At 38.5% G+C, this 560983-nt stretch overlaps 12 protein-coding genes across 53 annotated transcripts; all 12 read left to right on the top strand.

Moving 5' to 3' along the window:
- The first annotated feature begins 52688 nt into the window (after nt 1–52688).
- LOC138781936 (protocadherin alpha-4-like) lies at nt 52689–55040 on the top strand. Its single transcript, XM_069956797.1, has one exon. The coding sequence runs from the start codon at nt 52689–52691 to the stop codon at nt 55038–55040; it is 2352 nt and encodes a 783-aa protein (XP_069812898.1).
- A 28285-nt stretch (nt 55041–83325) lies between these two features.
- On the top strand, nt 83326–144554 carry LOC138791867 (protocadherin alpha-C2-like). Its single transcript, XM_069969241.1, has 4 exons — nt 83326–86006; nt 104237–104295; nt 116781–116869; nt 143386–144554. Exons 1-4 carry the CDS (start codon nt 83505–83507, stop codon nt 143694–143696), a joined length of 2961 nt encoding a protein of 986 aa, XP_069825342.1. The 5' UTR covers nt 83326–83504; the 3' UTR covers nt 143697–144554.
- Nucleotides 144555–206061: 61507 nt separating this feature from the next.
- Nucleotides 206062–214782, top strand: LOC138781920 (uncharacterized). The gene is made up of 4 exons (XM_069956796.1): nt 206062–208473; nt 209127–209133; nt 211760–214077; nt 214714–214782. The coding sequence occupies exons 1-4, from the start codon at nt 206062–206064 to the stop codon at nt 214780–214782; spliced, it is 4806 nt and encodes a 1601-aa protein (XP_069812897.1).
- Nucleotides 214783–216040: 1258 nt separating this feature from the next.
- Nucleotides 216041–220757, top strand: LOC138781904 (protocadherin gamma-B1-like). Its single transcript, XM_069956794.1, has 2 exons — nt 216041–218440; nt 220701–220757. Exons 1-2 carry the CDS (start codon nt 216041–216043, stop codon nt 220755–220757), a joined length of 2457 nt encoding a protein of 818 aa, XP_069812895.1.
- Nucleotides 220758–221735: 978 nt separating this feature from the next.
- On the top strand, nt 221736–224171 carry LOC138781888 (protocadherin gamma-B1-like). The gene has a single exon (XM_069956793.1). The coding sequence runs from the start codon at nt 221736–221738 to the stop codon at nt 224169–224171; it is 2436 nt and encodes an 811-aa protein (XP_069812894.1).
- A 4734-nt stretch (nt 224172–228905) lies between these two features.
- Nucleotides 228906–231332, top strand: LOC138781872 (protocadherin gamma-B1-like). Its single transcript, XM_069956792.1, has one exon. The coding sequence runs from the start codon at nt 228906–228908 to the stop codon at nt 231330–231332; it is 2427 nt and encodes an 808-aa protein (XP_069812893.1).
- A 705-nt stretch (nt 231333–232037) lies between these two features.
- LOC138781855 (protocadherin gamma-B1-like) lies at nt 232038–243435 on the top strand. Its single transcript, XM_069956791.1, has 2 exons — nt 232038–232068; nt 241085–243435. The coding sequence occupies exons 1-2, from the start codon at nt 232038–232040 to the stop codon at nt 243433–243435; spliced, it is 2382 nt and encodes a 793-aa protein (XP_069812892.1).
- Nucleotides 243436–244557: 1122 nt separating this feature from the next.
- Nucleotides 244558–254154, top strand: LOC138781839 (protocadherin gamma-B1-like). Its single transcript, XM_069956790.1, has 4 exons — nt 244558–244579; nt 245709–248041; nt 250483–250540; nt 254063–254154. Exons 1-4 carry the CDS (start codon nt 244558–244560, stop codon nt 254152–254154), a joined length of 2505 nt encoding a protein of 834 aa, XP_069812891.1.
- Nucleotides 254155–256490: 2336 nt separating this feature from the next.
- Nucleotides 256491–262412, top strand: LOC138781823 (protocadherin gamma-B1-like). The gene is made up of 3 exons (XM_069956789.1): nt 256491–258905; nt 259289–259340; nt 262027–262412. Exons 1-3 carry the CDS (start codon nt 256491–256493, stop codon nt 262410–262412), a joined length of 2853 nt encoding a protein of 950 aa, XP_069812890.1.
- A 30977-nt stretch (nt 262413–293389) lies between these two features.
- On the top strand, nt 293390–548405 carry LOC138791883 (protocadherin gamma-A4-like). Of its 42 annotated transcripts, XM_069969272.1 has the most exons (5): nt 456296–458412; nt 464304–464699; nt 535744–535802; nt 540164–540255; nt 547034–548405. In XM_069969272.1, the coding sequence occupies exons 1-5, from the start codon at nt 456394–456396 to the stop codon at nt 547255–547257; spliced, it is 2790 nt and encodes a 929-aa protein (XP_069825373.1). In that variant the 5' UTR covers nt 456296–456393; the 3' UTR covers nt 547258–548405. The 42 variants fall into 42 exon arrangements, with proteins under 42 accessions (XP_069825391.1, XP_069825360.1, XP_069825428.1 ...); XM_069969290.1 differs by lacking the exons at nt 456296–458412; nt 464304–464699 and adding an exon at nt 293390–295699; XM_069969259.1 differs by lacking the exons at nt 456296–458412; nt 464304–464699 and adding an exon at nt 310266–312819.
- On the top strand, nt 304227–309515 carry LOC138771091 (protocadherin gamma-B1-like). The gene is made up of 3 exons (XM_069950542.1): nt 304227–306775; nt 307712–307894; nt 309429–309515. The coding sequence occupies exons 1-3, from the start codon at nt 304343–304345 to the stop codon at nt 309513–309515; spliced, it is 2703 nt and encodes a 900-aa protein (XP_069806643.1). The 5' UTR covers nt 304227–304342.
- LOC138792230 (protocadherin gamma-C5-like) lies at nt 524595–527136 on the top strand. The gene has a single exon (XM_069969399.1). It carries the CDS (start codon nt 524704–524706, stop codon nt 527134–527136), a length of 2433 nt encoding a protein of 810 aa, XP_069825500.1. The 5' UTR covers nt 524595–524703.
- Nucleotides 548406–560983: the final 12578 nt, after the last annotated feature.

The raw sequence follows: 560983 nt of genomic DNA, 5'->3' as shown, positions 1-560983 counted from the left end.
GCCATGAGTGATTTACTGATACAGTCTGTTTATAGCAGGCTGCATCAGCTGAGCACAGATAGCATAGCTCAATGCAATTTATATGCATTGCATTGATCTATATAACCATTAAAATGATTTGTTAGAATAGGCCCTGGGGGAGACAATGCAATGGTATAAACTCACAAAACAAATTGGTACAGTTGAAATCGTTTCGACCTGAAGAGGATGTCAGAAAAATGTATTACTCTACAAAATTTAAAATTAAATTTCTTTTCATTTTTTTTCCTGATATTATAACATAATGTACCATAGGTAAAATAAGGGTATCATAAAAAAGTACAACAGAAGTACTTATTTATATAAAAAAAAAATTACAAACTTTACTAAGTTTTGCTCTATGAGGTAAATAAGAAAATGTGTAAGAAACATGGCGACCCTTTCAACCTTGTGAGGCTATTGCCGCAATGTTATTGACTTCAGTGCAATGCATGGAATTCAATATAATGATGGATGTCTAATGGATACACTGTGTATAAAATTATGGATGTTGTCTGCGTGGACGTCAAAATTATTATCATGAACAATTTCTTTGCATGTCTTTTGTAAACGGCTGACGTAATTGTTTAGTTGTTCACACACAGTTTCTTTTTTCACCGTCCTTTCATATTTTTTTACTATTACATTTAGTGGAGTTTTCAATTAAAGACATATACAAAGACCAATTAGTCCACCTAAGCTAGAATAATGTACCAACATTCGTCATTGCACTGACAGGCGGCCAAATAACGAAGAGAAGGATGCCATTTTAAACTCAAAATGATAGATGTCATTTTTTCTTTTAAAAATAGAGAGGAAGACACATTGTGTGAACATAGCCTAAGGGATGCTGAACTAGATATTATTTACTATTGAAGCTAGAACAAATTCTTCAGGACATTTAATTTTGTTAATTCTTTAAAGCATAATATTACTTTTGGCAGATCATCTTATATTATACAGTTAAGGAATTCTGACTACATAGAAAAGGTATTATACTATATTAGTAATAATAAAAAGCTTTATTGTACGTTATTTAAAAATATACCAAAATATACCTGATTTAAAATATTATAAAGTAAATTTAGATTGTGACTTTCAAATAAAACGGAAATTATTGCTTAAAGATTAAAAAGACACAGATTCTTACCTCTCATGCAGTCTAGAAAGTGAGCACTAGATGGCACTCCATACCAACTAATAGCAACATTGAAGCAGGAAATGCATTTCTGCATCCATACATGAAATTCTTGCTGAGGGGATTCCGGCCATGATAGATTTTTTTTTCACAATTTCTTCGTTCTTCCATCAGCATTAGTGCCTTTACTACTGAACAACCCAGCACCTGGATTTAAGAAATGTTCAACCAAAAACAGGATTATCAAGCAGGGAACAGACTGGTCCATTTCTTTTTGTTACAAATATCCTGGGATGTGGTCCTGAGTCAGCTGCATTATATCATCCCGGAGGAATCCAAGCATGGCACCTTTGTCGGGAGAATTGCTCAGGATCTTGGACTGGATATAGGTGAGATTAATTCCAGAATGTTACATATTGTCTCTAGAGATGAGAAGGAATATTTCCAGGTGAATCTGCAGAATGGAATCTTGTTTGTAAAGGAGACAATAGATAGAGAAGTGCTGTGTCTAGATACACCCTTCTGTATTATCCCTCTGCAGGTTATTGTAGATAAGCCTGTGCAGATGTATCGTGTAGATGTAGAGATAGAAGATATCAATGATAATAGTCCAGTATTTCCATCCATTGTCAATAATCTTGTGATATCTGAAGTCAGACCTGCAGGATCACGTTTCAGGCTAGAAGGAGCTGCTGATCCAGATCTAGGAACAAATTCTATAACAAACTATGAGCTCAGTGCAAGTGATTATTTTGCATTGGATTTCCAGAAATATATGAATCAAATCAGATCGTTGGAGCTTGTGCTGAAAAAGAATCTAGACAGAGAGAAGCAGTCTGTTCACAATCTGACCCTTACAGCTTATGATGGAGGCAAACCAAGGCTGAGTGGCACCACACAAGTAATTGTTAAGGTGGAGGATTTTAATGACAATGCTCCTGTGTTTGATCAACCATTTTACCAATGCAGTGTTACTGAAAATGCTGTAGAAGGAACATTAGTGTTCAAGCTGAATGCCACAGATCTGGATGAAGGAAGAAATGGGGAAATAATGTATGCATTTACTAGTAAGATATCTAGGGAGGCAAGTAGCCTTTTTAGATTGAACCAATACACAGGTGAAATAAGAGTAAATGGAGAAATTGATTTTGAAAGAAACAAAATGTATGAAATTCAGGTTGAAGCTATTGATCATGGAGATTTACAGCTTGTTGGACATTGTAAAGTGCTAGTAAATGTTGTAGATGTTAATGACAACCCTCCTGAGATGACGGTGACATCATTATCAGTTCCTGTTCCTGAAAACTCACCTCAGGGGACAACAGTCGCCATCATCAGTGTCCATGATAAAGATTCCGGGTCAAATGGGAAAGTCCATTGTTACATTTCTGAGCCTTCACCATTTAAAGTGAATCCAGCTTTCATGAGTGATTACTCTCTGACTGTGAATGGACCTTTGGATCGAGAGATAAAAGATGAATATGAAGTTACAATCACTGCGAGAGATGAAGGTTCTCCACCTCTTTCTATCTCCAAAACTATTAAGATTGATGTAAGTGACGCCAATGACAACGCTCCAAGATTCATCCAGTCAGTAGACACAATATTCATTCGGGAGAACAACCCCCCAGGGTCTCATATATACACAGCATCAGCCTCTGACCCAGATATTGGGCAGAATTCCTTCATTACATATTCAATTCAGGAACGGACAATTGATAAGGTGCCAATTTCTTCGTACATTTCCATTAATCCAGAGAATGGGAAGGTCTTTGCTTTGGTATCATTTGACCATGAACAGATTGCATATTTCCAGTGTCATATAAAGGCCACTGATGCTGGACTACAAGCCCTCAGCTCTAACCTGACTCTAAACATATTTATTGAGGATATTAATGACAATGCCCCTACATTCACCTCACTTCATTCCGCTATAACAATTAAAGCTTCAAAGTCAGCAGAACCCGGACACCTGATAACTAAAGTAAAGGCCGTAGATTCGGATTCTGGATACAATGCGTTGACGTTTTATAAGTTAAAGGACCTTGGAGGATCTGGGAGATCACCATTTATCATTGCACATCAAACTGGAGAAATTACACTAAAGCGCTCATTTACAGACTCGGATAATGATGAGTACAGATTACATGTGGTAGCTCAGGATCATGGAGAACCAGCCATGACGGCAGAGACACAAATTGTCATATCTGTGGTGGAGTCTGGAGAAGAATTAAAGTTTGATAATCAAGATACAAAGAGAAGCGGTGATGAGTTTTCTGATGCAAATGTTTACTTGGTTGTGGCCATCTGCATCATATCCAGTATATTTCTTATTACTCTAATAGTGTTTACTGTTTTACGATGGCAAAAATATAGAGATGAGGTCAATGAACTGAAGGAAAGTTACAAAGTCTGCTCCAACACTGGAGGGAGCTGGATGTATTCCCAACACACTCAGTATAGAATAAGCTCCAATTCATTCCGACCTAAAAGTGACTTAATCGTCTTCACACCAAATAATTCTCAGTCACCAGGGAATGAAGAACAAGTCAATCCACAAGGGGTGATACTAAACTCTGCTTATCAGGTAAGACTCAAAAAATAAAAAAAGAATTTATTCCTTTTGTACCAAAAGTTAAGTATGTTTAAAAAAATAAATAGTTAAATAGACAAAAGAAATAGAAATAGACAAAAACGTAAATTAATAAGCACACAGATTCAAGTAACCTAAAATATTATTTAAAGGATTTAAATTCTTTTATAGACATGGAATGACATTTGAAGTAAAGACAATGTAGATTATGTGCACAGAGCCTGCAAGATCTAAATTTTCGTTCTCTACTTTAGCTGTGGCTTTGTAGCATTGTAACGGTACTTTTAGAGGGAAACTATCACCGATATCTCCCTGTAGCCACTTACCTTTTGTTTCTGGGGCCGGCCTTCTCTTCTTTGTCAGTCCCAACATTTTTGAGTACTTTATTCAGAAGTAAATGAGCCTGATAGGAGCATTGGAGGCATGCCCCAGTCCCCCAGTTCACCTTTTAGCCCACCTGCCGCCTCCATCCGCCAGCTGTTTCCTTTTGATATTTCTTTTCTTTTACATTTTATATGTTCTTAACCCCTTAACGACAAAGGGCGAATATTTACGCCCTGTTGCCGGTAAGGACCTTCAGAACGGGGCCGCGTGGCGGCCCCGCTCTGAACCGCCGCGATCCGGGTGCCGCGGGTGCAGCATTATTTTTTTCAATTTCACCATACGTTTATTTTTTTTCTGGTTTTCCAGTGTACTTTATGAAAAAATTCAGCCTGTCATTGCAAAGTACAATTAGTGGCGCAAAAATAAGGGCTCATGTGGGTTTCTAGGTGGAAAAATGCAAGTGCTATGGCCTTTTAAACACAAGGAGGAGAAAACTAAACCAAAATCAATATAAATTAATCTCTGAAAATTAACAATGGTATCTGGGGATGTGTGGGATGTGTTAGGAAGGAAGAGAACAGTTCATTTTAGCAGTTGCATAAACATGGGCAAGTGTAAGGATCAGCGTGACTTCGACAATAGCTATAATGGGATGGCTATGTGAAAAGTTTAGAACATTTATGCTGACTAAGAAAGATAAAAACAAACATGCGTTGTACCATGCTGCATAGGGGGTTGAGTAGTTCTAAGCTAAGCAGTGTACAAGCAGTGTCTGGAAAGGATTTTGAATGGGGGGCACTGCTGGATGCTAAGGGGGAATGTCCACCGTATTTATCACAATTTATGATGGTATGAAGGTTTAAATTATACCTAAAATATACCCCATCTTAGTAAAGGCATATAAGAATTTCCATTACTCCTGGATTTCTGTAAATAGATGTCTACATAAATAATAAACCTGTGCACTGGTTGGGAATTAGTTAAGACCAGAATGTAAGACATAGGGGGAAATTCATCAAAGTGGTGTAAAGTAGAATTGTCTTACTTTCCCCTAGCAACCGATCAGATTACATCTTTCATTCCTCAATTTTTTTTAAAATAAAAATTAGAATCTGATTGGTTTCTAGGGGCAAATAAGACAATTCTACTTAACACCAGCTTGATAAATCTCCCCCACTGTCTTAATAAATTCCACATAGTGTAATACTAATTTCCTAGGATTGTATTGAAGTTGCATTTCAGAATCCATGTTTTTGCATTGACACACAGTGCTGTTGGTCAACCAAACATAGGGCCATTCATAAAAACTAAAGGAGCTTTGGGTGTTAAAAAATAGCCACATTATAGCTATCTGACATTGGTCTAAACTAGATACATCTGAACTAGACCATAGGATGTGTAGTATCTCATATAAAATATAATCTGTGCTAAATTAATTCATTGAATCATTAAGTTGATTTTGAAAGTAAAAATGTTGAAGAATTTTAAGACTTGAAGGATGTTTTTGAAGGATGTGTGAAAAAATGACCTGGGCCAGATATTTCCTTCCTTGTGTTTTTATAAAATGTGGATGAGTTGTGAAAATTTTTTATTGTCATTAGAGATGATCGAACATCGGAAATTCTTAGGTTCTATAGAACTCGAACCATGTCGAACCTTCCACATTTGATTCCTGATGCCTTGCCAGTCCATGGGGAAGGAGGAGACAGCCCAGGTACCGCCTGGAATTCCAGGATTAAGCCTATTACCTAGGCTGAATCCCAGAATTTCAGGTGGTACCCGGGCTGTCTCCTCCTTTCCCACGGACCGAGAAGGCATCAGGAATGAAATGTGGAAGGTTTGACAAGGTTCAGTTCCATAGAACCTAAGATATTCTGATGTTCGATCATCTCTAATTGTCATTCAAGAAATTCTCACAGATAAGTTGGATTAGAAGGAAGCTGATGCCCCTAATTATCTAAAAAGTCAAGGTCACATGCTATGATCCAGTAAATTTAAAGGGAATCTCTCACCAACACAATGCTATCAAATCTATCGCCATCATGTTATAGAGCAGAAGGAGCTGAGCAGATGGATATACAGTGGTGCCTTGGATTACGAGCATAATTCGTTCCGGGACCGTGCTTGTAATCCAAATCCACTCTTAAACCAAAGCAAATTTTCCCATAAGAAATCATAGAAATGCAGACAATTGGTTCCACACCCCAAATATAGTGATTTTATAATCTGAACAACATGTAAAACTAATGAAACAAACATTCAGAAACAGCAGAATATGTGATATTATAAGTTACTGTACAGTATAGGGATCAGCATGTGGAGTATAATGTATACTAAGTGCATAAACATGAAAAACAGCCGCAATTTCTAGATACAGGATGGAACTGCAGATCCCCATAATGCAGTAGCATAGTACAACAGGCTAGAATAGAGAAGCAGGGCTGCTGTCAGAGGTCTGTGTGGTCACATGACAGCAATGGGAAAGGGGCTGTGTTCAGCATGGACCAATCAGGACTGACGGAGACTGCAGGGAGCATGAAGGAATGAGCAGGACATATGTGGGCACAGTATAGCAGCGCTCTTTGTCCAAGGAGAGAGAGGTACAGCAATGAGGAGATTACCTCCACAGTCCTGTCCCCCTGTATAAGCCCCAGCCTGAAGTGGATTTGCTATGATTTGGAAGGTGAAGGAGACTTCCTGGGTCAGAGTACAGGGCTGTAGATCCTGCTATGCAGACCATTCCCCTCCTCCACTCGCGCTCCCGCCCAGTACAGGGAGCTCTTAAACCAAAGCAATGCTCTTAAACCAAGTTACAATTTTTTGAAAACCTGTGAGCTCTTAAACCAAAATGCTCTTAAACCAAGTTACTCTTAAACCAAGGCACCACTGTATATCTTTGTGGGAAAATATTCAGTATAAATTGTAATTTATTGATAGAAATCTCTGATCATTCCAGTTCAGTGGACAGTGTTACTCAATAGACTGGACTATTTTGCAAAGAAGCATCAGAGATTTCAATTCAGAAATGACAGGTTATACCAAATCTTTTCCCATAAAGATATATATCAATATACTCCTCCACTCGCCTCTTTCTGCTCTATAACATGATGCCCATGGCTTTGGTAGCATTTTTATGGTGACTGGTTCCCTTAAATACCTGTACTTTGACATTTACTGTAAATTTTTTGTTCCATATTATATTTTTAAATTAATATCCTTTTGATCTATGAGGGTGGAATCTGTGCCTAATTGTTTCTCATAGAACCTTATGCACCTGAGATCTGGAACCATTATTTTTTTCTGTATGATTTAGAAATTGATATACAGTATTCTTTGTAAAACCAGATAACATCAGCCTCACTAGCCTCACTTATAATAACCGTTTAGAATCTATAGTCCCAAATAGGAGAACTTCCTTAAAATGGCAAATGAAGTTCAAAATAAACAAATTTGATATATTATGTTAAAACATAAACCATGAAGATCGGTTATCTTTTGGATGGATTACCAATGAGTGGGTCTACAATGGAAAATTGAACATTATTTTATAACTTTATAAAGCTATAGAGTTAGATGGAGTTATAATATAATATATCCATTGACATACATTCACATATACTGTATGTGTAAAACAACCCTGCGGGCTGTGGCTACTGGAGAGGATGATGGCAGAGGAATGCTCAGTGTCCCTCCAGTGTCCTGAGTGTCCCTCAGTGTCCCCCTGCCATCATCCTCTTCAGCAGCTACAGCCCGCACAGCTCTGGGAGTCGGGTCGTGACATCACCATTTTATCCAGGAAGTGAAGCCTTGATGCAGTAGTAAGTGCAGGGAAAGAAGCACTTTATGTGCATTTCCTGTAATAAGTGTATATTGGTGATTTGTATAACTTTTGGGGGGCAATATAATACTTTAATAAAAATTTTCTCCGGACTTTAACACCTATCCTCAGGAGAGGTCTTCAATATTAGATCGAGGGCAACACACAGGAAATGCATGCACCATTAAGAGCATACTGTGTGTTATTAATGAGGATGCAGCAGCAACTGGTTGAGTGGCTTCTTCAAACAACTCATGAGCATTGGTGCAGGAGTTGATCTAATATTGATGTACTATTCTCAGAACAAGCCATACATTTTTTAAACTCAAACAACCCTTTTGAGTTATTATTATTCATAATTATTAAATATCATCATTATTATTTGGTAGCGTAATTGCAATAAAAGAAAGTTGTCCATATTATGTGGACATGTGGTTCCTTGCAGAACAGAAAGAAATATGCATTGCTATTAATATTATTATAGTACCTTTTACTACTTAATACATTTAGGCTCAGAAATAAGGGAATGTCTCAATTAAAATAAAGTTATAGATATAAGTGTATGATTTGGACACATTGGGGTCGATTTAACACATTTCATAACAATAATTTAGTCATAATTTAGCTTTTGAATACTGACTAGTTCTTGTTCTGCTTTCCTGGAATATCCTAAAAGGGTTTTAAGAGATTCAAAAAGGCATTCAGTCATGCTTATAATAAATGGCAATAGTAAAAATGTTTAATAAATGTTAACTTTTTACTTATTTGCAAGATCCGTACCAATATCCATGGTATCCACAGTTTAACGATTTAAATCTTAATTTGTTTACCATTTTTACATTTTAAGTGTAACTGTATTTATAATCAATATAATACATTTATTTTTTAATGTTTACAGCTAGTAGTCTATTAATATTGATGATGATAACATGGTGGTGGTGATGATGATGATTTCAGTTTTATTTTTTGCTATTTACTTGACAATATTAGAAAACATTTTTATTTTAACTCATTACTTTTATTTAACCTATTAGGATCTATTTTCTTTTAAATTTATTAAGTATTTATCTAATTTACATGCATGATACTGCGAATACATGTGAAATGTTTACAAACGAGTAGGAAAGTCAGTTATGTGTATTTCCATCCTTTATCTATCATTTAAGTAAAAAGAAATTCATTTGCTAACCAAGTATACTAGAATCAATTACATTATTATCATTACTAATAATAAATCAAATTCTGTTGTCATTTACTGTATCTCAAGATTAATTATAATTTTTAGTACTAATTTTACTTGTGTGTCTTCCCCGCCACATGTTGGTGAAAATGTTTTTATGTATTTAGATCTTTAAGATGGCCCTAAGAGCCCATTTTCCTAAACTCGTTACTAAGTTGCTCATATTTCAAATTTCATACTGTAACTTGTGAAATATAAAACAACTTACCATGCACCAAAATACTGGTTTTCCTGAATACATACCCACAGCACATTCTGTACAACCAACAAAAGTATATTGGGTCCGATCAAAGCGATTCATGAAATTAAACTGTAATCAACACAAGAAAAAATAATATGAGTTCCTAATAAGTTGAAACTTATAGCTACTCACATTGTTAAGATCACAAAATCAGCAGCTGCTTTAAAAAAAAAAATAATACACATTGTCAATATATTTTCTTGTTTTTCTGTCTTTTCACTGTATTTTTTTTTAAAGAAAGTAAAGAGTGATTTTTAAATATTTAAATTTCAAAATGTAAAAATAAAATATTAAATCAGAACGTGTACACATCTATCACACATATAAAGCACATAGTTGATACAATAATAAATTACGGGTAAATTCTTAAATAATACAAAGATTATTTACAAATTAATATAAAAAATATCCCATGTTAATTATCTATTTACTCTAAAAGCTGCAAAATATAATTCAAGCACTAGATGTCACCCCTCTCCTTGTTATAGAAAAAGGGAGAAGCTTGACTATATTCCACTATAGCTGAATGCTGTGAGATCAGCCATGACAGATTTCCTTTTTCAATCCCTGCATCTTCAGTCGGTGTAAGTGGCTTACTTTCTTGGGAGATTGTCACCTTTTACCTTCTTTATGTTAAGCAATGATCACTCAAAGAAAATATTACCTTGCAAGAAGGAGACTAATCCATTGGTTATTGCTACACATATCACTGGATGTGGTCGTGAGTCAGCTGCATTATATCATCCCGGAGGAATCCAAGCATGGCACCTTTATTGGGAGAATTGCTCAGGATCTTGGACTGGATATAGGTGAGATTAATTCCAGAATGTTACATATTGTCTCTAGAGATGAGAAGGAATATTTCCAGGTGAATCTGCAGAATGGAATCTTGTTTGTGAAGGAGACAATAGACAGAGAGTCACAGTGTCCAGGGATGCAGATCTGTATTATCCCTCTGCAGGTTATTGTAGATAAGCCTGTGCAGATGTATCGTGTAGATGTAGAGATAGAAGATATTAATGACAATAGTCCAGTATTTTCTTCAAGAGCAAGCAGTCTGGTTATATCAGAAGCAATAAATGCAGGATCTCGTTTCCATGTAGAGGGAGCTGTGGATCCAGATCTTGGGACAAATTCAATTGTAAACTATGAAATCAGTGCAAGTGATTATTTTGCATTGGATTTCCAGAAATACATGAATCAGATCAGATCATTGGAACTAGTGCTCAAGAAATCCTTAGACAGAGAGAAGCAGTCTGTTCACAATCTGACCCTTACAGCTTATGATGGAGGCAAACCAAGACTAAGTGGTACAACCTATATCATCATCAATGTAGAAGATTTCAATGATAATCCTCCCGTGTTTGATCAACCATTTTATCAGTGCAGTGTTACTGAAAATGAAGCAAAAGGAACATTAGTGATAAAACTGAATGCAACAGATTTAGACAGGGGGAAGAATGGTGAAATATTATATGCATTTAGCAAAACTGTTATGGAAGACATCCATAATGTTTTCAGTCTAGACAAACATACAGGAGAAATAAGAGTCAATGGTGACGTGGACTTTGAACTATCAAAAATGTATGAAATTCAGGTTGATGCTGTTGATAATGGAGATCCACAACTTGTTGGTCGTTGTAAAGTTTTGGTGACTGTTGTAGATGTAAATGACAACCATCCTGTAATGATAGTGACATCCTTATCCATTCCTGTACCTGAAAACTCACCTCAAGGAACAACGGTCGCCATCATCAGTGTCCATGACCAGGATTCAGGAAGTAATGGGAAAGTTAATTGTCACATTACTGGGTCTGTACCCTTCAAAGTTAACCCAGCCTTTATGGGGGATTTTTCAGTGATTGTGGCTGGGCCTTTGGATCGAGAGGTAAAAGATGAATATGAAGTTACAATTACTGCCAGAGATGACGGTTCTCCATCTCTTTCTACCTCAAAAACTCTGAAGATTGATATAAGTGACGTCAATGACAATGCTCCAAGATTCATCCAGTCAGTAGACACAATATTCATTCGGGAGAACAACCCACCAGGGTCTCATATATATACAACATCAGCCTCTGACCCAGATATTGGGCAGAATTCTTTCATTACTTATTCCATTCAGGAACGGACAATTGATGGGGTGCCGATTTCTTCTTACATTTCCATTAATCCAGAGAACGGGAAGGTCTTTGCTTTGGTATCATTTGACCATGAACAGATTGCATATTTCCAGTTTCATATAAAGGCCACTGATGCTGGACTACAATCCCTCAGCTCTAACCTGACTCTAAACATATTTATTGAGGATATTAATGACAATGCTCCTACATTCACCTCACTTCATTCCGCTATAACAATTAAAGCTTCAAAGTCAGCAGAACCCGGACACCTGATAACTAAAGTAAAGGCTGTAGATCCGGATTCTGGATACAATGCATTGACATTTTATAAGTTAAAGGATCTTGGAGGGTCTGGGAGATCACCATTCATCATTGCACATCAAACTGGAGAAATTACACTAAAGCGGTCATTTACAGACTCGGATAATGATGAGTACAGATTACATGTAGTAGCTCAGGATCATGGAGAACCAGCCATGACGGCAGAGACACAAATTGTCATATCTGTGGTGGAGTCTGGAGAAGAATTAAAGTTTGATAATCAGGAGACAAAGAGGAGCGGGGATGAGTTTTCCGATGCAAATGTTTACTTGGTTGTGGCCATCTGCATCATATCCAGTATATTTCTTATTACTCTTATATTGTTTACTGTTTTACGATGGCAAAAATATAGAGATGAGGTCAATGAACTGAAGGAAAGTTACAAAGTCTGCTCCAACACTGGAGGGAGCTGGATGTATTCCCAACACACTCAGTATAGAATAAGCTCCAATTCATTCCGACCTAAAAGTGACTTAATCGTCTTCACACCAAATAATTCTCAGTCACCGGGGAATGAAGAGCAAATGAATCCACAGGGGGTCATATTAAACTCATCTTATCAGGTAAGACTATAAAAAAATCTGATAGTTTTATTATTATTATTATTATTATTATTATTATTATTATTACTTTACCAAAAGTTAATTATATTTAGCAATTTTTTATTTTCTGCAGTTTGGTTTTTCCCTCCTTGACTTCAAAGATCAATAGATCTTTACCTTTCCATGTACAGAGCTGTATGTTGGCTTAGTTTTTGCTAAACTAATAGTACTTTTAAATGAAACTCCTCATTTAACTATAAGTATACAGCGCAAAACTAATAATTGTTGGGTGGAATTAAAAATAAATTAATAAAATGCAATAATACAATATTTGGGGCTTTTCATTTTTGTGCAGCAAAATTTATGGTAAAAGCGTCACGTTATCTTGATTGAAACAGGTTGGTTCAAATGCAATGATATGTTTACATAGCTTTTGAATTGTTTTGATGCTTTAACACTTTATTCACACACTGTCAAAATTTCAGCCATTTACCAACAAATATTATTATATAATTTTAACCTCTTTCCCTCAACAAGATTTTTGGCAAATACAAAGAGTCATAACTGACATCCTTCATTTTATCATAAAACATACTGCAATAAAAAAATATATATTTCTATGCAAAAATTGTTAAAAAAGGATTAGTATAACCTTCTGGCATCCTTAGCAACCAACTGTCACACAGTCCTTTGCTGCAGGGGTGCTGATTGAAACCCTGACAGGTCGGGTACTTGTCAGGAGTCTTTGTTCATGCCATCATTATTGATAACGGCATGCAAATGGTTACATTACCAGGCATGGACTGAAATCCGCTCCCAGAAATTGCAGATGGGTGTCAGCTGTAACATATAGCTGACTCCTACTGCATATAGCGCGGGTTCAGCTCCTGATCCCACACTATATGTAATGACCGGAGTGCTGTTGTAAAAAGGCAGTTTTTAAGAGGTTAAAAAAACTGCCGTAATTTGTATAATAAAGGCCTTTGTTTTAACCCCTTAAGGATCGGGCCTGAAATGGCCTTAAGGACAGGGCCAATTGTCACTTTTATGTTTTCATTTTTTCCTCCTTGCCTTCTAAGACCATAACTCTTTAATTTTTCCACCTACAGGGCCATGTGAGGGCTTGTTTTTTTTCAGGAGCAGGTGTTATTTGTAATGACATCTTTCAATCTGCCATAAAATGAATGACGGAACCCCCAAAATATAATTTATGTGGTGAACTTATGTGAATTTATGTGGTCAAAAAATGTGATTCTGCAAATTTTTGGGGGGCTTCCATGTTTACGTAATGCACTTTACGGTAAAACTGCCATTTTTTTCTTATTCTAAAGGTCACTCAGAACACAGTTGCAAGTATGCAAGTTTACTAGGTTTTCTAATGTTTTACAATTTTTATTAGCAGTAAAACTTTTTTTTGCAATTAGGTATATTTAAAATGGCCCTATTGTGACTCTTATAGTGCATTTATTTTTTCACCTACGGGGTCAAATGGGGCATCATTTTTTGCGACATAATCTCTAGTTTTTAATAGTAACATGTTTTTTTAGATCAAACATATTGATCTCTTTTTATTAATTCTTTTATACATAAAATGTCATAAAAAAGCAACCTCTGCGGGGTTTTTTAGCGCTTTTTGTTCACGCCGTTCACCATGCTGGAATAATATTGCCATGCTGGAATAATATTTTAATAGATCGGATGATTACGCATGGTACGGTATATTATATGTTAATTAGCTTTATTATTTTTATGTGCTTTATATATAAAATGGGAAGGGGGTTGATTTTTACTTTTATTGGGGGAAGGGCTTTGGGGCATTTTTTTTTAAACTTCTTAATTTTTTTTTACACCTTTTAAGGCTTTAACATTATTACATTAGATTGCTAACACTGATAACTGCTATGCCATAGCATAGCAGGGATCAGTGTTATCGGCAATCTTCTCATAAAGCCTGCCTGTGGCCTGTGGCAGACTCTACCAGAAGATTGGACTGCACGGAGGTAAGCAACAGACCTTCGGCAGTTAGACAGTGTGATCGGGACCCCCGTAGACACGCTGCGGGGGTTCCAATCGCTAAGTGACTTATACTTAAATGGTCGCGATGCGATAGTGGCGTTTGAGGGGTTAATGGCAGCCGCCACGATTGCCAATGAGGGTGAGGGCCTGGCTGCAGATACCAGCAAGTCCTCACTGGCTATAGAGCGAGCTAAGCTTGTGAGCCTGCTGCATAGCCTGGGACCCCGGCAGGGCGTACATTTACGCCCCCCTGCGTTAAGGTACAGGAAGTGGGGGCATAAATGTACGCCCACGGTTGTTAAGGGGTTAAAATAACAGCCATTAATTGCCATAAAATGATGGTCGGCCAAGCAAAACAGCCATCATTTCAGTGGTGTGGGAACCTAGCCTTTAACAGCTTTTTTCTATAAATGAAGGCACATTGGCATTTCCAATATGCCAGGATTTACATAACTGGAACTAATATTTGTAAATGATGTACCTTGCTCACTAGCATTATAACTGTTTAGAATGTATCTTGCAAATAAAACATGTCAGTTTTGTGATGCGACTATTCACTGAATAGCAGCCGCACAACCCTGACAGTTCATACAATGGAGAGATCAGCTATGGCCGCACTTTCCATTGTGTGCAAAGGGGAATTGAGATGCAGGCACACACAGATGTGCTCACATCCCAATTCAATAGAAATGAAGTTAATCTGGCAGGTACTGCAGTACCTGCCATTCTAAACTTCACTGACACCAGCCATTTTGTGTCTTACCCTGTGTTAACCCGGCCTAAGGGTGCCTTCACACACACCGGATTCGCAACAGATTTTCACACTGCAAATTCGCTACGAAAACCGCTGTGTATCCAGTGTCAGTTGATCTTTATGAGAATACATACTCTCCGCCTGGAACATACATCACCTGCATCCGGCTCTGGCTTGCTTTCGGGGTTCCAGGTGTCTGCTTGTCCCGCTCAGCCAATCAGTGCTCTGCCCCGCCGCAGCCACTGATTGGCTGAGTGAGATGTCCTGCCGAGAACCCCCGAAGCAAGCTGGAGCAAGGAGTAGGTGATGTATGCTCCAAACGGTGGGGGGGTTAACTTACATATGCGCAGCGGAATGTCAATCCCGCTGCGAGTATGTATTCTCATAGGGATGAACTGACACTGGATTCGCAGCAGACTTCACTAAGCATTCGCTGGTGAAATCCGCTGCAGGTTCGGTTTGTGTAAAGGCTCCCTTATGAGCATTGGTGTAGGAAATTGATCTAGTGTTGAATATTTAAACTATTATTAAATAATAGTATTTAATAGTTATTAAACTATTATTATTTTCATTATTATTATTATTATTATTTTGTTTCTAAATATAATTAGGCTAAGAAATAAGATAACATTAAATGCTATGTGCAACACAGATCTCTAGAGAAATGATAGTATAAAGTGTACACATTGTGGTCAATCAATCCAGCACTACATTTCATAGCAATAATTCAGTCATAATTTATCTCTTTAATATTGACTAGTGCTTGTGATTCTGCCTTTTTGAAAGATCCTGAGAGGTTGTAAGAGGTACAGAGAAATATTCAGTTGACATTAAATGGCCGTAGTGACATTTTTAAATAAATACTAGATTTACTTATTTGTTTGCAAGAGTATCAATATCCATGGTGACAGCTTTAGGACTTCTAATTTTTTTATCATTTCTACATTTTACACAACGTCAAAATGAATGAAAAGGTGTCCGATTTTCATATTTAAACAAACGTCCGTTTTGCCGTGATTTAACTGACTGCAATGGCAATGCATTGAAGTCAATGGGAAGACGGACGTCCAATGCACACAATGCATTGAATAACGGACGTTTTTACCGCGGAGGTCAAAATAATGAACATGATCACTATTTTCGGACGTCTTTTGCAAACACCTGACGTTTTTTATTAGTTGTTCACACACAGTTTTTCTTTCTCCACCGTTCTTTCTCCATTTTTTTCTATTAAATTCAATGGGCTTTTCAATTCAGACACATCCAAAGGGCAATTAGTAATCCCAAAGTAGAATAATGTACCAGCAGTCGTCATTGCATTAAGGGGAAGCTAAGCAGCTAAATAATGTCCGTTATTTTAGACTTAAAATAACGGCCGTAAATTCAAACAGAGCTCAAAAGACGTAGTGTGAACATAGCCTAAGAGAGAAGTGAATTCAAGTTAATATTTGTTAATATTTAATTATTTAATTATATAATTATTTAATTTTAAATATTAAATATATTATAAATATATTTAAGTATAAAATATTTAATTATTTAGTTAAATTTAATTATTTAATTATTTGTTAATATTTAATATAATATATATTTTAATGGTTACAGCTAGAAGTGATTGATCTTGATAATGATAACATTGATAATGATGATTTCAACTTCATCTTTTGCAACTTATTAGGAAATATTTTCTTGCGCAAACCTTCAACAAACATTGAAACAAGTTATTACAATTTATTACTATTAACTTTTTGGAAAACTTGTTATCAATTGTTTTTTTTTGTTCTGAAATATTCATCTAATCTATGCAGGCATGCATAAAAGTGATTAACCCCTTAACGACATCGGGCGTAAACTTACGCCCTCGCGCCCTGGTACTTAGCGCATCAGGGCGTAAATTTACGCCCGATGTTTCCCCGATCGCTGCGTGTTCACACACAGCGGTCGGGGAAGATGGCCTGCTATAAATCATAGCAGGCCATCATAGCTTCACGGCACGGGGGGTGGTTAACACCCCCCGTGCTTACGATCGCCGCTATTGGCTAATCAATTCAGATCAGCCAATAGTGGCGATCGGAACCTTTCCGGGTCATCGGTGACCCGATGACCCGGAAAAAAATGGCGGTCGGTGCTGTCCGAGGACGGCGCCGACCGCCATTACTGTAAAAAGTAATGTTGATCGCCGTGCCACCAGCCCGATCGCCGTGAACGGCCGGCCGGCCGTTCACGGCGATCGGGCTGGTGGCACGGCGATCAGAGTCCCACAAAATAATAAATACCTGCCCTGGACCCCTCAGCTAGGTAGCGGAGGGGTCCTGAGCAGGTATTTGTACATTACTCACCTGTCCCGGGCTCCTGATCGGCGTCTTCCGGGTTCGCGGCGTCCTCCATCATTACGTTCGGTCTTCGGGTCTTTCCGGCGGTCCCCGTCGTCTTCTCTCGGCTATTTTCGGCTCCAGCCTCGTCAATTTCCGGATTTTGCGCTCTGCTGCCCCCTAGCGGCTGATATGTGTAATACACTTATCAGCAGCTACAGGGATATTCAGAATATAGAAAAAGTTTTTTTTTTTTTTTTCCAAATTATTTTTTTTCTATTTTCCGCACCCTATCGCCGCTGAGTGTTGATCAGCATCGCACGAAAGTGCGCTGCTAATCAGCAACTCCTCCTTTTTGGCGTAGGGTGTTTTTTTTCTGTATTCTACTGCCACGGTCTGCTTATAAGTGTCGCGCATAAGTGCGGCATTTATCAGCAACGCCTTTGTTGGCGTAGGTTTTTTTTTATACTTACTGTAAAAAAAACACGTAAAAAACACTACATTACATTGAATAAAGTTTGACACTACACCACTACATACCCCATATACTAGTCCCCATATAAAGATGGCCCCCAGGGTGTTTTCGGTATCGGACGCATACGCTATTGTTGCCTCCGACACCGAAACAGCCAGTGAGGATGAATGGGGGGATCCTTCTTTCCTCCATTCATCCTCATCATCCAGTGACGTGTCTGGGGGTAGCGTAGCGTACGCTGCCCCCCAGACACGTCTTTTCCGCCAGTACCGTCCCAATAAGAGATGGCGGTATGGAGTGAAATTCTACAAACTCTGTGAGCGTACCTCAGGGTACACTTACAGATTTGGGGTACGTGCACACTGCGGAATGGCGAAGGATAACCCTTTGTGCATTCCGCAGCTGGCACCCGCCGGCGGACTGATGCGGGCGCGCGTCTCCACCCGTGTCAAAGACTCCATTCTATGCACGGGCGGATTCCGTCGTCCGTCCAAAGAATGAACACGTTGGACGGAGAGCGGAATCCGCCCGTGCATAGAATGGAGTCTATGACACGGACGGAGACGCGCGCCTGCATCACTCCGCCGGCAGGTGCCAACTGTGGAATGCACGAAGGGTTATCTGTCGCGATTCCGCAGTGTGCACATACCCTTAGAGTGTATGAAGGGACACCCGAATCCAGCCCCAGATGCCCCCAGATGCCCCCCTCCCCCCCCCCCCCCCCCATCCTCGGAACAAGTGGAAAGATCGTCCGGGAACTGATCTTCCCACTGCTGGATAAAGGTCACCACCTGTACGGGGATAACTTTTATACCAGCGCCCCCTCTTCCGGTCCCTCGCTGCCCTGTAGCTTGCGGCACGATCCGAACATATCAGAAGTAGTAATAAAGCCCTAATATTTAGCAGCCATGGAGCGGACCCAGCGCTTCTGGATATGTGGGACCCCGTATCGCACCAGGGCAACATTTTCCAGGTGACGTCCCCCACACTGGAGAAAGGGAGACCCCAGAAGAAGTGCAGAGTGTGGGGTAACAGGGGGATCAGGAAGGACACCATTTTCCAGTGTGCCACCTGTCCTGATCCCCCCGGCCTCTGCATACCGGATCGCTCCAAGGCGCACCACACGTCACTGGGGTTCTACATTATCTAAATTCTGTCCCTTATTCCTATTTCAGGGGTCACGTTGGTCCAGGGATTATTCTGATCGCCATTATGGAGTCGGGGAGGAATTTTTCCCCTGTGATGAGGCTACTGTCGTCTGCCTTACGAGGGTTTTTGCCTTCCTCTGGATCAACACAGGTTGAATTTGATGGACACCTGTCATTTTCAACCTTATAAACTAATAATTGGCCTAATAGCCCCAAATAAATTAGAATTGTCCCTTTTCCCCAGCTAAATAGGTATGGCCGCCATTCCCATTAGAGGATGCCATGATGCAATTACAAAGCCTCTGTGCTGCCAGGACAGTAGAAACCCCCCACAAGTGACCCCATTCTGGAAACTACACCCCATAAGGAATCTAACAAGGGGGGCAGCGGGGATATGGCCCCCTGGTGACGGCCACATTTGGGACGTGAAAATGAAAAAAATGGTATTTTTTATTTTCTCGGCACATGTTTTACGTAAGTGCCTGTCACCAGTGGGGTCCATATGCTCACTGCACCCCTTGTTAGATTCCTTATGGGGTGTAGTTTCCAGAATGGGGTCACTTGTCGGGGGTTTCTACTGACCTGGCAGCACAGGAGCTTTGTAATTGCGACATGGCCTCCATCCTCCATTCCAGCCTCTAAATGGCGCTCTGTCCCTTTGGTGGCTTGCCCTGTGCCCATATGGCACATTATGTCCACATGTGGGGTATTTTCGTACTCAGGGGAAACTACCCTACACGTTTTGTGTTAATTTTCTTTTTTAACCCCTTGTGGAAATGGAAAAAATCAAGGCTAGACCAACATTTAGTGTAATTTTTGTAAAATTTTTACTCTAAATCATTAATCTTGTCATGATTTTTTCATTTTCACAAGGGGCTAAAAGATAAAAAAAAACACTAAATGTGTAGAGCAATTTCCCCTGAGTACGGAAATACCCCACATGTGGACATAAAGCGCCATGTGGGCGCAGGGTAAGCCTCCGAAGGGAAGGAGCGCCATTTGGTTTTTGAAGGCTGGATTTGGATGGAATGGATTTTAAGGGGCCATGTTGCATTCAAAAGGCCTCTGTGTTGCCAAGACAGCTGAACCCCCCCACAAGTGACCCCATTATGGAAACTACACCCCTCAAGGAATGTAACAAGGGGTGTAGTGAGCATATGGACCCCACTGGTGACGGGCACAAATGTGGAACAATGTGGCGTGAAAATGAAATATTACATTTTTTACACTATAATGTTGGTTTAGCCTTGAATTTATCATTTTCACAAGGGGTTAAAAGAGAAAAAAACACACAATATGTGTAGAGCAATTTCCCCCGAGTCCGTAAATACCCCACATGTGGACATAAAGCGCCATGTGGGCGCAGGGCAAGCCTCCGAAGGGAAGGAGCGCCATTTGGATTTTGGAGGTTGGATTTGGCTAGAATGGATGATGAACGCCATGTCGCATTTACAGAGCCCTCGTGCTGCCAAAACACTGGAAACCCCCCACAAGTGACCCCATTCTGGAAACTACACCCCTCAGGGAATCTAACAAGGGGTGCAGTGAGGATATGAACCCCTTGATGACGGGCACATTTGTGCCATGAAAGTGAAAAAATGAAATTTTTCCCTTTCACGTCACATTGTTCCACATTTGTGCCCGTCACCAGTGGGGTCCATATGCTCACTGAACCCCTTGTTAGATTCCTTGAGGGGTGTAGTTTCCAGAATGGAATCACTTGTGGGGGGTTTCCAGTGTCTTGGCAGCACGAGGGCTCTGTAAATGCGACATGGCCCTTGAAATCCTTTCCAGTGAAATTCAGCTTCCAAAAGCCAATTGGTGCTCCTTCCCTTTGGAGGCTCGTCCTGCGCCCCCTTGGCACTTTATCGCCACATGTGGGGTATTTCCGTACTCCGGAGAAACTGCGCTACACATTTTGTGTCTTTTTTTTCCTCTTATCCCTTTAAGAAAATGAAAAATTGAAGGCTAGAACAACGGTTTAGTGTAAAAAATAAATTTTTCTTTTTTCACGCCATATTGTTCGGAAAATCTGTGAAGCACCTGTGGGGTCCAAATGCTCACCGCACCCCTTGTTACATTCCTTGAGGGGTCTAGTTTTCTAAATGGTGTCCCTTTAGGGGTGTTTTTTAGGTTTTGGCACCCCAGAGCCTCTGCCAACCTGAAGTGGTACAGTCAGAAATGACCAAATATAACGGAGGCGTTGAAATTCACTAGGCGCTCCTTTGTATCTGAGGCTTGTGGTTGCGTCAAATAGCGCAATAGGGCCACATATGGGGTATTTCTGTAAACTGCAGAAACGGGGCAATAATTATTAGGGTGCATTTCTCTGGTAATAGGTTTATAATTATGAAAAATATTGGATTACAATAAAATCTCTGCACAGAAAATTAAAATTTTCAAATTTCTTACACACTTAGCTTTTATTTCTGTGACTCCCCTAAAGGGTTAAAACACTTTCTGGATATGCTTTTGCAGAGTGTGGGGGGTGCAGTTTCTGAAATGGGGTGCTTTGTGGGGCTTTCTAACATACAGGCCCCTCAAATACACTTTGAACCTGAACAGGTCCCTAAAAATATCTGATTTTGAAATTTTACTGAAAATTTGGAAATTTGCTGCTAATGTTTTAAGCTTCCTATTGTCTAAAAAAAATTAAAGATCGTTTAATAAATGCCGCCAACATAAAGTAGACATGTTGCTAATGCTATTTAATATATAATTTATGTGGTATAACCACTTTCTGTATACGCAAAAAAGTTTCAAAGTTGGAAAAATGCAGTTTTTCACATTTTTTCACATTATTTGGGTTTTTTTCATAAAGATTTGTTATGATTATCGACTCCAATTTACCAGAAATGTAAAGTACAATATGTCACGAGAAAACAATCTCAGAATCAGCCGGATAGGTAAAAGCATCCCGAAGTTATTAATGAATAAAGTGACACTGGTCATATTCATAAAATTTGTCTCTGTCATTAAGGCCATTTCAGGCTCTGTCCTTAAGGGGTTAAATGAAATGGTAAGAAACATTGTATGTGAAATGTTTACATCGGAGCAGGAAAGTCAGTTATGGGTGCTTCTATCATTTACATCTATTTTTTAAGTTAAAACAAATATACTGTATAATTTATAGAATTTATATTTATAAAGTAAATTTATAAAATAAATGTATATAGTAAGTAAATTTATATTTTCATCTACTCTATCTAAACAATAACTAGCAGCTATTTAGTACTGGCTTTACTTGTGTCTCTTGATACGCTTTTGGTGTACTCTTTTAAAAAGAGCAATATCTTCTTCAGTTTCTCAATGTTAACTATTTACAGAAATCTATTTTGAGGTTAGACACACACAGTGAAAAAAAGCTAATTTTGACTGTAATTTTAAATGAAAACAGATGGGAAAAAAGCCCCATATTTTACAAAAGCAGGTCATAAAAACTGAGCACACAGAGGGGTCATTGCCATCCCCCTCACCATATTACAATTTACACTAGCAATTTTTTCGGCAAACCTGTTTTGTGAAATTTGGGGAGATGGAATAGGTTGGATTTGCAGAAAGTTACTGAAAGTTTTTTTTTAAGCCAGGAGCATAAAAATCTCAACTCACCTTTCCCCGTGCCTCTTTAGCACCAGATTGCTCCTCTAGGACCCCTGCTGGGCTCGGAAATCTCAACCAGAGCCAACATCACATCCTGGTTTATTGACTGGCACTCAGCAAGTCAGTAACTGGGTTGACAAGCCTCTGCAGTCACTAGCTTCTAGCCTCTCCAGTCCATCAGCTTTGGCAAGCATTTTTATCAAGCATGACATTACAACTCGGGGGTAAATGCCTTCTCTTGGGGGTCGGTCCCAGAGCCGGTTATTTGGTGGATGGCAGGCATGGGGAGGGATAAGTAAGGACTGGTTATTATGTTTACTCCTGCCCCTGCCTTTAAAACAAAAAAGTACTTGGCCAGACTTCTCCTTTAACTTTATGTCTCCTATTATATTTCCTCCTTTTTGTAACAATGCTGGATTATATGGCAACTAAATTTCTACATGTTTTATGGGAAATTTTATGGATATTGGGATCTTTATTAACACTTGAGAAATGCGAAAGCGTCGGCAGACTTTTTTTCCAACCTTTAGGCTATGTTCACACAACGTCAAAAATATGGAAAAGCGGTCAAATTTTTAAAGAAAACGTCAGTTTTTGCTGAGATTTAACTGACTGCAATGGCAATGCATTCAAGTCAATGGGAAGACAGACGTCCAATGCACACAGTGTACTGAATAACAGACGTTTTTGTCGCAGGCGTCAAAATAATGAACATGATCACTATTTTCGGACGTCTCTTGCAAACAGCAGACTTTTTTACTTGTAGTTCACAATCAGTTTTTCTTTTGTCACCGTTCTTTCTCCGTTTTTACTATTAAATTCAATGGACTTTTCAATTAAGACACATCCAAAGGGCAATTAGTAATCCCAAACTAAAATAATGTACCAACAGCCGTCATTGCATTAATGGAAGGCTAGGCAGCTAAATGACGTCCGTTATTTTTCACTCAAAATAACGTAATTTTAAACAGAGCTGAAAAAACGTGTGAACCTAGCCTAATACCGATATATGAAATGGGGCGAATTAAAATTGATGGACGTCATGTTAAACTCCGTTTCTCTAAAAAAAAAAAAAAAAAAAAAAAAATTCTATACAGGGCAGTGAGTGTTAAAAATGTTAAAGTTAAAAGTGTTTTCATTACATTCATTAACTTGGCTATAGCTTAGAGCTCAGATCTTTTAGTCTGCAAAACCTTTAGCCTAAAAGATAACAATAAATGTGATGAATGTGTTTAAGTCCTCTTCAATTTGCATCAATAAGGTCAAAAGGCCATCTGTGAATTATCTCATAAGGCAAAGACTTTAGTGGCCAGAGATTGGACTCTCTAATAACCCTAATAAATCTTAAAATTATTTTGATTTTGCTGGACTTTTAGAGTTTATTCTTTTGTTAAAGCTTGGGCCTGAGCTTCTTATACATTTGTGGGCTAGGCTTTTCCAGAAAGTACAGTAGATTGACATACATTGACAATGTTTTCCATGAAAAAAAAAACATACAATGCTATTAATCAATACTTTATTATTTTACTATGTGATTTTGTGCCTGGTATAATAATCTTTTCTATACCACAGTAGTCAGTGGAAAATTAGGTTACCATGATGTTTGTACAAAAACTCTGTAAGCTACAGCAAGCAATTGTAATTTCAGTTGACAAATATTATCTATTAACCCCTTCATGTCACAGCCAATTTGTGTTTCTGCACTTTAGTTTCCCCCCCTTGTGTTTTGAAAGCCATAGCATTTTAATTTTTTACCTACAGACCCATATGAGGTCTTTTTTGTGGTATCAATTGTACTTTGCATTAACAAAATTGTACTTTGTAATAAAATTTCAGGTTGGTTTTTCTGTTGGTTGGTTTTTCTGTTCACCAAGTGATAAAACTGACATGTTATTTATGTTCCTCAACACAGTACATAAAACTCTGATTCTTACAACGCTTTTATTTTCTGGTCTATAGGGCTATGGGGTGTAATTTTTAGACCCATGATCTGTAGGTTTTATTGGTATCTTGCTTTCATACATGCAGCTTTTTAATGTCTTTCAGGGATGTGATAAAAAAAAAATCTGCAATTTTGCACTTTTTGCTTTGATTTTTTTTATTTGCAAAATAGGAAAAGGGGTGAATTGAACTTTTATAATGGGAAAATATGTATATATATATTTTTTTTTTCTTCAAACATTTATAGTCCTCCTAGGGGACTGCCATGAGCAATACCATGATTGCTCTTATAGATCAAGGCAGTACATATGTATTGCATTCATCCATGGAGTCTGAACTTGATTGCTTCTGACTGCTGAAGGCAGCCAGTATAAGCCAATAAGCTGACAGAGAGAATTTATGTTAAGGTAGGATAAAAAGGGGACAGACATATATTTTGCATACTTGGGCCTAGTTCTATTCTGGCATAGTTTTTATTTCTTAAAAAAAAAATAAATCTAGTGATCAGTTGCTCAATCTAGTCATCAGTAATCAATGTCATTGACTTCAATGCAGCCAAACAGTAAAATGACATTCAACATTTTAAACTCAAAAGATGGGCGCCATAAAAAAAAAACAAAAAACAGAGAGGCAAAAACATGTGAACATAGCCTTAAAGTCTAGGCCATGACACTATTTAGTTGGTAATGTAGTAATGATGATTTAAAAAAAAAACCTACAATATAATAGATTATTAGAATTCTGATATTAATGTAAATGGATGTCGATATGTCCAATTGTCTGTAGGAGTCAAAAAATAAACTGTAAAATAAATAACATAAATGGCATTCAGATTCTAAAGAATTTACTATAATAAAATAAAATTATATATTTTTATGAGGTTTTTGACAAAATGCTAAAATATTTGCAAATTGAAGAATTTTATAAACACTTGTTAACTGATGGTAATGCATTGAAAACAAAGGAAAGATGAACGTCCAATGCACACAATGTATTGAATAATGGACATTTTTATCGCAAACATCAAAATAACGAACATGATGATTATTTTCGGATGTCTTTTGCAAACAGCGGATGTTTTTTTATTAGTTGTTCACACAGTTTTTCTTTCTGTTTTTATTATTAAATTCAATGGACTTTTCAATTAAGCCATACCCAAAGGCCAATTAGTAACCCCAAACTGGAATAATGTACCAACAGCCGTCATTGCACTAAGGGAAGGCTAGACAGCTAAATGACGTCCGTTATTTTAGACTCAAAATGACGGACGTCATTTTAAACGGAGCTTAAAAAAAATTGTGTGCACATAGCCTAACAAGAATTATAATTCAATACTTACATGCTTAATTGATGAAAGATTTTTAGAATTTTTAAATAGTTGACACTGTTTATGGATTTCCATATAAAAGTTGTGTATGTCATTTAGGAATAGATTCAAACAATAAACAAATAAAGAAAACAGAATAGCACGAATCTCAGAATTAACCATTCTTGAATGTAAAGTAAAGTTAAAAAAATATGTTATCATTGAGTTTATGGTATGGTGTCATTATAGGTTTTATTTTCTCTATATGTTTATTTGAGCAGCCATCTTGCTTGAGCAGTAGCACCTAGCTGGGAACAACAGCGTCACAATTTGTTTCACAGCAGCTATTTGAACATAAAAGACATATCAAAAGCAACTGCCATGTTGTGATGCATTATGTCATGTGTAGAAATTCCTATGGAGTGTAAGGATTTTCGTGCAGAAAATCAATATATCGTTCGATAATCTTTCTGTGTAATTGCAGGGAACAATTAAAAAATTATTTGTGTGTCGATCATTAATTTAGATCTGACCCTAAAATCATTGTTAATAATTCACTAATGGTTTGCTGTAATTCCGCATTCATTCACTAATCTTTCAGTGTAATTTCAAATCATTCCTTCTGTTGCTGTGATCAGATGGAGTAAACAATCGTAGTAATGATCATTGTTCATCGTAACTAACGACTATCGTTCTGTGTAATATGGTAAACAATTTCAGATTAACAATTAAAAATCTTGTTTGTGTTCTTTTATCATTAATCGTTAATTGTTTAGAATCACTTTGTCTTATAGGACCCTAGGTAGGAAGTGGGAGAAGAGCTGCGTCTATTGGCCGGGTTCACACATCATATGAGACCGGCCATTTGGTAACCCTGCCGCATCTCAGCCAATACTGCAGTACCGGCCGTCTGATTTTCATTTCTGTTAAATTGAGATGCAGGTGCATCCCAATTTACCATTGAACACAATGGAGAGTGCGGCCAGAGCCGCACTCTCCATTGGGTGAACTGACATGTCTGTGTGGGGGCACAAAACTGACATTTTAGCGCATGCTACGTGTGCTGACTGACATGTCAGCATTTTTCTGAAATAATTTAATAAATACATACATACACAAGTACCTAGTACTAAAAGCACATTGTTAAATATAATTTTTAGTAGTGTAGTATTACAATTCAGCTACACTTGGAACTGAACCCAATACCACACCCAAATTGAGGACAAGAGTAGTGCTGTTCCTGAAAGAAAGTGGCCATGTTTTTCTAATTCTGGATAACCCCAATATCTTACACATGCTGTTAGCAATTCACATTATAAGAAAGGGGTCCAATAAGCCCAACCTATACCACTACTGGGTTAATTCAAAGAAGGGCAAGAAAAAAAACCCTCATGTGGCAGACACCAATTGGACTACACTAGAGAAAAAAAAAATCTGCAGAAATCTAGTGCCCATAACTTGTAATATTCCTTTTTTTTTTTTTTTTAAATAAAGGCCCCTCTTGAACATGTTATATAAATAAAATTGGCCCAATCCTTACTCTACCAATTTTATTTATGTATACTATCTATAGCATTGTATATATTATATTGGCTAAGATTTTCTCTAATAACCGACTTACCACAAACACTAGGATGGGTGAGCGATGGGAAATTTATTAAAATATGCACCAAGTAAGGGGGTTCAGAATAAATTTAACAGACATCATTCCCTTACAATTTTTTTTTAACAAGAATATGCATTGCAATAATTTACTCTTCTAAACAATATATTAAATGGAAAAAAAAATCTTTAATAAATAATGTATTTATTTATTGCTGTTGGGCCTAAGAAACTCAATTGTCTGCTAAAATAATTAGTTGTTACCTCAGGGTATAACTATGAGGTTAAGTACATGCAATATCTCATTCTCCTACATCAATCTGTTATTCTTGCCTGTATTTTGACCTTTTAGCAGATAATGACCCACCAACACATCTGTCCATTCTGAATACAACATACTCTGAGATTTATGGCATAAAATTACCAGCTTTTTACAACAAGATGATTTAGTGACCATTTCTCATGAGGTGTATTTTCCGTGTTTGTCTGTGAAAATCCAATGAAGCCTTCTTAATTTTTCGATAGCATGTGGTGATATTGAAGTAGTGTCATAATATATATTTTTTATATTAAATAGTAATATTGTGTTGGATTGATTTTAATTTGGATAGCACTGTATAAGGGAGATTTCTGAAAGGGTGTAAAATATATGCTGTTGTAAACTGCAACCAATTAAAGAATTTCTGGTGAAATGAAAGACATGCTGGGATTAGTTGCTGTGGGAAGTTTACATCAGTGCATACTCTACTCTATTTGATAAATCTAGGCCAAAGTGTACTGTCATATTGACTGTCAGCTCCAAATTCCAAAAAAAGAAAGTAGAAAGTTGAAAGTATTTATCTTGCACAGAAGAATCACACACTCACTAGGGATTTGGATGAACCCGAATGCTCGGCATCGGATTCCCGCTGTCTGCCCACTCCGTGCAGTGGGCAGATCCAGCGGGAGGACCGCCTGGAAAAATGGGATACAGCCATAGCCATAGGCTGTATCCCATTTTTCCAGGCGGTCCTCCCACTGGATCTGCCCGCTGCATGGAGCGGGCAGACAGTGGGAATCATTACCGAGGGTTCAGGTTCGTACGAACCCAAACCGAACTCGGTTCGGACCATCCCTAACACTGACACGTTGCAAGGTCAAAGTACTAGGTCTCTTTTATTCAAGGATAGCAAGCAGTATTTCTATCATCATAAGTAGAGATGAGCAAATCAGTCACAAATTCACGAATATTCGGTCAGGTTTGCAAATTTTCTCGAATCTCATGCAAATAAAACAGGCAAACCATTTTAGCTACAATAGTGGGACTATTTTTACCAACACCAATCCGTCCCCTGTCATGTTTTGGTCTCAGTCAGCTTTGGAGGACCATCAGCAAGAGAGATTCTGTCAAGCCTAGGACTCCCCCCAGAGTCTCAGCCGCTGTACTCTGAATAGCTTTTGGAGGAATGTCAGGACAATCAAGAATTAGAAGGTACTATTGACATGCCAGGGGTTTCTAGGCCACAAAGCAGTCAGGAGAGCAAGGGAGGGGTAGCCTATGAACAAAGTACAGGAAGAAAAGAGCTCAGAAGACAATAATTTTGCCCCAGACTACGATGACAATGTTGCAGACCCCACATGGGATCTAGGCCCCCAGATTTCATCATCAAGGGACAAAGATGTACTTGTTTTACTGAGCCAGCGTCAGGTCCTATCCACAGCTCATCGATCTAGATGCAAAAAGGGGAGGGGTACAGAGTCTGCTAGTCTCCAGACTGGCGTTCTTTAAGGCACAGGTACTTGAGGGGTACCCCAAGGCAGCGGCAGAACTCAACAAGTCTATAAGTACAGCTGTTACAAAGAACTGCCCACTGCAATGACCACAAAGTTGGTTGGGGGTTGGGTTCAAACCCAGGTACTACTCTATGCATTAGCACATGAAACGCCACCACCCCATTTCCTGAAACAACTGGGACCCCTTTTGAAACTTCTTGCCCGTAAACAACACTGACTGCAGCTACAGTTCCATCTCTGCAAGTCAGGATTATGCAGCCTCGGTTGGAAGCAGTAGGCCCTTCACATCTACCTCTGCATTTCCAGAGGGAAAATACAGCCGCTGCTGAGACAACAGTCTTTGTCTGAAGCCATCAGAATAAGATAGCACTACGTCAGCACCCACCCTAAGGAAAATATAAATGAAATCTGATAAAACCAGTCCATCCCCACACTAATTCCTTCCCAGCAACATCATGTACAATCTATATCTATAATATACCCCCCCCCAAAAAAAAAAATAAAAAAAATAAAAATAAAATAAAATTGTAACTACTACTATCCTTACTGAGCTATATACACTACTACCCTGTTTTCCCCAGGGTAGGGGAAAATGACAGCAGGCTAAAAAGAATCACAATGCCCTGGTGTTCTGTTCAGCTAGCTTCCAAACAAAAACGTTGATAGGTCTTTCATTTGGGGCAGGCCTTATATATAGCAATTCAGCAAAACTGCTACTAGGTCTTATTTTCAGGGAAACAGGGTATATACAACGCACTACTATATACTATTAACCAAGATAACTAACTGAATGTGAACTCCTTTTACATTGTGCATTAACTATCACTACCCCCAAAAAACAATCATACGAGGCACGTAACATGCTCTGCCAGATACAAGGCAATTGTGGACTGTATTGGCTAATCTGTGTGGAACATGTGGCTCTACATGTTGAATTGGCTGTACAAACAGAGATCGGCAGTCCGGCAGATTCACATACAACTGCAATTTCCAGGTAATCCATTGGCAGATGATGCGTGATGTCTGCCAATTTCTGGTACTGTTTGTTGGTCAGCCACAATTAGGCTATGTTCAGACTACATAAGGTCAAGGAACGGCCGGGCTCTGAAAAGATCATCCAGGCCGGTACTGGAGTACTGGCTGGGTGATCTTTAGGGCCGCAGAGTTCTGATGCGGGCGCATCCATGCGGGCCTGCATCAGAACTCTTCACTGCACACTATGGAGCGAGTGGCCGGAACCGCTCGCTCCATAGTGTGCACTGACAGGGTTTTCTGCGGCCGCTATTCACTGAATAGTGGCCACAGAAAACTGACATGTCAGTTGTTTGCGATGCAGCTAGGGATCCCAGCCAGAGTGTATAATATGCGTATACGCTACGGCCGGGATCCCATACACGGCAAGGTAACAGATATTTTCATAATAACATAACCTTAAAGAGTAAATGACATTAACTTCATGTAATAGAGACTGCATTGAGGAACATAATCGCAGAAAGGACCAGTGCTACAGTTTACAATGTGACCTACCATGTAACCTTAGCCTGGCGAGGGACAAAATGGTGGTGAAGGATCTTTCCGTATATACTCCTCCCAGTGTACACACGATAAAAACCTGCTCTGTAGATATTGAAAAATGAGGATCTTTACAAACTATTTGATCAGTACCAACTATTTGAGTGTACCATGTCACCATGTTAAGGTGTTAAGCAAACTATTCGATAAAACAGAGTGTACCATGTCATGTTAAGGTGTCAAAGAAACATTTTGATCACTTTTAATTATTTTTAATGATATATAATTGTAAACAATTGTTTTCCCCCCCCCCTCCTTTCATTTACACTGTTCTTTATGCAGGAACAAAATTGTTGTATTTTAATAAATTGGACAATTTGCACTCTGCAATGTATAATATGTTTATTTTATGGTTTTTTTTACATATTTTAAGGCCATGTTCACACAATGTAAGTTCTGTATTAATCATGACTGTTGTTGTACAATGGCAACAACGGCCGTGACTCATACAGAACTTACATTGTGCTACATGTTGAGGGAACCCCGGACGGAGTGCATACACTTAGGGGAAGATTTATCAAACATGGTGTAAAGTAAAACTGTCTCAGTTGCCACTAGCAACCAATCAGATTCCACTTTTCTTTCCTCACAGATTCTTTGGAAAATAAAAGGTGGAATCTGATTGGTTGCTAAGGGCAACTGAACCAGTTTCACTTTACACCATGTTTGATAAATTTCCCCCATAGTATACACTCCGGTCCTTACAGAACCTGTCAGTTCACACAATGAAGCGCGTGGCTCAGGCCGCACACTCCATGATATGCAGCGGGGAATTTAGATGCGGGAGCACACTGAAGCGCCCGCATCCAAATTCTGCAGGAATGAAGATCATCCAGCTGGTATTGCAGCACTGGCTTGGATGATCGTCAGTAACACCGGCCGTTGTGTGATCCAGCTGGGTCACAGAACTGCCGTTGTTTCACTGAATGTTAACATGGCCTAATTTTATAATGACAAAGTTAGTTATTTAAACTTTTAACTTATACAAGCAATCATTAGACTGCATATACTGATCAATTCTATGCCATTGCATGTCATTAATTAGTACTATCGGCGATCTGCATGTACAGTTACCTGAAGAAGACTTTATGAGAAGATTGCCAATCTAACAGGATGGAGGGAAGTATTATACCCCTGTCTTAAAGAGAAAGTGGTTGTGACCCCTGCAACCATGCAGCAGTGGTCCTGATCAGTCAGTGACAGGTACGTATCCTGTCAAAGACTTTCTTAAATGCCGCTATGGCTATAGATTGCATTGTTTAGGGGTAATGATAAGCAGTGGTGTCATCGCGGCTGCCGGTCATTATCCCCGGATTTTGGGACACTAATGTGTGCAGGCTATTTACACAGAAGCAGAGCAGCCCACATTAAAACGCCTTCACAGCAGGAACAGACTGCACAGGGCATTGGCAGTAGAAACGCAAAAGGTTTAATATAGTATTTAATAAATATATTGACTATAGGCTATTTTTATACAATGGGAACATGCTTACTATTAGAGACTAGCGAAGCGAATCTGACGAATTCTGATTCGCAGCAAATCGGGCATTAAATTCACTTTGTAGTGATTGGCAAATTTGCCAGATTCGCTTTGCAAATTCACTTAACATGGCAGCCGCACATGTTATCTTACAGAACTGTCTTTTGGCAGGAGCAAGGGATCATCCGTAATCCCTTGAGCCCATCCAATCATCTGCAAATCCCACTGTGATGTCAGCAACCCCCCTCACTCTCTATATAAGGTGTTCGGCTTCCCGAAGGCAGCCAGTCAGCTGTTTATAGTTGAGAGCAGGTTGCAGCAGGAAGTTAGAGCAGGGAGAGAAAAAGAGAGAGATAAAGACAGAGAGGAGAGGAGGGTGGATTGTGGGTGGTTTTCTGTGGGAGCAGTGACGCCATTGTCCAGTATACCAAGTAACTGGGTGACTATTGTACATTATACAAAGTCACTGGGTGCTGGGTGTGCATTATAGGAAGACACAGTGTTCATCTTAATAACTCACTGGGTGCTCATTTACCAATGTCCACTGCTGTCCTGGGATAACATTAATATTACACCGCTGATCCACCAACGCCAACTATTGTCCATGGTGGAAATTGAATGACAAGCTGATTGACTTTTTTTTTTTTTTAAATGGACAGTTTCTAATTTTGACATCTGTTGAAAAAAATCGCTTCCCCTTAATAATCCCACTATTGTAGCTGCTATAGTTTGCCTAAGTTAATAAAAATGTGTTTGTTTGCAAACGAATTTCTGAGTGATTCGCTCATCCCTACTTACTATTATTATTACATGCATCGTGCAAAGTTAATTGCAAGTTGTTTTTTTTCGTTTGTTTTTGGAGAAAAAGTACACGTTTGGTAGTTGGTACTAGTTGAATTATCAAGATTCAGCACTAGATGTCACTCCATGCCAACTTATGGCAATGAAGCATGAATACCTTTCTCCATTTTTGCCTCTGAATGCCTGGCTTGGAGGATTTCAGCCATGATTGGTTTTCTTTACGTTGTGGATCCCTTTTCAATGTGAATGCCTTATTGACAGAAAACTGGCTACTTCATCCTTTGCAGATTTAAGCAATGCTTGACCAAATACAGGATTATCAAGCAAGGAACAGGTTAGTTTATTTCTTATTGCTACAATTGTCCTGGGATGTGGTCCTGAGTCAGCTGCATTATATCATCCCGGAGGAATCCAAGCATGGCACCTTTGTTGGGAGAATTGCTCAGGATCTTGGACTGGATATAGGTGAGATTAATTCCAGAATGTTACATATTGTCTCTAGAGATGAGAAGGAATATTTCCAGGTGAATCTGCAGAATGGGATCTTGTTTGTGAAGGAGACAATAGACAGAGAAGTGCTGTGTCCATTCAAGCCATTTTGCATTATTCCTCTGCAGGTTATTGTAGATAAGCCTGTGCAGATGTATCGTGTAGATGTAGAGATAGAAGATATAAATGATAATAGACCAGTATTTCCCTCAGGAGTGTTTAATCTTGTGATATCAGAGCTTAGACCTGCAGGATCTAGGTTTCTTTTAGAGGGAGCTGTGGATCCAGATATTGGGACAAATTCTATAACAAACTATGAGCTCAGTGCAAGTGATTATTTTGCATTGGATTTTCAGAAATATATGAATCAGATCAGATCTGTGGAACTTGTACTGAGGAAGCCCTTAGATAGAGAGATGCAGTCTGTTCACAATCTGACTCTTACAGCTTATGATGGAGGCAAACCAAGGCTAAGTGGTACAACTAATGTTTCCATCACTGTGGAGGATGTTAATGATAATGCCCCCACTTTTTACCAACCATTTTACCAATGTAGCATCAGTGAGAATGCAGTTGTGGGGAGTTTAGTCATCCGGTTGAATGCCACTGATTTAGACCAAGGGAAGAATGGGGAAATAGTATACGAATTTGGAAAGCAGGTCACGGAAGATATTAGCAGCATTTTTACCCTAAACAAACACACAGGGGAAGTAAGAGTAAAAGGAGAAGTGGACTTTGAAACAGTTGCAATATATGAAATTCAAGTTGATGCTATTGATAATGGAGATCCCCCAATGGTTGGACATTGTAAAGTTCTGGTGGCTGTTGTTGATGTCAATGACAACCCTCCTGAGATGACGATAACCTCCCTTTCTGTTCCTGTTCCGGAGAATTCTCCACATGGTACAACCGTTGCAATAATCAGCGTCCATGACAAAGATTCAGGAATTAATGGGAAAGTAAATTGTCACATTTCAGAGATAACTCCCTTCAAAATCAACCCGGCATTTATGGCGGATTTTTCCCTTATTGTAAATGGACAACTGGACCGTGAGACAAAATCTCAATATATGGTGGTTGTCACTGCAAAGGATGAAGGGTTTCCATCTCTGTCAGTATTAGCAACCATTGTCATTGACATCAGTGATACAAATGACAATGCTCCTCAATTTCAACAATCTTACGACACAATATCTATCAAGGAGAACAATCCACCAGGTACTCTCATCTATATAGCATCAGCCTTTGACCCAGATGTTGGCCAAAATTCCTTCATTACGTACTCAATCATTGATAGTACCATGGATGGGATTCCCATATCATCTTACGTCTCTATTAATCCTGAAAATGGAAAGGTGTTTGCTTTAGTGTCATTTGATCATGAGCAAATTACCTATTTCCAGTGTCACCTAAAAGCCACCGATGCTGGACTACCCCCGCTTAGCTCCAATCTGACATTAAATATTTTTATTGAAGATATCAATGATAATGCACCTACCTTTGCTCCACTTTATACAACATCCATCATCAAAACTCCAAGGTCAGCACAACCTGGATACCTGGTAGCCAAAATGAGAGCAATTGATCCTGATTCTGGATACAACGCTTTGATCACTTATCATTTTAGGGATTTAATAGGCAAAATACCATTAGCCATTTCTCAGCAAACAGGAGAAATCAGTTTAAAACGTCAATTTATGGATTCGGACAATGACGAATATAGATTAATTGTGGTGGCTCAGGACCATGGAGAACCAGCTATGACAGCAATAGGTCAAGTTATCATCTCCTTGGTGGACTCTGAAGAGGAGATGAAGCTTGATAACTATGAGTCAAAAAGCATAATTGAAGATTTTTCAGATGCAAACATTTATCTGGTTACTGCCATCTGCGTCATTTCCAGCATATTTCTTATTACCTTAATCGTATTCACTGTTTTAAGATGGCAAAAATACAGGGATGAGATCAATGACCTGAAAGAAAGTTACAAAATCTGCTCTAACACTGGAGGGAGCTGGATGTATTCTCAACAAACCCAATATAGGCTATGCTCAAACTCTCAGCAAGCAAAGAATGATTTGATCATGTTCACTCCAAATTTCTCTCAATCACCAGCAAGTGAAAATCTTGGGCCACAGCAGGGAGTCATCCTGAATCAGGTGAGGAAATTACCCCAAATTATTTTCTTCTTTACGGTTAATATATGCCATGTTTAGTATATAGCAGTAATAATTATAATGTAACATATTTATTAAGGTTAATTTCTAACAGGGAAACACAATATCCCCTACCCTTCATTGGATCTACTGAAAGAATTATAGGGCCCTCTTCTCATGTACATGTGATCTTTTTACACCTAAGCTTATTACCACATGGGGGAATCCTCTATGTCTAGAGTAAAGAAGGTGTTACCATCATTATAGACTAGAACAGTGAGACTTTGAAGCTCTCTGCCACATGATGAGATGGCTGACTCATTAAATAAGGGAGGCCTGGATACTTTTCTTTAAAAATATAATATTAGAAGTTATAGGGACCAAATTAGTGTTGATAAATAGAGATGAGCGAATCACACGAAAATTAATTTTGCAAGGTTCGCGAATATTCGTGCGAATTTGCGAATATTTGCAAATTGCATATAAACAAATTTAACTAAAACAGTTAAAATCTAGTAGCTACAATTGTGGGACTATTACAGACTAACAAATTTTTCAACCCCTGTTGCTACGACAGTGTCAAAAGCTGGAAAATTTTATTTTCTTAAAAATATCAATCAGCCTGTCAGTCATTCAATTTCCACCATGGACAGTAGTGGACATTGGTGGATCAGTGGCGTAAACTAATTTTTGTCCGAGGACAGCAGTGGACATTGCTAAATTTTCAGCGTCAAATGATGCTTTCTCCCTGGAGAACATTGGACATTTGGAGATCAGGGGCGTCAAGTTCAATGTTGTTCATGGGCATCATTGGACACCAGTGGATCAGCTGCATAAATGAAGTCTTTCTCACAGGACAGCATTAGACATTATAAAGTGGAAGCCATATCAGGGGCAATATCTTAGCCCTAGAAGGCTCTAGAACAGACACCTTTTTTTTATATAGCCACACACTGGATTCTATGTGCATTGGCTTGTCTGCACCAAAATACTCTTACACCAATGAGTTAGCCTGCCCTACACCAGTGAGTTAGCTTTCACAGTAGACATTTTTTTTTAAAATAGCACTTTAAACACTGTTTCCTGAGATACACAGTGAATAGTAGCTTCCAAAAACACTCACAGATGTATACTATCCCCAACTCAACCTTCTAAACTGCCCTCTTCTATCCTTTCCCTATCTCTTCTCTGAGCTCACTGTTGCTGCTCCTCTCTCTTCGCTATCTAAAGGCAGAGTGCCCTCTGCTGCAACAGGCATGCACTGTATAGAGGGGAAGGGGTGGGGACTACACAGTGGCAGAATAGGGTTTTTTAGCTTATTATTGATAATCCCCCTCTCCCATAGAGTAACCACATAACTGTATGCCAACATGGACAGCCGCTATCGCGCCCATTTTTGGCATTTTTTTTAGCAAATCGGGTAATATTTGCTTCGCTATGCTCATCCCTTGTGACATTGAGCACAGATTTTTTTGTCTGATTACCATATTTCAAGCCAGGAAGAAATTTTTCTCCATACTATAGGGGAACCCTTTTTTAGATTTTTTTTTTTCTGGATTGGTTGAACTTAATAAACTTAATTGTCTTTTTTTTCAACCTTATTAACTATGTGACCATGTACATGTTTCATAAAGTATGTTATCATTTACCTAGCTTCTTATTGGTAATTTGTGAATCAACCTATAAGAAATCTAACCCAATGCAAGCGATTAGCTTCAAATATAACTTAAAAAAGGGCTGTGTTATCATCTTGTATTAGGTGCCGCTGTTGTCTGGGATAACTACAAATTTATTAAAGACATTGCTATGCAACTTACTAGACAATCCAGAAGCCATGCTTTATTGCAGTGTAAAGTGTTTTATTTGGACCCTGGAATTTACAAAATTAGACATTCTACCCAATATAAGGAAGTGCAGGGTTTTCACCTACCGTCTGTGTTCGAGTGCTGATAAACACTCTAAATATATTTAAGTGGCTGTTAAGTAAACAGCAATGTTATACAATTCAGCGCAAAAGATTCCTTGGTGATAATATACTCTGGTTTATTAGATGACTTATTGGATTTCCCATTTACTGAAATACATAAATAAATGAATAAATAAATTAAATATTTAATTTTAAATATATTTAACACTTATGTAATCAGATTTTTTTTTTTTAATTATGGTTAGCTTGATAATTTGATTCCTGTACATGAGGCCTGAAAGTGCATCTTAAACATTTTAAGTAGCTATTGCACATGATGATATGCTAACAATAAAACATATTAGTAGACTATTTAACAGAAAAAAAATTGCATCCATCATTTCAGTTTTCCCGCTTGTCAATGCGATGTTGGCTGTTGGTACATTATTCTAGTTTAGGTGGATTAATTGGCCTTTGGGTGTGTCTTTAACTGAAAAGCCATTGAATTTAATAGTAAAAATGGTAAGAGCGGGGAAAAAATAAACTGTGTGTGAACAACTAAAGTATAATATCCGCTCTTTGCAAAGGATGTCTGAAAATAATTGCCATGTTCATTATTTTGCCATCCGTGCGGATAACATCTGTCATTTTATACACTGTGTGCATTGGAAGTCCGTCATTCCATTGACTTCAAAGGATTGCATTGAAGTCAATTAAATTGCAGCAAAAACGGACGTCTTTAAATAGAAAAAGTGGACGCCTTTTCTGTTTTTTGTACGCAGTGTGAACATAGTAGTATTTTTGCTCAGTATATTGCTCAGTATATTTCAACCAAAACCAGGAGTGGATTGAAAAAAACAGAAAGGCTATGTTCACACACTGTTGAAATTGAGTGGATGGATGTCATTTAACGGCCAATATTGTCTGTTATTTCAAGACAACAGCCATTGTTTTAAAATAATAATTATTTGTCATTAACTGGGGCCATCCACTCAATTTCAATAGTGTGTGAACATATCTGTTCTGTGTTTTCAATCCACTTCTGGTTTTGGTTGAAAAATACTGACCAAAATACTGAGCAAAAAATACTGTGTGTGAACATTGCCTTAACCTAAAAATAAAAAATAACTTTAAACAAAGGAATGTAACTTGCAGCATTTTCAGGATTGCCCTGATCTTGTAGAAATCCTGCAGAAACCACAAGACTCTCCTTTGGGTAACGCATTTCTTGGTGAGAAATTTTGCCTACTTGAGAGAGGGCACATAACTGAACTTAGAGAGACAGCACAGTTGCTTCAATCAATTGGCTGCCATCTAGGTTATTCTGTCCAAGTGTTAGGAGGTGTTGGGTGCAGTTTTTGAGGTCACACACAAATAGCAACCAGGCTCTGGATGGTCCATACCACTTTTATTATGGGCACCTTCATTACCTACACCTGTCTCTGTCTGGACCACTTCCAGGTACTTAGCAAAATGATATTTGGCATCACAATTCATTACATGTCCTACCATTGACAATCAATCACCGTCACCTTTTTGGTGCTGTCATAAACAAAATCTTTGACTGCTACGAATTGGAATTGTGTTGTCTTTAGAGGTGAATCCAGGTTCAGCTTGGGATCAAATGACAGTCAGGTTAAAGTTTGGAGGCCTTGTGGTGAGAACTTCAATCCTGCCTTTGTTATGGAGTTAGACACTTCCCCAGCTGATGTGTAATGATCTAAGGAGCCATTGCATATGACAGTTTGTCACCCCCTAGTAGTGATACGGGGGACACAATCACCTCAGTGATATGTGCAGGACACCCTGCAGCCACATGTGTTACCTCATGGCAGATCACGTCAACAAGCAATTTTAAAGGATTAATAATTAACTATTAACTATTGCAAACGAGAGCTACAAAAATTGTTAACCATATTAACAATTGTAATAACGTTCGCTACTACGATACGATATTACAATTGTTTACTCCATTTGATTCAAGCAAATGAATAATCGATGTGGAATTACACTGAACGACTAGCGAATAAAGGTGGAACTACAGCAAGTGAATGAGGAATTATAGTGAAGGATTAGCGTATAATAAACAATGATTTTAGGTTCAGCTTGAAAAATGTGATCAACATGAACGATTTTTCGATTGTTACTAGGGATGAGCGGACCGTCGGACTTTTGGTCTGACAGAATCTTCGCTCAATTACTATGCCTGCGATGCCTGCGATCCCGGGTGCATATTTGCGATCCCGGGAATCTGCGGGCAGGATCTTTCAGGGAATTCAAGATACATTCCCTGGATTTCCGCAACTATGCACCCGGGATCGCAGGCATCGCACTGGAGTGAGCGGCTTTCGGACCAAAAATCCGAAAGTTCCGCTCATCTTTAATTGTTATCTGCATTCACACAAAAAGATTATCATTTAAATTTAAACAATGTAACAATTTTTGGATTTGGTTTGTCTTTATCTGAATGTGTCCAATTTGAAATTATAATATGGTGGTTCAAAATGGAATTGTGTCTTCTTGCCAATCTTACTATGCTCATTTCAAAGTATCAGAAGATTGGGTTTTAATGTTTTACTTTCCATAAATTTAGCAATTAGCAAATTTTAATTAGCATTAATGAATAATCATGGCTCCTAGCATTCAGGCTTAAACCGCTTAAAGCAAATTTCTTCTGTATGTTAAATATGTTTAAAAAAAACATGTTATTTACTTTACTATGTGTAATAACTCATGGCTATGTGGTTGCAAAAACTGTAATTGAAAACAAATTTTCCTTGTTTACTCAAATTAGATTTTTTTTTTAAACTCAGATACCAAAAGAGACACTAAATAAAAGTTTAAAAAAGTGTTGGTTTCTACATAGATATCAGACTGTAATTCACTTCTATAGCACTCTTCCATTACAATGGATCTAGTAAATGGACGTTATAGTCCAAGAATATAACATTTTATTTTAAAGCTGAACAACTATAAATCTTACCATGTTTCAACCACCTTAAACGTCAGTTCACACTAAGGAATCGGCTCTGGAATTCCAAGCGGAATCCCTGCCACAGATTCCGCTTGGAATTCCTCCTGCCTCAGCACTTCAATGTAAGGTAAAGGGCGCCTTTGCTCTTTACGGCTCTCCGCTGAAAGAATTTATGTCAATTCTTTGAGCAGAGAAAGGATACCTCAGAATACCTCAGTCCCTAAATACCTGGCAGCTCCTGGCTGCTATCAGCAGCTGAGGACATTGGCCAATAGCAGGCACGGCTATTATTATTATGACAGCAGCATTTAAACGTTACAAATACCTTTCATTGTTTCTTCAAGGAGGCCGATGGGGCGAAACTTGTGTCAGGGTCTGAGGTGGGGCCCCTTTCTTCTATCATACATGGTGTTTCCAGCAAACATTGTACTTGATTATTTTCTTCCCACTTGCAATTTCTGTATGTGCTCTGGGTAAGCCTTGGTTGAGTATATGTGTATGTGGTTGGTATGGTTGCAGCATTTGTGATTAATGCCATTTAGCACTGGTAGAAGCACTGTTTCCATGTGAAACAATTATCACATCAACACAATCAGCTAGGCTCTGGCGTCCCTGCATGCTGCACTACTCGGCACAGATGTTTTAAAGTTTTGGAAAGAAAGACATGTTTTTAACGGTGAGTGCCCTCTTCCTAATGCTTTTGTTTTTGTTAATTGTTGATGCTACTTATAGGGTAGTGGGTTTGGATTTATAATGGCTCTTCATAGCGCTATGCACTTTATATGGACTTTTTTTATGGTTATCTACATAATAGCTTGCTGGTATTACAACTTATGTAAAATCTAATAGTATGTTATATATTGGTGAAACCTTAAGGTAGTGTGTGAACATAACCTTTCTGTGTGTTGGAAAACACAACTCAACCTAAAACATAATTCCAGACAACAAACAGTACCCTTTACCAGTTAAACAGTGCCCTTGCTCTTTGTGTATTAATACTTTTTTCTGCGTGTTTGTTTTTCTCCAAACATATCCCAAGATTGCTGACTGTATCCCATAACTAAATAAGTTAAAGGGGTAGTTGCATGCAAGTTAGTCTTCCAGCTACAGACCTGGCTGAGTGAATACCTGCTCAGCTAATCAGTGACTAGGATGGTACACTGTGACATACCCAGTTTACAGCTAGAAATGAAAGCTGGCGGTTCAATGGAGGCACGAGGAGTTTACTTATTTTCTTACACTCCCTTGTCTGCCAGCAGTTTTTCATTTTCTTGGGACTTCCTTTTTAAGTTTGTTAAACCTTGTAAGTCTACATATATTTGTGCCATTGGCAATAAGTAGTTTTCACCAAGCACTGTAAATGCATGGCTCAGGCCTTTTTCCCAGCAATGTGTACATTACAGCTTACGCTGCATTTTGACAGCAGTACATTTTAGATATGACAAAGCAGTTGCATAGTAATGTCCCTTATGGGTACTAAAATTTTATTTTAAAAAGTTTATATTAAAGATATGAATTTTAAAAGTACAATGAAAGTCTCACAAAAAAACACATAAAAAAACCAAAAACATACACAAAGGTTGTATTTCTAAATTACATCCTAAATTGCACCTTAAATTGCAAATCTATGGCTTGCAGTATACTATAATGAAAATTAGAGTTAAAGGGGTTGTCCGGGGCTGTGGAGGGCATGACAGTGATGTATATTTACCTGTCCTACTCTTGTGCTACTCTTGGTTATTGGGTCATTTGCTCTGGACCACTGTGAGTGTTTGGAAATGACGTGCCACTCCTGCCAGAAATAGTCGCTCATCATAGAGCTCATAGAGTTTATGCTTACCAGCCATTTCTTATGGGAGCAGGACATCATTGAATGTTATGGAAACAACATGAGCAACCCAGAAATCAGCAGGGGGGCAGGACACGTAAGTATACATTACTGACAAGTCCCACACAGCCCCAGCAGCATGGCTAAGTATATATTTCCCGGATAGCCCCATTAAAGCAATATTTTCTCCTTACAGATGTCACATTTATTACTGAATTTAATACCTTGTGCATTCCATTACCATCTTACTATTTGAGACATGCCACTTTGTTAATATATCCAAGAACAAGGACAGATGCCTCAGTCTACCAAACACAGAATGAAATTATATGAATCACAGCAAAAAGATACTGTAATTGCCATCTTATTGGCATATATGAGGTATCTGTACATGGGTGTAGAGAAGTTGTGTACATTTTTCTTTTTATAATGTTTAAGTAACTGGACTGTGGGTAGGATATGACCAGAAAAGGGGCAGAGAAAGACACAGACAGTGACCCTAACCCGGTCCACCAGCTGACCCTGCCTACTTGCATCAACATTCCTAGGTGACTTCAGACAACCACTGAGATGGGTCCTTCTTGAGCTATGGTGAAATACAGAATAATAGACAAGCAGTTGATGCTGACATTGGGACAAATGCAATTAAGAACTATGAACTAAGTGTGAATGATTACTTTGTATTAGTTTTTCAAAAATATCAAGTTGAGGTCTGAACAGGCGTGGGCATAATAGTAAGACATAAAAATCAACAGATGCAAAAATAGTGAATAAAGAATTATGTGAATGAAAACTGTGATTATTGGCATTCTGTAAAGGCCATTTTTTATGAAGGATATATGTTAAATGTGTGCCTGCAGTCGAGGGTATGGAGCTTATTTTTTTGTTGTTGTTGTTTCTTTTATGTTATGATTTTCACTTAGATTTAGTGTCATTTTGCTATTTTAGTTACAAGGTTCCTATTGATTTAGTCCCTTGTCACATTAGTAAAATCAATGTATCACTGTGACTGCCTGGTCCAGTGAAAAGTGATATATAAAATCAGCTACTGAAATAAAAAGAAAAGCCATAGTCATATTGTGGTTGTACTTTTTTGAATGCCACTTGTAAAATCTTGAACAGACTGTAGATGTCACTGCTCACTCATCTATAGCTGGAGAATAAAGAAATACATTTCCTCCATCTTTGCTGGTTCATCTTATATGAACATTTCATGTAGAACTCTGTTCGATGTCCAGGATCCAAGAACACTGGATTTGGTAACATTATCTTCCACATTAAGGAATATAAGAAATGTTCTGGCTAAAACAGAATTATGAAGGCAAGATCAGGTTGGTGCACTTCATCTTATTGCAAACATATTGGGACCTGGTCTTGTGTCAGCTGCATTACATCATCCCAGAGGAATCCAAACACGGAACATTTGTTGGGAGAATTGCTCAAGACCTAGGACTGGAAATAGGTGAGATCAATTCCAGAATGATGCGTATAGTTTCTAGAGATGACAGAGACTTTTTCCAGGTTAATTTGCAGAATGGCATCTTATTTGTGAACAATGTTATAGACAGAGAAGTAATATGTCCAGATACAGACTTCTGCATTATTCCTCTGCAGGTTATTGTAGATAAGCCTGTGCAGATGTATCGTGTAGATGTAGAGATAGAAGATATAAATGACAATAGTCCTGCTTTTTCTTCTACTGCATATAACCTGGTGATTTCAGAATGGAAGGCTGCAGGCTCTCGATTTCCATTAGAGGGAGCAGATGATGCTGACATTGGGACAAATGCAATTAAGAACTATGAATTAAGTGTGAATGATTACTTTGTATTAGATTTTCAAAAATATATGAATGAAATTCGAACCTTGGAACTTGTGCTGAAGAAACCACTTGACAGAGAAAAACAGTCTATAATCAATCTTACTCTTATATCTTATGATGGTGGTAAGCCAAGATTGAGTGGTACCACGCAGCTTATCATCACTGTGGAAGATGCCAATGATAACTCTCCAACCTTTGATCAGCCATTTTACCAATGTAACATTCCAGAAGATGCTCCCATAGGAACATTGGTTGTTAAATTAAATGCTACTGATTTAGACCAAGGACGAAATGGAGAAATCTTGTATGCGTTTAATAAATTATCATCAACAAAATTCCAAAATATTTTTAGCTTGAATCCTCAATCAGGAGAAATTAAACTTATAGAGAATTTAGACTTTGAAAGCACTAAAAGATTTGAACTTCAGGTTGATGCCCTTGACAATGGAGATCAACCAATGGTTGGACATTGTAAAGTTCTAGTGACTGTCCTAGATGTCAATGACAACCCTCCTGAGATATCTATAACATCGTTATCAGTTCCCATTCCAGAAGATTCACCTCAAGGAACAACAATTGCTATCATCAGTGTCCATGACAGTGATTCCGGCGTAAATGGAAAAGTTAATTGTAAAATATCCCAAAATGTACCTTTCAAAATAAATCCAGCATTTATGGGGGATTTTTCTCTGACAGTAGATTTACCACTAGATAGAGAACTAAAGTCCACATATGAAGTTATAATTTCTGCAACAGATGAAGGTTCGCCACCATTGTTAGCAACAAGAGCACTCAAACTTGATATTAGTGACGTAAATGATAATGCTCCTCACTTCTTGCAATCTACTGACACCCTTATTGTCAAAGAAAACAATCCACCGGGCTCCCATATCTATACAGCATCAGCTGTTGATCCCGATGTTGGCCAAAATTCCTTTATCTCATACTCAATCACTGAAAGCACAATTGACGGCATTCCTATATCTTCCTACATTTCCATCAATCCTGAAAATGGAAAGTTATTTGCTTTGGTCTCATTTGATCATGAACAAGTGACTTATTTCCAATGTCATATAAAAGCCACTGATGCCGGCCTACCACCACGTAGCTCCAGTTTAGTACTAAGTATCTTCATTGAAGACATCAATGACAATGCTCCCATGTTTTCCCTGCTCGATTATTCAGTTCCAATCAACATTCCAAAATCATCTGAACCAGGACAGCTCATAACTAAAATTAAAGCATTGGATCTGGACTCTGGATATAATGCTTGGTTATCTTATAATTTTATGGATTTATCCCCCAAAATACCGTTTTCTATTTCCCAACAAACTGGAGAGATCAATGTGAAGCGGTTATTTATGGATTCAGATAATGAGTACAAACTAACCGTGGTGGCCAAGGACCATGGAGAACCGTCCATGAGTGCCGTTGCACACATTTTTGTTTCCTTGGTGGAATCGGGAGAAGTAGTTATTTATGACCCTCAAGACACAAGTTCAGATGAAGAGATTTTAGATACTAATATTTATTTAGTTGTTGCTATTTGTGTAATTTCAACTATATTTCTCATTACTTTAATTGTCTTTACCATTTTAAAATGGCAAAAATACAGAGAAGAGGTCAACGAGTTGAAGGAAAATTACAAGATATGTTCCAACACTGGAGGTAGCTGGATGTACTCCCAAGAAGGCCAATGTAAATTATACTTAAACTCAGCACAACCCAAAAATGACTTAATGGTTTTCACACCAAATAACCCTCAGGCTACAGGCCAGGAACATGCTGTTACTGATGGGCTTATCGTAAGTTCTTCTAAGGTGAGTATTTCAATCTATTTTTTCGATGTTTGATTCTCACTTTGGTTACTTCATTGTTCATTTTAGAATATTTGTAGGATACTTTGAACCTTCATATGAAAGGTAGTCTACAGTACCTACACTATTGTGTTTGCATTTTTGATTGTATCTTGGCAACTTTTTGTTATTTAGTTTGTTTAAAAGGAACCTGTCACCTGTTTTTATGTGGCTCAAACGTGTGGCAGCATAAAACAAATGTAGACAGTGGAATGCAGAGAAACTGTGATTTACCAAAGTTAAAAAAAAAAATAACAACACCAGGACTCAAATAGTCATGGAAGGTAGTCTTCACAGCTGTTCCCTAACCCGTTGGCCTGTGATGCATCTCTCCCTAAACACTACTAGAAATCAATGCATTATTCAAGGCTAATGGGGGGGGGGGGGCAGCTGCATCCACCCCAATGACTATTTACTTTAATTCCGAAAACCTTTTTTAAGCTATGACTTTTCTGAAATACCTGAGCATTTCAAAGTAAATCATAGTGTCACGACACCTCGTTGCCTGCATCTGTTTTACAATGCCCCTGATTGAGGCAGTATAATACTGTTGATGTATTCTCTTTAACCCTTTGAGGACCAGGCTCAAAATGACCCAGTGGACCGCGCAAATTTTGATCTTAGTGTTTCCGTTTTTCCCTCCTCCCCTTCTAAGAGCTCTAGCACTTTCAGTTTTCTATCTACAAGCCATGTAAGTGCTTGTTTTTTACAGGAATAGTTGTACTGTGTAATGGCGTCTTTCATTTTACCATAAAATGTATGATGGAATTCCAAAATTATTATTTATGAAGATATAAATAGGTAAAATCGTAAAAAAGAATGCAATATGGTAACTTTTGGGGGGTTCCTGTGTCTACGTAATGCATTATATGGTAAAAGCGACATGATACCACTATTCTATAGGTCAGTCCGAACACAACCATATGCAGGTTTACACAGATTCTCTAATGTTATATACTGTATATATTTTTTTATGAAATCCTTTTTTTTTGGCAATTAATTATTAATAAAATGGTCCTAATGTGATGCTTATAGTTTTTCACCTACAGGGCTGTATGGGGTGTCATTTTTTCCGCCATGATCTCTAGTTTTTATTAATACCATATTTGTGAAGATCGGACGTTTTGATCACTTTTTATAGATTTTTTTAAATATATAATGTAACATAAAATCGGTAATCCGCGCACTTTTTCCCCTCTTTTCGTGTACGCCGTTCGCAATGCTGCTTGTTATATTTTAATAGATCGGACAATTACACATGCTACGGTATATTATATGTTTATCTATTTATTTATTTTTATATATTTTATTTATATAATGGGATTGAGGGGTTGTTTTTAGATTTTATTGGGGGAGGGGTTTTGGGGTAGTGTAAAAGTGTTTTGAACTTTTTTTTTTTTACACATTTGAAGTCCCTTTAGGGGACTTTTACATACAGTACTTTGATTGCTCACACTGTACAATGCTATGCCATAGGCATAGCATTGATCAGTGTGATCGGCGATCTGCTCATTGAGCCTGCCTGTGCAGGCCCAGTGTAGCAGATCGCCGATCGGACCGCACGGAGGCAGGTGAGAGACCTCCGGCGGTCCGTTTCAACGATCGGTAAGTGACAGGGGACTCCCCCTGTCACTTACACTTAAACGCCGCAGCGTTTAAGGAGTTAATGTCACGCGGCAGCGCGATCGCTGCAGCGTGTCATTACCGGTGAGGTGCCGGCTGCTGATTGCAGCCGGCCCCCACCTCCTATGAAGCGCGCTCCGCTCCCGCTCCCGCTTCATAGCGGGAGAACCACCCAGGACGTACAGTTACGTCCAGGGTCGTCTGGTGACAGACTCCCATGACGTAACTCTACGTCCTGGGTCGTCTAGGGGTTAAGCTTAATTTTGTGTTGTTTTGATTGATATGCTCTAGAATATTCTATAAAATTACATCATTGATCTGTAATATTTACTTATTTTTACTGGGGTAATGGCAATATAAAAGGGTGGTAATGTACACTTTAACCTATGAGTAAGCAGTTTGCCCATTTTTGTATTGGCAGCAAGAGAACACATTGGCCTAGCATTGATATTTCCTAGTCATGGACATCTACTGGTTCTCACTCTGAGGTTAGCAAATGGGTATATCAGGATCAATTTTTTTTTTTACTGGGGCTATGTTCACACTAATTAAAAAAAGATAAAAGGTATGCACTTTGACTATTAAATTTTAATTGACATAAATGGAGTGCTTTAAAATCAATGGAATGATGGTCGTTCAGTCAGCGCTCACACTGTATGAAATAATGGACATTGTTTGCGCAGACATCAAATTAATGTTCCTGGCAATTGAACATAAATATCAATATGATATGTGCATATCCGTGCTGTCACTTACCCTTTTGCTATCGGCCGCACATCTCCTGTTTACACAGAAAGATTTGTGGCCAAAAAATACATGTTTGCTTAGCATATAATGCTGTGAATATTGTGAAGTTTTTTTTTTGATTAATGTAAATTTTAATTGCACAAAAAACAACTGACAGTCATTTGTATGAACAACTTCAGTATTTACAGTATATATTGCAGTGGCACCATTAGGATAAAAAGAACTTAGAAATATCTACATAAAATATGTTTTATGGTGTGGTGCACTAAGGGCAGTAGCCCCACCCCCAGTGGACCTGAAAATCTCATTAGCATATGAAATAAACTACTAATATCCCTTAAACTGCGCTGAGGATTAAGGTAAGATAATTACTTTCATCCTCAGTGCCCCATGCGTTATAGGGACATATCAGCAGGTTAACCCTTTTCCCTTTAAAATGATACTGTATTCACCAACCGATACCCAAACAGCTGGTACCGTCCATTTGATAAGAGTAAGTCCTTATGGGTTGTGTCTTTTAAAATATGCCCAGTGCCTTGGTTAGGGTAAAAAATTTATCAAAGAGGCGTGGCCTAGAGTATTCATGCCCTAGGCCTGCAACACCTCTTCTCTCTTTCGTTCCGCCCTCCTCATCATTAGGATTATCTTCTATTCATCGCTTGTCAAAACAGTGTGCATTAGCCGTAGCATTGGGGCGTTCTTAATCTCTGACCAATGTATTAATGTTATTGGGAATTTTTGCCAAGTAGTGGCAGCACTGGGAAACCTTGTGTAAGGTACACATGCTCAGTTTATAATGTGAACAAGGGTCAATTTTTATATTAAGCTATGTCATTACCAATAATAGTTGCACCAATGTCATCGAGTTGGAGAAAGGCTTGTTTGTGATCTGGATAGGCTATGAAAATATATTCCTAAAATCTTTTATATTTATTGTAATGATGTTTCTCTGTGCCGTATACTGTATATTGTTGTTGAGTGAGGTCAAGTTATGGTTGACGTATTGTATAGTGACTTACTTACTGTATATAAGGTTCTTTATAGCAGGTAAAACACCAGTATAAACATATATGGACCAATAAGCACTTTGCTTTTTCTAAATCTGTGTGTTTGTTCTTATGGTGGGAAATTAAAAGAGTACAGGGATTTTTATACTAATGGCAAGGTTATACACTGTCTTTATTTTTTATTTTTTTAGGCTGTTTGACATCTATGTTTTTGGATGCCCATCACTTTGAGGCCAAATAGTGGACACTATTTTGTAATGACGTCCGTGATTTAAAAATAACTCACATTATTTGGCCTCAAAATGACAAACGTCTAAAAACATGGACGTCAAAAAGAAAAAATAAATAAATAAAAAAAGACGGTGTGTGAACCTAGTTATATACAGTATATTGCAATGCATAGTTGTACAGTTTATATTGATCCCATCCCCCTCTGATATTGACTAACTAAATACAGGGCTTGATTTTGACGACTGGGTTAAAACCATTTCAAATTCCAAAATAAGTTGGTTGCTGTGCATGGGGACAAGCATAGTAGCCTGCATGGCCCATTCAAACCTAGGTCTGAAGGGTAGCATAGGTTCTTTATATTTTGTTTGCTTCAGAGTAATAGTAATGGTATGTTCACACTGAGTAAAACAGGCGGAGTTCCACCGGGGAACTTTCCACCGTGGAATCCCGCCTGTCTCAGTGTCCCATAGCACGTCTATGGGAGAGCATGCACTCTACCTGTGCCCTCCCATAGACGGGCTATAAGACACTGACATGTCACTTCTTCGAGTGGAGAGCGGTGGCAGCGGGGGAGCGTGCGCCCTCCCATAAAAGACGGGCTATTACACACTGAGACAGACGGGATTCCTCTGCAGAAAGTTCTGTCGTGGAATTCCACCTGTTTTACTCAGTGTGAACATACTGTTAAAGCACAAACAATTAATTTTAGAGTCTGGAATCACCTGGTCTTTCTTAGGCAGCAGAGACTGAGGAAAGCTAACAGTCTCCCTGCCATTGAGGATATCAGTCAAAGTAATTCTTTACAGTTTTCATCACACGAGTTAACACCTCTGCTTGTGAATACGGCTATTCAAGGGGAATTAAGGTAGATACTACTATACTAAAGAGCACTGAAATTTGATTTATTGATTTTTAGATGACTTAATACTGACTATGCTGACTACTGTATGTATTACAGGTGACCCCAACTGGCAGAGGTTGGTATTGGAAATTGGAAATCTTGGAGAAAAAGTCTTCTTTCTCCTTTTTATTAAGCATTTTTTCATGCCCCTCCCCCATGCTAAATTTCATGAGATCTGATTACATTCTGCTTATGCAGGTCTATGAAGGAGGGAGCAAAGAGAAGGAAATTTAGAAAGGAAGTATGTTCACAGAGAGCAGAGGCAAAGATAAGATATATTTCATTTCAAGGCTTAAAGACAAAGTCAGTTCCCAATAGGACCAAGGGAATGGCAAAAAGATCCACCAAAAAGTGTGTAGCTCAGGTAGCCGCAACAAACAGACACAGTGCATCTGAAGGAAAGAAGGGAAAGGGGGGACATGATTGAAACCTTTAAGTATGTTAAGGGACTAAATAAGGTTCAAGAGGGGAGTGTTTTTAGTAAAAAAAAGCTCAAGAACAAGAGGACACAGTGAGAGGTTAGTTGGGGGAAAGATCAGAAGCAATGTAAGAAAATATTATTTTACTGAAAGAGTAGTAGATACCTGGAGCAAACTTCCAGCAGAGGTGGTTGGTAAATCTACAATAATAGAATTTAAATAAGAAAGAAAATACTAAAAGGGCAGACTAGATGGACCCAGTGGTCTTTTTCTGCCGACAATCTTCTATGTTTCTATGTTCCTATGTGTTACAAAGAGCCGTATAGCAGAACAATGCAGGCTATCGAAGAATAACAAAGAAAAAATTATTACAAAGTTTTGGCACTACAATGCCTTTCTCAAGCATGACAATCCATAAACTGACACATTCTTATAAGCTAATAGTACCACAAGTCCCAGTGTGTGGTTTCCAGTACCGAACAGAGTCCGCCCTCACAATCCATATCGCCAGTGTTTTGTACAATCACATTTGGCTTACAACAATATAACAAATAAATGCATAAGAGCATATAAACGTAAACATAAAGTTGTTACCTCCCGGCCTCAGAGTACCGCTCTCATGTGGAGTCCATACTGCTTCCAGGAAATTACATAAAACGTAGTGAATGGGAGAGATTCAATGCATCTTGCATACTTTTGCGCTACAGGCGTAACTTTTAAGGCTTGATTCACAACTTAGGCTATTTACTATTGCTCTATAATGTGTTCCATGCTGCTACTCCTTCTTAGGGTGTGCTATATTTACACAGAAGAGCAGGGTACCCTTACTGTGTATAGGAGAAATCATATAGGCTAGCCCCCGTCAACCTAGGAAAAAAAGTCTACACAGCAAACATCTGGTAAAAAAATTGTATACAAAATACATATTGAAGTTACCAAAAATAACTGGTACACTTTAATAGTTTAGCAAATAAATGCTGGAAAAGTCATAAAAGATATAAAGGCTATAAATTGTTAAACAGTTTTTCCAAAACATTTTCTGGAACAATCCTTTAAGACCTCTTGCTGTCCTGGTCCTGAGATGTCCCGAGATGGTCCCATGACCAGGATGGATTTGTATTCAATAGAAATAAACAGGGATGGCCATTATTGAATGACAGCAAGTACAGATCTTAAAACTTTTAAGAATAGGTACAGAAGATACAAGACAAAGGTATTTAGCTTTTCACTGTGACACTAATAATCTTTATTTACTGAAACTGCACTCCCCCTTTAAACACAATGAGCTTATTAATACTTACGGAGGCCACAAGATGTCACTATGTATTAGTCTGTCATAGTGTGAAGCTGAAGTTTAATAAATGATGCACATATATTTTATGTCACGTTCTTTCTTCATAAATGAAGAATAGGAATAGATACCTGAAATTGCCTTATATACTGTCACAATCCTTGTCGTCAAACACTTGTTGCTTTGCCATCCCTCCTTCAGTATGAGGTTAGCACTGAGACCCTGGATCTTGCATTGGATATGGATACACCTGTTGATTTGTTTGCTTGATGTAACGAATGGGCAGATCAGTTATTCCATTATGGAAGAACTAGAAAAAGGAACCATAATTGGGAATTTAGCACAAGATTTACAAATGGACCCCAAACTTCTCTTCAATCGTAAGTTCCACATGACTTATGATACTAAGATTCAATATTTCGACATTAACTCCATAACTGGCACACTTCACATTACAAACACAATTGATCGTGAAGAGCTGTGTGGCAGCAGTGTGCAGTGTGTGATAAGACTGGGAATTGTAATGGATATGCCATTAGTACTTTATCACATAGAAATAAACATCTTAGATATTAATGACAATGCACCATGTTTCAAAGAAAATGAGATTGTTTTGGCAATCGCGGAGTCAACTGAACCTGGCAGCCACTTCCCATTAGAAGAAGCTTTTGATCCAGATGCCAGCTCAAACTCAGTTTGCTCCTATTTTGTGAGTCCAAATAACTTGTTTGATATAGATGCCCATGGAAGTGATTATGAAGTTGAATCATTAGCACTGGTACTAAAAAATGCATTAGATCGAGAGCAACAGGCGATCCATATATTAACCCTCACAGCAAATGACTGCGGCAGACCGAAAAGAACCGGAACAACTCAGATTAAGATTCTAGTGCAAGACGCTAATGATAATCCACCAGTCTTTTCAGAGTCCCTATACAGATTAAGCATACCAGAAAATTATCCCGTAGGAACAGTACTCATGACTCTCAATGCAACCGATAATGATGATGGCAGGAATAGTTACATTGAATACTCATTTAGCAGCATTGTGCCGATGAGTGTGCAGCAGGTGTTTGATATTGACAGGGAAAGTGGTGAGATCAGACTCCGAGGTAATATCGACTATGAAGAAAAAACATTTTACGAGCTGCAAGTACGAGCTAAAGATCACGGTCAGCTGCCACTCTCAGGGCACTGTAAGGTCATTGTGGAGATAACTGATGTCAATGACAATAATCCAGAAATTAAGGTCACATCCTTGTCAAGTATCATCAAAGAAGATGCAAGACCTGGCTTTGTATTAGCCCTTTTTACCATCACCGATAGGGATTCTGGAAACAATAGCAAGGTGTCTTGTAAAATACCTCACCACCTTCCATTCACATTAGAATCCAAATTCTTAAATTATTATTCCTTAGTTCTCAAGGATAGCCTTGATAGGGAATCTAAAGAAGAATATAATATTCTTATTTCAGCTAGTGACTCTGGATCTCCTCCTTTATCTTCAGATATGTCTATAACTTTTACTGTGTCAGATGTAAATGACAATGCCCCGGTGTTTAAACAGCCCTCATATAAAGTTATAGTCTCTGAGAATACCCTTCCGGAAACTTTAATTTTACAAGTTTCAGCTCTAGACGGGGATAGTAATGAAAATGCCAGACTTTCTTATTCTCTTTTGTCAAGTAGTATTGGAGTTAAGCCTTCTAGCTTCATCACAATTCATTCTGATTCTGGTGAAGTTTTTTTGGTGAAATCATTTGATTATGAAAAAATACAAATGTTCTGTGCAGGGATCGAGACCAAAGATCATGGGTTACCGTCTTTAAGCAGTACGGCTAGCCTCACTGTGTTTATTCAGGACCAGAATGATAACTCACCCCAAATACTACCATCACTGTTCACCGGAGAGGTCTGGAGATCAGCCCAAGTAGGACATGTAGTTACTAAAGTCAAAGCATTTGATCTAGATTCCGGCTATAATGCCTGGCTCAGGTATGAAATGATATCCTATACCAACAATTCTCTCTTCAGTGTAGAGCTATATACAGGGGACATCATTGTAGCAAGGATTGTTGAAGAAACAGATGAAGATTTGCAGAATATATTCATTATGATTAAAGATCACGGAGAACCTCCAAAATCTGCAATGACTGTGGTAACTATTACCCTCTTGCAATCTAAGGAAGAACTGGATGGTAACCTAGTAGATAAGGGTAATGTGGTCATTGTGCACTTTAACAGCCATTTGATCATCGCTATTTCTTTTATCTCAAGTATATTTTTGCTTGCTGCTGTCTCATATATTGGGGTTAAATATGTCAAAGCTTTCAGAAGCCTAAGTAGTGTATCTAGACCTGAGGATTATATGAGGAATGATTGGACCTTGACTGAAAGTAAGAAAAGGGATTATAATTTTACTCCTCTGTCCTTTAATGCTCAGTCAGATTATAATACAACTCGAAACCAACCACCACCATGGACTTACTGCTCAGCAGATGAAGTACTTTTTGCAAGGCAGGTGCCAGAGGATTACTGTACATTAAGGGCAGAGAGTGAGGTAAGAGATTCAGATATTTACGTGAATTACACTTGCTATGTTTCTAAGTTTATCACCTTTTCTGTCTCATCACCTTCATTCTGTGCTAAATAGTCTGGTCTAGGGTAAGGAGACACGTTCTAAAACTGATGATTGCTGTTTGAGCAGTAGCTGCAGAAGTATAATTCATATCCCAGTTTCTGTGTCATAGCAAACAGCAGCTTATACAAATACAAATTGCTAGCTCCTTTTATGCTAAGATTTGAGAACTATAAAGATGGGAGTAGTTGCCATTTTATAAAGCACTATATCTTGCCATAGTATTTATAGTCACACTAACCTTCTGGAATAAATCCAGAATTGTAGTGTAGTGTGTAGAAAAGTTTGATCTGTGGAGGACAGAAACAAGATAAAAAAAAGACAAACACAGAATACACTACCAACTGACAAGGTAGCCAGAAGTTTAAATGAAAGCCATGAAAGCACACCCAAAAATGTTACTTAGTGACTTACAGTACTTTGCCGCTTGCCGATGCAACCCTCCAGTGCTTGGTAAATCCTATCTGTCCAATAAAGTGTATAATGCTGGTAGCCTGCCCCCTTGCTGTGAAGATAGTAGATAGAGAAATGTTTTTGAAACAACACACACATCAGCCTCTTAAATGGGCACTGTCATGAAGAAAATAATAATTTAAAAAAAAAATCATATGTCAGTGAAACAAGAGTTTTTGTTGGTCAGGGCTTTAGTGTTAAGACCCTGACTGATCAAGGGAATAAGGTGAGAGAAGCCTGTGCTTAATGCATTCTCTAAGATCAGTGGCGTAGCTCCCATAGGTGCAGGGCAGGCAGTTGCTATGGGGCCGGGCCTGCATGGGGACCCGGTCCCCTTCCCCTCGCAAAGCGTGGCCTGTCTCCCGTGTCTCCATGGTGCTACAACATTGACAGTTAACCACACTGTCTGAGCCACACACCCTCCCTACCACAAACACACTGTCCGAGACCCCCTAACCAACACACACACACACACACACACACTGGAGCTTGAGCAGTGGCAATCCCCCCTCAAGCCCCACAACCTTCCCCCAACATGAGAACTGCAGGGATGTCCGAGGTAATGTCCTGGTAAGCCCTGCCCCCATCACGGGAAGCCCTGCCATGGTGCCCACCATGGGGAAAGACACCATGAACAGCAGGAAGGATAGTAACTATCACTGCCAGGTGACAATCACCCGGCTTTTCCAGCATCTTGTATAGTAGTCAGTATGATGGAGGTCACCCAGCTTTCCCAGAGTCTTGTATAGTAGTCAGTATAATGAGGGTCATCCAGCTTTCCTAGCATCTTGCATAGGAAGAGAGCGGTCCCCACACCTGCAGGGACTCACAGGGACCCGCACAGCTTCTCAGAGCTCCCGAAGGGGGACAGGACCAAATCGCCAGGACAAGTGAGTATGTTGGGGGGGGGGGCCCAAACAGGTTTTTGCTATGGGGCCCAAGATTCCTAGCCTGAAATGGCTGCATAATGTAAGTGCAATCTCATTCACATACATACACAGAGTGGGAGAGGGGCACGTTTCTTATAATTGGTTGTGCTCCAAACACTTGGACCCTGACTAATAAAAAGTTTGCCCAACATTAGCTGTCAGCGAGTGTTGATTTACTAGATTGGCGATTTTTACTGAGCATATTATCGGCGATCGGCGATCGTGCAGCAATGGTTGCATGGACACTAACAGCGATGTCCGTTCAGCCCTTGCTGCATATATAAAAAATAATAAAGCATCATAACATGTCCACAATCCCTCTGGGCTTCTCCCCAATTATCACAGCTGCTACTGGCTTGCCTGCAGTGAGAGGCCACTCAGCCAATCACTGGCTGAGACTGAACAGGACCGTGGCCAGTGATTGGCTGAGTGGCCAGTCACTTCAGAGATGGACTCAGAAGATTCAGCAGCAACTGTGGAAAGTGGAGAGAAATCAAGAGCACACCGACCTGGGAGTGAGGACAGGTAAGTTAGACTTTATTATTTTCTATTTACTGTTTCATCGGCCGCCGACTGTGCAACTTCTATTACATGGAGTGTTGTGCTATCAGCGGACTATAATTTTTAAACCTGCTAAAAATCAACGATCAGCTGATGATTGGCTGCTTGGCTGATGATTGTCTTTATTACAGGAGGGTGATATCTGCCCAATTCTGCCTGACTGAGCAGATAATTACCCTGTGTAATAAAGCCCTTACTAGAAAAAGGAATATAGGGGGTAGTGGAGAGATCAGACTCCAACATTAAGAGCTCAGACCGCACCCTAAAATAATTATAACAGACAACTGACAAGTCCTTTAAAGTAATACAAACCTCCTAATATAAATGCAAACCTAAATTTAATTTAAACCCCAGATCCCACCCAAGATAGGCTATGTTCACACAATGTTTTTTTCAGCTCCGTTTAAAATGACTTCCGTCATTTTAAGTCTAAAATAACAGACGTCATTTAGCTGTCTGTCCTCCCCTAATACAATGTCGGCTGTTGATACATTATTCTAGTTTAGGTGGACTAATTGGACTTTAGGTGTGGCTTACTTGAAAAGTCCATTGAATTTAATAGTAAAAATGGAGAAAGAACAGTGACAAAAGAAAAACTGTGTGTGAACAACTAATAAAAAACGTCCGCTATTTGCAAAAGACGCCCCAAAATAATGATCATGTCTAATTTTTTTATGTCCGCGGTAAAAACATCCGTTATTCAATACATTGTGTGCATTGGACATCCATCTTTCCATTGACTTCAATGCATTGCCATTGCAGTTAGTTAAATCGCGGCAATAACGGACGTTATTTTAAATATCAAAATCAGCCGCCTTTTCTCTATTTTTGACATTGTGTGAACATAACCAAAAACTCTTAGACCAGACCAGCTTAGACCAGATCAACTAAATAAATCAGAGTTTAGGCCAAATTATTATTGTTTTTACCTACACCCTTCCCAGTCACCTTTTAGCAGATACATGTAGAATGTGAAAAAGAACAATGCAATTGTCTATTTAAATCTATAACTCTTCCATTTTTATCTTCTGTCACTGTCTCTCAGAATAGTTAAAATACACCGTAAAACATCAGCAGCTATAAAAGTGGTATGGGGGGATGGGACTAACATGCACACATTAGCATTCTAGCTTTAGGTGCCAAAACACCTTGTTGAAGAAGTCTAGTGAAGACTTTGTTATTCATGTGCATAAGAAAAGTCAGCCACTCATGAATATAAAATCATATCATGTCCTGGGGAGGAGCAGAGAACACGTCTTTACTGTAGCACATCAAATACACAGCATATTAAAAGCCTCATCACTGTAGATGTTACTGTTGCCTGAATGCCTGATATCCAGCATGCTGATGTTTCCATCCATGACTAGGCAAGCAATTGCATCATGTCACAGTTATCACACACAGAAAGAGAGAACAGATGACACTTCATGACAGGTAATGAGGTTGATCAGTGATGGAAACCATCCGACAGTAATGAAAAACAAGACCAGATAATAATTGTATCGTTACCATGGCAATCGTGTAGATATACTAAAGGAAAATATAGCATATATATATATATATATATATATATATATATATTATATATATATTATATATATTATATATATATATATATATATATATATATATATATATATATATATATATATATGTAGATAGATAGATATATTTATATATGAATTATGTATAATAAATGTCTATAGAAATTTTCTGTTACATTGGGGGAGATTTATCAACAAGGGATTTTTCTTGATGTGATCTATTTCTGCTTTGGCAAGAATAGACTGGTCTATTTAAAGTGCAATTTACTATCAGAGATAAGCGTGGTCTATTTTCTGTGGTGCTGATTTGTTTGGCTCATAATTGTCTCTAAATAGTCTCATTGGCCCTGGTTTGCCTCCTGGGTAATGAGCATTTTCTTCTTCCTTTCTTTTTCAAATACCGGCACGCAGAGGATTACGTTGGATTCGTTAGGACTACGACGATGACCAGCGGACTTTACTGTGCAATAAAATGGTCAACGAGGGGTGTGGGGGTGTTTTTATTTGAATAAAAAAAAAATTCTAGGTGTGTTGTGTTTTCTCTTATTACTTTATAGGCTTAGTAGTGGAAGCTGTCTGATAGACAAAATCCATTACTAAGTCAGGGCTTAGTGTTAGCCGGTATAAAATGGCTAACACTAACCCCCTTTATTATTACCCCAGTACCCAATGCCACCAGGGGTACTGGGAAGAGCCGGGTGCCAGTGGTCCCGGAGCGTCAGAATTGGCGCTCCTGGACTGGGGGGGCAGCAGGCTGGTAATATTAGGCTGGGGAGGGCCTAAACCAATGGCTCTTCCCACCCTGGTGTTACCAGGCTGCTGTTGTTTGATTTTTAATCTGGCTGATTTTGGAAAGGGGGGGGGGGGTATCCTATGCAGTTTTTTTTTTTTTTAATAAATAAATTAAAAAAACCTGCATAGGATCCCCCCTTTTCCATAACCAGCCGAGTTAAAAACCAAACAGCAGCCTGGTAACACCAGGATGGGAAGGGCCATTTAGGCCCTCCCCAGCCTAAATATTACCAGCCTGCTGCCGCCCGGTCCAGGAGCGCCAATTTTGACGCTCTGGGACCACTAGCACCAGCTCTTCCCAGTACCCCTGGTGGCATTGGGTACTGGGGTAATAATGGAAGGTTAGTGTTAGCCATTTTATACCGGCTAACACTAAGCCCTGACTTATTAATGGATTCCGTCTATCAGACAGCTTCCACTACTAAGTCTATATAGTAATGAAAGAAAACACAACACACCTAGAATTTTTTTTTTATTCAAATAAAAACACCCCCACACCCCTTGTTGCCCATTTTATTGAACATTAAACTCCGCTGGTCATCGACGTAGTCCAATCGAATCCGCGGTAATCCTCTGAATGCCGGTATCTGAAAAAAAAAGAAAAAAAAACAAGCAAAAACAAACAAGTAAGGGATTAACCCCATGGGAGCCAGACTGTAACTTCCATACCCATGCTGGAGATCACCCAGCGTTCCCAGCATCCTGTAAGGTTAACCCTTACAGGATCCTGGGAAAGCTGAGTGACCTTCAGCATGGGAGTTACAGTCTGGCTCCCAGGGACTTAACCCCCTGGGGACAAGACTGTTCTGGCACTGCACCTGCACCAGCAAGGAAGGGGGTTAAGTGCCCCCTTCCTTCCTGGGGCAGATGCAGTGCGCTCTCCAATGGGGGGCGGATAATAGGGGCTGGGGGTTACCTGTTCCTGCTTCCTTGCTGTCCGCCTCCATGACAGTAAGCCCCGCCCCATCGTGGCCCGGTATGGGGCAGGGCTTACCGGGACTGCCGAGGAAGCAGCAACAGGTAACTCCCAGCCCCTACCATCACCCCCCCCCACCACCACCTTGGAGAGTGCACTGTACCAGCAAGGAGGGGGCACTTTTCCCCCTTCCTTGCTGGTGCAGATGCAGTGCCAGAACAGTCTGACTCCCAGGGGGTTAAGTACCCTGGGGGCCAGACTGTAACGCCCATGCTGGAGGTCACCCAACTTTCCCAGCATCCTGTAAGGGTTAACCTTACAGGATGCTGGGAAAGCTGGGTGACCTCCAGCATGGGCATGGCAGTTACAGTCTGGCTCCCAAGGGCTTAAGCCCCTGGGAGCCAGACTGTAACGTCTGTGCCGGGATTTTAAATTTCCCGCCCAGAAGCAGACTGCTTTCTGCTTTTGGGTGGGAAACCCTGTAGGCAGGGAATCCCAGCTTAATTAAGGGGATTCCCTGCTCCTGTACTGCAAGGAGCGGTGCGCTAAGCCCCCCTCTTTACTGTACAGCCCCAGGGGGTTAGTAGTGATGCTGCTGCATCACTACTTAACCCTTTACACTCCGTGGACTGGGTGCACTGCACCAGACCCACGGAGCAAACTCGCTCCACAGTATAGGTGGTGAAATAGACCACCTCTAGTGTGGAGTGAGTTTGCGACACATGTTTGCGACTATTTTTAGATAGCGGCACTTGAACGCAGCCATGCCATATTGCAAGCATTCGTGTATAGTCCAACTATCCCTTGTCAATGCATGAATTTAGGGAGAACTACTGACTCAATCTATCATGTGAATCAGACCACCTATCTCATTATTGAGTTCAGTTTTTTCATGAAATTAATGCATCATATTCCTGAAAAGATGGACACAGTGGTTGCAACACAACTTCATATGGAGAGTACAATCTTCTTCTACTTACCCATTTACTTGTTTCACTACAGAAATAACAAAAGCAACAAAAAAAAAAAAGAGAGAGAAATCTTTGGTTGAGAAAAAGTGAAATTTCAGTCATTGTAATGGCGGCCGTCCATATTATCTGTATCTACTATATATAGCCTATAAAATTGCAGGCCTCAATGTGCAGATGTGAGTGGGATGAGCATATCACAAATAATTGCAACATGGTATGAGATCAGTAATATTAATTGCTTCCTTAATGGACACTCCAAGGCATGAACTGGATTTGTGCTGCATTTTACTGGTGTCGAGCTTCTCAAGGGCATGCCCTGTTTATATCATCCATTGTCACATTGAAAGCAGGCTGCGATGATGAATCTTTGCTCCCTCTTTCTTTATCCTGACATATTTTATGACATTGGTTTTATGAATAAATGTAGAGAATAATCCAAAGTGAACAGACTGACCTTTTCATTCCTTCACCTGTCATGTATAGTAATACTTGTACTTCTTTATGTCTAATTATTAAGTCCAAATGTTATAAATGTCTGCTTTGTCTGACTATCCCTTCCGTTTTTTCTTCCTTTTTACTGATGAAACACAGTTTTTTAAAACCTACTGTATTTATGATAATGGATACATATATACATGCTATGGGTTGAGTTTATGATGCATTTGTAAAGTACTAGAAAAGATACAGCTAGATTACCTGCAAATTTGGTAGAAAGGGCAGATTACAGACATTGGAGAAATTTATCGATTTGTTTGCACCATCTTTTGGCATATTTTTGTTCTCCATGATGATGACTACTAGTAATACTACTACTTTTGTAATAATCTGCCACAATCTGCTCATTTTTTTCTGACTTGATTCAAGCTTGCATTTGTTCCCTGTGTGATTACTGGTTTGCCTTTCTATCCTGCCCTACCATTAAGGTATAGGGGTATCTGAGTATGTTGACATTATAAGGACACAGGACAGTGGCTGGTGTAGGTGAAGTCTTGTTCTTAGAGATTAGTGACCCAAAAAAATGCACTAAAACTATCAAATATCATTATCTACTCCAATATAACATAACAATTTCACTAGAAGAAAAAGATTCCTACCAGACTAAAAAAGTCAATTAACATAAATCCCTGGAACAACATCCTCTCTTTAGAAATATAGTACCCATAACTTTTTTTTTTTTTTTTTAAGGCACCCAGGACACCCTTGAAATTGTTTAATGAGTAAACCATCACAGCATCATGTGACAAGTTGTACAGTCACTGCTATGACATTAAAGGACCCCTATCTGTGATGATGCTGAGAGCTATCATCAAAGATGCCCCCTTGTCATGGTTACAGGTCTGGGTGTAAAATGATCAGTAAGAAGATCCCTGTACTGTCTGTTCATATTTAAACATTGCATAACTTTACATTTTTTCCTATAAACGTAATTTTCCACTTTTCTGGCCAAGGACCATGTTTCCCCAAATCCCTCTTAAAGTGACTCTGTACCCACAATCTGCCCCCCCCCCCAACTGCTTGTACAATCAGATAGCTGCTTTTAATTTAAGATTGGTTGGATCATTAAGACACCTGTGCAGTGTTCAGACAGTTGATAAATAGAAGAAATCCTGCCTGGGGCATTCTTAATGATTAGGAGGGATGGAGAGGCATTGCAATACTAGGGCACACACTCTAGGCCACGCCAATTTGACACAGGGCTGCAAGTTTAACCCTTGTGCTTAAAAGGCCATAGCACTTGCATTTTTTCACCTAGAAACCCACATGAGCCCTTATTTTTTGCGCCACTAATTGTATTTTGCAATGACAGGCTGAATTTTTTCATAAAGTACACTGCAAAACCAGAAAAAAATTTAATGTGTGGTGAAATTGAGGAAAAAAATGCATTTCTTTTATTTAGTGGGTTTTCGTTTTTACGCCATTCGCCCTGGGGTAAAACTGACTTGTTATATATGTTCCTCAAGTTGTTACAATTACAACGATATGTAACATGTATAACTTTCATTGTATCTGATGGCCTGTAAAAAATTCAAACCATTGTTAACAAATATATGTTTCTTAAAATCGCTCCATTCCCAGGCTTAGGCTATGTTCACACTGCGTATAAGTCCGGCCGCATTTCATACGCCGCCGTACATGTGCGGCTGAAACTACGGGCGTGAGAAAAGTAGACATGCGGCCGGATGCGTACGAACCGCGAACATACGCCCGTAGTACAGTTATACTTCCTTAGCTTGTTTCGAAGCGATCTGAGGCAGGTCATTTACTTGGAAATGTTCGCCCAGCCCCGTAAACCACACAGAACCTTTTGGATCGAAAAATCAAGTTCCATTTGGCTGAAATAAGTACTTTGTACGGGGCCGCATGGAAATCCACGGCAGTGAGTTGGAACATTTCCTTCCTCAAACAATGGTCTTGTTCATTTTTCACGGCGCCGTATACGATCCGGTCGTAAGCTCATACGTAGTGTGCACTGTGCGGGCGTATATCATATACTTTCAAGCGAACGCATCAACCTCAAAACTACGTGCGTATATTCGCGGTTCGCACTACAGCCGGAAACATTTTATCCTTTGGTCTATGGGGCTGTGTGAGGTGTCATTTTTGCGCCATGAAGTCTTCTTTCTATCGGTACCTTGATTGCGCATATACGACTTTTTGATCGCTTTTTATTACAATTTTTCTGGATTTGATGCGACCAAAAATGCACAGTTTTGCACTTTGGGATTTTTTTGCGCTTGCGCCATTTACCGTGCGAGATCAGGAATGTGATTAATTAATAGTATGCGGCGATAGCAAACATGTTTATTTATTTATTTTTATTTATAACATGGGAAAAGGAGGGTGATTCTGGCTTTTATTTGAGGAGGGGGCTTTTTATTGATTTTTTTTTATTTCACACTTATACTAGAAGCCCCCCTGGGGGACTTCTAGTATAAGTACACTGATCTCTCAGTGAGATCTATGCTGCATAGATATGCAACATAGATCGATGAGATAGGCACATTAATTGCTTCTGGCTGCTGCAGCCGTAGGCAATCGAGAGCCGAGCCGGGATCAGCGCCATTACAGCGCTGACCCTGGACGCACTAAGATGTGTGGATCGCTCCTCCGGGACAACGTCCCGGAGGAGCGATCCACCCAACTAGACACTAGGGATGGCTGCATTCAAGTAATAGGATGCAGCTGTCAACTTTGACAGCTGCATCCGATTACTTTATTAGCGGGTACGGCGATCGGACCGTGCCCGCTAATAGCCGCCACGAGCGGCACCCGGGACCGCGGCAGCTCAGGGCGCGGCCGCCGCGCGGCCCCGCTCTGAACACATAGAGGCGGCCCTGGACGTACAGGTACGTCCAGGTACGTCCAGGGTCGCCTAAAGGTTAAAATTGTTTTTAGTACAATAACTGCATCACCTGCCGAACGGACCCCAGGACAGATCTTGAATTAAAAGAAGCTGTCCGACGGTACAAGTAGTTTGGGGGGTAAGACTGTGGGTACAGAGTCGCTGTAAATATTATATTATCCTCCTCTGTGGTGATTAGATTACCCAGTTTAATGTCATCTTCAGGCTACAAAATGTGTAGATACTCAATGTCAACAGCCTCACCCAGGCCCATTCTATAACTGACCTCCTCATAGAAGTTGGAAAATTGTATGTAGCTTACTATACTGGATGCAGTCTAGGCTGGGTTAACTCAGCGTGAGACACCACCCAGCCGTGTCACAGAGCGGCCTGTTTCATTGAAGAATGGCCTGTGTCATTGATGAACTTCACTTCTGTTTAATTGGGTTGCAGGCGCATTTGTGTGTGCCCGCATCCCAATTCACCATATTACAAAATGGAAATGCGGCCAGAGCTGTACTTTCCATTGTGTGAACTGACAGTTTTGTGTGGCCCCTATTCAATGAATGACATGTCAGTTTTCCGTGCGGCGGCTTGCAATCCCAGCCGAAGCTTATACTATATGTATACACTCCAGCCGGGATTTCATTCATTCAATGATGGAACGTATCTTTTGATTTAATCACAGCAGTTGTTGCAATTTGCAACAAAGGCCGTAATTAATTCAAATAATACGTTATGTGAACATAGCCTTAAACTTTTACACAGATTTACTAATGCAAAGGCTAGATTATGGTGCAAATTTACTTACAGCAGGCATATACTGTATTTTATTTTCTGACTTTTCAAAGAGGACATTTCTTAAGAGGTATGCCTTTTTCATAGATTTCATGAAACTCATTCCAATGATCACTCCAAGGAAACAGCCCCTGAACCTGCTAGATACCATTGCCACCTTGTGGAAATGATCTACATACTTTGTGTAGATGTGTGTAAGTAGATGGTGATGTGTAGACATCCCCATTTACTTACACTATACTTTAATATGACACTCTGGCATGGACCCCTATGGAATGTATACCCACCGGCAGGGACTCTTATCAAAAAACTATGAAGATGCCCAATATGTGAAGGAAATAAGTTATGAGGTGAGCAACAGTACATGGAGGTGGTAATCTTTAACAATTGGAAAACCAGAATGAAACTTTTCCCTATAGCAATGCAGAAAAGCATAACAAGAACAGATGCAGCCACCACTAAGTATGATGTGAATTGTCAGTTCTTATCTACTCTCTGATTATATGTAAATGCATTATTCACAGTTTGATCCTACAGGATCAGCACAATTCTTTTTCTGCTACTGTTTCAAATCATTTGATTGACTATTGTTCCTGTTTGGTCTGTGACTGAAGATTATAACACATTGATGTCTCTCATAGTAAAGTGCATCCATCCATTGACATAATGGTTCAATTTGGGGCTATTCTGGTGAATGCCACCTTTCTGCTCTCCTGACAGTAAATCCTTGTATCCCCCATAAAATCACTATTCTGGAACATGTTTACTAAGAACTCTGTGGCACTCTACTTCTCTATTACAGTATATCGCTTGGAAATGTATATTATCGACTGGATGTTACTGTTACCCTTTTTAATGGCACATGGCCCTTCAAAATTTGACATTTGTATGGTACACACTCTACCAACCATCCTAGTAGTACATTTATTTTCATATATTTTCATCAGTCAGGAATAGCAGAGGAATTGAAAAAAGACTTTTAGGGTACGTTCACCTGCTGCGGATCCTGTACTGTGAAGGTGAATGGGTCCCATATATGCAGCGGATCCGCTGCGTGTATGGAACCCGGCCCCTTTAACCCCCTGCATCCCGCTGCTGGCCGCCTGCAGCCCTGGCTCCTTTAACCCCCCCAGCCGCCCTGAATTGTCAAACAGGCATTCACCAGGGTCCAAAGTACCCTCAGGTTGAACTGCCTATTATGTAATAAGTCATGCTCTCTACCTCTGTGGTTGACACCTTGGTCTTAGCTGTGTTGCTTCGGCATATGCATCAAAGGGGTCGATAAGGTTGATTCCTTAACTGGAAAATTCACAACATGTGCAATGACAATTGCTAGAGGCTATGAGAAGGTGGGAAGGGGGTGGCTTAGTGGGCGCGGTCATACTCTGCGTATGCTGCATTAATAACAATTTATGTATGATCGCTGGAGTAAATTGTTAGTGAAATCTATGCCAGCTCTGAGCTGATGGAACACCAGTGCACTTGGGTTATTTAGGGGCATATGCTTCTCCGCAAATTCTACATGCTTTTACACTGGAGATGGTGGTGGTGGTAGGGTTAAGAGGGCATGCGAAATGCTTGTCTTGATAAATACCCCAATTTATTAGGGTGGTTTATCAAGAGATAAATATATATAAATATAAATAATAATATAAATTATATTTATAAATATAAATAAAATATTGTGCATTACACCAATACTTGTAGCAACTAATCTCTTATTCAGGGACTAGTGTGAAAGAGGTTTTTCAATGCGGTGCATTTTTCCTGTACATTTCAGAATTCACACAGGACATTCGTATGAAATTTAATAAGTATGAACATGGCTTAAAATACAGTCCTTGACGTTATTGCAGAAGACTCCTATGTTGTTACTTCTGTTGCAGAAAATCTATATGTTGCTCCTGCAATGCAAGCAAAGATCCAACAATAATACAAACTCAGTGAAATAATAGAAATGTATAAACTATGCTTAAAGCGGCGCTATCAGCAGGTTCTGCCGAGAGAACTTGCTGATATGCCACAAAAGCCCTTTACCTAATCAGTTGATAGCTGTTATAACCGCTCTTCTGTGCCTCCGCATTCTTTAGAAATTCGCTAATTGCCCCTATGCAAATATGGAGCAAAAGAGCATTTGGGGCATCCCCTGGGTCCGGGAGCACCACTCTGCCCCATCTGTACTGCCCTCCCCCTCCAGTTTTGTTCACCCAGCACAGTCTCTTCCTGTCCCGCCCAGTCCAACCCCATCTGTACTGCCCCTTTGCTCCCTCCAGTCCAGTTCACCCAGCACAGCCAGCATCCCTTCGTCCCACTAAGCTTGCCCTCTCCCATGCCGTATGACAGTCGATCAGGACCCCAGGACAGTAGACTGCTCACTGCTACAGTTTTCAGATAGCAAGAGTGTGATCAGCACTGGGAGCCTGCATTGAGCTGGATGGTAAAGCTCAGCCCAGGCTCCCATCACCGATGGCGTTCTTGCTATTTACAAACTATAGCAGTGAGCAGTCTACTGTCCTGGGGTCCTGATCATCATTCAAGATCCAGAAAAGTGTCCCCCACACTGTCCCACTAGCTCGGCCCGCCCCCTCCCAGTCCGGGACAGTGTGGGATACACTCTTCTGGGGTTTGAATGCTGATCAGAACCCAAGGACATAAGACTGCTCACTGCTATAGTTTATATACAAAAAGGTTAACAGTAGAGAGACTTAATCACCTTCAATATCAATACTGCACAGCACTAAACTGTAGCCCTAGGTGTCACTCTACCATATACACAGAAAAACCCACCACAAGGATGAATACACAATAAAATTATGTGCCTAAATTCTGAATCATTGCAAAAAATATTTTATTTACCATGATTGTATTAATAACATGAGAAGAACAATATAAAAAACTTTTAAAAGAAATTATATATATTTAAAACAACCAAATATTAGTACAATTCCATATATTACTGACAGACAACATAGAATGAATGGATTAACACATACTGAGTGCCTCTCAGGGGATTGTCTAGTAAAGTGCCACTATACTTGTAACCATGGATTCAATAAAGTAAACCACTATTTAGGCAATATTGTAAAGAAGACAAACTGAAAGCCCTTAGTCTTATCAGCACTCACCCATTCTTACTATGAGGGTCACAGCTGTCCCTACGTACATTTCGCCTTAACCGGGCTTCCTCAGGGCACTGCCCCCCTAAATCCCCGTCTCCCTTATATACATACCGGGCCTCACTATGAGTTAACATCGCTTCCGGACTCGTCAGCGCGCCGGACCGGCCGCGTCGAGGCCGCGTCACCTCCGGGTCAGCACCTCCGGGTCAGCGTCACGGACATGCGCACTGGGAAAATTGAGGCCGCCCGGAAGTGACTGCTGCATCAACGACTGGCCGGGCGCGCTCACCCATCCACGATGCACTCCCAGATTAACTCTAACCTCACTGGGACAGCGGTGACTAGATAGATGATAGTATTAGATACACTAATCATGATGCAATGAAAAGAGACAACATTACTAATTACAAATCTTAATACAACATAATCATAAATAGACCAAAAAATGTATTAAAATATAAAAAATATCCTAATAAAAATATCAATTGTGACTCATGATTTTTAGAAGTGAGAAAATAAATATATTAAGGGTAGAAAGATAATATTAAAAAGTGACAAGTGCATACATTCAAAAGTGATTAAAGTGCCTAAAAAAGTCAAAGGCGGTATATTACCACTTTGTACAGTTAAGTGCTCAAAAAACGCATAAAAAACGCAGGTGCAAAAAACGCATGTGTGATCCAGTGTTAATACTGAATTTTTTGTTTTTATTTAATATATTTTATATTACAGTATTAACACTGTATCACACATGCGTTTTTTTGCACCTGCGTTTTTTTAAACTGTACATCGTGGTTATATCCCGCCTTTGACTTTTTTAGGCACTTTAATCACTTTTGAATGTATGCACTTGTCACTTTTTAATATTATCTTTCTACCCTTAATATATTTATTTTCTCACTTCTAAAAATCATGAGTCACAATTGATATTTTTATTAGGATATTTTTTATATTTTAATTATTTTTTTGGTCTATTTATGATTATGTTGTATTAGGATTTGTAATTTAATTTGTAATTAAATACTATCATCTATCTAGTCACCGCTGTCCCAGTGAGGTTAGAGTTAATCTGGGAGTGCATCGTGGATGGGTGAGCGCGCCCGGCCGGTCGTTGATGCAGCAGTCACTTCCAGGCGGCCTCAATTTTCCCAGTGCGCATGTCCGTGACGCTCCATGCGTCGCGGCTGTGCGTGCGTGGGGTGAGCTGCTGACCCGGAGGTGACGTGGCCTCGACTTCCGGTCCGGCGCGCCGACGAGTCTGGATGTGATGTTAACTCATAGTGAGGCCCGGTATGTATATAAGGGAGACGGGGATTTAGGGGGGCAGTTCCCTGAGGAAGCCTGGTTGAGGCAAAAAGTACGCAGGGACGGCTGTGACCCTCATAGTAAGAATGGGTAAGTGCTGATAAGACTAAGGGCTTTCAGTTTGTCTTCTTTACAATATTGCCTAAATAGTGGTTTACTTTATCCATGGTTACAAGTATAGTGGCACTTTACTAGACAATCCCCTGAGAGGCACCCAGTATGTGTTAATCCATTCATTCTATGTTGTTTGTCAGTAATATATGGAATTGTACTAATAATTGTACTAGTTGTTTTTAAATATATATAATTTCTTTTAAAAGTTTTTTGATATTGTTCTTATCATGTTATTAATACAATCATGGTAAATAAAATATTTTTGCAATGATTCAGAATTTATGCCCATAATTTTATTGTGTATTCATCACTGCTATAGTTTGCAAATAGCAAGAACGCCATCGGTGCTGGGAGCCTGGGCTGAGCTTTACCATCCAGCTCAACCCAGGATCCCAGCGCTGATCACAGCTATCTGCTATCTGCAAACTGTAGCAGTGTACAGTCCTGGGGTCCTGATCAGCTGTCATACGGCATGGGAGAGGGTGGGCAGAGCGGGACAGGAGGATGCTGGCTGTGCTGGGTGAACTGGACTGGAGAAGGCGGGGGGGCGGTACAGATGGGGACGGACTGGGCGGGATAGGAGGAGGCTGTCCTGTGTGAACTGGACTGGAGGGGGCTGGGGGAGGGGGGACAGGGGCGGACTGGTTGGGACGAAGTGGTGCTACCGGACCCAGGAAACGTCCTAAATTTGCATAGGGGCAATTAGTGAATTTCTGAAGAATGCAGAAGAGCGGTTATACCAGCTATCAAATGCTAAGGCAAAGGGCTTTTGTGGCATATCAGCAGGTTCTTTTGGCAGAACCTGCTGATAGTGCCGCTTTAAGGAGAATAAATCACTGGCACGCCAACATTACCAATGCATTAAATATGTGTTGCGTTAAATTGGATTATTCTGGCAATGCTTTGGCTAGTCTGCCAGTTCTTATTAGTGGAGTGTAACTTCCAAACAAGACAGTTGATAGTTCAATGTCTTACTTGTTGAACATTGCAATAACATTGAGCGGAGTGATCAATATCAGTAAGAATAATTAAAGATGAATATCTTGCAGTCTATTTTCTGAGTCCCAGCCAGGCTGTGATAACCTGAAAAGCCTGATGTAAAATAATAATCTCATCTGTGCAGCGGAGGCCCATGCTCAATATATTTAAGAGACTTAAAGAAAAAACTGAAGATGGTAAGGGCTTCTATCAGCACCGAACACAATCATTACATTTAATAATAGATGAAGTTCTTCTAAAAACCAATAACTCAAAAGTTCAAGTAAAAAACAAATTCATGCAAAAAATATTGGCTGCTGAATTAGGTGCATGGGCCAAACCCATCTATGTTGCTAGGATTGGCCAAAACATGTAGTGTGTATGATGGTCTTTCGACTCTCCATCAACGCCATGTCAGAAGAAAGACAGATCAGGTATGTTGAACTTTATTGGCCCAATTATTGGGTGGGATTGGGGGAGATAGCTGTTAGCCAAATGAGGAATTGCCCAAAAATTATCCTATGTGTATGATTTGATTTGATGTGATTTCCTAAACAGGTTTACTGTAGGAATCCTTGTATAACTTCTAGAGGATAATTCATGTTTGTTCAGTATACAACAGAGCTTGAACTGTAGCATGCGGCTCCACATACAGGCCCAATGCTATCAAGTACAAGCTGACTGTGATCCATCACTCAGTACCACCAGGGAAGCAGCTGAACAGCCTGTAATTCATTTTGTAGCAGAACAAAACACACCCCCGAGGTCATAGAAGCTATAGAAGCCCTTTTCATAGAAGGTCATAGAAGGCATTTAAAAAAAAAACAAAAAGACTATATATTGAATCTCCAACAATCATCTATTGTATAGATTGTTGTATCTATTGTAGATACATACAACATGAATGACCATTTTACTGCAAATAAATTCATATCAATTCATTTTTTTTTCACTGGATGTTTGTGATACTTGACTACTATGCCATCCAGCTACCATCCGTCATCCTTAAAGTTTCATTTCAAAGTTAAAGGGAAACAATCAGCCCAATTGGGCTCTCTGCCTGTCAGCCCACTCGGCTGGGATGATTGACAGGGAGAGGTGCCAAGAACAGGCCTCTCTGCCTGTCACTCATCCCTGCCAAGCATACTGACAGACAGAGAATGGTGACTAGACACGGATGGGGAGCTGCCCAGATGACTACCTGCTGCCCCTTTCCCTACCATGCCCTGGGAGATTAACCCCTTCAAGACCGAGCCCATTGATGCACGGATGTCCGGGTCAAATTGATGCAATGTTCCTCCCCGCATTCTAATAGCCATAGCACTTTTATTTTTCCACCTACAGGGCTGGTTGGGGTGTCATTTTTTGTGCCATGATCTCTAGTTTTTATTATTATCATAATGGTGTAAAAGAAAAATTTTAATCACTTTTTATTAATTTTTTTCTGATATATAATTTTAAAAAATCAGCTGTTTTTTTTCTTCTTTTTTTTTCCCTTTATGCCATTCACCGTGTAGGAACAATAATGTTATATTTTAATAGATTTGACACGCTGCAATATATAATATGTTTATTTATTTGTTTTTAATATTTTTATTTTTATAATTTATTTTTATAAGTAGGTATATTAAACTTTTATTGGGAGGAGGTTTTATAAGTTTTTTTTTAATACTTTAAAAAACTTTTTTGTTTACCTTTTTTTAACACTTTTTTTTTCACTGTAAAACATGCAATCATTAGATGTGCTATGTCATAGCATAGCATAGATTAGTGTTATCGGCAATATATGCATAGAGCCTGCCTTAGAGCAGACTCTATGCATAGACCACCGATCCGACAGGACAAAGGTAAGTGACTTACCCCCGCCCATTGGTACAAGCAATCGGGGCTGCGAAGGGTCTGGATTTTTCAGCGACGGAGCTTGTCCTCTCCCTGAGTACCTTAAACACCGCGATCGCTATAGATCGCGGTGTTTAGGGATTAATAACAGGCAGCTGCGGGATCGCAGCTACTTGTCATTATGCTGCCCCCCCCCCCCCCCCTACACTGATATTGTGTGGGAGACTGCTCTCAATGTAACGGTCCCGCACACATCAAAAGCCCCTTGCAGTCAGTAATGTAGATATACAGTACATTCCTACTGCACGGGGCATGTGCAGTAGGAATGTATATCTACGCATTACTGACGTGAAGGGGTTAAACTTCATTTTCTCGGGTATTAAGTTGCTGTTGCTGTGGCCACGATCCAGGAGCTTTATACAGTGCTGCAGGGAACCAAATCAGATCAATTGGGCTTATTGGTTCCTTTTAACAGTATACACCTGGATGATTTTAGACTGTATTACATTTGTATAAAGATAATTGTATAAAACCATTTGAGAAAAGTTACAGGTGGACATGTGTGTAATAAAACCCTATTATGAGCTATTTTGTTTCAAATCATCTCATGAAAAAGATTCATCCTCCCTAACGGTTCAAACTTCTAAAAAACGAAAGATTGAGGAGAGATTTATCACGACTTTGCTAAATCCCTCTCCCTATGTGCACAGTCTTAATAAATCTAATAGGGCATTGATCATTAAAAAAGTGAAAAATGTTGCACAAATGGAGCCATTTATACAAAAATGTATGCCTTTATGCTAAGGTGTCGGATGATAAAGGGATTCATTTTGGGTAAAAGGCTCAAAATGGCGGCTGTAAATATAATAATAATGATGACAATGATGATGATAATAAAGAATTAAATGAAGTGTAGCCCAGCAGGAATCCCTATATTTTCTGTATGGCAGCCAATTCCAAGGGATAAAAGGTGTCAGCTACAGTAGTGAGACATAGTGAGACAGTTGGTTAGAACAGGAAAATATATACATACAGTGCTCCCTCAACAAAAGACATTAAAGGACAACTCTGGTGTACTAACAAAACAAAACAAAAAAAAAAAGCAAACACACATTTCATACTCATCATCCCTATGGAGATTATCGGCATTTTAATTTTCCTCCGGCTGCGGGCCCCGTAAACTCCAGTCTGCATCTTTGTTTCTTTGTGACTTCTGGGTTCCAGTCATGTGCAGCCTTTTCATTAGCTTGATCACATCACATGGCTTCCAGCCAATCAGGGCTGAGCAAGCTGAAAGTCATGTGACGCGATCCAGCCAATGAAAAGGCTGCTGGGGCGCAAGTGCACCAGTAGCCTTTTCTCTGCACTTTATTTGTACAAGAAGATGCTGAAGATGATGAACAACATCAAACACAAAATGGCAGGAGGAGAAGGGGACCTGATCAACAGTGATTAGGTATGTACGGCTTTCTTTTACTTCCATAAAATGTAATGTGTGTTAATTATTGAAAAAAAAAGTTAAACACTGAAGTTGTCCTTTAAGTGGTTCCAGGACGACCATTGTATGTTGAAACCATTGTATTTTGAGACCTAAACTTAATGGAAAACTGGTAATTGGTTCCGAGTCCCCCAAAATGTCAGCCCAGAATGAGAAAAAAATTACTACTTCATTGGTCGATCATCTAGTTATTGACACGTTCCACAGATCCTGACTGTCCATAGCATTAAATGTTCAGTCTGGTTTCAAGTTACGATTGTCCAGAAAATAACATTTTATGTTGAATATTGTATCTTGAGGCCATTGTAGGTTGAGCGACCACTGTATTGTAGTGGTCTAGTGTCAGTCCATGTTTGGCTATGCTCCTATAGCAGCTTATTTTGGCCATTTTTTATGCCGTCTTTTTGAACTGCAAAATGACTGCCGTATTATGCAAATTACAGACATGATTTGCATACTACGGCAAGTATTTAATGCCAAAATGACGGACAATCAAAAAGGTTTCCGTAAAATGGGAAAAAAAGGATGTTGTGGCAACATAGCCTTTCAGTGTAATGGATTTGTGTGTTTTTAGTTAGAACAAGAGAATAAATGGTGGTTTTCACTGTGTGACTTTCAAATGCTGCGCTTACACGGAACGATAATTCGCCCATCGATCATTTAACGACTGAAAGACTGTTTACATGAAGCAATCTGCGAATTTTTACCGAACAATGATTTGAAAACACGTTGAAAGATCAAAATGAACGATTTCTCGCTTGTTGCTTGATAGTTTGCAGTGTTTACACGAGCCGATTATTGCTCAAACACGATCGTTATTGCGAAAATTTGAATGACAATCGTTCCGTGTAAATGCAGCAAAATACAAGCAAGTAGCCCTTGCAGACAGATGCAGTCAATTATCTGACCTGATTTTAACACAGTTTTTGATAGTATGCAGTGTTTTTTTTTCTTTATAGTTTAGTGTCAAGCAAGCATTCAGCCAGTATCCTACTCCACTCCAAGATGGGTAAAACAGGCACAGGTCTAAGAAGTAGTAGTGATATAAAATATCAGCGACACAATGCTTTTTGAGACCTGTCTGGTCTCTTTAGCAAGTGTCTAAAAGACACTTTTAGACACTTGATAAAGAGAACAGACTGGTCTCGAAGTGTATTGGTAAGGCCCGCCTGACCTCCCGGTGGAGCCCCTTATACTTAACTCTACCTTGAAGTCCAGGTCCTGGACCAAATCCCCATCAGAAGTTGTGCGTGCTCACCGTGCATGCACGGCTTGCGACAGGGATCTCTTGGCGGAGGGACAGGGTCCGGGACCGGGACTTCGAGAGGGGTAAAAGTATGAGGGGCTCCACCGGATATTTTATTTCACTACTACCTTTTGGACCAGCACCTGTTTTACTCATCTTGGAGTGGAGGAGGATACTGAGTGTCTTTAATCCCTGTGGGGATTAGTGGGGAGTGGCTGCAGTAATTCACATGCTATCAGTAAGCCTTACACCAGAACAACCTACTCAGGTCAGAATTCTACGTGCTTTCTTTCACCACTTTAGCCCTGACTTAACTAAAATATGGAGCGCTGTCTTATATTTTGTTTCTAGAAGCAATCATTCAGACAACTTTGTCTAAGAAAAAGTTTAACTCTTCCTGCTAATGCACTGTGTAGTCAGTGTTTTCAGCTAATTTATTTTTACAAGCCTTTATAAAGTGGCTTTTAACTTCAGCCTGTGTCCAAGTGCACACTAAATACATTGCATTGTGTAATGTTTTTTTTTTTTCTATCTCGACCAGATATTTTTACCTTACTACATCACCAGCTGATTAGACTTGATAACAGTTGCATCCTGACCTAAATGTCATATGGAAATGTCTGTTAATCTGTAATTCCAGACTACAAATTATACATTTTTATTTATGTGAATATGTTTTCTATTACGGGCATAAAAAAGGCAAAAATAGATTGTGTGATGAATAACTTTGCATATAATCTTGTGGAATGCATTGTCTCTTTGAAATGGACATGGTTACTTTCCTGCTGACACATCCTCTTTCCCTACAACTCTGCTTATTGGTACTGTTAATGCAGAAGGTAGATTTTAATTTTTGGGCGTAATTACATTTTCTTGGGAGTACCAGGACCAGCAATTCACTCTACTATTCTCAATTTCCTCATCTAAGTTACAGACATAAACATTTTAGAATGCTTCCGTGATCTCTGCCTCAACAATATAGCTTGTGGACTGATATTTTATAGCAGCTTGTCTTTTTGGGTGCCATGTTAATTAAAACATGATCCAAATAAAAAATAGGGAAAGGAATGGTATATTGTTGTACAGTGGTACCTTGGTTTAAGAGTAACTTGGATTTAGAGCATTTTGGTTTAAGAGCTCACAGTTTTTCAAAATTGTGACTTGGTTTAAGAGCATTGTTTTGGTTTAAGAGCTCCCTGTACTGGGTGGGAGCGCGAGTGGGGGAGGGACATGGTCTGCATAGCGGGGGATACAGCCCTGTACTCTGACCCAGGAAGTGTCCCTCACCTTCCAAATCATGGCAGATCTATTTCAGGCTGGGGCTTACATCAGGGGACAGGACTGTGAAGGTAATCTCTCCATAGCTGTAACCCCTCTCTCCACGGACAGAGAGTGCTACATTATGAGCCCACATATTTCCTGGTCATTCCTGCATGCCCCCTGCAGTCTCTTCATGCTCCGTGCATTATGGGGATCCATCCAATTATCCTCTATCTACTGTACAAACTGCGGCTGTTTTTTTAGCTTTATGCACTTACTATACATTATACTCCACATACTGATTGCTATACTGTACAGTAACTTATAATATTACATATTCAGCTATTTATAAATATTTGTTTCATTTGTTTTACATGTTATTCAGAATAATAAATCATTATTTTTGGGGTGTGGAACCAATTGTTTGCATTTCAATGATTTCTTATGGGAAGATTTGCTTTGGTTTAAGAGTGAATTTGGATTACAAGCACAGTCCCAGAACTAATTATGCTCGTAATCCAAGGCACCACTGTATATTCATATGCACATATTATCAAAGGGTAAACTTGATGATGCCTACAAAAAATAAGCAAAACAGCAAAGGCAAGGAACTTGCACATTATGTTCTGTCACTGAATAGCTGAGATGAGCTCCATCGGGGATGACTGTGCAATTGTTTTGGTTAAAATTAATTTTGACTGATGTGAGGGTCTGAATTCTGTAAAAACATTCTGGGGACATCTCGGCAGAACATACAGGCCCAATGTGAATGACAGGAAATAAAATGAAAATAATTTGTGACCTATGAATTGCTAATGTAACTTAACTTTCTTCTCAATGAATACTAGAATGAAAAAATATCACCTCAGTAGTGGAATCAAAGCGTACAACCTTACTAGCAGAGACAGTCACCATGGGAACTGAGGCAATTGTTACCTAGCAACGTTTCCTGTTTAGTGAGTGGGAATTCCTGCTTTGATTGTGGCATAGTAATTCATTGTGGTCAATTTACATTGCGAGATGCTGCTTTTACTAGTCAACACTATTATTACAAAAACATAGCGGGTGGGATTATATAGAAGGCTCTTTTAAGATAAAATAGAAGAATTATAATGTGCTTAATATATGTTTTGCCATTTTTATTAAAAAATGTTGCAGTATTATAAACCTCCTTGACACACACACACACGATAAAACCAGAGTCTAGCATACCCCCTCCACACTGTGTTTCTCCCCCTCCTTAGTGTACTTCCCTCTACAGTATTCACCCCCCCCCGGCAAGTCTCCCATACTGTGCTCCATCCCCCTCCTCAGCATGCTCCCTTCTACAATGTCCAATCCCCCTTTCATATCTCAGATATTGTGTTCCATCCCTATCCATAACATGCCCTCTTCACACTGTTTTCCATCCCCCCTCCTTAGCATGCCTTCCTCTATACTGTATACCATTTTTCCTTCCTTTAACATGCTCCCCTCCACAGAGCCCCCCCTCTAGTATCATGCTTCTACCAACACTGTTCTTCCCTTCTCCTTAGCATTACCCCTCCACACAGTCTTCTCCTCTCCCACTTATCATACTTCCCTCTATACAATATTCCTCCCTCCTCCTTAATATGCCCCTTTCACCCACAAAAATCATACTAGGCTTGGGCAGGTTGTGAAGGGTACCTTGCATACCCTGCGCTTCTTCTTCTATGTCAAATCATAGCGTGACTGTGCCACATTCAGGAGGCAAGAGACGGGGACAGAAGTCAGATGCTAGGCAGGTGGGGTGGGAGCAAGAGTACATATGGGGGTGACTGCAGTAAATTTACATGCTGATGCTTTAGCACACCTTAATGGATGGCCCATGCTGCAAGGAGCAGAACAGTGACAAAGTGTGCAGCTGTCAGAGCCTGGAGACAGCGGAGGCAAGGTGAGGCTGCACACATGCACAATATGCAGTTGTTCTGCTCCTTGTGGTGTGGGCCATCCAGCAGCAGAATTGCATTGATTGGTCTTTAAGACCCAGTGATGCAATTAACAGAAGCAAGGAAAAAGCATAAAGTGTTAGTATAGAGTTACTAGGGGGCCCGGTCATCCCTCTATGGCAACCTCTATAGCTACACCATTGTTAACAGAAACCGTAGTAAAATGATCATGCGGCACTCACCATATCTTCGTACATATTCTTTTATTATTTCATAGTAACAAAACAACCTCAAGTGCTGTACAGGTTACATGGCAGGTGCAGGTGCGCTCCACTAGAGAGACGGTCGTTTTGCAGTCATGCGCATCAGTTTTACTTGGACTAAACGATCGTAATGACCTTAGTGTCTTTTTATAATTTTTTTTTATGTTGTATGTAAATGTTTTTAACATTGATATGTCACTTTAAGAGGTTGCAACATGTGGGTTGTTTTCTGTTATTATGTTCGTACTTGAGAGTATTTAAGGAGTACATATGAGCGTAATGACGTACCACTAAGCTTGTTGATGCCCATGACTGCGAAACGGCCGTCGCTCTAGTGGAGCACACCTGCACCTGCCATGTAACCTGTACAGCACTTGAGGTTGTTTTGTTACTATGAAATAATAAAAGAATATGTACGAAGATATGGTGAGTGCTGCATGATCATTTTTTCTACGATTTCTGTTATACATGGACCTTACGTCATTGCATGCAGAGCACCACATCGTGCCTAAAAGAACCTGACGTGAGCAATCCTATTGTTTTACACTATGAATGTCTGGAGTAGTGCCAAGTGCCCTTCTATTTTTCTACACCATTGTTAGATGCCTTGGCCAAACTATCCATGTACTCAAATTTAGAGATGCAATTTCTTATGTTCTCCGATTCAATGGTGTTATTTATTTTAGGGATATGTTTCTGCACTATTAGAGGAGCACTTGTTGTCTAACGTGCACAAATGACCTTTCAAGCCTGATATTATTTATGTACATAGATAGATACAGTATACAAAGGGAAGTTGGTGGTGGGATGTGGGATGTGGGTCTAGAGCAAACATTAGCTGGCTGAGGGCAGCAGGATTCCCAGACACACTGCCTGCCACTGCGAACACTCAGCAGTACGGTGTGTATGAAAACTGGTCTAACCCTGGACAATCTCCTTATAATGAAATATTGGGGGCACTACATCTTATAATAGAAGTTCGGATGGCTCTACACCTTATGGTGGAAGGTAAAGTGGTGAACTTTATAAATGATTGGGGGCACATAAAGTGTAAAGTCAGGGCACTGCATTTTAAGAGAAAAGTAAGAACCATATGATGTATAGTTTGGGACACTACAGCTCATAGCATATAATGGGGTTGGGGGGGCTTCATATGTCTCTTACACTTTTCTGCTATGTTCACACTACGTAAGAGACCAGCAGTTCCGTGACCCGCATCAGAGCGCACCCGCATCAGAGCTTCCTATAGCCCACAGTGAAGCGAGCGGCCGGAGCCGGTCACTTCACTGTGTGAACTGACAAGTCTTTCTGCGGCCGGAAATTCACTGAATTCCGGCCGCAGAAAACTGACATGTCACTTATTTTCCGCGGCGTATGGGATCCCGGCCGGAGCGCACACAATGTGTGTACGCTCTGGACGGGATCCCATAGAACAACAGGCATTGTTCCACCGCGTTAAAAGTATGGCCGTTGTTGCCATCGGCAACAATGGCCGTACTTGTACGTAGTGTGAACATAGCCTTCAAATGCATTTATAATTGTCCGCAATTATTTTTTAAATGTATTTATTGGTATATTTTCCATCTAAAGAATCTCTGACTACTGGGGTTTACATCATATACTTCTCATTATGTGCATGCACTTGGCAGTTCTCAATAGGTATAAGGTCCTGCATGCTATACTCATCAGCCATTGATTTACAGCTTTCTTCCTATGCTGTGTATAAGCAGACAGCTGTCAATAAGAAGCTGTTGGGTGAGGGATTGGTAAAGCACTATGCTCAGTCTCATGGCCATGGCTACATTACACAGTTAGCAGTATGTTAGCAATACACTGACGTTATTAGCATCTTTATCAGTAGTTTATGCTACATCCAATATGGCAGCATCAACCTAGTGACATATACCTACGAAACCATTTTTGGCACAAGGGAAATATTGCACCCCAGTTCACAATTATGCTGTCACGTGCCTTGTATTTAGGTAAAGCATTACTGTTAAGTTGTGATCAGCCATGGTCTTGATGCCTGGTGCATTAAAGAGGTTGTCTAGGAAAAAAAAAGATTTTCCCCCCTATCCACAGCATAGGGGAAAAGTAGGAGGTTGCGGGGGTCCTCCTGAGCTCTACCAACTCTGTTATGATCAGCAACCTGCGGCTCTATTCATTTCTATAGAGCAACAGAAAGAGCTGAGTATGCCGGAAGAGCGTTGCACTCAGCTCCATAGAAATGAAGAGAGCCGCCGGTCATGTGCCAGATCCGCAAGTCTATTTATAACAGATCATCAGGGGGGGAACAGAGGTCGGACCCCTGCATTTTTTCCTTTAATCATTAGATAGAAATGGGAGAAGCATGTGGCTGTGTGCTTCACTCTATTGCATGGGAAGGCTCCACTGTAATCCTATTGAGCCCATCATTCTGTAAAATTGTATAAGGCAATGAGCTGGAGAGTGAAGTTGAAAGCTCCTGGCTGTATCTAGCAATTAATGGGGGTATCAGCAGGGACCGATGAATGCTATTTACAAGTCTATGTGATTTGCGATTTTTTTTTATTTTATTTAAATGGCAACAATGCTTTAAAGGGCTACTCCTAAAATTAAATGACAGTGGCTCAGCGCATTATGGCCATGTCCCCTCACTGTCATCCCCTTTTGTCTTATAAGGCCATGTTCATGTGTCAGTTTTGACATGTATCTTAGATGATAGAATTGATTCTCACACCTATTTACTTAGGCACACACTAAACAGGACAATGTTTGTGCCAGGGTCCAGAAGGAGAGGATGGTATTCTGTATGTCTGTATTCCTTTTTACTGCTGTTTGCAATAGCTCTCTGTAATGTTGACTGTAGTGATGCATAGAGCAGTCATGAGCCACCACACCCATGTTACCAGTGGTTATAGTTGTATAGGCTTGTATGGCTTGTGACTGCCTATGCAACCCCAGACCCTTTCCCATCTCATGTTAAATGTGTAGAGGAAGGCAAAGGGGGAGGGGGAGGGAGAGAGAGAGAGAGAGAGAGAGAGGGAGGGAGAGAGAGAGAGAGAGGGAGGGAGGGAAAGGGAGAGAGAGAGAGAGAGAGAGAGAGAGAGAGAGAGAGAGAGAGAGAGAGAGAGAGAGAGAGAGAGAATGCATTGAATTTGCTGAGGTCTGTGTAATTCCTTAGGTTAGTATGGGTAGTGTTGTGGTGATGATGATGATAATGATGATGATGATAATAATTATTATTATTAATTAATGTATTTATTTATTTATTTTTTAGTACTACATGGTAAATGAACACATGGTGCTTACTAATATAATACCCCCTTAGTGTTTTTCCCTGGCATCCCCATATAGATGACATGGTTAGGAATCCTGCATTTGCCCAGTCAGTTTCTGTCATTCTCAGTTTCCTGAAAAGCAGAATCCGTGCAGCTGCCTCCTCTCACATACAGCACAAGCAGTGCATCTGCCTCCTCTCACATACAGCAGCTTGTATGGCAGAGATCCCATTCAACCTTCATCTACCCTTTCCTCCCCTGTCTCCAGTATTAGCTTCGCCATGACACGCTGCTGCTGCTGCTGCTTCTCCTGCTCGCTCAGGATGATGGCGCTTCCCTAGAAGCTGATGCAATGATGAGTTCACACGCTGTGTGGCTGGAGGCTGCTGGGAAGCTTCATTGTAGTACCGGAAGGAGACTGTCGGAAGCACCTGAGGAGCTGCTGCTGCTGCTGCTGCTGAGCTCCGGGCTGCGGGCGGATCGCTGCTGACATGTTGGTTTCTGCATCCGCGCTTTGAAGATCTGCAGGAAGAGGAGACCGTGTCCGCGCGGAGGGGCCGGATCACACCGGATCTCTTTGTGTATTGATTCTTATGCTCGTTCAGGTTTTTTTGCATGGAAGCGATGCTGGAGATAGTGCCGCCCTCCTGTAACCAAGCCCTTCTGCTGCTGTTCAGTGCTGGATCCATGCTGGAGGCTGATGATGCTGGGTGCAGCCATAGTGCCAGGTGCATGAAGCAGGTGTGACCTATTCCCTGGATTACTGCTGCTGCCCGTGTGCTGGTCCTGGCGCTGTCCACCCTGCTGCTTCTGTTTCCCGTATATTGGCGCTGTCCACTCCATAGGTGCTGAAGCTGACACCTCGTGACTTAGACCTGGCGCTGTCCACTCCATAGGTGCTGAAGCTGACACCTCGTGACTTAGACCTGGCGCTGTCCACCCTGCAGGTGCTGAAGCTGACACCTCGTGACTGAGACCTGGCGCTGTCCACCCGGCAGGTGCTGAAGCCGACCCCACTGATATGCTGTGACTAGTGCCGGGACCTCCTGCGCTGTCCACCTCCCAGGTGCTGAACCTCTGCCAGGCTCATCCTAGCGCCCCACCCCCGGCACCAGGGCGGCTGGAGCCCCCCCCCCCCCCACACACACACACAGCAAGAAGCAAGCTGTGCTGCTTTCTCTGACAGGCCTTGTCTCAGAATCCTCCCATCGGAACAAAGCAATGGATTTACTGGGGAAGCAGCCACCTTCACAGCCAGCCGAATCCCACCCAGCACTGCCTGCTGGCCACACATGGTAACCTGATGCGGTTTACAGGGGAAAGGATGTGAGAGTCAAGCAGCTGGGGGAGGGGTGACATGATCACTGTTTAGCTGCTATAATGGCTTGTGCACAGAAGTGTAAAGGGCTGCTGTCTAGCTGGCTCCTTATGTTGGTAATAGTGAGCTTGGTTACAGGGCAGCTTAGATACTCAGTGAGGGAGGAGTTGAATCATGGGGCGTTTGTAGGTAACGTGGTTAGTGACCTAGGTCTGGACCTCAATCAACTCCCCACCCGGGGCTTTAGAATCACATCTGGGAACAGCAAGCAGTATTTTGATGTGAACCTGGGTAATGGAGTGTTATTTGTCAATAGAACTATAGATCGTGAGAGCTTGTGTGGACCCATCATCCAATGTGTGGTCAGCCTGGGGGCTGTCATAGAAAACCCAGTAGAGGTGCATAATATCGAGGTAGAGATATTAGACATAAATGATCATGCTCCTAAGTTTCCTAGAAATGATTACAATTTAGAGATCAGCGAGTCAGCCGTCCCCGGTGCAAAGTTTCCTATTGAAAGTGCCCAAGACCCTGATATAGGGACCAATTCCATCCAGACCTACAGGTTAAGTGACAATGATTACTTTGCACTTGATTTAAAGACTTTTAATAGCAACAGCAAACTTATAGAGATTGTATTGAAGAAACCTTTAGACAGGGAACAAAATGCTTTTCATCAGCTAGTTCTCACAGCTATAGATGGAGGCAACCCTGCAAAATCCGGAACAGCCCAAATTTCTATACGAGTTATGGACACAAATGACAACACTCCATTTTTTGATAAGTCAACCTACAAGGCCAGTCTGCTTGAGAATTCCCCACCTGGTACCTTGGTAGTTAAGTTAAATGCCACCGATCCAGATGAAGGGTCCAATGGGGAAGTGATCTATTCCTTTAGCAGTTACACACCCCAGAAAGTAAGAGAGTTATTTAATATTGAACCAAGAACTGGAGAAGTGAGGGTGAATGGTGTTTTGGACTTTGAAAAATCATCATCCTATGAAATTTATATCCAAGCCACCGACAGGGGTCCAGTTCCTATGACGGGGCACTGCAAAGTGTTGGTTGAGATGATTGATGCCAATGATAATGCCCCAGAGATAGTGGTGACTTCTAATTATTCTCCAATTGCTGAAAATTCACAAATAGACACTGTTGTGGCTTTGATGAGTGTTACCGATAAGGATTCAGGGAACAATAGAATGGTTAGTCTGACCATACAGCCAAACCTGCCCTTCAAACTGAACTCATTCAAAAACACCTACAAACTCTTAACTGATGGTAGACTAGACCGCGAGAAGTGCTCTTCTTATAACATTACAGTAACTGCTACGGACTCTGGAGTTCCACCTTTATCATCTCAGAAAACACTTTATGTGCAAATTTCCGATGTGAATGACAACCCCCCAGTGTTTGAGGAGTCCTCTTACTCTTATTATGTACTGGAAAATAATGCTCCAGGTGTCTCACTTTTCTCCATTAAAGCCATAGACCAAGATGTCAATGAGAATGCATTTGTATCATACTTATTGCTCCAAGGTGATGTTGAAGGCATTCCTGTTTCCTCTTATGTTTCCATTAAATCGGACAATGGCACCATATATGCTATACAGTCATTTGACTACGAAAAACTTCGAGAATTTCGCTTTGTCGTTCAAGCACAAGACGCTGGTAACCCAACACTAAGCAGCTCTACGACAGTGACTATTTTTATTTTAGATCAAAATGATCATGCCCCAAAAATATTGTATCCCGCTCCTTCCAATAGTGCAAGATCTATTGAGATGATTCCACGTGCAGCAGGTGTTGACTACCTGGTAACAAAAATCATTGCAGTTGATGCCGATTCAGGACAAAATGCCTGGCTCTCTTATACTTTGGGCAAGGCCACAGATCCAAAACTTTTTAAAGTGTCTTTACATACGGGGGAAATAAGGACTACAAGGAAAGTTGCAGATGACATTATTGCCAGCTACAATGTCACAGTCATTGTAAAAGACAATGGGGAGCCACCGCTTTCTTCATCCACCACTGTAAGCATTGCGGTGGTGGACAGGATCTCAAAAATTGTCCCTGACTCACAGCGACATGTGAAAAACAGCACAAACTTTTCCGAAGTGACAATTTATTTGATTATTGCTTTATGCGCTATTTCCTTTGTATTCCTTTTAACACTATTGATCATCTTTATTCTAAAATGCTGTAAGACTAATGGCAGTGCCGATCCCTGTTGTGCTTGTTGCTGCGGTGTTCCCAACCCAAACCCTACAGAGATGTACAAACAAGCCAACAATAACATTGAAACCAGGCTGCCAGCCGGAGCATCGGTGCAACCTCATTTCATTGAAGTTAGAGGAAACGGATCACTTACTAAGACTTACTGTTACAAGGCCTGTATGACTGCAGGATCTGGAAGTGACACATTCATGTTTTATAACACGGGGATTCCAGTAGGGACAGGTCCACAGGCAGCTGTTCTTGCAGACAGAAATCTGAAAAGAATGAGTGGACAAAGTTTTCAAAACTTAATCATCTTAAAAAGTGAAACAACTACTCCTGTTGAGGTGAGATTCGAGCTTTTTTACTTTACAGAAAGATGGTATTTTTTATTCTTTATTTTTGTTTTTCTATTATTTTTTCCCATACACATTTTGTTAATAAATATTTTTTTTTTGTAAATATAAGAATTATTGACTGTTAAGCATTCTAGTACTGTGTAATGTGTGAATTGAAATTTTCCATTGATGGAGCTGTAAATATTTTTTTAAGTATCTCATTGTGATGTCTGCTTTTTTTTTGCCTTTTTAGTTATTTTTTAGTTATTTTTTTTGTGCTTTTTTAGTTATTTTTCTAAGGCTATGTTCACACTCTGTATATTTTTGTAAAACCACGCCTGTTGTATAACGGCCGTGATTTATACGGAAATATACGTTCATTGCTGCCTAGGAATCCCAGCCGGAGCGTACACACGGATCTCTCGCGGCACCACAAACAGTTGACATGTCAATTATACATGTAAACCATGTCAGTGCAAACTATAGTGTGCTGAGGAGAGTTCTGACGCGAGCACGCCCAAATGCGCCTGCATTAGAACCCTGCAGCCGAAAAGATCATCCGGCCGGTACTGCGGTACCGGCCGGATGATCTTTTCAGAGACCAGCCGTTCCATGACCCGGCCGGGTCACGGAACGGCCGGTCTCTTACTGCATGCGAGCATAGCCTAAGGCTACATTCACGCATCCATGTGACCCGCGGACCCACAGCCCTCAAACTGTGTGCAAGGGCACAAACCCCTTCATTTAAGGTGCCACAAATGCAGGCGGTATTAGGGCTGTATCAGGCCCAACATACATCCACAGTGCGTACTTATAGGTGTATGAGGCCATAGAAATGGATGGGCCTGCATCTGTCCTAAAAAGTGGACAGATTTAATGGATGTGTGAAAGAGGTCTAAGCCAAATACCAATTTACTGAAATGTACATTAATTCTACCTCTTTTTGAAAAAAATATACAGGTTTCGTTAGAGGGATTTTCTGACTACAAAACGATGGCATAAGATGGTATAAGATGTGTACAAATATGTACCAATTTGTAAATATCATAACTTAAACTCCTGCCCAGTTCTTTCTCCTCATGGATCTGATATTTTTTTTGTTTTTTTCCTCTGACCTGTGACTATGTTGTTTCCTTACAACAGTGCACACATTTTCCCACAATCCTCCTTGCTTACATGTAAAATGATGACTCACTGCCATTACTTCTGGGGAAGACCAATAGATTGTAGTTGAACTTAGCTTGTCAGTCCATTTCAGTGGTGCCCTAAAACAGTGGTAACCAAGGGCAACAGGGCAAAACAAAGCTGGTGCATGATGGATAAGTGTGTATATATCTCTCAAACAGTACATGCTCAGAAATGCTTCTACATGTTTAATTTCACATAATGCATCAGCCTAGAATTATTTATCTCCATGGGAAAACCTCTTTAATAAGGAACATTTTAAAGTGTATCTGTCATGAAAATAAATGTTTGACATGTCAGAGAAACCTATCAAAAGCTTTTATCGGTCACAGTATGAGTGTTTAGAGGAATGTGTGGAGAGACAACCACGCTGCCGCACCAGCCACATCCAGTTCTGTGTCAGTCTGAAGTGACGTGCCCCATAGACCTCCATTATGAGGCCATCTCCTCACATGACACAGAGCCAGGAGAAGAGCATGATGAGCGTAAACTTCTCCAGCCTCATTCTCCCTATTGGTCATGGTAATAAAACTCCTACAAATCAGAATGCTTGACATTTCTCTCTGACATGTTGAAAGTTTATTTTTGTGACAGTAGGTCTTTAAAAATTAGACTGTGCAGCAGTTGAAGTGTTTAGGAACAGGGATCTTGTAACCTCTGCTACAAACTTTAAAGGGCTTTTTCCTCTTAGACATTTAGTAAATCTGCAGACACACACCTGTCTTATAGGTTAGATTGCATGTAACAGCCACAATAAAACTCTGATGCCAAAGGAACTGGAGTCTATAGACCTCCATGAATAGTATTAAAGTATTGTATTGCCCCCAAAAGTTATACAAATCACCAATATACACCTATTATGGAAAATGCTTATAAAGTGCTTTTTCCCTGCACCTTAGAGCTGCAATGGTTCATTGGATATATGTGTTACTCAATGTTTTTTTTTCTTCATTAACGGGAAACTATCAGCAGGTTAGAAGAATCTAATAAACAATTGAGACAGTTTACCAGCACAGCAAGCAGACTGATACCTAGGGTGACAACTCTCACTGGCATGTGAGAGGTGGAGATGTACAGTTTACGTGAGCAGTAGGTATTAGTGGTGTGCTCAGCATAACTGAGACTAGTCCATTTTACATCCAAAAACTAAGAAATTGTGGCACTCACTACATTACTGTGTGATGCTTTATTCGCAAATATTCATGTCAGTACTGTGTTGAAGCTAAGGGTAAGACGCCAGGTTATTAGCAGCTGCTGTTAACCCGGCGTCTCACTGGCAGCTTCAATGCTGTATCGACATGGATACTTGTAAATAAAACGTCACATTTTTCAAGCACCGTAACGTGGTGAGTGCCACAGTTTCTTAATTTTTGGATTCAGAATAATCTAACCTGCTAATATCTTCCTATAGCCCATGGGGCACTGATGATGAAGGTAAGTTTCATCCTCAGGATGAAGGTAATGATTTTTACTTAGTTCCTGCACTGTGGGTCCATTGTCTATAATTTTGCCCCACCCTGCTAACTTCCCTATGACTATGTGCAGCCGGATGGCTCATTTGTTCACACATGGCTACTATAGAGGAGCATCTCTGTGCTACTTCTACTGTGTCTGCTCTCCTTGCTATGGAGGAGTTACAGTTATGTGTATTGTGATATGTTCTCACAGTGCAGGCACTATGTATCAGTAAGTATTTTATTATGATGACCATCATTGTTGTTTGTAAAAAAAAAAAAAAAAAAAACTTGAAGGGTGTCCAACTTCTATAGGACATTCTATTCAATGTGTTTTCAAGGCTCAGGTCTCATATCTAAAATTCTATTCCATAATATAGACATACTTAAACGTGCACTAACTTGGTGTCAGCCATCATATTGGACATAGAGCAGCAGTAAGCAGTCATATAGGCACCGGAGGCAAATATAGTGGTTACTCCAAATTTCTGCAACCTCTCTTTATGTCTCTGTCAGATTCTGTCCCTCTCCATCCACACCTCCTGCTCTTTTTTTTTTGTCCAATTACAATAGAATAGTTTTCACTTGTATTATTTACTTTGTGCAAACTTTGTTGAATTTGTTGTTCCCTTTGAGGCCATGTTCACACATGGCAAAACAGCAGCAGTATCTGCTGGGTGAACATCACTTCAACTTAATTGGAATGCGGGCACATTCTACTGTGCCCGCACTCAAATTAGCCATAGCACACCATGTAAAGTATGGCTGAGAGCTGTACTTTACATTGTGAGCACAGTCTATTTTGTGCAACCACTGTTCACTGAATAGTGGCCAGACAAAATAGACATGGCAGTTTTCTGTGCGGCCACATGTAATCTTTGCTATAGTGTATACAGTATGTATACACTATGGCCAGGATTCCATGGGGGTTAATGCAATTAGCGCTGTGAATGTTTATAAAATACATTGTGTGAACTTTGCCCTAAAGGGCTTTTCCCAGATACTTTTCTTTTTCTTTTATTTGATGGCCTTTTTGTAATGACCATTAATGTCCAATTAGTGAGGGCCCAACTCCCAGTACTCCCACTAGAGAGCTGATTAAAGGGGATGCAGTGCTTGTGCACTCAAACATTTTCTACCAGACAAAGTGCCATACAGTGGATAATGTCTGTACCTGCTAATGCAGTTAATTCCAAATAATATATGTGCAAGCCTGGAAGAAAGAAATGGCTGCACATCGCACGCATGGTTGATACTAAAGCCTATCAGCTACATTAAAAAAACAATATCAGAAGTTAGTATATAATTTGATCAAACCAAATTGCCTCATGTACCATGTGCAGGTCTTCTGATACACATGAGTCCCTACGCTAAACTACACTGTGCCGGTTAGCGACCGCCAACCCCACACAGCAAACACAAGCAAGGAAGGAGGGCCATAAAATGGCCCTTCAACCTCACTGCCACAGGACCAAATCTCAAGGGCCCCCCAAACCCCGCAGGCAGAGAAGGCGGCCACCAAGCAACACAATTCCAAATAATGTCCATTTGCACAATGATGGCCGTTGTTATAAGAGTTTGAACCTAGCCTGACAGTGTTGTAATTGTCAGTGAGCACAGGTATGCAACGCAGAATACAGCCCACCATCCACTATCGTAATTTAGCATCTCCCATTAGAATTATCATATTTAATCCAGACCAACTATTTTTTTTTTAACCATTACTAAGCATTTTCCAGCACTTATTGGTACAATAAATTCTCGCCTTTTTCTTTCTCATTGACAGTTTTCCCTTTACAAAGCTAACCAGTGGGATTTTGTAGATCAGTTTCCTCTCTGTCAATAAAGCTTTGATATTATTCTGTGTGGTAAACCACTACATTTACTTACTTACTTACTTAATTATATAGTGTAGAAATGAAAGCCTAGGAAATAAAGGAAATATGTAAATTAATGAAAGAATATGTGCAGGGAGATGTGTTATCCTCGGAGTGTGGCAACCGTCTTTGAGATCTTGGCAGCAGACAAGTAATGAAGTTACATCTGGGCTTCCCATTCTGGTGGACAGCATTTAATGGCTTTGTCTTTATTCAGTCGTCTGTGCATCAAATCATTATCAGTTCCTGTATAAATCATATGAAAGGAATGAATTGTTTATTTTATAATGCTCATAGTTTTTCGGCTCAGGTCTTTTTCATCCACTTGCTTTAATGTAAGCAGCCTGCTGGTTTATCACTTTAACCTGTTTCTCTCCCCTGCCTCAGAACTGCAGAGCTTTTTCACATGCAATATTCAAGATTATTCTTTCCACTCCATGGGGCACTGATGTTCTCTGGTTTATTATTATTAATATTGAATTTTGTAAGTTAAACTTAAAGGGTAGCAGTTGTAGCCATGGAAGACCTGCTTCAAAAAGCACATTAGTATGATAACCTGTACTGTTGAAGAAACTTTTAGCTGTGTGGAGTGTTGATCCTGCTCAGTCACTCTGTATCACTGAAAAGATTATTATCATTTACATTAGTTATTGGGGGTCATGTCTTGAGATGAACGAACAGCGGGAATTTTCCACGTTCCTTCAAACTCGAAACATCGGGTTTTGATTTCCGCTGCCTTCACGTTCTTTGGGGAAGGTGGAGACAGCCCGAGTACCGCCTGGAAAACATGGATACACCCTAGGAAATAGGCTGTATCCCTGTTTGCTAGGCGGTACTCAGGCTGTCTCCACCTTCCCCACAGAACAGGAAGGCAGCAGGAGTCAAAACCTGATGGCTCGAGTTCAAACGAACCTGAAAATTCTCACTGTTTGATCATCTCTAGTCATGTCTAGTTAACAGGGTATTTCTTCATCAGGAAAGGACACAGACTACAGAGGGCCCTTGTGCAAAAAATGTGCTTGGGACCCCCATAACCTTGTTGTGCCATCACCCTTCTACCTTAAAGGCACACAAATGAATGATTTGTTTGCCCAAGTATCCGGGACATGGGTTCTGAATTCCTAAAAGGGCCTTACAGTGCAGACATTGGGGCCCACTGCAGGATTCTTTGGTGACGTAGGTGCAATATATAGGGGAAAGATGTTAGCTATGTAATAGATTAGAGGGTCTTACAACTAAGCATCAGAGCTCAGCATAAAGAAAAGCTGCTGCAGAACATCTTGAAAGCAAACCCATGATAGACATGAGATACTGACATAAATAAACACACACACCACTGAAATAGACATGCACCTTTACACACAGACAAGCCTTACTTCCATTGACAACCACATAGATACATGCATACATACACACAGAGATACACACACACACACACACACACACACACACATAGATACAGTACATACATACACAGATAAATGCACACACACTGACACACACATAGATACAGAATTTACAGCTCTCTCTTCTCCTCTTTCTATCTGCCGATTGCTCCTCACTGTACTTTCCGGACCTGTAGGTCATGTGACTCATGTCCTTCACCACTCTCCCTCTGAGAAAGACTAATGTCTGGAGGTTGAATTACCACCTGCTTTGGTTGCCTTCACCCTGCCTTATGTACGGAGTGAACTTGACTGTGAGTTCTCATTGAGAGAGCTTGCAGTTAAAGAGTCACTTGCAGCACTTGGTTCCTGGGAGAGCTCCTTGCGGCAGCGGAGCCCGAGTCTGCTGGGTCCCCTTTCTGTTCAAAGGTGCCTGTACAGCTGAACCGGCCACACATGCGGAATACCTGCCCCTGGTCTTTATTCCAGAATGAACAACACTTTTGTGCATGGGGTGTGTCTGATATTGTATTGTCTTCTTCACTTGAATGAAGTTGAGATGCAATCGTAGACAATGGTAATCTGAAGTATTGTTACCACATGTGTCTTTCTTTTAAGGGCTTTGCCTCTTTATGTCGGTGATTGATGGCATTCAACTAATTTTTAGTGGGGAGTGATATTAGCGCCTATAGATTTCCCCTAAATTTAAAATTACATGAGTGGCCACCATTCATGAAGCTATTTTTACCATACAATACATTGCTTGTAGAAATGAGAAAGCCTCATGAAATTTATTGAGAGTTGGCAGTCATTTCAAATGTGAGAGGGTGTGTTCACATAGAGGAATCCGCGCGAAGTCCCCACCTTTCCCATAGACTCCATTCTGTGGTCAGGCAGACTCCACTGTCCGCCCAAAGAATTGACATGTCATGGCAGAATCCACCTGACCATTGAACGGAGTCTATGGGACGGGCAGGGATGCAAGCGGGAGAGCGCGGGGGCGAGCAACGAAATCTGACCTCTCCATGGGGGATTCTTCAATGTGAACACATCCTTAGGACATGTTCATACAACATAAGCTTTGTATTAATCACGTCTGCAGTACCGGCCGGGATAAACTTCACTGACACAGGCTGTTCTTTGACATGGCCGAGTCACAGAACGGCCCATGTCATACACTGTGTTAACCCAGCCTAAGTCAGTGTAAGTAGCAATGTAATCTAGTGTTATACATATCACCTATCCTGTGGACATGAATCTTAGCTCACAATATTCTGGCTGCTTATTACATAAAACCAATGTACTAAAATATGCATTGGTAGTCTGATTAAATAAAAGTGTGAGATTGTCAAACACAGAGCAGTAATGGGCATGTGCATCATAACAATAAGATGGAGCTGGACACTTAATGTACATATTAACATTCTGGTTCTAGGTAATAAAATAAAGCCATTGCTACCGGGGACAAATTAATATTCCAGTGATACAATGAGTACAGACAGAGTCACTCTAAGGGCATTCACAATTTTATTTGGCATCTCTAAGCCAATGCAGACATGTTTTTTTTTTTTTACAAAGCTTTGACTTTATTACTGCCCCAGAGATGACATTGGAAGATTTTTTTTTCATTTGTGTTGTTTAAAAAAGATCCCCAGATGCTTATGGCTCAAAGGAAAGTCACTAACTATCATACCATGTTAATCACATAATATAGTTTGTCGGCTTTCCTTCTCCTCGCTATATACTGTACTGTGATGTTTGAATAATGTCACCATAATATGTCCAAGCAATAATGTAATTCAGTTTTCATCATACAGACATCAAATAATTCTCCCATAATAGAGACCAAATAATACACCCATACAAATTACAGCAATATGCCTCAGTAGTACTTTTTGCAGGGAAAAATGGCTTCTGTATAGTTACTATATCTGCTATATACATACACAATAAGGTCACAACCAAACAACATCTTTTTTGGGGAGGCATTCATTATTTTAAAATGACCATTGTTCCATAAATTACTCCCAATATTATGATGTTATTGCCATTATTTGGGCTCAAAATGACTTCCGTCAAAAAAAAAAAAAAAAAAAAAACGGCAGCTAAATGGCCTTGTGTTCATAAATAATATTACAGATGTGTCCACCCTTACCTTTCTCGGAATTTTGGTTAGGACTCCAATTTCTCTTTATTGCAGTTATAGGTGCATTTATTCTGTTCAGAATAATCATATCATATTCAGAATAATCAATGTCAAGCAGACATTGCCCTAAGAATTCAGCGCCTCTTTGTTCTGTATGCTGGCCCCCTGCATATTGTGGGAAATTCACTGACCTGACACCTGCACTGACAGAATTCAGTATCCATTCCAATTTGGCGCTGTAATTCTTGCATGTGCATGTGCAGACCTCTGCTAATGTCACTGAGATGTGTTGCAGTCCCAGGGAACAGGGAACCCTAGGCCGCACCTCCTTGACACTTTTCTGGATACAATGAATGTAATTTTTACTGGAATAAAGACTCAGACACATTGTGTACAGGTCATGATACCTCTTTATTAAAGTCTATGCTGCCAGCTTAATACCAACGTTAGAGGTGACAAATATTCTTAAACAATTCCTATACCCAACCAACAGAGGCAAACAATCCAGGACCATCGGAAACTGATGTATGTGCTCTGTATACAGTATATACATACAAGCCTGGCTACCATAACTTGAACCTCCTTGGCAGTAATCCTCAACCTCTACAACCAGCTGTTGTACAACTACCCCTAGCATGCCTATCCAAATAAAAAAAAACTGTTGTTTAATTTCCATAATCTTAATTTGATATACAAACTATGAATTTTGCAATACAAAAATGAAGCCATCCCTACAAGTCAGAAACTTCTTTTACCGTGTAAAGAGATAACATTTCACAATTGCTCATCTTTCACAGAGCATTCGGATCTCATGAAGATTATTCAGCGCCCTCATTGAATAAATTTCTCATTAGATTGATGTCCCCTAAATAAAGTTAAGGTCATCTTGTTATTTATGATCTTTTATCAGCATAAGAGGTTCCAGAAATTACAGTTTCCAGATAGATTAAATGAAAGGAGCAGTGCATGTGACTGTAGTGAAAATATGTTATAATGATCTCGAGTCCACATTATGTCCACAGGATAGGTGACACATGTTAGACTACTGGGGCAATGCACTCTTTCTCAGTACTTCTGTGGATGGTTTACAAGAGAATGTGAAAAAAAAATACATGTTAAAAAAGGGTAATGTGAATATACTGAAGAAATAATGGGCACAGTCCTAGTCTCAAATGCAGTCCATTGAAAATGGGACATAATTTATTGTTTATTAATAATCCTTATGAATTGCTGTTTGTTGTTCTTTGGACTAACATTCACTAAAGTGTAAACTGAAAAGGAAATTCAGTTCCCCACTCGCTCTGCCCGCTGCCCTGACCCCTGCAGTATTAGCAGTTGATGTAGCAGTAGTACCAGGGCTGAAACCCCTTATCCCCAGCCCTATCCCACCCCCGGAACTGCTGCAACTGCACAGCACTGTCGTTCACATCCCCTGCTGTCCCAGCGACTACCAAGCTCACCGCCGCCCCCGCGTCCTGCCGACTCGGCCCCTAATGTCACCCCCAGCAGCTCTCATCATCCGCTGCACCGAGGAGGGAAGGGGAGATAGTTAGATGCATGGGCACCCCTCTCCCTTCCTGCTCGGTGCTGTCCATTTGTTGAGCAAGTGCCCTTGCTCCCCAAAGTATTCCATAAACGTATTCCATCAATAAAGTGTATAGTGTACTATAACCACTATAACACTACATTACATACAGTTCCATAGACAATACAGTTCCATAGACTTCTACATATAGAGCGCCCCCTGCTGGACACTCCATATGAATTAAGTCAAAGTTTTTTAGAGAATCTGAACCCTGCCTTATCTACTAAATTAAGGGAAATAGCACTATATGTGCATTTCCCATAATTAATGTACATTAGGAATATGTCTAACTTTCCTTATGTAATAACATATTAAAAAAATATGTTTTTGCCGGAGTTGTCCTTTAACCCCTTAGTGACCAGCGTTACAGCTTTATATGGTGGTCTAATGGGCCTTATCCTATTATCTTTTTATGGCGGGATCAGAATATGAATATGCAGTGCTCCCGCCCTGGCATCATCTTCTTCTGTAACTACTCGGAGCGAAGAATTTTCCGCCTGTAATGGGTTTTAGTACCCTGACAAACTATAATCACCTGATCAGAAGTCCAATGATGAGGTCTGGCTTCTGATCAGTATTCATGGCAATCCCAGTGGCCTACTGATCCCTGGGTCTGCTATGGATACGCCAATACACAGAAATGTATACATACCAAGACCATAATAGCTAGATATTGGAAAACACCTACTATTCCGAAAATACAGGAGCTTATTGACTCACTGAATAACACATACCACTATGAGAAGATTATAGCCTGGGGTTCAGGGTCCACCGACCGGTTTACACAGACATGGGGCTACTGGAATACGTCTGCATCTTGCAAGGAATTATACTAAATTTATATCTTGCTTTAGAGTATTACCACATTTAATGGACCTATATTATACCTGCTGTCCACATAAGTAGGGCGACTCTCACTGACCAAATCTAGGGATAGCAACCAACACTAAGACCTACAATGCATAAAATAATTATTTTGTTCATCCTTTCTGTATGGACCATTGGAAGACAGTTTTTGTTTACTTGAATGTTTCGTTGACGTCCCTAAAGAACGGATTTTACTCGTTAAATTTATGCTATACTGTATTTCTAATATTTATGTAAAGATGTTACATACTTTACTAATAAAAGTATACTCTGATACATATTACAATATACTTTAGTTTATATTGAAAAATATTTGTTGCTTGAAAAATTAAAAAATTTTCAATAAAAACTTATTGAACCAGAAATGCTAGAGGCATGGCTGTGTGGATGGCTTATGCAAAAAAGAGGTCCAAGGAGCCTAAGTTACGAGTCTCAAAACATTAGAATAGCCAGATATCCCTCCAGGGAATGAAGACCTATTGCCAAGGGGTGCCTTCCTGTAACAGCATAATGAGAGGGAATTTTTATAGAAAATTTTTAAAGAAAATGTACAAAATTGTCTTTGTTTTACATTTAGGAATTAAATGAACTATAACATTTTTTTTTTATAAATGTATGGATGAGATAGGTGACTGGTGACCTAGGACCCCTCACTGCAGATAAAAAATGTATTTTTACTCTGGTACACCCATGGCTGCCAAGTAACACAACTGTACCTCAGAATGAATAGCCAGCTAAACCAGGCCTCACAAGGCAGCATCAAATGAATGTGGTTTTCTGTGAGGAAAAATAAAATAAAAAAGTCTGCTTGCAATGTCTGATTCATTTACTTTAGGTTTTGAATGGTTTGTAATAAATATAATTCTACTATCTATTTAGTCAAATTGGCCACATTTTTTTGTTTCCTGGAAAAAGATGGTGCTAGAAAATTGGATTTCTGTGTTTTCACTTGGGCCTCAGTACGTGCAATGTGCCAAATTAAGATGCATGTGTTCTGTTGACAGTTGCCGGTGTCTGTTTTCCAATCTGTCATTTTTATTTTTATCTTCATTCTGATGTGGAGAATTAGTTAACAGATGACAATGTCTCTGGCTCCAAATGTCATGTTTTATTACTCAAAACAGTTTTCTACTAAGCAGGGCCTCACGGTATAAAGCTAGCTGTACAGCAGACCTAATGTGCGCCTCTTGTGATATGTTTGTTATCAACCTTAGAGGTGTTTCTATCATATTGTTCAAATTAGGAGGGCATGTCATATCAGTGAGGAACCTGCGGATTACTAAACAATCCTGAAAGTAGACTGGATGAGAATCTTGATATTATTGTATAGATGTGCATGACACTGACAAATACTATTTATATGATGGTTACTGGAATATCTAGTTTGGTTAAAGGATCATTTCTTAAATACTCAAGATTTACTAATATGTTTAAAGTAGGGATGGTCCGAACCGAGTTTGGTTCGGGTTAGTACGAACCCGAACCCTCGGTAATGATTCCCGCTGTCTGCCCACTCCGTGGAGCGGGCGGATCCAGCGGGAGGACCGCCTGGAAAACTGGGATACAGCCATAGCCATAGGCTGTATCCCAGTTTTCCAGGCGTTACTCCCGCTGTATCCGCCCGCTCCACGGAGCGGGCAGACAGCGGGAATTTGCTGCGAGCATTGGGGTTCATACGAACCCGAACCAAACTCGGTTCAGACCATCCCTACTTTAAAGGCAACAGTTCTAAAGCTTTGTTCACACTGCGAAAAAATAAATAAATAACGTCCATTATAACAGAATTATAACTGAAGTCAATGAAATGCACTGAAGTAAATGGAATTATGGCTGCCCAATGCACATAGTGTATTAAATAATGGACGTTGTTTGCGCTGTCACTTTTTTGCAAACATCATATTTTTAGTTGTTAACTCTTTTTTTTTACTGTCCTTTCACCATCTTTACTATTAAATTTAATGGACCTTTAAAAATGAACCAGACCCAAAGGGCCTAAATTAGAATATTGTACCAACAGCTATCATTGTAATTAAGGGCGACCAAAACGCGAAATGACTGACATGATTCGGAACTCAAAATGACGGAAGTCATTACAAAAAATAAATAAAAAGAGAAAACTGAATATGTAGAAGCAAAATCTGACTAAATTACATACACATTAAAAACTCACCCCAGTGTATGCACTGAACAAGGATTAAGTAAAGAGTTTGTTTAATAACAATATTGCTTTTTCTTTTTGGCATTGTGGTGGGGAAAGGGAATTTACCAAATGAGGATGTACTTCTTCAGAGTTATAGTCACTAACAAAGTGTACCTCCTATTCTGGTGGACCCATTCCACCTATGTATTACAGGGATGACCAATAATCTTACAAGATCAGATGTGGCTTAATCACAATTCATTGTTGAACATTCAATGACCCCAGACAGAACAAATTGGTTAGAACATTAATCCAGGGCTACTTGTATAGGGGTTAACTTTTGGATACAAACCCCTTAAAACAATAGTGTTTCTCGTTCCTTACCAACGTCCAAGCAAGTAAGCTTTGTTATGTGCAGACAATATTTTCCATTGTTTAAAAAAAAATAGTCAAGAAGTATTTTAAATAAAAAAGAAAACATACGCGCCTTTCATTCTTTAGCCATTGCTATTCTGACAGCATCTGGTCCCAGCTGTTCCCATTTGCTTCCTGCTTCCTCTGACATGTCCTCCCTGCAAGAAATGTCTACACAGCTAGTAAACAGGAGAAAATCTGAAATACTGCCTTCCTTCCATTTATCAGTGTATCTGTCTGAGAGGCATAATATATATAAGGGGGAGGCCTAACAACCTTTATGTCCTACTGCAGACAGAACCCAGGAAGGAGGCCCCACACTGCAGCCAGTTATCTTTTAGAAAGATTCAAGAGAATGAAGAGCTAAATCTAGGGGTCCTCACCCCTTTTTAGCCTGTTTGTGCTTACCGGAGGTGGTCAGGGAACTGAGAACTAGATCCCACATGTTACACTGTTTGTGGAACTACCGTAAAAGGTAATGGGTGTTAACCAGTTTCAGCTGTAGTGAGCTTACTGACAACCTTTGGTCGCCATAAAAAGGTTAGATGGCAGGAAGAACTTCATTTCAAGATAGGTGTGGGTCCCACCTCTGGGGAAACTTAATACAGATCCGGTGGATATGCCATAGGTGTTGGAGAAAGGTATACTTCTTTAATGCTCAAATAGGTCATTCTCTATTAATTTCTAAAGACACTAATAGATAAAATAGTGTCACAGCTTCGTACTTAACCGGGGATGAGGTAAAAAGGACCTGTTTCGGCGATTAACGGTACTAGTAGCGATAGGTAAAAAATAACACTTTTTTATTGTGTCATACAAACAATGTGTTTCAGGGTTTGTGCCCCTTTATCAAGTTAAAAGAGACGAGATTCATGTGTCTTTTAACTTTTTAACTTGATTAATGGGCACAGACCTTGAAACGTGTTGTTTGTATGAGACAATAACTAGAGATGAGCGAACTGGGTTCAGGTTCGAGTACATCCGAACCCGATCATTTGGCATTTGATTAGCGGTGGCTGCTGAACTTGGATAAAGCTCTAACGTTGTCTGGAAAACATGGATACAGCCAATGACTATATCCATGTTTTCCACATAGCCTTATGGCTTTATCCAACTTCAGCAGCCACCGCTAATCAAATGCCGAAAGTTCGGGTTCGGATGGACGCGAGCATGCTCAAGGTTCGCTCATCTCTGACAATAATTATTTTTTTTTTTTTTTTACCTATTGCTACTAATACTGTTCAGCGCCGAAACAGGTCCTTTTTACCTCATCCTCAGTTAAGTCCGAGGCTGTGACACGATTTAACCTATCTGAAGTCCTAGATCTCGTGGCTTGGGATCCTAGACTGAGAACTTGGACCGGCTGCTGCTGACCCTCTGTCTATCTTCACTGATGTGCAATGTGTTGCACCCTACGTACAACACACAAAGGTGAGCATACTCAATTGTGCTCCTTTTGCTACCTCTGTTTTTATGGTATTACCCTATGGCTCCTTTCATCTCTTTTTATCTTATTTATCTAAAGACACTAATAGGAACACATTAGCATAACTGCGAACTACACTACCGTTCAAAAGTTTGGAGTCACCCAAACAATTTTGTGTTTTCCATGAAAAGTCACACTTCTTCACCACCATACGTTGTGAAATGAATAGAAAATAGAGTCAAGACATTGACAAGGTTAGAAATAAGGATTTGTATTTGAAATAACATTGTTTTTACATCAAACTTTGCTTTTGTCAAAGAATCCTCCTTTTGCAGCAATTACAGCATTGCACACCTTTGGCATTACCTCCACTATGCTTAACAGATGGCGTCAGGCATTCTTACAGCATCTTTTCATTTGTTCTGCGTCTCACAAACGTTCTTCTTTGTGATCCAAACACCTCAAACTTGGATTTATACGTTCACAACACTTTTTTCCAGTCTTCCTCTGTCCAATGTCTGTGTTCTTTTGCCCATCTTAATCTTTTTCTTTTATTGACCAGTCTCAGATATGGCTTTTTCTTTGCCACTCTGCCCTGAAGGCCAAAATCCTGCAGCCACCTCTTCACTGTAGATGTTGACACTGGTGTTTTGCGGGTACTATTTAATGAAGATGACAGTTGGGGACCTGTGAGGCGTCTGTTTCTCAAACTAGAGACTCTAATGTGCTTATCTTCTTGCTTAGTAATGAAACACGGCCTTCCACTTCTTTTTCTACTCAGGTTAGAGCCTGTTTGTGCTGTCCTCTGAAGGAAGTAGAACACACCGTTGTAGGAAATCTTCAATTTCTTAGCAATTTCTCGCATGGAATAGCTTTCATTTATAAGAACAAGAATAGACTGTCGAGTTTCAGATGAAAGTTCTCTTTTTTCTGGCCATTTTGAGCGTTTAATTGACCCCACAAATGTGATGCTCCAGAAACACAATCTGCTCAAAGGAAGGTCAGTTTTGCAGCTTCTTTAACGAGCTAGACTGTTTTCAGATGTGTGAACATGATTACACAAAGGTTTTCTAATCATCAATTAGCCTTATGGGCCAATGAGCAAACACATTGTACCATTAGAACACTGGAGTGATAGTTGCTGGAAATGGGCCTCTATACACCTATGTAGATATTGCACCAAAAACCAGACATTTGCAGCTAGAATAGTCATTTACCACATTAGCAATGTAAAGAGTGTATTTCTTTAAAGTTAGGACTAGTTTAAAGTTATCTTCATTGAAAAGTACAGTGCTTTTCCTTCAAAAATAAGGACATTTCAATGTGACCTCAAACTTTTGAACGGTGGTGTATATAAAGAGGAAATCACAAAAAAAACATAAAGACATCACTTTGTATTATCTAGAATGTGTACGCATTTATACAATTTCACCTTAAAATACCCTATACATAACCTGCCTATCACTGCCTACCACTATTACTATATTGCCTGTACATGCCTATTTTCATACCATACTAGAATGCTTGATTTGCAGACCAAAAACCCTTGCACGGTTAAAGATCTAAAACGGTAATTCTATTAGCAGCCTCTCTGAGAATATATGTGCTCTGGACTGTACATAAAAGCAATAAAAATCATCATTCGCTTTAGAAAACAGCAGACAGACAGTCTTAAGCAATGTTTCTGGATTCTGCCCTTCTTCCAAGTCGACATGTGACAGAAATGTTACAGTGCACAGACATGGCCTTAGGTGCGTCTATATATAGGAATACCAATGGAGCACAATACAGAAGGATATTTTTGCACTGGCTATAAATGCAGCTGCCTAAGTGGGTTCATTTATATTTATTTAATATAAATAATTGAATGGCCTTCATCTATGCCCTGGAGTTTTTTTTTTTTTTCCCTGAATTAACACTGTGTAGAAAAATCCATCAGAAATCTCTTTTTAGTAACGTTACACATTCGCCTTTTCACAAGTTTGACTCAAAATCACAAACAACCATATGACCTTATCTTTGAAGGACGTCGAGAGCGAGAGCTGTGCTAGGCATACTTGATAAATGAAATGTACTTAAATAAGATTTGCGTTGGTTGTGTAACATTATGGTAATAAGCATCAATGGTCTGGTTGTTTATATACTTGGCTTAGTCATTGCATTTATTTACTTAGTTACAGTATTTGATATCATGCTAAAGACCAAGGATGTATATAAAGGACCCCATAGGAAATATTAAAATAGAGACACCCTTCTGTTGCTAATTAAAGGGAATCTGTCACTAGGTTTATTTTACCTTAAATGAGGGCAGCATAAACTAGTGACAGATATAATGAACAGATCAGTGTATTACATACATCATTTTGTTCAGCCGTTCTCCTAATATGTAGGAGAATAGGATTTTTGCCGCACCCCTTCCCTGCCCTCCAGCTGCTGATTGACAGTTGACTGCCTATACGCAGCAGGGATCGATAACTGCCAATCAGCAACTAGTAGGCGAAGTTTTCTGCTTCTCATGAATAATGAGGACTTCATGGCTCATACACATAATGGAGAGGACTACTTACTGTCCATGTTATTCAAATAAACCATACTGACAGAGTTACTTTAACCATAGCACACTTCTAACTACTGGTGTCAAGAGAACAGCACGCTTATTTAAAGAGGTTTTCTAGATACAATCTTTTTTCATACTATATGTTGCTGGAGCTGCTATAAAAAAATACATACTTGCCTACCAGTCTTTGGAAAGAGATAAGACTAACCTTAGCTTCCGCCTACATAAGCTCTATATAGTAATTATTAACCTATGCTTTTTTACCTAGTATGTTGTCTACCATAATGAAATGCAGTATTTGTTCAAAGTTCATTGTCCTACTGTACAGTTAATGACATTTTTTTTGCTGGTGCGTTTTACCCAAATAATATATGCTCTCGGCGAGAGGCAAACAAGCGTTACTTTGCATCACCTGATAACCTACTTTGTTAGGTGTAATTTTGTGCTCGGTGTGTGTTTTTTTTTTCCTCTCTTTTTTATTTTGACACATGTATTGTTTAAAGGTTCCTGCAGTTATTTAACAGTACAAAACAAGAATATAAAAGAAGAATTTCAAGAAGTGAAAACCTGTTAAGTTAGCAGAACTCTAATGCACTCTTACATTTTAGAGAAATCAATTATTTAAGAACACATAAAAGGTTATTTGTTGGAAATGTTTTATTACACACATTGGCAACAGTGGTGCAGAAAAACTCCAGGTTTGTCGAATAAGAAATCTATTTTCTTATTTATGTAAAATTTTGCATTGTAGTGTTTTGCCTTTAACATACAAAAACTTTTTGGAGAAGGCTCCCAAAACACCTGTCCCTGTACGCGCTAATGATTTAAACCATCTTCCCTATTATTTTTGAAAAATTCCAATGGGAAAAAAAATCTAATCATGATTTTTTACTATGATTAGGGTCCACGTTTCATGCAAATACCTATTTTAATCGATTCACTGGATATTTGGAATTGTTGGCTATTCAATCCAACATATTAATTTTTTTATCCTTCGAAAATTTATTTTTAAGAATTTTTTTGAAAATTTAAAGCCTGCGAAATGGTAAACTAAGTATTGTCTTTAAATGTCAAAGAAATTTATATCTATTTTTTTAATTGGCAAACACAGTGCAAATGTTTGATCCTTTATGTTGACAATGATTGCATACATTAAAGAATTTCTGACTGGAACTAAACATTTGTTCTTATTTGCTTCTTCAGCCAAAACATCCTAACCCAGACTGGCGTTACTCTGCATCACTAAAAGCTGCAATGCAGGGGTGAGTACATATTTCATTTTGTATTTTGATACATAAGACACAAGACATAGACAACACAAGTATACAGAAAATGAATGATGCTCTTAAATCGCCCTTTATAAATAATGACTCCCTAAAGGTCATGTTTTCTGTATTTCTCTGGTATTCTGCAGATGATATAATAATGGTTAGTATGTTAGGCATCTCTATATGATATATTCTCATATCACTTCAGTGACCTGTAGGAAGGCCTTGATAACTGGAGTTTACAAACACTAATATATATATATATATATATATATATATATATATATATATATATAACATTACTGGCTGTAAATGTAGTTTGTATTTTTTTCTACAAAGAGCAATCTTTATTAATGATTTAATTTGATATTATAAGTTGAAGATCCATTAACATTGCAAACCCACAAGCATTGACTGGGGATAATCTCACGCAAAGTCTGCACAAGTTCATAAACCCGACCTGTAGTCAGTTTGTGTACCACTCTGTTTTCCCCAAGAAGCATTTATTCAATTGCAGAATAACCAAGAAGTATAGAAGACTTTAAAATATTTTTTTTCTCTTGAATCCTCCTCCATATTGAGGCCATGTTCACACACTGTATTTTTACAATAAAGAACAGTCGTTATTGCGAGTTGCAAATACGGCTGCTGTTTATTGACAGTGTGCGATTACATAGTAGTTTATAGAACACCGGCCGTAGTGTATACACTCTGTATACACTCCAGCCAGTGTTCCCTGTGGCCACACGGAAAAACTGGCATTTCTACTTTGTGCATCTGCTATTCAGTGAACTGCGGCCGTACCAAATAGCCTATGCACACAATGTAAAGTACGGCACCAGGATGTACTTTACTTAGTGGTCTATGGCTAACTGGAGTGCCGGCATACCCAAATGTGCTTGCATTTCAATTAAAATAAAGTGATGTTCACCTGGCCGATACTGCAGACATAGGCTGTTGTTTGACACATCAAACACCGGCCAAGTCAAACAACGATGTTCATGCCATGTTCGAACATGGCCTAAAGCTTGGGCGCATAGAGGTACAATATTGAATCATGGCCATCATTTTTATATAATCATGCAAGTACAATGCATTTAGAAATTCTTAAGACCCTTTTACTTTATATTTTGTTATGTTGAGGCCTTTGGCTAAAAGTAAATGAAAATTCAAGTTTCCCCTCATCAATCATTGTTCAGTGTAGTGTTCAGAATGTTAAAATAGAATTTGCGAAAATTTAGCAGATGTATTAAAAAAAACAAAAGAAAAGTAATAAAGAAAAAAATATTCAGACCTTTTGTTACAACATTTGAATTTTAGCTGTTTAGGCCTCCTATTTCTTTTGATCATCTTTGATCAAGATTTTTCACTCCTTGATTGCACTCACCTGTTGTAAATTAACTTGATTGGATATGATTTGAATAGACACGCCCCTGTCTATATAAGGTGTCAGAGTAAACATCAAGCCATGAGGAGGAAAGAACTGCCTGTAGAGCTCAGAGGCAAACCTTATGACATCATATCCAATAAGACTGGAGACTGTAATCTCTGCTAAAGTTGCTTCAACTAAGTACTGATGCTGATTTCTAGCATTTTGTTTTCACTTTGTCAATATGAGGTAATGGGTGCAGAATGATAAGGGAAATGCTTTTTTATTTTTTAAATTATAGCACAGGGATATAACATTAAAAAATAATAAAAAGTGAAGGGGTTTGAAGACTTTTCAAATGCATTATATGTCTACTGAGGCTGTGTGCATGGGGTAAGAATATTTGCCCATAAACTGGCCAACACATCAGATAATGTGAACTATACAAACCTATTACAGTGGACGTGACCATCTATTGTGTATGGTGTCCGCCCAGTTCTCTCCCAACATCTACCATAAGGATCGGGTGGTACTTGCATTTCATCTGCTTTATTCTTTTGCTCTCACATCTGGATGAAAATATAAAATCTCAGCTCTGGTACCTGCCAGGAGAAACAGCTTACATCCATAAGCATAGGAAGAAAATGTGCAGATTTTACAAGGAATAGTATATTTTTATACATCTAAAGTTAAAAACAGCTTGACAGCACAGAGACAAACACAGGCATCTAACATGTAATCAAACCTTCATCATATCTAGATTTAGCAAGATTTTCTTTTGCTTGATGATGATATATATATATATATATATATATATATATATGGCAGGGGTAAGTATATTACATACTGTACAATAATTCCCTACTGAAACAAATGTAAAAGGAACTTAATGTCTTAGCATCTTAAAGGCAAAGAAAACAATACACTGTACGGTTTACTCTTAGGCTATGTTCACATGCTGTTATATAACGGCCGTTGTATAACAGCAGAGGGATCAGCATTATCTTTTTAATATTTGGATTGCGGGCACACCCAAAGGTGCCTGCAATTAACCATTGACCACAGTGTAAAGAATGGCCAGGAGCCGTACTTTACACTATGTGCATGAACTATTTTCTACAGCTGCTGTTCACTGAGCTGAGGCTGCAGAAAATAGACAAATACGGCCGTTGTTCTATTAAAATCATTAACAACAGTACAACATCTGTTATTAAGTAAGCCAAAGTTTATAACTTAACTTTATGAAAACTTAGGGCCAGTTTCGGGGTGGCAAGTGTCTCTTCCAGAATTGTACCTTGTAATGCCTTGTGCTATGTAATGCATAGTTACTAGCAAGCACCAAAATACTTGAGTGCTCATTACGAGTAATGAATAGCATTGAATACAATGTGAGACTATGAGACTATTTAATCAGGTGTCCTTATCTCTGTAAAGCGGAGGGTACCTGGTTAATCTGTAAATGACAGTCTGGCCCCCAAGGGGCTATGGTTAACCCTCCCGGGGCCAGACTGTGTGTTGGGGGAGGGGGGGATTCTTACCTCTCCAGTTTATATCTGTGTTTACTATAGCCACTCAGCCAATCAGCAACTAAGGCAGGACAATCAGATCGCAATGCATTTTCTTCTGTTTGCATCCTTGTATCCATGGAGACCCAGTCTTCTGGATTAGCGGAGCATCTCACTACTGATTGGGTAGGGAGGGCTGATAGTGACAGTTACATGTTAAGGTTATGTTCACACGTTGTACAAACAACGGCTGTTGCTTAGCATGTTCCTACAGCTGACATTGCAGTATCAGCCATAGGAACATTATTTTAGCTCAACATTGACTGCCACATGTGATCCAGCATAGGGGACATTTGATGTCAGTGAGTGTTACAGAAGGCAATGCTTAGCCATGAGGATTATACTGCAATGCCTGTGTCTAAATGTGCTGCATTGTTTTATGAGGTTAGTGAATAAAATTAGATATAGGGCTAGAGGGAATAGGGCTCATTGTAGATATAGATCCGTAGAGCTAGTTGTAGTGATTTGGCCAATCTTTGCTTCCTATAACCTAAGACATTTTCCTATAAATTCTTTATCCATTTGCAGATCCACATTCCATGATATAAAACTGTTTAGGCCATTTGACATTTGTAATATTTTTTAGAATGATCGAGGGCAGTTAGAGACACAGATTGCTGCATAGATGAGCCAAAAAATCACTTATCTTTTTTTCACTCTTACTAAAAATGTAGCTAGCACTAGATGAACAGCTTTGGTATGTTACACTATTAGGCTTTGTTTAGACAATGCATATGCTATGCAATGGACGGTGTTACACTGCCATCCGTCGGGCAGCATTCAGCACTTTCCTGCAGCCCAATGCCGTATCTGCTGCAGGAACATTTTTTTTTTAACAATTGAATTGTGGGCACTGTTAGGTGTGCCCGCAAATCAATTTACCATTCACTACAATGTAAAGTACAGCCGCCGGCCGTACTTTACATTGTGTGAACAGCTATTGTTTACAATAGGAATGTTCATTATTTTAATGCCCGTTCTAACAAACCTTACAATGTCATTGTAAGGTTGTTAACGTCATGGTAGTACTGCAGTAAAGGGGACTTTATGTATAATTATGTATAATAAAAAAAAAATGGGTAAAAAGTGCCATCTTCACCTTGTTGTGCCCCACATTATTCCATCAAAGAAAGTGGATGATTCCGGATCGTGTGCCAGGGATTAGTAGGACATTTAAATATAAGTTAAAGCTATGGGCACTCTTGTTTGGCTACCTTCTTGTAGAGTAAATGTCTCTTTTGCAACAAGAGGAATATATTTCCAGTAATCTAGCATTTGCCTAATGCAAAATTCTGCTGATGTTTTCAAAAGCATTTCTCTACATCTAAGTCCCCTAGGGCTAGATAGTTTGCTGAAAGTGAATGATTCACTTCCATGAATGTAAACACTTTTCTCATATTCAATAATGTGATCCTAACTTGAATATACAGTAACCCATTTTTGACCTTCTTATCACATCTAGGAGCACCAGAGAGATTTAATTTGCCAATACCTTTAACCCCTAGATCACCCATGATGTACTGGCACATCATGACATAACTATGGGGGTACACAATTTGAGCCCTCTATGTACCACACCACAACTGACTGCTATCAGCAGCTGGGGACCGATCAGTCTGTGAAAGCTTTTCAGCTGTTTAGACGCCAATGTCAAAAGTGACAGCAGCATTTAAATTGTGTTAAAATGCTTCAATGATGGTCCAGTGGGGAGATTGGCTTCCCACCATGCAATTTTGTTAAGCCAATATGTTATATAATTTTGAGTCTAAAATAACGGACGTTATTTAGCTGTCTGGCCTAATTGGCTTTTGGGTGCAGCTTAATTGAAAAGTCCATTGAAGTTAATAGTAAAAAAGGAGAAAGAACAGTGGAAAAAGAAAAACTGTGTGTGAACTACTAATAAAAAACTTCTGCTGTTTGCAAAAAAAGTCTGTTCATTATTTTGACGCCCGCTGCAAAAACGTCCGTTATTCAATACACTGTCTTCATTGGACGTCAGTCTTCCCATTGACTTCAATGCATTACCATTGCAGTCAGTTAAATCTCGGGAAAACTGAAATTTTTTTAAATATGAAAATCGGCCACCTTTTCAATATTTTTGACGTTGTGTGAACATAGCCATAAGGTGTCGGAAAAAAACCCCTAAATTATGGCATGATAACTGAACCCTCAGACAGCCCCATAGACCAAAAAATTAAACCTTTTTATAGATCAGAATAGAGCTATTTTAAACACATTTAATAATCTTTAAAAATTGTTAATTTTTAAAAGTAATAAAATAAAACTGGCTTCTTGAGGGTTTTAACCAACTCGGTAGAACATCCACAGTCAGCAGAAGCCTTATGGTTTTAAAGAAGTCATATATCTGCAGTTAATTCTTTCAATGTGATATCTGCATTAAGGGCATCTTTCTAGTGTTAAATGATGGAGGGAAAACTGACTTTAAATGTAACTATTGATTTATTTGTGCTCTCTCACATGTCGGTAATATGTTTTAGGTTAGTATACATTATTCCTTGAACATCTTTTATAATGGAGTACTATATGCCCAAGGGTCTCCGTGCACCTCTAGCTAAGTTTGCTAAATAATTCTCTATTTATTACCGTCTCTAAATACAGAAGTTCTACAAAATGTCTGTTTGTGATCTACAGTTCAAATTAAACCATCCAGATTCTTTTCAGAAAGATGGGATATTGCTTGGATGAATCATTCTAAGTATTTATATTGCTCATGGGAGTTAAATTTAGTATCCATTTAGTATCCATTATCCATTAGTAGCCAACAGCCTCCTAAGATTTCTAGAAAAGTTACTGCTTGAGCTAGAATAGTTACTTTTAATATGAATATCACTCATATTGATCAGTACCAGGATGTGGTCTGAGTTTACCTATGCTCAGTGATATTAAGTGAGGAAATACCTTCTTAAATCGTCTACTTGCATTAGTGCTGATTCTTCAATTTCTATCTTTACTAGTTGGCTGATCTGCATTATAATCTCTAAGATGTAAGCAATACTGTCATATAAAATAGTGTTCGTAAACTGAAAGAACCTTTTATCGTCCCCATTGGCTCCATAAATGTTGTATATGTTGAGTTCACCAGCTAGAGTGTCTAGCAAGATATGTTTCTACTGTGAAAGATTTACTGAGTGGTATTGGCACACTATTTCAATCCAGAACTTCTCCCACCCACAGCATCTTGACTATAAATAATCCTTGTGATAATTTATTGACCTGAAACTCATATTTGTTCTATAAAAGTGGTGCTGATGAGGTCTTAAAATAAGTTTATGCTTTAGTGGTGGGTAAGTTCTAAAATCAAAACTAATATCAATATTCGAACAGTCCATAACAACATAAGAAACAACAGTTAGGGTCCTATTACATGGGCCGATGAACACCCATTCAAGATTATAAACGAGCACCAATGAGCTCAAAAATTGCCAAAAATTGTTTAGCAAGGGCTGAATGGACATCGTTAGCAATGTCTGTGCAGCCCTTTCCCAAACAGTTAATACTTTACCTGCCCACGCTTCTGGTCTTCACCAGCGCTCTGTATGCACGCTGGCACTGCACGATGCATCTTTAGAGCGGCCTGTCTGAGCTGACATTCTGCTCAGCCAATCACTGGCCGCAGTGGCTAGCTAAGACAGGCCACTCTGAAGCTGCAGCGTGCGATGCCGGTACGCATAAAGAGCGCAGTAGAAGACCGGGAGCGTGGACAGGTAAAGTATTAACTGTTTGGCCAGTCGTCAGCCGCCTGCCATGCATTGCTATTACATCACTATCGTCGGCCGTTGATTTTAGGTCTGCGCTAGGGATGGTCCAAACCTGTTTGCAACCTGTCCGAACTCTCTGCAATGATTCACGCTGCCTGACGGCTCCGTGGAGAGGGTGGATACAGCGGGAGGACGCCTGGAAAACTGGGATACAGCCATAGCCATAGGCTGTATCCCAGTTTTCCAGGTGGTCCTCCCGCTGTATCCACCCGCTGCACGGAGCAGGCAGACAGCGGGAATCTGATGCAGAGCGTTCGGGTTCATACGAACCCGAACCTCGGAAGATTCGGACCATCCCTAGTCTGCGCTTAAAAAAAACATTATAATCGGCCAAGTGATAATTGGCCAAAACTGGCTGATTCGGCCGACTATTGATCTGTGTAATAGGAACCTTAAACTCACACCACCTAATCCCTTTTGAGAATTTTGATAAGTTTAGGTACCCAGTCCCCACTGTTATTAAGAGTTTTTTATATGTCATACAGTTGAACAGTTGAGGTCTCAGTGCTGAGACCCCCATCAATAAGTATAAATAGCCCAAAGAAGTATATGGCTTTGTGCTTCACTCCCTGGCTCGCCTCACAATCCTACCCATTGGAGTTTATGGTTCCTTATCTGCAATGTGCATTGTTGAGAGGTGATCCAGGAAAGTAAAGGGCACAGCCGCCCCAGCTTCTACCGCTAAAAATAAAAGGGTTCTGCAAGCTTACATACCAACATTATATATAAATATGTATATAAATATATATGATTTTGATACTTAGAAATATCAGCAAACACTGTCAAAATGTGTGGAACCCCACCACTCATCATTATCACAATGATGATCGGTCAGGGTCTGAACACGATTTTTTTTTTATGACTTTGCCTCTTTAAATTAATTACTTCATCTTTAGTTGGGATCAGTTGTATGCATGGCCATGTGTAAACTTCTTAATGTACATATTATTTATGGAATCTTATTAGACCCAACGAGTAACCATACTGTATGATGTAACCAAGCCAAGTTTGTCATTATGTACTTCAATATTACAGTAGGTTCAATAAACCACATTGTATGTCATCAGTGTTCATTGCCTTTCATGGTGATACTACTTTGTGAGTATGAACAGAGTGATTTTTCTACATAATAAGCCCCATGAGTATTGTATTATAATGTGGGTTGTAGATATGTAATGCAATTATGGCATCACCAGATCCTATTATGTAAACACCAATGTGATCATACAAAGTATACAGGAATAATAAATCAGATGTCTACGGAGGATTAAGTGCACAGAGTATGTGTGATGGAGAGATGGAGAAATATGACCACTTACTCTAATTACATTTATGAACTAGAATCTGGAGAGAAAACTATAAATATTCTTGGACATTTATGGGCTAAAATCGCCCCCGCCCCCATTAAAACATATGCCCATACAGCTGGTTTAAAAAAGTCGATTCCACTCAAATAAATAAATATATGTATACATTTATACATCTTTGTTTCTACAATGTTTACTACTGTATTTGACTCAACCCAACCTAGCCAAAAAGTTCCTTTAAATTCAGTGCTCTAGCAAGTCCATCACACACCACTCACCAGACAACGCCCCCACCACCATTAATACCCCTGCTGCTAGGGTGACCCTTACATAGTAGTAAAATAGGGCCTTAGTTCAATGAAAATACCTCAATACTATAGTCTGCTTGCTTAGTATACAAATCAATGGAACACTCTTTAGTCTTCACTGTCCCTGATCTCGTTCCTCTTCTGTACCACTGTAGACACTAAATATTATCATGCAACCATCAAACCACCCTTGATGAAGCAGCACCCCTGACACCCACACACTCTGTCAAAGATGGTAGCTACTTTGGCACATACCAAAATCTAGCTTTCTTCGGCAGTGCTTTCAGGGTACTGAACATCTATGGAGGAAGTCAAACACATTAGCAAATGACATCGTGCCATACAAACCTACTTAACAAAGTCCAACGTAATGGTGAGCACACTGCACATGAATCACATTAAAGAAGAAGTCCGGCGAAAATTTTTATTAAAGTATTGTATTGCCCCCCAAAAGTCATACAAATCCCCAATATACACTTATTACGGGAAATGCTTATAAAATGTTTTTTTTCCCTGCACTTACAGTACTGCTGAATCAAGGCTTCACTTTCTGGATAACATGGTGATGTCACGACCCGACTCCCAGAGCTGTGCGGCTGTGGCTGCTGGAGAGGATGATGGCAGAGGGATGCTCAGTGTCCCTCCAGTGCCCTGTGTCCCTCAGTGTCTCCCTGCCATCATCCTCTCCAGCAGCCACAGCCCGCACAGCTCTGGGAGTCGGGTTGTGACATCACCATGTTATCCAGGAAGTGAAGCCTTGATGCAGTAGTAAGTGCAGGGAAAAAAAGCACTTTATAAGCATTTCCTGTAATAAGTGTATATTGGGGATTTGTATAACTTTTTGGGGGCAATACATTACATTCATAAAAATTTAATCTTTCCTTTTCTGTGAGTCGAGCATATGAACGATACCCCTGGATTCTGAGGCTATGAATATTTGAAAAGACACAGGAAGATTATCTCCAGCTCTAAAAAATTTTTCTTAAATCTTTATTTTCATGCTTTATAACACAGACATGTTTTGGACCACCTGGTGCTCATTCATGGTTCTATACCATAAACATAGAAACATACTGTACATATACAAATAAACTTATTTATATGACAATACTCTCATAAACAGACAAGTGATGAGACAAAATGATGCAAGTGTCAAAAATAAAATCTTTTTCACAATAACCTGTGTGCACATCCTCCAATACTAGGGACCACTTTAAAGTTTTGCATCACATTTACAATACATTCAGACAAAAACTGTATGTACGAAAATATATATATATATATATTCATATTGCATAGAATAGACTACATATAAATATATCCACTTATACATGTGGGAAAGAGCGCCCTTAGGCCAGGTTTATGACACGGTCGTTCTGCTATCCGGCAGTGTCACAGAACGGCTGATGTCAGTAAAGATCATTCCGGCCAGTACTGCAGTATGGATGAACTTCATTTGTGCTGAAATGGAATGTGGGCATATCCGTGTGAGCCCGCATCCCAATTCAGTACATAATGGAAAGTGCAGCTGAAGCCGCACCCTCCATTGCGTGAACTGTCAGGGTTGTGCAGCCACTATTCAATGAATAGCGGCTGCAAAAAACTGACGTGTCAGTTTTTCGTGCAGCCACTAGGACTCCTGGCCAGACCATATACTATGTGTATACACTCCGTCCAGGATTCCATTGACTCCAATGCAACAGAATTTTTTTATTAATCACGCCGTTGTTGCAAAACGTGTGAACTTAGCCTTAGAAGTAATATAATAAAGGGTGGTCTGCACTAGAGTCTAGAGCAGTGAACAACATCCAGGCAAATGAATGGGGTATGCTTGGTGGTGCTAGCTTTAAGGCAGTCTTCTAACATTCACAATAAGTCAAGTAAAATGAAAAGGCTGCACTCATCAGCATAATTTGTGAAATGGCTTCTTTATTTTTTATGGCAGTGCGGATATCATGTAGCAGACACCAGCTGAGTGCGGGTAACACACTTGTTTCATGCTACTGTGCTTCAACGGACCCCTCCCCCTTTGCTACGTCAGCCCTTTTAAATAGACTAAACAAAGTGACGTGACCACATATACAAAATCATTGACCTGGCCCTTCAGCTTCAGGATCCACTTAGGCTTTGACCCTCTTCTCCTGTACGAGCTATAACTCTTTTAGGGTCAGCTTTATATCACGTCTACTGTTGATTTAGACTTTAAAAGTTATAACGACAGTGACACTTCAAACCCACCCTAAATGACCTTCTCTTGCTCTCTGTCATCTTCAGTCAGCAGTGTTCTTCTATGCTTAATGCACTTTGTATCGGCAAGCACAGATGCACGCACAACTCTATTAATACACAACCATTATACAAAGCACTTGCTGCCCTTTGTCTCAACCCAATTCCTCATAGACTGTAAGCATTTGCTAGTAGGGCCCTTATTCCTCTTATTTCAGTAATTAGCGTGTAATGTCTGATTGTTTAAAGTACAAACAAAACTGTATACTGCTGGGGTATTTGTTGGTGCTATACAAATAAACATTGCAGACACAAGCACTGGATCCGTGGCCGGACTTCTCCTTTAGGGTGCGTTCACACATAACAGATCCACTCAGGGGTGGATTAACTTTACTATGGGCCCTGGGCTGATCACCAAGCTTGGGCACCCCTAACCCACTGTAACTATGACGGCACCAACTTAAGTCTTTTTCCTCCATAATGCAACCTGTAAAGGACCTGTGGTAACATCATTGTCACATGATAAGGTCCTTCAGTATATTCTCTAAAGTTACTGCATTGTCTCCTGGCTGATTTGTGCAAAATTGCAGTAAATTTTGCAGCGATTTTTATGCAAATCATGACTGAACATAAGTCTGTTTGGGGGCCATGTGGCCCCTCAGGAGCTCAGGGCCCCGGGCTACCGCCTGAAACGGACCTATTATAATCCGCTACTGGATCCGCTGCGGATTCCTGCCCTATACACTTATGGGCAGACAAACTCGCAGTGGGATGCACATTCCACTGTGAGTATGTCCGCAGCCCGCCCCGTTAACCCACCGGATGCCTGAGCGTATACCTCACCTACTCTCCGCTCCGGCTGCCCCAAGCAAGCCAGAGTGTGGCGCAGGTGAAGTATAAGCTCCGGCGGCTGGGGGTTAACGGGGGTGGGCTGCTGACATACTCACAGCGGGATGTGTATCCTACTGAAAGTTTGTCTGCCCAGCGGATCTGTTACGTGTGAACGCACCCTTAATGTATCATCAGTTACATATCCATAATAGTATATAATATTATACATTCTGTGAACATTTTTAAAATTTTGTAATAAAAAAAATCATGTAAATAACATATAAACAGATGTTAAAGGGGTTATCCAGGATTACAATTCACCTTCATTCTTTTTAAAGGAACTGAGCTGCAAACCCACACCCAAACTGAAGATAACAGAAGCGCCTGGATTACCCCTTTAAATATGTAAATGTTTTTAAAGATTGGACCTGCTTCCAGACTGGGCTCATCCGTGCATCAGAAAATCCTGTGGTTCGAATTAGAGATAAGCGAACCAGCTAAGGTTATGTTCGCAAAATGTGTTGTTTCACAAGAATGGCCGTTCTCTTTAAAAAAGAATACACTCTTTAAAATCCTATGGGGAACAGCGATCCCCTGTGCACACAATGTATTGCACAATGGACACTGTTCCCCTATGGCAGTGGAAATAATTGACTTTTAATTATTGTCAATAATTAATAATTGTCAATTATTTTCGGTCGGCAGACTGTTCACAGTCTGTTCACAACGGCCGTTGTATTACAGTTTCTGTACATGTTTGTATAAAAAAACTAGATGCAAAGTGTTAACACAGCCTAACAGGATAGAGAAGAAAACTTTAAAATGTTGCCTCTTACTACGTCTTCTATGTTCCTTCATAACAAAATTCCTAAATATGAAGCAAAATGTATGTTTTCACATCCACCACATCTGTTCGGTGTCACAGAGAACTTTTCCATTCTTCCATATGTTTTAATTAGCATTAAAATATAGGTGAAATCTGACTGAAGTAGTATACTAATGACAATATTTTGTGAACAGCATTTGTATACTGTACAGGTGAAGTTTCATTTCAAGCTTGCCGTACCTCATTCTGACACTATTGTCTTATACAGTGCTGTACATATGGAAGGAGCAGCAGTCTTACGTGGCGCTCCGGTAGGACTCGAACAACAGTGGCCAACGGTTTCCAGTGCAACACCAGGTAAGAAAACCATAAAAAATTTAATTATAAAGGAAAATCTATTTGTTTAAATGTGGAAATTAAAATCAAAGTATAGTCTAGCTAGATCTTTAAAGACACTCTGTCAGTAGGTTTTTGGTGTCCTATCTCAGGGTAGCATAAAATAGTGACAGAGAAGCTGAACAGCATGATGTATCACTTACATTGTTCTGTGCAGCTGATCCAGAGATATCCTCCTGAATAACATGGGCAATAAGTACTCCTCTCCATTATGTGCATGAGCCCAGTAGTCCTGGATATTCATAAGAAACATAAAACTCTTCTCACCAACTGCTGATTGGCAGTTATCTATCAATGCTGTATATAGGAAGTCAACTATCAATCAGAAGCTGGAGGGCGGGGGGGGGGGGATAAGGGGTGTGGCAAGAATCCTATATTCCTGCATATTAGGAGAACTTAATGCTGTAAGTAATACACTGATCTGTTCAGCATTTCTGTCACTAGTTTATGTTGCCCTCATTTAAGGCAGCATAAACCTAGTGACAGATTCCCTTTAAGCTCCGGGATGGATTTGATAGATACAGTAGATCTATCTTCATACAGTGTTTAACTAACATTCAAACCCATAAGGCATATGTGGTACACACCTGAAATATGTCACACTGTTTGTGCTATAGGGGGTCAGATCAGCTCTAAACAATGCAATTGCATTGCCTCCCCCTCTTTTCTGACTGACCACCAGGAAGCAGGGAAAGTGCAGAGGATCCCTGTTAATCAAAATCTTCCTGTCTTTCATCTCTGACTCTCTTTACAGATATGATTTCATGAAAAATTCATTGGCTTGCTGTTCAAACATGGATACTGAGATGGCAGGCAGAAAGATAGTACTGAAGGAGAAAATGTTGATGATGGAGATAATTTGAGAGGCCTGCTTCTTGGATGGGGGAAGGGGGGGGTGCAGTGGTCTATCAGGAATTCATCAGCTCCCCAATTTAAGCCTGATGGAGGGAACTACTTAGCTTATAAGCACATTGGCCCTTTGTCAATGTCACTAATAATTGGAATTAATGTTTAACCTGTCGAGCCATAGCAACAGTTTGTAGGGTAAAAAGAAAGAGGCAGAATCCCTTTAAACCATAATAGCAGACTATAAGGCCATGTGATACAGATGTAAAATATATTTTATAACAAACATTCAACATTTATTTCTAGCCACATAAAAGTTTCTGCATATTTTTTAAGAATCCTAGTAAGAGAAATACTTGGAGTCGAAGTGTAGAGCTGTCTCATTAGAGCTGTCTCATTTACTGCTGACTTTAGTTGAAATAACATGATTAAAAATACATGAAGTCAGTGTTAAACCTACAAGCAGAGCGTCTGCCTTACTGATGTCTTCATGCACTCAACATTTTTATCTTGTTTTGCTTTTTTCAATTCCCTGCTGCATCTAATTCTAATTCACTTTTCCTTCTGCCTGTTTTTTTTTCTTTCAATTTGACTCTTTTCTTTTTATCCTTCTTATGCACCCTGCTCTTGTTCTCATTTTTGGGGGGGATTCATTTTCATTGTATTGTCATGGGCATAAAGCCTGTACAGTCAAACAAATGGCACCTTTAGGCTGGGTTCACACTACGTATATTTGAGGCTGTATGTTTGAGGCTGTATAGCAACCAAAACAAGAAGTGGATTGAAAACACAGAAAGGCTATGTTCACATAATGTTGTAATTGAGTGGATGGCCGCCATATAATGACAAATATTTGCTGTTATTTTAAAACAACGGCTGTTATATTGAAATAATGGAAGTTATTTACCGTTATATGGCGGCCATCCACTCAATTTCAACATTGTGTGAACAGATCCTTTCTGGGTTTTCAATCCACTCCTGGTTTTGGTTGCTATGAGGACCTGACATGAGGACCAAATACTGCCTGAAATATACATAGTGTGAACCCAGCCCCCGTCTGCACTGTATTCTGCTTTATAAGCATTGCTTCTATAGCTAGCATAATACACTTATAATAGGACATGTATTGGGAGCATACCACCATATATTCACATGGACATGTGTCGTATCCATCAATGGATACGTTGGGTGATGAACAACACATTAATCATTTTTCAAAGTTTCCAGAGCTAGACTATAAACAGTGAAACCATTATATTTGGTGAAGTATTTATAAACCCTCAATGCATTTAAAAACATATTTAAAAAAAAATATTTTGCACCATAAAATGATATGTTAATAATGAACTTTCCAGGATTTCTATTTCAGTAGCAATAAAAGTCCACCACCACAATATTGTTGTGCAAGTGGATTCTTCCTTTTATTTATCCAATATAAAAACCATATATAAAGGAGAAGTCTGGCGAAAATTTCTATTAAAGTATTGTATTGCCCCCCAAAAGTTATACAAATCACCAATATGCACCTATTACGGGTAATACACATAAAGTGCTTTTTTCCCTGCACTTAATACTGCAACAAGGCTTCACTTCCTGGTTACCATGGTGATGTCATGTCCCGACTCCCAGAGCTGTGCGGGCTGTGGCTGCTGGAGAGGATGATGGCAGGGGGACACTGAGGGACACAGGGCACTGGAGGGACACTGAGCATCCCCCTGCCATCATCCTCTCCAGCAGCCACAGCCTGCACAGCTCTGGTAGTCGGGTCGTGACATCACCATGTTATCCAGGAAGTGAAGCCTTGATACAGTAGTAAGTGCAGGGAAAAAAACACTTTATGTGCATTTCCCGTAATAGGTGCATATTGGTGATTTGTATGACTTTTGGGGGACAATACAAAATTTCGCCAGACTTCTGCTTTAATATTTTTAATTGTTATATTGGGGAATATACAATACCGCTATGGTGCTGGACTTTATTTGCCAACGTACCGTGCCTGCCTCACGTTCTCCAGTCATTAGTATGTGTTAGACTGCTGTTTTGTTTCTGCAACATTAAAATTTATCCTAAACCCACAGTAAACGAGATAACTAGTTTAGTCTTAGGGTCAACTTCCTGGGATCCCCACTGATCCCAAGAGAAGAGGTCAAATGTCTCCCATATACATAGAACAGTAGTGTGCATGGTCAACACTCTATCTATTCACCATGTAGGTTCTGAATATTGATGAGCATTGAGGATAAACACTGATGTAGGGATAACCCGTTTAATTTTTGATTAGTTCAGGTCTAACCCCTCTGGCTTCTTTCAAAAATACGGGAGTTCCCTGTATCTGGTACTGAAAAATGGACCCTGCTTCTTTTGATGACTTGGTTTTCAATGATAGGACATTGATGACCCGTTTAGATCGTTTCTGGGTGTGAGAGAAGATGTAATTCATATTTGCTTTATTAAGATCTTATAAAAAATATTTGCATTAATGATACAAGTGGATCTAGATAAATTAGAATCAAAAAGGTTTTTTTATTCAGTTTGAAAAGAGAACCACGAGATATGGAAGAAAAAGTTCAGAGCACATCCAATAAAACTTTGTCTTTTATTTGTATTCCATTAAAAAAGACATATAGGCAGATACAAAAATAAGAAAAGTACACACTAACGCGTTTCTGGCTGTTCGCCTTTAATCATAGATGATTTGTACATAGGTACGCTGGGATAAATATAGGGGAAATAAGCACATAATCCCTCCCATGCTACACCTGAATCGCATTACTTTCCTCATAGACATTTAAAGTGAAAGGACATGAAAAAACGCACATAAAGTGCACAGTGCCAAACTACAAAAATTACAAAAGATTTTTACAAAAAATACAAAACACAATATACATAATATACATATTAATAATTCATGATTAAATCCAGTCTATGATTGAGTCCTTTGGGAGATGAAGAATCCAACATGAGAATCCAATATCCTTCACGGTTTAAAAGTTTCTGTCTCCTATCACCTCCACGATCCGGGCAAAAAACTCTCTCTATGCCCATGATAGAAAATGAAGAAACATCTCCTGCATGGACTAGAGAAAAATGTTTAGCCACATTTGATGGATTTTTGGCATTTACATGTGTAGCACCATAAATATGTTCACGTAAACGGTCTTTTAACCTACGGCTAGTGCAACCTACATAACCAATTTCACAAGAAGTACAAAAAACATAATAAATTAACCAAGTAGTGTTACAATTCACATATCTTTTGATTTTATATTCTGTATTGTCTGCCTTGTTTGTAATTATGTTGGTTTGTTTAATGTATTTACAACAGTTACATCTCACTCCTCCACATTTAAAATTGCCCTTGGTGTTTAACCATGTGGGGTTAACAGAATGTGTCTTGATATGAGAAGGTGCCAAAAGGCTACCCAATGTGGGAGGATGTCTGGTGGAGAAATTACAACCACCCTGTACTATTTGTTTTAATGTACTATCTTGGTATCTTGGCAAAGATCTCTTATATAACAAACGACAATCTTCCACTAACTTTTCAAGAAAGCCCACGTTTGTCACTACGTATTCACGACAATTTGCTGACATACGGGACATTATTGAAAGGTTTTTACCTGTATTATACCAAGATAGTACATTAAAACAAATAGTACAGGGTGGTTGTAATTTCTCCACCAGATGTCCTCCCACATTGGGTAGCCTTTTGGCACCTTCTCATATCAAGACACATTCTGTTAACCCCACATGGTTAAACACCAAGGGCAATTTCAAATGTGGAGGAGTGAGATGTAACTGTTGTAAATACATTAAACAAACCAACATAATTACAAACAAGGTAGACTATAAGAATACAAAATCAAAAGTTATGTGAATTGTAACACTACTTGGTTAATTTATTATGTTTTTTGTACTTCATGTGAAATTGGTTATGTAGGTTGCACTAGCCGTAGGTTAAAAGACCGTTTACGTGAACATATTTATGGTGATACACATGTAAACGCCAAAAATCCATCAAATGTGGCTAAACATTTTTCTCTAGTCCATGCAGGAGATGTTTCTTCACTTTCTATTAGGGGCATAGAGAGAGTTTTTTGCCCGGATCGTGGAGGTGATAGGAGACAGAAACTTTTAAACCGTGAAGGATATTGGATTCTTATGTTGGATTCTTCATCTCCCAAAGGACTCAATCATAGACTGGATTTAATCATGAATTATTAAATATGTATATTATGTATATTGTGTTTTGTATTTTTTGTAAAAATCTTTTGTAATTTTTGTAGTTCGGCACTGTGCACTTTATGTGCGTTTTTTCATGTCCTTTCACTTTAAATGTCTATGAGGAAAGTAATGCGATTCAGGTGTAGCATGGGAGGGATTATGTGCTTATTTCCCCTATATTTATCCCAGCGTACCTATGTACAAATCATCTATGAGTAAGGGCGAACAGCCAGAAACGCGTTAGAGGTGTACTTTTCTTATTTTTGTATCTGCCTATATGTCTTTTTTAACCCCTTAGCGACCCATGACGTATCTGATACGTCATGGTGCCGCTCGGCGCTGATCCCGGCTGACACGTGCAGCCGGGCAGTGCCTCTATTAGCCGGCGCGGGTCCCGTTGCCGCGCCGGCTAATTAAGCCTCTAAGTGCAGCTGTCAAACCTGACAGCTGCATTTAGAGGCACTGCGCCGCACGTCCCTGGTGTCTAGTGGGACGGATCTCCCCCCCGCGATGCGATCGCAGGGGGGAGATCCGTTCTTCTGGCCGTGCCGGGCCTCAGCGTCGGAATGACACTGATCCCGGCTCGGCAATAGATTGCTATGGCCTGCAGCAGGCCATAGTAATCTATGACCGATCTAATCGATCTTTGCTGTGTATATACACAGCATTGATCTCTATGAAAGATCAGTGCTGTCTATATACAAGTCCCCCAGGGGGGCTTCTAGTTACAGTAAAAAAAAAAGTAAAAAAGTGTTTTTATTAATAAAAAATCCCCTCCCCTAATAAAAGTCCAAATCACCCCCCTTTTCCCATTTTATAAATATAAATAAATAAATAAATAAATAAACATATTTAGTATCGCCGCGCGCGTAATCGCCCGAACTATTAATTAATCACATTCCTGATCTCGCACGGTAAACGGCGTCAGCGCAAAAAAATTCCAAAGTGCAAAATTGCGCATTTTTGGTCGCATCAAATCCAGAAAAAATGTAATAAAAAACTATCAAAAAGTCGTATATGCGCAATCAAGGTACCGATAGAAAGAACACATCATGGCGCAAAAACTGACACCTCACACAGCCCCATAGACCAAAGGATAAAAGCGCTATAAGCCTGGGAATGGAGCGATTTTAAGGAACGTATATTTGTTAACAATGGTTTGAATTTTTTACAGGCCATCCGATACAATATAAGTTATACATGTTATATATCATAGTAATCGTAACAACTTGAGGAACATGCATAACAAGTCAGTTTTACCATAGGACGGACGGCGTAAATGCAAAACTCCCCAAAATCAAAACAAATTAGTTTTTTTTTCAATTTGACAGCGCAAATGATTTTTTTCCGGTTTTGCAGCATATGTTATGGAAAAATAATGCCTGTCTTTGCAAAGTACAATTGGTTTTGCAAAAAATAAGCGCTCATATACGTCTCTAGGTGAAAAAATGCAAGCGCTATGGACTTTTAAACTTAAAATGGAATAAGCAAAAGCGCAAAAACGAAAATAGGCTTTGACCTTAAGGGGTTAATGGAATACAAATAAAAGACGAAGTTTTATTGGATGTGCTGACCTCCGAACTTTTTCTTCCATATCTCCTGGATTTTGGTCGTGCACTGGCTGGGAGAGCTGAACTACCTAATTACTTGATCCTCTGAAAAGAGAACCACATACAGTATATTATACAGAGGCATTACTAACAGTGTGAACTTTTTCTAGTGTTTATTTCTGTTAAAGTTGATAATTATGGCTTACAGCCAGGCAACACCCAAAATGTACTATCTCAGAAAATGTTAATATTATATAAGACCAACTGTAACACAGAAATAATGACCAAATGAAAAGTATGTACAGTAAATGTAGTCAATACCTTGTCGGGGCTCCTTTTACATGAATTACGGCATCAATGTGGCGTGGCACAGAGGCGATAGGCCTGTGGCACTGCAGAGGTGTTATGTAAGCCCAGGTTACTTTGATAGCTGCTTTCAGCTTGGTCTGGTGTCTCTCATATTCTTCTTGACAATACCCTGTAGATTCTCTATAGGATTATGGTCAGGTGAGTTTGCTGGCTAGTCAAGAACAGTGATACTGTGGTTATTACATCAGGTATTGGTACTTTTGGCACGTGGCACGTGTACGTGTGGACAGCTGCCAAGTCCTGCTAGAAAATTAAAATTCCATCCCAAAAAAGCTTGTTGGCAGAATGTTTTAGTGCTGTAATATTTCCTAGTAGATGGCTTCACTGACTTTGGTCTTAAAAAAACACAGTGGACTTACCCCAGCAGATGGCATGGCTCCCCAAACCATCACTGACTGTGAAAACTTCACACTAGATCTCAAGCAACTAGGATTGAAAATGAAATGCAAAAATTTACTTTTATTTGAAAACAACACCTTTGTACACTAAGCAACAGTCCAGTTCTTTTTCTCCTTGGCCCAGGTAAGACACTCCTGGTGTTATACATCGGTCACGAGAGGCTTGACACATGGAATGTGACACTTGTAGTCCATGTCCTGGATACATCTATGTGTGGTGGCTCTTGAATCACTGACTTCAGCAGCATTCCATCTCTCCCCCCCCCCTCCAAATAGTTGAATGGCCTTTTCTTAAAAATCCTATTAAGGCTGCGGTTATCCAGGTTGCTTGTGCACCTTTTTCTACAACACTTTTTCCTTTTACATAAAATTATTTTGCTTTGATACAGCACTCTGAGAACAGCCAGCTTCTTTAGCAATGACCTATTTAGGGTTACCCTCCTTGTGGAGTGTGTCAATGACTGCGTCCTGGACATCTGTCAAGTCAGCTGCTTTCCCCATGATTGTGTCACATATTGAACCAAAGGGACCTTTTTAAATGCTTAGGAAGCCTTTGCTGGTGTTGTGGGTTAATTATTCTAATTTACTGAGAAGAAATTTGGGTTATCCTTGGCTGTAATCAACATTAACAGAAATAAGCACTAAAAAAGTCTATATCATTCAAGTGTTTTACTTTTTTAATTGAATTACTGAAAAAAAATAACTTTTTGATGATAGTTTAATTTATTGAGATGCACTTGTACTTTAATACATACACTTACATTTTGAGTTATTTCTTTAACCTACTAATTGGCCAGGCCAATTTTCATTTTTGTACTTCTCATTTTTAAAAGGTCGTAGTCCTTTTTACCTATAGACCAACATAAGCCCTTATTTTTTGCGAAATCAATTGTATTTTGCAATGACACATTTAATTTTATCATAAAATATGCTGAAAAACCAGAAAACAAATATCTGCGTAGTTAAATTGAAATAAAAAAAAAAATCAGAAAAAACAAAAAAAATCATTCTGGGGGTGTCATGATTCCACCAATTAGATTCCACCTTTCATTCCTCACAGATTCTTTGAAAAATGAAAGGTGGAATCTGATTGGTTGCTAGGGGCAACTAAGACAATTCTACTTTACACCAGTTTGATGAATCTCCCCCTGAATGTGTAGAAAATTACTCCAGTAGCATTTAAGCACCATAATCTGTACATTTTATTAGTATCTTGCTTGCCTAAATGTGACTTTTTGAACACATTTTATAAAAAAAATTCTTGATTTTATGTGATCAAAAATCTGGAATTTTTGCATTTTTCTGCTTTTTTTTTCTTTCTTCTCTTATGCCACTTACCATGCAAGATCAGGAATGTGATAATTTAATAGTTCAGACGATATCAAATATGTTAGAATGCAGATTTATTTTTTTTTGCGGCATTTAAACGCTGCTGTCAGTTAAACAATATATCTTCTTGGAAAGTTTTCTTATGGCTTTATAAAAGTGTTTTAGTCATAAAATAATCCATGCACATTGATAAACAATACTACTCATATATCATTTATACTTTCATTACTATTATTGGAATTGTTTGCACAGCAAATCTTGCTTTAGCTAAATGTTTCCATTGATTGATATTCCATATAATCACATTATACTCAAACTACGATCTGCAAGTCTTGCAGATTTGGAGGTTTTAGTCTGCTTTAAGAACTTATCTAAATCTAGGTTAAGAAAGACAGTAACTCAGCATAAGATTAGCTCTTGATGTACACTAATGTATCGCAAGTGTACTCGCTTAAAATTTTAAGCAAACTATTTCAGGTTTTATCCTTTAATTATTTATAACATGTCTAAAAAGCTAAAATAATGTGAAAGATTGCATTTCGAGTAGCTGAACGCAAAGGACAGAGCAACGATAAGATGATTTGGTGTGTTCTATTCTATCACAGACAGATTTGATATGTTGGAGACTAAAGCAGAAAAGTGGCAAATTGAGTTCAAAATCAATACATGTAAAGTGCATTTTACTATTACACACTAAATGGGAAGACACTGGCTTTGGGGGAGGGGGGTCTTGGTAGGCAGTACAAGGAATTGTAACAATCAGTGCCAAATAGCTGCTGCCAAGGCGCATCAAATCATTGGATGCATAAAAAAACATAGATGCACATGATGAGCACATATAGTTAATAATTTGCAAATCACTATTTAGGCTGCACATAAACCATTGGGGGAGATTTATGAAAGGGTGTAAATATACACATGGTGTAAACTGCCCACAACAACCAATCACAGCTCCTCTTATATTTTACAAGAGCTGAAAGCTGAGCTGTGATTGGTTGCTGTGGGCAGTTTACACCAGGCGTATATTTACACCCTTTCATAAATCTCCCCCATTGTGTACAGTTTTGAGCACCATAGTAAAACAAGATAAAGCAAAGCTTGAGATGATTAAAATTTGAACATCCAATGTAAAGCTGAAGACTGGCTAAAAAAAAAATCTAAATTATAATTAGGGTTATCCATATAATAAAAAAAAATAATTCAGTTGCATACTATAATGCTTAAAGTTACTCTGTACCCACAATCTGCCCTCCCCAAATGGCTTGTACCTTCAGATAGCTGCTTTTAATCCAAACTGCCGTGGCCTAGAGTGTGTGTGCTTTAGGCTGGCACAACCTATCTGTCTCTCCTCTCCGCCCTCTTCATCATTAGGAATGCTCCAGGCAGGTATTCTCATCTACATCAGCTGTGTTAAGGCACCTGTGCAGTGTTCACTGCAGAGGGATTAGAAAAATCCTGCCAGGGGCATTCCTAATGACGAAGAGGGTGGTGCAGGGTTAGGGCACAGGTACTCTAGGCTAGTTTGGCACAGGGCTGCAAGTTTAAAAGTTCTTTTAGGACAATAACTGCATCATCTGCCGAACAGACCCCAGGACAGATATTGGATTAAAAGCAGCTATCCGAAGGTACAAGTGGTTGGGGGGGGGGGGGGGGGGGGGCAGATTTTGGGTACAGGGTCGTTTTAATATAAATATATCAAACGTCAGTACCGACACCTGTCTATTCATTCATTTACGCTCAGGGATAGCTACCAAGTAAAATATTAGACAGCATGAAACCATTGTTTTAAAGACACAATATTGACTGTGGTGTTAAAGGGATTGTTTGTCCAGGACCCTTAACTTACCTCCCTGGCTCCCATGCTTCCACTAGTACTCCGATGCTCTTGTTCCCAATGTGAAATAGAAGGAAAAGCAAACCAGCAACCTCCTATCTGGGAAATAATGCCAACAACTACCAACATACAGCAGGAAAGTGACAAGGTGCTCATCAAGGGAAATGCAGTGTACATATGCAAAAGATCCAGACAAAGAGAAAATGCATGTAGGCACTCACCGTTAAAAAATCTTCTTTATTCTTGCGAAACCGTTAAAAACTTGCAGAGTGTGCAGCAGTCGGCGTGAAAGCCATTCAATTACTGAATGATCTGACAGCCGTTTCTCACGCGTATGCGTGCATCCTCAGACACGTGTTTGAGGATGCACGCATGAGCGCGGGAAACAGCTGTCACACCTTTTAGTAATTTACTGGCTTTCACGTCCACTGCTGCACGCTCTGCAAGTTTTTAATGGTTTCGCAAGAATAAAGAAGATTTTTTAACAGTAAGTGCCTACATACATTTTCTCTTTGTCTGGATTATCTGGTTCCCAATGTGTGGCTGCTTCCAGATTCTGAGATGTGATGATAGAGGCTCTCTTAACTATTTATGGGCTGTAGCAGTGTCTCAACTCTGCCGCTAAATGGCTGAGTGGGCCTGCGAGGTCTCATCTTAGAAATTGGAAGCAGCCGCACATCGGAGACCCGAGCATTATGGGTGGACAGGGAGGTAAGTGCATGTTATCCACCCCCCACCCCCCCCAAGGCATTCTGCAGTTCCTGGCCAGACTACCCCTTTAAAATGAATGTTTTTTATGTTCTACTTTTTTTTTCTCTCTCTTCATGCAGGAGACTATCAATGAAACATACACATGCTGCATTTTTTTTCCTCCTCTGTCTAAACAAAGAGCTTCCTAATTGAGAGAAGCATAACCAGGTCAACTGCCAAATTTATTTATGTTATTCTGTAGGTCCTCCTTTGCCTCTGGGTACTGCAGAAACAGAGAAACAGCATAAAGTAATTGAACAGATTGATCCAAAACCTTAAGGAAATGATCAGAAATCATATTCATGCACACAGTAGCTCCTTATAAATAAAATGTTCATTCTCCCCTCTTCCCATTAATTAGATGCATGAAAATACTTGTTAGCGGAACATCCAATATGATTTATAGTGTGAATGAAGAGAGGTGGTGAATGACAATTTACACATTTATCACTGCGGACAGAAAATCTCCTGCTGTTTGATGTAACATTAACACAAACTTTATGGTGAATAGATACTGTTATGTTTCTTTGATTAATTATTAGTATTTTTTTGTGCTGCTAACGGTGTATCTTGTAATGAAAAATATAGCAACCCAACATTACAATAATATTTTACCTATTTCCAACATTTATAGTAATTTAAATAAATAATAATAAACAATGTCCACTACAATGGACAATTTCTTTAATAAATGATAGTATATTTGGCTATGATAGCCCACTCCCCATTTTAATAAGCCACTTTCACTTAAAAAAAAGTAAGTGCTGTTAAAAAAATTAAAAAAAAGGAAGCAAAATTGGCGCAAAACAAATTTGCATTATATTTCTGTTAGAAAAGTAGGGTAAATTTCACAAATTAAGGAAAAAAAATTCTATCTGCATGAGTGGCTTACTGATAAACACCCTGTCCAGAACAACACTGTAAACCAGCAATGTTTAATAATTCTCTAATTTACTGTATACTCTGTATACTGCACCAACTGATTTTCCCAGGAAACCTTGTCACATAAACAGTTACTGTAAGTGAGTGCTGTTAAACCATCACTGGATTATATTTGTGCTAGGCTAACAGTAAGGTAGGCATGCATATAGCATCCCCAGCTTGCTGTTTGTTAAGTGAAGCAGGGACTACCATTGTCTCAGCTTCTTTTTCTATGGCTGTAAACTACGCTGTATACTAATAGCATAGGGTGTCCTGGAAAGTACAGTATGCAAGGGAACAGGGAAAACTCTTATAGACAGGTTCCCCTGCTGCTTTCAAAGCACACTATTCTGATAGCATAACTTTGCTTGAGAGAGATAGTACTACTCCACCTATACAGCTGGCACTGGCTACATCTAAAACATGGTTCAATTAAATAAACGTATGCATATGTTCATGCCGAGGTTAATTCCTCTGTTCTGGAAATCAGTTTGTTATATATCAGCTTCATAGCATGTGGTAATAATAATGTGTATGTACAGTAGCCAATTTGAAGAGTCAGAGCTACAATGAGGTGGGAGAGAATGGCAACCTGAACCAATTATTACACAGGAGGTGGATCATAGACCATCTCAGACTCCCTGTAAGCACTGTAGCAAGACTATAGTAACAGATCATCAGCGCAAATAAAAAGAAGCTAGAAACCAGCCAAGCAGCAAGGATCAAGAAAATGACTCATGATTGTACAAAAAATAACCAAGATTGTGGTACAGTTATTACAGAAAATGCACATAAAGTGCTTTTTTCCTTGCACTTTCGACTGCATCAAGGCTTCACTTCCTGGATAAAATGGTGATGTCACGACCCGACTCCCAGAACTGTGTGGGCTGTGGCTGCTGGAGATGAGGGGGATGGTCAGTGTCCCTCCAGTGCCCTGTGTCCCTTAGTGTCCCCATGCCATCATCCTCTCCAGCAGCCACAGCCCGCACAGCTCTGGGAGTCAGGTCGTGACATCACCATTTTATCCAGGAAGTGAAGCCTTGATGCAGTAGTAAGTGCAGGAAAAAAGCACTTTATAAGCATTTTCCGTAATAAGTGTATATTGGTGATTTGTATAACTTAGGTCATGTTCACACCTACTGTTTCCGTCAGTCTTTTGTTCAGTATTTTTTAAACTAAAATCAGGAGGGTAGCTTCACACATAACGGATCCGGAGTGGATGTTACGCTGCAAAGTCGCAGTGAAATCCGCTGTGGATCCCTTGTCATTTATTTTGAATGAAAAAGCCATACAGCAGGATTGACATCCCGCTGTGAGTATGTAAATGCCATTAACCCCCCCGCTGGCTGCAGCATACTTTACCTGCTCCACGCTCTGGCTTGCTTTGGGCGCTCCTGACGTCTGCACATCCTGCTCAGCCAATCAATGACTGAGGCGCGGCAGTGCACTGATTGGCTAAGCGAAACGTCCAACTGGGAACCCCCGAAGCATGCCCGGGCGTGAAGCAGGTATAGTATGCTGCAGCCAGCAGGGGGTTAACGGGCAGCATTTACGTACTCGCAACGGGTTGTCAATCCCGCTGCGAGTATGTATTCTCATTTAAAATAAATGAAAAGGGAATTCACAGGGTAACATCCGCTGCAGATCCATTGTGTGTGAAGCTACCCTTAGGCTGGGTTCACACTGCGTATATTACAGTCAGTATTGTGGTCCTCATATTGCAACCAAAACCAGGAGTGGATTAAAAACACAGAAAGGATCTGTTCACACAATGTTGAAATTGAGTGGATGGCCACCATTTAATGGCAAATATTTGCTGTTATTTTAAAACAACGGCTGTTATATTGAAATAATGGCAGTTATTTACTGTCATATGGCGGCCATCCACTCAATTTCAACATTGTGTGAACAGATCCTTTCTGTGTTTTTAATCCACTCCTGGTTTTGGTTGCAATATGAGGAGCACAATACTGACTGAAATATACGTAGTGTGAACCCAGCCTTATACTGTAAATAAAGCACAAAAATACATCCAATGCAACTACAATAAAGTTCATATATCATTATTCATGAGGCTAATTCTAATCAAATATAAGAGGATTTTTGGCATGTCAATCACACATATAATTACATTAATTTGGCAGGTCTGGAAGCTGAAAGCCCCGCAATGTTATATGTTATACAGAGCGCTTACAATAATGAAACAGTTACATTACAGTTAATTGCATCCTATGAACTTACAGTATATTGATTTCAGATCTTATTTTATAATACTCAATTATTCTAATGAATAGTTGAAGTAATACACCTGTGTTCTATCAGGTACTATACACTGAATAATTACAGGTTTTATCTGTGTAAATGGAGTAAATGTCTAGGGAAAGAAGTTTAGAATGTACTCATCTACTTCAGACCTATCCACAAAAACACTAATGTTAGTAATAATGTTCTTCATTGACTTTGTAATTTCCTAATGTTACGGTAATATAATTATCCGTCCCTATGAATAGAGTCTAACAGGAGCGTGGATGGAAATATATATGCAAATATTGTATTCATCTTTCATTGTCTTGTGCGTCATACCAGAAGTATAATTTTTATATTTAATTTTAATATGTGAAATGAGAACAGCTGCCTGTAGTGCTGATGTTACTAGATAAGGCTGCCATTTGTCAAGCAGAGTTATTAGAGAGTATGTAATATAATTTGCTTTTCGACTTTAGTACAATTACAGGAAGTATACATAGAATTAATAAAATACCATTGCTAATATTTATTCTCTTCACTATATACATTAGGCGGGCACCACATGTGATAGCACTGGAGTGCTAGTCCTATCTAGACCTAAGACTACCATATTATGCAGAGAAAATGTGATCTAGAAAAACAAGGTCTACACCTCCACAATATATTCAATAATTTTTATTATAATTTAATCAAAAAAGACACAAAGTTAAAAACCTTTTTAAAACACACACATGATCGTATCACTGGCCCCAATGAGACACAGTGAGAAACTGATCCACCCCACATAATAGTACAGAGATAGCAAGAAATAATAAATATGACAATGATGATGTAAAGTGCAAAGAGGTGTATGTAAACTGTCTGACCCTATCATTAAGTGCCACAAAGTGCGAGTGCATATAGTGAAATGGAGCAAAGCAATCTCCTGAAAAAGAAGCAGAAATAAACAATATACAATAAAGTGAGAAATATAAATTAGAAGATAAATAAGCAATAATATAAACAATCACATATGCTATCTCACGGATGGATCAGGTAGATTAACCCAACGCATTCCGTCACGTGGACTTTATCAGGGGTACTTGTCTTGTGTCATAATGATGGTATATATAGTGCATATCAAGTCCAAGTCTGATTATTGTAATAGGGGGCATGTAAAACATGGATCTGAAACTCAATATCTTACATCAGTCGTTGGTTTCCCATTACGTCCGGACACATCTTACATAATCCCAAAGGAGTTAAGGACGCCACATTCACCTGTGTTACCGCCAGCGTCCAAACAATCCAATCTCCGGACTGGATATGCATCCCTGTGACCCCGGATAGTTCAGGTCAAATGACCAGCTACGTAACCGGAACCTCCGTATCATGTGACTATCCGGAGCCACAGGAGTCACATGCCAGAAACTAATCACTGCTGGTAAATCACATGACCGGACGCGTCACCAGAGCCTCCGTGTCATGTGATTACCTGAAAAACATATCAAACAATCAGGAATTTGCAATCCAGCTACTGCCCCATAGTCAATATGCAAGCGCCGTGAAAAATAAACATAATACAACGCATGCTCCATAGTCTAAATGCAAGCAAATAGTAGATTCAATACACTCATATTCTGACAGCCGACTCTCTATGCGCACGCGCTCGAAATCACAAACCTATTGGTGTCTGCCAAAACTACTATACATATTTACCTAAAATGAACAGGCAAACTACCTGGCCATAGTAACAATAGATGTGCGCACACTCTCTAGTATAATATTATGCATACCGACCATCGTCAAATGCGTATGTGCCTTAAATTACAGATTCAAGATGGAAAAGTACCAATATTTACAGAGAAATCAATTTTATACTTATATATCTAAGTCGCTCGGCATCCCAAATGTCATGAGGCTCAATGGTACCTTGAGCCCCATGACATGCATGGAACCGAGGGCATGCCAAACACAAAACTCCCAAATACCAGTCATGCGCATGCGCATGCGCCTTCACCATGTATCAAATAAAATGTCAGCTGCATATGGGGTAGTATCATATAGCAAAACCTACTACATCACTATTAATAACATAAATCATAATGAATAAATCAGTCATGCTTCTATAGTAAGCTTAGTATACCAATTAATATGCAGTGGTCTGCTGGGCACATAAGTGTGACTCCCAAAGGGAAACCATACATAATGAAATAGCAGTTGCTCTTGAAATTGGTTATCAGAGGTTCATGGTCCTGCTCATAACATAGAGTCCCGGACCAAGTATCAGTGGAGTCCAATGTAGCTCCAACATTGTTTGCTGAACATAGGGCAACTTGAAGAATGTATTTTTTTCCTTTTTTTTCTTCTCTCTCTCCTCCCACCGGATCGTTCAAAAAGTAAAGAGGAACAAAAGAAAAAAAAAAACACAATAAAAGACGTGTATTGTGATCAAAGTGATCAAAAAATGTCAAAAGTGCAAAAATTGTAATCTGTGTTGAATAATTAAGTAATTACTAACAATAATATATATGTGATGAATATGAAAATTAAAATACTATTACATGATGATGTGATAAAATATCATATGTGTCGACATATATACAAAAATTAATATCTACCATAATTATGTGATACCCCCCACCCATTTGCAAAACAACATCAACCCTCCCAACTATTATCCAAGCTATCCCTCCCTCCCTTCCTACCCCCCCACAAAACCCCACCACCACACATGCCAGTAAACTGTTTGTCGCAGTTTCCTTCTGAAACAGTTTCGTCCGAATCTTATTGTCCCTCATCTGTATCTTGAGATCGAGGAAATCTACCTCTGATGTCAAAATCCTATAAGTGAGGTGGATATGCCTACCCAGAAAAACAAAACATCGTCGATATAACGATACCAACGTAACACTCCCTCCTTAAATTCCTGCAACGGGTACATGTGCGCGCCCTCCCACCAACCTAAAAATAGGTTGGCGTAGGAGGGCGCACGACGTGCACCCATTGCAGTCCCGGACACCTGGCGGTAAAATATTCTATCGATGACAAAGTAGTTGTGCTGTAATACGAACTCCAACAAGTCCACAATGAATGATTTTAGCATCTCATTACCTTCCTCTTGTTGTTGTAAAATTTAATTATAATAAAGATTATTGAATATATTGTGGAGGTGCAGACCTTGTTTTTCCAGATCACATTTTCTCTGCAACGTTTTTTCTCTTGACTTCTTAAAAGGACTTTAAATATTTACAGAAATCACAGAGAAGAAAATTCTAGTCATTTGGTCATATAGTTTGTTTGCTGTATAGAAACCAACTATCACTGAAAATACAAAACTATAACTTTGCTATAACGCCTAGGCACAAGCAAAACATTCCATAACCGACACAATAACAATTGTGGAACCATCTCCCCACACACTACCCAACCTGGCAGACCCCCATCCCCACACACAATACCCCACCTGACCCCCAGTGGTCCTCCAAGTTATCAGGATGCCAGGTGCCGTCACTGGTGCGCACGTCCCGAGGCAGGGCCGGAGCGTGGCGCCACTGTGGCTGTCCGTGGCTCACATATCTAATAGATGAGTGAAGTATGCGGGGCCCACCACAGTAAAGGGGCCCTCTAGGCTGAGGCTCAGAGTTCAGGCCTGAAGGGCCCCTCTGTTGGCCTTGCCCCCTGTGCAGCTGAACCTGTTGCACATGTTATATGTCTACCACTGTATCCCATGTATACCCTACTCATCTGTGGTTGTCATTATAGCAAAAGATCTGTGAATTGTAGAGTCATGCAATTGATGTTATCGATAAATCACCACAAGCTGCTGTACCTACCAATTGCCTTTTGATTTGTCTAAACAGAGTATCTTAATGCGACTCTGCACCCACAATCTGACCCCCCCCCCCCCCAAACAGCTTGCAACTTCAGATAGCTGCTTTTAATCCAGGGGTCCGTTCGGCAGGTGATGCAGTTATTGTCCTAAAAAACAACTTTTAAACTGACAGCCCCGTGCCCAACGGGCCTAGATTGTGTATGCATTAGGCTGGCACAACCTTTCTGTCCCTCCTCCCTGCCCTCCTCATCATTAGGAATGCTCCAGACAGATTGTCTCCTATTCATCAGCTGTGTCAGCCCGGCACATGAGCTAGATTGTTAAGGTACCTATGCAATGTTCAGACAGGAGAAAATGTTCCAGTGGCATTCCTAATGATGAAGAGGATGGGGAGGAGGCACGGAGGCTTGATGCAAAATTAGGACACAGATTCTCTAAGCCCCGGCCATTGGGCATGGGGCTGCAAGTTTAAAAGTTGTTTCTTAGGACAATAACTGCATCACCTGCCAAACGGACCCAAGAACAGATCTCGGATTAGAAGCAGCTATCCGAAGGTACAAGTGGTTTGGGGGGGGGTGTCAGATTGTGGGTACAGAGTCAATTTAAAGGGGTTGTCCAGTGAGCGAAAGACTGCCTTTTGCTTGCCAGTGCTGAAACTTTTTCTCTCCCAACTGTCCCTTCCAAGACACAGAGGAGGGCACTGTGCAGCTACTGGACATAGCATGTAATTTTGCCCAAAAACAATGCATTCGACTTAGGAGCTAGCCCTCGACCCCCCCCCCCCCCCTCAAATACACCTTAGAAGGCATACTACTGAGACGTGGAATCTCAGAATGTGAGCAATGGCAAGCAGAAGGCTTTAACCATATTCTGTTTATTGAACAACCCCTTTAAGTATAGTACCTTTTAATGATTAAAGAACATTTAATTCTAAGCTAAGTTCACGCAACGTAAATTTTCTATTAATCACACCCGTTGTTGCAAATTGCAACACTGGCCATGATTAATAGAAAATGTATGTTGCATTGAAGTCAGAGGAATCCCGGATGGAGTGTATACACATAGTATACACTCCGTCTGGGATTCCTAGCGGCCGCAGAAAAGGCAGACATGTCAGTTTTGTGTAGACGCTATTTATTGAATAGCAGCCTCACAGAACTGTCAGTTCACACAATGGAAAGTGCAGCTCCGGCCAGACTTTATACTGTGTGCTATGGCGATTTGGGATGCAAGCACACACGAATGCACCTGCATCCCAATTCAACAGAAATGAAGTACCATGCAACGTTATCTAAATCTGAACACTCAGCACTCGATTCCCTCTGGATGCAGAAGTCGGATGCAGCCCTAGGACTGTCAAGAAAGCATGCCTACAGCCTATGGAGCTATAAATGTGCTAAAGCACTGGAAAAATAATCATACAGCTGTGTGAACACAGCCTTATACTTTTACCTAGAGAGGTTTATAGATAAGAATGCGTGTCATGTGTGATAACATACATTTTCACATGAACCCTAAGGATTAAATTAAGATCAGCACAAAAAGTAGTAAAAATACCTATTTCTTGACATACTATTGTAAGTTTTTTATGCAGCAGATGAAGCCATGCAGTCAACTAGATAATCATCTTATTATACAGTTGTTTTGTGGCTGTAATTTCTCTAATGGAAAATATGCCCTATGAGGATTATACTAAATATAATGCTGTCCTGAACTTGTGAACTCTGCAGGCAGCGTTCAGAGGCAAAGTGCTAGAGCGGCTCAGTTTTGCTTCCAGATCATTTTAGCTCTTTCTAGATTTAACTCTTGAAAGCTCTGCATTTCCAGACATCCTTCTGAGAAGCATCTGCGTCCTGTGTCCACCATCATCTCTGCGTGTTCTCTATCACCTTGTGCTTATATGGGATTTTCTAAATGAGGAAGAATAACAATAGCCTCAGGGTATATACGCAATAGACATGTCAGCATTACATTAGTGTGCTTGATGTTTAGCATGACTGTTTATATGTAGCTAATGTCACTTATAATATGCATAACACATCCTTAGTAAAAGAGTTTTTTCTGCATTTTTCTATGTCTACGGTATAAGCTTGTGGTAGACGTCGCTTTACAAAATCTGCTGTGTTCATTGAGAAAATCAGTGACCGGAATTGTATGCGTTGCTGAATGAATGGAGGGTGGGGAAGCTCTGCTTTGCACGCCATTCTCCCTGTACAGTGCTGCAGAGAAAACCTGCATGAAAATATATAAGCATTTCATATAAATACACAAATGTAATACATTTTTCATATTACAGCTTGTGAAGTACAGGTTTAATCCATCGTAGATTGTGTTTTCCTACCATTAGTGTATAATCTGAATAAGGAAGATAGGAGAAGCAGACAGTGCTGGTAGCATGGGGAGAATTCAGATGGAAAAGGGCATGCTAAAAATAGAGAGCGCTGCATCTGTTCTTTATGTGTAGATCTAGGGAGTGCGTGCATTAAGATCCGGAAGCTTTCCAAATAATTACAGTCAATGCTTGATTGTGCCAGAAATAACCGGAAACAATGGGGTTATTAGCCCTAGGTTCATGTCAAGTATAGAGCCGTTTTGTTATTTAATTACAATTTCAATTATTACCATACAAGAAAATTATCTTTCTTCACTCACATTAGCGGAGGATTACCTAACTAGTTCTGCATCTTCAGGGCTAAACATAAATCAAGGGACTGATGTATATAACATACTGCATTTGGCAGGTTTATGAACTGAGCTAAAACATTTGCTAGCTCATAAATATAATCTATCCCTACCATCCTACTGTACTAGTGGGTTGGAGATTTGGTGCCGATTTCCGCGCACACAGTAAGAACAATTACTGTTGCCCTAACCCATTTAAAATAAACTAGGGTGCGGTTTTGCAAACATAATTATTTTGCATCTATAGGAGAAGCCTCCGATGTATAGAATTTATGGGGAGGCAGGCATGTCCCAGTACATCCACTGTAGCAAACACAGGCAGAGTTTTACATGAGAAACTATCCTCCTAAAGGGGTTATCCATGATTAGAAAAAAGTACCACACCTGCCCGAAATAATGTGTGGTATTAGGGGGCGTTCAGACTTCGGAATCCGCATGGAGAACATCCTGCAGATTCTGCCATTTGCCCCCGTTCAGTCCCTCTTGACTCTCACTCGTGCCATAATCTTCATTCTATGTTTAGACAGATTCCACCATCTGTCCAATGAAATGGCATGTCGATTCTTTGGGCGGACAACGAAATCTGCTTAAGCCTTGAGGTAAGGGTGCTGCTGTTTATAGAAGAATGCAGCCATGTTTTTTCTAAGTCTGGATAACCCAATTTATGTTTTGTTCTCACAGGTTCTGTGTAGACCTGTGTATCTAGAGATGAGCAAAACTACTGAAAATTCAGGTATACATGAACCTAAACGATCGCCATTTAAATCCTGCTTCCTGGAGAAGGTGGATGCAGTCGGAGAACTGCCTGGAAAACATGGATACAGCCTATGATTTGCTCATCTCTAGTGTAGTCAAATTTTGCTGTCATTATCCTATGCCTTTCCCCCCTACTTTTATAATGTACATTTAGTAAATTCACAAGGAATAGCAGACAGATAGAGGGACAGTTGAGAACCCTAACAAGCTTAGTTTTCTTGATTCCCTTCTAAATTAATGTGTTTCTCACCCCTTAACATACTTCTTAAAACTTACTCTACCCAAGTCTGTCAATGACACAGTGCCCTGCTGGCTGTCCTCACATACAGCTATCCCAGTCAACTACTCTAAAACAGCAATTCATCTGTGTCAGTTCATGTAGCATCTTTAGCGGTTTCGGATAGAGATGAGCGAAATTTTGAATGTTCAGTTCAACAGGGTTCGCCGAACTTTGAGGAAACAAAACTTTAAACAAACTGCACTAAAAAAGCTAAATTATTGCAGGCATTTAGCTGTTTTGGTGCGGACCAGCAAGTTTGCTCATCAATGCTTACCTATCCATGCTTCCCCGGTTTCCCCCTGCTGATGGCAGCTGCCTCCACTGAGACAAGAGTGACAGCATGCTCAGCCAGTCACTGGCCGTGACACTGTTCTGTCACATCTTTCACATCTGGGGAGTGACAGCCAATCACTGGCCACAGCACTGTCCTTTCTCAGTCATTGATTGGTTGAGCAGGCTAGAGGCATCAGTGATCAACAGGGGACATTGGAGATCCATAAGAGGACACCAGGGGAGCACGGACAGATGAGCTTCCGCTGCACGCTCCATTGTGTGCAGCGGCAAATTGAGATGCGGGTGCGCACGGATGTGCCCGCATCCCAATTGAGTAGAAGTGAAGATCATCCGGCTGGTACCGGCAGGGATGATCTTCTCTGACACCCGCCATTCCGCGACCTGTACTAGGTGGGAACATGGCCTAAGTGTGTGGCTCTGCCTGGACCTGATCTAATGTTCGCAACACCTGCAAACTGACAGCTAGAAAACTGCTTTGTTTTTGGTTGCCTAGAAAGTTAGACAGGGTGTAGTGGTTCTGCTAGGAACAAAAATCCACTAGTGCTAAATAATCAAGGACATGGGTCTCAAAACTGCGGCTCTCCAGCTGTTGCAAAACTACAACTCCCATCATGCCTGGACAGCTAAACCTTTGGATTTGGCTGTCCAGGCATGATGGGAAATGTAGTTTTGCAACAGCTGGAGGGCCGCAGTTTGGAGACCGATGTTCAAGGACATACAAACTTACAGCAAAAAAAAAAAAAAAACATCAACAGTGTGGCATTTTAAGTTAATATCCATCTTACACAGCTAAGTGCAGTAACTAATGTGATCTCAGCTCTGTGCTTTTATGGCCATTTATCATCTAGGCTTACATTTGGTCTAATGCATTTTCTCTCATTCTTGGTCAGTAAGATTGTTAGTACAGTAGTTTCTTTGTCCATGTAACATAGAAACTTATAAATATTATAAAAATGCTCTCAAGTGATTAGTCTGGCTTGGCAATTTTATTCACAATTAATTCCATGCAATCTGCTAAACTCTCACACTCACTCTCTCCAGCTTAATTTTGCATGCTTTCCCTTTTGTTCTTCAAACTTTCCATCTGTCATTGTCAAATACAATCTGCCTCAGAGTCCTATTCGCCCTGATATTCCTTTTATCCTTTTTCTGGAATTTATCATTTACTCTCATAAACTGAAACACTTACTTCATTAAAAAGTTGCGCACCAGCCCCTCTTCCACTACCCCCTGTTAACCCTACGACCTTGTGGTATATTATCCATTATATAACCACACTTAGCAGTTGCTTGACTGCATTTCACAGATGTTTTATGCTCACTATGTTAAGCTTTTAGTTTACCTCCATATTAACCTCTAAGTGTAAATAATAAATACTGCTTGCTGCACGGAATAAAATATGTATACCTATGTTTAGAAATTGCTCCAGAAACCAAGCACTATGGGGGAGATTTATCAAGGGCTCTGCACCTATTTTTAGGTGAATAAATGGATTTTTCAGCCATTTTTGGTCAAAGTTCTATATATGAACCAGTATTCAATGGGCGAATATTTTTTAGATTTGAGTTTTTTTAAATCTGCGTGTTTTAAATATTCACCCAAAAGTTTGAACAATCCGGGATTAGGGCCCAATTTATCATTTGCGCCTTTTAAAAAATAATAAATCAGTCACAAGATATTGGAACAAAATATACACCAATCCTGATTAGAAGTGACACATATTAGACTCCATAGTAAATGTCTGCACTATTTCTAACAGTTCCATAGACAATGAACGGAACAGCAGTGCTCGTGCTGTACATGTAAGCTACTCCCTTTTTAAGATTATTAAGAGTCTTAGTGATCAGACACCTAGCCACCCAACACTGAACAATTTTATAAAGCCAAGTATGTCCTGGTTCATTTAGGTGTAAGCTAATTGTTGCAGTTGAATAATATGTGGACATATAGGAATAATCATATGTGTACTGCAGTTTTTTTATGATACAAACTGAATAAAATATCATGACATACCACCATAGCCTTCATCGGGTTGCAATTAGTGTTGGACTGGGGTATCTGGGGCCCTCCAGAGGAAATTATCCTGGGGGCCCACCAATAAAGAACCAGTGAGAAACAACATCTTAGTAGGTGTTAGTGCAGGTTTTAAAGCTGAGGCCCACTGGAGGATCCTCTGGTCCTCTAGTGGACCAGTCCGACACTGGTTGCAATTCACATTCCAACCACTGGGAGGCCACACATAGACACATTTTTATTTATCTTTTGTAAGGTAGATGTTGGTTTGTGTTGACCCATAAGAAAAATTAAGAAAGGACACATCTATATGGAGGTATGCAGAGGTATAGTGTCCACCATAGAATTTGCCATATTATGGTGCTTGAGTATTGTGAGCCCTAAAGCCATTGACCTTTCAGCTGAAGTAGCACAAATCAATAGCAACCATTCCCATTATAGTTTATTCCAATCTGTGTCCAGCTAATAGGCCCTAGAATTCATTCTTCTGTAAAATGTGTTAGTTAAAAATCAATGCACCAGGGAAAAAGGTCACTCCAAAGAGGATGAAAACTTTAATATTAAACTTTAATATCCGACATAGAATTATATAACATAGAAGATTGATGGCAAAAAAGACCATATGGTCCTTTTTTTAATCTTAGCTTAGATATATTTTTATGCCGGTATAAATCCATTTATTGTTGATTTTACGACCGCATCTGCTGGAGGTTTGTTTCAAGCATCTACTACTCATTCAGTAAAATATTATTCTGCTGAACTTGTTTGCTACAGAGAGCAATAGAAATAGATATTACCTTTTTAAATGTTATTATTCCTGATATGACCTTAATAAGTTTTGACAGGGATTTTATTAGACCTAGGAGAATCAGATGCATGGAAGCTCCCAACAATGCTTCAATTGGCAGATACGGATCTGTAATGTTCTGTGGTGAACCAGACAGAAGTTTAATTTCCTGAAAAGGCAGATAAAGCTGAGCTCATAAGCAAATCTGGTTAACTCTGTGTGTTTGGGATTAGGATTTGCAGTGTCCTCTATTCTGTGCCTGAAAATATAACAGTTTACATGCCCTAATTTTCTAAATCATTACATAATGATATTAATTACAGAGCTTTGTGGATGTAATGCTAGAAGCATATGTCTGGGTTGGGAAATAAATTGGTCTTTCTAATATGCAATCAGTTGTTTTTTTCTAATCAAATAGAATATATATGAAGTAAATTAAGTATACAGTCATGAGAGCCAAATAGTTTATATAGCTACTGTTTTATACTATGTGTTTGATTTTTAACAGTTTGTTCAAAAGGACTATATAATATGGACAATTTATTTACATATGCCATAGGACGTTATAGACATGCCTTGGATGTTTTGGATGGAAAAGTGGCTCACACTTAGTAAACCATAGCCTCTAGTCATTTTAGGTTATGCCATGCCTCTCCTCCAAAAAAGCAAAAATACTTGATCCTCACTGCCACCTATTGGAAATATCATTCCCTTAAAGTTGTTATCCAGCGTTAAAGTGTCACTGTCGTTAATAAAAACTTTCAACATATCAAAAGTTTTGATTGGTCCGGGTCTGAGGGATCATGAAAATAAGCTGGTAGAAGACCAGGTTCAGCATTCTCGTGTACCGGCTCTGTTTCATGTGATTACTCATAATGAAAGTCTATGAGCCTAACTCTTTTCACTGATATGATTGGTACAGGTCTGAACTCTCAGACCTTGACCAATTAAAACTTTTGACATGTCTCTCTGACATAGTAGAAGGAATCCAGCAGCATCAATGGTGGCAAAGTATTTCTCAAATTTATTGAGTGACCATGTACAAACACAACATTTCAACCACTGGGGTCTTTACCAAGTGTACCCCAGTGGTCGAAACATTGTGTTTGTACTTGGCCACTCAATAAATCTGAGAAATACCACCATTTAAATAATACCACCAGCATTGATGCTCTCGTATTCCTTCTACTACAATTGATTGGGTTACCTTTAATAAAGCGGGCATGTTTTTTCTAACTCTGGATAGCCCCTGGAAAAAGATTGCTACTCATAATATATATAATTTATCATAATTGTGGACTTCACTGCATCGAGCGCTTTCACTAGCAGCTGGCAGTGTTGTCGTTTGGCTGATATTTTATATTTGTATAATTTCTTTTACAGAACCAGAAGGAGGAGAAGTGTCTCCCCCAGTAGGAGCTGGTGTGAATTGCAACAGCTGGACCTTCAAATATGGACCTGGCAATCCAAAACAACCAGTACCACAAATACCACCAGATTTTCCGGAGAATTTTATTATCCCAGGATCCCCAGCCATCATTTCGATCCGCCAGGATCAACCATCAGCCCAAGGTCATAAAAGTAACTTTATAACCTTTGGTAAAAAGGAGGAAACCAAGAAGAAGAAGAAGAAGAAGAAGGGCAACAAGAATCAAGATAAGGGAAATAATCCAACTGACAACAATGATCAATGAAAGGAGATTGAAGCCAATTCTTATCCCATTTTTGTAAGAAATAATGTAGCAACAAAGTAAAATTCTTCCTATTGTTAATGCACCTTCCTATGAACAAAAAGACTGCAACATTCAAGCCTGAAAATATATACATATATGTCTATATTATTTACCAGATTATGTCTTAAAGCTTTATTATGTCAAATGTTTAACCATACGACACTCAGCTGTTGTCTCTCACATCCAAAGAACACAGTGGCAGTTTGTGCATATATTATAGTAGGTGACTGTTAAGGCCAATGTCTCTGTATATAGTTACTGTGTATTGTACAGAAAAGGCATTATATCCTGTTAGTCATGAAAGAAGATGTAAGGATGGATTGCAGGTGTTAAATCTGAATAGAAATAAAGTAAAAAAAAAAGAAAAAGAAAATAAGAAAATAGGCCAACTAAAAGCAAATGAAGCGATTTCTTGTCTAAATTATCATTAATGTTGTTTAAACTTTAGTGTATTGATAACCATAATCATTTCCATTATACTCAAAAATGTGAACATATTAAATTTAAACAAATTCCTCAGGAATCAAGATAGTACGACTACTAACATATATATTTGTGTGCCCATATAACATCTGTATATAGAAATTATCTAAAACTAGATAAGCAAGGCCAGCTCTATTAAGATTAGAAAAAAAGAAAGAATTTTAATTTAAAAAAATACAATACCCTATTATTTAGATCCTGTTTTAATAGCCTATTAAAGGATATACTAGAAAGTTAGCACCAAAAGATGTTGTACATTGTGCTCTGAAAAAGTGTAATCGCATGGGATCAAAGCTCCAGGATGCAATTTTGCTTAGTTTGTGTTCAAACTTGTTTTTTTAAAAAAAAAGGTTTAGTCAATATAGGATAGGTTTCTGTGGACGTCCTCTCTTTCTAGTTTACACACCCAATGTCTTGCCCTTACATACAGTACAACTTTACACTTTTTGTCATTTTTCGGCCGCTTGACGGACATCTTTTAGAGCGGCCATCCTTCTAAGGCCAAATAACGGCTGTTATTTCAAAATGGCGGCCATTATTTGTAGAACAACTAACAATGTTTTGACTGTGTGTGAACTGCTTCATACTGTATGGCATTTTTACCCTTCGTTGTATACTGATTTTTTTTTCTTTTCTTTGTGCTATGTCTCTCCATTGAAAAACCTAGTTGAAGACTTTTCTGTACAGAGATAAAAGTATTCTGATGCAAGGTATGAGGCCACAGTTTTGCCTTTATACCCTTAGAACAATGTCCACCTAGTACCTTATACTTAAAGTATTTTAGAAGCATATCCCATATAGCCTTAACCTAGAGAAATAAGCAATGTATGAAGCAAACATCATTAGGAATGCTGCATTGTTGGTGCACATCAGTGTTAATTTCTACAGACTTCAATACTAAAATTTTCTGAACCGTTGTACAAATTGCTATACCGTATTCCATAGCAAGAGTACTATCCATCAGGTGTTTAACAACAAGGAATAAAAAAGTTCCGAATACATGGTGCTCTACAATTATTAGATAGAACTAGACTTTGATTAAGGCATGAAATATAAGTCAAGGTAATAGAACTTAGATAGTTATAGAAAACAATGTTTACATCCTTAATGTATTTAATATGGAAAACAATGGAATATGGGTGCTGTGTTGTATCATGCATAGATTTACAAAAAGTCCTTAAAATAATTGTTACTGCTTGTTCTAATGGCCTTTGCAAGTGATCTACCTTCTACGCACCATCTATCTTGTTTTACAAACTCATGTGAACAAATGGGAGGAAATTAAGATGCAGATGTGTAAATTTAAAAAGAAACTATCAGCAGGTTTGAAAAATCTAACCTGCTAATAGTCTCCTATTGGGCGGGGGACACTGAGTAGAATGGTATGTGATTTAACTTCCTCCTCGGTGCCGGTCCTGTGCTGTTAGTCGGGGTAAACTATGCTCTGGAGCATCGTTTGGAGCACTGTCGTGTCATCCGTCCCGTCCCTTCTAATGATAATCAATGGAGGGGCCAGATGACATGGCAGTGCTCCTAGCGGTGCTGCAGAGTGGAGTTTACTTCAACTAACAGTACAAGACTGGCGCCGAGGAGGAAGGTAAGACACATAACATCCTCCTCAGTGTCCAGGGTGCTATAGGGGCTATCAGCAGGTTTGATTCATTTAGTAACTAATTGCACAATTTTTACCATTGACATTCTGTAGACTTGTTAAAGCGGTTATCCCAAGAGTAAAAGTTATCACCGATCCACGGGATGGGTGACTAGCTTGTTGGTGTGGGTCGAACCACTGAGGCTCCAAAAACACAAAAACTGGAGTCCATTGTCTCTCAGGTGAGGGAGGTTGCAGTGCACATGTTCAGCTAAGGCTCTGTTCACTATCTATGGGATTTCGAACATTGTCATGTGCTGTACTTAGCTGTAATCGGAAGTGCCGTAGAGAGTAGAGTGGTGGTCAAGCATGCATGCAGCTGCTTTGTTCACACAGAGGGCAACAGATCTCTATTCTGATGATCAGTAAGGGTCCCACAATGTGGGATCATGGATGGGAGATATTTTTGAATCTTGGATTAACCCCTTTAAGGCATTTTAAATATTATATATGTAAATATTATTTTAAAAAAAATACTTCTCTGTTTTTTTGTTTTAAAAAAAATACATTTATTCAGTTCAAGAACTTCAAGCCTTATATTAAAATGTATCACAAGATTTTTTTTCTCCCTTAAGTGAACTCTCTAATGGTATTATTTGCTGACATTACACTTGTGATATGTTAAAAGATTGAATCAATATGATGGGCCTTCCAAAATTGGCTTCATTAGCATTACTGCTCAACTTCCTTAAGCTATAGAATTACCCAACAATTACCCAGTCAGGACGCCATTAATTAAGGGATTAGACGAAAAGTTCACACAATGTTGGTTTTTGGCCGTATTTTTTGTCAGCCATCATTTTGAGGTAAAAATATGGCCGTATTAGGAGTCCATGTACCTTTCTGACATAACTAAAGTAAATCATAAATCCTAAAACTGGACAACCCATTTAAGAGCTGCAAACGTGTAAAACAGCTAGATTTTTTAGGACACATATGTTAGTGCTTTTTTTTTTTTTAGATGTTGTTTCAGTTTAGACACCATTATTTAGAGCCATTAAACCAAAAATACACAGAAATAAATATGAATGATAAAAAGGCATTTTGTAACATTCACATTAACTGTATATTAAAGCCTCTCTTTTACCTTACATAACTTAAGATATTAAATGTTTGTGAATTTGCTGTGTTGCTAGAAAATGCTTATTATTAGATGTCAGGCTAGTGCCGTACTCTAAAAAGAAAAAAGAAAAAAAAAAGGATAAACAACAAAAAATGTGAGAGAGGAGATACGCAGAAAAAATAATTTCCTTTAATGAGGAGAATTGTTTTTCATATAAAGCTTTTGTACAATATACTGTATATTTGTGAATGATATAAATAAGTCTTTTATGAAGGCCGACTTCTTTTTCAGTGACACTTTCACAATAATCATGTCTATTGTATTGTTCACTCAGCACCACTTTACTTCTGTCAGATCACCATGTGGCCAGACATTGCATGTGTTAATGATATAAAAAAGAAAAAAAAGTTTAAAAAAAAAATATTTCTGTAAATTTGCATACTAGTACACTATTATCACTGGAAACTTAACTTCATTGATGTCTTTTAAAACTGTTCATATTATGAAGGTCTCACCTATATACTTGCAGATATATTACAGATAATCTGTATATAATGATATTACAACTTTTTTGGGGGTTGCTGCATCCTACACATGGGTTTGGTTTCATTTTTACCTATCTTATAAACATACATGAACTGCCAGTCGTATCACACTGCAAATAAAACATATGCCCTATGCTCCTAGGAAAGCCCAACTTATATTTATTCTGTGCTTGTGTATGTGAATGCAAAACACTACTATCGGTTATAGTTGACCTTAACTGTTGAATGTAAATCCATATATTTATTTCTTTTTGTACACTTGTGAAAAGGTGAAGTAGTGTTGATTTTTAATTAACTGATGTTCATCTTTTTGATTTCCAATTACACAGTAAAATCTTTCTTAATTCAAAAAAAAAACATTCCATTGTCTCTTCTTTTGTCCCATATTTATATCCACAATGATAGTACATGGTTATTATCTGAAAATGATATATTAATAGTTCTGCAGCCCATTAATTAATTATGCTTCTTGTTGCCAACTATGTCCATGTCAGGAACCGTCCAGAGTAGGAGAGGGTTTCTATGGGGATTTCCTATTACTTTGAACAATTCCTCTTTTGGACAGAGGTGGCAGCAAAGAGTGCCATTTCAGTATGTCACTTCCTGTAGGACAGCAGCTGATAATTACTGAAAGGCTTGAATTATTTCAAATGTAAGTAATTAACAAATCTGTATAACTAAAACTTTAACTATACCTTTTTTCTTCTGAGTACCAATTGAAAGAGGTTAAAAATTGAAAAAGAAAGTTTTCATATAAAATCTAACTTTTATTAAATATAATATATAGTAATTATATTTATATTTATATTAAAAGTGAATTTTCTGTTCTGTGAACTTGGAATAAGGCATGAAAACAGGGGGGTCCCGGAATATTATAAAAAGTATTCTTTTTTGTCCCTATGCTGTGTAGCGATACTTCCGGGTCCCATTGAAGCCACCGACCACCTGCAGCTCTTTTAGCTGCAGCGTCACACACCCGAGTGATCGATTGCCCCAGGGGCGGATTAATTTTACCATAGGCCCCAGCTGTTCACCAAGCCTGGACCCCCCCATCCCACTGTAACTGTGGCAGCACAAGCATGGTGTTCATAGTACAGGATAGATAATGTCATGATGCCCTGATTTGTGCAAAATTGGGGTAAAAAAGCAGAAATTTGTTGCAAATCATGGCAGAACTGTAGCCAGGGACAATACACCACTGAAAGTATAAGTCTTTTTGGGTGGTCATGGGCCCCCCTACTTTCTGGCCTCTACTAGGCAGGCCATTGGCAATTTATTCTAGCAGATCAACATAAGTCAATTCAATGCAGTATTAATGGCATATTAAATTAAATTTAATTAAATGCTTAAACAAAAAAATAGAAAACAGCTGAACATTTTTAAAGAATATAATCTCCTGTTCCTATCGTTACCTATTTTACCTTACAATTTATTTGAGGTGTTGGGCCATGTTCAGATGCTGTATGAACATTGTTCCTTGTTTGACATGGCTGGTTCACCCGGCTGATACTGAACATCACTTCATTTTTATTGGAATGTGGGCACATTTGGGTGTGCCCGCACTCCAATTAGCCATAGAGCACAACGTAAAGTACGACAGGGAGACGTACTTTACATTGTGTGCACAGGCTATCTTGTACATCCACTGTTTAATGAATAGCGGCCTCACAAAATAGACTTGTCAATTATTTTGTACGGCCACATGGAACACCGGCTGTAGTGTATACAACGTGTATATACTACAGCCTGTGTTCCATACAATCTAATGTAATGCCACACTGTCAATAAACTGCGGCCATTGTTTATTGTAAAAATTTGTAGTGCGAACGTGTTCTTGCAGTGTATTGCACATACAGTAGCATAAAGCTACATATCAAATCACAGTTGAGGCCTGCTGGATTTGTCATTTTATCTTTATCTAGGCCGTATACTGCCCTATTGGTAAGGCATCGATATACTCTTCAGTGAATCCTCCACTATAGGTTTTAAAATATCCTTAGATTTTAAAATCTAAGCAAGTGTAGCTATTTTCCTTGTGTGTGTTTTAAAGAAAGTTTTGTATATGCGTTTTTATATATTATGTTTGTAATAATTAAACAGTTTTGGTCTCCATATATATTTATACTTCAGCAATAACTGACCCAGACCTATTTCATGAGCATTACATTGCTATTGATTTGCAAAGTAATAGTTTAAATGTAAGCCGAAGGGTGAATTAAGAATCCCTGCTTCATTAACTCTGCCTTCGTTAACGGTTAACTTTGCTAATTGAGAAGCTGTAGGGTAAATGAAAAATTGACTTGAAAAATGTATTGCTCAACAGTTATGCAATTATTGAATAGACATAGAACTAGAAATGTTGGTGTAATAGCGTGCATACTATTGAACTCCAGCCTAAATATTTACCAAACTTAATTTGTACTTGCCACTACAAATAACTTTTCACATGTCATTAGACATGTCAAAAGTTATTGATCACCGTGGTCTCTCATCAGCAGATATAGCCAGGGAGAGATCGCAGCAGAGCGGTCCAATACCCAAACGTCTGCAAAGTGAAACTGGCTCAGTTGCCCCTAGCAACCAATCAGATTCCACCTTTCATTTTCCAAAGAGTCTGTGAGGAATGAAAGGTGGAATCTGATTGGTTGCTAGGGGCAACTGAGCCAGTTTCACTTTACACCATGTTTGATAAATCTCCCCCTATGAGAAAATATAGGCGGAATGAGTGGCTGGCCAAGGAGTGGATTGTGTTCCTGCGCTCTCTCCTCGGCTATATGCCCTGATCAAAGTGAGTCTCAGCTGTGAATAACTTTTGACATGTCTGATGACATGGGAAAAGTTATTTGTAGTGACGGTGCCATTTTAAATATTTTAATATCAGTAAAAATAAAGTAATATTATCTATAAAGATTCTTTCCTAAATGGACAAGTAAAAATATATGTTCATCAAACCTACTGGATAACACATTTTAGTCATCAATAGTACGTAATTGTATAAGTTTTAGTATTATATGCACAGTAAAGAGAGTTTAAGAGTGCTCCGTCCAAAGCTTACTTCCCGTTCAGCTCTACCGCTGGAATTGTTGTGCTTCTTGTAAGAATACTTATCCAGTAATTTCATGTGACCTAACTGTAAACGCCACAGGGAGAGTCGGAGTCAATGGATCTGCTCTGTGGGCTGTGCTCTGTGTCTGAAGAAGAGGACGGCACATCAAGGAAGAAGAGACGTCCACTGGAAGCTGATGTCATGGCACAAAATGGTGGAGCTGGAATGCATCCAGACTGTGACAGAAGTATTCTTACAATAAGTACAACACAGAAAGTTAGCTTTGGCTGGTGTACCCCTTTAATGACTAATAGCTAAATCATTTAAAAAAAATGCAACCTACATAACAAAACGTATTATTAACCCTCTAAATAACATACTTTATTTTGAACCTTTAAAAAAAACAAAAACATTTTTTTTTTGTTTATTGTTTTTCCAGATAATTAGATTATTAATAGTTGAGTGGTGGGGTGCTTACAACTCCCCCTGCCTCCTGATCAGCTATTTGGCTCTTGTACTACACAGCACATGTGACCAGAAGCAGGTAAGTCCATATTTTATGTAGTGGCAGTGCAGTACTACTGAAGCCTCACTTCCTATTAAAGTGATTAAGAGCTAAGGCTGCAGTAATGCTCCACTGCCATACTACATGGAGTATGGAACCAACTCTGTGCAGTGCAGGTGGCAACCAATTGATCAGCATGGTCACCAGGTGGTACTATTGTGACCATCAATAGGCCATCCATAATTTTTTTTAGTGGGAAGCACCTAACGTAAATACAACTTAAGATTAACAACTCTACTCTGAAAGATCAGTGCAGTTTTCTTTGGGGGACTTCTCTGATAACTGTAATGATCTCTCATAGAGGTGAACGCAGTACAAATATACTACATGGATCTGTTATATCAGTGCTGGATCAGCATCACAGTGTCACTGAAGCTAAACCAGGGGCACGGACCATCCCTGCGCGGGCGGGGGTAGGATTGCTCCAGCCACTAGACCGCTAGGTAAGCCGTTTTATAGCCATTGAAATGCCATGGCTCCGTCACCAGGATCTCCATGCTGGCACTGTCCAGCTATTGAAAAAAAAAATGGTACATTCACTTTAAATTTCAAATGAAAACTAAATTTTATGCAACTTACCTTGCATGTCTACCCCACACCCCTGCCTCCTTAACAGTTTTTCCTCTCTAAAACATAAAAACCTATTCACCCTCTGTCTGGATAAGTTAATTAGTTGATTAATTGTCCAGGCAGGTTTCTCCTTCAAACCATTCATCAATTCACCATTAGGCAGAAATATCCCTGTTCTTTCCCTCAGTTAAATGTTTATTGCAGTCTAATTTATTTTAGCACCTGCGGCCTAGCTTGAGATCGCCCAGCAGGCAGAGAGATAGGCTGCTCAAAGTCTTTCCCCATAATGTAACGGTACATTTGTATCTTATCTCCTCATTTAGGCAGTGGTATGGACATGTGAGACCAAGTGGTGTCTCACTTTTCCTCTAGTTCTACACAGCTGAAGGTATAAAAAGGGTTAAATGATATGTTCTTGCTCTTCTACTTCTGTCCAATGACTGGTTCAGGGGCCTCACACTTCTCCTCCTATCATACTCTTACACCTCATTGCTTCTAGCACTTTCCCCACCAATAGAAGGTTAGTCCTGGTAACCCCTATTTAACAGAGTTAGTTCCTGTTGGGAGGGCTTCTAGTCTATTTCTGTTGGAGGAAGACAGAAATTTTTTTGAGAGAGTGGAAAGCTATGCAGTGCTTAACCCAGTGGTGGGGTAACTATCACCTGGGTACACCTTGCCTACGCTGCTAGAGATTGATCAGCAGTGGAAGCACAAAATACTTCATTGAAACTTGCTTGGCCTACTCATTTGACCTTGAGGTTGTGCAACCCTACCAACCCTGACAATCGCTGGACTTGTTAGACATAAGGCGGTCTATATCTTTCTTCTTATCCTAACTATGAGTATGAGATTCTTCTACACCAAACACTGTAAAACCATTCCGGCAGAGTACTGCACTATTCAGCAAGGCCCCAAGACATCTAGTGCACTAGTCTATCTAGTCTCAAACAACACTTTCTACCCACTACCTTCTATCCGTTACCTCAACACTTCAAGCACCTGAGCCTAAACCCTCTGGGCCACATGTATCATCCTGCGAACGGATGATTTTCGGCGGAAAGTGCCTATTTGCGTATTTTTTTATACGCAAATGGTCGATTTGCGAATAAAATATTCGCAAATCGGCACTTTCCGCCGAGTACGCCAGGGGGGCGGAAAGGGGGCGTGTAGTGGGTGGAACGGACGGCGCGGACTCAGAGTCCGCGCGATTTACCATCCGTCCCACCCAAATATACGCCGAAAACCTACTCCAGTCCTCAGCTGGCGTAGGTTTTCGGTGGTGCGCACCGGTGCGCACGGGATTTGTGTAGAGGCAGTCCGCCTCTACATAAATCTCCGTAGCGCCGAAGCTGTGGGGACGTTTTTTACGCCGGACTTAATAAATGCCCCCCTCTGTGTTCTCCGTCAATAGAAAGGATATTTTGGTTTATATTTTTGTGATTACCTTTTGCACTCATTCCATTCTTTGCATGAACTGAACATTCTAAGTAAGGGTGCATTCACACGTACAGGATCTGCAGCAGATTTGATTTGCTTTAAATCTGCAACAAATCTGCACCATCAAATCTGCTGCAGATCCTGTACGTGGGAATGCACCATAAAAGTTAGTCAGGTTAAGTGCTGGTTCCTCTCATCTTGCATGAATCTGCACCCATACATTTGTGCTACAATTACAAAGCCCAGTGCCAGTGTGTTGAGGGGTCGGTATCACCACTCCTGGCCACTGTGACAAGTGCCCAAGTAAAATAATAGCTAGCCCACTGATGTTACCACCTAGCATCCCTGGGTCATGACATGTGCGTGCACATGAACTATCCAAAGTTTAAAGGGTGGCAGCTGTTAGAGCTCTACAACACAGAGTTGCATCTTACCACATCAGTTATGCCCATTTAGCAAAGAAGATGGCTCCAAAGAGGAATGGTTTTGGAACGAGCACCTATTTTGAGAAAATGGTTGGACATAACCTATGAAATGGAGGGTGTTTTATTTATATATTAACTTTTAGTACTTTCCCTACCCCAGTTGTCACCTATCCCTACCCCAGTTATCTATTTCTACTCCAGTTGTTGCCTATGTTTACCCCAATTGCTACCCAACCCTACCCCAGTTATGACCTATCCATGTCCCTTTGTTACCCTCTTTATACTTCATTTTACAGATGTCTACCCCTTCCTGGCAGCAAAACCAACAAACTGGTTACGGGACACTGGGTGGCTGGGGCTGTATGTCTACCACCTCTTCCACCAGACTCTTGTGGACTTCAGTACATGTGGGGTCTAGAACTTTGTCATCACCCCATTGCATGCTCTGCATCCTCATTGCTGCCCTCCCTAGGCGCTATCCACACTGCAGAAGTTTGCAAAAGTTTAAGCTTGGTATTAATCATTTGTTGCAGTGTTACACTCAGGAAGTGCTTTAAAATTCCCAAAAAAATAAAGTTTCATACTTAAATTTAAGTTCAGTTAGCTAGTCCTGTTGTTAACCCACATTTTGGTTGCATTTGAAGCCTTCTACCCCTTTCTATTAGCATTTTACAGCCATTTTTGTGGCCCAAAGTTTGGGTCTCCACTGACTAAAGTTCCGGTAAAAGTCAGAGTCTGCAAACTTTTTAATTCCAGTTTGATCGAACTGAGCAAAAACAAATATTGATAGGTCCGTTCATCACTAATGTTTACGCCATATAGACATTATAGAAAACGGCAAAGATTACTATATCCATTAATGTAATGGAAATTTTAAAAAAGACAGCCATGATAGGCTTCAATTTAAGATACAATATGTTTCTTTACTATTGTTTACTGACCATCAAAAAGAACAAAACATAATGGGTAATTACTAGGGATGAGCGAACTTTTGAAAAGTCTGGTTAGGTTCGATCCCCCGAACTTTCCAGAAGTTCGGATTCTTACGAACAGAACCGACAACGAACCTTGCAATAACGGCTGAATAATTGCAGCTACTATAGTGGGAGTGTGATAGGGTATAGTTTTGTGTAGTTGTAGTTGCTATTACAATGAAAAAAGTGGAAAAAATCAAAGTGCAAAAATAGTGGGAAAAAAAATAGCCACCAAATCGGCAATAATGCCGATGCCTCTAATGGTTAATATATTTAATTAATAAAACACATTTTCGTTGTAATAAAGTCACTTTCGTTGTTCAATAATTTAATTAAAACAAATCCATCATTGTGCAATTAAATATACTGTTAAAATAAATATATATATATATATATATAAATAAATGTAAATATATATTTTTTTACAGTATATTTAATTGCACAAGTATGGATTTGTTTAAATTAAATTATTGAACAACAAAACAAATTTTATTACAACGAAAATGTGTTTTATTAATTAAATATTAATTACAGGAAGCTCTATTAAAGCCGTTAATTCATATTCCCGGTAATAGAGATTTCTGTCATAATTAATACTTTGCTTTAATTAAAACATCAAATGTTTCTTCTAATTATGCTATCACAATAGCATTATTAGAAGAAACATTTTGAATCATGTGTGCTCAGCTGATCAGCTGATCGGCTGAGCGCACATATAATGAGCCGTCCGCAGTACAGTGACTTCATTGTGCTGCGGACGGCGAAGAGAGAAGATGGAAGATAGAAGATCAAGACATCGGAGAGTGAGTATACAGCTCTCCCCTCCCCCTCCCCAGCACTGCACCTATCCATGCAAGGAAGGGGGGTCACTTAAGCCCTTCCTTGCTGGTATGGGTACAGTCTGACATAAGTCTGGCCCCCAAGGGGTTAAGGGGTATGCAATGCATCCTCCCTTAACCCCTTGGGGGCCAGACTGTAAGCAGCGATCTGTAAAGATGCTGCATACTGTAAGGTGCACAACAATGGGTGTTGTGCTCCTGTTTGTGTGTTTTTTGTGTGTTTCTCCCTTTTCTTTCTATAAAGTAAAGAAATAAAGACAAGACACAAGTGAATTTTTTTTTATTCAAATAAAAACACCCCCACACCCCTCATTGACCATTTTATTTAAAAAAAAATCCAAACAACCGCTGGTCATCGACGTAGTCCATTGAATCTGACGTAATCCACTGGATACCGATATCTGAAAAACAAAAAGGGAGAAACACACAAAAAAAACACACAAACAGGAGCACAACACCCATCATTGTGAGCGGTGTTGTGCACCTTACAGTATGCAGCATCTTTACAGATCGCTGCTTACAGTCTGGCCCCCTTGGGGGCCAGACTTATGTCAGACTGCACCCATACCAGCAAGAAAGGTGTTAAGTGACCCCCCTTCCTTGCTGGGATGGGTGCAGTGCTGGGGAGGGGGTGGGGAGAGCTGTATACTCACTCTCCGATGTCTTGATCTTCTCTCTTCCATCTTCTCTCTTCGCCGTCCGCAGCACAATGAAGTCACTGTGCTGCGGACGGCTCATTATATGAGCGCTCAGCCGATCAGCTGATCAGCTGAGCGCGCATATGATTCAAAATGTTTCTTCTAATAATGCTATTGTGATAGCATAATTAGAAGAAACATTTGTTGTTTTAATTAAAGTAAAGTATTAATTATGACAGAAATCTCTATTACCAGGAATATAAATTAACGGCTTTAATAGAGCTTCCTGTAATAATTAATGTTTAATTAATAAAACACATTTTCGTTGTAATAAAATTAGTTTCGTTGTTCAATAATTTAAACAAATCCATACTTGTGCAATTAAATATCCTGTAAAAAAAATATAAAAAAAAAATATATATATATATATATATATATATATATAAAAATATACATTTATTTATATATATATATTTATTTTAACAGTATATTTAATTGCACAATGATGGATTTGTTTTAAATAAATTATTGAACAACGAAAGTGATTTTATTACAACGAAAATGTGTTTTATTAATTAAATATATTAACCATTAGGGGAGTCGGCATTATTGCAGAGGATTGCTAACCCCGTAATGCCGATTCCTGTAATACTGTTTCCCTGCTTTCCCAGATGCATTCCAGAGGTGTTTGCATCACTTTCTAAAGATGTCTTGGATGTCTTTGATTTTATATGTTATTGTTATTTTAAACAGATTCGTTACGAACATTCTCAAAGTTCGGTTCGGTGACGAAGTTCGTAACGAATCTGGTTCGTTACGGTTCGGTTCGCTTATCCCTAGTAATTACCTTAATTCTTTCCCAACAGCTCCATGTTAATTAGCTGGCAAGGCAGAGAAGGCTTAGCTCAATCCATACAAATCGGTTGTCTGCTGCTATGTGCAACAGACACCCAGTGAGAATGACTGATATTAGTGATCTCATCGATGTCAGTCATTTAAACATTTAAATGCTGCAAACAATAGAGATCGCAGCATATACTGTAGATGTCCAAATGACAGGTTCCAAATGGTTTTATTTCCAATCTTGCCAAAGTGTCTTTGCTAATAGAGTCTAGCTCAGTCGAATCTGATAGCAGAGCACTGATATAACTAATCCATGCTATTAATGTATAGCATTAAAAGAAGCAATATAAGCAATCTCCTGTTCGCTATTAAAAGTTCCCGGAGAGGACTTAAAAATATATATTTTTTTAAATCCCATTCTAAAAGTTCAAATAACCCCCAGTTTATATTAATAAATGTAAAGATAAAAAAAAATTAACACATCTGGTTGGCAGAATTGTCTTAACTATTAGGGTGCCTTCACACATACCGACTCGCAGCAAAAAACCCGCTGCAAGTTTCTGCTATGAGCCGAGGTCCTGGAAGGCCCCTATCACTAGATACAAGCAGTGGTCTGAAAGACCGCTGTGTGTTTGTAATGCAGCCGCTCCATTAACCCGCACCGCTGTCTCCATACATTACCTGGCTCTGGCTGCACGGGGTCCCATGGGGACACTACATGGGGTTACTACATACAAGCAGTGGTCTGAAAGACCGCTGTGTTATGTAATGCAGCCGCTCCATTAACCCGCACCGCTGTCTCCATACATTACCTGGCTCTGGCTGCACGGGGTCCCGCTCTGCCGCCCAGCCAATCAGTGGCTGCGGCTGGGCAACCCACTGATTGGCTGGGCAGCAGAGCAAGACGCCGGGACCCCATGCAGCCAGAGCCAGGTAATGTATGGAGACAGCGGTGCGGGACCAGTGTGGGAGCCGAAGGGGTTAAGGGGGCTTCTGCATTACATACACGCAGCGGTCTTTCAGACCACTGCTTGTATGTAGTGATAGGGGCCTTCCAGGACCTCGGCTCGTAGCAGAAACTCGCAGCGAGTTTTTTGCTGCAAGTCGGTATGTGTGAAGGCACCCTTAAAGTATAATGTTATTGATCCCATGAGGTGTCAGAATTGTTTCTTTGTTTTTTTTTTGTTTTTTTGTGTCACATCAAATTGAGTATGTTATAAAAAAAAAACTCTCATCTAAACCTAAATAGTAAAGATAAGATACAGATCATGGCGGAAAAAAAATAACGTGAGCGTTTTACTACATGGTGGGACAGTGTAAAAACAGAAAACCCCAACTTTTTCAACTTACTTCAGCTTTTTTTCTGATGTTAACTACAAGAAAGGATAGGGGTAATTAATTAAACATATATATATATATATATATATATAATTATTTTTTTTTAAATTTATTTTTTTTTTAAATTGCAGAGCTTTAAAGGTAAAAGCTTCCAAAGGATACTATACATGATGGTTTAGGAGCACAGTATTTTTTATTCCCTGGAGGTTAATTTAAGGCTGCCAGTCTAGAAAGTCAAAGTCAGATAAATAAACAATAAGAAGAACACATAATCATACTGCTGTGTCGGCTTCTTATGGTTCATTATAACATAGTAGATTTATATTTCAAGACTGCACTTATGCTGCCTCATTCATTTTTAATATACATAATCATAATAACTCAGTCTCTAAATGAAAGTTGAAAACTTAAAAGTCTTTACTTACCTAGCAATACATGCAAGCACACTTAACTCACATTCAAAGACTTCTTTTACAATTCCTTCATATTGGATATGCACAGATGTGTCCACATCTAACTTGGTAAAGGGATTGCATCATCAAGAAAATTACCTATTGTTTAAATCAAATAATTTTTATGTTAAAGAAGTTTTCTGGGCAAAGTAGACTGATAAACGATCCTGTTTTGCCTGGAAAACCCTTTTTTGATGATGTTCACATACAGTTAAATGCATGCTAAATACAACTGTAATTTTGAGTGAAAATAAACTTTGCGTGAACTGGTTAAAAAAAATGACCATACTTTGCAAAAGCAGGTCATACTGTAAGTAGAGATGAGCAAATCTAAACAAAGCGAATTAGTTTATTAGATCTGCACTCTGCTCACCAAACTGACGGCCTTTCAGCGCTGCTCCTCCCTCTGCCACTTCTCCCGTTTTCCCAGGATTGGATCCAGCTTTTCCCCGGCACCCGGGGTGGAGTGGCAAGGAGTGGAACAGTGCTGAAAGGATGACGGCTTGATGAGCAGAGTGCAGGTCTAATGAAGCACTTTGCTTTGTTTAGATGAGCGGTTCGCTTATCTTTTGTCATAAATAAAGGGCAAGTTCATTATTTAGATGGTAGTTATTAATTAGGGCAGTTTTTCTATTCGTTGTTTGCACTGCTTGATAATTTTCTGTTGACTTTAATGGTGTGCATTATTATATTTAAAATACGGCTGTATTTTTCCCTCAAAATTTTTGACATATTTTTCCATTATTTTCCAATATGTGAACATTGCCTTGTATACATATATTTCTAAGCATCTTTCTTGAGGTTTTCTAACCTAATTTGATTATGTATACTTAATTCTAAAATATTGCAGTTTTCATTCTGACCACAAAGACTTCCAAAGAAATCTCTTTCCAGAAGTCTTCTCTTAATCATCACATGCATCATTACAATAAAGGGTACCACCAGTAAATAGATCTTTTCACCATAGCCAATGGTCACATCTCAGTCTCCCCCTCTCTGTGGAATGTCCTCTTCACAGGTCACAAACCATGTCCGGTAAACTATCCCATTATAATAATTAGGGTCTGGGCCAGTCTATCACGTCTATGTCCATGGGACTTGATGCAAAGCATCTCCGAATGTTGGTAAAGGCTGCTTAAAAAAATACAAAGAGAAAACAGAAACAGATTAGAAAGAGAACATGTACGCTCTGGCTATTTAAGGTGGACACACAATAAAAAGTACTGTTTATATAATTATAAGATCAGCATTGCACAGAGTCAGGGAAGGTAATAGGTTTTAAAAAGGTTGCAGACTTTGCTTTAAGTGTGGATGTCAATATGCTATTGATTTGCAGTTGCATTTAGTTCTCTTCTCTTGACAAATTAGCTAGTAATGCCTTACTTGTTTCTTTTAAATGATTTACCTTAAAGGGATGGAGTACATATCTTTTTACTTGTAATGTCTACTTAGTTTTATCTTTTTCTTTCTTTTTTTTTTTTGTCAAGCAATCTCATTCTATTTGGCTAATTAAATTCACTTATTTGTAATGGAAGATTGCACTTAGGACCATAATTCCATTTCTTGATAACAATACACTTACAAGTTCAAGTGTTATGGTAACTTTTCTCTATCATATCATCTTACATCTGGTCTTCATAAAAAAGTTCTGGCCAGTAAAGTTATAGAGGCATCTATATATATGTGACTGGCTTTATCTTTCCCTTAGTTAGTATAAGGATTCCTCATGAAACTAATTCAACACCACACCATGTCATGCTATCTAAACACTCAAAATGTAATGCATAATTGATTTTTTTTTTTTAAGGGAAAAAAAAGAAATAATAATAATAAAAAAACACTCAAAAGGCTTAGAGTTTCACTGTCATTTAAAAAAATACTTTAAATATGTCATAAAGACAAGAAATTGAGTTCCCAGATCTGTTAATAAGTCATACAGAATCAGAGATAATAACTAGGGATGAGCGAACTTTTGAAAAGTTCGGTTTGGTTCGATCCCCCGAACTTTCCTGAAGTTCGGGTTCTTACTAGGGATGAGCGAACCGAACCGGTACAAACCAGATTCGTTACGAACGTTGCAAAAAGTTCGGTTCGGTACCGAACGGCGTCGCAAAACTGTATTGTTTTCACAGAATGGAGGGGGATATAAGGAATTATTACTCCTATAATCCCTTTTATCCTGCTATTATGTGAATATCAAGGTGTGTGACGTCACTCCAGGAACAGGAAGTGCCTGAGCGTCCATGCTCTTTCTCATTGTGTGTCTAGACTGCAGAGAGAGAGGAGCTCCGTGCTAGTTAGGGAGGGAAAACACATAGATAGATAGGCAAACAAGTAGATATTTACAGGGAGGTAGAGAGAGGGAGATAGGAAGTAAAAAACTTGTGATATCCAGGCAGAGATAGGGAGATAAAAAAAAAAGACAGAGAAAAGTGAGAAGAGTCAAAACACCTGTCTCTGGGCTTTTTTTTTTTTTTTTTAATTTTTATTTTTAACATTTGCTTGCCCCTACTATATCTAATGTTTTATTTTCAAATGGCCAAAAAGCTTTTATAAATTAATTATAACAAAACAATGTGTCTCACCATGCAGTGTATGTAAACCAGGTAGTGCTTGTCAACATTGTTGTTGTGTCTTCAAATACACATAAGCTCACTAGATCAACTAATGGCCATTAATTAGCGATCAAACACAGATGCAGCTAATATTCCAATAGTATACTGATCTCAAACTATTGTGCACAAACTGTGATGTGACCCAAACAGGTGTATTTCCTATGGACTGTCCAGCAGGGTGCGCAATATATGTAGAAGTCTATGTAATGTCTTTGATATGTAACAACACAGTGTATGTAATTTGTCCTAAGGACACAGGGCATCTCACTTTACGCATCACCATTACCACACTACATACATCCCTCCAGCCATCACCCAGGTGCGTCATGTGGATGGAGGGATGGATGTTGGCTAGTTATGTATCTGGTTATGTGTAACAGTAACATTCTCGACGGCTACAGCAAAATCACAGCTGCTGTTTGTCATGGCTGAGATTTTGGATTAGAATTTCAGACTGACACATTGCTCTCTGTTGAAATGTGTGTCTCCAGATCGGAAACATTTATTAGCCTAATAATATCGACCATCCAAACACTCTCCTGCTCTGGCCACTTCCTACCTTGGCCACAGATGTCAGCAGAGAGCACTGTCAGACTTTTACACATAATAAACAAAAATCTATCCAAAAGTAAAAACATTCTTTGTGTGCTTTGGTTTTGAAATCGCAAACAAGGTAAATACATAGAGTACAATTTATTAAAAAAAAAAAAAACACTGATATATCACAAAATATCTTTATTACATGCTCGAAATAGTATAAAGCACAGGATAGTGGTTGAGGGGGGGGGGCGGAGGCTGTGTGACCACTAATCACAATCATTTATGCCAACAACAACCTTAGTATAAGAGGGAGTGCAGGCCGCCCACAATTTATTCTTTAACGTCAAGCCAGATGTTCATCTCCCTGCCCAGGCTCAACAGGGCTCTCTTGGCCTATTGGTGGTGGAGTCATGGTGCGTGCCTCAGATGAGGTTCTTTATTCTCTTCATCCGATGAGGCCTCTGCTGTTTGTTGAGCTTCTTCATCTCTGCTGACAAATGAACAGTGGACAAAATTTGTTATTACAAACATGTTAGCAACATTGTAACAATTCTCAAGAACCAATGTGCATCCAATGCAGGATTTTACTTAGGCTTTTTGTGTCCTTTTTTATCCAGTATGTCCAATGTGTTACCTTACCTTTGCGCATAATCTAGACTATTGATCAACATTCTCACACTGCTCCCCAAAAATGATGCTCAGGGAAAATAATATGTCTGCAAAGAAATAGTAATTTATTCTCACATCTTGCGCTAATTAGCCCTTGGCTCCCTAAAAATCTCACTTGAGAAATGAGTGGGACATTGTTAGGTCATATGTACTCATTGGGGCACATTTGTCACCATTTATCCTGTCCGTGCTTTGTAGCTAAATCGAACTCCAGTTAGGTCTTACATCATCGACTTATTAAAAAATTTTAGTATCCAGTTAGGGCACGCTGCATTTATAAAGAATATTGAGTGTACAGCAGGGGGAGCATTATTGTTAGTAACTTTATTATTATCCAGTTCCAGAAATATATAGGTCCTCCTGCAGGAAGCTCGATGTATATAATCTCTGTCTACGTAACACATGTCTATATGTCTGCACACATAACAGACTGAACTAATACTGATATCATCTGATCCTAGCATGGACAGATGCAATTAAGACACACACTTACTGGCGCCATCTGCTGGCATTCAAAATGAAACGCAGCATTGGGGCAAAACGCAAAGAGCCGAGTTCTTCTTGTGAGGCCCCACGCCTCATCAGCTGCCGTCGCTCCCTGATGAATCTCTCCCTCACACTGGACCACCTGGTCTCCACATGTTTGGCTGAAAGCAAAAAAACGTACAGACATTAGTAATATATGAGTGTCAGGTGACCATAATAGTAGAGTTTCTTGTTTGACATAGTGGGTAAATAACTTACCAATGATCAACTTCTGTAATCTACTATGCTTGTCCCAATCTGGGTCCACAATCCGGGCAACCTCACTCCATGCGGCACTCCGCCTTAGCCGGCTTGTGTACCCAGGTGCAGGGCCGTCCCATAGCAGTGGCCGAGCATGGACCTTAATAAAAAGATAAATAAATAATATAAACCTCTTGCAAACAATACTCGATTGGTAAGGTAATAGCTAGTCGAGGCTTTTTCCTTGTTAGAGGTAATGTTGCTGACTAAATATGATGTCACTTATGTGGGTGGGTTATGGAGCTTCCCGTGCTGCTACCTCCCTCCTTCCTCCCTCTCCCTCCATGATGTCTGCTGCCGGCCCATATCATATACACAGTACACAACTACTCCCATCATGTGGTCATAGTGTAAGCCTCAAATATATAAAAAATAACGTAATAGTGAATTCGACACCACAATCCGGAGGGGGGATGGGGGAGGGGGGAGTGAGTTAGCTGTACGGGCAGCTCGCTAACACAAACCATAAGTCACACCCTCGTTTCTCAGCAACATGTGATCAAACAAAGAAAATTCCTGGAAGAGATATTACACAAACATAGCGAATCAAACATAATTAGCGGCACATTGGCTACAATTGGAAATACATTGCATTATGTTTCACACAGACACATAGCCTAAGGGTACAAACACACACACCGTATACGCAGCCTATTTACTGCTGCGATACGCAGCAAATACGCAACAAATACGCAGCAGATTAGATCTAAATAACTGAACACAGCATCAAATCTGCACCACCAAATCTGCTGCAGATCTGCTGCGTATTTGCTGCGTATCTGCTGCGTATACGGTGTGTGTGTTTGTACCCTAACAAATATAAATGTATCGTGCGATTTAGAGCTAACCCTTATGGGCAAGCCATAGGAATTACACACATTCGTAGGGACGTGAACTACTATCAGCAATGTATGGTGACCAATGTAGTCACACAGGGCAATAGGTGGGGGCAAAAATCCATTATAAACATTTAGCTTCGTCATAAATAAAGATCATTCATGACAAACTTGTAATTGAGAAATTAGGAAGGAAAGAGCCTTTAACAACACATATATAAAATGAAGCAATGTAAAGTACCTGGACAGAATGTAAGCATTATTGAGAACAGATATCTGATATATTCGAAGACCAGACCTGTACATTTAATTTTGACACTAACTCTAAAAAATACATCAAGTGACTGTCACACACATCGCTTCTCAGACTCACAATGATAAGCCAAAAAGTGGTAAGCTGTTAGAACTCCACCTATGTCAACATTTATTAACTCATTAATGGCAAGGCGTTATCAAATATTTACTTCTAAGTTTAGCCTTCATCGATTTGCCTTCACAGTTCTAAATAAGCTAATTGAGTGAATTGCTTTCACTCTTCAGATGTGAAAATACAGAAAATGGCGAAATAACCTTGGCATATACACATAGGAACAAAAAACAATACATTTGTTTCTCAAAACAATCACGTGATGCCCTAGATGCAATTGTATCATGGCGAGTGAACCTGCTTCGTAGGAGTAAGTAGATTCAGTTTGTCAGAACTTTGTAAGCCGAGGAACAAAAATAGAAATATAATCATCACTAGCAGTAGTGGATCATAATAGGGGCGTTTTGGGCGGCAGCCCGGGGCCCTGAGCTCCTGAGGGGCCCATGACCACCCAAAAAGACTTATACTTTCAATGGTGTACTGTCTCCTGGCTACACTTCTGCCATGATTTGCAAAAAATCACTGTTTTTTTATGGCAATTTTGCACAAATCAGGACATCATGACATTATCTATCCTGTACTATGAACGCCAGGCTAGTGCTTCCATACTTACAGTGGGGTGGGGGGGACCAGGCTTGGTGAACAGCCTGGAGCCTATGGTAAAGTTCATTTGCCCCTGATCACTAGTAGTCTGTTTTTAATTATACTGGCCTGTAATTGATCAACTGCTGCCTCCTCCTCAAGTAGCCTCTCCTCAATAATACTGGACTGGAATCAATCAACTGCTGCCTCCTCCTGCTGCTCAACTTGTCTCTTCTCAACAATACTGGCCTGGGTGCAATCAAGTGCTACTGCATCCTCCTTGTAAACTTTTTTTTTCAATATTTTTTGCCACTATTTTGGCACTTTTATTCACTATATTTTATTCATTTTATTCCTTTTATTATTATTATTATTTTATTTTTATTTTTTTCCTCATTATTTTTGGAATTTTTTTTCCCACTTTTTTCATTGTAATATCAACTGCAACTAAACGAAACTATACCCTATCACACTCCCACTATTGTAGCTGCAATTATTCAGCCGTTAGAGCAAGGTTTGTTTTCGGTTCGGTTCGGACCAATCCGACATTCACGAAAGTTCGCAGGATCGAACTGAACCGAACTTTTCAAAAGTTCGCTCATCCCTAGTTCTGACGAACCGAAACGAAAAAGAACCTTGCAATAACGGCTGAATAATTGCAGCTACAATAGTGGGAGTGTGATAGGGTATAGTTTAGTGTAGTTGCAATTGCTATTACAATGAAAAAAGTGGAAAAAATCAAAGTGCAAAAATAGTGGAAAGAAAAAAAAATAGCCGGCAAATCGGCAATAATGCTGACTCCTCTAATGGTTAATATATTTAATTAATAGAACATTTTCGTTGTAATAACATCACTTTTGTTGTTCAATAATTTAATTAAAACAATTCCATCATTGTGCAATTAAATATACTGTTAAAATAAATATATATATAAATAAATGTATAGTTATATATATATATATATATATATATATATTATTTTTTTTTTCCAGTATATTTAATTGCACAAGTATGGATTCGTTTAAATTAAATTATTGAACAACAAAATTAATTTTATTACAACGAAAATGTGTTTTATTAATTAAATATTAATTATTACAGGAAGCTCTATTAAGCCGTTAATTCATATTCCCGGTAAAAAGAGCTCACTGTAATAATTAATACTTTACTTTAATTAAAACATCAAATGTTTCTTCCAATTATTATTAGAAGAAACATTTTGAATCATATGTGCGCTCAGCTGATCAGCTGAGCGCACATATAATTAGCGGGTCCGCAGCACAGTGACTTCATTGTGCTGCGGACCAGCGAAGAGGACACATGGGGGTGAGTATACAGCTCTCCCCATCCCCTCCCCTGCACTGCACCCCTCCCAGCAAGGAAGGGGGGTCACTTAACCCCCTCCTTGCTGGGATGGGTGCAGTCTGACATCAGTCTGGCCCCCAAGGGGTTAAGGGGGATGCAATACATCCTCCCTTAACCCCTTGGGGGCCAGACTGTAAGCAGCGATCTGTAAAGATGCTGCATACTGTAAGGTGCACAACACCGCTCACAATGATGGGTGTTGTGCTCCTGTTTGTGTGTTTTTTTGTGTGTTTCTCCCTTTTTGTTTTTCAGATATCGGTATCCTGTGGATTACATCGGATTCGATGGACTACGACGATGACCAGCGGTTGTTTGGATTTTTTTTTAAATAAAATGGTCAATGAGGGGTGTGGGGGTGTTTTTATTTGAATAAAAAAAAATTTTCACTTGTGTCTTGTCTTTATTTCTTTACTTTATAGACTTAGCAGTGGAAGCCGTCTAATAGACGGAATCCATTACTAAGTCGGGGCCTAGTGTTAGCCGGTTTAAAATGGCTCACACTAACCCCCCCATTAATACCCCAGTACCCAATGCCACCAAGGGTACTGGGAAGAGCTGGGTGCCAGTGGTCCCGGAGCGTCAAAATTGGCGCTCCTGGACTGGGGCGGCAGTAGGCTGGTAATATTTAGGCTGGGGAGGGCCTAAACCAATGGCTCTTCCCACCCTGGTGTTACCAGGCTGCTGTTGCTTGGTTTTTAACCCGGCTGGTTATGAAAATCGGGGGAACCCTACGCGTTTTTTTAAATTATTTATTTTAAAAAAGTTCGTAACGAATCTGGTTAAAATAACAATAACAAATAAAATCAAAGACATCTTTAAAAAGTGATGCAAACACCTCTGGAATGCATCTGGGAAAGCAGGGAAACAGTATTAGAGGAATCGGCATTACGGGGTTAGCAATCCTCTGCAATAATGCCAAAGCCTCTAATGGTTAATATATTAAATTTTTTGCAAAAAAAACAACAACTTTTTTTGCAAAGTTCGTAACGAATCTGGTTCGTTACGGTTCGGTTCGCTCATCCCTAATAATAACATCCAATTTTTTATTTTATTTTTTCAAATCAACTCATATAAGAATGTTAGATTTGTTATCCACTTATTAAAAACATAGAAACAAGATTGTTGCCAAAAAATGACCACTGGGTCTCTCTAGTCCGCTCTTTTTGTATTTCCCTTCTTATTATCTAAGGACAAATATATATTTATCCCAGGCAGGTTTAAATTCTGTTATTGTAGATTTACCAACCACATCTGCTGGAAGTATCTACTACTCTTTCAGTAAAGTAATATTTTCTCACGTTGCTTCTGATCTTTTTCCCTAAAATCTCAAGTCTTCCAGATCTTATCAGCTGTTGTATGTCCTACAGGTAGTGATGTACAGCTGTAGTCATGGTTAAAATGAGAATTTCGAGTTAAATGCGTCATTGTGATCAAGTTAACACAGGCTGTATCTGTATTCTTCCCAGTTTGACACAATGCTCTCTGCTGCCATCTTTGTTGGTCTCAGGAACTGTCCAAAGTAGGAAATGTTTTTAATGGGGATTTGCTATTGCTCTGGTCAGTTCCTGTCAGGGTCAAAGGTGGCAGCAGAGAGCACTGTGACACAACACTTCCTGCAGGACACACAGCAGCTGAAAAGTACTGGAAAGCTTGAGGTTTTTAAATAGAAGTAAATTACAAAAAAATCACCGGACTTGACCTTTAAGTAGGACGATTTCAATCGTTACTCAGCATTCAATAGCAGCTACCAGAAGCAATGAAACATAAGCATCCCTTGTAGTCAATACAAAAGAATTAAAAAGACTTTTACAGAAGAAATAATCTTTAAACATAAGCTTATATTCTAAAAGAAAAAAAGGACAAATTCAAAAATTGTGCATCAATAAGTATCCACTAGTGATGAGCGAATAGTGAAATATTTGTATATTCAATATTCGTACGAATATCTCCTGGATATTCGAATATTCGATCCCATTAAAGTCTATGGGAACAAGTTTTCGATTATTGAAAAACATCTATTCGACCACTTGGAGGTAAAAACCGGAAGCTGGGGGATTTGAACGCTTATCAATATTTAGCGAATATTCAGCGAACTATTCGATAATATTCGATAGATCGAATACCTTACTATTCGATCGAATATCTATTAGATCGAACAGTATTCGCTCATCACTAGTATCCACCTTCTGCCGCAGCCACGCTCATGCTCCTTGCTCCAGTCCCTCATCCTTCCCTGCGGCATCTGTCCTCTTGCCTGGCCTGCTCCCTCACCTGCCTAGGCAGCCTGCCCCTATGTGAAGCCACTTTGTACTGACTTACTTGTTGGAGCCTCTGCATGCTTCCCCTTAGTGTTGCAGTCCCAGTTAAACTTCCTGTGATTCCTGTCTGTGATTGCTGTCCGTGATTCCTGCCTGTGATTTCTTTCCATGGTTCCTGTCCATGACTGCTGCTCTTGCTTCCAGCCTTTGACTCCTGCCTTGATTCCAGCTGGGAGTTCTGCTGCAGTCCTATCTGCTGAGAAGAGGTGTGGAGTTGGGTATTTTTCTCCCAGATTTGCTGAAAAGCTTTTTGTTGAACACCCAGTGAATCCTTATTGGTATTGGATCCCAAAGTCGGTTTAATGCCAGGGCGCCAATCGTCGCAGGTTACAATTCAATAACAGAACAAATCTACAAATATTTAGACTGGGTTCTCCACCCACTTCACGGTATCGCCGTATCTGAAAGATACCAAGGAATTATTAAATATCTTGGAAATGTTTCCCTGGAGTCACACTTTCTCATTGGTGAGCATCGACATGGAGTGCCTGTACACCTGCATCTCACAGGATGCGGATGTGCAGGCGGTCCAATGTCGACTCCCACATGCATGTTCACATGGAGCAGTTTTTGTGGATTATATTTGTGAGTTACTTACCTTTGTGTTGTCCCATCACTCGTTCCAGTTCACTGGCAGGTGGTACTGCCAGCGGGCTGGAATGGCGATGGGTATGCCAGTCGCCCCTACGTTTTCTAATATATTTTTGGCAGAATTGGAGGAGCAAAAAATTTTTAATGCTAGTAACCCTTTTGCTGGTGACATTTCATTATTTTTAAGCTATATAGACAATATTCTTATAGTTTGGACAGGAGATGAGATACATTTTTTGGAATTTCTAGGGTATATGGCGTTTTACTCATGTTTTTTGGGGGGGTCTAAGTTGGAGTTCTTAGATGTCAGATTGAGGTAATGATAACTCAGATTGAGGTAATGAAGATCAGCATTTATAGAAAACCTTGCTCCTGAAAAGGGGTCCTGGGAGCCTGAAACTAACAAAAAAGCTCATCAAAAATTTTGTAGAAGGGACTTGCTTAACAGACAATGGACATGCACATTCATTGCTTGAATAAGACTGACATATGCCAAAACATTGTGCACTGGTGTGATATTAAACCACCTATTCTTTGGACGTGCTGTCTCTTCGTTTGTTTTTGGATTATATTACCATCCATGGGCCAGGTTTGGTGAGACACCCATCTACATATTGTTTATCTGGACGATCTGTGCTGTTGTGTACAAATACGGTGGACATTTACAGTGGTGAAGCACATCAACCCAGTTGCCTACAAACTCTGTTTGCTTCCCACCATGTGGATCACAAATTCATTCCACGTCTTCCTACTAAAGCCAATCATCCTCAAGCACTTTTCCAGTAAGTTCATCTTTCCTCATCCACAAATAGTCTCCTCTGCCATCTATGCCATCAAGGACATCCTAGCCATGAAGACGGTTAGAGGAAGAGGGTTCTTTCTGGTTGATTGGAAGGGTTTCAGTCCTGTAGAGTCCTGGGAGTCTGCCACCGTTTTTATTTTATATTTTTGGCTGGTTGCACTTTCAACTAATGAGGAAGTCCTCTTTTATCTGCCTGGGTCAATGTCCCTGCTTGATTTGCACACACTCTGGTGACTGGATCGCCAGTAGTGGTCCTCAGAGAGCTGCACCGCACTTTATTCATGCACTTTGTAGAGTTGTGCCTATGATATTGCATAACCACATTAGGTGAGTGGGATCATTCACTACTCTGCATGAGCAAGTTAATTTGTCTGACATACCACACCAGGAAGCGGCTGTCCTTTTTCTATTTTCACAAGATAAAAAATGCATACATTAGAATAGAGAATGGGAGAGAACACATCATACCAAATTCAATACTGACTTTGCCTTTGATTCATGCCATCTGGATGTCACATGCCTAAGTTAAAAAAAGCAAACTCCTTCTGTTACCTCCTCTACCGGGTTGTTTAGCTTGTTCTATACCCATGCATGTTAAACTGGCAAGATTGCCTTAATGACAGGTTTGGAAATGTTTGGATATAGCTGAGATGTTCGTTGCTTTGGTATTCATACTTTCAGAAAGATGTCTGTGTATCCAGGCCGGTGTGACTTACATATTGAATACAGCAAATTTTGTATGTAATTAAATATATTACAAACTAGAGCTAGCAGTTCTTGTATTGTTTTATCTGAAAACTTCCGGAAAAAAATGTCTTTCCAGTTTTGATATTTTAACATGTTTTACACACATAGGGAGAAATTTATCAAGGGCTTTGCACCTATTTTCGGTGAGTATTTAAGTTTTTTACCAATTTTTGCTCTAAGTTCTATATGTATAGACCTGTATTTAACAGGGTTTTTTTAAGTTTATTTTTCACTTTGTAAAACAAAATGTAACAAATAGAGGTATACCTATCCACCTATCTACCAACCCCTTCAATAATATCACGATCACATATAAAATCTTAAATTAAGGATGGGAGACACATACCATACAAAAGTGTAGGTCGTTGCCCCGTTTTCCGTCCACCAATATCAGCACACCATTAACTCAATAAAGGCATAAGAAACTCATAAGATTCTCCCTAAATTAAAGCTAAGAATGATCACCTAGTAATTCCATTAAAATCAACTTATATATAACCAAAGTTTGGGGGTTTCACAAGAAGGCTCAAGACCATTTATAATAGAACTTTACACCTTCACATTACTACCGCCTTAGTATCTATATCCATAGTAACTTTAAGGAGAATCTAGGTTTCACTTTAAGTACAACTCCTTATATAATGGAACCTCATACCTTCTCGTTAAAACCTAAACCTCTCCATATATACAACTTGAGATTCCACTATAAATTTACCAGGTTAATATATCACCACTTCTGGGGCTGCCTTCCAACCTCCAGCCTGTATATAACAAGCTCAGTGACTGTCTGACAATCCCTGGGTCCAGCGATTCTAAGAACATCAACCCAAGCTATCCATATTGCCAATACCAGATGAGATGTGCTCATGGCCGCCAGACTCGGACACGACTCAACTCCACACCTCAGTATGGAACCATTTTCCCACATCCCTTATACTAAACTCAAGTGGCATAGCCTTTCCCTCCCCCCAAGAAAGTGGAGAAGGCTACTGGGGGCCCCCAAACAAGCTCCCGACATACAAGAACTTTTTCTCCATAAATTCTTACATATTTACCTCATTATTATTAATCACTATGTTCACCCTACCCCCCCCCCCCAAAAAAAAAAAAAAACACCCCTCTCCTCAATAAGACATATACAAATTAATTAACATCCCTCATCCAAAGCCGACCAAATCACCCAACATCTCTTTAAATCCCTGCATTTTACCTTTTCTCGGTGGGTGAATATTTTTTAGATGCAACTTTTATAAAATCTGCCTGTTTCAAGTATTAACCCAAAAGTTCACATAATCTTGGATTAGCACCCAATTTATTATTTGCAACTTTTTTAAAAAGTCGCACAAAGAGGTGCAGACCTACGTCTGGTCAGTACCAGGTAAATATGCTTGCTCCATTTTTGAAATTTTGAAACTTTTTGTGCGATTTTTAACTTATATACATTAACTATAGCAGTGCTACATTTTAATAAATCAGTCACAAGCTATTGGAAAAAAATACACACCAATCTTCATTAGAATAGTTGCACACATTAGACTTTTTAACCCCTAGACGACCCTGGACCTGCAGTTCCGTTCTGGAAGTCTGTCACGGCACGAACCTGGACATAACTGTATGTCCTGAGTTTCTAGGGATCAGAGCGCACTTCATAGCAGTCGGGCCCTCACCATTAATGACAAGCTGCAGCGATCACGCGATTAACCCCTTAACCCCTTAAGGACATATGCCGTACTTTGAGACCCCGCTCTGAACTGCCGCAATCCCGACTATCTGCAGCATGGGACCGCAGATATTAGCAAGAGCAAGCCGATCCCTGCTCCCGCTAATTAACAACGTTAGATGTAGCTGTCAAACATGACAGCTGCATCTAACAGTGTTTTTTGTAGCCTTTCCTGGTGTCTAGTGACGGGATCCCCCCCCCCCCCTGCAACGGATTGCGGAAGGGGGATGCCTTGGTCTTACCGGATCGGGCCTCAGCGTCGGAATGACGCTGATCCCGGCTCGGTATTCTATTGCAATGGTCTGCAGCAATCTCATGGATCGGTGCTATGTTATACAGCTACACTGATCTCTATGAGACATCAGTGTAGTTGTATTAGAAGTCCCCCAGGGGGACTTCTAATAATGGGAAAGTAAAAAAAAGATTTCATTAATAAAAAAAACGCTCCCCTAATAAAAGTCTGAATCACCTCCCTTTTCCCATTTTATAAAAATAAATAAATAAATAAACAAACATGTTTGGTATCGCCACGTGCGTAATTGCACGAACTATCAATTTATCCTATTCCTGATCTCGCATGGTACACGGCATAAGCACAAAGACCCCCCAAAATGCACATTTTTGGTTGCATCAAATCCAGAAACATTGTAATAAAAAACATTGTAATCAAAAAGTCGCATATACCCAATCAAGGTACCGATAGAAAGAACACATCATGGCGCAAAAAATGACACCTCAATTAGCCCCATAGACCAAAGGATAAAAGTGTTATAAGTTTGGGAATAGAGCAATTTTAAGGAACATTTTTTTTTCTGTGGAAGGTTTTATTTTTTTAAAAGCCATCAAATAATATAAAAGTTATGTAATTTGCCTATCGTTTTAATTGTACCAACTTGAGGAACATGTATACCATGTCCGTTTTTCCATTGGACAAACGGCGTAAAAACAAAGAAAAAGATTTTTTTTTTATTTCACCATGCATATTCTAGGTGAAAAAATGCAAGTGCTGTGGCCTTTTAAACACAAGGAGGAAAAAACGAAAAGCAAAAACGAAAATTGGCTCCGTCCTTAAGAGGTTAAAGTGTCACTGTCGTTTCATTTTTATTTTGCAGAAATCAATAGTACAGGTGATTTTAAATTTGGGTTTATTAGCCGAAAAAAGCATTTTTATCATGAAAAAGCAGTTTGAAGATCTCCCCCTGTCTTCAGGTTTCTCTATCTAGAGGGGAGGGGTGAAGGGAGATGAGGCACCAAAACCGGACAACAAAGAGTTAATTTACAGCTACACTACCGTTCAAAAGTTTGGGGTCACATTGAAATGTCCTTATTTTTGAAGGAAAAGCACTGTACTTTTCAATGAAGATAACTTTAAACTAGTCCTAACTTTAAAGAAATACACTCTATACATTGCTGATGTGGTAAATGACTATTCTAGCTGCAAATGTCTGGTTTTTGGTGCAATATCTACATAGGTGTATAGAGGCCCATTTCCAGCAACTATCACTCCAGTGTTCTAATAGTACAATGTGTTTGCTCATTGGCTCAGAAGGCTAATTGATGATTAGAAAACCCTTGTGCAATCATGTTCACACATCTGAAAACAGTCTAGCTCATTACAGAAGCTACAAAACTGACCTTTCTTTCAGCAGATTGTGTTTCTGGGGCATCACATTTGTGGGGTCAATTAAACTCTCAAAATGAACTTTCATCTAATACTCGACAGTCTATTCTTGTTCTTAGAAATGAAGGCTATTTCATGCGAGAAATTGCTAAGAAATTGAAGATTTCCTACAACGGTGTGTACTACTCCCTTCAGAGGACAGCACAAACAGGCTCTAACCAGAGTAGAAAAAAAAGTGGGAGGCTGCGTTGCACAACTAAGCAAGAAGATAAGCACATTAGAGTCTCTAGTTTGAGAAACAGACGCCTCACAGGTCCCCAACAGGCATCTTCATTAAATAGTACCAGCAAAACACCAGTGTCAACATCTACAGTGAAGAGGCGGCTGTGGGATTTTGGCCTTCAGGGCAGAGTGGCAAAGAAAAAGCCATATCTGAGACTGGCCAATAAAAGAAAAAGATTAAGATGGGCAAAAGAACACAGACATTGGACAGAGGAAAACTGGAAAAAAGTGTTGTGGATGAATGAATCCAAGTTTGAGGCGTTTGGATCACAAAGAACATTTGTGAGACGCAGAACAAATGAAAAGATGCTGGAAGAATGCCTGATGCCATCTGTTAAGCATGTGGGAGGTAATGTGATGGTTTGGGGTTGCTTTGGTGCTGGTAAGGTGGGAGATTTGTACAGGGTAAAAGGGATTCTGAATAAGGAAGGCTATCACTCAATTTTGCAACGCCATGCCATACCCAGTGGACAGCACTTGATTGGAGCCAATTTCATCCTACAAAAGGACAATGACCCTAAAAACACCTCCAAATTGTGCAAGAACTATTTACAGCAGAAGCAGGCAGCTGGTATTCTATCGGTAATGGAGTGGCCAGCGCAGTCACCAGATCTGAACCCCATTGAGCTGTTGTGGGAGCAGCTTGACCATATGGTACGCCAGAAGTGCCCATCCAACCAATCCAACTTGTGGTAGGTGCTTCTAGAAGCGTGGGGTGCAATTTCTCCAGCTTACCTCAACAGATTAATAGCTAGAATGCCAAAGGTGTGCAATGCTGTAATTGCTGCAAGGAGGATTCTTTGATGAAAGCAAAGTTTGATGTAAAAACAATGTTATTTAACGCCTTCAAGACCAAGCCTATTTGCACCTAAAAGACCAGGCTCATTTTTCAAAATCTGACCTGTCTCACTTTATGCGCTTATAGCTCAGTGATGCTTTAACGTATGCTAGCGATTCTGAGATTGTTTTTTCGTCACATATGGCACTTTATATTAGTGGCAAAATTTGGTCACTACTTTGTGTGTTTTTTGTGAAAAACATCAAAATATCATGAAAAATTGAAAAAATTTGCATTTTATGAACTTTGAAATTCTCTGCTTCTAAAAAAAGAAAGTTGTATTACATAAATTAGTTACTAAGTCACATTACCAATATGTCCTCTTTATTCTGGCTTCATTTCATAAACATATTTTACTTTTTTAGGGTGTTACGGGGCTTAGAAATTTATCAGCAAATTACCACAATTTCGTGAAAGTTTACAAAACTGATTTTTTTAGGGACCAGTTCTTATTTTAAGTTGATTTAGGAGGTTTGTATACTGGAAACCCCCATAAGTGACCCCATTTTGGAAACTAGACACCTTAAAGAATTAATCTAGGGGTATAATGAGCATTTTAACCCTACAGGGGCTGGAGGAAAGTATTCACCATTAGGCCGTAAAAAAATGAAAAATAAAAATTTTCCAATAATATATACATTTAGATTAAAGTTTCTCATTTTCAAAAGGAACATGAGAGAAAAAGCACCCCAAAATTTGTAACACGGGTTCTCTTGAGTACTACGGTACCCCATATGTGGGCGTAAACCACTGCATGGGCACACAGCGGGGCTCAGAAGGGAAGGAGCGCCAATTAGCTTTTCCATTGCAGATTTTGCTGAAAAAGTTTCCGAGCGCCAGGTCCATTTGCAGAGCCCCTGTAGTGTCAGCAGAGAGAAAAAAAACCATAAGTCACCCCATTTTGGAAAGTACACCCCTCAAAGAATTCATCTTCAGGTAGGATGAGCAATTTGACCCCACAGGTGTTAGAGGAAAGTATTCAAAATTAGACAGTAAAAATGAAAAACTCTAATTTTTTCCAATAATATGTTCGTTTAGTTTGAAATTTTTCAATTTCACAAGGAAAAAGAGAAAAAAAGTACCCCAAAATTTGTAACACAGATTCTCCTGAGTAAAAAGGTACCTCATATGTGAGCATAAACCACTGCATGGGCACACAGCAGGGCTCAGAAGGAAAGGAGCGCCAATTAGCTTTTTCAATGCAGATTTTGCTGAAGAAGTTTCTGAGCGCCAGGTGTGTTTGCAGAGCCCCTGTAGTGCCAGCGGAGTAAAATCTCGCCATAAGTCACCCCATTTTGGAAAGTGCACCCCTCAAAGAATTCATTTTGGGGTGTGGTGAGCATTTTGACCCCACAGGTATTAGAGGAAAGTATTCAAAAGTAGACAGTAAAAATGAAAAACTCGAATTTTTCCAATAATATGTTCCTTTAGTTTGAAATTTCTCAATTTCACGAGGAAAAAGAGAAAAAAAGTACCCCAAAATTTGTAACGCAGGTTTTCCTGAGTAAAATGGTACCTCATATGTCGGTATAAACCACTGTATGGGCACACATCAGGGCTCAGAAGGGAAGGAGCGCCAATTAGCTTTTTCAATGCAGATTTTGCTGAAGAAGTTTCTGAGCGCCAGGTGGGTTTGCAGTGCCCCTGTAGTGCCAGCGGAGTAAAATCTCGCCATAAGTCACCCCATTTTGGAAAGTGCACCCCTCAAAGAATTCATCTTGGTGTGTGGTGAGCATTTTGACCCCACAGGTATTAGAGGAAAGTATTCAAAAGTAGACAGTAAAAATGAAAAACTCGAATTTTTCCAATAATGTTCTTTTAGTTTGAAATTTCTCAATTTCATGAGGAACAGGAGAGAAAATTCACCCCAAAATCTGTAACGCAGGTTCTCCTGAGTAGAACGGTACCCCATATGTGGGCATAAACCACTGTATGGGCACACAGCCGGGCTCAGAAGGGAAGGAGCACCAATTAGCATTTTCTCTGCAGATTTTTCTGAAGAAGTTTCTGAGCACCAGGTGCGTTTGCAGCGCCCCTGTAATGTCTACAGAATAGAATCCCCCCAAAAGTCACCCCATTTCGGAAAGTACACCCCTCAAAGAATTCATCTTGGGGTAGGATGAGCATTTTGGCCCCACAGGTATTAGAGGAAAGTATTCAAAATTGGCCAGTAAAAATGAAAAACTTGAATTTTTCCAAAAATATGTTGGTTTAGTTTGAAATTTCTAAATTTCACAAGGAACAGGAGAAAAAATGTACCCCAAAATCTGTAACCCAGGTTCTCCTGAGTACAACGGTACCCCATATGTGGGCATAAACCACTGTATGGGCACACAGCAGGGCTCAGAAGGGAAGGAGCGCCAATTTGCTGGAGCAAAACCGCAGCTAGTAACAATTATTAGAATAGCGCAGTTACTAAAATACAATAAAAAAAATTAGATTACAGGTAATGTGGGGTGGTTACGGACAGTCTGGGGTGGTTCCGGATAATCTAGAGGTGGTTACGGGCAGTCTGAGGTGGTTACGGGCAGTCTGAGGTGGGGACGGGCAGTCTGGGGTGGTTACGGGTAATCTGGGGTGGTTACGGGCAGTCTGAGGTGGTTACGGGTAATCTGTGGTGGTTACGGATAATCTGGGGTGGATACGGTCAACATGGGGTGGTCACAGGCAACCTGGTGTGGTTAGAGGCAACCTGGGGTGGTTAGAGGCAACCTGGGGTGGTTACGGGCAACGTGGGGTGAATACCGATAACCTGCTGTGGTTACAGACAATCTGGTATGGTTACAGGCAACCTGCTGTTGTTACGGACAATCTAGGGTGGTTGCGGACAATCTGGGGTGGTTACGGACAATCTGGGGTGGTTGCGGACAATCTGGGGTGGTTACGGACAATCTGTGGTGGTTACGGACAATCTGGGGTGGTTACGGGCAACCTGGGGTGGTTACAGACAATCTAGGGTGGTTACAGGCAACCTGCTGTGGTTATGGGCAACGTGGGGTGGTTACAGACAATCTGGGGTCGTTACGGACAATCTGGGGTGGTTATGGACAATCTGGGGTGGTTACGGACAATCTGGGGTGGTTACGGACAATCTGGGGTGGTTACAGACAATCTGGGGTGGTTACAGGCAACCTGCTGTGGTTACGGATAAACTGAAGTGCTAATAGGTAATCTGAGGTGGGTACCTGTAATCTGGCGTGGTTTCGGGCAATCTGGAGGGGGTCACTGGCAATTTGGGGTGGTTAGAGGCAAGGTGCAGTGTTCAGAGGCAAGGTGCGGTGGTCAGATGCAAGGTGCGGTGGTCATAGGCGACGTGCGGTGGTCATAGGCGACGTGCGGTGGTCAAAGGCGACGTGCGGTGGTCAGAGGCGACGTGCGGTGGTCAGAGGCAAGGTGCGGTGGTCAGAGGCAACCTGCGGTGGTTGCGTGCAATCTGGGGGGTTACATGTAATCTGGCATGATTACGGGCAACCTGGGGTGGTTACGGGCAACCTGGGGGGGTTACAGACAATCTAGAATTGTTACGGATAGAGTGAAGTGCTTATAGCTAATCTGGGGTGGTTACATGTAATTTGGCCACCCCAATCTGGCAATCTGGGGTGATTACGGACAATCTGGAGGGGGTCACTGGCAACGTGCGGTGGTTACGGGCAACGTGTGGTGGTTACGGGCAATGTGCGGTGGTTACGGGCAACGTGCGGTGGTTATGGGCAACGTGCGGTGGTTACGGGTAATCTGGGGGGTTACGTGCAATCTGACGTGATTACGGACAACCTGGGGTGGTTATGGGCAACGTGCGGTGGTTGCGGGCAACCTGCGGTGGTTACGGGTAATCTGGGGGGGGGGGTTAGGGGTAATTTGGGAGTAAACTGCAATTATTACTATAATAAAAAGTGTGTGTTTTATTTTTTTGTATGTTTGTCACTTTTTGTACTTTATACATTCATGTTCACTGTATTACTATGATTACTGTGATATTTTCTATCACAGTAATCATAGTTCAGTGTCACTTTAAATTTTCAGAGCTTGGCTGGTTGTGGAGCGCATGCGCACTTCATAACCAGCCAGGACACGGAAGAGGAAGGAGCTCCAGGAGCAGGTGAGTATATGGGGTAGGGGAGGGTGACTCGGGGACAGGGGTGACTGGGGGGGTGGGGGCCGACTTGGGGGGTGGGGGGGACATCACTTTTTATCCCCTGTCACCGATCATTCATGGTGACAGGGGATAAAAAGTGCCGGCGGCACATGGCACAAGCGATCAGCGGTATATAGTATATACCGCTGATCGCTTGTACCGGGACCCCACAGGGGGGGTCCCGATGACTGCCCCATGCTCTCCGCTACCTCCGGTGGAGGAGGGGTTAGTGACTGGGGCACTAGGGAGCTGATCTGGGGTCTGATTTTTACTTATTTCATCTCCCCCCACCGTGGATTCACGGTGGGGGGAAATTAATACAGCGGCGGCACCGGCCCATTAGTGACCGCCGTTTCGGCAGTCACTAAGGGGTTAATGGGGGTCAGCTGCAGAATCGCAGCTGATCCTCATTATCTCCGGTGCTGTACACAGATGAGAGCGGGATCACTGTCCCTGCAGCGATCCCGTTCTCATCACAAAGCCCCCTCAAGTCAGTAACGTATATGTACATTCCTACTGCACGGGGCATGTGCAATAGGAACGTATATATACAGATGGCTGACGTGAAGGGGTTAAAATACAAATCATTATTTCTAACCTTGTCAATGTCTTGACTCTATTTTCTATTCATTTCACAACGTATGGTGGTGAATAAGTGTGACTTTTCATGGAAAATACAAAATTGTTTGGGTGACCCCAAACTTTTGAACGGTAGTGTACATCACCGGGCTATCTCCTCTAAAGTCAGCACTGATCTCTCTGACCGTGGCTTTCATACAGCTTCCACTGTGTAATCCTTAGTTCTCTGCTCTCTGCTGGTCACTAATCTCCCTCCTCTCTCCATACATTACACAGTGCTCGACTGATGTAAACTAGTCGAGATTTCCTGATAATGAGCAGTGAAGGAGAGAGAGGAGGGGGGAGACCTGCCACAGTGTAGCAATGATCAGAAGGGACTTAAAATGTGTTTTTCTTTTTAAAGGGTTAAAATGTTTTTAAAAATACCCCAAACCCCCTTCCCCTAATAAAGATTAAAATCACCCCCATCCCATTTTATAACAGTTTGCATTCACAGACTGAGCAGACTGAGAGCTAGATTGAGGGTAAAGAGATGGACAATAATGTCTCATAAACAGAAGTAGAGCCAGAAGATAGGGATTGTTGCATATGATACTCTTAAGGCACCAGAAACCCATTAAAAAAGATTTACACGTGTCCATCCTTACCTTTTTTCTAACTTTGCATAACTCAGAGTTTGCATGAGGAATAACTTATAACAAAAACATAATTTCACAAGATGCTGTCAGGAATTACATGTGAATGTGCTATGTGTGCCTTTGTGTAGCCACCAAGTGGATGTGATGTGCATTGCAGACTGTTGAAGGTTTTACTCTCATTATGTATGGTATTGCCTTTTTATAAAACATAAATAAATTAAAAAAAACTATCTTAAACCCTTAATTACAATCACAGAAATAAAAGGAAGGACACCTGTATGTTATTTCAGAACAACTAGGAAAGGATGTTTTTAATCCATATAAAGATTAAAAAAAAAAACATTAACTATGTAGAGAATCAATTAAGTTAGTTCACAGGAAAATAAAGTAATTGCCCACTGGGAAAACAATAAGGTCACAGACGCAACTGCTCCACAATTTAAAAGATCTTCTGGCAGTACAACAATTTTTTTTAATATACTGAATTTGGGGTGCTGAAAAAAAAATTGATTTGCTCTTTAATACTTGAAGCATACGTTAAGCAACAGAAGTGTTATATTTGGATAAACTACTGTAGCTATAAAACCATCCAAACTTCATAAAACAGATGAGAAAATTCAGTAGAAGTCCTTTTTTAGGTGCTGCAATTTCATGAATCTGCCTCTGGGTGCTGCTGTTTACCTTCTGCTGAAATAGCTGTAGATTTGGAAATTCAGTTCATTGTATAATCCACTTATTCTGCTGAGCAGCTGAAATGTCAAATTATCATTATTTCTGGAATTTTGCAATTAAACACACCTATGCTTTATCCTGGAAGAGACTTTGTACATTCAACTATCTGGAGTTTAGAGATGGGTAACAAAGGTCTAAGAGAATCTCTAAAAAAAAGGTATTGTTTCATATACAATATGCAGGAAGTCAAGAAAACAGGCCAAGGATGTGGTAAGTAAAATACATTTTTCTTTCATGTATCCCAGTGTTCCTCTGAAGTTTATTTTATTAGTAAATAATCCTTGTTTTGTTGATTTATTAAACAAGAATTATTTTTTAGGTTAAAACTAGAATTTTCATTGCACTTAATAAAAGAATACACAGAAAGCATATTGTAAGTACATATGTTAACATGCCAAATGTAGTGGCAAGCTGATGAAGGCCATTCCTGGCCAAAACGCGTACTTGATGTAACATGATGGATGTTGCACTGAATAAATAAGCTCATATTCATCTGATGAGTGCCGGGTTCTTTCTATACATACAACATGCCAAATGTAGTAGCAAGCTGATAAGGGCCATGCCTGACCGAAACGCGTACTTGATGTAACGGGATTAGTGATAAGTGAACATGTTAGCAAATGTTCATATGTTTGTACAAACATGATGCTAATTATTCGTGTTCGCCGATGATCGATGTTCGATGATCGGAATGGTTGTAAAAATCATTTCAAACATATTCGAATTTGCGAACGTATGAAACTGCATAATTTACTCTTTGCACCTAATAATCTGTACGCATGTACGAAGACCAAAACGTACACTTTTACTATATGTTCGTTACTTGCTGTTCGGCGAACACGGACCAATCCCAACCATTTTTTTAATGTTTGCATTTGGAATCCAAACTGAACACCGGGATGTTTGCTTATCACTTAACGTGATGCACTTTGTACTGAATCAATAAGTTCCCATTCATCTGATGAGTGTCGGGATCCTTCAATACATACAACATGCCAAATGTGACTCTGCTGCACCTGTATTAAAGAGAAAATGAGCCTAAGTAAAGCTGAGCCTAGAAAAATCGTTTGACCAACTATGGTGGCGGGGTACAATTTGACCAGGTTAAAACAAACCCAAATTGAAGAATAAATCTACACCAGCTTGTAGCTTTTGTAGCTTTTATGAGAATGCTATATGAGAATAAACATAAGGAAAAAGATCCTCCGGTGGGCCCCCAGATTTAGAACAAACACTGACAGACATGTTGTTTTTCAATGGTTCTTCATTTCTGGGCCAACAGGATCATTTCCTCTGGTGGGCCCCAGAAATCCTAGTCCAACACTGGACAAGACCTTACAACTCTTGCATAACTTATCAAAAAAAGGTTAGAAAGGAAAATAGCCTGAAATGTCTTTTAATTTCTAGGGAGTGCATGCCTCAAACAGTAATAGCCCTAAAAAAAAAAAATTGTGACAAGGAATCAGAAGAAAATTGTGATGTCATTTGTAAGATTGACTACTACTTTTTAAGTTAATGTCTTGTCTTGGTGACTACTATACATTTTTAACTAAGAGTTTGATGCTACAAGAAAAATCTTTCAGCATGGTAAAATTAGGCATGAGCAAAGCTGGATTCACAGCGAACTTCACAAAAATTAGTTTTATTAACTTTGTTTTAAAAATTAGTGGAATAAAATTATATGCTTTCCTGTAGGTACTCCCCCGATGTCCTCCTCTGTGAGTTCCATGTTTTCAGTGGCCTCCAAACCACTCAGCCAATTACTGACTGAGATGGGACAGCAACGCACCTATTGATTGGGCTCTCCAGACAAGAGTTACAGCCGGCTTAATCAATCACTGGCCATGGACGCTGTCCCGTCTATATCAGTAATTGGCTGAGTGGGATGGAGGCAGATGAAGACATCAAAAACACAGAGAAGGACACTGGGGGAGTGCAGACAGGTAGGTAATTTAGTGTGAACAGCTGAACTGCACCAAAACAGATAAACATTTATTTAGCTTTTTGGTTATGTTCACATTTAGGGAAAATATCAGGGAAGGCTGTCTCATACCATGATCATTATTAGCAGTCGTCTAACAAGACAGCCGTCTTTACCCAATATGTTCCTGAAGTAGGAACATAGCCTTTTAATTTGGTTTGTTAATGTTTGGGTTGCAAGTTCACAAATTTTGGGGGCGTAAAATGCAGGACCTGGATTTTTATTATTTTTTTTGCTAATATCTAATTAAAATCATTAGGGGGCATGTACTGAGGAGTCTGTGTGTGACTATTCTAATGTGGTTCAGTGTTTGTTTTGTTCCAATATATTGCATGTGATTTAGTCGCAATAGTAAATGCATCTAAGTACAAAGTTGCAAAAAAAGCAAATTCATCTGGAAGTGACCAGACATAAACCTGCACCTGCAGGTCACAAATTATAAATTGGGCCCAAATCCCGGATTATGTGATTTTTTTGGGGTGAATACTAAAAACAGGCAGATTAAAAAATAGTTGCATCTAAAAAATACTGGTTAATATCTAAAAATGGGTTAAAAATCCAATTTTTCACCTAAAAGCACAAAGCCCTTGATAAATTTCCCCCATTGTCTCTGATTGAGTGAATAAAAATCTATCTATCGATGTATATTTTTTTTACTATTTATGTCCTGAAAATGAATTCTTCCGAATTTCAAATAAATAATATGCAAGTCTATGAATGTGTAATAAAAAATACAAACTAGTTGACCTCTGTTAACATGAGTCACAAAAAATTTCTTATACAATGTTATACAACATATAAGCATTACATTTATGTATTAAAAGAAAATAAAAATTTAGAAAAGTCAAATAAAGTCTCACAAGCTGTTACATCAGCTAATCAAAGTTTCTCAAAATGTAATAGTAAAATTAAATATATAGCAGATGATACCACAAAATACTTTTGTTTTCAGTTTTAATTTAACCCTTTGAGGACCAGGCCCAAAATGACCCAGTGGACCGCGCAAATTTTGATCTTAGTGCTTTCGTTTTTCCCTCCTCCCCTTCTAAGAGCTCTAGCACTCTCAGTTTTCTATCTACAAGCCATGTAAGTGCTTGTTTTTTACAGGAATAGTTGTACTTTGTAATGGCGTCATTCATTTTACCATAACATGTATGATGGAATTCCAAATATATTATTTATGAAGATATAAATTGGTGAAATTGTAAGAAAGAATGCAATATGGTAACGTTTGGGGGGTTCCTGTGTCTACGTAATGCACTATATGGTAACAGCGACATGACACTATTATTCTATAGGTCAGTCCGAACACAACCATATGCAGGTTACACAGATTCTCTAATGTTATATATATTTTTTTTATGAAATCCTTTTTTTTGGCAATTAAATATTAATAAAATGGGCCTATTGTGACGCTTATAACGGTTTTATTTTTTCACCTATGGGGCTGTATGGGGTGTCATGTTTTCCGCCATGATCTCTAGTTTTTATTAATACCATATTTGTGAAGATCGGACGTTTTGATCACTTTTTATTGATTTTTTTAAATATATAATGTAACATAAAATCGGTAATCTGCGCACTTTTTCCCCTCTTTTCGTGTACGTCGTTTACCGGTCGCAATGACGCTTGTTATATTTTAATAGATCGGACAATTACGCACGCTATGGTATATTATATGTTTATCTATTTATTCATTTTTATATGTTTTATTTATATAATGGGAAAGGGGGGTGATTTAGACTTTTATTGGGGGAGGGGTTTTGGGGTAGTGTGTTAGTGTTTTGAACTTTTTTTTTTTTACACTTTTGAAGTCCCTTTGGGGGACTTGTACATGCATTACTTTGATTTATACACTGATGAATGCTATGCCATAGGCACAGCATCGATCAGTGTTATCGGCGATCTGCTCATTGAGCCTGCCTGTGCAGGCTCAGTGTAGCAGATCGCCGATCGGACCGCATGGAGGCAGGTAAGAGACCTCCAGCAGTCCGTTTCAACGATCGGGATCCCCGCAGTCACACTGCGGGGGTCCCGATCGGTAAGTGACAGCGGCGTTTAAGGGGTTAATGACACGCGGCAGCGCGATCGCTGCAGCGTGTCATTACCGGTGAGGTCCCGGTTGCTCACTGCAGCCGGCCCCCACCTCCTATGAAGCGCGCTCCGCTCCGGAGCGCGCTTCATAGCGGGAATAACACCCATGACGTAAGGTTACGTCATGGGTCGTCTGGGGACAGACTTCCATGACGTAACCCTACGTCCAGGGTCGTCTAGGGGTTAAAATAAAGTATTGGGAAAAAAAATGTATCAATACAGAATAAGGCTATGTTCACACAACGTCAAAAATATTGAAAAGCATTGGTTTGATAGATTAGTCCCTAATTTCGGTCTTAAAGCAAATGTTCTATCTCATATGCCATTTTTTTTTTACACATTACGCTAATTATTCTGTTGCCACTACCCCTTCTAACCCTTCTTTTATTTAACTCTTTTGGGGAACATTTATAAAGGGCCCAGCAGGAATGTTCGCCAGGGAGAAAATGCAGGGAAGCTGGGGGGGGGGGGGATGACAAGGCGAGGAAGAAGCGTGGCCCGCTCATGCTCGTAAATCACGATCCAAATCTTTACCTGCTGGAAGCAGGACTTGGTATGCCAGGTGCAGATTCCGGCGCCTGGCCATCTGGACTCACTAAGAGGCATGCGCCTCTTAGTGAACTCGGCCAGAAAAAACGGGGTACGCCAGTCTGCATACACCCCCCCCCCTTGTTAGTACTTATGACTTAATTTAAAGAGAATAGTAGTTTTGTAGAGTTAAAGCTAGTTTAAAGCTATGTTTAAATTAAGACCAGCATGACTCCTGACTCTGGTTTAGGTGTTGTTTTGAAGCTCAGTTTATTAAAGTAAATGGTAAGCACATAAAACCCGGAAACAAGAGTTGTGCAGGTTCTGGAAGAAAGAAGATATGTTTTTCTAATCCTGGATAACCCCTTTAATCTTGTTATATATTGTATTAAATCTCACATAAAGCTATATAATTTTATTTTATATGTATTAGTATAGAGTTTTTTTTCACACTAATATTATAACTGTTCTATAGTTATAAAACATGTTCATGTTAAAATGAATGTGAGAAAATATATCCATATCCAGCATTAGGCTATGTTCACACAACGTCAAAAATATTAAAAAGGCGGCCGATTTTCATATTTTAAGTGACACTGTCACCCCCTTTGTGCATTCTGACATCTCTACACAGGTGTAAAGGGTAAATTTAGCGTTTTTCATACCTTATTTTATATCAAACGTCATGGTGCTTGTTCAAGTAAAAAGTAATCTTTTATCAACAGCAGATTGTGTTAAGTGGGCGGGGCCTCACGGCATTAGCACCACTTAGTCCCACCCCCAACACCACAGTTGACCTAGAGGGGGTGGGGCCTAGACCTTTAGGCCAGCCTGCTTCAATGACCGGCGAGGGGCAGGGCCAATGGTGCCGTTGTGGACGGGGCTAAGTGGCGCTAATGCCGCGCACTTACCACAATCTGCAGTTGATAAAAGATGACTTTTTACTTGAACAAGCACCATGACGTTTGATATAAAATAAGGTATGAAAACCGCTAAATTCACCCTTTACACCTGTGTAGAGATGTCAGAATGCACAAAGGAGGTGACAGTGTCACTTTAAAATAACGTCCGTTTTTGCCGAGATTTAACTGACTGCAATGCAATGCATTGAAGTCAATGGGAAGACAGACGTCCAATGCACACAGTGTATTGAATAACGGACATTTTTGCCGCGGGCGTCAAAATAATGAACATGATCATTATTTTCGGATGTCTTTTGGAAACGGGATGTTTTTTATTTATAGTTCACACACAGTTTTCCTTTTGTCACCGTTCTGTCTCCGTTTTTACTATTAAATTCTATGGACTTTTCAATTAAGCCACAGCCAAAGTCCAATTAGTAATTCCAAACTAGTATAATGTACAAACACCCGTCAGTGCACTAAGGGGAGGTCAGGCTGCTAAATAACGTCCGTTATTTTAGACTCAAAATGACGGACGTCATTTTAACCCCTTCCCGCTAAAGTCAGTAAATGTACTGACTTGTAGGATGAGAGTTCCAGCACCAGTCAGTAAATTTACTGACCTGCTTCCAATGCTCGCTGTTTACACAAACAGTGCCCGGGAGCTGCATTGTCGGCAATCGTCGGCATTGGTGGATCAGTAACGGTAATTGGTGTGGTAAAAAACACATAGGATTACATTGGAGTATCTGGAAAGAAAATGAAAATGTTAACTTTTCACTCCTACTTTGCAGTTATTCCTGTGAAATGTCTTAAGGGTGAAAAACCGGTATGAATGTCAATTTGAATACTTGAAAGGGTGAAGATTTCAAAATGGGGTAAATTATGGGGACTTCTAGTATACAGGCCTCTAAAATATACTCCAAAACTGAACTGGTGCCTAAAGAACTTCTGAGTTTGAAATTTTCATGAAAATTTGGAAAATTGCTACTAAACATTTATGGCCTCTAATATCCTAAAAAAGTAACAGCATGTTCACCAAATGCTGTTAATATAAAGTAGACATGTTATAGATATGAATTATTAAATAATAAATGACGTATTACTATTTACCTTATTTGCAGAGACTTTTAAATTTAGAGAAATGCGCTTTTTTAAAATTTTTAACAATATTTTGGAGTTATTCACAAAAAAATTCTAAAGATATAAACTCAAATTTACCACTAACATAAAGTGGAATATCTAACGAAAAAAATCAATCTTGGAATCACAAGGATATGTAAAAGCATTCCCAAGTTATTAATGAATAAAGTGACACATGTCATATTCATAAAATTTGCCTTGGTCCTTAAAGCCATTTCAGGCCTGGTCCTGAAAGGGTTAAATGGAGATGAAAAGACGTTGTGTGAACATAGCCTTATTGAGGCAAGAACAGACATTAAAAGTAAAAAAATAGCAAAGAAATATTTTTATCCATACCTTTATATCCTAAGATTATGATGTGTTTTAAGAGATCAAGTTATCACACATTTCTATTTTTTTAATAATTTTCTAAAAAGTAACAATGTTTTAGTTAATTTGAACAAAGAATTGAACATTTACTGATAATTACTAAATAATAATTGATAAAAAACAGAAATTGTGTAATTTAGTTTTCATATGTTGCTTTCTTATGAACACTTATACACTCAGAAGTTTAACATTTTCAAAGTTTAAATTAGTCTATAACGTATAAAGTTTAAAGTATAACTTTGTTATTGTAACATACATATATATATGTTATAATTATATATATGATATAATTGTAATTTTAATTTTAAAATACATTTCTATTATTTCAAAAACTAAATGAATATATATATATATATATATATATATATATATATTTAACTCATAGCTGGAAACATTAACTTAAACACCTATGATTTAATATACTATTTATCTGGAGCATACAGACTAACTGGGTTCACACTACGTATATTTCAGTCAGTATTGTGGTCCTCATATTGCAACCAAAACCTGGAGTGGATTTAAAACACAGAAAGGATCTGTTCACACAATGTTGAAATTGAGTGGATTGCCGCCATTTAATGGCAAATATGTGCTGTTATTTTAAAACAACAGCTGTTATATTGAAATAATGGCAGGTATTTACTGTTATATGGCGGCCATCCACTCAATTTCAACATTGTGTGAACAGATCCTTTCTGTGTTTTAAATCCACTCCAGGTTTTGGTTGCAATATGAGGACCACAATACTGACTGAAATATACGTAGTGTGAACCCAGTTATAAAAAGATACAAAAACAAAGTTCAAAATTCATAAAGCTACTCAATCTTTTTCAAATCTATTATAAGAAAATAAGTATAAATTTATCTGGCATTGAAAAACAAAATGTAAAAAACTAAATAGTTTCTGCATACTGTATGTAACTAATAAATGAATGAATCATTAAAAATAAAATAAAGAATGGCCTTAATACAACATGATACAACATGTTCATTTTTTCTTATATTTTATATTAAAACATTACATTAATTTATACATTTTTATCAAAAGCTGATTTATTTAAGAATTAAACTACAATTACAATAAAAAAAATGCTGTAAAACCGAGAAAAATATTTGTACAGTGAAATAAAAAAAAAAAAAAAAATGTTCTTTTTTTTCTTTGAGGTGGTCGTGTTTACAACATTCACCCTATGGTAAAAGTGACATGCTCCTCAAGTCAGTACAATTACAATGATAGGCAACATATAACTTTTAGTTTACTTTAATGCTTTAAAAAAAAAAAAAGTTAAGCATTAAAAAAAAAAAAAAGCAGAAGATTTATCAAAGGTTGTAAAATTTAGACTGCTGCAAACTTGCCACAGCAACCAATCGCAGTTCCTCTTTTCTTTCACCAGAGCTGGAAGCTAAGCTGTGATTGGTTGCAATGGGCAGTTTCCACCAGTCTAAATTTTACACCCTTTGATAAATCTCCCCCTAAATGTGTTTAAAATTGCTCTATCACCATCCCTATAATGCTTTTATTTTTTGGTCTATGAGGCTATTTGAGGCATAATTTTTTGTGTCATGATCTGTACTTCTATGGGTAGCTTGCTTGCGTATATGTGACTTTTTAAATACACTTGTTTTTATTTACACTTTGACTTCATTTTTTATTATAATTTTTCCGGATTTGATGTAACCAAAAAACAGCAATTTTTCACTTTGGCAAGTTTTTGCGCTTACGCTGTTTACAGTGCAAGATCAGGAATGCCATAATTTAATAGTTCGGATGATTCAGCACACAGTGATAGCAAATATATATTTTTTATTTGTAAAATGGAAAAAGGCGGTAAAAAATAAATTATGAGAAATACTGCTAATTTTATCATTTGTGACTCGTGCCGTTTAGCGCCGAAACAGGTTCTCTCCACTTCTTTTCAAGGTGTTGACTCTATCTTGCCCTCTGCTACTGCATTGCTGGAGGGCATCCCGCCATGACACACCAGGGAAGGCTTGTTTATATTCATTTAAATGCCACTGTCAGTTTTTACAGCAGCATTTAAATGGCTATTTTGGCAGTCCCAGGGGCTGGGAGCCGCGCAGTTCAGAGTGGAGTCACAGCGTGTTGGAGTTGGTTGGCCAAGCATACTACTAGACTACTACCTGATGTCTGTATTGGATCCATGCTCCTGGAATTGCTCCCGGGGTTGCCCCTGGGATTGCCATGAAGCTGATCGCAAGCCCAGACCTCACCGCGGGACTTCCGATAATGTGAATACCGATCTGCATCTGACTGGAACCCATTACATGCCGCTGTCATGACTTCGCCGTGACAGCACCATATAATGGGTTAAACTAGCAGCAGTAGTTGCAGCAGGAGATCAGCTGTCATACTTACAACTAATCGTCTGCGGTGTCGATGCTCATGCACCTGAAGCATATATTGTGGCCCCACTGTAAAAAGCCAACAGGGTAAGAATAAAGTCCATTAGTGACCGTTGGCAGTCACTAAGAGTTCAAAGAAATCTTTTACCCCAAATCTAAGTTGTTTGGTCAACTTCCGCTCCTTACACATGACTATAATGACCTGAAGAATAAATGGTATTCAGTGTTAAATGTTAAAAAATGTGAAATGTAGAAAAATGAAAATAATCAATTTCTGTATTCTAGATGTATTTACAGTGGTGCCTTGGATTACGAGCATAATTTCTTTTGGGACTGTGCTTGTAATCCAAATCCACCCTTAAAGCAAAGTAAGTACAGGCACATTATAGCAGGAATTGAGAAGAGGGGAAACAGAAGGACTGACAGAGACTGCAGAAAGCATCAAGGAATAAGCAGGGGCGTAGCTAAAGGCTGATGGGCCCTGGTGCAAAATTTTAGCTTGGGCCCCCCCCATCCAAGCTGATCGGGCGCAGTCAGAGGCCAATCTTTGACTCGCCAGATGAAAAACTTCAACTCCCATCATTAACTGACAGTAGAACATGATGGAGGCGGTAGTGCTACAACCTGGAGAAACAAAAAACTGCAAAACTATAACACTCATCATGAGCTGACAGCCGGCATGATGGGTGTTGTAGTTCTGCAACCTGGAGAGCTACAGGCTGCAAAACTACAACTCCCATCGTGAACTGTTAGCAGGTCATGATGGGAAATGTAGTTCTAGGGATAATCTCACCTGTCCAGGTTCCTGCTATTCTCTGGGGATCTGGCCTTTTCTGGTCAGGTCTGGCTCCTGTGTATAGGGGCGGGCCTAATCACTCTTCTCCTTATTACACTGAGTAGAAATCCTAAAAGGCAGGAGAGGAAGCCCAGGGCTCCTGCCAGCAGTATAGTCAGCTGTATCAGCAATTGCTGATACAACTGAATAGGGAGGGAGACAGGACCAGGACTAGGACTAGAAAGCAGCCCTGGCATACAAAGCCTCCTTTTAGCCCCCACAAAATATCATAATTCCCCCCACCCCATAAATAATAAAATTGGTGGTGCAAGTTGCACTGCGGTGAATTTTGTTGTTTTGGGTAACTTGCTCACATATACTGTACATGGGTGCTATGCATGGCTTTTTGGGCATCAGATTCCCGCTATCCGGCCGCTCTGTGCAGCGGGTGGATACAGCAGGAGGACCGACTGGAAAACTGGAATACAGCCTATGGCTATGGCTGTATCCCAGTTTTGTAGGCGGTCCTCAGGCTGTATCCACCCTCTCCACGGAGCGGCCAGACAGCGGGAATCTGATGCCGAGCGTTCGGGTTCATACGAACCTGAACCTCGGCAGGTTCGGACCATCCATAATGTATGTATGTGTGTATATATATATATATATATATATATATATATATATATATATATACACACACACACAGGCACATATTGTATATACACCCAGGCACATACATATAGACGCATACAGTCACCTGAGTACATATGGTCTGGCACATATATACCCATTCAGAGACACATATGCTGTGCACACAAGCACATACAGTCACATAGATGCACATGTATACATAGAGACACATACAGTCACATATACACACAGAGTCAGGCACATATACACACACATGCTGTGCACACAAGCACATAGAGACACATACAGTCACATGCACACAAGCACATATATACCCATATACACACATGGTGTACACAAAGGTACATACATACATACAGACCCATATACACATATGGACATGAACATACATACAGAGACACATACAATCACATATACACATATAGATAGACATATATACCCATACAGAGACACACACACACACACACACACACACACATGCTGTACACAGAAGCAGATACATACAGTCAGGTACATACATGCCCATACAGGGACACACATACACAGAAGCACTTACATGGTCCTCCTCTCCTGCCGGGCAGTCTGTGGGTGGAGCTTCCTCCTGCAGGGGGCATGTCTCCTTGTCCTCTCCCCCATTGATCAGCGTCCTGGGACCTGTAGCCACTAGCTTTGTGCAGCACAGCAGCAGACATCAGGCTCGTCCTCCTAGTGCCATGTAATGGGTTCGGGCTGTCAGCAGTGTCTGGCAGCCGTCCTCAGAAGATGCTTAGGCAGCATGGGGACGAGGAGGGGGGCCTTGGGCAGGAAGGAAGGGCTGTCCCCTGCGCTGCCTGTTACTTTTTAAATGCAGGCCCCCTATGAACTGACAATCTGGTCAGCACAGTGGTCTGCCAGATTGTCAGTCCGGGCAGGGAGGGCTAAGTGCATTCCTCCCGAACTTGCTGTGACTATCACAGCCAGTTCGTGAGAACTACACACAGAGTGACAGGAAGTGGTGAGGGGGTCCAGCGGAGCGTAGGGGCCCGGTCGCCATGGCGACCGATGTGACCCCTATAGCTACGCTACTAGGAATAAGCAGGGCAGATTTGGGCACATAATGCAGCACCCTCTGTCCAGGGAGAGAGGTTACAGCTATACAGCGATTAACTCCACAGTCCTGTCCCCTCATGCAAGCCCCAGCCTGAAGTGGATCTGCTATAATTTGGAAGGTGAGGGAAACTTCCTGGGTCAGAGTACAGTGCTGTAGACCCTGCTATGCAGACCATGCCCCTCCCTCACTCCCCCTCCTACCCAGTACAGGGAGCTCTTAAACCAAAGTAATGCACTTAAACCAAGTCACAATTTTGAAAAACTGTGAGCTCTTCTTGCAAAACGTGATTAATCCAAGTTACTTTTAAACCAAGGTACCACTGTACTATGCAATTTATATGTACTGTAAATAGTGCCACATAAAATAAATGCTAATTCTTGGTAATGAATCGTCAGCTATCTAAAAGAAATGTAACCCAAACAAATACCTTTATAAATCACTGACTAGACTTTTTTTTTAATAAAAATAATTTCTACAATAAAGCTATAAATGGATAAAAACTAAAATTGAAATGACATCACATATAAAAATTAAATGTTCATGTTAATACCACTGCTCTTGGTTTCCTTGGTAGTATGCATACTGCTAATATAATTTGAACATATAGATGCACCCAGCACAGACTATTAGTGGGTCAGTCAAAATAAGGAGGGTCAAGGTTGTATATGTGACAAATACCTGTTTAGAGATCCAGCTGGAAAGGTGACCATAACACTTGTAGTGTATTCACTAATTTAAAAAATGTATTCCCCTAGGGAGCTAACCTTACATGTGAAGTTCAAACCAACTGTTAGCGCCAAAACACTGGAAAGATAGGCAGACGAGACAAGAACAGTAAGCCCTAAGCAGAACCCGGCCAATGTCCCTGACTACTTGCCACAAAATAGCCCTAGGCGACTGCAAGCAACCACGGTGCAATCAAAGTCAACAGTCCGGGTCGGCAACAGTGGGCAACTAAGTACAAAGCAACAGGCAAGAGAAAGGTCCAGATACAGGCACAAGGTTCAGGGCAGGCAGCAAACAAGGATAGTCCAAGCAGAGAAAGCCAAGGGTCAAACACAGAAAGACATACAATACAAGCTGAACAGCAGTTTAGAACTGCAATAACCAGTAAGGACTGCAGGAGCTGAATACAATTTATGCAGGATCAGGGACTCAGTCCCTGCAGCAGATTGGACCAGCCCCTGATCCTCAACAAGGGTTAACTCTGAAGCTGCTAGGCAACAGCAAGCAAGACGGGTGGGGCTGAACAAACCTAATATACACCTGTGTTCAGACAGGGCTTTGGAAACTGCACAGAAACAGAAAGTCCTGACAGTACCTCCCCACTTATGAGGGGACTCAGGACCCTCACTCAAAGGACCTGGCTTAGAGGGATTGCGAGCATGAAACTGGCGAATGAGACAAGGGGCGTGAATATCTTTGCTTGCGACCCAAGTTCGCTCCTCTGGGCCGAACCCCTTCCAATGGATGAGGTATTGGACAGAGTTCTGCACTCAAGAATTTCTTCTTCTTTAGGAGAACACTCAGTAACATTCAGCGCAGTGCAATGAGCAGCACACTTGGGCCCCCATTTGATTAATTCCCTGGTGGACCAATCAAATACCGGATTATGTTGATCCAACCAGGGCAAACCCAAAATAATGTCAGAGGATAAATTATCCATAAGAAAAAAAATCAAGAGTTTCAGTGTGAACAGAGCCTACTTGTACATCAAGGTGAAGGGTGATGTACCAGACCTTACCCCGGGCCAAAGGGGTAAAGTCTGCACCAGTTATAGTCAATGGACATTTAAGCAACAGAGGGCATATCCCCAAATTTGAACAGAATGCAGAATTGATAAAATTGGCAGAAGCCCCAGAATCAACATGAGCATAACCTGAAATGCACCTGTCACCCAAGGACAACATGATAGGCAACATTAATTTGTAATTATCCCCAAAATATACCTGAGCGCCTGAGTGACTCCCTCGATCATCACTCAGATGATGGAGTTTTTCCACCGGTCGGTCAAGCCTAGAGGAACATTCTCTCACACGGTGACCAGGCTTGCCAAAGTACAGGCAGAGGTTTTACTGAAGGCAGGTGAGCTCGTCTGGTCTTGGAGTCCACACCACCAAGCTGCATGGGTTCGTCTTGAGACAGAGGAACAGGAGGAATACACTTAGGAGCAGAATTAGCAAAGGGGAGATATTTAGTAGACTCAGAGGTGCCCTTGTCCCTAAGTCTGTCAACCTTGATAGCCAATGTCATAGTTTCCTCTAGGGTGTCAGGGGTAGGATACCCTACAAGTAAATCCTTAAGCTGATCTGACAACCCCAATCTGAACTGACACCTAAACGCTGGATCATTCCACCCAGATGGAACACACCATTGACGAAACTCAGCACAATATTCTTCTACTGTTCTCATTCCCTATCTCAGAGTCGTCAATTGTCTCTCAGCTACTGCTGCCCTGTCAGGATCATCATATGGTAGTCCCAGTGCAGAGAAAAAATGGTCCACAGAAGTCAATTCAGCGGCCTCTGGAGGCAAAGAAAAAGCCCACTCCTGCGGGGGTCCTTGCAAGAGGGACATAATAATGCCCACCCTCTGGCTCTCATCCCCAGAGGACTGGAGGCGCAGTCGAAAAAATAGTTTACAGGCTTCCTTGAAAGTTCGAAAGGCTTTTCTGTATCCTTTGATATTTTCAGGGAACTGAACCGGAGGTTCTGGGGAAATCGCAGCAGTCACCATAACCTTTTGCCTAGGGAAAGCCTCCTGTTGCTGCACACGTTGTGTAAGGTCCAAGACACGCTGGTTTAGACCTTGCATTTGTTCCACTATGGCCTTTATAGGCTCCATAGCTGGAGCTGAATACAATTTATGCAGGATCATTGACTCTGTCAGCAAATTGGACCAGCCCCTGATCCTCAACACAGCTCACCTACACAGCAGAATTGTTAACTCTGAAGCTGCCAGGCAACAGCGAGCAAGACGGGTGGGGCTGAACAAACCTAATATACACCTGTGTTCAGACAGGGCTTTGGAAACTGCACAGAAACCTCAAACTCAGCGCCTTCTCAGATGCACAGCCCGAACCGAGGAGTGCCAAGGCACAGTCCTGACACCAATAAAAATATAATACATATAAAATGTATATAAAGGCTAAAAATACATATGATACGACTGTTGCAATTTATGTATAGTAATGTAATGGAACATTTAATGTTATAACACCAAAAACACACTTTATCACAAATTCCAATATAAACAGATGTTAACAATAATAATACAAATCATGCCCTTTTTTCTTCTATGTATTTTAGAGTATCATTAACCTCTCAGGACCAACTATAATGACACAACATAGCTATAGCCAATGTGATAGAGAAACCATACTACTTACAATGAAAAGGGTGTCACACACACACACCTAGCAGCATTTTTATTTATTTTTGTATACAGCGCTAGTGAGCATATCACACGGTGTCTATGGAAGGGTGTAAATATACACCTGGTGTAAACTGCCCACAGCAACCAATCACAGCTCAGCTTTCAGCTCTGGTAAAATATAAGAGGAGCTGTGATTGGTTGCTGTGGTCAGTTTACACCAGGTGTATATTTACACCCTTTCATAAATCTCCCCCAGTGAGTTAATATAATTTATGATGTTATAAGACAGCCAAGGTATATTTTTATGTGACAATGTGGCAAAGATGAAAAAATGGAAAAAGTTAAAAGTAAAATGAAAATTGATGGATCGCAGGACATTAGAGATGAGTGAACCTGGAGCATGCTCGAGTCGATCCGAACCCGAACTTTCGGCATTTGATTAGCAGTGGCTGCTGAACTTGGATAAAGCCCTAAGGCTATATGGAAATCATGGATATAGTCATTGGCTGTATCCATGTTTTCCAGACAACCTTAGAGCTTTATCCAAGTTCAGCAGCCCACGCTAATCAAATGCCGAACGTTCGGGCTCAGATCGACTCGAACCCGAACCTGGTTCGCTCATCTCTACAGGACATTAATATGAAAAATGTATTCTAGTTTCTTTCAGAAAATATAGTATGAGATGGAGAGTAGCTGATACAGTTTTAAAGCTATAGGATATAAGTGGAAACTTTGATTTACAAATAAAACACAAAACGCTATGAACCTTATATATATAAGGTCAATACTGCCATATATAGTATGCTTATAAAGTTTTATGTATGACTGCAGGCGATATATAACAGATCTCCTTACCTCAACCTTGCACAAAGCGTCCTGCAACAATTTTTATATAACAGGAACTCAACTAAGCCAAAACTGGCGTATACAATATGTTTAAAAAGTATTACTTATAGTGACAGCCGGTATGATACAGAGTCTTGTCTTTTTTTAAATGTTGCGCAGAGTGCAATAAGGTGTCCTGCAACACGAAATAGGTGTATACAGGAAATTTATACACTGCCTGTCTGTCTAAGTAGCTGATGTGCTGGTAGTCTATGCACTGTATGGTCGGAGCTATATGCTGTGCTGTGTAGTAGCCCTAAGAAGAGCTTTTGAGGTCTTGCCTGCCTGAAATCTGTGCAAACCCTTACTGTCCCTTACTCCAAGATGTCTCCCTCAACTTATCCTGCAACAATTAGAATGTAAGGGCAAATACATCTATTGAAGCCTATTCTTCACTATAATCAGCAGCCTGTCTGTCTGTGAGAATAAGCAGCTGATGTGCTGGTAGCCAACATATTCACTGTCTATTAAGAGCTTTATGCTGTTCTGTGTATTGTAGTAGCCCTACAAAGGGCTTTTGGGGTCTTGCCTGCTTCAATCAGCTAAAATCCTCACTGTCCCTACTCCGGGACCTCCCCCTCACTACTGTAAGTTCAAGATGGTACTCTATCTGATAACGAGCAGCAGGGGCTGAGTTGTTATAGTTGGTGGTCACATGAGTAAGCCAGCCAATGAGTGAAGATGCTGTTTTCGTGATGCCTACATGCTCCTAGGTAGGACCTGTCACACCCTCCCTGCATAGTTATTGGCTAAAAAAAAGCGCCAAACATGGTGGGAGGAGAAACTAATTTTTCGATCTAAAATGGGTATATCGAATAGTGTAATATTTGATCGAATAGCTACTCATCTCTAAGCTTAAAAAAGTCTGTAGTGAACACCAGAAATGTTGCTGCTGTGAGACAATAAAACTCTAAAAAGATCTAAACACATCAAGACTCGGCCAGTACAGAGTGTCACGGCTCAATGTGTCCATCAATCAAGAGACTTAGATGACTTAGATGACTGAAAGTTATAATGGCAGTGACACTTTAATATATCAGACTTCCCACTAAAGTGCTGTTTGAAAATCCTGCTGCATAGGCAAAATCCTCAGCTTCCCCTGTGCATTTTACTGTTTCCAAGTCTTTGTTTCCATGTGTTGGAACCAACATGGACCACATCCTGTATAAAGTAAACTGAGCTTTTGTAAATGAGGGGGCTCCCAGAGGCAATGGAGTGGAGACTCATAAATGCTGGACAATGCTAACTGGCCATCTGAGTGACAACAGTGAACTCAAACAGCAGGACAGCTTTTCTGCAGTCGTAAAGCCATAAACCAGCCCCTGCAGCTGTACTTTAAAGCCTATTTATAAGAGACACCAGTGGATGGGTATAACACTTCCAAAAGAGTCATCAAAAGGACAGAGACCTTATTTTACCCAAAGGACGCCACCTACAGGAACATGTTTACCTCTACATTATTGTCTTTAGAATATGAAGGAACTGTGCTGATTGGCTGAAGCAGTTTTGGAGGTGTTCCAGGGATGGGCAATGTGTGGGCTATGTGTGTTTGTGTGACTGGTATATAAGGTTACACACAGATAAATAGTTAGGCACTTCCTACCTCCCAACATCCCTTCCTATCACCCTCTCTCTTCCCTTATACTTCTATCCATTAGTCTCCCCTTTCGTAGATATTTATGTTTTCCTCTTTGTAATAAACCCCTTAAAGGGGCACTTCGGCGCTAAGAAATTATTCACAAAATAACACACATTACAATGTTATACAACTTTGTAATGCATGCTATGTATGTGAATCGCCTTCTTCCCCGTGTTCCCCACGTCCCTTCCCCATGTGCCGCGTCATCAGCTGCTCAGCCGCGATTGGCTGAGCACAGTTATGCTCAGCCAATCGCGGCTGAGCAGCCGATGATGCAGTAGAGGGGGGCCGGCATCAGGGACGGCTGCAGCAATTCGGCCGACCTCCCAAAGATTACGTAGTTGACAGAAGATCGGGGACGGGGGCGACACACGTCAGGTATGTATGGTACACTACACTTCCGGGTCCACGTGCGGGGGTGGGGGAACACAGGGAAGGGGGCGATTCACATACATAACATACATTACAAAGTTGTATAACTGTAATGTGTGTTATTTTGTGAATAATTTCTTAGCGCCGCACTACCCCTTTAAAGATCCAGTTGTCCTTGATCAATTAATACGGCACCCCAAAAACCTAAGCAGATTCTACACCATGTCCACACAATAATTACAATACATTACTAAAGGTATTTTTCCTCGATATATAGACTTTGAATCTAGTAGTTTTATAAATAAAAATATGATCAAGAACTTGATATAGTTAATAAAAGGAGTCTTAGTAAATTACTTATTTTACAAATGATATTATTTTCTTGCATATGATGAGATTTGATTTTTTGGTTAATTTGTAAAATCATAATGGTCTATAAATGTATAAATGAGATGATAAATGAGAAGACAGCCTATTGACAAAAGGTAAAATTATATCTAATAATAGAAATGACCTCCTATAAATACATATTATAAGACAATACTACTTTTTATACACTTCTGTATGATATTGAGCAGCATAGTTTTTTGTTTATGTGTAGAATATATATATATATATATATATATATATATATATATATTTATTTATTTATTTTTTTTGTAGTATTTTGCATCGGTGTGATAAATACTACCTATAAAAATATTAAGCAACTTCTATGCCTAGATGTTATGTTTTTAAACATTTTTTGTATTTATTTATTATAAAATAATCAGAATGGAAAAAAAAAATATTACGATTAAGTATATTATATATCTATAAAATAGTTGGTATCTATATTTGCTTGAAGCAAAATCTTTTCAGGTGACTGCAATTCATGAGTTTGGCCTCTGAGCGCCGCTGTTTGACCAAGAGAAACCTATTCACATATACTGCAGAGAAGGATATTCTGTGCTCTTATTATACATAGAACACATCATCTGTTTATATATTGTTATTCCTGGATTCTACACACTGGACATACATTGTTTAATGTTTTTGGAAGAAAATGGACCTTCAAGGATGCATCTTGTACAAACAAGAGGAAAACACTCAAATGGCAAGTAACCTTTTATATGCTTATGTTCTTTGCTATGTCATTTAGTCCCCGGCCAGATTTATGATTCCATTGCAGAAGAAATTAGGAAATAACAGATCCCTTTGGATTAGATATTACTGCCAGAGGGGAATATTTCTACACATATGGCTAGTAAAAATCTTGATGTTAAAAACAGGGTAGACACAGGCACAGGATGTGGAGCAAAAGATTCTTCATTTCTAACCTTTAACCCCTTCCCCCAATATGACGTCCAGGGACGTCATGAAAAGCAGTGCCAGAACGCATCATGACGTCCCTGGACGTCATGCATTCCCTGCCTCCCCCCTCTTTCTCTAGTTGAGATCGGGCAGTGGGAGGAGGCTGTGTCACACATCCTTCTCCCGCTGCCACTGCCCAGAGAGGAGCCGCGCTCCCCCTGAGCAGTTAACCCCATAGACGCCGCGGTCGGCGCGACCGAAGCATCTATGGGGAGATATGCTTATCTCAGCCGATCGGGTGCCTGGGAGGAGGCTGCGGCACATGCTGCTGCGCTCCCCCCAGGCTCCCCTTCTCTGTGGCCGCCCCCTCTCCGTGCTCCCCCATCCTGAGCCGCCCCCCCTGCCGATCGGGTGCCTGGGAGGAAGCTGCGGCGCACGCTGTTGCGCTCCCCCAGGCTGCCCGTCTCTGCTGCTGAGCCCGCCGAGCCCCCCGTGTGGCCAACACCTCCCCGTGCTCCCCCTTCTCCCTCTGCACTTTCTCTCCCCCTCCCGGATCCGCGCGAGTAATCGCGCGACTCCGGGAGGGTAACCATAGCAACCCAGACGCTTCCCAGTGCGTCTGGGCTGCTATGATTTCTAATGATCAAGCCCCTGCACTGAGGCAGGGACCTGATCATTTGAATGATCTGTCAGTGTAACACTGACAGATCATTCAATATATAATGCATTACAGCACTGATCATGTGCTGTAATGCATTATAGATGTGAAAAAGTGAAAGTAAAAAAAAAACACTAAACACATACATACATACATACATACATACATAAATAAAGAAATAATTAATTACAATAAAGAAATGAAATAAATACATCATAAATAAATAAATAATTAAAATAAATATATATATATATATATATATATAAATTAAATAAATATACACATTCCTCATCCCTCTTTATAAATGATCCCTTATAAATGAGATACACATATTTGGTATCGCCGCGTCCGTAATGACCCCGTCTATTAAACCGTTTTATTAATTATTCCACCCGTTTATTGCCATTAAAAAAATAATTAAAAAACTAACAAAAATGACAACTTTTTGTTAATTCCGCCCCCTAAAAAATAAAGGAAAAACCTATAAAAAAGTCACATGTACCCAAAAGGTGTAGCACTAAATATGTTAGCTTATGCCGCAAAAAAAGGCCCTCACATAACTCCATTGGTTAAAAAATTAAAATATTACCAGTCTTACAATATGCAAGACATAAACAGTTTTTATAGTATAAATGCCATAAACTATAACAAAAGCTATATAACATGGATATCACTGTAATTGTACCGACCTGACGAATAACGATAATATGTCATATGTGACGTATAGTGAACGACGTACAAAAAAATGATGAAAAACTGCTACTCAATGTAGATTTTTAATCATACCACCTCATAAAAACTTATTAAAAAATTATCAGGGTGTCACATGTCCCCCCCGAATGGTATCGATGGAAACGTCAACTTGTCTTACACAAAGATTATGGCACCCCAAGGCCTCCGTGACATGGTATAATGGGTATAAAAAAAACCTGAAATTAAAAAAGGCCCCAAAATTCACCAGGTCTCTGTCATGTCTGAGGCCTGTGGTTGAGTCTGGTGACGCACTGCAGACACATATGGGGGATTTCTAGAAACACTGGAATAAGGAGAATAAATAGAGAATGGTATTTCTCAGTTAGTATTTGCTGGGTTAGAGGAAAAAAATGGATTAAAATGGAATATCTGCCAAAAAAATGAAAATGTTAAATTTCCCCTCCAACTTGCTTACATTTCTGTGAAAAATCGAAAGGGTTAAAAAACTTATGAAATGTCACTTTGAATACTTTGAGGGGTGCAATTTTTACAGTGGAGAGATTTATTGGGGTAACTAACATACAGGCCCCACAAATCCACTTCAGAACTGGACTGATCCCTAATGAAATCAGAATTTGACATTTTCCTGAAAATTTGAAAAATCACTGCAAAATTTCGAAGCACTCTAACATCCTAACAAGAAAAAGGACGTTCACCAAATGACATCACCATAAAGTAGACATGTTGTAGATGTTGCATTAATAATTAGTTCATGTGGCATGCCTATCTTTCTTAGGAAAAGAGAGTTTTGAAGATAAAGAAACATACATTTTTCAAATTTTTTGCACAAATGTTGTGTTTTTCACAAAAAACTGCTGAGTGTATCAATCAACGTTTACCACAAACATAAAGAGGAATATGTCACGAAAAAACAGTCTCAGAATAACCGCGATAGTTAAAAGCATCGCAGAATTATAACTACATAAAGAGACACAGGCCAGATTTGCAAAATAGGCCCTGGTCATTAAGGCCAAAACAGGCTGCGGAGGCAAGGGGTTAATGGTTGGAAATATTTGCAGGTTATAAATGACTATACTCCAAATATTGCTCATGAAATAGCTACAATGCAAATAATTGAACTGATATCAAAAGCATGAAACTGTGCCTTACACACTGCAGGGGAGCCAACCATTAGTAGCAAATAACTAAAGGCATCCAACCCTTATCAGAACGTTCATTCCTTGGATGAAAAAATCACTTGCATTAGAAAAGCCATTAGATCAAGCAACATACACCTCTTAGTAAAGCCGGTGTAGACCTGCTATGGAAAATGTACACCTGCTATGGAACAGGAGTAGTTTTTTTGCCTGTTTCCAGGTGTAAACCTTGATAAATTAGGCGCGGGAGGAGGCATTACCGCCTCTCTCACCTTCCCTTCAGGTAAGTGAGGGTTATGGCTCGCATACGTCAGAGAAATGGCAAGAATCTACGCCTTCACCTTCTCCTTGGCGTACGCCAGAGTGAAACCTTAATAAACCTCCCTCATGGTGAAATAATTACGAATTATTAACTTGTCTGTGCAGACAAGCCAAGCTTGATAGAGAAAAGTCATTGGGGGACATTTATCAGAAGCTTTGCGCCTTTTTAGGTGAATAGTTGGATTTATCACCCATTTTTGGTCTAAATTGTATTTATGAACCAATATTTAACGGGCCAATATTTTTTAGATGCGACTGTTTTTTTTTAGATATGCCTGTTTTCAGTATTCAGCCAAAAAAAATCACATAATCCGGACTTTTGCGCCAACATTTTCATTTGCAACTCTTTAAAAAGTCGTACAGACTCGTGCAGGCCTAAATTTGTTTTTGAGAATATTTTATTCACAAATTTATGAAAAGTTTGTTGAATTAGTCCTATTTGGCTGAGTAAAAAAAAAACAACAACACACTTTAGACTAAATAAGAAATGTCCCAATTTTTTAAATCAGAAAACCAACCAAACGGTCAATGCTCCTGAGCTATCTATAACAAAATCTACTTCTATCTCTGGAGATTCTGCTCCTTAACCTTGACTTAAGCTCAGGATCCTGGGACTAGCGCCGCACTTTTATGTCAGAGCATGCTTGCTCCTCGCCCCCTGCTCACTGTCTTTGCTATTACATGCAAAGACATTGAGCACGGGGGGGGGGGGGGAATCAATGGGAGGGGCTGCCCGGAATTACCTTCTCAATGACAAGGTGTCTCTAGTGCTATTCTAGTGCAAGACCTTCACAGCCTGGAAATATCGGATGATAATGGCAGTTCACAATATCTCATGAAACGTACATAAAAGTGAACAATTTACTCAAGACCTCAATATTCAAGCTTTAGACTCTAGTAATGGACTAGAACTAATTCAAAATCTTTTTTACTGTACTCTCGTCTTTGCATATGTAGATTACCCAGAGTATATTAGTATTAGAGACCAGTATATTATGAAAGCAAGATAAGTCAGTTGTGGAAGACAATAGATCAGACAACATGCTATGGTTTCTATTTAAACATGTTTTGAACCACCTATAACACTACACTCGCCTATGTGGCCTCTAAGGAAAAAGACCTGTAGATGATTTTGTAGTTAATTACAAAGAGCTTCATCAATGTTATTTCTTGAAACCTCTAAATTGTTATTCTTTGAATTTTGGCCACTTACGCAATAGCATCGGGGTGCCCTAAGTAGAGATGATTGAACAGCGGAAAACCTTAGGTTCTATAGAACTCGAACCTTGGCGAACCTTCCGCATTTGATTCTCAATGCCTTCCCAATCTGTGGGGAAGGAGGAGACAGCCCGGGTGCCGCCTGGAAAACTATTACCTAGGCTGAATCCTGGAATTCCAGGCAGTACCCGGGCTGTCTCCTCCTTCCCCATCGACCGGAAAAAAAAAATCGAGAATCAAATGCAGAAGGTTTGACAAGGTTCGAGTTCTATAGAAGTTAAGATTTTCCGCTGTTCGATCATCTCTAGCCCTAAGCAAGCACAGTAGTTTCTATACTTTCTTTGCTGAGCAGGAAAACAAGTTACAATCTGACAGGAGTTTAAATATTATGCTCTACAATGAATAATAACCAACAATATTTTCATGGTCCCATATTTTCTATTTGTTTTTATTATGTATAATTTGTGTATGTGTAAGTTTATTATTGTTTACTGTTTAAGTCAAATAAATTGAGTGAGTACAAAAGATTGTGATTTTTGTCAACTGTGTATTGTCCCACATTACACAATACTAGCAATACAGGTTAAATTTTTGTCAATGTTACATTCTGACTTCTGAAAATGACAATCCAAATAAAGCTAGATTTTAATGTACTGTAAATAACATTACATACCATAACAGATAATATATTACAAGAAGATTTTATAACTGTAGAAAAATGTATATATAATATAAACATAACAATTGTTAAGATATAATTATAATAATCATGATCAGCAATGAAAAATATTTACACAGTAGTACAAATTCTGCTGTAGATTCTTCTGAGATTATAGTGAAAATACTGTAATGACAAAGTACAATGCTAAATCAAGAAAAAATTATCTATACTATACTAATTTATATTAAAACATTGATATAAAATCTTTACTAAAAGCCTAAAATATTTACTGTATTTAGTAACCGCAGTTCCTTAGTTTCACCTCCGAGCGCCGCTGTTTAACCAATAAGGAACAGAATGGAAACCATTCTTTTTATTATTCCTAAAAACACTGCACATCAGCAAGAGAAGGTACAGCCATTTTTAGATTCTGTCTTTATATATTTCAAGATATTTTTTTACTCTATTTCCATACATTTTACTACTGGATTAAAAGTATTTTCCAAAGAGCTAAGACTGACTGCAATGGATCAACAAGAACACAAAGGACTCAGATGGCAAGTAACCATTTCTATCTTATTTTCCTGGCTGTGTCATTCAGTCTCTGGTCAGATTCATTATTCCATTGTAGAAGAAATGAGGAAAGACTCTGTTATAGCAAATATTGCAGATGACCTTGGATTAGATATTAAGCAGCTTTCCTCTAGAAAACTGAGGATTGTATCCAGAGCTTCAGAGAGATATTTCTATGTCAGTCTAGAAACTGGAAATCTATATATAAAGGACAGGATAGACAGAGAGACATTGTGTGGGACAGAAGCTTCCTGTTACTTAACATTTGATGCTGTAATTGAGGCACCTTTTAATATTTTCAAGGTGAAAGTGGAAATTCAGGATATAAATGACAACTCTCCATATTTTTTTCATGACAAATTTATTTTAGAGATTATCGAATTTACATTGCCAGGAGCAAGGTTTGTGTTACAGAATGCAGAAGATCCAGATATTGGCAGTAATTCAGTGCAGACTTACAAGCTCAGTGACAACCCATTTTTCAGCCTTGGTGAAAGTATTAATCCAGATGAAAGTAAATCACCTGAACTGGTTCTAGAGAAACCTTTAGATCGAGAGATGCAAAGTATTCATGAATTATTTCTTACAGCTATAGATGGAGGAAATCCTCTAAGATCTGGAACTTCTAAGATTAAAGTCATTGTTACTGATGGCAATGATAATGCTCCAATATTTAGCGATCAATTATATAAAGTCTCTCTTAAAGAAACCATTCCAGTTAACTCCACAGTCCTTATAGTAAATGCGACTGACATAGATGAAGGAGTCAATGCACAGATCACTTATTCATTCAGTAAAAAATCAGGAAATATCCATCATACAGGATTTTTTAGTATTCACCCAATAAAGGGTGAAATAAAAACTGAAAGATTTTTGGATTTTGAGGAAACCAAAACTTATGAACTCTCTGTACAAGCAAAGGATGGAGGAGGTCTTGTTGGCCATGCCAAAATATTGGTAGAAGTGAAGGATGAAAATGACAATGCCCCAGATATATCAATTACCTCTCTATCTACCCCTATTCCAGAGGATTCTGAACCTGGAACAATGATAGCGCTAATTGAAGTCCATGATCAGGATTCAGGAGAAAATGGAGACATTGACTGTCACATTATAGAAGATGTCCCATTTAATTTATTGCTGTCATCTGATAAATACTACAGAATTGTGTCAGGAACTACATTAGATAGAGAAAAGCTTTCAATGTATAACATTACCATCATAGCTACTGATAGGGGATCTACTCCACTGTCTAGTAAAAGAATTATTACATTGGAAATATCAGATATCAATGATAACCCACCAATGTTTGACAAATCTACTTATGTAGTGTATGTGCCAGAGAACAATTTACCAGGAGCATCAATATTCAGTATACACGCCTCAGATCCTGATACTGGAGACAATGCTAAAATAATTTACTCAATTTCCAGCACCATTACAGAAAATCTATCAATGTCATCTTATCTCTCCATCAATATAGAGACTGGGGTTTTCTATGCACAACGATCATTTGACTATGAACAAAACAAGGAGTTTACAATAGAAATTACAGCTACAGACAATGGATCCCCATCTCTGAGCAGTAACGCTACACTTATTATCCATATAGTGGATCAGAATGATAATGCACCAAAGATCTTGTACCCATCTTCAGATATCGGTGGGTCGGCTGTGTTTGAGATGGTGCCTTTTGCCTCTGAGCCCGGTTCCTTAATCACTAAGGTGGTGGCGGTGGATGCAGATTCTGGACACAATTCTTGGCTTTCTTACCACTTTTTACAAGTTTCAGACCCAAATCATTTTGTCATAAGTGAGCACACAGGTGAGATCAGAACATTGCACAGTTTTCAGGAAAAAGACATGTCGAATTATAAGATTTTTGTGATGGTGAAGGACAATGGGAACCCTTCTCTCTCAGCTACAACCACCTTAAGTCTAATTATTGCAGATGACTTTCAACAGGTTGTTCCTAAACTCAAGAACCAACCAAAAGAAGAAGAAACTCAGAACAACTTACAGTTATACTTAGTGGTCGCTCTGGCACTTATTTCCTTGCTTTTTATAATAACTGTGATGGTGGTCATTATATCAAAGTGTAAGCAGCCCAAACCCTCAGCAGCCTTCTCTTCTCTCACCACAAATCTGTATCCACCAATTGATCCCAGGACATTCTCCATGTATAGTGATGCATCATTACCTTTTCCGTATTCATACAATGTCTGTGTGGCGTTAGATTCTGCTGAGGGCGACTTTACTTACATGAATCCCAATGGAAATGTTCCTGTGGAAAACCTGATGGATGCTGATAATGCAGAACAAGGATCTGAATGTATTACAGAAGCTTCTCCAATCCCCGACCAGGTGAGATTTTAGACTGTATAATTGTTATATGAGGTTTGGTAATGTAAGTATTTAAAGTATATAAGGTCTTTTTTAAAAGTGTGTCTTCAGACAGTTGTAGTCACATTTTCAGATGTATTCTTTTTGGACATATAATGATCTATGGCCATATATTTATATCTGGTAATGTAGATTTAACTAAATTAGTTTACAGAGTAGCCAAAAGTCCTCTGTTGGGCCCATGCTCTGACACAGTTATGGGATGGTGCATCAGAAGACAATCCCTTTTGGAGCTGATTTTGGAGTAATTCAAATATCCATGCACATAATATGTATCAATAGATCAGTACTTGTTTAACCTATATATGCTATATGTCACCTCCCAGACATGCAGGATGTCAAGTTGTTTTTTTTTTTTTTTTTTTTATTAGTTTGACATAGTTTTGTCTCTATGTATTAAAGGGAAACTATGTAATCTGTTTTTAGCTCCCTATAATCCACAGTGCATCATTCCCCCAAGCCACTGATTCACTTTAGCCCAGCCTGTCCCTTCTAATTAATATCAGCAGAGTGGGCTGGCTGGGGCAGACGGGGGAGGGTCCATGCCCCCAGTGAACAATTTTGACATATTTGCATATGAATTAAACTCTAAATATTGTGAAAACTGTGCCCAGGATGAAGGTAAAAAAAAACTTTCCTTCATTTACAGTGCTTTGTGACCTATAGGGATTACATATTTTTTTCCCTTTAAGGCTTCGATAAATTTGTGCGGAAGTCTTTTCAGACATTTCAGTTACTGATGTCATAGGTATGAATCAGTCGAGAGAGATTCCACAAACCATTCCCCCCCACTGATCCTGAAAAAGTGTGGAGTATTGGGTATGAGCAGTATAGGGCTCTTGTATAGGAGCAATATATGGGCTTCTTGTTCTTTTATAGCTAATTGTCAATAATGACGTGAAAATTCTAGAGTCTTGTTCTTATGACTGGTAAATCTATTTGCTCTGGTACATCTTCATCCATCACGTATATAAAGCTAAAAGTTTAATTTGCACAGTCCCACCCATGCATTAAAAAGAAACGTAGGGAAATGCTCTTTTTTAAGCAGAGATGTCCACATATATGCAAAAAAGAGAAACAAGAGTCCTAAAACCTAAGGAGGCATTTAAACTGTGTTAGGCTAGGTTCACACCGCGGTAAAAAAAGGCAGTTTTTCAATGCATTGTGTGCATTGGACGTTCGTCCTCCCATTGACTTCAATGCATTGCCATTGTGGTCAGTTAAATCGTGGCAAAAACGGTCATTATTTTTAATATAAAAATGGCCTTTTTTGACGTTGTGTGAACCTAGCCTTATTGTGTAAGTTATGCATAGGAATAACCATGACCTGGACCATATACACTACCTATACAGACTGTGTAAAGTACATGATAGAGATGGACTGGACCAGCTTACTGCAACAGTAATAGAGTCATGGTAGAGAATGACAGCAGCATTACTAATCCAATACCTGATTGCTGAGCGGCCTCCTGACCCACTAAATGTCTCTGTCATGTAAAGTAAAAGATATTGATGCTGCTCTGTGTGTCAGGAGGTTTCTCAAGCAGTGAACAATTGAAGAGGCTTAATCACATTTCAGTTACTTGACGGTGGCTTCAAAACCTTGGATATGGTCATAGTCATGTGACCAGCCACAGTCCTTTACATGTTTTAGGTCACATGACTGTAAACTCTTCAAAGGTCCTTAAGCCACTATGTGCTGCTATGAGATAATTTTGGGCAGGATTTTCTGTACTGAACAGACGGCTAGTGATATCTGTGAAGCTTGTCGCTGGTATATCCCCATGCAGCCTTCTGGAGGGGAGTTATGTGTTTATTTCAATATTGTGCAATGAATTAACTTATGGTTACTTCACACCTCTATCTGAGGGTACTTCCATACTTTAGTAATGCCAGTCACATGTATAAAGTGGTGGACTTCCTAATGCAAACCCCTGATATGAACCTATGATGAATGCCACTTAGTGACACACGTTTGTGCTATTTCATCCAGAAAATTCCAATGGATTCCATCAAAATCAATGGCAAGCATTTGGTCTATAATAGGTTAATATTTTTTTAGCCATTTACCTCATACACCATGACCTATTCTGGCAGTTATGGTAAACAACACTGTTAAACACAGCGAAGCCAGTCTTACTCTGGAGAACTAACAAGAAGGCCCACAGGCATCACCTTATCCTGACAAACCATCAAGCAAGATACTAAGGGGGAGATTTATCAAACTGGTGTAAAGTAGAATTGTCTTAGTTGCCCCTAGCAACCAATCAGATTCCACTTTTAATTTTTTAAAGAATCTGTAAGGAATGAAAAAAGTGGAATCTGATTGGTTGCTAGGAGCAAGTGAGACAATTCTACTTTACAACAATTTGATAAATCTTCCCCTAACTTTTAATTCAATAAATGGTAGATAGAAGACTAAAGCAAATGAAGTTATGCTGTTGTAAAATATTTCTTCCGTCATTTACCATAATTTTGCTGTACTTTTACCTATGTCGGGCACCTAACCACGTCTTAGCCACATCATGTGAACCTATGCTTAACCTTTAGGTTTGAAAGGGGGGATTTGGGGCACAAAGCTGAATATTGACCCCTGGGGCCTGTGTTTTTTTTTTTTTTATAAGGGAGGTGGGGGGATGCTCAATATTTATAGTATAATTTTGATAGCATTTGTCTTGTGTCTTTACCTCTATTACTGTTTATACAAGCTTTTCTGGATTTAACAGCTTTTCTGGAATTAAATGTGTTTATCATTTATTGTTATGAAATATGACAATGAAGTTTACTGAAGAAAAAAAAATATATATATATATATAAATATATATATATATATATATATATATATATATATAGCAAAAAAACAACAAACAAAAAAAACATATAAATGGTAGGGAAAATGTAGTTTTGTAAACTTTTCATAAAAATAAAATTAAGGAGATTGCAATTCTGTATTTTCACCTCTGAGCGCCGCTGTTTGACCAGTAAGGAGAGAAATGCAGCACTGGATTATCCACTGGTATTTTCCTCTGCCACAAAGATTGCTGATCTACAGAAAGAAGCACAGCCATTTTCTGGATTCAGAACATTTATTTTATTTAACAGTTATATTGGATGACAAAGCTGAACTGGATATTTTATGGGGAATAATACATGAACATAGGTAAAATGGAACATCCTATAAAGGGCTGCACAGGACTCAGATGGCAAGTAACCATTTCTATCTTATTTTCCTGGCTGTGTCATTCAGTCTCTGGTCAGATTCATTATTCCATTGTAGAAGAAATGAGGAAAGACTCTGTTATAGCAAATATTGCAGATGACCTTGGATTAGATATTAAGCAGCTCTCATCTAGAAAACTGAGGATTGTATCCAGAGCATCAAAAAAATATTTCTATGTGAACAAGGATAATGGAAATTTGTATGTTAAGGACAGAATAGACAGGGAGACATTGTGTGGAAGATCAGCCTCCTGTTATCTGAGCTTTGATGCTGTGATTGAGAATCCTTTTAATAATTTTAAATTTAAAGTTGAAATTCAAGATGTAAATGATAATTCCCCACAATTTTCTCATGATAAAACTATTTTAGATGTAATTGAACTCACAGTGATAGGAACTAAATTTGCCTTGAGAAGTGCAGAAGATCCAGATATTGGTAGTAATTCAGTGCAGACATACAGGCTCAGTGAGAATCAGTATTTTACACTTATTGAGAACATCAGAACAGATGGGAGTAAATTTCCTGAACTTGTTTTAGAGAAACCTTTAGATCGAGAGACCCAAGACATTCATGCATTAATACTAACATCAATGGATGGAGGAAATCCTGTTAGGTCTGGTACAACATTACTAAAGATATTTGTAACAGATGCCAATGACAATGCACCTATATTTACTCAAGATATGTATAAAGTCTCCTTAAAGGAAAACATTCCAGTCAATTCTACGGTGATCATATTAAATGCTACAGACAGTGATGAAGGAGTCAATGCACAGATCACATATACCTTAAACATCCCTCATCCGGGAATATTTAGAATTAAACCAAATACTGGTGAAATAAAGATAATTGGTAATATGGATTTTGAACTGACACAGAATTATGAACTGTCTGTTGAGGCGAAGGATGGTGGAGGCCTTGTCACTCATTGTAAAGTATTAATAGAAGTCATAGATGAGAATGACAATGCTCCTGATATATCTATCACTTCATTATCTACTCCTATTCCTGAGGATTCTGCACCTGGGACAATGATCGCTCTGATTGAAGTTCATGATCAAGATTCTGGAGATAATGCAGATGTAGACTGTTACATTCTAGAAGATGTTCCCTTTAGTTTATTATCTTCAGACACTTACTATAGACTTGTTTTAAAAACAGCTATAGATAGAGAGAAAACGCCTTCTTATAATATCACCATTATTGCTGCAGATAAAGGATCACTCCCTCTTTCCAGTACACAGGGTCTTAGATTAGACATTTCAGATATCAATGACAATCCACCATTGTTTTCCAAGTCTTCTTATATGGCTTATGTGCCAGAGAACAATTTACCAGGAGCTTCAATATTCAGTATACAAGCCTCAGATCCTGATACTGGAGACAATGCTAAAATAATTTACTCAATTTCCAGCACCATTACAGAAAATCTGTCAATGTCATCTTATCTCTCCATCAATATAGAGACTGGAGTTTTCTATGCACAACGATCATTTGACTATGAACAGAACAAGGAGTTTATAATAGAAATTACAGCTACAGACAATGGATTCCCGTGTCTGAGCAGTAACGCTACACTTATTATTCATATAGTGGATCAGAATGATAATGCCCCAAAGATCTTGTACCCATCACCAGATATCGGTGGGTCGGCTGTGTTTGAGATGGTGCCTTTCGCCTCTGAGCCCGGTTCCTTAATCACTAAGGTGGTGGCGGTGGATGCAGATTCTGGACACAATTCTTGGCTTTCTTACCACTTTTTACAAGTGTCAGACCCAAATCATTTTGTGATAAGTGAGCACACAGGTGAGATCAGAACATTGCGGGGCTTTCAGGAAAAGGATATATTGAATTGCAAGATGGTGGTGATGGTGAAGGACAATGGAAATCCTTTTCTATCAGCTACAACATCCTTAAGTCTGATTATTGCAGATGACTTCCAACAGGTTGTTCCTAAACTCAACAACCAACCAAAAGAAGAAGAAACTCAAAATAACTTACAGTTATACTTAGTTGTTGCTCTGGGACTTATCTCCTTGCTTTTTATAATAACTGTGATGGTGGTCATTATATCAAAGTGTAAGCAGCCCAAACCCTCAGCAGCCTTCTCTTCTCTCACCACAAATCTGTATCCTCCAATTGATCCCAGGACATTCTCCATGTATAGTGATGGATCATTACCTTTCCCTTATTCTTACAATGTCTGTGTAGCGTTAGATTCTGCTGAGGGCGACTTTACTTACATGAATCCCAATGGAAATGTTCCTGTGGAAAACCTAATGGATGCTGATAATGCAGAACAAGGATCTGAATCTATTAAAGAAGCTTCTTCACAGCCTGACCAGGTAAGACTTTGTACCTCTCTGCCCACTGTATGAATTTCTATAAAATATATATTTTTTAAATTCTACCATTGGGCCCATACTTGGTTCTGTTTATTATGTGTACTTATGTAACTATGATTTCAATGTATTGGTGGTATAAGGATTCAAATTTCAAGAACAGATTTTATGAGGAAATAATAAAATATTATGGTGACTAATCATACTATTCACTACCACTACATGTTTTTATTGATAGAGAATAGGTCAATGTAATTAATAAAATTCATCAACGCACCAGATTAAAATTTTGGAAACTATAGACACTTGGTATTATGTGTAAGCATATAGTAAATGAGGATTAAAGCTATTTCAGGTCATTATTCTAATTGAAAATGTAATGTTTCTTAAGGCTTCCCCTGTGCAGTCTTGAAATTGAATGTTCAGTTTACTCTAAGTGGGTGGAGCCTAACCTCTGTGATCTCTCCCATATACAGCAAACATGCAGTGTACTCCCATATGTCTTCCAAGCACAAACTTAGAAGCAGCAGTAGCATGGAGGAAATTACAGAGCAGTACTGGACACTTATTAATTAATGCAGTGCTTGTTTCAAGTCTATTGCTTATTGAATTATTGCTACTTTTAATGTCCATTTATAGAATAAGAGTGTGGTCTCTGATGTCACTTACTGGACAAAACATCCATACAAGTCAATGTCTGACATTTAAGGGCCCTAAAACACAAACAAGGTTTATGAAAGCCAAGCTTGAAACTCTTCCAAAAGTGAAATTAACCTATCTGTACTATAGACAGCTGAGTTCTGAGTTGTTGTTGGGTTTTTTTTGTACTACAGAGGAGGGTGATGGCTCGCTAAATATAAGTCTTTGTAATGGGTCTAAAGGAGTAATGTTTCTCCATGAGGAGAACAAAGAGAAAAGGATATGAAAAGTAACTCTCTTCTAGAAGATCTTGTTTTTTGGCGCCTCCTATTAGAATTATCACTCCTGGTTTTGGTTGGAAAAAAAACTGACAGAAATGCTATGTGTGAACATAGCCATAATGAGTATTCTAAGGCTATAATATCCTAATTTACAAGCTCATGTACTGGGTTGGGAAAAGTGATTACCTTGTCTAGGTATATAAAAAGTCTGTAAAAAAAAAACAACAACAACAACAGCTTACTGGTAAAAGTTTATTAGTGTAAAAAATCCTTAAAAACAACAAGAAGCACTCTTGTCTAGCTGGAGAAAAAGATGTTAAAGATCTCCAATAAGGACAAGCCTTCTTTACCATGATTACTGTGCATCTTTAGAATAGACAACCTTTTCACACAAGTAACAAATTACAGTTTTGAAAGGTATCATCTAATTTTTTAGACTATAATATGAGAAACATATATGTAAATGTTTAGAATTATTTTTTTACTATTCACATCTTATCACTATTTTGGATCGGAAGAAAATATTTTCAATTTTTAGGGCAGATAGTTTAATGCTTTATGGGTTTTTTAGTATCCACTGTCTCGGTTCTTGTTCTTTTAGTTAGTGTTTTAAAAGACTTTGATTTATACTTTAATAAAACTGCATTTATAATATAATATCACTTCAGTGATAATAAACAGAAATGAAAGGTGCTTATATTTTTAAAAATGCAACAGCTTTAATATAAAGAATTTTACCATTTGAAATTTATATTTCACACACCAATTAATGGAGATTGCAATACTATATTTTTACCTCTGAGCGCCGCTGTTTAACCAGTAAGGAGAAAAATGCAGAACTGGAAATTCACTGGTATTTTCCTCTGTCACATCCATTGCTGATCTGCAAAAAGAACCACAGCCATTTTCTGGATTTTCCTGGACACAGAGATAAGGAATAGGATACAATTTAACAAGAGAATTAAAGATTTCTTTTTAAACATTTGCACTGGAGGACTACATTTTACTGGATATTATATTGGAAATAATCATACAGGAGGGATAAGATGGAACCTACAAAGGGCTACAAAGGAACAAGCTGGCAAGTAAAATATGTCTTATATTTCTATCTTTGTTATTCAGTCTCTGGTCAGATTCATTATTCCATTGTAGAAGAAATGAGGAAAGACTCTGTTATAGCAAATATTGCAGATGACCTTGGATTAGATATTAAGCAGCTCTCATCTAGAAAACTGAGGATTGTATCCAGAGCTTCAGAGAGATATTTCTATGTAAACAAGGATAATGGAAATCTCTGTGTAAAGGACAGGATAGACAGAGAGACATTATGTGGGGCAGAAGCTTCATGTGTCTTAACATTTGATGTTGTGATTGAAAATCCTTTTAGTAACTTTAAGATCAAGGTTGACATTCAGGATATAAATGATAATTCTCCACAATTCTATCATGATAAAATTACTTTAGAAATACTGGAACTGACATCAACAGGGGCAAGATTTACTTTACAAAATGCAGAAGATCCAGACATTGGTAGTAATTCAGTGCAGGCATACAGGCTCAGTGAGAATCAGCATTTTATACTAAATGAGAATATCAGAACAGATGGCAGTGTATTTCCAGAGCTTGTTCTAGAGAAACCATTAGATCGGGAGACTCAAGACATTCATGAAATAATACTAACAGCATTTGATAGAGGAAATCCTATTAGGTCTGGTACAACATTACTAAAGATAATTATTACAGATGCCAATGACAATGCCCCTGTATTTACTCAAGATATGTATAAGATCGTCATAAAAGAAAACATCCCAGTTAATTCAACAGTGATCATATTAAATGCTACAGACAGTGATGAAGGGATCAATGCACAGATCACATATTCTTTTATTAAAACATCTGTGAATGTCCATCACACAGGAATATTTAGTATTATGCCAAATACTGGTGAAATCAAGATCAATGGGAACTTAGATTTTGAAAAAACAAAGAATTATGAATTGTCTGTACAAGCAAAGGATGGCGGAGGCCTTGTGGCTCATTGTAAAGTGCTGATAGAAGTTATAGATGAGAATGACAATGCTCCTGAGATAACTGTCACATCCTTAATTTACCATTTATCTGAGGATTCTGCACCTGGGACAATGATCGCTCTGATTGAAGTTCATGATCAAGATTCTGGAGATAATGCAGACATAGACTGCTACATTCTAGAAGATGTTCCCTTTGATTTATTGTCTTCAGACACATACTATAGACTTGTTCTAAAGACTACTTTAGATAGAGAAAAAACACCTTCTTATAATATCACCATTATCGCTACTGATAGTGGATCTCCTCCTCTTTCCCATATGCAGGGTCTTAGACTAGAAATAACAGATGTCAATGATAACCCACCAATCTTTGCCAAATTAACATATGTAGCTTATGTGCCAGAGAACAATTTACCAGGAGCTTCAATATTCAGTATACAAGCCTCAGATCCTGATACTGGAGACAATGCTAAAATAATTTATTCGATTTCCAGCACTGTTACAGAAACTGTATCCATGTCATCTTATCTCTCCATCAATATAGAGACTGGAGTTTTCTATGCACAACGATCATTTGACTATGAAGAGAACAAGGAGTTTATAATAGAAGTCACAGCCACAGACAATGGATTCCCGTCTCTGAGCAGTAACGCTACACTTATTATTCATATAGTGGATCAGAATGATAATGCACCAAAGATCTTGTACCCATCTCCAGATATCGGTGGGTCGGCTGTGTTTGAGATGGTGCCTTTCGCCTCTGAGCCCGGTTCCTTAATCACTAAGGTGGTGGCGGTGGATGCAGACTCTGGACACAATTCTTGGCTCTCTTACCACTTTTTACAAGTGTCAGACCCAAATCATTTTGTGATAAGTGAGCACACAGGTGAGATCAGAACATTGCGGGGCTTTCAGGAAAAGGATATGCTGAACTACAAGGTAGTGGTGATGGTGAAGGACAATGGAAACCCTTCTCTCTCAGCTACAACCACCTTAAGTCTGATTATTGCAGATGACTTCCAACAGGCTGTTCCCAAACTCAACAACCAACCAAAAGAAGAAGAAACTCAGAACAACTTACAGTTATACTTAGTGGTTGCTCTGGCACTTATTTCCTTGTTTTTTATAATAACTGTGATGGTGGTCATTATATCAAAGTGTAAGCAGCCCAAACCCTCAGCAGCCTTCTCTTCTCTCACCACAAATCTGTATCCTCCAATTGATCCCAGGACATTCTCCATGTATAGTGATGCGTCATTACCTTTTCCGTATTCATACAATGTCTGTGTGGCGTTAGATTCTGCTGAGGGCGATTTTACTTACATAAATCCCAATGGATATGTTCCTGTGGAAAACCTGATGGATGCTGATAATGCAGAACAAGCATCGGAATGTATTAAGGAAGCTTCTGACCAGGTGAGATTTTAGACCTTTAAACAGAATTGATAATGTTCTTCAAAATTTTGACATTGTAACTTTTGGAAGTTATGTTCATACCCTGATTTCTGTTTGCTCAATGATTTATTGTGTGTGGTAGTTTTGCCTAATAAGAGTCTTTGAAGATTCCTTGGTGGTCCCAGTGTGTGTTTGCATTATTAGCAGCATTTTGGGGGAAAATATTTAGCTAAATATTCTATTTGTTTGTTTTAGTCCTCGCCTATACAGATATGTATCTTATTTTTTCTTTTCTTTTTTGCATATTCTACACATAAATATACTTCTGGAAAATCTGAAGAGATAAAGGCTCAGATCTGTCTAAGACAAATGTCAGACAAATTTTATGTCTCAGACACGACGATTCGGAACTACAGTTTTTTTTAATTTTATATCAGGTGACATATAATTAAGTAAATTTTTCTCCCTGTAGGACTGGCACCAAACATACATTCTATCTGTTAGAGATGCTCATGAGGGAATTTATCAAAGGTTTATGCTTTGGTTTGAGAAAAATCTGTGGTTTTTTTCCTTTGATATCCTTTATGATAGCCACAACAGTTTTTACTCACTGGGCAGAGCTTTGTGTAGAGGAGTAGTAGTCTCCTGCACTGGGTAGATGTATTGCAACTAACCCAGAGAGCATGCAACAGCTGTAGCTTAAATTTATGCCAGTATAGAGTATTCATACCCTGATAATTCATTAGAATGAGCCAGGAAAAGTGTATACTAAGCATGTTGGACTATGTACCTCCATTGCCAAGATGAGGGTTAATAGAATCTTCGTCACAGCTTTTATAGGCAAAAACTTGTAAAACAAGTTGATTCTAACAGACTTCATATTCTTCCAATATTCCAGTTGTTAAGATAGTGGTGTAAGAACAAAGATAACTAGGTGCATAAAATAATAATAATAAAAAGATAACAAAAAGATAAGAGTTTCAGTACTAAAAAAATGCATTCCTTAGAATAGGTGTCCAACTCTTCTTTATCTTTACAGCTTACCTTTAATCTTTCCTTCCTGTCTGGTGGAGTCCCAATGTTTCATACTACGTGCTGAGTTGTTCTGTTACATTTATTTTGAAGTTTATTTTAGGTTTGTGTATTTCTGAAAAGATCAATCACATGTAATATTAACTTATGTATTATTCCTTATATGTATACACTTACTGTATGTCTTTGAGACCAGCAACTCTATCAGATTAGCAGTAACTTTTCCTAATTTTCTATTGCTTTCACTTCAAAACATGATGTGAAAGTTATGTATGCTATGAGACTACCATTTTTCACAAGAACATGGGTTTATGACACTCTTTCACTAAGTCTATGCACTGTGTCTAGATGTGGACCAAAAAGCTTTCATAAGAAATTGGAATTCTTAACCAAACTAAAGGAAAAGTAAGGGTGGACACATCTATTTTTTGACAGAATCAACTAACTTAAATTTCTTTCATAAAGCAACAAACCCTCTCATACAAATATATTATATGTCACATTTGTAATCTTAGATATTCATCAAAGTAGTAGAATAAGCTAACAAAACTGTAATTTGTTGAAAACTATTGGAGCAGTCAACATTCTTTACTTCTATTTATGAGACACAAACCATTCCTTATTATTTTCTGTATTTCAGATAGGTTTTTATTACTTTGCTTATCCAGTAGCCCTAGTCTTCTATATTTACCCATACACTGGGCAGGATGGCACGTTTCATGGACCTTGTACTCTGATGCATATTTATAGAGCTATGGTTCTTAATCCTATGGTTTCTCTGAAAACTGCTACCTACACCTCAAAAAATGTTTCATGATGTGTCCAAAAAAACTACAATGTTGTCTAATAAAACATCAGCTATTTCGTGGTGAGTTGCATTTGCCCTGATCTGGTCGAGTATTTTGTAGTATGCCACTGCCCACAACATACATCTCTGTTCTTTACTAGCTTCATGCCCACCTGATGTGCAATGCCTGCTCAGCCAGATCCCCTCTAGTCACATTTATGAAGATAAATGAGGCAGTTATTTGCCAATGGTCTTGCCTACAAAAACTAAAATAATAAATATTTGCTTGTCACATTTCTTAATTTTGTCATAGAGCTATCCCTACCACAGCATGTAGCATCACCATACCACTCCCAAGCTGCCATGCTCATTAGTACTAGCTTTGTATTTGGCTTTTGTAAGATTCACTATAGGATTTCTACTTCCATGGTATAAAATCATTTTTAAATTTTGGTCTTGAAGATGCCCACCTTTGTAGGTGCCTTTGATGGCCCTGTAGATGTTGCTTCTTGCACTTGACCTGGCATTAGTCTATGTATATAAGTAGACACATTTTACTCTTCCCACTGGATATTCCCCACAGATCCTTTCATCTCTTTCTGGTAGAGTCCTAATGTTTCATACTGTATTCTGGATTGCTCTGAGGTCTGTTATAGGGACAGGCAAGTATGAAAGAATCTATTACCTTACCAGTTTATTTTCTTATATTTGTAAAATGTATTTCTTATGTATTATTCTTTATATGTACACGCTTAGGTTCCAGTTATATTTAGCCCATTATGTTATTCTTACTTTATATTGCAGCCTTCTAGTTCTCAAACATTTTACCCAGTTAACCATTTACAATACAATAGACATTTGCTATATTATTGGTATGACCCCAAAATATTCTCTTGATAGTGTTGTGATACACCTTCAGATGAGCACATATTATTATTATTTTTATTTTTTTACATTTCCTGACAAACTATAACATCTTGCTTTGTGCTTTTATATATGTGTCCTGCATACTCTGCTTCCATTTCCTGTTTTCTATCTACATTTTATTATTAAAAGGGGAAGAAAGTGATAAATATATTTTTCTGTTATTGAGTATTCTTAACACCCATTTTATGCTAGTTAAAAAAAGAAAAACTTATCAGCATTAAATTACAATATATAAAATCAATTTAAAAAACATAAATATAAGTTAAAAAAAATAGATTTATACTATCATTTGAAGACATTGTAGTTCAGTATTTTCACCTCTGAGCGCCGCTGTTTAACCAGTAAGAAGAGAAATGCAGCACTGAAAATCCACTGGTATTTTCCTCTGCTTTAAACATTGCTGATCTGCAGACACAGAGACACAGCCATTTTCTGGATTCTAATGATAACAGAGATAGGAAACAATTTTAAAAAAAGAAAATTAGAGATACTATGAAAATTATTTTATTTAACAATTGCTTTGAATGATAAAACCTTACTGGATATTCTACTGGAAATAAATCCTTGAGGATGGACAAGATGAAAGCTTCTCTATGGAGCTGCAAAGGACTCAGATGGCAAGTAACCATTTCTATCTTATTTTCCTGGCTGTGTCATTCAGTCTCTGGTCAGATTCATTATTCCATTGTAGAAGAAATGAGGAAAGACTCTGTTATAGCAAATATTGCAGATGACCTTGGATTAGATATTAATCAGCTCTCATCTAGAAAACTGAGGATTGTATCCAGAGCTTCAGAGAGATATTTCAATGTAAATGTAGATAATGGAAATCTATATATTAAGGACAGGATAGATAGAGAGACATTGTGTGGGGCAGAAGCTTCATGTTTCCTAACCTTTGATGCTGTGGTTGAAAATCCATTAAACATTTTTAAAATCAAAGTGGACATTCAGGATATAAATGATAATTCTCCACAGTTCTATCATGATGAAATGACTTTAGAAATACTGGAATTGACATCAACAGGGGCAAGATTTGCTTTACAAAGTGCAGAGGATCTAGACATTGGTAGTAATTCAGTGCAGGAATACAGGCTCAGTGAGAATCAGTATTTTACACTCACAGAGGATGTTAGAGCAGATGGCAGTGTATTTCCAGAGCTTGTTCTAGAGAAACCATTAGATCGAGAGACTCAAGACATTCATAAAATAACACTAACAGCATTGGATGGAGGAAATCCTATCAGTTCCGGTACAACATTATTAAAGATAATTGTTACAGATGCCAATGACAATGCTCCTAGATTTACTCAAGATATGTATAAAGTCTCCTTAAAGGAAAACATCCCAGTTAATTTCACAGTGATCAGGTTAGATGCTACAGACAGTGATGAAGGGGTCAATGCACAGATCACATATTCTTTTATCAAAACACCTGGGACTTTACATAACACTGAAATGTTTAGTATTATACCAAATACTGGTGAAATCAAGATCAATGGAAACTTAGATTTTGAAGTAACGAAGAATTATGAATTGTCTGTACAAGCAAAAGACGGAGGAGGCCTTGTGGCTCATTGTAAGGTGCTGATAGAAGTCATAGATGAGAATGACAATGCTCCAGAGATATCTATTACTTCATTATCTTCTCCTATTCCTGAGGATTCTGCACCTGGGACAATGATCGCTCTGATTGAAGTTCATGATCAAGATTCTGGAGACAATGCAGATGTAGACTGTCAAATTCTTGAAAATGTTCCCTTTAATTTATTATCATTAGAAAATTACTATAAACTTGTTTTAAAAACTTTTATAGATAGAGAGAAAACATCTTCTTATAATGTAACTATTATTGCTATAGACAGAGGATCCCCACCTCTTTCAACTATAAGAAGCATTAGACTAGATATTTCAGATGTCAATGATAACCCACCAATATTTGCCAAATCTACTTATGTGGCTTATGTGCCAGAGAACAATTTACCAGGAGCTTATATATTCAGTATGCAAGCCACAGATTCTGATACTGGAGACAATGCTAAAATAATTTACTCAATTTCCAGCACCATTACAGAAACTGTATCCATGTCTTCTTATCTCTCCATCAATATAGAGACTGGAGTTTTCTATGCACAAAGATCATTTGACTATGAACAGAACAAGGAGTTTATAATAGAAATTACAGCTACAGACAATGGATCCCCGTCTCTGAGCAGTAACGCTACACTTATTATCCATATAGTAGATCAGAATGATAATGCACCAAAGATCTTGTACCCATCACCAGATATCGGTGGGTCGGCTGTGTTTGAGATGGTGCCTTTCGCCTCTGAGCCCGGTTCCTTAATCACTAAGGTGGTAGCGGTGGATGCAGATTCTGGACACAATTCTTGGCTTTCTTACCACTTTTTACAAGTGTCAGACCCAAATCATTTTGTGATAAGTGAGCACACAGGTGAGATCAGAACATTGCGGGGCTTCCAGGAAAAGGATATGGTGAATTGCAAGGTAGTGGTGATGGTGATGGACAATGGGAACCCCTCTCTCTCAGCTACAACCACCTTAAGTCTGATTATTGCAGATGACTTCCAACAGGTTGTTCCTAAACTCAACAACCAACCAAAAGAAGCAGAAACTCAGAACAACTTACAGTTATACTTAGTGGTTGCTCTGGGATTTATTTCCTTGTTTTTTATAATAACTGTGATGGTGGTCATTATATCAAAGTGTAAGCAGCCCAAACCCTCAGCAGCCTTCTCTTCTCTCACCACAAATCTGTATCCTCCAATTGATCCCAGGACATTCTCCATGTATAGTGATGCATCATTACCTTTTCCGTATTCATACAATGTCTGTGTGGCGTTAGATTCTGCTGAGGGCGACTTTACTTACATGAATCCCAATGGAAATGTTCCTGTGGAAAACCTGCTTGATGCTGATAATGCAGAACAAGGATCTGAATCTATCACAGAAGCTTCTCCAATCCCCGACCAGGTGAGATTTTAGGCCTTTAGTTTTAATGTATTATGATCTTTAAAATATCAACGTTTTAACTTTCAGAATCTCATCTTTATTTATAAAATTTAGTTTATACTTTGATACATATTTTCTAAATAATAATTTACTGTTTTATGGTACTTTTGCCCGTTAAGACTTGCTTGTGATCCTAGTATGACTGGTGATCCTAGTATGTTTGTTTTATTTGCAGCATTTCTGGGGGAGGGGGTGTATTTAACTAAATACTATGTATTCTTCTAATTTTTTGTAATTTACCCATATACAGATATGTGTGCCTTAGCTGAAAATAATTGACATTATCATTATTTTGACACCCAACGTCCCTGATTTTATACACTGTGTGCATTAGATCTCCATCATTCCATAGACTTCAATGCATTGCATTGAATTCAATTAAATCGTGGCGGTAACTTTCATCCCTTTAATTAGAAAGGCAGACACCTTTTCTCTTTTTTTTTGTTGTTGTGTAAACATAGCCTAAGGCTCCGTGCACACGGAGAAAAAGTGACGGAATTCCACGGCGCAATTGTCTGCCCGGGAATGCCGCCAGCCTCCGTGTCCTAATGACACTCTATGGGAGGCTCGCACCCTGCATGTCTCGATGCTGAAGAATGAACATGTTTATTCTTTAGCGCAAAGAGACGCTGAGAGATGCGGCGTGCTAGCCTTCCATAGAGTGTCATTATGCCACTTTTGCTCCGTGTGCATAAAGCCTTATGTTGAGAAAAAGACACATGTCCATCAAGAGAAACCAAAGAAGGGGATGGATAAAGAGGAAGCAAATGGATAGATGGATAACTTCTATATTATTATTTCAATATCTATCTATATCAGTTTTGCATTCTTTGTAACCCAAGTATAAATTTCATCTGTTACATGTATTCATGGTCAGGGATTCAATGGATTATGCCCTATTATTTTCCAAAGTTGATGTTTACCTTTATATGATAATTGCACAATTTTACAGATATTGGACAAGATTTACTTTTACCAGAGAACTAGCATAAGTTGTAGCTTATTTAACTATGCAGTGCACTGACAGCCTTGAATGTCCATTGTTGTCTCCTCTTAATCAATTAAAAATGAATATTGCCCACAGCTCAGCTAAAGATTGGATTAACAAACAGTGGCCTTTAGTATATAAGGGACATTGTGTAAACCATTTTAATGTGATATGCAAGATTTGACTTAGATGGTACTGAGCACTTGAGAAAGTTTCACCCCTTTTCCAGAAAGTGAATAGGATCTTTGTCACAATTTGCTTACCAGAATTCTAAGAAAACTAGTCTTTTCTAATATTCTAATGTTCCAGTTGTTAAGATAACAGTATGAAATTAAGTATAAGAAGGTACAAAAAATGGATAAAAAGTATAAAAAAAATTTCCAACTTGTATGTGTCAATTTCTTAATTCTTCATAAAAAATTTTATCTTTAAACGTTATTGTTTTCCGGCTAGGCACCATGTTTTTATAGTTTTATAGTACAGTTGAAAAAAGGCACATATCCATATAGTTTTACCAAGGAGTGGAAAAGATTGATAAAGAGAAGGTGCACAATCTGCACTATATAAGATTTGTTGTTTCTTAATTCCGAAATATATTGATAAGGTATGGGAGACTACAGTTTTGTTGTTTTTTTTGTTTTTTTTTACAAGAACATGTGTTTATGGCACTCTCACTAATAACTATTGTGTCTATGTGTGGAGACCCAGTTATTGTTATGGCAATGAACCTTTTAAGTGTTTTAATAGAATGACATATTGAAGTGAGAAGAGAAACTCAGATACTTAACTAAAAGCAAGGTAACGGTGGACATAAGTGTACAGTATATTTTAACAAATTTTAACAGAAAAAGTCGTATATACAAAAATGGTGTTTTGAGGATTATTGGAGCACTTTTATTGATGAAAAACACAATCCATTTCTCATCATTTTCTGATGATAAGGTTTACTGGCTACTAATATCCAAATTTAGTAGCCCTAGTCCACCATATTTACGAATGCAATGTGGATGATGGCATGTCTATGGCAGCTTGTGCTCAGATGCACTGATGTACTGCAATACTTCTTAGTCAGATCCTCTCCATTCACATTCATGAAGGTAAATGAGGCAGTCATATTCCAACGATCATGCCTATAAAACTAAAATATCTGCCTGACACGTTGCTTCAGAGGTCTCCACCACATGTACCATCATACCTCTTGTTAAAATGCTGTAATTTTTAATCCTATATAATTAAGATCATTTTTAGCACTGGGCTTCAGCTTACAATTAATCTTAACCATCACTGCCTGATGGGTAAGGAGCCCAAACTTTTCTTGTTACCTTTGTTATTCTTGTAAAAGTATTAGGTATTAGCAGGTATTAGGAGGGGAGCTATCACACATCTATACACCAGATATTATGATTTAATTACTTTCTGACCTCCTCTGGACTGGATGTGTTTTAACATAGCATCCTGTCATAATTTTACAGTCATTCAATAAAGCAATTTTGGATTGGATTTGTCCTTATTGTTGGTTCTGTAGTGATGATGGGAAACTTGTCCAAATTTTCATCCCATGTGCTGGGGTGTCTTGTTACCTTTGTTATTCTTGAAAGCATATTAGTGTTGAGCAGGTATGTTCTATCAAGCATGGGCCTCAGGTCAAAAAGCGAGTCTCCTCCCCGCATGTATGATGCCTTTAATTAGCCATTAAACATGGGGGCAGGCCTGGCACATCCTGGTATGCTGTAGCAAAATTGGCTACTGGCATAGCAGGGATTGGACGGCCAAATCAGGTGAACTTGGTCTATAGAGTCCTGGATCACCTGATGCTCCACTCAGATGTCATCTATCAGGCAGGGAGAGATGCTAGAAGAGGGACAATGTTAGGAAGCGGGCAGGCCAGTAGCCCATGAAAACCCACAAATCCTTTTCAGGACTATTAATCTCCTTGTGTGACACAAAAAAAAAATAAGAAAAATTTCATCTGACATTAACTATACAAATATACTGGTACTGGTATACAGAGACTATACGAAGATCTAAACAGCCAACTTATGTGTTCTGGTATGCTAACAGCATATATACCAGGTGTTTAATAAACTCCTGTTGGCATCATAGTAAGTAATGCAGCAACTAGGGAGTTTTGAGGTGACCATACACCTTCAAAAACTGACGGACATACTGTTGTTTGGCCCGCCACTCATTCTCAGTTATTGAAGGTGAATGGTCACTTTTAGATACATCCATACGTTCTTCCTCTGCTGATCCAATTCTACGTCCATTGTGTTTCAGGTGAACCAGACCTTGTTAAATAATCTAGTCTCCTATTGACCTAAATGGGCTTCCTTACTCACTCATTACTATTGAGGTATCCATAATCTTCCAAGTTTATTTGCTTCCTTTTGGGCACCTAAACACATTGGGGGAGATTTATTAAACATGGTGTAAAGTTAAACTGGCTCAGTTGCCCCTAGCAGCCAATCAGATCTCCCCCATTATCTGTTCTAATGTTTAATCTCTCCAACATATGTACTAGGTTAAAAATTTTATTCACCTTGGAATTACTATTTGTTATATTATTACCCTAATATATCCTTCTAGTCTATTGTGTTACGATGCTCTTCCAGATATAAAAAAAAGTTTTTATCTTGCTATTTTGCATTGTGCATATATATATATATATATATATATATATATATATACACAGTGGTACCTTGGTTTAAGAGTAACTTGGTTTAAGAGCATTTTGGTTTAAGAGCTCACAGTTTTTCAAAATTGTGACTTGGTTTAAGAGTATTGCTTTGGTTTAAGAGCTCCCTGTGCTGGGTGGGAGGGCGAGTAGTGGAGGGGCATGGTCTGCCTAGCGGGGTCTATAGCACTGTACTCTGACCCAGGAAGTCTGCCTCACCTTCCAAATCATAGCAGATCCACTTCAGGCTGGGGCTTGCATCAGGGGACAGGTCTGTGGAGGTAATCTCCTTATAGCTGTTACCCCTCTCTCCCCGGACAGAGAGTGCTGCATGTATGTGCCCACATATGTCCTGCTCATTCCTTCTTGCTCCCTGCAGTCTCTGTCAGCCCTTGTGTTTCCCATCCTCTCCATTACTGTACAGTAACTTATAATATCACATATTCTGCTGTTTCTGAATGTTTGTTTCATCTGTTTTACATGTTATTCAGAATAATAAATCATTATTTTTGGGGTGTGGAACCAATTGTCTGCATTTCTATGATTTCTTATGGGAACATTTGCTTTGGTTTAAGAGTGGATTTGGATTACAAGCACGGTCCCGGAACGAATGATGCTCGTAATCCAAGGCACCACTATATATATATATATATATATATATATATATATATGTGCTCTATACTCCAGTTAATTGTAGTTAAACATATAATAAAGATCAACATTATTTAAGCATTAAAACAAATGTGTATATATATTTAGAGTACTATTATTAAAGGACATTGTAGTTCAGTATTTTCACCTCTGAGCGCCGCTGTTTAACCAGTAAGGAGAAAAATGCAGAACTGGAAATCCACTGGTATTTTCCTCTGTCACAAACATTGCTGATCTGCAGAAAGAACCACAGCCATTTTCTCAATTCTCCTGATCACAGACAAAGGGATACAATTTAAAAAGAAAATTACAGATACATTTTCTTTAATATTTGCACTGGATGACAAAGGTTTTCTGGATACTTTGCTGAAAATATATATTAAGGATGGAAAGGATGGCACCTTCTATACTGGTCTGCAAAGGACTCAGATGGCAAGTAACCATTTCTATCTTATTTTCCTGGCTGTGTCATTCAGTCTCTGGTCAGATTCATTATTCCATTGTAGAAGAAATGAGGAAAGACTCTGTTATAGCAAATATTGCAGATGACCTTGGATTAGATATTAATCAGCTCTCATCGAGAAAACTGAGGATTGTATCCAGAGCTTCAGAGAGATATTTCTATGTAAATGTAGGTAATGGAAATCTATATATTAAGGACAGGATAGACAGGGAGACATTGTGTGGGACAGAAGCTTCTTGCTACCTAACATTTGATGCTGTGGTTGAAAATCCATTAAATATTTTTAAGACCAAAGTTGACATTCAGGATATAAATGATAATTCTCCACAGTTCTATTATGATAAAATCCCCTTAGAAATACTGGAACTGACATCACCTGGTGCTAGATTTGCATTACAAAATGCAGAAGATCCAGACATTGGTAGTAATTCAGTGCAGACATATAAGCTCAGTGAGAATCAGTATTTTACACTCACAGAGAATGTTAGAACAGATGGGAGTGTATTTCCAGAACTTGTTTTAGAAAAACCAATAGATCGAGAGACACAAGACATTCATGAATTAATACTAACAGCTTTGGATGGAGGAAATCCGATAAAGTCTGGTACAACACTGATAAAAATAATTGTTACTGATGCCAATGACAATGCTCCTGTATTTAGTCAAGATATGTATAAAGTCTCCTTAAAGGAAAACATCCCAGTTAATTCTACAGTGATCATATTAAATGCTACAGACAGTGATGAAGGGGTCAATGCACAGATCACATATTCATTTATTAAAACATCTGGGAATCTCCATAATGCTGAAAGGTTTAGTATTATCCCATCTACTGGTGGAATCAAGATCAATGGAAACTTAGATTTTGAATATACAAAGAATTATGAATTGTCTGTACAAGCAAAAGATGGCGGAGGCCTTGGAGCCCATTGTAAAGTTCTGATAGAAGTTATAGATGAGAATGACAATGCTCCAGAGATATCTATCACTTCATTATCTAGTCCTATTCCTGAGGATTCTGCACCTGGGACAATGATCGCTCTGATTGAAGTTCATGATCAAGATTCTGGAGATAATGCTGGTGTGGACTGCTACATTCTAGAAGATGTTCCCTTTAATTTATTAGCATTAGATAATTACTATAAACTTGTTTTAAAAAGTACTATAGATAGAGAGAAAACATCTTCTTACAATATAACTATTATCGCTTCAGACAGAGGATCCCCACCTCTTTCAACGAGAAGGAGCATTAGACTGGTTATTTCAGACGTCAATGACAATCCACCAATATTTGCCAAGTCTGCCTATGTGGCTTATGTGCCAGAGAACAATTTACCAGGAGCTTCAATATTCAGTATACAAGCCTCAGATCCTGATACTGGAGACAATGCTAAAATAATTTACTCAATTTCTAGCACCATTACAGAAAATCTATCCATGTCATCTTATCTCTCCATCAATATAGAGACTGGAGTTTTCTATGCACAATGGTCATTTGACTATGAAAAGAACAAAGAGTTTATAATAGAAATTACAGCTACAGACAATGGATCCCCATCTCTGAGCAGTAACGCTACACTTATTATCCATATAGTGGATCAGAATGATAATGCACCAAAGATCTTGTACCCATCTCCAGATATCGGTGGGTCGGCTGTGTTTGAGATGGTGCCTTTTGCCTCTGAGCCCGGTTCTTTAATCACTAAGGTGGTAGCGGTGGATGCAGATTCTGGACACAATTCTTGGCTTTCTTACCACTTTTTACAAGTGTCAGACCCAAATCATTTTGTCATAAGTGAGCACACAGGTGAGATCAGAACATTGCACAGTTTTCAGGAAAAAGACATGTCGAATTATAAGATTTTTGTGATGGTGAAGGACAATGGGAACCCTTGTCTTTCAGCTACAACCACTTTAAGTCTAATTATTGCAGATGACTTTCAACAGGTTGTTCCTAAACTCAACAACCAACCAAAAGAAGAAGAAACTCAGAACAACTTACAGTTATACTTAGTTGTTGCTCTGGGACTTATCTCCTTGCTTTTTATAATAACTGTGATGGTGGTCATTATATCAAAGTATAAGCAGCCCAAACCCTCAGCAGCCTTCTCTTCTCTCACCACAAATCTGTATCCTCCAATTGATCCCAGGACATTCTCCATGTATAGTGATGGATCATTACCTTTCCCTTATTCTTACAATGTCTGTGTAGCGTTAGATTCTGCTGAGGGCGACTTTACTTACATGAATCCCAATGGAAATGTTCCTGTGAAAAACCTGCTTGATGCTGATAATGCAGAACAAGGATCTGAATGTATTAAAGAAGCTTTTTCAAACCCCGACCAGGTGAGATTTTAGGCCTTTAAACCTAATTGATGATGTTTTTTTTTATGTACTGACATGGTACTTTCCAAATCTCATATTTATCTTAATAAGTATTGTCCATGTCTTGATATCTATCTTCTAAGTAATGGTTTGGTTTCTGTCAATTTAATTTGAAAAGCTTAGTATGGTCATATTGCCCAAAAAGAGTTCTAGACAACATTTCTGTGGGCCCAGTACATGTGTTTGTATTGTTTGAAGCATTTCTGTGAAAATTGTTAAACAAAATACTGCAGCCCAGATGTATCATGGCTTTTGCATGTTTCTTGGATGAATGTACTCATTTTGCGCCTTTTTTTTTACTGGCATGTATTGTGGAAGGGGTTATATGAATGACATATATGTTTTATATGTGATTTTTTTTTATTATTTACCTACTGTAACTGAATGCAAAGCAGTTTTTTTAGACTGTGCAGTTGTATTAGACTTATTTATTGTTGCTCAAAATGTAAAAATTGTGCAAAATGTTTGCACAGCCATTTGCCTCCTCCAGACCAGACATAAAACTTATACCTGTTTAAGTTTTTGTGCAAGTGAGAAAAGATAAATTGTGGCGTAGCTCCGCAGTGGTAACGGTGGAGCTCTGGCACTGGAGTGGCTTAAAAGTTGTGCCTCCTGCGGGCCCTGGTCGTCATCCCCCTCTTATGGGGGGGTTGGCAAGCCGGTGTTCGTGAAGGGAAAATGGCATGTCTTGGAATGTGTGGGCAGGGCGGTAAGCGTCAGGCTGGTTAACTATGGTGATATGAAACATGTAAGTGGTAACAGGTATGTGTAGATATGGTTTGGCTGGGCTGGCCCGGGGGGTGGGGGGGCAGTTATTGTTGTGATGGACAACTCTCCACAGAAAGATTAGAATAACAATTGCTTATTAGAGATGAGCAAACCGGGTTCGGGTTTAGTCGATCCGAACCAGAACGATCGGCATTTGATTAGCGGGGGCTGCTGAACTTGGATAAAGCTGTAAGGTTGTCTGGAAAACATGGATACAGCCAATGTCTATATCCATGTGTTCCACATTGCCTTAGGGCTTTATCCGAGTTCAGCAGCCACCGCTAATCAAATGCCTAAAGTTCCGGTTCGGAGTGACTCGAGCATGCTCGAGGTTCGCTCATCTCTATTGCTTATGATAGGGGGTGGTTGTAATAGTAAGTTAGGCAGGTAACCAAGGATTTGGGATTTTAAGTTACTGTAAAGGGCCTGGTGACTTAGTTTGTTGATGTTCTCTGTATTGGGGGTGGGAATGGGTAAAAAAAAGAGAGAGAGAGAAATTTCACACAAAAGAGCTCTGCAATAAAAAAAATATGCACAGAAAAAACTAGACTATTTACATACATTTCCCCTTATGTGTATTACTGATTTGTTGTAATATCCACATATACAGACATATGTGCCTTAACTGTTTCTTATAAAGCTTTTATGAGTCACCTAAAGTAGTTTGCATGCATTAATAAAGTTACATAGGTTGAAAAAAGACATGTGTCATTTAGGTTCAAGGAAGAAAGTAAACAGAAATGAAACACAATTGATGGATACAGTCTATATTTCTATGTATATATAGTTTTTAAAAATCTTAAAAGATTCTTTTGCATTTTAAATTATATAACATAACTTTCTTAGTGAAGAACAGGCACCAAGCATAAATTTCATCTGTATATTCATGGTGGGAGCATCAATGGTTTATGCCCTCATTTTTACAAAATTGTGCGACTTTTGTCTGGGTCATTGTGTCTACCATTTTGAAGTGTCATGTAAGATTTGACTTAAATGGTGCTGACCAGTACAGAAATTTCTACCCCCTGGTTCTAGTATCTGTGAAAAACAATAAGATCTTTGTCACTACTTCCTTGTCTCCAGCAAAATTCTTGACAAACAAATCTATTCTAACCACGTTATCAATTTTATCACTATATTCTTCCAGTATTTCAGTGGATAACCATAACTAGGTACAAGAAATGGATAAAAAATTCATAGTTGTTTAAAGTTTGACAGTATTTCCTGAGAATAGTTAGTCAACTTTTTTACAGCTCCTGTACCTCAATTATTTAATGCTTTCTCTACACAACCTGATGTTTATACATACCATTACTGTGCTCCAGGTACTATATTTTTATAGCTCTATAGTTTTTTATTACAGTTAAAAAAGACTCGTCCATTAAGTTCAACCAAGGAGGGGAAAAAAAGGATGAAGGGAAGTTGTTCAGTCTGCACTGGGCAAAAGATGTGTTGTTTAATATGTCTCTAAACTTAAAATATTCAAAGTATATAATGTGATATAACTATTCTTCTAATATTTGCCCTGCCAGGCTAAGGTGCCTGCCCTTGTACTCTGGTTATAACTTTAATCCATACTTCTAGAGGTTGCATTTTGGACTGGATTTGGCATTAGGTTTTTTTTAAGCTTTCATATTACCATTATTGTGGTACAACTGTCCATTGAAAATGGCCTGGATCTGGCCTTCCAGGTTACAATAAATCTTTCCACCACTGTCTGGTGGGTAAGGAGTAGTAATTTTTCATCCTATGTGCCCAGGTGTCTTGTTGCCTTTGTTGTTTATTTTTTATTATAAAAATTTCCATACATTTCTCCAACATATTTACTATATCATTGAAAAACACAGCAGCACAAACGTGAAAAAAAAATCATCTAACCCATATGCAGCAAAAGGAATCCACCCTTAAAATACATCTGTGTTATAATATTATTACCCTAATATATACTGTTAGGCTATGTTCACACAACGTCAAAAATATTGAAAAGGCGGCCGATTTTCATATTTAAAAAAAGTCAGTTTTTGCCGTGATTTAACTGACTGCAATGGCAATGCATTGAAGTCAATGGGAAGGCGGACATCCAATGCACACAGTGTTTTGAATAACTGACTTTTTTGCTGCGGACGTCAAAACAATGAACATGATCATTATTTTCGGACGTCTTTTGCAAACAGGAGACGTTTTTTATTAGTAGCTCACACACAGTTTTTCTTTTGTCACCGTTCTGTCTCCGTTTTTTACTATTAAATTCAATGGACTTTTCAGTTAACCCCTTAACGACATCGGGCGTAAACTTACGCCCTCACGCCCTGGTACTTAGCGCATCAGGGCGTAAATTTACGCCCGATGTTTCCCCGATCGCTGCGTGTTCACACACAGCGGTCGGGGAAGATGGCCTGCTATAAATCATAGCAGGCCATCATAGCTTCACGGCACGGGGGGTGGTTAACACCCCCCGTGCTTACGATCGCCGCTATTGGCTAATCAATTCAGATCAGCCAATTGTGGCGATCGGAACCTTTCCGGGTCATCGGTGACCCGATGACCCGGAAAAAAATGGCGGTCGGTGCTGTCCGAGGACGGCGCCGACCGCCATTACTGTAAAAAGTAATGTTGATCGCCGTGCCACCGGGCCGATCGCCGTGAACGGCCGGCCGGCCGTTCACGGCGATCGGGCCGGTGGCACGGCGATCAGAGTCCCACAAAATAATAAATACCTGCCCTGGACCCCTCAGCTAGGTAGCGGAGGGGTCCTGAGCAGGTATTTGTACATTACTCACCTGTCCCGGGCTCCTGATCGGCGGCTTCCGGGTTCGCGGCGTCCTCCGTCATTACGTTCGGTCTTCGGGTCTTTCCGGCGGTCCCCGTCGTCTTCTCTCGGCTATTTTCGGCTCCAGCCTCGTCAATTTCCGGATTTTGCGCTCTGCTGCCCCCTAGCGGCTGATATGTGTAATACACTTATCAGCAGCTACAGGGATATTCAGAATATAGAAAAAGTTTTTTTTTTTTTTTTCCAAATTATTTTTTTTCTATTTTCCGCACCCTATCGCCGCTGAGTGTTGATCAGCATCGCACGAAAGTGCGCTGCTAATCAGCAACTCCTCCTTTTTGGCGTAGGGTGTTTTTTTTCTGTATTCTACTGCCACGGTCTGCTTATAAGTGTCGCGCATAAGTGCGGCATTTATCAGCAACGCCTTTGTTGGCGTAGGTTTTTTTTTATACTTACTGTAAAAAAAACACGTAAAAAACACTACATTACATTGAATAAAGTTTGACACTACACCACTACATACCCCATATACTAGTCCCCATATAAAGATGGCCCCCAGGGTGTTTTCGGTATCGGACGCATACGCTATTGTTGCCTCCGACACCGAAACAGCCAGTGAGGATGAATGGGGGGATCCTTCTTTCCTCCATTCATCCTCATCATCCAGTAACGTGTCTGGGGGTAGCGTAGCGTACGCTGCCCCCCAGACACGTCTTTTCCGCCAGTACCGTCCCAATAAGAGATGGCGGTATGGAGTGAAATTCTACTAACTCTGTGAGAGTACCTCAGGGTACACTTACAGATTTGGGGTACGTGCACACTGCGGAATGGCGAAGGATAACCCTTTGTGCATTCCGCAGCTGGCACCCGCCGGCGGACTGATGCGGGCGCGCGTCTCCACCCGTGTCAAAGACTCCATGTTATGCATGGGCGGATTCCGTCGTCCGTCCAAAGAATGAACACGTTGGACGGAGAGCGGAATCCGCCCGTGCATAGAATGGAGTCTATGACACGGACGGAGACGCGCGCCTGCATCACTCCGCCGGCAGGTGCCAACTGTGGAATGCACGAAGGGTTATCTGTCGCGATTCCGCAGTGTGCACATACCCTTAGAGTGTATGAAGGGACACCCGAATCCAGCCCCAGATGCCCCCAGATGCCCCCCTCCCCCCCCCCCCCCCCCCCCATCCTCGGAACAAGTGGAAAGATCGTCCGGGAACTGATCTTCCCACTGCTGGATAAAGGTCACCACCTGTACGGGGATAACTTTTATACCAGCGCCCCCTCTTCCGGTCCCTCGCTGCCCTGTAGCTTGCGGCACGATCCGAACATATCAGAAGTAGTAATAGCGCCCTAATATTTAGCAGCCATGGAGCGGACCCAGCGCTTCTGGATATGAAGGACCCCGTATCGCACCAGGACAACATTTTCCAGGTGACGTCCCCCACACTGGAGAAAGGGAGACCCCAGAAGAAGTGCAGAGTGTGGGGTAACAGGGGGATCAGGAAGGACAACATTTACCAGTGTGACACCTGTCCTGATCCCCCGGCCTCTGCATACCGGATCGCTCCAAGGCGCACCACACGTCACTGGAGTTCTACATTATCTAAATTCTGTCCCTTATTCCTATTTCAGGGGTCACGTTGGTCCAGGGATTATTCTGATCGCCATTATGGAGTCGGGAAGGAATTTTTCCCCTGTGATGAGGCTACTGTCGTCTGCCTTACGAGGGTTTTTGCCTTCCTCTGGATCAACACAGGTTGAGTTTGATGGACACCTGTCATTTTCAACCTTATAAACTAATAATTGGCCTAATACCCCCAAATAAATTAGAATTGTCCCTTTTCCCCAGCTAAATAGGTATGGCCGCCATTCCCATTAGAGGATGCCATGATGCAATTACAAAGCCTCTGTGCTGCCAGGACAGTAGAAACCCCCCACAAGTGACCCCATTCTGGAAACTACACCCCATAAGGAATCTAACAAGGGGGGCAGCGGGGATATGGCCCCCTGGTGACGGCCACATTTGGGACGTGAAAATGAAAAAAATGGTATTTTTTATTTTCTCGGCACATGTTTTACGTAAGTGCCTGTCACCAGTGGGGTCCATATGCTCACTGCACCCCTTGTTAGATTCCTTATGGGGTGTAGTTTCCAGAATGGGGTCACTTGTCGGGGGTTTCTACTGACCTGGCAGCACAGGAGCTTTGTAATTGCGACATGGCCTCCATCCTCCATTCCAGCCTCTAAATGGCGCTCTGTCCCTTTGGTGGCTTGCCCTGTGCCCATATGGCACATTATGTCCACATGTGGGGTATTTTCGTACTCAGGGGAAACTACCCTACACGTTTTGTGTTAATTTTCTTTTTTAACCCCTTGTGGAAATGGAAAAAATCAAGGCTAGACCAACATTTAGTGTAATTTTTGTAAAATTTTTACTCTAAATCATTAATCTTGTCATGATTTTTTCATTTTCACAAGGGGCTAAAAGATAAAAAAAAACACTAAATGTGTAGAGCAATTTCCCCTGAGTACGGAAATACCCCACATGTGGACATAAAGCGCCATGTGGGCGCAGGGTAAGCCTCCGAAGGGAAGGAGCGCCATTTGGTTTTTGAAGGCTGGATTTGGATGGAATGGATTTTAAGGGGCCATGTTGCATTCAAAAGGCCTCTGTGTTGCCAAGACAGTTGAACCCCCCCACAAGTGACCCCATTATGGAAACTACACCCCTCAAGGAATGTAACAAGGGGTGTAGTGAGCATATGGACCCCACTGGTGACGGGCACAAATGTGGAACAATGTGGCGTGAAAATGAAATATTACATTTTTTACACTATAATGTTGGTTTAGCCTTGAATTTATCATTTTCACAAGGGGTTAAAAGAGAAAAAAACACACAATATGTGTAGAGCAATTTCCCCCGAGTCCGTAAATACCCCACATGTGGACATAAAGCGCCATGTGGGCGCAGGGCAAGCCTCCGAAGGGAAGGAGCGCCATTTGGATTTTGGAGGTTGGATTTGGCTAGAATGGATGATGAACGCCATGTCGCATTTACAGAGCCCTCGTGCTGCCAAAACACTGGAAACCCCCCACAAGTGACCCCATTCTGGAAACTACACCCCTCAGGGAATCTAACAAGGGGTGCAGTGAGGATATGAACCCCTTGATGACGGGCACATTTGTGCCATGAAAGTGAAAAAATGAAATTTTTCCCTTTCACGTCACATTGTTCCACATTTGTGCCCGTCACCAGTGGGGTCCATATGCTCACTGAACCCCTTGTTAGATTCCTTGAGGGGTGTAGTTTCCAGAATGGAATCACTTGTGGGGGGTTTCCAGTGTCTTGGCAGCACGAGGGCTCTGTAAATGCGACATGGCCCTTGAAATCCTTTCCAGTGAAATTCAGCTTCCAAAAGCCAATTGGTGCTCCTTCCCTTTGGAGGCTCGTCCTGCGCCCCCTTGGCACTTTATCGCCACATGTGGGGTATTTCCGTACTCGGGAGAAACTGCGCTACACATTTTGTGTCTTTTTTTTCCTCTTATCCCTTTAAGAAAATGAAAAATTGAAGGCTAGAACAACGGTTTAGTGTAAAAAATAAATTTTTCTTTTTTCACGCCATATTGTTCGGAAAATCTGTGAAGCACCTGTGGGGTCCAAATGCTCACCGCACCCCTTGTTACATTCCTTGAGGGGTCTAGTTTTCTAAATGGTGTCCCTTTAGGGGTGTTTTTTAGGTTTTGGCACCCCAGAGCCTCTGCCAACCTGAAGTGGTACAGTCAGAAATGACCAAATATAACGGAGGCGTTGAAATTCACTAGGCGCTCCTTTGTATCTGAGGCTTGTGGTTGCGTCAAATAGCGCAATAGGGCCACATATGGGGTATTTCTGTAAACTGCAGAAACGGGGCAATAATTATTAGGGTGCATTTCTCTGGTAATAGGTTTATAATTATGAAAAATATTGGATTACAATAAAATCTCTGCACAGAAAATTAAAATTTTCAAATTTCTTACACACTTAGCTTTTATTTCTGTGACTCCCCTAAAGGGTTAAAACACTTTCTGGATATGCTTTTGCAGAGTGTGGGGGGTGCAGTTTCTGAAATGGGGTGCTTTGTGGGGCTTTCTAACATACAGGCCCCTCAAATACACTTTGAACCTGAACAGGTCCCTAAAAATATCTGATTTTGAAATTTTACTGAAAATTTGGAAATTTGCTGCTAATGTTTTAAGCTTCCTATTGTCTAAAAAAAATTAAAGATCGTTTAATAAATGCCGCCAACATAAAGTAGACATGTTGCTAATGCTATTTAATATATAATTTATGTGGTATAACCACTTTCTGTATACGCAAAAAAGTTTCAAAGTTGGAAAAATGCAGTTTTTCACATTTTTTCACATTATTTGGGTTTTTTTCATAAAGATTTGTTATGATTATCGACTCCAATTTACCAGAAATGTAAAGTACAATATGTCACGAGAAAACAATCTCAGAATCAGCCGGATAGGTAAAAGCATCCCGAAGTTATTAATGAATAAAGTGACACTGGTCATATTCATAAAATTTGTCTCTGTCATTAAGGCCATTTCAGGCTCTGTCCTTAAGGGGTTAAGCCACACCCAAAGGGCAATTAGCAATCCCAAACTAAAATAATGTGCAAACACCAGGCGAGACAGCTAAATACCGTCCGTTATTTTAGACTCAAAATATCGGACGTCATTTTAAAAGGAGCTGAAAAAAAGACATGTGAACATAGCCTTAGTCTGTTATGTTATGATACACATCCTAATAAGAAAATGTTGTTCTTTTTAAAATTTTCAGCATTTTCATTTTAAATGTTTTCCTTAAACATTTCAGAATAAATAGAAAAAAAAATTATATTTTGAATACTATTATTTGAAGACATTGTAATTCTGTATTTTCACCTCTGAGCGCCGCTGTTTAACCACTAAGGAGAAAAATGCAGAACTGAAAATCCACTGGTATTTTCCTCTGTCACAAACATTGCTGATCTGCAGAAAGAACCACAGCCATTTTCTTGATTCTCCTGATCACAGACGAAGGGATACAATTTAAAAAGAAAATAATAGATACCATGAACATTATTTTGTTTAATATCTGCACTGGATGACAAAACCTTACTGAATACCTGACTGGGAATAATCATTAAGGATGGAAAGGATGGAACCTTCTAAACAGGGCTGCAAAGGACTCAGATGGCAAGTAACCATTTCTATCTTATTTTCTTGGCTGTGTCATTCAGTCTCTGGTCAGATTCATTATTCCATAGTTACATAGTTACATAGTTACATAGTTAATACGGTTGAAAAAAGACACATGTCCATCAAGTTCAACCAAGGAGGGGATGAATACAGGGAAGGGGGAGGGGTGATAGGTTCTATACATATGCATTTATATTATTTTGGTCTAAGAACTTGTCTAGCCCTGTTTTGAAGCCCTCTACTGTTTTTGCTGTGACCAGATCCTGTGGTAGACTGTTCCACAGATTCACAGTTCTCATGGTAAAGAAGGCTTGTCGCCTCCGGAGATTGAACCTTTTTTTCTCCAGGCGTAGGCAGTGCCCCCTTGTCCTTTGAGGGGGTTTTACCTGGAAGATCTTTTCCCCATATTTCTTGTAGGGGCCATTTATATATTTAAATAAATTAATCATATCTCCCCTTAAACGTCTCTTCTCCAGACTAAACAAATGTAATTCTTTTAATCTCTCCTCATAACTAAGATGCTCCATTCCCCTTATTAGTTTAGTTGCCCGTCTTTGTACCCTCTCCAGCTCTAGAACGTCCTTTTTATGAATCGGATTCCAAAACTGGACGGCATACTCCAGATGAGGCCGCACCAAAGCTTTATAAAGCGGTAATATTATATCCCTGTCCCGTGAGTCCATGCCTGTTTTAATGCATGACAATATCCTGCTGGCCTTAGAAGCAGCTGACTGACATTGTGTGCTGTTCTGTAGTCTATTATCTACAAGTACACCCAGATCCTTCTCCATCAGCGACTCTCCCAGAGTAACTCCCCCCAGGACATATGATGCATGTGGGTTATTAGTACCCAGGTGCATAACTTTACATTTATCCACATTAAACCTCATTTGCCAAGTGGACGCCCAAACACTCAGTGTGTCTAAGTCATCCTGTAACATCTGCACATCCTCCATAGACTGTACTGTACTAAAAGAAGAAATGAGCAAAGACTCTGTTATAGCAAATATTGCAGATGACCTTGGATTAGATATAAAGCAGCTCTCATCTAGAAAACTGAAGATGGTATCCAGAGCATCAGAGAGATATTTCTATGTGAACCTAGATAATGGAAATCTCTACATCAGGGAAAGGATAGACAGAGAGACATTGTGTGGGACAGAAGCTTCTTGTTTCTTAACCTTTGATGCTGTGGTAGAAAATCCATTAAACATTTTTAAGATCAAAGTTGATATTCAGGATATAAATGATAATTCTCCACAGTTCTATCATGATAAAATTATTATAGAAATAAATGAATTTACATTAGCTGGAGCTAGATTTGCTTTACAAAGTTCAAAAGACCCAGATATTGGTAGTAATTCGGTGCAGACATATAAGCTCAGTGACAATCAGTATTTTACACTCACTGAGAATGTTAGAACAGATGGGAGTACATCTCCAGAGCTTGTTCTAGAGAAACCATTAGATCGAGAGACACAAGACACCCATGAATTGATGCTAACAGCATTGGATGGAGGAAATCCTATTAAATCAGGTACAGCATTATTAAACATAATTGTTACTGATGCCAATGACAATGCTCCTGTATTTAGTCAAGATATGTATAAAGTCTCCTTAAAGGAAAACATCCCAGTCAATTCTACAGTGATCATATTAAATGCTACAGACAGTGATGAAGGGGTCAATTCACAGATCACATATTCATTTATCGAAAGATCTGGCAACCTCCATCACACAGGAATATTTAGTATTATACCTAATACTGGTGAAATAACAATCAATGGAAACTTAGATTTTGAAGTAACAAAGAATTATGAATTGTCTATTCAAGCAAAGGACGGGGGAGGCCTTGTGGCTCATTGTAAGGTGTTGGTAGAAGTTATAGATGAGAATGACAATGCTCCAGAGATATCTATCACTTCATTATCTTCTCCTATTCTTGAGGATTCTGCACCTGGGACAATGATCGCTCTGATTGAAGTTCATGATCAAGATTCTGGAGACAATGCAGATGTAGACTGTCAAATTCTTGAAGACGTTCCCTTTAATTTATTATCATTAGATAATTACTATAAACTTGTTTTAAGAAATCCTGTAGATAGAGAGAAAACATCTTCTTATAATGTTACCATTGTAGCTACAGACAGAGGATCACCACCTCTTTCCAGAAAACTCAAACTTAAATTGGATATTTCAGATGTCAATGATAACCCACCAATGTTTGTCAAGTCTACCTACGTAGCTTATGTGCCAGAGAACAATTTACCAGGAGCTTCTATATTCAGTATACACGCCTCAGATCCTGATACTGGAGATAATGGTAAAATAATTTACTCAATTACTAGCACCATTACAGAAAATCTATCAATGTCATCTTATCTCTCCATCAATATAGAGACTGGAGTTTTCTATGCACAACGATCATTTGACTATGAACAGAACAAGGAGTTTACAATAGAAATCACAGCTACAGACAATGGATCCCCCTCTCTGAGCAGTAACGCTACACTTATTATCCATATAGTGGATCAGAATGATAATGCACCAAAGATCTTGTACCCATCACTAGATATTGGTGGATCGGCTGTGTTTGAGATGGTGCCTTTCGCCTCTGAGCCCGGTTCTTTAATCACTAAGGTGGTAGCGGTGGATGCAGACTCTGGACACAATTCTTGGCTCTCTTACCACTTTTTACAAGTATCAGACCCAAATCATTTTGTGATAAGTGAGCACACAGGTGAGATCAGAACATTGCGGGGCTTTCAGGAAAAGGATATGGTGAATTACAAGATTGTTGTGATGGTGAAGGACAATGGAAACCCTTGTCTATCAGCTACAACCACATTAAGTATGATCATTGCAAATGACTTCCAACAGGTTGTTCCTAAACTCAACAACCAACCAAAAGAAGAAGAAACTCAGAATAACTTACAGTTATACTTAGTTGTTGCTCTGGCACTTATCTCCTTGCTTTTTATAATAACTGTGATGGTGGTCATTATATCAAAGTGTAAGCAGCCCAAACCCTCAGCAGCCTTCTCTTCTCTCACCACAAATCTGTATCCTCCAATTGATCCCAGGACATTCTCCATGTATAGTGATGGATCATTACCTTTCCCATATTCATACAATGTCTGTGTAGCGTTAGATTCTACAGAGGGCGACTTTACTTACATGAATCCCAATGGAAATGTTCCTGTGGAAAACCTGATTGATGCTGATAATGCAGAACAAGGATCTGAATGTATTACAGAAGCTTCTCCAATCCCCGACCAGGTGAGATTTTCAGCATTTAAACCTAATTGACAATGTGTGTTTTTTTTTAATGTACTGACATTCTAATTTTCCAAATTTATTGTATGTATTAAGTATATTTAATGCATGTATGTATAAGTATTGTCCATGTCTTGATATCTATTTTGTTAACAATCTTCTGGTTTCTGTCAATTTTACTTGAAAAGCTTAGCAGGATCATATTGCCCAAAAAGAGTTCTAGACAACATTTCTGTGGGCCTAGTACGTGTTGTGTTGTTTGCAGCATTTCTGTTAAAAATGTTAAACTAAATACTACGGCCCAGATTTATCAGGGCTTTTTGCACATTTCTGGGATGAATATTTTGTGACCTTTTTCTGGCATGTATTGTTGAAGCGATCATATGAATAATTATTCGGCAGCAAATATGTTTTATGTGTGATTTTTCTTTATTATTCACCTTTTGTAACTGAATGCAGTTTTTTTAAAACTGTGTGGTTGTATATTTCTATGTATATATAGTTTATGAAAATCTTAAAAAATTGTTTTGCATTTTAAATTATATAACATAACTTTCTTAGTGAAGGACAGGCACCAAGCATAAATTTCATCTGTCAGATATGTCCATGGTAGTATCATCAATGGATTATGCCCTCAATTTTACGTAAATGTGCGATTTTTGTTGTTTTACACTGAACTTTATTATATCTAAGTCATGCTGTAAAGCCTTTTGAAGTGTCATGTAAGATTTGACTTAAATGGTGCTGACTACTAGAGAAATTTACACACCCCGTTTCTAAAATCTGTGAAAAACAATAGGATCTTCGTCACAACTTGCTTGTCTCCAGAAAGATTCTTGGAAAACAAACAAATCTATTCTAACCAAGTTATCAATTTTACCATTTAGTTTTCCAGTATTCCAGTGGATAACCATAACTAGGTACAAGAAATGGATCAACATTTCATAGTTGTTTAAAGTTTGAAGGTATTTCCTGAGAATAGTTGGTCAACTTTTTTACAGCTTCTATACCTCAATTGCTTACTGCTTCCTCTACACAACCTGATGTTTAAACATTACTGTGCTCCAGTTACTATATTTTTTTATAGCTCTATAGATATTTATTACAGTAAAAAAGACACACTTCCATTCAGTTCAAACAAGGAGGGAAAATAAGATGGATGAAGGGAAGGTGTCAAGTCTGTAATGTGCAAAAGATATGTTGTTTTTTTAATATGTCTCTTAACTTAAAATATTAAGAGGTATATAATGTGATATATAATGTGATATACCTATTCCTCTAATGTTTGTTCTGCCAGGCTAAGGTGCCTGCCCTTGTACTCTGTAATCTGTACTTCAAGAGGTTGCATTTTAGACTGGACTTGGCATTAGTTTTTTTTTTTTTAAGCTTTCATATAATCATTATCGTGGTACATTTGTCCCTTGAAATTAATGATGTGGACTTGGCCTTCCTGGATACAATAAATTTTTCCACCACTGTCTGATGGATAAGGAGTAGTAACTGCTCACCCTATGCGCCAAGGTGTCTTGTTGCCTTTGTTGTTTATTTTTTCTTATGAAAATTTCTGTAAACTTCACAAAATATCTGCTTCCATTTGGGATCTTAAACACATTATTCCAGCTTGTAAGCTCTTCAACATATTTATTATATCCTTCAAAATCAAAGCTGCACAAAAAAATATCAAAACAGCAAAATGAATATACACTTAAAATACATATTTATTATAATATTTTTACCCTAAGATATCCATTTAGTCTGTTATGTTAGAATACTCTACCTAATACGAAAGTGTTATTCTTATTGAAATTTCCAGTGATCTATGATATCTTGCTTTTATATATGTGCTTCAAACTCTGCTGAAAGCCAATTAATTGTTGTTAAATAAAAAATATAAAAATCCTTAAACTTTTCAGTATAAATAGAAAAAAATATATATTTTGAATACTATTATTTGAAGTAATTGTAATTCTGTATTTTCACCTCTGAGCGCCGCTGTTTACCCAGTTAGGAGAAAAATACAGAACTTAAAATCCACTGGTATTTTCCTCTGCCACAAACATTGCTGATCTGCAGAAAGAACCACAGCCATTTTCTTGATTCTCCTGATCACAGAGCAAATGATACAATTTTAAAAGAAAATTATAGATACCTTAAACATTATTTTGTTTGATATCTGCACTGGATGACAAAGGTTTACTGGATACCTGACTGGAAATAATCATTAAGGATGGAACCTTCTATACAGGGCTGCAAGGGACTCAGATGGCAAGTAATATATATTTTATTCTTTTGTTTTTCATATTTAGTCTCTGGTCGGATTCATTATTCCATTGTAGAAGAAATGAGGAAAGACTCTGTTATAGCAAATATTGCAGATGACCTTGGATTAGATATTAAGCAGCTCTCATCTAGAAAACTGAGGATTGTATCCAGAGCTTCAGAGAAATATTTCTATGTAAACCTAAATAATGGAAATCTGTATATTAAGGACAGGATAGACAGGGAGACATTGTGTGGGACAGAAGCTTCTTGTTTCTTAACCTTTGATGCTGTGGTAGAAAATCCATTAAACATTTTTAAGATCAAGGTTGACATTCAGGATATAAATGATAATTCTCCGCAGTTCTATCATGATAAAATTACTTTAGACATAACTGAATTTACATTAGCTGGAGCTAGATTTGCATTACAAGGTGCAGAAGATCCAGATATTGGTAGTAATTCAGTGCAGACATATAAGCTCAGTGACAATGAGTATTTTACAGTCACTGAGAACATCAGAACAGATGGGAGTAAATCTCCAGAGCTTGTCCTAGAAAAAACATTAGATCGAGAAACACAAAATATTCATGAATTAATACTAACAGCTTTGGATGGAGGAAATCCTATCAGTTCTGGTACAACATTACTAAATATAATTGTTACAGATGTCAATGACAATGCCCCTGTATTTACTCAAGATATGTATAAAGTCTCCTTAAAGGAAAACATTCCAGTGAATTCCACAGTGATCAGGTTAGATGCTACAGACAGTGATGAAGGGGTCAATGCACAGATCACATATTCTTTTATCAAAACATCTGGGAACCTCCATTACAGGGGAATATTTAGTATTTTACCAAATACTGGTGAAATAAGAATCAATGGAAACTTAGATTTTGAATTAACAAAAAATTATGAATTGTCTGTACAAGCAAAAGACGGAGGAGGCCTTGTGGCTCATTGTAAGGTGCTGGTAGAGGTTATAGATGAGAATGACAATGCTCCAGAGATATCCATCACTTCATTATCTTCTCCTATTCTTGAGGATTCTGCACCTGGGACAATGATCGCTCTGATTGAAGTTCATGATCAAGATTCTGGAGACAATGCAGATGTAGACTGTCAAATTCTTGAAGACGTTCCCTTTAATTTATTATCATTAGATAATTACTATAAACTTGTTTTAAGAAATCCTGTAGATAAAGAGAAAACATCTTCTTATAATGTTACCATTGTAGCTACAGACAGAGGATCACCACCTCTTTCCAGAAAACTCAAACTTAAATTGGATATTTCAGATGTCAATGATAACCCACCAATATTTGTCAAGTCTTCCTACGTAGCTTATGTGCCAGAGAACAATGTACCAGGAGCTTCTATATTCAGTATACACGCCTCAGATCCTGATACTGGAGATAATGGTAAAATAATTTACTCAATTTCCAGCACCATTACAGAAAATCTATCAATGTCATCTTATCTCTCCATAAATATAGAGACTGGAGTTTTCTATGCACAACGATCATTTGACTATGAACAGAACAAGGAGTTTACAATAGAAATCACAGCTACAGACAATGGAACCCCCTCTCTGAGCAGTAACGCTACACTTATTATCCATATAGTGGATCAGAATGATAATGCACCAAAGATCTTGTACCCATCTCCAGATATCGGTGAGTCGGCTGTGTTTGAGATGGTGCCTTTCGCCTCTGAGCCCGGTTCCTTAATCACTAAGGTGGTGGCGGTGGATGCAGACTCTGGACACAATTCTTGGCTCTCTTACCACTTTTTACAAGTATCAGACCCAAATCATTTTGTGATAAGTGAGCAGACAGGTGAGATCAGAACATTGCGGGGCTTTCAGGAAAAGGATATGGTGAATTACAAGATTGTTGTGATGGTGAAGGACAATGGAAATCCTTCTCTATCAGCTACAACCACCTTAAGTCTGATAATTGCAGATGACTTTCAACAGGTTGTTCCTAAACTCAACAACCAACCAACAGAAGAAGAAACTCAGAATAACTTACAGTTATACTTAGTGGTCGCTCTGGGACTTATTTCCTTGCTTTTTATAATAACTGTGATGGTGGTCATTATATCAAAGTGTAAGCAGCCCAAACCCTCAGCAGCCTTCTCTTCTCTCACCACAAATCTGTATCCTCCAATTGATCCCAGGACATTCTCCATGTATAGTGATGGATCATCACCTTTCCCGTACTCATACAATGTCTGTGTAGCATTAGATTCTGCTAAGGGTGACTTTACCTACATGAATCCCAATGGAAATGTTCCTGTGGAAAACCTGATGGATGCTGATAATGCAGAACAAGGATCGGAATGTATCAAAGAAGCTTCTCCAAATTCTGAACAGGTAAGATTTGTTACCTTCTTGGCATGGTTTTCTCAAATTTATAATCTTTTACAATTCTGTCCTGTACAGTCCTGTACAATACATGTAAGTGTTTGAATCCATGAGGAAGTAGGAGTGAAGCATGGAAGTAGTGTGAGGTGGAGGCCGACGAGCTTGGATATAACACTGTGTTTTTCGCATAATTGGTATTGTTACATCTTGAATAATGTTTATTTTGCACATACATGCCACATCATGAATCACGGACTCCTCTTTTGCATACTCGTGTTTCCCGGGGGGCGGTGCACCTAGGACTTCACTGCATTGAGCGCTTTCATTAGCAGCCGGCGGTGTTGTCGTTTGGCTGTTCTCCCTGAGTTCAGCAATCTGTTTCTCTTATGGCTCTAATAGGCATTGCTCCCACCTAGCCAGAATCCTGCTCCACACTGATGAGGGGCAACACCCCGAAACAGCTGTCTGTGGATGGTTACCTAGCCTCGGTTTATCCCTTGTCATTACACTGACTTATAGGGCCACTTAATATGGTGGATTTGGTGGTTTCCTAACAGGAGCTGCCACTTGGCTGGGTCCTTCCCGGAGGGATATCTGGCTAGTCCTGTGTTTTGAGACTCTTCAATGAGGCTCCACGGACTTCTCTTTTGCATACTCGTGTTTCCCGGGGGGCGGTGCACCTAGGACTTCACTGCATTGAGCGCTTTCATTAGCAGCCGGCGGTGTTGTCGTTTGGCTGTTCTCCCTGAGTTCAGCAATCTGTTTCTCTTATGGCTCTACTAGGCATTGCTCCCACCTAGCCAGAATCCTGCTCCACACTGATGAGGGGCAACACCCCGAAACAGCTGTCTGTGGATGGTTACCTAGCCTTGGTTTATCCCTTGTCATTACACTGACTTATAGGGCCACTTAATATGGTGGATTTGGTGGTTTCCTAACAGGAGCTGCCACTTGGCTGGGTCCTTCCCGGAGGGATATCTGGCTAGTCCTGTGTTTTGAGACTCTTCAATGAGGCTCCACGGACTCCTCTTTTGCATACTTGTGTTTCCCGGGGGGCGGTGCACCTAGGACTTCACTGCATTGAGCGCTTTCATTAGCAGCCGGCGGTGTTGTCGTTTGGCTGTTCTCCCTGAGTTCAGCAATCTGTTTCTCTTATGGCTCTACTAGGCATTGCTCCCACCTAGCCAGAATCCTGCTCCACACTGATGAGGGGCAACACCCCGAAACAGCTGTCTGTGGATGGTTACCTAGCCTCGGTTTATCCCTTGTCATTACACTGACTTATAGGGCCACTTAATATGGTGGATTTGGTGGTTTCCTAACAGGAGCTGCCACTTGGCTGGGTCCTTCCCGGAGGGATATCTGGCTAGTCCTGTGTTTTGAGACTCTTCAATGAGGCTCCATGGACTCCTCTTTTGCATACTCGTGTTTCCCGGGGGGCGGTGCACCTAGGACTTCACTGCATTGAGCGCTTTCATTAGCAGCCGGCGGTGTTGTCGTTTGGCTGTTCTCCCTGAGTTCAGCAATCTTTTTCTCTTATTACATCATGAATCATAGCACTTGCATTTTTATAGGTCTGTTTTATGCCATTGTGGTGTTGTTTTATAGTTACCACACATATCCTGGACTTAAATCACTTTATATTGCATTCATCAGTCTCAGCTGTCTGGCCTCCTTCCCCCAAATCTTGTTGTTTTTAACACATCTTTTTGTAATAGTATGCTTAAACTTAACATTTTGTGTAATTTGGTGTTGTTTGGTTGTTTAAGTAGGACATTCAGTTGTAGGTCTATAGTATATTTTTCAGTGAGTCTGACTGCTCTTAATTATTATATTATTTATTTAATTTAACTTTCTTACTCTGCTTTTATGTACTATACTTTTAACTTATAGAGTAAATTAGCTATATCCCCTTGGCAAGGTTCTAAAGGTTTTTTTTCAGTTTTTTCTTTTGGTGCGGCAGAACAAATATTCCCTAACATATGATTTAATGATTACCAATCTTTTTTTTTGTTTTTGCTTGATAGGCAACATACAAATATTGTAAGTGGTTATTAGTTTTACTAAATGTTTTAGCATGTTTTAATCATCACACCTAGCTTCACCACTTTATTACTATAATGTAAGGGCACCTATATATTACTTTATAGCTACAGTATTTAATTGTTAGTGTTTAGGGTCATGGGAGGAAATAGAAATTTATTAGCAATATGTGGATTGGGGTAGTAATTTGTTTGCTGTCTTGAAAGCTTGAGATCTAGTGAATAGGTAGAAGGAAGGACATAATTTTCTTAATAGGTTTTGCTTACAATTTGGGAGAAATCTAAGCAGTTCCAGGTACAGTATATCAGGTTTTATAATGCAAATAAGCTGTGTTAAAACAGATTACTAACAATCGACTTTAACAGCTGGGTTACAGATGTGTCCCCTATACCTCTCCTTGAACTTAGTTGGATTTCAATTTCTCATTAAACAAATTCAATGCAATGAATTATGAGGAAAGGCAAGGTAGGACACATCTGTTAAAAATTGTATAATAACACATTAGCAAGAAGTAAACATTGTACCAACTCCATGGAACTCCAGCTTTGAATCTGTTTAAGGCTGTGTCACAGAACGGCAGCTGTCTGTGAAGTTCACCCCGGCCTGTACTGCAGTACCAGCTACATGAACATTAGTTCTTCGGAATTGGAATGTGGGCACATCGACTGTGAAATTGACTGTGCAGACAATGTAAAGTACGTCCAGAGCCACACTTTACATTGTCTGCACAGTCAGGTTCGTGTGGCGGCCACTCAAAATTGACATGTCGGTTTTTTGTGCGACTGCATGAAATCCCAGCTGGAGCGTAAACACTGTGTATATACTCCAGCCGGGATTCCATAGAGTTCAATGTGATCGACCGCCGTCATTAAATAACAGCTGTTGTTGCAAACCTGCATAATAAATATAATATAACTATTATGGCTACAGCCAGAGGATCCCCACCTCTTTTCACTAGAAGAAACATTAGATTAGAGATATCAGATGTCAATGATAACTGACCAATTTGCAAAATCCACTTACATGGCCTATGTAGTAGAAAATAATATTCCCGGAGTTTCCATATATGCAATGTAAGCATCTGACATTGATTCTAGGGAAAATGCTAAAAAAGTATATTCAATATTTAATTTAGAAATCACAACGACCTCTTATTTTTCCAATAATATAGAGACTGGGGTTTTATATGCTTACATTAACTCTTTTCATTGCAGACAACTTTCAGCAAATGATTCCTAAACTAAGTAACACACAAAATAATGATGACCACCCTCTGACTAACTTACAGTTTTACTTTATCATTGCACTGTTATTAATAGCCTCATTTTTTATTGTAACCGTTGTTTCGGAGATAATCTCAAAATGCAAGCAAAGAGGCTAGGCTAGGCTAGGCTTTACGGTGGAACGGTTGTTGTTTGTACAGCATGTGAACATAACCAAATTAGGCATAAACTGCTGAGATGCAGATGTTTGGTTTATTTGCTTGGTAAGCATCTATAGATTACGTTGCCTTGCTCTGTCTGATATGGCATCTTGTAATAACTGACATCCTATTGTATTTTGTTCTTCAGTGGTGTTTTTTGGGCTCAAAAAGTGATAGTCTGGCTCACTGGGGGTTGTTAACCCCATATGGGCCAAACTGTGTGCTGTTTGGGGGGGGGGGGCAGTCTGGTCCCTAAGTGGTTAAGTTAACCCCATGTGGACCAAACTGTTCTCCATTGGGGGGTAAACGTACCCTCCCAGTGTCCGGTGTTGTCCTATCGATTGGTTGCAGCCGCTGATTGGCTGAGCAGAGACTCCTGCATGTTAAGCTCAGCCAATCAAGGGCTGCAGAGATGTCCCGCCTTAGCCACTATACGCAAATAAACACACAAACGCATGAAAACGTTATACACATTAAAAAAAAATTTCGTAGCATTTTTGAGGAGGCATAAAAACACCACGAAAGAGCTGTGTCAAGGGGCTTCCTTATAAAGTAAGGTATGCATAGAGACATGGAAGTTCCTCAGAGCAATACTTATATTAAGCCTCTTTTATTTCAGTGAGTACTGAGATCGTAAGAAAAATTGATTTATATGGGCGACTATTTATTTTCAAATTAATTTTTTTTAACATTTTGCAATATAATAAAAGGAAAGATAAGAAAAAAAGATACAAAAAACTGTTGTACATAATTAAGTCATCCCATTGCACTAATATTAATACTTTTCATTCAATCAGGACAGAGTTTTTAAACATTTAAGGTTTCCTGTTATTTTTGCTAGGACCCAGTTTGGTTATGTGAAGTGTGTTTAGAAATAATTGATTTTACATACTGAGGTTTGCGGTATTCTCTGTGATTTATATTTCTAGACCTTGAAAATGGAGATTTTTCTGCAAATAGCCGTAGGTAGAACTTAATTCCATTGCGTATAAATGTTGTCGGGCTTTCAGTAGTCTTCAGTTTGTTTTTAAACAACAAAACTAGATATTTAAATAGGTAGAATGGTGATGCATATATTTGCCAAAATAATTGGTTATTGATTAATAAATGAGATTCAATAATTTCAGTATGGTAATATACCGCCTTCAGTATCAAATGCATCATTAAAAACCATATTATGTTTATAAAGATTAAACTTTGGATCAAATTTGATCATTTCAACAGTTTGTGTTCATCCTTTTTTTTCTTAATTTTCTATTGAGTTTATTAGACTTCATCCTTCTTATGATCTACTATTGTATAATTTAAGGTTCCTCTCCTTTTTATGAATTTGAATGGCATGGAAAATGTACTCTTCTGATGATAAACAATACGTTCAAATGTGAATAAGGAATAATTATAGTTTATAACAAAGTATTTAAAAACGTGTAATAGTAAAATTTCAAATTTTCTTTAAATATATAACATCTAAACAGTTAATTCTGCTTATGCAATTTATAATTTTAGAAACAAAAAACGAAATGTTCTATTTAATCTATAATATATAAAACATTTTGTATTCAATATCTATTTTGTATTAAGTATTAGATAATTATATTTCTAATATAACTTATTGTTAGTTCTGTGACTATATAGTAGTATATGGCTATGTTCACACAACATTTTTTCATTTTGATATTTAAAAATCGCCCCTTTTTGCCATTTAACTGACTGCAATGGCATTGCTTTGAAGTCAATGGAAAGATGGACGTCATACGCACACAATGCATTGAATAACGGATGTTTTTACTGCAGACGTCAAAATAATGAACATGAGCATTATTTTCGGACATCTTTTGCAAACAGGGGATGTTTTTTATTAGTAGTTCACACACAGTTTTTCTTTTCTCACTTCCTCCATTTTTACTATTAAATTCAATGGACTTTTCAATTAAGCCACACCCAAAGTCAAATTAGTAATCCCAAACTAAAATAATGTACTAACAGCTGACATTGCACTAAGGGGAGGCCAGGCTGCTAAATAACGTCGGTTATTTTGGACTGAAAATGACAGACGTCATTTTAAAGGGAGCTGAAAAAATGTTGTGTGAACATAGCCATATTGGTCGTTGGTAGTAAAGATGTAGCCAGGGTTAACACAATCCCTTGAACGTCAAGTTAAATGCATCATTGTGATCAAGTTAACACAGGCTACATATGCATATTGTTGGGTTTTTGCCCTTTCTTTAGGCCATATTCACACGTCACTATATTTTCAAGGAAGAATTTCACGCTCAGCAATTTTTGTTCGGCAATCCGCAAAATAACCGCAGTGCATCCGTAATGTACTTACGCCTTGTTTGTTTAGTTTTTTTAAGGATACACAAGAAAACAAATATTCAATGATATTGTTAAATCAAAGTGTGTAATCATAAAACTTTCCATATTACCATTTGTAACACATCTCTCTACCCTTTTGGAAAGTCTATATTTGTCTAAATGATCTTCATGTTATTGTAGAGTAAGGTATAGATAATATAACAAAACCCAGGTATATCAATAATTTCTTAATGTTATCATTTTAGAAATAACTCCTGTATCAACATCAGAAATCTGTACTGAAGGACATGAACTCTATACTACAGCTTTTGCCAAGTTGGACTTGGAATTGGCTTGATTCAAGGCACTAATCTGCATGTTTTTAAAACTGTGTCTTTTAAATGGCAACGTGGCTATCCACTAAAAAGAAAAAATGGGATGTGGTTTGGGTGTAATACAGACATGGACTTCTAATGGAATTAATGTGTTAAAATCTTTTTGGACTAACTTTTTAGCATCACCATTAATAAAAATAAATAAGTAAATATGAAACATCAATGTGGTATAAATTAAGTAGGTAGAAAGTAATTGTTTTTTTATGCATATCACTAATGCTCAGATAGTGTCTTATAGATAAGCAGTACTAGTCTTACTTTTTAAAATTATTTTACAGACAAAAAGCTTCTTTTTTTTTTTTTTTAAATAAAAAGCCAAAACTTAATTCAAAGATGCGTCCTTTCTTATTGCTAAATTTTAAAAAAATTTAATTTGAGATTTCCTGCTTACTTCATACAGTATCTTTGTGATGCTGTATTTATATATTGTGTCAGTTTTTGTGTTTCATTCAGTGATTGTTATGTAAATTAAGTCCTATGAGTGTTCTGATAGTATTGTCTTCAATCATTTAATGAGAAATTAAAATTAACTAATTTAAGGAAAGGTGAGAGTGGACACATCAGTATACTTTGACTATTCATTTTATTTATTATAATAGCGCAGCCCTCTTCCCTGAGCTGCTTTTAACATTACTTATGGAAAGGCTTCATGGCCATGTTCACACTAAATAAAAAATAGAGAAAAGGCCCCTGCTTTTGCTTTTTAAAATAACGTGCAATATTGCTAATTTGTCAGTGACCTTTTTGTAATGGATGTTGTTTGTGTGGACATCAAAATAATAATCATGACAATTATTTGCGGATGTCTTTTACAAATAAATGTTTATTTTTAGTTTTTCACATACAGTTTTTCGTTTTATCACCACCCTTTCACAGTCTATACTATTAAATTTAATGGACGTTAAATTAAAAATAGACCAGAGAGCCACTGAAACATGCTAAACTACGGACATTACTTGATACTCAAAACAGTTGTTTTAAGTATCAAACATTTTCCAGAAAAAAATGTGATGTGAACATAGCCTTTATCAAGCGTATTGGACACAGGAACAATAGGCAAGAGGCTTGACATATTATTATGGGAGAGGTTTTCAGGCATGCTTTGGGACCTGTGCAGTGGTTAATGTTCAGGCAGGTTCAAGTAGATCTGAGTGATATTTATCTATTAGTTTTATCATTTATTATAATCTTGCCTGTGATGCTAATAATAACGAGGCTTCAGAAAATGTTTCTCTACAGAACAGGAAGGTTGAAAAGATTTTAAAACTATGTTTTAAGTCTAAGTATTAAGGTATGTTACTATTATGATAAAAAAAATAGAATTTTCTATTTTTATAAAGTTTAAAATGTGTGTGCATTTCTGTGTCAACTGCATACATAATATTAAATGCAAAGGTCAAATCAAATATGAAATATTTTCCTTAGTTATCTCTTTATGTAATATGTATTTTAATATGATTATCGCATACTATTGTTTATTTTTATATCTTCTTTATTTACAGTTTTTAAACAGTACAACAATAATAAACATAGTAAAATTGGGTTTCGAATATATCTTATTTATCTATGTCAATAGGGCAAGATATTGTTATATTTGATATACTGACTGCAAAAATAAAGTTGGTTTATATGTTATGCTAACAATGTTTTATGAGTTATTTGTAATTTAAAAATGGTCAAAAAATAAAGCATCAACAATATATGTTATATCATATACTATATAATATAAGCAAAATAAATAAAAAAATTAAAGAAACACCATTAGGCTAGGTTACCACTATGGGATTTGTTCAGGAAAAGGCTTCCATCTATTTTTTTTTTTTAAGTTATTTCTCCTAATAATACATTGTGGAAACATAGCCTATATCTGTCATTTGATCACCAAATATTAGTATAAATAGGGACTGGTTGAAAAGAATATAAAGCTATAAAGTATTCTTGATAAATATATGAAATTATACGAATGTGTTTTTTTTAGGATTTATTCAATGACATGTTAAAAAAAAACATTGGTAGGAAGAACATAAATACATTAAATAAAATCACAATACAATTGTTTTAAAATAAATTCTAAGGGTTGCAGTTCCTCAGTTTTACCGCTGAGCGCCGCTATTGGACCAATAAGAAGAATAATACCAAACTTGTGATTCACAAAGCAGATCTGCAAAAGCAGACACAGCCATTTTCTGGATATTCTCTTCAGCAAAGCATCATTTTCTTTGCATGTATATTCAGGATTTTATATGGATTATTGAAGCTGAACATTTACATATATTGGATTTCATAAAAGCTAAAAGAAATGGATCTTTATCTACAGAAGAACCATGGAATAAGATGGCAAGTAATTATTATCTTATTTTCCTGGCTGTGTCATTCAGTCTCTGGTCAGATTCATTATTCCATTGTAGAAGAAATGAGGAAAGACTCTGTTATAGCAAATATTACCGATGACCTTGGATTAGATATTAAGCAGCTCTCATCTAGAAAACTGAGGATTGTATCCAGAGCTTCAGAGAGATATTTCTATGTAAACCTAGATAATGGTAATCTGTATATTAAGGACAGGATAGACAGAGAGACATTGTGTGGAGCAGAAGCTTCCTGCTTCCTAATATTTGATGCTGTGGTTGAAAATCCATTCAATATATTTAAAATCAAAATAGAAATTCAGGATATAAATGACAATTCTCCTAGATTTTTTCATGAGACATTATCTATTGAAATTATAGAGTCAGCTTTGCTGGGAACAAGATTTGCTTTGCAGAGTGCTGAAGATCCAGACACTGGTGCCAATACAGTGCAGGCATATAAGCTGAATGATAACCAGTATTTTATACTAAGTGAAAGGACTAGACCAGATGGGAGTAAGTTTCCAGAACTTGTGTTAGAGAAATCCTTGGATCGAGAGGCAGAGAATATACACATATTAACACTAACAGCTATGGATGGAGGGAATCCTGTACGGTCTGGAACTGCTTTAATAACTATTATTGTTACTGATGCTAATGATAATATTCCTATATTTGCCAACGAGATATATAAAGTCAGCATACCTGAAGACATACCGATAAACACTACTATAGTTAATGTTAATGCCACAGATAAGGATGAAGGTATTAATGCTCAGATCACATATTCCTTCAGTAAAACTTCAGACAACATCCACCATACTGGAATGTTCGCAATTAACCCTATAAATGGGGATATTAAAACAAATGGACATTTAGATTTTGAAGTGACTAAAAATTATGAACTATCGGTACAAGCAAAGGATGGAGGAGGCTTTCTCTCTCATTGTAAAGTATTGATAGAAGTTATAGACATAAATGACAATGTCCCAGAGATAATAGTAAATTCATTGCTATCCCCGATTCCTGAAGACTCTAAGCCAGGTACAATGATGGCTCTGATAGAAGTACATGACCAAGATACTGGTGATAATGGAGAGATTGACTGCGAAATTGTTGAAATTTTACCATTTGATTTAAAATTGTCTTCTGACAATTATTATAAACTAGCCACAAGCATGTCTCTAGACAGAGAGCAGAGAGCCTATTATAATATAACGATTGTAGCTACTGATCGAGGATTTCCCCCGTTATCCAATAGACGAACCATAGGATTGGAGATAGCAGATGTCAATGATAACCCACCAAAGTTTATTAAATCTAAATACATTGCATACATTCCAGAGAACAATTTACCAGGAGCCTCTATATATAGTGTAAGAGCTACAGATCCGGATACAGGAGACAACTCTAAAATTATCTATACAATTTCAACCGGAAATACAGGAAAACTTTCTATGTCATCTTATTTTTCCATCAACATCGAGACGGGAGTTCTTTATGCTCAGCGATCATTTGATTATGAACAGGACAAAGGGTTTGAAATACAAATAAATGCTAAAGACAATGGATCCCCGTCATTGGACAGTAATGCAACATTGGTCATCCACATAGTTGATCAGAATGATAACAGCCCCCAAATTTTATACCCCTCCATAGAAAATGGAGGGCCAGATGGGTATGAAATGGTTCCTCTTGTGTCTGAACCAAGATCTTTGATAACAAAGGTGGTTGCAGTGGATGCCGACTCTGGACATAACTCTTGGCTCTCCTATCATTTCATACATGGGTCAGAACCTTCATATTTTATTATTGGTGAGCACACTGGAGAAATCAGGACATCCCGGCCATTTCAAGAAAAGGATACAATGAAGCATAAGTTGGTGGTAATGGTGAAAGACAATGGAGATCCTTCTCTCTCTGCTACTGTAACATTAAATCTTTTGGTGGCAAATAATTTTCAGCAAGTCACTCCTAAACTTAGTAACCACAGCGAAAATGAAGACAACCAATCAAATTTACAACTATATTTATTGATAGCGCTTGTACTGATTTCTTTGCTATTTATTGCCACAGTTATAATGGTTATCATATCAAAGTGTAAAGATTCTGAACCTTTACCAACGTTTGGAGCAGTAAGTACAAACTTATATCCTCAAGTTGACTCCAGGATGCTCTCCATGTATAGTGATGGAAGTTTACCCTTTCCCTACTCATACAATGTTTGTGTGGCTTTGGATTCAACTGAAAACGACTTTTCCTATATGAAGCCACAGGAAAATGTCCCAGTGGACAACCTCATTGATGCTAGTGATTTAGGACTTGAAGACGAAGGTTTTAAAGAAGCCTCATCTACTAGTGTACAGGTAAGTTTTGCACAACTGCTAATGTTTTATAATGTCCTTGTGTTTTTTACATTCACTTCTGTTGTGGCTGTTTGTACTTTAAGCAAACATGACCAGTAGAAGTGTCATACTGAACTTACCAAAAGTATGACTCTGAGGACAACATTAGTGTCGTTACATTGAAAATTGTTACTTTTCCATCAGCTTAGGAGCTTGATAAAGCTTCCACATGGCTGAAACACTAGTATTTTGTCATTGGAGATAATAGCATCTCCAGACAATTTTTACTTGGAATATATTGGAGTATTGATGAGGCCTACGTACAGAATGTTCTATTAAATATTTAAGACCAAAATCAATTAACCTTCTTACATATACAGTACAAACATAATTTATATCTGCAGTCTGATAAATGTGTTTTTCCATTACCTGGTCTGCGCTGGCACAGGGATCCTGGTGAGACAGTCCTTTTTTCAAAATGCTGCCCGTTCTCCGTGTTCAGTGCCATTCTTTTCTCATGCATGGGCGCACTCTATGCACTGGAGGCGGGCTCTGTGCCCCCAGTATGACAATATCCCCCGCTCTTTGGTAATTCAAATAGAGGGGTGTCTCAGAGCAGATATCATACGTTTTTTCTATTTGCTTCCATTAAATCATATACATGATAAAACATGATAATACATGAGCAGTAACCTTGTTATAAGTATAAATGTGTTCATTGGTTAATATTCACCAAAACTAATAGAAAAAAAACTGAAGGATTCAGGAAATGAAAACCAAATTTATAGAGTATCTATTGTATCTTTGTATCTATTGACGGCAAACCCAGTTTTTTGTCAGCTAATACTAAGGCCCATTGTACTCCTAATAATGATTATATATATATATATATATATATATATATATATATGTGTGTGTGTGTGTGTGTTTGTGTGTGTATTGAGTGTACAGTATGTAGAAATAAATAAAACCTTTAAATCAGAGGCAATGAATCTAATTGTTTATCCTCAAAGTAAATCAAAATAATAATCATCTCCAGAAAGTATTAGACAAGCTATTGTATTTCTGAAATTGTTCCTTTCACCAGTGAACCAGGTTGATAATAATTAACTAAAGTAATTGCAGTGGATGCAGTGTATTTATAATTTTTTTTCAAGTCCTAGAAACAACATGCTTTGTCATAAGTTAACAAACAGGAAAAAGATGTATTGAAGCACAATGTCGGGGATAGTGAAGACAGTGGTGTCCTTTTTCGGCTACAGTCACCTTAAGTCTAGTTGTTATAGATAATTTCCAGGATCCAAAAATACGTAACTGAATCCCAAGTGAAGAATTTCAATCAAACCTACAATTGGACGCTCATTTCAATGCTTTTTTGATAGCCGTTATATTGGTTATTATAACTTAAAGCAATTAGGCAAAATTACTCCCCAGTTATGGTCATCAAGTCCCTTAAATTGAACACTGCCATTTCCCTTTTCTCATAATGTCTGAGTAATGACTTTTGGTTTTTATGGTGTTGACAGTAAATCTGTGGGGAATGGCTGTTTTGGAACCTTATTGTCTTTCTATGTTGGAAAAAAATCAAATTATAAATTTCAATATTCCTATAATCATTTGCTCAGTTCTCCCTTATAGGAAAATATAAGGATAGGCACTCATAAAGGATTTGAAAACTAAAAGCAGTACTAATCCAAAATCACTCTCAAGGGTTGGTCTTCTGGGATGTCTAAACGTTTAGAGATAAAATGTAAAGTAATTTAAAATATCAGGCATCATGTAGTTACTTAATAACTTATGGCTATTGAATTTACTTCCTTGTAGTCCAGCCTCTTCTCTGCATCTTATAAGTTTCCATCTTGACCTTCAGAACTAACCCCACTTTCTCTCACTTTGCACTCTGCTGTCATTCCTATGACTAGTGATGAGCGAATACTGTTCTATCGAATAGTGACATATTTGAATATTCAATATTCCTATAAATATCCCACGAATATCCGATAAATATTCAATAAGTGTTCAAATCCCCCAGCTTCCGGTTTCCCCCTCCAAATGGTCAAATAGATGTTTTTCACTAATCGAATACTTGTTTCCATAGACTTTAATGGGATCGAATATTCGATCGAATATTCACGGGATATTCGTACGAATGAAGAAAAGATCCTCTCCAGCTCAAATAATGTTGAATGCTTTATTAGATGTGCATATAACACCGACGCGTTTCAGACCCCACTGGGTCCTTAGTCATGGTTTTCTATACAAAAAGACATAGACAAACAATAACCATCTCCATATATTAGTGACAAAGGTAAATTTTATAGTAAAAGATTTTTTAGTATGTTAAATGACAAAACTACAAGACATAGACATATATAAGTGTACTGTATATACAAATAATGATTCTATTAGTATAATACCAGCAGTCAAATTCATAGGCATATATGCGGGTATTACATGACCATATATGGATGTATGTATAATAAATTATCTCATGAATTATCTCACTATCATACCATAAGTTATATTTAATGTATACATCATGTCGGATTATATTAAGTTTCTCTATAATAGTGGATAACTCAATATATAAATTCATAGATAAAGGGAAAATGCCTGCAGTATATTCTGCTGTATGCATAACATCCAAGGTACGGACAGATAGAGTAATTACTGAGGAGAAAACATGAATATACGGTTATTCTATACCCCCTCTTCACTGAACAGCCTTGCAAAAGATCGAGGTCGATATGGATAACATAAAGTTTTCTAATAGTATGACAATTTAGTCAGAACATACCTCATGAAGCATCCTGTAGGGAGTGAGTATCAGGCGCCAGGCACAGCCGGAGGCGTCCGAATCTAAATTGCAAAGCGCCGCTTTATAACTCCATTGTGAGCTGGACTTCTGCCAGAAGGTCTGTGACGTATATGCGTTCCAACCTGGAACACACGTCCGAATATAACTTGCAAAGCGCCGCTTTATAACTCCATTGTGGACTGGACTTCTGCCATAACATAAAGCGGCGCTTTGCAAGTTATATTCGGACGTGCGTTCCAAGTTGGAACACAAAATATTCATAAATTAACAGTAACAGCTATAGATGGTGGAAATCCTGTGATTAATTAATTCATTTTACTATAGTCGCCATAAGTGCCAATGATAAAGATGAAGGTCTCTATTCAGAGATCACATACCCCTTCAGCAAAACCTCAGGGAATGTCTATCATACAGGAATGTTCAGCATCCATCCTGTAAGTGGGCATATTAGAACACATGATACGTCAGATTATGAATTAGTAAGTCATTATGAGTTGTCTTTACAAGCAAATGATGGAGGAGGCCTTGTGGCGCATTGTAAAGTATTGATAGAAGGTATAGATGTTAATGATAATCCACCAGAGATAAACATCACATCCCTATCTACTCCAATATCTGAGGACGCTGTACCAGGTACTGTGATAGCGCTCATTAAAGTTCATGATCAAGACTCTGGAGAAAATGGACAAAGAAGAAATGTCTTCTTATAGTATTTCAATCATAGCTACAGACAGAGGATTGCCACCACTATCCAGTAAACAGACCTTAGTTAAAAGTTAAAGAGTTAAAAGAGAAATCGTAAAAGAAGCTTTATCGTTAATGATCGTTGATGATAGGTCTGTGTAAAACACTATGGGGGAGATTTATTAAACTGGTGTTAACTAGAATTGTCTTAGTTGCCCCTAGCAACCAATCAGATTCCACCTTTTATTCCTCACAGATTCTTTGGAAAATGAAAGGTGGAATATTATTGGTTGCTAGGGGCAACTGAGCCTTTACACCATGTTTGATAAATCTTCCACATAGTCTATTGAATAACAGCCATGCTTTTCATGAACGTCAAATTAATGATGATGACTATATGTGTTTTGCAAACAATGGACGTTATTTAGTTGTTCACACACATTTTTTCTTTTTCACCATCTTTTCACCGTCTTTACCACTAAATGTAACGGACCTTTAAAAAAGAACCACACCCAAAAGGACCTGAACTAGAATAATGTTTTAACAGCCGTCATTGTTACAGTGGCTGCCCAAAACGCGAAATGATGGACATCATAATGTGAACATAGCTATAAAAAGTACAAGACAGTGGTTTGTAATCAACATTTTCCATATAATATTAGAAAAAAAAAACCTGGCTTTTGTTGTATTGTTTTCATTTTCATTCATTCTTTTATTAGTATTCTAACTAAACTGTTTTCTATCCATTCCTGTATATAGAATAGAATATACTTCAACAAATTAAATATATAGTGGGAAATTTATTAAACTGGTGTAAAGTAGAATTGTCTTAGTTGCCCCTAGCAACCAATCAGATTCCACCCTTCATTTCTCACAGATTCTTTAGAAAATAAATGGTGGAATCTGATTGGTTGCTAGGGGCAACGAAGACAATTCTACTCTACACCAGTTTGATAAATCTCCCCCATAATATCTACACTATAATTGTTCAATAGGTAATATATAATGGTATATGAAAATAATATACATTTAACCCCTCTTCTCCGCAGGACATACCGACACGTCCTGCGGGGGGGGGAGGTTCAGAGAGGGGCCGCGCTCTGAACCGCCGCGATCCCTGCTGCTTACTGAAGCACGGTACCGCGGCTATTAGCGGTTGCCGCCGATCGGCCGCGCCCACTAATTAGGAAAGTTAGATGTAGCTGTCAGAATGACGCTGATCCTGGCTCGGCAATCCATTTAGATGGTCTGCTGCAGACCATTATAATAGAGCACTGATCTGATTGATCGGTGCTCTATTATATACACAGCATTGATCTCAATGGGAGAAGTCTCCCAGGGGGATTCTAACTACTGTTAGTGAAAAAAAAAGTGTTTTTAATAATAAAAAATCCCCTCCCCTAATAAAAGTCTGAATCACCCCCCTTTTCCCATTTTATAAATAAAAATAAATAAATAAACAAACATATTTGACATCGCTGCGTGCATAATCGAAATATTTAATTATCACACGGTAAACGGCGTAAGCACTACAAAAATCCTAAAGTGCAAAATTGAGCATTTTTGGTCGCATCAAAATCAGAAAAATATATACAAGTAAGGTACCAATATAAAGTACAAATCATGTCGCAAAAAATGACACCTCATACAGTCCTATAGACCAAAGAATAAAAGCACTATAAGCATAGGAATGGAGCGATTTTAAAGAAAATTTTGATTTTTTTGAAAGAATTTGATTTTTAATAAGCCATCAAATAATATAAAAGTTATACATGTTACACATCGTTGTATTCTTAACGAATTGAGGAACATGTATAACAAGTCAGTTTTACCATATGGCGCATGGTGTAAACACAAAAACAACCCAAATAAGAAATATTTTATTTTCAATTTCACCAGTTTCACAATATATTTTATGCAAAAATTAAGTCTGGTATTGCAAATTACAATTAGTTGCACAAAAAATAAGGGCTCATGTGGGTCTGTAGGTGAAAAAAAGGCAAGTGCTATGGCCTTTTAAACCTGAGGAGGAAAAAACGAAAACGCAAAAATGAAAATAGGCGGTAAAAGAAGACTTTAATTTTTTTTAACTATTTATATTTGAATATTTGTATATTTTGATATTTCAATGGCAAACAACCACACTATATTATACTGAATAGAGGTTCCAGTCTCAGATTAGATTATTATGTTACCTTTTTATAGATATTTTAAAAATACAAATTGAGTTGTTTTATTGGGTCATTAATAAAAAGTTATTTTAAATTGTAGTTTTATCTTATTTAGACTTAGCTGTCCAATACCTTAGGTCAGGAATAGGGAACTTAGGGCCCTCTATTGCAGTCCCCTTTATGCCCAAAATGCCCATGCATAATGGGAATTATAGTTTTATAAAAAGGAGGAGAGTTTTAGGTTCCCCATTTCTGCCTTAGAACTTGTTTTTCTTTATGACTTTCACTTATGTTATGAATCTAAAATGAGAAATGTATTATTAGATTTAAAAAAAATGCTATAATATTTTCAAGACTTTTTTATCATTACAGTGGTATCTTGGTTTCAAGAGTAACTTGGTTTAAGAGTGTTTTGGTTTAAGAGCTCACAGTTTTTCAAAATTCTGACTTGGTTTAAGAGCATTGCTTTGGTTTAAGAGCTCCCTGTACGGGTGGGAGCGTGAGTGGAGGAGGGGCATGGCCTGCATAGCGGGGTCTACAGCACTGTACTCTGACCCAGGAAGTCTCCCTCACCTTCCAAATCATAGCACATCCACGTCAGGCTGGGGCTTACATCAGAGGACAGGACTGTGGAATAATCTCTTCATAGCTGTAACCCCTCTCTCCCCAGACAGAGAGAGCTGCTATACTTTGCCCACATCTGCCCTGCTCATTCCCTTATGCTCCCTGCAGTCTCTGTCCACCCTTGTGTTTCCCATCCTCTCCATTACTGTACAGTAACTTATAAGATCACATATTCTGCTGTTTCTGAATGTTTGTTTCATCTGTTTTACATGTGATTCAGAATAATAAATCATTATTACTGGAGTGTGGAACCAATTGTCTGCATTTCTATAATTTCATATGGGAAAATTTGCTTTGGTTTACGAGTGGATTTGGATTACAAGCACAGTCCCGGAACGGATTATGCTCGTAATCCAATGCACCACTGTATTTGTAAGTATAAGTACAAAATATTGTTCTCTAAATTGTAAAGCATAATGTATTTAAAAAATGTTAAACTGATATTAAAAAGTTTTATTTTATTTTACCTGTAAGCAATAATATTCACATCTTAAGTATAGACTAAAGAAAAGTTTTATTAAAGCTTGCTTAAGCATATATATACATTTATAAGAACGACAGTGAATAAATAGAAAAAAAATCCTGCAGTTCCTTACTTTGACCTCAGAGCGCCGCTGTTTGACCACAAAGCAAAAGAGAGAACACTGGAGATCCACCGTCATTTTCAGCATTCACACACTGCAGATCTGCAAGAAGGAGCACAGGACTGAATACATTTCCTCTACAGAAAATGCAGAGGAATATTGGATTTTAAAAGAAATAACACATTTAAAGGACAACCTTCTAACAATCCTCATCTGAATAATTAGGAGCAAGAATGAAATCAACTGAATATATTTACAAAGGACTCAGATGGCAAGTAACCATTTCTATCTTATTTTCTTGGCTGTGTCATTCAGTCTCTGGTCAGATTCATTATTCCATTGTAGAAGAAATGAGAAAAGACTCTGTTATAGCAAATATTGCAGATGACCTTGGATTAGATATTAAGCAGCTCTCATCTAGAAAATTGAGGATTGTATCCAGAGCTTCAGAGAGATATTTCTATGTTAGTCTAGATAATGGAAATCTGTATGTTAAGGACAGGATAGACAGAGAGACATTGTGTGAGAAAACAGTCTCCTGCTTTATAACATTTGATGCTGTGGTTGAAAATTCATTTAGCATTACTAAGGTAAAAGTAGAAATTCAGGATATAAATGATAATTCTCCAGTATTCCTCCCTGATATATTCTCATTAAAAACAATTGAATTGACATCGACAGGAACCAAATTTGCTTTACAAGCTGCAGAAGATCCAGATATTGGTTCTAATTCTGTACAGTCATATAAGCTCAGTGACAACCAGTATTTTTCACTGAGTGAAGACACCAATCCAGATGGCAGCACATTTTTAGAGCTTGTTCTAGAGAAACCATTAGATAGAGAGACCCAGAGTCTTTATGAGCTGATACTAACAGCTATAGATGGAGGGAAACCTATGAGATCTGGAACTGCATTGATAAGGATCATTGTTACTGATGTTAATGATAATTTCCCAATATTCACCCAGTCAGTATATAAAGTCAGTGTCAATGAGAATACTGCAGTGAATACAACAATAATCAATGTGACCTCCACAGACAAGGATGAAGGGATCAATGGACAAGTCACATATTCCTTCAGTAAATTTCCTTCTGGAAATGTCCATCGTACAGGAACATTCAGCATCAACCCTGGGACCGGGGACATTAAAATAAATGATAGATTAGATTTTGAACAAATAAAAAACTATGAACTTTCAGTAATGGCAAAAGATGGAGGTGACCTTGTTTCTCACTGTAAAGTTTTGGTAGAAGTCATAGACGACAATGACAATGCTCCTGAGATATCCGTCACCTCATTCTCTACTCCTATTCCTGAGGACGCTGCTGTGGGTACAATGATCGCTCTGATTGAAGTTCATGATAAAGACTCCAGAATGAATGGAGAAGTTGACTGTAAACTTCTGGATGAAAAATTATTGAACTTAGTTTTATCATCTGACAACTATTACAGAATTGTCACCACAAGTCCCATGGACAGAGAGAAGGTTTCTAGTTACACCATTACTGTTTTAGCCACTGACAGAGGATCTCCCCCACTTTCCAGCAGAAGGACCATCACATTGGAGATATCAGATGTCAATGACAACCCGCCATGGTTTACCAGAAGTACTTATATTGCTTATGTCCCAGAGAACAATTTACCAGGCTCCTCTATATACAGTATACAAGCCTCAGATCCTGACACTGGAGACAATGCAAGAATATTTTATTCCATCTCCACCTCTAATACAGAGGATCTTCCGGCATCTTCCTATCTCTCCATCAATATAGAGACTGGGGTCCTCTATGCTCAGAGATCATTCGATTATGAGCAACATAAAGAGTTTCACATACAAATAAACGCCAGAGACAATGGATCCCCATCTCTAAGCAGCAACACAACCCTACTTATCCATATTGTGGATCTGAACGATAATGCTCCAAAAATATTATTCCCGTCCCCAGACATTGGAGGTATGATGGCATTTGAGATGGTCCCTATTGATTCTGAACAAGGTTCCTTAATAACTAAGGTAGTGGCCATAGATCCGGACTCTGGACACAATGCTTGGCTCTCTTATCATTTTCTACACTTATCAGAACCTACTTATTTTGTCATCACACAACATACTGGGGAGATAAGGACATCTCGTATCTTTCAAGAGAAGGATGTACTGAACCATAAGATAGTGGTGATGGTGAAGGACAATGGAGTCCCCTCTCTGTCATCTACAGTTACCCTAAATCTCCTTATAGCCAACAATTTCCAGCAGGTTGTCCCCAGGTTCAATGAACAAGCAACGGAAGAGAATCCACAATCTAGTTTACAGTTGTATTTAGTAATCGCCCTTGGATTAATCTCACTGCTATTTCTTATTACTGTCATCTTGGTCATTATCTCCAAGTGTAAGAAATCTGATCCCGTCCCAATGTTCAGTAACCTCAGCTCAAACCTGTATCCTCAAGTCGACCCCAGAATCCTTTCTCAGTATGGAAATGGGACACTGACATTCCCTTACTCATACAATGTCTGTGTGGGGTTTGATGCCAGTGAAAGTGACTTTACTTACATGAAACAAAATCCAGATGTTCCTGTGGACAATCTCATTGATGCTGATAATCCTGGACTTGGGAATGAAAGTGTAAGAGAAGCTTTACCGACAACTGATGTGCCAGAGGTGAGATTATCTAAAATATAGGAAAATACATATCAGTGTTTTACAATGCGTTGTCCAAAGTTGGTGTATTATCTAAAGTGAATAATAAATGCAGAGTTATTAAAAGATAATTTAAAATTTATCTGTCGATCTTCAGTAATGTCATTCCTGTGCTCATCACAGCAGAGCACTGCATAAATATTTATTAGAAGGGATGGGCAGGCCAGGGCGTATCGGTCCACTGAGAGCATTAGTTTTACCCCCGGTGCATCAAACCTTCTCATTTACTAATCTAACTAATAAGCTACAAACTTCACGAAAGCGAGTATCAAGTTATTTAAATCAACTTCACCTTCAGCACCCTGTGCGCTATAGGGACACATCTTCAAGTTAGATGCATCTTTAAGTATTATATACAACCTGGATTATAAAGGTCATGCTGATATGTCCCTATATCGCACAGGTAATTTGTGTATCTTGATACTCATTTTAAGTTTTTAGTTTATTAAATTAGTAAATGTTTTGTGCCTTTGCTTTTGCATGGCCATCTTTTGATAATTATGGCCACAACTAATAATCATGATCAGCAAAACGATGTTGTGTGAACATAGCCTAAAAAACATAATTTTGTAGTTTATAATTTCTAGAAATTTTACCATTTTTTTAATAAAAAAATTTCTTTAGGCCAGCATTTTGAATAGATTTACATTTATTTAAAGCTCCATCCCACTTTACCCGCCGCGGCCCGGTTAATACTTTACGTGTTCATGCTCCATCTTGCTTCTGAGGCTCCTGGTGTCCTGAGGTTCCACTGAGCCAATCAGTGCGCTGTCCTGCCGCAGAACGGAGCTGAGCGGAACGTCCGGATTTTGGGAGCCTCATAAGCAGGCCAGAGCACAGATCTGTAAAGTATTCACCAGTACAACGGCGTTTTAAGGGGGATGGCGCTTTAAATACATGTAAACCTTTTCAAAATTACAATGCAGGGAATTGCAGCGAATTTCGCTGTAAACTTGCAGCATAAAATTCTCTGCATTTCTGCTTCGCATGAAGTCGGCCTAAAGATGAAATATTTTCAAAAGATAAAGTTTTTTTTAGAAATTATAAACTATAAAAGTATGTTTTAAGGCTATGTTCACACAATGGCATTTTGCTGATCATGATCATTAGTTGTGGCCATAATCATCAAAAGACGACCATGCAAAAAGACAGGCAAAAACATTTACTACTTTAAAAAACCACAAACTTCATGGAAACAAGTTCAAGAGTTGTGTTTTATTATAGGGGACAAAATACAGTTCACAGAAAAATTGTAACTGGAGATACATTTTCTTAGATATGGTAGTAGATTATAAAATATACAGAACCTCTCTTTTTATTAAATGACAATACTTTTAATAAAATATACTTAATGGTATGTTATACATTAGTAAAGTTTAGTTTCTCTGACTGAATATTCGTTTTTTAAAGATTGTGTAATAACTCAAATATTGATTTACTCTATAAAAAACATCCATAATAATAGAATGATATGGTTCGTATGTTAAGATACAATTTATGAATAGTCCTGTATTTTGTGATGAATGGAAAGTATACAAAAAATTATGCCACATGAAGGGGTTGATGTAAGGGCTAGATAGTTTATATTGAGCAGCATGGCTCCTATAGTTGAGGATCAGAATGTATAAACCTGTGTCAGTCTTATACAATTACATATCTTATTAAAAATTTGGATCACTTTGCTTGGTTATCAATTCTAAAGACTATGACATGTTTAAAAATCAGCCTTTATAGTGAAAAAATACTAACATAAATATACATGTAAATGTATGTACTTATGTTTTACTCCACATCACTATATATCAACAAACGTGTGCGTGTGTATTATACAGTACCCCTTTCTATTACAGTATCTTGACCGTTTCAAGGCCTGTACTCTACAAAACCTTTGAAACTGTCCTGCTATGTATAGCTTCAAGTCAATAGCAGAAGGTCCTTTAAGTTAGCCTAACTCAGCACACTCACTGCGTCTGCACCCTGATGAATACAGAAAGCGATCAAAAGATCAATCAATGAGAGAAAAGAGAGAAGATAACCCTAGGAGCAGTGTCTATAAATGGAAACTTTTGGACTGACTTGGGTTTTAGTCCTGTGTCTGTAGTGTTTGGTTGAGGTCTAAAGTGTACTTTGGTTTGAAGGGGGGCATTTCTAGTTTTAACTTAACCTCTTGGGGACCTAACTCATTAAAAAGGTTAACTAAAAGATTTAAAAATTAATTTAAGATAATAAACTTATTCCTCACATTTCAAAGAAAAAACGTTACATACAAAACATTTTAAAATTAATATGACTGCATGTGGGCATGTCCAAATGATTTGTAATATCAAATAATTTTGCCACTGAATGCCACCTTAGTCTTGCTTTAGCTGGGGTGGGGTGGATTTGGTTAACTTAAGGGTGTTTTCAGGTGAAAATGATTGAGAGCTTATTCTCTGAATTCTGGTAAAGTGATCAGGGTCTAAAGAGGAATAACTAGGCATGGCCTTTATGCAGTTAATATGTTAGTTCTGTAAAACAGCACAGATTAAAACTTAATATTCCTAAAATCATTTTGACCACTAGGCTTAAAGGGAACCTGTCACCCCCCGTGCCGGGGTGACAGGCTCCCGACCCCCCGTTAGAGCCCCCTATACTTACCTAATCCCGCCGGGTCCCGCTTCTGGATCCGGTCGGGTGACGGAGATCTCAGCCGCTGCAGCCCGGCGCGCACGCTGAGAGATGAGTCCAACACCCATAGAGAATGACAGGAGAGTCCAGCGCTCCGTCATTCTCTATGAGCGTTGGACTCATCTCTCAGCGCGCGCGCCGGGCTGCAGCGGCTGAGATCTCCGTCACCCGACCGGATCCAGAAGCGGGACCCGGCGGGATTAGGTAAGTATAGGGGGCTCTAACGGGGGGTCGGGAGCCTTGTTGAAGTCAGCATCAGTCTTTTGAGATGCCCTGTAGACCATCGCTGATCTTTCAACATGTTAAAAGACCACGAACATTATGCATGTTGGCTGAACATTGCCTTTCAACATGTGCTATCACACTGAACGATTATTGGCCTTTAACGGTCAGGGAGGCCGATAAATGTTCGGTGTAATAGAGCCTTTATAACTAAGCTGAGACTCCCTGTTCTGTATGTGAGGATACAGTAAGTAGGGGGCTGCTAGAAAGTAACCTTTCTAGTATTACAGTGGGAGGTGATAATAGTAGATAGCTTAGACAGTAGCATTTCTGCTTCCTTCTCCCTGTGGTATGAGCTTTATACAGATCACAGAAGTTACTGAGTATTCTTACAAGTGTGTTCACTACAAAAAGTAGGGTCAGATGTAATGTAATAAAAAAAAGGTTTCTAAATTACAACCAGAAAATAGAAACAGATTATTAAAAACAGATGTTTCAGTATTTGGATCTATTTAGTAAAACAAGACTGCCCAGTCCATTCCTTTAAAGTGACTCTGTACCCACATTCTGACCCCCCCCCCCCCCAAACCACTTGTACCTTCGGATAGCTGCTTTTAATCCAAGATCTGTCCTGGGGTCTGTTCGGCAGGTGATGCAGTTATTGTCCAAAAAACTACTTTTAAACTAGCAGCCCCGTGCGCAACGTGTAGAAGCGGTTTAGGGGGGGGGGGTTAGATTGTGGGTACAGAGTCGCTTTAACAATGTGATAGTTACCTCTGCCACCCATGTTTCATTGATTTTGCTCACTTTGGTATTTAAAGCATTATCCAGATTGTATTAGCGAATCAGATACTTTATTATTGTTAATTGTACAATGTATTTCTGCAATGGATTAAGTCCTTAGACACCAGTGCAAAAGCATAGAAGAGATACAGATAAACAGATAAAGGTTATGGGGATTATGGGGATGTTGTGTCTCTTTTAATGTCATGTACTGTGACTACTGTGGAGGTAACACTTATCTGGACACTGTAATAACATTATCTTGGTAAGTGCTATATATCTGCCATACTTTTACGTCTAATTCTGTGTGGAGGGTATAATGGTAATAGTATATGATGTTTCATATGGCTGTTAGACTTTTATATGTACTATAGTGTGACAAAACTAGTGGGCCAAAGAATATGTAGGTTTTGGGACATTAATGTTACTAAATTCATTTAGAAGTCTTGAGAAGTCAGTACAATTTTGAACTATGGCCTAGGTCAGGGGTCCCCAAACTACGGCCCGCGGGCCACATGCGGCCCCCCGAGGCCATTTATCCGGCCCCCGCCGCACTTCCTGGAAGGGGCAACTCTTTCATTGGTGGTCAGTGAGAAGACTGCTCTCACTGACCACCAATAAAAGAGCTACCCCTTCCGGATCACGCCAGCCTTCCCCGCATCCACACTGCCGCCGACATTCCCGTCGAAGGGATCCCCCAGCAGGTGCAGCAACGTCATCACTGCCCCTGCCGGAGGATCTCTCAGAGATCATGTCCAGGTTACATCCGGGGTGGGGGGTTGGTGGTCCGTGCGGCGTGGAGGAGGCAGGTGGCAGGGCCGATCTGCGGCCCCAGAGCAGTGTGAGATGTTGGCCCTGCCGCCTGCCTTCTCCGCGCTGCACGGACCACTCGGACCACCCGGATGTAACCTGGAAATGATCTCTGAGGGATCCTCCGTCAGGGACAGTGATGAATTTGCTGCACTTGCTGGGGGATCCCTCCAGAGACTGACCGGCTGCATAGGAGAGAAAAGGCCCTATTAGGTAAGTATAATTATTATAGTTTTTTTTTTTTGTAGCAATGCAGGGGGGCATTATAAGTATATGGGGGACATTGCAGGGGGACAATATAACTATATGGGGGACACTGCAGGGGGACAATATAACTATATGGGGGACATTGCAAGGGGACAATATTACTATATGGGTGACATTGCAGGGGGACATTATTACTACATGGGGGACATTGCAGGGGGACAATATTACTATATAGAGAGCACAACAGGGAGCATTATTACTATATGGGGGACAATGCAGGGACACATTATTAGTATATGAGGTAAGGGGGCTGGTTGAGGGTGTGAAGGGGTTGAGTGGGGGCTGGGTGAGGGGTGAAATAAAAGAGGGTTGCTTTTACTTTGGGGGGGGGGGGGGGTTGTGGCATTTTGCATTGGGATTTGATTATAGTTTTTTTTTATAGTCCGGCCCTCCGACGGTCTTAGGGACAGTGAACTTGCCCCCTGTGTGAAAAGTTTGGGGACTCCTGGCCTAGGTAATAATATCTGTTGCAAGTAATACCTTACTTTTATGACTCCAGAAGTTAACACTTTTCAGTTTTATTATTATTATTCAAGTCTATTTGATTTTCCAGTCTTTTTTCTATCTAGAGTAAAAATATTTACTGGGAAGTTTGGCATTAACAGTAGTTTATTGCTGCTCATTCAATAGATAGGATTAATATGCTAAGAAATAATATATAATAGAGAGATGATAATAATAATAATTAGTCCATACTTTATCATATTTCAAAAAATGTACATTGTGTCCTTTATATTTACCTCGTCTTGACAACCATAAATATATGAATCTAAAAGATTAACTACTATACATTTATTGTTAGTTTAACATAAATAATATTTTTAAATAGTCTTATAATATCTTAGGTGTTTGATCAAGTCATATTTCATCAAACACCTAAATTACTTTGATTAATATCATGTTGTTATAAGAAATATTTCCAATGTATTTCCAAGTATATTTACCTTTACTAATTTAGTTTAAAAGTCACCTGCAAATCATCACCATTGTCATATTATAATTTATTTATCTATTTTATAATTTATTATTTAAGCTGTGGAATGTTAAAATCATGAATGTGAAAAAGGAAAAGTAATAAAAAGTAAAAAAGACATGGGTTTGTAATCAAGATTTGTATTATTCATTTAACATTAGAAAGCAAAAACTGTCATTTGTGGTATTGTTTTTATTTATATTTTTATACTCTGCCCTTACTAAATAGTTTTCTATCCATTCTTGAGTATAGGATTGAATACACTTTAATGTTTTAATGTTTTAACTATAATTTTTCTATGGGTAATATGTACTGACAAGTGAGAATAATATACAGTTGAAAGAAGAGTTCAAATGTTTTTACCCTTTGTAAAATAAGTAGGAAAAATAATTAATTTGCTTTAAATGTCATACTTAGCAGTGGTTCAGATCTCAAATTAGAGTTTTAGAAAATGCTGACCTTAGTACACATGATTATACTAATTTTAATTATTAAAAAGTTTATAAAATACAAATTAAGTTGTTTTATTAGTTGTTCATGAAAAGTTATTTTGAATTCTGGATTTATCTAAAAAAGACCTACCTATCAATAAATTTAAATTAAATTATAATACGTAATTATTAAACTATAATTTAATTAAATCATAATAAATGTAACAGGTTTTTTTTTATATTTATTCGGCACTATAAATAAACAGATTGCATTCTAAATATATTACATAAAGCACTAATCAATTTAAACAAACTGGTATTTTGAAATCTAGGAGAAAAATTATTCACATCTAAAATATAAATTGAAGAAAAGTTTTATTAAAAAAACATTCTTTTCTATTTCTAATTGGGTTTTAAAGCTTAATCAAGATAAAAATTATGTATGGATAACAGTGAATTACAAGAAAAAGAAAATCCAGAACTGCAGTTCCTTATTTTGACCTCAGAGCGCCGCTGTTTGACCACAAAGCAAAAGAAAGAGCACTGGAGATCCACCGTCATTTTTAGCATTCACACACTGCAGATCTGCAAGAAGGAGCACAGGACTGATTACATTTCCTCTACAGAAAATGCAGAATATTATTGGATATTGTAAAGAATAACACATTTAAAGGACAACCTTCTAACAATCCACATCTAAACAATTAAGGAGCAAGAATGAAATCAACTGAATATATTTACAAAGGACTCAGATGGCAAGTAACCATTTCTATCTTATTTTCTTGGCTGTGTCATTTAGTCTCTGGTCAGATTCATTATTCCATTGTAGAAGAAATGAGGAAAGACTCTGTTATAGCAAATATTGCAGATGACCTTGGATTAGATATCAAGCAGCTCTCATCTAGAAAACTGAGGATTGTATCCAGAGCTTCAGAGAGATATTTTTTTGTTAGTCTAGATAATGGAAATCTTTATATTGGGGACAGGATAGACAGAGAGACATTATGTGAGAAAACAGCCTCCTGCTTCCTAACCTTTGATGCTGTGGTTGAAAATCCATTTAGCATTACTAAGGTAAAATTAGAAATTCAGGATATAAATGATAATTCTCCAGTTTTCTTCCCTGATACATTCTCATTAAAAACAATTGAATTAACATCAGCAGGAACCAGATTTGCTTTAAGACCCGCAGAAGATCCAGACATTGGTTCTAATTCTGTACAGTCATATAAGCTCAGTGACAACCAGTATTTTACACTTAGTGAAGACACCAATCCAGATGGCAGCACATTTCTAGAGCTTGTCCAAGAGAAACCATTAGATAGAGAGACCCAGAGTCTTCATGAGCTCATACTAACAGCTATGGATGGAGGGAAACCTATGAGATCTGGAACTGCTATAATAAGGATCATTGTTACTGATGTTAATGATAATTTCCCAATATTTACCCAGTCAGTATATAAAGTCAGCGTCAATGAGAATACTCCAGTGAATACAACAATACTCACTGTGAACTCCACAGACAAGGATGAAGGGGTCAATGGACTGGTCATATATTCCTTCAGTAAAACATCAGGGAATGTCCATCATACAGGAACCTTTAGTATCAACTCTGTGACCGGGGACATTAAAATACATGATAAATTGGATTTTGAACAAATAAAGAACTATGAAATTTCAGTGACGGCAAAAGATGGAGGTGACCTTGTTTCTCACTGCAAAGTATTAGTAGAAGTATTGGATGAGAATGACAATGCTCCTGAGATATCCATCACCTCATTCTCTACTCCTATTCCTGAGGACGCTGCTGTGGGTACAATGATCGCTCTAATCGAAGTTCATGATAAAGACTCCAGAATGAATGGAGAAGTGGACTGTAAACTTCTGGATGAAATACCATTTAATTTAGTTTTATCATCTGACAACTATTACAGAATTGTCACCGCAAGTCCCATGGACAGAGAGAAGGTTTCTAGTTACACCATTACTATTTTAGCCACTGACAGAGGATCTCCCCCACTTTCTACTAGAAGGACCATCACTCTGGAGATATCAGATGTCAATGACAACCCGCCATTGTTTACCAGAAGTACTTATATTGCTTATGTCCCAGAGAACAATTTACCAGGCTCCTCTATAAACAGTATACAAGCCTCAGATCCTGACACTGGAGACAATGCAAGAATATTTTATTCCATCTCCACCTCTAATACAGAGGATCTTCCGGCATCCTCCTATCTCTCCATCAATATAGAGACCGGGGTCCTCTATGCTCAGAGATCATTCGATTATGAGCAACATAAAGAATTTCACATACAAATAAATGCCAGAGACAATGGATCCCCGTCTCTAAGCAGCAACACAACACTACTTATCCATATTGTGGATCAGAACGATAACGCTCCAAAAATATTATTCCCGTCCCCAGACATCGGAGGTATGACGGCATTTGAGATGGTCCCTTTTGATTCTGAACAAGGTTCCTTAATAACTAAGGTAGTGGCCATAGATCCGGACTCTGGACACAATGCTTGGCTCTCTTATCATTTTCTACACTTATCAGAACCTACTTATTTTGCCATCACACAACATACTGGGGAGATAAGGACATCTCGTATCTTTCAAGAGAAGGATCTACTGAACCATAAGATAGTGGTGATGGTGAAGGACAATGGAGTCCCCTCTCTGTCATCTACAGTTACCCTAAATCTTCTTATAGCCAACAATTTCCAGCAGGTTGTCCCCAGGTTCAATGAACAAGTAACTGAAGAGAATCCACAATCTAGTTTACAGTTGTATTTAATCATCGCCCTTGGATTAATCTCACTGCTATTTCTTATCACTGTCATGTTGGTCATTATCTCCAAGTGTAAGAAATCTGATCCCGTCCCAATGTTCAGTAACCTCAGCTCAAACCTGTATCCTCAAGTGGACCCCAGAATCCTTTCTCAGTATGGAAATGGGACACTGACATTTCCTTACTCATACAATGTCTGTGTGGGGTTTGATGCCAGTGAAAGTGACTTTACTTACATGAAACAAAATCCAGATGTTCCTGTGGACAATCTCATTGATGCCGATGATTCTGGACTCGGGACTGAACGTGAAAGAGAAGCTTTACCAACAACTGATGTGCTGCAGGTGAGTTTATCTACAATATACAAAAATGCTCAATGTTCCCCAAATGATTGTTTAAAGTTTGTCTGCTACTTAGAGTGAACAATAATTTCAATATTAAAAAATCCTTGATAAGTATATCCTTGATATATTTCTATAATAACTCCAAATTAAAAGGTATACAGTAAAATAGCACCCTGTATTTTATTTAACAGCATTGCATTAAAATGTAACTGTACATCCTGATGTAGGTGGTGGTGGGGGGGGGGGGGGGTTATTTCAGAGAAGGGTCATAAGGTGACTCCTCCGCTGGGACCACGGCTATAAGCAGGCGTGGTCTGATCGCCACTTAAATTTAGTTACCGCTGTCAAATCTGACAGCTGCATTTAAATGTATAAAGTGCCCTTGTCCCTGGGGTTCAGATGCGATCGTGAATGGGATATCACTCCTGCTTACTTGGCCAGGGCTCAGTGTGGCACTGACGCTGATCCCGGCTCGGCAATTGATGTATCTGGTCTGCAGCATACCAGAGTTATGTAGCAATGCTGTTCTCATGAAGAGGACTTGTTACTTGAAATCCGTTAAATATTTTAACTTTTTTTCTGCTTCTAACTATTGGATCCTGTTGGGCAGCGCTAACCTTTATGAATTAGTCATACATCATTTTTGCACTTAGACTAGTTTTATCTCCACGGGCCCCTACCTTGGAGAATCCAGGTAGGGTGGGTGGGGATTTTGAACACAGAAGCAATGAGGCTTTAGGCCACAGTAGACCCTGGGCAATTTCTCTTTGAGTTTGTAAGTGCACATTAAAGTTTACAGACACAGAGCCAGGATACACAGGTAATATCTTTTTATTTGTATTGCTATCTGCATTACTGTTCAGGGCTATTTTAGGTAAATGATTTTCTGTAAGTCCTGTAAATTACAAGTTTAGGCCTTTGTTGGTTGAACTCGTTTTTCCGAAACATCCCACAGATACTAAATTGGATATAGGCTGCGTTCACACTACGTATATTTCAGTCAGTATATTTCAGTCAGTATTGCAACCAAAACCAGGAGTGGATTAAAAACACAGAAAGGCTCTGTTCACACAATGTTGAAATTGAGTGGATGGCCGCCATATAACAGTAAAGAACTGCCATTATTTCAATATAACAGCCTTTGTTCTAAAATAACAGCAAATATTTGCCATTAAATGGAGGCCATCCACTCAATTTTAACATTGTGTGAACAGATCCTTTCTGTGTTTTTAATCTACTCCTGGTTTTGGTTGCAATACTGACTGAAATATACTGACTGAAATATACAAATACTGACTGAAATATACGTAGTGTGAACGCAGCCTTAAGTTAACCAGCGTTGGAAGAACAAAGCCAAACTGGAGACAAGAGTTGTGCTGTCTCTGGAAGAAAGTGGCAATGTTTTGCTACTGCTGGAGAAACCTTTTAAAATTTGGAGAATTTGAAGACCATTCCTGGAAAATGTTTGCAGTGTCGCACAGATTTGGGGAGATAATAAAAAAAACTATGTAATTCTTATGAACGTAAACCCAGATTTAATCTGCCTTAAACCAAAGCTTTTATCCATAGCAACTAAGCACAGCTCACCTTTTATATCTTAACAAGCTCTGGTAAAATGAAAGCTAAGCCGTGATTTTTTTGCTATTGGCAAAGCCAATCCATTTTGATGTCAGTCCGATTGATCTGGGCCATATTGTGCACTGGGCCAAATTGCAACAAAAAATGATGCATTTTTTGGCATATTAAGCCATGCGTCTCATAACCAAAGCTACCCCTGCTTTTATGTAAGCCTCCCTATCTAAAACATAATGAAGGCCATCTTAAGGTGTGTACAGAAACGTTAGGACCCCAAAGTTACCTACCAGAACATTGCTCAGGACATCACACTGCTCATGCCGTCTCTTTCTGTACTGCATCTTGGTGCCATATATTCCCCAAGTAAGGGATACCCATGCAGCTAGCTATTCACATCATGAAATTAAACATGCTGCACCAAACAATGTTAGCATCTTTCATTGTTCCTAGATCCAGATCATATGCCCATTATAGTCACATTTAGCAATGGACAGCATGGGGTCAGCTCCTAACACAGTAAGCTACAATCATTGCTGGATTATAGAGTCTGTTTTAGGTTGCTGTCCCTGGACATATACTTTATGTGCTGCTAGACTTTGATTTTACCATAATTTTGCTTAAGTTATGACAGAATGCAGAAGGGAGACCATTAGGCAATGTTTAAGCAGGATCTATGGTATGTGACTATAACATCACCACAAGTCATACAGAGTCTGTATGTAAGGGGTGACCAGTCTGTAGTGTAAGTGGTGAATTTTTGACTGACCAGGAATATAAATTAATTTAAGAGCCTGCGTTTGTATTAAGGATCTGGTTTAGGTCTGAAGCAGGCTTTGATTTGAGGTGTGTGTGTGTGGGGGGGGGGGGGCGTATTTCAACTTAACCTCTTGATGACCCCATTCCTGGCTTACAATTTTAGAAATAGTTTAAGATGTAAAAGTTCCCAAGTTTCAAAGAAAATAAGAACCTTGCATACAAAGGAAATGTTAAATTAGCTTTGCTGCATGAGGAAATGTCTTAAATATTTAAATCAAGGGCAGACATATCACTTGTGCAGCAGGTTCAGCTGCACAGGGGCCCAGGCCAATAGAGGGACCCGCCAAGCTCAGACTCTAAAGTGTCAGCTCAGCATGGCACATGTCTGTAGTGGGCCTCCAAGGTGGCATTAGCACCCGGGAAGTGTGGGCCCCCTTCTCCTGGTGGGCCCACTTAGGCACTAAAAGCTGTGGGGGCTAGCGCTTTCCCCTTCTCCTTTCCTCCTGCACGCTGCTGCTGCCAGCCCCTCCCCCTCCTGTACGCCACTGTCTGCCAGGGACAGGACTGTGAAGAGGAGCAAAAGCAGCAGCTCTGACAGTGAGTGATTATTGTCAGTGTGTCTGTCAGGCTGCTGGAAGTTGGAGGGTGGACTGTTTAAGAGAAAGCACAGACCCCCCCCTCCCCCTTCCATGCTGTAGGTTTATGCCTTTCTTTGCAAATAACTGTGCCTTCCTCCCCCCTGCAGCATGGCTGTTTTTTTCTACCCCCTAAGCAGCCACATACAGTACATATATCCCACCTGTGAAGCCACATACAGTACATGTATCCCACCTGTGCAGCCACATACAGTACATGTCTCCCACCCACCTGTGTAGCCACATACAGTACATGTCTCCCACCCGTGCAGCCACATATAGTATATGTCTCCCACCTGTGCAGCCACATACAGTACATGTATCCCACCTGTGCAGCCACATACAGTACATGTCTCCCACCTGTGCAGCCACATACAGTACATGTCCCCCACCTGTGCAGCCACATATAGTACATGTCTCCCACCTGTGCAGCCACATACAGTACATGTATCTCACCTGTAACCCAGCAGTGATTAAGGGCACATTACTTCTATCCCCTACTAGTGCTGTTCTGGAATCACTACCACACTCTGAGATATATATTCAGTGTACAATGCACCCATGGCCCTCCAGGTACAACAGCGGCAAACACTACAACTCCCAGCATGTACTGCAGTCTGCAGCCCTCAGGATGTGCTGGGATTTGAAGTACAAATGAGTAAACAACACAAGGGGCTGTCCCCTTTCAAACTACAATTCCCAGCATTCTCTGAGAGCTTAATAAGTGTAAGGCATTCTGAGAGTTGTAGTTATTGTTATTCCAGGAGTTGTAGTCACAGATAAATCAGTCCAGTATGGGACCAGGTCAGCATGTTGCTTCTGATGAATTCTTTATTTGGGTGCCCCCCATGATCAGTTCCGTTGGTTGGCCACAGGTACCCAAGTCCCAAACTGGGGCCTGCACAGACTGCAGTACAGTCCTTTAGTGGGCGCTGACACCTGTGCTGTAGGGCCCACCCGAAAAAAAACAGGACACAGCTACCAGATACGCGGGTGCACAAAGGTGGAGATACGAAAAGGGTTTGAGGGCCCAAACACATCCGCCCCTTGATCTAAATTCAGTATTGGCTAGGACACATAGTGAATGCCATTATAATGCTGCTATAGCTATGGGGACAGGGGGATCCAAGTTTTTTTTAAATAATTTGCTGCATATGGTACACTTAACCCCTTGCCCCAAAATGACGTCCTGGGACGTCATGAAATGCCAGTGCTTAATGCATCATGACGTCCCAGGACGTCATGAAAGTAAACAAGCACTGTGCAAAATCGCACAGTGATGTTTACTGTTTCTGGGCAATGGCAGGACCCAGGGTCTCCTAGCAACAGCCAGGAGACACACCTGAGCCCCGACGGTCAGTTTAACCCTATAGATGCCGTGGTCAGTACTGACCGCGGAATCTATAGGATTGACAGGAGGAGGGAGCTCCCCCTGTCACCCATCGGGACCCGTGCAGTGTGATGGGGAGTCCCGACGTGTGGCTGAGCCTGCTCCTAATCAGTGGAGCCTGGCCCCCTGGCGTATCTGCAGATCTGACCCCCGCACCCCCCCCCCCTCCCTCTGAGTACATATAGTAGTATATAGGAGTGACAGGAGGAGGGATCTCCCCCTGTCACCTATGGGGACCCTCACAGCGCAATCGCGGGGTCCCGATGTGTCCCCCAGCTTGTGGAATCAGTGCACCAGTAACTGCAGAAGCCTGTGAGATCGCGCCGAAGGCTTTGTCTCACACACTAAGTGACAGACTGTCAGATCCTGCGGCGCGATCTCACAGTAGCGATCTGTGCAGTAGTTACTGTAGTGTAGTGTAGTAGTAGCAGCAGTTACGATCGCGGGGTCCCGATGTGTCCCCCAGCTTGTAGAATCTTTGCATCAGTAACTGCTGCTACTACTACACTACACTACAGTAACTACTGCACAGATCGCTACTGTGAGATCGCGCCGCAGGATCTGACAGTCTGTCACTTAGTGTGTGAGACAAAGCCTTCGGCGCGATCTCACAGGCTTCTGCAGTTACTGGTGCACTGATTCCACAAGCTGGGGGACACATCGGGACCCCGCGATTGCGCTGTGAGGGTCCCCATAGGTGACAGGGGGAGATCCCTCCTCCTGTAACTCCTATATACTACTATATGTACTCAGAGGGGGGGGGGGGGGGGTGCGGGGGTCAGATCTGCAGATACGCCAGGGGGCCAGGCTCCACTGATTATGAGCAGGCTCAGCCACACGTTGGGACTCCCCATCACACTGCACGGGTCCCGATGGGTGACAGTGGGAGCTTCCTCCTCCTGTTACCACTATAGATTGCACACATCCGGACCCTGTGATAGCTAGTATAACACATAGTAGTACATCAGAATTGATATGTGCTATACCTGTCAATGTCAGGCTATAGCACATAGCAGTACTGATAAACTACTATTTGTTATACTAGCTATCACAGGGTCCTGATGTGTGTGTGTGTGTGTGTGCTTGCACTGTGTACCTGCTAAACATGGCCCCCAGTATGGTAACCTGTGAGATTGCGCCACAAGCTCTGTCTCACAGGCTGTCAGTGTAAAACTGACAGGTATGGCACATAGCAGCACTGATGTACTGCTATGTGCTATACTAGCGATCTAACAATTGCAGCATTTAGTCCCATAGGGGAACAAAATAATAAAGTGAAAACATAAATAAAATAATAAAGTAAAAAATGTAGATTTTATCTTTCATGGCAAAATGCTTAAGACTTTCCTCCAACACCTGTGAGGTCTAAATGCTCATTACACCCCTAGAAGAATTTTATGTGATGTCCAGTTTCCAAAATCGGGTAATTTCTGGGGGGTTTCCTCTGTAATAGCATCATGGGGGGTGCTGCAAACGCATATGGTCCCTAAAAACTGTTTTAACAAAATATGTGAGAAGAGCATCTTTCCCCAAACAACAGTTTGTGACCTATATAGGGTACTGCCGTACTCAGAAGAAATTGGGGAACACATTTTTTGTATTATTTCCTTGTCTGTCTTATTATATTAGAAATTTCAAGCCAAAAATGAATTTTACTGGAATATTTTTTCCATTTTCATTGCCCACTGCTAAATACTTTCTCCAAACACCTGGGGAGTGCTTATACTTACTACACCCCTGGATGATTAATTTGAAGGGTTTAGTTTCCAAAATGGGGTCACTTGTGGGGCGGTCCACTCTGCTGGTACTACAGGGGCACTCCAAGCGCATGTTGCACCCAGAAACTGCTCCATGAAAATATACACTGAAAATGCAAAAAGGACACTCCTTCCCTTCTAAGCCCTGCCATATGCCCAAACATGGTTTATACCCCCATATGGGGTATTTTTGTACTCAGGAGAACTTGCGTTACAAATTTTGGGGTGCATTTTTGCATATGTTCTTTGTGAAAATATGAAATTTTAAACTAAAAGAAAATATTAATGGAAAAAAAGCCAATCTTTAATTTTTTATGTCCTAATAAGAAATGCTTTCCTCAAACACCTTTAAGGTCAAAATGCTCACTACACCTCTCAATTAAATCTTTGAGGGGTGCAGTTTTTAATATGGGGTGAGTTATGGGGGTTTCTAACATGCAAGCTGCTCCAATTGACTTCACAAATGGACTGGTCCCTAAAAAAATAGATTTTTGAAATTTTCATGAAAATGTGAAAATTGCTGATAAACTTCTAAGCCTTGTAGCATCCTAGGAAAATAAAATATGTTAACCAAATCTTGCCAGCACATAGCAAACGTATTGCTAATGTGACTTAGTAACTCATTTACGTGGTGTGACCTACTTTTTTAGAAGCAGAAATTTTCAAAGTCATACTAATGCAAATTTTTCAAATTTTTCATAACATTTTGCACTTTTTCCCCACAAAACACCAAAAATATTGACTGATTGAATACAATAACATAAAGTACAATGTGTCACGAGAAAACAATCCCAGAATTGTGAGCATACGTTGAAGCATTGCAGAGTTATAATGAAATGAAGAGAGACAGGTCAGATTATGAAAAATGAGCTTGGTCATTAAGGCCAAAACATGCTGCGGAGGCAAGGGGTTAATCAGTCACTGTTTACAATTCACTGTATGCTCTTACACCTTTCTATTATTGCTCTAGATTTTACCTTTTCTGTATCTTTCACTTTTTTCATCAAATGCCTTAGACTGCACAAACCTGCATACAGTAAGTACTCTGTTGACCTCTATAAAAAGTAAATCTAATGTCTAATTTATCAGCACCTGTCTATATGATATTCAGAGTGTGAGTTCACTGAATGTGTATTACTCTGATAGTAAAGACAAGTGAATTTGGGTGTTTCCCTAACAAGCCATCTTTCCTTCATATAAGATATTAGAGCCTAATAGAAATGAATTTGCACTGATCTGCTTTATGAGGATTATATGAGTTTACTGCTGAATCAGACTTTTACAGAGTTCTGTTATTAGATAATAGCAGTTTTGGGGAAAATTTCTGAATTTACACCAATATCACTAAACTACATAGATTTTTATATTTTTTTTGCTATAGGTTATGAAATACAAAATTCAAATACTAAGTTTGTATCTTAGTTTGTTTATGATGTATATTTCTTATGGTCCCAGTTGTAATAGTATCCCTATAATTGTGTGCATATTATTTCTACATACTTTGTACTTCCTAAGGCATTATGTAAACTTCATTTTGGAAGTAATACATAAAGCCAACATAGTTAAACAAAACTGAACTTAGATCATAACAAAGTGAAAAAAATAAATAAAAAGAACAAAAATCTTTCTTATAAAAAATAAAAATAAAAAACAAAACAAAATAAGAAAATAAAAATAAGACTATTATTTTATAATATGAAAAGAAAAAAATTAAGAGGGCAAAAATTATTTGAAAGGGTAAAAAAAATCCTCTTGCCTTGGTGTATCTGTAATCGCTAGGCAAAATATTTGATAAATAATTAAACCTTTTTTTAATCTTTATGTGTCTCTAATTGAGATTTAGATATTGTTTATATATTTTTTATATATATTTACATGATTTCAATTGTTTAAATGTAATGTGTTTTATGTTTACAAATCGGAAAACACCTTTCACTAGTATGAGATGCTTAAAAGAAATCAGTACTGCAGTTCCTGACTTTCACCTCAGAGCGCCGCTGTTAGACCAATAAGGAAAGGAATTCAGAACTGGAAATCCACTGGCATTTTCTTTACTCACACCACTGTAGATCTGCACAAGGGGAGGCAGACATTTTCTGGATTTCTTCTACATCATAGCATAAAATAATGGATTTATAAACCAGAACTGATTTTCTTTTTGGAAGAATTTAGAAGCTGATGACCGAGATGGAATTAAATCTAAAGACATACAAAGGACTCAGATGGCAAGTAACTATTTCTATCTTATTTTCTTGGCTGTGTCATTCAGTCTCTGGTCAGATTCATTATTCCATTGTAGAAGAAATGAGGAAAGACTCTGTTATAGCAAATATTGCAGATGACCTTGGATTAGATATTAAGCAGCTCTCATCTAGAAAACTAAGGATTGTTTCCAGAGCTTCAGAAAGATATTTGTATGTAAACCTAGATAATGGTAATCTGTATGTTAAGGACAGGATAGACAGAGAGACATTGTGTGGGGCAGCAGCCTCCTGCTTCCTAACCTTTGATGCCGTGGTTGAAAATCCCATTAATATTTTTAAGGTTAAAATAGAAATTCAAGATATAAATGATAATTCTCCAAGATTTTTTCATGAAACCTTTAATGTAGCAATGATAGAGTCTACAACACCTGGGACAAGATTTGCTTTACAGGATGCAGATGATCCCGATATTGGTATTAATTCCATACAATCCTACAAGCTCAGCGACAACCAGTATTTTACACTGAATGAGAAGATCAGCAATGATGGGAGTAAATCTCCAGAGCTTGTGTTAGAGAAAGCCATAGATAGAGAGACACAAAATGTCCATAACCTGATTCTTACAGCTATGGATGGAGGGAAACCTATGAGATCTGGGACTACATTAATTCAAATCACAGTGACTGATGTCAATGATAACTTTCCAGTATTTACCCAGGAATTATATAAGGTCAGTGTAGAAGAAAATATACCAATCGACACCACAGTAATTACTGTAAAGGCAACAGACAGAGATGAGGGGGTTAATGGGCAAATCACATATTCCTTTACAAAAACCTCAACAAATAGTTATCACATTTTCAGTATCGATCCTGCAAGTGGGGATATTAATTTGGAAAGAAATATAGATTTTGAGCTTACTAAGGACTATGAGCTGACTGTGCAGGCTAAAGATGGAGGTGATCTAGTTTCACACTGTAAAGTATTAGTAGAAGTCATGGATGTGAATGACAATGCTCCTGAGATATCCATCACCTCATTCTCTACTCCTATTCCTGAGGACGCCGCTGTGGGTACAATGATCGCTCTGATCGAAGTTCATGATAAAGACTCCGGAAAGAATGGAGAAGTGGACTGTAAACTTTTAGAAGAAATACCCTTTAATTTAGTTTTATCATCTGACAATTATTACACGATTGTCACCACAAGTCCCATGGACAGAGAGAAGGTTTCTAGTTACACCATTACTATTTTAGCCACCGACAGAGGATCTCCCCCACTTTCCAGCAGAAGGACCATCACATTGGAGATATCAGATGTCAATGACAACCCGCCATTGTTTACCAGAAGTACTTATATTGCTTATGTCCCAGAGAACAATTTACCAGGCTCCTCTATATACAGTATACAAGCCTCAGATCCTGACACTGGAGACAATGCAAGAATATTTTATTCCATCTCCACCTCTAATACAGAGGATCTTCCGGCATCCTCCTATCTCTCCATCAATATAGAGACTGGGGTCCTCTATGCTCAGAGATCATTCGATTATGAGCAACATAAAGAGTTTCACATACAAATAAACGCCAGAGACAATGGATCCCCATCTCTAAGCAGCAACACAACACTACTTATCCATATTGTAGATCAGAACGATAATGCTCCAAAAATATTATTCCCGTCCCCAGACATTGGAGGTATGACGGCATTTGAGATGGTTCCTTTTGATTCTGAACAAGGTTCCTTAATAACTAAGGTAGTGGCCATAGATCCGGACTCTGGACACAATGCTTGGCTCTCTTATCATTTTCTACACTTATCAGAACCTTCTTATTTTGCCATCACACAACATACTGGGGAGATAAGGACATCTCGTATGTTTCAAGGGAAGGATGTACTGAACCATAAGATAGTGGTGATGGTGAAGGACAATGGAGACCCCTCTCTGTCATCTACAGTTACCCTAAATCTTCTTATAGCCAACAATTTCCAGCAGGTTGTCCCCAGGTTCAATGAACAAGTAACTGAAGAGAATCCACAATCTAGTTTACAGTTGTATTTAATCATCGCCCTTGGATTAATCTCACTGCTATTTCTTATCACTGTCATGTTGGTCATTATCTCCAAGTGTAAGAAATCTGATCCCGTCCCAATGTTCAGTAACCTCAGCTCAAACCTGTATCCTCAAGTCGACCCCAGAATCCTTTCTCAGTATGGAAATGGGACACTGACATTCCCTTACTCATACAATGTCTGTGTGGGGTTTGATGCCAGTGAAAGTGACTTTACTTACATGAAGCAAAATCCAGATGTTCCTGTGGACAATCTCATTGATGCGGATGATTCTGGACTCGGGACTGAAAGTGGAAGAGAAGCTTTACCGACAACTGATGTGCTGCAGGTGAGTTAACCTAAAATTAAGTATTTTCGATATGATTGTTTATGCATATTATACAGTTGTTCAAAATTTGAGAACATGTAATAGTGGATTATAAATTATTCATGTTGGGGAAGGGTTGGCAGAAGCATTTCTGAAACTAATACTATTGGTGTTTGTAGGCCAGTTAACTAATTGGAGGAATATAAAAAGAGGTAAACTTAGAACACACACAGGAGTGTAAAGTCATTCAAAAAATTCTTACGTGACACATAAAATATATGTTCTCAAAGCGAATGTACCAACTGGTACTTTGCTTTGAGTTTTTTATCCTAATAGATCGGCGCCAGCACGGCCCGATTCCTGTGCACGGTGCTGGTCTATTCCCGATCACCGGCCAGGCATGGAGCACAGGGGCAGGGCTGTCGGCCTGCAGTGTGACTATATCCCCTCTGTGACTTGGCTCTTTGCTGGGTCGGCACTCAGGAATAGACTGGTGGTGTGTGCAGATTTGTGACAGTAGTTCAAAAAAGGATTGTGTCACCGGTGTCCACACATCTGCGAAGCAATGTACTGTACTTGATAGTACATTCACTTTAATGTGTGTTATTTTACTTAACTTAAATCTTGGAATAAATCTAATATTATTGATATAAATATATAATGTGTTGAAGCTAATTGTAGATAGTGTAGTTTAAATATCGTTAAATCTGTTATGTAGCTAGTTCATGTATTTTATCTGGTGTAGACATAACGGGTGCATGGTGAATAACATATGGTATTTGATGGAGCCCAGACAGTGGTGTGATAAATGGCACGTGGGAGGTACAGGCCTTGTTTACTGGTTTTTACTGGTTTTTATTTGTTACCCATTTAAAGGCCTAGTGCTGTAGGTTGCATTTAAGCTCTATTTCAGGGGTTGTTGCATGGGAAATACTGTCAGACGATTGTTAACCGCTTCAAGACCAAGCCATTTGATGCCTAGATATACGGTTCAAATTAATGCAATGTTCCTCCCTTCCTTCTAAGAGCCATAGCGCTTTTATTTTTCCACCTACAGGGCTGGATGAGGTGTCATTTTTTGCACCATGATCTCTAGTTTTTATTATTATCATACTGGTGAAACAGAAAAATTTTGATCGCTTTTTATGAATTTTTTTTCTGATATATATTTTAATAAAATCAGCAATCTGATGGGTTTTTTTCTCCGTTTATGCCGTTTACCGAACGGGAACAATAATGTTATATTTCAATAGATCAGACAATTCCGCAAGCTACGATATGTAATATATATATATATATATATATATTTAATATTTTTATTTTTATATTGGGTACGGGGGTATTTTAAACTTTTATTGGAGGGGGGGTTTAAAAGGAGCAGACTCTATGCACAGATTGCCGAAGCGACAGGACGGAGGTAAATGCAATCGGGACAGAAGCTTGTTCTGTTACTGAGTACCTTAAACCCTGCGATCGCTATAGACCACAACGTTTAAAGGGTTAATGAGACGCAGCTGTGGGATCGCAGCTGCCTTTCATTACCTCCGGTCCCAGACACACTGATCTGTGAGGGACCGCTCTCACTGCAGCGGTCCCGCACACATCAGTACGCCCCTGAATTCCTACATTCCTACTGCATGGGGTATGTGCAGTAGGAACATATATATATACATATTACAGACGGGAAGAAGTTAAGGTGGATGCAGTAGTTGAAAGATTCTTGTTAAACCTTTTTCTAATAGAGTTATCTTGTTTATTATGCTCCGATTGTGAACCAAGGAGCGAACAATTTATCTAACATTACTTTACCTTAAAGGGGTAGTGCGGCGCTAAAAAATTATTCACAGAATAACACACATTACAAAGTTATACAACTTTGTAATGTATGTTATGTCTGTGAATCGCCCCCTTTCCATGTCCCACCACCCCTGCATGTGTACCCGGAAGTGTTTGTGCATTAAACATTACCTGATCCGTGTCGAGCCCGTCCACCATCTTGTGTCAAACGTCATCTTTGGACGGACGGACAAATTTCTGCCGCCGTCCCCCCTCCGCCGCGTCATAACTGTGCTCAGCCGCGATTGGCTGAGCACAGTTATGCTCAGCCAATCGCGGCTGAGCACAGTTATGACGCGGCGGAGGGGGGGGTGGTGGCAGCGATTCGGCCGTCCGTCCGAAAATGACTTTTGGCACAAGATGGCGGACGGGCTCGACACGGATCAGGTAATGTATAATGCACCAACACTTCCGGGTACACGGGCAGGGGTGGTGGGACACGGGAAGGGGGCGATTCACAGACATAACATACATTACAAAGTTGTATAACTTTGTAATGTGTGTTATTCTGTGAATAATTTTTTAGCGCCGCACTACCCCTTTAAGCTTTTCTACAGTTACAGAAATACGCTGTTCTCTTCCATGGAATTTCTCATTTAAGAGAGGAGGATTAGAGGATTTTTATTTTTGTCTGTTTTTCCTTGCTGGTCATAGTAACACATTTCTTGTGGCATACTTTGGGAAATAAATATTTTTTAAGTTGTTCTTTTCTTTGCATCTTAATTCATATATTTTTATATGATGGTCTATGATATCAAGAGAAAACGGAATGTTCTGGCAGTGGAGACTGTCAGGATGAACTAACTGAAGGAATTCAAAAGCAGCCTATACCTATGTAGTATATAATTACTGTAGATACTGTACATATACTAGTTTCTAGATAAGGAACCTTGATCCAGGGATATATTATGACTGCCAGGTATGGAGTTAGGAAGAAATTTTTTTTAAGCTGAGAAAATTAACTTCAAATTCTTTGTGTTTTTGGCTTCCTCTGAATCAATACTACACAATAAAATACAGAACAGGGTAAAGTTGTTGCTTTTCTTTTCCTTTAATTTAATTTTAGACACAAAAATCTGTGTCTCCCCCCTCTGTAAACAAGTCCTTATCTGCAACTTTGTGGCTACCTTGTAATGATTAATACTGGAGAGTTTATCAGCAACTTGACCTCAGATTTACATCAGACATCACGGAAAGGAGAGGGAGGCAGAGTAAAAAGCTCAAGCATATTTTTGTGTCTTCAGCAGCTCAGAACTGGTGGAAGGAGGCTGAATAGATTTTAAAAAAAGTATGGAAGGAATTGACTCACCATGGACAACAACATATGAAAAGTTATGATTGAGTGGAATACCCCTTTAGGCTGGGTTCACACTACGTATATTTCAGTCAGTATTGTGGTCCTCATATTGCAACCAAAACCAGGTGTGGATTAAAAACACAGAAAGGATCTGTTCACACAATGTTGAAATTGAGTGGATGGCCGCCATTTAATGGCAAATATTTGCTGTTATTTTAAAACAACGGCTGTTATATTGAAATAATGGCAGTTATTTACTGTTATATGGCGGCCATCTACTCAATTTCAACAGTGTGTGAACAGATCTTTTCTGTGTTTTTAATCCACTCCTGGTTTTGGTTGCAATATGAGAACCACAATACTGACTGAAATATATGTAGTGCCTTAAGGGGATTGCCCTGTTTAAAAACCTATATTCATATACTTTGTTAACAAATAAGATAAGTTTAGGATCTCTTGACCAAAGAAGGGCACTAAGGGGGAATTTGTTAAGACTGGCATATCTGTACATCTGTCTTATGTGCAGGAGGAGGCCATCAGCAGGGTGTACATTGGCAAAGTCACCTATTTTTGTGCAGTTCAGCTGGTTTGCAACTTTTTTCCTGATGTAAACTGCACGGATGATAAATCCCCTTTAGAGTCGCTCTTGCTTCTGAAAAACTGTTCTATACTACACAGATATCCTGTCCTGATCACTTACATACATACACAATGTGTACTGCTTAATTTCTCTTGTGGTGCTGTTATAGGGAAATCAAACTCATACTGACAGATTTACTTCTAACCTAATCATGAACTTTAGAGTACCCAGCAGGGAACGCCTTGTCGCTTGATTATTATCAAAGAATGCTTCTAAAAAGTAAGATTTGTCCAAAGCAGAGAACCACAATAAGGTCTTATTCTTATTCATTGTATATGAAAATTATCCCAAAAAAATCCAGTCTGAATTTTCCTAAATGAAACATGAATATTGAATAAATTGAAATAATGAAAAGAAAAAGTCTTAACTTATAAAAATAACTAATAAATTATAAAATAGCTCCCTATTATTTCCTCATTGAAAATTAGAGCTACTGTACCACATTTTAAATGTGTAATTATGTACACACCAAGTAAATGTCTTTTAATACTAGGTTAAACATTCTAATGTCAATGATAAACAATATACTCTAATGCTGATTATTATTATTATTTATTTTTGCTATGTTTTAATAATCCTGTGCTTATGAATTTATTATTAAAGCTTTAATATATTTCATATGTTTTACTATACAGTAAATGTAAACCTGGTACTAGTATAAAATACTAAAAAAAAAAAATTAGCATTAAATATTAAAGCTTCAATATATTTCATATGTTTTACTACATGTATATACTAAATATATTCCTGGTACTAGTATAAAATACTAAAAAAAAAATTAACATTGCAGTTCCTCATTTTTACCTCAGAGCGCCGCTGTTTAACCAATAAAAAACAGGAAAGCAGAACTAGAGATCCACTGGTGTTTTTCTTCCTCATACACACTGCAGCACCACAGAGGGAGACACAGACATTATCTGGATTCTTTCTACATTATTTTATGTTCTTCTTGATTTCTAATATTATTTGCTACAACATTCTGGATTATCAATGCTAATTTAAAAAAGATTATTTCTTGGAAGACATTAAAACCCGATGATTGAGATGGAATCTTATACAGAGAAATACAAAGGACTCAGATGGCAAGTAACCATTTCTATCTTATTTTCCTGGCTGTGTCATTCAGTCTCTGGTCAGATTCATTATTCCATTGTAGAAGAAATGAGGAAAGACTCTGTTATAGCAAATATTGCAGATGACCTTGGATTAGATATTAAGCAGCTCTCATCTAGAAAACTGAGGATTGTATCCAGAGCTTCAGAGAGATATTTCTATGTAAATCTAGATAATGGAAATCTGTATGTTAAGGACAGGATAGACAGGGAGACATTGTGTGGGGCAGCAGCTTCTTGCTTCCTAACATTTGATGCTGTGACTGAGAATCCATTTAGTATTACTAAGATAAAGGTGGAAATTCTGGATATAAATGATAATTTTCCAATGTTTTCCCCAGAAATATTTAGCATAGAGACAATTGAATTAACATCAGCAGGAACCAGATTTGCTTTACAAGCTGCAGAAGATCCAGACACTGGTTCTAATTCTGTACAGTCATATAAGCTCAGTGACAACCAATACTTTACACTTAAGAGTCAAGTCACTATTCCAGATCATAGTAAATTTTTAGAGCTTATCCTAGAGAAACCATTAGATAGAGAGACCCAGAGTCTTCATGAGCTCATACTGACAGCTGTGGATGGAGGGAAACCTATGAGATCTGGAACTGCCATAATAAGGATCATTGTTACTGATGTTAATGATAATTTCCCAATATTCACCCAGTCAGTATATAAAGTCAGTGTCAATGAGAATACTCAGATAAATACAACAATAATCACTGTGACTTCCACAGACAAGGATGAAGGGGTCAATGGACAGGTCACATATTCCTTCAGTAAGACTTCTGGACATGTACATCGTACAGGAGCATTCAGCATCAACCCCGTGACAGGGGACATTAAAATAAACCAAAACCTAGATTATGAAGCAACAGACAACTATGAGCTCTCCGTACAGGCTAAAGATGGTGGAGGCCTTGTGTCCCATTGTGAAGTATTAGTAGAAGTCATAGATGAGAATGACAATGCTCCTGAGATATCCATCACCTCATTCTCTACTCCTATTCCTGAGGACGCCGCTGTGGGTACAATGATCGCTCTGCTTGAAGTTCATGATAAAGACTCAGGAATGAATGGAGAAGTGGACTGTAAACTTCTGGATGAAATACCATTTGATTTAGTTTTATCATCTGACAACTATTACAGAATTGTCACCACAAGTCCCATGGACAGAGAGAAGGTTTCTAGTTACACCATTACTGTTTTAGCCACTGACAGAGGATCTCCCCCACTTTCCAGTAGAAGAACCATCACATTGGAGATATCAGATGTCAATGACAACCCGCCATTGTTTACTAGAAGTACTTATATTGCTTATGTCCCAGAGAACAATTTACCAGGCTCCTCTATATACAGTATACAAGCCTCAGATCCTGACACTGGAGACAATGCAAGAATATTTTATTCCATCTCCACCTCTAATACAGAGGATCTTCCACCATCCTCCTATCTCTCCATCAATATAGAGACTGGGGTCCTCTATGCTCAGAGATCATTCGATTATGAGCAACATAAAGAGTTTCACATACAAATAAATGCCAGAGACAATGGATCCCCATCTCTAAGCAGCAACACAACACTACTTATCCATATTGTAGATCAGAATGATAATGCTCCAAAAATATTATTCCCGTCCCCAGACATTGGAGGTATGACAGCATTTGACATGGTCCCTTTTGATTCTGAACAAGGTTCCTTAATAACTAAGGTAGTGGCCATAGATCCGGACTCTGGACACAATGCTTGGCTCTCTTATCATTTTCTACACTTATCAGAACCTTCTTATTTTGCCATCACACAACATACTGGGGAGATAAGGACATCTCGTATGTTTCAAGAGAAGGATGTACTGAACCATAAGATAGTGGTGATGGTGAAGGACAATGGAGACCCCTCTCTGTCATCTACAGTTACCCTAAATCTTCTTATAGCCAACAATTTCCAGCAGGTTGTCCCCAGGTTCAATGAACAAGTAACGGAAGAGAATCCACAATCTAGTTTACAGTTGTATTTAATCATCGCCCTTGGATTAATCTCACTGCTATTTCTTATCACTGTCATGTTGGTCATTATCTCCAAGTGTAAGAAATCTGATTCCGTCCCAATGTTCAGTAACCTCAGCTCAAACCTGTATCCTCAAGTCGACCCCAGAATCCTTTCTCAGTATGGAAATGGGACACTGACATTCCCTTACTCATACAATGTCTGTGTGGGGTTCGATGCCAGTGAAAGTGACTTTACTTACATGAAACAAAATCCAGATGTTCCTGTGGACAATCTCATTGATGCCGATGATTCTGGACTCGGAAATGAAAATGTAAGAGAAGCTTTACCAACAACTGATGTGCCGGAGGTGAGATTGTTTAAAGTCTAGTCTCAAATTCAAGTCTTAAATAATATATATATATATATATATATATATATATATATATATATATATATATCGGGAGATTTGTCAAGCAATTTTACATTAAGAACGTTCTTTGTTAACCATATCGACCCATTACAGCTCAGTTTTCACATTTTCTTTGAATTTCATAGAATATTTGAAAGTTGAGATGTGATTGGTTGGTATGGGCAGTAAAGAGCTTTTTTTAATGTAAGATGGCTATATAAATCGGCCACCTTGACTATACTGCTTAAAGCACAAGGACCTTTTGGCATATTACTTTTAAAAACTTAAAGTTTTTGATAATCTATTTTTACTTATGATGTGATATGAGTGGAGATGTTACAATAAAGTTATACTTTGTCGTATGACATCATGCAAGGAATTTGCTATCCTTAACATATATTTTTGAGGGATATACTGTATGTTATAGCTCCATCAGGTGTATCAGATGGATATTTTCCTCTGGGCTCGTACCACTCACCTGGTTGATATTACTATGCAACAATAAAACCACCTCATTGATATAGTAGATTTCTAGATAAAACAGTGTCCTTCCAAACCAAAAAGGTTACAGTGAAGGCAACGTTTTGACCATAAACCTCTTATTCTCAAACCGTATATAACTACACCTACTTATTAGACATATCAATATATCCAAGCAAGCTCACTTTTTTGTAATTTCTCATGTCAGATGTACAAACAAATAGCAATATAATAACCAGTATCCACATTATATTCATGACTTAATAAAACATGTAATATTATGTTACGGAGAGAATTTGTGGGTTGAGGGGTGGCACGGATGAAGCCAATTTCTGTATTTGAGCAACTCAAATAATATGAAAAAAAACACAACTAAAGTTGCAGTCAGCACCTCCATCCATTTAGATTATTCCCACCATCAAAGAATTAGCACGAAGAGACTTCTTAGGACTCCAAGGGATAAGTATAATTAATGGATAAACGCCACAATGCTCTTCAGCTTTTCATAAAGTCCCTAACTTTATTTCTTATTCATCATAAAACAGCCGACGCGTTTTGGACCCAATCCATAATCATGGCTCTTTTCCCCATGGATCAATCTGTGCCAAAAGGGACGTACAGGAGGACAATAAACTGGTAAGCAAATCTGTGTATGACAGGTGTCCTTGCAGTGGCGTGCTTAGAACATGGTGCTGCTGTCAGCGAGCTGAACTAATAAGTTTTATGGATTTTATGAAAAGCTGAAGAGCATTGTGGAGTTTATTCATTATTTAAACTCAAATAATATGGAGAATATGAGGAAGAAAAGCTTATAAAGCACACCTCCTTTCATGTTCTTGATAACTTTCTTTCTTTTTTTTTTTTTTTTTAAATCATTTAAAATTTCTTACGGAATTTATTCATGATGGCTATATTTTTACTAATATCTAAGAATATCATGATAAATAATATTCTACAAATACATCATATGATAACGCTATTATTTTAATCTATTGTGTAATAAAGAGATATGTCTGCTTCTAACTTCCGTGTAACTTCAGTGTATTTAGTGATTCATGGTGTGAGATTATCAGACTTTCACAACAACGTGATCTATAGACAGTCTATCGCTAAGTTAAAACGCTGTGTAAGTCTATGTATCTCCTTCAGTAATTGTTATATAAGTAAAGCTCTCTTTGATAGCATGCCTTAATATTGTATTGAAAAGGTTTAAGTAAAAATAAGAAACCTTTAAAAGCTAATAGAAAGGTAAGGCGGAACATACCTGAACCTTGTCCCGTATCTTTGGGGGTGTATACTGAAGATATAATTGGTTCAAAGATAATGACTTGGACCTAAGTAGTGAAAGGCCCACATGCTAGTATGATAAATACCTCATGGGAGGTTGGAACACTTCTATATATCCTTAAAGGGGTTGTCCGGGATTTTTCAATAAAGTAGCATTGCATTGATTTCTGTGGGTGCTGTATATTCTACATACACTTCTATTATTTATTTAGATCCCTAATTGTGTTCTCAGGCTCAGTCACATAACCACTCTGCCTGTGTTTTCTTTTCTTCCTGTGATGTCATGTTCCCTTTCTGTTTTCTGTGCCTGCCAGTGAGGGAACAATGAGTCATCAAGTGGGCGGGGTTAGGCTTCCATATTTCATTAGACCCGCCCTTGTAGGAGGAGCTAACATATGAGCCCAGCAAAAACTGCAGCAGGAAGTGCAGCATGACATGGAGGAGACCAGGAGCTGATAGCTATGTTGTGGGAGGCACATAGGTTAGTAGTGTTTGGGTCCAAGGATAACAACTGCATGTATGTCCCCCATGTTTGCCTGGATTTTTTTTCCCACTCTCCAAAACATTGTGAGCTCCACTGGGGACAGGAACAAATATGAGTGACTACAATCTCTGTACAGAACTGTAGAATAGGTTGGAGCTATATAAATAAAGGAACTATGGTGGGTGATTTATCAATACTTGTGCAGAAGAACAGGAAACTGTTGCCAATAGCAACCAGTCAGATTCTAGGTTTCATTTTTAGAGGCCTGGTTGGTTGCTTTAGCAATTGTTTCCCTACTCCTCTGCACAGGCTTTGATAAATCTCCCCCTTTATTGTTACTATTGAAGTGTAAAGATATAAAGTGTTAAGGCAGTGCTGCTGCTGTCTGTAATATAGAGAGGGCTGATGCAGCTTCACCTCATGTCAGTCACCATTGTATCTATCTATTGCTGAAGTAAACCTGCAGCAGAATTCTGGCTCAGTGAAACCCCGCCCACCTGTAGTTTGGCTGCTGTAGTGTATATGTAATCCAGGACTACAACTCCTAACATGTACTTGTGTGCTGGGGTTTGTAGTCCTACAAGAGATAAAAGATTCTGAAAACTAGTTTATTTGATAATATGAGTTATTGGCCGACACTGAGCCACCATGCTGCTCAAAAGACACTTGTAGTAATACAGACATTTGCTGCCTATTAATAGAATGGATGGAGCAAGGTTCAGAGAGGAGGGGGTGGAGCTGTAGGCTTGCATAGCTGTGATGTCACTGCTGACCCCTGTGGGTTAAAATCTGACATTTTGGCCCTCGTTGCTCAATGGGGCTGATATAAGTATGATAAATAGCAAATGGTAGGTGAGAGCAATGTTACTTATTTTGTATTCTAAAGTTTGTTTTTCCTAATGCCTTATTTTACCCATTTTAGAGTTCTAAATCTCTAGGTTGTATTTAGGCTTCTTTTGAGTGTTTGTACTATTAAAACTTTTCAAAATCATATAGGAAGCTATATTTAAAAAAAAAAAGATTTTTAATGTGTCGACAACCCCCTTTTTTCCTAAATCAATGATTTGTTTGTCAGGCCCAGGTTCTTTACTTTGGCCCGGTGGGCCCCGAGCAATAGAGCCTTTAGATGGTTTGATTAATTCAGGGGAACAATTACTTGAATGTTGGTGCAGCCATTTGTTATTTTCTCCCCACTCTGTGTCAGTGTGAAGAGACGTACCCCATAGACTCACATTATGAGGCCTCCTCCTCATGTGACACAGAGCCAGGAGAGGACTGCCTCAAGCATGGACTCCTGTCTTATTCTCTGTATCGGTCGTGATCTAAACGCTTATACCACAACCAATCAAAGCTTTTCACATTTCTCTCGGGCAGTGCCAGTGCTTCTCCGTATAACAGTGCCCTTTTCAATATTCCTAAAGTCTTATGCCTTTTTAGAATAACAAAGATGTACTGCTGTATACAATTTTTATTGGAAGAAAAGAAAAAGTACACACACACATATAGATATATGATGTCTTCACTTTTTAGTAAGTGTCTAAAAATTGTATATATATACTGTATAAATATAATGTTAATTAGCATACATGTAAATATAATTCTTATGCCATTTAGAATACATGAGCTTATCTACACTAAAGGGATGTCTATTAAAAAACTCAAGCTCCTTCTTAAGGAAATCTCTGTTCAGGATCTTTATCTATTGACCAGAGCTGTTCTGCCATTATATGGACATCCTATTTTACCCAAAATAAGAATTTTTAAATAGAATATTTGCTATGTAAATATGGAATCAAGGGAAGGATGTGTAAATTGATGGGAGTGAAATATTTACCTAAATTATAAAATATCTCTATACTTTTGGTAACTGAACATTTCCATTTTAAGTATCTCTTAAACACCTGTCAGCAACTTACCTGACCGTGCTCCAGCGATGTCTGCCCCGGCTGGAGTGCAGCGCCGTCGCTCCGCCTCCGCCGGCCGGGTGACGTCGCGGAGACCCGACGGCGCCCCTAGCGACCGGAGACGCCGTGGGGTCACGTGACTGGCTGTCGGCCGACCGGGACACAGCTGAGTGGCATTGCACTCAGGGTGAGTGGCTTTCAGTTCAGCCACTCTGCATGCAGCGATGCAGCTGCTGTGTTTTGCTCATTAGGAGTCCGGACCAATTAGCTCTGGTCCAGGACCCTCCCTCTGGTATATAGTTCAGAGCCAGCCAGCAGTACATCGCTGGCTATTAGATCAGTTCATAGATCAGTTCTAGTCCCAGCTCACCCTGTCCTTTTCCTGTCATCCCCGTCCTGATTCCTTTTGCTTGACTACTCGTGTTTTGACCTTTGCCTGGACTTAGACTATTCCTTGTTTTCCTGATTCTGTACCTTGTTGCTAGTGTGGTTTGACCCGGATCGTTCATTACTCTCTATTGTGTTTTGTCTGTCTGTATTGTTCTGTGTGTTCACTTACGCAGCGTAGGGAACGTCTTCGTGGTTGTCCGCGACCGCCTAGGGTCGATTGAGGCAAGCAGGCAGGTGACAGTGGGTGGGTTCAGACCTAGGGCTCACTGTCTTGTCGTGTCTGTATCACCTGATTCCTGACAGAATAGCCAGCCCATACTGCCGCTAGCCTTATGGATAACAGGACCGCCATGACTAACATTGTGGAACAGATGCAGAGACTTAATACTATGGTCCAGGAGCTGGCGGTTAGGGTCCAAGACCAGGAGACGGCACCCCGACAGCTTACCGTGACCTCCCCAGTACCCCCGGAACCACCTGTTCAACTCCCGGACAAATTTTTGGGAGACAGGAAGAAGTTCCGTGCCTTTAGGGAGGGGTGCAAATTGTTTTTTAGATTGCGCCCCCGATCCTCAGGAGATGAGACCCAGCGGGTGGGCATTGTTATGTCCCTTCTCCAGGGTCCTCCTCAGGAATGGGCCTTTTCCCTACCTTCTCACTCGCCTGAGTTGCTGACTACTGACCATTTTTTCGCTGCGCTGGGGTTATTATATGACGATCCTGACAGTGCCTCTAACGCAGAACGTCAGTTAACAAGCCTGAGACAGGGCCGTCATCCAGTGGAAGAGTACTGCTCTGAGTTCAGACAGTGGAGTGGTCTTTCCACATGGAACGACTCTGCGCTCCGGTACCAGTTTCGTGTGGGTCTTTGCGACCGCTTGAAGGATATGTTGGTAGCGTACCCCACTCCTGAATCACTGGAGGATAGTATGACCTTGGCCATCCGGGTTGACCGCAGACTGAGGGACCGACAGAAGGAAAAGAGTACCCCCGATCATTCCAGGTCCTCGAGCTCCCCACCTTCCCATCCCGTTTTTTCATCACCCGTAGAACCTATGCAGGTAGACGTCACTGATGCTAAGGTCAGGCGAGCCCATCGGATGCAAAACCATCTGTGTTTCTACTGTGGAAAGACCGGTCATCAACTTCGACAATGCCCTTCCAGACCAAGATCCTCGCCGGAAAACTCCAGCGCCTGAGAGATTATCGAGGGGATCTCTCAGGCGCACAGGTACCCTTTAAAAATAAGTTGTTATTACCCATCTGCTTGTCCGTGGGAAATAAAACTATAAATGGATATGCCCAGATAGATTCCGGATCTTCTGCTAATTTTATTAACTCCACGTTCTTTTCCAGTCTAAAGGTATGTCCCATTCTGCTTCAGCGTCCTGTAAATGTCACAGGAGCTGATTCTGCGCCGTTTGTGCAAGGGGAAGTACGTTATATCACCCCCTGTCTAGAAGTCAAGGTGGGCTCAATTCATGTTGAAAAACTTGATTTTCTTCTCATGCACAATTTGTCATCTGACGTGATATTGGGATTGCCTTGGTTGGAGACACACAACCCTGTGTTTGATTGGTCCAGCCGAGAACTTGTAAGATGGGGTTCAGCATGTGGGTCTCACTGTATTACTGTTGCTTTGGCGGAATGTTCTCCAGATAAGGAGGAGATTCCAGAATTTTTGTGTGATTTTGCCGAGGTCTTTGATGAAAGGGCTGTGGAGGGTCTCCCGCCTCACCGACCATATGATTGTTCTATTGATTTAATTCCCGGTGTTAAATACCCTCGAGGGCGAATTTTTAACCTGTCCTGTCCTGAGAGAGAGGCCATGCGGGAATATATTAAGGACAGCTTACGTAAAGGTCACATACGGCCCTCCTCTTCCCCTATGGGGGCCGGATTCTTTTTTGTTGGTAAAAAGGATGGCGGTCTGCGGCCCTGTATTGATTACAGGGAACTAAACAAAATCACTGTAAAAGATCAGCATCCATTGCCATTGATACCAGATCTTTTTAATCAGATAAGTGGAGCTAAGTGGTTTTCTAAAATTGACCTCCGGGGAGCATATAATTTAATTCGTATCAAGCAAGGAGACGAATGGAAAACCGCATTTAATACCCCAGAGGGCCACTTTGAGTACCTGGTCATGCCCTTTGGGCTGTGTAATGCTCCAGCAGTATTCCAGAGGTTTGTGAATGATGTTTTTCGTGAATATCTAGGACGTTTTTTGGTCGTATATCTGGATGATATTTTAATCTTTTCCCCTGATTGGGATTCGCACGTTAGACACGTACGTACAGTGATGGAGCTTTTGAGACAACACAGTCTATGCGCCAAATTATCTAAGTGTCATTTTTGTATCCAAGAGATTTCCTTTTTAGGTTACAATATTACCCCCAACTCTTTTAGTATGGACCCTATTAAAGTAGCGGCCATCGAAAAATGGCAAAGACCCAACAATCTCAAGGCTCTTCAAAGGTTCCTGGGCTTTGCCAACTACTACAGGAAATTCATTAAGGGGTTCTCTCTCATTGCTAAACCCCTCACTGACCTGACTAGAAAGGGGGCGGATCTAGTACATTGGTCTCCCGAAGCCATGGGAGCATTTGACACTCTTAGACGGTGTTTTTCGAAAGCTCCAGTACTGGTTCACCCAGATTTTGAGCGTCCATTTGTGGTAGAGGTGGACGCATCCGAGGTGGGGGTTGGAGCAGTATTGTCTCAAGGGTCGAGTACCCTGAGCAATCTTCGACCTGTTGCGTTCTTCTCGAGAAAATTTTCTCCAGCGGAGCGCAACTATGATATTGGCAATAGAGAGCTATTGGCCATCAAGATGGCCTTTGATGAGTGGCGGCATTTTTTAGAAGGCGCTAAACATAAGGTTACTGTACTGACTGACCACAAAAACTTGGTCTACCTCGATACAGCTAAGCGTCTCTCTCCTCGTCAGGCTAGATGGGCTCTATTTTTTACTAGGTTTTATTTTGAGATCACTTACCGACCTGGTTCTCGTAATGTCAGGGCTGACGCTCTCTCCCGCAGCTTTAGCCCGGAAGATATCCCCGAGACCCGACGGCGCCCCTAGCGACCGGAGACGCCGTGGGGTCACGTGACTGGCTGTCGGCCGACCGGGACACAGCTGAGTGGCATTGCACTCAGGGTGAGTGGCTTTCAGTTCAGCCACTCTGCATGCAGCGATGCAGCTGCTGTGTTTTGCTCATTAGGAGTCCGGACCAATTAGCTCTGGTCCAGGACCCTCCCTCTGGTATATAGTTCAGAGCCAACCAGCAGTACATCGCTGGCTATTAGATCAGTTCATAGATCAGTTCTAGTCCCAGCTCACCCTGTCCTTTTCCTGTCATCCCCGTCCTGATTCCTTTTGCTTGACTACTCGTGTTTTGACCTTTGCCTGGACTTAGACTATTCCTTGTTTTCCTGATTCTGTACCTTGTTGCTAGTGTGGTTTGACCCGGATCGTTCATTACTCTCTATTGTGTTTTGTCTGTCTGTATTGTTCTGTGTGTTCACTTACGCAGCGTAGGGAACGTCTTCGTGGTTGTCCGCGACCGCCTAGGGTCGATTGAGGCAAGCAGGCAGGTGACAGTGGGTGGGTTCAGACCTAGGGCTCACTGTCTTGTCGTGTCTGTATCACCTGATTCCTGACAACACCTAGGTAAATAGTTATGTGAAAAACATATATATTAACTTCTGTATGTCTATAAATTTAAACTTTTGTATGTCTATAAATTGAAAATCTCAATACTTTTAAAGTGTATAACTATATAGTAAGAAATTCTGGAAAAAAAAATTAAGTTTGCAGTTCCTCAGTTTCACCTCAGAGCGCCGCTGTTTAACCAATAAACAGAGAAATGCAGACCTGGGGATCCACTGGTGTTTTTCTTCCTCATACAAACTGCAGATCTGCACAGGGAGACACAGACATTATCTGGATTCTTTGTACAATATTTTATGAAATTCCTGGATTTATAACAACAACATTCTGGATTACTAATTCTAAAACAACAAAGATCATTTTAATGAAGAGTTCTGAAGCTGATGACTGAGATGGAACCTTATACAAAGAAATACAAAGGACTCAGATGGCAAGTAACCATTTCTATCTTATTTTCTTGGCTGTGTCATTCAGTCTCTGGTCAGATTCATTATTCCATTGTAGAAGAAATGAGGAAAGACTCTGTTATAGCAAATATTGCAGATGACCTTGGATTAGATATTAAGCAGCTCTCATCTAGAAAACTGAGGATTGTATCCAGAGCTTCAGAGCAATATTTCTACGTTAGTCTAGATAATGGAAATCTCTATATAAAGGACAGGATAGACAGAGAGACATTGTGTGGGTCAGCAGCTTCTTGCTTCCTTAGCTTTGATGCTGTGGTTGAAAATCCATTCAGTATTGTTAAAATCAAGGTGGAAATTCTGGATATAAATGATAATTCTCCAGCATTTTTCCCTGATATATTCAGCATAGAGACAATTGAATTAACCTCAGCAGGAATCAGATTTGCTTTACATGCTGCAGAAGATCCTGACACTGGTTATAATTCTGTACAGTCATATAAGCTCAGTGACAACCAATATTTTACACTGAGTGAAGACACCAATCCAGATGGCAGCACATGTATAGAGCTTGTTCTAGAGAAACCATTAGATAGAGAGACCCAGAGTCTTCATGAGCTCATACTAACAGCTATTGATGGAGGGAAACCTATGAGATCTGGAACCGCTCTAATAAGGATCATTGTTACAGATGCTAATGATAATTTCCCAGTATTCATCCAGTCAGTATATAAAGTCAGTGTCAATGAGAATACTCCAGTGAATACATCAATACTCACTGTAAACACCACAGACAAGGATGAAGGGGTTAATGGACAGGTCACATATTCCTTTAGGAAGACTTCTGGGAATGTCCATCAAACTGGAACATTCAGCATCAACCCTGTGACCGGGGACATTAAAATAAATGGTAAATTAGATTATGAGGTTATAGAAAATTATGAACTTTCTGTGACCGCAAAAGATGGTGGAGGCCTTGTATCCAATTGTAAAGTGTTAGTAGAAGTCATAGATGAGAATGACAATGCTCCTGAGATATCCATCACCTCATTCTCTACTCCTGTTCCTGAGGACGCTACTGTGGGTACAATGATCGCTCTGATTGAGGTTCATGATAAAGACTCAGGACAGAATGGAGAAGTGGACTGTAAACTTCTGGATGAAATACCATTTAATTTAGTTTTATCATCTGACAACTATTACAGAATTGTCACCACAAGTCCCATGGACAGAGAGAAGGTTTCTAGTTACACCATTACTGTTTTAGCCACTGACAGAGGATCTCCCCCACTTTCCAGCAGAAAGATCATTATATTGGAGATATCAGATGTCAATGACAACCCGCCATTGTTTACCAGAAGTACTTATATTGCTTATGTCCCAGAGAACAATTTACCAGGCTCCTCTATATACAGTATACAAGCCTCAGATCCTGACACTGGAGACAATGCAAGAATATTTTATTCCATCTCCACCTCTAATACAGAGGATCTTCCACCATCCTCCTATCTCTCCATCAATATAGAGACTGGGGTCCTCTATACTCAGAGATCATTCGATTATGAGCAACATAAAGAGTTTTACATACAAATAAATGCCAGAGACAATGGATCCCCATCTCTAAGCAGCAACACAACACTACTTATCCATATTGTAGATCAGAATGATAATGCTCCAAAAATATTATTCCCGTCCCCAGACATTGGAGGTATGACGGCATTTGAGATGGTCCCTTTTGATTCTGAACAAGGTTCCTTAATAACTAAGGTAGTGGCCATAGATCCGGACTCTGGACACAATGCTTGGCTCTCTTATCATTTTCTACACTTATCAGAACCTTCTTATTTTGCCATCACACAACATACTGGGGAGATAAGAACATCCCGTATCTTTCAAGAGAAGGATGTACTGAACCATAAGATAGTGGTGATGGTGAAGGACAATGGTGACCCCTCTCTGTCATCTACAGTTACCCTAAATCTTCTTATAGCCAACAATTTCCAGCAGGTTGTCCCCAGGTTCAATGAACAAGCAACGGAAGAGAATCCACAATCTAGTTTACAGTTGTATTTAATCATCGCCCTTGGATTAATCTCACTGCTATTTCTTATCACTGTCATGTTGGTCATTATCTCCAAGTGTAAGAAATCTGATCCCGTCCCAATGTTCAGTAACCTCAGCTCAAACCTGTATCCTCAAGTCGACCCCAGAATCCTTTCTCAGTATGGAAATGGGACACTGACATTCCCTTACTCATACAATGTCTGTGTGGGGTTTGATGCCAGTGAAAGTGACTTTACTTACATGAAACAAAATCCAGATGTTCCTGTGGACAATCTCATTGATGCCGATGATTCTGGACTCGGGACTGAAAGTGTAAGAGAAGCTTTACCGACAACTGATGTGCTGCAGGTGAGTTTATCTAAAATGTAAGCTCCTAGATAACTTTGATACTTTTACAAAGTTTTATCAAGCAGTCTACTATGACCATCCTTTGTTGCCAATAAAATCAATCACAGTTCAGCTTTCAAATATTGCAAACTGAGCTGTAATTGGTTATTATGGGCAGTAAAAGATATTTTTAATGTAAGATTGCTTTATAAATCTTCCCTCTTGTCTATACTACTTAAAAAAGTGTTTTTTAAGGCATATTTCTTTTACTTTAAAATATAAAGTTTTTGAGAAACTATTTATTCTATGTATAATATATGAGTAGAGATGTTGCTTTTCTTAGGACTATCCAAGAAGTCATTCTTGATATAATATTTAGTACCATCAGGTGCATCAGCTCTGGATATTTTCCTCTGGACTTTCAATAATCCACTGGTAGATATTACTATCCAACAAGAACACCACTTCATTAATACGGTAGATTTGTATAGATGAAACAGTGTCGGGAGATATGAGAAGCCAACAGCTTGACTGTAAACTTTTTTCAGATTACTCCTACTTATTGGACATATACATGTATCCTAACATCTTCTCAAAATTTGTATTCACATTTTTACATTTCACTAGTCAGATCCACAAACAAAAAAAAATAAGACAACATACCAGTAATCATATTATATTCATTATGGCGCAGTATACCCAATACAATTGCTCTATTTCAGCAAGTCAAACAATATGGAGGATAAGAGAAGGGAAAGGCTTATAAAACACCCCTCATTTCATGTTCTTGATAACTCTTTCTTTATTTAATAATCAGTTATACATTCTGTCAAACATAAGTTATAGGTATTGGTGACCGTTTATTCTTTTTTTTTTTTTTTGTAAGATTTAAAAATATAATAATACATCAAATTCTACTGGCATAAATATATTATGTGGTATTATTTTAATCTACAGTATGATGAAGTTGATGATGTGTTTGATATTAACTTATCTTTAACTTCAGAGTATGTAGTGATCGATGATGTGAGATTATCAGACTTTCACAACAACATGAGCTATAGACAATCTATCACTATGTGTAATTGCAGCGAGCTGCACTGCATGGAAGAGAGTGAGAATGTGGAGATAATGATGGTGGTAGTAGTCTTTGTACTGGCAGCCTTGACTAGGTTACTGTGCTGGTGGAGAGTCTGGGGGTGTGTGGAGAGATGATCTGCCTCAGATCCTGGTCTGTCAGTACGAGTGGGACGCTGGTGGGCACTGCGATCCTGTGGACCTCTTCCCCAATGGTGCTTAGGTCTGTTTCCCCTCCCTGTCAGCTAGGGAGCTTCCTCCTTTAGTTACTAGGTTGGGCCTTAAGTCACAACTTTCGGGTCCTAGAGGTATCCAGGGGTCCTAATAAATCTTACCTCCTGAATTTCAGGAAGATGGGTGCAGAGGCCAACGTTAACTCTGCTCCCTTTTACAGTCAAGTCTTTCCACTTGGGTGTCTGGCTTTAGGATTCCCACTGACTGTATGTGTGCTGGCCCTGTCCTGAGGGTGCACCCAACAAACTCTCAAACAAACACCCGTCTCTCAAAGTCTCTTTCTTTTCCTCTCACCTCCAGCTGTTTTCTTTGGCTGCTCTGTTGCTAATAATCTTTCTTTGTTCCCCTCAGCAGCTTTACTCTGTTTTGATCAAATGAGGTGATGTTGTTCCCTCAGCAGCTAGTCACTTGTCTCGCCTAAACACTGCAACTGCAAACCTTTTATGGGGGGCCTATTTGCATACTCCGCCCACCTTCTAGCACTTTCTAGGCTTACACTTGCTAAGCACTTCCCACTAAGGGCAGTAGGTGTCCCTGTTTTGTGTGGTGTGCAGTGAAAAGCATGTAACCCATTCTCTGCCTTCCAGTTACACTGGTACAGAGAAATACACATAACAGTTTAATATAAAACATATTAACTCCTAGAATATATAACAAAACACTTTTGGACAGGTGCCATCCTCAGCCCAGCCACAGGGATTATGCTCTGGTATACTACATAATCACTGTATAAGTCTATGAGTCTCTTGCAGTAACTGTCATATAAATGATGCTTTTTGTTTGCTCCAATAACGTCATAATATTGTGTTAAAAGAGCTTCAATTTGAATTTAGAGTCCCTAAGTAAAGGAAAGGTAAGAATGGACATATCTGAACCTAGTTCCATACATTTTATTGGGTGTACAGATATAATTGTAATATCAACTTGGACCTAGTGCCTGAAGGGACCCAGTCAACAATATGATAAATGGCAAATGGGAGGTGGAGGCACAGTTACATATCCTTAAGTAAACTAAAGGAAAGGTAGGCCTCACAGGTCTAAAAGTAGTTCATATATTTTATCAGATGTGTAGCTATAATAGGTGGAAAGATAAAAACTTAGTGCGCTGATACCCGTAACATAAATAGAACATTGTAGGTGGGGGCGCTGTTACATATTTAGCATCATAAAGTTTTTTTCTACTATTTCTACTAATTCCTTATATTGTCCATAATTTAGAGTTCTTATACTTTAGGTTGCACTTAAGCTATGTTTGAGAGTTTGTTAAACTGTTCATATACAGTAGATCAGATACTCATATAGGAAGCTTCATTTTAAAAAGAGATTGTCATACAGAAGTAATATCTTTAAATTTTTCTTAAAGAATTTGCTTGTTTATCATGCCCAAGTTCTTCCCATTGGGCCCTTTTATACTGGCTGGCAGGTTCCAGATAACAGGAACTTTAGATGAGTCAATCATTTGAGGGGCCAGGCCATGTGAATGATCACTTAAACATTCCTGTGGCCTTATTAACCAGATGCAATCAGCCCATGAACTAGCGTTTTCCCATTTTTCGTATGAATATCAGCCCATGTAACAGTGACTTTAGCCGTTATTACATTCTTTAAAGTTACTAAATCCTTAGTCTTTCGACTGTCAAAAAGGTATGATGTGCTATAGAATTGCTTATTTATAACATTAGAAGGGAAAAAACATACATACATCATAATAATAATAAATTAGATTTTTTCCTTTTTGGTCAGTGTTATTCATTATTTTGGAGAAGCGTTATACTTTGACTTACAGTATATAGTAAATATAATGCAAGTGTTTTCTTCTTTGTGTATCTACATGTATATCCTAAGTTATAATAGTATGAGATTATAAATTTAACTTGGAGCTGTTCACTGCTAAAGAGTTTGGTAACAATATATTTAAATTTTAAGTATCTGCTAAAGCAACTGGGTAAATAGTTAAGCAACAAAATTATCTACATATTAGCTTGCTTATGTCTATAAATTGAAATTCAAAATGGCAATGCATTTGAAATGTATAACTATACCTAATACTATTACACTAGTAAGATATACTATAAAGAGGAATTGCAGTTCCTCACTTTCACCTCAGAGCGCCGCTGTTTAACCAATAAACAGAGAAATAATACAGACCTGGGGATCCACTGGTGTTTTCCTTCCTCATACACACTGCAGATCTGCACAGGGAGACACAGACATTATCTGGATTCTTTCTACATTATTTTATGAAATTCCTGGATTTATATCAACAACATTCTGGATTACTAATTCTGATTTAACAAAGATTATTTTAATGAAGAATTCTGGTGTCTGAGATGGAACCTTATACAGAGAAATACAAAGGACTCAGATGGCAAGTAACCATTTCTATCTTATTTTCTTGGCTGTGTCATTCAGTCTCTGGTCAGATTCATTATTCCATTGTAGAAGAAATGAGGAAAGACTCTGTTATAGCAAATATTGCAGATGACCTTGGATTAGATATTAAGCAGCTCTCATCTAGAAAACTGAGGATTGTATCCAGAGCTTCAGAGAGATATTTCTATGTAAACAAGGATAATGGAAATCTGTATGTTAAGGACAGGATAGACAGAGAGACATTGTGTGAAGCAGAACCTTCCTGTTATCTAACCTTTGATGCTGTAGCAGAAAATCCATTCAGTATTGTTAAAATAAAGGTAGAAATTCAGGATATAAATGATAATTCTCCATCATTCTACCCTGATATATTTAGCATAGAGACAGTTGAATTGACATCAGCAGGAACCAGATTTGCTTTAAGAACTGCAGAAGATCCAGATACTGGTTCTAATTCTGTACAGTCATATAAGCTCAGTGACAACCAGTATTTTACACTGAGTGAAGACACCAATCCAGATGGAAGTATATTTCTAGAGCTTGTCCAAGAGAAACCATTAGATAGAGAGACCCAGAGTCTTCATGAGCTCATACTAACAGCTATGGATGCAGGGAAACCTATGAGATCTGGAACTGCCATAATAAGGATCATTGTTACTGATATTAACGATAATTTCCCAATATTCACCCAGTCAGTATATAAAGTCAGTGTCAATGAGAATACTGCAGTGAATACAACAATAATGACTGTGACCTCCACAGACAAGGATGAAGGGGTCAATGGACTGGTCATATATTCCTTCAGTAAGACTTCTGGGAATGTCCATCGTACAGGAACATTCAGCATCAACCCTGTGAGCGGGGACATTAAAATATACCATATGTTAGATTTTGAGCTAAAGCAAAATTATGAGCTTTCTGTGATAGCAAAAGATGGTGGAGGCCTTGAGTCTCATTGTAAAGTACTCATAGAAGTAATAGATGAGAATGACAATGCTCCTGAGATATCCATCACCTCATTCTCTACTCCTATTCCTGAGGACGCTGCTGTGGGTACAATGATCGCTCTGATTGAAGTTCATGATAAAGACTCCAGGAAGAATGGAGAAGTGGACTGTAATCTTTTAGAAGAAATACCCTTCAATTTAGTTTTATCATCTGACAACTATTACATGATTGTCACCACAAGTCCCATGGACAGAGAGAAGGTTTCTAGTTACACCATTACTATTTTAGCCACTGACAGAGGATCTCCCCCACTTTCCAGCAGAAGGACCATCACTCTGGAGATATCAGATGTCAATGACAACCCGCCATTGTTTACCAGAAGTGCTTATGTTGCTTATGTCCCAGAGAACAATTTACCAGGCTCCTCTATATACAGTATACAAGCCTCAGATCCTGACACTGGAGACAATGCGAGAATATTTTATTCCATCTCCACCTCTAATACAGAGGATCTTCCACCATCCTCCTATCTCTCCATCAATATAGAGACTGGGGTCCTCTATGCTCAGAGATCATTCGATTATGAGCAACATAAAGAGTTTCACATACAAATAAACGCCAGAGACAATGGATCCCCATCTCTAAGCAGCAACACAACCCTACTTATCCATATTGTGGATCAGAACGATAATGCACCAAAAATATTATTCCCGTCCCCAGACATTGGAGGTATGATGGCATTTGAGATGGTTCCTTTTGATTCTGAACAGGGTTCCTTAATAACTAAGGTAGTGGCCATAGATCCGGACTCTGGACACAATGCTTGGCTCTCTTATCATTTTCTACACTTATCAGAACCTTCTTATTTTACCATCACACAACATACTGGGGAGATAAGGACATCTCGTATCTTTCAAGAGAAGGATGTACTGAACCATAAGATAGTGGTGATGGTGAAGGACAATGGAGTCCCCTCTCTGTCATCTACAGTTACCCTAAATCTCCTTATAGCCAACAGTTTCCAGCAGGTTGTCCCCAGGTTCAATGAACAAGCAACGGAAGAGAATCCACAATCTAGTTTACAGTTGTATTTAATCATCGCCCTTGGATTAATCTCACTGCTATTTCTTATCACTGTCATGTTGGTCATTATCTCCAAGTGTAAGAAATCTGATCCCGTCCCAATGTTCAGTAACCTCAGCTCAAACCTGTATCCTCAAGTCGACCCCAGAATCCTTTCTCAGTATGGAAATGGGACACTGACATTCCCTTACTCATACAATGTCTGTGTGGGGTTTGATGCCAGTGAAAGTGACTTTACTTACATGAAACAAAATCCAGATGTTCCTGTGGACAATCTCATTGATGCCGATGATTCTGGACTCGAGTTCGAAAGTGTAAGAGAAGCTTTACCGACAACTGATGTGCTGCAGGTGAGTTTATCTAAAATGTAAGCACACATTCAAGTCTTAGAAACCTTAAATAATGGGAAGATTTATCAAGCATTGTGTTTAGATTATCCTTTGTTGCCTATAACAACCAATCACAGCTCAGCTTTCAAATATTTATGAGGTCTGATAAAATCCAAGCTGAGCTGTGATTGATTATTATAAGCAACAAAGAATATTCTTACTGAAAGACTGCTTTATAAACTTTCCCTCTTGTCTATACCACTTAAAGCACCAACATTGTGTAACATATTACCTTTACTATAAAACCTAAAGTTTTTGAGAAATTATTTATTTTTATGTATAATATGATATGATGAGTACAGATGATACTTTCTTTGACGTCATTCTTGATATAATACATAGTACCATCAGGTGCATAAGCTCTGGATATTTTCCTGTTTGCTTTTAGTAATCCACTGGTAGATATTAATATCCAACAAAAACACCACTTCATCAATGTGATAGATTTTTTTCTAGATAAAACAGCGTCGAGGAGATACAGGAAGCTAACTGATAAACTTTAATCAGAAATTGTACGTAAATTACACCCACTTCTTGGTAATATAAATATATCCCAACATCTTCCCAAAACTTGCATTCACATTTTTTACATCTCACATGTCAGATCTACAAATAAAAAACAGTAAAACAACGTACCAGTAATCATATTATATTTATGACTTAAAAAAAAGTGTCATATAGTTTGATGGCTGGTACAGATAAGGCTATAGCCAATACTATTGCTCTATTTTGGCAAGTCAAACAACATGAAGGATAGGAGGAGGGGAAGGCTTATAAAACACACCTCCTTTAATGTTCTTGATAACTGTTTCTTTTTTAAATGTCAGTTAATAATTCTGTCACACATAACTTTTACATTTTGGTGGCTACTTTTTTATTCTTATTTTTGGAAGATCAAAAAATATAATAATACTGTACATCAAATTCTACCGACATAAAAATATGATATTGTAGGACTAATATTTTAATCTATAGTATGATGAAGTCATGTGTCTGCTATTAACTAATCTGTAACTTCAGAGTATGTAGTGATCGATGATGTGAGATTATCAGACTTTCACAACAACATGATCTATAGACAATCTACCACTATGTGTAATCACTGTATAAGGGAGGTATTAGACGGGACAATGGGGGCCCGATAATAACAGTAAACGAGCGCCCATCTGCTAGATCAGCGCTAGTTTACAGGGCCTATTACCCGGCCCTATAATCGTTTGACAAGGGCTGCATGGACATTGTTACCGATGGCTCCGCCTGCTCCTCTTCTCCCTGCGCTGCAGCTTCAGAGTGTCAGGGATGAGGGGCTTTGGTTTAATTCTGGGACACAGAGAGGATAGTGTTAATATAATTCTCAATAACATATGATTTACAAAATGCTGATGTTGCTTATCAGGGTGGGTCACTCTGACCCATCCTCAGGACACTTATCTGTGTTTTGGTTTACAGAGCACAGATAGGGAGCTACAGAGACATCATAATTGAAGATAACTTGATTGAATAAACAGTAACAAACTGATTAGCGGGAAATCGATCGATACCAACCTTTAACCAACCACGATTGGATGTTATTCTTATTAATTTCTCTTACGCTGCAAATAAGATATTTACTCATATTGATCACATTGCGCATAACCGGATATAATCACATGACTTCATCTATGGAAAATACCTAAAGATTCTGGGTTAATGTTTAATGAGGTGTACACCCCGCAAGGGGTATAAAAGATGATGACTTTGTTGCAATAAACATGCTGCTACTCAGAACCATCTCGAGTTGTCTGCATCCTTCTCGCGAGTTGCCCCTCCAATCTGGCTAGCATCCAATATACCTGAAGGTCTTACCTGAAGACCACCCTAACAAGAGCGACCTGTCTTAGCTGACAGGCAGCTCAGCCAATCACTGGCCGCGGCGGTCCCAGTGGTCCCGGCCTGTCAGCTAAGACAGGCTGCTCTAGAGCTGCAGCATGTGGGACCCGGGAGAAGAGGAGCAGGAGGAGCCCTGGACCATGGATAGGTAATGTATTTCTTTTGCAAATCGTCAGCCGCTGGCCGCGCACCGCTATTACACGTAGCGGTGCTCGGTCGGTGGCTGACAATTATAGGTCAGAACCTATATCAACGATCAGCCGATGACAACGATCATCGGCTGATCATTGTGTTTATTACACGGAGCGATAATCGGCCGGATGGGGCTGATTCGGCCAATTATGGTGCCGTGTAATAGTACCCCAAGTCTATGAATCTCTTGCAGTAACTGTCATATAAATAATGTTTTTTGATTGATCCAATAACATATCATAATATTGTGTTGAAAGAGCTTCAATTTGAAGTTAGAGTCCCTAAGTAAACTAAAGGAAAGGTAAGGATGGACAAATCAGAACTTAGTTCCCTATATTTTATTGGGCGTACAGATATAATGGTTGTTAAGATAACAACTTGGACCTAGTGCCAGAAGGGACCCAGTCAACAGTATGATAAATGGCAAATGGGAGGTGGGGACACTGTTACATATTCTTAAGTAAACTAAAGGAACGGTAGGAATCACAGGTCTGAAACTAGTTCATGTATTTTATCAGATGTGTAGCTACATTAGGTGGTAACATAACTCAGGGGCTTATAACAGTATGATAAATAGCACATTGTAGATTGTAGGTGGGTGTGCTGTTACATATTTAGCATTGTAACATTTTTTCTACCTATTCCTTATTTTATCCATAATTTACAGTTTTAATACTCTAGGTTGCACTTAATCTATGTTTATTAAGTTTATCCCATTGAAACTGTTCATTTATATCTGCTAATCATATGGGAGGCTTAATTTTAAAAAGAGATTGTTATGTGGAGGTAACATCTTTGAAATTTTTCTTTAAAAATTGCTTTGTTTATCATACCCAAGTTCTTCACTTTGGGCTCTTTTATACTGGCTGATGGGTTCCAGGTAACAGAAACTTTAGATGAATGGATTATTTGGGGGGGCCAGACCGCGTGAACGATCAATCAGCCTATGAACAAGTGTGCACTCATTTGTCGCATAAATATCAGCCCATGTAACGGAGCCTTAAGGAGTTATAAGTTCATTTAATGTTACTAAGTCTTATGTCTTTTAACAGTCACAAAAGTGTGATATTCTATAGAACTGTTTATTTATAACATTAGAAGGGTAAAAACATACATACATCATAATAATATATAATATTTTGTTCCTGTGTGGTCAGTGTCGTTCATTCTTTTGAGAAGCGTAATTCTTTGAAGTATACAGCAAATATAATGCAAGTGTTTTAAGTGTTTTCTTCTTTGTGTTTCTAAATGTATATCCTAAGTTATAATAGTATGAGATTTTAAATGAAACCATGTACCTATCATTACTAAAGAGTTGTTTACTTCACAAAACTCATATTCACGTATACTGTTTGGGAATTCTCTATTTATAAAGATGGGTTCCCTTATTTAGGATCTTTATCCATTGTCTAGGGCGGTTCTGTCAAGCGGTATATAGACATCATATTGGCTTAATAATACACTCATTACTCATTTCACTCAAATTGAAAAGTTACTATTACATATGTAGTGTTAAATAGATAACATTAATTTGTAGATAGATTATTTGCTATGTAAATTTTAATTCGACGGATGGGCTGATAAAATGCTAAGAGTATGATAAATATTTGCCTAAATAATAAAATATCATTTAACTTTTGTTAACAAAGTATTTCTATTTTAAGCATCTCATTAAACAACTGGGTAAATAGTTATGTAATAGCATTATGTACATATTAGCTTGTTTGTGTCTATATATAAAAATCTCAATACATAAAAATAAAAAAAATAATAATAATTATATATATATATATATATATATATATATATATATATATATATATATACCTAGTATCAGTATACTAGTAAGAAATGCTTGAAAAAAAGTGAATTGCAGTTCCTGACTTTCACCTCAGAGCGCCGCTGTTTGACCAATAAACAGAGAAATACAGACCTAGGGATCCACTGGTGTTTTCCTTCCTCATACACACTGCAGATCTGCACAGGGAAACACAGACATTATCCGGATTCTTTCTACATTATTTTATGAAATTCCTGGATTTATAATAACAGCATTCTGGATTACTAATTCTGGTTTAACAAAGAATATTTTAATGAAGAATTTTAAAACTGATGACTGAGATGGAACCTTATACAGAGAAATACAAAGGACTCAAATGGCAAGTAACCATTTCTATCTTATTTTCCTGGCTGTGTCATTCAGTCTCTGGTCAGATTCATTATTCCATTGTAGAAGAAATGAGGAAAGACTCTGTTATAGCAAATATTGCAGATGACCTTGGATTAGATATTAAGCAGCTGTCATCTAGAAAACTGAGGATTGTATCCAGAGCTTCAGAGGGATATTTCTATGTAAATCTAGATACTGGAAATTTGTATATAAAGGAGAGGATAGACAGAGAGACATTGTGTGAAGCAGAAGCTTCTTGCTTCCTAACCTTTGATGCTGTGGCTGAAAATCCATTCAGTATTGTTAAAATAAAGGTGGAAATTCAGGATATAAATGATAATTCTCCAGTATTTCACCCTGATATATTACGCATAGAGACAATTGAATTAACATCAGCAGGAACCAGATTTGCTTTACAAGCTGCAGAAGATCCAGACACTGGTTCTAATTCTGTACAGTCATATAAGCTCAGTGACAACCAATATTTTACACTGAGTGAAGACACCAATCCAGATGGTAGCACACTTCTAGAGCTTGTCCAAGAGAAACCATTAGATAGAGAGACCCAGAGTCTTCATGAGCTCATACTAACAGCTATGGATGGAGGGAAACCTATGAGATCTGGAACTGCTATAATAAGGATCATTGTTACTGATGTTAATGATAATTTCCCAATATTTACCCAGTCAGTATATAAAGTCAGTGTCAATGAGAATACTCCAATAAATACAACAATAATGACTGTGAACTCCACAGACAAGGATGAAGGGGTCAATGGACAGGTCACATATTCCTTTACTAAAACTTCTGGGAATGTCCATCGTACAGGAACATTTAGCATCAACCCTGTGTCCGGGGACATTAAACTATACCATATGTTAGATTTTGAGCTAAAACAAAATTATGAGCTTTCTGTGACAGCAAAAGATGGTGGAGGCCTTGCTTCCCATTGTAAAGTATTAGTAGAAGTCATAGATGAGAATGACAATGATCCTGAGATATCCATCACCTCATTCTCTACTCCTATTCCTGAGGACGCTGCTGTGGGTACAATGATCGCTCTGATTGAAGTTCATGATAAAGACTCTGGGACAAATGGAGAAGTGGACTGTAAACTTCTGGATGAAATACCATTTAATTTAGTTTTATCATCTGACAACTATTACAGAATTGTCACCACAAGTCCCATGGACAGAGAGAAGGTTTCTAGTTACACCATTACTGTTTTAGCCACTGACAGAGGATCTCCCCCACTTTCCAGCAGAAGGAGCATCACATTGGAGATATCAGATGTCAATGACAACCCGCCATGGTTTACCAGAAGTACTTATATTGCTTATGTCCCAGAGAACAATTTACCAGGCTCCTCTATATACAGTATACAAGCCTCAGATCCTGACACTGGAGACAATGCAAGAATATTTTATTCCATCTCCACCTCTAATACAGAGGATCTTCCGGCATCCTCCTATCTCTCCATCAATATAGAGACTGGGGTCCTCTATGCTCAGAGATCATTCGATTATGAGCAACATAAAGAGTTTCACATACAAATAAATGCCAGAGACAATGGATCCCCATCTCTAAGCAGCAACACAACACTACTTATCCATATTGTAGATCAGAACGATAATGCTCCAAAAATATTATTCCCGTCCCCAGACATTGGAGGTATGACGGCATTTGAGATGGTCCCTTTTGATTCTGAACAAGGTTCCTTAATAACTAAGGTAGTGGCCATAGATCCGGACTCTGGACACAATGCTTGGCTCTCTTATCATTTTCTACACTTATCAGAACCTTCTTATTTTACCATCACACAACATACTGGGGAGATAAGGACATCTCGTATCTTTCAAGAGAAGGATGTACTGAACCATAAGATAGTGGTGATGGTGAAGGACAATGGAGACCCCTCTCTGTCATCTACAGTTACCCTAAATCTCCTTATAGCCAACAATTTCCAGCAGGTTGTCCCCAGGTTCAATGAACAAGTAACTGAAGAGAATCCACAATCTAGTTTACAGTTGTATTTAATCATCGCCCTTGGATTAATCTCACTGCTATTTCTTATCACTGTCATGTTGGTCATTATCTCCAAGTGTAAGAAATCTGATCCCGTCCCAATGTTCAGTAACCTCAGCTCAAACCTGTATCCTCAAGTCGACCCCAGAATCCTTTCTCAGTATGGAAATGGGACACTGACATTCCCTTACTCATACAATGTCTGTGTGGGGTTTGATGCCAGTGAAAGTGACTTTACTTACATGAAACAAAATCCAGATGTTCCTGTGGACAATCTTATTGATGCCGATGATTCTGGACTCGGGACTGAAAGTGTAAGAGAAGCTTTACCGACAACTGATGTGCCAGAGGTGAGATTGTCCAATATTTAGTCTCACATTTAAGTTTTAGATACCTTAGATAGGTGTGTGGCGACTTATTAAGTAGCCTTCCAGAATGTCGTTTGTTTCCCAATGCAACTTATTTTTGCTTAACTTTTATTTTACCAGAGGTCAAGAATATTTGAAATTGTAACTGTTTTGTTTGCTATGGGCAACAAAGTAACTAGGACTCCTTAAATATACCCCCCCCCCCCCCGACTATTCTGCTTAAGGCACGAACACCTTTTGGAATATTTCTTATAGTATAAAACCTAACACCTAACTTTCATAAACAATTTATTTTCATGTTTATTTTTCTCTCAATACAATTTACCTTGTGGTATGACATCATTGCCATTGATAGGTCCATCATTAACATTACTTTTGAAGCATAGATTTAATGTTGAGCTCCATCTGTTCTATATGGTAGATTTCTAAATAAAAATATGGTGGAGAGTTATCAAACTTGGTGTAAAGTGAAACTGCCTTAGTTGCTCCTAGCAACCAATCAGATTCCACCTTTAATTTTCCAAAGTTTCTGTAAGGAATGAAAGGTGGAATCTGATTGGTTGCTAGGGGCAACTGAGCCAGTTTTACTTTACACCATGTTTGATAAATCTCTTGCTATGTCTTCCAGAAATACAGGGAACATTTTCATGGCTGGCTTTTTTTTAATTAGTATTTAGTATTATGAAGATTTATTTATTATTATGAGGAAGATATGTGTACACTCTTAACTTATCTGTGTATTTTGTAATACATGATGTGAGATTATCAGACTTCCACTAAGTATAAACACTGTGTCAGTTGAAGTGTCTATTGTAATAATTGTTATATAAGTGAAGTTTTTAGAAGTCTCTAATAGCATGTCAATCTCTTCTGATGGCATGTCAGTCTCTTCCGAACAGAGACTGGTTACATGTGGTGTGCCACAAGGGTCTGTTCTGGGTCCTTTTCTTTTCAATATGTTTGTAAGTGACATAGGAGAAGGTTTAGTTGGTAAAGTTTGTCTGTTTGCTGATCACACAAAAGTGTGCAATAGGGTTGATATTCCTGGAGGTGTCAGTAATGTGGAAAATAATTTAGCTCTGCTAGATAAGTGGTCAAAACATTGGAAATTGAAGTTCAATGTTTCCAAATGTAAAATAATGCACTTGGAGAGGAGGAGTCCTCTATCCAAGTATAACATCGCCAGTACCATGTTGGAAAAGACTTCAGAAGAGAAGGATTTAGGGGTAGTGATTTCTGACAGCCTTAAAATGAGTCACCAGTGCAACCAGGCGGTGGGGAAAGCAAATCGTATGCTGTGGTGTATAGCTAGAGGTATAACCAGTAGGAAGAGGGAGACTGTGATCCCACTGTATAGAGCTCTAGTGGGACCACATCTGGAATACTGTGTCCAGTTCTGGAGACCTCACCTAAAAAAAGGACATTGAGAAAATAGAATGGGTCCAAAGACGGGCTACAAAAATGGTGGAGGGTGTCAGGCATAAACGATATCAGGAAAGACTTAGAGGGAGAGCTCAAGAACAAGAGGAAACAGTGAGAAGTTATCTGGGGGAAAGATTAGAAGCAACGTAAGAAAATATTATTTTACTAAAAGAGTAGTAGATACTTGGAACAAACTTCCAGCAGATATGGTTGGTAAATCTACAATAAAAGAATTTAAACATGCCTGGGATAAACATATATCTATCCTAAGATAATAGGAATGGAAATACTAAAAGGGGAGGCTAGATGGACCCAGTGGTCTTTTTCTGCGGACAATCTTCTATGTGTCTATGTTTCATAATGTTGTGATGAAAAGGTTTAAATTTGAAATTAGGATTCTTAAGAAAACTAATGGAAAGGTAGGCCTCAAAAATAGGAAACTAGTTCACATATTTTGTGAGATTTGTAGCTATAATAGGTGGAAAGATAACAACTTGGCTCTGGTGGCTTAGAGGGTTTATACCAGTATAATAAATGGCACATGGTAGGTGGCAGCTCTGTTACATATTTTATCTTGTAAAGTGTTTTTTCTAAATCCTTATTTTACCCATAAGTTAGATTTTTGATACCCTAAGTTGTACTTCAGCTACATTTGAAGGTTTATTCCAATGTCGGACTGGGGTATCTGGGGCCCACCAATAAAGAACCAGTGAGAAACAACATGTCAGTCAGTGTTTGTGCAGGTTCTAAAGATGGGGGTCCATTGGAGGATCCTCCAGTCCTCTGGTGGGACAGTTCAACACTGGTTTGTTCCATTTCAATTATTCATGCAGATCAGCTAATCATATAGGAGGCAACATTTTCAAAGGAGATTGTCATGTAGAGGTAACCTGTTAGAATTTTTACTAAACAATTGCAGGATCAATCTCTTTGTTTCACCCCCTTCAACACTGGCTGATTGGCTAAATGAGTCTTTCAATGGCTTAACTAATTAAGGGGCAAGACCACTTGGGTGATCACTTGAACATTCATGTAGACTTTTGAACCTATCATTATTGGGTGCACATCGCCTTTTTACACAGAGCAATGTGCCACAAATAATGATTTTATTGGCCCCACAAAAGATGCAATCAGACCACGAACAAGTGTTTTCTCATTTGTCATCTGTCAGATACAAGCATTCCCATGTATGCGTATTCACCCGATCATCAGCCTTAGAATGCCTTAAGAAGTAATAAGTTCATATAATGTTAGTAAAGTCCTATGTCTTTCTATGGTCACAAAGGTATGATGTTTTGTAGAATTTCTTATTTATAACATTGGAAGAAAGAAATATAGGTCATTTCTATTCATTGTTTTCGAGGAGGCTTATATTTTACAGTATGAATATTTTGATTTCTTCTTTGTGGTTGTACATCTATAATCTAAATTATATAGATAACACATCATACATGAAAATATAAGTGTATCAACACTGAAGGGTCCGTCCCTTGTCTGAATCTTTAGTTATTCACCAGAGCTGTCCTATGCCACAAAATATGGACATTATGTTGTTTGAAAATGCTTACTAATTGACTAAAACTTTATTTTACTCAAGTAAAAAAGTGAGTATTACTTTTGTGGTGTTAAATACATTAAATTAATTTGTAGATTATTTCCTATGTAAATTTTAAATGAGAGAAAGCTAGTAAACTAATAGGAAAATAAAAAATATATACCGAACTTATAAAAAATCTATTATTGGTTAAAAAAAATAATTTAATTTTAAGAATCTGCAAAAAAAAGGGTAGTTATGTAATAGAATTGTTAACATATTAGCTATCTTGTGTCTATAAATACAAATTAAAAAACTTCATACATAGGTGTGTGTAATGCTGAAATAGAATTAGTATTGCAGTTCCTCACTTTCACCTCAGAGCGCCGCTGTTTGACCAATAAACAGAGAAATACAGAACTGGGGATCCACTGGTGTTTTTTTTCCTCATACACACTGCAGATCTGCACAGGGAGACACAGACATTATCTGGATTCTTTCTACATTATTTTATGAAATTCCTGGATTTATAATAACACCATTCTGGATTACTAATACTGATATAATAAAGATTATTTTAATGAAGAATTTTGAAGCTGATGACTAAGATGGAATCTTATATAGAGAAATACAAAGGACTCAGATGGCAAGTAACCATTTCTATCTTATTTTCTTGGCTGTGTCATTCAGTCTCTGGTCAGATTCATTATTCCATTGTAGAAGAAATGAGGAAAGACTCTGTTATAGCAAATATTGCAGATGACCTTGGATTAGATATTAAGCAGCTCTCATCTAGAAAACTGAGGATTGTATCCAGAGCTTCAGAGAGATATTTCTATGTGAACCTAGATAATGGAAATCTGTATATTAAGGACAGAATAGACAGAGAGACACTATGTAGGGCATCAGCTTCTTGTTTCCTATCATTTGATGCTGTGGTTGAAAATCCATTTAGTATTGTTAAAATCAAGGTGGAAATTCAGGATATAAATGATAATTCTCCTGTATTTCATCCTGATATATTCAGCATAGAGACAATTGAATTAACATCCACAGGAACCAGATTTGCATTACGGACTGCAGAAGATCCAGACATTGGTTCTAATTCTGTACAGTCATATAAGCTCAGTGACAACCAGTATTTTACACTGAGTGAAGACACCAATCCAGATGGCAGCACATTTCTAGAGCTTGTCCTAGAGAAACCATTAGATAGAGAGACCCAGAGTCTTCATGAGCTCATACTAACAGCTATGGATGGAGGGAAACCTATGAGATCTGGAACCGCTCTAATAAGAATTATTGTTACAGATGCTAATGATAATTTCCCAATATTCACCCAGTCAGTATATAAAGTCAGTGTCAATGAGAATACTCCAATGAATACAACAATAACCACTGTGACCTCCACAGACAATGATGAAGGGGTCAATGGACAGGTCACATATTCCTTCAGTAAGACTTCTGGGAATGTCCATCATACAGGAACATTCAGCATCAACCCTGTGATTGGGGACATTAAAATAAATGATAAATTAGATTATGAGGTTATAGAAAATTATGAACTTTCTGTAACAGCAAAAGATGGTGGAGGCCTTGAGTCTCACTGTAAAGTACTCATAGAAGTAATAGATGAGAATGACAATGCTCCTGAGATATCCATCACCTCATTCTCTACTCCTGTTCCTGAGGACGCCGATGTGGGTACAATGATCGCTCTGCTTGAAGTTCATGATAAAGATGCAGGACAAAATGGAGAAGTGGACTGTAAACTTCTGGATGAAATACCATTTAATTTAGTTTTATCATCTGACAACTATTACAGAATTGTCACCACAAGTCCCATGGACAGAGAGAAGGTTTCTAGTTTCACTATTACTGTTTTAGCCACTGACAGAGGATCTCCCCCACTTTCCAGCAGAAGGACCATCACATTGGAGATATCAGATGTCAATGACAACCCGCCATGGTTTACCAGAAGTACTTATATTGCTTATGTCCCAGAGAACAATTTACCAGGCTCCTCTATATACAGTATACAAGCCTCAGATCCTGACACTGGAGACAATGCAAGAATATTTTATTCATCTCCACCTCTAATACAGAGGATCTTCCGGCATCCTCCTATCTCTCCATCAATATAGAGACTGGGGTCCTCTATGCTCAGAGATCATTCGACTATGAGCAACATAAAGAGTTTCACATACAAATAAATGCCAGAGACAATGGATCTCCATCTCTAAGCAGCAACACAACCCTACTTATCCATATTGTAGATCAGAACGATAATGCTCCAAAAATATTATTCCCGTCCCCAGACATTGGAGGTATGACGGCATTTGAGATAGTTCCTTTTGATTCTGAACAAGGTTCCTTAATAACTAAGGTAGTGGCCATAGATCCGGACTCTGGACACAATGCTTGGCTCTCTTATCATTTTCTACACTTATCAGAACCTTCTTATTTTGCCATCACACAACATACTGGGGAGATAAGGACATCTCGTATCTTTCAAGAGAAGGATGTACTGAACCATAAGATAGTGGTGATGGTGAAGGACAATGGAGACCCCTCTCTGTCATCTACAGTTACCCTAAATCTCCTTATAGCCAACAATTTCCAGCAGGTTGTCCCCAGGTTCAATGAACAAGTAACTGAAGAGAATCCACAATCTAGTTTACAGTTGTATTTAATCATCGCCCTTGGATTAATCTCACTGCTATTTCTTATCACTGTCATGTTGGTCATTATCTCCAAGTGTAAGAAATCTGATCCCGTCCCAATGTTCAGTAACCTCAGCTCAAACCTGTATCCTCAAGTCGACCCCAGAATCCTTTCTCAGTATGGAAATGGGACACTGACATTCCCTTACTCATACAATGTCTGTGTGGGGTTTGATGCCAGTGAAAGTGACTTTACTTACATGAAACAAAATACAGATGTTCCTGTGGACAATCTCATTGAAGCCAATGATTCTGGACTCGGGACTGAAAGTGTAAGAGAAGCTTTACCGACAACTGATGTGCTGCAGGTGAGTTTACGTAAAATATAAGCATTTAATTCAACTATTTAATGTTTTGAGTTAAAAGGGTGGTAGCATTAGATTACTGTGTCTAACGAAATAAAGTATATTTATTAGTTAATGTATCACCTTTATTAGGCCAAAAATATTTTTGTGTCTATCATTTGATGTGGGTCCCAGTAAAAACTGCCATATCATAAAGTTTTTTTCAAGGACTAACTGCTATAGGTTTTTCTAGATCTTGAATATTTCTGTAAGCCCCATAAACATGAATAAAGTCCCTGGTGTATCTAACACTTCATAAGATGAGAATGCCCTTTGAAACTCCAGTAGTTTCAACACTTTCATTTTATAACTTTAAAAGGTTCATTGTCTGTGTAGACTTATATTGTAATACATTACATAAGATCATTCATTCCCATAAAATTTATTTGCTTAGAAATTCTTAATGTTCTGTTGCTGTTACCTTGGTGTATATTGTAAGTAAACTCCTATACAAGTAGATCCTTAAAATATTATATAGTTTTCTTTTTATTCTTAATCTACCTGGTTTTACCTGCCCAAGAATCTCTAATGTACATAGGCTGAAACAAAAAGTTATCTCTTCAGACCTACCCTTCTGTGTATGGCCTCTATATTGCAATAAGCAGTGGACAAGTAAAAGGGGTATTTCACCCAAAGTAACCTGTCACTCCCAGACAAGTCTGTCTCAGAAGCAGAGGTGGGATCGTTCAGGGACCCAAAGATGCCTGGTCACCCTGGAAGCAGAAAAGTAAGAATAGACTATTTTTTATATTCTCCCAATGGGAAGTAACATAATAAAAATGTACTTTGGGCAGACTACCCATTTGAAGTGTATGGAAAGCTGTTATTGACTCTCTGTTACTAAGTCTATCACTGTGCTGTCTGCTTTCTAAAAAAGGGTTTTCCAGTTGAGACAAAACCTTTAATGTTTGTAATAGAAGTAGTAGAAATCTGTAACTTTCTTGAACCCCTTAACAACCAAGGGCGTAAATGTACGCCCTTGCGTCATTAAGGGCATTCAGAGGGGGGGCAGCGTGGTGACCCCACTCTGAACCGCTGCAATCCTGGGTGCTATCTGCAGCCCGGGACCGCGGTAATTAGCGAGCACGGTCTGATTGCCATGTCCCCTAATTAGCCTTTTATATTCAGGTGTCAAGGTTGACAGCTGCATTTAAAATGCATATTTCCCACATCCCTGGTGTCTAGTGGGGGGGATGGACGTGATCGCGGAGGAGGGATCCCCACATTTTTACCAGGCCTGGGTCTTCACCATAATGGCAGCAGCCAAGAGCAATAGAACACTGATATCATGAATCTATGCAGTATATCTATACTGCATAGATCTCAATGAGAGATCAGAGCAATGATGCTAGAAGTCCCCCCCCAAAACCTCCCTAAATTAAAAAAAAATAAAATACATTTCAGCACACATTTATTTTTTTTTCTGGTTTTGCAGCATATTTATGCAAAAATTCAGCATGTCATTGCAAAGTACAATTAGTGTCGCAAAAAATAAGGGCTCATGTGGGTCTCTAGGTGAAAAAATGCAAGTGCTATGGCCTTTTAAGCACAAGGAGGAAAAAACAAATGCGTAAAATTAGGGAAACGATAGTTTGTCTCATTTGTTAGCAGTTATTTGTCTCATCCTGTTCACGTCCTTATCTGTCTGACTGTGCCTCATCTGTCCCAGAACAAGGGGGTCTGGTGGTGATTTTGCATAACACCCAACCCCTATCACCACCAACATCTTCATGTACCATTGGACAGTCAGGAGAGCCCCATACACCGAATGCTGACAAAAGTATAAAGTGTATGGGAACTTTATGTTTGTGTAACACATGTCGACTTCAGACATGCAGTACAATATCTTAACGTGTCAAAGTTCAAGCTAAGGCTGGCTACATCTGTACATGGTGACCATTTTATTGTTTTGCTTGTTTAATTCCAAAAAAAGATTGTTTTCTTGAGACAATTCCTACACTGATATTCTCACTAACATTTCCAACTATGTACAAATTGTTTGCTTAGTAGCTAGGAGGTTATCCAACAATACACCAGACCCATGCTATTCTAGTTTATAAAGTATACATCTATATAGTATTAAAAATTTTTGAACTATCAAGCCTTTTAGCCTGTCATTCAGCAATTCATTATTTTTTTTTAATATTGTTAGCATTTATATTAAAGTACTTGGGTCCTGAGGGAAAGCAAGAGGTATTGTAGGGCCATGCCGTCTTAGCCAAGGGAATACAATCTATGGCTGAATTGTTTGCCCCATTTGGTGAATGGCTAGCATTACCTCTGGTAGAGGATGTTGGATATACAGTATTAGGCTATGTTCACACTACGTAAAACTACGGCCGTAGTTTTGCGGTGTGTGACATAGTCTATTTTCAATGGGATCCCGGCCGGAACATATACACATCATATACGCTCCGTCCGGGATCCCGTGCGGCGCCAGAAAAACCTGACAGGTCAGTTTTCTGCGGCCAGAGTTTAGTGAATTACGGCCGCAGAAAGACCTGTCAGTTCACACAGTGAAGCAAGCAGCTCCGGCCGCTTGCTTCACTGTGGGCTATAGGAAGCTCTGATGCATCAGAGCTCTGCGGCCGGAAAGATCACCCGGCCGGTACTTAAGTACCGGCCGAGATGATACGGCCAGAGACCGGCCGTTCCGTGACCCGGCCGGGGTCACGGAACGGCCGGTCTCATACATAGTGTGAACGTAGCCTAATAGAGGAAACTGTGGTGTTCATGGCAACCAATCAGAGTTCAGTTTTCATTTCTTAAGCTGCTCTGGTAAAATGAAAACTGAGCTGTGATTGGCTGCTATGGGCAACAAAGATAATTTTCTTTAAAGGAAACTTGTCACCCAATGTGCGGGGGTGTCGCCTGCCCGACCTCCCGGTGGAGCATCATATACTTACCCCTTCCCCGAAGTCCCGGTACTGGACCTGCTCCCGCCGCCGCGATATCACAGTCGGAAGTCCTGCGCGCGCTCATCAGAGATGAGTCTGACCCCCATAGAGACTGACTGGAGCGATCATTCTCTATGGGCGTCGGACTCATCTCTGATGAGCGGGCGCACGGCTTCCGACAGCGATATCAGGGCGGGAGCTGATCCAGGACCAGAACTTCAGGAAAGGGGTAAGTTTATGGGTATATGGTGCTCCACTAGGGGGTCGGGCGGGCGTCACCCCGGCGTATCCCTTTAATATAAAATAAGATAAATATGGCCAAATGGGTAATCTCATGTTGTCTCTTTATATATAAACATGTAAATAGTGGGTTTGAAGGCTCTACACGGGTTTTTATATTCATCTCATGTTATATGGTGGTCTCTCATGTTGCAGTGGCTTCAGGTTAGAAGTGTTTGCAACATACTATGGTTTTCCTAGGCCTCCATAACATGAAACCTTACTCAACTTACAATGGTACTGACAGTCAAAACCTGTGGCACATGTAAATAGTTGGGATATCCAACCAATTCATTTTACTGTATTACAAGAACCAGTTGTCTAGTAGCACCTTTGTACAGTACAATGCAGTACCACATGCCCTGTCCTATTTTTTACCTAGGCCAGGATCCACTACTGCTTTGGGGCCTCCAATTTCTTTCCCTGGTACACTATGTACTGTACAGATCCTTTACAATATAATATCTCTTACTTTTTTTTCTCTTAAAACTAAATTTATTTTAATTTTTTTTGTTTTTGGATGACATTTCAGAAGTTAGAGATATGGAATATATATATATATATATATATATATATATATATATATACATACATACAAATCTTAACATTACCTTTAAACCGTAAATTCAGATATGACTGAAGATATCTTCAAAATGATGTCCCCCTCTTTCTTAAGGGATATATTGATTGGTATGGGGTATGTCATAAAAATATATTTTTATTTTATAGTATATCTGAGCAGGATTCATGCATATTTTAAATCAACGATTAAGTTGATAAACATGTTAAAACAAATTCCTAAAGTAAAATAAATATATCAGTACTGTAAGTCCAGAGTAAAACTTTGCGTCTTATGAAGAAATTGTGCCAAAATCAGTTTATTAGCTGTTTTTCGCTCTTCATTCTCTCGCTTATTGGGGTGTGATTGCTTATATGTATTAAAACATGAATATCTTAATATGTTTTATGTCTATAAATATAAAACAACCTAATGTTAGCCTAGAATTCTAAATTAGAAATCTAGACCGCAGTTCCTCAGTTTCACCTCAGAGCGCCGCTGTTTAACCAATAAAAAGAGAAAGACAAAACTGGAAATCCACTGGTGTTTTCCTTCCTCATACACACTGCAGATCTGCACAGGGAGACACAGACATTATCTGGATTATTATAGCAATATTTCATACACTACTGGATTTATATTTGCTACAACATTCTGGATTCCTAATACTTATACAACAAGGATCACTTGGAAGAATTTAGAAGATATTAGAAGATGATGATGAGGATGAAACCTTGTACAGAGAAATACAAAGCACTCAGATGGCAAGTAACCATTTCTATCTTATTTTCTTGGCTGTGTCATTCAGTCTCTGGTCAGATTCATTATTCCATTGTAGAAGAAATGAGGAAAGACTCTGTTATAGCAAATATTGCAGATGACCTTGGATTAGATATTAAGCAGCTCTCATCTAGAAAACTGAGGATTGTATCCAGAGCTTCAGAGAGATATTTCTATGTAAATGTAGCTAATGGAAATCTTTGTATTAAGGACAGGATAGACAGAGAGACATTGTGTGGGAGATCAGCCTCCTGCTTCCTAACCTTTGATGCTGTGGTTGAAAATCCATTCAGTATCAATAAGATAAAGGTGGAAATTATGGATGTAAATGATAATTCTCCAGCATTCTTCTCTGATGTATTTACCTTAGAAACAATTGAATTAACGACAATAGGAACCAGATTTGCATTGCAAAATGCAGAGGATCCAGACATTGGTTCTAATTCTGTACAGTCATATAAGCTCAGTGACAACCAGTATTTTACACTGAGTGAAGACACCAATCCAGATGGCAGCACATTTCTAGAGCTTGTCCTAGAAAAACTATTAGATAGAGAGACCCAGAGTCTTCATGAGCTCATACTAACAGCTATGGATGGAGGGAAACCTATGAGATCTGGAACTGCATTAATAAGAATTATCGTTACTGATGTTAATGATAATTTCCCAATATTCACCCAGTCAGTATATAAAGTCAGTGTCAATGAGAATACTCCAGTGAATACAACAATAATAACAGTTAACTCCACAGACAAGGATGAAGGGGTCAATGGACAGGTCACATATTCCTTCAGTAAGACTTCTGGAAACGTCCATCATACAGGAACATTCAGCATCAACCCTGTGACCGGGGACATTAAAATAAATCATAACCTAGATTTTGAACTGACAGAGAATTATGAGCTCTCCGTGCAGGCTAAAGATGGCGGAGGCCTAATATCCCATTGTAAAATATTAATTGAAGTCATAGATGAGAATGACAATGCTCCTGAGATATCCATCACCTCATTCTCTACTCCTATTCCTGAGGACGCCGCTGTGGGTACAATGATAACTCTGATTGAAGTTCATGATAAAGACTCAGGAATTAATAGAGATGTGGACTGTAAACTTCTGGATGAAATACCATTTAATTTAGTTTTATCATCTGACAACTATTACAGAATTGTCTCCACAAGTCCCATGGACAGAGAAAAGGTTTCTAGTTACACCATTACTGTTTTAGCCACTGACAGAGGATCTCCCCCACTTTCCAGCAGAAGGACCATCACATTGGAGATATCAGATGTCAATGACAACCCGCCATGGTTTACCAGAAGTACTTATATTGCTTATGTCCCAGAGAACAATTTACCAGGCTCCTCTATATACAGTATACAAGCCTCAGATCCTGACACTGGCGACAATGCGAGAATATTTTATTCCATCTCCACCTCTAATACAGAAGATCTTCCGGCATCTTCCTATCTCTCCATCAATATAGAGACTGGGGTCCTCTATGCTCAGAGATCATTCGATTATGAGCAACATAAAGAGTTTCACATACAAATAAATGCCAGAGACAATGGATCCCCATCTCTAAGCAGCAACACAACACTACTTATCCATATTGTAGATCAGAACGATAATGCTCCAAAAATATTATTCCCGTCCTCAGACATTGGAGGTATGACGGCATTTGAGATGGTCCCTTTTGATTCTGAACAAGGTTCCTTAATAACTAAGGTAGTGGCCATAGATCCGGACTCTGGACACAATGCTTGGCTCTCTTATAATTTTCTACACTTATCAGAACCTTCTTATTTTGCCATCACACAACATACTGGGGAGATAAGGACATCTCGTATCTTTCAAGAGAAGGATGTACTGAACCATAAGATAGTGGTGATGGTGAAGGACAATGGAGACCCCTCTCTGTCATCTACAGTTACCCTAAATCTCCTTATAGCCAACAATTTCCATCAGGTTGTTCCCAGATTCAATGAACAAGTAACGGAAGAGAATCCACAATCTAGTTTACAGTTGTATTTAATCATCGCCCTTGGATTAATCTCACTGCTATTTCTTATCACTGTCATGTTGGTCATTATCTCCAAGTGTAAGAAATCTGATCCCGTCCCAATGTTCAGTAACCTCAGCTCAAACCTGTATCCTCAAGTAGATCCCAGAATCCTTTCTCAGTATGGAAATGGGACACTGACATTCCCTTACTCATACAATGTCTGTGTGGGGTTTGATGCCAGTGAAAGTGACTTTACTTACATGAAACAAAATCCCGATGTTCCTGTGGACAACCTCATTGATGCGGATGATTCTGGACTCGGGAATGAATGTAAAAGAGAAGCTTTACCGACAACTGATGTGCTGCAGGTGAGTTTATCTAAAATAAAAGCATTTATCCAAATATTGAAAGTTTAAAGTTAAAAGGATTGTCGCATTAAAAAAAACTTTGGAGGAGATTTATCAAGCATGGTCTAAATTGAAACAGGCTCAGTTGCCCCTAGCAACCAATCAGATTCCACTTTTCATTTTCCAAAGAGTCTGTGAGGAATGAAAGGTGGAATCTGATTGGTTGCTAGGGGCAACTGAGCCAGTTTCACTTTACACAATATTTGATAAATCTCCCCCTTTGTCTTTCCAGAACATGTATATTTATTAGTTAATTTATCACAGAGTGTAAGTGTATGAACATAGGTATTGTCTTTGAAATGTTTATGACTGGGCTTGCTGCTTTCTGAAAAAAGTTCATCCAGATGAGGCAAAACCATTAATGTTCGTAATTGAAGTAATCATGATCTGTTCAATGTAATAACCTTTTTAAGGGGAATTTTAAATAACCTATGTATATATCATCTTAGTGTATCTGGATATAACATGGGTAAATCCCTGCACAATACCCTTCTTTATAAGTCAGATGAGAGAACTGCTATCAAACTAATGGACTTCTGTGGACTATTATATGGTCAGATCTTTATTTAAATGGCTTATTAAAGTGGCTGTGGGGGATTAAATGGTCCTAAAGATAACAGTTGTTTGACAGGGGTTCTGAAGCTAGATGAACATGCAGCCATGGTTATCTTGAGTGTGTTAATCCAGCATGGCAATGTAATGTTTTGCGAAATCCTGTTGCAGCAGCGATCAATATGAGGTCAGTAATTGAGGAGTAATGTTACACCTAAGTGTGTGTAGGGTTCCTTTTAGGTGGCTCGATAAGTGACCAACTATGGATGCAAACGAGCGCTGATCAACGAGATCAGTGATCACTTGCAGTACCTCTACAAGGTACGATCAATCGTGTGGCCTGGCTGTATGAATGATCACTTTACAGTTTATGTTGCCATTTAAATACATTGTTACCAGAAACACAGAAAGACGTGTGGCCATCGGGCATTTGCTTCTCAGTAAATTCATTCTATATAAAAGGGCCTTAGCACATGAGGGTAACTTCAGGCGTGCAGTACAATATCTTCATGTGCCAATGATTTAAGATAAGGCTGGCTACATGGTGGACACCTGAGTGCTTTGTCCATTTTATTCCACAAAGAGATTATTTTCTCTCGACAATACTTGTAATGATATTCTTACTAACTAACATTGCCTATCATATACAAATTGCTAAGGAGCTGTGACGTTATCCAACAAGACACCAGATGCATGCTTTTCTGGTTATAGGTGTTTTTACTCTGTCAAAATCTTGTTTTGACTTACCAAAGGAAACCTTGCACTTTTTTTCCCGTTTTGGTAACAACAATTTATTTTTATTTTAATATAGTCGTACTTTATTATACAGTACTTAAATCCTCTGGGGAAACAAGAGAGCACCATATAGGCATATACTGGCCACTGAATTAAGATTTAGGACCAACTCTTTTGCACCACTTGATGAATGGCTAGCTTGACTTCTGGTAGAGAATATTGGATATACAATATAATAGGGGAAACTGGCTTGCTTTGTTGCTGAACTTTAATTTCTTAAACTATTCTGGTAAAATGAAAGCTGAGCTGTGATTGGTTGGTATGGATAAGGAAGAATACTTTTATTTTTGACCATTTTGATAAATTTGCACCAAATAGATAATCTCTTCTTCTTCTTCTTCTTCTTCTTCTTCTTCTTCTTCTTCTTCTTCTTCTTCTTATTCTTCTTCTTCTTCTTCTTCTTCTTCCTCCTCCTCTTCTTCTCTCTCTCTCTCTCTCTTTCTCTCTCTCTCTCTCTCTCTCTCTATATATATATATACACTGTATATATAGTGAGTTTAAAGGTTCTACATGGATTTTAGTATATACTGTGGGGGAGATTTATTAAACTGGTGTAGAATTGTCTTAGTTGCCCCTGGCAACCAATCAGATTCCACCTTTCATTTTTCAAAGAGTCTGTGAGGAAAGAAAAATGTAATCTGACTGGTTGCTAGGGGCAACTAAGACAATTCTGCTTTACACCAGTTAGATAAATCTTCCCCTGTATGTTAATACAATGGTCTTTCAAGTTGCAATATATTCAGGTTACAATGTTTTCAACATAGAATGGTTTTCATGGGTCTCCATACCATACTTAACTTACAATGCTATTGACCAGAGATGAGCAAAACTACAGTAAGTTCACTTTTGCAAAACCCTGAACATTTGGCATTTGAGCTACTACTTTGACACCTACAATTTGTTTTCTTGGCACACTATGTAGTGTACAGATCCCACATACTGTAGTTCCATAAATCAAAATTTTGTTTATTTAACGTGTCACTGCCATTCTAACTTTCAAAATCTAAATCAGCAGGGGGTGTGATATAAAGCAAGTTTGAAATTTCTTTTTTTGTTTTTTTTTTTATCATGGAAAACGTGGCACTTCCTGTACTTTTTTTTTCTTACAAAAAGTCTAAACACAGGAAGTTCTGTGTTTTCCAGGTCAACTGCAGAGAGAAAAGGCAGTCATTTCATTGACTGACACATTGAGCCGTGACTCTCTGTACTGGCCGGGACTTCATGTGGTTAGTCTCTTTTTTTTCCAACCAGCACAAGCCGCCTTCAGGAGACTGGACCTGGATTTCTGGTAAGTTCAGCTTTGTTTTACAGCATGATAACAACAAAAATAACGAATTCATGTTGAAAACTTGCTTTATATCACACATAATGTTGATTTAGATTTTGAAAGTTAGGCTATGTTCACACAACGTTATTTCAGCTCTGTTTAAAATGACGTCCATCATTTTGATGTCATTTAGCAGCCTGGCCTCCCCTTAGTGCAATGACTAGTGTTTGTACATTATTCTAGTTTAGGTGGACTAATTGGACTTTGGGTGTGGCTAAATTAAAAAGACCATTGAATTTAATTTTTAAAACAGAGAAAGGACGGTGAGAAAAAAACTGTGTGTGAACAACAAATAAAAAATGTCCGCTGATGTCCGAAAATAATGATCATGTTCATTATTTTGATGTCCAAGTAAAAATGTCCGTTATTCAATACATTGTGTGTATTAAACGTCCGTCTTTCCATTGACTTCAATGCATTGTCATAGCAGTCTGTTAAATCGTGGCAAAAATGGACGTTTTTTAAAATAGCAAAATCGGCAGCCTTTTCAATATTTTTGACGTTGTGTGAACATAGTCTTATAATGACAGGTACACTTTCAAAAATAATTTTATCTGTATTAGTTACCCAACCACTTTGTCTTTAAACTACAACTTTAATTTTAAATTTTGAGATGACATTTCAATACCTAGTTTTCCATAGAATTATGTTATGTGTTAATATACAATATTGCCAGCTTACAATGGTCGTTCTGGGTCCAGTTACTAATGTAATTGCAAGTATAGGAGCTTGTAAAATCCTAACATTGTTTATAACATAAGAAGTCAAATGTGGCTGTAATCGTTTTCAAAATAATAACCGCCCCCTTTAAATTATATTTTGATTTATAGAATTGTCATGAAAAAATATTTTTACGTTATAACTGAGCAGAACCAATATTTATTTTAAAACTAACAATGATGAAACATTTTAAAAAAAAATACTTCTTAAAATAATAAAAAAAATCAGTTATTTTACTAAATCCTATATCAATTTGTCGTATATAGAAAGCCTGCTAACATGAGTTTAGTAGCTATTTTCCTCTTTTCTTTATCTTATTAATGTGTGTGTGATTGTTTATATACATTTATAATGAATATTTATAAAAGTTTACATTTGTAAACATAAAAACCTACTATGACATTCTAAATTAGAAATCTAGACCGCAGTTCCTCATTTTCACCTCAGAGCGCCGCTGTTTGACCAATAAAAAGAGAAATACAAAACTGGAAATCCACTGGTGTTTTCCTTCCTCATACACACTGCAGATCTGCACAGGGAGACACAGACATTATCTGCATTACTCCAGCAATATTTTGTAAGCTATTGGAATTATATTTCCCACATCTTTCTGGATTCCTAATACTTTTATAAAAAGATTATTTCCTGGAAGATATTGGAAGCCTGGTGTCTGAGATGGAACCTTATACAGAGAAATACAAAGGACTCAGATGGCAAGTAACCATTTCTATCTTATTTTCCTGGCTGTGTCATTCAGTCTCTGGTCAGATTCATTATTCCATTGTAGAAGAAATGAGGAAAGACTCTGTTATAGCAAATATTGCAGATGACCTTGGATTAGATATTAAGCAGCTCTCATCTAGAAAACTGAGGATTGTATCCAGAGCTTCAGAGATAAATTTCTATATCAATATAGATAGTGGAAATCTTTATGTTAAGGACAGGATAGACAGAGAGACATTGTGTGGGAGATCAGCCTCCTGCTTCCTAACCTTTGATGCTGTGGTTGAAAACCCATTTAATATCAATAAGATAAAGGTGGAAATTCTGGATATAAATGATAATTCTCCAGCATTCTTCTCTGATGTATTTACTTTAGAGACAATTGAATTAACATCAGTGGGAACTAGATTTGCTTTACAAGCTGCAGAAGATCCAGACACTGGTTCTAATTCTGTACAGTCATATAAGCTCAGTGACAACCAGTATTTTACACTGAGTGAAGACACCAATCCAGATGGCAGCACATTTCTAGAGCTTGTTCTAGAGAAACCATTAGATAGAGAGACCCAGAGTCTTCATGAGCTCATACTAACAGCTATGGATGGGGGGAAACCTATGAGATCTGGAACTGCTTTAATAAGGATCATTGTTACTGATGTTAATGATAATTTCCCAATATTCACCCAGTCAGTATATAAAGTCAGTGTCAATGAGAATACTCCAGTGAATACAACAATTATCACTGTGAACTCCACAGACAAGGATAATGGGGTCAATGGACTGGTCACATATTTCTTCAGTAAGACTTCTGGGAATGTCCATCATACGAGAACATTCAGCATCAACCCTGTGACCGGGGACATTAAAATAAATCATAACCTAGATTATGAGCTAACACAGAATTATGAGCTCTCTGTGCAGGCTAAAGATGGCGGAGGCCTAATATCCCATTGTAAGGTTTTGGTAGAAGTCGTAGATGACAACGACAATGCTCCTAAGATGTCTATTACCTCATTCTCTACTCCTATTCCTGAGGACGCTGCTGTGGGTACAATGATCGCTCTGATTGAAGTTCATGATAAAGACTCAGGACAGAATGGAGAAGTGGACTGTAAACTTCTGGATGAAATACCATTTATTTTAGTTTTATCATCTGACAACTATTACAGAATTGTCACCACAAGTCCCATGGACAGAGAGAAGGTTTCTAGTTACACCATTACTGTTTTAGCCACTGACAGAGGATCTCCCCCACTTTCCAGCAGAAGGACCATCACATTGGAGATATCAGATGTCAATGACAACCCACCATTGTTTACCAGAAGTACTTATATTGCTTATGTCCCAGAGAACAATTTACCAGGCTCCTCTATATACAGTATACAAGCCTCAGATCCTGACACTGGAGACAATGCAAGAATATTTTATTCCATCTCCACCTCTAATACAGAGGATCTTCCGGCATCCTCCTATCTCTCCATCAATATAGAGACTGGGGTCATCTATGCTCAGAGATCATTCGATTATGAGCAACATAAAGAGTTTTACATACAAATAAATGCCAGAGACAATGGATCCCCATCTCTGAGCAGCAACACAACACTACTTATTCATATTATGGATCAGAATGATAATGCACCCAAAATTTTATTCCCGTCCTCAGACATTGGAGGTATGACGGCATTTGACATGGTCCCTTTTGATTCTGAACAGGGTTCCTTAATAACTAAGGTAGTGGCCATAGATCCGGACTCTGGGCACAATGCTTGGCTCTCTTATCATTTTCTACACTTATCAGAACCTTCTTATTTTGCCATCACACAACATACTGGGGAGATAAGGACATCTCGTATTTTTCAAGAGAAGGATGTACTGAACCATAAGATAGTGGTGATGGTGAAGGACAATGGAGACCCCTCTCTGTCATCTACAGTTACCCTAAATCTCCTTATAGCCAACAATTTCCAGCAGGTTGTTCCCAGATTCAATGAACAAGTAACGGAAGAGAATCCACAATCTAGTTTACAGTTGTATTTAATCATCGCCCTTGGATTAATCTCACTGCTATTTCTTATCACTGTCATGTTGGTCATTATCTCCAAGTGTAAGAAATCTGATCCCGTCCCAATGTTCAGTAACCTCAGCTCAAACCTGTATCCTCAAGTCGACCCCAGAATCCTTTCTCAGTATGGAAATGGGACACTGACATTCCCTTACTCATACAATGTCTGTGTGGGGTTTGATGCCAGTGAAAGTGACTTTACTTACATGAAACAAAATCCAGATGTTCCTGTGGACAACCTCATTGATGCCGATGATTCTGGACTCGGGACTGAAAGTGGAAGAGAAGCTTTACCGACAACTGATGTGCTGCAGGTGAGTTTATCTAAAATGTAACTGAAGAATGTGTACAGATTTTATAAGATATAAAAAACACCAATTGGTTCACTGTAAGGTTCTATTACACGGACCGATATTAAAGGAGGAAGTGAGCACCGACCTGTCAGGTCAATACTTACTTGCTCCTTGTTCCCTGTTCGCTCTTGGTGTTTGTAATCGGGGGGAAAACGGATGTTCGCTCTGTGGCCTATAAGAGATGGCGGTCATCTGCTGCTACAGCTCCTATTGCACAGAGCAAAGCCCAGCAAACCGTCGCTATGGCCATTGTTTTCTTCCAGTGTTTTGAAGGACATCGATCTACCGACATCAAGCATGTTGGATAATCGTTGCCTTTTAACACTGCTTATTATCGGTCGCATCAGCCAATAATTTGCCACATATGGCCGATAATCACTTAGAGTAATATGGCCTTTACAAGGTACTGTAAAATAAAATATTCGCCTTACAAATATTAACTAAGAAATCTGATTATATCTGACAATGCAAAACTAACACAATATTTATTTTTTGTTAACCCTTAGACGACCCTGGACGTAGGGTTACGTCATGGAAGTCTGTCCCCAGACGACCCATGACGTAACCTTACGTCCTGGGTGTTTCTCCCGCTATGAAGCGTGCTCCGGAGCGGAGCGCGCTTCACAGCAGGTGGGGGCCGGCTGCACTGAGCAGCCGGGACCTCACCGGTAATGACACGCTGCAGCGATCGCGCTGCCGCGTGTCATTAACCCCTTAAACGCCGCGACCGCGGCGTTTAAGTGTAAGTGACAGGGGGAGTCCCCTGTCACTTACCGATCGGGACCCCCGCAGTGTGACTGCGGGGGTCCCGATCGTTGAAACGGACTGCCGGAGGTCTCTCACCTGCCTCCGTGCGGTCCGATCGGCGATCTGCTACACTGAGCCTGCACAGGCAGGCTCAATGAGCAGATCGCCGATAACACTGATCAATGCTATGCCTATGGCATAGCAATGATCAGTGTAAAAATCAAAGTAGTGAATGTAGAAGTCCCCCAGAGGGACTTCAAAAGTGTAAAAAAAAAAAGTTCAAATCACTATTACACTACCCCAAAGCCCCTCCCCCAATAAAAGTCTAAATCACCCCCCTTTCCCATTATATAAATAAAACATATAAAAATAAATAAATAGATAAACATATAATATACCGTAGCGTGCGTAATTGCCCGATCTATTAAAATATAACAAGCGTCATTGTGATCGGTTAGCGGCGTACACGAAAAGAGGGGAAAAAGTGCGCAGATTACTGATTTTATGTTACATTATATATTAAAAAAATCAATAAAAAGTGATCAAAACGTCCGATCTTCACAAATATGGTATTAATAAAAACTAGAGATCATGGCGGAAAAAATGACGCCCCATACAGCCCCGTAGGTGAAAAAATAAAACCGTTATAAGCGTCACAATAGCGTCACAATAGGCCCATTTTATTAATATTTAATTGCCAAAAAAAAGGATTTCATTAAAAAATATATATATAACATTAGAGAATCTGTGTAACCTGCATATGGTTGTGTTCCGGCTGACCTATAGAATAATAGTGTCATGTCGCTGTTACCATATAGTGCATTACGTAGACACAGGAACCCCCCAAACGTTACCATATTGCATTCTTATTTACGATTTCACCTATTTATAGCTTCATAAATAACATATTTGGGATTCCATCATACATGTTATGGTAAAATGAATGATGCCATTACACAGTACAACTATTCCTGTAAAAAACAAGCACTTACATGGCTTGTAGATAGAAAACTGAGAGTGCTAGAGCTCTTAGAAGGGGAGGAGGGGAAAACGAAAACACTAAGATCAAAATTTGCGCGGTCCACTGGGTCATTTTGGGCCTGGTCCTCAAAGGGTTAATGGGGTATAGTATCTGTTTCCTGATACGTCTGAAGTTCATGCAATTTTTATTATAGACGCACTTGTCAAATAAAATGGAGGACAGAGGATTTACAGGAATAGTGTTAAGCCCAGGTGGCTTATTTATCAATATTTTTATGTCAGTTTATGGTCTTAATGGCAATGTAATAAGTAGGCTTCTGTGATTTGTTTGCTGGGTCTACTTTGACATACCTACAGAATGTGGCCCTGGTGGGCCCATGAGGTTTATATTGTAGTGTTTAGAGTCTTAAGGTTTTATCACAAGCTGGAAAGCTACCCTTAATCATAGCACACTTATTCTGAGAGCAGAGTACAATGGCCCACCACATGAATGGAGCTGCAGGTGAGAGGCCCACACCTATTCCCTATGGGGTTAACAAATATTGCCAAGCGCTGACCGCACTAATCAGCTAGCTATCCCCTATCCTCAGGAATAACTTGTGTCTTGGGATGACATTTTTATGCATTAGTATTCCTGAAAAATTCAAGTTAACAAATGCTATCACACCAGAAACCGATATATTTTATAAGTTTTATATGAGGCCTACAGCTTGCTCTAAAGTTATCTATGAGGTTTGTTACAATTTAAGTAGTTCTCCAGGCATCTTGTTACCAGTCATTATTTCTCTTAGTTTATATTGTGCATGTGTTTAATTTTCCTTTGGTATTGGTTTAGTTGCTGATAATATATAACTATTCATAGGTTGCTTATTCATTTATTTATTCGACTTTATTTAAAACTACAGAGACATTTGGTTTCCCAGTGTTTACAGTAGATTGACAGTCATTTACATAGATATTTAGGTCTTTGCCCATTTCCCAAAAATATGTATTTTTATTGTAATTAGAGTGTTAGCATCTTGTGGGGGGGATTAGGCTGGTTTCACACCTGGCTTTTTTTTTTTTTTTGAGAACTGTCACTACAGTTTTTGTGCCAAAGCCAGGAGTGGACTTAAATGGGATGGAAAGGAAAGGGAGGTCTTGTACTTCACTTTCCTGCTGGATCCACTTCTGACTTTGGCGTAAAAACTGTAGTAACAGTTTTCCAGATAACTATCATGTGTGAAAGCAGCCTTTACATGTCCTAGAGACTGGGTGCTGTCTCTTACCTGGCTGCATGAGATGGATTGTATAGTAGTCTTAGGGCCCTATTACACGGGACGATTATCATGCGAAAAATCGTTAAATCGTTTGAATTTAAACGATAATCGTTCTGTGTAATTGCAGGCAACGATCAAAAAATCATTTATAAGTCATTGATCGTTGATTTAGATCTGAACCTAAAATTATCGTTAATGGTTCACTAATCGTTCGCTGTAATTCACCATTCGTTCGCTTAAGTTCCGCATTTTTTCACTAATCGTTCAGTGTAATTGCACATTGCCCATTGTTTTGCTGGGATCATAAGGAATAAACGATCAAAGTAACGATCACAATAACGATCAAAGTAACGATTATAACTAACGATTATCGTTCTGTGTAATTTTGTGAGCAATTTCAGGTTAACGATAAACAATCTCGTTTGCAATCGTTAGTTGTTAATCGTTAAAAATCGCTCTGTGTAATAGGACCCTCAGTCTATGGCGTCTGTCTACTGCAGTGAGGAATGAGTCAGGAAGAGATGCTCTTAACTGAGTCCCTTTTCTTCCTGTTCAAGGGATGTGTCTGAACACACAGACCATGACTGATTAAAACTTTTGACTTGGATATATAATATGTTTCAATAATATCACTTTAAAAATCTATGTTTTGGTTTATATCCTTAGATATGCACAAATGCATGCTACACAAAGGCTCACACAACGTTTTTTCAGCTCCATTTAAAATTGACGTCCGTGTTTTTGAGTCTAAAATAACGGACATCATTTAGCTGTGTGGCCTCCCCTTAGTGCAAAGACTGGTGTTTGTACATTATTCTAGTTTGGGATTACTAATTGCCCTTTGGGTGTGGCTTAATGGAAAAGTCTATTGAATTTAATAGTAAAAATGGAGACAGAACTGTGTGTGAACTACTAATAAAAAACGTCCGCTGTTTGCAAAAGACGTCCGAAAATAATGATCGTGTTCATTATTTTGACATCCGCGGCAAAAACATCTGTTATTCAATACACTGTGTGCATTGGACGTCCGTCTTCCCATTGACTTCAAAGCATTGCCTTTGCAGTCAGTTTAATCTCAACAAAAACTGTCTTTTTTATTTTTTTTTATATAAAAATCAGCCGCCTTTTCAATATTTTTGAAGTTGTATGAACATAGCCAAATACTAATATATGATGTAACCAGCAATGTCTGCATACATCTCAGACATCTGTGTCTTACATATTGCAATTAAAAGGAATTTTAAACTTTCATGTTTTAGTGATATCCATTGCCTTGACTATTGCTAAATTGGTGTTAGTGGCTTTCAGTTACTCAGTCGATTGTTTGGAAAGGGAGTCTCAGGTTTAAATATATCTGCTGTATGTATCCTTAATATTATAGCCAAAGTAGCTATCTATACAGTTACTTTTTTCTTGCGACTTTTTTGCTTTTCACTATATGCATATCTGTAAAATTTTTGTAAGTATAAATTATCATATTATTATGTTAATAATGGCAAAACTATAGGTCACCAATAGGGATGATCCGAACCGAGTTCGGTTCAGGTTCGTATGAACCCGAACTCTCGGTAATGATTCCCGCTGTCTGCCCGCTCTGTGCAGCGGGCCGATCCAGCTGGAGGACCGCCTGGAAAACTGGAATACAGCCATAGACATAGGCTGTATCCCAGACAGCGGGAATCTGATGCCGAGCGTTCGGGTTCATACGAACCCGAACCTCGGAGAGTTCGGACCATCCCTAGTCACTAAAGTTTATATAGGACTTAAAGTCTTGTATGCACATGTCTATTCTTTCTATCTTGACATTTATCCAGAGGCAGCAAGTTAGTTTTCTGAAGGAAAACATTCTAAAAATATAATGACATAATTGTGTCATCTTTAGTCACAAGGTCTCATATTTAAATGTATGTCATGTTGTTAAGTTTAATGAACATATAGTGAAAAATAAAATTTTATATATATATATATATATATATATATATATATATATATATATATATATATATATATATATATAAATATAAATATATATATATATATATCACTTTAGGTCCCTTGAAGGACATAATTTAAAATCTCAAAGTTAAAATTTGGTTTTTGTTAAGCTTTAAATATACGATTATTCAGAAGTAAACAAATAGAGCTTTCTCAGTTGTTTTAATATAATTCAATGCTTTAATACACATTGACTTTCTTCATCATCAAGATTCTATTCTGCTATGTACATATAATAAAACTAACATAAAGTGAATGTCATTGAAATCTCAATGTCTCTATGTGATTTAAAAATATAAAATGTAAGTGCTAATAGAGAATTGACAGTTTAGGATTATTGTGAATCAGATATGATTTATGTGACATAGAATCCTTATTCTGTTACCTTATACAAAGAAATATTAAAATGCTGATTTGTAAGGAAACCAAATTAATGACAACAAAATTACTTTTAAGATTCCTAACTTACTATAATTACTTTCTTGTTGGCAAATTTTACTTTGTTTAGATTGTTTCTTTTGATTATATTAAGGTTTCTTAACAGTCATCATCATCATCATCTTCTAGCTATGTGCTTTTATAGGCAATTGATACAGTGTAAAATAATGATCAAAGCATTCATAAACAGATCTTATTATTTTTGTAAATGATCAGTTCAAAATAAAGTTTACTTACAATATACAGTTTTTTAAAATGTTTTAAAGTATCTAAACCTATCAATGTCAAAGTTCATCTTTCTTAATATTTAACTACAATGTACAACCATATTTGATAAAATAAACGATTAAATTATTAAATAAATAATAAATAAAATTAATGATTAAATATAAATATATAATTACATTATATAGATATAAAAATTATATATGAATAATATTTGTTTTTACAAGGTATATTTTATAAAGTGACAAAGAGACTCTATTAAACCCAGAAACACAATAATTGTCTACTAAATAATTTTTTATTATATAAATATATATTTTATATTTTATATAAATAATGATTTTATATTATAAAGTACGGCATATCTTTATTTTACAAAAAGAAACTGAGATTAAAAAAAATACATGACAAATGTATACATCATATAAGTTTATTTTTTTTCTATTTTAGAAATACACAATTTAGGAAATGTTTGTTGTCTTTTATAGTAATACTGATTGATATTATTTGAGAGTAAGATCATTTATTAGTTTGAAATAGAAAAATGTTTGCCTAAAAGAAATAAAAATAAATTCAGGACTGCAGTTCCTCACTTATACCTCTGAGCGCCGCTGTTTAACCAGTATGGAGAAGAAAACAGAACTAGAGACATACTGGTATTTTCTTCATTCACACACATTACAGAACTGCAAGCAGAGACACAGGCATATTCTGGATTTTCTCCTGCAAAACACTGAATATTGGATACTATCTTATGAAAACATTTAGGATTTCCTTGTGTTCTTATCAGTGGATTATAAATACCATCCAGAAGATTATTCTTAGAATTCAGATAGGAACATGGAAAATCATTTACAGATCTGCAGAGCAATCAGATGGCAAGTAACCATTTCTATCTTATTTTCCTGGCTGTGTCATTCAGTCTCTGGTCAGATTCATTATTCCATTGTAGAAGAAATGAGGAAAGACTCTGTTATAGCAAATATTGCAGATGACCTTGGATTAGATATTAAGCAGCTCTCATCTAGAAATTTAAGGATTTTGTCACATGTTTCAGAGAGATATTTCTATGTGAATGTAGATAATGGTAATCTGTATATTAAGGACCGGATAGACAGAGAGACATTGTGTGGAGCAGAATCCTCATGCTTCTTAACATTTGATGCTGTGGCTGAAAATCCATTCAGTATTTCCCACATTAAAATAGAAATTCAGGATATAAATGATAATTCTCCAGCATTTTTCCCTGATGTATTTAGCATAGAGACAATTGAGTTAACACCAGCCGGAACCAGATATGCTTTACAAGCTGCAGAAGATCTAGACATTGGTTCTAATTCTGTACAGTCATATAAGCTCAGTGACAATCAGTATTTTACACTGAGTGAAGACACCAATCCAGATGGCAGCACATTTCTAGAGCTTGTTCTAGAGAAACCATTAGATAGAGAGACCCAGAGTCTTCATGAGCTCATACTAACAGCTATGGATGCAGGGAAACCTATGAGATCTGGAACTGCTATAATAAGGATCATTGTTACTGATGCTAATGATAATTTCCCAATATTCACCCAGTCAGTATATAAAGTCAGTGTCAATGAGAATACTCCAGTAAATACAACAATACTCACTGTGACCTCAACAGACAAGGATGAAGGGGTCAATGGACAGGTCACATATTCCTTCAGTAAGACTTCTGGAAATGTCCATCGTACAGGAACATTCAGCATCAACCCTGTAACCGGGGACATAAAAATAAATAATAAATTAGATTATGAATTGACAAGGAATTATGAATTGGCCGTTCAAGCTAAAGATGGTGGAGGCCTTGTGGCCCTTTGTAAGGTATTGATAGAAGTCATAGATAAGAATGACAATGCTCCTGAGATATCAGTCAGTTCTTTGTTCAGTCCTATAGCTGAGGATGTTGCCCCCGGTACAATGATAGCACTTATTAAAGTCCATGATCGAGATTCGGGAGAAAATGGACAAACAGACTGTAAACTTATTGAGGAAACACCCTTTAGTTTCATATCATCATCTGATACGTATTACAAGATTGTCACTGCTGGTCCTATGGATAGAGAAAAAGTGTCTAGCTATAATATCACTATACTGGCAACCGATAGAGGATCTCCTCCGCTGTCTAGTAAAAGACCCATCGTTCTGGAGATATCAGATGTCAATGATAATCCACCAGTGTTTGGTAAACCCATCTATCATGCCTATGTACATGAAAATAATTTACCAGGAGCCTCTATATACAACATACAAGCCTCAGATGCCGATACTGGAGACAACGCTAAAATAATTTATTCAATTTCCAGCAATATTTCAGAAGACCAGACGTCCTCCTCTTATCTATCTATAAATATAGAGACCGGAGTTCTTTATGCTCAGAGATCATTTGATTATGAAAAGCAGACTGAGTTTCTAATATATGTTACTGCTAAAGACAATGGATTCCCCTCTCTGAGCAGCAATACAACATTAATAATCCGCATTGTGGATCAAAATGATAATGCACCAAAAATTTTATACCCCTCAATAGACAGTGGAGGTATGACAGCATTTGAGATGGTCCCTTTTGACTCTGAACAAGGTTCCTTAATAACTAAGGTAGTTGCCATAGACACAGATTCTGGACACAATGCTTGGCTCTCTTACCATTTTTTACAGGAGCCTGAACCATCTTTTTTCATCATCACTCAACATACTGGAGAGATAAGGACCTCCCGTGTTTTTCAAGAGAAGGATGTACTGAACCATAAGATAGTTGTGATGGTAAAGGACAATGGACACCCTTCTCTCTCATCTACGGTTACCCTAAACCTTATTGTTGCCAACAGTTTCCAGCAGATGATACCCAGGTTCATTGACAAAATCCCATCTGAAGAGCCTCAGTCTAACTTACAGTTATACTTGGTCATCGCCCTTGCTCTCATTTCGCTCCTGTTTGTCATAACTGTTATGTTAGTTATTATATCAAAGTGCAAGACTACATCGACATCACTTTCAATATTTGAGCCTTTAAGTTCAAACCTATATCCTCACCTTGATCCCAGAATGATTTCTCAGTACCCAAATGGGACATTGACTCTGCCCTATTCATATAATGTCTGTGTAGCTTTAGAATCTGGTGAAGGTGACTTTACATACATGCAACCAAATCAAGCTGTCCCGGTGGATAATCTCATAGATGCCGAAGATTCTGGACTAGGAAATGAAAGCTTACAAAACAACTTGACTGCAAGCGATTCTGTAGAGGTGAGTTGGACCACTTGAGATTTACTGTATAATTTTTCATACCATACGGTGTAGCATAAAAGCGTTCTCTACTTTACTTACTCTGCCAATCCAGTACTGGCATGCCAGGCCACCTCTATGATGTGCCCTCCTCCTTTTGCTGACCATGTGCCAAATCTACTGCAGCCAGTCTCTGAGACTGTAGTGGGTTCAGAACATTATCAGCGGAGTAGTGAGAGCATATCATCAGAGTAGTTATAGAGGCATCAGGGCAATGTATGTGCTGCTATCTCCTTTTTTACAGTCCTAGCAGCTTACAGTGTTTTTAAATAATTTAAGTATCTTGAGTTTCTTGTCTTGAGTATCTTGAGTATTGCTGTCTCTTTAGGGTTAATGTCCTAATTTTACTCTCCAGGTAGAGAAGATAAACCATGACCTTATTTAATATCACTACAGTCGCTAGAACACTAATTTATGGGCCCAAAGCCTGATACTAAACTGCTGAGGTTCTGCTTATATTCAGCCAAATACGTGGCTAAGGTTTACATGAATATTGAAATGGATTATGGTTTAAACCAGGGATGGGGAACCTTCGGCCCTCCGGCTGTTGCAAAACTACAATTCCCATCATGCCTGACCAGCCAAAGCTTCTCTTCGGCTCTTTAGGCATGATAAGAATTGTAGTTTTGCAACAGCTGGGGGGCCGAAGTTTCCCCATCCCTGGTTTAAACCTAAAAAGGTTCACATGAGGGCTGCACATGTGACAGAAGTCAGAATGGTACACATTTTCTTTAACATCTCTCAGTATTCCATTCTGTAATCTTAATTAAAAAATGAAGGATTTTTACATTTTCTTTTAGACACTGGTAGTGGGTTTCATTTTGCTCCTGTGTGGCTCATTGTAACTCTGCTCAGTTATCCTATAATTGTATTGACAGTAACTTTACGCTGAGCCTTGGCTAACCACAGTTCTTCTCTATGGCATGTTTAAACTTTGGCTGCGGCCTAGCAGAACATGGCCAGGATCCTTTGGTAGATAGAATTTTGGAGTCAAACTGTTATATAATTGGTCAAAAGTGTCTTTTAATTCTTGTCAGGCATTAGGTTTTGTTCGCCTCTTGTGAGTCATGAGAGACACTGGAAGGAATTCCTGACATATATTTCTGAAGAAGGCTGTGCCAATGTATAGGTATACTGTGACATGCTTTTCCTACAAGCTCCTACATTTAAAAAAAAAAGTGTGATACACCAGTGTTTGCTGTATTCCTTACACAGAACAGTATAAATACATGTACTGTATGCCGCAAAATAAGGAATTCTAATGGTAAAAAAGAAAAAGAAAAGAGGGCTTTATAAGCCGTTATTTGGTGGATTGAGCCTTGAGGGTATATTTTACTATGCGTCACAAACTTTTTGAGTGTATATCTAAAACATAAGACTCCAGATACCAGATGTGACCAGAGTCCTAGTTAAAATTCCAGTGTTGGCATCATGTGTTTCATCATAATGTGTGTATTTATCGAGGATTTGCCTTACCTTCATCTTTTTCACCATTTTATATTTCATACTGTAGCTTAATCTAAATTGTAATTTTGTAGGGTAATACATTTTGAGTATTGTTCATGAATTACTTTATTGAAGATTAGTACTTTATTAGTGATTGGTACTTGATTGGTGATTAGTACTTAATGGGTGATTAGCGGCAATGTAAAGCATTACAGAGGGGCTATGTCCTACCTATATGTAACATGCTCATGACCATTATTTTATGTGTTGAAAAATATATAACATCTCATATCATCAATAAGGTTTAAAAGGGTATTTCCATCCCAGCTTGTTCTCCTCTATTTCAAGGATAGGGCATAACAAACTGATGGGTGGGGATCTGACCTCCTGGACCAACACTGATCCCAAGAATGAGGATACAATCATCCCAATGAATGGTGCGCTCACACCGATTGTGCGGACACCTCATCCTGCTTGGCATTCATCCTTTATGGGCCGCCAAACATTTTCAGGTTTAGAGGTATTTGTCAGTTCATAAGAAATAGATTCTTGCAGCGAATGATATTCTCAAAAGTCAACTCCAAATAATGTTATCTTCCAGCAGTCTTTCTGGGCCCCAGAGAGCTCTCCAGCCCAGACTGACCCTTCAGCCAGGAGGTAGTCTTTAATTTTAGCAATATTGATCCAAGTAGACAAATCAAAGATAGTTAGTTTTCCTACTTTATATATTCATGCTGTCTTAATTTTTAAAGCTATATTGATGGGGGAGATTTATGAAAGGGTGTAAAATATAGACTAGTGAAATCTGCCCGCAGCAACCAATCACAGTAAGGGCAGCATAACATGGAGGAGACCAGGAGTTGATAGCTATGTTGTGGCTGGCACAGAGATTAGCCATGTTGTGGGGGGCACAGAGGTTAGCCATGTGATGGCTGGCACAGAGGTTAGCCATGTGGTGGCCGGCACAGAGGTTCGGCATGTTGTGGAGGGCACAGAAGTTAGCCATATGGTGGCTGGCACAGAGGTTAGCCATGTTGTGGCTGACACAGAGGTTAGCCATGTTGTGGTGGACACAGGGGTGAGCCATGTTGCTTTGTAGTGTTGTGGTCCTGGGATAACAGTTGCATATATGCCCTCTTATGTTTGCATTTTATCACAAAACATTGAGAGCTGTATTGGCGGCAGGAACAAAAACGAGTGACTGCAATCTCTGTACAACACGGCAGAATAGGTTGGAGCTATATAAAGAAAGGAGCTGTGGTGGGTGATTTATCAAAACTTGTGCAGAGGAACAAGAAAACGGTTGTCAATAGCAACCAGTCAGATTCTAGGTTTCATTTTTAGATGCCTTTTTAAAAATGAAGGGGAAAAAAAGCAATCTGATTGGTTGCTATGGGCAACTCCTCCCCTGCTCCTCTGCACAGGCTTTGATAAATGCCCACCTATATGTTACTATTGTGCTGTAAAGATGTACAATGTTAGGGCAGTGCTGCTGCTGTGTGTAATATGGAAGTGAGACATGATATATTACCTCATGTCAGTCACCATTATATCTACCTATAGCTGAGGTAAATTTGTAACAGAATCCTACTGTCTATGGCTTCTGTAGTGTATATGTAATCCGAACTACTACTCCTAACATGAAAAAAGTTGAAAAGGGAAAAAACTAGTATATTTGAAAATATAAGTAATTGTCAGACACTGAGCCACCATGCTGCTCAAATACACTTGTAGGAAGACAGACATTTCCTGCCTATAGGTAGAGTGGGTGGAGCTAAATTCAGAGGTGAGGTGGTAGAGCTATAGGCTTGCAGAGTTGTGATGTCACTGCTGACCCCTGTGACCCAGAAGTTCTTTATGTAATCAACATAAATGCAAAAAGCCTGGGGACACATAGATGAAAAAAGGTGGGAAAGGGACCGATTACAAATTATTCCCTTTTACAACAAGGAAAAAAATGTTGGACAACCTCCTTTACTAACCTTTATTAGGATAGGTTTTCACTCAGCATCCTCAGCATAGTTTCTGAAATGAAATTGATTCATATACACAACCTCTATCAATATCTTTTCATTACATTGAGTATAACTGTAAGTACTTTAGATAAGTTAGAAAATACATTATAGAATATTTTCTCTACAGTGCACTATACTATACACACTATTAAAGTTTGTGCTAAAGTGGCCATTAGAGCACACACTATAAAATGATAATTCCAAAATTAGAGTTTTTAATACAGTGACTGACACATTTCTTTTTAAAGTTGGTAAACTAAGCCTTAAAAGAATTGTTTGATGTAAAAAAAAACTTTTATACATATGCCTATTAGGAACAATGGATGTAATAATGGGGGTCCCACCTCACCATACTCCTATTAACCACAGTCTACCACAGGATCTGGTCACAGCAAAAACAGTAGAGGGCTTCAAAACAGGCCTAGACAAGTTCTTAGAGCAAAATAATATAAGTGCATATGTATAGAACCTATCACCCCTCCCCCTTCCCTGTATCCATCCCCTCCTTGGTTGAACTTGATGGACATGTGTCTTTTTTCAACCGTAATAACTATGTAACTATGTAAGAATAGAAAACCACTACCGGGAAGTTATGCTTTTACTTTTAATTCCACTTGTCAATGCATTATATAGGTGACCATGTATTTTTGAATGGCTGGCATATATAGATGTGTCCTTTTTTCTATTTCCTTAGTATACTCAAAAAAAGAATAATTGTTATTTTATGAGTTTTGCTAACATGTTGCAGTAATGTGAAAAAAAAAATCATGAGAAATTAGAATTCTTAGCTAGAATAAAAGAGAGTTAAACATGGATATTTATGTAATATTTCAGTCCTCTTACCAAATATTCTAAAAGTTAAAAAGGTAGATTTATGAAACCTTGTATAAAGGAAGAGTAAATCAGTGACACATACAACCAATCAGAATCTGGCTTTCAGAGGCCTTTATGAAAATTGAAAGCTGGAATCTAATTGACTGCTATGGACAGCTTCTTCCTTCTCCACTATTCCTACTAATATTCCCACTAAACTACTAATATTTTCTTTAATAGTCTTACAAAGAAAATGTTTGGTTGCAATTATACTTAGATCTGGATTACTTATTGTAAAACACTGTTTAGTGACATTGGTAATGTCTCTCTATAGACCTATGGTTATAATTTTCATGATAAATTGAGGTTGTTAAAGTAAAAAAAAAAAGATATCTCTGATTGAAGAGTAAATGCTTAAACCATTACAAAATTAAAAAAATATATATAATAATAATTGCAGATATTTTCTTATGAAATATACTAAAACCAATAAAACAATAACATTTCTTTTTTTAAAAGATATTGATGTTAATGTTTTTAAACATTTTAAAGTACAAGACAGGCTCAAATTGAAATTTTACTGTTTATAGAATAGCTTAGCACTGCAGTTCCTCAGTTTTACCTCTGAGCGCCGCTGTTTAACCAAAAAGAAGAAATACAGAACAGGAAATCCACTGGCATTTTCCTCACTCATACACATTATAGATCTGGAAGAGGAGGCACAGCCATATTCTATATCCTCTCTGCAAGAAACACTGGATTTTTCCTTTCTATTTTAACAAACAAGTGGATACCTTTTCTTAATTTGCCAGTGGATTATAAACAATCAAGTGGATTATTTTCCAGGAAAAATATTTTGAGAATGACTGAGAAGCTTAATCCAAAGATACACAAAGGACTCAGATGGCAAGTAACCATTTCTATCTTATTTTCTTGGCTGTGTCATTCAGTCTCTGGTCAGATTCATTATTCCATTGTAGAAGAAATGAGGAAAGACTCTGTTATAGCAAATATTGCAGATGACCTTGGATTAGATATTAAGCAGCTCTCATCTAGAAAACTGAGGATTGTATCAGATGTTTCAGAAAGATATTTTTATATAAGTCTAGATAATGGAAATCTGTATATTAAGGACAGGATAGACAGGGAGACATTGTGTGGGGCAGCAGCCTCTTGCTATTTAGCCTTTGATGCTGTCACTGAAAATCCTTTAAATGTTTTCACTGTCAATATAGAAATTCAGGATATAAATGATAATTCTCCAGTATTTCACCCTGATATATTCAGCATAGAGACAATTGAATTAACATCCTCAGGAACCAGATTTTCTTTACAAGCTGCAGAAGATCCAGACATTGGCTCTAATTCTGTACAGTCATATAAGCTCAGTGAGAACAAGTATTTTACACTGAGTGAAGACACCAATCCAGATGGCAGCACATGTATAGAGCTTGTTCTAGAGAAACCATTAGATAGAGAGACCCAGAGTCTTCATGAGCTCATACTAACAGCTATGGATGGAGGGAAACCTATGAGATCTGGAACTGCTTTAATAAGTATCATTGTTACTGATGTTAATGATAATTTCCCAATATTTACCCAGTCAGTATATAAAGTCAGTGTCAATGAGAATACTCCAGTGAATACAACAATACTCACTGTGACCTCCACAGACAAGGATGAAGGGGTCAATGGACAGGTCACATATTCCTTCAGTAAAACATCAGGGAATTTCCATCGTTCGGGAACATTCAGCATCAACCCTGTGACTGGGGACATTAAAACATATAGCAAATTAGATTTTGAAGTGATGCAAAACTATGAAATATCTGTGCAAGCTAAAGATGGCGGAGGCCTTGTAGCTCGTTGTAAAGTGTTAGTAGAGGTAATAGATGAGAATGACAATGCTCCTGAGATATCCATCACCTCATTCTCTACTCCTATACCTGAGGACGCTGCACCTGAAACAATAATTGCTCTGATTAAAGTCAATGATCGGGATTCGGGGGTAAATGGAGAAGTGGACTGTAAACTTATCGGTGACGTTCCTTTTAACTTAATATCATCATCTGCCGATTATTACAGAGTTGTCACTGCCGGTCCTTTTGACAGAGAAAAAGTATCTTCCTACAATATCACTATTGTAGTCACTGACAGAGGATCTCCTCCAATTTCCAGTAGAAGAACAATCACCCTGGAGATTTCAGATGTTAATGACAACCCACCATTGTTTAAGAAATCAAGTTACTTTGCTTATGTACAAGAGAACAATTTACCAGGAGCCTCAATATACAGTATCCAGGCCATGGATCTGGACACCGGAGACAACGCTAAAATAATTTATTCCATTTCCAATGTGGATACAGATCTTCCAGTGACGGCTTACCTGTCCATAAATATAGAGACTGGAGTTATGTACGCTCAGAGATCATTCGATTATGAGCAACAGAATGAGTTTCTAATACAAGTGTCAGCAAGAGACAATGGGTCTCCGTCATTGAGCAGCAATACAACACTAACAATCCGTATAGTGGATCAGAATGACAATGCCCCCCAAATCTTGTATCCATCTGCAGAAAGTGATGGATCAACTATGTTTGAGATGGTCCCTTTTTCCTCAGAGCCAGGATCTTTGATAACCAAGGTGGTGGCAGTGGATGCTGATGCTGGACATAATGCATTGCTATTGTATCATTTTCGGCCAGTATTGGAGTCACCATTCTTTACAATCAGCCAGCACACTGGTGAAATAAGGACATCCCGAATCTTTCAAGAGAAGGATACTTTAAACCATAAGATCACAGTGATAGTGAAGGATAGTGGAGACCCCTGTCTTTCATCTTCCGTCACCATTAATCTTGTTATTGGAAATAATTTCCAACAAGTTGCCCCTAAATTTCAGAATAAAGTCACTGAGGAAGAACAGCAATCTAATCTACAGCTATACTTAGTGATCGGACTCGCTGTCATTTCCTTACTATTTATCATAACTGTTTTGTTGGTCATTATATCAAAGTATAAAAAGTCCAAACCTCTTCCAATGTTTGGAGCTCTAAGTTCCAATCTTTATCCACCAGTTGATCCCAGAATGTTAAGTCAGAATATAAATGGAACATTAACCCTTCCCTACTCATACAATGTATGTGTGGCATTGGACTCTACTGAGAATGACTTTGCTTATATGACACCAAATCAGAATGTTCCTGTGGAAAATCTTATTGATGCCGATGATTCTGGACTAGGAAATGAAACCCTAAACGTTGCTAACAGTTCTATACAGGTGAGTAACTGTAAAACTCTACTTTTCGCTTAAATACACATATAGGCTATGTTCAGACAACGTCCTAAAAAGGAAAAAGGCGTCCGTTTTTTATGTTTAAAAAGACGTCAGTTATTGCATCATTTTAACATGCTTGACTAAAACGCATTGAAGTCTATGGAATAACAGATGTCTTTTTCACACGTTGTATTGAATAACGGACATCTTTTGAGGTGGATGCATTCAATACAATATGTGAAAAAGATGTCCGTTATTCCATAGACTTCAATGCATTTTAGTCAAGCATATTAAAATGATACAATAAAGGACGTCTTTTTAAACACTAAAAGCGGACGCCTTTTTTCCTTTTTAGGATGTTGTGTGAACATAGCCATATTCTGTTCCTGACCTTGGACGCGAAAGGTGTGCATCAAAAGAAAATCACTTATAGTTAAATTTATGTTTTTATTATGAACTTTTTTCATTTCTTCTTTGATTTTAACAATCTACTATGAATTCTCTTTTTAGGCTAGGTTCACACTACGTAGGAGACTGGCCGTTCCGTGACCCCAGCCGGTTCACGGAATGGCCGCTCTCTGGCCGGATCATCTCGGCCGGATGATCTTTCTGGTCGCAGAGCTCTGATGCGGGCGCCTCAGCGCGCGTCCGCATCAGAGCTTCCCATCAGAGCTTCTCGGCCGCAGAAAACCGACATGTCAGTTGCTTGCAGCGGCGTATGGGATCCCGTCCGGAGCGCACACGATGTGTGTACGCTCCACCCGGGATCCCATAGAACAACAGGCATTGTTCCACAGCGGTAAAAGTGTCAACGGCCGTACTTTTATGTAGTGTGAACATAGCCTTAAACTATACAAGACATAATAAGCTATTTACCTTTAAACTTTGCTGTGTAGAGTGGAACAGAGCTAGCAGAGTTCGAAGAATGTTCCTACAGTAAGAGAATGGACTAATAAGACTTAGTATTTATCTTCCTCTGTTTTTCCTTGGTTTCTCTGTTATGAGACGGTACTGTATGTCAACAAGAGCTTTAGATAAACATGACAATCAGAAATCTGTTATGATATCCTAGTGAAGAACCTGGTGAGTTACTGTAATTGCAGGGAATAGCTGTGGGAAGCAATGTAGTATTTGTTGGCCATTCAAATGGACAGACAAGGTCAAACCTTTGTACAATCTCCATTGTATACTGTATCTCCCTATTGTTATAGCATACATTATATTACATACTTTCCAGCACATCAAATTTTTAGTAGCTAAAGGTGGTTAAAATGATTATTTTGAACATCTTATGGTCTATGGTGGATTATAGGTATCATTTTGTTCGTAAGGGCACAGATATAGTAGAGCCTTGTGTAGCCATGAAGTCAACAAAGCTTCTTATAAGAGATTTTAAGAAACAAAGTAAATAAAATTAATCAAATGTTAAGTTGTCGTAGAAAGAGGTTCTAGTTATAAGTTATTTAAATAAGCTATAGAAACAGAAATAAAAGTACAGATCATACAGCGCTGGATTGCCAATCCTCAATAAGGGATCTGAATCGGTGTCCAGTCATGCACCAGGGCACAAGATGTAAGTGATGTACTGATACTCTGTCATTGCTTCTTCTGAGTTACCTGGCTTGGTCACTTTGCTATTAGGTCTGCTTTAAGGTTTGTGTATTTTGTGCTACAGGCAGATTGCCTCCTATTCCCCACCTGTTTAGCCCGGCACATGGGCTGGATTGTTAAGGACCTGTGCAATGTTCAGAATGGAGAGAATGTTCCAGTGGCATTCCTAATGATGAAGAGGGTGGGGAGGAGGGACGAAGGGGTGGTGCAAAGTTAGGGCACAGACACTCCCGTAGGGCACGGGGTTGTAAGTTTAAAAGTTGTTTTTTGGACAATAACTGCATCACCTGCCAAACGGACTGCTGGACAGATCTTGGAATAAAAGCAGTTATCCGAAGGTACAAGTGCTTTGAGGGTTTCAGATTGTGGGTACAGAGTCACTTTAAGCTTAGGGCTCTTTTCTGATTATTCTTTAACCCACTGTTTGTTGGTTTATCTGTGTTGTCCAGTACTCTCCTTTAAGTCCTGGGTATCTTGGTTTGTTTGCAACCTTGTTTTCCTTGCACCATGAGTCTGTCACCCGCCTCCATGGACAAAACTTGCATCCTTAACAGCCAAGTCAAATCTGCCTTCTCTGCAAGCTCTCGTGAAAACCCAAAGGTAGCCTTAGATGCTGCCAACTGGCATAGTTTTGTACTTGTTTCTAACTTGACCATATTCTTCCCATGATACCAGATTGTCAAACATTTTTTTTAAATGAGCTTCAACAGTAATTATAAAAAAGTATTAATATAATTGAATATAATGGCATTAAACTACTAATCCTAAAATACTAAATTACTTGATATATAGTATACAGTAAAGTATATAGTCCTCATTTTTTGAGTGTGATGTCAAAAAAACATCACAAGAGCTTCTTTTTGACAGGGTAAACAACAGTGAAAATATGTCAACTTGAAATCTTTTAGTATGCCTAGATATACAACATTATTAATCCTGCACGTACAACTCAACTTTTTTTTACTGATAAAAATTAAAAATTTTCAGTTTTACTAATTGCCAATATGATATGCTTCAGTCCTGTATCTTTATGCAGCTTGTAAATTTCTTTTGTCTTTATTACACAATCATAATGAGCTAAGAATTCAGTGTTCATGCGTGTTCGTGTTCGTGCTAGTTTTTCTTTATAGTTTCCTATAAAGAATTCTAGCCAGTATGGCTATTTTCACACTATGTTTTTTTTTAGGTGGAAAGGCAGCTATGTTTTGATAATTACAGCCAAAAATAGTTGTATAGTTAATAAGGTTGAAAAGGACAAGGGTCCATCAAGTTCAACCTGTAATCAGATTGTGTTGATTCAGAGGAAAGCAGAAAGCCTCATGAGGCAGATGCCAATTACCCCATCACAGGGAGAAAAATGTCTTCCTGGCTCCAATATGGAAATCAGAATAAATCCCTGGATCAATGTTCTATCACAGGAAATCTAATGCCCATAATTTGTTATAATATATTTATGGAGAAAAGCATCCAGGCCTTACTTGAACTTATTTAATAAATCAACCATGACAACATCATGTGGCAGAGAGTTCCAAAGTACTCCTGTCTACGATGACGGTGAAACCTTTTATTTCTCTAGACATGGAGGATGCCCCACTGTGATGGTATGCCACCTTGTCATGGTGGGCACATAATGATCATTACTTATGGTCGTATTTTTCAAAATATGTCTGTATTTTCTCCTCAAAAAATGTTGTGTGTAAAACTTAATGATGTGTCGCTGCAGTGCATTAGATAGGCCCAGAGCCTTATTCGGTTGCCTGTCAGAACCAAATTATAGTTAACATGAACTAACCCTCAGTGGCAGAGCCAGCTGGGGAGAGAGAAACACAGACACGCAGATTGGTGTATTATTGAGTGGCTCTGAAAAATTTCCTAGTTCGGGATGGACAACCTAGGGGCCAACTTTGGCCTGCCCATAAACCACCCTTACAAATTAGCCTCCAATCACACTTCATTAGTATAATTAACTTATTTTAAGAAAAAACATATACTGCTAATTACTTCATACACTACATGGTGTTTAGACAGATCAAACACATGACAATTTCTTAAAGTTCCTCCAAATTCCTAGAAATTTTTTTTATTCTTTGTACATGGTTAATGTATATCCATTACAGTAACGTGGTGCATGGTGGATCTTAACCAACTGTGTGTGACTTCAGCCTAAAGCACTCACAGAAATAGCCAATTTACATTGACATAGGTAACAGCAATAGGAGAGGACACTCCTACTGCTCCATAGCTTGTAATTTCATAAAAATAATAATAATAATAATAATAATAATAATAATAATAATAATAATAAACATATACAGTTCTTAAGTGAGGTCGATGCACAGACTCCACTCTGGGCCGGGCCCTTCAATTAAAAGTTCAAACTACAATAACCTCGCAATCCTCTCTATCCTAGTACATAGAAGGGTTCACTGTACTTTGTACTTGTACACCTAACCTGTGCACATCTAAGGTGGTAGATGTTAACACAATATTGCTACCACAGATGTTTAGCTAAAAATTTTCCTTTAAAGCCCTAACTTGAGAATAGTAAGTAGGTACCTCTCGCTAATGTTCTCGGCCATAAATTTCTTATTTCTTTATTCATTAATTCTTTTATTGTTCTTTTTTTTTTGTAACTTCACTTCTGAATAAATGTTCAATCTATTTATTACGTGACTAGAAAATATTTATTTCAGGGAATCTATATCTTCCTATATATTTATGTTTTAATTTATATTCGAAAATAAATTGTCATTTTGTAGAACTAGTGATGATATAATACGATATCATGTGTGCTTTCAGTAGGATGAAAAAAACTTTATATCTGCATGACTATTACATATGAGATAATATAAGTGACTGTTATTGTCTTTCGATTAGAATTATTTAGTCATTGCTTTAACGACTTTTAGTATTCTACATGATAACTTGATCAGGAGCTTGTTGTGTGTTTGTAACATTACAGACGTGTGACTTTACAAGATTATATGTATTTTTGGAAGGGACATACTGGTGTATCTGGTGATAGTAAAGTAAGAGTGCTGGCTCAGGTCCCCAGTATATAATGTGGATAAGTCATGCCTAATATAAGTAATGGACGTCTATAGATCGGTTATCACTGTTTTAATAAAAATGATGCAATATCAATATTTAAAAAAAAAAGAAAGAAAAAAAAATGCTTTAACAGTAACAACTTGGTTAAGGTTTATATTTCAATTTGAATTTCATTTAAAGGCAAGTACTAAATTTAATATTTTCCCTTCAAATATCCTTAAATCTGCTCAGCAATTAGAAACATTTGAAAAAAAAATAATTACATTTTAGATTATTTGGGTAAAAGTTTTAAATTGTAACTATCTAAAAGATTTCAAAAGAAAAACATATACTTGCTGTTAATACAGAAACTCAGGACTGCAATTCCTCAATTTTTCCTCTGAGCGCCGCTGTTTAACCAATAAGGAGAGAAATGGAAAACTAGAGACATACTGGTATTTTCCTCACTCATACACATTATAGATCTGGAAGAAGAGGCACAGCCATATTCTATATCTTCTCTGAAGCAAACACTGGATTTTTCCTTTATGTTTTATAAAACAAGTGGATTATTTTTCTTGATTTACCAGTGGATTACAAACAGTCAAGTGGATTATTTTACAGCAAATATATTTTGAGAATGACTGAGAAGAAGCTTGTTCCAAAGATACACAAAGGACTCAGATGGCAAGTAACCATTTCTATCTTATTTTCCTGGCTGTGTCATTCAGTCTCTGGTCAGATTCATTATTCCATTGTAGAAGAAATGAGGAAAGACTCTGTTATAGCAAATATTGCAGATGACCTTGGATTAGATATTAAGCAGCTCTCATCTAGAAAACTGAGGATTGTATCAGATGTTTCAGAAAGATATTTTTATATAAGTCTAGATAATGGAAATTTATATATTAAGGACAGGATAGACAGGGAGACATTGTGTGGGGCAGCAGCCTCTTGCATTTTAGTCTTTGATGCTCTTACTGAAAATCCTTTAAATGTTTTCAGTGTCAAAATAGAAATTCAGGATATAAATGATAATTCTCCTGCATTCTACCCTGATGTATTTAGTATAGGGACAATTGAATTAACATCCGCAGGCACCAGATTTGCTTTACGAGCTGCAGAAGATCCAGACACTGGCTCTAATTCTGTACAGTCATATAAGCTCAGTGACAACCAGTATTTTACACTGAGTGAAGACACCAATCCAGATGGCAGCACATTTCTAGAGCTTGTCCTAGAGAAACCATTAGATAGAGAGACCCAGAGTCTTCATGAGCTCATACTAACAGCTATGGATGGAGGAAAACCTATGAGATCTGGAACTGCTTTAATAAGGATCATTGTTACCGATGTTAATGATAATTTCCCAATATTCACCCAGTCAGTATATAAAGTCAGTGTCAATGAGAATACTCCAGTGAATACAACAATACTCACTGTGAACTCCACAGACAAGGATGAAGGGGTCAATGGACAGGTCACATATTCCTTCAGTAAAACATCAGGAAATGTCCATCATACGGGAACATTCAGCATCAACCCTGTGACCGGGGACTTTAAAACACATAGTAAATTGGACTTTGAAGTGATGCAAAACTATGAATTATCGGTTCAGGCAAATGATGGTGGAGGCCTTGTAGCTCATTGTAAAGTATTAATAGAGGTAATAGATGAGAATGACAATGCTCCTGACATATCTATCACCTCATTCTCTACTCCTATTCCTGAGGACGCTGCACCTGGAACGATAATCGTACTGATTAAAGTCAATGATCAGGATTCTGGGGTAAATGGAGAAGTGGACTGTAAACTTATAGGTGATGTTCCATTTAATTTAATATCATCTGCCGGTTATTATAGAGTCATCACTGCTGGTCCATTGGACAGAGAAAAAGCATCTTCCTACAATATCACCATTTTAGCCACTGACAGAGGATCTCCTCCACTTTCCAGTAGAAGAACAATCACCTTGGATATTTCAGATGTTAATGATAACCCGCCATTGTTTAAGAAATCAAAATATTTTGCTTATGTACAAGAGAACAATTTACCAGGAGCCTCAATATACAGTATCCAGGCCATTGATCTGGACACCGGAGACAACGCTAAAATAATTTATTCCATTTCCAATGTGGATACAGATCTTCCAGTGACGGCTTACCTGTCCATAAATATAGAGACTGGAGTTCTCTACGCTCAGAGATCATTTGATTATGAGCAACAGAATGAGTTTCTAATACAAGTGTCAGCAAGAGACAATGGGTCTCCGTCATTGAGCAGCAATACAACACTAACAATCCGTATAGTGGATCAGAATGACAATGCCCCCCAAATCTTGTATCCATCTGCAGAAAGTGATGGATCAACTATGTTTGAGATGGTCCCTTTCTCCTCAGAGCCAGGATCTTTGGTAACCAAGGTGGTGGCAGTGGATGCTGATGCTGGACATAATGCTTTGCTATCTTATCATTGTCGGCCAGTATTGGAGTCACCATACTTTACAATCAGCCAGCACACTGGTGAAATAAGGACATCCCGAATCTTTCAAGAGAAGGATACATTAAACCATAAGGTCACAGTGATAGTGAAGGATAGTGGAGACCCCTGTCTTTCATCTTCCGTCACCATTAATCTTGTTATTGGAAATAATTTCCAACAAGTGGCCCCAAAATTTCAGAATAAAGTCACTGAGGAAGAACAGCAATCTAATCTACAGCTATACTTAGTGATCGGACTCGCTGTCATTTCCTTACTATTTATTATAACTGTTTTGTTGGTCATTATATCAAAGTATAAAAAATCCAAACCACTTCCAATGCTTGGAGCTCTAAGTTCTAATCTGTATCCACCAGTTGATCCTAGAATGTTAAGTCAGAATATAAATGGAACATTAACCCTTCCCTACTCATACAATGTATGTGTGGCATTGGACTCTACTGAGAATGACTTTGCCTATATGACACCAAATCAGAATGTTCCTGTGGAAAATCTTATTGATGCCGATGATTCTGGACTTGGAAGTGAAACTCTAAAAGTGGCTAACGGTTCTGTACAGGTGAGTAACTGTAAAACTCTACTTTTTGCTTAATTTGCATATGTATTCTTCTCCTGATCATGGATGTAAATGGTCTGTAACATAAGAAAATCACATATAGTTAAATTTATGTTTTTATTACAAACTTTTTGCTTTCCTTGTTTCTTGATTTTATTTGACTATCTACTTTGAATTCTTCTTTCACACTTTACAAGGCATAATAAGCTGAAGATACCTGTTGTTTCCAGTTTACTTTTTAAACTTTGCTGTGTAGACCGGGGCAGGACTAGCAGAGTTTAAAGAATGTTCCTACAGTAAGAGAATAGACTAATAAGGCTTAGTATTTATTTTCCTATGTTTCTTTTTTTTTTTTTTTTTTTTTTGGGGGGGGGAGATGGTACTGCTTCAGATAAACATGGCAATCAGGAATTTGTTACGATATCATAGTGAAGATACCATTGCTGGTATTGTTTTTATCCTTACACAAACAACACAGTCCTGGGTATCTTGGTTTGTTTGCAACCTTGTCTTCCTGGTACCATGAGTCTGTCACCCGCCTCCATGGACAAAACTTGCATCCTTAGCAGCCAAAGTCAAATCTGCCTTCTCTGCAAGCTCTCGTGAAATCCCAAAGGTAGCCTTAGATACTGCCAACTGGCATAGTGTTTTACTTGATTCTAACTTCTAACTTGACCATATTCTTCCCATGATACCAGATTGTCATTACATTTTTTTAAGTCAACTTCAACAGTAATTATAAATAAGTATTAATATAATTGAATATAATGGCATTAAACTACTAATCCTAAAATACAAAATTACTTGATATATAGTACAGTATATAGTCCTCATTTTTGAGTGTGATGTTATAAAACCATCACAAGAGCTTCTTTTTGGCAGGGTAAACAACATTGAAAATATTAGAAACATTTATAACTCTCATCATAGATAAATAAAAATTTTCAGTTATATTAAATATCTTTTATTAATGCATTACCCAACTTTAAAATACACGCACGGCTCACTTGCTCGCTTTATCAAGAGGCCTCTTGATAAAGCGAGCAAGCGAAACGTGTGTAGAGGCGCACATGGTAAACGGGGCGGTTGATTCCTGTTTGTTGCATGGGTAATGGGGTTTGCGGTGTTGGACATGCAGGGTTATTTACTTTATTTGTTGCCAGTGCTGCTTTATTGTGCAATATATTTATTATCATCAGGCAGAAGAAGAAGCGCTGTAGCAGGCTAAATTGGTACAAAATAGGTACAAAAATCCAAAGCACTCACCGGATCACTTGATCAAAGCACTTGATCCGGTGAGTGCTTTGGATTTTTGTACCTACCTGCTTGTGCCATATTTATTATCATAGTACTGCAGCTAATGCTTTGCAATTCCACTTTTGTAATTTGTATTTTAATTGGTACTTCCCTTCATTATTGTCCCTCACCTTGAATTGCTTCCCTATATTATTACTCATTATTACAACGGACCAGTGTTCAGTTAATAGATTTGTTTTGAATCATGTTACTAAAAACCTAATTATTTCTGTAATTTTTCTGACACTTTTTCCTATTTGTACAATATAACTATATACAGTATATATAGTTTTTAGGGGTGTATTTTAAACTTGGATAATGCATTAATAAAGGATATTTAATATAACTGAAAATTTGTATTTATTCTATGGTTTGAGTTATAGGCGTTTCTAATAACAATTTGAGCTCCCACCTTATGGTTACCAAATGAAATTAGTTTCCTTTTGGAATTTGTAGGTGTACCAACAGTGAAAATATGTACACCTAGATATCCAAAATTATTAAAGCTGCACGTAGAACTCAACTTTTTTATACTGATAGTGAAAATAATAATTTTCAGTTTTACTAATTGCCAATATGATATGCCTTAGTTCTGTATCTGTATGCAGCTTGTACATTTCTTTTGCCTTTATTACACAATCGCAGTGAGCTAAGAATTGATTTCAAACAGTGTTCGTGCATATTTGTGTGTATGTTCGTGCTAGTTTTTCTTAACACAAGATGAAGACCTATAAAGAATTTTAGCCAGTATGTCTATTCACACTCTGTTTTTTTAGGTGGAAATACTGTTATGTTTTGATAATTATGGCCATAAATAGTTATATAGTTAATAAGGTTGAAAAAGACAAGGGTCCATAAAGTTCAACCTGTAATCTGACTGTGTTGATTCAGAGGAAAGCAGAAACCCTCATGAGGCAGATGCCAATTACCCCATCAGAGGGAGAATAATTTCCCACTGGCTCCAATATGGTAATCAGAATAAATCCCTGGATCAACATTCTATCACAGGAAATCTAATGCCCTTTCAGAACCAGTCACACCAAACACACAGAGACAGTGAGCCCTGAGCTCAGCCCCGCCCACTGTCCCTACCTAATTGCCGCAATCTGCCCTAAAATGGCAGCTGACAACTTGGCGGCGATCCCTGGCCTGGATACGTGAAACAATAGACAAGACAAAACGAACAAACACAATAAGAATAGTCAGCAATCCGGGTCACAACAGTCTGGAGGCAAAAGTACAAAATTGGATCCAAAAGTGTAGTCAGAAAACAGGCAATATGATCAGGGGCAGGCAGCAAGCAAGGGAGGTCAGAGATACAAAGCAGGAATCAGGAGAAACCAGAAAACAGAACACACAAGCAGGCAGAGACTAAGTCAATAACCGGCAAGGCACAGGCAGAAACAGCTAACTAAAATAGGAGACCAGGAACCAAATACAGAAGATGATAGGAGGGACCAGCTGTCAATCACTGAGGCAAGGCAGGTTAACTGTTACATGACCAGAGGAAACTTAGCAGCACAGACACGGGTGGGGCAGGGAAAACAATTAGCAGACCAGAAGAAATAAGACACAGTTCAGACAGGGCAAAAACAAGGCAAACAAAACACAGAATAAATGCAAGATTATGGCCAAAATCACAGTCTCGGTCGTACCTTACGCACCGAGGACTGCGCCAAAGTTCCATTCATGACATGCCCACAATTTGTTATAATATATTTATGGAGAAAAGCATCCAGGCCTTACTTGAACTTATTTAATAAATCAGCCATGACTACATCATGTGGCAGAGAGTTCCAAAAAACTCCTGTCTACGATGATGGTGAAACCTTTTTTTCCTCTAGACAAAGAGGATGCCCCCTTGTGATGGTATGCCACCTTCTCATGTTGGGCACATAATGATCATTACTCATGGCCGTATTTTTTAAAATATGTCTATTTTCTCCTCAAAAAATGCTGTGTGAACATAGCCTAAACTTAATGATGTGTCACTGCAGTGCATTAGATAGGCCCAGAGCCTTATTCGGTTGCCTGTCAGAACCATATTAGAGTTAACATGGACTAACCCTCAGTGGCAGAGCCAGCTGGGGAGAGAGAAACACAGACACGCAGATTGGTGTATTATTGAGTAGCTCTGAAAAATTTCCTAGTTCGGGATGGACAACCTAGGGGCCAACTTCGGCCTGCCCATAAACCACCCTTACAAATTAGCCTCCAATCATACTTCAATAGTATAATTAACTTATTTTAAGAAAAAAATATATACTGCAAATTACTTCATACATTACATGGTGTTTAGACAGATCAAACACATGACAATTTCTTAAAGTTTCTCCAAATTCCTTGAATATTTTTGCATTCTTTTTACATGGTTAATGTATATTCATTACAGTAACGTGGTGCATGGTGGATCTTAACCAACTGTATTTGACTTATCACCTGTTCACCCTAAAGCACTCACAGAAATAGCCAACTTACATTGACATAGGTAACAGCAATAGGAGAGGACTCTCCTACCGCTCTATGGCTTGCAATTTTATAAAAAAAAAAAATTAAACAAATACAGTTCTTAAGTGATGTTGATGCACAGACTCCACTCTGGGCCAGGCCCTTCAATTAAAAGTGAAGTTCCAACTACAATAACCTCACAATCCTCTCTATCTTAGTACAGAGAAGGGTTCACTGTACTTTGAACTTGTACACCTAACCTGTGCACATCTAAGGTGAAAGATGTTAACACAATATTGCTACTGCAGATGTTTAGCTAAAAAATTTTAAAGCCCCCTTCAAAGCCCTATTAGTAAGTAGGTACCTCTCGCTAATATTCTCGGCCCCAAATTTCTTATTTCTTCATGCATAACTTTTTTTTTTTTTTTTTTGTAACTTCACTTCTAAATAAATTCTCAATCTATTTATCATGTGACCAGAAAATATTTATTTCAGGGAATCTAAATCTTCCTATATATTTGTATTTTAATTTATATCCTAAAATAAATTGTCATTTTGTAGAACTAGTGATGATATAATACGATATCATGTGTGCTTTCAGAAGGATAAAAATACTTTATATCTGCATGACTATTACATAAACGATAATATAAGTGACTGTTATTGTCTTTCTATTAGAATTATTTAGTCATTGCTTTAATGACTTTTAGTATTCTACATGATAACTTGATCAGGAGCTTGTTGTGTGTTTGTCACATTACAGACTTGTGACTTTACAAGAATATATGCATTTTTGGGAGGGACATACTGGTGTTATCTGGTGATAGTAAAGTAAGAGTGCTGGCTCAGGTCCCCAGTATATATTGTGGATAGGTCATGCCTAATATAAGAAATAGACGTCTATAGATCGGTTATCACTGTTTTAATAAAAATATTGCGATGTCAATATTTAAAAAAAAAAAAAAAAAAAAGAAAATGGTTTAACAGTAACAACTTGGTTAAGGCTTATATTTCAATGTTCATTTCATTTAAAGGCAAGTAGTAAATCACTAATATTTTCCCTTCAAATATCCTTCAATCTGCTCAGCAATTAGAAACATTAAAAAATATAATAATTACATTTTAGATTGTTTAGGTAAAAGTTTTAAATTGTAAACTATCTAAAAGATTTCAAAAGAAAAACATATACGTGCTGTTAATACAGAAACTCAGGACTGCAATTCCTCAATTTTTCCTCTGAGCGCCGCTGTTTAACCAATAAGGAGAGAAATGCAAAACTAGAGACATACTGGTATTTTCCTCACTCATACACATTATAGATCTGGAAGAAGAGGCACAGCCATATTCTATATCTTCTCTGAAGCAAACACTGGATTTTTCCTTTATGTTTTATAAAACAAGTGGATTATTTTTCTTGATTTACCAGTGGATTACAAACAGTCAAGTGGATTATTTTACAGCAAATATATTTTGAGAATGACTGAGAAGAAGCTTGTTCCAAAGATACACAAAGGACTCAGATGGCAAGTAACCATTTCTATCTTATTTTCCTGGCTGTGTCATTCAGTCTCTGGTCAGATTCATTATTCCATTGTAGAAGAAATGAGGAAAGACTCTGTTATAGCAAATATTGCAGATGACCTTGGATTAGATATTAAGCAGCTCTCATCTAGAAAACTGAGGATTGTATCAGATGTTTCAGAGAGATATTTTTATATTAGTCTAGATATTGGAAATCTGTATATTAAGGACAGGATAGACAGAGAGACATTGTGTGGGTCAGCAGCCTCTTGCTATTTAGACTTTGATGCTGTGACTGAAAATCCTTTAAATGTTTTCAGTGTCAAAATAGAAATTCAGGATATAAATGATAATTCTCCAGTATTTCACCCTGATGAATTTATTGTAGAGACAATTGAATTAACATCAGTGGGAACTAGATTTGCTATGCGAAATGCAGAAGATCCAGACACTGGTTCTAATTCTGTACAGTCATATAAGCTCAGTGACAACCAGTATTTTACATTAAGTGAAGACACCAATCCAGATGGCAGCACATTTCTAGAACTTGTCCAAGAGAAACCATTAGATAGAGAGACCCAGAGTCTTCACGAGCTCATACTAACAGCTATGGATGGAGGGAAACCTATGAGATCTGGAACTGCATTAATACGGATTATTGTTACTGATGTTAATGATAATTTCCCAATATTCACCCAGTCAGTATATAAAGTCAGTGTCAATGAGAATACTCCAGTGAATACAACAATACTCACTGTGACCTCCACAGACAAGGATGAAGGGGTCAATGGACAGGTCACATATTCCTTCAGTAAGACTTCTGGGAATGTCCATCATACCGGAACATTCAGCATCAACCCTGTGACCGGGGACATTAAAACACATAGTAAATTGGACTTTGAAGTGATGCAAAACTATGAAATATCTGTGCAAGCTAAAGATGGAGGAGGCCTTGTAACCCACTGTAAAGTGATAGTAGAAGTCCTCGATGAGAATGACAATGTTCCGGGGATATCTATCACCTCATTCTCTACTCCTATTCCTGAGGATTCTGCACCTGAAACAATAATCGCTCTGATTAAAGTCAATGATCGGGATTCGGGGGTAAATGGAGAAGTGGACTGTAAGCTCATAGGTGACGTTCCTTTTAATTTAATATCATCATCTGCCGGTTATTACAGAGTTGTCACTGCCGGTCCTTTGGATAGAGAAAAAGCATCTTCCTACAATATCACTATTGTAGTCACTGACAGAGGATCTCCTCCACTTTCCAGTAGAAGAACAATCACCTTGGATATTTCTGATGTTAATGACAACCCGCCATTGTTTAAGAAATCAAATTACTTTTCTTATGTACAAGAGAACAATTTACCAGGAGCCTCAATATACAGAATCCAGGCCATGGATCTGGACACTGGAGACAACGCTAAAATAATTTATTCCATTTCCAATGTGGATACAGATCTTCCAGTGACGGCTTACCTATCCATAAATATAGAGACTGGAGTTCTCTACGCTCAGAGATCATTTGATTATGAGCAACAGAATGAGTTTGTAATACAAGTGTCAGCAAGAGACAATGGGTCTCCGTCATTGAGCAGCAATACAACACTAACAATCCGTATAGTGGATCAGAATGACAATGCCCCCCAAATCTTGTATCCATCTGCAGAAAGTGATGGATCAACTATGTTTGAGATGGTCCCTTTCTCCTCAGAGCCAGGATCTTTGATAACCAAGGTGGTGGCAGTGGATGCTGATGCTGGCCATAATGCTTTGCTATCTTATCATTTTTGGCCAGTATTGGAGTCACCATACTTTACAATCAGCCAGCACACTGGTGAAGTAAGGACATCCCGAATGTTTCAAGAGAAGGATACATTAAACCATAAGGTCACAGTGATAGTGAAGGATAGTGGAGACCCCTGTCTTTCCTCTTCCGTCACCATTAATCTTGTTATTGGAAATAATTTTCAACAAGTTGCCCCTAAATTTCAGAATAAAGTCACTGAGGAAGAACAGCAATCTAATCTACATCTATACTTAGTGATCGGACTCGCTGTCATTTCCTTTCTATTTGTTATAACTGTTTTGTTGGTCATTATATCAAAGTATAAAAAGTCCAAACCTCTTTCAATGTTCGGAGCTCTAAGTTCTAATCTGTATCCACCAGTTGATCCCAGAATGTTCAGTCAGAATATAAATGGAACATTAACCCTTCCCTACTCATACAATGTATGTGTGGCATTGGACTCCACTGAGAATGACTTTGCTTACATGACACCAAATCAGAATGTTCCTGTGGAAAATCTTATTGATACCGATGATTCTGGACTTGGAAATGAAACTCTAAAAGCCTCTAACAGTTCTATACCGGTGAGTTACTATAAAACTCTACTTACATACTTTAATGGCTGAATTTTTATAAATGTAGATACTAATTTGGTGCATTTTCTTAAAAAATCAGAAACTGTATGTACAGTTAATATGATTAAAATACATTAAAATCCTCATCTTTTAGCATACCTTGCAGTTAAAAAATGTTTACAGATTTATTGTGATTATTGTGGAGTGGAGACCAAGTGATTTTAGGGGTCTCACTTCTGTAATTAAGGCCCTAAGAGTCTCTGTCATGGTGCATAACTGTTTAGACTGAATACAGTAGCATTGTGCTTAAGAATTTTTAGAATGATTTACAATATGGTACTATTTATGTAAAGAAAAATGGTTATGTATGCATTGGCTTTGCAAGTTACTATGTGAGCAGAAAAGAATAAGAAATCAGCAATAAGGAAGGTGTTCAACTGAACACTGAACTGCTAATGCTGATAGAGAAGACTTGATTTACCTTTAAGTGACAGAGTGGATCCTCTGGTGGTGGGAGGCCTTAGCTTGTATGCAGACAGTCTAGGGCTTGTTTCCATTTTTCTTGCATTCAACAATAGCTGATCGCCTCCATCTTGTTTCGCTTGTTACTAGAGACTTCCCCTGTCAGGCATTCAGTATACTGCGGTTTGTACAGAGGCACTTAGTGGCCAAGACTTCAGATATATTTATTTGAGGTGAGAAGTAATTGTAAATGAGGTGAAATATTGGCTGTGAAATAGAGAAAAGTTTAAATTACAGTGACTTTTAAAGATTTATTATATGGATTTCAAATATTATCTGAATAAATTTAATTATGATTTTATTATGGTTTTATTTTTTGCTGTTTTTCTTATTTTTACACTGAGCACTATAACAGGCCCATTTCCTGTCCTGTATGCTTACTTTTTACTGTTTAGCCACAGAATAACAGCACTATATACAGATTGACTATGTTCACACTATGTATATTTGAGGCTGTATTTGTGAGGCTGTATAGCAACCAAAACCAGGAGTGGATTGAAAACACAGAAAGGCTATGTTCACATAATGTTGTAATTGAGTGGATGGCCGTCATTTAATGGCAAATTTTTGCTGTTATTTTAAAACAACGGCTGTTATATTGAAATGATGGCAGTTATTTACCGTTATATGACGGCCATCCACTCAATTTCAACATTGTGTGAACAGAGCCTTTCTGTGTTTTCAATCCACTCCTGGTTTTGGTTGCTATGAGGACCTGACTTGAGGACCAAATACTGCCTGAAGTATACAGTGTGTGAACCCAGCCTGATAAGGCAGAGTATTTACTGAAACTTCCTTTTTACTACCTAACGCTATAATAGCCTAGAAAAGATGTTCTTTAAACTATCTTCCATAGATATGTTTGAGCTACCATACAGCATACATATTTTACTGTGCTGTCTATTCAGATGATACATGAGAAAATGTGTGTCCCTAATATGCCAGTCTCAAGAAAAGTGTTTTTTTTTTTTAATACTCTAAACCTGACACCCTTGTACCACTGCACCATATTTAATATATTCTTATCTTAAGTGTTTCTGTTTCTGTAACTTCAATAGAGCTTGTGCGGTACAGTAGAATACATGCTTAACCAAGGCTCCATACAAGCCTCTCATTGTGGTCCTACGATTAAGGACAAATGGAAGAACATGGAATAATATTCTAGTGTTTAAAAGAGATCCAGAAGAAAAGAATTACCGCCTACTCTGCATTCTATCCTTTGGACTAAAAGAGTATTGGGGTGTTAAAAACAAAACATATATTTTTCTATATTTATACTTTTTAGTCCCCGATCTCCTTTTAGTCCCCCATCTTTGCTAGTGATTGGCTGAATGTACAGGTCCTGCTATGAGCACCTGTCACAGAAACAGACAGAAGAAAGAAGCATTTGGGGTTCAAACTGTGGGGGCTAAGGCCCCAAAAATATATGAATATTTGTAAAATGCCTTTAGACTCCCTTTAACTAAAGAGAGAATATCTCTTTGTCTAGCTGTGAGGAAAGGATATGCAAAATAGCTCTCAGTGGTGTCCCTTTAAGTCTATCTGTGAGGGCACTTACTGGCTATTTATAAGTCTGCGATGACTTCCCACCAGGCAAGGGGAACATGTTTCAAAGATGCATTACTATGGACCGCATGAGGCTTGTTTTCAGTAAGGAGACAGCTGAATCAGAAAAACATATATTTTACGGAGTTTGTCACCTTTGTAAAAACAGAACTTGAAACTACAGTTAAATTATAGATGAGATGAAGATGTACAGTATGCAGATTGGAGACAGCAGCTCAATAAATCAATAGGCTTATTCCCACCAGTGTGCAATGTTTGGGCTATGTGCAGCCAAAAGTGGTATAACATATCTGCAACATTTTGCACTGGTGTGAATAATCCCTATTGATTAAGGCTGGGTTTACATATATAAGTTGGCATCAGTTGCGTTTTTTTGCCTAAAAACTGACCACAACTGATGTCACAACTGATGCCAAAAATGCATCAGTTGTGATCAGTTTTTCTATCCGTCTTTTCATTAAAAACCATCAGTTGCCATCAGTTTCCATCAGTTGTCATCAGTTCCCATCAGTTGTCACAAGTTGCGCTCATCAGTTGACATTTTTTTCCCCAGTATGTTTTCCTGTCATTTTCAATGGGATTTGCGGGGGAGCGCACGGGGGCTATATACTAATTGGGGCAGCTCACAGGGGGGCTATATACTACAAGGGGAGAGCGCACAGGGGGGCTATATGGGAGGGGGAGAGCGCACAGGGGGGCTATATGGGAGGGGGAGAGCGCACATGGGGGGCTATATACTATTGGGGGAGAGCGCACAGCAATGCTGTATACTAATTGGGGGAGAGCACACAGGGAAGCTAAATATTACTGGGGGGGCAACAGGGGGGCTATATACTACTGGAGGAGAAACAGGGGGGGTGATATACTACTGGGGGACCAAGGGGGGACTATAGGGGAGGGGGAGAGCACACAGGGGGAGATATATGTTTATTTTGTGCTACTATTTGCCTGAACGCCGGATGCCAGAGCCAAACGACATGCGTCCTTCCCGGCGAGGCATCCGGCGCTCTATTCGATTGAATTGGTGCGGCGCAGCATCACCGGAGCGGCGGTCCTCCAGGACGCTGCAAGATGCGTCCTAACGCACCGACGGTCCGGCGATGCGGCGGCCACTAGTTCACCGCCGCACATTTTGAACTGATCCCATTGAAAACAATGGGATCAGTTCAAAGATGCGTTTCCCTCCGGCGCTTTTCTCCTGCGCCGGAGGGAAACGCCGCCGCACTGTCGGACATATGTAAACCCGGCCTTAGTGAGGTGCTGTCTCCACTCTGCATATTTTGGACTTTGTTCCAAACCTGGGTTCAGGTTGGTGGGGTGCGCACTATATCTTTATCATTATCTTGTACGGCTGCTTTTGCATTTGTGGAAGACAAAGGGGATATTTATCAAACTAGTGTAAAATAAAATTGTCTTAGTTGCCCCTAGCAACCAGTCAGATTCCACCTTTCATTTTTCAAAGAGTCTGTGAGGAATGAAAAGTAGAATCTGATTGGTTGCTAGGGGAAACTAAGACAATTCTACTTTACACCAGTCTGATAAATCTCCCCCATAGATTATATACAGAGGTGCCCTTCCTAATATTTCTTTAACATGGCTCAACCTAACGCAAATGAGATGAGTAACTTAACAAGTAAAGGTGATTTATATATGCTATAAGGAGATATATACTGTATGCTATATGTGCCTATATGTGGCCACCCAGTGTTTGCAATGTACATTGCTGCCTGTTAAAGATTTTGCTATTATGTCTACATTTTGTGTAATTGAAACTGGAATCTTTAATTCAAACAAAAGTAGGGATTGACATAGCTATATATATATTAATATGAGGCTAGGATATGTGACAGAATTTTTTTGTGCATGACTTATCAGGAATTGTAACCAGTTTTCAGTTTATACAATTAATTTTAATAAATATGTTGCCGCTAATAATGTCATGTTTACAGATTGATAATATGGTAACCATAATAATCATCATCGACTAACTATAGTTGCAAATTGTCTGATTCTATACGCCTTACTGGTGCGTTCACACCTACAGGATCTGCAGCTGATTTTCCGCAGCAGATTTCATTTAAATAACTGAACACAGCATCAAATCTGCTGCAGATCTGCTGCAGATCCTGTAGGTGTGAACGCACCCTAAAGTAATATAACATAAATAATAAATCAAATATTTGTATTTTACTAGAAAGAATAAGAATATAGAAATTTTAAATATTAAGATTTTCTTATTAACTAATGACTTTATTTAACTTTTATAAACATAAAAGATATATATATATATATATATATATATATATATATGTATGGGGGAGGTAATTGATTTAGCCTTTTCTATAATTTTAACTTTACTATCAAGTATATTTTTATATTTATATGAATATATTTTTACAGTTCAGCGCCATAATACATTGTAATCTTTTAGAAGTTTTATATAGAATTATAAGTTTATGATTATGATATGAATCAGTTTTATGATTTGCAAGCAATTATTTAGGGAATTAAATGTCTAAAGGATATTAAAACATCATTGCATCAAAGTATGCAGAAAATAAATAACAGTGTTGTAGTTTCTCAATTACACCTCTGAGCGCCGCTGTTTAACCAATAAGCAGAAGAAAGAAAAACTGGAGATCCACTGGTATTTCCAGTGCTAGCACACATTACAGATCTGCAAAGGAAGCACAGACATCTTTTGGATTCTCTCTTCAGCATTTGTGGATATATGACTTTTTCAAGGTTAATCACATATAGAGCTGGATTATAACTAATCTGTAGACTGTAGGATATCTGTAGGATATCTTCTGTGGATTACCTAGAATAGACAATTTATATTTTTCCTACTGGATTATAAATGCTGACTATCAAAAGAATTAGAGAAGGAAAAATGGCAGAGATGCAACATCACATACAGCAATACAAAGGACTCAGATGGCAAGTAACCATTTCTATCTTATTTTCTTGGCTGTGTCATTCAGTCTCTGGTCAGATTCATTATTCTATTGTAGAAGAAATGAGGAAAGACTCTGTTATAGCAAATATTGCAGATGACCTTGGATTAGATATTAAGCAGCTCTCATCTAGAAAACTGAGGATTGTATCAGATGTATCAGAGAAATATTTCTATGTGAATCTGAATAATGGGAATCTGTATATAAAGGAGAGGATAGACAGAGAGGCATTGTGTGGGGCAGCAGTCTCCTGCTTCTTATCCTTTGATGTTGTGGTTGAAAATCCTTTAAATATTTTTGGAGCGAAGATAGAAATTCAGGACATTAATGACAATCCTCCAAGGTTTTTTCATGAGACATTCACTCTAGAAATGATAGAATTTACTTCACCAGGAACAAGATTTATTTTGCAAACTGCAAAGGATCCAGACATTGGATCTAATTCCTTACAGACATATAAGCTGAGTGACAACCAACATTTCACACTTAAAGAGAAAGTCAGCAGTGATGGGAGTAAATCTCCAGAGCTTGTTCTAGAAAAGACTTTAGATCGAGAATCACAAAACATCCATGAATTGATAATAACAGCAATGGATGGAGGAAATCCTATAAGATCTGGAAGTGCAATGATAAAGATCATAATAACTGATGCAAATGACAATTTCCCAGTTTTCACACATGAAGTATACAGAATGAATGTTAGTGAAAATACTCCAGTAAATACTACAATATTAATTGTAAGGGCAAATGACAGAGATGAAGGAGTCAATGGACAGGTCACATATTCCTTTAGTGAAACATCTGGAAATATACATCAAACAGGAACATTCAGCATCAACTCTGTAACTGGGGAACTCAAAACAAATAGTATATTAGATTTTGAACAGACAAAGAACTATGAGCTGTCAGTCCAAGCCAAAGATGGAGGAGGCCTTGTTTCTCATTGTAAAGTATTAATGGAAGTTACAGATGAAAATGACAATGTTCCTGAGATATCCATCACCTCATTATTTAGTCCTTTACCTGAGGACTCTCCACCTGGCACTGCTATTGCTCTTATAAGAGTACGAGATCAGGATTCTGGAGCCAATGGAGAAGTTGACTGTACAATCATGGAGGACCTACCTTTCAAGTTAATTTTATCATCTGGGAGTTATTATAAAATAGTTTCTACACGGTTCATGGACAGAGAGGAAGTGCAAGCCTATAACATCACCATTTTAGCTACTGACAGAGGATTACCTTCATTGTCCAGTAGACAGGTGATCACACTTGGAGTATTAGATGTCAATGATAATCCGCCAACATTTACAAAATCTAACTATGTTGCTTACATATCAGAGAATAATTCACCAGGGGCCTCAATATACAGTATACAAGCCTCAGATCCCGATGCTGGTGATAATGCCAAAATCATTTATACAATCTTTAGCACTAATCCAGAAGAACTTCCAGCATCCTCACATTTTTCTATTAATATAGAGACCGGAGTCCTCTATGCCCAGCGATCATTTGATTATGAACAACACAAGGAGTTCCAAATCCAAGTATCAGCAAAGGACAGTGGGTCACCACCATTGAGTAGTAATGCTACATTACTTATTCGTATAGTGGATCAGAATGATAATGCGCCAAAGATCTTGTACCCGTCTCCCGATATTGGTGGTCCAGCTGTGTTTGAGATGGTGCCTTTTGATTCCGAACCAGGTTCTTTAATAACTAAAGTGGTGGCAGTGGATGCAGACTCTGGACATAATGCCTGGTTGTCATATCACTTCATACCTTTCTCAGATCCAACTCATTTCATCATTGACCAAAATACAGGAGAGATCAGGACATTACGTGCCTTTCAAGAGAAGGATGCATTGAGCCATAAAGTTGTGGACATGGTGAAGGACAATGGAGATCCAATACTGTCATCCACGGCTACTATCAATCTTGTTGTTGGAAATAATTTTCAGCAGGTTCTTCCTAAATTTAGGAATAAAATCATGGATGAAGATCCTCAATCTAATTTACAGTTATATTTGGTGATCACCCTCGGTCTGATCTCATTGCTATTCATTATAACTGTTGTGTTGGTCATTATATCAAAGTGTAAGAAGACCAAGCCCCTTCCAGTCTTTGATACATTTAGCTCTAGTTTGTATCCTCCTGGTGATCCCAGAATGTTGTCTCAGTATCCGAATGGGACTTTAACTCTTCCTTATTCCTACAATGTGTGTGTGGCTTTGGATTCAAGTCAAAATGACTTTACTTACATGAAACCGAACCAGGATGTCCCTGTGGATAACCTCATTGATGCTGATGATTCTGGACTTGGAAATGAAAATGCTAATGTGGCACCAAGCAATAATATGGAGGTGAGTTTATGTTAGACATTAGAGGAACAACATGATGCTTGTTTTGTTAAGACCAGCTTATCAAAATAGCCTATGTGAAACTTCCCATTGAGCTACTAAGTCATATACAGTACACTGCTTTATACAACACAATTATAATACAGTGACCCTACTTGCTTTTTATATTGCCATATTTCAAGACCATATATGCTACAGCTTGGATTATAAATTGTGATTGCTGAGTCAGAAATGTTACTGAAGCTTTAAAGCAGAGCTTACCATAGGTGGTACCTTAACCTGACTGTAGGGGATAAAAGTAGAAGGAAATCACAGCTCCAAAAAAACGTGAAGTAGTTAAAATGTCCAAAAATCTTTATTCCAAAGCATATTAAACAACAACCATGTTAAAAACAGCACGTCTACGTGTTTTGATGCAGAGGGGTGGAACTTGGGTTTTCAGACGCCATTACCCAAAGCATATTTAAGTTTGCCTATTATGTTGTTGTACTGTCATGATTATGGGGCTTGTCCCCGAAACGCGTAGACGTGCTGTTTTTAACATGGTTGTTGTTTAATATGCTTTGGAATAAAGATTTTTGGACATTTTAACTCCTTCACGTTTTTTTGGAGCTGTGATTTCCTTCTACTTTTATGGACTGCATACCTGGGTGAACGGCCCATTTCTTATCACCTGCTCCTTACCAAGAGGGTTGCCGTCAATATTGGGACATATTCACACGGTGAGCTGACCTTGTTCTATATTTTTTTTGCTGACTGTAGGGGATAAAGTACTATCCCTATGTTTTGTCTGCAGATGGAGAGATGGAGTAAACCATTTAACATTTTGCATCACCATTGACCGTAGACAGATGCTGACCACCGCAACAGTTTGGGGGCCATTGGGCCATGTGGGTGTAGCGTCCAGAATCCAATAGGGATGTTTCTCACTGATTTCTCTGCTATATTTCCCTGATGAGTACATATACGAAACACAGTGTCAGGAGGCTAGGAAGGGTCAGAGTAGGGTGTTGATGTTAGGGGGGGTATGGGGCAGGGGCCATTTTTTTTTAGGGCAATCACCCCGCTTCTCCCTGAGCGAGTAGGGGTAGAATGTGCACCAATTTTGGGACTGAGTCCAGTGCTCCCGGTGTTAGGTACAAGACTAATTCAGTCCTTTATACCGCATTCATTTGCAATGTTTATGTGCACTCAGTTGAGTTTCTGACAGATGTGCAATGTTTATGGCTGAGTAGCTCAAAATACAGATGGTTACACAGTATCTGGTTTGCTACGTGTGCTCTTGGCTTTTGACCATCTGATTAGGACAGATATATGCGTCTGGACAGTGTCCATTTTTATAGGTGAAGGTTGTCGCGTCATTTCAATGAACCAGTAAACGTTAAGTTTTATGATTGCTATTTTAGGACCAATCTGTGATTATAAAATTTTGCATCAGCCAACACAAGGGCTAAAATCACCCCTGTACAAAAAACAAATGTGATTCCCAAGGATATGTGTACTTTCATTTCTAATCCTCAAGCCTTGCAATGTTTATCATAGTTTCAATACAAAAGTTTAATTTCTAAAATATAGTCAGAAGAGCCTAAAGTACAGTATAAGCATTATTAGCATTATTTCCTTCCTTCACAAATAGTGTTATCTAGAATCTTCGTAATGTATATTTTTATAGAAAGAGAATTTTCTCCATTTATTAGACCTTCTGCACCAGGAAATTGTCCCGAATTTACTGTTAAAACCCAACTTAAATGGAGTATTGATGAATACAGATAAGGCTTGGTTGACAATATGTTTTTGTTTGCATTTAATATAATGAATGGTTAAAAGGATATTGCTGGCTGAACATGTATCTATCGATGTTAAAATGAAATAAGGAAACATTGCATGTACTGAAAAATGTAGTGTAAACCTTGGCATTTTGATTCAATAAGGGATTGGGTTAAAGAAGCTAGAGAATCTATTTAATTCTGTACAAAGAGGAAGGGAAAGGACTCAAAAAATATTTGTGCAGATCGGCATGCAGTAGCAGCTGATACTGGAAGAAAGAATTGACATGAACCCGTCCCATATAGGCCAAGATCCTAGTTTGTGCATCCTATCCTAGTTAATAGAGCTTGTTCACAGAACTCAGACAGGATGGGACATGCACATGGCAATGTGATTTTCATGGCAGGTAACCTTTAAGTTTTATGTCTGAAGCCATTGCTGGTTTTAAACTTACACAGTTCATTACAGCTCCATACTGCCCTCCATGCTGCTGCTACTTAGTGGGTCTAAGAGTGTTATAACAAAGCAGTGTCCATTATTGTGTCTGTGAACTGTGTATAGAAGGCAGCAAAGCAATTTATTTTTTACCCATTTTGGAGCTCAGTTTAGGAAGTAATATCAACTAACATGTAATCTAAAGAAGTTGACTTAATGTGATTCATTTACATAAAACATTATTTTTAGAGAATGTCTAGCTGGGGACTCCTTTAAGGTCACTCTTAAAAGTCATTTGAGCATTTCTTATAAGTCTTTGAAGGGCTCCCACTAGGCTATTAGATGCAGACGCATTACAGATGCATTACAATGCGATTGTATGATATTAAGTTTTACTATGCAGAGAGCTGTCACAGTAAAACAAATGAACTACAACCTTTATAAAAAGCAGGTTAATAAGTTCAAATGGTATTACAATGGAGCTTTTGTTAATGCCATTTGAGGACTGTTCAGCATATTCGTATATGTACATGGATAAGAGGTTAGGGTGTATAAAACTTTTTTTTCTGTTTCGGAGTCTAAAGTTTTGAGCTTGTTTTTTTGGGGATTTTGGGGTTTTATTAAATTGTATACTTCTATAAAATACATGTTTTTTATGGATATCTTTCACTTACTAGAGATAATTGATGAAGTTCCTTACATTTTGGTAAAGTGATCTTTAAAAACAATCTTTCTGCCAATCTTTTCCTGCGTATAAGACTACTTTTTAACCCAGGAAAATCTCCTCAAAAGTCAGGGGTCGTTTTATATGCCAGGTGTCGTCTTATAGGGCAGGTGCTGAAAAACTTTGGAACTGGACCTGGAGAATCTGCGATCACGGCATACAATGGGGGGAAGTAAAAAATGTATGCGGTGACCGTATGAAGGGCAGAGCAAGCTAACAGGCCTCTGGGGTATGGAAAGAAGAGACATGGTAGAGTGGAGCTGTGCCCAGAAAAACACACCTCTTTCACCTGTCTGGACACCTATCAGTATTACTGTACCTCCTTCTCTGCCGCTCAGATCTCACTGCTGCCTGATTTTTTTTATTAATTTGGTGTACATTGAAAGAGGGGTAGTCTTATATGGCGAGTATATCCCAAACTCTGTATTTTAAATAGAAAAGTAAAAAAAACGCCGGAAAATACGGTACTTGCTTTATTATTATGGTACTTGAATTATTTGATAAAAAATGTTTAGATTTTAATAAAATAACTTATTAACAATACTGTTTGTAAACATCGTAGTAGATCATGTAATTTTACAGGCAATCCAATAATTTGACATTTAGTGTGTAAAGTAAACAATAACAATATACAATAAATATATATATATATATATATATATATAGTTTATTGATTTCGCCTTGTGAATTTTTGAACTACTATGAAATACATTTATTAGTTTTAATTAGTTGTGCTACTAGCATGCATTAAATCTGTCATAAATTGACGCTTACCAAAGAAATCATCCAGGCAGTTTGTTTTCTTTTAATAGAAACTAAAGACTTTTCTTTTAAAAACTATTTATAATTGCTTATTACCTCTAATAATGAAATTTAATATTATAACAGATAGTACAACATATTTATAAGAAGGTATACAAAAAATATATATCAGTGTTGTAGTTCCTCAATTACACCTCTGAGCGCCGCTGTTTAACCAGTAAGCAGAATGAAAAATAACTTGAGATCCACTGGTATTTCCAGTGCTAGCACACAATGCAGATCTACAAAGGAAGCACAAACATCTTTTGGATTCTCTCTACAGCATTTGTGGATATATGACTTTTATTTTTTTACGTAATCACATATAAAACTGGATTACAACTATTTTGTTGACCTATTTCTGTTACAGAAGATATAGGGTAAAATGAAGCTTCCTATATGGATATCCAAAGGACTCAGATGGCAAGTAACCATTTCTATCTTATTTTCCTGGCTGTGTCATTCAGTCTCTGGTCAGATTCATTATTCCATTGTAGAAGAAATGAGAAAAGACTCTGTTATAGCAAATATTGCAGATGACCTTGGATTAGATATTAAGCAGCTCACATCTAGAAAACTGAGGATTGTATCAGATGTTTCAGAGAGATATTTCTATGTGAATCTGAATAATGGGAATCTGTATATAAAGGAGAGGATAGACAGGGAGACATTGTGTGGGGCAGCAGTCTCCTGCTTCTTATCCTTTGATGTTGTGGTTGAAAATCCTTTAAATATTTTTGGAGCGAAGATAGAAATTCAGGACATTAATGACAATCCTCCAAGATTTTTTCATGAGACATTCACTCTAGAAGTGATAGAATCAACCTCTCCAGGAACAAAATTCATTTTGCAAAATGCAGAAGATCCAGATATTGGATCTAATTCCTTACAGACATATAAGCTGAGTGACAACCAACATTTTACACTTAAAGAGAAGGTCAGCAGTGATGGGAGTAAATCTCCAGAGCTTATTCTAGAACAGACTTTAGATCGAGAATCACAAAGCATTCATGAGCTAATAATAACAGCTATGGATGGTGGAAATCCTGAAAGATCTGGAAGTGCAATGATAAAGATCATAATAACTGATGCAAATGACAATTTCCCAGTGTTTACACAAGAAGTATACAAAGTGAATGTTAGTGAAAATACTCCAGTAAATACTACAGTAATGGTTGTAAGGGCAAATGATAAAGATGAAGGAGTCAATAGACAGGTCACATATTCTTTTAGCAAAACATCTGGAAGTGTCCATCAAACAGGAACATTCAGCATCAATCCTGTAACTGGGGAACTTAAAACAAGTAATATAATAGATTTTGAACAGACAAAGAACTATGAGCTGTCAGTCCAAGCCAAAGATGGAGGAGGCCTAGTTTCTCGTTGTAAAGTATTAATAGAAGTTACAGATGAAAATGACAATGATCCTGAGATATCCATCACCTCATTATTTAGTCCTTTACCTGAGGACTCTCCACCTGGCACTGCTATTGCTCTTATAAGAGTACGAGATCAGGATTCTGGAGCCAATGGAGAAGTTGACTGTACAATTATGGAGGACCTACCTTTCAAGTTAATTTTATCATCTGGGAGTTATTATAAAATAGTTTCTACAAGGTTCATGGACAGAGAGGAAGTACCAGCCTATAACATCACCATTTTAGCTACTGATAGAGGATCTCCTCCGTTGTCCAGTAGACAGGTGATCACACTTGGAGTATTAGATGTCAATGATAATCCGCCAACATTTACAAAATCTAACTATGTTGCTTACATACCAGAGAATAATTTACCAGGGGCCTCAGTATACAGTGTACAAGCCTCAGATCCCGATGTTGGTGATAATGCCAAAATCATTTATACAATCTTTAGCACTAATCCAGAAGAACTTCCAGCATCCTCACATTTTTCTATCAATATAGAGACCGGAGTCCTCTATGCCCAGCGATCATTTGATTATGAACAACACAAGGAGTTCCAAATCCAAGTATCAGCCAAGGACAGTGGGTCACCACCATTGAGTAGTAATGCTACATTACTTATCCGTATAGTGGATCAGAATGATAATGCGCCAAAGATCTTGTACCCATCTCCTGATATTGGTGGTCCAGCTGTGTTTGAGATGGTGCCTTTTGATTCCGAACCAGGTTCTTTAATAACTAAAGTGGTGGCAGTGGATGCAGACTCTGGACATAATGCCTGGCTGTCATATCACTTCATACCTTTCTCAGATGCAACTCATTTCATCATTGATCAAAATACAGGAGAGATCAGGACATTACGTGCCTTTCAAGAGAAGGATGCATTGAGCCATAAAGTTGTGGTCATGGTGAAGGACAACGGAGATCCAATACTGTCATCTACGGCTACTATCAATCTTGTTGTTGGAAATAATTTTCAGCAGGTTCTTCCTAAATTTGGGAATAAAATAATGGATGAAGATCCTCAATCTAATTTACAGTTATATTTGGTGATCACCCTCGGTCTGATCTCATTGTTATTCATTATAACTGTTGTGTTGGTCATTATATCAAAATGTAAGAAGACCAAGCCCCTTCCAGTCTTTGATATGTTTAGCTCTAGTTTGTATCCTCCTGGTGATCCCAGAATGTTGTCTCAGTATCCGAATGGGACTTTAACTCTTCCTTATTCCTACAATGTGTGTGTGGCTTTGGATTCAAGTCAAAATGACTTTACTTTCATGAAACCGAACCAGGATGTCCCTGTGGATAACCTCATTGATGCCGATGATTCTGGACTTGGAAATGAAAATGTCAAAGATAATGTGCCACCAAGCAACGATATGGAGGTGAGTTTATGTTTAGTTATGCAATAAGAATCTAGATTTTTTTTTTACCACAAATGCCACAAAGCTTTATGAAAAATAATCTTTTAAAATAATCTGAAAACAAATTCGCGTTGAGCTAAGGAAGCATATACAATACTTCATACAATACAATTACTTTTCTGTAAATAATACAGAAACCTGACTTTTATTTGGCTATGAGTAGCGCTATAAGAATTTAACATCCAGCAACTTCAAAGTGTCCAGTCCTCTTGTCTTTATTAGAATATAAAATCACATTCCATGTGCACAAAGAGCGCCATACTGATGGGTTTGCTAACCCTTGGTCCTAGCTATGTGCATACGGAATGTGATTTTATGTTCTAATAAAGGCAAGACGAACTGGATATATTAAAGTTGCTAGATGTTAAATTCTTTTTTTTGTATCCTGGCTGCTTTCACTACGTGGAAAATCCCGGCACAGGTGTGTACAGGATTGGAGCAGAAAGATATTTTGCGTAACGCTATGTTACTTTCAGATTTCTGATATGTACCTTACCTATCTACACAATATAGCTATGATTGTCATTGTCTTAATGTCAACTGCAGCATAAATATTGTCATTGATTTAAAAGAGAAGATCTAGTTTATTTTTTTTATTTTTTTAATATGTCTTTATTGGTTTTTCCACAAATTTTATAACAACACACAAATCCAAGGAGAAAAAGAAAGGATATATCACCACTTCTTTAAATCAGTATGAAATACTCCCACTCTTGGCTAAACTCCCACCCCTCTCGCGGACCAATCCCCCAAGCCCTTCAGTCATATACCATTGCCTATGGCTTATTTTTTTAATTGTTTACCCATAATTCAGTTGTATACATGATAATAAGAATCATGGAATTCACTTAATTCAACTTCAGTCAAGCATAGTAAACACAGATTATCAGTTTACTGATGGATCAGGTTACAGTAAGTGTCGTAAAATGCTCCCTTCCATAAGGTGAATAGGGAACCGTTTTAGACAGAGACACAGACACAGAGAGGTGGTGCTCCTGCTTCTACTAAGTGTTTTATTGCAACCCAGTGCTGGTATCTAAGCTGTAGTGATCATTACTGCTATATTATGTCCTCCATTGTGCTGTTTTTCAGTGTGTCTGAGAGAGTTGAAGAGTGAGACAGAAAAAAGACAGCAGGATCTATTGTTCTATGTGCTGTGTACTGTATATGAGAAATCATAACAGAGATGGGGCCTGTACAGTGGTTTACTACTGATAAATGCAATACTCGCCTTATATATACAAAGATACATACGTCTTCTCAATTCTTCTCTATTTATCTTACTACTTATCTTACTATTTATCTACCTGTGGCTACTTGGTAAAATAACATCAAAAATGGTGATGGACTGAATTGTAATTGCCCCTACATGGCTTTTATTAGGGTGTGTGGGGAAATTGCTAGTGATCAAAACTTATGTTGCATTGAACAACCAGAGTACCGTGTTTCCCCAAAAATAAGTCACCCTCCTAAAATAGGACACTCCAACTAGCCTACCAACTAGACTAAAGTAAGGCATCCCCACCCTAAAGAAAAGCACCCCCCGAAAGTAAGTCTGCCCGTTGCCGCTGCTACCAGGGACTCACCTAATCCCCTTGTGGACCTTCACAGTTGGCACCGCGGGCATACTGTTCCATGGCCCCCATGTCCTGGTGCACATCCTGATGCACGCTCCTGGTCCCTCTGCTGCTGGATGATGTCAGCATTGGTGAGTATTCTGGGGGCTGGGGGGGGGGGGGGGGAGAAATAAGACATCCCCCGAGAATAAGATATAGTGCCTCTTCGGGCTAAAAAATTTATATAACACACTGTCTTATTTTTGGGGAAACACAGTATGTACTAGACAGCATTCTATTTCTGTATTTTTATATGTAAACCAGAAAATTGAACTGTAGATTACCGGCTAATACATATGATATTGACAATATGTACTTAAGTCATGTAATAGCAGACCTAATGTAATACATTGATTTGTAATTACCTATCTCACAGAAGGTGATGAGGATTGCAGAATAGAGATTGTTTGATGGGGATACGCTTGGCATATTTTGTTTTCTGATGGATTTCTTTCATTAGTCTTGCTGTGGAGCACATATAGCGGCATGGAAGTGATAAGTGTATGCTTGGCATTTGCGTTGATAGTCCTGTTGATACAGGAAAATCAGCATTGCTCTTCTTGGCCTTTGGGACGGTTACCTAGCTAGCCCTTTTGTAACTATAGCGAGTCCTGTACAAGTGTAAAATTGATCTCTTCACATACATTGTAATCATTCTTGAGACAGGAATACATTTTGTTAGCTGTTATGAGCTATTAATGTAATACACAGGTCATGCATTGGCTATGGGATTAACTTTTTGTTTCTTTTACCTAAAATCGAATTGGGATAGAGCCGTGTCTACTTGGCCAGTCCATGCTTGAATTCCACAATAATATGTCTTTTAAAAGCAGTGACATGGAAAACTGGCAGCCAGTAATAATAGCAATGACAAATCTGCCAGTTATACCTAGCTTCACTGTAAATCATTAAGAGCCACACAGGTCCCGGTAGCTTGTATTTTTAAACTATTTGATCTATTGTGTTAATATTCAACAAACTCTATTTGTTAGACTATAAACTATTTTATATCACTATTACTATTACTATTTTATACATTTGTTTCCTTGAAATAATAAAATCTGTGTTCGTCTTATATTACATACTGTAGGTTCATCATCTTGGTAACTTTATTAGTTCGGGTCTCGCATCACCACTAAATTATTCTTACAATATCTCCATCCATAGTAGTTAATAGGAAACTATTACAACAATTAGTTCTGGAGAGAGGCGGCATCTCAAGACTTGTATATTTAAGGCCTTTGGCATCAGATTTGTTAATATTTCTGTACATATTTTTAATATTAGACAAATATTTTTATACCACTGAAGATATTTATTCAATTGTAGAATGCTTGAAGTTTAAATGTCTGTATTAAGAAATTAAACATACATCTTTATAACTATAAAATATAAACATGTTAGAATATATCACACATAGTAAAATTATTTCAGGACTGCAGTTCCTCACTTTCCCCTCAGAGCGCCGCTGTTTAACCAATAAGCACAAGAAAATCAAATTGGAGATCCACTGGTATTTTTTCTTACTAGCACACAATGCAGATTTGCAAGAAGAGGCACAGACATATTCTGGATTCCTTCTGCACAAAATACAGGATATCTTCTATGGATTCTGCTTTTAACTAGAATAGACAATTTATATTCTTTCCTACTGGATTATAAATGCTGACTATCAAAAGAATTAGAGAAGGAAGAATGGCTGAGATGCAACATCACATACAGGAATACAAAGGACTCAGATGGCAAGTAACCATTTCTATCTTATTTTCTTGGCTATGTCATTCAGTCTCTGGTCAGATTCATTATTCCATTGTAGAAGAAATGAGGAAAGACTCTGTTATAGCAAATATTGCAGATGACCTTGGATTGGATATTAAGCAGCTCTCATCTAGAAAACTGCAGATTTTATCCCAAATTTCAGAGAGATATTTCTATGTCAGTCTAGAAAATGGAAATCTGTATGTTAAGGACAGGATAGACAGGGAGACATTGTGTGGGATAGAAGCATCCTGCTTTCTAAGCTTTGATGCTGTGGTCGAGAAGCCATTTAATGTCTTCAGAGTGACAGTAGAAATTCAGGATATCAATGACAATTCTCCAAGATTTTTTCATGAAACACTGACAGTGGAAATGATAGAATTCACCACACCTGGAACAGGATTTGCTTTACAGAATGCAGAAGATCCCGATATTGGTATTAATTCCATACAATCCTACAAGCTCAGTGACAACCAGTATTTTACACTAAATGAGAAGATCAGCAATGATGGGAGTAAATCTCCAGAGCTTGTGTTAGAGAAAGCCATAGATAGAGAGACACAAAGTATCCATACTCTACTATTAACAGCCATGGATGGAGGAAATCCTGTAAGATCTGGAACTGCTGTAATCAAAATTATGGTTACAGATGCAAATGATAATTTTCCTGTATTTACTCATGAAGTTTATAAAGTCAGGGTAAATGAAAATATACCAATCAATTCTACAATAATTAGAGTAAATGCAACTGACAGAGATGAGGGTGTGAATGCTCAAATTTCATATTCTTTCAGTAAAACATCTGGAAACGTCCGTTATATGGGCATGTTTAGCATACACCCAATAAGTGGTGAAGTTAAAACCAACAAACTATTAGATTTTGAATCTGTAAGGAACTTTGAGCTCTCTATACAAGCCAAAGATGGAGGCGGCCTTGTTGCCCATTGCAAATTATTGATAGAAGTAACGGATGTGAATGACAATGTTCCTGAGATATTCATTACTTCATTGTCGTCTCCTATTCCCGAGGACTCTCCACCTGGTACTGTAGTAGCTCTCATAAGAGTCCATGATCAAGATTCTGGAGCAAATGGAGAAGTTGACTGTAAACTTCTAGAAGAAATAACCTTTAATTTGATATTAACTTCTGATAGTTATTATAGAATTGTTACTGCAAGTTTCATTGACCGAGAAAAAGTGTCCACTTACAACATAACCATATTAGCTAGTGACAGAGGATTTCCTTCACTTTCCAGCAGAAAATCTGTCACTTTGGAGGTATCGGATATTAATGATAATCCTCCAATGTTTATGAAATCTACTTATATTGCCTATTTACCAGAGAACAATTTACCTGGAACTTCAATTTACAGTGTCCAAGCCTCAGATCCTGATACTGGAGACAATGCTAAAATCATATACACAATTATCAACACCTTGGCGGAGGATCTGCCAATATCTTCTTATCTTTCCATCAATATAGAGACTGGAGATCTCTATGCTCAAAGGTCATTCGACTACGAGAAGCATAAAGAGTTTGTAATACAAGTAACAGGCTCTGACAATGGATCCCCATCTCTGAGCAGTAACGCTACATTGATTATCCATATAGTGGATCAGAATGATAATGCACCAAGGATCTTGTATCCCTCTCTAGATATTGGTGGGCTGGTTGCATTTGAGATGGTGCCTTTTGCAGCTGAACTAGGTTCTTTGATAACTAAGGTGGTTGCAGTAGACATGGACTCTGGGCATAATGCTTGGCTCTCCTATGAGTTTTTGTCAGTCTCAGAATCATTTTATTTTACCATTAATCATCAAACTGGGGAAATAAGGACTTTACGTATGTTTCAGGAAAAGGATATATTAAACCATAAGGTGGTGGTAATGGTGAAGGACAATGGTATTCCTTCACTTTCAGCTACTGTCACCGTTAGTCTTGTTATTGCAGATAGTTTCCAACAGGTTATTCCGAAATTTAGCAATGAAGTCAACAAGGAGACTCAATCTAATCTACAACTATATTTGTTCATTTCTTTGGGGCTTATCTCCTTGCTATTTATCATAACTGTCATACTAGTCATTATTTCTAAATGCAAAGAATCAAAACCTGCACCCGAATTTGGAACTCTAAGGACAAACCTTTATCCTCCACTCGACCCCAGAATTCTTTCCTGGTATAGTGATGGATCTCTACCTCTGCCTAATTCTTACAATGTTTGCGTAGCTTTGGATGCCTGTGAAAATGACTTCACTTTTATGAAATCCCAATCAGAAGTACCAGTGGAGAATCTTATTGACGCTGATGATTCAGGACTTGGAAATGAGAATTTAAAAGATTCTTCCAATAGTTCTGTGGAGGTGAGTGTAAACTATATGACTGACACACTTGGTATCCCATGTTGTTAGTTTTTTTCTTTTATAGATAAGCCAACAATATTGATGTGTTAGCTATAATTGGTGGAAAAGCAAAAGTACATCACTATCTCTTATAGTAATATGTTATGTTGAAAAGTAGCAGAGTGCTCTGAGTTCTGTATACTGAGATACTATACATAAAACATCAATGAATGGTCAATGTTGTATTTGTGCAGAAAAGGTTATATTAATTGTAATCTCAGCATAGAAGCATAAATGATGGGGCACTCACCAACTGTAGTCTTAGCAGAATACTCTAAACAATGGGTAACAGACGTTTTGCATGCCAACTCTGCTCGATCCCTCAGCCCAGAGGAAGCATGCAGTGTTGGCATGCAAAACAGCCCATTCACTCATCTGTTACCTGTGACCTGTCTATGTTTGGAGTATACTTCTGCTAAGCTGAGACTACAGTTGGTGAGTGCCCCATCATTCATGCCTCTATGGTAAGATTGCATATATGCAGACTGCCTAGTAGATGTTAAGTGTGGCCTTTGGTACAGGGGATTGGCAGCAATTCACACTGTTCGAGAGTGATAACACTTGATCAGTAGTGCGGTACGTTTATGTTTGGGCATCATCATATTAATTGTGTTGCTAGAGTCATAGCTACAAGCAGTTAAAAGGCTATTTACAGAGCTTGACTTTTTTTTGCCAGGTGTTTTACTACAAATCAATGGCAAGCCTTCAGCCTATCTATGGCAAAATCTTTATGTGTTACATGCAGATTTTATTTAAAAATTTGTGATAGCTTTCCAATGTCTGAATGTATGAATCTTCTTGTATGTGATACTGAATAAGTACAGTAATTGGTCACTTATCTTAAGTAATACTGGGCAAGGACTTTTCTTCTGTATTTTCAATTATATAGTCCACTAATTTAGGCTGATAATCTTTGTATTATCAGAAAGGATATTCTCAGAGATTGTTTTTAAGTAAAGAAAGATGCAAAGTATCTCAAACTTTCAAAGCACTTACATGCTCTATTTGTTGTGAAGTTCCATGTTATCTAGAGACTTATCAGGGCCCAGAGGAGCCTGGTAAATATTTGTGCCGAAAATACTTGGTATAACATGTAATCTAACTAATGTGAATCTAAAGGCCATATTACACAAAGCAATTATTATCCATATTTAGCAGATATCGGCCGTTACGAACGATAATCGCTTTGTGTGATAGAAGACAACAATCAGCCAACAAGCACGATAATGGTTGATCATTGTCTTTCAACAGGCTGAAACACAAACGATCAGCCTAGCAATGATCTGGTGCCATCACTCCATGTCAGACCACCGCCATTGCTCTTACACGCTCGTATTAGCAGTCTACGGAATTCACTTCCTGCAGCAGAGATTAAGGGGCAGAGCGCGTGGTACCGTTGGGGGCAGCCCCTTCTTTCTAGCGATTGCCGGGATTCTCAGCACCGATCAGCACTTCTGACATGTTGCTATGAAATGTCAGGTTTTTAAAAATGATAGCTACACTTTAAGTTTTAGTATTCCCACTGTTTGTTGATCTGATCCATCTGTGCCTTTGGCTATAGGAACAACTAAAGGGGTTGCCCCATCAAAGGCTCTGTGTGCCTGCAACTTCCTACTCTGCGCTCAGTGTTGCACTATAAAAACCTCATCAAGTAAAATCTCAGCTTTAGGTTTGCTTCCTTTGTTACCATATCAGGACCTGAGCATACCAGAAGATAAGTAGTCAAATCCTGCAAATCAGATAAATAAGTCAACTTAAAAAAAAAAAAAGTCAATAAAAAATACCGCAGTTAGAAAGGGAAAAAGAATACATTTACTGGTTAACAAATTTTTTAGTAAAGTTAAAAAAATATATAGTAGACCAAGTATTTAAAAACAATGGCCTAGGTTTATCAACATTTGTGAGACAAGAACTATTGTAATTCACCCATATCAACCAATCACAGCCAATGTCATTTTAACAGAGCTTATAAATGGCATGTTAAAGAAAATTGCTGTGTTATACTTTATTGGTATATCTAACATAATAATGAACTTTTTGCCTGTAGTATTTATATAATTTACTACAATTTTTTTTGTTAGCTACTTTAAATGTGCAATATTTATATACATATCATCACTACTACTTCTCTATTAGGCAAGGGTCGTATATCATTCTTTAACATACCTGGAGAATAGTTTTAGTAATATTTAAAATACAGTTTGTGTCTTCTTTTTAAGTCATTAAAGCTTAATAATATTTTGTTAAAGATTTGTTAAAGATTAATAGTTTGAGATACATTACAAGCTATAATAATAGTAATGTACCAAAAAAAATCATTGGGACTGCAGTACCCCAAATTTGCCTCAGAGCGCCGCTGTTTACCAAGAAGGAAAAGAGACTGGCTCTCTAGAAAAACCTTGCTAGAGAAATAAAAACACCATTTCTACATAGGATGTGCCTGAAGCTGGTTCTATACAGAAGAAAGCTTGCTATATTTTTCAGTTGGATTACATATAAAAAAGAGGATTACAATTTAACAAACAAGGACAAGAATGCAACCAAAGCAGAAGGAAGGACTCAGATGGCAAGTAATATTTCCCTTCTTATTTTCCTGGCTGTGTCATTCAGTCTCTGGTCAGATTCATTATTTCATTAATGAGGAAATAAGGAAAGGCTCTATTGTTGGGAATTTAGCAAAGGATCTTGCCCTAGGTATTAAGGATCTATCAAATCGGAAATTACGTATTTCTTCTCATGTTTCTGAAAAATATTTCACCATAAATTTGGATAATGGAGACCTATACATTGCTGATAGAATAGACAGGGAGACATTATGTAGAGCTGCAGCTGATTGTGTCCTTACATTTGATGCTGTGGTGGAAAATCCTCTAAATGTCTTTAATGTTAAGATAAATATTCAGGATATAAATGACAATCATCCTATGTTTATTCATGATACAGTTAGAATAGAAATGGGTGAAGCATCCTCCCCAGGAAGAAGATTTGTTTTACAAAAAGCAGAAGATCTGGATGTGGGTATTAATTCTCTGATCAGCTACAGACTCAGTGCAAATGAGAAGTTTAGATTGGGAGAAGAGACAGGAATGGATGGCAGTGTATTTCCAGAGCTAGTTCTAGAGAAGTCCTTAGATCGGGAGACAGAAAGCATTTATGAACTCATATTAACTGCTCTTGATGGTGGAAATCCTATACAAACAGGGACAACAATGATAAAGGTGGTAGTTACAGATTTTAATGATAATTCTCCTATATTTACACAAAATGTATATAAAGTATCTGTGAATGAGAATATTCCAGTGAATTCTACAATTCTGCAAGTTAGTGCAAGTGATGAAGATGAAGGTGTCAATGCACAGATCACTTACTCATTTAGTACAATGGCTAATGATATTCTTCAGACTTTTATTATAAATCCAACGAATGGAGAAATAAAAACAAGAAGCCACTTGGACTATGAAGCGACAAAGAATTATGAAATTTCTGTACAAGCAAAAGATGGAGGAGGCCTAGCTGCTCATGCCAAGGTTTTAATAGAGGTAATAGATGAGAATGACAATCCTCCTAAGATATCCATTTCATCAGTATTGAACCCTATTGCTGAGGACTCTGATGTGGACACAGTCGTAGCTCTGCTTGAAATTCGTGATCATGATTCGGGAGAAAATGGAGAAGTTCAATGTCTTATTATAGGTGACGTTCCATTTCAAGTTGTGTCATCTGCAAGTAATTTCTACAAAATTGTTGCAAAAAATATTCTGGATAGAGAAAAGACAACATCCTATAGCATTACAGTACAAGCATCTGATAGAGGATATCCAGAACTGACATCTAGAACAATCATCCAACTGGATGTATCAGATGTCAATGACAATGCTCCAGTATTTGAGAAATTGACATACACTGCATTTGTACCAGAGAATAATGCACAGGGGGCTTCAATATTCAGTATTCAAGCAAGAGATATGGACAGTGGAGACAATGCTAAAGTGTTTTATTCACTTACCAGTATAAAGAATGAAGAGACTCCATTGTCTAACTATCTATCTATCAATCCAGTAACAGGAGTGATTTATGCGCAACAGTCATTTGACTATGAGCAGCATAAGGAATTCAACATCAGGATTAATGCCAGAGATAATGGATCCCCATCACTAAATGGTAGCACCTCACTGAGAATCTCTGTTGTTGACCAGAATGATAACTCACCAGTCATTCTGTACCCATCACCAGAGCTCGATAGCTCAACATTTGAGATGGTTCCTTGGACCTCTGAACCAGGTTCTTTAGTCTCTAAAGTGGTGGCAGTGGACGCTGACTCTGGACACAATGCCTGGTTGTCTTACTTCTTACAATCTTCAGAACCATCACTGTTCACCATTGACCAGCACACAGGGGAGATCAGGACATCTCGTGTTTTTCAAGAGAAAGACATCATGAAACATGGAATTATGGTTCTAGTAAAAGACAATGGGATTCCCTCCCGCTCTGCTTCCGTTACTCTTAATCTTGTGATTGCTCTTAATTTTCAACAAGTTCTTCCCGAATTGAACAGTCAACCTAGTAAAATAGAACCTCAATCCAACCTACAATTCTACTTGGTCATAGCCTTGGCATTGATCTCCTTTCTCTTCATGGTGACTGTGATTATTGCAGTTGTCTCCAAGTACAAAGAGTCCAAATCTGCTTCTTCATTTGGAGCCATGAGTACAAGTCTATATCCACCGGTTGATCCCAGATTTACCTCACTATTCAACAATGGAACATTACCTCTGCCATATTCCTATGATGTTTGTGTAACTCTGGATCCAAGTGAGAGGGAATTTGCTTTTCTTCAACCTCAGCACAATGTTCCTGTGGATAGTCTAATAGACGCTGATGACTCCGGAATTGGAAGTGAAAATTTAAAGAATCAACCACCTATAGAAAATCTTATAGCACAGGTACTGTATGTTTTACAGTTTTATACTTGTACTATATTGGTAGATTAAATGTTTTCTTTTTTTAAATTTATCCTTTGAAATACTTATATATGTTAGACTTAACACAGATTTTTAGTGTACAAAAGCAACAAAAAAAAATTATTATTTAGTCAAGTTGTTTTTGTGTTTTCTGCCTCATTGTTGTTAAGGTCAGCACAGGCTTCAGTTCAGGCCTAGAAGAGTATGGTTGATAATCTCTAAAACAGAAGCATTAAATTTAGTTCACAATTAGGTATATGTGGCACTCAATGGAACTGGCTAAAAGCTGAATGTGTATATTTTGTTCAAAGTTTGTTATTGGAAGAGAAAGGCTCATCCACTTCCACTATGCAAATACCATTCAAGTGCATTGTCACATAGTTAAGCTGCCCATAGTATCAGGTAACAGCTGGCCATTGAAGTATACTGTAGGGGAGGAGGCAAATAAGAGAGGAGGGGAAGTGGCTAAAGAGAGACAGAGGGACACAGAGATAATCTAGTAAGTGTTATATCTTTCTTTGGTGCTTGACTCACAGCTTAACTTGTTAAGTATTGCTCTATTAGTCCTTTAATAGTCCTCCATGCTGCTGCTCTTTCTGAAACATTGCTGTTAGTAAATGACAGGTACACTTTAGTATGTAAACGATCTTAGGAGCAACATGTTCGCATATATTGTTTAAGTTGGCATAGCAACTTGTCATATACAGGCAGCTTGTATTAGTCCTTCAACTTCTAAAGACAGTTCACCAAGTAAGCGTGAAATAAATGTCAATAATATCTATGATACAATTTAGATATTCACCTGCCTGATTGCTTGTCTATTCTTTTCATGTTTCATGAAAATAATGACTTTGAAATAGAGATGAGCGTTCCGAGTTCGGGTTCGAGTCGATCCAAACCCGAACGTTCGGCATTTGATTAGCAGTGGCTGCTGAAATTGGATAAAGCTCTAAGGTTGTCTGGAAAACTTGGATACAGCCAATGACTATATCCATGATTTCCACATAGCCTTAGGGCTTTATCCAACTTTAGCAGCCACCGCTAATCAAATGCCGAAAGTTCATGTTCGGATCGACTCGAGCATGCTCAAGGTTCGCTCATCTCTACTTTGAAAAAATAAAAAAAACTAACTAACAATACAATGGTATCTCAAGTATTACGACCTATTTTAATCCATTCCTTTTACATGTACTTATCAAAAAATGATGTGAAAACTGTGATGATGTGATGTGACACAATGATGTGGAGATGTGGCCAGGAATAATGAGGGACACTTTCTCAGATTAAATCTAAGATGTTAGTTTGACATTATTCTGGATATTTAGAGGTGAAAAACTAGACTTTCATTACAGCAGACCTTATTTGACTTGGATCCTGTCATAAATTAGCTTTGGAACTGAAATAGCTTTTTCCACTAAAGAAACCTTTTACCACATGTTGTAAAACAGGAACTTGGAGGAGCTATAGATGTGAGGAAAAATAAGGAGCAGAATGGATGTCAGCCCTCTCAGGAGAGAGGAAAGAGAATCCGCTTTGAGAGTATGAGAACATGTCCTCCATTTTGTTTGGTAAACAGAGAGACAGAGAGACAAGGCCTTCCATTTTGTTTGAGACTATATACACACGCTGTCAAAGTGATGGCTGTTTTTATTTGATGGCTATTATTTAATGGTAAATAGCAGCCACCATTTTATAGCAACAGCCATTATCATATGACTAAGAGCCGTCATTATAAAATAACAGCCTTAGGCTATGTTCACACAACGTATATTTTGGTAAATGGGATCCCGGCCGGAGCGTATACACATAGTATACACTCCGGCCGGGATCCCTAGCGGCAACGCAATCAACTGACATATCTGTTTTCTGCCGCTATTCCTTGAACGTATATTTTGGTAAATGTGATCCCGGCCGAAGCTTATACACATAATATACTGACATGTCCGTTTTCTGTGGATGTTATTCATTGAATAGCGGCCACAGAAAACCCTGTTAGTGCACACTGCGGCCGCAAACTCCATAGTGTGCTGTGGGGAGTTCTGATGTAGGTGTGCATGGATGCGCCTGCATCAGAACTCTGCAGGGCTAAAGATCGGGATGATGTTTCCAGGGAACGGCCGTTCCGTGACCCGGCCGGTCTCTTACAGCGTCTGCACACGGCCTCAAAGTGTCCCTGTGTTTTAAAATCTAAATCAACAGTAGATGTGAAAAAAACAGGTTTGCAATTTACATTCATTATTTTTTGTTGTTGTCATGCTGTAAAACAAAGCTGAACTTACCAGAAATCCAGGTCCAGTCTCCTGAAGGTAGATATTCTGACTTGTGCCGGTTGAAAAAAACTGAATAAACACAGGAATTTTGAAAAAAACTGAATAAACACAGGAATTTTGGTCAGTACAAAGAGTCACGGCGCAATGTGTCCATCAATCACATGACTGCCTTCTCTCTGTGAGCGCACAGATGGCCTGTGATACACAGCACTTCCTGTTTTCTGACTGTTTCCTGTTTATTGAAAAAAAATGAAGTCACAAAAAAAGAAGTGCCATGTTTTCCATGATAACTAAAAAAAAAAAAAAAATTTGCAAACTTGCTTTATATCACATCCACTGTTAATTTAGATTTTGAAAGTTATAACAACAGGTACACTTTACCATTATTAAAGAGGCACTGTCAAAAAAATAAAAATTAGGTGGGGCTGTGATTGGAAATAACTTTGTAATATACGTTTCATTTTTTCTTTATGTTTTCTATGTTAAAATCAACCTTCAACATGTGACCACCAGATGTCTTCTTTTTTCTCTAATGCTGATTATGTTCCCTTCATGCCTTTTCTCTTAAAGAAAAAGGCACATAAAACAAGAAGTGACTATATCCCAGTTCTGTGCACAGAACTGGCATGAGTATCTTAGTGGCATTTGCATTACTGTTAGTAGCATAGTGGCTAAGTGGTTTGCACCAGAACTTTGCTTTACTAGCTTTTGGGTCCACATCCCAGGTACTCCGGTTTTGACAGAAACAAGTGGGCAAAGTTTCTATTAGACATTTTATTTTTATGCAGCAGATATATAATTCCTATGATGCCAGAGCAGTTGTAGTAGTTAGAAAATTCACAACTGAGTAATATCTATATGTAAATTAATGTATTGCAGTTTAGGGCTACTTAACAACTCCAACTCCAATCATGCTCTAATATGTTTTTCATTATGGGAGTAGTGAAGGATGTTTTTTTAATGTGCCAGGCAGCTATAATATACAGTTATACACATAAAATTATATTGGTGTGATATATGATCTGTACCATGTGTTCTGCAATCACTATGGAGCTTCCACTCCTGCCCTTACTAGGCAGGCAAAACTGCATGTGATCACAACCCCTGCTGACACATATATTTTATATTTTCATACAGACCATACATGGTAGTCAACAAGTAAGCTTAAAGCCACGTTCACACAGCGAATATTTTGAATTAATCACGGCCATTGTTGCGAATTGCAACAAAGGCCGTGATTAATTCAAAATATGCATTGAGCTGAAATCAATGGAATCCCATCTGGAGTGTATACACATAGTAAACACTCCATCAGGGATCCCTAGCTGTCGCAAGAAAAACTGACAAAGCTCCGGCCGCACTCTCCATTATGTGCAATGGTGAATTGGGATGCGTGCACACACGGATGCGCCTGCATCCCAATTCACCAGAAAAGAAGTGTGATTGAACCTGGCCTAAAAGTTTAAAGGTAAACTGAATCTAACCTGCTGATAGCTCCCTATTGCAAACGGGGCACTGAGGATGAAGGTATGTCTTGACCCTAGTGCGAACAACAGCCTTGCCGAATGCAGGTTTGCGCAATAGGAAGCTATCAGCAGGTTAGATTTATCGAACATGCGGATAGTTTCTCTTTAAGTATACTGTAGTTTGGTCATGTAGATCTTGTATTGGATAAGGTGAAAAGATAGGAAGTTTCCCAAATAAAATCTTAAATTGACTTACATATGTCCAGGAAATATATCTCTGATGCAGAGGTTGGGTTTCTAGATATGTAGTATATTCCCGCTTTAAAACTTAGTGTGAATAAGTAAAGTGAATAATAGTATGAAGGAGACATTTACATAAATTTAATGCCACCTTCAACTTGCTTATGAAAGTCTGTGAGAATTTTGTCTGAGGGACAAGAGTATCTAAGCTGTACACCTTTAGTGTCCTTTCTTGTCACCTTTATAAACACGTTTCCCACTATCCCTCTATTTTCTTTGTTCTTCTGTAACAAATGTTTAAAAATTGTTTATTGACATTGAGGAACAAACAGGACAGGGCAGGAAGATCCATGAGGACAATATATAAGTTATAAGGGTATTTCTATTATCATTACTTTCAGAACTTATAGGGAGTGGTAAAAAATAGAATTGAAGGTTATGTAAACATGATACCATAAAAATTAGAGGTTCTGTAAATGTCCAAACATAGTCTTTTCCAGTATATTCATGTTTTCAAAGATTAAATAGTTCGATAATTACTTTGTTCTTAGTTAAATTAGACTGCAAAAAAACATGAAGTAAATATTAGGAATGAATACAAGACACTGATGCTGCAGTTCCCTATTTACGCCTCAGAGCGCCGCTGTTCACCCATGAGGAGAATATTCTGTAAATCCAGAATCACCTCCATGATGCAGACAGTGTTCATCTACATGAAGAAATACACAGCATTTCAGACAAAGATGTACTGGGAAGAGGACTGAAAAAGAAGAGGGATTATTTTCTGCTGCTTCTTCTACTGGACTATATTTGTAACAAGGAATTAACCATTATATTTCTTGTGGAAATGGCTGGATTATTACTGCAGGAAGGACAAGCAATGCAAGGACTCAGATGGCAAGTAATATTTCTCTTCTTATTTTCCTGGCTGTATCATTCAGTCTCTGGGCAGATTCATTATTCCATTAATGAAGAATTAAGAAAAGGCTCTATTGTTGGGAATATAGCAAAGGATCTACAATTAGATGTTAAGGATCTGTCCAGAAGGAAACTACGTATTGTGTCAAAGATCTCTGAGAAATATTTCACCATAAATCTGGATAATGGAGACCTATACATTGCTGATAGGATAGACAGGGAGACATTGTGTGGGACTGAAGCTGATTGTGTCCTTACATTTGATGCTGTGGTGGAAAATCCTCTAAATATTTTCAGTGTCAAGATTAATATTCAGGATATAAATGATAATTCTCCTAAATTTATTCTTGACACAATTAAAATAGAAATGAGTGAATATACCTCTCCAGGAAGAAGATTTGTTCTCCAAAAAGCAGAAGATCCGGATGTGGGTATTAATTCTCTGATCAGCTACAGACTAAGTGGAAATGAAAAATTTAGATTGGGAGAAGAGACAGAAATGGATGGCAGTGTATTTCCAGAGCTAGTTCTAGAGAAGTCCTTAGATCGGGAGACAGAAAGCATGTATGAACTCATATTAACTGCTCTTGATGGTGGAAATCCTATACAAACAGGGACAACAATGATAAAGGTGGTAGTTACAGATTTTAATGATAATGCTCCTATATTTACACAAAATGTATATAAAGTATCTGTGAATGAGAATATTCCAGAGAATTCTTCAGTTCTGCAAGTCAGTGCAAGTGATGAAGATGAAGGTATCAATGCACAGATCACTTACTCATTTAGTACAATGGCAAATGATATTCTTCAGACTTTTATTATAAATCCAAGGAATGGAGAGATAAAAACTAGAAGCCATTTGGACTATGAAGTAAAAAAGAATTATGAAGTTTCGGTACAAGCAAAAGATGGAGGAGGCCTAGCTGCTCATGCCAAGGTTTTAATAGAAGTAATAGATGAGAATGACAATGTTCCAGAGATATCCATTACTTCAATATCAAACCCTATTGCTGAGGACTCTGATGTGGGCACAGTGGTGGCTCTGCTTGAAATTCGTGATCGTGATTCAGGAGAAAATGGAGAAGTTCAATGTCTTATTATAGGTGACGTTCCATTTAAAGTAGTATCATCGGCGAGTAATTTCTACAAAATTGTTACAAAAAATATTCTGGATAGAGAAAAGACATCATCCTATAGCATCACAGTACAAGCCTCTGATAGAGGGTCTCCAGAACTGACCTCTAGAAAAATTATCCAACTGGATGTATCAGATGTCAATGACAATTCTCCAGTATTTGAGAAATTGGCATACACTGCATTTGTACCAGAAAATAATGCACAAGGGGCTTCAATATTCAGTATTCAAGCAAGAGATATGGACAGTGGAGACAATGCTAAAGTGTTTTATTCACTTACCAGTATAAAGGATGAAGAGACTCCATTGTCTAACTATATATCTATCAATCCAGTAACAGGAGTGATTTATGCGCAACAGTCATTTGACTATGAGCAGCATAAGGAATTTAACATCAGGATTAATGCCAGAGATAATGGATCCCCATCACTAAATGGTAGCACCTCACTGAGAATCTCTGTCGTTGACCAGAATGATAACTCACCAGTCATTCTGTACCCATCACCAGAGCTCGATAGCTCAACATTTGAGATGGTTTCTTGGACCTCTGATCATGGCTCCTTAGTATCTAAAATGGTGGCAGTGGACGCTGACTCTGGACACAATGCCTGGTTGTCTTATTTCTTACAATCTTCAGAACCATCACTCTTCACCATTGACCAGCAGACAGGGGAGATCAGGACATCTCGTGTATTTCAAGAGAAAGACATCATGAAACATAGAATTGTGGTTCTAGTAAAAGATAATGGGATTCCCTCCCGCTCAGCTTCAGTTACTCTTAATCTTGTGGTTGCTGTTAATTTTCAAGTTCTTCCAGAATTGAACAGTCAACCAAGTAAAATTGAAGCACAATCAAACCTCCAATTCTACTTGGTCATAGCCGTTGCATTGATCTCCTTTCTCTTCTTGTTGACTGTGATTATTGCAGTTGTCTCAAAATACAAAGAGTCCAAATTTTCTTCTTCATTTGGAGCCATGAGTACAAGTCTATATCCACCGGTTGATCCCAGATTTACATCACTATTCAACAATGGAACATTACCTCTGCCGTATTCCTATGATGTCTGTGTAACTCTGGATCCAAGTGAGAGGGAATTTGCTTTTCTTCAACCTCAAAACAATGTTCCTGTGGATAGTCTAATAGATGCTGATGACTCAGGGATTGGAAGTGAAAATTTAAAGAATCAACCACCTATAGAAACTCTTATAGCACAGGTACTGTATGTTTTACAATATGTTTATACTTGTACTATATTGGTAGCTCAAATATTTTCTTTTTTATATTTATCATTTAAAATGCTTATATATTTTAGACTTAATAGAACACAGATTTTAGTGTACAAAAGCAACACAAAAAATTATTTAGTCAAGTAGTTTTTTTGTGCTTTCTGCCTCATGATTGTTAAGGCCAGCACTGGCTTCAGTTCAGGCCTAGATGAGGATGATGGATAATCTCTGAAACAGAACCATTAAATTTAATTTACATTTAGGGAGATGATGGAGCACTCAATGAAACTGGCTAAAAACTGAATGCTTATGTTTTGCACAAAGTTTGTTAGTGGAAGAGTAAGCTTAAAACATTTCCACTATGCAAATACCATTCAAGTGCATCTTCACACAGATGAGCTCACCATAGTATCAGGTAACAGCTGCCCATATAAGTATAGGGGAGGGGCAAGAAAGGGGGGAAGGGAAGTGGCTAAAGAGAGACAGAGGGTCACAGAGATGATCTAATAAGTATTATATCTAACTTTGGTGTTTGATTCACAGCTTAACTTGTTAAATACTGCTCTATAATGTCCTCCATGCTGCTGCTGCTTCTGAAACAGTGCTGTCAGTAAATGACAGGAACGCGTTAATATATAAATTATCTTAGCAACATGTTCACGTATATTGTTTCGATTGGCATAGAAACTTGTCATATACAGGCAGCTTGTATTGGTCCTTCAACTTCTAAAGACAGTTCACCAATAAGCATGAAATAAATGTCAATAATATCTATGATACAATTTAGATATTCATCTGTGTGATTATTTGGCTATTCGTTTCATGAAAATAATGATAAAAGTAAAAAACAAAACTATCTAACGATACTATGGTAGCTTAATTGTTACAGCCTATTTTCATCCATTCCTTTTACATGTACTTATCAAACAATGATGTGAAAACTGTGATGATAGGATGTGGCACAATAATGTGGAGATGTGGACAGTAATAATGAGGGGCATTTTCTCAGATTAAATCTATGACGTTAGTATGACATTATTCTGGATCTTTTAGAGATGACAAATTTTGTGAAGGTATTTGTGGAGCTTACAGCAGGCTTAACAGAGAATTGGAAAACTAGACTTTCAGTACAGCAGACCTTATTTGACTGGGATCCTGTCATGAACTAGCTTTGGAACAGAAATAGCTTTTTCAACTAATGAAACCTTTTACCACATGTATTAAAACAGGAAGTTGGAGGAGCTATAGATGTGAGGAAAAATAAGGAGCGGAATGGATGTCAGACCTTTCAGTAGAGAGTAAAGAGAATCCACTATGAGAGTATGAGAACATGTCCTCCATTTTATTTTAGGTAAACAGAGGGAGGACGAAGTGTATTAATATATTTGTGGAAGACAGAGAGAAAAGGCCTTCCAATATGTTTGAGACTATATGCACACGCCATTAAAGTGACTGTTCTTATTGGATGGTCATTATTTAATGGTAAATAACGGCCACCATTTTATAGCAACAACCGTTATTATATGACTAACAGCCGTTGTTATATAAAATAACAGCTTTAAGTCACTGTAAAAAAAAAAAACAGCAGTAAAAAAAACAGCCTTAACCGTTTTCTATGTTAAAATCAACCTTAAACATGTGACCATTAGGTGTCTTCCTTTTTGTCACACTGCAGCCCATGTTCCCTTCACACAGAACTGGCATGAGTATGTGTGTGGCAGGTGTATTACTATCAGTAGCATAGTGGCTCAGTGAGTAGCACCATAGATTTGCAATGTTGGGTTCTGGGTTCACATGCCAGGTACTCCAGTTTTGGCAGAAACAAGTAGGCAAAGTTTCTATTATCTTACTGTGATGAGTGGACATTTCATTTTTATGCAGCAGATATATAATTCCTATGATGCCAGAGCAGCTGTAGTATAGTAGTTAGAAAATTTACAACTGTGTAATTTTGTTTAGTAGCTAGGGCTACTAAACAACTCCAACTTCAATCATGCTCTGATATGTTTGTCATTATAGGAATTATGTGCTAAGCAGCTATTATATACAAATATATGCTTGTAAAATTATATAGGAGTGATATATAATCTGTACCATGTGTTCTGCAGTCACAATGGAGCTTGCACTCCTGCCCTTACTAGGCAGGCAAAACTGTGTGTGATCACAACCCATGCCAACTTGTTAAAAAAAAAAGAAAATCACAAGTACGCTTTTTTCCCAAACATATATTTTATATTTCCATATTGACCATACATGGTAGTCAACAAGTACACTTTACGGCCACGTTCAGACAACATATATTTAGATTTAATCATGGCCATTGTGATTTGCAACAAAGGCCGTGATTAATTCAAAATATGCATTGTGCTGAAATCAATGGAATCCCGGCTGGAGTGTATACACATAGTACACACTCCGGCTGGGATCCCTAGCTGCCGCAAGAAAAACTGACATGTCAGTTTTGTGCAGCCGCTATTCATTGAAAAGCTGCAGCACAAAACTGTTAGTTCACCCAATGAAAAGCGCATCTTGTCTAAAATACTCATAGCTTCTCTTTAAGCATAATTTGGTCATGTAGATCTTGTATTGGATAAGTTAAAAAGATAGAAAGTTTCCCTAATAAAATCTCAAATTGACTTACATATGTCTCTGATGCAGAGATGGGCTTTCTAGATATGTAGTATATTCCTTAGTGTGAATAAGTAGTGTCAATAATAGTATGAGACATTACATAAATTTGATGCCACGTTCAACTTGCTTATCAAAGTCTTTGAGAATTTTATCTTTATCTAAGCTACACCTCTAGTGTCCTTTCTTGTCACCTTTATCCACCTTTATAACACTTTTTCCACTATCCTTCTAGTTTCTTTGTACTACCGTAATACATATTTAAAATCTTTTATTGACATTGTAGAACAAACAGGACAGGGCCGGAAGAACCATGAGAACAATATATAAGTTATAAAAGTATTTCTATTACTTATTATCATTACTTTCAGAACATATAGGGAGTGGTAAAAAATAGAATTGAAGGCAATGTATACATGAAACCATTAAAAGCAGAGGTTCTGTAAATTTCCAAATATAGACTATCCCAATGTATTCATGTTTTCAAAGATAGTTACTTTGTTCTCAGTTAAATTAAACTGCAAAAAAACATGAAATAAATAATGGGAATGAAAACAAGACACTGATGCTGCAGTTCCCCATTTACGCCTCAGAGCGCCGCTGTTCACCCATAAGGAAAATATTCTGCAAATCCAGAATCACCTCCAGGATGCAGACATCTACATGAAGAAATACACAGCATTTCAGAGCAGGGTGTACTGGGAAGAATACTGAAAAAGAAGAGGGATTATTTTCTGCTGCTTCTTCTACTGGATTATATTTGTAACAAGGAATTTACCATTATATTTCTTGTGGAAATGGCTGGATTGTTACTGCAGGAAGGACAAGCAATACAAGGACTCAGATGGCAAGTAATATTTCCCTTCTTATTCTCCTGGCTGTGTCATTCAGTCTCTGGGCAGATTCATTATTCCATTAATGAAGAATTAAGAAAAGGCTCTATTGTTGGGAATATAGCAAAGGATCTACAATTAGATGTTAAGGATCTGTCCAGAAGGAAATTACGTATTGTGTCAAAGATCTCTGAGAAATATTTCAGTATAAACCTGGATAATGGAGACCTATACATTGCTGATAGGATAGACAGGGAGACATTGTGTAGAGCTGCAGCTGATTGTGTCCTTACATTTGATGCTGTGGTGGAAAATCCTCTAAATGTTTTCAGTATAAAGATTAATATTCAGGATATAAATGACAATTCTCCTACATTTATTCAGGACCATATAAAAATAGAAATGAGTGAATATACCTCTCCAGGAAGAAGATTTGTTCTTCAAAAAGCAGAAGATCCGGATGTGGGTATTAATTCTCTGATCAGCTACAGACTCAGTGCAAATGAAAAATTTAGATTGGGAGAAGAAACAGGAATGGATGGCAGTGTATTTCCAGAGCTAGTTCTAGAGAAGTCCTTAGATCGGGAGACAGAAAGCATGTATGAACTCATATTAACTGCTCTTGATGGTGGAAATCCTATACAAACAGGGACAACAATGATAAAGGTGGTAGTTACAGATTTTAATGATAATGCTCCTATATTTACACAAAATGTATATAAAGTATCTGTGAATGAGAATATTCCAGAGAATTCTTCAGTTCTGCAAGTCAGTGCAAGTGATGAAGATGAAGGTATCAATGCACAGATCACTTACTCATTTAGTACAATGGCAAATGATATTCTTCAGACTTTTATTATAAATCCAAGGAATGGAGAGATAAAAACTAGAAGCCATTTGGACTATGAAGTAAAAAAGAATTATGAAGTTTCGGTACAAGCAAAAGATGGAGGAGGCCTAGCTGCTCATGCCAAGGTTTTAATAGAAGTAATAGATGAGAATGACAATGCTCCAGAGATATCCATTACTTCAATATCAAACCCTATTGCTGAGGACTCTGATGTGGGCACAGTGGTGGCTCTGCTTGAAATTCGTGATCGTGATTCAGGAGAAAATGGAGAAGTTCAATGTCTTATTATAGGTGACGTTCCATTTAAAGTAGTATCATCGGCGAGTAATTTCTACAAAATTGTTACAAAAAATATTCTGGATAGAGAAAAGACATCATCCTATAGCATCACAGTACAAGCCTCTGATAGAGGGTCTCCAGAACTGACCTCTAGAAAAATTATCCAACTGGATGTATCAGATGTCAATGACAATTCTCCAGTATTTGAGAAATTGGCATACACTGCATTTGTACTAGAAAATAATGCACAAGGGGCTTCAATATTCAGTATTCAAGCAAGAGATATGGACAGTGGAGACAATGCTAAAGTGTTTTATTCACTTACCAGTATAAAGGATGAAGAGACTCCATTGTCTAACTATATATCTATCAATCCAGTAACAGGAGTGATTTATGCGCAACAGTCATTTGACTATGAGCAGCATAAGGAATTTAACATCAGGATTAATGCCAGAGATAATGGATCCCCATCACTAAATGGTAGCACCTCACTGAGAATCTCTGTCGTTGACCAGAATGATAACTCACCAGTCATTCTGTATCCATCACCAGAGCTCGATAGCTCAACATTTGAGATGGTTTCTTGGACCTCTGATCATGGCTCCTTAGTATCTAAAGTGGTGGCAGTGGACGCTGACTCTGGACACAATGCCTGGTTGTCTTATTTCTTACAATCTTCAGAACCATCACTCTTCACCATTGACCAGCAGACAGGGGAGATCAGGACATCTCGTGTATTTCAAGAGAAAGACATCATGAAACATAGAATTGTGGTTCTAGTAAAAGATAATGGGATTCCCTCCCGCTCAGCTTCAGTTACTCTTAATCTTGTGGTTGCTGTTAATTTTCAAGTTCTTCCAGAATTGAACAGTCAACCAAGTAAAATTGAAGCACAATCCAACCTCCAATTCTACTTGGTCATAGCCGTAGCATTGATCTCCTTTCTCTTCTTGTTGACTGTGATTATTGCAGTTGTCTCAAAATACAAAGAGTCCAAATTTTCTTCTTCATTTGGAGCCATGAGTACAAGTCTATATCCACCGGTTGATCCCAGATTTACCTCACTATTCAACAATGGAACATTACCTCTGCCGTATTCCTATGATGTCTGTGTAACTCTGGATCCAAGTGAGAGGGAATTTGCTTTTCTTCAACCTCAAAACAATGTTCCTGTGGATAGTCTAATAGACGCTGATGACTCAGGGATTGGAAGTGAAAATTTAAAGAATCAACCACCTATAGAAACTCTTATAGCACAGGTACTGTATGTTTTACAATATGTTTATACTTGTACTATATAGGTAGCTCAAATATTTTCTTTTTTATATTTATCATTTAAAATGCTTATATATTTTAGACTTAATAGAACACAGATTTTAGTGTACAAAAGCAACACAAAAAATTATTTAGTCAAGTAGTTTTTTTGTGCTTTCTGCCTCATGATTGTTAAGGCCAGCACTGGCTTCAGTTCAGGCCTAGATGAGGATGATGGATAATCTCTGAAACAGAACCATTAAATTTAATTTACATTTAGGGAGATGATGGAGCACTCAATGAAACTGGCTAAAAACTGAATGCTTATGTTTTGCACAAAGTTTGTTAGTGGAAGAGTAAGCTTAAAACATTTCCACTATGCAAATACCATTCAAGTGCATCTTCACACAGGTGAGCTCACCATAGTATCAGGTAACAGCTGCCCATATAAGTATAGGGGAGGGGCAAGAAAGGGGGGAAGGGAAGTGGCTAAAGAGAGACAGAGGGTCACAGAGATGATCTAATAAGTATTATATCTAACTTTGGTGTTTGATTCACAGCTTAACTTGTTAAATACTGCTCTATAATGTCCTCCATGCTGCTGCTGCTTCTGAAACAGTGCTGGCAGTAAATGACAGGAACGCGTTAATATATAAATTATCTTAGCAACATGTTCACGTATATTGTTTCGATTGGCATAGCAACTTGTCATATACAGGCAGCTTGTATTGGTCCTTCAACTTCTAAAGACAGTTCACCAATAAGCATGAAATAAATGTCAATAATATCTATGATACAATTTAGATATTCATCTGTATGATTATTTGGCTATTCGTTTCATGAAAATAATGATAAAAGTAAAAAACAAAACTATCTAACGATACTATGGTAGCTTAATTGTTACAGCCTATTTTCATCCATTCCTTTTACATGTACTTATCAAACAATGATGTGAAAACTGTGATGATAGGATGTGGCACAATAATGTGGAGATGTGGACAGTAATAATGAGGGGCATTTTCTCAGATTAAATCTATGACGTTAGTATGACATTATTCTGGATCTTTTAGAGATGACAAATTTTGTGAAGGTATTTGTGGAGCTTACAGCAGGCTTAACAGAGAATTGGAAAACTAGACTTTCAGTACAGCAGACCTTATTTGACTGGGATCCTGTCATGAACTAGCTTTGGAACAGAAATAGCTTTTTCAACTAATGAAACCTTTTACCACATGTATTAAAACAGGAAGTTGGAGGAGCTATAGATGTGAGGAAAAATAAGGAGCGGAATGGATGTCAGACCTTTCAGTAGAGAGTAAAGAGAATCCACTATGAGAGTATGAGAACATGTCCTCCATTTTATTTTAGGTAAACAGAGGGAGGACGAAGTGTATTAATATATTTGTGGAAGACAGAGAGAAAAGGCCTTCCAATATGTTTGAGACTATATGCACACGCCATTAAAGTGACTGTTCTTATTGGATGGTCATTATTTAATGGTAAATAACGGCCACCATTTTATAGCAACAACCGTTATTATATGACTAACAGCCGTTGTTATATAAAATAACAGCTTTAAGTCACTGTAAAAAAAAAAAAAAAAACAGCAGTAAAAAAAACAGCCTTAACCGTTTTCTATGTTAAAATCAACCTTAAACATGTGACCATTAGGTGTCTTCCTTTTTGTCACACTGCAGCCCATGTTCCCTTCACACAGAACTGGCATGAGTATGTGTGTGGCAGGTGTATTACTATCAGTAGCATAGTGGCTCAGTGAGTAGCAACATAGATTTGCAATGTTGGGTTCTGGATTCACATGCCAGGTACTCCAGTTTTGGCAGAAACAAGTAGGCAAAGTTTCTATTATCTTACTGTGATGAGTGGACATTTCATTTTTATGCAGCAGATATATAATTCCTATGATGCCAGAGCAGCTGTAGTATAGTAGTTAGAAAATTTACAACTGTGTAATTTTGTTTAGTAGCTAGGGCTACTAAACAACTCCAACTTCAATCATGCTCTGATATGTTTGTCATTATGGGAATTATGTGCTAAGCAGCTATTATATACAAATATATGCTTGTAAAATTATATAGGAGTGATATATAATCTGTACCATGTGTTCTGCAGTCACAATGGAGCTTGCACTCCTGCCCTTACTAGGCAGGCAAAACTGTGTGTGATCACAACCCATGCCAACTTGTTAAAAAAAAAAAAAAAGAAAATCACAAGTACGCTTTTTTCCCAAACATATATTTTATATTTCCATATTGACCATACATGGTAGTCAACAAGTACACTTTACGGCCACGTTCAGACAACATATATTTAGATTTAATCATGGCCGTTGTGATTTGCAACAAAGGCCGTGATTAATTCAAAATATGCATTGTGCTGAAATCAATGGAATCCCGGCTGGAGTGTATACACATAGTACACACTCCGGCTGGGATCCCTAGCTGCCGCAAGAAAAACTGACATGTCAGTTTTGTGCAGCCGCTATTCATTGAAAAGCTGCAGCACAAAACTGTTAGTTCACCCAATGAAAAGCGCATCTTGTCTAAAATACTCATAGCTTCTCTTTAAGCATAATTTGGTCATGTAGATCTTGTATTGGATAAGTTAAAAAGATAGAAAGTTTCCCTAATAAAATCTCAAATTGACTTACATATGTCTCTGATGCAGAGATGGGCTTTCTAGATATGTAGTATATTCCTTAGTGTGAATAAGTAGTGTCAATAATAGTATGAGACATTACATAAATTTGATGCCACGTTCAACTTGCTTATCAAAGTCTTTGAGAATTTTATCTTTATCTAAGCTACACCTCTAGTGTCCTTTCTTGTCACCTTTATCCACCTTTATAACACTTTTTCCACTATCCTTCTAGTTTCTTTGTACTACCGTAATACATATTTAAAATCTTTTATTGACATTGTAGAACAAACAGGACAGGGCCGGAAGAACCATGAGAACAATATATAAGTTATAAAAGTATTTCTATTACTTATTATCATTACTTTCAGAACATATAGGGAGTGGTAAAAAATAGAATTGAAGGCAATGTATACATGAAACCATTAAAAGCAGAGGTTCTGTAAATTTCCAAATATAGACTATCCCAATGTATTCATGTTTTCAAAGATAGTTACTTTGTTCTCAGTTAAATTAAACTGCAAAAAAACATGAAATAAATAATGGGAATGAAAACAAGACACTGATGCTGCAGTTCCCCATTTACGCCTCAGAGCGCCGCTGTTCACCCATAAGGAAAATATTCTGCAAATCCAGAATCACCTCCAGGATGCAGACATCTACATGAAGAAATACACAGCATTTCAGAGCAGGGTGTACTGGGAAGAATACTGAAAAAGAAGAGGGATTATTTTCTGCTGCTTCTTCTACTGGATTATATTTGTAACAAGGAATTTACCATTATATTTCTTGTGGAAATGGCTGGATTGTTACTGCAGGAAGGACAAGCAATACAAGGACTCAGATGGCAAGTAATATTTCCCTTCTTATTCTCCTGGCTGTGTCATTCAGTCTCTGGGCAGATTCATTATTCCATTAATGAAGAATTAAGAAAAGGCTCTATTGTTGGGAATATAGCAAAGGATCTACAATTAGATGTTAAGGATCTGTCCAGAAGGAAATTACGTATTGTGTCAAAGATCTCTGAGAAATATTTCAGTATAAATCTGGATAATGGAGACCTATACATTGCTGATAGGATAGACAGGGAGACATTGTGTAGAGCTGCAGCTGATTGTGTCCTTACATTTGATGCTGTGGTGGAAAATCCTCTAAATGTTTTCAGTATAAAGATTAATATTCAGGATATAAATGACAATTCTCCTACATTTATTCAGGACCATATAAAAATAGAAATGAGTGAATATACCTCTCCAGGAAGAAGATTTGTTCTTCAAAAAGCAGAAGATCCGGATGTGGGTATTAATTCTCTGATCAGCTACAGACTCAGTGCAAATGAAAAATTTAGATTGGGAGAAGAAACAGGAATGGATGGCAGTGTATTTCCAGAGCTAGTTCTAGAGAAGTCCTTAGATCGGGAGACAGAAAGCATGTATGAACTCATATTAACTGCTCTTGATGGTGGAAATCCTATACAAACAGGGACAACAATGATAAACGTGGTAGTTACAGATTTTAATGATAATGCTCCTATATTTACACAAAATGTATATAAAGTATCTGTGAATGAGAATATTCAAGTGAATTCTACAATTCTGCAAGTCAGTGCAAGTGATGAAGATGAAGGTGTCAATGCGCAGATCACTTACTCATTTAGTACAATGGCAAATGATATTCTTCAGACTTTTATTATAAATCCAACGAATGGAGAAATAAAAACAAGAAGCCACTTGGACTATGAAGCGACAAAGAATTATGAAGTTTCTGTGCAAGCAAAAGATGGGGGAGGCCTAGCTGCTCATGCCAAGGTTTTAATAGAGGTAATAGATGAGAATGACAATGCTCCTGAGATATCTATTACTTCAATATTGACCCCTATTGCTGAGGACTCTGATGTGGACACAGTAGTGGCTCTGCTTGAAATTCGTGATCATGATTCGGGAGAAAATGGAGAAGTTCAATGTCTTATTGTAGGTGACGTTCCATTTAAAGTAGTATCATCGGCGAGTAATTTCTACAAAATTCTTACAAAAAACATTCTGGATAGAGAAAAGACAACATCCTATAGCATTACAGTACAAGCATCTGATAGAGGGTCTCCAGAACTGACCTCTAAAACAATCATGCTACTGGATGTATCAGATGTCAATGACAATTCTCCAGTATTTGAGAAATTAGCATACACTGCATTTGTACCAGAAAATAATGCACAAGGGGCTTCAATATTCAGTATTCAAGCAAGAGATATGGACAGTGGAGACAATGCTAAAGTGTTTTATTCACTTACCAGCATAAAGAATCAAGAGACTCCATTGTCTAACTATATATCTATCAATCCAGTAACAGGAGTGATTTATGCGCAACAGTCATTTGACTATGAGCAGCATAAGGAATTCAACATCAGGATTAATGCCAGAGATAATGGATCCCCATCGCTAAATGGTAGCACCTCACTGAGAATCTCTGTTGTTGACCAGAATGATAACTCACCTGTTATTCTGTACCCATCACCAGAGCTCGATAGCTCAACATTCGAGATGGTTCCTTGGACCTCTGAACCAGGTTCTTTACTCTCTAAAGTGGTGGCAGTGGACGCTGACTCTGGACACAATGCCTGGTTGTCTTACTTCTTACAATCTTCAGAACCATCACTCTTCACCATTGACCAGCACACAGGGGAGATCAGGACATCTCGTGTATTTCAGGAAAAAGACACCATGAAACATGGAATTGTGGTTCTAGTAAAAGATAATGGGATTCCCTCCCGCTCAGCTTCAGTTACTCTTAATCTTGTGGTTGCGCTTAATTTTCAACAAGTTCTTCCCAAATTAAATAGTCAACCTAGTAAAATAGAACCACCATCCAACCTACAATTCTACTTGGTCATAGCCTTGGCATTGATCTCCTTTTTTTTCATGCTGACCGTGATTATTGCAGTTGTCGCTAAATGCAAAGACTCCAACTCTTCTTCATTTGGAGCCATGAGTACAAGTCTGTATCCACCGGTTGATCCCAGATTTACCTCACTATTCAACAATGGAACATTACCTCTGCCATATTCCTATGATGTTTGTGTAACTCTGGACCCAAGTGAGAGGGAATTTGCTTTTCTGAAACCTCAGCACAATGTTCCTGTGGATAGTCTAATAGATGCGGATGATTCAGGGATTAGAAGTGAAATTTTAGAGAACCCTGCAGAAACTCTTATAGCACAGGTATGTTTTATGGTCTTATATTTGTCCTTTATTGGTAGTTCAAAAGTTGTTTTTTTTGCATTTATCTCTTTAAAATATTTAAATGTTTTAAACTTAAATAGCCCTGAACATAAATTGTGTAGTCTACAAAAGCCACAAAAAATATAAAACGGTTATTTAATAAGTTAAGTTGTTGAGCTCTCTGCCTCATGGTCATGTTTTTATGGCCAGCACAGGGGCCACTCAAACTGGGAGCACTCAAAGGAACTGGACAAAAGCTATACTATAAGGTAGCTCTATAAATAAGATATATATTATATTGCTACTTGTATTCAGATGAATTGTCTTTATTGTTATTGATGAGTGAAGTTTGCTGTAGCTGACCTGTGTAGTGATGTGTTGCGGTAACGAAATAAGGATTGTTTTCCTATAACAGCCAATTGGGACTCAGTTTTAATTTCTTCAACAACCAGGATAAACTAAAACTGTATTGTTACTGATCGGTCAGTTTCGATTTAATGAGGCCTACTAAGGCTGAAAGACTTTATTAAGAAAAGCATATTTGGCAATAAATCGTTACATATATGTTAATATTATATACGGTAACTATCTTATTCTAAATGCTGTGCAGTGTAGATGTTTTTTCTATGTGAATTGATTGGAAAAAAAGGTCTTAGAATGGTAATTAAATGAATGATTTCCTGTATATCCTGCCTCAGATACCAAGAGATCTTGCCCTGTCCCTGGTCTATATGTTACAACGGCAATGATGAAAATATTAAAAATCTACAAGTGTCTATGAAGTATACAAAGATTTGCTAGTACTCTTTTCTTGAAAAATGTATTACAGCTTTGTGGTTCTTGGGTATTATATGTTTTTAAACACAATGGTTGCAATGCTTGAAGAAAAAGTGAAAATAAGACATATAGATTACCTGAAAAACCCAGTGCTTACATTATTTTACTTTGTACATAAGGTCCATTGTAGAAACAATGAAAGAAAACTTATCAGAGAAATAAAAACTTTCTCCAATTATCAAGCTACTCAACTAATTTTTTATTCTGTAAATCTATTCAAGGCCGTCATCATATTGTGCTCTTTATGTAATTAGGGTACAGCTGCCCATAGAAGTCTAGGCAAGGGGAAAGAGTGGGAGGAGTTAGGTGGCTGAAGAGAGACAAAGGGACCAGAGATGATCTAGTAAATGTTATATCGGACTGTGGTACTTAAATAGTACCTGTCTTTAAAAATAACTTTTGACATGTCACTAGACATGTCAAAAGTGATTGATCACAGTGGGTCTTATTGCTGAGACCCACTGTGATCAGGAGATATAGCCAGGGAGAGAGCGTCGCAGCAACACCATCCACTCCCCAGCTGTATCTCCGTAAAGGCTAATTTTGACAACGTAAGTTTATGAGGCTACATTGTTGCATTTAGAGGTGATCAATAACTTCAGACATTCCTAATGACATGTTAAAAGTTATTTTCAAAGACATGATTTTTTTAGCAGCTAACATAGTTAAACTTGTGGACCTTGTCAAGTTAAGTAAGTTTTGCAAATACTGTACATTAATTTAGTAAACTTGCCTTTCTCTCCTAATGTGTCCTCTCTTTCCCTCCCATTGTCAGCCTATTGTCTAGGTTACTGACCAGTAGTGATGAGCAATTAGTGAAATATTCAAATATTCGATATTCGATCACATTAAAGTCAATGGGAAAAAGTATTCGATTATTGAAAAACATCTATTCGACCACTTGGAGGTAAAAACCGGAAGCTGGGGGATTTGAATGCTTATCGAATATTTCTCGAATATTCAATTAATTATTCGATAATATTATATAGATCGAATACCTTACTATTCGATCGAATATTTATTAGATCGAACAGTATTCACTCATCACTACTGACCAGCACTCTGCTCTAAAAGCAGCAATGGCAAACGGCTTGTCCACATTTATTTGGCACAGCAGCTTGTCAGTACAGGCAGCTCGTATTGGTACTGCAGTTCCTGATGATAATATGTATGATACAATTTACATGTGTATCTCAGTGAATCTATGAAAATAATTTTAATATTTCATATACATTTACATAATTACTTTTAAAAAAGTCAAAACTAATTTTAAGTAAGTCTATACTTGTCAAATGGTGATTTGAAAACTGTGGCACAATGATGTGGTCAGTAATAGTGAGGCACAGTTTCTCAGATGAATGTAAGATGTTGGGGTGATATTACATTGCATCTTTAAGATATAACAAGTTGTCATTGAAACCCAGTCACAGATATTTGTGGAGTTTCTAGACTATAGTATGCTGAACAGAGAGGTGAAAAACTACACTTTCAGTACAGCAGACTTCATATGAGAGGGATCCTGTCATGAACAGAAATGGCTACCTCAGGTAGCATGACAGGAACTGGGAGGAGCTAGAGATGTGAGGGAAAGGAAGGAGCAAAATGGATGTCACTGTCAGTCCTCTCAGGAGGATTATGAGAGGAAATATAATCCATTATGAGAGTATCACTGAGTAACCTTTATCTCTTCTGAAGTAATGGGACAGAGTATCCTTCATTTTTGTTTGAGGTAAATTTCTCTTCAGGTATTTGTAAAATACTTAGTGGAAGTGACCTCCATTTTATTTCAAATTTACTGAATAAAATAGATAATTGTTGAAGTTAAACTGAACATATATATATATATATATATATATATATATATATATACACACACACTCTGCCATGATGTTGTCATATGTAGATAGTTGTCCCAAAACCACACAGTCATAAAGGGAGATATATTAATCTTATAATAATATTCTCTTTTGTTGCACTTGGCATCGAATAACATCTCAGCTTTCATTTAACCAAAGCAAAATGAGAAATGAAAGCCAAGCTGTGATTGGTTGGTTTTAATTAGATATGTAGTAAATTTCTAGAAATATATCCCAAATCGGCTATTCTTGTATAATCTTTCTCAGCACTCTCCCCCTTACCACCCCCCTTTTAAAAATCTAATATATGTTCAAAATATTCTATTGACAAGCATGCAGATCAGGGCATGTAGAGTTAAATATTTTTACTATAAAAGTATAGTCATAGTATTATTACCTATCATTACTTTTAGAACCTATATTAATTTAATAACAGTATCATTAAGAATTTCTGTAAACGTCATTTAAAGTTTAATCCATTATAATCTATAAACAAGCGAATTTATGTTTTCTGAGATTGGATCGATAAAAACTACTTTTATCTCAGTTAACTTCAGGTGGCAACAAATAGATTTTAAAAATATATACATTTTCATATAGTTTTTTGCAAGATTGAATGTAAGCCATTGAAGCTGCAGTTCCCTATTTACGCCTCAGAGCGCCGCTGTTCACCAATAAGGAAAATATTCTGCAAATCCAGAATCACCTCCATGATGCAGACAGTGTTCAACTGCAAGAAGGAATACACAGCATTTCAGACCAGGATGTGCTGGGAATAGGACTCATAAAGAAGAGGGATTATTTTCTGCTGCTTATTCTACTGGATTATATTTGTAACAAGGAATTTACCATTATATTTCTGGTGAGAAAAAATATGGCTGGATTACAACTGCAGGAAAGACAAGCAATGCAAGGACTCAGATGGCAAGTAATATTTCCCTTCTTATTCTCCTGGCTGTGTCATTCAGTCTCTGGTCAGATTCATTATTCCATTAATGAAGAATTAAGAAAAGGCTCTATTGTTGGGAATATAGCAAAGGATCTTCAATTAGATGTTAAGGATCTGTCCAGAAGGAAATTACGTATTGTGTCTAAGATCTCTGAGAAATATTTCAGTATAAACCTGGATAATGGAGACCTATACATTGCTGATAGGATAGACAGGGAGACATTGTGTAGAGCTGAAGCTGATTGTGTCCTTACATTTGATGCTGTGGTGGAAAATCCTCTAAATGTCTTTAATGTTAAGATAAATATTCAGGATATAAATGACAATTCTCCTACATTTATTCGGAAACAGATACAAATAGAAATGATAGAATTATCCTCCCCAGGAAGAAGATTTGTTCTCCAAAAAGCAGAAGATCCGGATGTGGGTATTAATTCTCTGATCAGCTACAGACTCAGTGCAAATGAGAAGTTTAGATTGGGAGAAGAGACAGGAATGGATGGCAGTGTATTTCCAGAGCTAGTTCTAGAGAAGTCCTTAGATCGGGAGACAGAAAGCATGTATGAACTCATATTAACTGCTCTTGATGGTGGAAATCCTATACATACAGGGACAACAATGATAAAGGTGGTAGTTACCGATTTTAATGATAATGCTCCTATATTTACACAAAATGTATATAAAGTATCTGTGAATGAGAATATTCCAGTGAATTCTACAATTCTGCAAGTCAGTGCAAGTGATGAAGATGAAGGTGTCAATGCGCAGATCACTTACTCATTTAGTACAACAGCAAATAATATTCTTCAGACTTTTATTATAAATCCAAGGAATGGAGAAATAAAAACAAGAAGCCACTTGGACTATGAAGCGACAAAGAATTATGAAGTTTCTGTGCAAGCTCAAGATGGGGGAGGCCTAGCTGCTCATGCCAAAGTTTTAATAGAAGTAATAGATGAGAATGACAATGCTCCAGACATATCTATCACTTCAATATTGACCCCTATTGCTGAGGACTCTGATGTGGGCACAGTGGTAGCTCTGCTTGAAATTCGTGATCATGATTCAGGAGAAAATGGAGAAGTTCAATGTCTTATTATAGGTGACGTTCCATTTAAAGTAGTATCATCGGCGAGTAATTTCTACAAAATTGTTACAAAAAGCATTCTGGATAGAGAAAAGACATCATCATATAGCATCACAGTACAAGCCTCTGATAGAGGGTCTCCAGAACTGACCTCTAGAACAATCATCCAACTGGATGTATCAGATGTCAATGACAATGCTCCAGTATTTGAGAAATTGACATACACTGCATTTGTACCAGAAAATAATGCACAGGGGGCTTCAATATTCAGTATTCAAGCAAGAGATATGGACAGTGGAGACAATGCTAAAGTGTTTTATTCACTTACCAGTATAAAGATTGAAGAGACTCCATTGTCTAACTATATATCGATCAACCCAGTAACAGGAGTGATTTATGCACAGCAGTCATTTGACTATGAGCAGCATAAGGAATTCAACATCCAAATTAATGCCAGAGATAATGGATCCCCATCACTAAATGGTAGCACCACACTGAGAATCTCTGTTGTTGACCAGAATGACAACTTACCAGTCATTCTGTATCCATCACCAGAGCTCGATAGTGCAACATTTGAGATGGTTCCTTGGACATCTGAACCGGGTTCTTTAGTCTCTAAAGTGGTGGCAGTGGACGCTGACTCTGGACACAATGCCTGGTTGTCTTATTTCTTACAATCTTCAGAACCATCACTTTTCACCATTGACCAGCACACAGGGGAGATCAGGACATCTCGTGTTTTTCAAGAAAAAGACATCATGAAACATGGAATTGTGGTTCTTGTAAAAGACAATGGGATTCCCTCCCGCTCAGCTTCAGTCACTGTTAATCTTGTGGTTGCTCTTAATTTTCAACAAGTTCTTCCCAATTTAAACAGTCAACCTAGTAAAATAGAGCCACAATCCAACCTTCAATTCTACTTGGTCATAGCCTTGGCATTGATCTCTTTTTTCTTCATGGTGACTGTGATTATTGCAGTTGTCTCCAAGTACAAAGAGTCCAAATCTTCTTCTTCATTTGGAGCAATGAGTACAAGTCTATATCCACCGGTTGATCCCAGATTTACCTCACTATTCAACAATGGAACATTACCTCTGCCATATTCCTATGATGTTTGTGTAACTCTGGACCCAAGTGAGAGGGAATTTGCTTTTCTTAAACCTCAGCACAATGTTCCTGTGGATAGTTTAATAGATGCCGATGACTCAGGGATCGGAAATGAAACTGTGAAGAACCCTACAGAAATTCTTATAGCACAGGTATGATTTATAGTTTTATTTTTGTACTATATTGGTAGCGCAAATGTTTTTGTTGTTTTTTTTTAATATTTATCCTTTAAAATATTTATATTTTTATTTTACTTTATAAGTCTTAACATAGATGTTGTAGTGTTTAAAAGTAATTGAAAATATAATTTATTTAATAAGCCCAAACATACTATACTTATTTTATTGTTTATCATGCAAAAATTTTGGTAAACCTTGTATAGAGCTGTAAAGTTTGGTATGGTAATAGAGAGAAAAGAATAAGGAAAATATAGAACATGCAGGGTCTGAATATAAATTTTGTAGTGTACTTAAGCTGTGAAAGAGAGATGCAGTTCTTCTCTGGTTGATTGGTGTGGTATTTACTTTGCTGACTGCCAGGCAACTCATGGCTAGGCTGCACTAAGACCATGTCATGGCCAGTACAGGCCTAGTAGAGGAATGACATAATTTAGGTTAGTATCAGTTTTGGGTGATATATCTGTTGGACTGGTCAAAAGCTAATTATCTTAGTAATATGTTCATAGGTGACAGGTAATGCCAATATCACTCTTTATGTATGTTATCTAATAAAAAAAAAACCTAAGCGCTGTCTTTCATGCATACTTCTCAATAAAATATACTGAATAATTTGGGTTGATAAGGAGTAAAATATCAACCAATTAGGCTCCAACTGCATTGTGATTGGTTGGTATGGGCAACAATTTTTACTTTTCTGCAACATAGTTTGGTTATGTGAGGCTTTCTGGAACTGTGTGAGTTCTTTAATGAAAGTGTATTTGGGAATTCACATTGTAAATTATAGTGAGGAAAGGCAAGGTCCACTACAGGAATTAGCAAGAATGAGTTAAAGTGTAATTTAAATCAATGAATATCAATCTAATATTTTAGTTTTTTCATAGCTTCACACAGGGTCTAATTTCTGAATCCCTTCCCTTGGCACCTTTGGCACCAAAAGAGCTTGGGCCTTTCCTGGTTCATATGTAGATGAAACCTATCATGTCTCTACATAGTAACATTGTTAATAAGGTTGAAAGAAGACAATCAGGTTCAACCTAGGGAAACCCTACTGTGTTGATCCAGGGAAAGGCAAAAATCCCCTATGAGGCAGATGGCAATTGTCTATAATGTGTCTATAAAGTATATTACTACAGCTCAGTTACACTATTTTCCTGTTGAACTTATTCTAGCTATAAGGTTTCTATGTATTACTAAACTTAGACAAAAAAAACTACAGTAAAGAAAATAAGACATCATGAGTAGGTCACCTGGCAACCCCAAGGCAAACTCTTCAAGAACCCTAAGGCCCCTTTCACACGTCTATTTGTGGACACATTAATTTCTATGGCCCCATACACACATCAGTGTTATGGATCTGTGTTAGGGCCATAATCCATGCCACAACAAAAAAAGGCAAGGCATTGTGCAACCTCTACTTTCACCACAAATTACCCATGCTAAAAAAAGGGGTCCACTCAAATGCAGATGGTTGCCCTTCCATAGTCCTGTCCATAGCTGCAGGTGCATGGCTAAATAAAGATGTGTGAATCAGGCCTAACACCTGTGTTCTCAGGAATGCTAATGTTTGTATTTTGTTCATTCAGTAAGGGCCCTATTACACGGAGCAATAATGGGCCGAATCATTCCAATTGGGCCAATTATCACTTGGTGCAATAGACACAACGATAAGCCGATAAAACAATCATTGACTGATTGTTTCGTTAGGACCAGACCTAAGGGTCCATTTACACAGAAAGATTATCTGACAGATTATCTGCCAAAGATTTGAAGCCAAAGCCAGGAATGGATTTGAAAAAAGGAGAAATCTAAGGCTTTCCTTTATGACCTGATCTCTGATTATAGTCTGTTTCTAGCTTTGGCTTCAAATCTTTGGCAGCTCACTCTGAAGCTACAGCGCACTGTTTCGGGATGCATACAGAGTGCAATAGAAGAGGAGCGTGGACAGTGTAATAGGCCCAGTAATAGGCTGTGTAGTAGGTCCAGTAAACAAGCACTGATCTAGCAGATCGCCTCTTGTACATTATTTATCAGGCCTTCATCGTGTAATAGGACCCTAGGGTTTTACAATTGTGGTATAGCCTTCTTTCTACACATTATCTAAAAAAGCCTATACATCATACAAAATATATTTACTTTTCACACTGCCTTACTGTAATGCATATATATGTTGAAGGGGTTGAAACTTTACATGGATGTTCTAATTTTAGGAATGGTGTACAATTTCTAAATTGGTGAGAGTCTTCCATAGAGGCTTGTCCATATGGGTGGCTGTCTCTAATACTGCAGATCTAGACACACAGCAGTCCATATGTCCTTTTTATTGTCCTAAAGATATGACACCAATGTTCAATTAATTCCAATTAGAAAGTTTCTGGTATCCCTATAGTAGTTTCTATGTTACTGTTTACATAAGTATGAATGAGTGAGAAAGTGTTTGAATGCTTGACAATTATTTTGGCATTTTCCAAAAATAAAAGTCAGGAACTTAATGTGAATGAAGTAATCTAACAATAATTGCAAGGTCTACTTGGAGATCTTCCTTTTACATCTTTAATCATATGATGAAAGTGATGTGAAAGCTCTGAAATAACAATGTTGAGATGAGTCCAGTAACATCTTTACTTTGGGGGCTTCTTTGGGGAATTTTCTTTTATTCATGACTCCTGGTAATGTGACCAGAGTAAATGCACTGAATGCATCCTATGCAGTTATGTGTACACACTTTCATACCTCCACTCTCTTTCTGAGGCATAAACAGTAATTTCTAGTTGACCCAAATACCTTAGAATTCATATTAGGAAGACTTTCCTTAGGTAAATGTTAAGAAAACTAGTGATGTTAGCAAGACATCACTCTTAGTCTTTTAAATATAACTCAAAATATCACTCATTCACACTTAAATACTTATCAAAGGTTTTTGTATTTTCATTTCTTCTCTTTTCAGTATTATATTATACACTTATACTTTTTATTTTGTATTGAGTGCACCTTACAAGCAGGTCAGTTGTTTGTTTGTTTGTGTTTTTTGGGGGGTGGAGCGGATTGTCACTTTTACACTTTTAAAGCTTGATATGGAATATTGTTCTTCTATTACAATGAGAGAGATTTTACACAATCACCAACAAATTCCTTATAATAATGCTCTTTGAAGATTTTTTTTTAAATGTATGCTTCAAAAATGTATTTATTCTCGATTTAAAACTTTGTAAGACTTAAGGCCCTATTCCACGGGTCATTTAGAGGAGCAATATTGTTCGTATTCGGCCGATCTCGGCCGCTACGAACGATATTCGTCCCGTGGAATAGAGTGCAACGATCAGCCGACATCGTTCATGTCGGCTGATCGTTGCAGTCGCTTGTTTTTCAACATGTTGAAAAACAAGCGACTGATATAGCAGCGATCTGCTGCCGTCGCTCCGTTGAATAGGAGCATCGGCAGCAGGCGCTGCTATATCCTATGGGCTGCCCGGACGATCAGCGATCCCCCGGGCAGCCCCCCCAGCAGCTCCCCGCCGCCCCTCCCGCACTCACCCGCTCGCTGACGCCGCGTTGAATAGCGGCGGCAGCGAGCGGGGAACGAGGAGCAAACGAGCGCTAATAGCCTCGTGGACTCGTGGAATAGGGGCATTAGTATCTTTCTTCTAGCTTTATATCTTTTGTTAGTAACTGAGTAATAGAGTAATAGAGTCCTGGCTCGACCATGTTGAAAGCTGTTTGTGGGTAAGGATTCTACATCTTAAGGGTCAAGACAACTTAAGATGAACAATGCAAGTGTGCTTTTCTCTATTACCTCCTTCACAAGCCCTCCACATTCATTTTTTAATCTTTTATTTAGTTAAAAATTAACTTAAATGTTGCCATAGACATATTTTTTAAACATTTTCACTTAATATACATGGTATATCTTTAAGAAAATAATAATAATAATAATAATAATAATAATAATAATAATAATAATAATAATGATGAAATGTCTGGGCGCCTTTGTTATGTGACAAATAGGATTAGGGCACATTCTAGTTTTTCTGGTACCTGAGATGAAACCTGAAATGGCACCCCCCACCCCCACCCCAGTGCCCACAGTCCTGACTCCTTACATTCTATGTCTGTGTCCAGCTATCATTTACAGGTCATAGGGTCAATAAAGTCAGTAGTGTGTAGCAGACAGTATCATTAATGGCCACACCATAAAACATGGCACCCCTACAAACCTGCCACCTGAGCAATAAACTTATTTTGCCCTCATGGCAGAAATGGCCCTGGCTAGGATAAGTCCTGATACACTATACAGTGTAAGGCCATGTTCATGTAATGTATATTTTGAATTAAATTGCAAATTGCAACACCGGCCGTATATTACTTCAAAATATACTTTGCAATAAAAGTCAATGGAATCACGTGTGGAGTGTATACACATAATATAAACTCCAGCCGGGATTCCAAGTGGCCGCAGGATGAAACTGACATGTCCGTTTTTTGCAGACGCTATTCATTGATATCTACAAACTTTTTTATTGACAAAGAGAAACATGACGGACAGGGCAGGAAGGACCATGATTAGTTACTGCATTGACCATAATAGTGTTTCTAATATTAACTAAAATTTGTTTTACAACAAAGATTTAATGAGCAAATAAAGCAAGTTAAACACAGAGTCATGAACATTGAAAGATCTGTAAATGTCATCTGTACTTATTAGTAACTACATGTTTTTTATGAATTTAAACATTAGATAAAAACAGCCTAAAATTATTTTGTGTATAAAACATCAAAAAATACAAGTAAGTCATATTTCTGCAAAGAAGAATATCAAGCTTTAAGTAAAATATTGTAAAAGTGAATTTTAGACACTGATGCTGCAGTTCCTTACTTACGCCTCAGAGCGCCGCTGTTCACCAATAAGGAAAGAATTCTGCAAATCCAGAATCACCTCCATGATGCAGTGAGCAACAATAAGGAATACAAAGCATTTCAGACCAGGATGTGCTAGGAAGAGGACTGAAAAGGAAGAGGGATTATTTTCTTTTGCTTAACTTGCTGGATTATATTTGTAACAAGAAATTCATCATTATATTTATGCTGAGAAGAAGGATGGCTGGATTACAGCTGCAGGAAGGACAAGCAATGCAAGGACTCAGATGGCAAGTAATATTTCCCTTCTTATTCTCCTGGCTGTGTCATTCAGTCTCTGGTCAGATTCATTATTCCATTAATGAAGAATTAAGAAAAGGCTCTATTGTTGGGAATATAGCAAAGGATCTACAAATAGATGTTAAGGATCTGTCCAGAAGGAAATTACATATTGTTTCTGATGTTTCTGAAAAATATATCAGTGTGAATCTGGATAATGGAGACCTATACATTGCTGATAGGATAGACAGGGAGACATTATGTAGAGCTGCAGCTGATTGTGTCCTTACATTTGATGCTGTGGTGGAAAATCCTCTAAATGTATTTAGTATCAAGATTAATATTCAAGATATAAATGACAATTCACCTAAATTTGTCCATAACACACTGACATTAGAAATGAGTGAATTCACATCCCCAGGAGCCAAATTTGTACTACAAAAAGCAGAAGATCTGGATATCGGTGATAATTCTCTGATCAGCTACAGACTCAGTGCAAACCAGTATTTTACTCTTGGAGAGAAGGTCAGCACTGATGGCAGTGTATTTCCAGAGCTTATACTAGAGAAACCTCTAGACCGAGAGACACAAGACAAGCATGAACTCATTCTAACAGCTTCTGATGCTGGAAATCCTGTACAGACAGGCACTGCCCTAATAAGTATCATTGTCACTGACTTCAATGATAATTCTCCAGTATTTACACAGGATGTATATAAAGTAAGTGTTAGGGAAAATATACCAGTGAATTCAACAATTCTGCAGGTCAGTGCAAGTGATGAAGATGAAGGTGTCAATGGACAAATCACTTACTCATTTAGTACAAGTGAAAATCATATTCTTCAGACTTTTACTGTTAACCCCAGAAATGGAGAGATTAAAATAACAGAAAATTTGGATTTTGAAATCACAAAATATTATGAAATTTCTTTACAAGCACAAGATGGAGGCGGGCTAGCTGCTCATGCTAAGGTTTTGATTGAAATAACAGATGAAAATGACAATGCTCCTGAGATATCCATAACCTCATCATCAGGTATTATTCCTGAGGATTCTGCCCCGGGAACTGTTGTGGCTCTGATTAAAGTTCGTGATCGCGACTCAGAAGAAAATGGTGAGGTCCAATGTATAATAAAAGGGGATTTACCATTTGAACTAATATCAGCAAGTAATTTTTACAAAATTGTTACAAAAAGTAGTCTAGATAGAGAAATAATATCATCCTATAACATCACAATACAAGCCTCAGATAAAGGTTCTCCTGAAATGACTTCTAGAAAAGTTATCAGGCTTGATGTATCAGATGTCAATGACAATGCTCCAGTGTTTGAGAAATCAGGTTACACTGCATTTATACCAGAAAATAATTCACCGGGAGCTTCAATATTTAGTGTTCAAGCAAGAGATATGGACAGTGAAGACAATGCTAAGATAACATATTCTATAGTGTTTAGAAGTGATGAAGAAGATCCCCTTTCGTTCTACATCTCCATGAATCCAGTAACTGGGGTCATCTATGCTCAGCGATCATTTGATTATGAGAAGCATAGAGAATTTAATATCCAAATCATCGCCAGAGACAATGGATCTCCATTTCTAAACAGCAGCACAACACTAAGAATATGTATAGTAGACCAGAATGATAACTCACCAGTCGTTCTGTATCCATCACCAGAGCTCGATAGCTCAACATTTGAGATGGTTCCTTGGACCTCTGATCAAGGCTCCTTAGTATCTAAAGTGGTGGCAGTGGACGCTGACTCTGGACACAATGCCTGGTTGTCTTTCTTCTTACAATCTTCAGAACCATCACTCTTCACCATTGACCAGACAACAGGGGAGATCAGGACATCTCGTGTATTTCAAGAAAAAGACATCATGAAACATGGAATTGTGGTTCTAGTAAAAGACAATGGGATTCCCTCCCGCTCAGCTTCAGTCACTATAAACATGGTGATCGCTGATCATTTCCATCAGGTCCTTCCTGAGTTGAGCAGTCAGGCCAACAAAGAAGAATCTCCATCCAACCTACAGTTGTACTTGGTCATAGCCTTGGCATTGATCTCTTTTCTCTTCATGGTGACTGTGATTATGGCAGTTGTCTCCAAATACAAAGAGTCCAAATCTTCTTCTTCATTTGGAGCCATGAGTACAAGTCTATATCCACCGGTTGATCCCAGATTTACATCATTATTCAACAATGGAACATTACCTCTGCCATATTCCTATGATGTCTGTGTAACTTTGGACCCAAGTGAGAGGGAATTTTCTTACCTTAAGCCTCAACACAATGTTCCTGTTGATAGTCTAATAGATGCCAATGACTCAGGGATTGGAAATGAAACGTCAAAAAATTGTTCACCTGCTGAAAACCTCATACCACAGGTATGTTTTCCTATGTCAAAAAATGCACTACTTCTGTAAATCTCTTGTGGAAATTTATGTCTTTAGGGAAAGGATAAATTAATATGTTTGGTTAAAGAATACCTCAAGAAGTCATCTAATATGTTTTGCTTCCCTTAATTTTTTATTAATGGATAGCAGATGTCTGTTTTTAATTCCATAGCATTGTTTCTTTGGTTTGGTTTATCTTGACTTGAGTTTTGCTTTGTCCTGCTTTTTTACATCATAATGGAGAAAGCATTATGTTTTTTAAAGGGGTTATCCAGCGCTACAAAAACATGGCCACTTTGCCCTACTGTTGTCTCCAGATTGGGTGGGGTTTTGAAACTCAGTTCCATTGAAGTAAAGGAGCTTAATTGCAAACCACACCTGAACTGGAGACAACAGTAGAGGGAAAAGTGGCCATGTTTTTGTAGTGCCTGAGAACCCCTTTAAATCAAACGCTCCTAAAAAGAAATAATGTATATTTTTGTCTGTTTTACTTTACAATGTTCATATTTTCAAACATATACATATTTACAAATAATTTTTCGGGAACCTTATGATATTATCTAAATGTACTTAAAAGAGAATTTACATATGTTCTGTATAGATGGAGAGTAAGTCTTAAGAATTAGTTGCTGTTTTGAGCCGAATAAAATAGTATACTATAGGTGACTTAATCTACTTAAAAAATATTTTTACAATAGTTAAATGTATGTATGTGTATGTCTGAAATGTATGTATGTGTACTGCATGGCTGGATGTGTGTTGTGTATTTCTGCTATGGTCTAACAGCGACCTACGTTTTAAGTAAGATAAAAATGCCAAAGATTATACCCAAAATTCTTTGTGTGTTTTGTGTCAAATAATGGGGTTGTGGCTTATCTCTCTGAGAACCAAGGGGTTGGGGGGGCGATTTCCCATCATGTCTAATCCCTATCCTCACTGACATCATCTGCTGGTGATTGGTTAGTAGAGCCCCATACACTATTCACCAATGGACGGGTATGCTTGGTACGGTTGGTATGTTTGACTAAAGTATAAGGTGTGGGGACCTTAAAAGTGTGTCTGAATTTTGACCGTGACCCAGGTTTTAAAATCTGATTGATCTTTAAATTTGTCCAGGCTTGTAGGCCAATAATGTGAGGGAAAACGTGGCCACTCCCAATTTCTTGTTGATGATGGTGTAAAAAATGTTTTTATCTAATTCTCTTCTATAAATCTGTCTCATAACACATGGGCCAGATTTGGGCACAGATTACACCAACTTCTGTCACACACATCTTACCTTCCCAGTATTCTTAAAGCATGAGAAGTCGGGAAAGCTTCTGACACATATGTCCAACATATCCATAAAGCTCCACTAACCTTCTAAAAGAGTGTACTTTTGTAATGTCACATTTATTTTTTATCGCCATACCTTTTTTTACTATACTAACTTACATATTCTACTATGCTATTTTCCATTCTACTGACTTAGAGAAAGTGAAAGAGATGAGGCTCATCCTAGTATAATATTGTACGGAACACCCAATATGTCAGAAATGGTATGATGAAGCTCAGCACTTATTTTTGATAGGTCTGATAAGAAAACAATAAAGGAGGCTTTTTTACAAACCCCAAGGTAACATGGCAATATTGTTGTTTTATAAGAGCTTGTGTTGTCTGAAATCTAACTTCTCTTTTTACCAGAATAGCCTTATAAAAATATAAAAGAAGATATTAGAACACCTGTTTCAAAAATATTTTTTAACTATGTATAATTATGTAAGAAAAGTAAAAACATATAGTTGCATTTAGTTTCATAGCAATGGAAGTAAGCAGTATTGATTTTTTTTCTTTAACATATTAAATATAGAGTACCATAGGCTAGTACTCTTAAAGAAACGATGGACATATAAATGACATGTCTATACTTTGCATCTGTTTTCTCTTCTATACCTGTTGCATGTGTGGCACTTCCTTTATGATAATTAAGCCTTGTGTAAGGTAAAGCTCTGTGCGTATATGGATTAGTTCTTATACATCAAGTTGTTTCATTATAATAATAATAACAAAATAATTTTTGACATGTTATCAGACATGTCAAAAAGTTATTGATCAAAGTGGGTCTCACTGCTGTCACCTGCTCAGATCAGAATATATAGCCGGAGAAAGATCACGGCAGCATGATCCACTTCCTAGCCAGCAGCTCAAAGTCAAAATTTCCCGGACTGCGATGCTGGGCAGAAATTGCATCGCAATCTGATCAATAACTTTTGACATATCTGATGACGTCAAGTTGTTTAAAGTGACAGGAACACCCAAAGTAATCAGTATAGTGTAACCTATAACAGAATGGGTATAGTAGTTACTAATGCTCAAATGTTAAGTTATTATCATTAAAAAGGAAAAACACATTTTATATCACATCAGGAAAATCAATGTGATAGAAGATATACTTAGTAGAACTTAGAAAAACTGTACAGAGAATAATCAATATTTATATAAATCTTTCTATTGGGATAAAATGGTGTCTATATTCTAAATCCTGGAAGAACCATGAGGACAATATATAAATTATAACAGTATTTCAATTACTATCATTACTTTCAGAACATATAGGGAATGGTAACAAATACAATTGAAGGCAATGTAAATATGATATCATAAAAAGCAGAGATTAAATAAATGTCCAAATATAGCCTATCCCAGTGAATTTGTGTTTTCTAAGATTAGAAAGTCCAATACTTACTTTTTCCTAGTTAAAATAAACTTAAAAAGAAAGAAAATTACATAATGGGAATGAATATAAGACACTGATGCTGCAGTTCCCCATATACGCCTCAGAGCGCCGCTGTTCACCAATAAGGAAAATATTCTGTAAATCCAGAATCACCTCCATGATGCAGACAGTGTTCAACTGAAAGGAGGAATACACAGCATTTCACACCAGGATGTGTCGGGTATAGGACTCACAAAGAAGAGGGATTATTTTCTGCTGTTATTTCTTGGGGATTATAAATATTACAAAGGATTTCACCATAATATATCTGGTAAAAAGAAGGATGACTGGATTACAGCTGCAGGAAGGACAAGCAATGCAAGGACTCAGATGGCAAGTAATATTTCCCTTCTTATTCTCCTGGCTGTGTCATTCAGTCTCTGGTCAGATTCATTATTCCATTAATGAAGAATTAAGAAAAGGCTCTATTGTTGGGAATATAGCAAAGGATCTACAAATAGATGTTAGGGATCTGTCCAGAAGGAAATTACGTATTGTGTCTAAAATCTCTGAGAAATATTTCAGTATAAACCTGGATAATGGAGACCTATACATTGCTGATAGGATAGACAGGGAGACATTGTGTAGAGCTGCAGCTGATTGTGTCCTTACATTTGATGCTGTGGTGGAAAATCCACTAAATGTCTTCAGTATAAAGATTAATATTCAGGATATAAATGATAATCCACCTACATTTATTCATAACACATTACTATTAGAAATGAGTGAATCCACCTCTCAAGGTGCAAAATTTGTATTGCAAAAAGCAGAAGATCTGGATATAGGAGATAATTCTCTGATCAGCTACAGACTCAGTGCAAACCAGTATTTTACTCTTGGAGAGAAGGTCAGCACTGATGGCAGTGTATTTCCAGAGCTTATACTAGAGAAACCTCTAGACCGAGAGACACAAGACAAGCATGAACTCATTCTAACAGCTTCTGATGCTGGAAATCCTGTACAGACAGGCACTGCCTTAATAACTATCATCATAAATGATATCAATGATAATTCTCCAGTATTTACACAGGATGTATATAAAGTAAGTGTTAGGGAAAATATACCAGTGAATTCAACCATTCTGCAGGTCAGTGCAAGTGATGAAGATGAAGGTGTCAATGCACAGATCACATATTCATTCAATACAATTGAAAATCATATTCTTCAGACTTTTACTATTGATCCCAGAAATGGAGAGATTAAAACAAAAGAGCATTTGGATTATGAAATCACAAAAAACTATGAAATTTCTTTACAAGCACAAGATGGAGGACGCCTAGTTGCTCATGCTAAAGTTTTTATAGAAATCCTAGATATCAATGACAATGCTCCTGAGATATCCATAACCTCATCATCAGGTCTTATTCCTGAGGATTCTGCTCCTGGAACTGTAGTTGCACTAATTCAAGTCCATGATCCTGACTCAGGAGAAAATAGTGAGGTCCAATGTATGATAAAAGGGGATTTACCATTTGTGTTAATATTATCATCAAGTAATTTCTATAAAATAGTTACAAAAAGTAGTCTAGATCGAGAAATAATATCATCCTACAACATCACAATACAAGCCTCAGATAAAGGTTCTCCTGAAATGACTTCTAGAAAAGTTATCAGGCTTGATGTATCAGATGTCAATGACAATGCTCCAGTGTTTGAGAAATCAGGTTACACTGCATTTATACCAGAGAATAATTCACCAGGAGCTTCAATATTTAGTGTTCAAGCAAGAGATATGGACAGTGAAGACAATGCTAAGATAACATATTCTATAATGTCTAGAGATGATGAAGAAGATCCCCTGTCTTCCTACATCTCCATGAATCCAGTAACTGGGGTCATCTATGCTCAGAGATCATTTGATTATGAGAAGCATAGAGAATATAATATCAAAATCATGGCCAGAGACAATGGATCTCCATCTCTGAACAGAAGCACAATACTAAGAATATGTATAGTAGACCAGAATGATAACTCACCAGTCATTCTGTACCCATCACCAGAGCTCGATAGCTCAACATTTGAGATGGTTCCTTGGACCTCTGATCAAGGCTCCTTAGTATCTAAAGTGGTGGCAGTGGACGCTGACTCTGGACACAATGCCTGGTTGTCTTATTTCTTACAATCTTCAGAACCATCACTATTCACCATTGACCAGCACACAGGGGAGATCAGGACATCTCGTGTATTTCAAGAAAAAGATATCATGAAACATGGAATTATGGTTCTAGTAAAAGACAATGGGTTTCCCTCCCGCTCAGCTTCAGTCACTATAAACATGGTGATCGCTGATCATTTCCATCAGGTCCTTCCTGAGCTGAACAGTCAGGCTAAGAAAGAAGAATCTCAGTCCAACCTACAGTTCTACTTGGTCATAGCCTTGGCATTAATCTCCTTTCTCTTCATGTTGACTGTGATTATAGCAGTTGCCTCCAAATACAAAGAGTCCAAATCTTCTTCTTCATTTGGAGCCATGAGCACAAGTCTGTATCCAACGGTTGATCCCAGATTTACCTCATTATTCAACAATGGAACATTACCTCTGCCATATTCCTATGATGTTTGTGTCACTCTTGATCCAAGTGAGAGGGAATTTTCCTACCTTAAACCTCAACACAATGTTCCTGTGGATAGTCTCATAGATGCTGATGACTCTGGGATTGGGAATGAGTCTTCAATGAACTCTTCACCTGCTGAAAACCTCATACCACAGGTATGTTTTAAATGTTCTGAAATACAGTATACTACTCCTATAAGGAAATTATCTTCAGGAAAAAAAAATCTTTAGGTGAAGAATAGAGAAAGAAGTGCCCCAATATATTTTGTTTCTCTTACCAATGTCAGATATTTGTTTACCATTATAGTTGTATATGTTTCACTGGTTTGGTTTAATCTTGGTTTATTGAAATTGTAATGGAGTCAGAGTCATGTTTTTGTGGTCCGGCCAACACTCATTTGATCCTCGTGAGTGGTTGATGACAGTTATGTTGTGGTCATTCAATACTTCTACCATAATAGCAGAAGGAGTTTATTTTTTTGTATTAAACTTTACAATATTCAGAATTTCAAATAGAAACATAGTCGCGTTAGCCCAACAAGGGTACGGGTTCGGGTTCAGCCACAGCAATAGATTCCTAAGGTCAAGCAGATGATAGCAGGTACTGGAGCCTATCACTTGTCCCCATGGTCTAGTTATTTTGGGTTGAATTACAAATAATATGTTAGGCCTTGTGGTATTTTCTGGGAGCCATTAAATGTAGATTGAGCTGCTGTGCTGATTTGGGGTAGGCCCTCATATCTCTCACAACACCTATATAGAAACAACTGAACCTCCACAACTTAGTAACATCCAAAAAATACTTTATTTCATAAAAAGCACATACACTTAAAAATCGTACTACACAGTGAACTGCGTCTGAGAAAATACATTAAAAACCAACAGAAAAAACATACAAATGAGGGGTGCTGCTGTCGGGCAATGTGTGGAGGGATGATCAGGGACCAAGTACAATTCATTGGTGTATTACCATAAACCCACTTGATAAAGGTTGTTCACCGAAACGTGCGTTGGGGTAGGGGCAACTGTCCGGCTGGTACATCACATCTATTTGGGTAAGACAACTCATTTTGTATGATTTTTGTATAGATGGAGTTGGTTCAGGGTGGGTTTATGGTAATACACCAATGAATTGTACTTGGTCCCTGATCATCCCTCCACACATTGCCCGACAGCAGCACCCCTCATTTGTATGTTTTTTCTGTTGGTTTTTAATGTATTTTCTCAGACGCAGTTCACTGTGTAGTACGATTTTTAAGTGTATGTGCTTTTTATGAAATAAAGTATTTTTTGGATGTTACTAAGTTGTGGAGGTTCAGTTGTTTCTATATAGGTGTTGTGTCTGTAACTAGAACCCAGTATTACTACACTAACACTATATCCCCTTCTCAGGATTTATAACATTTATAGGCTGTTGTGTAGGGGAGATCTGCTATATCTCTGTGTATGTGTATACCTCATATCTCTCATCACAGAACTTGTATATTATAAGTATTTAACTACTTTATGAAGCTTTTTATAGTTTCATACTTTATAGTAAGTAAAAGCAAATATGAGATATTGATGCTTAATATTTACATATGGATTATGGTGGAGATTTAGAAAGCCATTTTATGGTAAGATTCTCCCTGGTACTCATAGCAACCAGTCACAGCTTAGCTTGCATTTCTCTTATTGCTCTGGCAAAATGAAAGCTGAGCTGTGATTGGTTGCTATGGGGGACAAAGAGAATCTTACTATCAAACAGCTCAATAAATCTGCCCCAATATATATATATATATATATATATATATATATATATATATATATCTCAACCTTTTATCATGTATGTATGTATGCATGGGTATGTGCATGGCGTGCATGGATGTATGCTGCTAATTCCTGCTATGGACAAAGTTTTAAGGATATGATAACCAAAATGGAAAAGAAAAGTATTATAGACTATACTTTATAGTGCTTTGTATGTTCTAGTTGTATAGCGCACACAGATTCTGCAGCGCTTCACCTATCTGTATGTTTTTGGGGGTTTGTTAAGTGTGCAAGGAAACCCACGCAAACAAGGAGAGAACATACAAACTCTTTGCAGACATTATAGATATGCTAATTGCGTAGTATTATAATGGCATGTGATTCGCAGTCTTCTATAATGGAACGCGTATTGGGTTCCACCAGTCGGAAAGGACGCATCATGTAGTATAGATAGCGCTTCATAGCCCAGAAGTTGTACTCGGCTTGGGATCGGAAGTAGTTAGGTGGAACGCAGTCTGCGTTCCACAAACCAGGATGTAGATACATTACTGAGCATATGACCGGAAGTGACGACAGACTTGATCCTAGCCCGGCATGTGATGTTATGCACGTTAATCCCAGTATGTATTTAAAGATTAAGTGGATGGAAGATGGGTTCTTATCAACATCCGAGCGGGCCTCCAGTCACTACACCATGTTGTGCACCATCTGCGCCATGTAAACTATCTCCTAGGGCTGCATTACGAAGCTAAGTATTACCTATATTGCATCCATATTGAGTACTACGTTTTTATTGGTTGTGCCCTGTTACCCTCTTAATTGTGTTTATTATCACCGATAATTATACCATGTGCTGTGGTGGATCTGATGGCCGATGCCGAGATCCCACAAAGATATCAATGTGCCCCCGAGTGTCAGGAGGTATACTTGTAGATAATACATACATTGTGGTTAGCAAGTAATCTTTTGGTTATATTACCAGACTGTTCTCTGTGTAGTACTTTATCAATTATATCTTGTGCTATTTGTTGACTCTAATACACCTAATACAACTAATACACCTGTTTCCCTGATGAACCTGTAAGATTGGACAGGAGAAACGCGTTGGAACTGTATATAAATTTTTGTATATAGGGTGTTGGTGAAGTTTTTTATCCTTAACACGTTTTGTTTTGTCACTTTACTTTGTTATTTTTCTCCCTGCACTTAGAAGGTTAGGGAGGGACTGTCACCGTGGTTGGGGCCACCCTATCAAGGAGGTGGGTAACCCCAAAAGGCAGAAAGAGAATTGACCATCTGGATTAGCTGTGAGAGAGCACTTTCCCTCCCCTGGCCATTTTAGTATACGATTGTGGACAACCCCCTTGTACATCTCCCTATATCGTAAGTTACCTCAAGAGCAGGAATAGGTTTAGCACGTGTGGTTTCACTCCAATTTTTTTTGTTTTTTGTTGTTGATATGACAGATTTTTAGCATATTTTATATCAATAAAAGTTAAGTTTTATCGCCCTAGGGTGTAAAGTGGTCCGTCTGTAAAATACTTTATATTATACCATTGGGCATTTATGAAATTAGGGCTAGCGGCAGCCTGTTTTGAAGAATTCCCGTAGTGATAATTGATTTGTATGTTCTAGGCCAAATAATGGGATTAATAAACTCAATAGCCTACAGAACTTTTACTTTTAAAAACTATGGGAGGTACTTGTGTGCATATGAGGTCTTTACATGTAGGGACGTGCAGGCCGTGTGCAAAATTTATCAAAAAGGTGCACTGACCTTGATAAATTTGAGTCCACTAAGAAGCTACTGAATGTTAGTAGCTAACGGAGAGCCATTTTAGAGTGGTCTGAACTGGATTGTATTTGTGCCAGCATTAGCGACTCTATAAATTGTAATAACTTAATAACTGTAACAAGGTGTCATGCTTAAATGGCAACAGATGTAAGATAAGGTAACCCACAAATAAAAAAAATCAAAATGAAGCAATTTTGAAAAATGTGTGACTTTTTAATACCACTCCAGAGATGTACAATTTAGATAAATTTCTACGTAAGTCACCATTCCCATAAATGTTCATACGCAGATATTGTACAGTATGTTCATTTGCAAGCTGGCTATTAAAAATGAAAATAAATGTTTAATATATTTTTTCTTATATATTTTTTATTAAAGGAAAAGAACTTTTACTTATATACGTTTAAAGTCTATGAGGTTTTATAAGACTTCATGTACTACAGTGTTAGCACTCAACTTAGAACAATCAAAAATAAAAGGACACATCACTCCTGATCACTTCTGCCTCATCTTTTTTGTGATCTTAGCACACTAACCTTCTGACCAACACCTTTTAAAATATGTAACATATCACTATGACATTTCAAAAGTTCTTGAAAGTGGTTAAAGTTAAACTTTAAGAGTTAAAGGGTCAAGGCCACTTAAGTGTATCTAAAAAAAAATATATATATATATATATATATATTAGAACAAAATATTGTATCAAGGCTGTAGATCTGAAGGAGGAGACAGCCAAGCTGGCGTAATGGGGAAGTAGCTCTCCTCCAGAAACATAGGAGCCAGCTATTTAGTGACATCTATTAGGTGACTGTTCAAATAGAATATAAGGTCTGTAACCTTCAGGACTGATAACTTCCTGCACTAATAAGGAATATAGAAGTTATAGTGGTTATCACATTTTTATATGCATTATTGGTGTTCCAATATGTTAACTCATAAGTGGTAGAGTCAAACCTTCGGTCTTATTCAGTGAACTATAACAGTACAGCTGGATGTGTTGCGATGCTGTTACCTGTGTTTGCAAAAAAAGTGTATTGCTTACTTTGACTGTCTTAACTCTTACCCTTAAATCTAAAGTATTAATAGACCCATGATCATATTTTATACATACATATAAATGTCATATACTTAGCAGATGTTTTTTCCTCTATACCTTTTACATAAGTATCACTTATTTTTAAGTTTTGTGCTTGGTAAAGCTCTATCCACATATGGAATAATTCCTATCCACCAGGTTGATCTTTCTTTTCATTCAACAAATTATGTAATATAAAGTGCTATTATAGATAGCAAATAATAAACACCTATATGACCTTATAAAAGATGACATTAGATCTTATACATCCATTGTGAACCTTGTAAAATTAGACATGAGAACACAGAAATAAAAAGGTATTGTAGCAATCATAGTTGTTTGGATGTCGATTGGATTGGAAAAGAAAATCTAAGTATATGGTACAACATATTACATCAGAAAAACTGATATGTTAGAGATTATGTTTATTGAGAAAGAATCTAAACATAAAAATAATATTTATATTGATCTTAACCTTTGGGTGAATGATGTCTGTACACTAAATAGATTTCTTTTACAACCTTCTTAACATAAACTTTGTTCAACTATGCTGTGCTATAAAAATTCTAGTTGGTAAAATTGCAGTTCCCCATATACGCCTCAGAGCGCCGCTGTTCACCAATAAGGAAAATATTCTGCAAATCCAGAATCACCTCCATGATGCAGACAGTGTTCAACTGCAAGAAGGAATACACAGCATTTCACACCAGGATGTGCTGGGAATAGGACTCACAAAGAAGAGGGATTATTTACTGCTATTTATTCTGCTGGATTACAAACATAATAAGGAAATTCACCATTATATTTCTGGTGAGAAGAAGGATGGCTGGATTACAACTGCAGGAAGGACGAGCAATGCAAGGACTCAGATGGCAAGTAATATTTCCCTTCTTATTCTCCTGGCTGTGTCATTCAGTCTCTGGTCAGATTCAGTATTCCATTAATGAAGAATTAAGAAAAGGCTCTATTGTTGGGAATATAGCAAAGGATCTACAATTAGATATTAGGGATCTGTCCAGAAGGAAATTACGCATTGTGTCTGATGTGTCTGAGAAATATTTTAGTATAAACCTGGACAATGGAGACCTATACATTGCTGATAGGATAGACAGGGAGACATTGTGTGGGACTGAAGCTGATTGTGTCCTTACATTTGATGCTGTGGTGGAAAATCCACTAAATGTTTTTAGTATAAAGATTAATATTCAGGATATAAATGACAATTCCCCTACATTTCTTCACAACACACTGACATTAGAAATGAGTGAATTTACCTCCCCTGGAGCAAAGTTTGCATTACAAAATGCAGAAGATCTGGATATAGGAGATAATTCTCTGATCAGCTACAGACTCAGTGCAAACCAGTATTTTACTCTTGGAGAGAAGGTCAGCACTGATGGCAGTGTATTTCCAGAGCTTATACTAGAGAAACCTCTAGACCGAGAGACACAAGACAAGCATGAACTCATTCTAACAGCTTCTGATGCTGGGAATCCTGTACAGACAGGCACTGCCTTAATAACTATCATCATCAATGATATCAATGATAATTCCCCAGTATTTACACAGGATGTATATAAAGTAAGTGTTAGGGAACATATACCAGTGAATTCAACAATTCTGCAGGTCAGTGCAAGTGATGAAGATGAAGGTGTCAATGCACAGATCACTTACTCTATTAGAACCACAGCAAATAATATTCTGCAGACTTTTAAAATTAACTCTGATACTGGAGAAATTACAATAAGAGGCCAGTTAGATTATGAAGTCAATAAATATTATGACATATCTGTGCAAGCCAAAGATGGAGGCGGGCTAGCTGCTCATGCTAAAGTATTATTAGAAATTCAAGATATCAATGACAATGCCCCTGAGATATCCATAACCTCATCATCTGGCCAAATTCCTGAGGATTCTGCCCCTGGAACTGTGGTGGCACTTATCAAAGTTCATGACCGAGACTCAGGAGAAAATGGTGAGGTTCAATGTATAATAAAAGGGGATTTACCATTCGAACTGATACCAGCAAGTAATTTTTATAAAATTCTTACTAAAAGTAGTCTGGATAGAGAAATAATATCATCCTATAATATCACAATACAAGCTTCAGATAAAGGTTCTCCTGAAATGACTTCCAGAAAAGTTATCAGGCTTGATGTATCAGATGTCAATGACAATGCTCCAGTGTTTGAGAAATCAGGTTACACTGCATTTATACCAGAAAATAATTCACCAGGAGCTTCAATATTTAGTGTCCAAGCAAGAGATATGGACGGTGAAGACAATGCGAAGATAACATATTCTATTATGTCTAGAAGTGATGATAATCCCCTGTCTTCCTACATCTCCATGAATCCAGTAACTGGGGTCATCTATGCTCAGCGATCATTTGATTATGAGAAGCATAGAGAATTTAATATCCAAATCATGGCCAAAGACAATGGATCTCCATCTCTGAACAGCAGCACAACACTAAGAATATGTATTGTTGACCAGAATGATAACTCACCAGTCATTCTATACCCATCACCAGAGCTCGATAGCTCAACATTTGAGATGGTTCCTTGGACCTCTGATCAAGGCTCCTTAGTATCTAAAGTGGTGGCCGTGGACGCTGACTCTGGACACAATGCCTGGTTGTCTTACTTCTTACAATCTACAGAACCATCACTATTCACCATTGACCAGCAGACAGGGGAGATCAGGACATCTCGTGTATTTCAAGAAAAAGACATCATGAAACATGGAATTGTGGTTCTAGTAAAAGACAATGGGATTCCCTCCCGCTCAGCTTCAGTCACTATAAACATGGTGATCGCTGATCATTTCCATCAGGTCCTTCCTGAGCTGAGCAGTAAAGCCAACAAAGAAGAATCTCAGTCCAACCTACAATTCTACTTGGTCATAGCCTTGGCATTGATCTCCTTTCTCTTCATGGTGACTGTGATTATTGCAGTTGTCTCCAAATACAAAGAGTCCAAAACTTCTTCTTCATTTGGAGCCATGAGTACAAGTCTATATCCACCGGTTGATCCCAGATTCACCTCACTATTCAACAATGGAACATTACCTCTGCCATATTCCTATGATGTTTGTGTAACTCTGGACCCAAGTGAGAGGGAGTTTGCTTTTCTGAAACCTCAACACAATGTTCCTGTGGATAGTCTAATAGATGCTGATGATTCTGGTATTGAAAATGAAACTTCAAAGACCCTCTCACCTATAGAAAATCTCACACCACAGGTAGGTTTTACTTAATTTTTACAACAGAAAATTTGAAGGGATGCATATGAAAATGCAGATAAAAGTTTATATTTTTCTTCTTTTCTCCTTTACAACTTTGCATATGATTATTTTAGGTATATTTCTATACAGTTATGTACATACATTTTTAAGCAATATCTTTTATTTTTATTATAATACTTTACTATTATTGACTTATCATCTGACGATTTGCTCCTTTTGACAGTCAGAACAAGTAGCATTAGCACTTTCTGTGTCTGGATCCTTCAACCACTGGTCTCTTTTAAGCTGTTATGGTTAGTTAGGTGGCAGCTATGCCACTGGTTCATGTTGCGTTGCTTCAAATAGAAGTGACTCAGATCTGTGCATTGACCTGCATAGGAACTTGAGTGTAGCAGTATCTGGGAGTGTAAGGACAGGAACACCTGCGAGCTCTAAATGGGCACCCTCATATTATAAAACTGTTGACATGGCCAAGACACAAGGCAAAACTTAGAGTCTAATTTTTCAGACCCCAACAATCGTTGGATAAAGCTTTGAGAAGTGCTTCACTTTTCATCTTACTCGCTGCAGGAGACCGTTTCAGAAGATTTGCAATAGATCTCTTGTAGGAATACATAAAAGGGTTCAAGGTTTGCAGAGAGGCACTTAGCCAAGCAATTCTCTTGGCTCTATCTAATGTTCAATGACTGCTGGCTGGGACTTGCAGTGCAGTGGTGTTGCGTACAGACCCCAAAGAAGTCCTCAGTACTATTATATTATTTTGTGGCTGGTGCTGCTGCTGTTGTACATTGTATTGCTGTGATTTGTAGTACAGCTGCATAGAACCTCACTGCTCATTGTCCTGTGTAACAGGTGGCATAGACCGTATACCAGCACTTACACACAGACCATACGACAACCTCCAAAAAGTAGTGTGACCAGTATATTTTCTTATTTCTTCATTTCTGACACCTCCTTGCTGAGTCTGGCATAATTTTTGGGAGGCTCACTTGCTATCTCACTTTTAATGGTTCTCTGTGTCATCACTGCCATGCTGTGTCTGGCATAATTTTTGGGAGGCTCACCTGCTACCGCTTCCACCTGGATCGCTCTGTCATCACCACCATGCTGTGTCTGGCATAATTTTTGGGAGGCTTACTTGCTACCTAACCTTTAATGGTTCTCTGTGTCCTCACTGCCATGCTGTGTCAGGCAAAATTTTGGGGTGGTTCATATGTTACCTCTGTTTTAATGGTTCCCTGTGTCCTCACTGCAATGCTGTGTCAGGCTAAATTTTGGGGTGGTTCATATGCTTCCTCTATTTTAATCCTTCACTGTGTGATCACTGCCATACTGTTGCCCAGAATTTGGCGTAATGGTGCTATTAGGCAGTCTCAGAGGCATCAATGCATGCTGCCTCTGCTGTTTCCTGTCCATTTCCGTGGTGTTTCCATCATTTTCTAAGGTTGACAGGTTTTCACACAACCTTCCCTGTGCCAAGCTTGGGCCCATTGCAAAAATGCTCGTGTTTCCCATTGACTTCAATGGGGTTCATTACTCGAAACGAGCCCCCGAGTATCGGGAAATATTCGTCTTGAGTAACGAGCACCCTAGCATTTTAGTACTTGCTCATCACTATTTATTGTGTAAAAATACTAAAAATAGTTTTTGGGATTATGAGTGTGAACCTGACTCATTGGTGTATTTCGCATTCAGCAGGCAATATCTCTCTGTAATAGCAAAGTTCATTTTTATAGTTTCATTTTAAATTGACCATGTCTCAACTAATTGTATGACTTTGTTAACATTCCATTTTCTTCTGGACCTTTTTTGATAATCAAAACAACGACTCAAATAATGGCCGTGGTTTAGCATGTTCCAGCGGCCGTCATTGCAATGATGGCCCTTGGAACAGTATTGTGGATCAAATACAAAGTTGGCTCTTTTGGGTTTGTCTTTAAAAATTCCATTGATTTTAGTATAAAGGACGGTGAAAAGAACGGTGAATTTATTGTATTGTGTGTGAACTACTTAAAATAACATCCACTGTTTGCCCAATAACAGCTGCGAATAAATGGCATGAATATTAATTTGAAGGCCGCCATGAACAACAGCCGTTATTCAATATACTATATGTATTGGGCGTCTGTCATTCCACTGCATTCCATTAACTGCAATTTTTTTTTTACATAGTGTGAACATAGCCTTATTGTATAGATGTACAGATATCAGTTTGGGGTTAGTAGATTATTCTATATTTCAGGACAAGTGTTCATAGTTATGACAGGTGGATGTCGCTTTGCTTTATATCATTGGTTCTCAAAATGTAATGTAGGATTCAGTTGTTGGTGACATAATTAAATTTATGCTGCATAGGCCTTTCTGCTGTTGAGCCAAACTGTAGCTTAGAAACACATTCAAATAGTTCTGTGCTTGTCATGTTAATGGTTCAGTAGGTTAAAATTTAAGCTATTTCTACAACTTGGTATTGGATGTGAACTATGGTAAAACCTAGATACCATTAGATCTAACAGGTGAGGTCACGATAGAAAAAATATTTAGAAACCCTGCTTTAAATTATAATATCTCTAGGTTGTTCAGTTCTTCATTCCGAATGCAGCTCCTAGATGTATAAACATTAAGGAAATACGTTCAGACATAATTGCCCTTATTGGTATAAATATTTTGTGTCAACTAAATATTAAAAATTGTTTTGCACTGTGTAAATTGTGTGAGGTTTTTTATAAATGAAACTGGTTATTTGATTATATTTGACTATAAAACTTTACATTTTAAAGAATCAAATTAACCACTTATAAAAGTATTTCCTATGGCAAAATATTTCATAGATTTTTCTTTTACAATGTTAAAATTTTCATAACAGTCATATAGAGTCATTTAGATAAAAAAAAAAAAAGCCTTAGAAAACTACTTTGTGTATAAAGCATCAAAAAATACAGGTCAAGTTTCTATATATATATATATATATATATATATATATATATATAAAAAATATTTTAGTAAAATATTGTAAAAGTGAATTTTAAACACTGTTGCTGCAGTTCCCCATATACGCCTCAGAGCGCCGCTGTTCACCAATAAGGAAAATATTCAGCAAATCCAGAATCACCTCCATGATGCAGACAGTGTTCAATTGCAAGAAGGAATACACAGCATTTCAGACAAGGATGTGCTGGGAATAGGACTCACAAAGAAGAGGGATTATTTTCTTCTGCTTATTCTACTGGATTATAACAAATTTTTTTATATTTGTGGTGAGAAGGATGACTGGATTACATCTGCAGGAAGGACAAGCAATGCAAGGACTCAGATGGCAAGTAATATTTCCCTTCTTATTCTCCTGGCTGTGTCATTCAGTCTCTGGTCAGATTCATTATTCCATTAATGAAGAATTAAGAAAAGGCTCTATTGTTGGGAATATAGCAAAGGATCTACAATTAAATGTTAAGGATCTGTCCAGAAGGAATTTAAGGATTGTGTCTAATATGTATGAGAAATATTTTAGTATAAACCTGGATAATGGAGACCTATACATTGCTGATAGGATAGACAGGGAGACATTGTGTAGAGCTGCAGCTGATTGTGTCCTTACATTTAATATTGTGCTGGAAAATCCACTAAATGTCTTCAGTATAAAGCTTAATATTCAGGATATAAATGACAATTCTCCTACATTTCTTCAAAACACATTGACAGTGGAAATTAGTGAATCCACTTCCCCAGGAAGAAGATTTATTTTACCGAATGCAGAAGATCTGGATATAGGAGATAATTCTCTGATCAGCTACAGACTCAGTGCAAACCAGTATTTTACTCTTGGAGAGAAGGTCAGCACTGATGGCAGTGTATTTCCAGAGCTTATTCTAGAGAAACCTCTAGACCGAGAGACAGAAGACAAGCATGAACTCATTCTAACAGCGTCTGATGCTGGGAATCCTGTACAGACAGGCACTGCCTTAATAACTATCATTGTCACTGACTTCAATGATAATTCTCCAGTATTTACACAGGATGTATATAAAGTTAGTGTTAGGGAAAATATACCAGGGAATTCAACAATTCTGCAGGTCAGTGCAAGTGATAAGGATGAAGGTGTCAATGCACAGATCATATATTCAATTAGAACCACAGCAAATGATATTCTACAGACTTTTAACATAAACTCTAATAATGGAGAAATTACAATTAAAGGCCAGTTAGATTATGAAGTCAATAAATATTATGACATATCTGTGCAAGCCAAGGATGGAGGAGGCCTAGCTGCTCATACTAAAGTATTAATAGAAATTATAGACGAAAATGACAATGCTCCTGAGATATCCATAACCTCATCATCAGGTATGATTCCTGAGGATTCTGCTCCTGGAACTGTAGTTGCTCTAATTCAAGCTAATGACCGAGACTCAGGGGAGAATGGTGAGGTCCAATGTATGATAAAAGGGGATTTACCATTTGAGTTAATATCATCAACAGAAAATTTTTATAAAATAGTCACAAAAAGAAGTCTGGATAGAGAAATAATATCATCCTATAACATCACAATACAAGCCTCAGATAAAGGTTCTCCTGAAATGACTTCTAGAAAAGTTATCAGGCTTGATGTATCAGATGTCAATGACAATGCTCCAGTGTTTGAGAAATCAGGTTACACTGCATTTATACTAGAAAATAATTCACCAGGAGCTTCAATATTTAGTGTTCAAGCAAGAGATATGGACAGTGAAGACAATGCTAAGATTACATATTCTATCATGTCTAGACGTCTCGAAGAAGATCCCCTATCTTCCTACATCTCCATGAATCCAGTAACTGGGGTCATCTATGCTCAGAGATCATTTGATTATGAGAAGCATAAGGAATTTAATGTTCAAATCTCCGCCAGAGACAATGGATCTCCATCTCTGAACAGCAGCACAACACTAAGAATATGTATAGTAGACCAGAATGATAACTCACCAGTCATTCTGTACCCATCTCCAGAGCTCGATAGCTCAACATTTGAGATGGTTCCTTGGACCTCTGATCAAGGCTCCTTAGTATCTAAAGTGGTGGCAGTGGACGCTGACTCTGGACACAATGCCTGGTTGTCTTTCTTCTTACAATCTTCAGAACCATCACTTTTCACCATTGACCAGCACACAGGGGAGATCAGGACATCTCGTGTATTTCAGGAAAGAGACATCATGAAACATGGAATTGTGGTTCTTGTAAAAGACAATGGGATTCCCTCCCGCTCAGCTTCAGTCACTATAAACATGGTGATCGCCGATCATTTCCATCAGGTCCTTCCTGAGCTGAGCAGTCAGGCCAACAAAGAAGAATCTCAGTCTAACCTACAATTCTACTTGGTCATAGCCTTGGCATTGATCTCCTTTCTCTTCATGCTGACTGTGATTATTGCGGTTGTCTCCAAATATAAAGAATCCAAATCTTCTTCTTCATTTGGAGCCATGAGTACAAGTCTATACCCACCGGTTGATCCCAGATTTACCTCACTATTTAACAATGGAACATTACCTCTGCCATATTCCTATGATGTCTGTGTAACTCTGGATCCAAGTGAGAGGGAATTTTCTTTCCTGAAACCTCAACACAATGTTCCTGTGGATAGTCTCATAGATGCTGATGACTCTGGGATTGTAAATGAAACTTCAAACATTTCTCCATCTGTAGAAAATCTGGTATCTCAGGTATGTTTGATTTAGTGTTCAATTTTTATTTGTGCTTCATCTTTGATATGATCAAGGTTTTGTATATTGTATTGCACTAGACCTGATAAATGACTATTAAAGTGAATGGTGGTTTATTGTTTTTAAACAATCCACATAGTGTTTAATATAAATGAATAAACAAGCTGCATTACCTTGTATCTATTTTTAACGTTTTGAAAATTAGAACCAGTTAAATTCGCACTTTCCTTCTGAGACCCCATAATTCACAGGCCTCATATCAGCTGCTATGTCTGCTAAGGTAGTGTCCGTGCCACTGACTAGAACATTAATTTGAATGTGCGGGTGATTGGAAATGGAAAGAAAAGAACCTAGAAGCTTTAAGTTTATAGAGTTTGGATGGATCTTGTCTACCATTTTATTTTATATTTGATTTGGAGTCTGAATAACTTTAGGGGGCTGGATCTCAAGAATGAATGGGGACTGTTCTAGAATGAATAAATTTAGGGACTTTGTTGTGAAACCTGTTCTATGAAACTACAAGTCATTTTTTACCTGATAGTAATGTATTGTCGACCTATGCCAGGATCCGTCCTTTTAAAACAATTGCATTTTTGGGATGATTTGGCCAGCAAGTGTTTGCTTTTGTGTGTGTGAGATGCAAACAGTCTAGTTTGATATGTAGCCCAGCACTTTCTCATGATCAGAACTATACATATGCCTGAGCATCAACCACTCAGCTGTCTGTATACATGTAAAAACGACTTTAGAGATGTACCCTTTAAGCATGCTATTCTGTATAACTTAAAAAGCGGGGTTACATACAGAGCAGAAAAGGTTGCACTTTTTTTTTTTAGCTCTCTGGCGCTCCGCTCCACTTCATCCATCTGACTATCTCTGGTGATACCTTTCAAGAAGAGAGGGGGTAAAGGTATGTTGTGGGCATTGTATGTGGGCAAAACCACCCTTGCACACAATGTCCAATAACTTCCCTCAACATAACATTAGGCAGCTATTGATCATTGCCCACAATTTATTGTTTTGTTTGGGTATCTTTAGATTTGTCTATCTATGTAATATCATGCCAGTTCCATCAAAGAGAGAGTTCTCTGTAAAAATCAGCTACACACAGTAGTCCCAAAGGAACCCATCTCCTAGGCCTGGTAGGGTATTTAAATAAGGACACCTTTGACACTAAGTATAAACAAACATCAGACTTTATATATAAAGATGAATAGAAGGACTATTATTTATACTTAATATACACCTATGGCCGTCATCCAATTACTGATATTATAACATATAATGTTTGCTTATTATATTCATAAATGTATTTATCTACAGCAGCATATAGTACTGTTTGAGTAATGGTATTAACAGTATAATAGTAAGTATCCCTTATAGGACTTGCAAAAGCCTTTACACGTTGTATCAGTTTCTATGATTTTATACTATAGGTGATATATATTCCACATATATTCCACATCTAGGAGGCGATATAGTTCTGTAATATGTAACCTCATTTCTATGACTCTTTCAATTGGTCTTGTTTCACCATTCGGTGTATTGTTGATCTTTAGATATCAGTTTATGTTGAGTAGATTATTTTATGTTTCAGGAAAAGAATTCATAGGCATAGTATACATAGTTACTTTGCCTTAAACAAGTGTGCTTGTGGCTATGAGGTGGGCTTCACTGGTGAGGCCTAGCTGGGGAGACTACTTTTAAGTGACCATATGATGCACATGACCTTCTATTGCTTCATCAATCTGTGGTTTAACAAAATAACTAAATCATTATATTCTTATTTTCATGTTTTATTTTTTTCAGGAGTCACATTTTAAAATAAATAAATGTTACTTGTAATATAGAACATGACCTATGGAGATATTACGATGTTTGAATGGGGAGGTCCTAGTAGAAAAAGGTTTACGATCCCTGCAATTAACCATGCTGACTTAAAGTTTTCACAAAGCATTTAGTTCTTAAGTTAAAACTTATAACTTTCCTAGGTTGATGCAATGTAAATTTAAGGCAAATAGTTTTGTCTTTTTATATCTACACTATGTAATATTATTGAATACCATTCTATTAATCCAAAGATTTTATTTTGGTTTCATTTCACATTTAAAAAAGACTAAATGTAGAGAATCACATACAAAAAATCCTCTGTTAAAATTTTTATAACGTTGTTATTGAATATATTATCATGTTATGCAGCCTTTCACATTAAAAAATACTGAGTAGTATGTATTACAAATAAACTTAACTCACTAAAGCTGCAGTTCCCCATATACGCCTCAGAGCGCCGCTGTTCACCAATAAGGAAAATATTCTGCAAATCTAGAATCACCTCCATGATGCAGACAGAAATACACAGCATTTCAGCCTAGGATGTGTCAGGAGTAGGACTATTTTCTACTGGCAATCCTGATGGATTAAACATATAACAAGGAAATTACCATTATATTTCTGGCGAGAAGAAGGATGGCTGGATTACAGCTGCAGGAAGGACAAGCAATGCAAGGACTCAGATGGCAAGTAATATTTCCCTTCTTATTCTCCTGGCTGTGTCATTCAGTCTCTGGGCAGATTCATTATTCTATTAATGAAGAATTAAGAAAAGGCTCTATTGTTGGGAATATAGCAAAGGATCTACAATTAGATATTAAGGATTTGTCCAGAAGGAAATTACACATTGTGTCTGATGTGTCTGTGAAATATTTCAGTATAAACCTAGACAATGGAGACCTATACATTGCTGATAGGATAGACAGGGAGACATTGTGTAGAGCTGCAGCTAATTGTGTCCTTACATTTGATGCTGTGGTGGAAAATCCACTAAACATTTTCAGTTTTAAGGTTGATATTCAAGATATAAATGACAATCCTCCTTCATTTGTCCAAGATAAGATTAGAATAGAAATGAGTGAATCCACCTTACCGGGAAGAAGATTTCTTTTACATAATGCAGAAGATCTGGATATAGGAGATAATTCTCTGATCAGCTACAGACTCAGTGCAAACCAGTATTTTACTCTTGGAGAGAAGGTCAGCACTGATGGCAGTGTATTTCCAGAGCTTATACTAGAGAAACCTCTAGACCGAGAGACACAAGACAAGCATGAACTCATTCTAACAGCTTCTGATGCTGGAAATCCTGTACAGACAGGCACTGCCTTAATAAGTATCATTGTCACTGATATCAATGATAATTCTCCAGTATTTACACAGGATGTATATAAAGTAAGTGTTAGGGAGAATATACCAGTGAATTCAACAATCCTGCAGGTCAGTGCAAGTGATGAAGATGAAGGTGTCAATGCACAAGTTACTTATTCATTTAGTACCACAGCAAATCACATTATTGATGCATTTTATATCAATCCCAGAAGTGGAGAAATTAAAACAAAAGGCTCTCTCGATTATGAGGTGGCAAAATTCTATGAGATTTTGGTACAAGCAGAAGATGGAGGAGGCCTACCTGCTAAAGCCAAGGTTTTAATTGAAATAACAGATGAAAATGACAATGCTCCTGTGATCTCCATAACCTCATCATCAGATCTCATTCCTGAGGATTCTGCCCCGGGAACTGTGGTGGCTCTGATTAAAGTCCATGATCCTGACTCTGGAGAAAATGGTGAGGTCCAATGTATTATAGAAGGGGATTTACCATTTGAGCTAATATCAGCAAGTAGTTTTTATAAAATTGTTACAAAAAGTAGTCTGGATAGAGAAACAATATCATCCTATAACATCACAATACAAGCCTCAGATAAAGGTTCTCCTGAAATGACTTCTAGAAAAGTTATTAGGCTTGATGTATCAGATGTCAATGACAATGCTCCAGTGTTTGAGAAATCAGGTTACACTGCATTTATACCAGAAAATAATTCACCGGGAGCTTCAATATTTTGTGTCCAAGCAAGAGATATGGACAGTGAAGACAATGCTAAGATAACATATTCTATAATGTCTAGAAGTGATGAAGAAGATCCCCTGTCTTCCTACATCTCCATGAATCCGGTAACTGGGGTCATCTATGCTCAGCGATCATTTGATTATGAGAAGCATAGAGAATTTAATATCCAAATCATGGGCAGAGACAATGGATCTCCATCTCTGAACAGCAGCACAACACTAAGAATATGTATAGTAGACCAGAATGATAACTCACCAGTCATTCTCTACCCATCACCAGAGCTCGACAGCTCAACATTTGAGATGGTTCCTTGGACCTCTGATCAAGGCTCCTTAGTATCTAAAGTGGTGGCAGTGGACGCTGACTCTGGACACAATGCCTGGTTGTCTTTCTTCTTACAGTCTACAGAACCATCACTCTTCACCATTGACCAACAGACAGGGGAGATTAGGACATCTCGTGTATTTCAAGAAAAAGACATCATGAAACATGGAATTGTGGTTCTAGTAAAAGACAATGGGATTCCCTCCCGCTCAGCTTCAGTCACTATAAACATGGTGATCGCTGATCATTTCCATCAGGTCCTTCCTGAGCTGAGCAGTCAGGCCAACAAAGAAGAATCTCAGTCCAACCTACAATTCTACTTAGTCATAGCCTTGGCATTGATCTCCTTTCTCTTTATGGTGACTGTGATTATTGCAGTTGTCTCCAAATACAAAGAGTCCAAATCTTCTTCTTCATTTGGAGCCATGAGTACAAGCCTGTATCCACCGGTTGATCCCAGATTCACCTCACTCTTCAACAATGGAACATTACCTCTGCCATATTCCTATGATGTCTGTGTAACTCTGGACCCAAGTGAGAGGGAATTTTCTTACCTTAAAACTCAACACAATGTTCCTGTGGAAAGTCTAATAGACGCCGATGACTCAGGGATTGGAAGTGAAAGTTTAAAGAACTGTGCACCTATAGAAAATTCTGTAACACAGGTATGTATTATATTTCATATACCCAGTTTACTATATTGTATGTGTTAAATCTTACATGATTCTTGGATTATATGAGGTTTTTTTTAAATAGCATTACAAGTCTCAAAGTGTAGTATCATTGTATCATCACAGGTTTCTAATCCTCATCTCCTAACACTGTAAGTTTCTTTTCCCTTCAGCAACAGTGTTTTTATCATAGTAAATTTATACCATTTAGTGTAATTGTATTTAACTAGGAGCCAGACAGGTTGACTAAAAAGAACAAAAAATTGTCCTTGTTCTGTGGTATCACATACTGTTAACCAGTTAGTGCCTCTAAAAATTCTCACGTCATCCTTATAAATAGGACTTTATCACATAATTTTATTAGAAAACTGTTGACTAGAGGCAAAGGATACAATGGTTTACCCAATATAGGAATTACTTTCTCCTCAACCTTCCACTTGACTCTTTTGAAGGCCTTATTTGTGGTATTAATTGTATTCACCAGTATAAAGAAAGTAATATACATACACAATTGTATGCCATTTTGTTCATAGAAGTGATCTAGGTATAAACCCCTCCCACTAAACTAGTAGATCAGGAAGATACTTTAAAGACTATAAAATAACAGAGCCGGCCTTTACAATGTGGTAAATAAGCTGCACTTAGCTGGAATTACCTTTTAAGGATGATGTGCTGGAAATATATATATATATATATATATATATATATATATATATATATATATATATATATCTTTTTTCAGTCTTTCAAACTTATTTGCTGATATTTTGTCTTGAATTGTTTGAAAAAAGGCCATACATTGTTGCTGTAAGCCTACCCTATAAATCTTTTGTAAGGATGGAGTAAAGGTTTTAGGACAATATAGTGCCTTAAGGTCCTCATACATTTTATACGTATGTTGGGCTGGTTAGGTCATAAGTATAAAGTGTACAAGGCTCTCCTAAGGATCCTATTCCACGAGCCGAGAAGAGCCCGATCAACGATGTAAACGAGCGTCGATCTGCTAGATAGCCACTCGTTTACTGGGCCTATTCTATATTCGTTACCGATGTCCTTGCAGCCCTTGCAGCATCATACATTACCTGTCCAGGCTTCTTCTCCGCTCTGTCTTCATCCCCGGGTCCCGCGCGCTCTATCTTCAGAATGGCTGGTCAGCTGACAGGCCACACTCAGCCAATCACAAGCCGCGGCGGTCCCGGCCTGTGATTGGCTGAGCGCTCCATCAGCTGACCGGCCATTTTGAAGATAGAGCGCGCGGGACCCGGTGATGAAGAGAAGAAGCCCTGACAGGCAATGTATGCTGCTGCTGCTGCTTGTCCAATCGTCGGTCGCCCGCCGCGCACCGCTATTCAACCGTAGCGATGCGCTGTGGGGGAATGATGATTTTAGGTCTGGCCCTAAATGAACGATCAGCCGATGACATAATCATCGGCTGATCGTTCTCTCTATTTCACCGAATGACAATCGGCCGAATCGGGCCAAATGGGGCCGATCCGGCCGATTATCGTTACTGTGGAATAGGGCCCTAACACTCTACCAGATGATGTTGGTGGAAATAAGTTTTGTTATAAAAAAAAAGTCTTCTACCAGAATTATATATCACACTTCTGAACCATCTTGCCATCTGCACATCAGACCAGATTTTTAGGGTGACAGGTTAGCTGCTTTAAAATTTCATAACCACAGTTCATAACCATGAGCAAAAGAAGATATAAGATATAATGGTGTTAAGATTAAACAGCGTACAGTGTGTGCCTACTGTTAATCTTTGTAATTGGTCGGAATTGGTTGGCATTAAGAAAATCTATGTATACTGTTAACTGGAAAACACATTTATAAAATTGCATATTCTTTGGAGAGAGAAAAAAAACTTTTGACATGTCGCAGAGACATGTCAAGAGTTCTATTGGGTGGTGATCACTGTGAGCCATGGGGTGAAGCACTTAAAGGAATTTTCTAATCTTAGGACATTCAGGGACTCTATAGAAAATTACTAGACCACATGCCATGGGGCCAAGCAGGCATGGTGAGCTTTCCACTCATTGAGGAGAAGAGCGTGTCCTGATTTGCGATTGTGGGGGCCCGAGTGGTCAGACCCCTAGCGATCTGGTTGTTGCATAGGGGATAGCATGCTAAGTTCGGAATGCTCCTCTAAGAACTTGTTTCTTTCTACAGATTAGCGGGGCAGTAAATGTAAATCAGCCACAGTGAGAGGAACCTTCCATAGAAATAAAAATGTGTTGTCAGAAGAGGCTGGGAATTCAGAATAAGCATCAATATGTTTACTGGGTTTCTTTGTGTTTTGGCTGTATTAGGTTTGTTGTGTTGCGCTTAGTAAGGTAATTGTGTCTTGTAGTGATTTTGTTCAGATTTTTAGCAGAACAAGTTAATACATGACATTCACTGATACCTCAACTTCTTTTATATCACTTTTCTATAGTAATCTAACCATCTTCATATATGATATATAATGTGACATTCCATTTGATGAAGTTCACTATTAATGATCTATTTTAGAAATGCATACTTTATAGATTTTGGATTTTGGATCGCAATTTCTCTGTGTATTAATACTACTAGACATCGTAAGCTATGTGAGATAACTATGGGAGTAGGATGCATAAGATTGCATAAGAAATTGCAAGTAAGTAGACCGAGTAAAGAGTTTGTGTTTACTACAGTTGTAACAAGCTAAGGATATGTTCACACACTGCCAAAATGACAGCCGTGTTAATTCAATGGCCACTATTTAACAGCACATAATGGCCTTTATTTTATAAAAACTACCATTATTATACGAATAACAAGCGTTATTAAAAAAAATATATTTGCTGTTAGATGACATCTATCCAATACAAATGGCAGTCATCTTGCGGGTGTATGAACGTAGCCTAAGGCTATGTTTACACAACCTATCTTTTTGTAAAAGTACGTCCGTTGTTGCAATCGGCAACAACAGCTGTACTTTTTAAGAATAGATACATTGCCCGGCCTTCTATGGCATCCCGGCCGGAGCGTATACACATAGTGGTGCCGCAAAACACTGACATGTCAGTTTTCTGTGGCCACTATTCAGTGAATAGTGGCCGTAGAAAACCATGTCAGTGCACACTATGCAGCGAGCGGCTACGGCCGGGTCACAAAATGGCCGGTCTCTTGCGCAATGTGAACATGGCCTAAATATGCAAGCTAAGAAAAAGCAACTGCTCAAGTTTAAAAAAGTGCAAATGTGATTTAACTAGTAATAAGTAAAGGAAACTAGAAAAATGAATTCACCTTGAAGCTGGGTTCACACTACGTATATTTCAGGCTGTATTTGGTCCTCATGTCAGTTCCTCATAGCAACCAAAACCAGGAGTGGATTGAAAACACAGAAAGGCTCTGTTCACACAATGTTGAAACTGAGTGGATGGTCGCCATATAACGGTAAATAACTGCCATTATTTCAATATAACAGCCGTTGTTCTAAAATAACAGCAAATATTTGCCATTAAATGGCGGCCATCCACTCAATTTCAACATTATGTGAACAGATCCTTTCTGTGTTTTCAATCCACTCCTGGTTTTGGTTGCTACGAGTACCTGACATGAGGACCAAATACTGCTTGAAATAAACGTAGTGTGAACATAGTGAATATTACTTTCAGGACTTCTTAAACTTCTTAACAACTAATCAGAAGACTGGGTGTTTTTCCCTTCTAATATTTTTGACTGACATTTGAAGCTTTTGGCAAAATTGTTGGTAACAGTGTTCTAAAGTCAGATCATTTGTAGCATACTTATAAGTCTGGTATTTAAGGCAACTGGCATCCAATAACACTTTGCATTTATTTAGTTATTGTGTAAAAAAAGCTAAAGCTTTTGCTGTCCAGCCATGATGGGAATTATAGTTTTGCAACAGTGGGAGGGCCGAAAGTCCCCCGTCCCTGGTGTAAACGCATAAGAGGAGATGTTTTCACTATATAGGTCCTTGCTCAAGCCACTTTAAGGGCATACAGTAATTCGGATTTTTTGAGGAAATAAGAGAAGGAGTTGGAGTGCAAGAGTACTATGGCACTGTGACCAATCAATTGTCATTAAAAAAGGGATGAATATAAGAAAGAAAAAAGGTATATAAATAAAATGTCTATTATTCTCAGAAACTGTATTGCAGGAAAAATATAACTTATATATGTCGATATGCCTAAAGATCTCTATGGCATTTAAAAAATGTCCAAAGTTATATTACTTTTATTAGAAATGTAATTTTACCCAAAAAAAAGTTTTCTTATAGAAGCAAAGGTTTTTTTTATACATTTTCTAAAAGTTTTATTATAAAATTATGCTATAAAAATGGTATTTTTATAAGGAAAATTTTAAAGCTTAGTCAGTAATGCTGCAGTTCCCCATATACGCCTCAGAGCGCCGCTGTTCACCAATGAGGAAAATATTCTGCAAATCTAGAATCTCCTCCATGATGCAGACAGTGTTCAACTACAAGAAGGAATACACAGCATTTCAGACCAGGATGTGCTGGGAATAGGACACACAAAGAAGAGGGATTATTTTCCAATGCTTGATCTGCTGGATTATAATTATATCAAGGAATATAACAATATTTCTGGTGAGAAGAAGGATGGCTGGATTACAACTGCAGGAAGGACAAGCAATGCAAGGACTCAGATGGCAAGTAATATTTCCCTTCTTATTCTCCTGGCTGTGTCATTCAGTCTCTGGTCAGATTCATTATTCCATTAATGAAGAATTAAGAAAAGGCTCTATTGTTGGGAATATAGCAAAGGATCTACAATTAGATGTTAAGGATCTGTCCAGAAGGAAATTACGTATTGTGTCTAAAATCTCTGAGAAATATTTCAGTATAAACCTGGATAATGGAGACCTATACATTGCTGATAGGATAGACAGGGAGACATTGTGTAGAGCTGCAGCTGATTGTATCCTTACATTTGATGCTGTGGTTGAAAATCCTCTAAATATTTTCAGTGTTAAGATTAATATTCAGGATATAAATGACAATGCACCTCAATTTCATCATGACACGTTATCATTAGAAATGAGTGAATCTACATCACCAGGAACCAGATTTTCACTACAGAATGCAGAAGATCTGGATATAGGTCATAATTCTCTGATCAGCTACAGACTCAGTGCAAACCAGTATTTTACTCTTGGAGAGAAGGTCAGCACTGATGGCAGTGTATTTCCAGAGCTTATACTAGAGAAACCTCTAGACCGAGAGACACAAGACAAGCATGAACTCATTCTAACAGCTTCTGATGCTGGGAATCCTGTACAGACAGGCACTGCCTTAATAACTATCATCATCAATGACATCAATGATAATTCCCCAGTATTTACACAGGATGTATATAAAGTAAGTGTTAGGGAACATATACCAGTGAATTCAACAATTCTGCAGGTTAGTGCAAGCGATGAAGATGATGGTGTCAATGGGCAGATCACATATTCAATTAAAACCACAGAAAATATCATTTCAGAAACTTTTTCTATAAATCCTAATAATGGTGAAATTAAATTAAAAGGCCAATTAGATTATGAAGTCACAAAGTATTATGACATTTCTGTGCAAGCCAAGGATGGAGGAGGCCTAGCTGCACGTGCAAAAGTTTTAATAGAAATCATAGATATCAATGACAATGCTCCTGAGATATCCATAACCTCATCATCAGATCTTATTCCTGAGGATACTGTCCCCGGGACCATGGTAGCGCTAATTCAGGTTTATGATCCTGACTCTGGTGAAAATAGTGAGGTCCAATGTATAATTAAAGGAGATTTACCCTTTGAAATAATATCATCAGCAAGTAGTTTTTATAAAATTGTTACAAAAAGTAGTCTGGATAGAGAAATAATATCATCCTATAACATCACAATACAAGCCTCGGATAAAGGTTCTCCTGAAATGACTTCTAGAAAAGTTATCAGGCTTGATATATCAGATGTCAATGACAATGCTCCAGTGTTTGAGAAATCAGGTTACTCTGCATTTATACCAGAGAATAATTCACCAGGAGCTTCAATATTTAGTGTTCAAGCAAGAGATATGGATAGTGAAGACAATGCTAAGATAACATATTCTATAATGTCTAGAAGTGATGAAGAACATCCCCTTTCTTCCTACATCTCCATGAATCCGGTAACTGGGGTCATCTATGCTCAGCGATCATTTGATTATGAGAAGCATAAAGAATTTATTATCCAAATCATGGCCAGAGACAATGGATCTCCATCTCTGAACAGCAGCACAACACTAAGAATAAGTATAGTAGACCAGAATGATAACTCACCAGTCATTCTTTACCCATCACCAGAGCTCGATAGCTCAACATTTGAGATGGTTTCTTGGACCTCTGATCAAGGCTCCTTAGTATCTAAAGTGGTGGCAGTGGACGCTGACTCTGGACACAATGCCTGGTTGTCTTACTTCTTACAATCTTCAGAACCATCACTCTTCAAAATTGACCAGCACACAGGGGAGATCAGGACATCTCGTGTATTTCAAGAAAAGGACATCATGAAGCATGGAATTGTGGTTCTAGTAAAAGACAATGGGATTCCCTCCCGCTCAGCTTCAGTCACTATAAACATGGTGATCGCTGATCATTTCCATCAGGTCCCTCCTGAGCTGAGCAGTGAGGCCAACAAAGAAGAATCTCAGTCCAATCTACAATTCTACTTGGTCATAGCCTTGGCATTGATCTCCTTTCTCTTCATGTTGACTGTGGTTATTGCAGTTGTCTCCAAATACAAAGAGTCCAAATCTTCTTCTTCATTTGTAGCCATGAGTACAAGTCTATATCCACCGGTTGATCCCAGATTCACCTCACTATTCAACAATGGAACATTACCTCTGCCATATTCCTATGATGTTTGTGTTACTCTGGACCCAAGTGAAAGGGAATTTTCTTTCCTTAAACCTCAGCACAATGTTCCTGTGGATAGTCTCATAGACGCCGATGACTCAGGGATGGGAAGTGAACCTTTAAATGCTTCTTCACAAGAAACTCAGGTATGTATTTAAGAATTACCTTGATCTTGAGCATTTTTTCTTTACCCTTTTGCTCTGTTTTTTTTAGATGACTATCTATAACTTTGGTAGTCATCTAGAGGTTTTTTACAGTATGGTTATTTAAAAAATATAAGTACAAACATTTACTTAATATTTAGATAAAAAAGTAAAAAAGTTAGAACGTTTCATTTCAAAATAGAGATTTAATTTTTGATTAATCATTGAAAATTAATTTCATGTATTTTGTGTAGAATGTGTATTTTACAGGTTTTATATATCTTGACTTTAGTGCTGCTTGACACATGAATAATATCAGGTACTAACATCTATAACTACCGCTTCTTTAAGGTTAAGTACTGCATGACCTTTCTCACACATTTTAAGCTATAAAAAAGTTTAAGCCCGTATTACACAGCAAGGTATTGATGGGAAAGCGATTGCAGACCTATCAGGTCAGCACTTGCTTCCCCCTTGTTCCCCATTTGCTGTCTGTGCTACTACACACAATGACAGTAAGCAGGGAGCTGCTGGAGGGGCTGCAGGGGTGGCCCATTGAAGTCAGAAGTGGTCTGCTGCCACCACTCCTTTTATCCATGGTGTTGAGCAGCAGATGATTATCGATTGAAACGGCCGGAAATTGGCCAGGTACGGCTGATAATCATTTTGTGCGATAGGGCCTGTAGGCTATGTTGACACACCATTAACATGACCACTGAATTTGTTTTACAGTGCCCCTTATAAAATAACTGGCTTTATTTGTTGTTAAACTGCAGCCGTCCAAATCATAAGTCATATCAGAAGTGTGAACATAGTTCTAATGTACACATGTGGAATACTCATAGAATTGTATATTCCTTGTAGTCTAGATTGAAACTTTTGTTCTGTGAATTTAAATGGCTGTGTTAGCAGTGTAGTGTAGAACAGAAAAATCCCATGTGAGGAGAGAACACCTGTTTTTTTTATATACCTATTGCTATACATAATTTATCGTAGAATGGCTTTTTTATTTGTTTTCCGGTGTTTCTATTTCTATAGTATTGACCTTGAGAAGCAGGCCACTCTCATATACCCCAATGATTACATTAAGTGAGGGTCACTGTAGAGATTCTCATGGTCTTCCATTAGGCCACAGTTGAAGCCTAAGCTAACCGTAGCAGCACATCATTCTTGTCATGAGTTAGAGCCTTTTTACAAGGCCCACTAATCAGTGGAAACAAGCAAGATTGGTGCACTTTACAAGGCCCAATCAATCATGCACCCAGACGGCCATATGAGAAATCACTTGCTCATTCATGCTGCATATTAACTTTATCATAGTCAGCGTATATTCCATTTATATTTGTAGTGTTAACCAGCAATGACTTAAATGCCCTTACAAAAGATTGGGCCAATTTCTTGTTTGGCGGCTGACTGCTAGGCCTTTTACAGAGGACAATTATTGGTAGACGATCTACCTGCCTTCCAATAAGCCTTTGTAAAAGGACCCTTAAGGCCTCCATGAACATTATACTAAAGTTGGCCTAACCAGCCATTAGTTAGCCATCTGTATAAGGTGTATGAGGGCCTCATGTCTCTCCAACATGATGTTGGGGGAGAAAGGTGTTAGGAGTGATGGACTTTCCATGCCCGACCCTATTCTTACCAGGAAGATAAGCCAGAGCGGTCTGGTGGCAGCTTACCCCTTCCTGCCAAGAAAAGACTAGGCCGGAAATGCTCATCAAAATTTCAAAACTTTATACACTTAAAATAAATATGTTGTCATTCATAATCTGAGGGGTGAATACACAAGAGCAGAGGACAACAGATTTTTTTTTTTTTTTTTTACTGTATCCTGTTTAGAGGAGTTGGACAAAATATGTATGGTGCCTGGTTTTGCAGTTATTGAAGTGAATACATTTGAATTGCAGTACCACACTCAACCTGTAGGAATGTGTGGCTCAAATTTTCGTAGAAAGCAGATATGCTTAACTCCTTTAACGTAGAGAGTATTATCTCAATCTTCTTTAGGCTATGTTCACACAACGTCCTAAAAAGGAAAAAGGCGTCTGCTTTTTGCATTTAAAAAAAAAAAGTCTGTTATTGCATCATTTTAATATGCTTGACTAAAATGCATTGAAGTCTATGATATAACGGAAGACTTTTTCACACATTGTATTGAATGCGTCCACCGTAAAAGACGTCCGATATTCAATACAATGTGTGAAAAAGACATCCGTTATTCCATAGACTGCAATGCATTTTAGTCAAGCATATTAAAATGATGCAATAAAGGACGTCTTTTTAAATGCAAAAAGCGGCCGCCTTTTTCCTTTTTAGGACGCTGTGTGAACATAGCCTCACACTGTAACATTATGCTCTTGTCTCTTAACAGAGGTCCTCATAACATAATAAATAAAATTATAAAGGTTATGTTAGCAATAAACAATTTAAAGAAACAAAGAGAGCATAGGGAGAGATGAGTAGGAATTCACATGTTTATTAGTATGTAGAGGGTTAACTGGGTAGTAATAGATCAAATATAAAATATAGGGTTTAACCAATCATTATCCAACTAGATAATGGAAATAGTTACTATTGATTGAGTTTGGTTGGCTGATAACTCAAGCACAATGGTTAATCGGGAAGCTGTCACTACTATTACGAACAATGGCGGCCTGAATATGATATCACTGTGACTTTGGGTACGTGCTCTGTGCTGCTGTTATATAAGAAATGACGAAACAATAGAAATATAAACCTGAGGATGCATCCATGATTGTTTCCATTAGTTAGGAATGTGATTGTTTTCATTAGTGTTTTTACCTTCAGTGTTTATCTATCAATGCCATTCACCCGTGACTTATCTTCTTTGTAACATAGTTTCAGAATAATTATCTTTTATATGCACCAGAGAAATATACTTGAGCCTATCTACATAATATATATGGTCCGCAATAGCATGTGTTATAATATTAGTTTTATGTTAGTGCAAGTGTGAAACTTGAAACATCCGATATACATAACGTTTAAATATAAATTAAAAAGAAACTGTAAATTCAGCCAAAGAGATATATCTATATCTATCTATAACTATCTATCTATATACAGTATATATATATATATATATATATATATATATATATATATATATATATATAACAAATAAACTGATTGTATTTTTATACTTACTTTAAGTTTAAAAAACTGTAACTGTAGGTACCTAGTGTAATAAATTCTAAATAAGTAAGAGCTATCAGAAAAGAACAAGTAATTGATGCTGCAGTTCCCCATATACGCCTCAGAGCGCCGCTGTTCACCAATCTTCTGGAAATATTCTGCAAATCCAGAATCACCTCCATGATGCAGACAGTGTTCAACTGCAAGAAGGAAAACACAGCATTTCAGACCAAGATGTGCTGGGAATAGGACTCATACATTCTGGTGGATTATAGTTATATATCAAGGAATTTGCCATTATATTTCTGTTGAGAAGAAGGATGGCTGGATTACATCTGCAGGAAGGACAAGCAATGCAAGGACTCAGATGGCAAGTAATATTTCCCTTCTTATTCTCCTGGCTGTGTCATTCAGTCTCTGGTCAGATTCATTATTCCATTAATGAAGAATTAAGAAAAGGCTCTATTGTTGGGAATATAGCAAAGGATCTACAATTAGATGTTAAGGATCTGTCTAGAAGGAAATTACGTATTGTATCTAAGATCTCTGAGAAATATTTCAGTATAAACCTGGATAATGGAGACCTATACATTGCTGATAGGATAGACAGGGAGACATTGTGTGGGACTGAAGCTGACTGTGTCCTTACATTTGATGCTGTGGTGGAAAATCCTCTAAATGTCTTCAATATAAAGATTAATATTCAGGATATAAATGACAATCCTCCAATGTTTATTCTTAACACAATTAGAATAGAAATGAGTGAATATACCTCCCCAGGAAGAAGATTCCTTTTGCAGAATGCAGAAGATCTGGATATAGGAGATAATTCTCTGATCAGCTACAGACTCAGTGCAAACCAGGATTTTACTCTTGGAGAGAAGGTCAGCACTGATGGCAGTGTATTTCCAGAGCTTATACTAGAGAAATTTCTAGACCGAGAGACACAAGACAAGCATGAACTCATTCTAACAGCTTCTGATGCTGGAAATCCTGTACAGACAGGCACTGCCTTAATAACTATCATCATCAATGATATCAATGATAATTCCCCAGTATTTACACAGGATGTATATAAAGTAAGTGTTAGGGAGAATATACCAGTGAATTCAACAATTCTGCAAATCAGTGCAAGTGATGAAGATGAAGGTGTCAATGCACAGATCACATACTCTATAAGAACCACAGCAAATAATATTCTACAGACTTTTTTTATTAATCCCCAAAATGGAGAGATTAAAACAAAAGAATATTTAGATTATGAAGTATCAAGGTTTTATGAAATTGTAGTTCAAGCAGAAGATGGAGGAAGTTTAGCAACCAAAGCAAAAGTCTTATTAGAAATCCTAGATATCAATGACAATGCGCCTGAAATATCCATAACCTCATCATCAGATCTTATTCCTGAGGATTCTGCTCCTGGAACTGTAGTTGCACTAATTCAAGTTCATGATCCTGACTCTGGAGAAAATGGTGACGTCCAATGTATAATAAAAGGGGATGTACCCTTTAAATTAATATCATCATCAAGTAATTTTTTAAAAATAATTACAAAATCTACTCTGGATAGAGAAATAATATCATCCTATAACATCACAATACAAGCCTCAGATAAAGGTTCTCCTGAAATGACTTCTAGAAAAGTTATCAGGCTTGATGTATCAGATGTCAATGACAATGCTCCAGTGTTTGAGAAATCAGGTTACACTGCATTTATACCAGAAAATAATTCACCAGGAGCTTCAATATTTAGTGTCCAAGCAAGAGATATGGACAGTGAAGACAATGCTAAGATAACATATTCTTATATGTCTAGAAGTGATGCTGCAGATCCTCTGTCTTCCTACATCTCCATGAATCCAGTAACTGGGGTCATCTATGCTCAGCGATCATTTGATTATGAGAAGCATAGAGAATTTAATATCCAAATCATTGCTAGAGACAATGGATCTCCATCTCTGAACAGCAGCACAACACTAAGAATATGTATAGTAGACCAGAATGATAACTCACCAGTCATTCTGTACCCATCACCAGAGCTCGATAGCTCAACATTTGAGATGGTTCCTTGGACCTCTGATCAAGGCTCCTTAGTATCTAAAGTGGTGGCAGTGGACGCTGACTCTGGACACAATGCCTGGTTGTCTTACTTCTTACAATCTTCAGAACCATCAGTCTTTACCATTGACCAGCAGACAGGGGAGATCATGACATCTCGTGTATTTCAAGAAAAAGACATCTTGAAACATGGAATTGTGGTTCTAGTAAAAGACAATGGAATTCCCTCCCGCTCAGCTTCAGTCACTATAAACATGGTGATCGCCGATCATTTCCATCAGGTCCTTCCTGAGCTGAGCAGTCAGGCCAACAAAGAAGAATCTCAGTCCAACCTACAATTCTACTTGGTCATAGCCTTGGCATTGATCTCCTTTCTCTTCATGCTGACTGTGGTTATTGCAGTTGTCTCCAAATACAAAGAGTCCAAATCTTCTTCATTTGGAGCCATGAGTACAAGTCTGTATCCACCGGTTGATCCTAGATTCACCGCACTGTTCAATAATGGAACATTACCTCTGCCATATTCCTATGATGTCTGTGTAACTCTGGACCCAAGTGAGAGGGAATTTTCTTACCTAAAGCCTCAACACAATGTTCCTGTGGAAAGCCTAATAGATGCCGATGACTCTGGGATTGCAAATGAAAGTTTAAAGAACCATTCAACCATAGAAACAGAGGTATGTATCCCTAATCTCTTTGGGTTTATTTTCAAAAGTTATTAAGATATTTTAACAGGTTATAATTAAGGCTAGCTGGCAAACAACAGCCAATCGGTAGCACTGATTTTAAAGAGGTACAACAACAACAAATTTTTTTATACATGGCCTAAAATTGATCAGTATTTTTCCAAACTTATTCCGCTGATGTACTGTACAGTGATAAATAAGCCCCTATAGTTAGGAAGGCTGGGGAGGTACTTGGCTTCTTTGTTGTTGTAGATCATTTTAAGCAGCTCTAATTGTGTGTGTTATTTTATAGCTTTTTATCTTTTGATTAACACCTGAAGGGTGATGCAGGGTCAAGGAGTCAATTTGTATTTACCTGAATAAAGTAATTTTAGAGATTGCTGGCTGTGACAATAGGTAAGTCTAGGGTCCTTGTACATTAGCAAACATGTGGTAATCAGTGAGATTGACGTTCATTTGCAGTGTCTTAACATGCCACAAATAATAGGGCCCGGGCTATGCAAACAATCCCTGTATTGCTGAGACATTTACACAAGACGATCACCGGCCGAAGGAGCATTTCTAGCAACTCTCCATGCTGATCAGCCTGTGTAAAAGGGGCCTTAGACATGAGCCCTTTGGAATCTATGCCCTCTTTGGAAGTTCGCTGTAGAAACTGCAGCGGTTTCAATTTCAATAATGTCAGCAAACTCCCAGAACTGCTGACCAGAGATATTGGGGGAATTTAAAATGATCAACAATTCCTTAACCTCTCTAAGGATACATCAAAAGGATACATCAAGATGTTGAATTAATGCTGTGGATCTACAGCATTTCTGCAGTGATTTCTACATCAGCAAATCTGCATTTAATTGTACAACCTTTGTTGGAAAATTGCTGCTTTTTAAAGAACAAGCAACTCTATCCCTGTATTGTAGAGTAGAAACTGCATTAAAGGAAGTTGTTATTAGTCGTTAGGAGACAAAATAGTAAGTAGTAGAGAGATCTGATGGGCAAATGCATGACAGTAAAGCTGGATTGTAGGGGGACAGTTTTTGGTAGCTCTAGAACACTATGGAGGATACGAGAGTAAGGAAGAGAGATTTGCTAGAAATTGCTGCTGAAAGTTTGTTCAGTTTTAACTAAATGTAATTATTTAGCAGACTCAAAAGTGTGGCTGACATATACCATGAAATAGTCACCATGTCTAATGTGAATTTATGCCTATGTGTCTACCATCAGCCAGGACGAGAAACTGGCCCATACTGTGTAGTGTTCCCTGGAGAACCTGGAATATTCAACTCCATGTTACTATGAACATGACTGAGTAGAAAATATTTTTAATGACTATAAGCAAAGTGAAACAAGTATATTAAATATAATGTGGGCGCAAATATATGCAAATATAATTAGAGATGAATAAACCAAGCCCCCTGAACCTAGATTAGTTCTAAACTTTACAAAAAGAGCAGCCGGACATCTAAAAAAAAAAAAAAAAAGTTATTTTCACCTGTCCGCACTCCCCGTGGGTGCTTCTCTGTTCCGGTCCCGTCATCTTCTACAGTGAAGGCCCGCTCAGCCAATCATAGATCGAGGTGCTGTCTCTTCCCAGTCATCCTGTGATTGGCTGAGTGGGCTTTCACCGGAGAAGGGTCTCATTAAAGTTCAGTTTGGCATGAACCTGAACTTTTCATTAATGTTCAGCGAACCTGATGAACCGAACTTTTCACAAGGTCGCTCATTTCTAATCATAATATTTTAAATTATAAGCTGCTATATTTATCATACTTAAACAATCTTTTTCTACAACACATTGGCTCAGATTTTAACACCCTAAACATTGGGGCTTTTAGTTTCCGAGCTTAGTTTCAATTCAGCCTGTGTATAAACAATTGTAACCTATAACAATGAGTTTGTTATTTTGTGTATTTTCAATATGATCTATTGTATCACTTTTGACACTTTATTGTATCACTTTTGACAACTAAATGTTTTGTAATTAAGTACACATATATTTAAACTGCACTTTTTGTTCTCTGATGCATACTTCAAAATGGTGGTGTTAAGGTTACTGGTTGCTGTGCTGCACGTTATTGTTATATTTGCTGTGCTGATGAAATAAATCACCTTGGTTTTCACTGAATCCTTAGGGGTGCCTGCCCAGCCAAATGCAAAATAGATGCACAAAAGCTATAGTAAAATCCTTAGATGTCGGGAGATCAGGAAAATAAAAACAAAATACAAACCCCTGTTCAGGTCATGGAGTTGTTTTGTTGGTCTTAGGGCCAGATTAAGTAAAAACTCAACATAATAAATGATAATAAATGATGGATCATGTTCTGAATGATAAATCATTTAGAATATGCGGAAATGTGAAAAATAAAATTACAAAAAGTGTTGGATTTCTGTTTAAGTAAATCTGGGCCTTTAGGATTAGATTCTGTAAGATCACCCAAGTTCTGAAAACTTTTAGTCTAATCAAAGACTTTCTAGTTATTTCTACGGTAGGTCATCTGAAGACTATAACTATTTTCTAGTATTTTGGTTGTGCCTTAAAGATAAGCAGAATGTTCATTTGCATCATGTAGAATGCCTGAACATTACTGCTCTTTTATGTAAAACAACTGGGAAAGTAAATACTTAAATAATAAATCCTGTATTAGTTATTGTCTTTAAAGGTCATATCATTTTGTAATATACAGTATTAAGTGACTTATAGTGTGTACCATAAGAATATATTGACCTCTGTTGTCTTTTATTATAAGCAGTTTTAGAAATTAAAAGAAAAGTGAACTATTCAGTGCCTGGAAAAATACTGTAGCTTTAAAAATCAGCCATTGGATAGTTCCGGTTCTATTACCAGTGTGAGATTTGTCTGGAGAATATAGATTGTAATATCATTAGATTGCTGATTAGATATTAAATGTTTGAGATATGTTAATTGATATTGGTACCACTTTTTCTTAAACGTTAATATATTGGTCTTGTAAACATATCTTGTTCTAAAATATCTACTATATAATCCCTTCTATAAAAAATAATAGTAATTTATTCTTTAAGTTAAAATTGTAAATAGTTTCAAGTATAAAAAAAAAGTTAGTCAGTAAAGCTGCAGTTCCCCATTTACGCCTCAGAGCGCCGCTGTTCACCAATAAGGAAAATATTCTGCAAATCCAGAATCACCTCCATGATGCAGACAGTGTTCAATTGCAAGAAGGAATACACAGCATTTCAGACAAGGATGTGCTGGGAATAGGACTCACAAAGAAGAGGGATTATTTTCTTCTGCTTATTCTACTGGATTATAATTATAACAAATTATTTTATATTTCTGCTGAGAAGAAAGATGACTGGATTACATCTGCAGGAAGGACAAGCAATGCAAGGACTCAGATGGCAAGTAATATTTCCCTTCTTATTTTCCTGGCTGTGTCATTCAGTCTCTGGTCAGATTCATTATTCCATTAATGAAGAATTAAGAAAAGGCTCTATTGTTGGGAATATAGCAAAGGATCTTCAATTAGATGTTAAGGATCTGTCCAGAAGGAAATTACGTATTGTGTCTAAGATCTCTGAGAAATATTTCAGAATAAACCTGGACAATGGAGACCTATACATTGCTGATAGGATAGACAGGGAGACATTGTGTAGAGCTGCAGCTGATTGTGTCCTTACGTTTGATGCTGTGGTGGAAAATCCACTAAATGTTTTCAGTATAAAGATTCATATTCAGGATATAAATGACAATTCACCTAAATTTATTCTTGACACAATTAGAATAGAAATAGGTGAATCATCCTCCCCAGGAAGAAGATTTCGTTTACAAAAAGCAGAAGATCTGGATATCGGTGATAATTCTCTGATCAGCTACAGACTCAGTGCAAACCAGTATTTTACTCTTGGAGAGAAGGTCAGCACTGATGGCAGTGTATTTCCAGAGCTTATTCTAGAGAAACCTCTAGACCGAGAGACACAAGACAAGCATGAGCTCATTCTAACAGCTTCTGATGCTGGAAATCCTGTACAGACAGGCACTGCCTTAATAACTATCATTGTCACTGACTTCAATGATAATTCCCCAGTATTTACACAGGATGTATATAAAGTAAGTGTTAGGGAAAATATACCAGTGAATTCAACCATTCTGCAGGTCAGTGCAAGTGATGAAGATGAAGGTGTCAATGCACAGATCACTTACTCTATAAGTACAACAGCAAATGATATTCTTCAAGCATTTATTATCAATGCTAGAAGTGGTGAGATTAAAACAAGAGGACAATTAGATTATGAAGTATCAAGGTTTTATGAAATTTCAGTGCAAGCAGAAGATGGAGGAGGCCTAGCATCCAACGCGAAGGTTTTATTAGAAATAACAGACGAAAATGACAATGCTCCTGAGATATCCATAACCTCATCATCAGGTCTTATTCCTGAGGATTCCACTCCAGGAACTGTAGTTGCTCTTATTCAAGTTCATGATTCTGATTCAGAAGAAAATGGAGAAGTTCAGTGTACAATAAAAGGGGATTTACCATTTGAGTTAATATCATCAGCAAGTAATTTTTATAAAATTGTTACAAAAAATAATTTAGATAGAGAAATAAGATCATCCTACAACATCACAATACAAGCCTCAGATAAAGGTTCTCCTGAAATGACTTCTAGAAAAGTTATCAGGCTTGATGTATCAGATGTCAATGACAATGCTCCAGTGTTTGAGAAATCAGGTTACACTGCATTTATACCAGAAAATAATTCACCAGGAGCTTCAATATTTTGTGTCCAAGCAAGAGATATGGACAGTAAAGACAATGCTAAGATAACATATTCTATAATGTCTAGAAGTGATGAAGAAGATCCCCTCTCTTCCTACATCTCCATGAATCCAGTAACTGGGGTCATCTATGCTCAGCGATCATTTGATTATGAGAAGCATAGAGAGTTTAATATTAAAATCATGGCCAGAGACAATGGATCTCCATCTCTAAACAGCAGCACAACACTAAGAATATGTATAGTAGACCAGAATGATAACTCACCAGTCATTCTGTACCCATCACCAGAGCTCGATAGCTCAACATTTGAGATGGTTCCTTGGACCTCTGATCAAGGCTCCTTAGTATCTAAAGTGGTGGCAGTGGACGCTGACTCTGGACACAATGCCTGGTTGTCTTACTTCTTACAATCTTCAGAACCATCACTCTTCTCCATTGACCAGCACACAGGGGAGATCAGGACATCTCGTGTATTTCAAGAAAAAGACATCATGAAACATGGAATTGTGGTTCTAGTGAAAGACAACGGGATTCGCTCCCGCTCAGCTTCAGTCACTATAAACATGGTGATCGCTGATCATTTCCATCAGGTCCTTCCTGAGCTGAGCAGTCAGGCCAACAAAGAGGAATCTAAGTCCAACCTCCAATTCTACCTGGTCATAGCCTTGGCATTGATCTCCTTTCTCTTCATGCTGACTTTGATTATTGCAGTTGTCTCCAAATACAAAGAGTCCAAATCTTCTTCTTCATTTGGAGCCATGAGTACAAGTCTATATCAACCAGTTGATCCCCGATTTACTTCACTCTTTAACAATGGAACATTACCTCTGCCATATTCCTATGATGTCTGTGTAACTCTGGACCCAAGTGAGAGGGAGTTTTCTTTCCTGAAACCCCAACCCAATGTTCCTGTGGAAAGTCTAATAGATGCTGATGACTCTGGTATGGGAAGTGAAAATTTAAAGAACTGTTCAGCAATAGAAACAGAGGTATGTATCTAAATCTAACTGTACAAAGTTTAAATTTCTTATTGGATTTTTTTTTTTTTTTTCAAATTTTAAGAAAAAATAAAAAGAAATATTTTAATTGACTGTAGTAGGTATTTCTTAATGCCTTAGTTTAAATGGTGTTAAATTAATTCAGATATTGGTCTATAATCTAACCTTATATACTTTAACAATCAACATCTTTATCCTGTGTTTTATGGTTTCTAAATCCATTCTTTATAGTGTAATGCATTACATTTTTGACTTTTAGGCTATGTTCCTACAACAGGATTTTTTCATGAAATGGTGGAAACAAATAATGTTTGTTATAATTATTATTTGTAGCCGTCATTATCTTTATACGGCTGTCATTTTGAACTATAATCCCATCATAGGAACATAGTCTATGGCTATGTACACACAACGTCAAAGAAAGAGAAAAGGCCAAAGCCTTTTCTATTAAAAGTGACATTCGTTATCGCCACAATGTGATTGACTTCAATGCAATGTATTGAAGTCAATGAAATGATGGACACAATAAATAAAAGGACAGACATCAAAATAATGATCATGCCAATTATTTTCAGACGTCTTTTGCAAACAGCGGACGTTATTTTTTAGTTGTTCACACACAGTTTTTCTTTTTTCACAGTTCATTCACCGTTCTTACTATTAAATCCAATGGTTTTTCAATTAAAGACACACTCATAGGCCAATAAGTTCACCGACATTAGAATAATGTACCAACAGCTGTCATTGCACTTGCCAAAAGCTGTAAACTTAAGATATTTATGATATACTTAGCTTTACACGTACTGGATCCGCAGCGGATGTCACACTGCGATGTGCAGTGAAATCCACTGCTGATCCGGGTATAGTGAAGTTCTATGGGGTCCTATATCCGCAGCAGAATTTTCATTCCGCTGCAGAAATGGACACCAGCCCCTTTAACCCCCATCCACCCACCGCCCACAGCCTCAGCCCGAAGCATACATTACCTGCTGGGCACTGATTGGCTGATGAGGAGCAAGGGGAGCCGGGAGCTTCACACAGCTGCGGCGCCGAGCAGGTAATGTAGGCTCTGGGCCGGGGGTAGCCCTGGAGCATACATCACCTGGTCCAGACTCCTGATTGCTTCGGAGCCTCCCGACATCTCCCGCCAGTCAGCCAATCAGTGCGCTGTGGCGAGGCAGCGCACTGATTTGCTGACTGCTGGGAGATGCTGGGAGGCCCCGAAGCAAGCAGGAGTCTGGAGCAGGTGATGTAGGCTCCGGGCTGGGGCAGCGGAGGTTAAAGGGGCCGAGTTACATATCTGCAGCGGAATATGTAACTCTATAGACCTTTACAGTACCAGGATCCACAGCAGATTTCGCTGCAAACCCGCATAGTGAAATCAGCTGCGGATCCGGTTCGTGTAAAGGCACGAAGGTATGATGCAACAAGATTTTTTGTCTTTAGATGTTCTGTGTAGAGCTATACATGCAAGATAAAGTGTCTCTTCATGATCGTATGTATATTATGAAAATATTAAAAGTCAGGAGTTTGAGGGAGGCGATCTGAACAGAACAACTTAACAACTTATGAGCTTTTGTCTCTTTTTGTAAGTTCTTTACTTTTAAGAGAATACAGAAATTATTTCAGTTTAGTTGAAAATCATATGAAAATACTGTTAGTTACTATGTATAAATCCTAAGTAAACCTAGTTACTGAAATATAGTCTTTATTTAACCTTTAACAACTTCAGAGAAGTGATGTCTACTGAATAAGACGTGTCAGCCTATTTGAGGTCTCCTGGTCGAGTTTAAACTGGTAGATTTGCTAATTATTTTTTTATTTTTATTTTGCCTTTGACAAAAAAAATTTAAGAAATTTTATAAAAATGTTATAACATTACATTTTAATAAAATAATAGACCAAATTATTTCTGCCTTCCCCTTCAACTAAATTTCCTTCTTTTGTGACTTTGGTACTTGGGGCTTTTAGATCTATAGCAGTTATTTGTATTTAGTTCTTTGTGGTTCTTTGATTTCTAATGTGTGGTAGTAAAATGAGAAATGGCATGGCATTAGAAACTCTTTCAAGAAAACATGTAACTATGACAAACTTACAAAATAACTATGTTAGTATGATACTCCAACAGAGATATTTTAGTGGGAACGGCTATAAATAGGATATAATAAAGGCTGACTGGCTGTTAGGTACAGTATCATGTACTATCTATCTATCTTGGAATTAGAGAAAGTACCACATGATGTAATTTAGCCAATAGAGGTATAAAGGTACAAAGACAACTTTTTTTTATACAAAATTGATCCTTTTGTAATGTACTGTAGAGTGAGAAATAAGCCTCTTTAGTAAGGAATGCTCAAAAAGTACTTGGTTTCTTTTTTATGTCTCTGGTGTTGTAGATTTTTTTAAGAGTGTGTGCGTGTGTGTGTTATTTTATAGTTTTCATTGTTTTAATTCTACTGGCCATGACAATAGGCAAGCTTAGTCATGAGCCACTATGCCCTGTTTGGCAGTTAGCAGAAGAAACTGCAACTACAGTATATCATTATCAATATGATGAATGAGCAACATTGTCATGTTTTACTTATTAGTTTGTATAGTATACTCCTACAAATGGTAACAATTAACTAGCCAGTCTAAGGATGCGTCCAGGTGTTGGGTTAATGCAGCAGATCTTCAGTTTTTCTATAGTGATTCTATTGCAGCAAATCCAAGCCCAAAATGGACAGATTTTGTTGGGGAATTGATGCTTTGTAAAGAACAACCAACTCTACTTCTGTATATTAGAGAAGAAGATGCTTAGTCATTCATTATCCATTACCCTGGGAGGTGTCCTGCCCGACATCCTGGACATGCCAATCATAGGGATATGCAACATATTGCACTTTTACACCATAGGGCTTCATTTATCAAAACTGTCTTCCAAAAAGCTGGCCTTATTTCCCATATCAACCAATAACAGTAAAGCTTACACTTTTAAAAGTACTTTCTTAAAATTAAATCTGCATTATTGTTAAGGAAAAAAAAGTCCAGATTTTTGGTTAAGCAATAATGAAAGGCAGGCATATGACTGTATGTTACATGTTAATTATATGTTAATAAATGCAAATCTAAGTCAGATATTAATTTAGGTTAAAATATAATTTTATTTAAGCATTTATTGGATGGACCCATTAGCGCAGAATGTAGCAAGCAGTCTTTAGGATTCTAGTAGCCTCCTTGAGTAAAAGAGCTTTTCTAAAATGGAAGCAGACAGGAAGTTGCAGGGGCCAGAGGTTGTACTCTAGGGTTAAATTTTTTTGGTGGTTCTAGAGGAGACAGAGGGGAAAAGAGAGGGGGGATTGAGCTTCTTGAAGCTGTAGCTGAAAGTTTTTTTGCAGTTTTAGGCAAAACATTTTTATAGAAAGACTCAAAAAGTGTGGACATATACCACAAAATACTCGTCAAGTCTAATATAAATGTAGTGTACAGTATGTGTCTGCCATCAGTCAGAACCATGAGCCGGCCCATACTGTATAGAGAGTACTGAAACATCTGGAATGTTCTATTTTGCCTCCATGTTATCTTGAGTAGACAAGATTTTTAATGACTATAAGCAAAGTGAAAGAGGTATGTTTAGTCCAATGAGGGTGCAAGTATATGCAAATATAATATTTAAAATGATAAGCTGTTGTTTATTATTCTTATACAATCTGTTTTTCTACAACACCTTGGCTCAGATTTACTAAGATTGCGAGGCTTTTAAAATCATTACACATTATGGTTTTATTTTCTCATATCATATGATTTATGATGCGTCTGATTGCCCATAGTGTATTTAGCTGATTTTTCATCCCTATTTATACCATTTTGCACCAATTACATAACTAGTATGAAAACCGACCACTCTAAAGTTCGTCAGCCACATGAAAAGTAAATGCACAAAAGCTATAGAAAAACCCTAAGGATGAGTTCACATGTACAGGATCTGCAGCAGACTTGATGGCGCAGATTCAAAGTTGCAGATTCAAAGCAAATCTGCAGCTTCAAATCTGCGCCATCAAATCTGCTGCAGATCTGTAGCAGATCATGTACGTGTGAACGCACCCTTAGTTCACACAACCTGTGTTTTACATAATGTGTTGCAATTTACAACAACGGCCGTGATTTATGCAAAACATATATTGTATTCGAATGACTGGAATCCCGGCCGGAGTGTATACGTACAGTATACACTCTGGCCGAAATTCCAACCGGACGCACGACAAACTGACATGTCAGTTTTCTGTGGCCGCTTTTCATTGAATAGCAACCGCACAGATATGTCAGTTCACACATTCGAGTGTGCAGCAGTGATTGGGATGCGAGCAATTCATCAGAAATTAAGCTCATCCGGCCTGTACTGTAGTACCAGCCGGGATGATCTTCTCTGACACCGGCCGTGAGCATGGCCTAAAAGTGCATTCACATGTTCTGTTATTACATTCTGTGCGTGGAAGATGTGCTATGGACCAGAATAACAGAACTCCCAGCATCATGATTCATTATCAATCAGTTTAAACTTTCCAGCTATTGTGCTGACACAGCCATGTGGCTGTGTCAGTACTCTATAATGAAGATTTAAACTGATTCTGAGCTCCTGGTCACAAAATGATTCTGGTTTGTAACACATCTACCTCACACAGACCATATTGTCGTGACATCACAAAATCCAAAGAGCCTGTTCAGGTTGTGGAGCTGCTTTGTTGGTCTTAAATCTAGAAAAACTCAGTATAAACATATAATAAATATGTCAAGAAAATTCTAAAAAAAAAATTTGTAAAAAAGGGTGAAACAAATTAAAAAAAAGTGTTGGATTTCTGTTTAGTAAATTTAGGTCTTTGTAGTCAAAGTCAATAACATCACTCAAGTCAATAACATCACTCAAGTTCTGAAAATATATATATGTTGAATATAACTATTTTTGTCCTGATTGTGCCTTAAAGATAAGCATGACGTTAAATAGCAAAACTACCACTGGTTTCATAGAAGCTTGGTAACTTCGCCGTCATAGACATTAATATTCTTTTATATAATACAACAGGGATACTAAGTACATAAATGATAAATCCTCTATTAGTTAATGAGGTATAGTTGTTAGTTAATAGAGGTCATAACATCATTTTGTAATATATTATGTGTTGTCATTTTATAGGCTAGGTCTTAGTAATTAGATTAAAATATACGATTTTTAGCTTTAAAAAACAGCCATTTATAGAAGAATCGGATAAGGATAAGTTAAGACCAACATAGTGATAGACCTATCCAACTACTAGTTTTGTGTGGAGAATAGAGATTACAATATCAGTACATTGGTTTATATTTCTTATATATCATATATATTAACTATTATTTGTACCACTCTCCTTAAACGTTAGTATATTAGCCTTGTAAACATATCTCATTTTAAAATATTAAAGCTTCTCCTATAAAATCTTTTCCATAATAAAGAAGTTCTGAAATTCCTAAATATAAAATTGCAAATGGTTTATAGTAGGAATGAAGCTTAGTCACTGATGTTGCAGTTCCCCATTTATGCCTCAGAGCGCCGCTGTTCACCAATAAGGAAAATATTCTGCAAATCCAGAATCACCTCCATGATGCAGACAGTGTTCAACTGCAAGAAGGAATACACAGCATTTCAGGCAAGGATGTGCTGGGAATAGGACTCATAAAGAAGAGGGATTATTTTCTGATGCTTGATCTGCTGGATTATAATTATATCAAGAAATATAACAATAATATTTCTGGTAAGAAGAAGGATGACTGGATTACATCTGCAGGAAGGACAAGCAATCCAAGGACTCAGATGGCAAGTAATATTTCCCTTCTTATTCTCCTGGCTGTGTCATTCAGTCTCTGGTCAGATTCATTATTCCATTAATGAAGAATTAAGAGAAGGCTCTATTGTTGGGAATATAGCAAAGGATCTTCAAATAGATGTTAAGGATCTGTCCAGAAGGAAATTACGTATCGTATCTAAGATCTCTGAGAAATATTTCAGTATAAATCAGGATAATGGAGACCTATACATTGCTGATAGGATAGACAGGGAGACATTGTGCAGAGCTGCAGCTGATTGTGTCCTTACATTTGATGCTGTGGTGGAAAATCCTCTAAATGTCTTTAGTATAAAGATTAATATTCAGGATATAAATGACAATCCTCCTACATTTATACTCAATACAATTAGAATAGAAATGAGTGAATCCACCTCCCCAGGAAGAAGATTCCTTTTACAAAAAGCAGAAGATCTGGATATAGGAGATAATTCTCTGATCAGCTACAGACTCAGTGCAAACCAGTATTTTACTCTTGGAGAGAAGGTCAGCACTGATGGCAGTGTATTTCCAGAGCTTATACTAGAGAAACCTCTAGACCGAGAGACACAAGACAAGCATGAACTCATTCTAACAGCGTCTGATGCTGGGAATCCTGTACAGACAGGCACTGCCCTAATAAGTATCATTGTCAATGATATCAATGATAATTCCCCAGTATTTACACAGGATGTATATAAAGTAAGTGTTACGGAAAATCTACCAGTGAATTCAACAATTCTGCAGGTCAGTGCAAGTGATGTAGATGAAGGTATCAATGCACAGATCACTTACTCTATAAGAACCACAGCAAATAATATTCTACAGACTTTTGTTATTAATTCCAGAAGTGGAGAGATTAAAACAAAAGGCTATTTAGATTATGAAGTGTCACAATTTTATGAAATTTCAGTTCAAGCAGAAGATGGAGGAGGCCTAGCAGCCAATGTCAAGGTTTTATTGGAAATAACCGATGAAAATGACAATGCTCCAGAGATATCCATAACCTCATCATCAGGTATTATTCCTGAGGATTCTGCCCTTGGATCAGTGGTGGCTCTTATTCAAGTTCATGATCCTGACTCAGGAGAGAATGGTGAGGTCCAATGTATAATAAAAGGGGACTTACCATTTGAACTATTATCATCAGCAAGTAATTTTTATAAAATTGTTACAAAAAGTAGTCTGGATAGAGAAATAATATCATCCTATAACATCACAATACAAGCCTCAGATAAAGGTTCTCTTGAAATGACTTCTAGAAAAGTTATCAGGCTTGATGTATCAGATGTCAATGACAATGCTCCAGTGTTTGAGAAATCAGGTTACACTGCATTTATACCAGAGAATAATTCACCAGGAGCTTCAATATTTAGTGTTCAAGCAAGAGATATGGACAGTGAAGACAATGCTAAAATAACATATTCTATCATGTCTAGAAGTGATGACGAAGATCCCCTTTCTTCCTACATCTCCATGAATCCGGTAACTGGGGTCATCTATGCTCAGCGATCATTTGATTATGAGAAGCATAGAGAATTTAATTTTCAAATAATTGCCAGAGACAATGGATCTCCATCTCTGAACAGCAGCACAACACTAAGAATATGTATAGTAGACCAGAATGATAACTCACCAGTCATTCTGTACCCATCACCAGAGCTCGATAGCTCAACATTTGAGATGGTTTCTTGGACCTCTGATCATGGCTCCTTAGTATCTAAAGTGGTGGCAGTGGACGCTGACTCTGGACACAATGCCTGGTTGTCTTACTTCTTACAATCTTCAGAACCATCACTCTTCTCCATTGACCAGCACACAGGGGAGATCAGGACATCTCGTGTATTTCAAGAAAAAGACATCATGAAACATGGAATTGTGGTTCTAGTAAAAGACAATGGGATTCCCTCCCGCTCAGCTTCAGTCACTATAAACATGGTGATCGCCGATCATTTCCATCAGGTCCTTCCTGAGCTGAGCAGTCAGGCCAACAAAGAAGAATCTAAGTCCAACCTACAGTTCTACTTGGTCATAGCCTTGGCATTGATCTCCTTTCTCTTCATGCTGACTGTGATTATTGCAGTTGTCTCCAAATACAAAGAGTCCAAATCTTCTTCTTCATTTGGAGCCATGAGTACAAGTCTATATACTCCGGTTGATCCCAGATTTACCTCATTATTCAACAATGGAACATTACCTCTGCCATATTCCTATGATGTCTGTGTAACTCTTGATCCAAGTGAGAGGGAATTTTCTCACCTTAAGCCTCAACACAATGTTCCTGTGGATAGTCTAATAGACGCTGATGACTCTGGGATTGGAAATGAAAATCCCATACCTCAGGTATATTTTGAACTTATTAAATTCCTTTTCTAGTAAATTATACATGCCCATTAAGAAATGCTAAATATTAATATTCCATCCACTATGTCAGTATATAAATGTTGTATGTTGAAGAATTAGTTATGCAATTTGCATTCTTGGTGTGTTAATTTATTGTTAAATGTTCTACATATTTATTGATAGAATTATTCTAGGAACTGAATATTTGACCGTCTTTGTGGAGGTTATGTATGTACATAGCAACATGTATTAATATGGCCATAGGTAACAAATATTAAATATTTCTAAGGTGGAATGTTCTGGTGTTTGTCTTTGAAAGTCTATAACATTGTTGGAGACCCAATATGCCTAAGGCTGCATTTACACGTCCATATATTTTGCAGACCTTATGGACAAGGTCATGGTTCAGGTCTGTGATGGATTGTTTCCCTGCCTGGCATGATGTCAACATCATGCCGGTAGTGGGGAAAAATATAAATCTCCACGGCACTGTAGTGACACAGCCTTGTGACTCTGTCATTACAGTGCCACTGATATTCAAACAGTTTCCCTGCTGATTGCACGATGTAGATTCATCATGCCAGGCCTTCACCATCTATAAGGTCTGCAAAATTGCAGACATGTGAATGCAGCCTAAGTGTACTGTATGTATTACAGCCCTTTCACTCTGGGAATCAGTGATGGTGTAGCTAGAGATCCCACCAACCAACAAGTAATGGCAAATCCTAGAGAAATGGCACTACTAATGTATTAATGGGAAAATTACTTTAAAACATAAATCTTACTTTTTTCAAGAGACTATACCATAGTACACTTTTCTGTACATTAAAAAATGATTCCAATGCCAAGAACACTCTCTTAGCATGCTTCAGGTGAAAGGGGATCTCTGGAAACATTCAGTATATGCAGTATACTGAATGAGCCATGCATCTGTATCAGCATTTACATTTCATTATGTTTTCTGAAATTGTCCTAAAGGGGAAATATTTCCAAAAAAGGGCAATATTTCAAAGAAATTTTAGGAAATAATAGTGACCTGCAGATCCCCCAATGATCAGCAGAGGGAAGGGAATTTGATGATCCCTATTGTTACTTTACTGTAGTACCTATCATCAGAGGCATGAAACTTAAAAATGGTTGGCCTCAATACAAATATGTAACAGAGTCACTTAATATATATATTTTTTTTAATTGTACCGGTGTCTTCATATGGGAAAGAAAAACCTTATAAGCTTTTCCTGGCTCCCGGGCCTGGGTGCATCCGCACCTTTGGCACCTCCTATAGTTATGCCTCGTCCTCTTTGTTCCTGTGGTATGGGTCAGCATCATAGGGTGAGTCACAGATATGACCATGTGGACAAGAGTAACCCGGAATCAGTTACCTCAGCTCCTTTATACTGCTTATTGCTGACAAACTTTGTAACTATGAAGTTTGATTTTACATGTCAGAAAGCCAATCGAAGCGTAATGTTAGAAATTAAAATTACAAAAATGAAATGGAAGAATGTTGTCTTCTGCTGGATCATCGGGACACATTATTATAACTCAGTGGACTCTCTTGTACTCTGAAAGGCCAGTGTGACCCTGACTGGAAGACAGTCAATTTTTCTGACAGTTTTGATAAATTAGGTCCAATGCTTTATTGCCTTTTTATTGTAGCATTTACAGGTGAGATGTAACGAGCAGCCTTACAGTAGGAATACAGTAGTTCTTTATTTCCCATAACAATCACTTCTCAGTTTTTAAATGTTTATGAGCTCTAGAAAAATGAAAGCTGAGCTGTGATCGGTTGCTATCGGTACCAATGAACATTTTTACTACCTGATAAATCTTCCCATGTATCTTTGTGATTTTTTATTAATTTAGACATTTTAAAAGGTATTAAAACTGCTTTATGAATGCCATTCTTTCATTATCATGATCATACTAGAATGTTTTTGGGACTTTATAAAAAATACTTGTTTTATATTAAACTCGACCATGGTAGTTGTCAATCTATAGGTTTGTCTGCAGTCTAAAGGTTTGTAGCAATCTTGCTCTGATCATATATATTCAAGTCAAGATGTCAAAAAGTAAAAATATTTTTGGATACTTCATTTCTCCTGTAGGCAAATAAAACTGTAGATGTTACAAAGTTACATTCTAGATTAGAGCCAAATGGTAGGGTCCCAGAAATAGGACAACCCATCATCAACTTACTGTCTGAAAACCCTTTGTCATAAGTGGGCAACCCCTTAATTTGCTTATCTTGATTATTTTTACGCTTGATTATATATATGCTTACAAAACATAACTTTAAATTTTAACTTTAACAGTGAGGTGTGTGTGTTTGTGTGTGTGTGTTTGAGTAGTGGACAGCATCTTCCTAGAATAAAGTAATTTTTTGAGTGAACATAAATAGATGCAGTTATATGAAAATAACTATATTAGTTTGCTGAAATCATTTTGAAATAATCTATTTATTCCTGGATGTGGATTTATAACTAAAAGTATAACACTTAATTTTAGAATTATTCCAAATTTTATACAGTTTGTTACTTCATATGGTCATGGTATAGTACTTAAATAATAGTGTATATGAGAATCATTCACCAATGTTGCAGTTCCCTATTTACGCCTCAGAGCGCCGCTGTTCACCAATAAGGAAAATATTCTGCAAATCCAGAATCACCTCCATGATGCAGACAGTGTTCAACTACAAGGAGGAATACACAGCATTTCACACCAGGATGTGCTGGGAATAGGACTCACAAAGAAGAGGGATTCATAGATTTTTTCTATATCAACTGGATTACAAATACAAAAAGGATTTTCACCATCATATTTATGGTAAAAGGAAGGATGGATGGATTATTACTACAGGAAGGACAAGCAATGCAAGGACTCAGATGGCAAGTAATATTTCCCTTCTTATTCTCCTGGCTGTGTCATTCAGTCTCTGGTCAGATTCATTATTCCATTAATGAAGAATTAAGAAAAGGCTCTATAGTTGGGAATATAGCAAAGGATCTACAATTAGATGTTAGGGATCTGTCCAGAAGGAAATTACGTATTGTGTCTAAGACATCTGAGAAATATTTTAATATAAACCTGGATAATGGAGACCTATACATTGCTGATAGGATAGACAGGGAGACATTGTGTGGGGCTGAAGCTGATTGTGTCCTTACATTTGATGCTTTGGTGGAAAATCCACTAAATGTTTTCAGTATAAAGATTAATATTCAGGATATAAATGATAATCCTCCTAAATTTATTATTGACATAATAAGAATAGAAATAGGTGAGGCATCCTCCCTAGGAAGAAGATTTCTTTTAAAAACTGTGGAAGATCTGGATATCGGTGATAATTCTCTGATCAGCTACAGACTCAGTGCAAACCAGTATTTTACTCTTGGAGAGAAGGTCAGCACTGATGGCAGTGTATTTCCAGAGCTTATTCTAGAAACCTCTAGATCGAGAGACACAAGACAAGCATGAGCTCATTCTAACAGCGTCTGATGCTGGAAATCCTGTACAGACAGGCACTGCCCTAATAAGTATCATTGTCACTGACTTCAATGATAATTCTCCAGTATTTACACAGGATGTATATAAAGTCAGTGTTAGGGAAAATATACCAGTGAATTCAACAATTCTGCAGGTCAGTGCAAGTGATGAAGATGAAGGTGTCAATGCACAGATCACTTACTCATTTAGAACCACAGCAAATAATATTCTACAGACTTTTGTTATCAATCCCAGAAGTGGAGAAATTAGGACAAAGGGACAATTAGATTATGAAGTGTCAAGGTTTTATGAAATTTCAGTGCAGGGAGAAGATGGAGGAGGACTAGCAGCCAATGCCAAGGTGTTAGTGGAGATAACAGATGAAAATGACAATGCTCCTGAGATATCTATAGCCTCATCATCAGGTCTTATTTCTGAGGATTCTGCCCCTGGAACTGTAGTTGCACTAATTCAAGTCCATGATCCTGACTCAGGAGAAAATGGTGAGGTCCAATGTATAATAAAAGGAGATTTACCATTTAAACTGCTATCATCAGCAAGTAATTTTTATAAAATTGTTACTAAAAGTAATCTGGATAGAGAAATAATATCATCCTATAACATCACAATACAAGCCTCGGATAAAGGTTCTCCTGAAATGACTTCCAGAAAAGTTATCAGGCTTGATGTATCAGATGTCAATGACAATGCTCCAGTGTTTGAGAAATCAGGTTACACTGCATTTATACCAGAAAATAATTCACCGGGAGCTTCAATATTTTGTGTCCAAGCAAGAGATATGGACAGTGAAGACAATGCTAAGATAACATATTCTATAATGTCTAGAAGTGATGAAGAAGATCCCCTGTCTTCCTACATCTCCATGAATCCAGTAACTGGGGTCATCTATGCTCAGCGATCATTTGATTATGAGAAGCATAGAGAATTTATTATCCAAATCTCCGCCAGAGACAATGGATCTCCATCTCTGAACAGCAGCACAACACTAAGAATATGTATAGTAGACCAGAATGATAACTCACCAGTCATTCTGTACCCATCACCAGAGCTCGATAGCTCAACATTTGAGATGGTTCCTTGGACTTCTGATCAAGGCTCCTTAGTATCTAAAGTGGTGGCAGTGGACGCTGACTCTGGACACAATGCCTGGTTGTCTTACTTCTTACAATCTTCAGAACCATCACTCTTCACCATTGACCAGCACACAGGGGAGATCAGGACATCTCGTGTATTTCAGGAAAAAGACATCATGAAACATGGAATTGTGGTTCTAGTAAAAGACAATGGGATTCCCTCCCGCTCAGCTTCAGTCACTATAAACATGGTGATCGCTGATCATTTCCATCAGGTCCTTCCTGAGCTGAGCAGTCAGGCCAACAAAGAAGAATCTCAGTCCAACCTACAATTCTACTTGGTCATAGCCTTGGCATTGATCTCCTTTCTCTTCATGGTGACTGTGATTATTGCAGTTGTCTCCAAATACAAAGAGTCCAAATCTTCTTCTTCATTTGGAGCCATGAGTACAAGTCTATATCCTCCGGTTGATCCCAGATTTACCTCACTTTTCAACAATGGAACATTACCTCTACCATATTCCTATGATGTCTGTGTAACTCTGGACCCAAGTGAGAGGGAATTTCCTTACCTTAAACCTCAGCACAATGTTCCTGTGGATAGTCTAATAGACGCCGATGACTCAGGGATTGGAAATGAAACTTTAAAGAATTATCCACAGATGGAAAACCCTACATCACAGGTATATTTCCCATTAACAAATTTCTTTATCTCGAAAATTAGAAATGTTTCACACAGAAATGTCAATATCCCATCAAATATGTCAGCTTATAAATGAATGGATGGAAAAATTTGTTCAAAATTTTTCTAGGAGCCAAATATTTTACCGTTTTTTGGGGGGAGGTTTGGTGTAGACATAGCAATATATACAGAGTATCAGTAAAGTCATAGGTAACAATTATTAAATATGTGGAATGTTTTGGCCCATCTTTATGAAAGGCCAACATTGTAAGGTACGTGTAATGCAGCCACTTCATTTTGGGAATTGGTGATGGTGTAGATAAAGATCCCACCAACCAACAAGCACTGGCATATACTAGAGTATTGTGACGCTAACATAATACCACTTATATAATCACTTCTGTAAAGCTTTATGAATCTGACATATAACATTGTATTTTTATTATATATTCTATCCGAAACAATTGTATGAAAGTTTTGCTGAATTTTATTTACTGAATTCCTATGTTCATGAGAGTACACTTTCCTTTACAGTGAAAAAAATATATATTTTAGTGCCAAGAACACTCTCTTAGCATGTGTTGGGCAAGAAAGCACCTCTAGAAACATTTGCAGTATACTGAACAAGTCATGCATCTGTATCAGCATTTACATGTAATTCTGTTTTCAAAAATAGTTGTAAGGGTCCATTCACACATAAGGGATGTGAAGCAGATTTGATGTCTTAGATTTTATGCTGTGTTCCATCATTCCGTTACATTCATATCTACAACATCATAAAAGCATCAAATGTAAAGAAGATCCTATATGTGTGAGTGGACCATAAAAGTGTTTTTTAAACATTAACAGTGACCTTACGATCCCCCAGAAGGAGTGCAATTGGGTGATCTCCATTGTTAATTTACTGTAGTCATCAGAAGCATACCTTGAAAATGAGAGTCCCTGACTATAATGTTTCATTTATAGCACTGGTGTCCTCATATAGAAAAGAAAAACATAATAGGCTTCCATAGGTTCCTGTGTCTGGGTGCATTTGAACCCTGTGCACCTCATATAGTTATGCCCAATCCAGGGGCGTAGCAAGGATTCACAGCCCCCCCCCACCCCCACCCCCCTACGCAAAACACAAAGCACTGCACATATATATATCTGCTTTACTGCTGGTGCACTGATAACCCCTGACCTCTGCATGGAGCTCTGCATATTTTCCTTTCCTACTTGATTGCCAGCTGGAGAACAGAAGTCAGAGGTTATCAGTGCAGTGAAGCAGAGATCTATGTCTTCTGCTTGTTAACCCCTTTTTTGAGTTGCAGCATGTAAGTAAACATTGGGTCATTTATACACTGCAATACCTTACCTTCTCCCCCAGGCCTCCCTCCTGCACGGGCCCCATAGCAACTGCCTACCCTGCCTCTATGGTAGCTATGCCACTGGCCCGATCTTCTTTGTTTCTGTGGTATGGGTCAGTATTAGATATGGCAACATAGACAAGAGTAACCCTAAACCAGATGCTGGCACTCCTTTATTCTGATTATTGCTGATTTTAACCAATTTGAGCAAAATATTAGGGAATTTGTATGGAATTACAAAACTTGAATGGAAGAAGATATAAGGGTGTTTTAGCCTATGACAGCAAATCTCTGGTATAATCATATATCACAGAATGTAGGTGCAGATTTTAACATTGTATATTTGTAGCAGCAGTTGTTCCTTGAGTGTCCGGTCGCTCCTGCTAGAGCTTCTGCATTGTGGCTGCAATTGTTTCTTGTCATATTGTGAAGCTAGGGACTAGGGATACATGGTCTAAACACAAAATGATTCTCTCCAACTCAATAAAATTCCAATGCTTTATCAAACCATTAAAAAGCCGACGCGTTTCGGGCTTGCTCGTCACCTATCTCAGCGTGGAGAAGCAATCCCTCGCCGAGCTGGAGAGAATCCTTTTGTGTTTTTCCCCTTTTCTGGTCACCCTTGGGTCCAGGGTCTACTCTCACAGGCTCCTAGGACGGCATACAGTCAGGATAAACACTAATGAACATATGGAAGGGATGGAATCAGAGTGCTGACCACTCACTGCCTTCTTTGATACATGGGCTACATTACCCATCCTGCTCTGGATAATAGCTAATAAATGTATGCAGTGAACTAAAATTATGACATGGAGAGAAAGGAGCTGTTTCACATCACACCTATGACTGACACTAATGCCTCTCGGCTATATTTAAAAACCAACGCCAGGAAGTTGGTATATAATTTGATCAAACCATATTGCCCCATGTACCACGAGTCGGTCTCCTGGTTCACATGGGTCCCTACACTAACTCCCAACTGTGACCGCCAACCCCGCAAAGTGTGCACAAGCAGGGAAGGGAGGCCATAGCATGGCCCTGCAACCCCAATGTCACAGGACCAGACCCAAAGGGCCCCCCAAAGACCCAGCAGGCACCACTGTCAGAGAAAGCTGCTGCCAAACAACACCAGTGTGAATATGATCTTGTACTCATCATTACTCCTGCAGGTAGAATGGGAAAGATAGGAGGTACTTAACATGCGTTCACAGGTGCCTCCTGCTAAGTTGGGTCATGTGGGTCTTACAAAGGGGAGTTTCAACTGGTACATGGGGCAATATGGTTTGATCAAATTATACACCAACATCCTGGCGTTGGCTTTTTAAATGTAGCCGATAGGCATTAGTGTCAGCCATAGGTGGGATGTGCAACAGCTCCTTTCTCTCCATGTTGGGGTATGTGCACACGGAGCAATTCTCGCGGAATTCCGCCCGAATTCCGCCATAAAAAGCGGGCGGAATCCGCGTGGAATTCCGCCCGTGTAAATGCAACATTGCTCTTTCCATAGAGAACAATGGGATTTCCGACTGCCCGTGCACACAGAGTAAATTTCCGTCCGGAATTCCGCGCGGATTCCGCGCAGAATCCGCATTCCGCCCAAAGAATGTACATGTCAATTCTTTGGGCGGATTCCGCTAGAGGAATCCTATAGAAGTCAATGGGGTTTGAATTCTGCTGGTAATTCCGCTTGCATTCCGCTTGATTTCCGCGCGGATTCCGCTCAAATTCCGCTCAAATTCCGCCCGAATTCCGCTCAAATTCTGCCAGAGCAGAATAGGCGAGGAATTTCAAGCAGAAGTCTTTCAGCTATAATTCCTCGAGAATTGCTCAGTGTGCAAGGGCCCTTGAACTAAAATTATGATGTAACCTTAAAACCGGCTGCAAATTTGGTTGTCTTCTGCCAGGACTCTGGGGGACATTATTATATCTCAATGGACTCTCTTGTACTCTGAAAGAGCAGTATGACCATTACTGGAAGACAGTTGTCAGTCCCGAGACCACCGTTGGGCTCTAAAGTTGTTTTTCTTAGACATTTTTGATAAATAGTGTCCTATGCTTTAGAGTTTTCTTCTCATTTTAGGGTGTATGGGGGAGATGTAACAAGCAAGTCTTACAGTAAAAATGTTCTTTGTTGGCCAAAAACAACCAATCACAGCTCAGCTTTCAAATATTCATGAGCTCTGGTAAAATGAAAGCTAAGCTGTGATTGGTTGCTATCAGAACAAAAGCATTCCTACTGTAAGAGTGCTTGATAAATCTTCCCATATATCTTTGTAATTCTTTAATGTTTTTGAACTTTCAAACCTATTGAAACTGCTTCATGAATACAATTTTTTCATTATCATGGTTGTAATAGAATGTTAGGACTTTATATAAAAAAAAAAAACATTTTTAGATTAAACTCGACCATAGTAGTCGTTATTCTTCTGTATAATATTATCTGAAGTCTCTAAACGAACAGGTTTGTAGGAATCTTGTTCTCATCGAGGTCATTACAAGGTTCTGTTCTTGGTTGGACCATATTGTTTGGGCTCCAGAAACAGGACAATCAGGACAATCATCAACTTACTGTCAGGGAAACCTTTATCCAAAGCGGACAACCATTTTGATTTGCTGATCTTGGATATTTACACCTTTTAATTTATTTTTATATTTTCTTTACAAAATATTATCTTATAATTTCAAGTTAAATATTTACCAGTGTGTCATGTATTGGGTGGTTGGCAGCATCTTCATGTGTTTGGGTGGTTGGCAGCATCTTCCTACAACAAAGTTATTTTGTAAGTGAACATAAACAGATGTTGTTATATAAAAATAACTATATCAGTTTGATTAAATCATTTTGCAATAACTCATTTAAATTAAAACCATTTGAAACTAGATTTTACAATTTTCACACACATCTTACCAGACAATATTATGGTAGTTTAGGTGTCCGTATAAATCGTTTTACTGGATATTATACAATTAAGTAATATTCAGATTCAGCATTTAGATCTTCATATGTGTCCTTCTTTATAACTTAATTTTTTGAATGACGGCAGATTTTACTATAAGTTCAAATAGTATATAAGCACATAAATAGTGGTGTTTATGAGAATCAGTCACCAATGTTGCAGTTCCCAATATACGCCTCAGAGCGCCGCTGTTCACCAATAAGGAAAATAATCTGCAAATCCAGAATCACCTCCATGATGCAGACAGTGTTCAACTGCAAGAAGGAATACACAGCATTTCAGACCAGGATGTGCTGGGAATAGGACTCATAAAGAAGAAGAATTCAATTTCTGCTACATCAACTGGATTATAAATACAGAAAGGATTTTTACCATCATATTCATAGTAAGAAGGAAGATGACTGGATTACAACCACAGGAGGGACAAGGACTCAGATGGCAAGTAATATTTCCCTTCTTATTCTCCTGGCTGTGTCATTCAGTCTCTGGTCAGATTCATTATTCCATTAATGAAGAATTAAGAAAAGGCTCTATTGTTGGGAATATAGCAAAGGATCTACAATTAGATGTTAGGGATCTGTCAAGAAGGAAATTACGTATTGTGTCTAAGATCTCTGAGAAATATTTCAGTATAAACCTGGATAATGGAGACTTATACATTGCTGATAGGATAGACAGGGAGACATTGTGTAGAGCTGCAGCTGATTGTGTCCTTACATTTGATGCTGTGGTGGAAAATCCACTAAATGTCTTTAATGTTAAGGTTAATATTCAGGATATAAATGACAATTCTCCCACATTTATTATTGACACAATAAGAATAGAAATGGGTGAATCATCTTCCCCAGGAAGAAGATTTGTTTTACAAACTGCAGAAGATCTGGATATAGGAGATAATTCTCTGATAAGCTACAGACTCAGTGCAAACCAGTATTTTACTCTTGGAGAGAAGGTCAGCACTGATGGCAGTGTATTTCCAGAGCTTATACTAGAGAAACCTCTAGACCGAGAGACACAAGACAAGCATGAACTCATTCTAACAGCTTCTGATGCTGGAAATCCTGTACAGACAGGCACTGCCTTAATAACTATCATTGTCACTGACTTCAATGATAATTCTCCAGTATTTACACAGGATGTATATAAAGTCAGTGTTAGGGAAAATATACCAGTGAATTCAACAATTCTGCAGGTCAGTGCAAGTGATGAAGATGAAGGTGTCAATGCTCAGATCACTTACTCATTTAGAACAACAGCAAATAATATTCTTCAGACTTTTAACATTAATCCTAGAAATGGAGAGATTAAAACAAAAGGACAAATAGATTATGAAATGTCAAGATTTTTTGAAATTGCAGTACAAGCACAAGATGGAGGAGGTGAATCAGCCAAAGCTAAGATTTTAATAGAGATCATAGATGAAAATGATAATGCTCCTGAGATATCCATAACCTCATCATCAGGTCTTATTCCTGAGGATTCTGCCCTTGGATCAGTGGTGGCTCTGATTCAGGTTCATGATCCTGACTCAGGAGAGAATGGTGAGGTCCAATGTATTATAAAAGGGGATTTACCCTTTGAACTAATATCATCAGCAAGTAATTTTTATAAAATAGTTACAAAAAGTAGTCTAGATAGAGAAATAAGATCATCCTACAACATCACAATACAAGCCTCAGATAAAGGTTCTCCTGAAATGACTTCTAGAAAAGTTATCAGGCTTGATGTATCAGATGTCAATGACAATGCTCCAGTGTTTGAGAAATCAAGTTACACTGCATTTATACCAGAAAATAATTCACCAGGAGCTTCAATATTTAGTGTCCAAGCAAGAGATATGGACAGTGAAGACAATGCTAAGATAACATATTCTATAATGTCTATAAGTGATGAAGAAGATCCCCTGTCTTCCTACATCTCCATGAATCCAGTAACTGGGGTCATCTATGCTCAGCGATCATTTGATTATGAGAAGCATAGAGAATTTAATTTTCAAATAATTGCCAGAGACAATGGATCTCCATCTCTGAACAGCAACACAACACTAAGAATATGTATAGTAGACCAGAATGATAACTCACCAGTCATTCTCTACCCATCACCAGAGCTCGATAGCTCAACATTTGAAATGGTTCCTTGGACCTCTGATCAAGGCTCCTTAGTATCTAAAGTGGTGGCAGTGGACGCTGACTCTGGACACAATGCCTGGTTGTCTTTCTTCTTACTATCTTCAGAACCATCACTCTTCACCATTGACCAGCAGACAGGGGAGATCAGGACATCTCGTGTATTTCAGGAAAAAGACATCATGAAACATGGAATTGTGGTTCTAGTAAAAGACAATGGGATTCCCTCCCGCTCGGCTTCAGTTACTATAAACATGGTGATCGCCGATCATTTCCATCAGGTCCTTCCTGAGCTGAGCAGTCAGGCTAACAAAAAAGAATCTCAGTCCAACCTACAATTCTACTTGGTCATAGCCTTGGCATTGATCTCCTTTCTCTTCATGCTGACTGTGATTATTGCAGTTGTCTCCAAATACAAAGAATCCAAATCTTCTTCTTCATTTGGAGCCATGAGTACAAGTCTATACCCACCGGTTGATCCCAGATTCACCTCACTATTCAACAATGGGACATTACCTCTGCCATATTCCTATGATGTTTGTGTAACTCTGGACCCAAGTGAGAGGGAATTTTCTTACCTTAAACCTCAACACAATGTTCCTGTGGATAGTCTAATAGATGCCGATGACTCCGGGATTGGAAATGAAACTTTAAAGAACCTCACACCTGTAGAAAATTTGGTATCTCAGGTATGTTTTATGACATTTGTAAATGGTTTTAAACTCAGCATCCATATGAGCCTTTGATATTTTATATTTTTGAATGTATTATTCCTTTAGATTAAAGGGTTTAGGATAATTTCTGAAGTTCATTTGCCATAAGTTGTTTAACCTCATGACATAATATTCATAGAGGCTTATCTATCTAATCAGTTTTTGTTTATTCATACCTCAATGTTTCTGATGTTTGCTAATTAAGTTTTGATAACCTTAAAATAAGTACAATAGCTCAATGTAGGCCCAGGAATCATAAACTGATCTTTGCCCGGAGAACCTATGATCATTTATGGTGGGGTAAGGGTCCATTTCTTGTCCAGTTCTGTGTGTGACAACAAAAAGAATATGGAGAACCGATTTTCCTTTTAATAATTCTGGAAAGTATACATAAATATCAAATTAGTTTTATCGTTGTACGTGGAATGAACTTATTTGATGCACTAAAGAGAAAGAAGACACTGAACAAGGATACTGCAAGGATTGAGATGATGGCTAGAAATGCCTCTCATCTTGGGCTGTGTGGCTTTGATTATGCTTGGCCATCAGCTGCCCTTCAACGACACCAGAAGCCCCGGTATAGGAGATCAGAGAAGTATAGCGCAGTGGAGGTCCAACTGTGCAGAGTATCCGGGACATGGAGGCACTGATCGGCTAAATTGAATTTTTATCACATCAAGGATGATGGAAGTGGTAGTGAACATAAAAGGAGACTTTGTTTGTGAATACTCATTTCAAAACTAAATAAAGTCTAATTTTATGTTCACTGCGACTTCCATCATCCTGATAAAAATTCAATTTAGCCGATTAGCACCTGCATCCTCCGGATCCTCCACACACTGGGACTTCCAGTGTGCTACACTTAAGTGAACATATTTGTTAACTGTGTCCAACTTTAAGCTTTAGGTTTGGGAATATAAGATTCTTAAGTTGGCAGTATAAAAATGTTTTGCATGGCGGTTGTCCATCGTTCCAGGGGCATACCAAGAAAAAGCTGGGCTCCATAGCAAACTTTTGACTGCCCCCCCCCCTTTCATCCCACTGTAGGTAATCCCCCTGTTTGTTGGCCCTCTGCCCAGTAAATAGCATATATTAGGCACCTCCCCGGTATCCCCCAGTAGATAGTGTCCTGCATAGTAGACTTCTTCCTTAGTGGCCCCCATGGTAGGCATCTCCCCTAGTGTCCCACATGGTAGGCATCTCCCCTTGCACCCCCTCCCCCAGATACTGTTGCCCAAAATAGGCATCAGTACACAGTGTTCCCCATGGTAGGCATTATGATGGCAGCTCAGGGGGCTCAGTGTCTTTCAGGGATGGGCCCCCTGATGTGGTGGGCCCCATAGCAGCCGCTATGGCTGCTACAGTGGTAGTTATGCCTCTGAGTCGTTATATATATATATATATATATATATATATATTCATATATATATATATATATATATATATATATATATATATATATTACTGTACATTTCACACCCTGTTTTGAACCATATCTGGTGGACTGTAATATACTCAATAGCAAAAGCAAAAGGCAACTGCTACAGTCTATTGTTTATGTAGGAGGCATGCACGTACAGTACCAGTAATTTAAAGTATTATCTCTAAGTTCATCAATGTGAGTGCCCGTATAAACATTAAATTATATTTATATTGAGATTAGATTTGGTATACATTTTTGAAATTAAAATAAAACATAGAAGTTGCCTTATCAATGTGTAACTTTAAGCATACAGCTGTATTTTACAAGTAAAACACTAAGTTCATGTATAAAGCTGTTATTTGATCATATGTATGGACATTTATGGGTGAGAGTCATCAAACAGGTGTAAAGTAAAATTGGCCCAGTTGCCCCTAGCAACCAATCAGATTCCACTTTTCATTTTTAAAGGAATCTGTGAAAAGTTAAAAGTGGACTCTGCTAGAAGCAACTAAGCCACCCTTTAACCCTGTATATAAATCTCCCTTTTGTTTCCCAGGCACCAGCCTACAGGAAATTGAAGTGTGCAGAGCCCTGCTACATATGTGGTGGAGCGGCCCTGCAGTTTCTGACACAGCTATTGGTAGCAGCAGAGGGGGCTGTCTTGACCCTAAATGCTCCCAGACAATGTACAAAGTTATATACATTGCACTATAAGGCCATGTTCACATGGCGTAAGAGACCGGGCGTTCCCTGCAAAGATCATTCCAGACTATACTGCAAATATCATACCTGCCGGATGATCTTTATGGCCGTAGAGTTCTGATGCACATAGCACACTGTGAAGCAAGCGGCTGCAGCCAGTCGCTCCACAGTGTGCAATGACATGGTTTTCTTCGGCCACTATTTAATGAATAGCGGCCGCAGAAAACTGACAGTTCAGTTCTTTGCGCCGCCGCTTGGGATCCCGGCCCGGAGCAAATGCTATGTATGTACGCTTCGGCTGGGATCCTATAGAAGAACATGCAGCATATCTTTACGTTCAAAGTACGGCCGTTGTTGCCGATTGTGAACATAGCCTAATTCTGGATAGGAGAAGGAATGATACATAGTAGAGTTTGGTTCCATTACCAGAGAGTGTTATGTGACTGTCTTATGCTTGAGGAGCCTCCCCAGAGCATGTGAGCAAAGCAGACCTGAGAACTGCCACTAAGAAGTGCCCCATTGGGTTGTAGACAGGCGGGACAACAGATAGCTTGAATGAAGAGGTGCAATGTCATTTAGTAGAGCTGATTTTAGACTGTTGTTGGACCAGAAACGTGAGATCAGAGTTTCTTAATAGTAATGCACAAGTAGGCCTCAGGGTTTCTGTTTCAAAGTTAAGTGAGGGGTGCGTAGGGACATGATACTCGCCGTAACAATAGCTTGGACTTAGACAGTGTTGGCCACACTTTAATATCGGACTATACCCCTGTTGTACATATTTATAGGCATGGATAAAAACTATAAAAGAGGCATGAGGACCCAGCTTTACCTACCTGTGCAGGACAGCCTGTATTGCCAGAGGCTCTCTAGGATGGATGAAAGCAAAGCCTTTGTTATAACCAATGTTTCTGGACATGTTGGATTACATAGGCCTCATAAGGGCCTCACAGATAAAAAAAATTATTTATCTACAAAGGTCTCCAATTTCAGGGTTATATGGCAGATTTGGCAAGATCCATGGGAGTACCTAACCTAAATAAAACAATCATCTGCAGTATCTACAATAATACTTGTAATAATTTCTTAGAATTTGCTTGATAAAACTGCACAAGTATCACCAGCAACAGCTGTATTCATGGGGGGGGGGGGGGTTAAATGGTAAATACAATATCACCCGGATGTCCTATGAAATTACTGCTACCTGGCAGAGCTGTCGTAAGTAAAGGATGCTACGGTTGTCTTTTAGTATGCTTATTTTAGCTATTTTAGCAAGGTAGACTGCTCTATTCTTTGATGGTTGCTAATAGCCAAACAACATAAAGTTTTAAAATATATCAATTTTACTTATTATAAGAATTATAATTTCCTATTACATTGTATAATACTATTATATTTAAAATTGTATATGGTATCTGATAGCACTGAAGCCACTCATGCTGCAGTTCCCCATATACGCCTCAGAGCGCCGCTGTTCACCAATAAGGAAAATATTCAGCAAATCCAGAATCACCTCCATGATGCAGACAGTGTTCAACTGCAAGAAGGAAAACACAGCATTTCAGACCAGGATGTGCTGGGAATAGGACTCATAAAGAATGATTATCGCCTGCTATTAATTCTGGTGGATTATATTTATATTAAGGATGTTAGTGGGAAGAAAAATGGCTGGATTACAACTGCAGGAAGGAGAAGCAATGCAAGGACTCAGATGGCAAGTAATATTTCCCTTCTTATTCTCCTGGCTGTGTCATTCAGTCTCTGGTCAGATTCATTATTCCATTAATGAAGAATTAAGAAAAGGCTCTATTGTTGGGAATATAGCAAAGGATCTACAATTAGATGTTAAGGATCTGTCCAAAAGGAAATTACATATTGTATCTGATGTTTCAGAGAAATTTTTCAGTATAAACCTGGATAATGGAGACCTATACATTGCTGATAGGACAGACAGGGAGACATTGTGTAGAGCTGCAGCTGATTGTGTCCTTACATTTGATGCTGTGGTGGAAAATCCTCTAAATGTTTTCAGTGTAAAGATTAATATTCAGGATATAAATGACAATTCCCCTACATTTGTCAATGAAAATATTGAAATAGAAATGAGTGAATCCACCTCTCCAGGAAGAAGATTTATTTTACATAATGCAGAAGATCTGGATATAGGTGATAATTCTCTGATCAGCTACAGACTCAGTGCAAACCAGTATTTTACTCTTGGAGAGAAGGTCAGCACTGATGGCAGTGTATTTCCAGAGCTTATACTAGAGAAACCTCTAGACCGAGAGACACAAGACAAGCATGAACTCATTCTAACAGCTTCTGATGCTGGAAATCCTGTACAGACAGGCACTGCCTTAATAACTATCATCATCAATGATATCAATGATAATTCTCCAGTATTTACACAGGATGTATATAAAGTAAGTGTTAGGGAAAATATACCAGTGAATTCAACCATTCTGCAGGTCAGTGCAAGTGATGAAGATGAAGGTGTCAATGGGCAGATCACTTACTCTATAAGAACCACAGCAAATGATATTCTCCTGGGTTTTATTATTGATTTTCAAAAAGGAGAGATTAGAACAAGAGGACACTTAGATTATGAAGTGACAAAATATTATGAATTTTCCATCCAAGCCAAAGATGGAGGCGGGCTAGCTGCTCATGCCAAAGTTTTAATACAAATAACAGATGAAAATGACAATGCTCCTGATATATCCATAACTTCATCATCAGATCTTATTCCTGAGGATTCTGCTCCTGGAACTGTGGTGGCTCTGATTAAAGTTCATGACCGAGACCCTGGAGAGAATGGGGAGGTCCAATGTATAATTAAAGGGGATTTACCATTTGAGTTAATATCAGCAACAGGAAATTTTTATAAAATAGTCACAAAATCTACTCTGGATAGAGAAATAATATCATCCTACAACATCACAATACAAGCCTCAGATAAAGGTTCTCCTGAAATGACTTCTAGAAAAGTTATCAGGCTTGATGTATCAGATGTCAATGACAATGCTCCAGCGTTTGAGAAATCAGGTTACACTGCATTTATACCAGAAAATAATTCACCAGGAGCTTCAATATTTAGTGTTCAAGCAAGAGATATGGACAGTGAAGACAATGCTAAGATAACATATTCTGTAATGTCTAGAAGTGATGAAGAAGATTCCCTGTCTTCCTATATCTCCATGAATCCAGTAACTGGGGTCATCTATGCTCAGAGATCATTTGATTATGAGAAGCATAAAGAATTTTATATCCAAATCATGGCCAGAGACAATGGATCTCCATCTCTGAACAGCAGCACAACACTAAGAATATGTATAGTAGACCAGAATGATAACTCACCAGTCATTCTGTACCCATCACCAGAGCTCGATAGCTCAACATTTGAGATGGTTCCTTGGACCTCTGATCAAGGCTCCTTAGTATCTAAAGTGGTGGCAGTGGACGCTGACTCTGGACACAATGCCTGGTTGTCTTTCTTCTTACTATCTTCAGAACCATCACTCTTCTCCATTGACCAGCAAACAGGGGAGATCAGGACATCTTGTGTATTTCAAGAAAAAGATATTATGAAACATGAAATTGTGGTTCTAGTAAAAGACAATGGGATTCCCTCCCGCTCAGCTTCAGTCACTATAAACATGGTGATCGCTGATCATTTCCATCAGGTCCTTCCTGAGTTGAGCAGTCAGGCCAACAAAGAAGAATCTCAGTCCAACCTACAGTTCTACTTGGTCATAGCCTTGGCATTGATCTCCTTTCTCTTCATGCTGACTGTGATTATTGCATTTGTCTCCAAATACAAAGAGTCCAAATCTTCTTCTTCATTTGGAGCCATGAGTACAAGTCTATACCCACCGGTTGATCCTAGATTTACCTCACTATTCAACAATGGGACATTACCTCTGCCATATTCCTATGATGTCTGTGTAACTCTGGACCCAAGTGAGAGGGAATTTTCTTTCCTTAAACCTCAACACAATGTTCCTGTGGATAGTCTCATAGATGCCGATGACTCCGGGATTGGAAATGAAACTCTAAATAACCTCCCACCTGTAGAAAATCTGGCATGTCAGGTATGTTTTATAATAAAATAAAAATATGTGGGGAAACAAAAAGGCGAAGGGCGCTTCCTAGTGCAATATATCAAATGTGAACAGGCGTAAGTGAATCATAGAGTGAAGGCTCACTCACCTTGTGTGGTTGTGCACATGTAGGCACAACTTTAATGAAAGCATTCAGGTATACCGCAGCAAATAAGAGGACCCCCCCAGCAGCGTTGGTGATGAGAGAATAGCAGCCAAAGTGTTCTGTCAGGACCAGGCAGAACAGAACAGCCCTGACAGAACGCTTTGCCTGCTATTATTATTAGGTACAATATGGTCTTCCTGAGGGGTCTTCTAAGTGGGAATAATACGACATATGAAGGTTGTTTGAGCATTTAAGAAATTAAACTAACTTACTCTGATTACTTTGTAAAAGTATAATTTATTCAGGTCACTTTTTTTGCTATGATGTAGCCTGTACTATAATTAACATATTTGGTAATTGTTAGCAACTTTTAGCATAAACTTGAGGAATAAGAAATTTGTGTGTTATTGACTAACTTACTGACATTTAGGAGGAGAAAAAAATCACATGCTGTTGTGGACCATTACTAATGGACTTTGTTGTACTTGGCCTCCATGCCTGTTTGGGAGGCTGAACCCAGTCAAATGGGCTGTTCTATACATTTTATGTATTCCAGTGGCCGGTGTCAGAGAAGATCATCCCGGATCAGATGATCTTCACTGCTGATGAATAGGGATGCGGGCTTATCCGTGTGCGCCTGCATCCCAATTCGCCATTGCACACAATGTGGCCGCAGCCGCATGCACCGTTGTGTCCACTAACAGGTTTTTGCGGTGCCGCTAAGGATCCCGGCCGGAGTGTATACTATGTGTATACACCCCGGCCAGGATTCCATAGAGGGCAGCGCTATGTAAGTTCTGTAGTGATCATGGGCGTTGTTGCAAATCGGCAACAACGGCCATGATTATTACATCACTTACGTAGTGTAAACATAGCTCAAATTAGAAATTAAATATGAAAATAATAGACTATAGACACTGGGGTAGATTTATCAAAGGGTGTAAATATACACCTGGTGTAAACTACCCACAGCAGCCAATCACAGCCCCTCTTTCCTTTCACCAGAGCTGGAAGGTGAGCTGTGATTGGTTGCTGTGGCCAGTTTACACCAGGTGTATATTTACACCCTTTGATAAATCTCCCCCATTATGTTTAAAAAAAAATTAGTATTACACTTTAAATTTTCAAATCTTTAATGTTTTATTATAGTATAGTTGAGTTAAGCATAGATGTAGAGAAGGGGTGTGTGGCCTCTGGCCCATTGTAGTTTTATTTGCTTATCTAATTGCATTTTATACAGTACTATTGGTATTAGTATTACTTTATGTATGAAACTATTGTTGGTACTGTTACCATGTTATGGTGATATTTACTTACTGTACTAACCATATGGAAGTTCCCATTGGTCAACAAATGGCATTTTGCTTTAGTCACCATGTGGTTAACAATGATTACCACACAGGACACTCTGTGGAGTTAGCATGAAAAAGGCAGACAACCATAATTTTGTAATATTGGATAAGGAAGGTTTAGATATCAACTACTTGTAATATTTTCTTGAAAATTGACATATGGAATCTTGGTAAAAATTGTACAAATGATGTCCTACAATTCAAATTCAACAGCATGAGCTTCATTTATAGGCACATACCCAATCTCTCACATTCCTATGCAACTTTGATATCAAATATTTAATTTTATAAACGGGGCTGATAGAGCACCACACCTGAACTGGAGACAAGAGTGGTGCTGTTTCTGGAAGAAAGGGGCCATGTTTTTCTAACACTAGATAACTTAGTTAATGCTGAGCACTGATTGGTTGCTTTTGGCAAAAAAAAAAAAAAAACTGTAACTGTTTTTATCAATGATGATTGTGGCATACATGAGGGAAAAGAAGGAGAACGCGCTGTCCACTTTATAAGGGTTACATGTATGTCTGCTGACAGGAGGGCCACCTCTACCTTCTATAGGCAGATTTTTTACTTTTTATAGTTTGTTAGGAGATGTAAATATTAGTATATACTAATGTTTAATGATCAATAAAGAAAAATCTCCTTATGGGATTAAAACTGTTCAGCAATACATCGGCACAGTAACTATTGAAGAATACAGCAGACACATAGAAACAACTTTGAGTGTGTATATTTTATACTTTATTACCTGCGATTTGTGAAATTACACCACTTTTGTGCCATTTGGGCTAATATAAAAGTAGACCTGAATGTATACTATGTTATTCATAAAGGGAAGTCATGACTTTTACTCTGCTCTAACCACAAATCCTCTGTGGCCCCACAAGCCTTAACTGAGAGAGTTCACTGTATTTGGGCATAGGGAGAAATCTTTAAATCAAGGCCGATAGGGTAGGAAGAAGCCACTGTGGATTGACTCGTGGTTGGGTTTAAGCAGCATAAAAGTCATGACAGGTATCCATTTAAACTGTTGAGCATAGTGGGATATCAAATCTCTTTTTAACTTCACTATAGAAGTAGCTGTTATCAATGATGGCTGTATTATAACTCGACTTCAGCAGTATTTTTGATGTAATGCACCAGTCAGGGGCTACGGGAAACTAGCTGGTTATTTGTTCAAACATAATGAATCTATATCTGTAGAAACAATAATATATTTTGTTATAACAATGGTAACGAAAAATTAGGAGGGATAACAGGTAACGGGAAAGCCACCACTTCTAGTTCTTATTCTTCTTATTATTAAAAAAGAGAGTAGACATTTTCTACTTACAGCTTCATATAGACCAAACCACAGTAGAATCAATCCTTGAGGGTGTAATCTGAGCATCATTTATTGCCATCGACCCTTCTGCACTATAAGCATACTATTGCTTTTTGTTGTTTTCCTGTTTAATTTTTATAATTTTTTTTCATATCCAATAAATATCTTCTGGTTATCTTTCGCCATAATGCTTTAGACTAAGTGCAAATGATAACTTCATTTTTCAAATATGTTTTAGATTATATAATTATATACTTTCTATTACAATTTTCCTTAAAGTTCAAAATTGTACTTAAAAGCAATGAGAAAAAAAAATACCAATAGAAAAACAACTGAACCTCTAACATATTACAACATATAGATTTTATTGTTAAAATTGCAATATAATGACAAAATAATAGATAAATACACAATGAACCATGGCTGACAAAAATGTTAAAAACGTCAAACATACAATGAGGGGGCTGCTGCAGATGGGCACAAGTAAATAAATAAATAAATAAATAGATGGTAGGAAAAAGTGCTAGATACAGTACAAGGAGAGCTATGAGTAGATGATTTGTATTAAACAAGCCAAGAGCGTGCTATAAACGATTCATAGATCTCAACTGGTAAAAAAACTACTAAAGTATCCTACCATAGATAATAGAAGTCAAAGTGTCCACCGGCAGCCCCCACCCCAACGCACGTTTCGGCGTAGCCTTTTTCAAGGCTTGAAAAAGACTACGCCGAAACGTGCGTTGGGGTGGGGGCCGCCGGTGGACACTTTGACTTCTATTATCTATGGTAGGATACTTTAGTAGTTTTTTTACCAGTTGAGATCTATGAATCGTTTATAGCACCCTCTTGGCTTGTTTAATACAAATCATCTACTCATAGCTCTCCTTGTACTGTATCTAGCACTTTTTCCTACCATCTATTTATTTATTTATTTACTTGTGCCCATCTGCAGCAGCCCCCTCATTGTATGTTTGACGTTTTTAACATTTTTGTCAGCCATGGTTCATTGTGTATTTATCTATTATTTTGTCATTATATTGCAATTTTAACAATAAAATCTATATGTTGTAATATGTTAGAGGTTCAGTTGTTTTTCTATTGGTATTTAGCTTGCTACTAGAACCCGAAGTTCTTAACCTTATACTTATCCCCCATACATTAGAGCAGTACGGGTAGTGTCTTGTATGGTGGAGTTCTACAGACTTTATCTATGTGTTATTAAAAGCAATGAGGCTGTCACTGATGCTGCAGTTCCCTATTTACGCCTCAGAGCGCCGCTGTTCACCAATAAGGAAAATATTCTGCAAATCCAGAATCACCTCCATGATGCAGACAGTGTTCAACTACAAGGAGGAATACACAGCATTTCACACCAGGATGTGTTGGATATAGGACTGATCAAACAGGGATTCATTACTCTTCATTGTTGGATCATTAAACTACCAAGAATTTTTACCTTTATATTTCTGGTTAAAAAGAGGATGACTGGATTACAACTGCAGGAAGGACAAGCAATGCAAGGACTCAGATGGCAAGTAATATTTCCCTTCTTATTCTCCTGGCTGTGTCATTCAGTCTCTGGTCAGATTCATTATTCCATTAATGAAGAATTAAGAAAAGGCTCTATTGTTGGGAATATAGCAAAGGATCTACAATTAGATGTTAAGGATCCGTCCAGAAGGAAATTACATATTGTAAATGGCATCTCTGAGAAATATTTCAGTATAAATCAGGATAATGGAGACCTATACATTGCTGATAGGATAGACAGGGAGACATTGTGTAGAGCTGCAGCTGATTGTGTCCTTACATTTGAGGCGTTGGTAGAAAATCCTCTAAATGTATTTAGTATCAAGATTAATATTCAAGATATAAATGACAATTCTCCTATGTTTATTCTTGATACAATAAGAATAGAAATGAGTGAATCCACCTCCCTGGGAAGAAGATTTCTTTTACAAAAAGCAGAAGATCTGGATAAAGGAGATAATTCTCTGATCAGCTACAGACTCAGTGCAAACCAGTATTTTACTCTTGGAGAGAAGGTCAGCACTGATGGCAGTGTATTTCCAGAGCTTATACTAGAGAAACCTCTAGACCGAGAGACACAAGACAAGCATGAACTCATTCTAACAGCTTCTGATGCTGGGAATCCTGTACAGACAGGCACTGCCTTAATAACTATCATCATCAATGATATCAATGATAATTCCCCAGTATTTACACAGGATGTATATAAAGTAAGTGTTAGGGAAAATATACCAGTGAATTCAACAATTCTGCAGGTCAGTGCAAGTGATGAAGATGAAGGTGTCAATGCACAGATCACTTACTCAATTAGTACTAGAGTAGACATTGTTCTTCTTACATTCAGTATTGACTCTCAAAATGGAGAAATTAGAACAAAGGGAAGCTTGAATTATGAAGCGACAAAATATTATGAATTTTCTATACAAGCACAGGATGGAGGAGGCCTAGCTGCTCATGCTAAGGTTTTAATAGAAATAACAGATGAAAATGACAATGCCCCTGAGATATCCATAACCTCATCATCAAATTTTATTCCTGAGGATTCTGCTCCTGGAACCATGGTGGCTCTTATTAAAGTTCTTGATCCTGACTCAGGGGAGAATGGTGAGGTCCAATGTTTCATAAAAGAGGAATTACCATTTGAGTTAATATCAACAGGAATCTTTTATAAAATAGTTACAAAAAGTAGTCTGGATAGAGAAATAATATCATCCTATAACATCACAATACAAGCCTCAGATAAAGGTTCTCCTGAAATGACTTCTAGAAAAGTTATCAGGCTTGATATATCAGATGTCAATGACAATGCTCCAGTGTTTGAGAAATCAGGTTACACTGCATTTATACTAGAGAATAATTTACCAGGAGCTTTAATATTTAGTGTTCAAGCAAGAGATATGGACAGTGAAGACAATGCTAAGATAACATATTCTATAATGTCTAGAACTGATGAAAAAGATCCCCTGTTTTCCTACATCTCCATGAATCCAGTAACTGGGGTCATCTATGCTCAGAGATCATTTGATTATGAGAAGCATAGAGAATTTAATATCCAAATCATCGCCAGAGACAATGGATCTCCATCTCTGAACAGCAGCACAACACTAAGAATATGTATAGTAGACCAGAATGATAACTCACCAGTCATTCTGTACCCATCACCAGAGCACGATAGCTCAACATTTGAGATGGTTCCTTGGACCTCTGATCAAGGCTCCTTAGTATCTAAAGTGGTGGCAGTGGACGCTGACTCTGGACACAATGCCTGGTTGTCTTACTTCTTACAATCTTCAGAACCATATCTCTTCTCCATTGACCAGCAGACAGGGGAGATCAGGACATCTCGTGTATTTCAAGAAAAAGACATCATGAAACATAGAATTGTGGTTCTAGTAAAAGACAATGGGATTCCCTCCCGCTCAGCTTCAGTCACTATAAACATGGTGATCGCTGATCATTTCCATCAGGTCCTTCCTGAGGTGAGCAGTCAGGCCAACAAAGAAGAATCTAAGTCCAACCTACAGTTCTACTTGGTCATAGCCTTGGCATTGATCTCCTTTCTCTTCATGGTGACTGTCATTATTGCAGTTGTCTCCAAATACAAAGAGTCCAAATCTTCTTCATTTGGAGCCATGAGTACAAGTCTATATCCACCGGTTGATCCCAGATTTACCTCATTATTCAACAATGGAACATTACCTCTGCCATATTCCTATGATGTCTGTGTAACTCTGGACCCAAGTGAGAGAGAGTTTGCTTTTCTTAAACCTCAACACAATGTTCCTGTGGATAGTCTAATAGATGCCGATGACTCCGGGATTGGAAGTGAAACTGTAAATAGCTGTCCACCCATAGACAATCTGGTATGTTTTATGACATTTTAAATTTTTATTTTACTGATTGGATTTATTATAGGGGGGTTACTCTTAGCATCCCATATCTGAGCCATAAGAGGTTATTTATCTTTTTACTTTTCTATACCGAAATATTTATTTATGTAAATAACTTACAACCTTTGCCATATTTCACATATTTATTTGACCCACCATGATTTCTAAATTGAATATGCTATAACTTGCTTTTATAATTTTGATTAATTTATAATTTTAAATAGTTTTGATTAATATTTATCTCGTATATCTTATGATGAGGTATAGCGGTTATCATGCTCGTAAGGTAGAGCCACTCATAAAAAAAGCAGATAAGGTTGTGAAATTGATTATTATGTCTGGAAAGTATCATTGTTATTAATACTAATTTAGCTTTTTGCTGATGCAGCATGTATTAGAATGGACATGTTTGTTGTGTTCATGTTCTATGTGGTGTTTGTCCATTCTTACATTTAAAAAAAAAACTTTTGATATGTTGAGCCTACAGGAGAAAGAGCCAGGAGAAGTACGTGCTTAGCCTGTTCACTACCAAATCTGTGTCACCTGACCTGGACATCTCCCAGTTCAAATCTATGTGTCCGTCCAAGTCTCATAGACAAAAAAAGTGGGGAGAGGAGCACACAGTAGCACAGTCCTCTCCTTGCTCCTTGATCAGTCAGGGTCTGAACACTTTCTTTTAGTGAATATTGGGGGTCTCAGCACCTGGGCCCCAACAAAAATAGTTCATATTAGAGTTAATGTTAGGTTTTAAAAGAGTAATAATAATAGTAATTATAAGAAACAGAGATCTATCTGTAAAATTGAGCACAAAGATAGGGAGGTATAGATGAAACATAGGGCTGGTGATGTAGGTACTCTAAAGTACTGTTACTTCATGTATGAGGCTGTTATTTGGTCACTGTATGCAGATATTATTTGAGCACTGTATGGAAATAGTTACATATTGTACTAATTGTATGGTAGAGCCATTTGTTTGGGATGGTGTAAGAGACATATTCCTTATATTAAGGCTATGTGTTTGGCTTTGAAATGATCATGTTGATGTCATGTGCCTTGTTCACATGGCCCACATTTGTTGTGCACCTTGTTGACCCCTATGTGCAAAGGACTGGTAGGCCTCTCTACACAACAATGCTACCTAGTCCTGTCAGAGTCTTGTTATTCCGTCATGACAGCCTGCATGGGATAGGGTCTACCGAGCATCAGTACAGTTATACAACGCCTTACTCTGACTTGGGGATTAGCTTTTCTGTCACTGAGTTTTACACCACAACACTGTCTGGGAAAGGGCAGCAGAATGGATACATGGTGGAGATTGGCACCAGTAGCAGATAGTGTGGTGTGACTCCATGACATGCCGGAGGTCTGTGTGTAAGCAAAATAGGCCTGAATACAGCCATCAAGAAGCACAAAGGTGAACAGTCACCAGAATCAGAATCATGAGGAGCCAAAGTAGAGACGTGTAGTTCAGTCCACAGAGCTGACTCTTATTTTAGCCACCTACCAATGTAGGACTTCTTGATACTCTGAAGGATATTACCTGTCACTGAAGAAGCTTTGCATGTGGGTGTGAAGTAAAGACACTAAAGGTTCTTATATAATCACATTGATGGAGTCCTTTGACTACACCTGATGATTTATATCTTTTGGACATGTAAGGAATAGCGTAAACTCATCTTAACTGATATGGTGAGGTGGCATGGCTTAACTCTAGATTTGCCAAAAGACTGTATTGCATGTTTTACACCCAGCTTTGGCACCAAATGGTGCGTATAGCACAAAGTGTCTAAAGAAACTCCCATGATGACATTACCGTAATAGGTGATAGAAACATGTTGGGGGTATTTGGGCAGTATTGGTGTAAAAATTTTGTAAATTGACAACTTTTTCATGTATATTCACAAATATTCAGATATAGACATATATGTCCTTTTGTACATATTGCAACTGGTAATTATTAGAATATGCGTTATTATTTGAATGTATAATATGTAGTATATTTCAATGCCTATGATGTTTTAGCTTGTGTTTTGGTTTTAGAAAAAAGCTATAAGTAATGCTTTATTAGCTCTTCCCTGGGAATTTGAGTCATATAGAGACATGTCAGAAGTTTTGATCAATGAGGTAAAATTTACGAGGCCGTCTTAAGCAAAAGAGCAAAAACAGACCAGAGCTGAGCTTTTCCCCTTTTCTTTTAGTGATTGGTGGGGGTCTCAACATATGGATCCCAACCAATCAGAACCTCTGATATGTCTTTATGACTTGTCAAATGTTTTCGAAAAATCCACTTACACTTAAAGGATATTTTGTGCTTAAAGCAAGTGTATTTCAAAATGTATACCAATATATATCAGCAACAAAATGAATGAAGCATACATTTTTAATAAATATATAAAATCTTAATTTATAATACTAGTGTATTCAAAGTTTTATATGATATCTCATAGCATTGAAGCCATTAATGTTGTAGTTCCTCATATACGCCTCAGAGCGCCGCTGTTCACCAATAAGGAAAATATTCTGTAAATCCAGAATCACCTCCATGATGCAGACAGTGTTCAACTACAAAGAGGAATATACAGCATTTCACACTAAGATCTGTTGGGTGTAGGACTCACAAAGAAAAGGAATCAAAGATTTTTTACATTTCAGTGGATTACACTTTTAACAAGGATCTATCAATTTATTTCTGGTAAGAAGAAGAATGGCTGGATTACAACTACAGGAAGGACAAGCAATGCAAGGACTAAGATGGCAAGTAATATTTCCCTTCTTATTCTCCTGGCTGTGTCATTCAGTCTCTGGTCAGATTCATTATTCCATTAATGAAGAATTAAGAAAAGGCTCTATTGTTGGGAATATAGCAAATGATCTTCAAATAGATGTTAAGGATCTGTCCAGAAGGAAATTACGCATTGTGTCTGATGTATCTGAGAAATATTTTAGTATAAACCTGGACAATGGAGACCTATACATTGCTGATAGGATAGACAGGGAGACATTGTGTAGAGCTGCAGCTGATTGTGTCCTTACATTTGATACTGTGGTGGAAAATCCACTAAATGTCTTTAGTATAAGGATTAATATTCAGGATATAAATGATAATCCACCTACATTTCTTCTTAATACAATTAGAATAGAAATAAGTGAATATACCTCCCCGGGAAGAAGATTTCTTTTACAAAAAGCAGAAGATCTGGATATCGGTGATAATTCTCTGATCAGCTACAGACTCAGTGCAAACCAGTATTTTACTCTTGGAGAGAAGGTCAGCACTGATGGCAGTGTATTTCCAGAGCTTATTCTAGAGAAACCTCTAGACCGAGAGACACAAGACAAGCATGAGCTCATTCTAACAGCTTCTGATGCTGGAAATCCTGTACAGACAGGCACTGCCCTAATAACTATCATCATCAATGATATCAATGATAATTCTCCAGTATTTACACAGGATGTATATAAAGTAAGTGTTAGGGAGAATATACCAGTGAATTCAACAATTCTGCAGGTCAGTGCAAGTGATGAAGATGAAGGTGTCAATGCACAGATCACATACTCTATAAGTACAACAGCAAATGATATTCTTTTGGTTTTCACTATTGATTCTAAAAATGGGGAGATTAAAACTAAGGGACACTTAGATTATGAATTGACAAAATATTATGAAATGTCTGTACAAGCACAAGATGGAGGAGGCCTAGCTGCTAACGCCAAAGTTTTAATAGAAATCATAGATGAAAATGACAATGCTCCTGATATATCCATAACCTCATCATCAGATCTTATTCCTGAGGATTCTACTTCTGGATCAGTAGTTGCTCTTATTAAAGTTCATGACCGAGACTCTGGAGAAAATGGTGAGGTCCAGTGCATAATAAAGGGGGATTTACCATTTGAGTTAATTTCAACAACAGGAAATTTTTATAAAGTTGTTACTAAAAGTAGTCTAGATAGAGAAACAATATCATCCTATAACATCACAATACAAGCTTCAGATAAAGGTTCTCCTGAAATGACTTCTAGAAAAGTTATCAGGCTTGATGTATCAGATGTCAATGACAATGCTCCAGTGTTTGAGAAATCAGGTTACACTGCATTTATACCAGAAAATAATTCACCAGGAGCTTCAATATTTAGTGTTCAAGCAAGAGATATGGACAGTAAAGACAATGCTAAGATAACTTATTCTATGATGTCTAGAAGTGACGATGAAGATCCCTTGTCTTCCTACATCTCCATGAATCCAGTAACTGGGGTCATCTATGCTCAGCGATCATTTGATTATGAGAAGCATAGGGAATTTAATATCCAAATCATAGCCAGAGACAATGGATCTCCATCTCTGAACAGCAGCACAACACTAAGAATATGTATAGTAGACCAGAATGATAACTCACCAGTCATTCTCTACCCATCACCAGAGCTCGATAGCTCAACATTTGAGATGGTTCCTTGGACCTCTGATCAAGGCTCCTTAGTATCTAAAGTGGTGGCAGTGGACGCTGACTCTGGACACAATGCCTGGTTGTCTTACTTCTTACAATCTTCAGAACCATCAGTCTTCACCATTGACCAGCAGACAGGGGAGATCAGGACATCTCGTGTATTTCAAGAAAAAGATATCATGAAACATGGAATTGTGGTTCTAGTAAAAGACAATGGGATTCCCTCCCGCTCAGCTTCAGTCACTATAAACATGGTGATCGCTGATCATTTCCATCAGGTCCTTCCTGAGCTGAGCAGTCAGGCCAACAAAGAAGAATCTCAGTCCAACCTACAGTTCTACTTGGTCATAGCCTTGGCATTGATCTCCTTTCTCTTCATGCTGACTGTGATTATTGCAGTTGTCTCCAAATATAAAGAGTCCAAATATTCTTCTTCATTTGGAGCCATGAGTACAAGTCTATATCCACCGGTTGATCCCAGATTTACCTCACTATTCAACAATGGGACATTACCTCTACCATATTCCTATGATGTCTGTGTAACTCTGGACCCAAGTGAGAGGGATTTTTCTTACCTTAAACCTCAGCACAATGTTCCTGTGGATAGTCTCATAGATGCTGATGACTCTGGGATTGGAAATGAAACTGTAAACAACTGTCCACCCATAGACAATCTGGTATCTCAGGTATGTTTTCTTACATTAATATAATGTTATTTTATTAATTGGATTAAACAGAATGTTAAGGTGTTACATCCTGTATTTGGGTCATGAGAGATTATTTATATTTTTTCTTCTTTTATACCAAAATATTAATTTTATATGAAGAACTTACAACCTTTGCAATACTTCACATATTTACTTGACCTAGTATGAATTTTAAATTGAATATGACATATCTTGCTAAACCTCTGATATTGCATATTATTTACAGATCTTTACATATCTATACAGCTTTTCATTTTTTTATGTTTATCTCAAATGACTTCATGAGGTTAATAACCTTAAATCAGGTCCATTATCTCAATGCTGGTCCAGAAATGATTGGCTGATCCTTGCCCCAGTTACTATTGTTCCCCTAAAGTAGAGCCAAGGGTGTCTTAAGGGATACTGTGGGGATCAGTTTGTTAAATTGATTTCCTTGTATTTTTTCTGGAAACTCTCATTTTTATCAAAATTAAATCAGCATTGAGTAGATGCAGCATGTATTAGAATGGACATGTTTGTAGTGCTTATGTTCGCAGACTAGATGGACCCAGTGTTTTTTTCCCGCCGACAATCTTCTATGTGTCTATGTTTCTATGACACAACAGTTGTCCGATCTTGCATTTTTGGAAATTGCTGTTCCTGGCATTGACATTTGGAGTGAAGCAATAAAGCTAGCGATACATATGCTACATAGTCTAAAGGAATGTATTGTACTATATAACAAGATGCAAGAACTGCACCACAGCAATTATGCTGGAAATCATGTACAGTGATACCTTGGTTTAAGAGTAACTTGGTTTTAGAGCGTTTTGCAAGAAGAGCTCACAGGTTTTTAAAATTGTGACTTGGTTTAAGAGCATTGCTTTGGTTTAAGATCTCTCTGTACTGGGTGGAAGGGCGAGTTAGGAAGGGACATGGCCTGCACAGGGTGGTCTACAGCACAGTACTCTGACCCAGGAAATCTCCCTCACCTTCCAAATCATAGCAGATCCACCTCAGGCTGGGGCTTGCTTCAGGGGAAAGGACTGTGGAGAAAGTCTCATCATAGCAGTAACTGCTCTCTCCCAAGACAGAGAGCGCTGCTATAATGTGCCCTCATATTCTCCGCTCATTCCTTCATGCTCCCTGCAGTCTCTATCAGTGCCGATTGGTTCATCCTGAACACAGCCCTTCCCCATTGCTGTCATGTGACCACACAGACCTCTGACAGCAGCCCTGCTTCTCTATTCTAGCCTGTTGTACTACACTACTGCATTATGGGGATCTGCAGCTCCATCCTGTATATACAAACTGCTGCTGTTTTCCAGGTTTATACACTTACTGTACATTATACACCACATGCTGATTGCTATACTGTACAGTAACTTATAATATCACATATTCAGCTGTTTCTAAATGTTTGTTTCATTTGTTTTACATGTTATTTAGAATATAAAATCATTATTTTTGGGGCGTGGAACCAATTGTCTGCATATCAGTGATTTCTTATGGGAAAATTTGCTTTGGTTTAAGAGTGGATGTGAGTTACAAGCACGGTCCCAGAATGAATTACGCTCGTAATCCAAGGCACCACTGTACCTAAAACTAATTTAAACTATTGAAAATTCACCAGAGGGGAGATCTGTTTATTGTGTGTTAGCAAAGTAGGCCTGAGCACAGCCTTTAAAATGTACAAAGTTGGGCAATCAACAGAACTGGAGTGATAAGGAGCCTAAGAAGAGAGGTTTGGTGTGGTGGAACAGACTAACACACAGAGTTGGCTCTTACCCCAGCCACCAGCCAATGTAGGACATCTTGATATTGTGGGCACAAGGGGGGTATTACCTGCCACCGCAGGATCTGTGCATGTGGATGTGGCTCAGTTGCCCCTAGCAACCAATTAGATTCCACTTTTCATTCCTCATACACTCTTAGGAAAATGAAAGGTGGAATCTGATTGGTTGCTAGAGGCAACTGAGACAGTTTCACAGATCCACCTATTTCTGTCCACCTACTTTTGGGCATATATATATATATATATATATATATATATATATATCACATTGATGGAGCCCTTTGACTGCACTTGATGCTTTATATGCTTTAGATATGTAGTGCAAACTCCTCCTAATTGATATGTTGGGGTCTCATGGATTTACCCTGGATTTGCCAAAAGACTTAGGCCCCTATTACACAAGGGATGTGTATATATATCATCAGTGATTTCTGTGTAGCCCTTGCCTAATAAGAGTAAAATAATAAACTGACATACCTGTCCACACTCCCTGATGTTCTGCTAGCTCCCTGCAGTGACTTAGGTCATTGGCCACGACACTGTCCTGGTGATTGGGGAGCTAGCAGAACATCAGGGAGTATGGACAGGTAACTTTATTATTTTACACTAATTAGACAAGGGCTGCATGGACATCGCTAACAATATATATACACAGCCCATGCTGCACAATTATCATGCTGTATATGGGCTCAGTAAGCGAGCGCCGTCCTAGCAGATAGGTGCTCTCTTACATCAACTCCTCTGGCCCTTAGGCATGTGTTGCATATTTAACTCCCACTTTCAGACCAAATGGTGCTTATAGCTACAAATTGTCACAAATAACTCCCCTGATGACATTGCTGTAATAGGTGATAGAAACATGATGGGAGCATGGGAGCAGAATAGGTGTAAAAAAGTTTTAAACTTTAACCTTTTTCTTTAATGGCTGCCAAACATTTGAATACGAGTGTTTATGTCCTTTTGTACATACTGTAGTACTGTATGTAGTAGTAATAGTTCAGCTGCTGGTAGAATAAATACTATATTTGTATTTCTCTAGTGCTTTATCTTGTGTTTTGATATCGCAATACCAAGACTGTGTTTTAGAGAAAAGCAGTGTTTAAAAATGATGTTTTATTAGCACTTCCATGGGAATTTGCGTATCATAGAAACACGTTAGAAGTATAAAAGAGGAAAAACCTATGAGGCCATCTACTTTTTTCTCCCCTTCCTTTTAGTGATTCTTGGGGTCTCAACATCTGGACCCTAATAAATCAAAACCTCTTATATCTATTTTCGACTTTTGCTAAATTCCAGTTACACGTTAAGGATATTATAACATGAAACAAGTGTGTCCAAAAATGTGTACCAATATACATCAGCAACAAATGGAATAAAACATTTTTTTAATAAATATATTAAATTAAATAAATGTATTTAAAATTAATTTATAATAATATTGTACTCTAATTTTTATATGGTAACTGATAGCACTGAAGCCCTTGATGTTGTAGTTCCCCATTTACGCCTCAGAGCGCCGCTGTTCACCAATACGGAGAATATTCTGTAAATCCAGAATCACCTCCATGATGCAGACAGTGTTCAACTGCAAGAAGGAATACACAGCATTTCACACCAGGATATAAAGGGTATGATATACATTTCTTTAACTGGATTAAAAGCAAGTAAAGGAAATTTCTGATGAGAAGAAGGATGGCTGGATTACATCTGCAGGAAGGACAAGCAATGCAAGGACTCAGATGGCAAGTAATATTTCCCTTCTTATTCTCCTGGCTGTGTCATTCAGTCTCTGGTCAGATTCATTATTCCATTAATGAAGAATTAAGAAAAGGCTCTATTGTTGGGAATATAGCAAAGGATCTACAATTAAATGTTAAGGATCTGTCCAGAAGGAAATTACACATTGTGTCTGATGTATCTGGGAAATATTTCAGTATAAACCTGGACAATGGAGACCTATACATTGCTGATAGGATAGACAGGGAGACATTGTGTGGGGATGAAGCTGATTGTGTCCTTACATTTGATGCTTTGGTGGAAAATCCTCTAAATGTCTTCAGTATAAAGATTAATATTCAGGATATAAATGATAATTTACCTAAATTTATTCTTGTTACAATTAGAATAGAAATAAGTGAATATACCTCCCCGGGAAGAAGATTTCTTTTACAAAAAGCAGAAGATCTGGATATCGGTGATAATTCTCTGATCAGCTACAGACTCAGTGCAAACCAGTATTTTACTCTTGGAGAGAAGGTCAGCACTGATGGCAGTGTATTTCCAGAGCTTATACTAGAGAAACCTCTAGACCGAGAGACACAAGACAAGCATGAACTCATTCTAACAGCTTCTGATGCTGGAAATCCTGTACAGACAGGCACTGCCTTAATAAGTATCATTGTCACTGACTTCAATGATAATTCTCCAGTATTTACACAGGATGTATATAAAGTAAGTGTTAGGGAACATATACCAGTGAATTCAACCATTCTGCAGGTCAGTGCAAGTGATGAAGATGAAGGTGTCAATGGGCAGGTCACCTACTCTATAAGTACAACAGCAAATGATATTCTCCTGGTTTTCACTATTGATTCAAAAAGTGGAGAGATTAAAACTAAGGGACACTTAGATTATGAAATAAAAAAATATTATGAAATGTCTGTACAAGCACAAGATGGAGGTGGGCTAGCTGCTAATGCCAAAGTTTTAATAGAAATTATAGATGAAAATGACAATGCTCCTGATATATCCATAACCTCATCATCAGGTCTTATTCCTGAGGATTCTGCTCCTGGAACTGTGGTGGCTTTGATTAAAGTTCAAGACCGAGACTCGGGAGAAAATGGGGAGGTCCAATGTATAATAAAGAGGGATTTACCATTTGAGTTAATATCATCAACAGGAAATTTTTATAAAGTTGTTACTAAAAGTAGTCTGGACAGAGAAATCATATCATCTTATAACATCACAATACAAGCCTCAGATAAAGGTTCTCCTGAAATGACTTCTAGAAAAGTTATCAGGCTTGATATATCAGATGTCAATGACAATGCTCCAGTGTTTGAGAAATCAGGTTACACTGCATTTATACCAGAAAATAATTCACCAGGAGCTTCAATATTTAGTGTCCAAGCAAGAGATATGGACAGTGAAGACAATGCTAAGATAACATATTCTATAATGTCTAGAAGTGATGAAGAACATCCCCTTTCTTCCTACATCTCCATGAATCCAGTAACTGGGGTCATCTATGCTCAGCGATCATTTGATTATGAGAAGCATAGAGAATTTAATATCCAAATCATGGCCAGAGACAATGGATCTCCATCTCTGAACAGCAGCACAATACTAAGAATATGTATAGTAGACCAGAATGATAACTCACCAGTCATTCTGTACCCATCTCCAGAGCTCGACATCTCAACATTTGAGATGGTTCCTTGGACTTCTGATCAAGGCTCCTTAGTATCTAAAGTGGTGGCCGTGGACGCTGACTCTGGACACAATGCCTGGTTGTCTTACTTCTTACAATCTTCAGAACCATCACTCTTCACCATTGACCAGCACACAGGGGAGATCAGGACATCTCGTGTATTTCAGGAAAAAGACATCATGAAACATGGAATTGTGGTTCTAGTAAAAGACAATGGGTTTCCCTCCCGCTCAGCTTCAGTCACTATAAACATGGTGATCGCTGATCATTTCCATCAGGTCCTTCCTGAGCTGAGCAGTCAGGCCAACAAAGAAGAATCTCAGTCCAACCTACAGTTCTACTTGGTCATAGCCTTGGCATTGATCTCCTTTCTCTTCATAGTGACTGTGATTATTGCAGTTGTCTCCAAATACAAAGAGTCCAAATCTTCTTCTTCATTTGGAGCCATGAGTACAAGTCTATATCCTCCGGTTGATCCCAGATTCACCTCACTATTCAACAATGGGACATTACCTCTGCCATATTCCTATGATGTCTGTGTAACTCTGGATCCAAGTGAGAGGGAATTTTCTTACCTTAAGCCTCAACACAATGTTCCTGTGGATAGTCTAATAGACGCTGATGACTCTGGGATTGGAAATGAAACCTCCGCTCATGTATCTGAGGGCAATAATCTGCTTCAGGTTTGTATTTATTTATTTAAGTAATAATTTCTTTGAAGAATATGAAATTCATTGAACCAGTATTTGATAAAATATTGTCTAATAAAATAAGGACATTGACATAAGAATTAGAATTATATTAGTGGACATAATTGCCAACATTTATTAAAGGGATTTCTAGGCATATAAAAAACGTAACTCCTTTTTTTGTTATACAATAATACACCTGTCCTCAGGTTCAGTGTGATATTAGTTTAGCTCCCATCACTTCAATGCAACTTAACTGCAAAACCCACACCCAAACTGAGGACAGGAGGGGTGCTGTTCCTGTGAAAAAAGCTGTCATGTTTTTGTAAGCCTGTATAACCTCTTTAACTCAAAATTGGTATATTTAAGCTCTGTCCCTGGAACCAGCACAAAAATTGGGAAAGCACCAAAATGTCCACTTTAAGTGGTTTGCATGAATTTCACCCCTTTTGTGGCTCAGTTCCCAGAATCATCTGCTAAACTGGTAATATTGGAACGTATATAACACAGTAAATAAAAATGACGATGAACTGAGAGCATATCCTGGTTCTATGGAGTATCATGATGCTTTCTAGAGCTGCTGCATTGTTCTGGTAAATAATTTACACATAATATAAACCAGTGGCGTAGCTACCATGAAGGCAGGGAAGGCGGCTGCTATGGGGCCCCTGCAGGAAGGGGGCCCAAGGAAGCGTGCCCTGCCTTCATGCTAGGTACCGACCACTGTACCCCCAGGGGTCCAGAGAGGAAGAGGGACCCCCACTGCACTGTTCAGCCCCCTCACTGTAGTGCCGGGTGAGCGGGCTGAACAGAGGAGCAGGACCTGCCAGACGGCACAGGAGAGGAATTAAGGACCTTTGGGTCACATGACCCAAAGGTCCTGAATACTTCTATGTGAAGATCAGCCCGGACTACAGGAGGAGGAGGGGGAAGCCTGGGAGCTGTAAGTGCTGTGTATTTGTGTCAGTGAGTGTATATATGTATCTGTGGGTATATATATATATATATATATATATATATATATATGTCAGTGTGTGTATATATGTATCTGTGTATATATTTATATGTCAGTTTGTGTATGTATCTGTGGCTATATGTGTGTGTATGTCAGCAATGTCTGTAGCACTGGTGTATATGTGTGTGTTTGTGTATGTCAGTAGTGTCTCAAGTGATTGACAGGTTTGCTCCCAAAGATGTTCTGCAGCAGCTTCTATTAATGCTGGGCTCTAATAAAAGAACCCACCATTAATATCTGCCGCATTTTCTTTTATTTCTGGTTGAGTATTTCTTATTACACTGATGATTTTCCTGTGTACAGTCTACTCATGGTGTATACATCAGCACTAGTGTAATCACTTTCTAGTGTAAATGTGTGTATGTCAGTGGCGTATCTGTATATATGTTAATGGTGCCTCTGTGTGTGTATATGTGCGTCATTGTCTGTGTTTGGCGAGGGGGGGGGTAGGGGAGCGTACAGGATTCATGGGGCCCCCGTACAGTTTTTTGCTATGGGGCCCCATGAAGCCTAGCTACGCCCCTGATATAAACCTATATTACAGTATCACAGTGTTGATCTTATGTCAGTCATAGTGATAGGTTCTCCATATAGATTTCTAGAATGTGTTGATTCCTGTTACCATAGGTGGCCCATGTTTGGTGCAGTCGGTGTATTCTTCCATATGCAGTTTTCCTCAGCAGTTCCATCTTATGGTTGACACGTGGTGAACAGTAATGTGTTATGAAACAATTTCTAAAACTCTCTTCGTTGGCCACAGCAGCCAACACAATGCAGCTTAATGTCTTATAATGCTCTGGAAAAATGCAGGAGGACATTTTTTCTTTTAGACACTCATTTTTTTGGGCCATGTTTGTGGCACTGAGGTACATTCTTCTTTGATAAGTCCTGTTACCATGTAGTAGGCATTTTATTATTTTTTTTACTCTTCCATGTAAGGATCATTCCAATAATAACTTACATAATTCCATACTTGCATCGTAAGGTTGAAAAAAAGACATGCATCTCCCTAGATAAACCTATTATTATAGGATTTTTAGTTTTCTAGGATCTCTTTCTGTATTTCCATATAAACAATTATTCAGATACTTGTAAATTGTAATCCCTCAGGGTCAGAGTCCTCACACCCTATGGACCAGTCCATCACTTTCTTTCTTTAGTCATGTACATAATTTGTACATCACTATACGGCCAGGGTTCATAATAGACACCCTTAGTGATTAACAGCTGAATTAGCTGATATTGAGGAAGAGCTGTCAATGTGGGTGACAGCAAGGTGACTTTGTAACTTGAAGGTCCCATAGAAACATAGAAGATTGTGGACAGAAAAAGACCACTTGGTCCATCAAGTCTGCCCTTTAGTATTTCATTTCTTATTATGTTAGGTCCCAGGTCCTTATCTAAAACCTGTAGAAGAGAAAACTATTTGTGCAACTTAAGGCCCTATTAAACGGAATGATTATCGGTCGTTAAGGCTGATAATCTTCCCGTGTAATAGAAGGCAAGGATCAGCCAACATGAATGATGTTGGCTGATCGTTGCTATCGAATGTCTTTCAGCATACAAAACACAGTAATCACAACTGAGGCTTCACAGACTCTTGTTTTGCATGTCTTTCAACATGTTGAAAGACAAATGACAATGATAGCAGCGATCTGCTGCTGTCGCTGTGTGGAATAGACCGCCGCTATCCTCTATGGGCTGGCCGGATGATCTAGAGATCAACCGTGCACTACCCCCGCAGCCCCCCCCCCCTGCACTTACCCGTTCGCCGCCGCATGTAATAGCAGGGAACGAGGAGCAAACGAGCGCTGACAGCAGTCGTTTGCTCCTCTATGTTGCCCCATGTAATAGGGGCTTTATACTATTGTCTTCTCATGTGGCAGACGGAGCATTGGACACCCTCAGGCACCAGACTACCAATAAGACTGCTGCCTATACACTTACCATATACATGTCCCAAGCAGGCAAGGAAAGCAAAACAAGACTTCATATAATTCTTGAAAAGATGTAATCTAACTATAGAAAGTATGAGGTAACCTGATTTATGACCACTTCCATGTAGCAACAGCGTTGTTTGCCTCTATGAGATGTACGACCTTTTGCATTACTTTCCCATGTACTAACCTCTGTTTGCATGGAGTAAATCATTTAATGGTAATAAACTACAGTACATCTAAGTATCAAGTGCATGAAACTATATAGTAACTATACGTAATATTGTTGTTATCTGTTATTTTTGTATTACAAAATCAATAACTATTTACACTGATGAAATATTCATTATTTTGATTTGCTAAAGTGTTCATAAGATGGAAAGACATGGTAAGGGGCTGAATAGGTCCCTCACTGCATATACAGTAACATTCCCCTCTCTATATTTTATTATCTTATCTTGCCATTCTCAAGCAGGCTTGAGATATATGGATATATATATATATATATATATATATATATATATATATATATATATATATATATATATATATCATAATTGTCTACCTAGTTTCAGTGATGCATTGTCCCCACAAGAACTGCGCACTGATTGCCAAGGGACACCACTGCTACAGACAGTGACTGACCAGGGGGACTGGGAGCTGTCAGAAAGGAAAGAAAGGAAGCTGTAGGGTTCAGAGTACATGAGTATGACCACCCTCATGTATCTAATTTTTTTTTTTTTCATCACCGAACAACCCCTTTAATGGATTGTTAAGTACAACTTCAGGTATATTTCTTTTACCCTACACTCTTTTTATACCTTGTAGAGGATAAAGGTGCCAGTCATGAACCTATAACCTATAACCTGTAACCTACCCATCCAACCTATCCATGGCAAAGAAGTTGTGTAAAGTAGAAGTATAAAAAGAAGTATAAAAAGTCTGCACTGTAATCAGTGGAAATACAGTAGGATCATATGATGAAAGGTTGAGATCAAGATTCTTGCAGGGCTGAATTTACCAACTCTCTTAACAATAAAGATCCTTGCACGTGTTTGCAGTACCCTGCCCCTGTATTTAATGCAGTCTGCTGTGCTATCCCATATCGTATATACAGTGGAAAAAAGTCAATTGTTTTGTAACATGGATGCCTTTGAATGAGCAACATTTATAGCTTAAAGATAGACATTGGGAAATTTCTCCTCACATTTTGCTCTAGAAGACAAAGTTTGGAAAGAGCCTTATAATTCAGCATCTGGACCAGGCATATGTTTGTTTGACCTATAAGGCTAACCTACTTATAGCATGTCACATGACGCCAGTAACACTGCTACTATTTGCTGGAAATGAGGATGCTGCACAGCGCAGCCTATCAGTTGTAGTGTTTTTTGGATCTGATATTGATGATAAGTTTTATTTATTATTTCTATCATTCTATGTAGGAGGCAACAAGTTAGTATTAGGTAAATCGTATAAATACATTGTTGGCAGACTTAAGACATATACTTGTGTGTGCCTATAAATTAATTAATTACTGATTTTTTTTATTTATTGAGTACACTAATGAAGTATAGAATGCATGATCACCTAATATAATCTACTGTGTAATAATGCAAAGTATGTACAGTATATATAATTCAGATACAGATGGCATGTATACAGTATTGTATAAAAGAAGGAAGTGCTTATAATAAAGCAGCAGACCTGCAGTTCCTAGGTGAGACACTGTGTGTCGCTGTTGCCCAGTATGGTGACATTGTTACATGTGGAGGTCCGTTGGAGTTTTCAGTAAATAGTCGGTGCAGACTAAGGAAAGACATCCTCCTCTGTACACTGGATTGTAAAGCTCACAAAGGCAGTGGATTGTACAGCATATCCTGATCCATTACCATTAGACGTGGAGGATATTTAACATAGGAGACAGATCACAACTTCTTCCAATGGTTCTCCAGGAAATCAGAGGCAGAAGAACTTGGAGTACAATGGAATGGCAAGTAATCTGCTTTGTATTACTCTGTTGTAGGCTTCAGGCTATTTCTGGTCAGCTTCGTTATTCAATTCCAGAAGAAACAAAGAAAGGCTTATTGGTAGGGACAATTGCTAAGGATCTAAATCTGAATATTAAGAATTTGGCAATGAGGAAATTTCGCATCTCATCTGTAAATGCAGAGAATTTCTTTCATGTTAACCTGGAAGATGGCAACCTCTACGTCTCAGACAGGATAGACAGAGAGACTATTTGCGAGACAGCATCCAGTTGTTCACTAAGCCTCGAAGCTGTGGTTGAAAATCCTTTGTCTGTGTTTCCAGTGAAGGTTGAAATTCAGGATATTAATGATAATCCTCCTATGTTTTCCAAGAGCATTATTAATTTAGAAGTAAGTGAATTGACCCAACCAGGAACAAAATTTGTACTTGTAAATGCAGTGGATCAGGATGTCGGAATTAACTCTTTGCAGAGCTACAAAATATCAGAAAACAGTTTTTTCAATCTGCGTGAAAAAGTAAGCACAGATGGTAGAAGATACCCTGAGCTAGTGTTACAGAAGATGTTAGACAGGGAGCAGCAGTCATCCCATGAAATTATTTTAACAGCTTTGGATGGAGGACAGCCTGTAAGGACCGGAACAGCTGTCATCAAAATAAGTGTCAGCGACATCAATGATAATGCTCCTTTATTCAAAAAAGATCTGTACCAGGTCAGCATGGCCGAAAAAGTTCCAGTCAATTCCTTAGTGTTACAGTTAGATGCAACTGACGAAGATGAGGGTATAAATGGACAGATTACCTATTCCTTCAGCCACATTAACAAAATTGCCCAACAGATTTTTTCAATTGATCCGCAGACTGGAGAAATTAGAACAAAAGGTCACCTGGATTTCGAGACAACTAAGAGCTATGACATGATCATTGAAGCTGAGGATGGAGGAGGCCTAGTGTCTCATTCCAAGGTGGTTGTGAAGATCATTGATACCAATGACAATGCACCTGAGATAGTCCTTTCATCCATCTCTAACACAATGGCTGAGGATGCATTACCAGGGACACTCATTGCACTTATTAACATACGTGATGTAGACTCGGGGGCAAATGGAGATATCACCTGTAAAATCGCAGGCTCGTTGCCTTTCGAAATCTTGATGTCATCTAGCAACTACTATAGACTCCAAACGTCAAAAGCCTTGGACAGAGAAGATTGTGATGTCTATAATATAACAATTACAGCCACAGATAGAGGATCTCCTCCTCTGTCCACCACTAAAACCATTCAGCTGAAGGTAACAGATGTGAATGACAACTCGCCTGTTTTTGACCAAACAAGATATGATGTGTACGTCCCAGAGAATAAAGCATCAGGTTCTTCTCTCTTTACAGTTCAGGCATCTGATCTGGACCTTCATGATAATGGTAGAATTAGGTATTCCATTATCAATAGTCATATAGGTGATTTGCCAGTATCATCATATATTTCGATAAACTCTGAAACTGGAGACCTTTATGCTCAGCGTCTATTTGATTATGAACAGTTGCGGGAGTTTGAGGTCACAATAATGGCCGAAGATCATGGAAATCCACGACTGACCAGCAATGTGTCTGCAAAAATTTATGTCATCGATCAAAATGATAACCATCCCAAGATCCTGTATCCTTCTAGTGGAAGAGGCGGGTCAGCACAGTTTGAGACGGTCCCTCGCTCTTCACGTAAAGGTTTTTTAGTAACCAAAGTAGTGGCTGTGGATGCAGATTCTGGCCACAATGCCTGGCTATCCTATGAGTTCCTAAGCAATCCAGATCCTTCATCCTTTACCATTGGCAGGTACAGTGGTGAGATCAAAACATCCCGTATTTTTGAAGAGAAAGAAACATTAAAACACTCTGTCGTAGTGATTGTGAAGGACCATGGAACGCCACCGCTTTCTTCCACCGTCACCATCAATCTGGTTGTTGCAGAAAACTTTCAACAAGATGTTGCAAAGATAAATTCCCAATCTCAGAACTCGGACTTTTCGTCCAATATGAATATCTATTTAGTAATAGCTTTAGCGGCAATATCTTTCCTCTTTACCTTGACTGTTATGGCCGCGATAATATCCAGATGCAGGAGGGCCAGGTCAAGTCATCCCAAAACATTTGGCTACCTAACACCAGACATGTATTCTCAGGTTGGACCAAGATTCCCAGTAAATTATGCAGCATCAACTCTGCCATATTCGGGTGATTTATCTTTAGCGGGAGACTCTACGGAAAACGAATTTGCATTTCTCAAACCAGCGCAGACGGCTCCAGTAGAGAATCCTATAGAATCTGATGATTCCGGGATTGGATTTAATGCTTTAAGTGACTCTTCATCAACAGATTTTATTAAACAGGTAATAGTATAACATGTGTATACGAATATGTGTTGTGGGTAATGGTGTTCTAGCATAGAAAAAATATTGTAAAACATAAGTTACTGTGTCACTGTTTTGTTCTTTTTCTCTATGGTTGCCTATAGAGTATATGTTTCAATTATTCCATTCAGAGTCCTCAAACTATTTGTTATAACCAAATGGTCTATGGAGCTCGTCTCCTATAACAAGTTGGATTCTGAGTTGGGGAGTGAAGTTCACAGCTGTACACTTCTCCCAGATATATCTAGCAATTGGCGGGGGTCTCAGCATAGAGATCCTGGCTGATCAAAACTTTTGACATGTCAACTTATTTTTATGTGACCAAAACGTGTTAAAAGTATCTGAATGCTAGGTTTTCACTTTACCTGCGAAACTGGACATCAATAGTTTTTACCGGCTTGGAACACTTTAGGAACTTAGGGTATCTTGTATGTTGAAGAAAAACATTGAAAGCATTCTCTGATGTATACCTCCAACATATGAGATGGTGTAACCATACAATAGCATACGTTTGCCATTGGCTACAAAGCAGTGTGTTATACTGTGCTATAGAGTAAAAGCTATGCCAGCAGATACCACCCCAATAGAGGATAAAAGCACACTCTTTTGGGCTCTGTCTGGTCAATAGGGGCCTACAGTTTCTTGTGGCATTTGCACTAGGAGCGTCCACCTGAATGTGGCATGAATATAGCCTTACTACATATGCTCAAATAGTACTTGCACAACCTCTATAGTTCATGAAAGGCACAATGGTAGGTCTCTTCTAAAAAACTTCTCTTTCAGTAATATACCTAAAATAACAAAGAAAGAACAAGGATGCTGCTTAAATCATTGCAATAATGTAGGTCGGCTATGAGGTATACGGGTGATGTCTATTCACAGAGGTCATTTATGAATGTGGAGTGTATGTTAACATAAGTTGCAGCCTGAGTGGCTAAATTGTATCGAAATAATATATATATATATATATATATATATATATATACAGTATATATATATATATATATATATTTATTTTTTTTTTGTATATAAGTGTATAGTCAGGTATGTGAAAACTATATTCTCACCTGTCAAATCTGTCTAGTACGAAAAACCCCTTGGTGTCAGTACCAATGAAAGCCCAACTTTTTTTTCCTTTTTACGTTTAAGAAATGAAAGCTCCACCCTGATTGGTTCGTATTAGGGATAACTGAATTTACAGTAAGAACAAAGCAAAGCACTTTGTTAGGATTGGCCGGCAGCTTATCAGGCTGCGGGCTTTGAAGTCTCTGCTGCTCCATGTCACTTCTCCCAGCTTCCCAGGACTGGATCCAGCTTTTCCCAGCCCCGTGGAGGAGCGGCACAGACTTTAAAGTCAGCAGCCTGACAAGATGACGGACAGTCCAAACAAAGCACTTTGTTACATTCCTACTGTAAATTCTCTTATCCCTTGATGGTATCATGTATATGCAACAAAGACCTCCTATATAAAGATGCAGTTTGTAAAATGATAGTTTTGCTTTTTATTAATGCAACGATTAAAAAATAAAATAAATACACCTGGAGATCCGGCATAGTTGCCAATTGGCAATTTTGCACATGATTTAAAAAAAAAAAATTGCAAGCAGAGTTAGCTTAAATCCAGCACAAAAAGCTAGGGGGCAACTATACCAGATTATCCATAGGTCCAATCTATGCTGCACTGGATGGTTGCGTCCGGAGTTCCTACCCAGGATGGCTCGCTGGACATATGTGGACCTGATCTTATCTTGTTCCTGACTACAAAAGCTAACAATAGAGCCCAAGTGCATGCTGTTGTTTTTCTTCCATAGTGACGTGGGTTGTTTACTGACTGCTGTGTACTATAGTTAGGCTTTTTTCTTTTAGTCAGCATGTTTTGACTGACATAGTGATTAAGTGGAATGTATTTTATACATCATTGTCTCTATTGTAGGACACACATATTTAACACTTTGCTGCATTCTGTAGTGGGTCATCTCTTTGTTTGTGGCTTATGGTCCATCTTGATTAATATTGTAATCTGATCATTTTACAAAGATCAGGGAGGCTCTCTCGAGGTTTTAAGAGAGATTAGTACCTTTGTTGCTATGTGAAAAGCATCCTCAGGATGTTGTTATTCACCTGCCATTTAGCATTTCACCACTAGATGGCAACATGATTTCTCTTCACAGAAACTCTATTGTTGACAATTCAATGTCTGCGAGCAGCACACAAAGTGACAGCAGTTCAGGAAAGCAGATCTGCAAAGCACATTGGAAAAGACAGAGCTGCTCTACTCTCTCTCTCGTCTTGTTCATTACATCTTGTCACTTTATCGCTTTTCTTCTGGAAAAAATTACCAATGGAGCAGAAAGGAGTCTACAGTTCCCGACACTGGCAAGTAATGGGTTTCTTTTTTGTCAGTATCTTGAAGCTAGTTTCTGCGCAGCTGAGATATTCTTTACTTGAAGAATCAGAGCCTGGGACTTCCGTAGGCAATGTTGCTAAGGATCTGGGATTAAACACAGCGGGGATTTCTGAGCGAGCTCTGAGGCTGGGGTCTGAACAAAGCCAACAATACTTTGCTCTCAATATAGAGAGCGGAACAATTGTAGTGAGGAGCAGAATAGACAGAGAAAAATTATGTGGCACAAATGTGAATTGTATTCTGCCTGTGGAAATTGTTCTTGAGAAGCCTCTGGAACTTTATCGATTGGAAATAGAGATTCTGGATACAAATGATAACGCGCCTGTTTTTCTGAATGCAGAACGTACAATAAAGATTACAGAACTGGCTGCAGTCGGTACTAGATTTCCTCTAGAAAGGGCCCAGGATCCTGATTTGGGCATCAACTCTGTCAGCTCCTACAAGTTAAGTCAGAACAAATATTTCTCTCTAAATGTACAGGCCCGGAAAAATGAAAGACCCTCCCCTGTGCTTGTTCTAGATAAAGCTCTAGATCGGGAAGAACTAGCAGAGCACAGATTGGTTCTGACTGCCATGGATGGTGGGAGTCCACCTAGATCCGGAACAAGTTTGATTATTGTTAATGTCATAGATAATAATGACAATGCTCCGGTTTTCAGTAATTCATTCTATAAAATTAGTTTAAAGGAAAATGTACAAGTAAATACACTTGTAATAAGACTGAATGCGACAGATAAGGATGAAGGCCCGAATGGTGAGATTAGTTATACCTTCGAAGATATATCATCAGAGGACATAACCAATATCTTTAAATTGGACAGTAAAACTGGAGACATCCGATTAAAGGGACAACTGGATTTTGAAAAACATCAGTCTTATGAAATCTCCGTCAAGGCTTCGGATCATGGGGTTCCAGAAATGGAAGGACATTGCGTGATCCAAGTAGATATTGAAGATGTGAATGACAATGCTCCTGAAATTCTTATCTCTTCCTTGGTGTCGTCCATTCCAGAGGATACACCTCAAGGAACCACTGTGGGACTCTTAAGAGTTAGTGACCAAGATAGTGGCAAAAATGGGGAAATACACTTGGAAATTTCTCCAGATCTTCCATTTACCATCACATCAGCCCAAAACCACTATTCCTTAGTTACAGATAGGCTCCTGGACAGAGAACATGCAAGTCAATACACAATTGTACTTCAGGCAACAGATATGGGAGAACCCCAACTTAAAACCCAAACAGCAATAAACATTACCATCACAGACATCAACGACAACCCCCCAAGTTTTGAAAGATCCGTGGTCAACGTTGACATAAAAGAAAACAATAAGCCAGGAGCATTGCTCTGCACTGTCTCAGCATCTGACAAGGATTTTGGAGACAATGCTCACATCACTTACTCCATATTTAACAGTCTCATCAATGGATCCCCGGCCATGTCCTTTATTTATATGGACACTCAGAACGGGAATATATACGCTCAGCAATCATTTGATTATGAACAAGCTCAAGTTCTTCAGTTCACAATCAGAGCAGAGGATTCTGGGACTCCAAAGTTATCATCTAACAGTACAGTCTATCTACACATTCTGGATGAAAACGATAATTACCCCTCAATACTTTACCCTGGAAATTCACGTCATGTTCCAGCACAGCAGTCAGTTCCAAGGTCTCTTCCCGCTGGTTCTCTGATAACTAAAGTCGTGGCGATTGATGCTGATTCTGGATACAATGCGTGGCTCAACTATAACATTGCCAAAGCTACGGATTCCTCTTTATTTAAGGTTGCTCTTCATACTGGCGAAGTCCGATTGGCTCGAAACTTCCAAGAGACTGATTCACCAGTACAAAACCTCTGTATCGAAGTAAAAGATAATGGAACACCACCACTGTCTTCTACAGCTACTTTACTAATTTCCCTAGATGATGGCTCATCCAAAGAAAGTCGGTACTCTACAGATTTACTCTCTGAGGCCAAGCAAACCCCTAATGTAACTATGTACCTTATCATCTCTCTAGTCGCTATTAGTCTAGTGTCCTTTGTTACGGTAATTATTTTGCTGACAAAATGTCTTAGACACAAGCAGCAAACGCCAAGCCCTGAAATGGACCATTACATCGGGCATACCCACAAAACCTTACAGCTGAACCCTAACAGCACACTCAGGTACATGGAGGTGGCAATGATGCCAGGGAGTCAACAGAACCAATTCCCTAAGACAGGCGGATCGTCAGACATCAATAGGGACACCCTGAACATGATGAAATCTTTGAACTTTCCGCAGTTAAAGCAACTAGTCAATGAGAGCGACGATGCTATTTCTGGGCAGTTTGAGTGGAGGGACACAGTGCAGGTGAGATAGGGACTAGTGTCGATTTTGTATGTCTTATAGATAAATGGTAACAATTTCATATGTAAGCCGCTGTTGCTTTTATACTTATAGGCACGCTTTATAAAGTGCAATATTTGTAACTAGATGGACAAAAAAAAATCCAGATTTCTTTTTTTTTTTTAGCAATGATGATTGTTTTTATTGGATACTCCTGCTATTTGTAAAGCAGCTAAAGTGATCCATAATCTAGAGCACACGCTGATAAAGAGCCTCAGGCAGCCTTATTCTAGATTTCACATTCCACGTGCATTGAGCAGATCCAGCAGAGGGCAGTATATTCCCCATTGTTTACATGAACTTTTAGTGCACTGGCATACTTTTAAGCAACGTCTTGGAAGATGTGATCAAATTCGCAAGCTGCTAGTAAGGAGAAAAAATGGAGAAAGCTGAAATAATGTATATTTTTTAGTGAGTGGTGTTGTACACTGGTACTGTATATGTACTAAACAGATCTAGTGACGCATTCCTAATTTATTCTTTATTACATGTTGCTACTTTTTAAGTGAATTATACTGTTCAATGTTTCTAATTTTTTTTTTCTTTCAAAAATTTTTCTAATATATCAAAGCTATGCCAGATTTAGTTCTACTGGTGTGAATGTCTCCCCTCCCCATATTCCAGTTTAGTAATCTCCATGGCCATATTCTGTAGAACAGAATGCACAGCTGACATTACAATGTAAACCCTGCACATATCTGAGGTACGGGCTGGGCTCATGTACATTCAAATGTGGCTTCAGCAGGACATATTACTATTCAAGGGAAGACATTCAGATAATGGGCCTGCAAATCTCCACCACAGTTTGGAAATGGCAAGTAATCATCTTCCTTTTTTCTTATAACAACAGTGGATTCTCTGAGAACCTTCAATATTCAGTATTGGAGGAGGCAGAAGTAGGCACCTTAGTTGCCAATATAACAGACGACTTGGGTCTACCAACAGCTATTATGTCCGAGCGTAGGATACAGTTAAAGGCATCAGGAGGTGGTCAGTACTTCTCAGTGGACCCTCTAAGTGGTGCCTTTTTTGTTAATAGAACCATAGATAGAGAAAGTGTGTGTGGCTCTAGTTTACAATGCTCATTGATAGTGGAAGCCGTGCTTGAAAAGCCTTTGGAGTTGCATAGAGTAGAAGTTGAGATTTTAGATATAAATGACAATTCTCCTATGTTCCCAAGCACAGAGCAGGTTATAAAAATAACAGAGATATTTGCATATCCAGGTGCCAGGTTTCCTTTAGAAGAAGCACAAGATCGAGATTCAGGCATCTATGGGGTTAGACAATATAGTTTAAGTCCACACACATACTTTTCACTATCTACGAGAAGTCCACATGATGGTGCTCCATCTCCAGAGCTGGTCATAGAGAAGGCTCTGGACAGAGAAGAGAGAGGATACTATCACCTTGCTCTCACCGCCTTTGATGGTGGAGATCCTCCTAAGTCTGGGACATCACAAATAACAATCATTATTATCGATTTCAATGACAACGCTCCTATGTTCCAGCAGACTTTTTACAAAATAAATGTGACAGAAAATCTACCTGTGAACACTCCAATAATTCAGATGAACGCCTCTGACTTGGATGAGGGTATAAATGCTAAAATTGAATACTCATTGGATGGCCGCACTCCAGTCTCTGTCAGAAGGTTATTTTCTCTTGATCCAGACTCAGGTGTTATTAGGACTAATGGAATTTTAGATTTTGAAAGTTCTAATTTTTATGAGATAACTGTACGAGCAAAAGACAAAGGAATACCACAAATGGAGGGCAGCTGCATCGTCCACATAGCTATCGAAGACGTCAATGATCACGTGCCGGACATACTGTTAACATCCCTATTGGGTGAGATTCCAGAGGACACCATTGTTGGAACAACCATTGGACTTTTTTCTGTACTTGACATGGATTCAGGAAAAAATGGAGAAGTACAACTATCTCTGTCACCTGATGAACTTTTTCAGATTAAGTCATTCAAGGACCACTATGCTTTGATTGTCAGTAGCCCTCTTGATAGAGAAAATGTTTCTCTCAGTAAAGTAGTCTTAACTGCCAAGGATATGGGGTCTCCATCTTTGTCATCTCAGGTAACAATTACGGTGAATATTTCTGATGTTAATGATAACCCACCACTGTTCTTCAATCAAGATTTTACTACTTTTATTCAGGAAAACAATGAACCTGGACACTTGCTTTATACATTATCCGCTTTTGATCGAGATGAAGGAAGCAATGCCAGATTTACCTATTCTATAGTTGAACACCAGCTTGGAAGTTCACCTGTCTCGTCTTTCGTATCACTCAACCCAATAAGTGGAGTTATCTATGCCATGTGTTCATTTGACTATGAGCAGGTTAATGTTTTAGAAGTCGTTGTTCAAGTGGAGGATGATGGCGATCCAAAACTCTTTACCAATGCAACTTTATTTGTTTTTATTTTGGACGTGAATGATAATCCTCCAAAATTATTACAGCCAAAGCTTTCTGAAGAGCCCAACAGCCACCTAAATATATCAAAGACTGTGCCAGTGGGTTACTTGGTCACTAAAGTGTCTGCGGTGGATGCAGATTCAGGGCACAATGCTTTGCTATCATATAGTTTTGTGGGATCCTCTGAGAATTTTCCCTTCAATATATCAGCTCATTCTGGAGAAATAAAGACTATCAGGAACTTCTCGCCAACTGATGAATCTCAGCAGAAGCTTGTGCTGTCTATTAGTGATAGTGGTGATCCATCTTTATCCACTACTGTCACACTAATTGTAGCATTACTGAACAACGGCGAAAACCCCAAAACATCCTTATCGCTATTGTATTCTGGAAATAGCACCGACATTCTAATGTACCTGGTCATTTCATTGGTGGCCATTACCTTGGCATTTCTGGTTACTCTGTTGCTATTGATGGTAAGATGTTTTAAAAAAGACGGGCACGTGTGCCAATATCCCTGCTGGTTTTTAAATCAGTCGAACCTGGACCATTGCCATGGGGCACAACAACCATCACTTCATTTCAATATGGATGGCACTCTAAAGTACATGGAGGTGAGGACAGACCCAGCCAACCCAGAAAGCCAGTGCTACAGAACATATTTTTCTCAAGGGGCAGAAAACATAAATCTCACAATTCTGAAGCCTTTTGCACTTTCTGCAATTGAAGAGATGCTCAACAAAACCAAGACCATAGATGTGAATAACATGAGCGATCCTTCTCAGGTGAGAAATGTTGCATCTGTCATTGTTACTACCTAGTCCTACCTTCTTTTTCTGTAAAAGTGGCCATACACCTTCAATAACTGGCGGCCTAACGCTCATTCTCTGGTTCTTCTCGCCTCTGAGAACAGAGGGGTTGTGCAGTGATTTTTCCATCACATCCAACCCCCTATCTCCACCAACCTCATCTGATGGTGGACGGTCAGGAGAACCCCACACACCTTATACTTACGGCCAAACAAAAGCATAAAGTGTATGGGGACCTTCATTTTGGTGATCGAGAGGTGATTTATGTACAGTAGCACTTTGTAATCGTGTGTCAAGGGCCGCATTTGTGAGGCCTAATTTGAATACAGCATTTTACAAATAATTTACAGATTTACTCATCCAGGTTTTTACTTTCCCATAACACGACCTATGACAGGCTCCGTTCTGCTGTTTGGGGTTTCATTGAGTGATCTACATGCAGCTTTACTATAAAAAAAACTTATTTGCATAAATCTCCCATGGTGCAATGCCTGAAGTCTTTTGACTATGGCTCATTGTTGAAACATCACAGTCTAACAGAAAGTGTAACAGAAAAGCATTGCAGGCAGGATTTTTGGTCTCTCACAAGTGACATCTATAATGTTGGTAGATGTATTCGGTACATAGTGGAATCCTAATGAACTCTATTTCTGGATAGTCTACTTCTGTACTTTGTGTAGAAAAATGTTACGTTAGTAATAACTTATTATATGGGCAATGCGGTGGCTCAGTGGTTAGAACTGGTATCTTGTAGCATTGTGAATTTAGAGTCCAACCATGTGGTTTGTATGTTCTTCATCTCTTTCCTACCAAACTTTTTTGTGTTTAAGATATGGTAAACTATATGGTAAGTGATGGAGTGTTGTTGACTCTCTATAGCTTTCACTTTCTTCATAGTCAGCTTCTGATATACTATTGCTCACTCTTAGCTTATGTTACTGGATAATAATAGAATAACAAGCAGATTTCTCAGCTCCTTCCAGCATCTGAGAGCAGGTTAGATCACCCGCTCCTACAAGTCTGTGTAGGCGGCATTAGGTAATACCAACAGCACAGATAAATCTTCTAAACCTCTTATGTATACGGCTTGTGTATAACCCTGCTACTAGCATAGACCCTGCAGTCCAAAGAAGCACTAATATCTAGGGATGTATAGAGGTCACCAGTCATATTCATGTATATCAGATCACTTGTGTCTCACTCACTTTCAGCACTGTGTCTCCTTATGCCATCAGTGGCATTCATTATGGTAGATGTATCATACAGTGCAATGCTTCAAGGGGAGAATACATGTATCATATTATACATAGGCTGCTGGAGTATATGACATGGAACCATTGATCCCTTTGTATGACTATAGAAGTATATATAATGGACTGATTTGGGCACCTATAGCTACTGAGCCATAATACATATATGTCCCAGCAGTGTTACTTTGTAGGTTTTACTTTGTATTTATAGCTCATGTAGGGTATTTAAGATCATGGGGGAGATTTATCAAACATGGTGTAAAGTAAAACTGGCTCAGTTGCCCCTAGCAACCAATCAGATTCCACCTCTCATTTTCCAAAGAGTCTGTGAGGAATGAAAGGTGGAATCTGACTGGTTGCTAGGGGCAACCGAGACAGTTTCACTTTACACCACGTTTGATAAATCTCCCCCCATGCGTTTTATTTTTGTTTTTGTCGAATTGTTAATCAATTCATAGAAAAGCTGAGTAACAGCCGTTAAGGCAACAATTACAGCTCCAATATATGTTGTCCCCAGCTTTCCTGCAACCCTAAAGGTCAAATCTTCTACTTTAATAAAGTAGACCCCCAACTGTTCATCATGTAATAACTAAACTCGCCTAAGCAATCTGGTTGATGTCCACTGTAATGAGACTGTATTGTTTGCTGCCCAGACCCTGACATTGCCATACAGCAGAGGCCAACAAAGTGTCAGATTGTATGTGGGTAATAAACTACAGATGTTGTGAAAAAAAATTGTGTAAAACAGTGTGTATAGTATTCTAACTAGAGAGAAACGTCATGAGAGACCCTCAACTCAGCAAGAAATGTGTAACTGAGAAATAGCTATGGAACGTGACGGCTCAAGGACTATACAGACTCTCGTTCTTTATTGAAGGGGGATACTAAAGCCTAATCTTGTATGTAAAGATGTAACATAGGGTAGATAGCGACATAGCATGCATATAATGTGTTTCTAGTTTAAACTTATTTACATTAAAACCAGTATTGTCTGTACCAATAGTAAATAGAAGCTCAAAGCCGCTGAAAATGGTAAATCAGCATGTCAGAAAACTAATCTCAGTGTTCAGATTGCATTAAATCCCTCAGTGATCTGGTTTTCTGAACGCTAAAAAATAAAGTGTACGACCATCAGGTTCACTTTGGGTCACAGGCAGCAGCAGAAGTGCTGTGTAGGTGTAGAATCTTAAGAATTCTATCTCATTCTAGCTCATGTCTATCTGTATAGTATCTATCTATCTATCTATCTATCTATCTATCTATCTATCTATCTATCTCCTATCTATCTATCTATCTATCTATTATCTATCTATCTCCTATCTATCTATTATCTATCTCTCTATCTATCTATCTCCTATCTATCTATCTATCTATCTATCTATCTATCTATCTATTATCTATCTATCATGTATCTATCTATTATCTATCTCTCTATCTATCTATCTCCTATCTATCTATCTATCTCCTATCTATCTTTCTATCTATCTATTTATCTCCTATCTATCTATCTATCTATCTATCTATCTATCTCCTATCTCCTATCTATCATGTATCTATCTATTATCTATCTATCTATTATCTATCTATCTGTCTTTTATTCTGTCTTCAGTATATTGTGAAACATTCTGAAACTTTAACCCTTGGTATACCATCTGTAGTAAGGATCATAGTTAAACTACTTTCACAGCCAAACTCCACTCCAAACTTGAATATGTTACTGACGGCAATAATCCTCAGTCTCCTACTCTTCCCATCCCCCACCGCTGTATATGACTCATAGGAAGCTGAGCTACGGGGAATTGTTTGGCACATGAGAGTTTCCCTGAAGTAGCAGCTCTGTGGGATTTTAAAAAATGTGTCTGACTCTGTTACCATTATATTTATTGTTCTTAGCAATGTGAGGACCCTGACAAACAATACCCCAAATCTTAGCTTCCAGACCCCAATGACTGTGATATGAATCCAGAAGGGGGGTTGGGGTTAATAATGATTAGTTTCAGAGTTAGGAGACCACAGAATATTTGCATTTCCTATCTGTTGCTATGAGCAAGATTAACCCCTTTCCCTTACTATTACGCACAAGGAAATGAGACTTTCTGCAGTCATGTTTGTTATCCACATCATTAGTAATAACTTCAGAACTGACCTCTCATACCGATATTATTATCAGGATTATATCAGTATATCTGCATGTATTAAAGGGCAATAAGTTCATATTGAGAAGCTGCATATATCTCATGTATTACTATATAGCAGAGGCTGGGAATGATAATAATCTACAGATATTACGTATAGTATTCTAACTACGGCGATACATACTGCTCCACGGCACAACTCACAGCAAGAAATTCACTTCAGCTAAGATCCTTGTACGGGAATGTTTCTGTTTAGGGCTGTAATTCATTATGGTGACTGTTCACATTCATATGCTTTTCATTTTACTGTATATATAGTGTTATTATACACTGCTTGCATGGTGGAAATAGGTTTGGGGCCAAGTGTTACACATAGCTTACCTCTGTCACATAGCAATACAATTATATGCAGTATAAAACATGAGCTGAACTCACTGAGTCTTCTGTATAAAGACTGATTAAGAATGATCAAGAAAACATATATATACCGTGTGTTAATGTATGTTCACTTTAGGTGTATCCGATCCACGGTTTACCCTTGGATATCTGCTGCATTTGTGCAATTTAAACTACCCATGATCAATGGGGTGATCCGTCACTTTGTGAAATTAAAGGAATTAAAGAAATTATTCACAAAATAACACACATTACAAAGTTATACAACTTTGTAATGTATGTTATGTATGTGAATGGCCCTTCCCCGTGTTCCCCGACCCCACCCGAGGACCCGGAAGTGTAGTGCATTATACATACCTGATACGTGTCGACCCCCGTCCGCCGTCTTCTGACAGTCATGAAATCTTCGGGAGGCCGGCCAACCCACTCCTGCCGTCCCTCATGCCGACCCCCCTCTGCCGCGTCATAACTGTGCTCAGCCGCGATTGGGTGAGCATAAATGGGTCTGGGAACACGGGGAAGGGGGCCATTCACATACATAACATAGATTACAAAGTTGTATAACTTTGTAATGTGTGTTATTTTGTGAATAGTTTCTTAGCGCCGCACTACCCCTTTAATAGAATCTTCACTAATTGACTAAATCCAGAACATGTAAACTAGGTTTACGCTGTGTTTTAATGTTCGCCATTGACCTACAATATAAAAGGACCCTTTTCTTTTTAACGTACACAAAGACGTGGTTGACCCTGTTTTTCTGTACATTAAAATGAAACGTACTGAAACGGTTACAGTGAAACTGATGCAAAACTCAGTAATATCATTTAATAATTTTGTATGCAGTCAGTATATAGTCATTGATAAGCCTGATTTTTTCACTTACCATTTATATATATGACCTGTTCAGAGGTGTGCCATAGGTTATAACAAATATGTGATTTTTTGGCAGAGATTACCGATTACATTGGGAACATGATTCTGATAGGTGTTGATAAGCTGCAATGTTTTCATCGACAATACCCAATGTCTGATAAGTGTTAGACAATTGAACAGGATTAGGTGCATCAGCCCTAGGACTCCTTCTTCCTCTAGAGCAGTGATCTCCAACCTGTGGCCCTCCAACTACTCCATAATTAAGGGGGGATTTTTAGTCAAAGTGCCGGGGAAGATATAAAAAATAACATCCACTTACCTCTATGGCTCCAGCGCTGATGCCTTTATACTGCAGCTTCCAATCTGCTTCATGGTTATAGAGGGGACCTGGAACATGACGTCCCAGGACTGCTCAGCTAGTCAGCGGCCAAGGCAAGACCCTGCTATGGCCGCTGAATGGCTTGTACAACTGCTTTGTACAACTGCTGATGTACAAACAAGACTATTATGCAAAAAAACTGCAAGGATATGTACATGTAAGTAAGTTTTTTGGTGCTATGTATTGTTCACCATGAATTCACATCACGTATTGAATTAAGTAATAAACAGTACAACCATACATTGTAATGCAACAATCCAAATGATCAGAATATCGGTTAAATACACTTTTCTGTTTTTATTCAGCAGGGACAACCTAACACAGACTGGCGTTTCACCCAGACACAGAGACCCGGACCCAGTGGGTGAGTGATCTCCTTGTTTTTCATTGACTTTCACTGTCATAGGACACCACCTTTACATTTACTCTATTTGTCACATTTCCCCCTTGCTAGATCTGCTGTAGTCACCTGCGTATGTTTTTTGTAATTATTCCTCTACCAATCTGTCTGTGGCCGATCATTCATACTGTATACAGTATATTCAATACTGTATACAAAACAGTGCTAGAAAAATCCACATGAGAGAACAAAATCACTGTTAGGGTGCAGCGGGTCTCACTTCTGCAGATTCGTAGCAAGAACCGCTGCAGATCCGGTACCATTCACCCCTATGATAGCACATACTCACAGCGGGATTGACATCCCGCTATGAATATGTGCTTTAACCCCCCGCTGTCCGCAGCCCCGCCGACACATCCACCATCCCCGACCACATCAGCCCATCCTCGGCCGCATTAGCCCATCCCCGGCCGCATCCTGCAGCCTGCTTCTGCCCGCATCCCCCCATCCCCGGCTGCATCCTGCAGCCCGCATCCCATATCCCCGCATCCTCCCCATCCCCGGCCGCATCCTGCAGCCCGCCGCTGATCTGAGCAGGACCGGAGTCGGCACCCTCACTGCAGCCGCGCCGCCGAGCAGGTACTGTATGCTCTCGGCGGCGGGCTGCAGGATGCGGCCGGGGATGGGAGGATGGGGGGAATGCGGCCGGGGATGGGGGGATGCGGGCTGCTGGATGCGGCCAGGGATGGGCTGATGCGGCCGGGGATGCGGCGGGGCTGCGGACAGCGGGGGTTAAAGCAAATATTCACAGCGGGATGTCAATCCCGCTGCGAGTATGTGCTATCATAGGGGTGAATTGATACTGGATCCGCAGCTGATCTCGCTGCGAATCCGCAGAAGTGATATCCGCTGCGGATCCGGTAATAGTGACTATGAATAAACCAAGCAACTAAGCAAATGTTTGCAGTCTCTTCTCTCTTCACTGTGAAACCAGGTTTTGTAGGTGTCGACTGCAAAGATCCCACATAACCAGAAATATTACCTCTAATAAAGTATAGAGAACTCCTACAGCATGTCCTGTCCTGCAGAGTAACCATCTGCATACACTAGAGATGAAGGTGTGAATCTTTCGGACTTTTGGTCCGAAAGCAGTTCGCTCTGTCGGCGTGCCTGTGATCCCGGCCGCATAGTTGCGCTCCCGGGAATATGCGGCCAGGATATTCTAGAGAATCGATCTGGAATTCCCTGGAATATCCTGGCCGCATATTCGCGGGAGCGCAACTATGCGGCCGGGATCACAGGCATGATAATAGAGCGCCGACAAAAGTCCAACAGTCCGCTCATCACTAGCATACACCAACACCTAAGAATAAAGGCTGTGATGGTCAATGGTGTAACCCTAATATTATTGTTTGTATACAGTACCATTACACTAGACGCAGATAGAAGTCAGTAACCATCCTTTGCCATTACCATTATTTAAAGCCAATAGAATATTATGCTGCCCATATCATATATCAGTGGAATATCATGGATATATGCTGGGATACCTTCAAAAAGGTATTCGGACGTATAACTTGTGCTACCCGAAGCGTGTCCGTAGGCTTTAATAAACCAAACATAGTCTTTTTATAACTATATTTGGAGTGTTTTATGATGGCATACATTTTATTTAAAGGACACAAAAGTGTAGGGTCTCTGGTCTGTTGAACCTTATAGCCATGATGCAGACACATTGCAGACACTGCAGAGTATCGGTAGGCCCTAGTTTTACAACAGAATACAACACCATATACAGTTGATCTTGAGCTCATAATTTGCAGCTAGTGACAATTCTTATCGAGATGATTTAATCTATTAGAACTTGTTAACAATATGTCCCGTGTGTACAATGACGACTTTGTATATTAGGATGCAGTAAAATTAGGTTTCGAGGACTTTTCAAGGAACCAGCACAGACTCAGCAGGACACACACTACAATAACTAGATTATATGAATACAGTTTATGCAGCTGGGAAACCCTTGTATATGGCCATTTAATATATTAAAGGGGTACACTGTGAAAGAAATTGTTTTCAAATCAACTGGTGCCAGAAAGTTACAGTATACAGGTTTTTAATTTAATTTAATAAGCTGCTGTATGCCCTGCAGAAAGTGATGTATTCTGTCTACTCTGACATAGTGCTCTCTGCTGCCACCTCTGTACGTGATAGGAACTGTCCAGAGCAGAGAGGTTTTCTATCGGGATTTTTCTACCGCTCTGGACAGTTCCTGACATGGAGGTGGCAGCAAAGAGCACTGTATTATACTGGAAAGAACACACAACCTCCTCTAGGGCATACAGCAACTGATTAGTACTGAAAAACTGGACATTTTTTAAAATAGAAGTAATTTATTGGGCGTTGTAACACCATCCGTTATTAAATGAAAAAATACATTACATTGATTGGCCGGGATTCCTTGCGGCTGCACAAAAAACGGACATGCCTGTTTTGTGCGTTTGGACTTTACATTGTGGTTTATGGGTAGTTGGAATGCGGACACACCCGAATACCCGCATCCCAATTCTAAAGAAATGAAGTTCATCCAGCTGGTATTTTTTCTGAAAAAGATTCACATGCAGGAACTCTGCAGTATATTATAGTAACAGTGGATGTGATTTTAAGAAATAAAAGGTAACCAATCACCTGAAAAATCAATATAACGCTATTAATCCATGCTAATACATCCTCTAACACACTATTACGAAAATATACGTTACCTTTCTTTCTATGGGATCCCGCCCAGAGTGTATACACATAGTATACGCTCCGGACGGGATCCCTATTGGCGCCGCAAACAACTGACATGTCAGTTTTCTGCAGCCGCTATTCATTGAATAGCGGCCGTAGAAAACCCTGTCAGTGCACACTATGGAGCGAGGGGCTATGCAATGTCCGGGAGGCCTCTGGATACTGATTCGGTGCGACCCAGGGTTGTGAATCACTCCCATAGGTACATGCCCACAACAAAACCCAGCCCTGGGGCCAGGACTTCATGGCCCTAAAGAAACATCCATATGACTCAGTGCTTCCCAACCTTTTCCACCTCGGGGCACCCCTACTAAATAATGTTCTACACAATATTAAAACTGCCATTTAGGACTCACGGGTGACGTCTTCTTTGATCCGAGACATTTACTTTACCTTTTCCTCTCCATCCGGTCCAGACCACCGTGTTGATTTCTTCCAGCTTCAATTCATCTCTTCAGAACCTTCCAGACAGACATCTTAGGCTCCGCACATTTCTAGCAACTTCCTTTCCTTTTTCCCTCCTATAGCCTCCCAAACTGCTGTGTACCCCCACACAATAATAATAATACCCCCTGATATGCCCCCTTATACTAATAATCCCCCTGCTGTGCTCCCACATAGTAATAATGCCCCACGCTGTGTACCACCATACAATAATAATGCCCCATGCTGTGCCCCCGCATAATAATAATGCCCCCTAATGTGCCTCCATCTACTAATAATGCCCCATACTGTGCCCCCACATAGTAATAATGCCAACTGTTGTTGTAATATAGTAATAATATACCCCCTAGTTTGCCTTTGATCATAATGTCCCCCATGCTTTTCCCCTCAGTATAAATGCTCCCCTCCCTGCTCTGCCTCTAGTAATAATGTCCCCCATGCTGTGCCCCCACCTTCTGTGCACCACTGCGCACGCACTGGCTTCTGACCGGGATATCTCCGTCCCGGGAGCGGGACTCGGCCAGATGAGGTCTGTATAAGGGGATCTAGCTGGGGGTCGGGAGCCCCCGGCACAGGGGGGTGACAGGTCTCCTTTAAAGTTTGTTTTCGGGGTAACCAGGGCAGGGACAGACGCTATAGATACATGTTTAGAAAGTGTGTTAGGGGATGTATTAGCACGGATTAATAGTGTTATAACGATTTTTTATGTGATTGGTTCCCTTTAAACGCTATATAAAAAAAAACACAAAATCTGAACATCAGTATACCTCGGACCTTTGGATAGAGGAGTCGAAATCCACAATAAACTTCAAAAACTTGTTTCAGTTCCCTGTGCCGCGGGTTGATGGGTGAAATGCTCTGCAAGGAAAAGTCTGAAGGATCCACAGTGGATAACCAGTGCTGCAGCTTCTTCATTTTACAGATCTGTGGAGGTCCTTACCATATAATTGTAGGATGACCCCCTCAAGTAATCTAGCTACCAGGATATTCATCTTGATTATTAATAAGAATACCTTTCTCTATGACATCAGAGTGCTAGAACTGGCCTCTATTTATATGTATGAACATTCTGGCAGGATGGGGAGACACCTGTTACTCCCTCACATTTGGCCTCATTCTCATAGGAATGTATGTTTTCATCTCTCTAGAACACAACAACCCACAGAAGAAGCTGGAGTGTGGCCAAACAACCAGTTTGAAACAGAGAGACTACAAGCAATGATCCTGGCATCAGCAAATGGTGAGTGTCCATGACGGGTAGTGTAGGAGCGTGATGCTAGCTACTGGATAGAAAGTATTTGCCATGCACCATTACGTCTAGTATTGGGAAATTACGTAGAGTGGTCAGGTATCTCCAGCTACTCCCATAGTGCACACATATGGCCACCACTCTTTTCTAATAGGAGACTTCAGACCCTGTTTTTTTTCTCGAGACAAAAGTTGGACCCCATTCGATCATGTAAAAGAAGCAAATACTGGTTGTGAGGCCCATTCAGTGAATCGCTGTCAGCCATACATCGCCCTGCGTAAACCAGTAATGTGCGGCCGACAATGATATAATAAATGGGCCGCACAGTTGAGTGCCTGGCGATGCCACAACCAACAGGTGCCGGTCAGAGAGTTCAGTCCTTGCCGCTGTTATAAAGTGATTGCTATGGGTCTACCCACTGGGACCTGCACTCATCCCAAAATCATTCACTTTCTGCTGAAGCAATTTCTTACTATATTTCTTTATATTTAAAAAATATATTTTTTTTTGTCCCAATACAAATTTCTATGACTGTCCATAAAGGTGTTGGTTCACAGGCGTTGCTCCACTCCTCACTGTGTGCCTCTGGCGTATAGCATGACATTATAATACAGAGAATTATTATCACCTTGCATATGTAGTTATTGAGCTCAGATGATTGCAGGTTTAGCTCTGTGATTGCAGGGCAGTGTCAGGCAGGATCACAATCCACAGATCTGACTGGGTATAAACTGCTGACATTGTTTTCTCACTGAAACATATAAAACAGTCAAAAAGCTAGCTATACACTCCACATAGCAACTAGCCATACACTTCCCATAGCAGCTATAGCCGCACACTTCTCTTGGCTTTCGGGTAGATTGCGAGTTGAACAGCTGTTTGTCCAATCCCCTTACCATATACAAGTGTGCATATATTTACTATGCCACATACATCCAGATGTTTTATGGTAAACAAATGAATGGGGAACGTTCCAATCCAGCCTGATCCTTGCCTACCCTGACATCTACCATTGGCAGAGAGGCTCAATGCCCATTAGATGGTCAGTAGAGATGAGCAAACCTGCTGTAAGCTGTGAACTCAAGTGATCAGCGTTTGAATCCCACTGCCTGGAGAAGTTATCGGGATTCAAATGCTGATCGTTCGAGTTTTCGGGGGTTTCACTCATCTCTATTGGTAAGCTGTTCCAACTGTAGACAGATTCATCCAAACTCCCATGTTCACATAACGTAACTAAATTATTAATCACGGCAGTTGTTGCCGATTTGCAACTCCGGCCGGAGAGAGAGAGAAGCATGCTGCACCCTGTGTCTCGGTGCAGGATACATGTTCTATAGTAAGTCTATAAAGCCTGCCTCCTGCACTGAAATGGGGGAGCAGCAAACCTGGGAAAAGAAGCGCACAGCAAAGCACTTCTTCTGGTTTGTTCTAACAATCTATGGGGTCTGAAAACTTAGACCCTGAATGATTCTCTGTGACATGTCAGAAGTTTTTTCAAGTGATAGTATTGCTTCACTGTAATGTCTATGGCCGGCCTAATCTATATTACAGCAGATGACATCTTGTCCTGTTGTTTTTTACCCGCAGGAAGTAGCTATTCTGATAGTGATTTAGGTGTCTGGACAGAAACTATAATAACATATAAGTGATCTCTCGGCTCTATGGTTGCTCCCCACAATGATGGGCTCATATTGATCGGAAACATGAGTGCTACAAATGGTGGACCTGTGCTATTAGCCGTGTCAGTTCAGTGTAATTCTCCGCTGTTATCATCTATGATCTCATTCCCCTGGGATAACAGAGCACATAAGGGCAGTCAGCTCAATAGATGGAAATATATTTGTTGTATCGAACAAGGACTTTGAATGAGATAATAAGCTGTTCCCGTCAGTCTGTACTTGTACGACACTCCTCCTTCTACTTATTTCCAAGCAATAGATTTTTTATATAATTGAAATAATGTCCAGATTTGTGTTCTACTTTAAAAAAAAAAAAAAAGGGGATTACGTACTGTTTATAGTTGCCCCAAGATCCTGTCAAAAAGCTCCATATAACTATATATATAAAAAGTTAAGACATTGACTGCTGCAGAATGGTTCCAGCACTCCCGAGCGTGTAGCATAAAATATAACTTTTATTTCATCTGTGCAATAAAAGGTTAATACCAACGCGTTTCACGCCATGGTTGCATGTAAAAATGCAGTATGTAAGGCTAAAAATGAAATGATAACCAATCATGGGCCTCTTGCGTCACTACCTGCAGGTACTGTGACTCATTAACTCCTTAGTAGATTCGCTACCCGTCTAAGTGTTCTGGTCATATGAGCGAATGAACAATAAGTGTTTTTCAACCACTGGTTGACACCATGTAAGCGATAATGTGAAACTACTTGGTTTTAACATTTTATAGCACAAATAAAAGTTGTGTTTTATGCTACACGCTTGGGAGTGCTGGAACCGTTCCACTTTCCCTAATCCACTAGTCTAGCATCCAGCCTGGTGTCCATTATGTTGTATTTTTTTTCTGGAAACTTTTTTAAATCATAGCATGTTGGATACAATTACTGAATATGGCCTAATCCACCAGCCGTCTATGTGCTCACATGAGGCTACAATTGCCATGATTATTATTATTTCATGCAGGTACTGTATATTGGTGTGCACACAATGTAGCAAAGAAATCTTATTTAGCAGTAATTTCTGATATTTACTAAATGATATTGAATCTGAAAGCAGCAAATGGCCTATTATTATAGAGCATACTTACCAACATCAACATTCTGTATATTAGGATATCAGTGAACACCCCAAGAATGGATACTTTTGGGCAGGCTTGGTATAATTTACACCTCTATTGTGGTCCAGATTACCCTACCATAATCACATCATGGGGGTCCCATCACACAAGCTCCCACCAGTAAAACTATTTGACATGTCTTTATGAGAAACATACTTGTAGTACGGGGGGAATTTATCAAACTGGTGTAAAGTAGAATTGTCTTTGTTTCCACTAGCAGCCAATCAGATTCCACCTTTCATTCCTTACAGAGTCTTTGGAAAATGAAAGGTGGAATCTGATTGGTTGCTAGGAGCAAATAAGACAATTCTACTTTACACCAGTTTGATAAATCTCCCCCTTAGTGTACTGTATGGCGTATTTGCTCAAGCTTTAGCCCAGATCACCCATAGGATATAATTACATTCCTAGAAATTGATCTCAGGTGACTTCAGTAGTATTTAAAATCCCAAGGAGGTTAGGCCTGACGGAATTGCAGTTGTGGCGGCAGGCATTTACATCTAAGGTGTACACGAGTGTTGCTACAGGTTAACATGCCTAATGCTAAAAAAGGTATCCTAAAGGTTATTGGTATACAAAGAAAAGGTATATTAAGATTTTATAATAAGAGTTATACATCCTGGAGAAATCCCCTTCTACTGTATCTTAAAAATATCTTCTATGTCTGGAAAAAAATGGGTTAGTTAGACTCCATGGCGAATTACCCAGAGTATAGATTACGGAACTTAACCCTTTAAGGACGTGGCCCATTTTCGTTTTTACGTTTTCGGTTTTTCCTCCTTGTGTTTAAAAGGTCATAGCACTTGCATTTTTCCACCTAGAAACCCACATGACCCCTTATTTTTTGCGTCACTAATTGTACTTTGCAATTACAGGCTGAATTTTTGCATAAAGTACACTGCGAAACCAGAAAAAAATTCAAAGTGTGGTGAAATTGAAAAAAAAAACGCATTTCTTTTATTTGGGGGAAATGTGTTTTTACGCCATTCGCCCTGGGGTAAAACTGACTTGTTATGCATGTTCCTCAAGTTGTTACGATTAAAACGATATATAACATGTATAACTTATATTGTATCTGATGGCCTGTAAAAAATTCAAACCGTTGTTAACCAATATACGTTCCTTAAAATCGCTCCATTCCCAGGCTTATAGCGCTTTTATCCTTTGGTCTATGGGGCTGTGCGAGGTGTCATTTTTTGCGCCATGATGTGATCTTTCTATCGGTACCTTGATTGCCCATATACGTCTTTTTGATCGCTTTTTATTACATTTTTTCTGGATTTGATGCGACCAAAAATGCGCAATTTTGCACTTTGGGATTTTTTTGCGCTGACGCCGTTTACTGTACGAGATCAGGAATGTGATTAATTAATAGTTCGGGCGATTACGCACGCGGCGATACCAAACATGTTTATTTATTTATTTATTTGTTTACTTTTATTTAAAACCTAGGAAAAGGGGGGTGATTCAGACTTTTATTAGGGGAGGGGGCTTTTTACTATTAACAACACTTAATTTTTTTTTTTTACACATATACTAGAAGCCCCCCTGGGGGACTTCTAGTATATACACTTGGATCTCTCATTGAGATCTCTGCAGCATAGATATGCTGCAGAGATCCATGAGATCGGCACTCGTTTGCTTTCGGCTGCTGCAGCCGAAAACGAACGAGTGCCGAGCCGAGGACGGCGCCATCTTGGACACGTCCCCGGCCGGCATCAGTATCGGAGATCGCTCCTCCGGGACAAGGTCCCGGAGGAGCGATCTCCCCCACTAGACTCCAGGGAAACGTTGCCTCCGGTCATCGGAGGCAGCTGTCAACTTTGACAGCTGCCTCCGATTAGCTAATTAGCGGGCACGGCGATCAGACCGTGCCCGCTAATAGCAGCGGTCCCGGGCTACTCGCGGCACCCGGGATCGCGGCACTTCAAAGCGGGGCCGCCGCGCGGCCCCGCTTTGAAGTGCAAGTGCGGACATATGACGTACCGGTACGTCATATGTCCTTAAGAGGTTAAACTAGTCATCAGAGTTGGCTGAATAAAAATATTCCGGGAACGTGATAAAGAATTTAAAACAGAGAGGAGAAGAAAAAAAGAGGCATTAGGTGATATTGATAAATTCGAAGGCAGTAATAAAGATTTCCAGGGTCCTTCTCACCTGGGAGGGTTGTATATAACCACAACATCTCTTATTGCACACAACAGTTAAGACCGGCCACAGCAGAAGAGACAATACCGCACACCTCTTAAGGTTCTGGAATGAGCATCAAGCATATTAAGAAAAAAAACCTCTTGCGCAGGCCGTTGTTCACACTCAATTTACTGGTCCTTAGAGATAACGTGTTTTAAAACCAATACTCCGCTCCTCATCAGGAAATAACAAGTACAAAAGCCACTTAAACCATTAAAAAGAATAACAGCCGGAAGTGGGTAAAGGGGTACATCTCTGGTCACCCCTCCTCCCTAAAAGTACAGTCAACGCTAGTGTATAAAGGACCCTAAATGGCATCAGTACATGTAAAAATGGCATCAAAAACATCCTTCTTAACCCCTTCCCACACGAGGGCGTAACATGTAGCCTGCCTCAAAGTTGACAGCTGCATCTAAATACTTTATTTTAGCCTTCCCTGGTGTCCAGTGGTGTGGATCACCTCCCCCCCCCCCCCGCGACATAGTCACGGAGGGGCGATCCTTGCATTCTTGCGGGGTCTGCGCAGTAATGGCCCTGATCCTGGCTCGGCATTCTATTGCTTTTGGCTGCAGCAGCCAAAAGCAATAGAACACTGATCTCATCAATCTATGCTGTATAACTATACTGCATAGATCTCTATGAGAGATCCGTGTGCATATACTAGAAGTCCCCCAGGGGGGCTTCTAGTATATGTGTAAAAAAGTGTTGTTATTAATAAAAAGCCCCCTCCCCTAATAAAAGTTTGAATCACTACCCTTTTCCAATTTTATAAATAAAAATACATAAATAAATAAATAAACGTGTTTGATATCGCGGCGTGCGTAATTGCCCGAACTATAAATTTATTTAATTCATGATCCTTTGCGGTAAACAGCGTAAGTGCAAAAAAATCCCAAAGTGCAGAATTGCGCATTTTGGGTCGCATCAAATCCAGAAAAATGGTAATAAAAAGCGATCAAAAAGTTGCATATGCGAAATCAAGGTACCGATAGAAAGAACACATCATGGCGCAAAAAATGACATCTCACACAGCCCCATAGACCAAAGGATAAGAGCGCTATAAGCATGGAGCAATTTCAAGGAACATATATTTGTTAACAATGGTTTGAATTTTTTACAAGCCATCAGATAAAATAAAAGTTATACATGTTACATATTGTTTTAATTGTACCGACTTGCGGAACAAATATAACATGTCAGTTTTTCCATAGGACACACGGTGTAAAAAGGAAGCCCTCCCCCCAAAGAAAAAGAATTGCTTTTTTTTTTCAATTTCACCGTTTAGTTTTAGGGTACAGAGCAGGATCGCCCAGCATGGGGGAGGAGCTACTGATAGCGCTACAGGACACACAGTCAGCTACTGTCAGTCAGCATAGTGCTTATTAATACAGTACTTAGAGTAGTTTTACTATAAAGTGGCCAACCCCTTTAAGTTTCAAAAGGGTAAAACTGAATACAAATACAGTACAGCTGTTCAAAACAACAGACAACATGGGCATCAAAAGATTTCAATGACCATCCTGTTCTCATAGGTAGAAATAAAAAAACTGTAATCCCCTCAGTGTAAAGAGTAGTAAGATCATCTAGATGTTTATGTTGCTCATCTACTTGGAACCAAAATGTGAATGTCCAGTAAAGTAAAATTATGTCTTTTTCCACTATGATTATTGATTATTGGCATGATCAGTTCAGTCCTTGGCCATGCACCAGAATACATCATACATTAGGGGTTTTTTTATTAAGTATCCTTTATCTGATCTGTATTTCTTTGATTTCCCACAGAAGCTGCTGAAGGAAGTTCTGCTATGGGAGGAGGAACAGGTACAATGGGCCTCAGTGCTCGCTATGGACCACAGTTCACACTGCAACATGTCCCAGACTACAGACAGAACATCTACATTCCAGGAACAACATCAACACTCACTAATGCTGCTGGGAAAAGAGACGGAAAAGCAGGGGCACCTTCAGGAAACAAGAAGAAATCTGGTAAAAAGGAGAAGAAATGAAGAAAATAATCCTGCTTGTAAACAGAGCAGAATCCCATAAGAACATCCCCAGCAAAAACCTCCGAGTGATGTTCAATGTCTTAACTACAAAGGAAAAGAATTGGTTGTGTCAGTCATCATCAGGGCTAGTAGCAGGGTCCTCTCTGCTATTAGAGCTTATGATGAGAATACTAGTACGGACACTGGATATCTGAGCCCTATCGAAATGCGCCAAGATTTTCTATTGGCCTACTTATATTTTGCAAAGTCACTTCTTAACCAATGATGTACTCTTATCACACAGAGCCCAGCCTCGCTGGGAGTATTCTGCATCCTTATTGAAATTCTTCCAATGTATATATGTACTGCTAAATAGTTATTTATAATTTATCAGCATCGGAGATGTATTCTTTAGGCTTTCTTAACCTACATGGCTTTTTTTTTTTAAAGCAGAAAACGATTTTAAAAAAAAATTTGCGTAAATTTTCTTTACAAGATAAATTTGCTTTTGCAAGGATTTTCTGTAAAGAATTTTTACGACACCCCAATTAATCAAAATATAAAAATGACAGAACAAAACAAATTATTTGTGGCTTAGAAAAAAAAATAAGAGTATAGCGTGTCTATAACAGGACTAATGCCAGTGTCTGGACCCTTTTGGGTAAGAATAATTCCATTTGTAAAATGTTCAGGGAACATGCTAGAATCCAGAAGATTTAGACCCTACAACAAGTCACAGTGTAGGGAGTGGGAAGGACTATGATTATTCTCGGCTCTTAAAGAGCAAGTCATTGGTTTCCATTGTTGCACCAAGGAATGCATGTGTAATTATTACTTTCCGTCAGCATTTCTACAGGATTGTCTTCCTTCTGCATGTAAGTACCCAGCATGGAGTGTATGCATTCTATATACAGAATGAGTAAAAAGTGAGCCCGTTTAAAGAAGGCCGGATAGTTAACCACTAAGAATTAGAGTTTCCACGGAGCCTCTCTGGCCCCAAAAAATTATAATAGAGATTGATATTGAGAGAGCTATCACTTTCAATCATACAATATTATTATGATCAATAATAAATCACAGTGTTTAAAAAAACAAAAATTGAGAAATTAAGTTCTTTCGAAAAAAATCAATGTAGTAAAAAAAGTACGAATAAAAATGGCCGCCACAAAAAAAAATACAAATAGTCTTACAAAACTTTTTAGATAGTTACCGTATTAGACACTGGTGAAATGAATATATAGATTCCCCCTTTATTTTCCCTTTTTTATTTCACATGTGATTTAGTTCTTTTGCAATTTTGTTTCATTGTTTCACACGTGATGTATGGTAGCTGCTAAGAGCCAGTAGCGCACGCTTATTGTTTAATGATGATTTTTTATTTTATTTGTATGTTTCACATATATTACAATATATTTTCACAGAGCAAAAATAAGAGGGCGAGAATTAAAGATGTTTGCAACGATCATGATGAGAAAATGTTGATTTTATACTCATTTTTGCTTTATTAGTTTCTGTTCTGGGAATTTTCGGAGGTGGATGAGAATTTCTGATGCCTTTTGAGCAGTGAAGCGTTGTACCTTCTGCTTGCTGCTTGACAATAATAACAGCACTACTTATATATGAAAGCATCATACACTAACCTCTGCCTACTATGCCAATGCCTCTCCTGTATCCGCAGGACGCAACCACTAATTCACCCTTTACATGGGTATCTACACAATAACCGTTTCAGAGCTTGTAACACTATTGAATAGGGCAGTCACACAAGTTGTTTAGTGCTAGGTGTTTTTTTTTTAGTTCTTTACTTTATAAAAAAAAACAAAAAACCTTCATTGTAGTATAGATGGTATTGTAATATAGTAATTACGTGATCCTTCCATCCCTGTATATAACTTGTGGGCTGCAGTACTTTACTTCCTCCTGTATCTTTCTGTGTGGTTTGTGATATAAATGTACATTAAATTGAATTCATCTGTCTTTTCATTGTGTCTATTTCTCTGACCTGTACTTTATGATTATAAATATGCTTTCACCCTTCTTATACCAGTATAGACTAATGTCAATGTATTACACTCAAGTTTTATACAATAATATTTATATTGCTTTTTCTTTCTTTGAAGAAAAAAAATAAAAAAAAGAGAAAATAAATAAAATGTTTTCTTCCAAACAATATTTCTCTGCTGGTTTTTACTTACTTTTAGTTTATTTGTATTGTATGATATGATTTTAGAGGCTTTCTCTATTTGAAAGGGCTGATGATAATGGGGTGTTCATATAGGCAGCGGAGGAGCAAGTAGGACAAAGAGGAACTTAAAGGGATAATTCCATCTCATAAAGATGGTTTCCTGGCCCCCTACAACTAACTTTAAAGGAATGTGTCATCAGAAAATTACCTACTGTTTCAATTATGTTTTTAGGTTAAACATATTTTTTATGAATTTTTGGTTCCTCTTTTTTAATAATTTTCCATTTTCTATCTATATTATAAAATAATCCTGAAATCTTGCAGTTTTTATTCTTATTTCTGGGGTTAAAACTAAGCTGAGACTTCCTGTTGTGTCTATGGTGATAAGAGGAGGCTGCTGTAAAGTGATCTGTACATCATTGCAGCAACATGTGACACCGGTAGATATAGGAGATAATAGCAGATCTCTGTAGAATGTTCTGTTCAGAGAGCGTGCTTAATGGTGTTTCACATTCATCTCAAGGGGACAGACTCTGTCTATTGTTGTCTATGTCCATGAGGCTTGCTACAAAGCATGTCACTAAATGCTGTTAAAAACAGCCCAATGTATAAAAAGTTAAATTTAAAAAAATTACAGTCATAAAATAGAAACAGATTAGAATAAAAGAACAGTTTTTAGTATGTGAACAGGTAAAAGAAAAAACTAGGGGACACATTCCCTTAAATACTGACATATTGCTTACCTCTTATGGGTCAGGCTGACAACAATATGTGAACACAGGTGTAAAGAGGTGTCAGGTGTTGGGGGCATTATTATGCTGTAAGGGGGACAAATGTATAAATATTATGTAATAAGGGGCACATAGGGGCATTAGTACAATGTAAAGAACATAACTGTGTGAGACCTAAAAGGGGCACTCTATTACTTTTTGCTACTGAGAAGATCACTGTGTGAGCACTATTACTGTATGAAGCACAAAAGGTGACATTATAAAGCTAGGCCTACATGGTGCCATAGGCTGTGACACAGGTCGAGCAGCTAAAGGTCAAACTCTTGTCATCCATGAATCACGCTGCATCTCAGCTAATGGAAGTGAATGCGATTGCATTGTGACCCCCAAATTGCTGCGGCCATAAATCAATCACGAATGGCTTTATGATGTTTGTCGGGTGACATTGGCAGCCACTTGCAATGCAAGCCCATTCCCTCACATGAATTAAGATGCAGCACTATACAGGGATCATGATATGGTGATCTCTAGGGGTCCCCACTTGTAATTTTCCTCAGGATCACACTGTCCAAAGCCAGATTTGCATTCACAACACATTGCAAAAAATTCTGCTACCTTGGCAGGGGCATAGACTTTTTCATACCATTGTAAATGAAGACATTTTTGTTGTTTTTTCGAGGATTTTTTTTTTTTTTTGCATGTTTTTGCATCTGAACCAGAAACAGCCTAGAAAGGTCGGATGCCTAGATACAGCTATCCGGAGATGTAAACAGCGCGGGAGGAGAAGGCGAGAGCAGCATAGAAACAAGGAGGAGAATTAGCTGGCTAAGGGGATTATTGATTAGACGCTCTCTGCCACAGATCTGCAAAACAAAGGATAAAATACATTAGTGAAGCTGAACTGCCTGGAGACAGAGGAGGCAGATAAGTGCAATGTAGGTTACAGTCCTATGCAATAATCACCAATTACATTTCTCTGGCTGCAGCTTCTACTAGTGTTACTAGGCAGTGGATGGAGAGCTGCAGTGTTTTCTGCTTCAGGAAGCAACTACAGGGATATTCCAAGCTGCCGTAATACTATCAGGAGGACGCTTGTGATAACAGATGTACGTGACTCTCTTATAAGTCCATCACAGGTTTACTGAGTTTGTCATCATATGTTTCATCTATGTTTCATCTAAGACTAGTACGAAACCAGTCGGTTCTTCGAGAAAAAAACAGAAAAAAACAGCATGAAAGAGACGTGTATTTTCATTTTACAGCAGGTAAGACAATCAAAACAAAATCTCCACACTGATCCCAAAAATGCACCTCAAGAGCAGGTAAGGCTGGGATCACACTACAGTTTTACAATCCATTTTTTTCATCCGTTTTTGCATAAAATGAATGAAAAAACAGATGGAAAAATGGATGCGTTTGTGTGCATCCGTTTTGATGCATTTTTCCATTGACTTCCATTTAGAAAAAAAAAACGCATCCTTTTTGACCGGTTGATCAAATGTTTAAAAAAAGTGTCAGTTTTTCCTCAGTTTTTTGTAAAAACAAATGAAAAAACATTGCAAAAATGTAGTGTGAACCTAGCTTAATAATACCCCCAGAAATGTCACAAATAATTTCATACATTTCAAGTCATACATGTTCAGTAGTGATTTGCACTATGTTGTGATACAGGAATAAGAGTTTACACTTGTTGGGCCCTGTATGTCAATATATGTATGCTGACCACATTTTAATTTCCACACAGAAAATACGTACTGTGTATTAAGGAAATTATCCGGCTATACATCGGCACGACTTTTTAAGATTTTGCCAATGTACAGCCTGATGGAAGCCCAGAAACGTGATGTGAATGTGTCTTGGCAGAACATTCTGCCAATGCATTTTCCCACATACTTAGCATCTGCACTTAAAATTACAGTATATACTGGCAATACACAGTAACACAGTAACTAGTAGATTACGGTCAGTCCATGAAAATGAAGAGGTATGGCATGGGTATGTGGCAGTATATGTTGGCCTACCATTCTGATGGCACTAACAAATGTGCACATAGTCTGATACACACCATAATATCACAGCATAGGACTAACACACATAGAAAGGTCACTATGTACACTGAGCATATCATATATCAGAGCATAGGAATAAAAACACTAATTCAAGATAATGATGGTTGACCATATGAGACACAATCATGTGTTTCTCAACATCAGTGAATCTAGGAACATTGCCCCCTGGGAAATCAAATATGCAAAAATACTGCGGAGACATCATCACATGTTTCTCAACATTAGTGAGCTAGACAGACCTTCCTCTGGGAAGGAACAACCAAGGAAGGTCTCTAGTCAAGGAAACCACCTTCCAGCAAGCCACAATCAAAAACTGACAGGACTTGTAAAACACCCCACAGGTATCCATCCACAGACAGCTGTTTCAGGGTATTTGCCCCTCATAAATGCGGAGTAGGATTCTGGCCAGAGGGGACAAAGCCTAGTAAGTGCATTCAAGAGAATGATGGTTGACCTCAGGAAGATCAAACAAAACACCGCAGAGACACCAACTACAGAGAATCTAGAAACATTGCCCCCTGGGAAATGAAATATGTCATAGAGACGTGTCACAAGTAGAGTTGATGGAACCTCGGAAAATCCTAGGTTCGATCGAACTCGAACATTCCCGAACCTTCAGCATTAGATTGCTGATGTCTTCCCGGTCCGTGCGGAAGGAGGAGCGTGCCCGAGGTAATAGGCTGAATGCCTCCTCCTTCCCCACGGACCAGGAAAGGCTTCAGCAATCTAATGCGGAAGGTCCGGGAATGTTCGAGTTTGATCGAACCTAGGATTTTCCGAGGTTCCATCAACTCTAGTCACAAGTTTTGATTGGTCCATCTCCGGTCATGTGATCAGGAGATCCATTATAAGTCCGACTGATCACATGACACAGCTGGGAGAGTATCCAGACTGATCAAAATTTTTGACATGTCAGGCTTGATAAAGACCCTCTGAGGTCAAAACGTTGCCACTGTGTATGTTGTGTGAATACATTTTATCACATTAGCACTACCGGATGCTGTCGGACAACTTCATTTCTAGATATCCTACTGTCTTCACTTGGAATTTGGAGACTCTCTGGCGTGCGTCCCATAGCTCCTGACAAAAAGGTGACTCTTTACAACCGGTGCTGTTGGAACACTTGCTTGATGGTATGTCTCTGTGACTTGTCAAAAGTTTTGTGAAACCACAGTGACTTTAAGGTACAGTATATGGCTGGGTTCACACTATGTATATTTGAGGCTGTATTTGTGAGGCTGTATAGCAACCAAAACCAGGAGTGGATTGAAAGCACAGAAAGGATCTGTTCACATAATGTTGTAATTGAGTGGATGGCCGTCATTTAATGGCAAATATTTGCTGTTATTTTAAAACAACGGCTGTGGTATTGAAATAATGGCCGTTATTTACTGTTATATGGCGGCCCTCCACTCAATTTCAACATTGTGTGAACAGATCCTTTCTGTGTTTTCAATCCACTCCTGGTTTTGGTTGCTATGAGGACCTGACATGAGGACCAAATACAGCCTCAAATATACATAGTGTGAACCCAGCCCCCGTGTGCGTGTATACTATATGTCCGCAAAATATGTTGAAATGTATGTACAGTATTTATAGTGTGTGTATGAAAAAACATACTAAAGACGTAAGTGTTGTCCCTGGTGAACTTATCTGTGCATGTGTCTGGAATAAAATAAGGTGTTACTACTGCCGACCATATGGATTGACTTTGAAGTTGCGAGAGATCAAAGCTCTCACTTCAAGCCGTCTGCCCAGTGACATGGTAGGGTTTCCTGAGTCAAATATAGAAGTGACAACAGCGATGGCCGCAACATGGCAGATGGTAGTGTTTTTTTTTTTTTTTAATTCTTTAAGGCTCTTTTCTTTCTAGGCAGTGGCCACATTCCAGGAGACACTCAGGGAATCCATTTTCACTGTGACAGCCCATCTGCTCCCGGTAGTAACTGCAGATGGTAACAGATCTGTAAAGGGAATACTCCGCTTTGTCTCTCTCCGCAGCTCTAGTATGTTGACATTTCATCAGCAAAGGCTAAAGGCATAGTAAGAATGTGTGTGATCACGTGTGCACGTAGTAGATACACGAGGCACTGCTTCCCAAGGCAACAGATACGTTTCATCTTCTACAGTACATTGCTCTTAATAAGCTGTTCTACTTCTGGGGGAAAAAGTTTAAAATAATTGTAAAAACTTGATTTTCTTCATTTTTTATTCTTCTTTTTTAATGCACCAATTGACATCAGGGAAATAGATTTATGCTTTACACATTTTTCTTTTTGCTTTCCAGCTCTTTAAATATGCATGATGCAGACTACCGCCAAAAACATCAAATTCCAAAGCTGCATAAATAATTGAAAAATTCTGGAATATGCATAAGAGTATACGAGTCTAAAAATAACACGAGGAATAGAATAGAATATTATTCACTCACCAGAACATAATATATACGTATATATAGGCATATATATAGTACAGTATATTATATATACTATATGTATCATATGCATATACATGCAGCACAAGTTTGGCGAACGTTAAAAGCCTGGAACTGGCAGGAGTGGAAGTCTTTTAAATGGGTTATCCAGCACTATAAAAACATGGCCACTTTTCCCCCTCTCTTGTCTCCAGGTCAGGTGTGGTTTGCAATTAAGCTCCATTTACTTCAATGGAACTGAATTTCACACCCCACCCAATCTGGAGACAAGAGAGGGCAAAAAGTGGCCTTGTTTTTGTAGCACTGGATAACACCTTTAAATTGGCCCTATGTCCCCATGATCAAGGGCAGGGCTCTACGTAAGACCAGTATGAACCCTACTCTAACTAGACTGGGACAAATGAGGAACTTCCCCCCTCATCATACACCCATGTACATCCCTCTGTGCCGCTATATGTGTACTTTCCGAAAGGAGACAAAGTAGGTTATAGAACACATCAGAAGGCAAAACCAGACACACAAACCTGAGCCAAGGATCCTACTAAAAGATTCTGCTTGGATTTAATTAACTCCCATCAACTTTGTGATCATGTAATATGAAAGACAAGAGGAGATGATGCCAATCTGCTGCGCTTCAGCTTTAATAAGTCAAAATGAAACAGCGCCCCAGGGAGATGGCTGGAGTTATCTATTCCAGTCACACAGAGAATTAGAATGTTTAGGTCCTGACAATCTTGGCCTCTTTTTTTGAAACTGTGAAAATCTGTCTCTCGAGCGCATTATTAAGCTCTTTGATGTTTGTGATTATTCAGGAGAAGAGATGAAAATAATATTACCAAAGGGAAATTCCAAATGTGCAAATTAAACATCTCAATTTGCAGCATTGCAGATATTAACAAGTGGCGCTGTGAAAAGCAAGAGGATAGACCGAGCAGCCGTAACATTAAAACTAGTGAGCCGGCCAAATAGTGGGATAAAAAGTCAGCTGGAGGAGGCAGTGCGACAATTTGTTCTGCTGGGAACCTTGGGCCCTGACATTCACACGGATGTTACTATAAAATGTATGACCTACCTGTTTACTGTTGCAGACCTAATTCAGCCCCTCGTGGCAGTGGTATTACCCAATGGCAGTGGCCTCAGTATAATGTGCCCAGCCACACTGCAAAAATTGTTCAAGAAGGACAAGTAAAAACACCCCTCACCACATCCCTTGTTACTCTTGTTGGCCATTTTTTTTTAAACAAAGCATATAGAAATCCACCAGTCATAGACATAGACCACCGAATTCAGTGTAGTCCTTAAAATAAGGGTATCTAAAAAAAAAAAAACTGAAAAAAAAATTGCAATTGAGAGGTACTCTCCCCTGCAGGTAACACATGTGGTTATGAACAGCAGATGGGACCAGGAGTTGTAGTTCTAGGTCCTGCCTGTAGTAAGCAATCATGTGGGGAAAAGTGCCAACAAGTGCTGAGACGCTGTATTCCCACATTATTTATCAAACTGGTGGAAGGTAGAATTTCACTCAGTTGCCTCTAGCAACCAATCAGATTCCACTTTTCATTCTTCATAGATTTTTTGGAGAATAAAATGTGAAATTTGATTGGTTGCTAGGGGAAACTGAGACAATTCTACTTTACACCAGTTTGATAAATCTCCCCCATTGTGTTTTTAACATAAATGCAATGTAGGAACACAGCCTAAGGCCCCTTCCACATATCCATTAATTCTGCCCACATTTGTGGACCTGCAAATGCAGACACATGTGGACCCATTCATTTCTATGGCTCCCAAACACATTTGTACATGCTATGGATGTGTGTTGGGGCTGGGTTCTGTAACACAAAAGATACTGTTGAATCAATATACAACCCGTATTTGTGGCAAAGATCCCCTACCTTCAATGAAGGGGATTGTACCTTTGCAGACAGGTTGCGGACAACTGCATATGCACATCTGTAAACCTGTCAGTAGCTGTGGGTCAGTGGCTACAGGCAGGACTACAGATTTGTGAATGTGACCGTCACCTAACACTTGGCCCTCCCTGATCCAGTCTGCATGGCATCTTCCTCCACACTGCAGCCTCTAGTGATCATGTGACCTTTACTAGAGGCAGCAGACGACACAGCCAAGAGCTGGGAGAGGTAAGAGGTTCCCTACTGAGAAGGAGAACACCTGTCGTTTTTCTAGGGGTACTGGTGTGCATCCCTACTTAACCTATTGTTTGCTGAGTCAGGCAACATACACTCAGCCCAGCAATTGTGTGTGAGGGTAGTGGGATACTATGAGAGAGTATTCCACTCAAACATAACTTGTCATATGTTGCTGCCCATGGTGACACTAACAATTGTTATAATATATTCAGTATCCTTCCCCCAGTTCTGAGCTGCTGCTTTCTGCTGAAGACACAAAAACCTGTGTGTGAGCTTCCAAGACGGCTGATGTAAACAACAGCAAAAAGTGATTTCCAACAGCATCCGCAGTGACATACGTGTGTTTTATTCACACATCAGGGTACAAAAAAATGCAACGTTTCGGCCTACTGGCCTTTCTCAAGCATGAGAAAGGCCAGTAGGCCGAAAACGTTGCTGTTGGACTTTTATATTTTTTTTTGGCTGATGTAAACAAGTCCTTGGCAGGCTGTATCTGCAGCTTCTTTGTAGTGCTGGGAGGGTTGCTGATGAATCATCCCTGTATTACAAAGTTGCTATAAAGTTGTATATATGCACTTGTTTACATCAGCCGTCTCAGAGGGAGAAAAGCTCCCACACGTTTTTTTGTGTCTTCAGCAGAAAGCAGCAGCTCAGAACTGGAGGAAGGAGTCTCACCATGGGCAGCAACACATGAAAAGTTGTATTTCAGTGGAATACCCCTTCAAGTGGAAAACAGAGCAGGGACTCCTGGCAATATGACGCTATCCAGCTCTGCTTACTGCACGGCCTGAGGATGATCTTGCATCATTACTTCATCCTTACACAGTAGATTCATCCTGACTCAATAAAATAACAATACTTGTCATGTTTGTCATCCTTTTGGGAACCTGGATGCTTGAATAATTATATCTCAGTTTCCCAGGGACTATACTGGTCCTGACTGTAGAAATGAGTGGGTAGATGTAGTGAATCAGACGCTATACATGCCATCGGTAGCACAGAGATGGCACCTAACTTAAATCTGTGTTGTCATAGAAACCACCTACATTTTTATCTTAATAATTTCATACTGGGTACAGAGATATCTCTAACTATACATATAGACTATGCATATCCATATATATAGTGTATGTATCACACCTCCTTAATATACAGTATAGGGGCCATCAATATGTGCGGCAGGAGGAAGGAAGAAGACAGGAAATGTTCTATCAGCCGGCAGCATAGTGATGGTAACAAGTACAAGCTAGTTATTATGAATGGGCCATTATCAGGGTGACTCACCTACCATCCTACACGATGCCAAATCCGGAAACAATGTGACCTATTGTTCTGCCCGAGACGTACAATAAGCATAAGATAACTCCATGGTGGGATTATAAGAAAACTATTTTAAGAAGTGTTCTTCGTGGAAGTCTGATCATTTATAAGGAAATATGTTCAGATCAGATGATGTAAAGGTCAGAAAATCAGCCAGATCTAGGTATGTGCAGCCTGTGCAGTTGTGTAGGTCCTATTAATTAACATTATCAAAGGGGGGCGCCATTGGTCACGTTGACACACGAGGCTTGCACAAAAGATTACACGTTTGGAATGAAGTGTGTTCTCTTCTTGATTCATCGGATGGCTGTAGGTACAGGACATCTCCCATCATGCCTTGCCTTTATAGTAGCTGTACAAGGGCTTGCTGGTCCTTTAGGGAGAATGTTTATTGACTGTAATTGTCTTCACACATCCTGAGCCTCCAAGGCATCTTACTGATGTGAGAAATGTAAAAAAGGCCTAACATGGTAACAAGCTTCTGTCAAACTCATATCAGGAAAGACTTAAAGGGGTTATCCAGCGGGAAAAAAAATTCTTTCAAATCAACTGTTGTCAGAAATTTGTAATTTACTTCTAATTACAAATCTCAAGTCTTCCCATACTTATAAGATGCTGTATGTCCTGCAGGAAGTGTTGTTTTATTTACATTCAGAAATCTCTGCTGGTGTCTCTGCTGACACCTCTGTCCATGTCAGGAACTGTCTAGAGCAGTAGCGAATTCCCATAGAAAGCTTTTCCTGCTCAGGACCGTTCCTGTCTCGGACAAAGGTGTCAGCAGAGAGCACTGTGTCTGAATGTAAATAAAACACTTCCTGCAGGACATATAGTAGCTTATAAGTATAGGAAGATTTTAAATAGAAGTAAACTGGCACCAGTTGATTTGAAAGAAAAAAAAAATTAAGGATCTAAATCTGTATAGTCTGGATAAAAGAAGGGAAAGGGGGGACATGATCGAAGCCTTTAAAGAGGATGTATCATCAGGACCATCAGGTACATCCTCTTTAATCTTACCTACGGATCGAACGGCGCTGTCACGGCGAAGCCAGTGCCACGGTCCGTTTTTGGAACCGTGGCCCGCTTCCTGTGTCAACGCCGTTGTATCCACGGGTCCCGAGCCGGTGCTGAAGCACAGGAGACGGGCCGGCCCGCCCCCAGTGGAAGGGAATTCCCTCCCCTCTATGACACGGCTCCTTTAGAATCAATGGAGCCGCGTCATAGAGTGGAGGGAATTCCCTCCCACTGGGGACGGGCTGGCCCACCTCATGTGCTTGAGGACGGGCTAGAACGGCGTCGTACACGGGAATCGGGCCGCGGTTCCAAAAATGGACTGCGGCACCGGCTTCCCCGTGATGGCGCCGTTCGACCCGTGGGTCAGATTAAAGAGGATGTACCTCTTTAGTATGTTAAAGGACTGAATAAGGTTCAGGAGAGAAGGGTTTAAAGAAAAAAAACTGAACTCAAGAACAAGAGGACACAGTGAGAGGTTATCTGGAGGAAAGATCAGAAGCAACGTGAGAACATATTACTTTACTGAAAGAGTAGTAGATACTTGGGCCAAACTTCCAGCAGATGTGGTTGGTAAATCTACAATAACAGAATGTGAACCTGCCTGGGATAAACATATATCTATCCTAAGATAATAAGAATGGAAATACTAAAAGGGCAGATTAGATGACAAGGGGGGCTTGTCTATATAGAATCTTCATCCAGCCTGGAGCCAGTATGGTGGCTCAGTGGTTAGCACTGTAGACTTGCAGCACTAGGGTCCTGGGGTTCAATCCCACTACAGACAACATCTGCAAAGAGTTTGTATGTTCTCTCTATGTTTATGTAGGTTTGCTGCAAAACAAAGTACATGACCGACAACTATCTAATGCCTATGACGGCCAGCTTTAGGCTTTGTATGCAATTAAGTTATGTAATTCAAAATAAAATAAAAAACATGCCACATTGCCATATCTGCTGTACACCTGCACTTCATATCTGCTCAGTAAACTTATGGGCATCTCCAGGGCCGGACTGGGACTTAAAATCAGCCCTGGCAATCAAACCCCAGCAGCCCACATACCATATCATGGATAGCCGTGTAAAATACGAGCTGTAGCAAATTCTGCTTCATTTAGCCGTGTCCCCACTACTCCCTTAAACATGTGAACCCCACCATCAGCAACTAAAAATAATGATATAACATAATCTGCTGTGGATTTGATGCGGCATATTTATGTATATATTTAAACTGATTAAATCGCAAGCATCAAATCTGCATTGGATTAGGTATGAACGTGCCCTTAAAGGGAACCTGTGGGGTCTATACCAGGTACACAGCTGTAGATCCCAGCGTACAGATCAGGGACTGGACCTTTAGTCCATTGTAAACCTCTATAATCATTCTTTCCATTACCAGCTGAAGTGTCACAGAGGTGGAGCCACAGCAGCACCTTCTGCCCGCCCCTTCCTGCTCTGACTGATGGAAATATAGGGTGCTGCTGCTGCGGCTGCTGTTGTGAAACTTTAGTTGGTAATGAAAAAGACAATTACAAAAGTTTACACTGGACTAAAGGTCCTGTCAGTAATATCTCCCTCACACCTGTCTGCTGAGATCTACAGCCCTAGACCTGGTACGGACCTCACAGATTCCCTGTAAAGGAGAAAAACATGGCCACCTTCTTCCAGAAACAGTCTCACACTCTTCTTCAGTTTGTGTGAGGTATTGCAGCTCAGTTCCATTGAAGTGAATGGAGCCAAGCTGTAATACCACACACAGTCTGAGGACAGGGGTGGTGCTGTTTTTGGACAAAAGTTACTATATTTTTTAAATCCCTTTTATCCTGACTATGTCTGCACATCATATAATG

This window comes from Dendropsophus ebraccatus, chromosome 1 (assembly GCF_027789765.1).
Source record: "Dendropsophus ebraccatus isolate aDenEbr1 chromosome 1, aDenEbr1.pat, whole genome shotgun sequence".
NCBI lineage: Eukaryota > Metazoa > Chordata > Amphibia > Anura > Hylidae > Dendropsophus > Dendropsophus ebraccatus.
Note: the sequence above shows the minus strand (reverse complement) of the source record. Positions and strands in the feature narration are given on the sequence as shown.

Excerpts from the sequence above, each read along its gene's own strand:
- LOC138781936 (XM_069956797.1), top strand. The coding sequence starts at position 52,689 with ATGGAAGAACTAGAAAAAGGAACCATAATTGGGAATTTAGCACAAGAT.
- LOC138791867 (XM_069969241.1), top strand. The coding sequence starts at position 83,505 with ATGGCTTGTGCACAGAAGTGTAAAGGGCTGCTGTCTAGCTGGCTCCTT. Across the intron at positions 86,007-104,236 it reads AAACAACTACTCCTGTTGAG|CCAAAACATCCTAACCCAGA; the intron begins GTGAGATTCGAG and ends TTGCTTCTTCAG. Across the intron at positions 104,296-116,780 it reads CTAAAAGCTGCAATGCAGGG|TGCTGTACATATGGAAGGAG; the intron begins GTGAGTACATAT and ends TGTCTTATACAG.
- LOC138781920 (XM_069956796.1), top strand. The coding sequence starts at position 206,062 with ATGGATCAACAAGAACACAAAGGACTCAGATGGCAAGTAACCATTTCT. Across the intron at positions 214,078-214,713 it reads CTTCTTCACAGCCTGACCAG|AATAAGAGTGTGGTCTCTGA; the intron begins GTAAGACTTTGT and ends GTCCATTTATAG.
- LOC138781904 (XM_069956794.1), top strand. The coding sequence starts at position 216,041 with ATGGAACCTACAAAGGGCTACAAAGGAACAAGCTGGCAAGTAAAATAT. Across the intron at positions 218,441-220,700 it reads TTAAGGAAGCTTCTGACCAG|ATGCCCACCTTTGTAGGTGC; the intron begins GTGAGATTTTAG and ends TTGGTCTTGAAG.
- LOC138781888 (XM_069956793.1), top strand. The coding sequence starts at position 221,736 with ATGGACAAGATGAAAGCTTCTCTATGGAGCTGCAAAGGACTCAGATGG.
- LOC138781872 (XM_069956792.1), top strand. The coding sequence starts at position 228,906 with ATGGCACCTTCTATACTGGTCTGCAAAGGACTCAGATGGCAAGTAACC.
- LOC138781855 (XM_069956791.1), top strand. The coding sequence starts at position 232,038 with ATGGCATGTCTTGGAATGTGTGGGCAGGGCG. Across the intron at positions 232,069-241,084 it reads TGGAATGTGTGGGCAGGGCG|ACTGTACTGTACTAAAAGAA; the intron begins GTAAGCGTCAGG and ends CATCCTCCATAG.
- LOC138781839 (XM_069956790.1), top strand. The coding sequence starts at position 244,558 with ATGGATGAAGGGAAGGTGTCAA. Across the intron at positions 244,580-245,708 it reads GGATGAAGGGAAGGTGTCAA|TCTCTGGTCGGATTCATTAT; the intron begins GTCTGTAATGTG and ends TTTCATATTTAG. Across the intron at positions 248,042-250,482 it reads CTTCTCCAAATTCTGAACAG|TTGGATTTCAATTTCTCATT; the intron begins GTAAGATTTGTT and ends CCTTGAACTTAG.
- LOC138781823 (XM_069956789.1), top strand. The coding sequence starts at position 256,491 with ATGGATCTTTATCTACAGAAGAACCATGGAATAAGATGGCAAGTAATT. Across the intron at positions 258,906-259,288 it reads CCTCATCTACTAGTGTACAG|TCTGATAAATGTGTTTTTCC; the intron begins GTAAGTTTTGCA and ends TTATATCTGCAG. Across the intron at positions 259,341-262,026 it reads GCGCTGGCACAGGGATCCTG|TCGCCATAAGTGCCAATGAT; the intron begins GTGAGACAGTCC and ends ATTTTACTATAG.
- LOC138771091 (XM_069950542.1), top strand. The coding sequence starts at position 304,343 with ATGACTGAGATGGAACCTTATACAAAGAAATACAAAGGACTCAGATGG. Across the intron at positions 306,776-307,711 it reads CGACAACTGATGTGCTGCAG|TATGATGAAGTTGATGATGT; the intron begins GTGAGTTTATCT and ends TTTAATCTACAG. Across the intron at positions 307,895-309,428 it reads ATGTGGAGATAATGATGGTG|AATTTGCTTGTTTATCATGC; the intron begins GTAGTAGTCTTT and ends TTTTTCTTAAAG.
- LOC138791883 (XM_069969243.1), top strand. The coding sequence starts at position 388,050 with ATGCTGACTATCAAAAGAATTAGAGAAGGAAGAATGGCTGAGATGCAA. Across the intron at positions 390,507-535,743 it reads CTTCCAATAGTTCTGTGGAG|CAGGGACAACCTAACACAGA; the intron begins GTGAGTGTAAAC and ends GTTTTTATTCAG. Across the intron at positions 540,256-547,033 it reads GATCCTGGCATCAGCAAATG|AAGCTGCTGAAGGAAGTTCT; the intron begins GTGAGTGTCCAT and ends GATTTCCCACAG.
- LOC138792230 (XM_069969399.1), top strand. The coding sequence starts at position 524,704 with ATGGAGCAGAAAGGAGTCTACAGTTCCCGACACTGGCAAGTAATGGGT.